This window comes from Eubalaena glacialis, chromosome 7, assembly GCF_028564815.1.
Source record: "Eubalaena glacialis isolate mEubGla1 chromosome 7, mEubGla1.1.hap2.+ XY, whole genome shotgun sequence".
In the NCBI taxonomy this organism is placed as follows: Eukaryota; Metazoa; Chordata; class Mammalia; order Artiodactyla; family Balaenidae; genus Eubalaena; species Eubalaena glacialis.
In genome coordinates, this window is record NC_083722.1 from 74,729,289 (window position 1) to 75,227,786 (window position 498,498).

A 498,498-nucleotide genomic window follows, 5' to 3' on the forward strand; every position below is an offset into this window, starting at 1 on the left:
CAGGGAAGGGGTGAGGCCTGTCCTCTGAGGGCATTCTCCCCAGTACCAGGGAGGGGGGCAGACATGACACAGAGACATCCAGCTTGACTAGGAACAGCAGAGGCCATGGATTAATCGGATCAGAGCCAGTGGCTGAGAAGCAAGGGACACAGCTGTTCTGCAAACACCCTCCCCCAGCTCACCCCCAAGGTAAAGGCCTCCCCCAGCTCCCTGCTGGTTGCTCCTGGGCTGGTGGGCCTTAACACCCACCACCCACCACTGAGCACTAAGGCCTTGGGTGGGAAGCAGGCAGGGGTAGGATAGGAGCCCTCAGCCAGGAATGGGGTCACCCTAAAACCCCTTCCCCTGAGGCACCAAGTCCCAGGCCCTACTTCCCATGGGCAGACACAGCTGTCTCCTACTCTTTAGAAATAAGGAAATGGGGGCATGGCCAGGGAGATCCAGACAAGGCTCGGCGTGAGCCAAGGCTTGCTCCCCGCACCCCTGCCCGCCCCCGCCCCATCCTCACTGCCCCTACCCTTGTCTACCCTCAATCTCTTCTGAATATCTGGGGTGAAAACAGAATTGATGCAGGGAGCCCCTGTCCTCACCCTATCCCACCTCTGCTTGGGAAGGGTGAGGCAGGCAGAAAAGACATCTTGTGCCTAAGTGATGTGAAAGTCCCCCATTCAAGGCATCCTTCGCTGAGGTTAAGCATGGCCCTGTTCCCATTCCTCTTAGCTGAAGAGCCCCTTCTGGCTTGAGGGAAGTGAGGGCAGAGAATTTCAGGGGTTAGGGGGCGCTCAGAGACCTCAGAGAGAATCTGCTTTGGACTAAAGCATTCCCCCAACAAGATTCAACTGAGCCCCTCCCGGAGCCGCTGCTCTCCTACCTAAGCCTCCTTAGCGCTCTAGCTGCCCCTTTGCTCCCAGCCAGTGGAGGGCCCCCGCCTCTCCGCAGACCTGCCCCTCCTCCTGCGGGCCGCGGGGGATTGGCGGGCCGGGGGCGGGCCGGGGGCGGGGCCGAGCGCCCTTCATACCCTGCCGCTGCGCTCAGCCGGGAGCAGAGCGGACAGCACCGGCCCGAGCGGAGCACCGCGCGTCCTCACTCGCGAGGCCAGGTACTGCTGGGGCGCCGACCCCCCGCTCAGGGGCACCGAGCGGGCGGAGCCCTACTGTCCACTTTCGCGTCCGGAGCTGGGCTCTGGGCAGGTCCCCTCGCCCGCCCTGGCTCCGGGCAGGCGCCCCAGCCTCCGGGGAGCCAAAGCCCCAAGCGCTCCAGGCGCAGGTCTGGGGACCCGCCAGCTCCCAGCTTGAGCTAGTGTCCTGGGAGGATCACCTCGTGGTCTCGGGGCCTCTCGCAGGGCCGGGCGGGATAGCAGGAGGTCGGCGGCACCGGGTGCTGGGGTCACAGGACGCCTTGTTGGGGGCTAGGGTGGCACGCGATGGGCTTCCCGAGGCACGGTCCATGGGGGCGAGCTCGAGAGGGCCCGGAGGGGGGCCTAAGAGGGCCGGGGAGCAGGCCCTGGAGCGCTGCCCCGACGGGCGCCTGACAAGCAAATCGGCCCGCTGGCACGCCGGGCGTCAGGGTATATTTATCCCGCTGCGTTAGGCAGGGGCTTGAGGGCAGATCGGGCCAGGCTGCCTGAGGGGCCGCGTGGCACATGTTGGTCCCAGAGTCCGTGCCATTTGCAGCCAGGCCAGCGGGCACGGCGGGCACAGGGCGAGCGTGGCTCCCTGGATTGAGGGCGGGGCTCGGTCTGAGCTTCTAGAGCTGACAGTGCGCGCAGGGGCGGAGGGAAAGGACCAGGACTAGGTTTGCAGGAACCCGCCCCGACCCGATTGGCCCCTTCGATTGGCCACAGCGAGTGCGTGCGTTTGTTTACACCCGGGGAGGGGGAGGCCAGGGGCGGGGCCTGTGGGAATTCACCCTCTCCCCCACAGTGACCTGAGCCCTGAGCCCAGGTGTAGGCTCTGGGACAGGTCTGAGGGGGACTAAGTTAAAGGTCCTTGCACCGTGGGGGCCACCTCGACCCAGGCCCATCCTTCTTTCAGCCTGCCAGTCCTGTCCTTCCTTCCATGACTGCCTTCAGCCACTGTGCTGGCCCTGAAAGGGGCCGTTCCTCTTTAGTACACAGTCTGGCATGGGGGCTCACTTCCTTCTGGAAAGTAAGCAAATGCCTCAGAGGTTCTCAGTCTGGAGCATAGCAAGCTGGAGAGATCCAAGGACAGGTCCATTTTGAGAGGGGGAGATTCTGCACAAACATGGAAAGCTTCCTGCAGGAAGCACCAAAGGTGGGAGAAATCAGGGGTGGATGAGGCCAGGCCTGGCACATCCCTAAGAGGGCTGGAATGCTGGGATCAGGAATGAGAATCTCGGACTCCTTGAGGTTGAGGGCTGGGGGCTGTGTCTCGGGGGAGGGTGGGGGTGTACATCTCAAAACTTTGTTCTGCCTGGGCCCATAGAGCCACCGTCCTCACTGGCTTCCCAAGCCACCCTTTGTTCTGTACTGGTTCTTTGGGCCCATGTCACAAACACCCCCCGCATCCAGGCTCCAGGTGGCAAGACCATGAGAGCTGGTTGCTCCTGTCCTAGTGCCTGCTGCCCTAGCAAGTAGCCTTGGAGCCCTGGACGAATGGAGAAACACGTGCAACAGGACAAGCTGGGTGGTTCATGGTCTCTGGGTGGGGGCAGGGAAGGTTTTTGAGCCGAACTGAGTGCACCCTGAAAGTCTGGGCTGGGCAGGGTGCAGGCACTCAGTCTGAGGGGGAAAATGTTTTGGGGGAGTGGTTGGCTACAAGAGAGGTACAGTTTTGGCATCTGTGTGCACAGAAAGCTGGGGCGGGATGTGCAGTCTATACCATAATAGGATAGGGGCACTGCAGGAGGATGTTCTAGTGCAGACATGGCCGGGGAGCCAGGCGCCACTTGGAGCAGGTGAAATGAGGTGGAGGCTTGCCAAAGACCTTGAACCCATTCTATTCATTTAATATTTACTGAGTACCTACTGTGTGCCCTGTGCACACTCAGTCTGCTGGATGGAGGGCTGGACTTTGGATAAGACAGATGCATGGTGGGGGCGCTCTAGAGGACCAGGCAGGGCTTCTGGGGGCCAAAGGGAAGGACCAGCTGCTGGGCAGGAGGGGCTTTCCGGCCAGCGGCCTGGGGTGGCTTGGATTTGAATTTCCGCTCTGCGGGCCACGTCCTGTACACAGCCTCTCAGCCAGCACGTCTGCACACGTGCATGGCTGCTGAGGATGGGGGTCACTTCAACTGACTATCCTCTCCGTATACCTTTCCTATTGTGTGGGTAGACAAGCCATGGGTGCTGGACTAGGGGGCTGTGAGCTTTCCAGCTGGGCCTGGCCTGTGGCCCCAGTGGGTTCAGTCCCACCCTCTGGATGTCTGCACCTGACTAATGGGAGCATAACCTGCCCTTGTAGGAACCTGGAAATGCTGTGGCATCCCTGCAGTGCCCACTGGGCCTGCTGCCCCCTCACCTGGGCCTCTGGCTCCCTCTACTTCTTGCGCCTTCTGGGATGCTCTGTCTTGTCTTGCTGTCTCTCTGTCTCTTTCTCCATCTGGCTATCTCTAAATGGTTGGCCATCTCTGTCGATCTGTCTCTCACTTATCTGGTTGTCTGTCTCCCTGTCTGAATGTCTATCCACCCATCTCTCTGTGTATTCTTCTCTATTTGTGTCCCTCTAGATCCATCTGCATTTCTTTATCTCCCTGTGCCTGTCTCTTGGTCTGGATCAGTATGCATGGACACAGATATCATGTGTGTGTGTTTTCTCTCCCTGTCTCTCTCTTCCCTCCCTCTGACTCTCTCTGCTTCTTCCTGACATTGGATGGCGCCTCTCCTCTGGGCTGACCTTGCCTTCTGCCTCCCCATTGGGGTCTCCAGTGAGTCCTGAGCTGCCCCAGGCCCCTGCTCCAGCTTTCTTTGGGGCCAGAAGTCCGGCTGTCCAAATATTTGGCCGCCTCCAGGGGATTCCGAGTCAGCAGGGAGGAGGATGGGCTGGCTGGCTCGGGGTCTCCCCTGCCCCTGGGGGGGCCACAGGCACGTGATGTCCTGTCCTTTGCCTCAGCTGAGCCTCGGGCTGCACGTCCTTCTCAGCAGGCTGGCAGTGGGGGGGAGGGGGCTGCTGCTGGCTCTGGCCCAGTCTTGAGGCAAGAGGTTCCGACTGCAGCTTTCACTGGGGGCAATCTGAGCAAGGAGGGTCCAGGGGTGGGCAGAAGGGGAGGCCTAGGTGTCTGGGGATAGACCCAATGCTAAGCGTCTGTTAGGTTTAGAAAATGTACCCTGTCACAGGAAAGTCCATCTTCCGGCCCCAGCTGGGGCCCTCAGATCCTCCTAGACACTTCCGGATACCCGGAACACAGAAGCACCGGGCCAGAGAGCTAGGGGATGAGGGGTTGGTGTGGCCAACACATCAGTGCTCTGCACCATTTGCCTTCCCCTCCTGCATGCTACCCCCTCAGTACCAGCCGGATGTTGGCCACACACTAGCCACTTACTCAGTGTTGTTGGCAATGGGGGAGTAGCGGATGGAAGACTGGATCTGCTGAGGTCAAAATCTGGAGTTGTGGGTCTGGGGGAGGGGCAAGGGGTTTGTTTTAGTATCCTCCCGCGTCCCGAACACCCGCCCACACACCCTGTCCCTAGACCCCTGACCTCAGCAATCAGCTCCACACCAATCCCTGTTGCTGTGCCTTGAGAACATACAATCCAGATGTGTCTGTTGAATCCAGTTTCCCTGTTAACTGATAGCTTGTCCGAGGAGGGTGTTTTCCTTCTGAAGCCTGGAGAAGCAGGTGGGCAAAGGGGCTCTAGGGAGGGACACCTTCTCTCAGCTAATGAGGGGAGTGGTAAGGACCGGTGAACTAGAACTGGGGGCAGCCCTCATCCATGGGCCCCCAGGGATGACCACAGTGGACCCTTAAGCCAGGCCAGCCGCCTCTCACCTGAGATCTGAGCTGAGGTGAGGGCTTCCCAGGCACAAGGAGCCTGGGGGCCATGGCAGCAAGCTCTGTGGGGTCTGTGCCTCCACCAGCACATGTGGCCACAGGACCGAGGGAAGAAGGACAGTGTGGCTGTCTCCCTGTAGTTAGCCTGCTACTGCAGACCCACTCACGTCCCTGAACACTGGGGAGGAAAGCCGGGCTCAGAGCCCTGGTGGCTCCAAGGACCTGGATGTGGGGACAGAGAGGTGTGCTTCCCATAGCAGCTGACACAAGCAGTGGCCCCACGGTGGCCTGGATTCCTGGATATCGAAATCTTTAATTAGCCAAACTCAACGCCTGTCAAGGAAGTGTGCCTGACGAATTCTCACCCTGTGAGGTCTGCGTGGGCGGACATTACCTGCTATGCTATCCCCATGGCTTCTGCACCACCCCCCCTTATCTCTCCACAGAGCAAACAGGCCCCAGGGCAGTGGCCTGGACCATCGATTTACTGCCTGAACCGATGCTACACCCATGACAGATGCCATTCTGATGATCTGCCCAAGGTCGCAGTGATCTCCCCACCCAAGATCCTGACCCCTCTCTGGGAGCCTGTGGTCTGCTCTGGGGGCGAAGTGCTCAGGGAGGCTCCTCACTCTGTCCCCACCTTTGGTCAAAACTTACGGAACCCCCGGAGGACAGGAGGGCACTGAGGTCCTGAGTGGGGAATACTTTGTCCATGGTCACATGGTGAGGCAGGGCCAGGTCAGGCCTCAGACCCAGAGTGTCCACTCTGGACTTTCCCCACAGTGGGTCAGAATCTGCTGGCAGCTTTCCTCAGGCAGGGGCTATCCCCTGAGTCTACTCCAATACCTGATGCAAAGGAGCCTGGCAGGCGGCAGTCCTGAGAGACAGGAACTGTCAAAAATGGGCTGCCAGCCTCAGGAAATGCCTGGAGGTCCACATGTCAGGCCAGTACTAATCTCTACCCTGGCCCCCCAGCCCTTAGCCTTGCCCTAACTGAAGTACAGATTCCTTGACCTCGACTTCAAGGCCCTGTCAGGCTTGTCTATGGCCACGGAACCTTCATTCTATCCTCAGAGCCTGCCTTATACCATGCCTCAGGGCCTTTGCCTATGCTGTGCACTCTGCTTGAGGTACTCTTTCTTGTTTCCACATCCTGGGGGCTTCTGCTGGAATTTCAGAACTGGCTCCCTCACTTCCTCCTCCAGGAAGACTTCCTTGATGCCCCTCTCTCTCCTTTTTTGAGTCCCAGCACTATGTGGCTTGGTTAAAAGCCACACTATGTGCTGGGGTTCCCCTGCAGGAGCCATAGGGTGGGGGATGTCTGTGTGGGTTTTGTCCCTTCCAGACTGGAAGCCACTTGAGGAGGGGTATTCCATGTCCTCTCTGGAATCTCGGGCCAGCCTGAGACCCAGCAGTGACTGGTCATGAGTAATAGGCAGGACCGGAAGGTCTAGGCCCAGGTCCTGCTTGAGGGGATGGGGAACCTGGAGCCAGGGCCTCAGGCACTTTGGCCATGACCATGCCATGGGCTGTGGTCTCCCTGGAGGCAGTGCCTGGCTGCTAGGGAAGAATATTAAGGCAGAGAAGAGTGCTTTGTCCAGGCTGCTGACTCAGCACACTCTGAGGGCCTGTCCAAGCCTGCCCCGGGCGGAAGGCCAGGCAAGGGCAACCCCAGCTGAGAGCCAGGGGGCACTCTGGAGTGACTCTGGAGACCAGGTGCTGGTATCCTTGGAGGGGTGCTGTTGGTGAGGCTCAGGGCAGGGGCATGAAGAAGACAGGCTTACCTTAGGGACTCTGGTCCAGGGGAAGAGGGTGTTAGAAGAGATGCTCAAATTGTCATGGTCCTATGTGGACAGGCTGGAGGAGAGAAGGGTTCAGATGCCAGCATCAGAGGAAGGAGAGGTAGGTTGAGGGGTCCAAGGGTGCCAGGTATGGGGTACTCAGGACTGAGGTACCTAGGATCTGAACTCTGGCTTGGGGCTGCCTGGGGCCATTGCAGGGAGGTCCTCTGGTCAGTTCTGTGTGGCTGCTGCCTCCAGAACACCAGGGCCTGTGGCCTGAGGCCCAAGTCCTGAGCCTAGCCTTCCCTACCCACCCTAGCCCTGAATGCTGAGTTTGAGACCCCTGGTGCTCCAGCTTCAGGAGCAGACCTGAGACCATCAGGATCTGGAGTGGGGATGGGGGATTTGGGGCAGGATTCAGGGTTCCCAAGTGGAGGGGGTGCCATGACATCAAAACTAGGCTCTGGCTGACCTGCCTGGCAGTGCTGCCCCCTCCCTGGTCTCCACTCTGGCTTCAGATCTCCTGCTGGCCTGTCTGGCCTTCAGGATGTCCTTATAGATCCTGGGGACACTATGCCCAGGTACCTTCTGGGCATGGGGTAGGTGGCTCCCAGCGCCAGTGATGGGAGAGGGGCTAGCAAGTTGTCTGGGCAGTGGGCAGAGTTGGGCATGGGGAGGAGGGGAGCTGATCCCTTTGGGGTCCAGCTGAGCTATGCCTTGAGCGCAGGGAAGGGAAGACTGATCCAGTGGTCCAGGCCCATCTACAGCTGGCCAAGGTTCTGAGTTCCTGACCTGGGGCTCCAGGAAGTGGGGAGTCTCCTCAAAGGGTGGGCACCTAAGGGTGGGGGGGTTCCCCAGCAGGGGAGGAGAGGCTTGAAAGAGAACATGGCCCTGAGGCCAGAGCTGTGTGGAGGGTGAGGCCTGTGTGGCCCAAAGAACTGGGCCCCAGGGCACCCATTTCCTGGAAGGCCCCTGAGGGCCCTTTGCAGCCAAGCGGGCAGGGTCCAGGTGTCCAGCCACCCAGCACCGCCTTAGGCCTCCTGGCTCCGGCGGGGGGTAGCCTCTGCGCCTGCCGTTCCCAGCGCCAGCTCTCAGCCCACAGAGGGACCTTTGTTCTGGCTGCCAGCAAAGCCCGCCGGGTGGCTGGGAACAGGGCCCACAGCCCTCGCCCTCTCCCGAGGCCTCCAGCCATCGGGCAGTGCCATTCTAGGTTGGCTAGGAGGCCCCTGGCACACAGGGCACAGGAAACTGTCTCCCAGTATTAATATCAGGGAGGGGCAATCAGTCCAGGGCCCATCCCCAGAGAGGGGTCTGGTGGCCTGGGACTCAGCCTCCTGGGGTCCTGGCACCACTGGGCTCTGAACTCAGGTCATCCAACTGAGCTTTACTTCACAGATGGTGAAACTGAGGCCCCAAGGGCTTGCCTGGGTCGTTATGTATATGTGGCAGGGGAGTGCTAGGTACTAGCTGAGGTGTCGCCTCAGAATGTCCTGGAGAACTCAGGTATCCGAGCTCTGCCCCTCAATGGCAGGTTCCAGGGTGGCAGCAGGCAGAGCTGCATGAACATGTATGTCCTCAGTGAAATTCTGGGAGGTGTGCTACAGCTGCAGACTTCCTGTGGGAGTCTGGGCCATGAGCCCAAGGAGTGGGGATAACCAGAGGGACTGTCTGCTCTGTAGACTTCTGACTGCGTCAGTGTGAGAGCCATTGTTCCTGGTGGTGGTCCCTGAGCCATGGAGGCACCTCTGCAGACGGAGATGGTGGAGTTGGTACCCAACGGCAAACACTTGGAGGGGCTACTCCCAGTCACCACCCCCACGGGTGGCAACCAGAGGTGAGCGAGGGACTCAGTCATGGCTTAGGGCAGGGCAGGGTGCAGGGCAAGGGGCTGGAGCTGAGCTGCCTGGCTGGTCTGTGCCTGCAGGGTCGAGGGCCCCGGACGGAGCTGTGTTGAGGGCGAAGGCTTCCTACCAAAAAGTCCCAGCAAGGAGCCACACTTCACCGATGTGAGCAAGGGTGGCCGTCAGGGGCTCGGGGGCACCCCTGGGAGCTTGAGGGCAGTAATGAGGTGCTATGGGGCAGCGATGGGAGGCCAAGGGACAGTGCGAGGGAATGCTGATTTACCCTCCACAACTTGCTAACTCACCCCACCCCTCCCGTCTTCCTCTGGTGCCTGCAGTTCGAGGGGAAAACATCGTTCGGGATGTCAGTGTTCAACCTCAGTAACGCCATCATGGGCAGTGGCATCCTGGGGCTCGCCTACGCCATGGCCAATACGGGCATCATCCTTTTCCTGTGAGTGCCCTTAGCAAACCTTCTAAAGATAGGAGCCCTAAACAGGCCACCAATCCTGACCTCCCAGGACATGCCAGTTTCCTGTCGCAAGACCCAGGCTGCAGTGGGTGGGCACTTACACTCAACCCAAACCACAGCTGAAAAAAACAGCCGTGGCCAGACAAATATACCTCATTTCCCAGTAAACCCGCTGAGATGACAACACGGGGCCAGCCTAACAGGACTGAGTCTGTCCTACCACATTTACACGTGATGGATAAACCCCATGGCCAGGCCTTATGTGGGTACATGTGTCCTTACCTCAGAGCTCTGCCCTGCAGCCTAAATGGAAAACATGTTTCTTCCAAGATCTCAAGGGGAGGTGGTGCTCAGAGGGTCCCTTCTGGGTCATGGCCACCCTGGGTCAACCCAGGTGATGTTCACCACCCCTGGGGCCTGCCGAGTTTGCATCCACACATGTTGGGGGTCCAGACACCTGGGTCACAGACCCCGCACACCCAGGCCTCCCGGAGCTCATTGCCCCCTGCCTGCCAGGGGAGCCCCAGCGACCTCTTTTCGTCCACCTTCCCCAGGTTCCTGTTGACGGCCGTCGCCTTGCTCTCCAGCTACTCCATCCACCTGCTACTCAAGTCCTCAGGGATCGTGGGTGAGCCCCAAACCTGGCCTGTAGCAGGGAGGGGTGGGCTGGGGAGAGCACTCCTGACTGTCCTGATTCCCTGTCCCCACAGGCATCCGTGCCTATGAGCAGCTGGGCTACCGTGCCTTTGGGACCCCAGGAAAGCTGGCGGCAGCCCTGGCCATTGTGCTGCAGAACATCGGAGGTGAGGCTGATGGGCAGGTGATGGACGGTGGACAGGCTGAAGGCTGGCTGGTTTGGCTGACCTGCCTCTCTCCCCCCAGCCATGTCCAGCTACCTGTACATCATCAAGTCCGAGCTGCCCCTTGTCATACAGACCTTCCTGAACCTGGAGGAGCGGACCTCGTGAGCCCCAGGGTGGGGCGGGGCTGGGTGAGGGTGGGAGGCCCTAGTCTAACGCTCTATGTCCACCACTAGCAGAGCCCAGGCTGGGCTAGTGGGAGAGACAAGACAGGGTGGAGGTGGGGGGCAGAGAGCTGCCGGCAGAGCTACCATTCAGTGCACAGTTGTTTATGCAGCACCTTGGGCAAGACTCCCAGGAGGGCCATGTGGGGCAGGGGGTAGTCTGAGGCTGAGGAAGCCGGCCCCGCCTAGCCGTGGACCCAGCCTGTGAGCACAGAGGACCTGAGAACCTCAGGCTTAGCTCTAAGCTCCTGCTATTCCTGACCGTGGCTTGGGTGTAAGCCTCCCCACCACCTCGCCCCAACCAAGAAATTAAGCCCACAGCGTCCCAGTTGCCTATTGTCAGTTTAGCCAGTTCTCGTGGCATGAGCATGTTTTGTGGGTAGGAGCAGAGAAGATAGCCAGGCCCTGCCCTTGGCAATACAGCCCCGGCAAGCAGAAAGGCTGCATGGCTGAAAACAGCTCTGGAAGGAAGGAAACAGCCAGGATTCTGCCCCCAGGCCCTGGGGGTCTTTCCCAAGGAGTTGGCCTTTGGGCTTGCCCTTGAAGGAGGGTCTCATTCCTCATCCCTTTAGCTCCCTGTGTCCACTGTCCATTGAGGGCGTGGGGCAGGATGATGCAGGATGCAGATGCTGGGGGGACCACAAGGAGCTCAGGTGGTTGGCAAATCCCTGAGACCCCCATGGAAAATGCCTCACCCCCGAGACCCAGGTTCTTTCATCCCACCCACCCCCCAGGCCCCTTGGGGCCACTCCATGGGGAGGATGGACCCAGACCTATGTATCCTAGGAAAAACAACCACAGTGACTGTAATTGTAATGGTTACCAAGCAGGAGCTGAGTGTATTAGTCCTCACCTTGTCCAGGAGAGTGCTGGGAGTGGGCCCATTTTGCAGATGGGTAAAGGGAGGCTCAGAGCTGTGGACAAGTATTCTTCAGAGATCACTCAGTGGCACCACGGGTGACCCCGGCTGGGGGTCAGGCGGCCCCATCACTCGAGGCTGAGTGGACTCTAATATCAGCTCCCCACTCCCGTCCCTGCAGGGACTGGTACATGAATGGAAACTACCTGGTGATCCTGGTCTCTGTCATTGTCATTCTGCCTCTGGCACTGATGCGGCAGCTTGGTGAGTGTGGCGGGGCCAGGGCCTTGGAGGGATGCATGGGAGGGGACCTTCGGTCTCACATCCCCCCTCCCCAACTTTGCAGGCTACCTAGGCTACTCCAGTGGCTTCTCTCTCAGCTGCATGGTGTTCTTCCTAATTGCAGTGAGTTACCCTCCACGCTGGTCGAGGGAGGGGGGCAGGTCCTTCTGGGAAGCCTGGGTCAGAAGGCAGCTCCTCCAGTCCTGATCTAGATGTGGCTTCACAGTGACTTCCCAGGCAGCCTGGCCTGGCCCTGATACCCTCATCCTTCCCTGCCCCCACCTAGGTCATCTACAAAAAGTTCCACGTGCCCTGCCCGCTGTCCCCCAGTTTAGCCAACATGACAGGCAACTTCAGCCTCGTGGAGGTCATCAAGGAAGAGGCAGGGCTGCAGGTCGAGACGGAAGCCGCAGCCTTCTGTACCCCGAGCTACTTCACCCTCAACACACAGGTTGCAACAGACCAGGGAGGGGGCAGTGGGCCTGGTGAGAGTGTCAGGGGCTGTTCTGACACAGAATCCCTGTTTTGCCAGACGGCATACACAATCCCCATCATGGCTTTCGCCTTTGTCTGCCACCCTGAGGTGCTGCCCATCTATACAGAGCTCAAGGAGTAGGTATCCGTGGCTGGGAGAGGGGGAGGGGGCTGCCTGGTGTTGGTTTGGGGAGAACGGATGTGGTCCTAAAGGGGGGAAAGAGTGACAGGAGCCAAGTCATTTTATCCAAGGTCTCCATGGCTGCCACAAGGGGTGACCGGGGGCAAGAAGGAGGCTCCCTCAGCTACCAGATGGTGAGGGTGTGGTGCCAGAGAGAGACCCCAGGACACATGGGGGTTTCCCAGTGTGGCCCAGCTTGGCACCAATCCCCTCCCCTGCTGCCCCATAGCCCCTCCAAGAGGAAGATGCAGCACATCTCCAACCTGTCCATCGCCGTCATGTATGTCATGTACTTCCTGGCCGCCCTCTTCGGCTACCTCACCTTCTACGGTATGGCTGGACCGTGGGGGCAGAGGCAGAGGCCAGGCTGGGGGGCAAGGGGCTGGCCAGTGGCCATGGCACCCTGCATACTATAGGCGTTCATTAGGTCTGTGATGCCTAACTGTGCCCTGCAGCTGTGGAGGTGTGTTGCCACTCCTCAGTGTCAGGGTCAACCCAGGCTCAGAGCCCAACCCCCTCCCTGGACCTCCTGCTGACCACCCTCCCTGCCTGCCACAGACAGGGTGGAGTCGGAGCTGCTGCACACCTACAACAAGGTGGACCCGTTTGATGTGCTGATCCTGTGTGTGCGCGTGGCCGTGCTGACGGCAGTCACACTCACAGTGCCAATTGTTCTGTTTCCGGTGAGCCAATGTGCAGGTGGCCAGGCCACTGGCGGGGTGGGACTGATGGGGCTGACAGATTGATGACTCTCCCCACCCTGCTTCCCAGGTGCGCCGCGCCCTCCAGCAGATGCTGTTTCAGGACCGCGAGTTCAGCTGGTTGCGGCATGTGCTCATTGCTGTTGGCCTGCTCACTTGTATCAACCTGCTGGTCATCTTTGCCCCCAACATCCTGGGCATATTTGGGGTCATCGGTAAGGGTCTGGCCCTGCTGTGAATGGAGGCAGGGTACTGTCCCAGAGAACTTCCCTTCTGCAAACCCTGGCAGATTCCTAAGCTCATAACCTACGTTTACGTGATGGCTGCTGGCCATGTGCACAGCTTGGCCTCCCATCTGAGATTTGTTCTTAAGGCTCTCCTAATCCATTTTGAGGGCTCAGAGCCACCGAGTCAGTTACCCTTGCTGGGGGTGCTGGAGGATGGAGTGGAGCCCAAGGGTCAAGGGGCCTTCACAAAGGATCTCATTGGCTCTTGTCCCCACCTAACATATGAGGAAGTTTAGAGTGGTTAAGGGAGAGCCATATAGCTGTTAAGTGGAGAGCCTTGATTGGGCCCCAGGATCATGGGACTGTAGGTTTAGGGTTCTGTCCAACTGTCCCAGTTGGGGCTCTGAGTGGGAAGATCAAACAATTCTGAGACATCTTTGGGGTGACCCAACTCAGGAGACTGACTCCCCAACCCAGCTCTGCAAGGACCAACACACAGACCTGGGGGCTGAGTATCATTGATATCACTGACAGGACTCTTGGTTCTGTATGTCTGAAAGCTGACTCAAAATGAATTATTCAGAAAGTAATGTATTGGCTCAATTAATGGAAAAGCCTTCAGGAATAGCTATATCCAGGAGCCCAATATCCTCAAACTTCATCTCTGTCTCTTGGCCTGCCTTTTCTCTTTGCCAGCTTCATTCACTGACAGAGTTTTCTGACACCAAAGGCACTAGCCGTCTATCCTGGTAGACAAAGAACAAAGGGAGGGGCTGATGGGCTCTCCAGAATCAGACAGAGCTCTCGAGTGGAGTCTCAAGATGAGACTCCCTCATCAAGGAATGTTTGATCTCATTAAAGGGTCCACCCTGAACCTTAGCCAATAGGTGGATGTGAGCCAGTGGTGGCCATGCCTTATTCTTTGCAGGTGCCACATCTGCCCCATGCCTCATCTTCATCTTCCCTGCCATCTTCTACTTTCGCATCATGCCCACAGAGAAGGAACCTACAAGATCTACCCCCAAAATCCTGGTGCGAAGGGCCTGGGGGTTGGTGTGCTGGTGTGGGGATGAGGGGGCTGCCCTGACCTCAGACCTGACCCTGACTTCTGACCCCACAGGCCCTTTGTTTTGCTGCACTTGGCCTCTTGCTGATGACCATGAGCTTGAGCTTCATCATTATTGACTGGAGCTCGGGGACCAGTCGGCATGGAGGAAGCCACTAGGATGACCCCCATCCTGTTCTGTCTACTCGTCCTCCTACCCCTTCCCAGACTCTTCAGCCCCTGCTCCCATCCCGTGGCCAGTTGGAGGGGGAAGAGAAAGACGTGGTGAACACTATGGCATTTGGCCCTGCCCCATGTCCTCTCTGTCGAAGTTTTTGTTAGAGCCACAGGACCAAGGCCCTTGGGCCACTACCCTGCTGAGCTCCTGGCCTACAGGGGCTTCCTGAGCTGGGAGCAGGGTGAGGCTGTACCCCTGCTCCCTTCCTGCTGCCTCAGGTCCCACCCAAGCCCCTTATTCTCTTTGCACAAGTTCATAGACTGAGGCCCAGCAGCTGCCCCCTAAGGTCACATAGCCTGTAGGGGCACAAAGAGCTGAATTAGGCCTGCAGTCATCCCCCCACCTTGCTCCTGGGCCATGGTCTGCTCCCTGGGGCTTCATCTCCCTCAGCCCGCTTGCCTTTCCTCCTTCTGTCACCTAGGCCCCTTTCGTGGGCTCAGGCCCTTGGATAATCTGGTCCTCTTTCCCATCCCCTCCAGCAGGAGCAGAACCCCCTCACCCTATACTTGAGGGTGAGACTGGTGTGGACACCCCAAGGGACCCCTTCCCTGGTCTTTCACCAGTCCTGGGGAGGCTGGGACTCCCCCGACCCCAAGCCCAGGCCATAGCTCACATTCCACTGCTGGGAGAAGAAAGAAGCTGGGGCCCAGAACGTGTCTGCCCCTGGGAGCCAGAGACCCCAGGGGCCAGTCTGGGGCAGGGGTGGAGAGGCTGGCTGCCCCCTTTTATAAATATTATACATAAGACCAGCTGTGCTTTATATTCTTGATCTCCATGGTCCCTGGGTTCCTGGAAAGTGGGGTTGGAGCCGGGACATGGTTGGTGATGGAAGCCTGCCCTGCCTTTTTCCCTGGGATAAGGGTGGGGACAGGGTGAGTCCCCTACTCCACCCCGCCCCCTGCCTCCCAAACCAACCAACCAGTGGTGTGCTGAGACCCAGCTCTGGGCCTGGGCCAGGCTCAGCACAGACCTGCTTTCTTACGGGGTGAGGTGGGGAGGAATTAATGAGGCCCCAGGAAATGGGACAGAGAGAGGCCTCCGGAAGGAGGCAACGTGAGGTGCATCCCCAGCAGCTTCCAGGGAGGGTCTGAGCTGGGGGCGGCTGAGCCCTGCAGAAGCCCTGCAGAAGGGCCCCCTGCCCTCCCTAGCTGCCATGTCAACCCTCTGTCAATGCCTTAAGTCTGGGGACAAAAGTCCAGGGGTCCTGTGCCCTGTCAGGCTAATCTTTTATTAATAGTAAAACCTGCTACGAATAAAGGTGGGTTAGTGAGTGCCTGTATGTGGGACCTGAGTTTTGAGTTGGGGAGCCCAAGGCAGGGCAAGAGCTGCAAGGATGCAGGGCAGCCCCAGGTGGCCTGGCCTGGGTGGGACTGGGAAGCTGCCCGTGGCCTGAGGCAGGCCTGAATCAGCTGGGACCCAGCAGGACGGAGCTGCCCAGGCCTTGGCATCAAACCCTCATTAGGAGAGACCCCGCACCCGGCTAGGCGGCCAGGGAAAGGGCAGCAGGAAAAATCCAGTTTGAACTGGCAAGGCAGCTGCCGGCTTGAGAAAACCCTGAAGAAAGAACTTCCTCAAGCTGGTGGCTGCTAGGCCCATGGCAGTGCCAGCTGATCAGAGGGGGGCTTCCTGAGTCTGGTTCTCAACAGCCCCAGGCGCCTGACTCCAGCCTGGGGACTCACCCAGGAGCCCCGTGGCCCCAGAAAAGAGCTGGACACTGGCCTAGAGGTGGCCGCAGCCCAGAGTGCCCCTGGCATGCAGGGCTGCCCTCTGGGGGTCTCTGGTGTCTTCCTCGTCAGGTGAGGCCATGGCCCTGCCTGAGACCCTTGGCTCCTGTGGAGTAGGAGGCAATAAAGGGCAGGGTCCATCCTGCTGACAGACCCCGGGTATCTTTTCTCAACCTCCCTCCATCCAAAGAAGGCTGCAGGTCAGAGCAGCAGCAGGACTGCCTGGAATCTCTTAAGACCCCAAGCCTGGCTTCAGGCCTCTCAGACCAGGGGGATGAGCTGACAGTCGCTCCACCCACCCCTCCCCGCTGCCACACACTTACACACTCACCCACATATACACAGCTGGGGTGGAGGAAGGACCCTGGCCCCTGGAGGCCATCTCTGCCTGCCAAGCAAGTTCTCCTCCAGACTGATTGCTGGTCAGCAGGCTCCAGGGGGAAGGGGGCAGGCAGTGTGGCCACTACACTATATCAAAAAGTCAAGTGCCCACAAGACTGTTTGAAAATGAGTATCTCTGGCTGTCAAGTTCCAGCCATTCGGCCTCCGCGAGGATGGGTCTGCAGGCCCTTGGTCATCACTAAGCATTTTTGTATGTTTTGAAGAATTTCCCAGGTCTTTTTTCTTCTGGTTTGCTTTTTTTAATTTGCTCTGAAGAAAATTTTTTAAATCTGAAATGTTAACAAATTAGAGCAGGAATTCCCTGGCGGTCCAGTGGTTAGGACTCTGTGCTCTCACTGCTGGCGGCCCGGGTTCAATTACTGGTCAGGGAACTAAGATCCCACAAGCCGTGTGGTGCACCCAAAAAAAAAAACCCCAAAATTAGAGCAGCACAGAGGTCGTCAATATTTCTTTTCACCGCTTTTCTTATGACTGCTTGTAACAGAAAAATAAGATAATACAGACCAGGAAAAAGGGCCAAAGCATAGGCCTTGGTCTCCCTGACCAGCAGTTGCCCCTGCCTGCACCCTTCTCACCTGTGTGCACATGCACACATTCGCCTATCAACTGAAAAGGAATTCATTGTTCATTCATTTGACAAGTATTTATTAAGACTTCCTATGTGCCAGGCGCTCTTCTAGCACCTGTATGTACAGCAATGAACAAAGTGAAGAGCCCTGCCTTCCTTGGACTTATAGGTGGGGGATTGGATTCAGACCAGAAACATGAAACATAATCAGTAAGTTATATCATTTGTTGGCAGATGATCAGTAGTATAGGGAGTAAAAATGGCATGGTAAGAGCAATGAAGAATAAGGGTTAGAGGACTTCCCTGGCGGTCCAGTGGTTAAGACTCTGTGCTCCCGATGCAGGGGACACGGGTTTGATCCCTGGTCGGGGAACTAAGATCCCACATGCCACGTGGTGCAGCCAAATAAAATTAAAAAAGAACAAGGGTTGGGAGGTGGGTCAGGGTGGGCCTCACTGAGGAAGGGATGTTTGATGAGAACTTGGAGAGGGAGGAAGCCATGTAGATGTCTGCAGGGAACATCCAGCCAGAGGGATCAGCCAGTGCAAAGCCCCGAGGCAGAACGTGCCGGGCTTGGGAGAGGAGCAGCCAGGAAGCCATGGAGGCTGATGCTGAGAGAAGTGGGAGAGGGTAGAAGGGGCAATTGGGGGCTAATGAGGGGATGTTGTGGGACCATGCCAGCCACCATAGGACTTTGGATTTTTCTGTGGAAAAGGCAAGAGCCAATGCCAGGTCCTGAACAGAGGAGGGGGCAGGATCTGACTCAGTAGCAACTCTAGGTTTTAAATGGATTATTCTGGCTGCTGCATTGAGACTAGACTCTGGGGTGGGAGACGGGGAGCCAAGGGTGACACTGACACAAGGGCTACTACAGTTGTTCCAGACAGACATATCAGGTGTCTCAGCCCAGGTAGTGGCAGAGTTGGGGTGAGACGCTGGGCATATCCTGAAGGGTTCCCTGATGGCTTGGGTACGTATGAGGGGAAGGGCAGAGACAAGTCCAGAGTGACTCCAACTTGCCACTGTATCTGCTGAGGGAGGCGGGGGGAGGCGTAGGCTTGGGAGGGAGATCAGTTTTTCCCATGAAAAGTTTAAAACACTGACTGGACATCAAAGTGGAAATGCCATGTTTGCTGCTAGGTGTGTGACTCAAGTTCAGTAGCGTGACCAGTGCTGGAGCTTTGGATCTGGGAGGTAAAGAGTGTGGGTTGGTACTTAAAGCCAGGCTCCTGGATGTGATGGGGGCAGATGGGTTTGGAAGAAGGAGGGCAGCAGTAGGGACTGAGCCCTGGAACATTCCTCTGTTAGGAGGTAGAGATGAGGTGGAACCAGCAAAAAAGCTGGAGGGAGCAGCCAGGAGGTGGGAGGAAACCCAGGAGAATGCGGGCTCCTGGGAACCAGACAGAGCATCAGCTGCTCAAGGAGGAGAGGGTGGAGCACAGACCACTGGGTCCAGCAAGGTGTAGGTCACTAAGGACCGTGACCAGGGCTTTTTTGTGGAGGGAGGGGCAAGCCTGCCTGGAGAGGGTAGAGGAAAGAGAGGTAGAAAAGAAAAGAAAAAGTGTAGACAATTTGTGTGAAGTGAGAGGAGCAGGGCCAACAGAGGCGTTTAAGGAACACTGGGAAGAAGCAGCTATTGAGGGTAAGAGATTGGAAGAAGCTGGCAGGGTGGTGGGTTGGAGGCAGGTGAAGGACTTCTGGGCCAGAGCCCTGGAAGTACTGAGCTGGAAGACAGTACGCGGAGGTTGGGCAGTCGTATCAGGGAGCATGCAGGGTGGCCACAGCCTGGCCTGGCCAAGCCAATTGCTGGTAGCTAGGAACATCATGGGTCCACGATGAAGCCAGGGACATAAAGGAGCATATGCAGGGACCCAGAAGACTCTTTCAGATCTCTGCCTTGACCTCAGTTTAAAGTCATCCAGCAACTAACTTTCAAACAACGTGGAACAGTAATAATAGACTGCAAGCTACTTAGGAAGAAAAAGTAGCCCTGGGAAAAATCGGAAAGAACAAAACTGCTTTCAAAACCATACAAGGCTGCAAACCTGCCCTGCCACGCACAGCGGGACCTGGACAGGATTAGACTTAACCCGCACACCCCACCCCCCGCCCCCGCCCCCGCCCCACCCCCACCCCCGCCCCACCCCACCCCCACCCCCGCCCCAGAAGATCCATAGAAGGCGGCCTCTGCTGCCCCCTGGCGGTCAATGGCCAGAGTCTGGGCGGCGCAGTGACCCACCCTACACGTTACAGGACCTGGTGGTGGGGATGGTCAGCTATGGCTGTGAAGCGGGGCCCTGAGGCTCCAAGGCTGTCCAGGAAGGCGTCCTGGCTGGCGCATGGGAAGAGGGCAGGCAGGAAGGCTCCGGGCGGGGCGGGGCGGGAGGGTGAGGTCGCCAAGGGAAGGGCCGGGGCTTCAACACTGGGCATCCTGGGCAGGTGAGGAACTGCCAGTTCCACACTTGGCCGGGTCCTCAGGGAGCCAGGCCTGGGCCCCCCATGAGCTGCCTGACCTTGGAGGGGTTCCTGGTGCGGAGGAAGGGGCCGAGTCCCAGCCCCACCCTTGACCAAGCGTTCTGGGAGCCCCACCAAGCATCGCCCAGCTCCTCTCCTTATGCTGCCCACATCTATTCTGGGGTCAAGCTCAGCAAGGCACCCGGAGCCCCCAAATCGCACCGGCACGCGGCCCCAGGCTCAGCGCAGGCTATGGGCACTGAGCCACCCCAGCTTCAGGAAGCAGGGGAAGTGCCCACCGGGATAGTCAACCAAATCAGCGTCTAATCTCCGCTGTGAATTTGGGGGGTGGAGGCTAGAGAACATCCTGGAACGGAGGCGGTGAAGATGCCAGGACCAGAAGAAGCAGGAAGACATGTGTCGTGGCACGTTCTGAGGATGGGCCGGGAGGGCGGCTAAGGCTGGAGGAAGGCCAGGAGGGATGGGGTCAGAGCAGGGCAAGGGCCATGGGGCGCCACGGACGGCTCTGAGCCAGAGGACACCGAACGGCTATTGCCCTATGGAGGGAGGGCCTCGCTGGCCACCGAGTGGGCAGATCGGCGGAGGCGGGGGCCAGGGCTGGAGGCAGAACGAAACGGGAAGGCAGGCCTGGTGGGGGTAATGGCGAGCGCCAGTCGGGAGGAGAGGAGAGGACTGCGGGGAGGTGCGGGCGCTGGGCCCGCCTTGGCTCCGGCGTTGCGCCAAAGACCCGCTAGGAGGCGCCGCTGCCCCGCGAAGCCGTGCCCTGCCTCTAGCGCCACCCAAACCCCGCACTCCCGCCTAGAGAAGCCCCGGAAGAGGCGGGGCGGCGCGCTCAGAGGCCGCTTCCGGTTTCAGCTTGGCCCCGAGGCGGGGGTGGTAAACTTGGGGAGGAAAGTCACGAATAGGGAGCGGGGAGGGTGCGAGGGGCCTGCGGTGGGCCGAGGGCAGGCAGTGTTAAGGGGTACTAGGGCAGGGGTGGGAACAGGGTGGCAGGAGGCCGAAAGGTGAGGGACAGGCTCTGGTCTTTGAGGCTCACCCCACATCTGAGCCTCCGGCATTTTCCCTTGTGAAATACAGTCCTGGAGCTCCTGGGAAGCTTGGCGCTGCCCGAGACCTGGGTGCAGGGCAAGGAAGGCTTCCCAGCGATGGAGAAATGGGAAGGGAACTCCAGCAGCGGAGTAGAGAGGTGCACAGAGCTGGGGAAACAGCTATAGGGGCCTGGGGAACCCTTTAAAGAGATTTTCTTTAAATGTTTGAGCCATGTCTATTTGGAGAAGAGGCCAAGCCTGTGGAGAAGGCTGAAAGGGGGCTAGTCAGCCCAAACCTGCTGGAAGGAAACTAGCTCAGTCCAGTTATATATGCCCTGCCTCCCACATGTCCCCACCTAGCCTCTCCTAGAGGATGTGGGACAGCCCTGTCCCCATAGGCGTCACTCCATCACCCTCATCTCCTGCACCACATGGTGGTCACCCTGTGCCTCCTTCCCTGCCTTTCCTCTTGTCCACAGGGGCCACACTCTCCATAACAGTCAGATGGAACTTTAAAAAAGTAGATCATGTCACCTGCCCTTAAAAACCCTCCAATTTTTTTTTTTTTTTTTTTTTTTTTAGGCTGCACAGCTTGTGGAATCTTAGTTCCCTGACCAGGGATTGAACCTGAGCCCCAGCAGTGAAAGTTCCAAGTCCTAACCACTGGACTGCCAGGGAATTCCCCAAAACCCTCCAATTGTTTCCATCACATTTGGAATAAAATTTAAACTCTTCCCTGCCCTTGGCCCTGATGATCTGGCCCCTCCTGACTACCCACTGGCGCTGGCCCACAGCTGGGCCTGTGCTGTGACAGATGGTGCTGGCCCAGGGCATCTCAAAAGCTTTTCTCCAGCAGCCTGAAGCCATCCCCAACCAGGCTTATTCCTCTAACTCTGTCTAGTTGGCTTCAGTGGCAGCATTTGCTCCCTGCAGTACTGCAGAGCAATGTCCCATGCTTCCAGGGTTCAGTGACCGGCATCTCTCCCAGAACAGGTCCCCTTTCTCTTCCCCCTCTACTCCTGGTCACCATCTACAGGAAGCTCCTGAGCCCTGGTGGCTGGGCCTTGGAGGCATCTCATGGGCTGCTTGCTGTTGCATTACCTTCATTAGGGCTGTTTTTGCTCCTTCATTAAATTAAATTCCAGGAAGCAGTGCTAATGAAGGCCCTAACGAGTTGCAGGAGAAGCTACCAGCCCTAGCCTTTGGACAGCATGGCAGGGAAGTCTAGGCAACAAGGTGAGCAGAGGAGTGGCTCCCAGGGATAGGGCTGATTATCATTTCCCAGGCCCTCTAAGGACCCTGGGTTACCCAGGGGAGGTGGCCTTCAGAGGTTGCGTAGGTAACAAACACAGTGGCAAGTTGGACAAGAGCTTTTCAAGGACATGGAGGGGGGCTCAGCTCAGTCTTGGACCCAAAGCCTTGAAAGCTCCCTGGGTCTCCTGCTAAGTCACTGGGCAGTTCTCCCCCAGTCACATCAGCAGCACCCTGAGTGCCAGGATCAGTTGGATTTTCAGGGCCAGACATGGGTCACTGGCTTGGAGATGCTGGTGTCCGCTGCAGGCTCATATGAACTCCTACCTCAGCATCTCTTGGGCACTTGGGAGCCCCCTGCCTGCCCTATGCCTCACTGATGCCTCATGGCTGTCCTCCCTCACCTCACAGTCCCTCTTGCTCTGGCTGTTCTCGCCAGGCTGGCCTTTCTGTTCCAGGAACACTCAGGCCCTTCCCGCCCCAAGGTCTTTGCACTTGCTGTTGCCTCTGCCTATCGCTCTCCTCTCTTCTCTTGGATTGTCACATGGTTGGTCCCTTCTCATCATTCAGAGTTCCCCTCCTTGGACTGTTCCTCCTTTTTTTAAAAAAATTTATTTATTTAATTTATTTATTTTTGGCTGCGTTGGGTCCTCTTTGCTGCGCGCGGGCTTTCTCTAGTTGCGGTGAGCAGGGGCTCCTCTTCGTTGCGGTGCGTGGGCTTCCCATTGCAGTGGCTTCTCTTGTTGCAGAGCACGGGCTCTAGGCGCGTGGGCTCAGTAGTTGTGGCTCGCGGGCTCTAGAACACAGGCTCAGTAGTTGTGATGCACGGGCTTAGTTGCTCCATGGCATGTGGGATCTTCCCGGACCAGGGCTCGAACCCGTGTCCCCTGCATTGGCAGGCAGATTCTTAACCACTGCGCCACCAGGGAAGCCCCTGGACTGTTCCTCCTGCATACACCTCCCAGTGGCTCTCATGTCACCCTGTTGAGTTACTCCAAAACAGTGGAGTTAATTTCCCTGTTTACGTGTTTGGTGTGCTCCTGAAGGGCAGTGCACAATGGCACACAGTAGTTTCACAGCAAACAGTAGTTGAACAGAGGACTCCTCCTCTCAGAGCCTCCTGCCCATGTCAGGTGGAATCCCCTGGCCCCCAGAAACTTGAGCATGGAGTGCTGGGCCCTGAGTTCTCCAGGCCAAAGCCAATTGAAGGAGGTGGATGACTGTGAAAGGGGACCGTGGACCCCAAGGCCTGTCAGGCTTGGGACTGTTTCCCTGGGGGTAAGAGAAGCCTGGGAATAGCGGTTTGGAAGGAAGGGGCAGAGAGGGCAAGGTGGCTGACTCCAATCTCAGAAGTGCTGCTGGGCTCAGAAGCAGGAAAGGGGAAGTGCAGGGGATGTACTAGGAGGTGGAGCCTGGCTCCGGGTTGCAGGGAGGGAGCCAGCTCTGACCACTGAGATCGACAAACAAGTTGCTGCGGCCCTATCTGCAAAGCTGTGATTTGGTGGTACAGGGTCTAGCTGGGGACTCCCTGCCATCTGAGAGCCATGGAGGTGGAGTGGCCAGGATCCTGGACTTGGCATCCCTGTGGGGTCCTGCCTGTTCCTGGACTCTGGTGGGGGCAGACACACCCACCCGGAAACTGCCTTTGGGGAAGTTCTGGCAGCTTCCCCTTCCTGGAGTCTGTGGGCCGGGGTGTCGCGGCCCACTGAGGGGGTCGCCGTTCCTCACCCTGTTCAGCCTGGTGCACGACAGGAGCTCAGGACAAGCTGGACCTGCTCTGTGACCTGTGGTGAGCCTCGAAGTTATCCTAGCTGTCCAAGTGAGCCAGTAGCTGCCACTTCTCCATTCCAGCTGGGATGCCATCCTCAGTTCTGCTGAATGTCATTTTACTGTCCTTTATGGTCTAGTTCAGGTGCTGCTGGACCAGCATGCACAGACACAAGTCATGCCTCCTTTGGTGCCCATGAAGCCCTGACTGGGCAACCATCCTCTGCCCCCAGAACAATGTCTCTTGAAAGGATGAAAGGACTCCTGGGTTCCCAAGTGTAAAGGAAGCAGCATGCCTGTGATGTCCCTCACTGGATGACAGTGGTTGCGTCCTGACCCCTCTGGGTCTCAGTGGCCTCAGCTGCAAAGCCAGGTGTTTCTCTAGCTCTGACCGTTGAGCTGTAAGGGGTCTGGAATCAGAGATCTGGGTGGGTGGGAGAGACTCACCACTGGGATAGTGGGATCTGGCTGGGGAGGGGAAGCCCCAGGACAATGGGAGTCAGAGATGCCCAGCTCACAGCCAGGGAATGAAAGATTGGGAGGAGGGAAGTGGGGGAAGGGAATGGGGGACGTGCAAGAGAATGGGGAGAGCAAGGCAAATCAGATGGCTGGAGTGCTGGTGTGTTGCAAATGGAGGGAGATGAGGTGGGCCTTGGTCGGGGACAGCCCCTACGGGGCCTGGCAGCAATAACTGTTATAACAACTCACCCCTACTGAGGGCGTTTTGTGTACCATGCACATTCTGAACATTTACCTACATTTCCTCCCTTAGCCGTGACCTCAGCCAGTGTAGTGGATAGCTATTACTGTTAGGTCCATTTTACTGATAAAAAAAACTGAGACACGGGAATTCCCTGGTGGTCCAGTGGTTAAGACTCCGAGCTCCTGGGCTTCCCTGGTGGCTCAGTGGTTAAGAATCCGCCTGCCAATGCAGGGGACACAGGTTCGATCCCTGGTCTGGGAAGATCCCACATGCCTCGGAGCAACTAAGCCCGTGCGCCACAACTACTGAAGCCCATGCGCCTAGAGCCCATGCTCTGCAACGAGAGAAGCCATGACAATGAGAAGCCTGCGCACCGCAACGAAGAGTAGCCCCAGCTGGCTGCAACTAGAGAAAGCCCCACGCGCAGCAACAAAGACCCAACACAGCCAACAATAAAACAAACAAATAAATAATAAATTTATAAAAAAAAGACTCCGAGCTCCCAATGCAGGGGGCCCGGGTTCGATCCCTGGTCAGGGAACTGGATCCTGCGTGCTGCAACTAAGACCCGGTGCAGCCAAATAAAAAAAAAAAATTAAAAAAAAACAAAACAACAAAAAACTGAGACACAAGGCGTTTCTGGTACTTGTCCAAAGTAATACGCAGCCGGCAAGTTTGTGGAGTGCTCCTCAGAGTCCTTGCTGTCAACCACCACTGTACCACCTCTGCCCCTGCACAGTCCAAAGCAGTGTGTGTGGGCTTTATCCTCAGGGTATTGGGGAGCCACAGAAGGTTTGTGTGCAAGAGAGTGATATGGTTTCTTTCAGCAGGATCCCCTTGACTGCCATGTAGAGGATGGATTGTAGAAAAACAGGAGAGCCAGGGAGGAGGCTGGAGGCCTAGAATAAGGGACAGTGGGGATAGAGAATGGGGACGTATTTGAGGGGGAGTTAAGGAGGGGAAGAAACTGACAGGATGTAGGGGTGGGGAGCAAGGGTCATGGCTCTGGCTGGTGGGAGGTCACAAAGTGGAAAGCCCAGGAACACGGGTTATTGGGGGTACCCGAAGTGTCTGGGCTTCAGAGCAGCAGTGGACATGGGGCTGGTGATCGGGGGAGAAGTTGGGCCTGTGGGGCTCTGAGCCCCTGGAGTGGGAGGTGTGTGACTGGAGGAGCAAACAGAGACTTCGCAGTAGCCCTGGGGACCCCCATGAAAATGGTGAGGGAGCAGCCAGGAGCACTGGATGCAGGGGTTGCTGGACTCTGTAGGAAGAGCACTTAACTGGAAGCGGGTGGCTGACTAGTGGGAAGGGTGCAAATACCACAGGAACTGGCTTGGGGCTGGGGGAAGCCATGCCTCCCAGTGGCCCTGTCCTGCCTCGCCTCCATTGACTGGGGTCTGTGTCTACCTACCTCTGGTGAGCCTGGCCTCCAAGGGGCGGACAGGTTCTCCCTGTTGCCTGGCAACTGCTAGAGCTGTTGCCTGTTGCTAGGAGCAGGCTGGGGAGGCCCAAGGAGGGAGGATCAGCTCTCAAGCGAGGGGCAGGGCTGACAGGGGAAGAGGCCCGCCTTGGAGCTGGGTTTGTAGTCTGTGTGGACAGGCTGTGTTCTTGGCTGTGTGCACCCATTTTTACAGTGTGTTCTGTGGATTTGAAGCATTTTGGAAGCTGAGCCTATGTATGGATGTATAGAGCATATCTCTGAATGTCTGTGTCCCTGGGTGGGCATTGTGTGTTTTCAACAGTTGCGCTGAGTGCTCATGGCAGGGCCTGCCTGAGCTTTGGCTCCAGGCAGGAGGGAGCCCTGCGGGAACCATTTGAGGACTTACAGGCCAATGCCCCCTCAACAAGGGAGCCATTCAGAGAGGGACACATGGACATTCCAGGGAGAGCAGACTGAGGATTGGGAGTGGAAACAAGATGTGTATCAAGGTGGTAAGGAGGGAGTCTGTGCTGAACAGGGGACTGTGGGTGGCTAAGCATTGATGACCAAGCATTGGTGGCTAGCTCCCTTCCCGGCTTTGTGGACCTTCCTTGTCTTTGGACTGGGGCCTCCCCAACTCATGGCACTAGGGCCACACAGGACACCTTCCTGGGTAACCCTTGGCAGACTTTTTAAATGTCCATCGGAGGTCAGGGCTGTGGCCTCCTCCTGGAGAACAGGATCAGAAAGACTGAAATGTCCCCCTAGAAATGCTGCTGCCTCCACCCCACCTTTGTCCAGCCATGGGGTTGCAGCCACTGTTCAGGGGTGACAGGCCATAAGATCATGGCCACTTAGGTTCCCAGAAGTCAGGGGGCACCTCTCTCTCTCTCTCTCTCTATCTCTCTCTTTCTCTCCATTGGGTCATGGTTGCTGGGTCCCATGATGGAGTCCAGGATGACTACCTGCAGGAGGATACCTCCTAGAAGATCAGAGAAGGATGGATAAGGCTTGGATGATTAGAGAAGGTACCCCAGCTGAGGGAGACAGCCTGGGCAAAGGTGTTGAGGTGGCAATAAACCTTTTTTTTAACTGCAACCTAGAGATAGAAGGGGCCAACCCTGCTTTAAGACTAAGAAAGCCGCAGTCCAGAGAGTCTCCGGGGCTCTGTGGATCCTGAAACAAATTTATTGGGTTCATTAACTTTAACAAGTGACGAAGACACGCCTCCTCTGCTCTGCTCGCCCAACTCAGAGGACTGGTTCCTGCTCGGCCCCTGAGGTGCACTGGATCCCCATCCTCAGGCTACGAGATCCGCCCGCCCCCGCCGTCGGGCAGCGGAGCTCCAGACGCCCTGCACCCAATCGGAGCCCGGCCCCGCCTACAGCCCGTCCTGCGCTCAATCCTTCTGGGCTAGGCTCTACCCCTACCGCTATCCCTTGGCGTGGCTCCGCCTCCAGCCCGAGGCGAGCTTGGGCCGCACCTAACTTCGCCTTCGCTCCGCCCTAACTTCGCCTTCGCCAATCACCGGCCCCGAGTCTCCTATGGCCCCACCTCCGGCCCCGCCCCGGCCCAGTCCCGGGCCTGACTCGCTCCGGCCCCACCCCCTGCCCGCCCTGCGGTCGGTGCGCGGCGGCCTGGAAGGCACCGCCCGCAGACGCTCGGAACTGCCGACCTGGGAGCTACCCGTAGAGGGCCGGCGGCGGGAGCGGAGTGGGTCGGGCGGGGCCGAGCCGGGCCGGGGCCGTGTGGGGGCCGGGCAGCGGCCGGGCCGGCGGACGGCGGGATGGGCTGCACCGTGAGCGCCGAGGACAAGGCGGCGGCCGAGCGCTCCAAGATGATCGACAAGAACCTGCGGGAAGACGGCGAGAAGGCGGCGCGGGAGGTGAAGTTGCTGCTGTTGGGTGAGGCCGCACCCTGCGCTGGGACCCCCGATTCCCCGACTTTGACCTGAGTACTAGGGCTTCGAACTCTCAGACTCGGCCTGGACCCCCACACCCGGACGTGAACCCCCCCCAAACCCGCCTGGCAAGGACATACAAATAATGGATCAAAACTCTGGGTTGGCCTAGACCTGTGAGCCATAGCCCAGACTCTTAGATCACATCCTCAACTCATCCCAGACCCCAAACCCCCAAATACAGCCACCAGTGTCCCAACACCCGCTGCCCAGAACTCTGCTTCACCATCCACCCTTGCTGACCAACCTCACTGATCCTCAGAGCCCCTGCCTGTCCTTCCATACTTCCCTAGACTTTACCCAACCCCCCAGAATCCCACTCGGCCCCCACCTTCAGGCACCACCTGTTCCCTCACCTGCTACCCCTATTCCTATTGGGCATGAGTATCTCCAGGGCCCCTCCCAAGCCCCCACTCACTCCCTCCTTCCCCCTCTGTGCCCCATCCCTACTCTGGACCTTATATCCTCCATCTGTGCACCTTGACCCCAAGGGACCTCTCAAGTGGGATGACTGCTTATAAGCTCTCTCTCCAGCCAGAACCCCCAAACCTTTAGAGACCCCTGCTCCCTGCATCTGGCCCACTAGCTCCCTCTCTGCACACATCTCTCCTCAAACCCTCTGCTCCCCTGCTCTTAAGTCCTCTCCCACACTCTGGCCTTCTCCAGGTTCCCCCACCCCTCCTACACCAGGTGGGCCGGGCTGAGAGGACTGGCCCCAGACCTCTAAGGGGCTGGACTGAGGCTCCACTGGTCATGTTGGGGGAGGGGACCTGGCCTCAAGTTTCCCAGGGAGTTCTGCTGGCTATCTGTTTCCCAGTTTCTAAACCCTGTCTGGGCCAGTGAGGGGGGCGTCTGGGAGTAGGAGGGAGTGTGGAGGAGTTTGGGTTGCGTCGCCTCTGAGGCCAGGGAAGATGGTGGCTGCTTGAGGGGTGGGGGGAAGTGGAAGTGGTGAGACAGCCGACATATTGCTGCCCCCGGCGGGCGGGCCAAGGAGATCTGCTGATGGGTGCTAGTCTTCCCGCACCCTTTCTGGGCCCAAAGGCCTGGGACGTGGCCTCCGGGGATGGGTGGGCCTGTCGGATCTTGAGGCCCTGTGAGGGGGGAGTGGTGGACCTGCTGGTTGAGTAGTTGGGGGCCTGCTGGGGGTGGGCTTCTGAAGTGGATTTGTGCAAAGGCTGCAGGCCTGGTAGTTGTCCCAGTCCAGCCTCCCCCTGGGAGCAGGTGTGGTGCCCAGTGGCAGCCTGATTTGGGGGGGTTTCAGGCATGGGGGTGAGGGAGGCCCTCGCGGCAGCGTTGGAGGCTGGACCTGTATGTGGGGGGGGTGTGGCCCCTCAGCCCCAGAGCCGCGTGGGGTCCCCAGGCTGTGAAAAGCGGGTCTTTTCAAGCTGAGCGTTTGGCCGAGGGACAGCGTGTCTTCCATCCCGGGCCCATCTGTTGACTGTCCCTGGGGGCCTGGCCTCAGGGGCACAGCCCCGGAGGTTTCAAAATGGCATCCGCTCCTCTGCCACTGCGGGGAGGAAGAGAAGGGGCGGGAAGGGGCGGCGGCCCAGCCTCCTGGGCTGTTTTGCGTTGGGCGCTTGCCTCTTCCTGTCTCTGCTGCGAGTGCGGCAGCGGCAGCGAGTGGGTGTCGACGCGGCGGAATGCCCATCGCTGTTGCCCGCTGGGCCTGGGGAGGGTGCTTCCGGTACTGCTGCCTCCCAGTGCCCGGCCAGGGGGTCTCTAGCCAGCCCCTTCCCAGGCCGATTGCAGTTATGGCAGTGCCCGAGAAGATGTGGGACTGGGCCATGGGGCTCCTGGCCTGTTCTGTGTCCTGACCCCATCCCACCAGTCTTGCTCCCTGGAGCCCGGCTCAGGTTTTAGGCCTGGCCACCCCTCCCATGCTGGGCCGGCAGCAACCAGGGGTGCAGGGTCCCCTAGAAATGCTCAGCATTTTCTAGACTGGGGAGTCCATCTCAGCATTCTGCCCTTCTGGCCTTTGCTTCCTCTGTGAAATGGGCTTCCTGGGTTTGGGCCAGAGGAGTGCTGTGCCCAGGATGGGGGGAACAGGGACCTTGTGGAGGTTCCTGTTGGGAGTGGGAAGTGGGGGCTAAGACCCTGCAGAGGATGCACTGTAAGGGGCTGGGAGACCAAACTTTGCCTGAAATTGAGGACTCAATCTGCCAGGACTGCCTGGAGGAGGATCCTGGCTGGCCATCCCTTTCCTATCCAGGTACAAGGAGGTGATGGAAGCCTAGCTGAGGCAGCTTCAGAGAGCTGAGTGCCTGTCCCACGTAGCGGAAAGACTCTGTCCAGGCAACGGAACTCAGGCTGGGCAATTGCCAGTCTTGCCTCCCAGCCAGAACCACGCCTGCTGCCCCACCCGCATACTGGCTCCTTCCCGTTGCCCCGCCAGCAAGCGGGCATAGTCACTGTCACCGTCACCGGGGCAAAGGCAGATGTGGTACACACTAACTGGTGAGAGGGTTTTTTCTGGCAGCTTGGTAGGGGGAGCAGAGTTGCTGATACCAGCCCTACTTCAGCGATACCCCCGCCTCCACCCAGTTCAACTTGACTGACCAGCTATCCCCAGGTAGAATTTGGGGACTCAGGCTAGGCACTTAGGGGAAAGTAAACCAGAGTGTGTGAGTTTAGGGAGTGACTCTGATTTGTTTGGGCTCGTGTGGGCAGTCTACAGAGAAAGGAGAGACAGTGCCCATCGCTGGCCCCAGGAAGGCTTCAGGGTATAAATACAGCAGTTCTCTCTTGCCCCTGGGACTTTGTATCTGTTCCCTTCACTTGATGTACTTTTCCACCGTTTCACACCTACTTGATTGTTCTTCAAGACTCTGCTCAGGGATCGCCTCCCAGGATCCTTCTTTGACAGACCCCCTTCTCCAAGTTTCCTCTGCCCCCCGCCCCCACCCCCCCCCAGCGCTACCCCCATCAGAGCGTGGTATTTGTCCATGTCACAGCAGCCCTCCCTTGCGACAGGGGCAGGGCTGCGTCCTGTTCATTTCTGAGCCTTCTGTGCCAGCATGGAGCCTGGTACCTATTGGGTGCTTCTTGTCTGTTTGTTGAATGAAAGAAGTGCTACTGGTGTGAACTTGGTCTTGGGGATGGGTAGATGGAGGAGCAAGATGGCGGTCACTGAGCCATCGCCTGCCATATCATGGGCAGGTGGCAAGGGCTCAGTGTAGGGCCAATGACCAGGACTGGGTGGGGGGGAGACTAAGGGAAAAGTTCTTCAGGCTGTTTCCTCCTGGTCTCATCAGGCTATGCTGGCACCTCAGAGACAGCCCTTATCCCACTCCATGCAGATCTCTTGCTGACGAGTGTGCAGCCTGTCACAGGGCACAGCACACAGTGGGGACTTCAACTGTTCATATGGGAGACTGGCTTTACATTCTTCCTTTCAGCTCAGGCTGTTTGGGGACTGTTGGAGGCCCGCTATCTCTGCCACTCCAATAGAGCCTGTCTAGCTCTTAGGGCTGGAGCTGCCCCATAGTCATGTGGCTCAGACCAGAGTAATGCTGCAGGAGTTCTTGGCCTGGCCAGTGCGGAGACTGCACATACAGGGGCTCAATTAGGTTTATCAAATGAAAAGGAGGGGAGTTTTGTGACCTGTGTCCTGTCTGTGTCTCTCACAAGGGGCCTGGCACACTGTAGGTGCCTATTCAGTGTGTACGAAAAGAGTGAAACTATTGCGAACATCCGTGAACAGGGATAAATAATTCTGGGGCTGCTGCTTGGGGCTTGGTGTAGCTGGAGTTAGTGGGAAGGGCTAGCCCAGGATCCTGGCTGGCTGGGTAATGGGTAGAGGCTAGTGATGCCTATGAATGCAGGGGGGTTGCTTCCTGGAGAAGGGGTCCTCTGGGTGGCCTTGAAAAATTAGCAACATTTGCCAGGCTCAGGCATTGGGGGCAGAGGGACCAACTCGGTTCCCAAGCCTTTGGGTGGGTGTTTCCTGGCCTGTGGGGAGGAGGGCTCACCCTCCTTAGACTGGCTCTTGGGGTCACACAGACCTAGGTTCAAATCCCAGCTCCACCTAGTGTACTGGCTGAGAAACCCAGTGACAGGTGAAATCCTAGTAGGTGACCTGCTCTCCATCCATAACCTGGGACGCGGTGCCTGCCTATAGCCACAGGTGTTGTGGGGACAGTACACCAAAATCTGGGGGTGTGAAAACAGGTGGGGGACCCTCTGCTGACTCACGCAGAGCTGAGAGTTTGGTGGGGAGGGATCTCCCCAGCCTGGAGGCTGCCTGGCCACAATATGGAGCCCCTGGGAACCCCCTCCCTTTCCCTTAGGCAGCTGCTCACAGCAAGTGGGAGACTGAGGCTTGCAGACATTGGGTGCCATCTGGAGTGACACACTGTCCTGGGGACCTTAGGCCCAACCTCTGGGGACTGAGCCACCTTCCTGGGGGTCTAGGGTTGGGGGTGTGGCAGGACCCTGGGTACCACGTGGGCTGGTACCCAGGCCAGCCTCCAGCCTCCCTATTCTCCCCATAGCCTTCACCATCCCACCATCCCGCTGTCCCGCTATCCCGCTGTCGTCGGGCTGGAGCTCATTAGCACTTGAATGGGGGGGCGGGGCAGCTTGGGCCTCTGAGTCTCTTCTTCCCACCCCTCCCCCAGGCTAAGCCAGGCTTTGTCTTCCTGAATTGGTAGTGCAGTGCTGGGGCTCCCAAGTTAGGGAGTGAGTAGGGGTCTAAGCCATTTCTGACCCCCTCTGCCTGGGTCCTGCTCAGGCCTCCTGGGCTCAGCCCCTGCCCATGACTCCAGTGTTGGTGTAGCCAACATGAAAAGTTGTACCTCTAGGATAGGAGTGAAACTGGATCCTTCAAGTGATACCCCTGAGCTGGGAGACTGGGTGAATAAGGGCGGTTTTGCAAAGGAAGTGACACTGGAGCTCAGCTGAGGGTATCCCAGGAGGGTTGGGGGTTGGAGAACCCCAGACAGAGGTCAGAGCAGGTGGTAAGGACAGAGGGAATGCCTGCCACTGTGGCCGGAGGTGGAAGTCAAGCCAGTTGGGGAGCTCAGGCTTCCATGCCAGGCCCTGAGGCAGCGTTAAGCCACCCACTGTGCTTGAGTTGGAGCCTAGGCTGCCAGGTGGGGACTGGCATGGTCAAGGACCTCTTTGGGTTGGCCCAGGGTTGGCCCTGGGCTGGCCTGAGCTGCAGGGTCCCTGGGTAGCATCATCGATACCCTGGGTAGCATCATCGATACCCAGGCCTGCAAACATTGCCCAGTTGCCCAGCAAGTGACAGCAGGTAGCACTGGGGGTGGGGCCTAATGGGATCCCAGTGAGGTCCCCAGGCTCCAGCAGAGCAGGGGCTGGCACTTGGGACAGCTTGGGCCAGAGGCAGGCACACTGGTCCTGTACACCCTGCCTTCAATCTAAGTCCCTAGATGTGTCTCTCTCGGTCTCTATCACTAGAAGCCACCCATTCTTTTGGCAGGAACAGGATGGAGGAAGCTTTGTCCACATAAGCCCTTAGCCTCTGAGGGACCAGGGCCTTGCCTCACCACATCCCCAGCAGAGGACGAGACAGTACGACCCAGAGCCTAAGTGCTGTCTCCCCAGTAGGATGGGGGCAGGGTGCAGGCCAGCTTCTGTCTCACCTTCCCAGTATCTCAGGGCAGGAGTCCTAACCTAAAAGTTCAGTGGGGGAAAGGAGTTAACAGGTTCTGGCCAGGCCACAGCTGATGGGCCTGCCTAAGAATGCCCTGGGGAGGGCAAGGACTAGGCCCTTTGATGGTGGCCCTACTACCTGCTGCTCTCAGGCAGCCCCTCCCTCAGCCACAGGTGCAGGGTGGGGCCCCCTCTGCCCAGCCCCACCCAGCCTCTCTAGCCTGTAGCTCTTGTTCTTACTAAACCCCAAACACTCCACCCTCACCCCGATGCTGCTTTTGGGGCTATGATCGTCTTGGTGGTTGGAGGAATAATCTCCCTGGAATAACCACACATTCCCTAAACTGGGCTGGACCTTCAGTGTTGGCCTTCTGGGTACACTTCCAAGGCTTGGCAGTAAATGCCAGGCCAGTTTGAGCCAAAGCCTAGAGGTGGGATCATATAAGGCTTGTTGAGAAGGTGTCCTTATGGCTCGGAGGATTCCGGGGTGCCAAGGCTGCTACAGCCTCAGAATATCCAGAGGGGGTGTTGATGGCAGCACCTACTGTGCCCCGGGCTGGAGGAGGGGCAGTGAAGTCTGCATGGTAGGGCTGGGCCTTTCAGGGAAGTGGTGTCCACACCAGAGGAAAAGGAGGAAGCAGCTGGAGGAGGAGGAGCCCAAAAGGGGAAGAGGCTAGAGAGCCGCTCACACTCTGCACTGGGGTGCGGAGCGTGAGCCAGGTCAACTGGGGGATTTAGAAGGTGAGCCCCACCTGTGCAGGCTCATCTGCACATCCCTATGGGCGACCCTACTAGTAGTCACTGGGTTGGAGTCAATCTAGACAGCTCTGTCCCTTGTCCTGTCCCAGCAACCACTGGGCCCAAGATCTCAGAGAAGGTGGCGCCTCTGAGAAGGATTCCAGGCCCCTCCTTTGACCACAGGAAGTGGTGGCTGGGAGAGGGACGCTGGCAGGGGGGCTAGCAGGAAAGCAGAGGGCTGCTCCTATGTTCCCGAGCAGCCATTGCCCTCCAAAGCCGGAAGGCCGGCTGCAGGCCCAGATGAATACCCGGAAATGGAGCAGCAGCCCGGGGATTAGCTCACTCTGGGTTTCCCCTGCCTGGGAGTAGACAGAGGGGCCCTTGATCCAGCCTAAGGATTCCCCCCACCCCACTACTCACTGGGCCTGGGGGTGCCTTCACTGGGCCTCAGTTTCCCCTCTGGTGATAACAGCAGCTGCCTCTGATTGATGACTGTCGTGTAGGGCTGGTCTCATCGTATTTAACCCTGCGAGGCTGGGACTGACATTACATCCATTTCACTGATGCAGAAACGGAGGGTCCGGAACATCATGTGACTTACCCAATAAGTGGAGACACCAAAATGCGACCCAGGTAGTGACCCTGAGCACCTGCCCCCAACTATTGTCACCCCTTAGGAGCCTGTGCCCAGTTGGCAAGAACTGCTCAGTCAGGATGACAGGCAGATGCTCTGGGTGCTCATGTGTTCTGCATATGCCTGGGGGGGGGCCTCAATTCTTCTTTTAGGAGATTGAAAGGGGACCGTCTGCCCAGGAGGATGGGACCCAAGACTCTGTGCGTGAATCTTTTTCCGGCTTAAAGCCAGAAATCTGCTGTGTGGCCATGGGGTGACCTCGTCCTAATATATCTGGCCTGTGTCCCCTCACAGGAATACTTAGGTCACGGTCAGGCAGCTTAGCGCTTCGCTCTTCCCCTAACATTACGCTTGTGCTTCCCACAGCCCCCAGGCTTGGACTGAGACCAGGCCTGAGGAAAGCTCAGAGGCTGTCAGAGTCCAGCATGGGGGCCCCTGAGCCTGGTCTGAAGACTGGGAGTTGTCCAGATGAGGAACAGGGAAGAGTGTTTCAGCAGAGGGTCCCCACTAAGAGCAAAGCCCGTGTACGGTACTGTGTGGCGACTGATATGTCTGTGGTGTGGGCTGGCTACAGCATGAGACGTGGTGAGGCCGGTCCTCATGCTACTTGGCCTCCAAAATCCAAGTTTTCTTGCCTTGCCTTCCCCCACGGAGGTTCCCAGGGTTTTGCTCTGGGTTGTCAGGCCAGGCCCTAGGGAACTGAGGAGCCTAAAAGACTTAGGAGAGCTAGAGCAGAAGCAGCAGAAGCATCAGGGCGTCGGTGGGCCGTGAGGCCACACACAAAGCTGAGAACATGCATCCTCACGGCCAGTTAAGACTTCGGGGCCCAGAGCGCCCACTCCCCCGTCTTCCTCACTGTGTGACCTCAGGCTGTCCTCTCCTCTCTCTGTGCCCAGTGCTGGGACCTGTGATGTCTCGATTCTCAGCACGGTCCATGGCTTGTGAGTGCATAGGCAAACTGCCCGCTTGGGCTGGACAGTTTGGGGTGGGTGTGAGGACCCAAGGGAGGCTGCTCAGGGCAGGCGTTGGGCTTGGCACACTCCCCTGAGGGGTACATTTCATAGATGGGGACACTGAGGCCCAGGCATGGGCATCTCACCCAGGGTCTACCACAGTGAATCAGGAAGAAAGGTAGGGGTTATTCAGATTCTTTGAAAACAGCAAAGCGATTCCTTAAATGAGGAAGCCTCAAGAAGAGGGGTGTGCCAGTGGCCTGGCTCGTTGTATGACCTGGGCCCTGTCCAGCACCGCCTGGCTCCTGTGGAGGGTGAGACCTGTAGCCTGAGTGGCCAACAGTGCACAGGTCTCAGGGCCTCCTCTCCTCCAGCGTGGCCTTCCTTACACGGTGCCTCAGTTTCCCTCTGTACAGTGGGCAGGGCCCCACTGAGGGAGACACAGCCCTGCCCTGGAAAGCCCTCTCCATGTCTGGCAGAACCCGAGGCCTGTTTCCCTTGCACAGAGAGCTCTGACTTGGCAGTAGCAGGCCAGGCCCTGGTTGTTGGTGCTTCCCTGATGGGCATGATGAAGCCGTGGAAGCCGTTGGAGGCTTCCCAAGTGGCAGAGACTGGAGGGAGGGAGGTTCCGGGTTTGTTGGGGCACCTGGAGGAAGCCAAGGCCACGCACGTGGGTGGGGGTGTCACAGGGTCCATCCAAGACCCACTGCCCAGCCCCTCAGTGCCAGACCCCAGCTGAGCCTCCTTGGCGGGAGTGCGGGGGGCCAAAGAGCAGCACCTGGAGGAAGGAAGAGACGCCAGGGGCGGGGCTTGGAGGGCCTTTGTCTGGCGGGGCCCTCTCCCCCTCCCTGCCGTCTCCATTGTTCCCTGGCGTGCCGCGTCTCTGCGGGCCGAGGGCTTCCCAGGCTCGGGAGGGGGCAGTGGCTGCGGCACCTCCCCCAGCTGCCCCTAGAAACCAACGCGGCTGCTTTCCAGAAACCAACGCTCCTCTGCGCCGCCCAGCCCCCACCTCCTCCACCGGGCCTCTGGCTGACGGGCTCCCCCTGGTGGTGGCGGGGCGGGACCCTAAGGCTGCAGGGGAGGGGCGGGAGCTATGGGGCCCCAGAACCGCAGGCTGCGCTGGAGACGTGGCACCTTCCTGGGATGACTGTGGGAGGTGGTGCCAGGGCTGCCTTCGGGGTGGGCTTCCCAGGGCTCACCCCTACCTTCCCCCAGTGCCCCCCCAGGGTAGACCAGTGGAGGGGGTTGGGAGGGGGGCGGTGGGGGCGAGGGGGCGGGCCCGTGCTGTGGGTTTGAGCTGGGCTGCTGCCCAGGTCTACCCTGTGGTCCCAGCCACTGCCGCTTCTGAGAATCTCTGCCCTCAGGCCTGCCACGTCAGTTGGCTGCTCTCCCAAGCCCCACATGTTCCAGGGGAGCCCACCAGCACAAAAGCCTCTGCAGGGAGGCCTGTTACCCAGCCTGCCCAGCCTTCTGGGTGAGGAGAGTCAGTGAGCAGTGTCTGCCGTGAGGCTGCTGGGCGGGAAGGAGTACCCCGCTGTGGAGAAGTGCTAGGTTGTGAAGGGAAGTGACAACTAAGAGCAAAAAGCCAGCAAAGGAGTGAATGGCTCTGACTCTGGTCCCAGGTTACACAAGTCCCGCCAGGGAACCACCGCTGCTGAGTCAGCCTCTTAGCCACTGGTCATTGCCCTGTGCTGTGCTTTGTCTGAAAGCCTCAGAATCTCGCCTTCAAAATGAGATGGTCACAGCAGGCCCCTCTGCAGGCTGCGGTTGCAGTGACCTATGCAGCGTGGTCACTGTGGGTTGCAGGAAATGAGAGGTTTGGGGAAATCTGTCATCTTCCAAAGGGTAAAAGAAATAGGGATAATAACTTTGATCTGAACGCTCACCGTGTGCCGGGCACTCACCCGTCTCCTTGGACGAGATAATGGTGGTATCCTGTTTCACAGATGAGGTGCCAGAGGAAGGGCAGGATAGGGCTGCAGCTCTTGGAGATCTCAGGGAGAATCGGGGTGGACACCAGGGCTCTGGCAGGTCTGGACCTCCCTCTGGGAGAGGATCTGAAAGTGAGAGATGGGCCTGCTGACCACTCGAGGCTTCACAGCTTCTGCAGAAGGGAAAGTGGGGCCAGAGAGGAAAGTGGCATGTCAGGGCCTCCCTGCAGGACAAAGGCTTGTCTGGGAGGTAGAGGGTTCAAGATAGACCACAGGAGAGACCTGATGTTGGGGCTTGGGATCAGCATCAAGCCATTGGACCAGTGGCCCTGTCTCTGCTGCAGAGGCCCTGCTGACCTTGTTCAGGCAGGTGGAGCCGTTCTTTCTCCCTTCCCCCATCTGTTCCCTCCTCCGTTGGGGCCCAGCGCTCCCAGAGTGGAAGCAGATGTTCTAATGCAGAGCAGCCGCTGTCGCCCAGCACATCTCGGCAATTACTGCCTGCCCGCTGGGGGCCCAGCAGCTGCGCCCCGGGGCAAGGGCTGCAGAGGCTTCTTCCTTGGTGGGAAGAGGTATGGCCCAGTGGGAACACTGAGGGCACCCCAGGGATCCTCTGTGGGTCCCTCTGGTCTCAGCTGGAGAAGGAACGCCTGGTGGGCCCACTGTGGGTAGGAGACTCCTGGCACCTTCTACTGGCTGAGTTCCCCCCACCCAGCACCTTTGCAGCAATCCGGATCCAGCTAGTGAAGCCCCCTTCTCTGAAGGGAAGGTGCAGGGCTGGGTGGGGAGAACTGGGTGCCTAGGATTAGCAAGGTACAAGCAAACTCCACTCCAGGTACCAGCCTATCTAACAGGGGAACATCATCAGGCCCCGATGGAAAAGGAGTTCCTGGGGCATCTAGCTTGTGGGCTGCCCGAGAACCAGGGTGTCCACCTGGATATCATGCTGTGGCCCCACCCACCTCTGTCCCCTGATCTGCTTGCTGTAGCTGCTCCTGGGCCATGCCTCTGATTCTGTCCTGGTGTTCTCCCCTGCTTTCTGCTTGGCTGCCAGCACCACACCCTTGTCCTGCCACTTAACTCCTTCCCTCTTGAGTCACAGCTGCTGGAAGGACAATGGGACTGCTTTGAGTCCAGGGATGGGGGCTCCATGACCTTGGTTTGTCCACCTGTCAAATGGGAGTTGTTCTGCAATGACCCCTGCTGGGGGCAGAGAATGTCCTCCTAACTCTTTAAAGGGAGAGGAAGGGAGACTGAGGCTCGAAGGGGACAGGGAAGGGAACCTCGGTGTCTGCCAGGTCTGCCGCGGCCAGGAAAATCAGATGCAAAGCAAGTTTGTGCTGTCATCCCCATCTCTGGGCAGGGTCATGGAGTGGCCCACACCCTTCACCAAGAGAGTAATCAAAGGGCCAGACAAGGAGACTGGTGCCTCAGGTGGACGGTGGTCCCAAAGTCACCCTCACCTGTGGTCCCCTACGCCCTGGAGATCTACCCGCTCTGAATCTCAGTTCGCCTGGCTGGGGACGGCATGATCGATCTGACCCATCACTTTGTATCCTTGGCCTCCACTCTTGCACTGGGCCCCCAGTCCTGGCTGAGATTTGTGGCTCCTGGGTCTTCCTTTGCTCCAGGATGTGTTCCCTCCCCCCTGCTCTGTGGGAGCAAGTGACTAGGTGGGAAGGACAGCCAGGCGGTCACCTGGCCCTCGTGGTTAACCAGTCCAGTGCTGTCCTCCCTGTCCCATGGATATTCTGGGCCCTGGGGAAAGGGCCTCAGTGATTAGGCATCACCATCAGGCCTTCCCAGGCCCTCTCCCCATGTCCCCACTCTGCAGGTGGGAAGTGTTAGTGTGAGCTGTTCCCCTGCCATGCACAGCCCAAGGGAAAGGGAGGGATGCTGCCATTGACCAGAGCCCACACCCAGGGGAATGCACTGGGACTGGGGCCACTAGTGCCCAGGGGCCGGACCGATAGAGGGGCTCGTGCCCCAGCCTGCCCAGAGCCTGCCCATTTGTGCCACCCCCAGTGCTCCCCTATCCTGGGAAGCAGGCCTGGGACAGTCAAGCCCAGTGATTCCAGGCAGCTGGTGGTGTTTGTGAGGCCTCCTCAGGGAGGCCCCTGGGTTGTGGACATGCCCAGGCTCACAGCTGTGAGGGCCGCAGCTGCACCTCAGTTTCCTCCTGGTCAATGTGGATCTGGGGTGGGAGGTAAGGGGGATGCAGGCAGGGCCTCAGCAGGGTCTGCTGCTTCTCGGAGGGCACTGCAGAGACTCGGACCTGTGTCTGCCTGGGAAGTAAACCCAGTGGCAAGGACTGTGTGGCCCAGCCACAGTACCAGGCATGCAACACTGCAGGATGGGCCACCTGCAGAGGGGCTATAACCGTGTGACAGCAGCCTCTCTCAGTTTCCTTTTTTTTTTTTTTTTTAATTTTTTAATTTTACTTTTTGGCCACGCCCTGCAGCTTGCGGGATCTTAGTTCTCCGACCAGGGATTGAACCTGTGCCCCTGCATTGGAAACGCGGGTCTTAACCACTGGCCTGCCAGGGAAGTCCCTCAGTTTCCTCATTTTCGAGGTGGGGGTGAGAGTAGAGCTACCCCTGGGGCTTGTTGTGAGGTTACTTAGTGGGCGTGATAGGCGTAGAATAGCATCTGACACGTAGGGGGCACTATTCACAGCTCGGCCGTGATCATCATTGCTGATGTTATTGCTTGCTGCTCATGGTAGTTTGTGCGTTAGCCCCTTCATCCTCTGAGGTTGTCTTAACCAACCCTGAGGGATATGGGGGCCAGAGTCCTCAAGTGTGATTTCCCCACAGACCCCACCACACACCCTGCTGAGCTGCTCAGAGGGACAGACCCGCCACAGTGATCAGGAGGGTTGGGACACACGTAGGTGGAGCATGGGGCAGGTGTGCCCAGCAAAGAGAACTGCATGGGCAAAGGCCTGGAGTTGGCAAGAGGAGATGCCTGGCGGTGACGGGGCAGAGCAAACAGCCTGGGCAAAGGCTGGGAGGGAAAGCCAGGCCCAGCTGAGGTGCGCTCTACTTGGAGCTCAGGACAGGGAGCGAGCCACAAAGGGAAGAGGTGAGACCCTGCCTCCACCCCCTCCATCCCCCAGCCAGGAGTTGAGTGGCCTTTCTGGTCTCACACTTCCCTGCAGACTCCCTGGGGAATGCAGATTTCTGGGCTGCACCCCTCGAGATCTGGCTGTGTGTCTGGGATGGGGCCTGGGAATCTGCTTTTAAAAAGACAAAAACAAAAAAAAAACACCCTCCCGAGGCATCGTCCTGCAGCATTTGAGCCACATTTTGAGAAGGGCTGGGCAGGCCAGGCATCATCGTTGTACATGTCTCCCTGCCTTTCTGAATCCTGGCTACATGATCTTGGGCCAAGACTTTAATTTTCTGAGCCTCAGTGTCCTTGTCTGTAAAATGGGAGAAACAGTACCTATCTCTGGGGCTGCTATGACAGTCACAAGAGAGAGTGCCAGCAAATCCCTCAGCAATGGCCAAAGAGAAATACAGGATGGGGCTCTGCCAGGGAAGCATCTTGAGTCAGTACAGGTAGGGGTGTGTGTGTGGGTGTGTGTGTGTGTGTGAGCGACACTGCATGTTTCCCAAGTCCTGGTCTCTATCTGCTCAGAGCAGACCTGGGCCCAGTGAGCAGGACGCTGGGCCTTGGGCCATGTCTGGGAGGCAGGGGTATGACGCCATGCCCGGATCCAGGCCCCTTGGCAGCTGCGGCTCAGAGTGGAGGGAGAGAGGGCTGCTGCCCCGCTGGAGTGAGCAGGGCTCCTCTGCTAGCTGTGTCTAGGCGCCATGTTGGGGAGCACTAGCCACAGAGTGGCAAGCCTGCATGTGTGAGGATGACAGGGTGACTCCTGAGCCTCAAGTCTCCAGCCGAAGCCCCTGAACTCAACCAGGGCAGTGGGGAGCCATGGTGGGCAATGGACCTTGTGGGAAGCGAAGACCTGGAGTGAGTCCACCATGGGGTCCTGGTGGCCGAGGTTGCCTTCACCCCTGTGGCCCTGCCAGCTGCACCCCTGGTAGCTCTGCTGCCCACCAGGCCCGACTGCCTCCATCTCACTGTGCAATTGATGGGGAGGGTGAGTTCTGCCTCCAGGCCACGTGGCTGGCTTACCTCTGTAACCCCACTGGGCCTGCCCCCTGACCAACTGTGCCCTTTGTTCCAGGTGCTGGGGAGTCAGGGAAGAGCACCATTGTCAAGCAGATGAAGTAAGTGCTGTGTGCGGGAGGCAGCCTCCAAACCTTGATTTCCCCTCTTCTTCCTCTGGGCCTGTACTGGGTCCAGTATACCCAGCCCAAGTATAGGCCCAGCCGTGTCAGCCAGGTCCAGGACCTTACCAGAGGCAGCATCCATCCTCAGGTCCCAGTGGTTTAGAGGCAGTTTCCTCCTTTCTTTTTTTTTTTTAATTTATTATATTATATTTATTATATATATAAAATATTATATTTTATTTTTGGCTGCATTGGGTCTCCGTTGCTGCACACGGGCTTTCTCTAGTTGCAGCGAGTGGGGGCCACTCTTCATTGCAGTGCGCGGGCTACTCATTGCGGTGGCTTCTCTTGTTGCGGAGCACAGGCTCTAGGCGACGCGGGCTTCAGTAGTTGCGGCACGCGGGCTCAGTAGTTGTGGCGCACGGGCTTAGTTGCTCCGCGGCATGTGGGATCTTCCCGGACCAGGGCTTGAACTTGTGTCCCCTGCATTGGCAGGCGGATTCTTAACCACTACGCCACCAGGGAAGTCCAGTTTCCTCCTTTCTGAAGTAGGTCTCTCCAGGCCCCAGCAGCCCCAGGCATGTGAGGTCCCTGTGCCCTGTACACCCTAACCCCTGACTCCTGGCTGCCAGGATCATCCATGAGGATGGCTACTCAGAGGAGGAATGCCGGCAGTACCGGGCAGTCGTCTACAGCAACACCATCCAGTCCATCATGGCCATTGTTAAAGCCATGGGCAATCTGCAGATTGACTTTGCCGACCCCTCCCGCGCGGTACGTGGACTCCCCAACCCTGCCTCCCTCCCATAAGGCTTCAGGGCAAGTCTTGTCCTGGGGAAGCTGAGAACACCCCAATATGGGCCTCATTCCGGAGGCCTCCCTGCCTCTGACAGGTGGGGTGGGGGTGTGCTCCTGCGACTAGCTGACCACTCACTGCTGTGCCCAGGACGACGCCAGGCAGCTGTTTGCACTGTCGTGCACGGCTGAGGAGCAGGGCGTGCTCCCTGAGGATCTGTCTGGTGTCATCCGGAGGCTCTGGGCTGACCATGGTGTGCAGGCCTGCTTTGGCCGCTCGCGGGAGTACCAGCTCAACGACTCTGCCGCCTAGTGAGTACTCCAAGGGGCTGGGCTGGGGGTGCAGTGTGGGGAAACCTGGACTATAGCCTGAACCAGAGGGCCTGAGCACCCTGAAAAAGATACTGCCAGCCTCTGTTCGTGAAGCTGCTGACTGTCAGCCAAGGTCTTGGTGATCTTGGGTTTGGCCTGGTGCAGGGCTGTGGAGGGACATCCAAACAGATGGTGCCACCCAGATAGGCTGCTGGCCCTGTACTCTCATCTCTCCTCTCCTACCTCTGCTTAAGCCAGTCCCTCTGTCTGAACAGCTTTCCCAGTCCCACTGCCCATCCCATCCTGAGCCCACCCAGAGAGGGGCTGGACCTCTGTGAAAGTGGGTGGGAGGCCGGTCTTGCCTGGCCATGGCGCCTGAGCCCTGCCCGTCACATGGACAGCCGCCCCACTCTCCCTGCAGGGGCCTGAATGCACTTGTGAGTGCACGCCCCCCGCAGGAGCTGCAGAGTCACAGCCAAACACTGTGGGGGAACTCCCCAGAGGTCGCAGGCTCAGTGCCAGCAGAGCTTTTGGGTCCTGGAGGCAAGGAGGGGTGGGTCCTATCAACCACTGCCATCTCAGTGCCCAGGATACTCAAGGAGGGCAGGGTTAGGGCCACCTTCCGGCTGCTTCCCACTCCTCCATCATCCTCATCCCTATTCTTCATTCACCAGACATTAAGTACCCACCTTGTGCCCAGCACCGTTCTGGGTGTGGGGATTCAGCCGTGAATGTGGGCCCTGCCCTCCCAGGCAGGTTTATGCCATGACAAGATCACCCAGAGGTGGGGAGCAGATTGGAACACTCCAGGGACCAGGCATACTCCAGCCCCTCCTCACAGCAATCCTCCAAGGCTGCTGTGGGGCAGTGGGTCCCTGGGGTGAGCCCACCTGTTGGGGACAAGGGAAAAACTAGTGTGGAACCTACCATGAGGCCTCTGGGCTGGAGGCTCTCAGTAGGGGGCAGGGTACAGTTTGCAGGTCACAGCACATGCGTCATGGTCCCCCATAGCCCTTCCTGTTTTTCTGTTCTGTCTCTGCGTCTCTGAGGTCATTTCCCTCTGGCCTAGCTGCTGGTGGGAGCCAAGGGCTGGCCCCAGCAGCCCTGCCCCAAGAGCAAGACACTGGTACTGGGCAGTGGCTGGGAGGCCCGGACCCATCCCCCAGGACGCAGCAAGGATATTGAGGCAGGCAGCAGAGCTGGTCTCAGGGCTTGGCCGGGGCGGCTTGGATTCTAATTAAGAGAGCTGGAAATGAGGAGCCCCTGGGACCCCCGCCAAGCGAGTGTTGATGCCTTCCCCCTGAGGAGCCCAAATTTTACTGGGCACAGAGCCCACTGGGCCTGGCAGGCCCCAACCTGTCCAGCCCTGCATCGAAGGACATGCCAGGCTGCTCTGTGGCGGGTGCCGTAATTACGCCGATTAGCATCCTGAATCTCTCACTGAAGGACTAATTTGCCCCCTCCCACTGCCCTCGCCTGTAGTTCCACCACCCTGGATCTTGTCTGACGCAGGCTTGCCTCAGACCTGGGTGCTGGGGCTTGGTTGGCTAGCCACAGAGCTGCCCCTCCTCCCAGGCCCATTCCACAGGCAGGAGGCAGGGGTTCTAGTGCAGGTTTCCTCATCTGAGCAGTGAATGCAGTGCAGGCAAGTGTTAAAGAGGCAAGGGCTATGCCTGGGAAATGAGGGGATGGGAGGGAAAGGGGCCCGGTGGCCCCCACTGATCCCCCACCCCCGATCCCAGCTACCTGAATGACCTGGAGCGCATCGCACAGAGTGACTACATCCCCACGCAGCAGGATGTGCTGCGGACTCGCGTGAAGACCACGGGCATCGTGGAGACGCACTTCACCTTCAAAGACCTACACTTCAAGTGAGCGAGCATGTGGGCAGGGTAATGGGGCAGGAGCTGCCAGCCTTGCGGGTGACAGGGTAGAGATCCTCACTCCAGGGCCTGCTGATGGCTGTTGGGAAAGAGGGCTGGTCCAGGATCCGCAGCCCCACTCTGAAGTTTCTCAAGGCTTTGTGGTTGCCAGCAGCTCACAGCCTCTGCTGACCCTGCCCCATGTGGAGGCAGCCTACCCTGCTGACCAGCCTGACCCTGCTGGGCCAGACATACCCTGGCCTAGAACCCCAGGGGTAAGGTGGGCCAGCATGGATGATGCCATGGAGGCAGCTGCCATACTCTGAGCAGGCCTCTGTCCTCAGTCGGTCAACCTGTGAAATGGGGCAGGGACCTTCTCCCAGAACTCCCTTCTCTGGAGCTAAGGTGCTGTGTCTGCAGGATGTTTGATGTGGGCGGTCAGCGGTCTGAGCGGAAGAAGTGGATCCACTGCTTTGAGGGCGTCACAGCCATCATCTTCTGTGTAGCTTTAAGCGCCTATGACCTGGTGCTAGCCGAGGACGAGGAGATGGTGAGAGGCCCAGAGGCCACTGGGGGAGGGTGGGGGCCGGGGTTGGGGCAGGGGCTGGTGCTGAAGGCGCTGTCCTGCCCCCAGAACCGCATGCACGAGAGCATGAAGCTGTTTGACAGTATCTGCAACAATAAGTGGTTCACGGACACGTCCATCATCCTCTTCCTCAACAAGAAGGACCTGTTCGAGGAGAAGATCACACACAGCCCCCTGACCATCTGCTTCCCTGAGTATACAGGTGTGGGGTCTGGGCCTCTGGGGAGGAGCTGGTGGTGACCAGGTGGCCCACGGGCGCCCCCTGCTGGACAGAAGGGTAACTGTGGGACACACGCAAGGGCTGGTGCCTCACAGGCTTATATATCGATACTTGTGTCTGTACACCCCAGGGCCCTTCTTAACACACTCAGGCATGTACTCTGTACGTCACTGAGCATCCTCCTTCACACAATCAGGTGCCCCTCTTTGCACACTCAGACGTGCCTGTGCCCTCTCACGATTGTCACACGTTATATGCTTGTCAGTTCACACGCATAGTACCTCGCTGTACCTGTGGGACAGGCCTGCCTGCCGCACATGCAGCACGAGTCCTCACCATTTTGTCTCCCACAGGGGCCAACAAGTACGATGAGGCAGCCAGCTACATCCAGAGCAAGTTCGAGGACCTGAACAAGCGCAAGGACACCAAGGAGATCTACACGCACTTCACGTGCGCCACCGACACCAAGAACGTGCAGTTCGTGTTCGATGCTGTCACTGATGTCATCATCAAGAACAACCTGAAGGACTGCGGCCTCTTCTGAGGGGCAGCGGGGCCTGGCAGGATGGTGAGCCAGAGGGGGCCGGGCAGGGAGGAACAAAGTGGGGCCACTGAGCCCAGAGAAGGGACACAGTTGGGGCTGGGGAAGGTCCAGGTGGGGGTGGTGAACTTGGACACCCGCTAGGAGACCAGAGGGCAAGGGGAGGGAGGCACAGGGTGCTGAATCAGGAGGGTGATGGAGTGCAGGGCACTGAGGAGGTGGCACAGGTAAGCCTGGGCTCCGTTCTGCCCATTGGTCCAGACAGCAGAAATGCCTGGTTGTGTCCTAGGACAGAACTAGAGGGCTGTCCCGATTTTCCTTGGAGAAAACTCACTTCTCACCCACCAGGCCACTGGCCTAGCCTGAAGGATCTAGATGACAGAGGGGGCCCAGCTGCCCCAGCTGCCCGCCACTCAGTATGACCAGCTCTGCACTCATCCCTGCTGTATTCCCCTCGGACCTATCTGAGGGCCCTGGTCTGAGGCTGGCCCCACCAGCCCTGGGAGAGGTGGGGAGGATTCTGCCAGTGCTACAGACTCCCTGCCCCCATGTAACCCAGCAACACATACTGGCTTCTGGGCGGCCACTGTGTCCCTGGTAACGAGTGGGTGGGGAAAAAGGAGAAGGGTCATTGTCTAGGGAGGCGGGAGGAGAGACACACACTGGCTACCTCCCTCCCTCCCGACCCATGCCCTGACTGTCCCCCACCTCCAGGGCCACCGCCGACTCTGCTCCCCCCAGCCCCTGAGGAAGATGGGGGCAAGAGGACCACGCTCCCCGCCTGTCCCCCTGGCCGCTTTTCCCCTTCTCTCCTCTCTCTGTTCTTGGCTCCCCCTCTCCCCTCCCTCAGCTCCAGAGACTTGGGGGAAGGGTTGCCACAGGCCTCCCTGTTTGAAGCCTGCCCTTATCCCAGGTGCAGGGAATGGCCGCCGTACCCCCTCCTGGCATCTGTTCTGGTTTTAACTGTTGTCTTGTTCTGTGATGGGGGAGGGGAGCACATGCTGAGTCTCCCAAGGCCTGTGTTTGGAGGGGCACCCACTTCTCCAGCCTGGGACCCCTGGCTTCGCCTAGCACCAGCCCCTGACCCAACCCAAGTCCAAATGTTTACAGGGAGCCTCCTGCCCCTACCAACCCCACCCCCGCCTCCCCGCCCCCAAGACACTCGGAGGCCCCAAAGGAAAAAGCACAAGAAGCGTGAGACGCCACCATTCCTGGAGACCACAGTCCACCGGCTCATTCTCGTAGCTTTTTTTAAAAAAAAAAGAAAGGCAAAGGGAAAAAAAAAAGAGAGAGAAAACTGCAAACCTAGAACACTTTTTAGAAAAAAAACTATTTAAAACTGTCAGGTTCTGACCAGCACCCACCCAACACCCTTCCCGTGATTCCGTGCCTTGAGTGTGTCTGCGTGTTTACACCCATCCCTCTGCTGGTTGCCCCCTGTGCGGGCGGCGCCCCTGCCCTGCCCTCTACAGAATTGGGTTTCAAGGGCTGTTCCAGACAACTGCCAACATCACTGAGGGCCCCGCCCCAGCGGCCCTGGGCCCTGGCTCCATTAACCTAAATGTAGCTCCTTAGCGCTAACCTAGGAACCGCCGCTGCCTGCTGAGGGGCCATGCCCCTCATGCCCTCACCCCAGGCCCGGGTCCTTCAGCGTTGAACACTTCCTTGCTTTTTTCACATGTTTTATGGAATTGTTCACCTGGTTTGAAATAATAAAATGTAGAAAGAAAAAATACCAAGAACTGCTCGGCATTCTTCTCTCCAGGGGGCAGAGACCCAGGCTAAGATGTGCCAAGGTGATGGTAGTCTGGACCTGGATCCTCACTTGTGGCAGGGCCCTGGGCACTCAGCTTGCAAGTCATACTCAGGCCCAGTACTCATCACTTTAGTTTTCCCCCTTGGACTAGTCATCTTACATGTTGGGGCCTCTATGTCTCCCCCTCTTCCCTCAGCACCTCTGCAGTCTTGGGTCTGGGGCAGCCTTCTGGAACAGTGGGGCAGATTTCTTAAGGAGCTCTTCTCCTAAGGGATTCTTCCACATTGGGAGCAGGAGGAGTGTCCAACGAGTCTAGTGCAGAAGGAAATGTGACTTCTGACCTCCCAGGCCCAGGGCCCAGGGACAGTGTGCGTTGCTGAGGCCACACAGCCAGGTGGCCTGCAGCCCCCTGCACACCCTCCCTTCTTCCTGTCTGAGACATTGCCCAGAGCCCTGCCCAGAACTGAGGCCCCTTGGGCTTGACTAAACAGAAAGTTGAGGACGGCAGGGGCCTTGAGACATGTTCAGAAAGGTCTCTGACCCAGAGGTCCCCCTCCAAACCTGAGGAGGGAAGGGACAGGCAGGTGGCTACACTTCAGTGTGACTGTAGCCACCAGCAGGGCAGCTGGATAGCTGCAGGGCTATGGCTACGTTGGGACCAGGGCTCTCAGAGTGCAGAGCCTTCCATGAGGCTATGGGAAGTGCTCGTGCATTGCTGGAGGAGGGAGCAGCAGATGACAGGGCCGGGGTGCCTGTGGGGTGAGCCCCTAGCTCCAGGCAAGGCACCTGGACCTAGGGGTCTGCAGCCCTCTGAGCCTGTGGGAAGGGCTCGGTAAAAGGCCCTCCTCTGCTGGGCGGGGCTCCCAGGTGAGCTCTTCCGCCTTCGGCCGCCAGAGGGCGCAGCAGCCCGTGCTGGGCCACGCCGGGCCGGTCGCGGAGGCTGACGTCATCGAGTCCTGCGGAGGCCGCCGGGCACAAAGGCAGCTTTGTAGGGCGGCGGCGGCTCCGCGCCCTCGGCGGGACAAAGCGGCCTGGGCCGGGGTCGGCGCCGCGGAGGCGGAGAGGGCGGGGCGGGTGGGAGGGTAGGGCCGGGGACCTGGGACCCCTCCTCCGCACACCTGCCAGTCCCTCTTCGGCCTCGGGGCCCCGAGTCCTGGCGAGAGATGAGAGGCTGTGGCCGCCCCCTCGGAAGGAGTTCAACGGTCCCCACCCCCCGTCCCCGCCCCAGTCCCTCGGGCCTTTCCTGCTACCCCTGCCACTGAGGGCTGAGGATCGCCGACTGACAAGGAGAACAGAATCCCACGCCCAAGCCAGGATCCCTTCCTGCCCTCAGCGGTCAGCCCTGGATCCCGCTGAACCCCAGATATGCGGGCGGGGTGGGAGCTCCGGTGCCCTGATATCCGCCCAGCAGGAAGCGGGAGACAGAGATGGTTCCTTCCTTCCGTCCTGAGGGAGAACCCCGCCGCACAGAGGGACCATTGAGGAGCTGGCATTGTCTGCCTGATGAACCCAGTGTCTCCCTCCCTGAGTGGGCCACACAGGATTCTGGCCAGGATCCCCTTGTACCCGGCTTGGCAGTGGGTCTGGGTGGGGTCCTGGCAAGCAGTACTTCCCTGGGGGCAGACAGCTAGGCCCCCACCTGCCCTTGGCCTTCCTACCCCTGCTCTGATTTTGACAGCAAAAAGCTTCATTGTCCCAGCACTGGCGGGGGCGGCCTCTCAATTCATCCTTGTCTTTCTTGGTTGGGAAATTCCCAGCCATGGGGGGCGGTAGGCAGGGGGGTGCATCCCAGGTGTCCTGCACCCCAACAGGAGGGACTCCATGAAAGTGACTCCTGGGGATCCCCCCATTGCCTAGAACTGTTCAGGGCTGTACCTCAGCCATCCCGCATCCCTGGGTGAGGAGAGCCAGAGATTCAGTGCTCCTTGGCTGTGTGTCCCCCAGCGTTCTCCCAGCCTAAGAAGGCCCATCTTCCTGGCCCCACCCATGGGTAGCTGCATCTATGAGGCTCAGGACCCTTAGACAGGCAGAGCCAGGCAAAGGACCCAGGCTCCTGCTTCCAGACCAAGCCGTGGATCCCAGTTTGAGGTAGGCTGTCTCCAGCCAGTGGGGACCACCACAAGGCTGATCCATCTCCCAGAGGGCCCGCTCCACTCCAAATAGTTGCTCAGGCTACTGATGTGGTAGCAGCCTCGCTATTTTTAACCCATTTGGGAGGGTGGGGTGGGTGGGGAAATGGCTGGGAAGAGAGAAAGAGACAAGCTCTGAGAGAGAGGTCTGAAGAGGGAAGGATGTAGGGAGACCCTGTGGGGAGAAGCCAGTCCTGGCCTGCAGCCACTTTCCAGCTCCCCTGGGCCAGACCTCCCACCCCCAGCAGGTGCGTGGAGGCCCAGATGCCAAGTGCAGAAAGGGGAGGGGGCCCCATTAGGACTGGAGCCTCTGAGGCTGCGGGAGATTCCAAGACCTAGAATAACCCCTTACCATGTTTCAGGGCAGCCCCATAGCTCCTCCTGAGGTCAGGAAATCCTCCCACTCCCCTCAGAGCCCCTCAGAATCATCCCCCCCTACCCCAGAGTGCCAAGCCAGCCATGAAGGCTGGAGAATACAAGTCCTGACTCCAGCCACCTGGCCTGTGGCATGGCCAGCCAGGTCCTACTTGCCCTGGGAGTCAGGGACGGGACTGCAGCTTCTCTTGGCTGAGTTCTGGGTCCAGGCCCACTCCCAAACCACTGACCCCAATCCTTGGGTCTGTTTCCCTAAAAGAGATCCTAGGGGACCTCATCCCTGCCGTGAGGCTGTGCATTCCCCCAAGTCCGTCCCCCCCCCCGCCCCCGGCCTTTTTAAAAAATTAATTTTATTTATTTATTTTTGGCTGCGTTGGGTCTTAGTTGCTGTGCGCGGGCTTCTCATTGCGGTGGCTTCTCTTGTTGCGGAGCATGGGCTCTAGGCATGCGGGCTTCCGTAGTTGTGGTTCGCGGGCTCTAGAGCGCAGGCTCAGTAGCTGTGGCACACGGGCTTAGTTGTTCTACGGCATGTGGGATCTTCCCGGACCAGGGCTCGAACCTGTGTCCCCTGCATTTGCAGGCGGATTCTTAACCACTGCACCACCAGGGAAGCCCCCCAAGTCCCCCTTGAACCCCCAAAGTGGAAGCCAGCTCCCAGCACACCCCCAAGGAGAGCCTCAAGCCAGCTGAGGTCTGCGTGCAGCTGTGTGACCCCAAGTATGTCCATGCCTGCCAGCCAATCAGCTCCTCAGTTAACCACACAGCGACGAGGGGCACTGGTATCCAAGGGGGCAGGGGTCAAGGCCATGGATCTCTTTCTTTTCCCTGCTTTGGTTTCCCCCCTTACAGGAGACTTGATCTCACAGGTGATCTTATTTAGGAGAAAAATCGGTTTGACATTCTTTGGCATTTACTCTGTTTTCTGACCTCATTGTGGGTGGAGGGAGTCAAGGCCTGAGTGACCGAAGCCTGAAGGGGCCTGAAGTCTCTCTTCTCCATCAACCCACCCATCCTCACCCAGGTTCAGCAGGCCCAGGAAGGTGGCAGGGCTTCCTGCGGGCACTCTATCTCTCGCTTCCCTGTGCCTGGGGCCCCCAAGGGATGGTGGCTGCTGGGGAACCCAGAGCCCTGCAGAGAGGCTTGGACCTGGTATTATAAGCACCTGGGGCTTCACAGAGAAAAGTGGGTAGTGGGTGATGAGGAAAAGTCCAGCAGGTGGCAAAAGGGCAGAGGGCACAGCCCAAGCTAAGTCCTAGCAAAGGAACAGCTGCTACCTCCCAGAGATGGGGTAGCTGGAGCGCTGGCAGGGTTAGCCAGGGCCGAGCCAGAGAGGGGTGTGTGAATGCCTGGCTAAGAGCCTGGGATGTCCCCGGGCTTCAGCAAGTTCTCTGAGTGAGGAGCTGGGGAGGCAGGGTACTGCAGAGGGGAGGCACTGGGAGGAGAACTGGCAGAAGGACCACGGGGACCCCCAGGCTGGGTACCTGGGGAAGGGGTCAGGCTTCAAGCTGCAGGGAAAGGAGCTGGGGACTTGTTCTATCTTAAAGGAGACAGAAGTCCTCCCTGAGTTGGGGGCTCTCTGGAGGGAGGAGGGTGTGGGCTTGGGCACTCCTGGGGGTGGGTTGGAGATCTGTGGAGTAAGAAGACTGAGGAATCCCCAGCGGCTGGGGAGAGAAGGAGGTTCAGGTGGAGGGTCAGGGTGTTGTGCTGGGGGCTGGACTTGTGGCCGGGGGGGGGGGGCGGGGGGGGCGGGGGGGGAGGGAAGGGGGCAGGAGGGGAGTCAAGCCTGAGAAAGGGCCCCATGAAGCTGGGCTGGAAGAGGCAGCAGTGACTCCCTCAAGGCCTCCAGGCCTGCATGCCACAGGATGCCCAGCGCTGACATGGCAACTGGAGTGCACACCTGTGTACCCAACAGTGTGCCAGACCTGCCTGGCCCACCATTTACAACAGCCGGGCAAGTGAGGAGAGTGATCTGAGAGGTTCAGTCTCCCCCTAGGGACACACAGCTGGTGAGCAGCAGTCAGGATTCAACCCCACCCCTCTCTGGCTACTCAGGAGAGGATTCTTGGGGCGGGCTCTGGTCTGCCCTCCCTGAGCATCCCGAGCCCCCAGCCAGTACTCCTGGGAGTCTCTCCCCCTGACTAGTAAGGGATTGTAGCATTTATGTTAATGTATGTTAATGAGTACAGGGTGCCTCCGGAGTCTACTTTGCCGCATTCCTGGCACCTCCTCCCCCCCTCCCCCAGGCAATGGAGAAGGAGGGGAGAGGGAGGCCCCACCCCCAGGCCCCTCTTCCCCTCCCCCGCCCCGCTGGGCAACGAAGAAAACAGAAGTGAGTGAAGAGCTGTGATGTGGCTGGTGGGGGGGGGGGCTCCCCCATCCCGGAGGGGCTGACCTCAGCCAGGGAGGAATGTGCAGGAGGCGGAGGGCAGGGGCGGAGCGGGTGGGGGTAGGGCCCCAGCTAGAGGCCCAGGGTTCCGGGTGGCCCCTCCCTCAGCCCCTCCACCTCAGCTCTGACTTGGCCCTCAGAAGGGAACAGGCAAGGAAGGAGGGGAGGAGCTCATCTTTCCGAAAAGGTGGGCTGGGGGTCCTCGGGGAGCCTGGAAACCAGGTGGGGGGTGGATGGGGGAAATGCCAGAAAGACCCTTCCCGGGAGATCCCCTGGAGTGGGTAGCAGATTGTCAGGGAAGTTAGGCCTCAGCTGGGCTTTCCAGGGCCCACTTTCCACCGCTTCCCTCCCCCCATGCCTAAGTCCTCAGGGTAGCACGTCCTAGTACCCATGTGACCGGAAGAGGGAAAGGTCGAGACTTTGGAGCCACCAGCCCTGATGGCTAAAGCAGGTGTGAGTGGGGAGCCAAGGCCCAACCCAGCCCAGGCTGGGCACTGGGAGTGTTGGCTGTAGCCTTCCTCAAATGGATGTCTCACCCCAGCCCAGTTGCACCACCCAGAGTCCAGGCAGGGTGCAAGGGGCAGGCCCAGCTGGCGATGAGGGCTGGGGAGGCAGGTGCTGGGACTTGGCACAATCCACTTATTTCCAGAAGGAAAAACCAAGGCCTTGGCAGGCTGTGCCACTGATAGGCAGCACCAGAGACCCAAGCTGCCTCCCCTGGTTTGTTCCGTTCTGTCGAGACCCAGGCCCAGGCTGCATGATTCCAGAATCCTTGGGGACTTCCAGAGCCCAGTGTGACCCACAGCCAGTGACCCTGCCCCTAGAGGGCTGCCTCCATAAGTTTCCTACCCAGGGTCTGCATACGCTGGGACCTGGGGCTGAGGAGCAGAAAGGAGACCTTGTGGGGATGGGGATAACTTGAGCTCCCACTCCTGGGGATCTCCCTTCCTGCTCCAGGGAGGGGGACACATCTGGAAGTGGGAAGGCAATGCCAAGGGCTCAGGTGGGCCAGAAACAGCCCAGTCCCTTCGGCTGGGGGTTGAGTCCCAGGGTGTTGGACAGATGGGGGGGCGTCCTGGTCCCATTTTCCAGTATGGACACTGGGTTGGGGGTGGGGATGAAACAGGCTGGGACCCTGGGCCTGAAGAACTAAAAGCAGTGGGGGCAAGTAGGGGGTACCGTGCAGTTGGGTAGGGACCTCAAAGGCACTTGCTGATCTTGGCTGCTTGGGTGGAAAATTGTAAACAGCCAAAGAATTTTGTTTGCTTGCATGAGGCCAGGGGACGCTGCCCAGGTCCAAGGCAAAAGAGCCTGGGAGGAGGGAGAGGCCACATCCTGGAAGCCCAGGAGCTCAGGCAGGGGTATGTCACCCCCACTCCCCCTCCTGAAGGCCCCTGGTCCTCCCACTAACCCCCACCCTTCACCTGCCCACCAGCCAGCCAGGCAGGGCCAGAAACACCAGGCCTGAAGTTCAGGAAAGAGGGGCATGGCCCCACCCTGGATGGGCACAGACACTTCTACTCCAGGGACTTGGCAGGAGATGGGCAGCAGACCCATGCACACTTGAAGTGCCCACGTGGCCTCCCTCACAGACCCCTGAGGAGCTGCTGACAGCCTTGGGGAGGATGGAGGAGGATGCATTTTGGGGGGATTGAGGGGTGGAAGCCCACCCTCAAGCCCTGGTATGTTCACCCAGGTGGACCTGAGGGCCCCCCTTGACCATTGTCAACATTCAACCCCTCCAAGGAAGTAGCCCTGGCAGTACAAACAGGGTGTGTCCACCAGACTCACCTTTAGGCCAAGACCCCAGACCCTTCCCAGCTGAGGCGCTGAGGTGTAGGAGCCCCATCCTATCCTTGAAGCCCCCTTGGGTACCTCACTCTGTATTTGGTGGGGCAGTTCCTCCCACCTTCAACCTTGGAAGAACGACTGGAGTTCATGGAGATGGCATAGAATGCCCCTCACCTCCCAGCAGAGACATGGGACCACGGGTCAGCACGGGTCTCTGGATGGTCCCACACCCTGCAGTGCAGAAGTGAGACTTGCCGCCTGCCTCCCTGCCCTGCCTGCCCCTCTGGCCCTCTTCTCCCGCCCCAGACTGGCTGTCATCAAAGCCACTGCCAGCCAGGTGGCAGAAGTACTAAGTGGCCTAAGCCCTAAGGAAGGACTGGGGCAGGGTCTTGGGGGCCCATCAAACCTCCACTTGAGAACCCCCTCTCCGACCTCTGACCGGCCCTTCCCAGCTGGCTCCTGGGGACTGAGGTGGCAGCTGAGCCCCTCATTACCCACCTCCAGCTCCCCAGCTATGGAGGGACAAGTGAAGAAACCAGTCCCTGGGGGTGCCCCGTCTGACCAATCCCTCTGCCGGAGCTGCCTGGGGCTAGGGGGTCTCTATTGCTTCTTCCTTATTTGCCTTGACTGCCGGCCCCACTTCCAGGACCGCTGCGTGGGGCATCCTGCTCTGAAGCCCTACGGGGGAGGGGTCGGCCCTACCCGCCCCTCCCTTGTGCCCGCTCCGCTCTGGCCACCAACTCCAGCCGGTCCGGCTGCCTGCCCAGTCACCCGATCCGCCCCGTAAACTTGACGGCGGGGCGCGGCTGGCTTGGTGGGGGCGGGGGCTGCTCCTTAAAGGAGCCGTCAGAGGGTGCCCTGGGGCCCCTCGGCTTCTCCCCTTCTGCAGGGTGAGAAGGGGCCAGGGTGAGGAGCCGCTGCTGCCGGAGCTCTCGGTGGAGTGTGGGAAGGCAATCTGGTGTTTTGTGACGTCGCAGACCTCACGGGCCTAGAAGAGGCAGCGGCAAGTGTCAGTGGAAGGAAGGAGGGAGGTGGGAGTCCTAGGGTGGGAGGGGTCTGGAAACAGCGGAGCTAGGAGGGGGTTTGGGGAGAGCAGTCTGGAACGTGCCCCGGCAGCTGTGCCCCTTGCTTGAATGCACCCCAGGACCTAGCCCCACGCCAGGGCTACTGTGCCCGGCACCTGCCCAGCTAACTTCTGGGAAGGAGGGTGGGCATTGCAGCCAGAGCCTGGTCCCATCTGAGAGGTCCAGGGAAGGGCTCTGGCTCAGAGAAGTGGAGGGTCTCAAAGATGGGGAAACCCTGAGGGTGAAGACGGGATGGAGAGGCTCAGGGAGACTCTGGAGGCTGGAGAGGGAAGGGCAGCTCACCTGAGCTGGGGGTGAGAATCTGCTTCAGGACCTTGGCTCTCCCCACTTGATTCCTCTTGGGTCTGAAGTCTGAGCTCACAGAATTTCTGTGTGTGACCAGCCCCTCCCACCCTCTGGGGTGGGGAGAGAGAGGTCAAGCACAAATCTGGGGCTGCTGGATCCAAGTGGGAGCAGCTCCCAAATCAGAAACTGAGGCGTCTGCCCAGCCCTGGGTCTCCCGGCTGCACTTCTCCCTCTGAGAAGCAGGTTTCTGGCGTGTCTCAGAGTTGAAGGCAGTGATTGACGCTGCAGTTATAATTTGCTCACCTGCATGTCCAGAGAGACTTGTACACTTGTGCACATACACACATGTGCAACACAAACACGTATATTCTTACAAAGTGTACACACCCCCAGACATGTACACACTGTGTAGACATGCATACAATGCCGTGTGTGCACACATGCATGCCACACCTACGTGTGTAATACAACGCACATGCCACATGGTTTCACATAGATATGTACACATATGCCTGCATACACACTACACACACACATACATACACACTGCGGAATACAGATACACAAAGGGATCCTTAGAAGCACATTCACACTCAAAGACGCCCACACCATTGGCTCCAGCTCCAAATGTGCTTCTGTTCCTCTGTGGGCCCGTGGGTGCACAGCTACCTCCAGAGGCCTGACCCCCCTCCTGTTACCCTCACGCCCATGACTGTCTTGTTTTGCTCATTGCACTTGGCACCACTGCAATGACTGCACCAATCTGAGTCCTTGTTGGTACTCTGCCCCCTCCTGCAGGAGGACCTTGTCTGTGTGCCCCACTGCCCCCAGCCCCAGTCCCAGGCTGGCATGACGTAGGCACGCAGAGTTTGTGAATTAATGTCTGTGAGTGTGTGTACAGGAGGGCGGGTTACTGGGGAGGGTGACGTGGTGGGGCAGGCGTCTGCCAGTGTGGGGTTGACCCCGAGGGTGTGCCCAGCGTGGGTGTGTCTGTGATTGTGGCCAGGCAGGGCACCCTCCAAGGGAGAGGAGGGCTTGCAAGTGGAATGCGACCCCCCAGCCTCTTTCCCCTAGGGGCTGTAATCTGATCCCTGGGGACTCCCCCCAGCCTCCCTCCCTCGCCCTCGCTGCAGCTCCTTCTCTTCCAGATCCCGGGGCAGAGTCCAGGGTGGCTCAAGGCTCCTCCACACACGCCTGCTGAACCCTGAGCTCCCTGAGCTGCAGGGATGGGGCGGGCTGAGGCCGCCGCCATGATCCCAGGCCTGGCCCTGCTCTGGGTGGCAGTGCTGGGGGGTGCTGCCCCCAGCACGCCACGCCTTCGCCTCTCCTTCCAAGGTAGGTGCACCTGGCAGGCGGGAGGGCCCACCTCAGGGTGAGCAGGAAAGGGGCCCAGTGTGGGTAGGGGGCATTGTGTTTGCTGTTGCACTGTGTGTGTGCCACCGGCTGGGTTGGATTGGGGGCACGCTCAGGCCATCTCCAATTAACCCTTTCCTGGCCTCAGTCCCCAAGCTCTCTGCCCACATTCTCCTCATGCTTTCCCAGGAAGCATGGCAACAGATCCTGCCTCTGTTCCATCCCCTGCTCCCAGGGAAGTTGAGGTGTGGGGACCATTAGAGCCCCCTTCCCACACCCCCTACACAGGCTGGTTACTAGGCAGTGGCATCATACTGAACCTAGGCTGGTGGCAGAGAACACTCAGCGTGACTTTGGGGTTGGGGTTCTGGCTGTCCCAACATGCAGGCCTACCCCAGAACCCTTGCCTCCCCGTGTTCTCGCCTGGAGACACTACTTGTCTGAGGTTGCCCTAGAAGCTCCACCTGCTTCCCCCATGGGGGCAGGGGTGGGCTGCACTGCCCACCCTGGAAGCTCTGCCCCTGGGTGGGCCTGTCCCCCTGAGTGTAAACTCACACGCGTGTAAATTCACATGTGTGTGGGCCAGGTCACATGTACAACCTTGGCCTGTGAGAGAGACAACAGGCAGGGCCTGGGAGAAGCTTCTAGCATGACTGGCGAATCCTCAGTGGTGTCCCCACCCCACAGAGCTCCAGGCCCAGCACGGTCTCCGGACCTTCAGGCTGGAGAGGACGTGCTGCTACAAAGCTTTGCTGCTGGATGAGGAGCGTGGGCGCCTGTTTGTGGGCGCCGAGAACCATGTGGCCTCCCTCAGCCTGGACAACATTAGCAAGCGGGCCAAGAAGGTGCCAGGGACCCCCAGCCTCAGCACTGCCCCGGGACCCCACTCCAGGCTTCCTGGAGGAAGGGCCCCCTGAGTGGACACCCTCAGCATAGAGAACATCCCGAGTCCCTGACCTGTGTTCTCCCTCCCCCACCCTCCCCATAGCTGGCCTGGCCGGCCCCTGTGGAATGGCGAGAGGAGTGCAACTGGGCAGGGAAGGACATTGGCGTGAGTGTTGGCTGCCTGGGTGGGAGTGGGGAGGGTCAGCCCCTCACTCTAGAGATGGGCAGTGCTAAAACAGAGGCCTGCCTGTTCTGGCTATGATGGGGGCAGGAGGGTTGAGGTGGCTGAGGTCCAGAGGTAGTGAGTCAGGGTGGGGGCTATGTGATTCTTCTTGGAGGCCTCTGCGTCATGGGGGGCAATGCAGGCATGCTTCCCAATGAACCCATTCTGGTGAGAGGTGAGCCGGGCTGGTCACCAAGGGCACCTGAGTCCCTAGAGCCCATGTTACTACTTGCCTGGGCTAATGCAGAAAAGAAGAAGGGGTGGGAGTGCCACTGGTGAGCTGGGAGCCCTTAAGGCCACCTCCCTGGGGGAGGCCTCATTGTTCCTGCCCCTGCCCGCGTGCACGCTAGACTGAGTGCATGAACTTCGTGAAGTTGCTGCACGCCTACAACCGCACCCACTTGCTGGCCTGTGGCACAGGGGCCTTCCACCCAACCTGTGCATTTGTGGAGGTGGGCCAGCGGCTGGAGGTAAGGCCAGGTCTGGTCAGGGAGGGAGGTTGGGAGGGTAAGGAAGGGCCTGCAGTAACAACTCCCCCGTGCCTCCCAGGAGCCCATGCTCCGGCTGGACCTTCGAAGGCTAGAGGATGGCAAGGGCAAGAGTCCTTATGACCCCAGGCATCGGGCTGCCTCCGTGCTGGTGGGTGAGTCCAAAGGCTGGGGCCCCAAGAGAGCTCCTGGAACCCCTCAGAGACTCTAGCATCTCACAAAGTCCCAAGACCCTCCCTAGAGCCCCAGGGATCCCCCATAGCCTCACTGGCTCCCCAAGAGCCCCCAGAGCTCCATAGTGCCCCCAACCCACCACAAGAGCCTTTGGTTTCACTAAGCAGCCTTGCCATGTCTACAGGGGAAGAGTTGTACTCGGGAGTAGCCGCAGACCTCATGGGACGGGACTTTACCATCTTCCGCAGCTTGGGTCAGCGTCCAAGTCTCCGAACAGAACCACACGATTCCCGCTGGCTCAACGGTGAAAGGCTGGTGGGACTGTTGGGAGGGGGCCCTCATCTCCAACAGAGCAGGTGCTGAGTAAGGCCCATAAAGGGAGTGAGCAATGAGTGCTCACCAGGTAGCTACCCTGGGTCAAGCCCTGCACTAGGCACTGGGTCGCAGGGCGGACAAGATAGGTATGGCCCGTGCCCTCTTTGAGTTCACAGACCTCAGAATGAATACACAATAAGATCAGTTCCAATGGCCAGGAGATATAATGACAGAATGGAGAGGAAGGGAAAAGGAGACTAGGTAGCTGTGGTGGTGGTGGGAGGGTTGGGGAAAGGAAGCCACCCTGCTGAGAAAAGGTATGCGCTAATGCCCAAAACACAGCAGGATTGCAGGAAGAGCATAAGAGCATTCCAAGCAGAGGGAATAATTAGTGCAAAGACCCTGGGGGCAGGAACAAGCCAAGGAACAGACTCATGAAGGGAGCAATGATAAGGGGTCCGGACTGTCAGCACAGGGTAGGGCCAGGGTAGATTATTCTAAGAGTGATGAGACCCAGCAGAGTATTTGAAGCAGGAGTGGGGGCATCTACTTCCTGCAGAGAGGAAGATTCATGAGTGAAGGTAAAACCAGATACCCCATATCCCTCCTTTCTTGGCCCACTGGCACAGAGAACTGCCAGGGGAGAGGCGGGAGGCCCACCACTGGCCAGGGTCTGCCTGCCTGTGGGCCCAGGTAGCCATGGTCTCTGCTGCTCTCTCGTGGCTGCTTCTTGACTCGCAGGCCCTCTTCCTTTCGATTGTGTCCTCCGGGAGCACCATCTGAACTTGGTCCTAGAGGCTGGGTGGTCAGCTGCTGCCCTGAGGGCTTCTGCCGGCACGAAAGGAAGGGGAGGCAGTGCCTGGGCCTCCTAGCAGGGGGCAGGGCCAGGACCTTGCTGACCCCACGCCTCCTGCTGTGGCCAGAGCCCAAGTTCGTCAAGGTCTTTTGGATCCCGGAGAGTGAGAACCCAGACGACGACAAGATCTACTTCTTCTTCCGTGAGTCGGCAGTGGAGGCCACGCCGGCCCTGGGACGCCTGTCTGTGTCCCGCGTTGGCCAGATCTGCAGGGTGAGGAGTCCCTGGGCCACATTTGGTGATCCTGCCACCGCCCCTTTGCCTGTCTGTCGGGGCCTCGCCCTCATCCCCTCCTACTGACCCCGCAGAACGACGTGGGTGGCCAGCGCAGCCTGGTCAACAAGTGGACTACGTTCCTGAAGGCGCGGCTGGTGTGCTCAGTGCCCGGTGCCGAGGGCGATACGAACTTTGACCAGCTCCGTAAGTGCCAGGAGTGGAGGATGGGGGTGTGGGGAGGGGATGCAGGGGCGCAGACCCTGAGCCTGGCTGTGCACCCTCCCCCAACTCGGTCCCTTCCCTGCAGAGGACGTGTTCCTGCTGTCCTCGCGGGATCGCTGGACCCCGCTGCTCTATGCTGTCTTCTCCACGACCAGGTGAGGTGTGGGAGGTAGTGGGGCAAGGCTGGCTAGGCCCCACTTGAGCCCCTTACTCCACTTACATCTTCACCTGCAGCAGCATCTTCCAGGGCTCCGCAGTGTGCGTGTACAGCATGAATGATGTGCGCCGGGCCTTCCTGGGACCCTTTGCACACAAGGAGGGGCCCATGCACCAGTGGGTGTCCTACCAGGGCCGTGTCCCCTACCCCCGACCTGGCATGGTGCGTAGCCCAGGGACTCCCACCACAACCCACTTAAAGCTTCAGGGGTGGAGAACTTGGTCTGGGGTTTCCTTGGTGAATGTTGTGTCTTCTTTTTTTTAATGGGTGGGAAAACATCATCTTCATTAGACAGGGCTCCTCAGGGGAAGGCCATGTTTTCCCCTCAGACCCCCAAAGGCAAGGCTGGAGTTCCTCTTCAGATTCCCAGGGCAGGGTTCTGTCCAACACCCGCCCCCTGTGTGCGCGTGCGCACACACACACACATGCTCCAGGTTCCGGGAGGTGTCCTGTGGACGGCTGCCCACCAGGCCTTCATATCCACATCCTTGTCATGCCTCCTTCCCACCCCCCAGTGCCCCAGCAAGACCTTTGGCACCTTCAGTTCCACCAAGGACTTTCCTGATGATGTCATCCAGTTTGCCCGGAACCACCCCCTCATGTACAATTCGGTCCTGCCCATGGGGGGGCGCCCCCTCTTCCAACAAGTGGGTGCTGGGTACACCTTCACCCAGATCACCGCGGACCGTGTAGCAGCTGTTGACGGATACTACGACGTCCTCTTCATTGGCACAGGTCAGGGTCCTGCCATGACCACCCACAAGACCCAGCCCAGGCTCTTTGGCCTGTTAGTGGAAGCTCCCCCTGTTCAGTCCCATCTCCATATTTTTCCGGGGGCTATGCCCCCATCTCCTTCTGGATGCTGCTCTGATTGCTCCAACCCACATTCTTCACCATCCCAACCATGCAGAGGGTGGAGGCCTCAGAGGTGAGGAGACCCCTGGCCCTGGCTGTCAGGGAACACAAGAAGTCACTCACCCTTCTCATCCTTGCAGATGCTGGCACCGTGCTGAAGGTGATCTCCGTCCCCAAGGGTGGCCGGCCTAATGCTGAGGGGCTGCTCCTGGAGGAGCTGCACATGTTTGAGGTGAGGCCTAGCCCCCGTTGCCTGATCCCAGCACCCACGGAGCCCTGATCCCAGCACCCCTCCTCCCTCTCAGGACTCAGCTGCTGTCACCAGCATGCAAATCTCCTCCAAGAGGGTAAGTGACCAGAAGGCTTGGGGGTGGAATGGACCCAGCCTGTTCCCAGGTGCCCCCACCCCCATTCTTCTCTTGGTAATTACAAGCCCCGGTTTCGAGTACAGGCTCTGCCCTCACTAGACTGTGGGACCTGAGACCTCAGTGTTCCCTTTTGTCAAATGGGGGAAGGGATCCCTGACCTATGGGAGGCGGGCACGGGGCCACCCTCGGTCAGCCTGGAGCCCCTTGTACCCCTAGCACCAACTGTACGTAGCCTCTCGGAGCGGGGTGGCCCAGATCCCGTTGCACCGCTGCGCTGCCCACGGCCGCGCCTGTGCCGAATGCTGTCTGGCACGTGACCCTTACTGCGCCTGGGATGGGGCCGCGTGCACGCGCTTCCAGGCCAGTGCCAAGAGGTGGGTAGGATCAGGGGCGGGCTGCCTGGAGGGAGTCTTTATCCGCCCCTGGCTAAAAGAAGGGCTCACGGAGGCTCTAATGTCCCCCCTCCCCAGGAGGTTCCGACGGCAGGATGTAAGGAACGGCGACCCCAGCACACTGTGCACCGGGGGTGAGTGTCCCGGCTGCTCCCACCCCCCAACCCTTAAAGACTGCCCCACCCTGCCCTGCCTTGTCTGAATCTGACATTCCCTTTGACCCCAGACTCATCCCATCCTGCGCTGCTGGAGCGGAAGGTGTTCGGTGTGGAGGGAGGTAGCGCCTTCCTGGAGTGTGAGCCCCGCTCGCTGCAGGCGCGCGTGGAGTGGACCTTCCAGCGCGCGGGGGAGGCGGCCTACACTCAGGTGAGCCTCCCGTCACTCCCCTCCCAACCAGGCCCTTGTTCCGACTCCTACGTCCAGGAAGTGCCCGCCCTGATTAATGAGGCCCTTGGCCTGCTCCGCACATCTAGATGCGATCCAGCTCCGCCCAGTGAGTCTCCGCCCAACCAGACCCCTAACGCCTAGTTTGGCCCCCTGCCTGCACTCCGCATCCTGGTGAGGCCCCATTCCTCTAACTAGGCTCCTGACGCCCGCGCCCCAGCCCAGTCCGAAGGAAGCCCCGCCCTTGCCCCGCCCACTGGGGGTCTCTGACGCGCCCCCACGATCAGGCGAGCCCCGCCCCATTTCCTAATGCCCCGCCTCACGCTGATCCGGCCCGCAGGTACCCGCAGAGGAGCGAGCCGAACGCACGACGCGGGGTCTGCTGCTTCGCTGGTTGCGGCGTGGGGACTCAGGCGTGTACCTGTGCGCAGCCGTGGAGCAGGGCTTTTCGCAGCCAATGCGTCGCCTGGCGCTGCACGTGCTGAGTGCTGCTCAGGCTGAAAGGCTGGCCCGGACCGAGGAGGCTGCGCCCGTCGCGCCGCCGGGCCCCAAGCTCTGGTACCGGGACTTCCTGCAGCTGGTGGAGCCGGGCGGCGGTGGTACGAACTCCCTGCGAATGTGTCGTCCGCAGCCCGCGCTGCGCCCACCGCCTCCCGAGTCGCGGAGGAAGGGCCGCAACCGGAGGACACACGCCCCAGAACCGCGTGCTGAGCGGGGGCCGCGCAGCGCAGCGCACTGGTGACTCGGCCGTCCCCACGCTGGGGACTGGGGAGGTGGCAGCAGCAGGGAGAGGGGGCGGTCAGACCCTGGGAAGCAGCTAGGGGCCCGGCACACAGCGGTTCCTGGTGGAGGGAAGACACCGACCCGACAGGCCCTGGCCAAGAGGCAGCCATGCCGGCTTATTTATTAACAGAGAATAATCCTTGAATGTAACCCCGATAGGGGCGGCCCAGGCTGCGCACAGGGTCCAGCTGGTCAGGAGGAGGCAGAGAATCAGGGTCCCCGAGCAACGACCTGGGTGGGGGAGGTGCCCAGAATGCCCACCCTGGGGTAAGGGCCACCTCTTTGGGCAGTGAGCAGAAAGCTGTGAACAGGCTGGGGGGGTGGGGGTGGGGCAGGCCGACTGTACTAATGCAATAAACATGTTATCAGCTGAAGCTGGAACGGCCCCATCAGACAGCCGCTGGTCTTAGTGTTACTGACCCAGGTTCTTGGACTCTTTAATCAATAGAAGTTGGTAAGAGGTCAGATGAGAAATTCGGGCAAGGCTTTATTGGGGCTCATGCTGCAGCACAAGGGAGTGAAAATAAGAAACAGGTGCCCAGCAAGCAACAGGTGCCCTTACTTGCTTGCTGGGGAAACAAGGGTTTGGGGGAGGGTGGCTCCGAGCTTGTTCCTTGAGTGAGAGTAGGGGCACATCCATGGCTCAGGCCAGAGGGGTGGCTTAGGTTGTCTACCCACCGCCTTGGTGGTATCGTGTGCAGGAATCATGAATAGTCCCCTGCTTTTCTCCCAACACCTCAGAAGTGGCAGTTGGGTTTTTGGTTTTTTTGCGTCTTGCTCATAATTTGCCCTAGTTGCAGGTGTGTGTGGTTATTTTTAGTCCCTTATAGTTTCTTGTATTCTGTTGCTCCAGGAGATGTTTGTCCAGGTGTAAGCACTGCAGCAAAGGGACCCAGGTCCCAGCCTGTCTCATTCCCCCCTGAGGGATTCTACACCCTTTATTTATTTATTTATTTTTAAAATTTTATTTATTTATTTATTTACTTACTTTTGGCTGTGTTGGGTCTTCGTTTCTGTGCGAGGGCTCCCTCCAGTTGCGACAAGCGGGGGCCACTCCTCATCGCGGTGCGCGGACCCCTCACTATCGCGGCCTCTCCCGCTGCGGAGCACAGGCTCCAGACGTGCAGGCTCAGCAGTTGTGGCTCACGGGCCTAGTTGCTCCGCGGCACGTGGGATCTTCCCAGACCAGGGCTCGAACCCGTGTCCCCTGCATTAGCAGGCAGACTCTCAACCACTGCGCCACCAGGGAAGCCCTACACCCTTTATTTTTAAGGATTAAGGGACTGAAGTTCTCTTCTTCTGAAATGTCTTCCTGCTGGACGGGCTGCAGATCCTACGTACCCTAGAGGTATAGAAGTCCCTTGCTGACTGTTTTAGGGACCTGGGTCACCCTTGTCTGGAATGGGTTGAAATCCTTGAGCCATTATGAGCCTTCTTTGAAACTGTTGGAGCCTAGAAAACACAAACAACCAAAAGCTTAAACAGACAAGGGCCAAAAAGGAGAAGAACAATAATAGCCACAAGAGAGCCTAGAAAGGGAAGGAATCAGGTTAACTTTGGGAGGGCTTCCCTAACTGCTGACCAGACAACGGAGGCGATATCACCCCTGCCAAAATTGTGAAGCCATTCTGCTTGGGTGTATATTTCTTTAATATTAACTTCCGTCTGTCCTGTGACACTGATTTAGGTGCAGCAGGAAGTAATAGTTATCCCACAGATTGTGCCTTGTTCTGTCAGAAGGTAATCAAGAGCTAGATGATTATCAAGAGCTACATTAACCAAAGTAACGGGAGGTCTTAAGTCCTGTTAAGGCTTGCCCTGTCTGTGTTATCACATAACTAGGCTGTCTGGTGAGATTTCTCAGTGTTGCTTCATGATAAGGGAAGCCTCCCCATGGAGCTGCCAGTCCTGTGGGCAGCGCTGCCCCTGCTAAGATCATTCCTAGTGCTCTCCGGGTTTGGTGGTGAGCTAGAGTGGTCCTGTTATAGATCACAATCCCTCTTAGCCCTGTAGTCCCTAGAGGGCACTCTCCTATGAAGTGGACATTATCAGTGCACTTATAGGCCAGAGCTTGGTTGGAAAAGGACAGGGTCTGGCCATAATTTTCTAACATATGATGGTTTGGATGTCCACAGAGGAAAACAAACCCTTCAGGGGTGCAGACCTGAATGTCTGTCTCACAGGGGTTAAGATTTGATAGTCCTTGAAGGACATAGCTGTTGCTACTACCTGTTCAACTAAGGGGGGACAGCAAACCGTTGTTGGTAATTTGGATCATATGATGTTATAAGAATCTCTCTCTCTCTTTTATTTTTATTTTTATTTTTATTTTTGGCTGTGTGGGATCTCAGTTCCCCGACCAGATATTGAACCCGGGCCACAGCAGTGAAAGCCTGGAATCCTAACCACTAGGCCACCAGAGAACTCCTGCAAAGCTCTTGTTAATGCAGTTAGCTCAGCATTCTGGGCCGATGTCTGTGGTGGCAGGGCCTTGGTTTCTCTGACTTCATCTAGACCAACTATGGCATACCCTGCCTTCCGAGTTCCCACCTCTATAACACTGCTCCCGTCAGTAAACCATTTGACCTCAGGGCTGTCAAGAGATTCATCTAGAAGATCAGACCAGCTGGAGTAAGTTTGTTCTATGATCTCTATACAGTGATGCAGTAAGTCTCTACTCTCGACAACTGGAAGGAGAGTTGCCAGGTTCAGGGTTTGGCACACCTTTATGTCAAGGGTGTCCATGAGGAGAGCCTGATATCTTGTCAGTCTTCCTCCAGTCAACCAATGATGTCCTTTGACGTCCAGTACAGATTGTACTTGATGAGGGGTTAATACATCTAAGTGTTGTCCCAGGTTGAGCTTGGAAGCCTCATTAACTAAGAGGCCTGTGGCTGGTATTGCCCGTGAAAATAAGAAACAGGTGCCCAACAAGCCAACAGGTGCCCTTGCTTGCTTGCTGGGGAAACAAGGGTTTGGGGGAGGGTGGCTCCGAGCTGGTCCCTTAAATGGAGTGAGAGTAGAGGCACATCCAGGTAGCTGGGCCATCCCAGGGTTATTGAGTCCAGTTGTTTTGAAAAGTAAGCCACTGGTCTCTGGTCTGGTCCCACATCTGATCCCAGCTTTTGGGTCAGGACTCCTAGCGCTATCCCTGACTTCTCATGAGCATATTGGGTAAAGGGCTTGTCCAAATTTGGAAGTCCCAGTGCTAGTGTTCTGTTTAACTCAGCCTTTAGAGTCTCAAAGTCCCATTGGTGGTCCCTATTCTGGTGAAGGAGTTCCCTTTCTTTTCCCTTTAGAGCCTTATAAGGACTTCCCTGGTGGTCCAGTGGTTAAGACTCTGTGCTTCCACTGCAGGGGGTACGGGTTCTATCCCTGGTTAGGGAACTAAGATCCCACATGCCCTGCGGTGAGGCCAACACACACACACACACACACACACACACACACACACACACACAGAACACAAAAACAATTATCTAGAGCCTTATATAGGGGTTTGGCTATAACGCCATAATTTGGAATTCAGATATGACAGAACCCAGCCATCCTGAGAAAGCCTTGGAGTTGCCTCTATGTGGTTGGAGATGGTAATGCACTAATTACTATTTTTTAATTAATTAATTAATTTATTTATTTTTATTTATTTATGGCTGTGTTGGGTCTTCGTTTCTGTGCGAGGGCTTTCTCTAGTTGTGGCGAGCGGGGACCACTCTTCATCGCGGTGCACAGGCCTCTCACTATCGCGGCCTCTCTTGTTGTGGAGCACAGGCTCCAGACGCGCAGGCTCAGTAATTGTGGCTCACGGGCCCAGTTGCTCCACGACATGTGGAATCTTCCCAGACCAGGGCTTGAACCCGTGTCCCCTGCATTGGCAGGCAGATTCTCAACCACTGCGCCACCAGGGAAGCCCCACTAATTGCTATTCTTCAATCTATGCCCAGGGCTCGTGCCTCTGGGGTTAAAACAAATCCTAAACACTGAACCTGTTTCTGTGAGATGTGAGCCTAGGTTGGGAGACTTTATATCCCCTTTTTACCAGAAGATTTGGGACCTTAACAGTATTTTGATCTGAATCTTGTTTTGTCTCACTACTTATTAATAAATCATCAATATATTGTGGCAGAGTTCCCTTTTCAAGGCTTAGTTCTCAGTTCCCATGCCAACCCATTTCCAAAAAGAGAGGTGCTATCCCCAAAACCCTGTGGAAGCACTGTCCAAGTATATTGGGTAGCCTCCAGGGTGTCAGGGTCCCTCCATTTAAAGGCAAAAATGGTATTGAGAGTCTGGATGTAGGCGAATGTAGAAAAATGCATCTTTGAGGTCCAAAACAGAAATATCGAGTGCTCCCTGGCACTTGAGTGAGGAGGGTGAATGGGTTTGGCACCACTGGGTGAATAGGGATGATTGCCTCGTTTACTGCTCGTAAGTCTTATATAAACCAATATTCCCCATTAGGCTTCTGAACAGGGAGAACTGGGGTGTTGCAAGGGGATTGGTAGGGCCTAATGAGTCCATGTTTTAGGAATTTGGTGAGCAGTGGTTGGATCCCCCTCAGGGCTTTAGACTTTAAAGAATATTGTCTCTTCCAGGGGTATTTTTCCCCAGGCCTTAATCTTATTTTTATCAGGGGAACATGTTTTGTCTTTCCTAACACCGAGGCATCCCACACTACAGGATTTACCTGTTGTCTTAATTTTGGGGGGAATGTTTTGAGGAATATTTTGATGAGTAGCAGATGGGTCATCTGGAGCTACTAATAGATGCATTTTCTGTTTGAATTCTTTACCTTCTTTGACTTCACCCTGTTCTAAGAATATACTAGCTCCTCCTCTTCTGAGGAGGAGGACAGGGCATTCTGGCATATACAAAAAGGATTGAGTAATAATAATGGACCTGATTCCGTAGGCAAAGGGAGATGTAAATCGCCTTACCTTTGGCTGTCCATCAACTCCCATTGCATTACAGTCAGGGTTGGAGAGGGGACCAGCCAGCCAAGTCAGAACAGAGTAGGTGGCTCCAGTGTCTACAGGAAATTCAGTTTTTCCTACTGGCCACGTCGGGGGTGACCCAAGGCTCCGCTGGAGTAATGAGAATGGATCTAATGAGATCTGGAGCCAGGCAGGCACTTGGGTCAGTGGGTATGTGGGAATCTCTTATGCGAGAGATTTGCAAGGAACTGGGGTGGGTCGGGGGTGTTTTTTTGGTGTCCCACAGGAGGGCGCTAGGACATCCCCCCTTCCAGCGCTCCTCCTTCAGACAGAAGGCACACTGGTTTTAGTCCAGGTGGCTTCTCGGCTGTTTGTCTGGTCTTCTCAGCCGTCTAGGGTCCCCTCAAGGTGGCAGGTAAATCAGAGTAGCCAAAAGCTGCGTTTTCTTGATTAGCTTCCCATCCTGATTGGCCTCCTCTATTAAGTCTTGGTTATTATAGACCTTGAAGGCCTCCTCTACCAAGGCTGACAACGGGGTTTGGGACCCAGCCTCAAGCTTTTGGAATTTTCTCTTGCCATCAGGAGCGGACTGGGTGATCAAATGCATGGCCAGTAGTGATGTCCCTTCTACAGACTCAGGGTCTGTATTGATGTACTTCCTGAATGCCTCTGAAACCCAGCTCACGGAGACTGCTTTTATCTTTTTTCTGTGTAACTTTTTTTTTTTTTTTTTAATCACAATGTTGTGTTAGTTTCAGGTGTACAGAGAAGTGATTCGGTAATACATAAACATATATTCATTCTATTTCAGATTCTTTTGTCATATAGGTTATTATCGAATATTGAGTAGAGTTCCCTGTGCTATACAGTAGTAGGTCCTTGTTGATAACTATTTTATATATAGTAGAATGTTCATGGTTTTTCTGGTTTTTTTTTTTTCACACCGTGGGTATCTTAGTTCCCCAGCCAGGGATGGAACCCGTGCCCCCTGCAATGGGAGCGTGGAGTCTTGACCACTGGGCTGCCAGGGAAGTCCCAGTAGTATGTGTATGTTAATCCCAACTCCTAATTTATCCCTCCCCTCCACGTTTACCCCCCACCGCAGGGAATCACAAGTCTGCATTCAGACTGTGAGTCTGTTTCTGTTTTGCAAATAAGTTTCTTTGTATCATTTTTAAAAATTAGATTCCACATATGAGTGATGTCATATGATGTTTGTCTTTCTCTGTCTGACTTATTTCACTTAGAATGATAATCTCTAGGTCATCCATGTTGGTGCAAATGGCATTATTTCATTCTTTTTTATGCCTGAATAATATTCCATTGTATATATGCACCAATCTTTTTTTTTTTTTTTTTGCCCACTAGGCTTGTGAGATCTTAGTTCCTGACCAGGGATTGAACCTGTGCCCTTGGTAGTGAGAGCGTGGAGTCCTAACCGCTGGACAGCCAGGAAATTCCCATGTACCACACCTTCTTTATGCATTCCTCTGTCGATGGATCTCTGTAGCTTCTTGGACTTTATAATTTACAGGTTTCACTATATACCTTTTCATTCCTTCTGATAAACAAGTAATATAATGTTTCATCATAGCCGGGCCTACATGATCCTCATAGTCCCAGTGTGGGTATGATCTGGGATTGTGTTACCACTCACTTGATAACTTTGGTGGTGTAGATTGGTGGCCAGTAGGCCATCTGTGTGTTTTTTGGCCTTTTTCAGTATATGCTCCTTTTCATCCGGGGGCAACAGTGGGCCAGAATAACTATGATGTCCTGCCAGGTCAGGGAGAATGTTAATCCCAGCCTGATAAATTTGTCCCTAAGCTTTTTTTTTTTTTTAATTAATTAATTAATTAATTAATTTTTGACTGTGTTGGGTCTTCGTTTCTGTGCGAGGGCTTTCTCTAGTTGTGGCAAGTGGGGGCCACTCTTCATTGCGGTGCGCGGGCCTTTCACTATCGTGGCCTCTCTTGTTGCGGAGCACAGGCTTCAGACGCGCAGGCTCAGTAGTTGTGGCTCACGGGCCTAGTTGCTCCACGGCATTGTGGGATCTTCCCAGACCAGGGCTCAAACCCGTGTCCCCTGCATTGGCAGGCAGATTCTCAACCACTGCGCCACCAGGGAAGCCCCAGTCCCTAGGCTTTTCAGGGTTCTCTGAGAACCTGCCAAATCGCTCCTTACAGACTTCTAGGTCCCCCAGTGAGAAGGGATCACGCACTCTAGTAATTCCTGTGTTTTCCTGGAGCAGGTAAAAGCCTGGTGGGGCAAAAGAGCGGGCAACTTTGAATCTGATCAGAGCCCCGTTGGGGAAAGCACTGGGGGTACTGATTTTGAGGGTTCTGATTTGACAGCGTAAGGTGTGGGGCTGGGGGCTGAAGGACATGGTGAAGGGGAAGAAATGGGGACCTGACAATGAGGCTCGGTGTGCTGACGGCCACTTGGCGGTTGAAAGAGGGGATCTGTGAGAAGGTCTGGCTTCACACCTTTTGGGGGAAACCTGGAAATAGAGACTAAACACACATGACAAGAATCCCTCAGACCTTAATCTTGATAAAGTTTTATAAAGGCCTGTACATATGGGACTTCTCCCCGTTTAGGGGACCGTTTACAAAACAAGTCCAGTAGTAAAATGGTGTTAAAGATAAGGGATTCATTCTCTGACCACTTCTGATGGTCATCCAAAGCATTTTGGGGCCAGGCTGTGTTGCAAGAAAAAAATCAGCTTATTCCTTTTTTTTTCCTTAATTTAAAAAAATTTTGTACTGGAGTATAGTTGATTTATAATGTTGTGTTAGTTTCAGTTGTACAGCTAAGTGATTCAGTTATATATATATATAAGTATCCATTCTTTTTCAGATTCTTTTGCCATATAAGTGACTAATTACAGAATATTGAGTAGAGTTCCTTGTGCTATATATTAGTAGGTCTCTGTAGATTATGTTTTTTTAACACTGGAAGGCACTTTATTATTTTTTTAAAATCATCTCTCAACATTTCAACTCTGGGTAGAAATCAAACGCATAGATCATCTTTTTGATAAAAAGTAGTGTGTATACTTAAATCCCAAACTCCTAATTTATCCCTCACCAGCATGTTTCTTCCTGACCCATCCCCAGCAAGCATAAGTCGGCTTTCTTTTCTTTTTTTTTAATTAAATAATTATTTATTTTATGGCTGCGTTGGGTCTTAGTTGCGGCTCGGGGGCTTAGTGGCCCCTCGGATGTGGGATCTTAGATCCCCGTCCAGGGATGAAAACAACGTCCCCTGCATTGGAAGGCGGATTCTTAACTACTGGATCACCAGGGAAATCCCACAAGTTGGCTTTCACGTCTGTGCTTCTGTTTGTGTTCTCCAAATAAGTTCATTTGTATCGTGCTTTTTTTCTTAATCCACACCTAAGTGATATCCTATGATATTTGTTGATCTCTGCGAGTCTGTCACTGTTTTGTGAATCAGTTCATTTGTATCAATTTTGAGATTCTACATATAAGTCATATCCCATGATATTTGTCAACCTCCTTCCGACTTTACTTCACTTAGTTAGATCGTCTCGAGGTCCTTCCATGTTGCTGCAAATGGCAGTATTTCCTTCTTTTGTATGGCTGAGTAGTATTCCATCGTAGATATGTACCACATCTTCTGTATCCAGTCATCTGTCGGTGGACATTTTGCTTGCTTTGGTGTCTCAGTTGTCGTATATAGTGCTGTCATGCACGTAGGGGTGTGTGTAGGTTTTTGAACTATGGTTTTCTCTGGGTGTTTGCCCAGAAGTGTGATTGGGGATCAGATGGTAGTTCTGTTTCGTTTTTGAAGGAACCTCCCAAGTGTACTCCCCAGTGGCTGTACCAGTTACATTCCCCCCAGCAGTGGAGGAGGGTTTGATTTCTCCATGCCCTCTCTGGAATTTATTGTTTGGAGACATTCTCATGATGGCCATTCTGACTGGTGTCAGATGATACCTCGTGGCTCTTTTGATTTGCAGTTCTCAAGTAATTGGTGATCTTCAGCATCTTTTCATGGTTTTTTTTTTCTTCTTCTTTTCCCACAGTGTGAGTGGAATGTACCTCTTGAAATTGTCTTCTGACAAATCCGGCCTGTTTTGATTTCTTGTCAATTACGTATCCTAGGACATTTCTTGAGCGCAGGTGTTATTTTTTTAAAGCCCTGCAGGCCTTGTGAATCGTAGTGCCCAGAAGCACCGGTTTCCAAGTTGTTGTTCCGGGAATCGTCCACAAGGCGGCAGGCTTCTTCGTGCCCATCTCTGGTCCCTCTGGCAACCAGAGCCTTAGCGAAAGAAAGTGGTGTTCCCGGGTTGTAACTTGGAGGGGCACGTGCCAGAACCAACACCCAAGGGCTTGTGTCTCCTTCCTTTCTGCCTGTTACCCTTCACCCGCACACAAGTCGCAACCCTTGCCAAAGTGCTACACTGAGGGAGGGTGCCGAGGGTACTGTAGTTGGTACGACACGAAGGCAGGAGGCTGGAGGTGGGAACCCCAGCACCAGGAGATGTGGAGATCAGGTGACGTTTCAAAGCTCTTGCAGCCCAGAGGATCCACCCTCCTTTGGGTGCACTAGGCTTGGTTGAGCTATAGGAGGGCCTGCCTGGATCTGGAGATTGTGGTCCCATTTCGAGTGGACCAGACACTGCAGGTCCCAGGGGGACTCATTTGCTGGCACATCCTCCCCAGTCCCCTCAGCCCCACGACAACCAGCCTTGAGACACAGCCTGCTGAGGCTCCAGGGATGTGACACCAGCCTAGGTCCCCGAGGCTGCAAAAAATCGAGTACACGTCTTTTATTTTCTTTCTTTCTTTTTCTTTAACTGCATTTTTCTTTCATTTTCAAGCAACTTGATGGACCATGTTGTGTCTCTTGCAGGTGTAAAGCGTTGTGATTTAGTCGTACATATGCATATGTCTATTTTTTTAGGATCCTTTTCTTATGTAGGTTGTGACAAAGTGTTGAACAGAGTCCCCTGTGTTGTAGAGTAGGTCCTTGTGGAGTATGTATTGTATATATGTTCATGTATACATGTTAATGCCAACCTCCTAATGTATCCCTCTCCCCCATCTTTCCCCTTTGGTAAGCATAAGTTTGTTTTCTAAGTCTCTGAGTCTGTCGCTGTTTTGTGAATCAGTTGATTTGTATCAGTTTTTAGATTCCACATGTAAGTCATATCCCATGATATTTATCGACCTCCATCTGATTTACTTCCCTTAGTTAGATCATCTCGAGGTCCTTCCGTGTTGCTGCAAATGGCAGTATTTCCGTCTTTTGTATGGCTGAGTAGTATTCCATCGTAGATATGTACCACATCTTCTGTATCCAGTCATCTGTCGGGGGACATTTTGCTTGCTTCGGTGTCTCGGTTGTTGTATATAGTGCTGTCATGCATGTTGGGGTGCGTGTAGGTTTTCGAGCTATGGTTTTCTCTGGGTGTTTGCCCAGAAGTGGGATTGGGGGATCAGATAGTAGCTGTCTTTTTCCTTCTTGCAGGAACCTCCGCACTGTTCTCCCCGCTTGTTGTACCAATTTATATTCCCTCCAGCAGTGCAGGAGGGTTGCGTTTTCTCCACGCCCTGTCCAGCATTTAGTGTTTTGAGACTTCTTGCTGATGGCTGTTCTTTCTGGTTGAGTTCTTACCTCGTTGTAATTTTGATTTGTATTTCTCTAATAATTGGTGATGTTGAGCATATCTTCATGTGTTTTTTTGCCATCTGTATATTTTCTTTGGAGAATTGTCTAGTTACTTCTTCAGCTTATTTTTTGTTTTGTTGTTGTTTTTATATAGAGCTTCCTGAGCTGTTTCTGTATTTTGGAGGTGAATCCCTTGTGGGTTGCTTCATTTGGACATGTTGATACTTTCCAGCATTTTGACGGTTTTCTTTTTTTGTTTATGGTGTCTTCTGTGCTGAACCATTGAAGTTTAATTATGTCCCATTTTTGTGTGTGTTTACTTTCATTTTTTAAGACATGGATCCAAAAAATATTTTTGCTATTTATGTCAAACAGTGTTGTGTTTATGTTTTCCTCTGAGTGTTTTAGAGTATTTGACCTTACACTTAGGTCTTTAATTCATTTTGATTTTATTTTTATGTATGGTGTTAGAGAATGTTGTAATTTCATTCTTTTACATGTAGCTTTCTACCACCAGGCATTGAAGAGACTGTCTTTTTCCATTTTATATGCTTGCCTCCTTGTCGTAGTTTAAGTAACCGTTTTAGGGTGGGTTTATTTCTGGGATTTCTATACTGTTCCATTGATCTATATTTTTGTTTTTGTGCCGTACCATCCTGTTTTGATTACTGTAGCTTTGTAGCATAATCTGAAGTTAGGGAGTCTGATTCCTACAGCTCCCGTTTTTCTTTCTCAGGATTGCTTTGGCTATTTTTTGTCTTTTGTTTGGGACCCAGCCTCAAGCTTTTGCAGTTTTCTCCTGCTATCAGGAGCAGAGTGGGTGATAAAATGCATGGTAAATAGTGATTTCCCTTCTGCAAACTCAGGGTCTGCATTGGTTTACTTCCTGAATGACTCTGCCTTGCAGCTCAGGAAGAGTGCTGGGTTTTTATCTTGTTTTTGTGTAACTTCTTGGACTTCATGATTTACAGGTTTCACCGTATACCTTTTCATTCCTTCTGATACACAAGTAACATGTTTCATCTTAGCCGGGCCTACATGATCCTCATAGTCCCAGTGTGGCTCATGATCTTGGATTGTGTTACCACTCACTTGATAAATTTGGTGGTGTAGATTGGTGGCCAGTAGGCCATCTGTGTGTTTTTTGTCCTTTTTCAGTATACGCTCCATGTCATTCAGGGTACAGCAGTGGGCCAGAATAACTATGATATCCTACCAGGTCAGGAAGAATGTTAATCCCAGCCTGATAAATTTGTCCCTGAGCTTTTCAGGGTTCTCTGAGAACCTGCCAAATCCCTCCTTACAGATTTCTAGGTCCGGCAGTGAGAAGGGGACATGCTGCACTCTAGCAATTCTCCATTCTCATCAGTTACTTCCCAGATGTTGTAAAAGCCTGGTGGGGCAAAAGTGGGGGCTACCTTTGAGCCTGATTGGAGCCCCACTGGGGAAAGTACCTGGGTTCTGATTTTGGGGTTTCTGATTTGACGGGGTAAGGTGGGGGTCCAGGCCTGAAGACAGGGAAGGGGAAGAAATGGGAGACCGAAAAGTTGGCTCGGTGTGCTGACGGCTAGTGGTGGTTGAAAGAGGGGTCTGGCTCCAAGCCTTCTGGGAGAGACACAGAAATAGAGGCTAAACACATACGACAGGAATCCCTCAGAGCAGAGTTCTGACAGAGTTTTATAATGGCCTGTGCTTATGGGACTTCTCCCATTTTGGGGACTGTTTACAAAACAGGTCCAGTTGTAAAATGGTGTTAAAGTTAAGGGATTCATTCTGTGGCCACTTCGCCTGGTCGCCCAAGGCATATTGGGGCCAGGCTGTGTTGAAAGAGAAAAGCAGCTTATTCCTTTTTAAACCGCCTAATTTAAATTGTCCCCAGTTTTTAAGAATGCAACCCCGAGGATAGTCTTTGAGGATTCCCTGGGTGTTTTTCATGTTTACATATAAATTTGGGGCTAACAACTGGAGATCCCGGGGGCCAGACGGAGCTGAGGCCTAGCGTAACAACCAAGGGGGTCACAGAATTTCCCCCCCAGAGTTCGTGACACAAGGAGTCCCCAGGATGAAAGGAACACGAGTGTAGGTGTAAGAATCAAGGGAGAGGTAAAGGGAGGAGGGATAGAAAAGACAGAAAGAGAGAGATTGCCGTTTCAACCTGCCCCCAGCAGGTGTCTATGTAGGCACCAGTCTGCGCACTTTCAGAAAGGGCCAGTGAAGGAGGCAGCACCCTGTCCACTGCCCACTGGGGTGATTAATCCTGGGAAACAACCATTTGTACGTCTCTGTGGGATTCTGATCCACAGGTGGGACTTCTATGCATGCGTACACTTTGTACATCATACGTAGGACTCTAACCCACAGGTAGGATTTGCACCCACAGGTTTTTATAGAAATCTGCCTTGGCCCGTTCCTGATGGGACTTCTCTTGGTGGCAGGAAAATAAAGGTGAGGATATTGTGATGATTGGACTTGCAAAAACTACAGGATATGAGGGTTGAACCTCTATCACTCTCAGAAATCTCCTGTCCAGGAGAGCCTGCTGGACCAAGATCTGCACTGCTTGAGGCGAGCCTCTCCCACCTCTGTTTGTCATCCATCAAGGTGAGTCATTGTTGGCCAGAGGAAGCATGGTCTCACAAGCTGAGAGGAGTGATGCTGTAGCTGCCCGATGTCCACTCTCTTGGAACAAGAGGACAGAGAAAGGGGAAGTAGAGAGCTATCAGGAGAGGGAAAGGGAAAACCATGAGGGAAAAAGGACAAAGGGGAGGGGGAAAGCGTTGCCTGAATGATGGTACTGAGACTCTCAGGGGCCAGGAAGGCAGACTTACCAAACGTGGTTATGCTGAAACGAGGTTCAGGCGGCAGCTTGTCACCTACGGGGAAACTGCGTTTGTTGGTTCCAGAGGTGCCTGGATTCTTTCCCAGGGAGGGGGTTAGAAGGCCCCATAGGTGTCCGGTGGAGTTGCCACCAAGTACGTTACCGACCCAGATTCTTGGACTCTTCAGTGAACAGAAATTGATAAGAGGGCAGACGAGAAATTCAGGCAAGGCTTTATTGGGACTCATGCTGCAGCACAAGGGAGCAAAAACAAACAACAGGTTGCCTTGCTTGCTCCCTGAAGCGGGGGTGGGGGGTGAGTTGATCCTTTAAATGGGGTGAGGGTAGGGTCAGATCCATGGTTCAGGCGGTAGGGGTGGCTTAGGTGGTCTGCCCACTCTCTTGGTGGTGTCGTGGGCAGGAATCGTGAGTAGTGCACTCCTTTTGCTCCCAACACTTCAGAAGTGGCAGTTGGGTTTTTGGTCTTTTTGTATCTTGTTCCTAATTTGCCCCAGTTGCAGGTGCATAGTTATTTTTAGTCCCTTATAGTTTCTTGTATTCTGTTGCTCCAGGAGATGTTTGTCCAGGTGTAAGCACTGCAGCAAAAGGTGCCAGGTCCCACCCTGTCTCACTAGTTCTTGCTGTGTGGCCTTGGACACCTTCCTGGAAGTCTCAAAACCTATATTATTTTAAGGATGCTGTGGTGAGGATTAAAGGTGGTTTCCATGTGACTGAGTGGATTCTGTAGGGCCTTTGGGGTTACTGACATGCATAGTACAGTTAACCCTTGAATAACACCAGCTTGAGCTGTATAGGATCCACTTACATGTGATTTTTTTCAATAAATAGTACTACAGTACTACAGGATCCCTGGTTTGTTGAATCTGCAGATGCGTAACCATGGTTACAGAGGGTGGGTGAACTGTAAAGTTATATGTGGATTTTCCATTGCACAGAGGGTTGGGATCCCTAACCCCTAGTTATTCAAGGGTAAACTGTATATTCTGGATGATATAATTTCTGGGCTAAATGCTATGAAAAAAATAAAATTGGGTGATGTAGAAAAGAACGTGAGCAGAAGGCCTCACTGAGGGGATGACATTTGAGCTAAATGACAGGGAGCCAGCCATGGGAACATCTAGGGAAGAACATTCCAGGTGGGAACAGCCAGTGCAAAGGCCCTGAGGTGGGAACAAGCTTGAGTTTGAGGAATATCAAGAAGGATACAGCAGAGTGATGGATTTCAGATGTTTAAGAAGTAGCTCCTACTGTCTTGCTTTGTCCCATTTGGGAAGGAGGGGCACAGGGGTCCAACAGCAGAGGGTGGGTCCTAAGCTGGACCACTCCCTCTCTTTAAGGGCAGGTGGTGCCATGCATCCTCACATGAACTTGTGTGACCTCTATTCCCTTATGGAGAGAGGAAGGAGGATCAAAACTTTGCATTGGGCTAAGTGCTTCAGACATGTGCTTCTATTTCCATTCTCATGTGCACTGTGCCAGGTAGGAACCATTGTTATTCCTGCTTTACAGATGAGAAAACTGAGGTCTGAAAGGGAGCATTCCTTTACCCAAAGTTGTAAACATAGTAATAGAAGTATCAACCTTCAACCTATGTTCCTCCACTGACCAGCATGGGTACCTGCAGGTATTGGGGGTGTCTCTGTCCCCTTTGGGGGCTCTCAGAGCCCTCAGGGCACTGGGCTCCAGTTGTTCATCACTCCTGATTCGTGATGCCAGCAGATCAGTGGTGGGTGCTTGTCCCACATTTGCTAGATGAACCCGCTGTGGGTAGGGGTCTTCAGGGGGTGGAGGGGTGGAGATGCACAGGGCTCCCTTGCATGGGCTTGCCATGTGGGACATCACTGGAGGTGAGCCTGAGGAGGCTTGTCTGGATGAAGACACCAAGGCCCTGCAGGCATGAGTAGCAGGGTTCCCAGGGTACATGCACTACTGGAGGTGTGCTCTTGCCTGGGCTCCATCACCAGGTAGCTCGTCTAGGCTGGTCCATGTGGGTCACTCTGCTCCTTCCCATGGCTGGGAGGTGCCCCCTCTAAATATAGCCCAGTGTGCTGAGCTCACGCCTATTTTCAGCCCAGGTTGGGAGGCGGCCAGGCCTTCCCCAGGATCTCAGCGGAGCCACTGCTGCCTCTATCTAGTCCTGGTACTAGGCACTCCCATCGACCCCCTGCCTGCCCAACACCCACCATGCCAGAAGAGGCCCAAGAAGGTAGGAAATGACTGTGAGGGAGGGTAAGGCCCCAATGCTGTGACCCTGTGGACCATGGAGAAACCTGGCCCCTTTCCTACTGACCTCACTTCCTTGACTAGTCATCAGTTACCGTGTCCTAGCTCGAGTAAAGGGACTGGCCCCCTATGCGTGAAGGAAGGGCCTACCATGCCCCGAATGCCTCCTCACCTCATACCTGTAGCCCCTGCTGAGGACAGCAGGGAGGGGTTGGGGGCAGGGGAGGGTCAACTACAGGTTGTGCCCAAGTGGGTGTGGGCTGGGCAGGCTGGCCAGTTAAGCTCTTCCTTAAGGGAGGGCACTGGGATTGGGGGCAGGCAGTGGTTTTGCAAAGCATTTGGGCACATGACCCAGGGACTGGGAGTGGAAAGGCTTCTGGCCTCCAGTGTGGGCCTGTGTGGCTCCAACTGGCTAAAGGTTGGGGTCCCTTGGCCTGGCCAGACTGACTTCTAGTTAAAGACTTTGGTGGCCACTTTCCTAATTGACGCACTGCATGCAAGAAGTATGGAAGCTCAGAGGGGCCAGAGCAGGGACCTGGGAAGCTTCAGGTACAGTGCTGGCCAGGATGCAGGACCAGCTGCACCAAGGCTCCAGCTTGGCCCAACTGGTCAACTCCCCCCATCACATTTTCGACATTTTATACTGAATGGGAGGGGCCTGGCCCTGGATGTGGGAGTGTTTGCTTCCTTTTGAGGTCTTTTTTTTTTTTTTTTTTTAATATTTATTTTTGGCTGAGTTGGGTCTTCGTTGCGGAGCGCGGGCTTCTCATTGCGGTGGCTTCTCTTGTTGCGGAGCATGGGCTCTAAGTGCCCGGGCTTCAGTAGTTGTGGCTCACAGGCTCTAGAGCGCAGGCTCAGTAGTTGTGGCGCACGGGCTTAGCTGCTCCGCGGCATGTGGGATCTTCCCGGACTAGGGCTCGAACCCGTGTCCCCTGCATTGGCAAGCGGATTCTTAACCACTGAGCCACCAGGGAAGTCCCCTTTTGAGGTCTTAAGGATGACATTTACTATGTGTTCTTCCTGGTAACAGAAAGAACCCAAGATCAATTTAAAAGTGTGGGAAAAACACAGCCAAGTGCACAGAATTTAATACGAACCCCAATCCACCACCACCCAGACCTAACAACAGACAGCACTGGTTTTTGTTTTACACATTTTTGAGCATGTCAAAGGTCAGTTTCAAGCAAATCATGAAGGTTACGGTACTATTCTGAAAGTGTTAGACCCAGAGAGTCCAATCACCCTTGCTTCTATCAGGAGGTATCCTGCCAATGCCCCTGAATTTGTTATCTAGCTTCCAGCTAGGCATCTGGAGATCTTAAGGGGCCAAGAATTTTTTTTTTTAATTTGGCTGCATCGGGTCTTAGTTGCAGCATGTGGGATATAGTTCCCTGACCAGGGATCGAACCCAGGCCCCCTGCATTGGAAGCGCAGAGTCTTAGCCACTGCCACCAGGGAAGTCCCAAAGGGGCCAAGACTTTAAGGGGGGGGGGGAAGCACCACCAGAAGAAAATATAATTTTTAGAAATCACAAAATAAATACTTCACTGGGTCCAAAAATAAGTAATTAAAATCACAAGAACGGTACACAGCCCCAGTGACTAAATGGGCAGAGGCTGTGAACTAGGAAGCCACACAGATATTGGTCAGGCTCCCCAAGCAAAGACCCCCAACAAAATTGGTCAAGAAAGGCCTTTTCTCATCTCCCAACTTAGCAAATATATATGTGCACACTTATGTACATAAAATTTTTTTCTATGGAGATGCCTATTGGTGGCGACATTTTACTCTTTTGGAGGCTGTGGACAACTATTCCAGAGGACAATGTGATGACAGCTTAAAAGAAAAAGTCCCTGCTGTTTGACCTAGTAATTCTGCTTCTGGGAATCCATCCTTGATAACTATTGGGAAACGGGGGGAAAGCCTTTATACTCAATGATGCATGTCCTTTTCCAGGGGTTTTTAATTTAGGAAGGGGATTGGAAACAACCTAAATGCCCAGGCAGCCTCGAAGAGATGCCTGAGGGGAGACCTCAAAGGCAAGTGGAACAGTTTGCTAACAAAGGTGGGTCTCCTCTCATGATGAGTGAGAACAGCAGGGTTCACAGCAGAATCACACTTAGTATGTGAAAGGAGGCAGAGCTGAGGCCAGGAGCAAAAGGCAAAAAGCTGGCTAGAATAGGGCTGCTTCTGCTGGGTACCGGGAGAAGGCCCCAGGCACAGGGTCTGCAGGGAAAACTGATAGCAGAAGCAGGAATGAACTTCATGGGCTGTGGGTTGAGTTCTCCAAGGCTGATAAATTCTCTAGAAACGAGCAAGCAGAGGGCAATGCCTGAAAGTCCCTGAGGTGCTTGGAAGGAAACAAATATAAGTCAAGCAGCACCTCCTGCTACTGTGGGTGAAACAGGCGTACGCAGTTTTCACGTTGTCTTGGTTCCAAATCACGGGTCACTCCTGAGTTGGTTTTAGGGGATCAGGAGCCAAATGCCCCTTCTACCTCTTCTGAGCCCCTGCTGCTGCTGGACGCCATCTAGGAGGGAGGGCATGACCCGCTGGCTGAATCAGCCCCACGCTGCCCCTGCAGACACCGTGGCACCGACAAGGAGCAGGGCACCACTGGCTCCTAATCATGTGCAGGAGGTTCGCCTACACCGGGTGGAGTCCATCAGCGATCTGCACAGTGGAGGTGAGAGGGTGCAGGGGAGTGGGACCCATGGACTGGGAGAAGGGAGGAAAGCAGGCGCACCTGCCGCCCTCCTGATCCCCCGTTTGCCCTGCAGGTTCACTGTGGCCCTACCTGGCCGAGGAGGCGCAGCCATGGGATGAGCTGCTGGGCATCCTGCCTCCATCGATGTGCGCCCAGACCGGCTGCAGCCCCGCGCACAGCCGCGGCAGCTTCCTGCTGCTGCTGGCACTGCTGGTGCTCACCTGCCTGGTGCTGGCTGTCCTGGCTGTCTACCTGAGTGGTAAGGAGGGCGCAGGAAGCCAGTGGAATGGAGAGACCGAGGCAGTGAAGGGCTGGGAGGGTTGGGTGTTGTGGGGTGGCATGTGGTCTGATAATCCCCCTTTACCGCCCACCTGTCTTAGTGCTGCAGAGCGAATCCCTACGCGTGCTGGCGCACACACTGCGAACGCAGGAGGAAATGCTGCTCAAACTCCGGCTCGCCAGCCTCAGCCAGCTGCGGAGGCTCAACTCAAGTGAGGCCCGAGCACCCAGTTGAGATGCCACTTGGACCTGGGGCCTGGGGGTATGTGTAGGGGGGAATAAAGTGGCCGTTGGTAGCTTTCCCCTCTCCCACTACTGCTGCACATTACTTCCTTGGTGAGGTTTTCGTATAAGAGCCTGATCTGACCCCGCAGCTGCCTGCCTTTCTTGCCTTCTCCAGATAGCAGGTTCAGAAGTCTAAAAATAGCTGCCCACCCAAACTCTGCCAGGCCTCCCAGTTGGGGGGGTCCAGCCTCAGCTCTCAAAACACAGGCTGGGCTCTGAGTAGGGGGAGGAGGGCCCCTGGGGAGAGATTATTTTGGAGGGCAAAGGTGAGATGGAGATAGGGAGGCCCAGCTGGGCCCAAGCCTGGGTTGGTGGATAGGGAGGGCAGGCAGAAACACCCAGAAGCCAGGGCCACAGAAGGCTGCACATTGTTTAATTATCTCTAAAATCTTTAAAACTCAGCATATAAACCCACTCCAGGTAGCCTCACCTCCCCACATGTTGTAGTGGCAGTTGTCCAGATACTATCACCACCCCCGCCCCGAAAGTGGGTCATCCCAGGGGAGCAAGGCCTGAGAAAGGGCAGGAAGTGGCCACAGGGCTGGTGCAGGGGCAAAGCACGAAGGTCCCAAGTGGCCTGGCCTCCAGCCACCCACCCCCATGTCTGTTTTTGGTTTTGTCATTAAAAAAATAAAGCGACAATGCCTGGCAGGGACCAGGTGTTGCACTGTCTTCTGTTAAAAATACGGGCAAGGATGTGGACAGTCTCCTCTTCGGCTGGTCCTGCCTCACAGGATGTCTGCCCGCTTGTCCCGCACACGGCTGCGCGCCTTGGTCCTGGCTTTGAAGGCAGCAGCGTTGTACAGGTGCTGGGGTGGGACAAAGAGTGAGGGTCTAGTGAGCTGGGAGGAGGCAGCCCAGGGCTTCTCCTCCAGCCCCTGCAGAGCTCCAGGCCACAGGAATGGAGGGAAGACAAAGGTGCAAACCTTCTCAAAACGTGAGATCTTGCAGGCCTTCAGGGCAGTGGCATCCAGCACCAGCACAGGGCCCAGACCAAAGATGTCACGGAGTAGCTCGTTGTTCTGGGGGCAAAGAAGGCAGTGAGCTCAGGCCAGTCTGAAACATCCAAGCGGGGTACCCCTTCCCCGTCTGCCTCCCCACCTGGAGGTGGTGGTGCATGCCGGAACCCAGCGCGTCCTTGAAGGCAGCGTAGACCCGGCGCCGAGCCCAGCTGTCCACATAGAGTACCTCGAGCCCGAAGCGGACTGTCTCCTCCTCACACTCGCCGCCCTGCAGGGTAGAGGGGCTGTGACTGGGCTTGGCGGCTATGCCTGGGGGTGCACCCTCGCTAGGACGCATCCCTTCTCACACGTACCTCGACAAAGTGCAGCACGGACCGGAAGGTAGAGCGTTGGCGCCGGCGGTCAGCCTTGGCCCGATACTTGTTGCTGTCAGTGGCCAGAGTGCGCAGCGCGCTGCAGAGGGCCTCCATGTCCTCGTAAACAAAGTCCTCCTGCAGTGGGAGCGATGGAGGACGTGGGAGCAGAAGCCTGAGCTCTGTTGGCTTTTAACACAGTGGGGTTGCCCAAATCCTTCCTTTCACCAAGAAAGTCATTTTCTTCTCTGCCTGACCCTCCTCTGCATCCCTTCTTGGCCCCTGCCTGCACCAGACACCTCCGCTAAGGGGCCCCATCAGAGCACTTGGCCTCTGAGTCTGTGTTGGGGCTACTTCCCCTCCATAATGACCTAAGGCTACCTTGTTTTCTGTGGCATCCCTGCACCCAGCCTGAGACGGGCAGGTGGTGTCAGCAGGCACCCTCCCCTGCGCCCCCCGCCCCCGCCATCTCTCACACCTCAAGGTCCCGGGTGAGCTCAAAAAGCAATGCGATGGTCTCGCCGGCAGCCATCCGCAGGTTCACACTTTCACTGGACAAGAGCTGGGGCAGCTGGGGCAGCTGCCTGGGGAAGTGGCAGGCTGAGCCATGTGTGTGGGCTGGCGGCCTCTTCACCCTTCCCCTCCCACTCCCAGTGGGCAGTCACCCCTACCTGTCCAGGATGCGGCTGATATGGGCGCTGGGGCAGATGGTGAGTAGCAAGGCCCAGGCCTGCAGGGCAGCACAGAGCAAGCCCTGCAGGCTGACAGGGACCACAGGGGCTGTGGAGCCACCCACACCACAGGACCGGCTGAAAACGCCTTCCAAGCAGGTGAGGCAGGAGACCAGGTCCTAGAGGCATAAGGAGGCAGGGGAGTGGCTCAGGGGCAGAGCTAGGGCCTACGTGCTCTACTGCCTGTGCCTGAAGGCCACTTACCTGGACATCGGTGGCAGCCACGTAGCAGCCCAGGCCAAGAGCAGAAGCGCACTGCTGGGAGGAGGGCAAAGCCAGGCCGTGGTCAGAGGGTGAGCCTGGGTTCCCAGCCATGGGGCTCACCCTCGGAGCAGGGGAGCCTGGAGGCAGGTGGAACCCATGTCTCTGCTTAGGGATTAGGTGAAGGAAGGGTGTCACAGGGCAAGGAACACTCACGTGGAGCCGGGCAGCAGGGCTAGCTGTGCTGTCACTAAGCACAGAGACCAGCAGGGGCTGCAGGCTGTGGAATAACTCCTCACCCTTGGGTCCAGGGCCCAGCTGAACGCACAGCAGGCCTAGCACAGCAGCGGCAAGGGCCTGTTCCTCGCCCTTCCCTGCAGGGATGCCTTCCAGTCAGTCAATGCAGCAAGGGCCAGTACCCAGCCAGTTCAGGCCCCCCGTGCGCCCCCAGGCCCAACCTTTCTTGAGGCACTTTTCCAAGGCATCAGCCAGTGTGAGGCGGCGCTCCAGCAAGAAGTCGGGGAGTAGGTGCGCTGCTAGGGCCAGACGCAGGCTCTCAAGAGCACCCTGCCGGGTCTTGGTACTGGGGGAGGAAGAAAGTGGTTTGGTGGGCCAATCCTACCTGGGTCACATTTGGCATGGGCTAAGCAGGGACACAGGGGAAGGGATTGGTTGGAAGTCAGGGGTACCTCTTGTCTGTGAGGCAGTCCACATATTCCTTCAACTTCTCCTCAAGGTCTTCCTGCTGGCCCTGCTCATCCACGGCATCCCCCCCTGCAAGGCCAGCTCGTCATCCCCGCTTCTTGCCCTAGCCCACGGAGCCCCACTGAGTCCCTGCCATATTCCCACCCACTCTCACCAAAGCTTTCCTCTGCTGCGGTGCTAAGAAGGCTGGGACATTCACTGGTGGTGCTGCGGGCCTCGCTGGCTGCCTCATCCTCACTGGAACCTGAGTCAGCTTGGGTACTGCTCCGGGCACCTGGGGAGGGTGGAATGGGGCACATGGTCTGCCTTCATTGATGAGTGATGGCTGGGGTTACCTCACCCGGCCTCATGACCCCACAAGACAGAATGCTGCCCTTCTCAAGGCTGAAGTGGGAGGCACAGAGGCTGATGCCGGGGACTCTGAGCCAGGAAGCAAGAGAAAGGGAAAGAAGTCTATCTGCCGGGGAGAGTCACACGCCAGGCCCAACCTAGGATATCCTGGCAGGCTTGGTGAGCAGATCCTCCGTGAGACTAGAGCTTGCTTTAAGAAGGAGACTTAGAGGTGAGCAGAGGCGGAAGGGACTGCACAGGCCCTACCTAGGCCTGTGGCTCAGCCTGGAGTGGGGCATATCCAGGCGCATCCTGGGGGAGCTCAACCACCAGCCCAGATTACTCCCCAAAAGGGCCAGGGCAAGGGTCAGGGAAGTCTGACAGAACCGGGGTTCAAATCCCAGCTCTACATCTTAACAGGGGTGTAACCAGGTCAGGTGCCTAGTCTTCAAAGGCTCAGTTTCTCCGTTGCAAAAGAGATGAGAAGCACCTATTCTGGGCAAGGTAAGTGAAGACAATGACTAGACAAGTGACTAGTTACGGCTCTTCGGTGGGCCAACAAGCTCATCAGGTCACCCATCAGCACTGGGGACAGAGGCCCAGCTCCTAGTGGATGTAGGTGAGTGCCCCAGGCCTCAAGCATACTGTCTCCTGAGCCCCCCTTGGTCCACTCCAGGCCTTCAGTCCTGGGTGGATGGACACACAGGCTCCTCCTGACCCTGGGAAGTGCAGAAAGCTGAGTGGCCCCTGACTTCCTGAGCCCTTGAAAACAGGTGAACACAGGGGACTGTGAGGGTCAGCAGGGCTGGAAGACTTATGTGTAAGGGCAGCTGCTGCAGCAGGAGCCCCAGACAGGTTCTGATCACCAGGCTGGCCCTGCTTCCAGGAACTACGTACATACTCCCTTGTGCCTGCCGGACAAAGTCCATCACACGCTGCTCACTCCTCTCTCACTACCCTGGCTGACCAAAGCAGCCCAGCCTTCCCTCATTTGTTTCACAATGCCACGGTCCCTCCAGATATCAGGCCCTCGCCCAGCGTATTGCCTCTAAATGGTGCTCTCCTCTTTACCTGCTCAAGACTCACCCAGAAGCCCCTCCCTTGAGGCTTCCTTGGTTCCTGTCTGGGACTGACACCACTCCGTGAACACGTCCCCCAGCACTAGGCCTTCTGGATTATTGCTACTTTCTTCAACATCCCCTTGTAACCAAGCAGGACCCTATGGGGTCTTCCTGGGATAGACCCCTCCACCATATCATCTGTTGTAGCTCATCTCTGAAGTTCCTAGATAACAGTATCAGATGCACATTTCCTGAGTTGTTTTACAGGTGCTAAAACCACCACCAAATGGAAGAAGTTAACTTTGTGATGACCATGAGCACGTAGCCCCTAGACCTACTGGCGCCTAAGGATTGATAATGTTAACACCATGACACTGCCCTGTTACCTCACCATCAACCAATCAGAGAATTGTGCACGAGCTGATCACATTCGCTGGGACCCCTCTCCCTCACCTCGGCTTTAAAAATGCTTTACAGGAACTTCCCTGGTGGCGCAGTGGTTAAGAATCCACCTGCCAATGCAGGGGACACAGGTTCGAGCCCTGGTCAGGGAAGATCTCACATGCCGCGGAGCACCTAATCCCGTGCGCCACAACTGCTGAAGGCCACGCGCCCTACAGCCCGTGCTCTGCAACAAGAGAAGCCACCACAATGAGAAGCCCCCACTCGCCGCAACTAGAGAAAGCCAGCGCGCGGTAACGAAGGCCCAATGCTGCCAAAAAAAAAAAAAAAAAAAAAAAAAAGTGCTTTACAGAAACCCTTCGGGGAGTTCGGGGTTTTTGAGCACCAGCCACGGCTTCTCCTTTTATTGGCGCCTTACAATAAACATTGCACTTTCCTTCACCATAACCCAGTGTCAATGATAGGGACAGAGTAAAAGGACAAAGCAAGTAATTAAATAGTTAATCCCAGTAAGGGATTATAAGTAAAGAAAAAAGTATGGGAGACCCCTGTAAGTTAATGATCACTCAAGAAAGCAGGTTTGCTTAACCACAAACCCATGCAACAGAAGCATGAGACATGCTCCAAAACAACACAACAATCGTGGAATGTGACCCACATCCTGCCCAGTGAGCTCCATAAATTAATGATTCCCAGGACACGCTCCTCTGCATGCTCTAAAAACAAAAATATAAGGAAAGGTTGACGTTATACTAAAACTTGAAATGAATTCATATTTTATTATACATTATTGCCTTTTTGCTCATTTCCATTGCACCATGACAGTCCTGCTTTGACCATGTAATGACAAGAAAATTCCCCACGTGGAGAAGGAGCTGATGATGAAAGACTGATGTCTACTCAAGAATGAGGAAGCAGGTGGTCTTCTCCCCCTCCCCACTCTCCCTTTGATTATAAAACTGTAGCCCACTAACTTGTACCCAATTAATTTGGCTATATTTGGTAAATATGAGGGTTATTTTAAAGAAAAAAATTTTTTTTCACACCTACGAAAAATAGTTTTAATAAATATTAAATTTTAGTTTTGCTAATTGAGGTCAGTACTGTCTAAAACTCACTTTTCAAGACATGATTAAGATGGCAGAGGAGTAGGACAGGGAGCTCACCCTCTCCTATAAAGACATTAAAAATACACCTACAAGTGGAATGATTCACACACACCTACTGAATGCCGGAGGAACACCTCAGACTTCCGAAAAGGCAAGAAAACCTCCATGTAACCGGGAAGGACAAACGGAAAAAAAAAAGGGAATTTCCTGGCAGTCCAGTGGTTAGGACTCCACGTTTCCACTGCGGGGGGGTGGAGGGGGGTGGGGTGGGGGGGGTCATGGGTTCCATCCCTCTTCAAAGAACTAAGATTCCGAAGCAGTGAGACTCGGCTTAAAAAAGAAAAAAAAAGGCGGGGCGGGGTGGGGAAGGAATCTAGACACTAGGAATCTAGTGCCCCAGGGAAGGAGCAGTGAAGGTAAAATATTCCAGCACCCTGGGAAGCCTGATCACTGACAGGGACATTAGCCTAGACAAAGGGGAAGGTCCAGACCCTAAGAGGACAGTGCAGCAACCTGTTTGCAATGGCAAAAAGGAGAGTAATCTGCACATAAGGTAGGCACCTCCACCCTGTGCACCACCTGTGCACCAGAGCCTGAGACGCTCCTCTGCTGGTGGGGGCGGGGTGCTGAATATCAGGCTTCAGAGGTCAGACCAGGGTTGGCTGTGTGGAGACAGCTTGAAGAGGCTGGACTGTGGCAAATGAGGGTGTACTCCTAAGAAGCCTAGGTCCGGACTTCCCTGGTGGCGCAGTGGTTAAGAATCCTCCTGCCAATGCAGGGGACACGGGTTTGAGCCCTGGTCCAGGAAGATCCCACATGCTGCGGAGCAACTAAACCCACGCGCCACTGAAGCCCACGCACTTAGAGCCTGTGCTCCGCAACAAGAGAAGCCACCGCAATGAAAAGCCTGCACACCTCAACGAAGAGTAGCTCCCTCTCTCTGCAACTAGAGAAAGCCCGAGCATAGCAACGAAGACCCAACGTAGCCAAAAAAACAAAAACAAAAAAAAGCAGCAGCAGCCTAGGTCTGCCAGAGAGGGAAGGCACAATTACTGGGCGGGGGGGGTGGGTATGGGAAGAGGGGTGGGAAAAATTAGGGGGCTGGGATTAACATTCACACATTAATATATAGAAAATGGATAATCAACAAGGACCTACTGTAGAGCACAGGGAACTCTACTCAGACCCTATATCTGAAAAGAATCTGAAAAAAGGAATTTTCCTGGTGGTCCAGAAGTTAAGACTCCATGCTCCGAACACAGGAGGGCCGGGGTTCGATCCCTGGTCAGGGAACTAGATACTGCATGCCACAACTAAGACCCGGCGCAGCCAAATAAATAAATATTAAAAAAAAAAAAAATCTAAAAAAGAGCAGATATATGTAAATGTGTAACAGAATGACATTGCTGTACACCTAAGACAAACACAATATGGTAAATCAACTATATGCCAAAATAAAAGAAAAATTCAATTAAAGAAAGAAAGAAAGAAAAGGAAAGGAAAGGAAAGGAAAGGAAAGAAAAGGAAGGAAGGAAGAAAGAAAGAAATCCCTACTCTATTCCCCTCAGGCCTCAGGGACCTAGGCTGGAGTCACATCCATGGAGCTTAAGCAGGTTGGGTCCAAAGGCAGGACCGTTGTGGGCCTGAGCGAGCTGGGGAGGATGTGCCAGCAGATGAGCCCTCTTGGACCTGGAGTGCCTGATCCCTTCTGGATGAGACAAAATCTCCAGATTGAGGCGGGCCCTCCTACAGCTAAACCAAACATAGTGCACCCAAAGGATGGTGGACCCTCTGGGCTAGCTTTGAAAAGTCACCTGGGGGCTTCCCTGGTGGCGCAGTGGTTGAGAATCCGCCTGCCAGTGCAGGGGACACGGGTTCGATCCCTGGTCTGGGAAGATCCCACATGCCGTGGAGCAACTAAGCCCGTGCGCCACAACTACTGAGCCCGCGTGCCGCAACTACTGAAGCCCGTGCGCCTAGAACCTGTGCTCCACCACGAGGGAAGCCACCGCAATGGGAAGCCCATGCTCTGCAACGAAGAACAGCCCCCGCTCGCCGCAACTAGAGGAAGCCTGCACGCAGCAACGAAGACCCAACACGGCCAAAAACAAATAAATAAAATTTAAAAATAAAAAAAAAAAAAAGAAAAGAAAAGTCACCTGGGCTGCACGTCTCCTGGTGGTGGAGCTCCCACCTCCATCCTCCTTCCATAGAGTCCCCCACCAAAGTACGCTCAATACCCTCAGCATCGTGGTTTTACAGGGGTTGCGATTTGTCTGGAGGGTGAAGGGTAAGAAGGAAGAAGTAAGGAAACACAAGCCCTCGGGTGTTTCTTCTGGCACATTCTACTCTCAGTTACAACCCAGGAACAGGACTTCCTTTAATTAAGGCTCTGGTTGCCCTAAGACCCAAAGTTGGGCATGCATAACCCTGCCACCATGTGGCAGTTAAGAGTAACAACAACTCTAAAACCAGTGCTTCTGGATACTTAATATTCACAAGGCCTGCAGGGCTGTAAATAAATGATACCTGCCCTGGAGAAATGCCTGGGAGTAAGTAATCAAAACAGAATTCAAAACAGGGCTGACTTTCAAGCCCCAATTTTAAGAGGTACATTTTACTCTCACTGTTTCAAAAAAAAAAAAAAGCACACAAAAACATTCTCAGCATTGCTAATTATTAGAGAAATGCAAATCAAAACTACAAGGAGGTATCACCTCACACCAGTCAGAATGGCCATCCTCAAAAAGTCTACAAACAGTAAATGCTGGACAGGGCGTGAAGAAAAGGGAACCCTCCTACACTGTTGGGGGGAATGTAAAAGGGCACAGCCAGTATGGAGAGCAGCAGCGAAGTTCCTCAAAAAACGAAAAATGAGCAATCATATGATCCGGCAATCCCACTTCTGGGCAAATACCCAGAGAAAACCATAGTTCCAAATGGCTCATGCACCCCTACGTGCACTGCAACAGTATATACAATAACCAAGACAAGGAAGCAACCAAAATGCCCATCGAAAAATGAATGGATAAAGAAGATGTGGTACATATATACAATGTAATATTAGCCACAGAAAAGGACAAAATAATGCTATTTGCAGCAACAAGAAGGACCTAGAGATGATCACAGTAAGTCAGACAAAGAATCAAAAACATCTTATGATATCACTTATATGTGGAATCTAAAAATTGATACAAATGAACTAATTTACAAAACAGAAACAGACTCATAGATTTAGAAAAGAAACTTATGGGTAATTCCCCATGGGTCCAGTGGTTAGGGCTCTGAGCTTTCACTGCCAAGGTCCGAGTTCTATCCGTGGTCACGGAACTAAGATCCCAGAAGCCGTGCAGCATGGCCAAAAAAAACAAGAAACTCATGGTTACCAAAGGGGATAGAGGGCAAGGAGGGATAAATTTGTAGGTTGGGATTAACATATACACACGAATGTATATAAAACAGACAATCGACAAGGACCTACTGTAGAGCACAGGGAACTCTACTCAACACTCTCTCATAAACTATATGGGAAAAAAATTCGAAAAAGAATATATATATATAACATTCTCTTTTTTGTACATGTGAAACTAACAAACACTGTAAATCAACTATACGTCAATAAAAATTTAAAGAAAAAAATCAATAACAGGAAAAAAAAACTGTAAAAAACACAAACATGTGGAGGTTAAACAATATTTTACTAAACAACCAGTGGATCACTGAAGAAATCAAAGAGGAATTCAAAAAATACCTAGAGATTTCTGACGACAATGCTATGAGATTGGAAATCAATTAAAAGAAAAAAACTGTAAAAAACACAAATACATGGAGGCTGAACAGTGCGCTACTAAATAACCAAGAGATCACTGAAGAAATCAAAGAAGAATAAAAAAAATACATAGAAACAAATGACAATGAAAACAGGATGACCCAAAACCTATGGGACACAGCAAAAGCAGTTCTAAGAGGGAAGTTTACAGCAATTCAATCTCACCTCAAGAAATAAGAAAAATCTCAAATAAACAATCTAACCCTACACTTAAAACAGCTAGAGAAAGAAGAACAGAGAAAACCCAAAGTGAGTAGAAGGAAAGAAATCATAAAGATCAGGGCAGAAATAAATGAAATAGAAATGAATAAAACAATAGCAAATATCAATAAAACTAAAAGCTGGTTCTTTGAGAAGATAAACAAAATTGATAAACCCTTAGCCAGACTCACCAAGAAAAAAAGGGAGAGGATGCAAATCAATAAAATTAGAAATGAAAAGGGAGAAATCACAACTGACACCGAAAAAATACAAAGAATTATAAGAGACTACTACAAACAACTATATGCCAATAAAATGGACAACCATGAAGAAAAGGACAAATTCTTGTAAAGGTTCAATATTCCAAGACTGAACCAGGAAGAGTTAGAAATATAAACAGACTTATCACAAGTAATGTAATTGAAACCGTAATTAAAAATCTTCCAACAAACAAAAGTCCAGGACCAGATGGCTTCACAGGTGAATTCTATCAAACATTTAGAGAAGAGCTAACACCCATCCTTCTCAAACTCTTCCAAAAAATTGCAGAGGAAGGAACACTCCCAAACTCATTCTATTAGGCCACCGTCACCCTGATACCAAAACCAGACAAAGATACTATCAAAAAAGAAAATTACAGACCAATATCACTGATGAATATAGATGCAAAAATCCTCAACAAAATACTAGCAAACAGAATCCAACAACACATTAAAAGGATCATACACCACGATCAAGTGGGATTTACCCCAGGGATGCAAGGATTCTTCAATATACACAAATCAATCAATGTGATACACCATATTAACAAATTGAAGAATAAAAACCATATGATCATCTCAATAGATGCAGAAAAAGCTTTTGACAAAATTCAACACCAGTTTATGATAAAAACTCTCCAGAAAGTGGGCACAGAGGGAACCTACCTCAACATAATAAAGGCCATATACGACAAACCCACAGCAAACATCATTCTCAATGGTGAAAAACTGAAAGCATTTCCTCTAAGATCAGGAACAAGACAAGGATGTCCACTCACCACTATTATTCAACATAGTTTTGGAAGTCCTAGCCACGGCAATCAGAGAAGAAAAAGAAATAAGGAATACAAATTGGAAAAGAAGAAGTAAAACTGTCACTGATTGCAGGTGACATGATACTGTAGAGAATCCTAAAGATATCACCAAAAAACTACTAGAGCTAATCAATGAATTTGGTGAAGTTGCAGGATACAAAATTAATGCACAGAAATCTCTTGCATTCCTATACACTAACAACGAAAGATAAGAATGGGAAATAAAGGAAACAATCCCATTTACCATTGCAACAAAAAGAATAAAATACCTAGGAATAAACCTGCCTAAGGAGACAAAAGACCTGTACTCAGAAAACTATAAAACACTGATGAAAGAAATCAAAGATGACATAAACAGATGAAGAAATATACCATGTTCTTGGACTGGAAGAATCAATACTGTGAAAATGACTATACTACCCAAAGCAATTTACAGATTCAATGCGATCCCTATCAAACTACCAATGGCATTCTTCACAGAATTAGAACAAAAAATTTTACAATTCGTATGGAAACACAAAAGACCCCGAACAGCCAAAGCAATCTTGATAAAGAAAAACGGAATTGGAGGAATCAGGCTCCCCAACTTCAAACTATACCACAAAGCTACAGTAATCAAGACAGCATGGTACTGGCACAAAAGCAGAAATATAGATCAATGGTACAGTATAGAATGCCCAGAGATAAACCCATACACATATGGTCACTTAATTTATGACAAAGGAGGCAAGGATATAAAATGGAGAAAAGACAGTCTCTTCAATAAGTGGTACTGGGAAAACCGGACAGCTACATGTAAAAGAATGAAATTAGAACACTCCTTAACACCATACACAAAAATAAACTCTAAATGGATTAAAGACCTAAATGTAAGACCAGAAACTATAAAACTCTTAGTGGAAAACATAGGAAAAACACTCTTTAACATAAACCACAGCAAGATCTTTTTTGACCCACCTCCTAGAGTAATGGAAATAAAAACAAAAATAAACAAATGGGACTTAATTAAACTTAAGCTTTTGCACAGCAAAGGAACCATAAACAAGACAAAAAGACAACCCTCAGAATGGAGAAAATATTTGCAAATGAAACAAAAGACAAAGGATTAATCTTCAAAATATACAAACAGCTCATGCAGCTCAACATCTAAAAAACAAACAATCTAATTAAAAAATGGGCGGAGGACCTAAAGAGACATTTCACCAAGGAAGACATACAGATGGCCAAGAGGCACATGAAAAGAGGCTCAACATCACTAATTATTAGAGAAATGAAAATCAAAACTACAATGAGGTATCACCTCACACCGGTCAGAATGGCCATTATCAAAAAATCTAGAAACAATAAATGCTGGAGAGGGTGTGGTGAAAAGGGAACCCTCTTGCACTGTTGGTGGGAATGTAAATTGATACAGCCACTATGGAGAACAGTATGGAGGTTCCTTAAAAAACTAAAAATAGAACTACCATATGACCCAGGAATCCCACTACTGGGCATATACCCTGAGAAAATCATACGTCAAAAAGATACATGTACCACAATGTTCATTGCAGCACTATTTACAATAGGCAGGACATGGAACCAACCTAAATGTCCATCAACAGATGAATGGATAAAGAAAATGCGCCACATATATACAATGGAACATTACTCAGCCATAAAAAGAAACGAAATTGAGTTATTTGTAGTGAGGTGGATGGACCTAGAATCTGTCATACAGAGTGAAGTAAGTCAGAAAGAGAAAAACAAATACAATGTGCTAGCGCATATATGGAATCTGAAAAAAAAAAAGAAAAAAAATGGTACTGATGAACCTATTTGCAGGGCAGGAATAAAGATGTAGACATAGAGAATGGACTTGAGGACACAGGGTGGGAGGGGGAAGCTGGCACAAAGTGAGAGTAGGATCGACATATATACATTACCGAATGTAAAATAGTTAGCTAGTGGGAAGCACAGGGAGATCACCTCCATGTTTTGTGATGACCTAGAGGGGTGGGATAGGGAGGGTGGGAGGGAGGCTCAAGAGGGAGGAGATATGGGGATACATGTATGCATATGGCTGATTCACTTTGGTGTGCAACAGAAACTAACACAGTATTGGGAAACAATATACTCCAATAAATATCTATTTAAAAAAATATATATCTAAAGAGAAATGACAACGAAAACACCACATCCAAAACCTATGGGATGCCACAAAAGCAGTTCTAAGAGGGAAGTTTACAGTGATAAATTTGCTACCTCTGGAAACAAGTAAAATCTCAAATAAAGCAACATAACCTACACCTAAAGCAACTAGACAAAAAAGACAAACAAAACCCAAAATTAGTAGAAGGAAAGAAACCATAAAGATCAGAACAGAAATAAATGAAATAGAGACAAAGAAAACAATAGGAAAGATCAAGGAAACTAAAAGCTGGCTCTTTGAGAAGATAAACATAATTGATAAACCTTTAGCCAGACTCATCAAGAAAAAAAAGGGAGTGGGCTCAAATCAATAAAATTAGAAATGAAAAATGAGAAGTTACAATGGACACCATAGAAATAAAAGGGTCATAAGTGACTACTACAAACAACTATATGCCAATAAAATGGACAACCTAGAAGGAATGGACAAATTCTGGGGAATTCCCTGGCAGTCCAGTGGTTAGGACTCTGCACTTCTACTTCCAGGGGCCCAGGTTCAATCCCTGATGGGGGAACTAAGATTCCACAACATGTAGGGTGTGGTTATAAATATACACTTTAAAAAATTTGTTTTAATTAAAATAAAAAAGAAATGAACAAATTCGTAGAAATATACAACCTTACAAGTCTGAACCAGGAAGAAACAGAAAATATAAACAGACCAATCACAAGTAATGAAATTGAAACTGTGATTAAAATACTTCCAACAAACAGGAATTCCCTGGTGGCGTGGTGGTTAAGAATCCGCCTGCCAATGCAGGGGACACAGGTTCGAGCCCTAGTCCGGGAAGATCCCATATATCGCGGAATACCCCACATCCAAAGACAAAGGAGAAGCCACAGTGAGACGGTAGGAGGGGCGCAACCACAGTAAAATCAAATCCCATAACTGGTGGGTGGGTGACTCACAGACTGGAGAACACTTATACCACAGAAGTCCACCCACTGGACTGAAGGTTCTGAGCCCCAACCTGGGGGTTCAGGCTTCCCAACCTGGGGGTCCGGCAATGGGAGGAGGAATTCCTAGAGAATCAGACTTTGAAGGCTAGTGGGATTTGATTGCAGGACTTCGACAGGACTGGGGGAAACAGAGACTCCACTCTTCGAGGGCACACACAAAGTAGTGTTCGCATCAGGACCCAGGGGAATGAGCAGTGACTCCAGGGGAGACTGAACCAGACCTACCTGCTAGTGTTGGAGGCTCTCCTGCAGAGGCGGGGGTGGCTGTGGCTCACCGTGGGGACAGGACACTGGCAGCAGAAGTCCTGGGAAGTACTCCTTGGCGTGAGCCCTCCCAGAGTCTGCCATTAGCCCCACCAAAGAGCCCAGGTAGGCTCCAGTGTTGGGTTGCCTCAGGCCAAACAACCAACAGGGAGGGAACCCAGCCCCACCCATCAGCAGTCAAACAGATTAAAGTTTTACTGAGCTCTGCCCACCAGAGCAACAGTCAGCTCTACCCACCACCAGTCCCTCCCATCAGGAAACTTGAACAACCCCTTAGATAGCCTCATCCACCAGAGGGCAGACAGCAGAAGCAAGAAGAACTACAATCCTGCAGCCTGTGGAATGAAAACCACATTCACAGAAAGATAGACAAGATGAAAAGGCAGAGGGCTATGTATTAGATGAAGGAACAAAATAAAACCCCAGAAAAACAACTAAATGAAGTGGAGATAGGCAACCTTCCAGAAAAAGAATTCAGAATAATAATAGTGAAGATGATCCAGGACCTCGGAAAAAGAATGGAGGAAAAGGTCGAGAAGATGCAAGAAATGTTTAACAAAGACTTAGAAGAATTAAAGAACAAATAAACAGAGATGAACAATACAATAACTGAAATGAAAACTACACTAGAAAAAATCAATAGCAGAATAACTGAGGCAGAAGAACAGATAAGTGACCTGGAAGACAGAATGGTGGAATTCACTGCTGTGGAACAGAATAAAGAAAAAAGAATGAAAAGAAAGGAAGACAGCCTAAGAGACCTCTGGGACAACATTAAACGCAACAACATTCGCATCATAGGGGTCCCAGAAGGAGAAGAGAGAAAGGACCAGAGAAAATATTTGACGAAATTATAATCAAAAACTTCCCTAACATGGGAAAGGAAATAGCCACCCAAGTCCAGGAAGCGCAGAGAGTCCCATACAGGATAAACCCAAGGAGAAACATGCCGAGACACACGGTAATCAAACTAGCAAAAATTAAAGACAAAGAAAAATTATTGAAAGCAGCAAGGGAAAAACAACAAACAACATACAAGGGAACTCCCATAAGGTTAACAGCTGATTTCTCAGCAGAAACTCTACAAGCCAGAAGGGAGTGGTATGATATACTTCAAGTGATGAAAGGGAAGAACCTACAACCAAGATTACTCTACCCGGAAAGGATCTCATTCAGATTCGATGGAGAAATCAAAAGCTTTACAGACAAGCAAAAGCTAAGAGAATTCAGCACCACCAAACCAGCTCTACAACAAACGCTAAAGGAACTTCTCTAAGTGGGAAACACAAGAGAAGGAAAGGACCTACAAAAACAAACCCAAAAGAATTAAGAAAATGGTCATAGGAACATACATATCGATAATTACCTTAAACGTGACTGGATTAAATGCTCCAACCAAAAGACACAGGCTTGCTGAATGGATACAAAAACAAGACCCATATATATGCTGTCTACAAGAGACCCACTTCAGACCTAGGGACACATACAGACGGAAAGTGAAGGGATGAAAAAAGATATTCCATGCAAATGGAAATCAAAAGAAATGGAAATCAAAAGAAAGCTAGAGTAGCAATACTCATATCAGATAAAATAGACTTTAAAATAAAGAAGGAGGGCTTCCCTGGTGGCGCAGTGGTTAAGAATCTGCCTGCCAATGCAGGGGACACAGGTTCGAGCCCTGGCCTGGGAAGATCCCACATGCTGCAGAGCAACTAAGCCCGTGCGCCACAACTACTGAGCCTGAGCTCTAGAGCCCACGAGCCACAACTACTGAGCCCACGTGCCACAACTACTGAAGCCTGCATGCCTAGAGCCCGTGCTCCGCAACAAGAGAAGCCACAACAATGAGAAGCCCACGCACCACAACGAAGAGTAGCCCCCACTCACCGCAACTAGAGAAAGCCCGTGCGCAGCAACGAAGACCCAACGCAGCCATAAATAAATAAATAAATAAATAAATTTACTAAAAAAAAAAATAAAAAAATAAAAAAAATAAAAATAAAATAAAGAAGGAAACAGAAGCTTTAAATGACACAATAGACCAGATAGATTTAATTGATATTTATAGGACATTCCATCCAAAAACAGCAGATCACACTTTCTTCTCAAGTGCACATGGAACATTCTCCAGGATAGATCACATCTTGGGTCACAAATCAAGCCTCAGTAAATTTAAGAAAATTGAAATCATATCAAGCATCTTTTCTGACCACAACGCTATGAGATTAGAAATGAATTACAGGGAGAAAAACGTAAAAAACACAAACACGTGGAGGCTAAACAATATGTTACTACATAACCAAGAGATCACTGAAGAAATCAAAGAGGAAATCAAAAAATACCTAGTGACAAATGACGATGAAAACACGATGATCCAAAACCTATGGGATGCAGCAAAAGCAGTTCTAAGAGGGAAGCTTATAACTATACAAGCCTACCTCAAGAAACAAGAAAAATCTCAAATAAACAATCTAACCTTACACCTAAAGGAACTAGAGAAAGAAGAAGAAACAAAATCCAAAGTCAGCAGAAGGAAAGAAATCATAAAGATCAGAGCAGAAGTACATGAAATTGAAACAAAGAAAACAATAGCAAAGATCAATAAAACTAAAAGCTGGTTCTTTGAGAAGATAAACAAAATTGATAAACCATTAGCCAGACTCATCAAGAATAAGAGGGAGAGGACTCAAATCAATAAAATTAGAAATGAAAAAGGAGAAGTTACGACACCACAGAAATACAAAGCATCCTAAGAGACTACTACAAGCAACTCTATGCCAATAAAATGAACAACCTGGAAGAAACGGACAAATTCTTAGAAAGGTATAACCTTCCAAGACTGAACCAGAAGAAATAGAAAATATGAACAGACCAATCACAAGTAATGAAATTGAAACTGTGATTAAAAATCTTCCAACAAACAAAAGTCCAGGACCAGATGGCTTCACAGGTGAATTCTATCAAACATTTAGAGAAGAGCTAACACCCATCCTTCTCAAACTCTTCCAAAAAATTGCAGAGGAAGGAACACTCCCAAACTCATTCTATTAGGCCACCGTCACCCTGATACCAAAACCAGACAAAGATACTATCAAAAAAGAAAATTACAGACCAATATCACTGATGAATATAGATGCAAAAATCCTCAACAAAATACTAGCAAACAGAATCCAACAACACATTAAAAGGATCATACACCACGATCAAGTGGGATTTACCCCAGGGATGCAAGGATTCTTCAATATATGCAAATCAATCAATGTGATACACCATATTAACAAATTGAAGAAGAAAAACCATATGATCATCTCAATAGATGCAGTAAAAGGTTTTGACAAAATTCAACACCGGTTTATGATAAAAACTCACCAGAAAGTGGGCATAGAAGGAACTTACCTCAACATAATAAAGGCCATATACAACAAACCCACAGCAAACGTCATTCTTAATGGTGAAAAACTGAAAGCATTTCCTCTAAGATCAGGAACAAGACAAGGATGTCCACTCTCACCACTATTATTCAACATAGTTCTGGAAGTCCTAGTCACGGCAATCAGAGAAGAAAAACAAATAAAAGGAATACAAATTGGAAAAGAAGAAGTAAAACTGTCAGCATTTGCAGATGACATGATACTATACATAGAGAATACTAAAGATGCCACCAGGAAACTACTAGAGCTAATCAGTGAATTTGGCAAAGTTGCAGGATACACAATTAATGCACAGAAATCTCCTGCATTCCTATACACTAATAATGAAAACTCTGAAAGAGAAATTAAGGAAACACTCCCATTTACCACTGCAACAAAAAGAATAAAATACCTAGGAATAAACCTACCTAGGGAGACAAAAGACCTGTTTGCAGAAAACTATAAGACACTGATGAAAGAAATTAAAGATGATACCAACAGATGGAGAGATATACCATGTTCTTGGATTGGAAGAATCAATATTGTGAAAATGACTATACTACCCAAAGCAATCTACAGATTCAATGCAATCCCTATCAAACTACCAATGGCATTTTTTACAGAACTAGGAAAAAAAAATCTTAAAATTTGTATGGAGACACAGAAGACCCCCAATAGCCAAAGCAGTCTTGAGGGAAAAAAACGGAACTGGAGGAATCAGACTCCCTGACTTCAGACTATAGTACAAAGCTACAGTAATCAAGACAATATGGTACTGGCACAAAAACAGAAACATAGATCAGTGGAACAAGATAGAAAGCCCAGAGATAAACCCATGCACCTATGGTCAACTAATGTATGACAAAGGAGGCAAGGATATAAAATGGAGAAAAGACAGTCTCTTCAATAAGTGGTACTGGGAAAACCGGACAGCTACATGTAAAAGAATGAAATTAGAACACTCCCTAACACCATACACAAAAATAAACTCAAAATGGATTAGAGACCTAAATGTAAGACTGGACACTATAAAACTCTTAGAGGAAAACATAGGAAGAACACTCTTTGACATAAATCACAGCAAGATCTTTTTTGATCCACCTCCTAGAGTAATGGAAATAAAAACAAAAATAAACAAATGGGACCTAATGAAACTTCAAAGCTTTGGCACCACAAAGGAAACCATAAACAAGACGAAAAGACAACCCTCAGAATGAGGGAAAATATTTGCAAACGAATCAACAGACAAAGGATTAATCTCCAAAATATATAAACAGCTCATGCAGCTCAATATTAAAAAAACAAACCACCTAATCAAAAAATGGGCAGAAGACCTAGACATTTCTCCAAAGAAGACATACAGATGGCCAAGAAGCACATGAAAAGCTGCTCAACGTCACTAACTATTAGAGAAATGCAAATCAAAACTATAATGCGGTATCACCTCACACCAGTCAGAATGGGCATCATCCGAAAATCTACAAACAGCAAACGCTGGAGAGGGTGTGGAGAAAAGGGAACCCTCTTGCACTGTTGGTGGGAATGTAAATTGATACAGCCACTATGGAGAACAGTATGGAGGTTCCTTAAAAAACTAAAAACAGAATTACCATATGATCCAGCAATCCCACTACTGGGCATATACCCAGAGAAAACCGTAATTCAAAAAGACACATGCACCCCAATGTTCACTGCAGCACTGTTTACAATAGCCAGGTCATGAAAGCAACCTAAATGACCACTGACAGACGAATGGATAAAGAAGATGTGGTACATATATACCATGCAATATTGCTCAGTCATAAAAAGGAACAACATTGGGTCATTTGTTGAGACGTGGATGGATCTAGAGACTGTCATACAGAGTGAAATAAGTCAGAAAGAGAAAAACAAATATCGTATATTAACGCATATATGTGGAACCTAGAAAAATGGCACAGATGAACCGGTTTGCAGGGCAGAAATTGAGACACAGAAGTAGAGAAAAACGTAGGGACACCAAGGGGGGAAAGCGGCAGGGGGCTGGGGGTGGTGGTGTGATGAATTGGGTGATTGGGATTGACATGTATACACTGATGTGTATAAAATTGATGACTAATAAGAATCTGCTGTATAAAAAAATAAATAAAATTCAAAAATTCAAAAAAAAAATTACAGTAAAAAAAAAAAGAATCAAATAATGGCCTTTGCAGCAACATGGATGGATCTAGAGATTATCATACTAAGTGAAGGAAGTCAGACAGAGAAAGACAATTTATCATATGACCTCCCTTATATGTGGATCTAATTTTAAAAATGATACCAAATGAACTAATTTACAAAACAGAAACAGACTCACAGATCTCAAAATTAAACTTATGGTTACCAAAGGGGAAATGTAAGGGAGAAGGATAAATCAGGAACTTGGAATTAACACATACACATCACTATATATAAGGTAGATAATCAGCAAGGTCCTACTGTATAATACAGAGAACTCTACTCAATATTCTGTGATAACCTATCTGAGAAAAGAATCTGAAAAAGAATGAATATATGTATATGTATAACTAAATCACTTTGGTTTACACCTGAAACACAACATTGTAAATCAACTATACTCCAGTATAAAATTTTGTAACGTAAAAAAAACTCCCAAAAAACTCTCACTTTTCAAATAGCTCTTTGTTGCTATGTTATATTATTGTAAAGGTTAATTAAGTTATTAAAAAGATATTCTAAGCTTGTTTCTAAAGCTGATCACTGTAATCTATCCTTGGATGAAAATTAGATGCCCATAATCTATAACCAGGGGATTATACATACTAGGGAAAAAAAATCATTTAGGGCTTCCCTGGTGGCGCAGTGGTTAAGAATCCGCCTGCCAATGCAGGGGACACAGGTTCGAGCCCTGGTCTGGGAAGATCCCACATGCCGCAGAGCAACTAAGCCCGTGCGCCACAACTACTGAGCCTGCGCTCTAGAGCCTGCGAGCCACAACTACTGAAGCCCGTGCGCCTAGAGCCTGTGCTCCACAACAAGAGAAGCTACCGCAATGAGAAGCCCATGCACCAAAGTGAAGAGTAGCCCCCACTTGCTGCAACCAGAGAAAAGCCTGCACGCAGCAACGAAGACCCAACGCTGGCAAAAATAAAATAAATAAAATAAATAGATTTGTTAAAAAAAATCATTTAAAAGAATGTGTCCAACCTAGATAAAAGGCCTCTTATCAGGTGTTCTTAAGTACATCACGCACAAAGAAACTGAAGGGAATCAACTTCCAAGAATTAAGGTACTTTTACCCTAATTACTAGAAGTGCCCAACGGAGGACTTCCTGAGCCCTGATGTCTGTCTTCCCCTCCTCCGACCCTTACAAGTGCTGACCCTTTATTTCCAGTTTGCAGCAAGACGGTTCGCTCATTGTCAACACCACTGGGGACACCTTCTGTACTACTCCTTTATGGCAATTTCTCTGGCATTAACACCTCGTTGGGGGACTACTTTAGAAGAGATAACATCTAGGGACTTCCCTGGTGGTCCAGTGGTTGGGACTCCATGCTCCCAATGCAGGGCGCCCAGGTTCGATCTTTGGTCGGGGAACTAGATCCCACATGCTGCAACTAAAGATCCCGAATGCAGCAATGAAGATCCCACGTGCAGCAACGAAGACCTGGTGCAGCCAAATAAGTAAATAAATATTAAAAAAAAAAAAAAAAAGAAGAAGAGATAACATCTAAAGTTGTAAGTACAAATCTTGATTAAATTGCACGGTGGATTTTGACAGGGAAACGAAACTTTTAGATAGCTAACCATTGCTCCAGTGGAAGCTGCTGTGTCCCTGGAAATGGCTGCTCGAACAAGGGCTATCTTACAGGCGGGAGCCATTCCTCCAGCGGAGGCTATTATCCCAGGGAAAAATGCACCCAAGGGTAAGGAGAGACCTCCGATACATTCAGGAGCTCCTCTGTACTCCGAGTTACCCAAGGGGCCCATTTTCAGCCCAGCTAGCACCCGCAGAGGTGTAAGTTACCGACCAACTGCCTCTAGGGTTCTGCCTCTAAGAGACATTTATGATAAAAATCAAGAAACAATAAGAGGGCTTCCCTGGTGGCGCAGTGGTTGAGAATCCGCCTGCCAATGCAGCGGACACGTGTTCAAGCCCTGGTCCGGGAAGATCCCACATGCCACGGAGTGACCAAGCCTGTGCGCCACAGCTACTGAGCCTGCGTTCTAGAGCCCGCGAGCCACAACTACTGAGACTGCGTGCCACAACTACTGAAGCCTGTGAGCCTAGAGTCCGTGCTCCGCAACAAGAGAAGCCACCGCAATGAGAAGCCTGCACACTGCAATGAAAGGGTAGCCCCCGCTCGCTGCAACTAGAGAAAGCCCACATGCAGCAACGAAAATCCAATGCAGCCAAAAATAAATAAATAAAAATAAATAAATTTTTAAAAAAAAGAAACAATAAGAGTTCATGTGTTTTTTTCAATGTCCGATTTAAGTCTGGCAGAAGTTGGAAAGTTTTTCTGAGGATTCTAAGCTTTCCACAAAGAAGTTTACTTGGTTAATGATCTCACCAGGGGGGATTTACAAATCTTATTCAACTGCTGCACCCCAGAGAAAGAACAGCATATAATACTGGCAGCCTGAGACCAACAGGGCCACACAGTACACCGCTTGGGGAACAAAGCTGTCCCCGAGGCAGACCCATAGTGGAATTACTAACTAACTAAGGCCCCTGCGCCACGACTACTGAGCCTGCGCTCTAAAGCCCGCAAGCTACAACTACTGAAGCCCGCACACCACAACTACTGCAGCCCGCGCACCTAGAGCCCATGCTCCGCAACAAGAGAAGCCACTGAAATGAGAAGCGTGTGCACCACAATGAAGAGTAGCCCCCGCTCTCTGCAACTAGAGAAAGCCCGCGTGCAGCAACGAAGACCCAACGCAGCCAAATAAATAAATAAATACATTTTAAAAATAAATAAATAAATAAATAAATAAATAAATACGTGGTGTAAGTGACTTGCTCCAATTGGCTTATTCAGTTTTCAATAATAGGAATATAACCTAAAAGACTAAATGCACCCAAAGAAATATACAAAAGGCCCAAATGATGGCAGTAACTTGGTCCTCTGAAAAACCACTAAAGGGGAGGCTGGGCTTTCTGAACCAATCTGGCCATGGTAAACCACAGGGCCCATGGGTACCGAGACAAAACCAGTGTACCCTACATGGACAAGGGGGCACTGAAGGAAAGATTGTGATCGATGTGCCCTTTGCAAATAGCCAGGGCACTGGCAGAGGGAATGCCCCAGATGCCAGAAAGCGACAGGGATCCCTCGGCCTTTGATGGTTTTACAATCGAAAGACTGAGGGGGGCCCAAGGCCAAAAGGGGATCTGCCTAGAGATACCATCTACATAACTAGTGTCGAGCCTCAAACTTCGGGTGGTAATTGACATGGCGAGCCACTTGATAAAATTTCTCATAAACACCAGTGCAACCCTTTCAGTCTTAACCCAAGACTGAAAGCCTTAACAACCATAGGAAATATGTAATGGGAGTGTCAAGAAAGAGACAGGGGCACACTTTCCTGGAACCCCTTTTGTGCAACATCAATGGCCGGTCGTTTTTACATTCCTTTTTGTTTGTGCCTGATTGTCCTCTTTCTTTAATGGAAGGGACTTATTAACTAGATTAGGGGCCACTCTGTTTCTCGAGGCACAAGGAAGCCACCCTTATCACTAAATGATATTAACAAAAAATAAAGAAAAATAGAGTAAATCTATAACTAAAATAAAAGTCTCAATAAACCCCAAAGTATAAAACATTAAGGTTCCGGGCCTAGCCAAAAGCAAACAGATTGAGGCCTCAAGTATCTGCCTTCCAGATTTGTAAAATGTTTTGAAAAAATGGTTTGGGTCTCCAAGATCGTGGCTACAATCTCTTTTAATAACTCTTCTAATGCTTATTGCTGTATTTCTTTCTTTTTTAAAAAAATAAACTTATTTATTTATTTATGTATTTATTTTTTTGGCTGCGCTGGGTCTTCATTGCTGCACGTGGGCTTTCTCTAGTTGCAGAGAGCGGGGGCTGCTCTTCATTGTGGTGCGCAGGCTTCTCATTGTGGTGGCTTCTCTTGTTGCGGAGCACGGGCTCTAGGCGTGAGGGCTTCAGTAGTTGTGGCTCATGGGCTCTAGAGCACAGGCTCAGTAGTTGTGGTGCACGGGCTTAGTTGCTCCTCGGCATGTGGGATCTTCCCAGACCAGGGACTGAACCCGTGATCCCTGCCTTGGCAGGCGGATTCTTAACCACTGCACCACCAAGGAAGTCCCTGCTGTATTTCTTTCAATTTGTATCTTTTATAAACTCATCTTCCGATGCTTAACGTCCACAAGGGCTAAAGAATAATGCTAACCAGAGGGGCATTGGCTTCTGGTTCTCCTAACAGAGACGGGACAGTCAGCCAGGTGTTTTACTTCTTCCCCAGGCAGGCCTACATCCCATCTCAGCAGAAAGTAGTTAATGATAGGTTGTCGTCCCTTACCCCACTTTAAGCATAAAGGGTAAACACCTGGAGGGGAGAATGATACGGACAGAGTAAAAGGACAAAGTAGGTGATTAAATAGTTAATCCCAGTAAGTGATTATAAGTAAAGAAAAAAGTATGGGAGACCCCTGAAAGTTAATGATCACTCAAGAAAGCAGGTTTGCTTAACCACAAAACCATGCAACAGAAGCATGAGACATGCCACAAAACAACAAAACAATGGTGGAATGAGACCCACATCCTGCCCAGTGAGCTCAGGTTAATGATTCCTAGGACATACGTGCACTAAAAACAAACATATAAGGAAAGGATGACATTATACTAAAACTTGAAATGATTTATCATATGTTAGTGTATGTTACCGCCTTTTTGCTCATTTCCATTGCGCCATGACAGTCCTGGTTTGACCATGTAGGGACAAGAAAACTCCCCACCCGACTTGGAAAAGGAATTGATGATGGAAGCTTGACGTCTCCTCAATAATGAGGAAGAAGGTGGTCTTCTCACCCTCCCGATTCTTCCTTTGATTATAAAACTATAGCTCACCATGTTCTCCAGATGGCACCCTCTCACCCACCTCCTTGTAAGCCTCTCAAGTGTCCTACTCTAATAAGTCACTTCTTATCTAACACTTTGCCTCTCACTGAATTCTTTCTGCTCTAACGAACGGGAGCTACTCGGACCACGCACCCCCCCACCCCGATGCATTTCTGCGGTTTCATCAGTAGATTGGCTTTACTCCTCCGGGGCAAGCAGACCCACGTTTGGTTCAGTAACACTCTCACCCAAGCCCCACTGAAGTGGCGGCCAGGTCTGAGCTGTGCCTAAAAGTCACCCCACCCCTACACAGTAAACATATGTGTTTACTGCACCAGGACATGCTCCTCTGGTCGACCTGATAAGCGACTCTCTGGACTGCCTCCGGCTCCAGGGCGCTCATCAACCTTCGGCGCTCATCAACCTTCTAGGTCCAGGCAGTCAAGGCCCAAATTTTGCAGCTTCCCCATCACCCCCTCTCTCAGTTCTCCGGGATAGCCCAGTTCTCCGGGATAGCCCAGGCCTCCGGCCAACTTCCTAGTCCAGTCCAGGCAAGGATCAGGGCTTGGGGAGGGGGCTGGCTTCCTGCTCCGTCTGGCCTGTTTGTCCATCACAACAGACAACTTGGGTAGAGAGGCAATGAGGAAACCAACCAAGGCCGGGAGGTGCGGACCCGGTGCGGGCGGGGAGCGAGGGCAAGTGGGCAGCGCACTAAAGTTAGGCGCACACGTGGCCGCTGACTCCTTGGGCATGTGCCGGTCACGGGGAGAGTTGCGGGTGGCAGCACCAGACTGGTCGAGGCAGGAGTCTCTACCCCAGGACTCTTAGGGACACCGACGGGAACCCACACAGGGCCCCAGCTCAACGTTCCTCAGTTGCCCAGAGCCCCCCACTTACCTCCGCTGCGCTGGCCGCCTCTGCGGGGCGCGCTGCCTTTTCGGGCGCGGGGCATGCCGGGAATCGGGCGCGGCGGGGCGCGGGGTCAGGGACCCGGCGGGCGGGGGCTCCAGACCAGCGAGTCGCCGGCCAATGCGCTGAGTTGAGACTTGGGCAGACGACGGGAGCCACACGCCGCGCGCGCCACCATCTTCGCGAGGCGCCCCGCCCTGCCAAACGTGTCGAAGCGCCCCGCCCTGCTAAATGGGTGGCCGGGAAGGCGAGTTCCTGGTCTCTCGGTTCATGGAACCTCTCCATGCGGCCGAAACTACTATTCCCAGGGTGCTGAGCGCGGATTACCGCCCCTCCCCGGCTGGGCGCAGAGCACCTTGGGAATTGTAGTCAGCTCCAGGGACCCACAAGCCCACGACGCTCTAGCTGAACTATGCACCCACAATGCCTTGCGGCGTTCCCCCCCACAACCCCTCCTCGCCCAACACGTGTAGTCGTTAACTCTGTAGCTGCCCACGACGCAGGACCGGCATCTCTGGGCACTTGCAGCGGGACGCTCGCGACAGGAAGAGAGTGGGTTTGGTAGAATTGGGGAACAGCCAAACCTCAGGCAGTGAAAGAAAAAGTAACTTTATGATGAAAGCAGATTGCAGACAGCTTAGCCCTTACAGATCTTAGCCAAGATCTCCTTGGGGGGCCCACCTGCCCCTGGACGGGTCTCCTGTGACCTCTCCATGGACGCAGTGAGGTGTAGAACAGAGCCCTGGGCTGGCAACCTTAACCTTCTGGAACACCGACTCTTCCTGGGGCTGCTTTCTTGTCAGGAGGGATCAGGTGATGTCAGAGGGCCTCTAGTTTTAAAACAGTATGTTTTTTTCTGGCCTCTTCCACTTCCCAGGGATCCCATGGGAAGTGGGGTGTGTGCATGGGAGAAGTGACGGTAAGCTAAATAGAACAAGAGTGGGACAAAGTCCTCCCTCCAGGACTGGAAAGATGGCAGCAGGAACATGAAGGTCAGAGGCAGGTGACTCCTGGCTTTATGTTGCTTCTTCAGGCCCAAGCTCAGGCCTGGGCTCCTGGCAGGTAGGGCCAGCCCAGCCCCAGTAACAACGGCAGCTGAAGGACTCCCACTCTCCAGGGCTGCCATCTGGCTCCAGGTGCAGAAAGACTTCCAGTTGTCCTGGGTCTTGCCAAGCACATCGGCCATGGCCATGGCACCGCTGGTGACTGCAGGCCATGGCTGCCCTGGTCACGTTGATCACATAAGGGCCCAGGGTGCTCACTAGGTAGTCATGGAGATGCCAGCACTCCTCCTGAGGAGAGGGAAGGGATGTATCAATGCTTCTGCTCCATGGCCCTGACATGGTCTTTCCCCATCTCTGGGACCCCAGCATGGGCTGTGTGGCAGGCTGGAGGGGGCAATGATCACCTCAGAACTGGAGAAGCTCAGGTCCCCCCAGAGCACCACGCCGGCTGCCCCCAGTGCGGCGCTCACACCAATGGTCTGCACAAGTTCATCCTGGAGGCAGAGAGCTGCTAAGCCAGGGCTAGGCTGGCCAGCTCCATCTGGCCCTACCTCCACCTTCAAGAACTTTCATGGCTCACTGCCATGATCCGATTCCACCCCTAGAGGAGGGCCCCTTGGCCCTGAGCCTCTGAGTGGCTTCTCAGGCCCTCAGAGAATGTCATGCCTCCCCAGTCAGACCCCTAGACTTCAGTTTTCACTCACCTGGGACAGGAACCTCCCAGAGCTCCGGTGTGTGAGGCGGGCATAGGCCAGGACAGGCAGGGGATGCGGGTGCCCAGCGAGGGCCACACGGAAGGCCTCCTCCAGGCGGTATCGGACAAATGCCTGGTGGTGAGCAGGTGGTAACCTGGGTGGGAGGTATATGCTGGGGAAGAGGGCGCTGGAGGCGGCCCAGAGCCAATACAGTTGGGTGTTGCGGGCAAGGGTGGCTGCATGGCAGTGGCCTGTGTAATTGGAAGCTGTACCATGCCAGCCATTGCCACAGGCGGGGAAGCGGTAGAAGCCCCAGAGCCCATGGGGCTGCAGTGCCCGGCCTAGCCACAGTGTGTCCTCCATCAGTGCACGGGCTGCCTGTTCAAAGCCAATACGGGCCTTGTAGAGCTGCTCCTGGGGGTCCAGGTTGGGGAATAACCGCTGTGCCCAAGCCCAGGAGGCTGTCTGATAGACCTGGCGGCGGCCCCAGTTCCCAGTCCAGAGTGGACACCATTCCTCCCAGTCCAGTACTGCCAGGCCAGCGAAGCCAGGTTGCAGGCTGCGGCGGATCTGATAGGCAGCCCATGCCAGGTGGCGGTCAAGGGGCACAGCCTGGGGGATGCCCCCGTTGTGAGCTGTGCCCCTCGGCCCAAGGTAGGGATAGAAGCCGAGCTGGTTCTTGTAGAAGATGGTGACATTCTGGCCATGGAAACGCTGGCCACGGTTGGCTGCAATGCCCAGGGCCTCTAGTGGCAGGTGCACGCCAAAGCGGGCCTTACAGTGTGCTGAGGGCACGTTCCACAGCACCAAGAAGGGGTGTTCAGGGGCTTGCAGCAGGGGCTGGCCACACCCCAAGCACAGGGCCACCCCTAGCACCAGGGCCAGGCCTAGCTGCATGGTCATGCCCCAGGGATGGAAACCTGCAGGAGAGAGGGGGTGTGAGCTTAGACTCCATGGCCATGGCCACACCTTCCACACAGCAGAGAAAGCTGGGAAAACTCCTCCAGCTCCTCCTCACAAGAAAGGGAGGTGCGTAAAGCCTGGTTCCCAAGGGGTCTCATAGGCCTCTCAGAGCAGCCACAACCCAAGCTGGCTTGGGCAGCTCCCCTTCTGTATTGTCCATCTCTGCCATGGCACCACCGTGCCCTCTGACACCTCCCCCACCTACAGCTTTCACAAGTCCCCTTCTTTCCTCTGCCCATTTTGTTTCCTGCCCCAAGAACACTCAGCCCCCACCTTGCCTGGCTTAATTTCTACTCAGCACTCAGGTCTCTGCTATGACATCACCTGCCCTGGGAGGTCTCCCAGATCTCCAAGTGGAGTGAGGGCACTTTAGCTCCCACTGTCCCAGCATGGATCCTGCCACAGTATGCCCTGCCCTGTCCCTTGGGTTGAGACCCTATCTGTCTAGTTCCCCACTGCCTGTGCCCAATCCAGGGCCTGTAACACAGCAGGTGCTCAGTGAATGGTGATGAGTGAATGTCTCCTTGTCCCCTGGGCCTGGCAGAGTGAGAGAGGTAAAAGGCAGGTGTCCCTCCACCCATGGCCCTAAGGCCGAGGTGGATCTGAGGGCCCCTGCAGGGACAGAGGACCTAAGACAAGGCTGGGAGATGAGGGTGGGGGTCAACAAATACACTGTCACAACCACACCCAACAGAAGCCTTTATTCAGCCACACTGAGAGCTCTGAGCCACAGCCATGGCGCCATCTCCACTGGCACTCAGGAAACATGCCTAGGCTGAAGCTGCCCTCAGGGGCTAGAAGCTGAGGGATGGCCAGTGGGCTGAGGCTGGTACTGTCCTGGGCAGTCAACTGACCCAGAAAGACAGCATCTTGCCCTGGGTAGCCCTCAGATGTCTTTCTCCATCCAGAATATGGGGCGTCTTCTCAGGTCTTGGTATTGAGTCTCCAGCAGGCTTTGTGGAGGGGGCCCTCCTGGAGGTGGGGGTAGGGTGGTCAAGGGCTCAGGCAGGGGTGGGGGTGGCGGCAATGATGACCCCTTGGGGGCTCTTGGGGCAGCTTGGGCAGTCAGGCTAGGGGCCTTGCAGGGTGGCCGGGGAAAGGGGGCCCTGGGGAAGGCATTGAGCAGGGTGGCAGGCAGCCGCCGACTGGTGAAGACCAGGCCCTGCACAGGCTCACCCAGCTGGTAGCCCAGGTGGGCGTAAAAGTGCAGCTGGTCATGGGTGGTGAGGTGTAGCCGGCGGAAGCCCCGGGCCTGAGCAAAGGCTTCGAGGCCCTCCATGAGGTGGCGGCCAAAGCCACGGCCCCTCAAGGCTCGGGCCACCACCACCGTCTCCACTAGGAGGCTCTGGGGCCGGTCCAGCACCCGTGACAGGCGGGCATGGCCCACCACAATGGGGGCTGCCTCTGGCGTGGGACGGGGGCTCAGCAGCATCAAGCAGAGGGGGAAGGCATCTGAGGACTGGCCCAAGGAGTGCAGGCGGGAGGTGCGGCTGCGGGGCCACTGCTCATTGATGAGGTCGGCACAGGCATCCAGGAGCTCAGGTCGGCAGTGCACAGGCTCCAGGGTCAGCTCAGCCAGGTTGGGGGCTGGGGTCTCCTCTGGCTGGCGTGCGGGATCCAGGGTCAGCTCAGTTGAGCCAGGACTGAGGGTCATCTCTGGATGGCATGCAGAACCCAGGGTCAACTCAGCTAGCCTGGGGCTCAGGGTCAGATCTGGCTGGTGTGTAGGATCCAGGATCAGCTTGGCCAGGTTGGATCTCAGGGTCACCTCTGGCTGGCATGCAGGATCCAGAGTCAGTTGGGCTGGGGTGGTACTCAGGATCAGAGCCACCTGGTGTATAGGGTCTAGGGTAGGGGTCAGCTTGGCTGGGCCAGGGCTCAGAGTCAGCTCTCGCCTACATGTGGGATCCAGGCTCAGCTGCCAGGCTGGGAGCCAAGGTCATCTCCTGCTGGGTTACAGGTGGCTCAGTGCCAGGCTGGGGGTTAAGGCCACAGTCTCCAGGCAGTGGTATCTCCTGAGACCAGAAGGGTGCTCCTTCTGTGGACAACAGCCATGCTGGGCTGTGCCAGAAGGGAGGATGGGGCTGGGGCAGGGAGTGGCTGACAGAGTGCTAAGGAGGGCCACACATCCTGGAACTGGTGGGCTGCACCTTGTCCCCATACTCACCTGATGGCACAGGTGACCTGGAGGATCCCATCCCCTATACCTGGGGGACCTGACTCAGGTGGAGAGCAGAGGGGATGGGTCCTGGGTGCTCTACCTTACACTGGATGGAGGCTGAGGGCTAAAGGCTAGGGCAGAACTCAAGAGTCCAGGCCCCAGCCTGCTCTGGCTACCGCTTTGTCCTCCCCAGGAGAGTAGATCCAGCCCTACACCATTGCAGCTGGCTGGCCATCAGACAGAGCATACAAACTAGACACCACGACCCCCTGCTTAAACGCTGTATTCCCTTCGGGGAACACAGCTTCCCTAGGAACTCCCCTGTCCCACCCTTCTCCCTACTCCAGGTCCCAGCCTTTTTGACCACCTGGGCCATGCCTGCCACCTAACCGATATTGGGGTGCCATTCACCCACCCATCAGGCTCAAATTTCCCCTCCCTGGACTGCCTTCCCTACCAGGGGCACAGAGTCCATGGCTCCCTCCCCAACACTGCCCAGCTCAGGACACTCTGACTGGGCATGGACCCAACTGCCCCTCAGAAAGGGCCCGGCTCACACAGCAGTGTGGCTCCTGCAGGCCTGGTTCCCCACTGGCCTGTTTCGTAGCCACCCTAGCTAGATAAGAACCACAGCTTCCTTCCTACATCCACAGGGGTGTCCAACGGCTACCAGGTTGGGGGCTCAGACCTCCTGACCCCGAACTCCATTGTGTGCCCATCCTACCCCAGGCTCTGCTGGCAGGAGGGTCAATGCTGGGGGATTTCTAGCGATAGGTGGCCGCTGGGCCCCACCCTTCTACTCACCTGTTCCAGAGAGGATGCCTTGGCTCCCCTTCCCCCGCTCCCCAGGAAGGGCCCGTGAGCTTGAGGCCAATTCCACATTGATCAGTAACAGGTAGCCCCCTCCCCTCATACCACATCCCACTCACAGGGCTATAAGCCCCTCACCTGCATGAGCCACCTCCGCAGCAACTGCACCTCTGGACCAGGAGAGAGGAAACCCCAGGATCCGCCCCTGAGCCTGGAGCCCCAGACTTCCCCCTCAGGCTTAACCCCTTCTGTGCCGACCCCACCCACTGTGGGTGGGGCTCCCGGGTCCACAGAGAGAGGCGACAGTCTCTCCTGCCTCAGTTTCCCCCTTCCTCCCACTGGGTGACAAACCGTGGAGTTTGGGGGTGGGGGCTTCGGGAGCTTGACTCTGGGCGGCTGTGGCTCGGCATGCTCTGGGAGGGAACGACAGACGCAAGGAGGGCGTGCGGGGCGGCTTAGTCACTTGAGAACTGTACGCGCGGAGCGGACGGGGAGAGCGGGGGACAATGAGGACGAATACGCCGCGCATGGGGAGGGGGCAGTACTGACATGCTGACGCCTGGCTCCGGGACGCTCCGTGTCCTCGCTCCGCACGGATCTGTATCTCGCTGTCTCTAGCTCGGACCCCTCCGGCCCCCGGCGCTCGCCCCCTAGCGGTGCGGCGGACGCACTGCAGCCGTCACGGCCCGCGGCACACTACCAGGTCCCGGGTCTTCGGGGCGGCCAGCCCCCGGCCCCGGCCCCTCGCGTCATAACACGGACCCGACGCAGACTGGATCTCTGCCCTGGCTCTACCTCTGCCCCTCCCGCCCTTGCTTATCCAGGCCCAGCTCCCAGAGAGCGCGAACCGAGCGCCGGCTCCCTTACGGGTGGGCTGGGCTTCCATCTCGCCCCGCCTCGCCCCGCCCCAGACTCAGATAGGTCTCCCCCCAATTCAGCTTTGTCTCGGCTCACGTCAGCCTCCTGCCCAGTGTGGAAACGGTCAGGTGGAGCTTCCTCCTGAAATGTGGGCCCTACCCTGAGAAGCAGCCGCCCTCGGACAGACATCAAATCTGAGCGAGAGAAAAGAATTTTCCTGTGCCCTCTGGATCCCAGCGCCTGCACGTTTTAAGCGCTCAATAAACAGCTCTTGAAGTTAGAATCATGTCTGCTTTATTTGTGAGGCTGTTACCTCTGAACGGATTCAGGTTGCAGTGCAGGGCTGATTACCGTCGACATATAGTAGGAGCCAAAGGGCTCCATCGCTATAGAGGTAGAGATAGAGGGTAGAGATTCAAACCCAGATTCACCTGGGTTTGAATCTCAGCTGCTCTATTTTCTGGCTGCAACCTTGGGTAAAGTGCTTACCCTCCCTGTGTGTGCCTCAGTTTCCTCATAGCGTCGTGTTAGGATTGCACAATTAAGTTAGACTACTTAAAATGCCTAGCACATGACTTGGAAAGAGTAGGCACCCAGTGAATGTCAGCTTTCTTTCTTTCTTCCTTCCTTCCTCCCTCCCTCTCTTTCTTTCTTTCAGCATGCGGGATCTTAGTTCCCTGACCAGGGATCGAACCCCCACCCCCTGCAGCAGAAGCACGGAGTCTTAACCACTGGACCGCCAGGGAAGTCCAGAACGTCAGTTCTTGTGATTGCTGCAGTTTAAAGACTGGCTCAATGTCTCTGGAGGAAATATTTTTAACTCCGCTGGGTGGGTGCCCAAGGCTCGAACTCCTTATGCAACTATCTTGGTCTGTAAGCAAGTGTGAATGTGCTGGCATATGCTCATGACAGTGCCTGAGTGTACTTCTGACTGTGACCATGGCTCATGTGACTGTGCCTGTACTTGAGAAAGCTGTAGCCAGGTCCAGATTGCATTAGGTACTCAATGTGTGCATGTGCCAATCACCACATGCCCCACTGCTCACACCATGTTCCCGTCCACCCACGGTAGCAGCGACATTTGAACTCCACAGCCATCCGCAACTGATCCTTGAGTGAGAGGGCACCTCGGAGGGTCAGGGGCCCACCACCAGGCGTGGACTCGATGGAGAAACTGGTGGGGCTGAGGATGAGGCGGGCCTCGGGGTGACTGGGGCGCCGGGCACAACGGCCATGGCCAGAGCACAGGACTTGACTGCACAGAAGAGCCCCGCTGGTCACATTCAGGATGAAGGGCCCCAGTGTCGTGTCAACATACTCCTTGATGGCCTGGCAGGATTCCTAGGTGGGAGGGGGAGCGTCAGGACACCACGGCCATGCACGGGTCCACCTAGGGCATTGAGGCACTCACCTGCTGGTCAGCCAGGACTGCAGGGGTAAAGGGTGGGCCAGGGTCTCCCCAGTCAGCCTGGCAGCCCCACTCCTGCCCCCACCCTCACCCGCATCCTGGGCTTGAGCTCACCTTGGTTCTTGTGTTCTCCCAGCTCACCCAGAGCACCACTCCTGCTGCCCCCTGGGCTGCACTCTCCCCCAGGCTGTGCTCCAGCTCCTCCTGGGGAAAGGACAGCATAGCTCTGTGGGGCCTCCCTCTGTCCCCACAGCAGACTGCTGTAACACTATTGCATGGGACAAATAATTCATAGCCTGCTCTAGCTCTGGCGGCCAGAGGCAAGCCTGCCCTCACTCTAGCCTGTGAGTGCCATGCAGGCAGGGATGATTTCTTTCTGAAGAATGCTGAATTGTCTGTGCCTAGCACAGAACTTGGCACACAGTAGGTGCTCAAAGAATGTGGGAGGGAATGGATGAAAGTGCCCCAAGGCGAAAGTGCCCCAGGGCTGTGTGGCCTCACTTACTGGACTAATGCCTGACAAGGTAGGTTACAAGGTGGCGGGGTCACAGGAGACTCACCAGGGGCAGAAAGCGGTTAGTCATGTCGTAGAAGATCTGGACGTAGGGCAGCACTGGCAGATCAGGGTACCCTGCACCCACGGCCAAACGGAATGCCTCACCCACACGGTGCTGCACAAACATCTGTGCCTTCTTCGTGCCCTCCAGTGCTGCGGGCAGGTAGATGCTGGGATAGAGGGCATGGCTCTGGCCCCACAGCCACCCCAGCTGGTCATTCTGGGCACGGATGCCTGGTGGGCACTGGCCGGTGTAGTTGGGATTTTTAAAGTCATAGTTATAGCAGTCAGGGAAGCCATAGAAGCCCCAGAGGCCACGAGGCCGCAGTGCTTGTCCCAGCCTGAGGGTGCCTGCCATCCAGGCCCGGGCAGCCCCCTCGAACTGGTCCTGAGCTGCTGCCTCCACCCAAGAAGCTGGCCAGTCAGGGTGCTGCCCCTGTACCAGTGCCCGTGAACGCTGCCGGTAAATGTCCTTGGTGTCCCAGTTGAAGGCCCAGCGTGGGCGCCATGCCTCCCAGTCAATAACTGCCAGCCCTGAGAAGTTGGATGCAGGCATGGCAGCCAGGATGTCCTGGAATGTGCAGACCAGGTGGACAGCCAGGCTGGCATTCTGGGGCAGGCCACCGAATACGGGCTCCCCAGCAGATGTGTAGTAAGGGTAGGTACCCAGCTGGGAGCTGTAGAAAATGGTCATGTCAGGGCCACGGAAGGTCTGCCCTGGGTTGGCCGCCACATCAAAGACACTGACGTCCACGTCCACGCCATGCCTCTCTAGACACCACTGGGTGTTTGCATTCCAGATGGTGGCGAAGGGCCGGTTGGGTACCACGGGGTCCCTCAAGCCTTTGGCCATGCCGAGCAAGTTCAGGAAGAGGGTGCAGATGGGAAGCAGGTGGGCTGCCATGGCACAGGGCAGGTCTAGGGAAACCTGGCCAGGGGAGGCAGAGCTGAAAGCAGTCCTTGAACTCTCTGACCCCTACTGAGGGCAGGCAGGCCAAGTCCCTTATTAATCCACCTCTGTTCTGGCTTCAGGTAAATATTGACCTGCAGGGCTCAGGGAAGTCAGAGGGCAAAGGAGAGGCATTGAGGGGAACATGGCCACTAGAGGGCACACCCGAGTTGCCTCTTGGGCCGACCTCTGCCCTCTGTCTCCCACAGGTCTTGTCCTGGCCTGCCCACCCCCCTTCCCCAAGGGCCACAGAAGCCATGACATCTGTCTTGAGAAGAGTGGCTGACAGCCAGGTCCTCAGCCCCCAGGCTGGCCGACTGATGGAGGCGGGGGCTTCCCTGTCTCTTCCCCCAGGAATCCTGGCCACCCACGCAGGAGGGGATGCTCAGTGACGCAGGAAAGGTCAGTCCAGCCCTCCTGTACACCCGCCAATCTGCCCACTTGTCCCTGCTGACCTCAGGGCTGAAAGGCCTCATTCTCCAAACTTCCTGACCTCAGGGTGAGGGCCTATGCAGGGATCAGCAAGATTCTGTTCCTTAACTCTGGCCTCAGCTGCACCGAGACTCTTGGAGGAAGAAGCCGCTGCTGGAAACCCTGAGCTTTTGTAGGGGTCACCCCACCCAGTCTGGGGGCGGGCTGAGGGGCGGGCCCTGGGTTAGAGGGCTGGGCCAGACAGCAGAGCCACCTCTGCACTCCTGGCAAAGTGCCCTTGGTAGGAGGTGGGGCTAGGCCGGAAGTGGCCCCTCCCACTCTGTCAGCACTGGGGCTGGACTTTGTGGCTTTACTTGGGATGATGTGGGGATGGAGGCAGTGAATGGGGGCTGTCTGGGTGGCAGATCCGACTGGGCAGCCCTGTCTGTGATACTGGAGTCTGGGTGCCTTCCCCACATGGCTGCACTATGACACCTATGGGCCCTAGGCACTTTCACCTTTGTGGACCCATTCCTCAAAAAAACATTTTAAGGGAATGGTTAGGACTCTGTGCTTCCACTGCAGGGGCCACGGGTTCGATCCATGGTTGGGGAACTAAGATCCCGCATGCTGCGCGGCCAAAAAAATACATATTTTTAAAAAAATATATTTTACGACTATATTGGCATAAGGACAGATATAATCCAGACTGAATTCATTATTTTATATTCATTATTCCTATATTTTTTATTCTGATTAAAAAAGATTAAAATTAAAACATTTTTGTGGGCCCGTGTAAGTATTGTGGCCCTGTGCCTACCGGTGTGCCTAGTGGATAAGTCATCCCTCCTTTAGGGACCTGTGTCTGAAAGGCACTGTGTTCCTGAAGTCAGGGCTGCGTTGTCACCCTGTGTATATGTGCTGGATCAGTGACTGTGTCTGTATAAAGCTCCAGTCAGTGGACATTTGGGACTCTCCACAAACTCCAGTAGTGTGTATGTGCAAGTGTGGGACCCAGTGCCTGAGACTTGGTGTGTGTGAGACCCTGTTGTCTTATGACCATGAGACCCCATGTTTGTGTGACCACGGGTATGAGCATGAGTGTATCAGTGATGACGCGCTTGTTCATTCCTTTGTGATTTTGCTTGTTTGCTGATTCAGACGCTAGCAACTGAGACCTGCTAGGTGCTCAGGCCCAGGCTTGCCTGCCAGAGTGGGATGAAGGAAACATCATATTCCTGGCCCAGGTGAAAGCACTGCCTGGGCCTACAGCCCAGTCTGAACCTGAGGCTCATGGCCAGGTCACAGCTGCGTGGGTCAGGTCACAGGTATGTTTGGATAACCTGTGTGTTGGCAGGTTACAGATGTGGGCGGGGTAGCTAACAGGTGTGCATGGGTCACATCTGTGTAGGGGAGGTCACAGCTGTGTGTGGGGTCACAGTTGGGTAGGGGAAGTCACAGGTGTTGGGGAGATAGGTCACAGCTCCTCCTTCCTTGCCCTCCCTCTGCTGGCTCCATCATCTTATGGTCTTATTGATCGACACCTGAATCTTCTCTCCAGCCGGCCTCTCCCCACCTTGGTCACGAGCAGCCAGGACCCCTCCCCTACCCCCACCATGTGATTTGACATCTCCCTCCCAGTGCTACCACCCCACCTCCTCTCTATTCTCTGCCATCAGCAGCCAGAGGGATGAAGGATCACTTTACAACCTGAATCAGTATCGATTTGGTGAGGATTGCTTCTCCAGGCTCTAACCACACCATCCCCTTGCCTGCATGCCTCTCTGGGGAGCACTCTCCACTGTCCAACATCTGACTTGGTCTTGGCATCCAAAGTGCATCTCCCTTTATGCCCTCATACCCCTGAGGATGGCAGTCTTTGCTGGTGTGGTTCATGGGTGCATCCCCAGCACCCAGCCCAGCCCTGGCACATGTGTGTGCTCAGTGTGTTCACTGAACAGGTAAGATAGTCACCATCATCAGACAAAATCAGGCCTGGTGCCACTCTAGGGCCACCTGCAGCATACCCCCCTGTCACACCCTAGCCTCAAACTCTGTGTCTCCATTTGTGTTCTGTCTTCCTCCAGCCTTTGCCCATGCTTTGTTCCCAGCATCAAGTTTCCCCCTCACCTTTCAAAACTCAGTGTAGGGACTCTCAATGTAGGGACTTCCCTGGCGGTCCAGGAGTTAGGAAACCATGCTTCCACTGCAGGGGGCAGTGGTTCGATCCCTGGTCGCGGAACTAAGATCCCATGTGTCGTGCGTGGTGCGCCCCCCCCCAAAAAAAAACCCAACCCAACCTCAATGTAGAAAGAACTTCCTTGAGGCTACTTCCCGAGTCCTTGTGGCTGGGGTGCCCTCCTCACTGCTCGACAGTTTCTTGAGTCTATCTCCCCAGAGCCGGTATTATCTGAGGGCAGGGGTTCAGTCATCACTGATAGGGACAGGAGGAATCCAGGTGTGGGTCCAATGGCTGAGGGGAGGGGCAGGGCCCCACCCAGAATGACTCACTTCAGAAGCAGAGGAAGTGAAGCAGGTCAGAGCTGGTATGACTGCTCTGGCTGCTACTTCTCTCCCCTGGGACAGCTGGGGACAAGCTATGCTCTCCCATGGCCATTACAGGGCTGACTGTTGAGGATGCCTCCCCCTCACCCCATCATGCATCTCTGCAGTGCGACAGGGACTGGACCTCATGATTCAGATCCCAATGCCCTGCTTGCCTCCCTCTGACCATACCCAGTGGAGGACTCTGAGCCAGATGGGGAGAAGTGCGTGTGGCTGAAGTCCACTGTCCTTGGGACTGGGGAGTGGAGGAGACGCCCTTGCCTGTGAGAACAGCAGGGAGGAGTGATTTGGCTATCTGCCCAGCCAGGGAAGATCAAACATCTGCTTTCCCCTTTCTCCTTGGGTGGGCAAGGCGAGGCGACTGGCACCAGCCCAGGTGGGGATACAGTACCAAGTAGGAGAAGCACAATGAGCCCCATCCCTCACAGAAGATTGTACCCAACTGCTTTCCAATCAATATGGATAAAGCAAGGTCCTTGGTGTTGGGGTAGACTGTGAGTCCCTCCACTCCCAGTGGCCCCTGCCCTAGCAGGACAGCTAGAGTGGGAAGCTCTGGCCTGCAGATCCCAGTGAATGCATTTTACAGATGAGAAGTCCCCAGCAGAGAGTCTCACAGAGACAGAACTGAGCTCAAACCTTATATGGAAGACCCTGAAATCTCTCTCACATGCCCTGGCCCAGGCACAGACAGTCCAAGCAAAGAAGCAGTTGTTTCATATTTAATTTACAAAAGAGACCCCAAAATAATAATAATAAACTATTCAGGGGCAGGGGAGTAGGGTCAGGTCCTCCCCTGCCCAGCTGTGCCCCTCTTCCTCTCTGGCAGGGAGAGAAGGGGCCTCCCACGGGACTGTCCCTCCCCCTTAGAACAGGGGGTGGGAGCTGGTACGGACACCCTACTGGGCATCCCATGGGGCTCTGCCCCTTCAGACTCTGGTTTGTCCACCTCTTGTGGGCTCCTACATGCCTGGCAGAGCCCTTGTGGCAGAGGCCAGCTTGCCTGGCAGCTGCGTGAGAGACCCTTACAAAGTCCAGGTGAGGGCCAGGGCGGCCACAGCCAGCAGGCTGGTGAGGTGGGACCCAGACCAGGCCCCACTGGCACCCCCAGCTGCCCGCCTGCGGTCCCACTGGCATTGCTCGCCGCCCCAGCCTAAGTAGCACTGGCAGCGAAAGTGCATCTGCAGGTGGTTGCGGTCGGCCCAACTGAGTTCCCCCTCTGGTCGCAGCTGCGGCTCACCAGGTGCGTGGCTAGGCACTAGGCGGAAGCTGCTGGCACTGAGGTGCAGGAAGGTATTAGCACCGGGGTCACGGCGCACACAGCGCCCGTGGCCATGGCACTGGGCCCAGCTGCAATACTGGGCAGCCCAGGACACATTGACGATGTAGGGTACCAGCAACCGAGTCAGGTAATCCTTGAGGTACTGGCAGGTCTCCTGGGGGCAGAGGTCAGGGATCAGGGTCAGCTGTCTTAGCCCACAGGCCCAGATGGAAACTCTGTCTACACTGTGGTGACTGTATCTTCTTTTAACAATGTACACACACACACACACACACATGCATGCCTGAGCCCTCACTGTTCCTATTCCTTCAAAGAAGGGGGTGGGGGCAGGGACTGGAACCCAGCAGGGCAGATGGGGCAGGGTGGAACTCAACAGCTGGTCAGGACAGCAAATCCCCCTTCCTGGGAGAAGGGGAGGGACTCTGTCTTCTCTGTTGGGACTGGGGCTCCTTGGGTGGGAGACAGATGAGGGGACCACTTTGAGGTTTGCAGCCAAAAGCACAGACGCTCTGCCTGTCCCTGCAGATTCAGCTCCAGTAGGCTGGGTGGGTCTTACTTACCATGCTGGTGGTGTACCCCGCATCACCCCAGAGGATGACACCAGCTGCACCCAGGGCTGCACTCTCGCCAATGGTGGAGATGAGATCCATCTGCGTGGGAAGGAGATGGTCACTGGGGAAGACTGAGACCACAGGGTGAGAAGGACAGACAGGGTGGGCAGGCCCTAGCCTGTTCAGACCTGCTAACCTCCCCCAGCCCAGTCCTCTCCTTCTCACCCCCTAGGCAGCAGCTGTTTCACTTTCTCCTTAAATGTTTAAGCCGTTTCCACCCCCACTTCCGGCCTCCCATTCCCGAGCCAAGGGCCCACTTGAGCCTAGTATGTATCTATCAGGATGGACCGCAAAGTCAGAATACTAGGCCCAAGTCCCTGCTCTGCCTGGATTTGCTGAGAAGTTCTGGGTAAATTTCTCAGCATCTCTGGCCCTCAATTTTCATATCCACAAAATGGAGATAACAATGCCACCCTTTCATAGGGTTACAGAGAGAATGAGGTGAGGAGATGTAGAGTAGCCAGTAAACTTGGGGGCAGGAGGCCTGCAGTGGTTTCCCAAGGACGAAGGCAGGGCCCTGGGAGGCACATACCTCGCTAAGCCCTGTGAGTCCGCGGCTATAGGTGGGTCTCGTGAAGACGTAGACCGGGAGTGCGTGGTTGGCATGGTGGGTGTGAGCCACGCGAAGGGCCTCCTGAACACGGAAGCTGACAAAGTTGCGGCCATGAGTGGAGGAAGCGAGTGTCTCTTCCAGGTAGACAGAGGGGAAGAGGGCCGTGCTCTCGGCCCACAGCCAGGCCAGCTGGTCATTTCGGGAGACCTCAACATCAGGGCAGCGGCCTGTATAGGTCTCCCAGTTCTGCACATAATCATGGTTGTAACAGTCGGGGAAGAGGTAGAAGCCCCACAGATGCCGAGGCCGAAATGCCTTGACAAATCGCAGTGTCTCCAGCATGAACTGGCGTGCAGCGAACTCAAACTCATACTGCGCCTGCTTCACTATGCGGTCTGGTGGCCAGTCAGGGTGGCGACTGGCCACCAACTGGCGTGATAATCGGCGGTACACGTCCTTGTCCTGCCAGTTGCGTACCCACACTGGCCGCCAGTCCTCCCAGTCGATGACTGCCAGCCCTGCAGGCTCCTGTGTACGAATGTAGCGTTCCACATGTCCCTTTAGCATCTCCAGGTGTACCCAGAGGCTGCCATTCTGTGGCACGCCACCATGCACAGACCTTGTCACTGAATCGAAGTGTGGATACATGCCCAGCCGGTCACGGTAGAAGATGGTGATGTTCTGGTTCACAAAACCCTCGTTAGGTGAGGCCTGCACATCAAAGGCCTTCATGTCCTTTGGGTCCAGTGGCACCTTGTGGCGTGGGCCACAGTCTTGTGTGGGCACGTCCCATGCTACCACAAAGGGCCGGCCCGTGAAGATGGGTGGTGCTGTGGGCTTCAGCTCCGTGGCCCATGCCACCGCCAACACCAGGGCCAGTGTGACGGCAGGGCCCAGGCCTGCCCACATGCTGGGGGCTGCAGGAAGACAGTGTCACCTGCCTGGCACTAGCTCAGGAACTGGGGGAAAGGTTGGAGACAGCAAATCAGTCTATAGAATCCTGGAGGTGTCCACCCCAAACCCATCCATACTCCCAAAGCCCATGCTGTGTAGGGCACCGTGCCCAGGGTTGTTCAGACCCTGTTATTGGCTATAACAGGTCTGAGAGACCACAGACCACTGAGAGGCAGGCAAGACACCCCCCGAACTCACTGCCAGGAGCACAGGGCTCCTTCCTGGAGCAGGTAGCCTACGGCTGGGCAGGAACTTGTTAGGTCTGTGACCCCTCTGAGAACTGGACGAATTGAGCTATAGACTCACTGCCCAGGGACTCACACATGGCTGAATACCACCCAGGACAAAGTTTCTGAGAGCCCCAAACCGAGGCCCACTTTACCCTGTGAAGTACTCTTGGTCCTGAGAAACCATAGCATTTGGGTAAGGCAAGGCACAGCTGATGAAGCAGCTAGGAAGCTGTAACACAGCCCCAGAGGTGGTATCTTTTTTAGCACCCGCCCAGCAGCAGAGTGAGGCTAACAGACTTTGTCTCAGCGCAGACACTCTCCCAAGCTTGGTGGAGGCCCCGCGGGGACAAAGGGGTGGTGGATCTCCCACGGTGGCGCTGGCAGACCGGCATTTCCTCTACAGCTACCAGGAATGATCGCACCCGCGGGCCAAGCGGTCCGGGATAAAGCCCACTCCACCTGGCCTTTGTCCGGGACCCCGCCCCCGCCCCGCACGTGGGGGCTGAACCCGGCCCAGAGTTGGGGGGGGTCCTGGGCCGCCTCCCTGGGGGTTCAGAACAGAGCCCGCGGAGAGAGCCGCCAGGCTCGCACTGCCCTCCCTCACCTCGCGCAGGGAGCCGCCGGGACCTGCGCCATGGCCATCGCCATCCCCGCCCCAGCCCGGCCCGCTCCGGCAGCTCTACCAGGCACTGCCCCGGTTCGGCGCCTCTATTGGCTCCGCCCCCCCAGCCCGCGGGCCCTTTAAGAATTCAGCGCGGAGGCGGGCCCTGCGCAGGATTTGCGGCGGGGGCGGAAAGGTGTGCCTGACTTTCGGGAAGCCAGTGCTGCGTTTTGGGCTCCAAGGTCCCCAGATCCTCTGCCGAGGAATGTGGCCATCAATCTGGGACCGTGAGACCCCTCCAAATGGGGCTTTCTTGTGGAGTCTCAGCCGTGAGGGCCAGTCAGCCCCAAATTCCCCCCCGCAGCCTGCGACCGGTGGTACAGTCCTCCCTGCTCTGCGACGCGGCCAGCCGCTTAAAGGGACAGCTTAAAGGGACAGCATAAAGGACCGGGGTCGGGGAGGGAATAAAGGAGGTGGCGTTCCGTCACCCAGCCAGAAGGAGGTGCTGTGGGACCCAGAGGCCTTGGCCGGGGGTAGTAGTGAATCTGGCTCAGCATCCCTGAGCGTAGTCTCCAGTCCTGGGGCCCCTTTGTATGGAAAGGGGGACGGTGACCAGAGCCGATCTCCGGTCTCGCAGGACAGTAATGTGCCGCCCCCTACGGATCAGGGCTCCCTTCCCCCGACCCTGGTCTGAAGGGAATCCCCGCCCCCTGCCAGACTTGGGGAGGGGGCCTAGCACCCGCGTCTTAGCTCTTCCAGGACTGGGTGGAGGCAGTGGTTGTCCTGGCAACACGAGCTGTGGGTGGCAGCTAGGCCCGCCCGGCTGGGGCCAGTAAGCCCCGCGGGCCCTGGGGATAGGGCGTCCCCCTGCCCCCGACCTGCATCAGGCACAGGCCAATCCCTGGGCTCCCATCGCCTCCTGTCCAGTCTCTGGGGGGCCTGTGGGAGCCCCCAAGGCTTCCTTTCAACTCTGAGGAAGCTGCCACCCTTGCAGAAGTTCCTGGCCAGACGGCAGAGAAAGCCGGCCCGGCCAGAGGGTTTCCCCTGGGCCTCTGCCCAGTATCCTAAGTCCTTTCGTCCTGCAAGCCCCTCCCTCTGGGGAGCAGGCTTGGAGCTGGAATGGGGGGAGTATTCCTTGCCTCTTCCTAGATACGCTCCCCCGGGATCCTCAGCTCCCCAAAGGGCCCGGGTCTGTATGGCCAGCCCATTCCCCGCCCGCGCGCCTGGGAGGAGAGTCAGGGAGCGCTGCTGTGAGCGCATGTACCAGGGTGCAGACCAGTCGTCTGCCCTGGGCTCACCTGTGTGGGAGTCCGTCGGCCCAGTAGGTCGGCGGCCTCCCTCCTTCCCGGGGTAAGTCTCCAGACAAGCTACTCGCACCAGCTGCTGCCCTCCGGGCAGCCCGCCGGCAACTTGATAAACCCCATCCCTCCCACCCGCTCCCGCCTCCCGCCCCGGCCCTTTCTCCTCACTTCCTGCTGCCCCTCAGAAAGGAAAGGGCCAGGAACATGCGCGGGGGAGGGGACCGCCTTGACCGTTTCCCTCCGGCATGCCCTGCTGGCTGGCTGCCCGCCCCACCCTTCCCCTGAGTAGGCCCTGGCCCAGCAAACTGCACCAGGTGACAGGAAGGCTGGGGGACCTGGTTCAGGTGCCAGCCTCCCCCGTGCTGGCAGCTTCCTTAACACTGAAAGCTTTTCTCCCCAACCTGCCCTTAAGGTTGAGGCCCATCCTCAAATCCAGCAGCTTGTGAGTGGAGAGGCCCTGGTGGTGGTGCTTCGGGGAGTCAAACTACTTGGGGGATGTTTGGCAGATGATCCCCCAAAGCAGGTGGTGAAGAAGAGAACCAGCCCTGGGGTGGGGGTGTTGGGGGAACTTACAGGAGCTGAGTCAATTTTTTTCCACTGAGAGCGGAAGCATCCCAAGTGTGACAGAGTGGACAATGTGTTGATGTGGGTGACTGTTGGGGGAGGGGCAGGGCCTGGGAGGGTTCTGCAGGGTGCTCTCCTGCCAGAGGATGTTCCTGGGTGGATTTCACTAAGATGCTGCAGAGTAAGGGGCTCCTTACCACATGGGTGAGGAAAGGGGTGTATTCCTGTGGGAAGGGGGTGCCCATAAGGTGGCTGGCTCCCAGGAGGGCTGCAGCAGGGTCCCAGCAGACCCCTCCAGAGGTACAAATATGCACACCCTCAAATCACCCTGAGCCTACCCGCCCCCCGACCCTACCAGCCCACCTCCTTCATGCCCAGGCCCTCTCTCCTAACAGAAGGCTGTGTAAGACTGGGGGACTGGGGGAGATGGGCACATATCCTAGAATCTACCCTGATGACCAAGGAGTCCAGGACATGGCATGGGAGGGTGGTGTCCCTGGACCACTGTGCTGGCTCCACAAGGGACACAGGCCTTAAAAGCTCCAAGGCTCGGGGCCCCTGGGGAAACAAAGGCCAGACCAGACTGTCCCAGGGCAGGGACACTTCCTCAGGAAGGAAGGAAGTGAGCACAGCCCAGTAGGAGGGAGTGGGGAAGCACAGCCATGACCCCCATTGTTTCCAGCTTTGGGGTCAGCTAGGGCAGGCCCAGCACAGGGAGTTCCCCCACACTGGGACAGTGGTGATGGGATGCCACCCGGCATGGCAGAACCGTGGCCCTGGGGCAGTCAGTGGGAGGGACAGTGGAGGACGATAGGGCCTTATGCCTGGCATCTTATTGGGAAAACGGGAAGGTGCCCAAAGAAGAACTGCAAGTCCAGGCTGCAGAGGGTGATCCTGCTCCACACTTGACAAGTTTAAACCTCCAAAAGACAGGTAGGCCAGCTTCCCAGACCCAGCAGCCTGTGTCCCTGAACTCCCTCCTCCCTTACTGGGAGATGGGCTAATGGCCAAGGGCTAGGCCTAGTAGAGAACCAGCCTCATAGCAGGACCTGAGAAGTGTAGGCCAAATGTCCACAGGGAGCAGGCTGCAGGTGAGAAGACAGGGCAGAAAGGAAGTATTGGGTAGCTGAGCTTTACCTGCTGGAACAGAAGCCCCAAGCCTACTCTCCTGGTAGTGCAAGTAGGTTTGGGCTGCAGAGCCTCACAGTAGGTCAAGGGCAGTGGTACCCACTTGGCTGCTCTCCACCTAAGGCTGGGCCTTGGAGGTCCATGGGGCTCAGGCTGTGACCTCATGTGGGGTCAGCTGGCACAGCTGGGGGCAGGACAACTGTTCCAGACCTATGTGAGGTCACACTCTCACCTCAGGTCAGGCAGGTGGGGCCAATCCCTAGTGAGGTACCCCAGGGCCTTCCAATTCCAGGGGTCCCCGCTTATTGAACACAATACACAAGTACAAATGGCTCTCCATCCTGAGGGGGTCTGCAATGAGGTCTGTGTGAATACACTGCCACCTGCTGGTTGTGGCTGGAATGGCCACAGGCTAGGCTCAGGCTCACTCTGGGCCTCGCTGGAGATGTGGGCAACAAGAGTCCCCCACCCAGGCCCACCTACTATGCCCAGGTGGTGGTCTAGATACTGGGTATCAAGCCTCAGAGATGTCATTCTTATATGCAGGGTCTACAAATAATTTTATTGAACAAATAACACAACAGCCTTCCTAGATTGAGGGCTACCCTCCCCAAGCCATTTCTCACACGCTTAAAGCACAGAGTTTGCACAGTAAGGAATTTAAAAAAAAAAAAAGTCATTTTTATGTAGAAATCAGACTCTGCCCCAACAACATCATGGACTAGACTATTTACAAGTTTTCACATTTTAAGTATTCCTTTATGATTGTTCTCTCCTTTCTGTCCCTACCCAGGGCTCCAGTACTTTTCTCTTACTGATCCTGAAGGGATGGGTATACTGTAGGGGAAGGGGTGGTAGGCTCCTCAGAGCTACTGGCACCAGCCCTAGGGTGCTGTCCCTTATCACACGGTGGTGGATGTGTAAGGGCAAGGGGGATTAGACACGGTAGGTGGGATGTGGCAACACCCCATAGGCACAGGCATCCAGAGCCCTTCCTGATCCCCATCCTATGCCCTCTCAATTGGGGTGGGGGTCAACAACTAGTTGCAGTGGGGAGGGATCAGCCCAGCCCGGGGTAGAGGGAGAAACCTCCCACACCTATTAACAGCCAGCAAACTGTCCATCCATCTGGGGGTGGGAACAGATGGGCAGGTAGGCAGGAAGAATCAGGCTTGTTCTGCCCCTAGCTTCTGTCCAACACAGGAGGAATCGAGGTAGCAAACGGCTGAAATGCTCCAACGAGAGGGTAAAGGAAGTGAGGGAAAGGAAGTTCCCACTTGTGTACAGCTCCCACAGCCCTGGGGCTGGAAAAAGGCAGATCTTACTTGTAAAGTGCTGTAGCCTCCAGCAGGGCTGGGACCTAGGCAAGCTTGGAAGAATGCAGGCCAGGCAAGGGCACAGGAACCAGGCATTCCTGACCAGCATATGCCCTGCCATGCTCCTTGTAGGGATTGCTGGGAAAGGTGGACTGGTAACTCTGCCATCAGCCCTTGCCAGCCACCAGCCACCTCTTGTCCACATACAAACCAACACCCAACCAGCACTGTAGGACTGCCCTGCTCACAGTTGAAGGTTCCGGGCCAGTGGAGTTTATTCACGGTTGTGGCCCCAGCCTAGGTTCCTCAATGGAAGCCACACCTTGAGCCTGGGGGTTTCTTGCTGGGGCAGGGGGTGTTTATGCCTGCCACCCCCCAGGCTCACACCTCATAGAGGATCACAGGGAAATCCACGTGGATGCGGGGGGGATCCAGCTTCACGATGCCCTGCCGTGGAAACAGAGGCTAGTGAGGGCCAGCTCAGGGCCCCTACTCCAGGAAGCCTTCCTGTTCCTCCCAGCTCCTCCCCCAAGAGCCCCCACCATAAGAGCAGACCCCATCTGGGTCTACCTCCACACAATCAACATAGGCTCTATGACCACTGCCCAGCCCCTCACCTGAGGAATCAGGTTCTTATGTACCCGCCTCAGCTTGGCCCGCTTCTGCCCGTTCTTGGTGACGATTGTCTCCTCATAGAACTCGTGAGCCAGATCCCCATCCTCGTCATAGAACATGGAGCTGTGCAGAGGAAGAGGGGAACAGGCTGGGCTGGAGCCCCAACCTAGTCATGGCAAATGCCATAGACCACAGGGAAGTATGCCCTCCCCCAAATGGGGAGGAACAACCTTGGTGGGAGGAAGGGAGGTTAGTATGCCTGGAGAATCCCTTGCTTAGGATCTGGGGTCTACTAGAAGGAAGTGGGGAGTGGGGTGGTGGCCAGTGCTACTCTGTCAGACTATGAGAAGAGAGGCCACACCAAAAAATCACTGGTTTGTTCAGCAAGAGTAGCCGTTCCATCAGGCCCTTGCCTTCACCCAGGGCTTCTAGAGTGGGCAGGATGGTGGCCTGGGCATGTTGGTCTCACTCCAGAAGACACTGCTGGCCCAGGGCCAAAGCCTGAGAGCAGATGCCTGAGCTAGGAAGGAGCCTAAAGGGAAAAAGCCTGCATCCTCCCCCATCCAGGTGGCTGATGCAGCCAAACTGCCACTGTTGGGGTCTCCCTAGTATCTACAGCCAAATCTCCAGCATCACCTGAGTGTCACTCCCCAGGGCCCATCACAGCCAGGCCAATCTAGTGCTCCTGTCTGGGCCACTTGGGGGAGGGGGGAGGTCAGTGCTCCAGATCTGGGAAATATACCTGGGTGAGGGTCTTTTTCCCCAGGCCCCATCCCCAACGCTGGGGACCAGTCCTGCTTTCCCGGCCACTACCCAGAGACGTCCAACCCCACCAGTGTGGGGAACAGAAACAGACAAAACAGAGGGTCATCCTCCTCGAGGGAGAACTGGGGGTGAGGGAGGATAGGAGCCTTCAGCTTGTAGGCTGGGATGGATGGGATGAAAGGAACAGGTTCTGAAGTCTCAAGGAGGCCCTATCTTAGCTTCACCGTGAGGGGGGCCTGCCCAGGGACAAGCCTCAGGTCCACCCTTCTCCTCGGGAGACCTCCAGAGCAGCCAGGCCGCCAGGAACCGACTGCTCGGCTTTCCCCACCCCTTGTTCCTCTGGGAGCCTGAAATATGGGAGTCGTCCTGACTCGGGTGTAGGGGATACAGCGGGGGTAGCGCCCCATGACGCGGGGCACCCAGCCGCCCGTCTTTCCTCCCGGGGGCGGAACCCCACGCCCTTACCCGCGGCGCGTGAATACGAAGGGGGGCACGACTCGGCCTCGCGGTCGCACCAAAGCTTGCTCAGCGACAGCCGCCTCCGGGCCGCCGCCCCCCGCCGCCGAGGCGAAGGGCCACAGGCCCCGAGCTTTGGAGCCGCTGGCGCCCATGTCAGGGCCGCCGGCGCATGGCGGGCCCCTCGACAGCTTTGCTCTCACAGGGCCGTCGGCGCCGCCATGCCCCGCCTAGGCCTCCCCTCGCAGGTGCCGCCGGCGCCGCCTTCCGCAGGCTCCGCTGTCTCCACGGAAACATCACTTCCGCTTCCGAACACTGCGTATGCTGCTGCCTCTGATTGGCTGCTTCTCTCGTCGGTCCGCGGGGCTGGACTAATAGCTGCCCTCAGATCCTAGGTATCCCAGCATGCACTGCGAGACGTCAGGTCCCAGCAGGCCACGCTCTCTCCAGCTGGGGCAGCTCACAGCCTGGAAAGCGGTGGCTGCGTCGCCCACCTGGTTTCTTCAGCTTGTACTGCGGCTCCGAAGTCCCCGACCCCCAGAGGTCAGGCTCAGCGGGTCTGCCCAACCAAAGCAGCAGTTTAGGGCCTGACCCTAGGCCAGTTTGGGCAGTGCCCGTCTGCCCTCATTCTATCCCCACACCATTTTTACGATCCCCACTGTGGCACGTGGCAAAGAAACCGAACCTAAGGAAAATTAAGGAATTGGCTTAATGTAGTTGTATATCTACATTCAGGGCTGAAGAACTTCAAATTCAGAATTTTTTCCAGATCCACCAGAAGCCATGCTTCATGAAGGCAAGAGTTAACATATCTGTACCTTCGGTGCCATGAGCAGTGTCTGATCCACAGTAGTTATCTCAATATTTGGTGAAGCGCCTTCCACAGCTTGGAGTGTGTGGTTTCCCTAAGCTCTGGCTGCAGCCAATGTTCTTTCCCCCACCACGACCTGAGCCCCGGGGTTTGAGTGATGACTCAGTACATATCCATACACCACATCCTTCACAAATTTGTCCCATGGTCCCACTTGAAAAGGTGCTCTGTGAGCCCGTCCATCAACCTTGGCAGCCACTGGCACAAGGGGCAACTGCAGATGAGGGCCCATAATAAAGAATCCAAAAGCAGGAGGATTCTTAAATCTTTATTTAGCCAATTCTCTCAGACCCCAGGCCCTGATGACTGTCACCCCCACCCCTTCCCCCACAGGAGGCATTCAACTGAGGCCACAAAATATTACATACATTCGCACACATCATCAAAAATACCCAAGGGAAAGACCCTGGCTTTGACTGGCAAACAAGGCACAGACCTGGGCCAGTGCCCACACTCACACAGACCCTGGCACAGGGACATCCTCCTTGGAGGAGGCAGAGGCACTGTTGTTGCACCATGAGCCAGCACTCCCTGACCCCAGGGTGTGTGAGGAGTCAGAGGGTGCTGTAGAGGGAACCCTAGACCCTTTCTTGATGCCTGTCTTATCTTGAACACCCACCCTTGGTTCTGATAGGGCTGTCCTGAGACCCCATCCAAGACCCGAAACACACAACCTTTCACCGTAGGTGAGGGCCCTCATCCCTGCAAACATGACCCTATTCTGTTTGTAGGGTCTCCAAGATTCTCATATCTGAGACACAAATTAAGGAGACTTCTGTCTCCTCTACCCCTGCTGCAAGCCTGGAGCAGCTTCCCAGGGCAACCCTGGCCCACCATGACCCAGTACACAAAGGGCAGAAGGATGCAGAGCCATGCTGTGCTACACCCACTGGTGGACACAGGGAGCCAGCTCCTTCGCTGTTCTCTGGGCTCATTCCCCCAGCAAGAGAGGGCCTCCATGCACACTCATTCCTCGGGCCACGTGGCCCTTTGCACACTCACACGGCACGCCCTTGGCGCTGCCTACTCTCCTCCTTCCACCCAGGGGTACGAGAGGTCACCCCAGGGGGCAGGCATGCAGGGCTTCCTGGATCTTCTGGCGGCAATACGAGTACTTCTGCAGGATCTGGCGGAGGTGTTCCTCTTCCTCCCGCTGCAGGATGCGTAGGAAGTTGTGTAGCTCAGGCATGCTGAAAGCATCCCACTGTAGGGGGAGAAGGGAGACACAGGCTACAGCAGGCCACTGCCAAACCAGCAGGCTCTCCCCAAAGAAGACCAGTGCATCACGATCACACAACTAGGATGGGGCTTTCTAATGTCAGGTTCTTGCCTGAATGGTCTGTGTTAGGATTCCCAACAACAATCCATATAGAAGATGGGCCCCACAAAGTAGGGCAGTCACCTCGTGGACAGGCAACCAAACCAAACATTCCCTAGTTACTTGTGAACAGGTCACGCCCACTCTCTCTGAGTTTGATCTCACTCTACAGATGCACTACCTTGGAGCTGTAAAGCTTCCAGGTAAAAGGTTCTAATGCCTGAAGGGGGTGCCTGCATGTTGTCCTGTGCCCATCTGTGTGGCTTTGACCTGGCCTGAGATCAGAATGCCATCAGATGGACTCCTGCATCTCCTGAGGACTTTCCACAATAGGAAAGAGCAGTGCACCAAGACAATTCTTCCTGGCTTCTTGGGACAAGCCCTAGACCTTGGCATGAGTTTCCTGGAAGCCTTCACTTCAGCTACAAGGCTCATGTACTCCTGGAGAGGCTTTGCAGGGCTTGTCTGCAGCCCTATTCCTCCTTCAAGCCTGCAACCCACCAGTCCTGCCCAGTCACAGCCAAGAAACTAAGGAGGGCTGTTACTCACGTTCACCTCCCCAGAGTCATTCTCCTTCAGGACAAAGCTTAGGGCCTTCTCACTGGGCCCTGCAAGGAGCCGTAGCCGTAGGGGCTGCTCATCATCTGACAGCTTCCGGAGGTACACTGAGGGCCAGGCAGGGGGAAGGGAGTGTTTGATTAGAGCCAGGCCCAGCCCCCTCAGCTCCTGCATGCACAGGCACATGCATATACACCCTCACACGTGGTGGGGTGGGGTGGGAAGCCCACCTTGGCCATGGCGCTCAGCCCGCTCAAAAAGTGCAAACTTGCGGGGGTCATCCACCACCAAGAACTTGCGCAGCAGGGCCTCGATGACCTCGCGTGCCCGTGTGCGTGACAACACATGCAAGTGCTTGACAGCATCCTTGGGCAGGTAGAAGGAGGTGCGGCGTTTCACAGCTGTACCCCGCCCTGGGCCCCGCCGGGCATCCTGCAAGGAGGGTGGCTTCTTGCTGGCGGGAACTGAGACAGGGCGCACCAGCTTCAGTTGAACCTTGATGAAGCCTGTGTAGGAGCCATCCTTGTTCTAAAGAGGAGAAACCAAACCATGACTAGATGCCAGATGAGATGGAACAGATTTGGGCACTACCAGTCCACTTAGGGCTAGGCTGGATGTGAATAAATCACTGCTTGGGTCTACCCAAGAATACCTCAGCTGTGACCCTTTGGGCATCAGGCACACAGTTGGGTTCCTGTCTCTCTCCAAAACAGGCTGTCAACTCACCAGGCTCATGAACAAGTTGCTGTTGATCTGGCCATTGTACTCCTTGATCTTCTGCTCAGTCTCAGCCTGAGAAAGGTCAGGTGTCTCCCACTCCACGGGCTCATCCTGAAAGATGGGCAAGCATGGACATAGGATCCTTATGAAACCCATTCCTCTGCAATGCATGTCACGGGCAAGGAGGTAAGCCCTGGGTGGACCACTCTGAAAAATGGCCTGTGGGCAGCCTTTGGAAACTGACAACAAAGTTTGAGGCCTGATGAGAAGAACCCATCACTGCCCCTGGTTCTGCATGCTATGGGTGGAGACAGCCAAGGCAGAATCATTTGGCTTCTCTCTGCCACCTGCCTGGAGCCTCCTCAGCACTGGGTGAGGCCCTAAGAATACCTTAAAACCAAAGCAACTGAAAGCACGAGGCTAGGAGCCAGGAAAAGATCAGGGACTCTGAAAAGGAACAGCTTGATCCCAGCACCCTAGTTGGATGGGGTCAGGGTGTACCCTGGAGAAGGCAGTCCACTTTGCCACTCTGCCCTGGCCGTGGCCCACTGCAGGGTGAGAGGTATGGGGAATGGTACACACCAGGAGCCCAGCCACCAGTGGGCAGGAGGAGAAGGGCAACGTCTACAACCTTAACACTCCTTGGTGGGGAACTTGGGCCAGCCCTGCATGTCTCAGACATAGTGAGGAAACCACTATGACATGCCATTTGATCTTGACCCAATCTGCACAAAAGGCAGCTTCAGGCCAGGCTCCAATCTGCCAGAAGTTGGCATGGGCAGCCTCCTGGTAAAGCCTGTCCCACAACTGCCAAACAGGGAGGCTTATGTACCTCCTCTCTGCTGTCTAGAGGTTTAGCCCAAAGATGTTAGCTCTACCACTCAGCCCTTCCCCTGTTCCTCCAGGGACTGGATTCTTGTCTGAAGGGTGGAGTATGGGCCAGGGCTTCTGCCAAACTCCCTTGGTCCCATTGCATCAGCCTTACCTCCTGTTGACGTCAGATAGGCCCTAGTAGGAATGAGAGTGTCACAGACACAGCTGAGATCATCACTGACCAATGCCTTGTCCCAGGGGAGTTCCCATCAGAAGGTCTCCTGCAGAATAAGCTTAACCTTGTGCTCAGCTCTGAGCCCAGGACAGCCAGGCTTCTTCCTGACTACTGCCTTGGAGCCCCCTAAGCTTAAACCATCTCATGGGGACAATAGGAAGGACAGATGAGGGGGTAGGGTAGGGTAGAGTCCACAGCCTTTTAGCAGTATGCTCTTTACCTAGAACCTGCTGCTGTTCAGTGGCCAGCAAGTACATGGCACTGAGGACTGAGGCTGGGGGAGGGGTGGGAACTGAAGCCTATTTGCTTCCCCAAGTTTCCAAAAGTCTCCTAGATGGAAAAGAGCATTGAGAAGTGAAAACTCTAGGGACTTCCCTGGTGGTCCAGTGGTTAAGACCTCACGCTCCCAATGCAGGGGGCCCGAGTTCCATCCCTGGTCAGGGAACTAGATCCTGCATGCCGCAACTAAAAGATCCCGCATGCTGCAACGAAGATCCTGCGTGCCACAACTAAGACCCGGAGCAACCAAATAAATAAACAAATAAATATTGAAAACAAAACAAAACAAAAAAACTCTAGCAGAAACCTTGTTGGAGACAGTGGGAAACCCTGTAGGACTAGTAAGAACAAATGGTCTGGACCCTGGAAAACGAGGGATCTGGGAGGTAAAATGAGGGCTGGAGGTTGGGAATAAAGGGTGGATGTGTTTGTTCAGGCCCAAGGAGAGGGCTTGAGACAGGAAGAAGTGCCCCAGTGGGAAGGAGTGTCAGGATGGAAGGGGTGCTAGGGGCAGGAGGAAAGCTGAACAGACTAGTGCCAGGGCAAAAAGGAAGAGAATTCTACTTGCAGAACAGGGTGATCAAAGAGATGGCACTAACTCATTCCCCTTCCTTGTGATGGCTCTGAGCTCTAGCCTGGGTCCTTCCTCTTCCCTTCCTGGGTTATCTAGGAGCCCTGAGCTGGGATGCAGTGACCTCAGTTCCAGCCCCTTCCCTTCTCCAGGTGAACCTCCCTCAGTATCTTTATTCATAAAACAAGGGACTTGGACTGGAGGTACTGCACTGTCCTCCCAGGATTCTAGAGGAGGAAGAGCATCTTTTTCCATTTTCCGAAGCTGACTGCTGGAGGAGGATTCCAACAGCTGTCCCAGAGGGATACCATGAATTTCCCTTCTGCGACACTATAGCCACCCACCCTCTACTCTGCCACTGTCCATAGTGACTGATGGTTTTATTTTACCTACAACTTGGGACTCCCCAGCCTCCTTTTCAATTGGTTAGTGTCTTGTGGTTTTCTCACCTTTCCACAATGGAAGATGGCTCAGGCCTGAGTGACACACGGACAGTCCCAGGGATCCACACTCAAACCTTGCACCCAAACTCTGGGCTCAGCTTTCCAGGTATAGAATTTTCCCCTAAAGAGTTATCCACAACTCCCTTTTCTTGGCTCATGTAAGGAATTCTGCCCCACTGCTGCCAGGTATACTGAACTTTACTTCATGGTCCCCATCTCTCTTTCCTGATGCCCTGGCCAGGGTGCTCTTCTGAGGTGTACCATCTCCAGAACAGTTATCTGAGCCTGGTGGTCACACTCATGGCACACATCACAGAGGTCTCTGATAATGGGTACACCTGGGAGACTCCGAGAGGCACAGCTGCTCCAGCACTGCAACTTATAGTCCTGGATTAGTAACCCCTATCTCTCTTGACCCCTCTCAGGGCATTTTACAATCTAGCCTTCCCCACCTCTTGTGGATAAAGTGCTCTTGGATGCTTACAGTCCAGAACAAGGCTTCCTTCCCATCCATTCCCAGATCCCCTTTCTCCAGGTCCGCTCTAACTTTACTATATATGCTGCCCAAGCGAGCACTCCTGGTCCACTGCAGAGGAGGGGAGGCTCAGAATCTTCCACAGTCCAGTAGCTGGTGACAGGCCAGGACCGGCAAGAGATGGGGACCAAGCTGGCTCCATCCAGGAGTGCAAATGGAGGGGCCTGGACCTTCCCTTGCCTCTCTCCTAAACACACTTCTCAATTCCCGGCGAGGACTCCTCCCCCTCCACTTCCTCCTGGTCCCCCAGAGAGGGGGTGGGAGCGCCCGCACGCGGAAATAGAGGTGTTAGTCTAGACTGCGCAGTCAGCCTTAGTAATCGGTGGATAATACCTGTCCCTGGTCTACCCCATGCCACTTAGCTGCTTCCTCTGGTTCAACCGGTCTGTGACAGAAACAGCAAGGCCTCAGCACTCAGTACCGACGCGCTGAAAGCCCAACACACGGTTCCGAGGGCTGGCCCACGCTCACAGCAGGGCGGGGCTGCCCACAAACTCTCGACCAGGCAACTTACCGGGGAGGAGCGGGGTCCCAGCGACCGCCCCCAGCCCGCTTCCCGCAACCCCCGGCCCCCACCTGATCCCGGCGCGGCCTGCGCGCCAGCGAGGTACGCGCTGTGAAGTACTGCTCGAGCTCTGAGTCCGAGTCCTCCTGGCTGCAGTAGCCACTGCTTGTCGTGCTACTCCAGGTCATCTCGAAAGAGGGAGTCCCCGCGTCCGCCTCACCCATCGCCGCGCCCGCCCGTTCCCGTGCGCCCGTAGCCTCCCACCACCGCCCCAGGAGCGTGTGCGCGTGCGCCGGAACCAGTGTCCGCGCCGCAACCGTTAACGCTGAAACGTAGACAGCGGGGATCTAGCGCTCATCTCGTTGGAGAACGAATGTCGAAGGGCGGGGCCACACGCGCCTCGCCTCCAGGAATGATCTCATCGCTCGGGCAGCTCAGCTCAGCTCCACCTCGCAGGCCCCACCTCCCACAGGGAACTAGTCGGAACGTGTGCGCATGTGCACCAGCGTGGCCTCAAGACCGGATGCGGCTGTGGGAAGGTGCGGAAATTGTGCTTGCTCGGAGCCTCGGGGGCTCCGGGCGGTAAGGGCCGAGTCAGCACCACCGGCACCCCTTCGAGCCCGCGCGCAGAATTAGCTACTCTCTGCCACCGGGAAGTCGGCTATCAGAACGTTCATTGCGCGTAGCGCCAGGCGGCCCTAGGGAACGCCTGCAATGTGGCCCCCTCGTCTGCGCATACCTGCCTTGCCTGTAAGCTCCCCGGTCCCGCGCTCACCACATTCGTGTCCCGCTCCAGCGCCGGTTCCCAGCCCAGGTCCCGGGGTCCGCAGCAGTCTAGGCAGACGAGCGCGCGGCAACGGTAGTGGCAGGTGAACTTGCAATCTGCAGAGAGGGCTGGCTGTGAGGCGGAGGAACCCCAGCACCAGCTCGGAGAAGCGTCCCGAGGGCAGAAGCGAAGCCCCGGGGTGAAGGCCGTTGCTCGCGGTGTTCTGCATAACCGGCCTTTTCTCAGGTCCCGTTACCGCCCACTGCTACGCAGATCTTAGTGTTGGTCCCCCGGCGTCTGGAAACTGGCGGGAAGGCCTCAGGCGGTTAGGGGTCCAGGCCTGCTCAACAGTTGCATTTCTAGCGCCTAGGGCAGAACTTCCCCCTTCCTCATTATCAGCGTCCCTCCCTCCGCCCATTTACTTGAAGGGAAAAAATTAAAAACTTTTAACCCAGTGCCCCTCTCTAGTTGTCATTTGTTTCTACTCCCCTCACACCAAAAACTTACCAACACTGGCCGACAAACACTCTTAATTCCTCGCCTTCACCCTCTACCCATTCCGGTCAGGCTTGCCCCTCCCTCCAGGAAACTCCTGCGCACCGCCGAATCCGGCTGTCCCGTCTCCGTCTTCACCTCATCAGCATCGTCTGATGCTTACTCCCGGGGGCCCCCACTACCCCGGTTTTCCTCCCACCTCCCTGCAGCTCCTGCTCAGCTCCTTTAGTTCTGTTTCAACTTCTAGATCTAATGGTGGAGTGTCCGAGGCTCAGTTGTGATCGCTTCCCTCCTCTGTGTACGCTGACCTACCTCAGATCCAAGGCTTCCATCACTGACCTCCCCACTGAGATCAAATCCTATGTGTCACTATCTTCACTTGGATGTCTAATAAACATTTCAACCCAACATGCCCAAAATTTAACTCACTTTCCTACCCCTTTTAATTCTTCACTTTTCCTCACCCTTACCCTTGCCAGTGTTCCTCAGCTCAGCAAAAGTCGCTACCATTCTCCCAGTTGAGGCAAAACAAAACAAAACCACCCCAACTCATCCTTGATTCTGCCCTTGTTTCTGCCTCTGACACACACCCAAATTGTCCTGTTTTTCATTTCCATGGCCACTTTAGTTCTCCTTGGGAACAATGCTGTATCCGAGCCCTTGTTCATGCTTTGTATTCTGTCACAACTCCCGTGCTCCTCCCAACTGAATAAAGGACAAACTCCTGTACTAGATGAGAGGGTCTCCAGGCACACACAGGCTTGGGACACCTTCCCTAAGTTCCTAAATGGGCCAGAGCAGTGATTCTCAACCCAGGCTGCACATTAGAAGGATCTGTTTTTAAAAATTGCTGGTACACTCCCAGTGATTGAGTCAGCAGGTCTGTGGTAGGGTCCAAGCATAGGGGTGTGGAGGGCTGTAAAAGCATTCCAAGTGATTCTAGCTGGTATATAGCCAGTGGGAGAGCAACCTCTGCTTGCTGGTGATTCCTGGGAGGGCAGAAGCACCAGCTAGTGTGTGGCTGTGTTTCATGTTTTAGCACCTGGTTGACTGAACTTGCAATAGGTATTTGCTAAATACTCAAAACTCCTGCTTGCAGGGGGCCCACCCAAGGTTCTGACTTTTTCCAGGCCTTCTCCCATAGGTGAGTAAATTCCCTTCACGGCAAGGATTCTGCAGCAGGACTTGGCGAGTGAATCTTTGGGAAGGGGCGGGTGTGGGAATATGAACTCAGAGACTGGTAGGCACAATGCCTTTCTCAAGAAGGGCCAAGGCACCCTTTAAACTTGAAAGCAGCACCTTGTTATTCACAGGCAACAGCCTCTGCCTATGTCCCAGACACAGGTGGAGGTTGGCAAGGTTATAAACCATCGGCCCGCACTCTCTTATGCTATGGGGTAAAGGTAACGGACCTGGTCCGTGGGAACCGAACCCGCCGACCCCCTCCGTCCCAACTTGGCCCTCAGCGACGGTGCTGCCCCTTGGCCACCCGCTTGTCTCCCGCCAGCGCACAGGGCCGCTACTCACGTGCGCACTGCAGGCCCTTGCGCACGACGCCCCAGATGAAGTCGCCACAGAGGTCGCACCATGTGTGTGTAGTGGGCCCCGCGGGCTGGAAGCGGTGGCCGCGGCCTGGGACCAGCTGCCTTGCGGCGTTGCGCGCTGTGCCCGGCGCGATGCGCAGCGCGTTGGCACGCTCGAGCCGGGTGCGGCCCGGGGCGGCGCACCGCGCGGGTGCCAGGTCCCGCAGCTCAATGAGCTCAGGCTCAGCGGACATGGCCCTGTCGGGCCGGGAGTCCCACCGGCTCTGGGCTCAAGCGAGCGCGGGGCGGGCGGGGCCGCGGGGCGGGCCCCGATGCGGTGCCGCCCCTGGGATTCAGGCAGAGCGGCGGGAGAGAGGAGGAGAGCGGCGCAATGGAAACCTGGGCGCCCGGGCTGTGTCGGCCCGCAGGCGGAGTGGGGCGGCGGGCGCGGCGAGGGGCTGCTCTCGCGGAGTCCCCGCCCTCCGTTTCCTATCCTCCCTTCATCTAGCGAGCAACTCCCCTCCCCCTAACAACCACGACGACCTCAAAGGGCCACGCGGAAACAGGCGTGTTTCTGGAAGCTAGCTTTACTGTACTAGAGAAAGAGGGTCCCCACATCCGGCCCTTGCCCCCGGCCCAGGCCTCCTGCCCCAGCTTGCTGAGGCTGCACCCTAAGCCTACCCGCCGGATGGAGCAGGAAGTGGCGAGCGCTTTGCTGGGGGAGATGGGTCAGCAGCTCTTCCCGCCTGCTATCTTCACCACCTGGGAGGCTGGGGCGCTTGCAGAGGCCGGACTGAGATCCAGAGGTTCAGGGGCACGGGGTTGTATGGCATGGCTGGTCGGCCCTCAGCAGCTGCAGCCTTCACTTGGCTCTGTCATCCTGGGCTGCCGGGACACAAGCCTTTCCATGCTTCTCCCAGTGCTTGACTTGGCACTCCCTGCAGGCAAATGGGCCCGTGAGGATGCCGTGCTATGAGAGGTATGGAAGTGGGACTCAGGGGTCCAAGGTCCTAGGATACTCTCACCTGCAGCAATACCACTCATTCTGGCATCGTGAGCAGCGCTTGGAGGCCTCTGCATTGCAGTAGGCACAGCGGGGCTGCTCTGGAGCCACTGCCTCTAGCACGTCCAGTCTGTAGGTCTCAGCCCACCTGGGAAAAGGGTCAGGCGGACTTGGCTGGACCTGGTGGATGGGTGGATGGGAGCAGCCCTGCCCACATCCATGTCTTCTGCCTCCCTTCTACCCTTTCTGCCAGTTCAGCAGGCCTCACCTTCGTGCCTGCAGCCTCAGTTCCTGCTCTGAGGGGCTGAATACATGCCGCAGCTGATGCTTGGCAATAGCCTGCCACTTGCCTCTGTTCTCTCGCTCTAGCCGCTTCCAGATTTCTGGGATCTGGGGAAGAGAAGTGGAGAGTGGCAGGGAGGAGCTGGTAAAGTGGGCAGTGGTCCTGAACAACTAACTTCCTAGTGCCTACCTGTTCCAACACCAGGTCCTTCTTAGGGGGCTGGGCTTCGGTCAGGGCCAGGTGGGCCAGGAAACCCTGCAGGTCTGCCAGGTTGGGCAGCTGGTCGAGCAGTGTGTCTGTGAGGAAGGCCCGAAGCTGCAAGGGTGTCCAGAGGAGGCCAGTGTGAAGTGGTGCCGGTCAGAGGGTCGAGGAACAAAGAGGGCCTGAGCTGGGCTGAGCTGAGGGTGCCAGTGGGACCCATGTCCTACTAGCTGCTGTGTCATCTGAGGCCCAAGGTGTGGAGAGAGGGCTGGGGCTGAGGTGAGTGGGCAAAAATAAACATAAAGGGAGGCATGGGGCAGTGCTGGGGCGGTGGTGACTGGTGTGGGAGGAGTTCCCTACCTTGAGTAGCTGTCCTTTGGCAAAGCTTGTGAGGCAGTAGCGGGCCCGGGCCTCAGGGCTTAGCAGCAGATTGTACAGGGCGATCCACACCTGCCCATCCAACTTGCTCAGCTTTTGCTGCTCTGAGGGGGACACTGTCTGCCAACGGCCGCTCTCAAATTGCTGCAGCTTGCCTGGGGAGAGGAACCAGCATACTGTGTGCAGGCGTTGCATGCTCTGTGAGTGAGCCAGCTGTGTGGGCTAGGGGACTGACCACTGTCTGGGCACAGGACGTGCCCATGCTGGGGCACTGCTCACTTCAGAGCAGGGTGAGTCCTCAGTGGTGGACACACAGGCCCTGCCTGCTGCAGAGTCCAGGTCTAGGCCCACTTTGGGTGAGGCATCCTGGTATTCTCTGTGGGCAAGGGGGCAAAGTTTTCTGCCTGTGTGCAAGCTGCCCACCCCATTAATCCTGGAGGATGTCCTGGAAGCAGTGAACTGGGGCTTAGGCAGGTGGAGGAGGACCTTACCGCCTTCCTGCCGGCTCCAGGGACTGTGCTCCAGCAGTTCCACCAAGAGACAGGGCAGATTGTGGGTGCTGAGCATGCGGCTCAAGGTGCTCAGGGAAAGGCTAGGGACAGGGATGGAGAGGTGAGCTGAGGCTACAGGCCCAGGCTCCCAGCCCTCCACTGCAGGCCCCAGGCTTAGCAGGACAGCCCACCTGTCCACGCAGTCTGTGATGTAGCGCAGCACTGAGAGGGCCTTCAGTGCGATCTCAAATTCCATCAGCTCTGCCTGCTTCTGCAGCTCCTGGGGTGGGGCACATGGTGTTCAAGCTAGGGGAGCCTGGGTCTAGCCCTTGCCAACCCCCGGGAACCTCAGCCCACCTGCATGGGGGTGCCGTACTGGGACTCCTCCTCCTCAGGGGGGCCACCATGGCCACTCTGGGCGACCAACAGAGTCAGTTTGCGGTGGCAGTAGTCCACCAGGTCCAAGACGGTGTCCTCTGCTGACTCACACACCTCCTGAGGGGCAGATGGAGGGGAAACATTCTGCCTCTGATGCCCTTCCCAAACAGACACAACCCCTCTTGCTGCCAGACCCTGGCCTAGGCTAGCCAGTGGGCAGGGCTGGTGCCTCACCTTGTGGAAGAATACTGTCTCCAGGAGGTTGATGATGGAGGCCTCATGGTGTAACTGTCAGATAAAGAGGAGGACAGGGCCCTGGGCTGCTGAGAGAGGGGTAGGGGCTACCAGCTACTCTCTCTAGTCCAGGGCCCTCTGAAGGGGTGGGAGGGGTTATGAACCAATGGCCCAGCTCACCACCATGTAAATGGGAAAAGTGTTCTGGGGCTTGAAGTCTTCCAGCCTGCACAGCACAGGGAACACCTTCTGCTTCCACATCTCCACTGCAATCAGCTCCTCCACCAGCGTCGGGATCTTTGAAGGAGAGGGGAAAGGACAGGGATGAGGTGGGCCTACCTTAGCCTGGCAACCCTCCCATCTCTGGCTCAGCCCAGCCCAGCCCTCCTCAAACTCCCCTGGGCCCCAGACTCTCCTATGCCCCATGAATTCCTTCCCGATCTCTCTCCTGCACCTTAGACCTTCATTTCCAGCTGCCCCCGACATCTCTGTGGGGGCATTCCCCAGGCTTCCTATTACTGGCCCTTGCCTTGTCCCCAGGCTGCCATGCTCCCCCTGCACCTGAGCCCTTGTCAATCCTCCCCCATTCAAGTGTACCTCTTAGGCCAGCCCTCCTGCTCATGCCCTCTCTCGTCCCTGTTCCTGTTCTCTGGCCTTCCAAGGCTTTTGTGTGCCTTGGCCTCACTCTTATTCAGGGTCCTTCACAGTGCCCTATTCCTACCTCACACCCCAGTAGGGGGCTCCACCTTTTCCTTGCAGAGGAATCTTTCTGTCAAGTGATATTTCAGGTCATCTACTGGTGCCACCTCCTGGCTCACATTCCAGTTAAGCCAATCCCTGGTTTCTAACTCCCTCTCTCTCATGTTGGGAAGGTTGCCTCCTTCTATGCCAAAGTCCCACCTCACTTCAGTGGTTGCCCCCCTCTAGCCCGACAGTCTATTCAGGAATGCCTTTAGAACTTGGGCCCTCCCCCTACAGCCTAGGCTGTTCTAGGATCCAGGACTATCTCCCTAATCAACTCACATCCTGCACCCCACCTGGCATGCCAGGGTCCTGTCCCATAGGGCTGCAAAATCAAATGTGTAACACACTTTTCCTTTTCCTTTGGGGAGGACAGGGGTGCCAGCCAGAGGGAAGTGCAGGCACCCAGGGTGCTCCTGAGGGGTAGAGTGGTGGGATGAGGGGTGGTGAGAAGACAGGAACCCTGCCTGTGACTCCAACGTACCTTCCCATGGGTGACCAGCAGCTCCTGGATGGGCTCGCCCTGGCTGGCCGTGGCATCAAGGATAGCCTGCATGTTCAGCTTCTCGAGGTTCTCATGCTGCTGGTTCCACCTGCCCAGGCAGGGTGTGTGTGCACATGTGTGCAGTAGGAGTGGGTGTGGGGGCTGGGTCCTACTGAAGCCTAACCGGGGTCCAAGGTGGCTTAGGACCATATAACCCTGTCTCGGAGAGCTTTACCTCCCCACCGAGGGGCCCCTCCACGCCGGGCAACCCTTCCCCCCAATGTCAGGCCCACACTCCCCCACTCAAGGACTCTGACCCCATGACTCCACCTGACCCCGGATCCAGCTGCCTCACCCTCCGGAGCCCATCTCGCGCAGCTGGAAGCTGCGCAGTCCCCGCACTAGTACGTCAGCCTCCCCGGGCAGCAGCAACTCCAGGTCGCCCATGTCGGCGCAAGGGACAGGAAGCGGGAAGGTGGGGTTCGGCTGACCGCGAGCAGCGGCCTGCGCTGAGATGGGGATGCTGACACGCTTGGGGACTTCGGTCTCCCGCGGGGCCGAAGTCTGGGACCCTACAGTTGTAGAGCGGTTGCGGCGCGTGAGTCCTCGCCGCCATGGAAACGGTTAGCTCAACGCCTGCGCACTGCGGCCTGGGTCCCGCCCCTACTGGCGGCCCGCGCTGGGTCCTGTCACGCCAGCGTCTGCCTGCTTGCCAGGCTGTAGGTAGCAACCCTCCTTAGACTCCTGGAGTTTTCTCCCTCACAACCGGCTGCGGCTCACGGGTCTCCCTGAGTTACAGACTTTTGCGGCCTAGCTTCCTCCTCGGATGGACGTCAAATCAGCCCGCCCCCCACCAGCTCTCCCTGTAGCTGCTCCCTCTCCGCCCACACGGATGCTCCTCTCCGTGGCCTCCTCGCTCCAGTATTCCTCGCGCGCAGCTCCACCTTGTTGGCTCTACACCCGAAATACCGCGCAGGGCTCACAACTTCTCTCCATCCTAGGCCAGGCTGCCGTCACCTCTCATGAGGTAACTACTGTGGTCTTTTTACTGGACCCATTTCCACCCTTGACCTTCCTGAGTAGCCAGGAGTCTTTTTTTTTTTTTTTTTTTTTTTTGGCCGCGCCGCGTGGCATGTAGGATATTAGTTCCCCGACCAGGGATTGAACCCCGGCCCTCGGCAGTGAGAGCCCTGAGTCCTAACCATTGGACCGCCAGGGAATTCCCACCAGGAGTCTTTTAAAGGTGTACATGAGACATTACTTCCTCACATGAGTGTGAATCTGGCTGCCTCTGGCCCTCAAAATACTATGTCCAAAGCAGCTTACCAGCAACTCTGCACAATCAGGCTCTTGCCCCCTCTCCTACCTCAGGACTTCATTTCTTCCCCCTCTCCCCCTTGTCTTCTACAATATGTTCCAGCCCCATGGGCTTCCCTTGGCTTTCTCATACATCCTAAAGTGGCTTTTGCTTCAGGGCTTTTGCACCTGTTACCTCTGCCTGGAATACTCTTCCTCCTTCAGAGTTCAATTTAAGTCAGTTCAGCTAGGCCTTCCTTGAGAATCTGATGCAGAGCAGCCTCAGCTCCCATCCCAACTCACTTTTCATCTCAGCTTCCCCATTGATTCTTTCTGGCTATTTATTTCAGTTTATAATTAGCGGGCACTTTTACATGCCCATTGTTGGTTCTGTCCACCAGATGGTGCTCCAGGGCGTCGGACCATGGCTATTTCTTTCACTGCGAGTTCTCTCTGGTGGCTGACTCAGATGCAGTATTCAATAAAGGTAAGTTGAAATGGATGACTTTATTTGTAGAAATGAGGGTTAACCTTGAGACAGTATGGACTAGTTTGTAGGTCTAGTCCTCATGCACCAGGCAGGGCTTAGGAGGAGAGAACAGCCATAGCTATGTGCCTGATCCAGCCCCCACCAGCCTCACTTCCAGCAGATGATGATGTTGGGGTCGTTTTCCAGTCGTTCATCCAGCTCTTGGTAGCTCATGCCTGGGTGGTGTGGTGGAGGTGAGGTCAGAAGCCTTGGCTTGGCCACCCTGCCCTGACCCCACCTCAGTGGTCCTGCCTGCCTCTACCTGTCTTGCAGCAGATCTCGTCGTAACTGTGGCAGCCTGTGTAAAGCCTGGCAGGGTGGCTCTGCTCCTCCCGAGACACCCGCACGGGATACTTCTGTAGTCGCCGGATGAGGTTCTTCATAAGCCCGAACTGGATCAGCTTCCTGGGGTGAGGGTCGAGGAAGAAAGGGGTGATGCTCTGGCCAGGCCTCCTTCTAGCCAGGCCAGTCTCCCCTCCAGTTTTGTTTCAGTGACCAGACTGGCCTTCAAACCCATCACCTCCAGGAAGCCTTCCTGGAGTAGCAGTGCCACATGATTCTGCTCACTAGCAATCTCCTGCTTTCTCTCTGACCCAGGGCTCGGGAGAGACACAGAGAGTGTACCTGCTCTCAGGCAAACCTTCCATGCCCCAGAGGATCCCCCTCTGACCGTTCATCAACGTGCTGCAGCTGTTGGGGGTGGCGGCCAATGAGATCTCTCACAGTAGTGCCAGGGCTCAGGCTGCAGTACAGCTGGAACACATCCCGGAGACTGGCCCTCTTGTGCCCTGTAGGCATCAGGGGTCAGCTCTCCAGGTGGCCCTTCCCTCCCTGAGATGGCCTCCCCCAGAGCCTGCCAATACCTTGCTTGGTCACGTAGGATAGACACGCCTCCTGCAGGGACTTGTCATCTACCAGGTCCTGGACCTTGGGCGTCGGGCAGTACACATTGGAGTACTGGAGGGTAGCAGGAGGCACAGGGGCCTGAGTGAGGGGCTTGGAAGTCTGACACAGCCCCAGTTGGGCTCAGCCACATGATCCATTCTCCATTTAATCAGACCCCAGACACACCTACCTGGAGGATGGACACCAGTGTCACAACGCCGTAGTACCTGGGGGAGATAGCTGTGCTCAGCTTCTGAGGGCCATGCCTTCCCAGCTCCCACACTCAGGGCCCCTGGGCTCTTCCTGACTGGCGACCCTGTCCTGAGTGTCACTGTTCCCCACTCACAGCAGGTTCTGGATGGCGATGCGCACCAGGTTGAGCTCCACGTCTGCCTCGGCTGAGATCTTCTGGACGTGGCGGAAACCATCAATGTAGGGCAGGATCTGGGCAGGGAAGAGCAGGGTCAGTAGGGGTGGGATGAGGCCAGGGCTATGGCCAGCCGCAGGTCATGATAGCCAGGGAGGGCTAGCATACCTGTTGTGTGGTGAGGTCCCACTGTGAGTTGAAGAAATCCTCCTTGTCTTTGGTAAAGACAGGCACATCATACTCCTGGGCCACAGGAGGGTCAGGCCGCTGCTCAATCACCTTCAAGTGGATGGTGTTAGACTCATCTGCAGGGGACCCCACCCATATCCTCAGTGCCATCTCTTCCAAGAGGCCATCAATTACCATCCAGTCCTCCCAGCCACCCTTGAGGCAGGCAGGTGACTCTGGGTAGGGCCATCTTCCCCTTTTATGGAGCAACAGACTGAGGTCCATACAGGGGAAGGAACACGCCCAAGGAGCAGAGCTAGAGAGCTCTACTGGCCTCCCCCTCTCCAGCCCCATCACGCACTGGACCCTGGACATCATCAGCCCAGCTCATGGCTATTTACTGGCCACCAGTTTGTTCACGAGTCTTGTCCTTGACTGGGCTCACCTTCCCCTGCCACCTTCCCATCCCTCCTCGACCCCTCTGCTGTCCTTGCAGAGGCTGGGCCATACCGATGGGCAGAGTGCACCGGCCTGAGGCATTTAGCTCCTCCAGCAAGATGGTCATGATGGGCACCAACTTCTGTTTGCTCTCCTCCGTGGACACGAAGCTGCTCTCTAGCTGGATGGAGCATGGACAGCATGGTGGGCACACCCCAGGACCCTTGGCTGGCATCCTACCCTGGCAGGTTCCCGGGTCTGGAGGGCTTTGGAGACATGCGAACACCTTCCTTAACTCTGCCTGCCCATCCACCCAAGCCCATCGTGTTGCAGACCTCCAGTGTGGTCAGGTAGCCAGCCAGCTTTTTGACGATGGGCTCAAGGGCACAAGTCTTGGCCTGGGCATCACACACGAAGCCTAGGTTGAAGAGCAGGGCATTGCGGCTGTACTTCTTGTGCTCGATGCACACGGGGCAGCCGATCAGTTTCTTCTCCATGGCTGTGCTGGACGAGGGGAACAGATGGGAACAGAGTCAGGCTCCTCTCACCCCCAAGTCTGTCCACTCCTCCTGGGAACCCTCCCAACCCCCCAGCTAGGGCCTCACACAGTGATGAGCTTATTCTGCAGCTCTGGCTTGGTGATGATGTACACCTGGACAGTGTCAAACAGCTCCCGGGAGATGAAGTCCTCGGGGACCTGTGGAAGGGAGTGACAAGAATCCCCTTAGTGGACCTTATAACTAGGTGGAATACACAGGGTGACCCCCAAGACCTAATCCCTCTTCTCCAGGGTTTCTCCTCTCTTCCATCCACCCAGGCCTACTCTTTTGTGTGTTTCCAAACACACATTATGTTCTCACCTACCTCCTGGCTTTTGCATACGCTGTACCCTCCACCTGGCACACTCCTGCCTCACCTAAATTCCTATGCATCCAGGGATACTAGTGGATCACCACTCACACCTCTCGTAGAACCTGGCACCTCCCTTGGGCCCCCACAGCCCGATTTCCCACAGTCACTGCCTATGTGAATGTTTGTTTGCCTTGCCACACCGGGAGCCTGGGACTGGGTCTGAATATACTCTTGGTTCACGATTTTCCGCGAATGAAGGGGTGGCGTGCCTGCGTGCAGCACGGGGCACGGGGTTCCACCGCTTCCAGGCAGCTGGCTGAACTCCCCCGAGCGTCCCTCTACCTTGCCTCCCATGCCCCGCGAGCCCGGATGGCACCTGATAGGTGATCTTGGGTCCCAGCGTGGGGTGGAACTCGCTGAAGAATATGCATTCGATGCGGCAGCTACTGCCCATGGCGCTAGTGGGGCCGGGGTCCGTAGCTGGCGCCACTGTCCCTGGGAGCACCTGTCAGAAACAGCCCGGAGGTTTGGGCTGCCTGGTCAAGCACGCCTGCGCACTGAACACCCGTGAGGCCATCTGCTCAACAGCGCCTGTGCAGCGCGACTCAGCCGTGTGGCTGCGGGGGACTGTCCCAGGAAGTCCCGGATGGGTAGGCGTCGCACCCGGAAGTTAGGAGGCTCCGCGACGGAGCGGCAGGGCGCGCGGCAGAGCCCCGAGTAACCCACTTTCTCGGGAGGGACCCACCTCGTCAGGTCGGCGCTGCGGGTGAGGCAGGCGAATTCCTAGCGTGTAGGGGAAGCATGCCAGCGGCAAGTGGGGAGGCTGTGCGCAAAGGGACCCAGGCCGTAATTTCGACGCAACTGGGAACTACAATTCCCGTAGTGCTTCACGCCCTTCCAGCAGGCGCTCCCGCCCGGCGACGGCGTGGTGCACGCTGGGATTTGTAGTCTATTACACGGCCTTGCCCATCTTACCTGGAAGGTGGGCCAGTGATCAGTGCCAATTCAGATGCGGGTACACGCTGACAGGCCACCAGTCCTCGACTATTCCTGGTGCCTGCCTTAGTACTGTCCCTTCCTACCTTAACTTTTTGGAAGAGAGTGGCATTCCTGCCCCGCAACCGTTGCTCCAGTGAAAGGAGTGGACAGCGGGCACCAGAGACCCTTGCTTACTCTGCTACGCTTTCAGGCTACAGCCGGCCTGGTTGACCATGGCCCTTTCTGTGGAGACCGAGTCGCACATATACCGAGCTCTGCGCACTGCATCTGGGGCTGCTGCCCACATTGTGGCCCTGGGCTTCACCATCTTTGTGGCTGTACTTGCCAGGCCTGGCTCCAGTAAGTAGAATTCATAGTTGACTTTTGGGAAGGAAAGTGTCACTTTTCCTGGGGAGCAGGGGCAATAGTAAGCCTTGGGTCTGACTCCTGGGAAAGGCCTCGTTGGCTGAGGGACATGCTATGCTGGAGGAATAAGTGGGGTGGAATAGATGAGAGTTGGGGCTCTGCCAGCTTGGCCAGGTCCCATAGAGTACCTGGCTTCTCTTGTCTTGGTGCTCCACTTAGCTGCCTCTTGCAAAGTGCAGGGGGAAGGAGGGAGGACTGCCAGAGGAGTGGCAAAGCATGGCTTCTGATCCAGGGAGGGTCCAGGAAGAGATGATAGGTATGGGGTCAGTTTGTTGCAGCAAGAGGGGGCTTGCATTTTGGCAGCACCTCCTTGGGCAATGAGCTACTCATACTCCTCAGCCTGTGGGGATTGGCGTGGCTGGGTTCTTCTTGCTTCAGCTTCACGAGGCTTCCTCTTCTCATTCCAGGTCTCTTCTCCTGGCACCCCGTGCTTATGTCTCTGGCTGTAAGTAGTGGGCCTGGCCAGCTCTTAGGGATGGGAGGGAGCATAGCTATGGGTGGTGGTCTTAGCGCCCTCTAAATGTTAATGAACACTTAATATCTGTTTGGAGTAATGGGATGTGGGGTTGTATGAACTGTATGCTCCAACTCCTGCCTATAGTTTATATCCCACGCTTGAACTAGAGTATTCGAGATGCAGGGCAAATGGGTTTGTCTAAGCACAAAATGAGGCTTCGTCCACCTCCAGGCAGGAGGCTTAGAATATGCATTTGGGTGTACCTGTGTCCCTTTTCACCTTAATTTATAGTGATGCACCTAATTTTCCTGAAACAGTGCACCCATGTGGCCAACTCTTGCCAAGAAATTGTATCCAGTCCTGTGTCAGAAAAACAAAGCTTGTGAATCATTTATAACTGCCACATCTCAAACCTTGTGTTTGCTGGGTAGCACAGCAGAGATGACATTTCAGAATAGCACCTAGAAGAAGTGTGGAGAGATACCTCCTGCTGGTACTCAGAGCAGATGTTCTGTCCCAGATGGAGTTCTCCACTCTTTTGCCACCAAATAGATACTCGTTAGTGGGGAGAGAATGAAGCGGAATCTGCCCATACTAGCTGGCAGCTTAGGTTATATCTAAAGCTTCCTTCCCTTCTGCTGGGCAGCACTCTCATTTAGTGTCCCATCCCTGTCTCCCCAGTTCTCTTTCCTGATGACCGAGGCACTGCTGGTGTTCTCTCCTGAGAGTTCGCTGCTGCACTCCCTCTCACGGAAGGGCCGAGCATGCTGCCACTGGGTTCTGCAGCTGCTGGCCCTGCTGTGTGCACTGCTGGGCCTGGGCCTTGTCATCCTTCACAAGGAACAGCTTGGCAAAGCCCACCTGGCCACGTGGCATGGGCGGACAGGGCTGCTAGCTGTGCTGTGGGCAGGGCTCCAGTGCTCAGGTGGGGTGGGGCTGCTGTACCCCAAATTGCTGCCTCGATGGCCGTTGGCCAAGCTCAAGCTGTACCATGCCACTTCTGGGTTGGTGGGCTACCTTCTGGGTAGTGCCAGCCTCTTGTTGGGCATGTGCTCACTCTGGTTCACTGCCACAGTCACCGGTGGGGTCTGGTACCTGGCTGTGCTATGCCCTGTCGTTACCAGCTTGGTCATTATGAACCAGGTGAGCAACGCCTACCTGTACCGCAAGAGGAGCCAGCCGTGAGCTCTTCCCAGAACTAGGGGAAGCCTGGATTTGCCCCTCAGTATGGTAGCTGGGGCTGAGACCTCCTGGACTCTCTCAGCTGACTCAGTCACGGGACACCTCAGGCAATGGTGCGGTGAGGGGTAGCCGGAGTCCTTTGTGTGACATTATTACTTGCTCCTCATGCTGGAGTACCTCCCCTTTCCTTCTTTCTCTGCCATCTCAGAGGAGTTTATGGATCATGTGTCTGGATGAAGTTGGGTTGCAAGACTGCCCCCTGCCCACAGTAACTCAACTTGTGCTGCTATGTCCAGAAATGAGATAAGAGAAAAAAGTAAAATAAAATTTTAAAAAAGACTGAAGGGACTTTCCTGGTGGTCTGGTGGTTAAGACTCTGCACTTCCAATGCAGGGGGTGTGGGTTTGATCCCATGTGCCGTGAGGCGCGGCCAAAAAGAAAAAAAAGAATAAATAAAGACTGAAAAGACTGGATGGGAGGAATAGCCCAAAGCTGGGGATAGTTCTTGCTAATGCCATCAGCGTGAAAAAATGGGCAGCTGGGCAAGATGGGGACCCGTCCCTGGCTGCTCACTGAGGGGCTAAAGCTCTCTTGGCAGACTAGCCCCCTGGATCTGGCTGCTAAGCACCCCATGCCACCCAGGGCCCTAGCAGGCCTGAGGGCTGTAGCTGTGAATGGTGCGGCTGTGTGTATTTCAGTCTCCCAGCTGCTCACCATGTTGGAGTTTCTAGACTGTGGTGGTCAAATCTGGGCAATGACAGGATGGGAGCTGGGGATGGGCTGCCTCACTAGGTGTCAAGCCCTGAGCACTCTGTCTTGGAGGTGAGACATGGATAAGAACAACTCCTTATGATAGAGAGGCGCTTAATTGTCAGGTCCTCCAGGCAGGGCCTCCTTCACCAGGTAGTGCAGGGAGGCAGAAAGTAAGAGCCTGAGGTGACAGCTCTGGGAAGGCTGCTTGACGGTGGGCATGTGGTGGTGAGGCAAGGGGGAGTCTGATGGGGGGAAGGGGATGAGGGCAATGGGCTTTTTATCCAGCTGGAGTAGCCTTGGTGACCGAGCCCTTGAACCTAGAGTTAAGTCCCTGTCTTAACTCAGTTGAGCATGATGAGGGGGCTGCACAAGGTGGTCTAACAGAGCCCAGGAGCCATACCTCAAAGAACTGCTTTATTGATACTGCGAGGCTGGGCTTGGCTGCCCACTCAAGTGGTCCTGTAGAAAATATCTGGAAGCTGTGACTGTTCTGGCCCAGAAGCAGCTATGGCCACAGCAGAGGGAATCAGAAATCTTGACATGAATGTAGTCTCTTTGGGGGCGAGCAGGGATGTACAGCCCTGCACTGGCTCCTGCACTGGCTGGACCCCCAGAATGTTTTTGGCAAATCCTTGCCTTGGCTCAGGGCTCTCGGCAACCAGTATCAGGTGTGAGGGTTGGCCTAGGAGCCATGGCACCAGTGCCCCTGCAGCCACTTGCTTGAGGCTGCCTGCTCAGGTACAGTCTTACCTCAGATGGCCTGGGCTGGCTGTGCTTCAGAGGCCCCATGCGTGGCATAGTGGTTGTCTGGAGTTGGAACCAGGTAGCAAGAATCCTGGGTAGTGTTGGCGAGAAATAGCAGAAGGCTGTGGCAACCCCCAGCAGGCCTTCTTCCCTCTCCTCAGAGCAGTCAGTGCCCTGGAGTAGCTGAGAGTGTGTCAAGGGGGGCTTGGGAGAAGAGGTGTTACACTCAAGGTGGTCTAGAGTTACAGCTTTGGGGGAGCTGCCTCAAAGGTGATCAGGCTGGATCCTGGGACAGGCCCCTTCCCTGGGAGCGTGGGGGCCTTGTCTGACGGCAGGGGGCTATCCACCTTGGCCCCAGCCTCCTCTTCATCGTCTTCCATGCTGGGCCAGACGGACTGGTCCTCCACTCGCTTCAACCGCTCGTTGAGGGCCTTCAGAGCCAGTTGCCTGGGGCCAGGGGAAAGATGACAGGTCACTCGGGATCTGAACTTGGCTCATGCCCTGCACTCTTTCCCCCAGGAAACTGACATGCCTTACTGCTCACACTCCTCTCTCAGAACCCTATGGGTTCTCCTTCCCCATACAGGGCCCAGGGCTCCACAGGGACTGGATTAGGGCACACTCTGCCATCAGAATGAGGACCCAAAGGCTGTAGGACCTTCCTTCCATAGCTGGGGCACCTCCAGGCTGAGAAGGCCAGCTGGGTGGCCTGCCAGCCTGCCCCCAGGCCAGCCCCAGGAATGGTTCTGAGGATGGTGCCTAAGGTTGGGCAAAGCTGGTGTCCCTGGGCAGAGAGGTGGAAGGGCAAGTCCCTGGACATGTGAGTTTCTGCTGGGCACTGGCATCACATTCAAGGCATTACTTCTCCCCCTCTCCTTGTTAGGAGTATTTTGAGCCTCCTGGCAAGGGTCTATGGGGAAGTTTGGAACTCAAGCACCTGCCTTGGCTCTCAGCCTGGGAAGCAGGGCCAACCTGGGTCAGCTCACCCCTCCTAACTGACTCTAATATTCTCCTTCCGAGAAGAATCTCCAAACCCACCAGGACCTGTGTTAGAGCAGGAACACACAGCGTCCTAGCAGGAGGAGAGGAAGGAGAAACAATCCACGTGGGTAGGGCAAAGGCCAGAGCCTACTGGTTCCACTGGGCAGACCCCTGGAGACCCCGCTCTGAGGGGAGGTGGGAAAGTTCGCTAGAAGAAAGTATATACGTGCACTTGGGACCCTGCCCACCAGGAGGTGGGATGCCCATGCTGCCAGGTAACACTTCTACTAGTGGTCACTGTGGACCCCTGATGCCTCCAACTCTGTGCCACCAGCATGGGGGACCTGTATAGCCTTCCATGTTCCAGCAGAAAACCAAAATCTCCACCATGCCAGGGAACATGACAAGAGGGACAACGAGAACTCAGGCACAGAAAGCCCTAGCACACTTCCACCCTGTCCTCCAGCCTGGCACCATGGCAAGTTGGCACAGACAGGAGAGTCCTTCCCTGCTGCTACCCAGGCTCCCATTCTGGAGACTGCCTTGTCAATTCTGTTTAAAGCCTGCCAAGGTAGAGAGATGGTGGCATGCTAATCACTCCCTCACAAGGGTCAAAGATAGGAACCCCTGCTTCCCACTATCACTAGCTCTTTGGGTCAGGGAATGGCATGCAGCAAGATGTCAAACTGGTTGGTGGAGTAACCCCCATCCCCAAGCAAGGTAACAACCACAAGACTATGCCAAGAACCCACTTCCTGACACCACCCCCACCCCAATCTGCCTCCACCTGTCCATTTTCTTGGGGCTGCGCAGAGGTTTTTCAAATGTTCAGCCAACCCTAACAATCCAAGATCTCTCACTGGGGGAGGGGCCACCACTGTGGCCTGGGATCACCTGAACAGCTCTGAGGACAACTCAGTTTCTACCAGGCCTAGCCTTCCTGACCGCATCTCCTCCACTGGATAAGGTTAATAGAGACCTCGGTCTTTAGGATTCATCAGCCACAGAGACACAAATTGTAGAGCCCACAATTAAGCTCTGCAGCATGCCGTGCTTACTTTTCAACACCTGCCACCTTGGACCATAGTAATCTGTGGCCTTTCCCAGCTGGAAACTCCTTCAAGAAAGGGGGTGTGGCCCACACTCCACAGCCCCAGTGGAGAGTAAGTACAGGGACAACTCCAGCTGAATTCATAAAGCTGCCTGCTAAGAACTCATTTCACAGGTGAGCAAAAGCAGAAGGCTTTGACAAATGCAGAAAGTATGAACAGAGCCTGCTCTAAATTTCACTACTCAAGTAACTGCATCAAAAAAAAACACTCAAGGGCTTCCCTGATGGCGCAGTGGTTAAGAATCTGCCTGCCAATGCAGGGGACATGGGTTCGAGCCCAGGTCCGGGAAGATCCCACATGCCGCGGAGCAACTAAGTCCGTGAGCCACAACTACTGAACCTACGCTCTAGAGCCCGCGAGCCACAACTATTGAAGCCCGCGTGCCTAGAGCCCATGCCTACCACAAGAGAAGCCACAGCAATGAGAAGCCCGCGCACCGCAACAAAGAGTACCCCCGCTCTCTGCAACTAGAAAAAGCCCACGAGCAGCAATGAAGACCCAACCCAGCAAAAAATAAATAAATAAAATTAAAAAAAAAAACAACACTCAAGAATAATGTTGAGGGGGCTTCTGGTGGTGCAGTGGTTACGAATCCGCCTGCCAATGCAGGGGACACGGGTTCGAGCCCTGGCCAGGGAGGATCCCACATGCAGCGGAGCAACTAAGCCCGTGTGCTACAACTACTGAGCCTGCGCTCTAGAGCCCACGAGCCACAACTACTGAAGCCCGTGCGCCTAGAGCCCGTGCTCCGCAACAAGAGAAGCCACCGCAATGAGAAGCCCGCGCACTGCAATGAAGAGTAGCCCCCGCTCACCGCAGCTAGAGAAAGCCCGCGCGAAGCAATGAAGACCCAACGCAGCCAAAAATAATAAATAAAATTAAAAAAAAAAAAAAAAAATAATGTTGGAAACAGAGCTGTGACCACTCTGGTAAGTCCACAGACCTGGGAGAGAGAGAAAGAGATGGATTAAAAAAAATCTGTCCTGCCCTGGCCAAGGTACATTCAGTGAATAATTCAGTTCGGATTCCTGATGGTGCAGATGGCTTGGTTTACAGATAATGAAAAGGTTGTCTCTACTTCCTGGTGTGGTCAGCAGGCTCCCTCGGTGGGTCATGTGGCTGTCCCCTGGGTTTGGTGACACATGCCTGCCAGAGTAGGCGGGGGGTGGGGGTGAGGGGATGTGTCTAAGTCTAGTTATACCCCAGGCTTCCCTCAATAAATAAGCGGCAGAGAAGCACAACATCTGAATTAAGGCTCAGGAACAGGGTGTAGTCCAGCGTTTGGAAACTAGGGTGGCCCAGACCATCTCTTAAGGATCCCATGTCTCCTTCTCTGTCCCTCTCTCACAGGGGAAGAAGGACCAGCAGGTTGTTTCTGGCTCCCACAGGACCAGTGTCTAGGATTTGGACATTCTGAGACAAGGCCAGGGTTACGTGTACCTGGCTCTCCATCTGCCCCTCACACAGCTCAAAAGGAAGCAGGGCATTTCTTGAAACTTAAGCGGCCTGAGTGCTGAGAAAGGCCACTTTTACTCCCTAATTTTGGAAAGCACCTCCTGCAGCCCAGACACTTAAATGCTGAGCTCCAGGCCACAAGCTGGCTTTTCTCTCGTTCTGAATCCGCCCCAACATCTGACTGTAGGCTGCCAGCCTACATACAGCAAGCACCTCAACAGATGGAATGTGACTTGATTAATAATACTCTCCTAGCTCGACAAGGTTTTGGAAGATTCCACAGTACCTTCTCCGCTCTGCGTCTTGAGGGTCTGTGCCTGGGAGGCTGATGGTGATGGAGGATGGGGCACCCACATCATAGCGCTTCACTGTCTTCTGGCATATCTTTACCTTCACCAGGAGGCCATGCACCAAGTTCGCCAACAGCCCCACCACAGGCTGCAGGATCTCAGGGAAGAAGGTGGCAAAGGCAAAGTGGTCGGCCATGTCGCCTCGGCCTCGGCTATGGCGCTGGTAGAAGCGAAGATACACCCAACTGGAGATCAGCCCAAAGCCATAGGAGGCCAGCGCTGGACTCTGGAGCAGTGTGGCCAGCCGCAGCAGCAGCAGCAGCCCCAAGAGCAGCATGGGCACCACACTGACACGCACCTGGGGCACTCGCAGGACCACACAGTCCCCCATGGTTTGCTTGAGTGCCACCAGGACACCACCTAGGAAGCCCAGGGCGCCGTGGATGCGGACAGTGAAAAGGTACACCAAGTTGAAGGAAGCCATGTAAGTGAGGAGGTAGGCGAAGGCCCCCAGTAGCCCCACAGACACGTTCACCACTGAGAAGAAGATGAGCAGCTCCAAGGCCCCCCAGAGGGGCTCCAGCAAACGTCCGGCCACCACCACTGTGGCCAGGCTGATGGCCACATCCCACACATGCTGTTCCATCAGCCCATGGGTGGCCAGGGTCCAGATCCAGAAGTTGGGTGGAAAGAGGTAGCCTGGGGTGACCGCCAGGCAGCCCGTGTCCACGGCGAAGGACAGCAGGTAGAGGAATAGTACCGCAGCGCACAGAGCCTTTACCACCACGCTGGCGCTGGACAGGATGGCCCCCAAGCGTTGGCGGGCGCCCGGTAGGGCGCGCTGCATCTTCCTGGCGGGCGTCGGCCTTAGGAAAGGGTTTAGTGGGCTAGGGGCCTCCCCGGGGCCTCGTCCCAGTCCAGCCCCGACGGGAGGCCCGGGTCCGACCTAGTCACTGGCCTATGGCCCCGGTGAAAGCTCCACTTCCGGTCGGGTCGACTCCGGTCCCAAAGGGCAGAGCCGGGCCTGGTCGCGGGGCCGGGGCCTAGGCCCCTCGCCGGGGATCTGAGGGAAGGCCCTGGGCAGCTTGGGCACGCCTGACTGCCCGCTCTGTGTGGCCACCGCGCCGACCGGACTGGCGGTGATCTCAGGGCTCGATCTTCTCCATCCACTCTGGGGCCCTACGGTCGACGCGGGACTGGAGGCTGGTTCTGGGCCAGAGTCAAGTCTGGTCAGCTCCGCCTCGGCCTCGGCTTCGACCGTACCTCCTCCCTTCTCAGGCGCCGACAAACAGCGGCGCTGCGCCTGCGCGCCCGGGGAGGCGGCAGGATGCCCTCTGAGCGTCGGCCTTGCGGTTCCGCGGCATGCTGGGACATGGAGTCCTCGGTCGGAGCCGGGACCGGCGGAAATCAGGGTTCTGGGTAGAACAACAAGTCCCAGGAGGCTGTGCGCCGGAAGAGGGGGGGGTGTGCTTGGGAGTTGTAGTTCTCAGGACCGTTTCCGTCGGTTCTACAGAGGTAGGGGAGGGTGAACGGGCATCGCTAACCTCAGGAGAGCGGCGGGTACCAGCGGCAGCACAGCTGCAGGCCACGCGCGTGCTGAATTTCCCGGAAGGATTGGCTCAGTGTGTGCCTGTTTTTCTGAGTGGGTGTGTCCTAGTGGGCAGGTGTGCAGGTAAGAATGTTGGATGGTCCAGGGGGCGCGAACTCCTGGAACTTCCGCGGTCTGGTGTGTGCCTGACCCAGGTTGGAATTCTTGCTCTGCCTTTTGGCGGCTGTGTGACAATGGCCAAATTCCCGAACTTTGCTGAAACTCAATTTCATGGACAGTAAAATGGAGATGATGACTGGACCTACCGTGAGGATCCAAGGGGACTGGCGTGTACAATGCCAGTCCACCCTGGGTGCTCAGTGAGTGTGTTGCCCAGGCTGCCCTTGTTACAAGGGAGGTGGAGCCCATACTCGAACTCGGATCTCCAGCCCCCAAAGGGGTGAGACTGGGCTTCTCTTAGTGACTCTCTTCCTCACCACAGTCAATCGCTGATCCTGATGAAGAGAGGTCTCTCCACAAACTTGGGTCAGGCTGGCCTTGGGCCTCCACCTCACTGCAACGGTGGCTTCAGGTAGGTTGTGTCCTGTGCAAAACTGATTTTTGTTTTTTTGTATATTGAGTTACTTTTTAAAAATGTGCATATAATTAAAATAAATGTATGACAAAGTACATTTATAAAGTGCAGAATCCCTTCCTTTCCGCCACTGATCTCAATACAACTGCCGACGTGTGCACAGCCTTCCAGATCACAAAAGGTGTTGCTTTCCTTTATCTTTGGGCTCTGGGTTCCTGCTGGATGCCACCCCAGGGTAGGGTTGCCAGACATAACAAATCAAAATACAGGGCACTCAATTAGAATTTCAGTTAAACAATAATTTTTTCAGTATAAGCATGTCTTCAATTTTTAGCATAGTTACGTCCCATGCAATGTTGGGAACATACTAAAGAATATTCATTGATTATCTGAAATTCCAAATTTGATTGGATGTTCTGTATTTTACATGGCAGGTCTAGCCCAGGACCTCTGGGACTGTTGCGGAGCATGGGAGCTGCCTCAGGGGTTGCTAGTTAGGCTTTGCTCTGTGGCCAACCCTTGCAGAGGGTGAGGAAAGGTGTCTTCACTAGGGCCTGGAATGCCCTCTTTTATTTATTTAGCATCCAAGGTCCCCTAGCCACAGGCCACCTCATTTCCAAAACCTTTGCTGATTTCTTCCATCTGGGAGAAAGGATTTCTCCTAAGTCTCAATTTGCTCATCTGCGGTATGGAGATAAACTAATATCCAACTCTAATGTTGTGGTGAGGACTCAGCACAGGGTGAGTGCATAGTGTGGAGTGTGTACTCTAAGAGGGCAAATGTCAGTAGTACTGGGAAATCTCTGCACTGGTGGTTATAAGTCTTTCCCGTTGAAAAGAAACTCGGAGGTCACACAGAATAGGATTGACTATTAAGAGAGTTGGGATTAAAATGAACAAGGGTGTAGGGCTTGCCAGAGGGAGGCCTGAGAAGATTTGCTGAAATGGACTCAGAGCTGTGTCCCAGTGTGAGCAGCAGTGGCCACTGAGAGCACCAGGCCTCCCCTGGGCTGGGAAGGAGCAGCCATCATGCTTGTGGGTGGGCCAGACCTTGGCCTCCTCCGGACAGCAGCACTGGCCCTCAAGCACGAAGTCATGGACTTGGGCCAGGTATTCACTCTTCGCTCCACCTGGAGGACCTGCGTAGGCCCAGGTGGTCTGATCCTATTGGCTAGAAGCCTGCATCTCATCTCCATCTTCTTTCCTCCACAGTCTTGGCCTTGAGCCTCTGGGAGACTTTTTTTTTTTAGAGACAGCTTTTCCTGGAGGCTTTTGAGAAGATGATATGAGACAAAGGATGTCAAGGATCTAGCACTTAGGAGGCCTGGGAAGCGTCATGCCCTCCACCCACCCGAGACCTGGATTGCTATGGCCTTCACTCCCAATTAAGTGGTAAGTGGGGCTCTGAGGTCATGGCCATCTGTCTTCAAGCCACCCAGTCCTCACTCCAGGGCAGAGACAGTGTATGGGAACCATTTGAAGTGAAAATATGAACATTATTTAATAACTGATCTTCTGTAATAAACCATTTGAAAATATTTTACAAGGAATCACACACACAATATTTTACAAAGTTTCTTGACTTTTTTGTCGCTGTTGTTTTTCCGACTTGTCTGTACAAAATAGAACAACCAAAAAAAAAGGGCAGATAAAAGGAAATGGCCCCCCAGTCCCCCACAGATCCCCCGAGCCCGAGGTGAGGGGACAGCCAGGTCGGGTGGGTGATGAGAAGGATCAGACCCAGCTGGGGGTTTGACAACTACCTGATGAGGATTGCTTTGTCTGCTTTTCTGTTTTTTAAACTTAAAATATATATTAATTTATCTGTATATGTTTCTTTTTTTATTTTTATATTCTCCATTGAGCACCTGACTACACTACAGTTACACACACGCCCCCGCAAGACATGGCTGGCATCTAGGCTGGGTGTACAGCATGGGTGCCCACCCTGGCACCAGCAGTGGGCATGGACCATACACACACACTGAGAAAGCGACAAGCAACGTGACATTAATTAACGGAGCCATTAATTAATGCATCACCCTCCCCCACCCCCCGTCCTCCCAGTCCATCTGAGCCCTACGACCATATCCCCCTGCCCTCAGTCTCCCAGTGGCCCCCAGGCTGGGATGCCTTTGCGAGAAATGACCAGAATGAATGGTGTGAAGAGGTGTTCCCAGGCCCAGCCTGTATGTGTGCACAGAGTGTGTATATGTGTGTACGTATGTGCAAGTGTGTGTTCAGCAGGGAGGAGCAGTTTGGCCAGGGAGTGTGTGTGTGAGTGGGAAAGAGACAGGCCTGAGTGTATAAGGGGCAGATTGGGGGTGGGATGACCCAGCTAGGAGTAATCAAGTCACCCCCGCTAAGGCAAAGGGTGATGCCTGGTGAGAGTTCCTCTGTTGAGGGGTGCAGGCAGTGGCATGTGGTCCCACTGGGGGCCTGACACTAGTGAGAAATGGTTACAATGAGCACCTGGCAGGGTCAGGGGCATTAAGGGGACACTGGCGGCTAGGTCAGGACAGAGGGGTCTTCACCCTTTGCCCCAGCATTTGGCACTGTTTGACATTCAGCTTTAGAGATGGGGGACCAGCTAGGTTACAGGTCAGATAAGAGGCTGACGGTGAGCAGGAGATGGAGTGTGCACATGCCAACCTCCCACCAACCCCTCACCCCGTATAAGGCTTTGTGAGTCCCCACCCTCACCCCACCCCAGGGTGTGTGTGTCTGTGCACGTCTGTGTTTGTGTGTGTGCCCTCCTGGGTATGTCCGAGTCCAGTTTCTGCCCTCAGGGCTCCAGGTGTGTATGGGGTTGAGTCTTAGCCGGTGTCACTGTCACTGTCCTGCCACCTGCCGGGCTTGGGGAGGGAGAGGAGGCTGTAGGCCTGAGAGAGGCAGGAGCTCATTGGGGGCTGCCCCAGGACCTCTCTCCTGCCAGGACTTAAGCTGGGATGCACAGGCCTCGAACTGCCCATCTCAATTTCCTCCATTATTCCCAAATTTAGTCCTGGGTGGGGCAGAAGGGCCAGGTTAGAGGAGTCCAGCTGGGGCAAGGCCTAGGTCTCCCACACAAAGGGAGCCTCGGGGCAGGGCGGGCAGTGGAGGCCTGGTTTGGCACCAGTACTGTGGCCTCCCTGGCCCAGCCCTCCGGGGTGGGTGAGTCCAGTGGGAATGAGGGGTCTGGGGACACTCTGACGGTTCAGCAGCCAGACGTGGCTTGGGGGCCAAAGACCCGCGGCGCCCTCCTTCGGGACCCCCCCCCCCCCACTCCAAGGCGCAGATTCTCGGGGCGAGGCGCACTCAGGTCCTTCAGTGGGAGGGGGGCGAGGCTCTAAGGCGGGAAGTGTGGGGCGAGGGAGCAGGGGAGCGGCGGGGAGGCCTGGTGGGGGGAGGGGGCACTCAGAGGCGGCGAGAAGGGTGGGCGTGGACTTGAGGCTGCGGCCGGGGAGGCAGGCTCAGGAGGAGCAGCAGCTGCAGGGACACCAGGACGCCCAACGACGGTGGGAAAGAGGCTCCGCGGCCGCAGTCTGAGGTATCTTCCTGCGCAAAGAGACAAGGAGCAGCCGGTCTGCCGGGGCTGGGCGGGCAGGGGATGCGCAGGGCCGCACTAGCCCTGGGGCAGGGGAGCTGCAGGTCAAGGCCGCCGCCCCCCTCCTCACCGTGGCGTTGTAGTCGAAGCAGATGTGTGGGCCTCTCCGGTATCGCGGTCTCTGCACCAGTTCACACTGCTCCGGGCCGTCCGCTGGGCATGGGTGGGGAGTCAAGGGGGCGGCGGCACGGAGGGAACGCCCTGGGCGGGAGGGGCCGGGGAGCAGCGCGGGAAGGATACAGTGTGTCTCCTTCTGCAGCAGCCGGCCAGCCTCACACTGGCTGCACAGCGGCTTCTCGGCCACCACGAAGAGAAGATTGGTGCTGGTGAGTCTCTGCGCGTGGAAGAGCCTGGAGGCAGCACAGAAAGGCGGGGCGCTGAGGTTCGCCCCGCCCCGCCCCGCCCCGCCCCGCCCCGCTGCAGCCTCGGCCCGGCCCGGCCCCGCCCCGCCCCTCTGGCCAGCTCCAGGCGCGCACCTGGAGCAGTTTCCGCAGTCGATGATGGCGTTGTAGGAGGCGTTCACCGAACCGAAGTAGTACTGGGTCTGTTTCATGACGCAGCTGCTCTCGCGCACCTCGGGGTTCCCCTCGGCCTCTGCGGGGTCTGCGAGGGTCCAGAGCCCCTCAGCTGCACCCCTACACCCTGAGCCTCGCTCAGCCGTAAGACCCGCCCTCCCTTTGGAGTAGGTCTCAGATTGGGGAGGGGCTTTGAGGAGGGACCTCCAAAGCCCTACCTACCTGCCTGGAACCAGCTGTGGTAGATGAGACCATAGAGAAGTTGCTGGAACAAAGACCTGCAGGGCATGGGTCACCGAGTGGGAGTGGTCAGCAGAGGCCAGTACCATGCCCCATTTCTTTCCAGCCCTCCTGCCCAGGGAGCAGCCTCCCTCTCCCATTTCCCCTGGGGACTCACCAAGCCGCAGCAGAGGTCCACCAGGCTAGGTTAAGGAAGTCTGCAATGGTGGGCTGCAGTGGAGAGAGTGGCATGGGCTCCCACTGCTGTCCCTGGACCTGGTTCACCCCCAGCTTTCTCGTTAGAGGTGGGGGATCATCTGTGGGCAGGTCTCCCAGTCCCCCCATCTGCAGGCCAGGCATTGCTGGGGCTCACCACAAAGACGCCCCGGGGTGCGGCACCCAGGTTGCCCGGGGGCAGGGGGGCACAGGCCGCCTGATAGTCGTAGGACTCCTTGCGGGTGTAGAAGGAGTTATTGTAGAGTGCCAGCATCAGGTTGGCATCCACCTCACTGAAGAATCTGCCCACCTGGGGATGCCAGGAGGCAGTGGTAGTCACAGGGCTGGCAGTGCCATATCCCCAGAAGGCTCAAACCCGGACCCTCTCCTTCCACCCTCTTCCTGACCCTCACCTGGTCCCACTGATGGTTCTGGTTTGACAGCACCAGGAACCCCCCATCATCAATGAGGACACAGAGCAGGTCCTGAGAGGTGGGAAAGGGGGAGGAAGATGGGGAGGGGCTCCAGCCCAGCCTTTCCTCCCCAGACCCTGGCAGTCCAGTAGCTGAGTGGAGGGGGCACCATTCCCCCAGTTCTGGTAAAGCTGTGAAGTCAGGGTGGGATGTTGACACCCACTGGCTAAGGGATGGGATGGGCTAGGAGCTGCAGTTGGGACTCAGGTGTCCGGGAGTGGGGTAAGCTAGGGTTCAGGGCACACGCACCTCGTTGTTAACCTCGCAGTCCATCTCACAGTGGCTGTTGGGGCCGCACTGCTGGGCAGAGAGCAAGGACCGTAAGTGCCCACCAGTTTTTCCCCTCCCATCACCCTTTATACATCGGGGACCCTGCCTCCCCATAGGCACCAGAGCCACTCTGAGTGGGAGGACTGGTAGGGGTTCCTGGGGACTCCAGAATGGGTGCTTCTGGGCTTACTGCCCTCATCCCTGACCAGATACCTTCTGAGGCTGGTCCTGGTGGGTACGGTTGCTGGCTAGCACCTTGAACTTCTCAGCCCAGGCCTCTAGGTCCAGCTTAACGCCTACCACTGTGGGGGAGAGCAAGGGGCCATCAATGCCCACCTACCTGGGCAGCACACTGCCCATTTTCTCTTTCCCTACCTCTGCCCTGGGTATTCACCTGCTGGCCTCAGTGTGCGTCCACCTAGGCTGAGCTCCACAGCCGTGCTGACGAGGATGCCCACCGTGTCATTCTCCAGCTCCAGCGGCCTTAACCGGGCTGTGGGTGGGTGAGGTGGGGTGGTCAGGAGTAGGGGCTGGCAGCCACATGACCACTCTGTGCTGGGCCCTGTGAGCCCAGGAATCCAAGGCAAGGCTGACCTCAGCCTAAGCACCAGGCACCCAGCATAGCGTCTGGCACAGCCTAGCCCTCTCTTTATCTGCCCCGTCTGTCTCAGCCAGCCAGTCTCGTATTTGAGAGAGACCTCAAAGAGCAGAGCCTCGCCCTGGCCGAGCAGACAGAGAAGCCTCAGCTTCCCACCTGCTGCTGTGCACCTGGGAGGACACTCACCATCCTGTTGTGGGGGCTTGAAGACATAGCCATGGTTATCCAGGCTGCGGCGGTAGAAGCTGGCACTGAAGGGCTCAGGGGTCTCTGTCCAGTCCTCAGCTGCCCTGGTCACACAAGAGGTTGGTGGAGGGGTGGCTTGTGGGGGCAGTGGTCTCAGCAAATGCAAGAAGGCCTCTAGGCAGCGGGACAGGCGGGGTCCCAGCAGGGGCAGGGTGTCAGATAGTGGGTCAGGTCACTTACTTGTTGGGGAATATGCGAGTGATGCCGCCATCGGTGGCGGCGAACACGGCCAGAAGGCTGTACCTGGGGGCAGCAGGGAGGTGAGGTCACAGACCTACTTTCTGCAGGGCAGGGCCAGCGCCTCTGGGCCCATCCCAGCCTCCTGCCCCCACAGGCTGGGTGGTGCCTACGTGTTGAGATCCTGGTCCCGCCACACGCGCTCCACCAGCTGCTGTGTGATGCCCGTGTCCAAGATCAGGTTGTGCAGAAGGAAGTTGTTGCCTGGAACAGGAGGGTTGGGGTGGAGGGAGGATCTTCTTTGGATCCCTGCCCACTCTCCCCGCTACCCCCAAGGCTCCGAACCTTCCCCGTGACCTGGCCCAGGACCTGCCCTTGGTTTGGGCCTGCATGTTTCCACACCTGCCCAGTCTCTGGGTTCCTCTGGGCTGCCCCCTTGCTGTCTGGCACTGCCCAGACCCCGCTGCCCCACCAGTCACTCACACTGCTTGGAGTCTGGAGTCACTTTCTCCATGAGCTCAATGAAGTTCTTCAGGAACTCGGTGTTGTTGTCTGAGGCATTCAGTTCCTTGCAATACTCTCTGGGGATGGGGAGGGGCAAGAAGAGTGGGCTTGGGGGGATGCACAGGGCAATAGGGTTGAGGCTTCCCAACAGGCCTGCCTGGCCATTCGCTGAGAAGCCCAGGCCTCAGGGAGGGGCATGTGTATTCTTACAGGCTGCAGTGACTATATGCCCGGCAGGTAGCCAGGTCTGGACAGGGACAGAACTGACCTGCTTAGGTGCAGGAAGCAGAGAATGAGGGTCTGCTTCCTCCACCCAAGCAGGTTCTCCCTTCTGGGCATGGCCCTGCAGAGCCTCCCACCTCTCCTGTGTAGCTGGAGCTAGACGGTGCACCTGGGAGGCCCCAGGAAATGCCTCATGGCTGGCTCATCCAACTGTGTGCCGTAGCGTTCCGTGGGCACAGTGGGTGGAGTCCTGGCACTGGCTTAGTCGGTCTGAGACCTCATCCTGCTGCTTCCTGGCTGTGTACCTTTGGGCAACTCACTCAAGCTCCCTGAACCTTAGTGTTTTTCATCATACCACAGAGGGTGTCACGAAGTCGGTGGGAACACGTGGGTCCTTGGATTGGCTGTTCCCTCTGCCCAGAGTGCTCTTCCCCCAGAGATGGACAGGCCAAACCCCTCACCTCCTCAAGGCCCTCTCTGGGCTCAGACTGTGGGTCCAGAGAACGTAGGGGCTGAAGGGAGCGGGGAGATCTGCTTGGAGTTCTGCTCCCCAGGAAGTCTTGGCAAGCAGTCCTTCTACCCTGGTACGTGGAGCTATCTTTCCTGCCTAATCCCTCATCCATACCCCTGCCACCAGAGACCTCCTCACTGGCCTGCATGGCAGCAACTTTGTGGGAAATTTTTAAATGCTCTTCTTCCCGAGGCTGTGCTAGGGCCCAAAGCTTGGTGAGGGCACCTGGGACTGAATCTCAGTCCCCACTTGCTCCCAGGGCCTTTGTGTAGTACACAGCCTGCACTTCTATATGGGGGAGAACACACCTGATACACTCAGAGTGACACCCATACAGCTGAACTTGGGATACAAGTCACCTGCAATCCCTCCCCCCTCACGTAGTATGTACATTTACACTCACCCAACACATATTTATTGAGCTCTCCTGTGCCAAAGATAACAGAGGTGACAAAAACAAACATGGTCCCTGCCCTCAGAGCTCCCTCAGGGTCCTGTGGGTCACACAGGCCTTTCCATACATTCCCACAGTCACCAATGCACACGGCCACCCCACATTTACACTTGGACTCTTACAAATGTACATGATGACTCACAAATACAAACACACATCTACAGAGAGTCACAGCAAACTTTGTGGGTGCATGCACGCACGTGCACACACATGGAGGTTAGGAGTGTCCAGAGCCCCCGAGTGGTACCTGAGAGTGCCTATGGATCTCTGTCAGTTGCACCCACCTGCCCTCATGCAAAGCCCAGGCCACAGGGGAGGGCTGCACCACCCGGGGGCCTGCTGGCCTCCTCAGATGTGGGCCAACAGACAGAGGGTGTGCACACAAGGGTGCACGCCAGGGATGGTCCAGGCCCAGGCCTGTGCTGGGCCCTGATCCCTTTCCAGAGAGCTCTTCATAGCCGCCATCCCCTCATCCCTGTACCTCCCCCCAGTCCTCAGTGAGCCACCACACCTAGATGGGGCACTGCCGACAGGGGCTCTGGCTGGCTCGGTCCCCACACCCACACAAACACTGACTGACACAGGACAAGGACGGTTGCGGGGTGGGGGTGGGGTGGGGAGGGCGCCACAAACCAGAGCAGCAGCTGCCCAGTGAGTGAGGGGCGTGCTGCGGACAGCCGGCGCAGGGCAGAAAGGGCTCCTTCCTGGTGGCCAGGGAGGGCAGGGAAGGTCAGCAGAGAGTCCAGAGCTCTCCCGCCTGAGGCCTGGTGGGAGCTGAAGCTATAGGCACTGGTGCCTGGTGCGGCTACATGGCCCAGGTATGCACACGGCCACACATACAGGGCTGTGCATGGCAGGGTGACACTGCACAGGACACAGACACACACAGCTCCCGGCAGCAGTGCAGGAGGTGGGCCCAGGGAGGTCGGGTTGGGGGAGGACACCTCGGCAAGGCCACACGCAAGCTACCTGGGAGCAATGAAAACATGTCCTTCAGACTCAAAGCTGCTGGGGAGCAGGAACTCAAAATCTGCAACAGAAACGGGGGGTTATCCGGCGGGGGCTGGGGAGGCGGGAGGCCAGGGGTTCAGAGCTGACGGGGCTGGAGGGACAGGGAAGAGGGTGGCTTGAGGGAGGGAGACACCAGCAAAGAGGAAACCCGCCACTTCCACGTTCAAGTTCGAGCCAGAGAGAAGGGGCGGGCGGGGAGGGCCTGTGGAGACTACAGCATCGCAGGAGGAGGGCAGTTATAGCCAATATGTTGCCCAGGCCTGGTCCTCTGTCGGCAGTGAGTCCCTTGGCGTGGCTGTATATGCTTCCATACGGCTGTATAGCACATATACACGGACATACACACACACATATATATATACACACACTGCTATATATATGCATGGTCTGGGGGAGGCACCAGTCTCGCTCTTATCACATCCATAATGGAAAAAACCGCATGCTGAGCTTCCTTCCTCCAAAGAGACTCTGAGGAATGGAATTGGCTTTTGGCTGCGGATTTTTATCTCTCTTTGCTGTAGCTGTTTGCATTTTGGTAGGTCTTGCTTTTATTCTGTGTCAGGCATCAACATGGCCAAACCGAGGGGGTTCCTCACGGGCACAGACAGTCCAACCAGAGACAGTGTGGGCAGCTGGGGGTGGGCTGCAGTGCATTGTGGGGGTCCAGTGGTCTTCCCTGGGGTAGGAGGCTGGGTGAGGGGAGATCCTTGAATGTTCCCACACTGTGGGAGGAGAGTCTGGGAGCTGGGAGGGCACAGAAGCGCTGCTCAAACATGAACACCCTCTTGGGCCGGGGGCATGAGGGCAGGTTCTGGTCTATCCAGAAGGCCTGGGTCTGGTCTATCCTTCCAAGGACCTGTCTGGGCTCAGAGCAGCAAGGGAGAAGCTGGGGGCTCCAGAGAAGGCATGGGGTGCTGCTGAGGGATCCACCGACTGGGCCTGTACGTGTGTGAGAGTGAGCACATATGTATGAGCGTGTATGTACATGTGAGAGCATGTGTGTGTGAGTATGTGTGTTTGCATGAATGTGTAAGCATGTGTGCAAAGGTCCCTGTGTGGGTCTGTCAGTGAATCTGGGGATGTGGCTACTAGGGCTCCTCTGGGGCCTCTCCCTGCCCAGCTGGGCTGGCCACCTTGCTGGTCTGAGTCTGGGAGGTGTCCCTCTGTTCTCGCACTCTGAGCAATGCACCTCCCTATCCTTTCACCCAGATTCCAACCCCTCTTTTTTTTTTTTTTTGCCGTGCGGCATGTGGGATCTTAGTTCCCCGACCAGGGTTGGAACCCACGCCCCCCTTCATTGGAAGCCCGGCATCTTAACCACTGGACCGCCAGGGAAGTCCCAGTGCTTTCTTTTTGCAGAAGAGGGGTCTTCCCTGTTCCAAAATACTCCCACAGTGCACTGCAAGATTCTGGGGAGGGGGACTTTGGGTGCCTGGAGGGGCTGGGCAGTCACTGGTTGGACTGTTGCTTTCTGATAGGACTGTGAGGCGGGGTTTGGACACAAGCCGACAGGGAAGGGTTGGGGGGGGGAGAGGAGGAGGAGGAGAAAGAAAAAGGGGTGGGGGGAGCAGGAAGGGAGACTATGCTATGGTTATCATTGTTATCAGGGCCCTGCATTTCTGGGGTCACTGGAAGGGAGGGATGTGGGAGGGGGAGACAAGACAACTCAAGCGAGTGGGAGTAGGGCACGTCCTCCACCTCCACCCAGGCCAGTGGGGGCAGCTGGATCCCCTTTGCTGGACTAGGCTGGACAGGGCCACTAGGGCTTCTTTGGGAGGCCCTACTTCCCCATGTGGACTGGGGACAGGACATCTCCCCATGGCTCTCCATGGCCCACCTGCCTCGGTGTTCTGTGGGGGGGCCTCTCTGTGTACCAGCGGCAGAGACCCTTGTGTGCTGTCCTCTCTCACTCCTCTTGTTCTTTGCCAGGGCCTGTGAGTTCACTGCCTACCTTTTCCCGAAGTCTCTGGCTTAAGTACCTCTGAGTGCCAGAATCTTTTTCTTCACCCCCAGCCTGATTCCCTCTAAGCTCCTTTGCTGGCCCTTGGGGTCCAGACAGATCCCCTTCTGTTCCCAGCCAGGCCTAGGGGCCCTGAGTCTGCCTCTGTTTCCCCGGGGAACACCTTCCCCATACCTGACCACTCTTCCCAGGAGCAGCCAGCACCCCAGGGCAGGGCTGGGCCAGTGGGCCTTAACAAAGTCACCAGGAGTAGCAGGGGTGGCAGGGGACAGGGGTTTCAGCACCTAGGCCAGCGCTGGGTCTGCCTTGCTCTCCTGGTGGCCTGGCTACTGCCCTATCCTGCCCCTGGGCCCCAGAGTCAGGGTGTGGGGCTTCCAAAGCCTTCTGTCTCCCCTTGGGAGGGCTGCCAGCTTCTGGAGAGAAACTGGAGAGATCTGAGGAGGGAGAATATCCCCGAGGAAGCCTCACATAAGCCCCTCTGAGGACTGATCTACCCCCTACATCTCAGGCCTCTTGCCCTGGTGGGTGGGAGTTGGTAGAGAGGCATCTAGCCCTGTCCCCACTGTTGAGTTGTCTTGGAGGGACAGAGAAGGTGGGGTGGGGGGCAGAGGCCTGCCCAGAGGGAGCGAGGAGGATGAGGAGAGGGCCTGAGCTCTTAGAACACGCCGGAGACCACCCTGCAGGCAGGGCCAGGGGAAAGGGCTGCTGGCTCTAATAGAGGTTTAGGGATCAGAGGAAAGGCAAGAACTAGAGGAGCCCAGGGGATGCTGGGGGGGAGCCCTGGAGAGCAGGGCTTTGGCTGGTCCTGGGCAGGGAGGGGGGCAAGCAGGGGCGTGAGGGCAGGGGGTGGGGTGGGGAGAGCAGGGTGCACTGGTTCTGAATATACTTGCCCTTCAGTTTGCTGATTGGCACTGGGACAGTCCACCAAGAGAGAAAGCGAGGAAAACAAAAACAACACAAACACAAAAACAAACGAAAAGGGGGAGGGGAAGGGGAGGGGCACAAACAATATTTTATTCAATGGCTGTTTGAATGAAAATATTGTGTCTCATCATCATACCGAAAGGAAACTTCTTGCAAAAAACGACATGAGAGAGAAAGAGAGAGCGAGAAAACTCAAAGGAGATGAGCCCCAGTCAGCCAGGCAGGTGGGGGGCGCCCGGTGGGGCCGGAGCCCCAGCCTCCCTCCCAGTGACCTCGGGCGGTGGGCAGGCGGGGCCACGGGCTCCGGAGGCCTCTGGGGGAGGCCCAGGGTGAGCAGGACATGCAGGGATGAGCCACAGGCAGAGGAGCGGGAGAGGGAGGGAAGGAAGGAGGAAGGGCAAGAGACAGGGAGGGTGGGGGAGGCAGGGATGAAGGAGGGAGGAAGGGAGCAAAGGAGGGGAAGGGGTAGGAGAGAAGATGGAGAGAGGAGAGTGTGACAGGAGAAGAGAGGGAGAGAGACTGAATGGGGAGTGGGAGGGAGGGGATGTGGGAGAGAGAAATGGAAGGAGTGAGCAGAAGGAAGAGGGAGGGAGATAGAGAAGGTGCGGGTGCAGGGAGGGGAAAGGAGGAGGGAGGAGGGGGAGGAGGGGGAGAGGGAGCGGGAGGGAAGGAGGAAGGGCAAAGGGAGAGAGTAAGGGGGCAGGAAGGCGATGGAGGCAAAGCTGAGAGAGGAGGTGAGGAGGAAAATAAGGGAGGATGAGCAAGGGGGGACAGAAGAGGGGGCAGAGTGGGGAGAGACCCGGGGGTGGTGCCGCAGGGGGAGAGCACTGCGCAGGGAGCAGGGGGCAGGAGACATGAGAGGAGGGGGTGTCTTCCAAGACCTCAGCCCCCAGGCGTGTGTGGGGGAGGCAGGCTAAGGAGGGAAGACACGGAGGAGGAGAAACCAAAAACAAAACCTCAATGGAAACCATGAGAGAATGGTCTGGAACCAAATCTGAGAAAAGGCAAGCATGCAGAGTTCCACAGACTTTCCGATGGCTGGTGTCCCAGCCTGCGGGCGCCTGGGGGGTGGGCAGATTGGGCAGGAGGGGCCGCCTGGCCACAAGCGGCTGGCTATGCTGCCTGGGGCCAGCCAGGGTGCGGGGCAGAGGCGGGGGTGCAGGGCGCAGGCAGGGGCCGGGCCACTTACACTTGACCTGCAGGATCTGGTCACTGAGGTTGGCTTGGAGGTAGAAGGTGCTGTAGGGCGGTAGCACTAGCCCTAGGCTGGGGAGGAGGGGAGGGGAGGAGCACAGGTCACTGCTGGAGAGAGGTGGGCCCCATTGGCACCCTCCTCCCCACGGCTTTGGAGCTGGGTAGAGAGGCCCAGGCTGTGGCATCCCCTCCCCCGACCACCAGGGACACCTCTCCCTGGTTAGCTGTGAGAGATTCAGGGCCTAGGGGCCTGGGCCCTTCATTTCCCGAACTCTCCTGGAGGCCTCAGAACTCCCAGCCCCGGAGCAAATCCCCATCCCACCCCTCGCCCCAGCAGCCTCCCCCAGCACACCACCTGCCCAGCCAGTCTCCTCCAGCTGGCCAGCAGCAGACTCACAGGGGCAGAATACTGCCAGTGAGCTAGGCTGTGGGGATGGGGGTGGGGGTGTTGCCATGAGAGCGGGGTCCATAGTCCCCAGAGACTCAGGCCATGTGAGAGCCAGCTAAAAGCAGGGCTGGCACTAACACAGTGAGGGGCAGTCATGGGCTGGTACTGGAGTGTGAAGGAGACCAGCTCTTGGGGCACGCAGAAGACAGTCAATACACTCTCTGAGGCTGTGACAACTGCCGAGAGCAGGCTGGTGAACGTGCTGAGGATGACATCCTGCATGCACACATCCAGGGATACAATCCACGGTGGGAGGGATGTAGAGAGGGTGGTGGGGAATGGGGAGGCATCAGATGCACTGTCATGTCTCCACTGTGCGCTCCCAAGAGATGCTGCTTGTTCATGAAGGGCCAGCGAGGGACCCTTGGGACTGAGCACCCAGGAGTGAGAAGTAAGCAGCCCTGGCTGCTGGGGCCCCACTGGGATCCTGGTCACAGCCGCTGAGAACTGGCACACGGGGGTGGGGGAGGGAGGGGCAGCTGGGCTCTGGGGCTGCCCTGCCCCTCCCTGCCTGCCCAGCCTGGCCCCACTCACCTGTAGTTGGTGCTCCTTATAGGCACCCAGGTGTAGTTCCGCATCACCTCGTCTATGTACCTCTGGGAGAAGAGGCTGGGTCAGGTGCTTGGGGTAGCAGGCAGGGGTGAAGTGGGGGGTAGGAGGGTGTCCACCCTGACCTTCTGTCCCCCTTCTGCCACCTTCTCACCTCATCCAAGGACTTGACCAGTGTTCTGATCTGTTTGTGGCCCTTGTTGCCATCGATCATGCTCCGACGGATCTGGAAGGGTCAGAGACGTGAAGGGTGGGGCCCCTACCCTTCTCTGCTCTGGGTGCCCCCCCATCCCTCCTCCTCTTCTTCTCCTTACCTCCTCCTTGTTCTCATCCTCCAGCTCTGCATCCAGGAAGTCCAGGGTCACAGGCTCCCGGAAGTTGGTGGTCTAGGGGAGGCAGGGCAGGAAGTCAGGAGTCCTTCTCTCACAGGGTTTACCCCCCATCTGCAGGCCACCCACCTGGCTCACCTGGGGCTTGAGGTTGGGGTGCAGCAACACGTAGCCATTCAGGTCAATGGCAAACACGTAGCCGTTGGCTCCAAGCTGGGGATATAGATAGGGGGGCTTAGGGCCTGGAGGGTTGGGCAGGGATTTCCTGGGCTCCAGAGCTCTTCCTCATCCTGCCTTCCACGCTGCTGGGGGGTGTCATCTGCCTTCCTGGGTCAGGGACCCCCACATGCCGCTCGGCCCCAAGCCTACCTCTCAAGCCAAGCCCAGCAGGCTGGTGCCCCGCATGCACTAGCCCTGGCCCAGGCTGGCCAGCTCTGTGGGACCTTAATGTGATTTGGCCTTCTCAGCCCCTCCCCCGGGTTCTCATGGCGCTATCAGTCAGCGGAACCTCTCCACCTCCACTGGCCCCACAAGGCTGCTGTTGCCCTCCCCTCCCCTCCCCACTACGGCCTCTTCCTGGTCCCCATCTTGGTAGAGCGCAGGGGGACGAGTGTACCCTTGGACTACCTGGGGTGTCCCTTCCAAGTGTAAGGGAAAGAAAAGCAGGACTCTGGACTCACCCCTTACCTCTCTGAGGCAGTTTTCTCACTGCACATGGAGGCCAAAGACACGGGGCCTTCATGTGGCTCAGGTTTAAGCATGCTGACACACATCTCCCAGCCTTTTCACAACCAAGTCCCAAACTCCCTTTGCCATAGGCCCTGGGCCAGCCACACTGATCTGGCCCCTTCCCTGGCTTATGATTCTGTTTTTCACCTTCAGGCCTTTGCCCAGAGAGTTCCCTTTGCCTCCAAGGTACGCCTTCACCTCCTTTCTACCCAGGACACTCCTGCCTATGTGACAGACCAGGGGTCGACAAACTAGGGCCCATGGACCACATCTGGCCCGCTGCCGGTTACTGTACTGCTGTGAGCTAAGAATGGTTTTTACATTTTTAAATGATTGAAAAAGAGGGATTTCTATTTCATGACTTGTGAAAATTATCTGAAATCCAAATTTTAGTATCTACAAACAAAATTGTATTGGAACATAGCCATGCCCATTTATTTATGTTCTGTCTCTGGCTGTTTTCTCAATGCAGCAGAATTGAGTATGAGTATGAGTATTTAGGCTGGCAGAGACTAAAATATTTGTAATCTGGCCCTTTACAGAAGTTTGCTGATCCCAGTTCTAGGCCCAAGATCACCTCCTCTGGAAGCCTTCCCTGACTGCCTGAACTCAGAGAACTCCACAGAGGTGTGGGAATCCCCATCAGCCTCTGCCGAGCCTGGCTTGTGTCCACAGGAGAGGCAGAACAGGGAGATGGGCAGGTGGACACTCACCGTGTAGTTGGGAGTCAGCCTCTTGATGTCATTCAGAGCCACGTCGATGCCCATCACTCCCAGGATCAGCTGGTTCTGGGAGCAGAGGCAGGGGGTCTGCAACAGGCTCAATTCCATGGGGGAGCCACCGTGCCCAACTGCCCATGCCCATGGCCTCAAGCTGCTCTCTCAAGCCGCTGCCCCTGTCCAGTTTAGAGGCCTGCCTATCCCCGCTCCATCCCAGACCTGTTTTGGGCATGCCCAGCTCTCCCCAGGCATGACTAGCCCTTCCCCAGTGGGGAACCTCACCTTCTTTTCACCAGGGCCATCCTGCGTCAGGTTGAAAACAGGGAGGGTCCCTGTCACCACCAACCCCAGCCCCTGAAGGGAGAGGAGGAGGATGGGTCAGACTCCTGTGGCCAGCCATGCCCCGACCCTGAGTGTTCAGAGCAAGGGTGCGGGGACAGGCCACCTCTCTTTCTCCTCTGTTTGGTTTACCACCATAAGGGGGCCCTCATGGGACCTGACCCTGTGGGCACATCCTGGGGGAAGGTGACCGGCCCCACCCCTTCCTTGCCCCGAGGCCTTACCAGTGCGTCCTCGTATACGTTGGTCCATTGAACCTGCTTGGCCTCCTTGCCCGCCAGCACCATGGGCCTGCCCAATACATCTAGATATTCCTGGGGAGGTGGTGGGGGCAGGGGTGGGGGGTCATGAGTCTGCCCCTCCCACTGTATCTTCCCTGTCCTGCCTCCCCATGTGTCAATTAGCCACCAGGGGGCGCTCTCATCACACAGCAGCCCATGGTTCCCACGACCCCGCGAAGCAAAGACAAGGGGCTGGGAGGAGGGGCGCCCCCACAGTCTCACCTGCGTGTTGATGCGAATGGCACCGATGGAAGGGATCTCAAAATAGTAACCTGTGAGGGAAGGGGAGGCAGAGGTGGGCCTGGGTGTTGCTTGGGATCCATGGCACAGGAGGCCCTGTACCCTGGGGTGTGTCTGCAGCCCTGACTGGTCTCTCAGGTTCCCTCTCTTTTTGGTGTCATTTCCTCTGAACTCATGTCCCTTTAGTGCTCCCTGCCATTACCCTGTGAATGGGACCAATGACATGGAAGGGGCTGTGAGTGTAGGGGTGTAAGGAAGCAGAACTGGGATGAAAGGAGGAGCCTGAGGCCTGAAGTCCCTCATTCTAGGATGGCAGTGACATCCAGAGTCCACCTGGAAGCCAGGCCCAATTGCATGGAGAGTCGGATTGACCAGAAAACAGATGCAGGAGCAGACAAGCTAGGGACAGATGACCAATGGACAGTCAGATTGGCAGAAAGATGCTGAGTCAGATGGACAAGTTAGCCACATAGAGAGATGACCAGTCACACATACAGAAAGACAGACACTGCATGAACAAGCAGCTGGAAAGCTGGACATATGAAGGACACGTGGACAACCAACCCAATGGATTGGCAGGACACGGCAGGCAGGGCCTGTGGCAGTGACACCCGGACAAGGTACCTTTGTTGGTGCAGGCCATCCACTGCAGGGGCGTGACGTCGTAGTTGTGCTGCCCCACGGAGAAAGTGAACACGCGCACCTGTTTGGGGCTTGAGGTTACTGCCGTGGCTGCCAGAGGACAGCCCTCCCCTGTACTGGGCCAGGTCAGGGCAGCCCCCACCTGGGCTGAGCCTCACCGTCCGGTTGGGCCAATTGTACTTCTCAAAGACGTCCTGTACGCGGTCCTCACCGCCGTCCGTGAACATCATGATCATCTTATTGCAGTTGGCACGAGTGATGTTGGACTGGGCAGGAGTAGGTGTGGGGTCAGGCAGCTTTCAGCCCCTCCCCGGTCCACGGGTGGGTCTCCTTCCCCGGAATGGGCCTGGCCCTCTGGCTCCCCTACCCCACAGTAGACGGTGCTATCTGCCCAACCTGCCTGTTGGGTGCTAACAAGGCCATCTATCTTGATTTCCCTGGTGTCACCAAGCCTGGGCCCTTGCCTGTCCCTGGCCACCCGCTCGCCCACCCAGGGGGCTCACATTCTGCAGCTGATCGAAGGCATACTCAAAGCCGGCCTTGTAGCCTGTGGTGCCCTTGGCCACCATGCCCTGCACAGCTTCCTTGAACACCTTCTTGTTACGCACGTTGGCCTGAACCAGGTGTGTGAAGCATGACACAGGCTGTGCCTTTTCGTTGAACTGCAGGGACAGTGAGGGTGGTGAGTGGCCTCAGGCTGGCCCGGGCAGGCAGGGGTTGCATGGGGCAGGAGGGAGTGCCCGCCTACCGCCCTTGGCACTCACCGAGGCCACGTTCACATAGTCATCATCGGAGAGCGTGTCCAGCATCTCACAGACAGATGTCTTCATCAGCTTCAGGGTCAACCCGCTCACGCTGCCACTCCTGGGGGGTGGATCACGGAGGCGCCTGGTCGGCCTCAGGCGTTCTCCTGCTGCTCCCCCATGATGTTCCCCAGCAGCAGATTCTAGCCCCTAGCCCCGCCCCCACCCCACCCGCCAGCACCGCTCACTCACACATCCACGATGATGACCATGTCCTTGGGCGATGAGGCCCCCTGGATATACCTGCCCAGGAGAAGCCTCAGTTAGGGCCAGCCTCACTGAGACCTTGTGGGTTCTTCCTTCCTTCACCCACATACTGATTCAACATGTTTCTATTGAGCATCCATGGCATGGGTCAAACAGGGTTCTAGGCACTGAGGATACCACATTTAATAAAGCAGACAGTCCTTGCCCATGGCATGAGTGACCTGGTCCCCCAACACGTGAACAACCCCAAGGAGGGGTGAGCAGGTGATCCAGAGAGAGGCTAGGAGGCCTGTTCCATGGCCTCAGTGGCTTGTCATTTCCCCTGGCCTGGGCTGAGGAGCCAAGGGCAGGGTCATAGCTGCGTATGGGATTGAACAGGTGGCAGAGGAGGAGGCCAGGGAGTACTGCAGGAGAGGCAGAGCAGAGGGTAGGGGTGTCTAGGGCTCAGATGGGTACAGCAGGGGCTGGCCAAACCCACAGAGGATACATCTACCCTGGGGAACCCCCACTAGCCCAATCCCTCAGTCCCGAGGGGGTGGAGTGCCGGGCCGTGGACGGGGGGCAGAGGCAGCTGGGAGGCCTGCCTGGGTGATGGGATCCATTTTCCAGTGGCAACGATGTGTGAAATGAATATTGGATAGAGCTGGCTGCGCCCTGCTTGGAGGCCTGGTTATCGGGAGGGAGGGGAGCAGGCGGGAGAGCTGAGGGGGTGTCCCTGCCCAGCCCCTCCTTGCTTGCTCACCAGGGTCTCCTTCGGACATCGTACAGGTCGATTTTCTTGGGGGCTCGCCATGGGGTGGCTGTGGGAGGAGAGGAGGTGACTGGGGACAGGCAGGGAAGGGCCTGGGGCTGGTAGCAGGCCTTGCAGCAGTGGCCAGGCCACCCCGCAACCAGCAAGGTGACCATCCCGCCCATGCACCCCAGGATGAGGGGGCCGGGAGATGGAGGAGGGTGGGGTGCTGAGTGGACTGGGGAGATGGGCTAGCGCTCACCTGGATAGTAGCGAGTGACTCCCGTGGCACTGCCGAAGACCTGCCACAGGAGCGTGGGGTCCTGCCTGCGGTTCTCGATGAACACGTTCTCCAGGGCCTCCGTCCAGTTGAGCTCATTGAGGATGACGGTGGCTAGGGGGGAAGCAGGGGGCTGGGGTGGGAAGCGCTTCGGCTGTTCCCCCGCTGAGGCTCATCACAGCGACACCCATGCACGTGCCTCTCACTTAGAAAGCCTCACCTGCTCTCTGCCTACCCAGGTCTCCCTCACTTCCCAGGGCTCAGCTGGGGCTGCACCAGCTCCTCCAGGAAGGCATCCTCGTCCTCATCCCAAGAAACAGCTCAGCCTACCCTTTGGCCAGGCTCCACATGATCAGGCAGGGCAGCTGTGGCCTGTGGCCCCTGCAGAGGGGCCACCCAGGTCGCAGGGAGCTATGAGCCGGGATGCCCATCCAGCCTGCTGCCTGGAGCTTGCGGCTGGTCCCCTGGGAGCTCACCCACTCAGCATGCACTCCGGGCTGCAGCCACAAGAAAGCAATTAAGGGCTCGATGATGGTGCTGGAATTATTCAGCTATTAAGGTACCTGATAAGCTGGAAGCCACTCAGCTCCATGATTAATCAACTGGGGCCAGGAGAAGGCAGGGGTGGGGGCGGGGGCTCTTGGAGGGGCACGGGCTGTGCCACGATCCTGCTGCAACACTGGCACGTGCACTTCCACACACACACACAGCCTGCACTTGTATACTGCATGCAGGTATACAACAGGTGTACCTATGTCTAACCTCTGTGTTTCCAGCCGGATGTGTCATCCCCTCACCCCCAAACCTACCTGCCCAGCAGCCTCACTGCTGCCATGGGCACAGGGGCACACATGCTCATACCTACACAACACTCTGCCGTTACAGGAGGACACCAATGGGTCCTGCTTTCACAACCCCCCACCACAAGTTACCCCCCCTCCCCCTCCCTCAACCTCTGTGGCTGCACAGGTGTGACGCCCTGGCCAGACCCATCCCCCCACACACAGAGCAAGGCTTCTCTCAGATGGATGGACTCCATCCATCTGGCAACCCGGGCAGAGACTTGGGATGGCTTAAGCAGTATGCAGCCCCCCAACTCAGGACAGCCCTAAATCTGCCCAATGTGTGTGTGTGGCACATGTTCTCACATGCGCAGTGTACCTGTCTCTGCGTGTGGGACACTCAGAAAAAACAGCAGGAGTTGGATACCTGCTACTGCCAGGCCTCTGTATTGCACCCCCTCCCCTAGGGGCTATTTCTTCCTCCAACTTCTCCCACCTCCTTTCTTTCCGGGTGGAGCCCTGACACCATCACCTCTCCCCGAAGATCCACTCCCCAAACGGGAACCAGAGCATTTCTTCCAAAGGCTCTGCTCTTCTTTTCAGAGAAGAAACCCTTAGAGCAGATCAAGAGCTGTGATTTATTTTTTATTTTATTTTATTTTTTGGCTGCACCGCCTGGCATGCAGGAGCTTAATTCCCCAACCAGGGATCGAACCCGTGCCCCCTGCGGTGGAAGCGCGGAGCCCTAACCACTGGACTGCCAGGGAATTCCCAGAGCTGTGATTTAAAGATACAAATGCTCCAGGCTCGGCCCACAGCCTAGGGGGCGACAATATATTCTGGGGCATTCTTCCCTCTGCTCTCTCTCTCCAGACTGGGGGGCCTCTGCTGTCTTGTCTGCTGTCTAGTCCTCCCCCTCTGCTCTCACTCCCTTCTCTCTGGCCCTGCAGCTTCCCTTAACTGACCATAATGTGAAAACAAAACACATTTCTAGCATTGGCTGTGCCTATTGAACAGTACGTTATGGTCCTGTTCCTAATTTAGAAACTTAGTGAGTTGTACAATTTCTATTTTTCTCTTTAAGGAAAAAATAAAGTCAGGCTCTCAAACGTTTCACACAGTACTGTCTGCCCTGGGAGAGTCTGCCTGGCAGGTCCCACCCCTCACTGGACCTCGGTTTCCCCATCTGCACATGAGAGGCTTAGAGCAGACAGACCATTCTGGGAGCCCCTCTAGCTGCTGCTGGCAGAGGGGTGTCCCTGACTCAGGTCAAGGGCCGAGAGGAGACCTGGCTGGGCTGTCCCTGCAGGTAGCCATGACCACATGCATGCTCACACATACACTGTGAGACACACTTGTGCACACACTACAGCCCCCCACCTGGAAAGGGCGTGCTGCTCAGCCCTGTGACCACACACACACACTCACGTGCCCACACCCTCAGATCACACTGAGCTTGGAAATGGGGACCATGCCCCCTCAGGCAGGCGATTACAGATTTAATTAAAAGTGACACAGTAAATAAAAAACATATAAAATGTAATTTGTGTGGGTAGCGAGGGGTGACTGGGGAGGGCGGTGTGGCTCCTGTTTTAATTAGCGTGCCTGCCTGTGATAGTGCCCCTCGACTGGCTCGGGCAGGTGGCCTGTGGGCGGCCCTTGGAGGGTGTGGGGGGCATCCGCCCTCACTCCTGCCTGAGGCTGCCCAGAAGGCCTGGCTGACCCTAAAGGTGGAGGGGCATCCCTGAGAACCCTGGAGGATTCCCTGCTTTCTGAAGACCATGCAGAAGTTCTGGGACCTTTGCTTCAAGAACCTCCACCCAGTGGGCCCCTTGGATTCTGAGGCTACCCTGTAGGTGCCCACAGAATTGTGTCAGAAGCAAGAGACTCTGGGGCCTTAAATCCTGCAGCTAGAGTTCACCATTCAGTGTTTGACTCTTGGCCTCTTCTCCCTACACCTCCCAAGTTCTTCAGGAAGTTCATCCTCATGTCTGACTCAAATCCTTCTAGCTGTAGTGACCTGGTTTCCCCATTGTGCAAAGCTATACTGTCCCTGGAGCTTGGAATCTCAACCACCCTCTACTCAATCCCCCTGACCTCCATCTCCACCTCCCCCTGCTCACCAAGGAGAAGGAGGGAGGTGTTACAGGGTTGGTGTCTGTGAATGAGAAGCTGCTCTCTGTCCTGTGCCCATCTGATGTGGTAGCCCCTCAACCCTTCCTGCATGGGGCCAGGGAATGGGAGAGGGTAGGGAGGAGCTGCTCTGGGGACAGGTGGGGACTTGGCCCAGCACGTGGGGGAAGAGTTGTGTGCGTGCATTTGTGTGAGCACGTGTATACACATGGGCAGGAGACCGTGCATGCACAGGGGTGAGAGGCTCGGTGTTTTGTGTCTTGCTGAGAGTTAGCGTGAGGCTGTGCCTGAGAGCGGCTTGATGCCTGCGTGTGGGCGGGTCTGAGAGGTGAGCATGTGTGACCTTGGGTGTAGGGGGCTGAAGGTGGATGGGCACCTGCGACCTGGCGGTGCCCAGGCAGCGGGCCTTGCCCCCATGGTGGGTGGGGAGGGCTGCTCCCGATCACTCTGCACACTCACAGCCTTTGTAGATGTCCGTGGGGATCTGCACAGCCGTGTATGAATAGTTGACCTTGTTCTTGAAGTTTGAGTCCTCAACGAAGTCCAGCCGTAGGGTGCTGGCCTTGGACCCCCTTTCCACATCCTCACTCTCAGGGTCGTCCTGTGGAAAGGGACCCCCCCAACCATGGCAGTGTCAGGGCTGGGAAATGGTGGAGTGGGGTTGGATAGAACTGCAGGCAGGGGGGCCAGAATCTAGGAGATAGGGGCATCTCAGAATCAGAGACTACTGCAGAGACAGAGAGATGGAGAGACACAGGGACAGAGAGACATGGGGTATGGACCCCTTGCCTGGGAGGCCCGTGACACCCACCTGCCCCACCCACCATCCCCACATTTGCTAAACCCAAATTCCAGAGCCAAGACCAAACCAAGCCCTTCCTCACATCCTTGAAAACCAATTATCAGCAAAGGAGGCAAATCTTGGAGCTAGAGAGGAGTGGGCTGCAGACCCCCTGCTCATATGGACTTGCCTTGTGTAATCACAGGGCGGCCTCAGCACCCCATCCCAGGAGCTTTGCAACGTACACACCTCAACTTGGCCCCACCTATCCCCTGCATGGAGTTCCTTTGGCACCAGGGAGAGGGCCCTAGCCTCATCTGGGGGAGGGGCACCACCCCCTGCAGCAGGGTGGCTCTAGGGGCTGAGTTGGAGAGCGGGGAGTCCTGGGGAGAGCTGGGCTAGGGTAGGGGCTAGCACTGATACCTGGTAACCTCCAGAAGGAGGGTCTGTGGTGCCTGCTAGCAGCAGGACTATAAAGGCCCCCGTTGACTTTCTAAAATGAGTCGCAGCCGTCTGACAGGTGCCAATTACAGCATCTCTCGGCCAGGCAGGCTGGGCATGCGCCGTGCGCCCCCGCCCACCACCACAGGCGGGCAGGAGTGGGTCTTCGACTATAGTGTTGATGCCGCAGCCGAGGTGGGGGGAGGGCAGGCACGGGTGCAGGTGTGCAAGGGGGAAGGGAAGATGGAGGTAGAGAGTGAAGGGGAAGACAGAGAGAAAAGCCAGATGGGGAGGCAAGGAGAGATGGAGAGCCAGGCGAGGTAGGCGCAGAGCTGGGGGTCTTTGTGCCCTGGGAGGAGGGAGTGTAAGCAGCTGAACCAGCCACATGTTCCCTCACTGCCCCTCAACGCCCCTGTGACCACCTTCAGCACTAGGCTCAGCTCATTTCCTCTCCCCAGTGGATCTCACGTGACGGCCGACCCCACTGCTCACTGGGTCCTGGGCACACCCTTCGTGTTCCTGCCGCCAGGCTGTCTGTCTGTCTGGGGAAAGGGTGATCGTGCCTCCCCACCCAGCCAGCTGTGCTCTCCCCACCCAGGGAGTGCTCTGGGTGCACCCTCAGGCCTGGGGAATGAATTACTGCCTGGATGGTGGGTGCAGCTGGCTGGAGGGCCTGCAGCAAACACCCTTTTCATCTCTTCAAGATTGGATTTTGTAACAGCAAAATCCAAGCCATCTACTGCCCTGCCATTGCCCCTCACCCAGTGTGCCACCCCTCTGCCCACCTCGGCACACCCTAAGAGGACCCTCAGAAGCTCCTGGATGCTGGATAAAGCTGGGGCAGGCAGCTGCTGAGCATGGAGGCCAGAGCAGGGAGCCGGCCGCCTCTGAGGTATGAACCACTCACGTTCTGCTGGGAGGAGGGGGAAGTGCGGGAGAAGAAAGCCCCCGAAATGTCAGCGGCATATGAAGGGCGCTGGAAAATTTAATCTCCCAACTTTCCCAACTAATGTGACATTTGGATTCTGTTCTGATAAGCTATCAGCTGGCGAACTTTTTCCTTCCTTCTTTCCCCCCTACCCCCACCTTCTGGCTGGTAATTTAAAAGTAAATGGTCTAGAAAGATCTCTAACTGTACCTCTGGCAAAGATTAAAAAAACAAAACAACATAACAGGCAGGAGAGTTGGGGAATGTGTGCGTGCTGATATTTATACCGGGGCTGGGAGGGCTGGGATTTTGGCCTAACTGACCCTGGCTCAGCCCCACCCGGGGTGAATCTCCCTCCCTGTGCTGTCCCTAGCCCCCCAGCAGATGTCCAAGGGGCTGGGGGCAGGGAGTCAGTGATTTAGAGCCAGGGGTTGGGGGCTGGGAGCAGGGAGTCCAGGGAGGGGGCTGGGCACCAGACTGGCCAAGGAGACCCCTCAGTGTCACCCCGACGCCCAGGGGCTTTGTACAGTGGGCAACTGCAGTCTCCTGGTTTATATTTAATGCACTGATTGCTAAAATTACAGCCCGCTGCTGAGGGGGGTAAGGAATTAGATTCAGGGTCTAATTAAAGGTTTGTTCTTCATTTGAATTTCAGATTCCAGCTTTAATTTTAGCAACTTCTCTGGGAGCCACGGAGGCTCAGCCAAGGGGGAAGCACACCTGCTTTAGCCCACCCACCCCTCCTTCTCTGCGGCCCTGCCTGCCTGCCCTCCTGAAGGCTCACCAAGGCCAGCCTGGCACCACAGACCCTCTGCAGGAATCCCTTCCTGCCTGCCCACCTCTTGGTGCCATTGGATACCTCCTGCTCGCCCCAGGCAACCCCCCAGGCCAAAAGGCCCAGGAGTGGGAGTCTAGCTGTTGGGTCTTCTGCACCAGCCAGCACAGGTGGGGCCCCAGAGACTGAGTTGCGACACCTCTGTTTACAGAGGAAATAACCGGGTTCAACTACTTTTGCCTCAAAAGCAGGCAGATGAATTTGGGCCTTGACAGGTTCACCAAAACAGTCTGTTCCATGTGCCCTGCACCCTCAGACACTCTTGTCTCCTCTGTAGACCCCCTCACACCCCAAATGGTCACACTTTCATGGGAGTCCTCTGGTGACGGGGACCTCTCTCTGTCACAGGGCCGCCCAAGCAGACATGAACCAGTCAGTGAGGCAGAAGAGCAGTGTAGCTCTGGGTTCTCCGGTCAGTCCCAGCACCACCACTTCTGGGGTGGTGACCCCTGATGAGTCAGAGCCCTCTCCTTCATCTGAAGAACAGGCACAGGGACTGGGCTGCCTCTACAGCTGGGGCGAGACTGACTTAGCCCAGGGCCAACACTGATCGTGGGGCCAGGCTGTGGGGTGGTCAGCACACGGAAGCCACTTTCCCCTCACCACAGGGAAGGGTACCTGCACTCACCTGAAACACACCTGCATCCCGGTCCCGCCTGCCTACCTCCAGAAAGCCCTCCCCACCTGCTCCCTCTCCCCCCTACTCTCGCAGCACTCAGCAGCCCTCTGTCCTCCCGATGCTGGCACCTGAACTGACCTAGGGGAGGAGGTCAAAGAGCCTCACCACCCTGCCCAGGGATGGGGCTGGGCCCGCCCCACACTGTACAGTGAAGCTGTGCCCCTTGGTGCCACAGAGACACAGCCCTGGAGGGGTCAGGGCCTCTAGGGAATTGTGGGAGGTGTAGGGCGGGGACCTGTGCAGCCACAACTCTGCAAGGCCAAGCTCAGAATGCTGAAGAGTGCTGAGTCCTAACACTCATTTTACAGCCAAGGCCATGAGGTCCCAGAGAGGGGGGTGTGGCTCTGGCAGCTCCCCATCCCTGCCAGCATGGGTGGGGGCACTTACCAGCTCAGCGTCGGCCTTGGCGTCATAGTACACGATGTCTTCCTCCTGGTGGGGAAGAGACGCCTCAACACTCATGGTCTCCTGAGGTGCGGCCAGGACCCCCAGCTCTAAGGCCTGGATTCCTCAGATTCCTCTGGGGCAGAGACTGCTCCCTTACCCATCCAGAGCTGCCATCCAGGGAGGGCTGGATGAGTCAGGCTGGATGCCCCACCCACACCCCAGCCAGACCGTCCTCAGGAGCTCTCACAGGCACCAGGAGGATGTGGTACCCCGGGTCGGTACCCCCGGGGCTCCCTGACTCTAGGATCAGGGTCTCTGCACTGCATCCCTGCTGGGAGGTAGGGTTAGAGCCAGCCTATCTGCAGAGACTCTGGCTGAGGCAGTACCAAGGGGGAATTGAGGAAGATGGAAAAATAGAGCCGAGTCTGGGAAAGAGTGAAATAATGACTCGACACCGCATCTTCCAATTTCTTCTATTAAAAAGCCTGCTCATTACGAGCATGTACTTATTAATTATCTGTGATTTGTTGTGAAATGCAAGGGGGTTTACACAACAGGAGCAGGAGAAAACAAAGCCCGGCCCCCGTGCCTGCCTCCCAGCCCTTCACTGCCTTTGCTAGCACCGCGCGTCCTGGCCTCGCCCGCCTGCCCGCCGCCTGGGTTCTCAGCCATCTGCACATCATAATCACCGGCCACCCCAGGGACCCGTAACACAAACGGGCTAATTTCATGTTTAATGATCTTTAATCAGAACTGAGCATGGCTGACAGCGGCTGCCAGAAGGTAAATCTGGTGCCATCAGGTGCCACCCACTCAGGAGGGGTCACCCCACCCCTGCCTTGATAGGCCCTAAGGCCAGGACACAAGATAGGGCCACTGTCCGAGTCACCCTCCCCTGGTGCTCCTCAGCCCTGTTTTGTACAGCAAAAACCTGCAGCATGGCCCTGGCAGTCCCTTGTTCACTGGGAGCCTGTTTCTTTGTGGTCTGTAAATGGGGGTGATGACCAAGTGTGCTCCCAAGGGTCTGGCTGTAAAACAGCAAGCACAGAGCCAGCACTTACTCCATGGTGGGTCACCCCTCGCCTGGGCCTGGCTGGGCCCCATGTGCTGTGTGACCACAGGGCTGCACTGTTCCCTCTCTGAGCTCAGGCTCCTCATGGAGGGAGGGACTTAGCCTTGGTGACTGTCCAGGTGCTGGGTCTGAGGCCATGGTTTGAGGTGGTTGGTATCGGGGCTAGTTGTGGGGAACAGTCATGGGTTCTCTCCCACCAGAGGTCTGGGGGGTGCAGGCCACTGGCTGGACCTATAGGTATATACAGTCCAAGCATTCTGGAGCATTGACTATAGGCCTGGCGCCATGCCTGGGCAAGACCACACCTCCTGATGACTGAAAGACCGAAGTTTCAGTCCTGTGAAGTATCTGCTGTGTCTAGCTAGGCCTCACACACACTGCAGTACAGGGTTCTCTCAACAGCCCTATGACCCCATTATACAGATGAGGAAGCTAAGGCAGGGATAAAAAAGGTGTTGCACCCTGGCTCCATTCTGCCTTCTTGACTCATCTCCATCCCCTCCCACACCTGCCCAACCACCAGTCCAGAGAGACTGGAGCTCAGGTGGGCCCGGGGTGGGGATGAGGGCCGGGGCCCAGGCTCCAGGGTGCTCAGCCTTTCCCTGGGCCCAGCTCTGACCCAAGCGCGTAATGAAAGCTGACATTACATCAAACACAATAAGGAGTTTCAGTTGATGAAGATCATTCCTGAACACACAAACCTATTAAACCGAGGGGAAAAAATATCAATTCAACACAGTCGCTGGCGAAAAGAAAATGTGATTTGTTATCTAAAAGGGGGTTATAAACATGGCTCTGATGCTCTTTCCCTCTGTAATGAAAATAGGCAGGCACAGTGGGAGGACTGCAGATTAGAACATGGGGCTTCACTCACCAACTTTTTAGGCAAACCTTCTGCAAGGGCGGGAAAGGGCATGGGTGATGGGTGGGGGTCGGTGGCTCTAGGCCTCCAGAGTGACCTTCACGGTGACCCTCCTCTGGGCTCCCCTCACAGACCATGCCTGGGTCCTGCCTGACCTGGGCTGTCCCTGGGGCACCTGGCATTCACTTGGGCCACCCCTCCAGCTACTCCAATGGCTCCCTTTGTCTCTTTGTCCTGCTGTTTCATGGACTCAGTGGAGGATGAGATGTTGGTGGCATCAGTGACACAGGGGGAATGTATCACACAGAAGGATTCTAGCCCCCCCTTCAGACTGCAGGTGAGGCTCAGGAAGCTGTATGCAGTCTTAGTGCCCCAGGGGCTCAGATACACGTGGGCAGGACTCCTCTCTACCTCTCCCATCTTGAGAGGGCCCATGTCCCTTCCTTGGTAGAGAGTGGCATTAGCTATGGATGGTGGTGGGCAAGGTCACATGTGTGAAAGTACAGTGTAAACCCAGCTGTGGTCGCTATGTTTGATATGATGTGGAGCTGGGGACGGGGCAGGATGGGACCATTAGGGTCTGGTAGGAGGGTCCCTGGAAAGGCCTCTGTGTCTGCTTTGGGCTGCAGGTGCCCAGTGTCCACCACTAGTGCCCTGTCTCTGGGACACAACAAGGAGGCGGTACCACCTAGCGATTATGTGCAGGGGACTTGGCAAAGGGTCCTGGCCTCAAATCCTGACCTGAACATGTGAGCTCTGGGATCCTGAGCAGTGAGTGAAGACTGAGGCTGAAGCCTCACAAGTCCCTGTGGCCCCATGAGGACTCCTGGAGGTCACCTCCATCTCACCAATGAGGCAAGGGTGCCTGTTAAACCCTTCAGCCTCTGTAAGGCTTTACCTCAGCGTTTTGATTTTCCACTTGTAAAATCAGAATGATGATGCTAGGAGGACAGGGAGTGAGGCCTCTCCAGGGGTTCGGGCCAACCCAACCCATGAGTGGCCCCCTTAAGCTTGTAACTTCACAGGCCCGGGAGGGGTCTGAATGTGGAAGAAACCCTCTGGTTGGGGTGAAACGTGTGTCCTTAATGTCCAGGGTACACACCTCTGACACCCCCTCCATTACGTCGTATTTTAGGGGCCATTTTGCACAAACTGGGCAGGGAGTGGGGGGAATCACCCCCTCTGAACTCACACACATGCCTCCCCCCAAAGTGGATTTCTGTGCATACACGACACATGAGGAGTGGGGCTAGGGGGCCCACACGGCCCTCGTATAGATGACACACACTCTCCTTAGCTGGAGCTGGGCCCAAGAGAGAGCATGAGGGACGCTGGCAGGTGGGCAGCAGGGTGAGGAAGTGAGAGTGGGGTGAGCATGGGGAATAGCAGTTGGCATCTACGTTTGGTGCCATGGAAGGCGGCTGCTGTGGCTTGGTCAGACCTGACTGCTTGCTGCTTGCTCACCAGGCCCCTGTGCAGGACCTAGGCAGCTACCCGGCTGCACCAGTGAGGACGCTTGGCCTTCCTGCCCTGGCTCACTGCCAGCTCAGCTCAGCCAAGAGGACTGTTTTCTGAGAGAGCCGTCTGTCACCGGCTTGGCAGAGAGGCAGGCAGCAGGCCCTGTGGCTGGGGCAGACCTCAGGCCGGGGAGCCACCTGTCCTGTCCAGCCGGCTCCTTGGCCTGGCCCAGCCTTCGCAGCCTTCTCTTTAGGTTCCCAGGCAGAGCTACGTCTCCCGTTAGACTCCCAGGGCAGCGCTTTGTCTCCTGCAGGCTCTGGGGCTGGCACTGAGGCCCTGGAACCAATGGTCTCTCCTGCCTCCCCGACCCATGCCCTGGCCCAGTTCCTCCTTGGTGGCCGTCTAGATAGCAGATAATACTGGCACAGTGAGGTGCTGGCACCAGGCACAGTGTCCGGCAGGCGGGCCATCTTCATCCACCCTAAGTGTTATGGGCACCAAAGCACCTGTTGCCTGTCTACAGCGGCCATGGGAGGTGCTGCCTGCTAACAAGGGCCGTGGTGTCCAAGGGCTGCAGCCAGGGCTGTGGCTACAGGTTCCCTACCCTTGCCATGGCAAGGAGTGTGAGGTCATGACCTGGGACTAGGGAGAGGAGCATGGCTTCACATCCAGATATTTTCCCCTCACTCTCTTGTCTCTCTTGACCTTGCAGACTCCAGGATCCCCCAAGTCCCTGGGCTGGTGTCAATGGTGTGATTGTGTGTGTGTGTGTGTGTGTGTGTACACCATTGCCCGTTTCTCAGAGGTCTGCATGCAAACCTACTGTGTGCTATTGACACAGGCAGGGCCACACCCTACTGATCATGCAGTGGATTCCAGTCTGGCCCCATGGGTCAAGGGTTTCCTCTGTGCCCAGAACTGCTGACTGCCATCCTCCCCACCTCAGAGGTAAGAAGACTGAGGCCCTGGTCACTCTGTCCACAGGGCACCTGGCTGGGCACATGGACAGGTGATGGGCAGCACTGAGTCAGGCTCAACTGCTTCTGGCCAAGAGGAGCCAGATGGGGCAGACAGATGAGCCCACTGGGCCACTGGCCTGGGGGAGCCTGCACTGGGAACCATCTGTGATGGGGGCACCAAAGGTGGGTGCTGTGGGCAGTGCGGGCTAATCCTAGAGTTGTGGCCAGAAAGAGGAGCTCTAGGGAGTTAACTGGAGTGGGAGGTGTTGCCCTTCTGAAGGAGGTAAGGGCATTCCTAAGAAGGTCTGGCTTGTGTAAAGGGCCTGAGTTTGCCACTGGGTGTGCTCCTGAATGCTGGGAAGGAACATGACTCCTTATTGGTCACCTCCTGAACGTTGCTGGGAAGGACATAGTTTCAAGGGTGGGTGGTATGCCTTCAAGGGACAAAACACCATCCTTTCTGCAGCCTGAAGTCCCCATATCCCCTCTGGCATGGACAGTCTGCACCCTGGCAGCTCTCCCTGGCAGCCGAGGCAGGGCTGGCTGGCAAGTCAGCTAATGGGCCCATCATTAGCACTGATGCCTTTTAGCCCGGCAGCTGGGCAGCTCAGCGCTCCTGGGGAAGAGAAGGGCCCTGACCTTGCAGCTGGAAAGGAGGGGGCGCCTACAGCTCCACCCTGCCCAAGATACCTGTGGGACAGACAAACAGGTAGACTAATGGACTGGTGGGGGTGGGCAACGAGCATCAGGCAAACAAGGCTGGGTCCAGCTGGTCCTGTGGTCACACCCATAGCTGGGGGCATCTCAGGTCAAGCCAGGGGGATGGGGCCAGCAGAGCCCTCTCCTGCCTTAGGACAGAAGCACCCAGAGCCTATGGGCTGGTGTGGCCAGAGATGCACCCATACCATCACCAACTTGCACCTACATGGCCTGATGTGTGGACCGACCCTTTCACACATCACACCTGAGCTGACAGATAGCCCCCAACACCACCTGGTCATTTGCCAAATGGGGAAACTGAAGCCCAGAGAGGGGTGAGCCCTTGCTGGGTCCCGCAGGGACTGTGACCCAGTGTGCAGGGAGTGGGTCCTCAAGTAGCACCGTCTCAGCATCCCCTGGACACCCTGAGACCTGGGCCTTCCTTCCCGCTAGGCCCCCATGGTGCCCACTCTGGCCTGCAATAAGCCGTTTCTGTCTTGGAGTAGGTGAAAATCAGGGGTCAGGGGTCCAATAGGATGATCCTTGGAAATCCTGGGCTTTCTGCAGAGTCAGGAAGAAAAAACAGGTTTGGGGCCGAGGCAGCCTCTTCGTCTTCCTGTTTGGGGCCTACACTGGGAGGGAGAGAAAGCCAGGCCGAGGGCTTTCGTTCCCTTATTTCCTGATTCCTTCATTCCCTCTCCTGTGCCTGCTCTGCGCGTCTGTCCTGGGTGGGGAGGGGAGGAAGCAGGTATGTCAGAAACAAAAGAAGGGACAGAGCAGGAGCCAAGGGTTCTGGATGCCCAGAAGGTGGAGGGGCTGATGGGCTGGGGAGCAGAAGCAGCCTCACTGGGAAGAGGCAAGACAAGCTGGGCTTTCAAAAGGAGGAACGGAGGGCATTCTGGGTGGAGAGATCAAGAATGGGCCTGGAGTGAGGTGTTCGGTGTGGCTGGAGCACAGGGGGAGGGGAGGGAGGAGGCAGGTTGACGAGAGAGGCAGGGACAGCCAGATCCTGGGGCCTTGAGCGCAGGCTCAGGCTGGGCATTGCAGGGAGTCGCCAGGGTGAGGTTATCTGCAGGTGGGGGCACATCCAAGTGGCCAGGGAGTGCAAATGGAGGCTGCTGTGTGTATTTCTGATCAAGAGGCTCAGGAGGCACAGTGGGCCAGGGATGGGTTTGTAGTGCTGGAATGGGGAGCGAGAAAAAGCCCAGCCCCCAGCTCCCAGGGAGGGAGGATCGGTCCAGGGAGTCATTAGTTCATTAATGTGTTCACTGTAAACAAACATCTGTTACTCACAACCCCATGTGAGCTCCCTGAGGGCAGCACCCAGCACCCACCAGGCAGCAAAGGAAGAGTGCTATGGTGTGCGCTCAGGGTGGCCTGGGGGGATGGGGACTGGGGAGAAGGAACAGGTTTAGGGGGCATGCACCCCCTGGCACCTGACGGCCCAGCTGTGAGACTCTGCCCCCAACAGGTGACCTCAGGTAGGTCTAACCACTCTGTGCCTCAGGGTTCTCATCAGTTAAGTAGGGATAATAATCCCTCCCGCCTCCTAGAGGTGCCAGGCTCAGAGCTGGAGTGAGTCAAGGCCTCCCCCCTCCCCCTTATTGGCCCCTGGGTCCTAGGGGCAGCTCTTGGTGCCTCTCCCTGCATTTAGCACAGAGACCACTGGGAGGCGTGGCCCACATGCCTGAGCGGCTGTGGAGGACACAGCGAGCCCTGCCAACTGGTCTGGTCCCCGAGGGTTCCGTCATCCTTGGCATCGGGGGTTTCCTGAGTCTGGGAGGAACGCTGCCTCAGTCTCTCTTCTGGTTTACTGTTATCCTCTGACAGGAAAGGTGCAGGTGTGTCCAGTCTTGTCCAAATCAAACACAAGCTGCCTGAATATGTGAGCCACCTGGGTGTGAGGCTGGGGGTCAATGAGGCTTTCCTTCCCTCCTCCACATTCTGGGCCCTTCTGTCCTCAAAAAGAGTCCTGCTCCCAGCTTCTCACGCCTCCACTTGCTCCGCACCTGAGCCCCTTCTGAGCTTTGCTGGCGGAAGGAGAGGATTTAGTAGCTGTGACAGCCTGGTCCCCGATCCCAGCCTGGCAGCCTTCTGGAAGACAGGCTGCTGCTCGGGGAAGTCTGGGAAGGGGATAGGGTCCCTTTCCCCCAACACCTCTTCCAGGTCAGTGTATTAAAGCCTGGGAAGTCCTGGAGTCAAGAGGCCTCTCTGCCCCAGGGGCTGTCCAGGGAGTCTGTGCACCTCCTTAACCACCAAGGGGATGCCAACTTTGGGGAGCATCACTTCAGAGCAGCCTATCTGCTCATGGGGGACTCCATAGCTCCTCTGGGAGCTGGGAGTGGAATGAGAGGTTCATATCTGCACCCTGTGTCCCAGCACCAAGGGGAGCCTCAGGGCTTCCCTGGTGGCGCAGTGGTTGAGAATCTGCTTGCCAATGCAGGGGACACGGGTTCGAGCCCTGGTCTGGGAAGATCCCACATGCCGCGGAGCAACTGGGCCCGTGAGCCACAACTACTGAGCCTGCGCGTCTGGAGCCTGTGCTCCGCAACAAGAGAGGCCGCGACAGTGAGAGGCCCGCGCACCGCGATGAAGAGTGGCCCCCGCCTGCCGCAACTAGAGAAAGCCCTCGCACAGAAACGGAGACCCAACACAGCCAAAAATAAATAAATTAATTAATTAATTTAAAAAAAAAAAGGGGGAGCCTCAAATGTTTGCTGAACATTGGGCAAAGGTTCCCGGCTCCACCCCACAGAGCCCTTGGTGCCCTTCCAGTGGGTCTGGGCAGCCTCCCTCTCCCTCCTCCCCTGCATGCACATCCACCCTTGCTGCAGGTGGGCAGGTCCTAGGGACTGGGAAGGGCACTGCAGTTCTTACCTTGATGTTGTCCTGCCAGCGGTGGGCTTTCTGGAAGTTCTCTGCAGCATCAGCCAATCTCTGAGGGACAGAGCACAGGGAGGTCAGAGACTGAGGAAGGTCTGTGCCCAGCCCAAAGCCTTTTCCATCCCCAGCAGTCCCTGGGGCCAGGCTGGCTCAGGGACTCCCTGGATATCGTGCCAGACTCCCAGAGATTCCTTGGCCCCAGACATTCTCCAGCTTGCTGTGTGGGCCCTTCCCCCATCCACATCGGGCTCCCACAGGAAAGGTGAAGCCTGCACAGACCTGAGTGGCATCTCCACGGGACTCCCTGGACTTCAGCTCAGCCACATTTCCTGCCCACAGGAAGGCAGGGGGACCCCTGAGGCATATTAAGACCCAGGCCCTGGAGCCAAGCCCACTGACACTCTCTACTAGCTACAAACCAGTGTCACCCCAGCGTCAAGAGGAAGGCCTTCCCCAGCCAAAGATGAAATGCCACAAGTGACAGAGTGCCTCACTGATGCACCTTTGCCCCCAGCTTGCTCAGGGCCCAGAAGGAGGTGCCCACAGCCCACCTCTGCCCACCCAGGCCTGTCCCCACTGTCCCTGTCCTGGCTTCCTGAGCCCCCTCCCAGCAGGGCTCTTTAAGCCTTTTGTCCGCACAAGCCTGGTCCATCCTTTGGTGCTGGTTCCTGTGGTCTTCTCCACTGAGGCCCCTGTGCCTGTGAGCACAGCTGCGTCTGTCCATCCCACACCTTGTTACCCAATACACCTAGTGCCAGACTGTGCTGATGTGTGGAGATATGGCAGAGCCAGCCCTGCCCTCCCACAGTTCAGAGGAGAAAACAGACACATAACCAGGCAGAACAACTAGGGCAGGAGTAGCTGAGGTGCTTCTGGGAAGCTCAGCATTGTGGGAACTTGGGAGGTCAGGGAAGGCTTCCTGGAGGAGGTGCTGGAAACTCGCTACCCTTTGGGCTGGAATCCTGACCCAGAGAGTCTTACTTTGTGCCTCCGTGGATCCTGTCCCTTTAGGAAGTCTTTTTTTAAAAATTAATTAATTAATTAATATTTATTTTTGGCTGCGTTGGGTCTTCGTTGCTGCGTGCGGGCTTTCTCTAGTTGCGGCGAGCGGGGGCTACTCTGTTGCAGTGCGCGGGCTTCTCATCGCGGTGGCTTCTCTTGTTGCGGAGCACAGGCTCTAGATGCGAGGGCTTCAGTAGTTGTGACACGCAGGCTCAGTAGTTGTGGCTTGAGGGCTCTAGAGCACAGGCTCAGTAGTTGCGGTGCACGGGCTTAGCTGCTCCGCAGAATGTGGGATCTTCCCGGACCAGGGCTCAAACCCTTGTCCCCTGCATTGGCAGGCGGATTCTTAACCACTGCTCCACCAGGGAAGTCCCCCTTTAGGAAGTCTTGAGGCTCCTGAGGACAGGACTGAGCCTGGCCCTCTAGGGCCTCCTGCAGAGCTGAGTGCAGTGATGTCCTGTTCATCATAATGATGACTGTCACCCTGAACTGATCATCTACTGCATCCAAGCCCTCCCCCAGGCCAGCGACACATCATGTGTACCTGTCACCATTCACAACGTGCTTGACGTGTCCTCCTCAGATGAGGGTACCCGGCACAGAGATGGTGAGCAGCCTGCCTAAGGTCACAGAGGGGCTCTGGGTTGGGCTGGGGCCCTCACCACTGAATTTGCCTTGCCCAGCCCATGACCAAGGTCCGAAGGTATGCTCCACAGGGCCCACCATGCCCGGGGAGGAATAGAGTAGCTCTTGGTGTGGAAGGGGCTCTGGTCCCCAACTCCCCGCCCTATTTGACCCCATGAGTGGAGCAGTAGGGTCCTGCCTTCTGGCCTCCAGCCCCTACTCAGAGGGCCCTGCCCCCTTGGTATTCAAGACAAACACTCCCATCCATCAGTCCAGGCCTGATGGCTTGTGGGCCCAAGAGGGGAGATTCTAAAATAAAGCCTGGCAGCTGCCCATCGGGGGAAATGGGAGACCAGCTTTTCCTCCCTTCTAGCATGGAACAGTGTGGTGGGGGCCTGGTGGGACTCCCTGTAGAGCCGCAGCCTCCACTCGCTGGGCAGGATGCCACCTCTGGCTGTTAGAAGGGCTGTCCAGAGCTATCCCTACTCCCGCTGGGCCTGGCTCCCCCTCCTCCTCAAGGCAAAAGCACTGAATGCTTCCCAGCACTGAATGCTGGGAAGGCTATGAGGCTGGGGGACCTGGGGGCAGGGTGGGAAAGTCAAACCCCTCACTTCACATTGCTGAGACCCTCCTGCCACCCCCACCTGTCTTTTTTGCAGGTTTTGTCCTCTGCCCACCTGTTACTGCAGTGACTGCTTGAGTGGGCCCCACCCCCATAATCCAGCTTCAGGAACCATAGGCCTCTCTTCTCCCAGATGGCTCCCAGGTCTTGCCTCCAATCCTGGCCCCTCCTGAGCTCCTGGATACCTTTCTGGGGTAACCCTTAGGCCCACCGGAGTTTACAACACCCCCTCTTAGAATGAGCCCCTCCACCCTGTGACCACCGCCCCTACATCCCACCCTTAATGCTATTCACACCACCTTACTGATCATCCCCAGGCCAGGCTCCTGCGTCCTCTCTTGCTCTTCATCATCCTTCTCCACACAGCAGCTGGAGCCTTCAGAATGTGGATCTGAGCACATGGCCATCCCCCTCCTCCCCAAAGCCCTAAACCTTTGGCAGCTCCCTATGGCTCTGCATAGAAAAGGCAAAGCTTTCTTAAGGCCCCAGGAGCCCCCCTGTGCCCAACTCCTGCCCCTCCCTTTCCATCCTGGGTCCTCCTCTCAGCCTAAAGCACAAACACCCCCGCCCGAGCCCGACCCCCTGATGGATCCTGATTCACAAGCTGGCAGTGCCCTTCCACAGAGGACGTTACTGTGTGACACACATGGTTAACAACACTTGTCACTCCTGTTAACAGAGCACTGACCATGCGAGCTCGGCACCAGGCCTGGAATGGAGTGTGGGAGCCCAGGGAACATCCCCTGGGGCTGCATCTTGAGGGGTGAGCCTCAGGCAGTCTCTGCATACCCCTTTTCCTTGCCCAGTGGGCCAGCACCTTCCCAGGGACCCCAGACCCTTCTCAGAGTGGGCCTGGAGACATTGCCACTTCATGGACGATGAGGCTGGGACACATGTGGGAACAACTGGATCAGGTCCCTTGCCACAGAAAAGCCACACGGTTGATAGGGTTGCAAACACCAAACTGACACTAGCTGAAGTCTCCAAACTGGGCCATGGCCTTGAGGAGCTGTCCTCTCCAGCCCCTACCTCCCCCGCTGGCCAGCGGATGCCGGCTCCTTCACCTTTCAGGACTTAGGTCTGACCCTGGGATTCACAGGCCTCAGGAACACGGGGGCTGATGGCCCCTCAGGCTCGCTAGCCTAGTGGCCAAGGTGAGGGAGACCAGGGAGGGAGGGCCCCAGCCCCCAGCCTCCTTGAACTCATGGAGTCCCACGGGCTCAAAGGCCCGGGTCAGCCTGCTGACTCGTGAATAACGGAGTTGCAATAGCCACAGCGAAAGGATTACTTTTAATCCTCAGTAATGATCAAGCCATTATTATTTTTTCAGTGTTACAGATCAATCAGTCCGTCCCCGGGCACCGGACGTGTGGAAACTGCTAAATCCACAGGCCTGGTGGTGCAGGAGGAAGGGCTGAGGCAGCTGAACGGGGGATGGATGGGGCAGGCTGTGGCTGCACGCGGTCCCTCAGGCCTGAGGGTGAGAGGGCAGAGGACGGGAATACACATGGCACGCACGAGGGGCCCCAGGTGGGGATCAGAGCTTGGACCCTGGAGCCTTGGGTTCAGACCCCAGCTTCCCCCTCCAGCTCTCAATTTCCTGCCTATAAATTAGAAGTAGTAACCTTACCCACGCAGAGGGTAGTTAGGTTCTTGGCAGCCCCCTTGCTCCAACTGCCAGTAGCTGCCCATAAAGCCCAGTCCCCTGGCGTTTCACTTGCTGGCTCTAAGCACACAAGCCTCTTGCCCACCTCTGGGCCTTCCTGTCATCCACTCTTTCTGCTTGGGATGTGCTCCCCATCATCTCAGTCAGTCCTATCAGACTGTCACCTCTTCTGGAAGCCTCCTTTTGCCCTTGTCCTGTCCATGGGCTCCCCTCCCCTCTGCCAGGCACTCAGACTTGTGCTCCTGTCTTCGCAGAGCCCACAACAGTCAGGCCTGCTCGGGGCTGGCTGGGAGACTGCTCACAGCCCTGCCTCTGCCTCTGCCCTGCCCCGAGGTTCACCCTCCTTGCGCTTCCCTCCCACCTTCCCCCAAGTCCTCCTGATGGCCTGGGGGAGACAGGATGGGGAAGGACACTAAGATCCAGAAGTAAAGGGAGAACCTACAAAGACTCCCAGCAGGGCAGAGGCAGCGGTGGGAACATGGCTCGCTTCATCTCAGGGCTCCTGCCTGTCTGGGGGAGATGTGCTCTGTTCCCATCCCTGACCCTGAATACCTGTTCCCTGGGACCAGCTCCCTGCTCGGGCTCTGGGCTCTGCTCTCAGAGCCACCTGCAGTCTCTGGCTCTCCTGCTACCAGGCCCCTGCACATTCCGCTCCCTCCTTGTGCACTCCTGCCCAGACTCCTCCAGCCTGTTTCACTCCCTCACCCTTGAGGCGTTAGCTTAGACCCCATTCTCCTCCTAACCACTCCCTGACCCATGCCAGGCTCCCATCTCTCCCCATCATGGAACTTAGAGAACCCTCTGCTTTTCCCCTTGAGCTGAGCTTGGTGGGCACTGTATCCGGCAGCTGTCAAGTTTATAGTAACCTGGTCCCTGGCACGTAGTAGGTACACAATGAACATCTGATAAATCAAAGTCAGAATATCTCTGAACCTGGGTAAAGGCTTGAGTCTGGACCTGCCTGGTCAGCTGTGTGACCCTGGGTGTGTGGTTTAACCTCTCTGAGACTCTTTTTCTTCATCACATCCTGGAGGATGAGGGCTGCCTATGAAGGTGATGCTACTACGAAGTTGCTGATGGTGGCTTGCCTGGCCTGCGATGTCTCCATCATGGCCAAGGCGTTGGAGGGAACTGTGGTGGGACTGCTGAGCAGGGCTGCTCACGGCTAAGTCAATTACGATAATAGCGGGTATTTCAGAGGCAATTATCAGAGAGTTTCACTTAACAATCAATTTCCCTCAGCTCCGGAAACTGTTCTTACGGGAAAGGGCAAGAAAGAGGAGGACTGGGCTGTGGACAAAGCTCCCCTGGGGGAGCAGGCCCCTCTACAGACACCTTTGAATTTCACTAAGTTCAAAGTCTCTCAATTGCTCTGGAGCTGAGATAGACCATGACCTAAGATAAGGGACCTGAGGCCATGGTGGCTGCCCCTCAGAGGCCAACACCTGGAGGATAAGGCACCCCCCTGGAGGAGTGGGGCTTGGGCCTGGTGGGTTGGAGCCCTCAGGCTTCTCTACTCAATCATCTTTGAGGTCCCACTCCTCCCCCCAGGTTGGTGACCCCACTTCTCCTTGGCCTCCTCCCCTCATCCCCCTCACCTGGAGCCCCTCCCCCCCCACCCAGTGCTGGCCTAGCCTGAAAGGGTCTGGGGAGTAACTGCCCATCAAACAGGATTTGTTTTGTGCAGCCCAGAGGGAAAGATTGAATGAGTTTTTTGGTCTTAATTGGTTATAGCTACTTTCTCTTCCAAGAGGTTAGGAGAGGCTTAGGATAAAAGGCCCTGAACCCATGGGGCACAGGATATTGAGATATGTGCCAATGGGGGCTGAGCCTGGCAGAAGCTGTGATGGGGGCTCTGAGGTAGAGGTTGGGGGCAGCAAGCCCAGAGTAAAGTCCCAGCACCAAGTAGGTGCACCAAGAACACTGCCAGAGGGTTGCAAAGAAGGCAGCGATGACAGGATGATACCAGACACTGCCCCTGTAATTACCCTGAGCTGACTGGTGCAGTTAATCCAACGGCAGGTGGAAGACTGTACCTCTTCCTCACCCTCCCCACCCCACCCCTAGCAAGACACCTGAGAGGTGGATTCTTTTTTTCCCCGTTCTGTAAGGGGACTGAGCATTAGTGCCACTGCCCCAGGCCCCTGGTGAGGAAGTGGTGGAGGGGGCATCAGTAGGTCTACCAGCAGTGTTGGATGCCAAATGTCCCAGGGAAGGATCAGGTCTGGCCAGGTGGGGCGTGGCTGGTTGGGCTCAGGTGTTCCTTACCTACTTCCCAGAGTGGTTCCTTTGCCTTTTCCCCAGGAGAGGGGATCAGTAACTGGACTCTCAGATGCTGCTCTGAGCCCATCCCCCCCATCCTTGGTGTCACTGGACCCAGACCCTGGGAAGGGGTAAGCACCAGGGTGCCCAGAAGCCCCTGCCCAGCACAGCACTGCCGCCACTGCCACCCTGCTTCCCTCCCCACCTGTGGGCCCTGTATTAACTCTGTATTGTGTACTGATAGATACTAAATGCAGATTTCCAATTTTCAGAGCTGTTATGGTCTAATGAGTAAATAATATACATATTTAAAACTGTCTAAAAAACATATCTGCATAATCAAAATATCTGCATAATAATGAAGCAAGATGCAGTTCAGCAAGGAGGGCACTGGAGCCCCAGGGCTGACAATAGGGCAAGATGCACAGGCAAGTGAGGAGTCCTGGCCCTGTGGGTCCATTCTTCCTGCCACCTCAGCCTGAATGGGTGTTTGTCTGTCTGTCTACTGCCTTCTTCAAGCAGGTACACCCATAGTCAGGGACCAGGAGAATCCTAACTTGGCCCTGTTCTTGCACAACTTGTGCCTGGGGAAGGCGCATGTGTGGGCAGACAGTGCCTGCTATGTGAGCGATGGGTATCCTGATGACTCTGACTGCTCAGAGCTTTATGGGCACAACCTCACTCACCACAACCTTCTGAAGGCGGTCCTGTCCTGATCCCCATTTTGCTGGGTTCTGAGGGGTGAAGAGAAGTGCACCAGTGTGGGCAGAGCAGGCTGACAGGACCCATAACTTAACGCATGGCAGGTGATGAAGAGGTTGGTGGCTTTGCCTTCCTGTCAAATGTGCTGCCGACACTGGCACCTCCTGGGCAGCACCAGCACTCAGCCTTCTGGTGAGCCCTCCCGCCTTCTCTACCCCTTCTCTCCAAGGTCCCTTCTTTCACCCCCTTCCTGCATCCATCCACACCAGACACACCTGGTTCCTGTCCCACAACACATCTGACCCACGCTTTCTGTATTAACCGTGCTTCCAGCTTAAAAATGAAACAACCACCGGAACAGATGAAAAACAAACAAACAAACACCCAAAACCCAGACCAAAATTCTAGCAACCGAAACTGCAGGGAAAACAACAAACACTCCTAGCTGCAAAGGGCGCCTGGTGGAGGGGGGAGCCATCACGTGAGCCCACGCTGTTGTTGGCAGCGACAGGCTCCCTGACCTTTTCCCTCACCAGCCACACGTGTTCTCCACGAGTTGATAAAAAAATTAGTAAAATGGAATTTTTTCTTAAAAAAAAAAGGTCAGAATACATGTAACAGGGAAAAACTCATTCGAGTTGTTCCCCTCTGGAAGAGGCACCCATCTCTCCAGCCCCGGGCCTGGGCTTGCTCAGTCCCTGTGGGCACCTTGGCCTTGGTTATCGATTCCTGTGCCCCCTCGGTCCCCGCCTGCAAGGGGCAGCCTGTGTTTTAATTTCCCAGGAAAAATATGAAGAAGTGAGGGGTGGCTTGTGATGAAGATGGAGATGCAGCTGGGGAACCTGGTGTCCAGAGGCTTGAATTTCAGACCAGACAGGATCATTCTGCTCACCCAAGGACACTTGCTAGCTTATATTTTGCCATGGGAGGACATTTAAAAAACCACTCTGTCCTATTACTGGTATGTAACCCCAAACTGGACATTTTCACATCAGGAAAAGGAAAGCCATGTGCTCCGAGATGCTCCTTCCCAGGAAGGAAAGGAGGTGAAGCCACACTCAGATGATGACAGAAATTCCACTGGCTTCAATGGACACTTTAGCTTTCAATGGGAACCATGGTCAATACAAAAACGTGTGAACAGGGCAAGGGGTGAGGGAAGGGGCTCTGGAGGCTGGGCAGAAGATTCGCAGGGGCCAGCCTGAATTTACAGAGCAGTTGTCAGGAACCACAGATGAAGTCCACTCTCAGGAGATTTCAACTCTGGCATCAGGCTGCTTCAGGAGGGGATGCATGTGGCCATGCACGGCCTCATGCTGAGGGCAGCAGGACAGGCCCGGCTCTTGGGGCCCTGCCCTGCCGGGTCACTGCTGCTGTTCCTAGGTCCCTCACTGGGCACCTTTGAGAGGTTCCTTGATGAGAGATAAGCCAGTAAGTCCACGTACCGCATCAGGTCCGTGTTTGGGCTGTGGCCCCGGAGCCCTGCCATATGGAGGCACCTTGGCCTTGAGGAGCCCAAGCCAAGGGCTGGGCCATGTGGACTCCAAGGCTGCTGGGACTCCTTCCAAGGCACTGCCCTGCTCAGCACAGTCCCTCAGGGTCAGAAGCCGCCAATTCAGCGGGCACCTCCTCAGTTCCCAGCATGAAACCTGCACATCTCCACAGTGAACCAGTCCCTGGTGAACCAGGTGAAATTTCTCATAAATTTGCCAGTTTTGTTAGTCTTCCTCCCTCTTTGGTGTAATTCACCAAAGTTTCTTTCACCCTTTTAAAAAACACACAGAGAGCATCACGTGAAGGTATCAGGCCCAGGGCTGTTGGCCACTCTCGAGATAGAGGAGCAGGGCAACACGTCATTTGCCTAAGTGTACCACGGAATACGTCCTTTCCCCTCGTCAGGCCATGTTCTAGAGACACACATGTGTGGGCATGGGTGTGTGTGTGCCTGAGTGTGACAATGCCCCTGCCACTTGGGAGGCCCGAGCTCCTAAGGCTTGGTGATTGGCCCGGCATGTACTTTGGAAGCACTGACCTCTTCTCTCTGGACCTCAGCTTCTCAAGTCCATAATAGGGACCAGAAGTCCACCCGGCCCTCCCAGGGCTGTGGAGATGTGAATAAGGTATGGACAGAAGACAGGATGTAGACTCACCCGGGAAATTGGAGATACAGTCCCAGGGAGTGGGTTGCCCCTTCCCTCCCCTCAGCTTCACCCCAGGGACCTACTGACTGCTCCCCTTAACCTTAGCTTCTCTCTTGGGCCTTCTGACCTTGGTTTGACCTCTTCCCCTCTGAAGCTCATGCCAATTGACTGTCCCTCTCCTCAGCACCACCTTTGTCCACTAACCCCCAGCACCCTGGCCTGGCCTTCAGCCCAGCCCTGCCCTGCCCCAGGAAGGGACCAAGGGCCCATTTCAGTGTCCTACTCAACCAACCCCACCCAAGCTGGGCTGTCACTTCCCTAAGGTCACCCCTTAGAAGCTGCTCCCCTCCAAAGCCCCCTATTCCTGTGCCCCCTTTCTCCTTTCCAGACCAGACCTCTCCAGAACACCCGCCTCCCCTGCTCCAACCCAACTTCAGACTCCTACCCAAGCTGCTTGGCATGAGCTCATCTGCCCCAGGCCCTCACACCTTCAGGCCTCCCACACAGACCCCTGTGTCCCCAGCCAGTGCTTCCTAGATGCCCTGACCACTCTTCCCTTTCCTGTTGCCATCCTTTACAGGGCCCTGTGTGGCCTGGTCCCACCAAACTCGTCACCCCCACCACGCTGACCTTGAACTCTGCCCACCTGCCATGCTGAGGTTCCCTACACTTATTTGTGCTGTGCCCTGAACCTGGACTGCCCTTCCTGCCCCCTCCCCTGGCAGCTCCACCTCATCCGTTAGGAGTCAGTGCCCATCTACCTCTTCCAGGAAGCCTGGTGCCCTTGCCAGGCTGGGTTTCCAGAATCCCCTGTGGTGTCTCCATCACTGTTGTGTCTGACTCCCTCCCAGATGTGGTCTCTTGAGGGCAGGGACTTGATTCTTGGATTGGTGTGGCCCCAGAGCTGGGCACAGGCTTCTACCATGGCCAGTGGGGTGGGTGGGTGGATCAGGAGGTGCCCTTAGGGACCTGCCGTCTTGGACGCCCTGGATTTCCCTGGGATGGAGACTCATAGACCAGGCCAGAATCAGCACTGACAGAGCACAGGGATCCAAGGTGGTGCAGAGATAAAAGTGAGGGCAGGGTGAGGCTGAGTCTAAGTGTGGGTCACACTGGGCACGCCATGTAGAGGGGCCAAGGGGTTGCCTCAGGGGTCTGAAATGCTGACGTCTGCTCTCTGGGACCCCAACCCAACTCTGGACCTCATGAAAATGTTATCTACCAGTCCCACCCAGCTGCTGCCAAGTCAGTGATGAGGTGGTATTGAAGCAGAAGCCATAGGGGCCCTGCTGGAGTAAGAGGCTAGCGGGTGATGGACATGGGCCCCTCATCTGGCCAGGTCAGCCAGGAGTTGGGTCCCTGGGGAGTTCAGCACCCCCTGCCCGGGCCCCAGACAAGTACGTTCTCCTCATGTGCTCCAACATCATCCTCCAGGAAGCCTTCTCAGATGCCTCTACACCCCACCATGGGAGGGTGGTAGTTCCAGTGAGAAGGCTTTGATGTGACCTTCCCTCTTTCCTGTCAGCAAATGTTTATTAAGCACCTACTGTGTGCCTGGCCTGTGTTAGGCATGAGTAGGTCCGTGAGCAGTACAGACACGGCCCTGCTCTCATGTGGTATACCATCAGTAGGGTCTTCCCTATCTTCCCACTACAATTCAGTCTCACTGTCCTGAGCACAGAACTTGATAGAGGCTTCTGCAGGAAGAGCTGCCTGGGGTGGCAACTTCACTGGCAGAATTTAAGGGTGCTAGGAGGCCTTCCTGCTATGAAATGTATTTCCACCTGAGAGCCTGAGCGCCCCCCCCACCAACTAGAACAGCAGAGCCTGAGCCCCTGCCTGTGAGGACAGCAGAGCCCAAGCCCTTGCCCAGCTGCCATGCTCCCTTCCCTTGATGTTATTTTTATACTTTTCCCTAAAACACAGCCTGAGCGGGCCCTTCTCGACTCTATTAACATTAGGAATCTAATCAGTAATCAGGCAGCTCATAATTTTCTGATTAGCTCTGATTAGGCCCAACCTCGGGGGGAGAGGCAGTGGGACAGTGAGGAGGGAGGCGGGCCCAGAGGGGCACGGGGACGTGCCTGAGGGGGCACTGGCAGGGCTGGAGGTGGAGGGCAGAGGGAAAGAGCCCCTGGTCCCACTGTCATTTGTCCTGGGGGAGGGTATGGGGTGAAGTCTTGGGTTGCACTGGGTCAGAGAGGTTGCAGGGGCCAGAGAGCAAGGGCAACAGGGAAGGGGCCCCTGGCTCACCTTGCAGCAGGGACCCCAGGGCAGTTGGGCCGGGGTTTTCAGCACCTTGGACAGAGTGGGAGGGATGGGCAGGCAGCCTGCAGGACTGGGTTTGGGCAACCACTTGGGTCCCACCCTGCCTAGGCCTCCATGGGTCCCACTCTAGGAATGATCCCAGGCATTGCCCTTAAGTGATGGTGACAGTGACAGGATGGGTCTTCTCAGCGGGCTGCAACATGTGACCTTGACATGGAGAACTGTGGCTGAGCACACCATAGGCAGGGCCTGGCTTGATGATCATCACCTTCAATGTGGAGACAATGAGGCTGGGGCCCCTACTGCACAGTGGGGGAGCCAATGCCCGGAGGGACTGCCCAGGTGATGGTGCCAGTTAGGGGCAGAGCCTGGACCTGTACTGAGGCATCCCAAGCCAGGGCCAGGCCTCCCTTTTGCCTGAGGCCTGTTTGTCACCTTTGCAGTACACACCCAGATGGAACCATGGTGCTGGCCAAACCAGACCCATGGTCATCCCTTGCTGACCATGAAGTCCCTCATCCACTGGACTTTCCCACAGGCCCAGGTTTCTTGGTGCCGCACCCTGGAGCTCTGTCAGGTCAGGGTCAGAGTGGCCTTGCCCCTGGCCCTGGTCTGGATCACAGGTCACCACCCCTTGTTGAATGCAACAATCCAGGTGACCTCTGATGAAATGCACGAGCCCATTGGAGGAGGCGTGTACAGCTAATGCCATGCAAATTGGCACGGAGGCAATAAGCCTGACTCTAAAAGCTGCCCTACGGGCCGCAGGCTGGCTCATTGTCTTTTCTGTCAATTTACATCTCATTACCCAGAAGGCTGTGCTCACTGGAGGTTAAAAGAAAAGGAGAATCAAGCAAGCCCCACTGCGTCCTGCCTCCAGCTAGGGCACAGCCCACATGTGGGACAGGGCTGCCTGGTGGACTCTCCCACGAGAGACACTCCACAGGAAGCCTTGACAGCCCTATCAACCCCATCACCACCACCACCATTACCTCTGCCCCCACCAGAGTGTTTCTCTCAGCACTACCATCACCATTACCTCCATCATCACCAATGATCCCCACTTAACCACCATCAACATTCCCATGACTACCGCCAACACTCCTCATCACCACTGCCAACATTATTCCATCATCACCACCGCTGCGACCCCTATCACTATTGCCAACATTATTCTTATCACCCTGGCACCACTCCCATCATCACTGCCAAAGTTATTCCCATCACCATTACCATTGTCATCCCCAGTGGTACTCCCATCACCAATCAGCAGTGTTACTCCCATCACCGTCACCACCATCACCAGTAGCTCCACCATCGCTACCTTCATCCCCATCATCACAGTCACCAACACCATTACTGTCACTTCTACTACCATCACCACCTACCATTGACTCCACTATCAACATCACCTCCACCACCACCACAACCGTCACTAGTATGACCATCACTCCACTGTGGTACCTCCGCTAGCATCTGACGTCTCCTTGTGATCACCACCACCACCACTTGCCCCATCACCCCTGCATCCCTGAGGAAAGTCTGATGAATGGGCAGAGACTACTCACTCTTTACCTTTCTCTGCCCATCACTCTCCAGCATCACTGGAAGGCTAGGGAACCTGTAAACAAATGATTCAGTGATCAGAGACCTCATATATCAACCAACCAAATCTGGCCTGGACACTGGTGCTTATAACTGGGTGTCTCAGGAAGGAAGCCCTCACGGCCAGGGGGTGGGACGTGGGTGCACGCCCTCTCTGGCAGAGCCCCTGGGAGGTGGGGCTTACTTTACTCCCCTGATCAGCGGCCACAGTGCCCCATGGGGCGGAGCCAGGAGCTTTGTGTGTGACATGGGAGACTGACGCTAGTCCCCCTCTGAACCTTGACTACTTTGTCTCTAAAATGAGGCTTCTAATAGTCCTGACCTCACAAGGCTGTGCGAGGAGGAAGGCAAACAATAAGAGAACGTTGAGTATCTAGGACCCACTCAAAATGTCACATAAAACCTGTGGGAGAGGAGTGTGGTTAGATCAAACTGGGAGGGCTTCCTGGAAGAGGGAACAGCAGGCCAAATTTGAAGGACAAGGCCAGACAGAGAAGAGGAGGAAGGGGATTCCAAATGGGAGCCTCAGCAGCACAAAGCTGTGTGGAGAGGAGGGCGGTCTCGGCCAGGGCAGCTGATGCAGGCCTTTGCTCCTCCTGAGCCTCCTTCCGTCCAAGGGTGTTGTGGTCTCAGTGTGGCTGAGCCTCTTCCACAGGACATGGTGATACACACCTTGCTTCACACATATGTTCCATTTAAGCCCTATGAAGCCCAGTCATCATTCCCATTACACCAACAAGGACACCAAGGCTGAGAGATGAAGCCAAACCAAGAAGAAGTAGGGGCTCCCCCACAGAGGTCACCCGGAAGAGTGGGAATTAGAGCCAGATCTTTCCACTCGGGCTGCCATTCTGCTGGGTGTGGACGCCTGAGACTCCAGCCCATCGCTGCCCACCACCTTTGGTGGCAGCAGCATGGGCACCGCCTGGGACACAAAGCTGAGCACTGGTTGGCCCAGGGGCGATGCTGGGGGCCTGGGCAGAGGCGACAGGCAGACAAAGGCCTGGAGGCGGAGGGTGGGGTGGGCACAGCCTGGCTGGCAGGTGGAAACGTCCAGGGTAAAAGCTGCTCTGAATAGTGGCTGCATCCCGCTGCTCCAATCAGCCTCGACACTTGGTTATTACGAGGAGTAAAGGCAGCCGGAGGGACAGCTGGAGCCTTGGCGACAACATTTAAGGCGTTTGTCAGAGCCGTGGGACACGGGCTGCCAGGCGCTAATGGCTTCTGCTCGCTGCTGCCAAGTGAGAGGAGGGCGGGCAGGTGGAGGCGGCCTTGCTCCTGCCCAGGCCCCGTGCCCACCCCACACTGCACGGCTGCTCCACAACAGGTAGGGCCCACCTGGGCCTTACAGATGCCTAGCAATGGCCACACAGCCACGGCGCCAGCTGGGGAGCGTGGGGCAGCAGCCACGTAGCACGTGCCTGCCTATTTGGGGCATCTCTGCCTCCACACCTGTATTCAGGCTGCAGCCCCTCTCCCCTGGGACAAGGGTCTGGGAGTCTGTTCTCTACCATGCCACCTCCCAGGAAGGAAGCCCTGAATCCCAGCTGGCTAAGGCCACCTCAGCCCCTGATCTTTTCAGCGCTTTGGGTTGGACTTTGTGTGGGAGAGATCCTTTTAGTGATGGACCCACAGTGGACTCAGATCTATCCTGATTGGGTGATTTCAGCTCTCCAGGCCTCAGTTTTCCTCCTTGTGAAATGGGAAAATGGCACCATCCACCATCACTGCATCAGTGAGAAAACAGGAGAATGCTGAGTGCTGGCCACATGGAGCCCGGTGGCACTTGGGCGTATTAGGAAGGGCCAGTAAGAGAGTCAGATGTCACCAGGAAAGGGGGGGGGTGGACCTGGGGCTGCCTGAAGAAGGGAGTAGCTCCTGGAGGCGGGGCAGAGCAAACTGCAGGGAAGGGCCAGGAGTTTTCCAGGGACGAGAAACCCATGGCCAGGTGATCAGGTGGGGCTTTGAGTGTTTCTAAAATATATACGGTTGGCAGGGAATTCCTGCACCTGGAAATGCACTTGTAGGACCTGTGCTTCACATGGACCTGTTGTCATGGCCACACCACTGAGCACTCATCGTGCCCCAGCACTGTTCATGAACCCCTACAAAGCAGGTCCATTCCAAACCCATTTTGCAGATGAGGAAACTGAGGCTCAGAGGGGGTTACTCAGTTTGTCTGTAGTCATGGCTCTTTGAGGGCAGGGTGGGGGCTTGTCGCTGGGACTGTGTAACTAAACCTCCCTCCCCCACTCATCGATTCACCCACGAGACATCCTCAGCCCCCTCTGAGACCCTGAACCCCCTCTGAGGAGGAAATGAGCCTTTGGCTGGCTGTGGATCACAGAGCATGGGATGGGGGAACACTGTGGGGCTGGGTGAGAGATCCAGGGGGCAGGAGGACACCTGGGTGGGCCTGAGCTCATCCTCAGCTTCACGGCATGACCTTGCACTTGTCATACTGGGTGGCCTTGGAGTTCTTGCCCCTTTCCCAGGGCACAGGCTGAGGCCGGAGAAGATAGGAGGGGTACCTGAAGAAGGTGGGGAGTTGTGTGTCCTTGAGGTCACTCAGTGAGCTCTGGCCCCCAGCAGCCCTCTTCCACCTGTGCTCAGCCTCTGGCATGACTGCCGAGCACAGCCTGTGACCCTCATGGCATCAGGGCAGGAGTGCTGCTATGGGTTTATGTTCATCATTGTTGAGCTTAGTGATCCTCTGGGGGCAGCTGTGCTTGGCTCTGCCTAGATCTGAGGCTGTTGCCTGAGCTAAGGGCCTGGAGAGGGAGAAGGCCAGGGCCAGTCCATCCCCCAGAGGAGCAGACTCTGAGTCCTGGGCTGGCTGGATTGGCCCCAGGGCCATCCTTTCATGCCCATCAGGGCAGAACCTCCACGAGCCATCCTCATCCCACTTCACAGGTGGGATCAAAGCTCAGCAAGAGGTAGGACTCCCCTAGGGTGGGGGTGAGCAGTAAGGCTAAGTGTAGAACTTGCTCACCACCCTCGGGTCTGTTTCCCTTCCCTGAACGCAGAGCCAGGCACTCTCTGGGGCTGTGGGTCTTTGTGTCCTAGTGCCAGCCCAGCCTCACCAAGGTATTCAAGACCTCCAGGCCACCTGATTCCCAGTCTCCTGCTGGCCCACTCTCGGGTCCTGGCCATGGGGGCTTTCCCTCCCCAGCATTTTGGAGCCTGATGTCATTCCCCTGCCCTGCCCCCACCCCAGAGCCTCCTAGTACTCTTCTACAGGAAAGGGGGGGCAAGTGGGACTCCTGTGACTGAGGGCTCTTGGGCCTCCGCTGAGGGAGGTCTGCCAAGCAGGAGGCCTGTAGGGGAGAAGAGGCTTCAGTAGCTGGTGGGAGAAGAGGCCTCTTCCATTCGACTTTGTGGTCAACAGCTTTGCAGTCCTGGGGGTGGAGGGCTTGGAATTAGAGAAGGAGGACTGTGTGCATTTGCACTTGAATGTACACACACGAGTACCTGCATGAGAGCATGTGAACACAAGTGCAGACATAAAAAATAAAAAAATCCCATGTATGTGAATACATGTGCACATGAGCATGGGAACACGTATGTGTATGCATGCATGCATGCAAACGTGTTCAGGCCCATTTGCACATGGTAGGTGGGTCCTCACCTTCATGTCCTGAGCTCACCTCCTAAGGCACAGGTGGGGCAGGGCTGCTTCCTGCTGTGGCTGGGTGTGAGGTAGCTCACTGGGCCCGTGGCTCCTGGACCCACAGGCCCTACTGCCTGCCATGCACGCCTGGCCAAACAGGCCCTCTGGCTCATTTTGCCACCTGCCTCATTCACACCTAGTGATCTGCTCCTCAAATGTGCCCTCAATTTGTCCATTAGTTTACCTTACTCCCATCCCTCACCTCACCTGTGATCACTTTGTTTTGTGTTATCTTACCCCAACTAACGCCACAGTATGCAATAAACAAAAAGGAGATGCCCAGGGCCCCTCCTCTTTCTTCTTTCAGCAACCATGTTCATGGCCTGTGCCTGCACCAGAGACACAGGCTGAATGAGACTCAGCCTCATTCTCACAGAGTTCACAGTGGAGGGAGGGGCTTCCACTTGTCTCCATGCTCACCCTGCCCCCACCCCGCACTCAAGGTACAGCCAATACTAGGCTAGACACATACTTGGAGCAAGGAAATCCTGTGCACCAGTCCCACACCAACTGCCCACCAGGTGCTCTTGTGACCACAGTTATCACTTATGGGGGCCTATAGTCCACTTGTGACCAACACAACCATGGAGGGTGAGGCTGGTGCTACTGGTCGATTTTCCAGAAGAAGGAGGCTCAGAACAATGTGGTCGAGTACTCCATGGCCACAGAACTGGCACGAGGTGGGACCAGGACACACACCTAGGTCTATTCAGATGCTGAGCCCAGGCCTAAAGCAATGTAGCCTGTGTGGGCCACACCTGTGCGACCAGTGATCCCAGCTCTGTCAGCAGCTCCTGCCTGTAATCCCTGGCAAGGAACAGATGGGGATCTGAGGCCTGGGGAGGAGGGACATGCTCAGGACTGGAGCCCAGGTGCCAGCTCCCAGACCCTGCTCCTAGTAAAGGTGGGAGGAGCTGAGGGGCACATCGTGGAAGTCTCCCCCAAACACCAATCCACGGGCAGCAAGACTTGGCTTCTGTGGGGAGTTGATCTAAATGTCTCATCTCTTGTGGTTAGAACACAAAGCACTGGGTCTCCCTTTTTCCTTTGGCTATCAGGAGGCTCAACTAGACCAAGCACCTGGTCCTGAGGTTGTTTATCTTGGCTCTTTTGTCTCATCCTTATTATTCATATTCTATGTTTTAAAAACCCTGTGCTTTGGTGAAGAGCTGCTCAATACTTTGCCGAATGAAGTGGGAAATAAACTAAATTAAACTGTGCTCCTCACCCCACCCATTCTCTACTCTTCCAGGAAGCAGCTAGACCCATGGGAAGGAAAACTGTCCAGGGGTCAGGAGGCCTCAGGGCTCTGTGGGGTGTCACACTCTCCCAGTTTGTTTCCCCCTTCCTGGACCCCTGTCTTCACCTCCCCCACCCCACAAGCCAAGGAGAGTGAGTGGCTCTGTGAGGCTAGACCGCCTGAGGCGGGGTGGCAGGGCCCTGCTCTGAGCCACTGCCTTGCCAACGGGCAGGCCGGCATCTGGCTGGCAGGCACAGCCGTCTCCCTGGCAAACGAGATGCTTCTTACTGAGATAACGAATTGCTCCATTTAGATCCAAATTAACCTCCCCCAATTACCCCTTTTCTATCACATTTCACCAGATAGAAATCCCCTTCTGCCCGCAGACTGGGCCCTGCCCCTCCTCTCTCCCAAAGCCACAGCCAGGCCACATTCAACAGCTCCAGAAGGGCTGGCAGTTGCATGGTCCTTCCATGGCCACATTTTTCTTTTCTTCCTTTCTTTTTTTGGGGGGTGGGGCGAGGTGGGAGGAATGGGAAGTTTCATGCAGCTGCCGCTCTGAGGAGTGGGAATTTTTATTTTATTTTTTTAGCTCATTCTTTGAAATAAGGATGCAGTATGGGATCAATTTTTGATGACAGTGAAGTAAAAGGGGAAAATAGTAGCAATTTTCTCTTCTGAACATGCCCTATTTAATGGAAGGATGTCACAGTGGAGTTTTATCCAGAGGAGAGAGAGGGCCTGGCTCCCAGGGACACATGGTCAATCAGAGATGCATGGCAGGATCTCAGCCTGGGGGTGGCTGGGCATCTTCTCCCCACCCCCCCATGAGGGTGGCTGCCAGGGTCCAGGACTTAAGGTGGGGAGAGACTGAGGCCACAGGCCTTCCTGTTATCTTCTGGGGCCCAGCTGCAGTGGCCATCTCCCCTGACCCAGCACCAGGGTGGACCCTCCCTGCCTTCTGCTCTGCTGGCCTTGGCCTGCATCACAATTCTAGAGCTGGGATCCCAGGGAATCCAGTGTTAATCAGGGTTATAAAATCCTGCCCAGCTGCTGCTGCTGCCTTCATGTTAACCTAGGGAGCTGAGCTTCAGTTAGCCTGGAACTGGGGGTGGGTGGAGAATAGGGGTGGAGGCAGAGAGGGGGAGGGTGTCGGACATGCAAGGATGGGGAGAATAAAGTGCTGGATCCTGAGCTGGCTAGGACTGGGGGCAGTCAGGGCACCCAGACTCTTGTCTTGGGCTCAGGAAGGGGTAAGGAAGGGGGCAGAGGTGGGGGCTTTCTCACTGGGCGTGCTTCTCAGGGGATACTGCAGGAGGAATTGTCCCCTCCCAGTGTCAGAGGTGAACTGGAGGCAGACACGGGCTGTGTGGAGTCAGGAGGCCTTCAGACCCAGTCCAGCAGGAATCTTGGGTCCCCTGCTGGGTGTCAGGGGACCTGGCCCTGCTCCCCTGCTCTAAGTTGGCCCAGGTGTGAGGTTAATACCCCTGGGCTGGATGGACTGGGAGGCCAGGGGCCTGGTTGCCAGGGCCACATCTCCAGAGACCAGGAAACCCACCCCCAGAGTCCATTCACCATGGACCCTGTGAAACCCGGGGCACCCCGACAGTGGCTGAGCAGCACCCTGGCCAGCCTTAGCCCACCCCTCCCGAGGTCCAGTCCCCTTGGCCACCTGTCTTCCAAGGCCTCCCTCGCCTTGCAATGCAGGGACCAGGGACAGAATGAATTTGAGCTGTACCTCGAAGGCCTGAGCAGCTCAGCCACAGACGTCTCATTCATAGATACATGCAGTCACGGCAGGCGGCTCGTGACCCGCAAGCACAGCACACGGTCATGCCAAACCCCTACGTGACCACACAGAGCCCACGGTTCTGAACATAGCCAGCCACACGCCTGCGCAATCAGGGCCCCTGCCCAGGTGCGGTCCTTACAATCAGCAACTTCGGCTTCACGCAGTGAGAAGAGCACCGGCCTCTCCGGAGCCTTTTCCCGCTCACCACCCATGACCCACAAGCAATCCAGGGCCCCCAAAGTGACCTTACAAAGTCCTTACTGTGAGGCCAAAGCAGTGCTGGCAAGAACAGACCCTGCTGCCTCCTCCAGGTACTCCACAAAGCAGAAACCAAGGGGCAGGGCAGCCCCTGCCCACAAATGTCTGCAGGTCCCGGGAGGGGAGTGGGGAGATGGCGGGCTGGGCCTAGCATCCCAGTGCCCGTCTGTTGACAGATGCCACCCAAAGCCGCACCTGCCAACTCCCTCCCCTCCTCGGCTGTGGCCAGGCCTCTGAAATAATTAGCAATTCTGCTCGACAAAACGCTGGCCCGATGGGATAATAAACTCCAACATCTGTCAGAAGAGCGAGCTCCTATGGAATTGCCAAGAGAAACATTTTTCTCCTCATTCAATTCACATTTAAATCGAAAACAACCCCTCCAACTTTGCGCCAGGCTGGCGGCATGGGGCTCCAGGAGCCCACAAGCTGTTCCGAGCCTGCAAAAAGGCTCGGACGAGTGGCGATCACTCACTCAAATTAACAAATCATTTTATTTAGAAATGAAGAGAATTTATAAGTGACGGATGGCTTGGGAGCCCTGAGGAGGAAGGGAAGCCAGCCATCAGCCCTGCTGCTGTGCCGGGGGGCAGCCCTATGTCACCCCCCCTACTGCTCCCCCCCTGCCCCCGCCCAGGCAGAAAGTCCCCCGGAGAGATTCGGTCATGGGAGCCAGCACTCCCCATCTTCACAACCACCCAGTGTGGTAGGCAAGCCAGGAGCTACGCTGACATTCTGTGGTGGGAACTGAGGCTCAATGAAATGCCCAAGGTCCCCAGTTGCCCCTGCCAGCTGGAGAAGGACACAGACCCCACTCTGAGGGCACTTAGCCCAAAGCAGCCTCCTGGGCCTGCAATTCTACCTCTGGGCTGCAGGAGCTGTTGCACAGGGAGCACTGAGTCCTGTGTGAGTCCAGGGTTGGTTCTGGCTATGGACAATCCTTGCTTTATCCAATACAACTACGCTCTTGAAAAGGAGCCATGGAGACTTGAGTTCCGGGCCTAGGGCCTCCGATTCACTGTTTATACCATGAAGCATATAGACTTGGACTGCCAAGGGCCTTTCCAGCTATGAGGGCCTCTGAGGACCTGGTACCAAGTACTGATAAATGAAGAAAAAAAAAAAAAGGCTGACAAATAAGCCCCAGTTCTGGCCAGACCCCTCCTTGGGGGTCCCACAATGCCCATATGTCTTCCATCATACTCCTCCGATGCCTTTGTATCCCCATCAGTGCCTGCGTGCCCTCATCAAGGACTTCACTGCTCTGTCCTATAATTTCCCAGCAGACTGTTCTTTCTCTGAGGCAGGGACAATGCTGTTTTCTTCCATCCCAGTGGCCCTAGTACCCAGCTCTTGGTAATTATTTGGTGAATAAACAAACGAATGAATGAATGTCTAGCTGCACAGTCACTCAAAGGCATGAGACAGGGGCTCGATAATGCCTGGTTATCATGACACTCTCTCACCTCCATGCTTTTTGCACCTGATGCTCCCTCTGCCTGGAATGCCGTTCTCCTCCTCCTCTGCCTGGACAATTGTTTCCTGCCTCTTAATGCCCAGCTCAGTTGCACTCTGTGCTGGGCCTCTTCCTGCTTAGCCTCTCACAGCCATGGTTACCGTAGGGCAGGCGCCAGTCTGGTTTACAAGGCTGGCCATCCTGGGCCAGGTTCTCCTGAGGTCATAGTGGGGTCTGATTCCTCCTGTGTCCCCCCTGGGGCCAGAGCTGGGTCTGTGGGGGCTGAGGGCACGGCCTACCTCTGAGAGCTTCTCAGGTTGAGCAGCTTGACAGGAGCTGCTGAAACAAACCCAGAAATACCCCTGGAGGGTAGAGGGGAGTGGGGAGGGGTAAGAAGACAGGTGGCAGTGCCAGAGGGACAGATAGGAGAGGAGAGAGTCCCGGGAAGGCGGCGGGGGACAACGTGTTGCGGCTGGTGATAGAGGCCTGGCTGAGACCTTTATTTCTCCTGTAGGCCAGCCACCTCTGTGCGTGAGGCCCAGAGGGAAAAAGTTTCTCCTCCCCAAGATGTTACGACCGTGAGCTCAGAGGCTCCATTGTGGGGAGACCCTGGATACACCTGCTGATTTGGCATTCCTCACCGTGGGCCTCAGGGAGCCCCTTTCGAGGGGAGAGCAGACAAGAATGGGGGTGCACTGCAAACCCCAACCCTCTGTCCTGGACCCCATGGGTGCTGCAGGGGAGTATGGGGGAGACACTGCACAAGCAGTGGGACCGTGTCAGACTTAGACGGGATCTTGGGAGACCTGGGTCCAAGGTGTAGCTGGTGAGTCTAGGGCAAGTCCCTCTTCCCTTCCGTGCCTCAATTTCCCCATCTGTAAAATAAGATATTCATCCTGGGCCTGCCTGCCTGTTGGTGCAGTGGTGCGGGGACTGGAGAGAGAAATGAGATGGCTGTGACGGGGCTGCGTACCAGGAGTGACAAGGCCTTTCTAGGCAGGAATGTGTATGTGCGTGTGTGTCTACCTGGTACACACAGATATCACATGTGGGCAAGCGTGGGCCAAGACACACACTTGTACATGTATTACCTGCACGAGTGTGTGCAGGTCCAACTGTAGGCACTCACGTGAGGGCCTGGGCCTTGAGTGAGTTCCTGTGGTTGTAGATGGGGAGATGGGACACGGGCACATGGTTTTATACACACACACACGTTTGTGGGTGCCTGAAGCACACCCACACAAGGGCCTACAAGTGAGATGGGCCATGTTGGTGCAGTAGAAACCTCGAGGTGGTAGAGCTCTCCACTCCCTTCCTACCCCAGCTCTTCCGACTCTTCCAGCACACATCACACACGTATCTTACACCCCCATGCACACAGGCTCTGCCCCAGAGAGCCCCGGCATCACCCCACCAGCCATACACATGGGCGTGCATATCCATCCAGTACCATCCCTGATGTGCACACAGGGCATGTTCCAGCCAGACACAACCCTCCATGAGCAGACACATATTCCACTTGCCATTTGGCCTTGGGTGGGTCCCCCCATCATTGCTGTGAACTCCAAAGGGCACTTGGAGTTCTCTTTTGCTGACACCAGCAGTTTCTCAGGGTGGCCTGGGGCTGGGCAACCCAGGAAGATGCAGCACTGCCTGCTGTGCCCACCCTGCTCGTTTTACCATCTGCACAGAGGCCCTGCTGGGCACATGCTGGTGTCTGCAGAGCTTGGGGGATGCTCCTGCCCACTCAGGCTCCCAGCAGGGGCACGGGAGACCCCATTGATGCTCAGGAAGCTGTGTCCCTGGTGGGGAGATGGGGCTCCACCCTGAGCCAGGAGGAAGGGCTGTCTCCTCCTTCTCACTGCCTTCACTCCTGCTCATGCTCCAGGTTTGCATTTGTGGAGGGGGGCGGGGGTGCTGACACATGCCCCTGGCCTCCCTGCTGTGATTGTCCTCTGACACCCCTCTGCCACCCCATTACACATCCTCACATTACTTGTCTATCCTCTGCCTTCCATCTGGACCACAAGGTCCCAGAAGGCAGGACCAGGTTTGCCTCTGTCACTGTGAAGTTCCCAGCAGCCAGCACAGGGCCTGGCATACAGTAGACACAGGTGTGCACTTGGGGAATGAATGCATGAGTGGAGCCTGGCATGACAGGTTCAGGGAGCACTGAGATGTGCTGCGATGGGAGGAAAAGCCCTCCATCCCTATCTGTATCAGCTTTGGAATTGAATGGGTCCTGTGGAGAAGCGAGGCAGGAGGAGACGGCAGTGAGAGGCAGGACCATACTTTTGCTCCTATTAGCCGGAAAAGGCTATACCGCCCCTCTCCTCCCCCGCCCGTGGGGGATGCACAGGCTCCTCCCCTAAGGTCACCCCTACTCTGCCATCCCAGAGCCACAGAGCATCTGTAGGGGAAGTGGGCACTGCCTGGGGGCTGGGTCAGGCCACAACACAGGCACTGGCACACAGCAGGTGCTCAACATATGCTGTAAAATGAGTAATACCCCTGTCTTACTCAAGAGGCTGCCAGGGCTTCCAGTGCCTGGGGTCTAAATCCCTGTACCTGGGGTTCGAGGCCTCCCACTGCCATTTCTACTTTCCTGGCCCTGTACTGCCCCCACCTCCAACCAGTCCCTGCCCAGAGCCCCCTCCTGCCTTTGCTTGTGTTGTATCCCCATCTGGCCTGACCACCCCTCCTCCCAGCCAATTCCCCCAATCCTGCCGTGGCCCCACCCACCTCTGTGGGGATGTCTCCCTGAGTGTTCCCAGGGTCGGCTGGCGTGGCCTCCAGGTCTGTGAAGCAGGACACATGCAGGGAGTGTCAGGAGGGTGCTGAGGGCAGCCCAGGAGGCGAGTGTCCGAGCCCCTCAATGCCCTCATTGCAGCCCCTTCTCTGGGGCATCCTGATGACCCCATGAAGGCCAGTGGTGTCCCCTGCCACTGATGCAGGCTGGAGTGGGAGAACGAGGTGAGGGGGTGTGGGGTGGGCCCCATGGAGGCGCAGGCCCTGCTAGCGATGTCCCTGCTCCTCCCCTGGGCTTGGGCCTGGCTGGAGTCCCTTGGCCTTTGGGGGCTAGGTGGGAGCCTGGCCTCTGGAGGTGGGAGAGGTACAACCTGCTGTGGCAGCATCTCAGGATGGGACGTGGGGGTGTGCCTGGATGAGGCAGTGAGTTTATGGGAGGCTTTCTGGGCTGGGCCTGGAAGCCCTAAGATGGAGGCCCTCACCTGCAGACAAGTTGGGAGGTGACAGGAACATGGGGAGTTGGGGATTCAGTGTCTTCTGGGCAAGGGAGGACTTACAGACAAGGAGGTCTAAAAGTTCTCTAGAGGCGGAGCCAAGGAAAGGGTTCAGCAAGAGGGATAATGATCTGACACAAGGAAGAACTTCCAGACATTTAGAGGGCTCCACCTCTGAAATGGGAACCTGAGGACATGGTGGCCTCTCCCTCCAGAATCAGGGCTAGGCTAATGGGCTGATGCCTGGGGCACGGGGGACAGGCCAGCCCGTCTCCAGCCCCATAATTAGAGAAGCTATTCTGGTTCCCTGACATCAGGGATCTGTGTCCTCAGCATCCCTCGGGCCCTGATCTTGTGAATCAGGACCTAAACTTGTACCCCTGAACTGAACTGGGAATTTGACATATGAAGCATCTGTGACCCAGTTGGTGACCCTGAGGCCCATGACACAACCCAGGGCTGCACCTCACCTGATGAGTAACCCTGTGGGACACTTCCCCGACCTGCGACCAACGGAGCTCACAGCACTCTCACAGGAAAACAGGGGTGCCTTCTACTTACTGCAATTGGGCATGTGCTGTCGTAGTCTTGAGTGATTCTGTGGGATATGGTAGGAGTGCACAAAGGGCCCTTGGGAGCTGGTGCCATTCCTCAAATCTGGCTGTGGCACCCAGGGTTGGAGCCCTCAGAAATGCCTCCCTTGGCAGAGCTGGGAAGCCAGGGAGGGTGACACAGGGCAGGGGGCAGCCAGTAGCCTCCTCTGCGCCAGGCCTTGGTTCTCCTGGGTCCCCCATGGAGACCCAGGAAGGCCTGACCTCCACTGCTTGCCCTCTGCCCCCTTCCCCCATCTCTCCTTCTAAGAGGAAAATCACAGGGAAGCAAACCTTGGGGGGAGAAAGGAGAATGTTTTTAATTAAAAGTTTAAGAGAATTCACAACCCGAGGGAGTCAAAGCAAGAGAAGGCAGGGAGACAGTGGGGGTCGGGCACAAGGGAAAGTAGGCCACACCAACTGAGGGCTCTGAGCCCAATCCTTCCAGCTGCCCAGAGTCCACCACTGCAGCGGGTTCTGAGCCACTGAGAGCTCTCAGTGCAGATGAGGCCTCGGAAACCTCTGGTTTTCCATCTGGGAATGGGTGGGGGAGGTGGGGGCAGCGGGCTCAGCAGAGATGGCTCCCTCTGTGCTGCTCCCTCTGCTCAGCCCCGCCTCTGGGGCCAGGGAGGGAGGATGTTCTGCTCCCAGGGATGAGGCTGAGGCCTGGTACCCCGCCCCCCGGTACCTCCCTGGCTGGAGCTGTCATGCTGGGTCAGGGACAAGGCCTGGGCCGCATGTGACCCACTGGGGGGGCTCCACATGTGCCCTGTCCACAGTCCACTGTTCCAACAGCCCCCATCTCACAGCTGGACCAGATCCTGGCTGGGGTGGGTGAGTGGGAGTGTGTGGGGGCTTGGGGTAACCCACCCTCTGTGTGACCTTGTCTAACAGGGGACAGTGGGCAGACAGGTAATAATGAAAGATCACTGGGGTTCGTATTAACCAAGTGTTTGCTGCACACCTGGGGCTCAGTCCGTCCACGTATGGCCACATGTGCCGTGCAGAGGCCATGTGGCATCCTGCCTCGTCCCTGCCTACTCACCTCCAGCCTGCCTGCCATATACATGTCCACCATGGGCAAAGCCACTTAGAGCTCATTAGTCTGAGCCCAGCTTGGGCCTCAGCAGTCCCTGGGTGTGAGCAGGAGTGCACAGGTGCCCTCAGGGCAGGGCTTGGTCAGGCCTGCATCATCCTTTCCTCCTGACACTGGAAGGGCTCTGACACTCCCGGGCTCTGCCCACTGACCTCCATCTGCTCACCAGGCTCTGGGTCTGGGATGTGTGTTGAGGGGGCCTTGTGCATGTATCGGTGCACGTGGGGGGGCTCTGTGTGCAGGGAGGGGGCAGGGCCAGAGTTGACCCATGAGGTGGCCCCATGCCTAGACATCTTCCCCGTCCCTGTCCACTCCTACCATTTACTGGGAGAAGGAAAAAGCAAGGGGAAAATATGACAGATGCAATATTTTGCAAAATGAGCTAATTACACAGCAGTCACCCAGGGAGATGAGATTAGCAGAAGAATATTTGATAAAAGGAGGCCTAGGTATGCTCATGGGTGGTGGGGAAAGGCCTGTGTCATCATTGGGAGATTGTGGAGCTCTCTCTATCTCACACACACACACACGCCCACACTCATGTGCTCCTCCACTACTACCCTCTCCCCAACAAGCTTGTATCTTTGGGTTGGGGCTTGCACTTGTGGTGGGGGTCCTGCAGGTGAACATTGGAGACTCAGAGGGTCTCAGCCCTGCTCCCCTACCCCAAGCTAATCCAGCAGCCATAATGGACTCTGCGTGTTCTTCCATCCCCACCCCCAGGGCCCCTTCACACTGTTCCCTTTCTCAGAATGCTCTTCCCCGCCCTCTGAGAGGCAAATTTCTCCATCCCCCCAGCCTCAGCCTCAGTGCCACTTCTCTGTGCTTCCAGGTAACTGGGATGTTTTTCCATGAAATCCCAAAGTGAGGTCAAGGGACGGGGATCTTCCCTGTGGCCCAAGCCCCGTCCCTGTAACAGCGATAACCCCATGGCACGCCCATGTTTATGAGCTGGCCAAGTCTCACCTCAGACGATCCTCTCGGCAATCCCGCCGGGTGGACTCTTATCACCCCGTTTTATAGATAAGGAAATTGAGACTCAGAGAAGGGAAATCACCAGCAAAGGCCGTGCAGCTGATGCATCAGTGCTGCAGCTGAGACCTCACTCAGCTCTTCTGCCTCTTGATCCAGCTGCATGGTTCATGCCTCAGAGACCTCTGTCTCCTGGGTGAGTCACCCTCAAAGGCTCATTTCTGGAAAACCTACTGATGAAGTGGGTGGGGGTCTCATTCAGAAGTAAGGTTTAAAGGTTCAGCTCTGCCATGTGGCCAACTGACCAGGCCCCCAGGTGGTGGGACAGCCTTGGTTGAAGGGTGGGAACCCGAGTTCTCCCCAGGCTCAGGGCAAGTCGCTCCCCCTCTCTGACCTCTGTTTCCCTGTCTGTCTCTGACAGGCACCCCTCAGTACCAGCCACCAGCCAAAGGCTGCTCATCTCTGCCCTCCCCAGAACTGTGGCTCCCCCACCTTCCCACGCCTGCACAGTTCACACATGGATGTCAGCTTGCCTGGCTCAGGCCCCCTGAGGCCTCTCCTGGAGTTCTGATCCCCTGCCTGGACCCTGTCTCACTGCCTGTCCATCCATCTGTCCGTCTGCCAGACTGTTCAGGCCTCCTCTCCTCTGACACTTCTGGATCTGATGACTGGGAACCCAGGGAGGAGAGGGCTGGCGCTGGGACTGGGGAGGTCAAAGGGATTCTCCATAGGGGGTGGAGAAGCCCCAAACAGCCTTCAATGGCTTGAAGGCTGACTCTGCCAGAAAGTCCTCCTGAGCTGTGCCAAGGGGAGACTGTGCTGGCCCGTCCTAAGTACCGTTCCCTGCCTGGGGCTGCCTTTGCTGCTTCCAAACACCTGCCCAGCCCAGGCCTGGCAGTCCTGGGGGTGAATGGGTAGGGCATGGGAGCTGCCCACTCACCTACCCACCCCAACCGGCCAGGAAGGGGCTGGAGCCTAGGCACCCGGGCAGCTGGTGGATGGGGCCTCGTAACCTCGGCTATCTTGATAACTAGGCTCCAGCTGGTGTTGACACAGCAAACATGCTGCAACTCCCATTCGCCGAGGCACAGAGTGGGCAAACACAGGACGGCTGGAACAAAGGGCCTGGCAACCGTGACCAGCCTCTCAAACAAGGGCCCCAAGGCCTGTGCCAGGAGGCAGGAAGCATCGAGCAGCCTGGACAGTGTGGCCCACAGAGGTAGGAGCTGGGGACGGGCCCTTGATGAGGCGTTCAGAGAGGGGAGGACTGGTACAAGGGCCTACAGCCGAGGCTTGGCCCACACACGGGGTGGAGCTGAAGGAGCACAGGTCAGCCTTGTCCGTTGGGGCCTATCCCACATCACACCCCCATGAGCGTCCCTTGCTCAGTTGGTGTCACCAAGGCCTGGGCATAAACTCTGATGACAGATCTGTGAGGCTATGTTTGTTGTTCTACTGTACAGGCAGGAAAACCGAGGCTCAGAGAATGTGAGTTGCCAAGGGCTCGGTGCCACTCAAGTGTAGCGTGGGGGCCACAGCACCGCAGAGGGTGAGGCCCCTAATTCTTGGCCACCTCTTGGTCACATGTATTATGTGCCATGTTGCACCTTTCTGAGGGGGACTCTTGGCCAGAGGTCCTTTTGGGGGTAGTATAAGGTCAGGACTGTGCAGGTTGTGGTCACTAGGTGAGGTCTCAGCTAGACTCCAAAGAACGACACCTGCACTGGGCACAGCCCAGTCCTACCTCTGCCTCAAGGCCCACCTCACGGTGCATCTGTGCACATGCTCTGCAGAGCCGGGCCAGCAGCGAGGCCCTCTGCCAGCACACGCGTGCAGACGCCCGAACATGCCAACACGCACACACTCTCTCTACCTCTGGCCTTTGTACTTTGCTGTGCTTTCTGCCTTGGACCCTCTTCCTTACTCTCCTCTGCCTGGCTGCGTCTCCAGTAACCCTCCCCTCCTCCCAAAGTCCCCTAGGCCTGGTCAATATCCACGGGCTCACCACCCTGGCTCCACACATTGTGGCATGGGTCACATCACTGTCACCTTGAGCAAACTGTATTCCTCAAGGGAGGTGCCCTGCAGGTACACTGTCCTTGTACCTAGTAACCTAGAATGGCACTTGTACACAGCAGGTGCTCGGCACTCAGTAAACAGAGGCTGAAGGAAGCAAAGGACACCTGAGGCACTGGTATTCCATGACGTGATGAGCCAAGGTCGACCTCGGGGGTCCCTGCCCAGGGTCACCATGGTGCTGGGGGCTGGTCCAGCCTTCAGGTGTGGGCTTAGAGAAGACAGCTGAGGGATCCATGAGGGGCCTGAGGGCCTTCTCAGCACCCCAGAGCCCCCCACCCTGGGGCTGGGTCCAAGGCACTGTGCTCTCCCCACCAGCACCCCCATGACTCACTTCTTCTGCCACAGCAGAGGCACTGCTCGCTGTGTATTTTAAGCCACAGAAAATGGGCTGAGAGAGGTGACTAGCTGCTCCCAGGACTGCCTGTATAGCGAAGGGGCCATGCTTGCAGATATACAGCGACCACCTCAGAACTCAGGCGATGAGCCCTGGCCCGTGCCTTTGTCACCTCCCCATCCTCTCTCCCCGCCAGTGGAAACAGTTACGCAAGGCTGCACCTTCCTGGCTCCCTTCCCAGCCCACAACCCTTATCTCAGCAGATTCAGCCTGAGTCACTTCTGCTCCCTCTCACTGTTAGGACAGGGCTTAGTGCCTTCCTTCTTCCCTTTCTCCAGCTTTGGAAATCCTGGGCATCCCCCACCCCAACCTTCCAAGGCTCAGCTCAAATGCCACCTCCTCCAGGCTGTCTTCTTAGACTTGCCCCTCCCATGTCAGCTGTTCTGCACACTGACCCCATAGCTTGTTGTCTGTCTCCTCGAAGTCTAAGGTCCTGGAGGGCCACTAGCTCACTCTGCCTTAGATGCACACTACCTCCCCCAGTCCTTGTACACAAGGATTTCAGAACAAAGGGCCAGACACTGTTAAAACTCAATTAAATTTCTCACTTCTCTGATCCTGAATTAGACTGGCTTGTCCCTGTGGCACCTGCAGGCCCTTTACTCTGCTTCCTAGCATCTGCCCCCCATTGCCAGCTAGGACTCCCAGGGAGGTGGGCAGAAGCAGGAGAGGATCCTCCCTCAGTGCAGGCCTCTGGGGAGTGGAGTCCAGTGAATCACCCTTGGTCCCAGGGCTCATTTTCTCAATTTGGCCAAACCCACCCCCCACGCCCTAGATTCCCCCTCTTGTGGTGGGCAGGGTGTAGGGGTATTAAAAAGGGAACTCACGGCAGTGATTCCCAGCCTGCATCTGTAGCCCTCTCCATCCCAGCCACCCTCACCAGCTGTTCCCCAGGGTCCTCCAGTCGAGGTCCTGCCCTTAGGCCCTTGCTTATGCTCTGCCCTCTGCCTGGAAGACCCTCACCTTTTCCCTTCCCAACCCTGGGCTTCTTCCTCTTTGCCCCAGCCAGCATGGTTCTGCTTTCTCTCAATCCCTGGGAGCTCTGGGAGGGGTAGGCACACAGGCTCAGGAGCCAGGGGAGCAGGGGGAATCGCGACCTTGTCTCGGCCAGGCAGTGGCTGGGCTGCCATTGTCTCTGAGCCTCTGTTTCCTCATCTGTAAAATAGGAATTCTGCCCCACAGTGAGTGGAGAAAGGCACCACGCCTAGGGTCAGGCTGAGAGCAGAGGAGAAGGTTTGCTTAATGACTGAGTGAGCAAGTGAATGACAGGGAGACTAACTGTTGCTCCCAGGGGATGCACCTGGCATCATGAGCAGGGCCATCGGGCAGGAGAGGCTCAGACACCCCCCCCTTGGGGTGAGACTTGGGCCTGGGGTGTCTCAGCCACGCATCCCACAGGTGGTGGGCGCTGTCGGTCAGGGTAAGCAAGATGCCTGATGTGGCTGCAGTCAGCCATTGCCCCTGACCTTCAGCCATGGGGGAGAACTGAGCAGCAGGGTGGGTGGGTGTAAGGCTGATCCACCAGGCTCTGTGGGCCTCAGGGACATCGCACCCCAGGCCCCTAGACCCTTCGTTTGGCTAGTGGATGTGAGGAACGACCACAGCTCTTCTGACCCCTCCTGAGGCCCCTGCACCTTGGAGGAGGAGCCAGGAGAGGGGCCTGCTCCACAGGGGCAATCCCGGGACCAGGGAAGTCCAGCCCCAAACCCACAGCTCAGCCCTTCCTGACCCCCACTAGCTCGGGCAGGTGGGCAAAGAGGAGGGAATGACTTATCTTCCCTGAGGATCCTCGGCCACTCCCTAGCCATGCCCCTCCTGCATTGTCTTCCTCTTTGTTCCAGGGAGGCCAGCTCCCTGTCCTGCCAGCTCAGCCTGGGGGACTTCGAGGGGTCACTGGGTTCTCAGCCACCTGGCAGGGATGCAGGAAGGGGAGGCCGTCCCACATGCACGTCCACCAGTTGCTGGGAGTAGCATCTTTACTCAAAGCTCATGATGAGCCCCAGGACCCTGGGGTGTATGGCGAGTGGACCCAGGCAGGCCAGCTCCTCCAAGGGGCTCCCTCTGACCCCGATTCCTGAGTGGTCGCTCTCAGGTAGGGGTGCCCAAGGGCTCCCACACAATCAGCACTCACTGGATGCCCATTCACTAATTCAACGCTCCCCCATCCCTGGGGGCCCCAGCTGGCTCCTCTGGGTGGCAGTGGCACCTTGCCAGGATGCGGAGACGCTGTTTGGGTGAGGGGAGAATAATCAGCCGTAAACGCTGCAATCAGGAAGAAAAGGCTGCTCAGGCCCTCAGCGCCCACGCGTGCGCCTAATTGGCTCCACGTGTCTGCAGGAAGAGACAGGAAAGTGGAAGGGTCAAGATCTCTTAATGTTCGTAATGGAGAGGGGGCAGAAGCCACCGCCAACCCCACATAAACACCTTTCAATTGCCCAGAGAAGGGTGGGTGGAGGCAGCCAATGCTACAGAATTCCCTGCCTGTCTGTCCACCATTAGTGTGCCGTTTAGAGCTTCCCTGGTCTGGAGTCAGACCCCAGAGGCTGACCTCCAGCCAGAGCCTGGAGCCACAGCCCTGGCATCTGTTCTACAAATGTTCATGAGGCTCCTACTCTGGGCCAGGCCTTGGCAGCAGGTGATACCTCTGGCCATGTCTTCCCAGGGCCGATCTACTTGTCCAACCCCCATCAACGAATGCATCTGTGGACTCAGCTTTGAACTTGCCTCCAGCTGCCCCAAATGCCGAACTTTCCCCCCAAATCCTGAACTTTCCCCCCAAATCCTTGATGCCTCCTCCAGGCAGCCCCAAGCTTGCTATTACCCCCTTGAACTGAAGGGATCTTCCTCCTGCTGGGCCTGCTCTATTCTGTCTGTACCTCTCTGTGGTCCCCAATGTCCCCCTGCTTATGGGGCTTCTATTTAATATGGCTGCATCTCTCTGTCCCATTAGACCTGTGGTTCTCAACCAAAGGGCACTGTGCCCCCAGGGGACATCTGGCAACATTTGGAGACACTTTTGGTTCTTATAACTGGGGGAGTGGTGTACTACTGGCATCTAGCAGGTAGAGGGCAAGGATGCTGCTTAACATCCTACGATGCATGGGGCAGCCCCCCACAACAAAGAATTATCCTGCTTAAAATGTCAATAGTTCCAACACTGAGAAATCCTGCATTAGGCAAAGCCTGAGAAAGGAAGCAGCGAGTAAGTGGGAGCTAGGCAGAACGTTCTCCCTCCTGACTGGGGTGGGGTGGGGGGCTCTGTCCCACAGCCCTGGCCCCTTGGCTCTCCCCGTCGCTCATTCCTCCTGCTCCTCTGAACACCCAGCCCAGAGCCCAGTTCCTGAACGGACCCAGCCACTGCCAACAATGCATCAGTTTAATTGGGTTAAGTGGCCATTAGCGGCAAAAGCAGGGTGGCTGTGTGCAGAAGCGTTTTTAATTTTACTCTTTAAATGATGCTTGCTCCCCAGAGAGGCCACTGATGGTGGGAACGCTGCCCACTGGAGCCCCCAGAACCAGAGCCACAGACGTACCTCCCCCTGTCCTATCCATCTGGGCAACATGGGGGTGGGCTGAGAGGGCTGCTCAGTGTCTTGTCTCCACTGCCCAAGGAAGATGCTGCAGGGGCAAAAGGACTTGCCCAAGGTCACTAGGTCATCCCAGAGCAACCCCCTGCCAGAGGGGACCCATCTTCTCTTCCTTTGGCCCTGTCCCCCTGTGGATAGCAAGTGCCATGTGGCCACTAGCGGTAGCACAGAGGAGGGCAGTGTCGAGGGACAGTTTCTGGGGTTTGGAGCCCAAATGCCTGGATCTATAGTCTGGTTTTGCTGTGAGACCTGGGGCCAGTGGTGTAACCTCGCTGGGGCTGTTTCCTCAAATGTAAAATGGGGATGAGAGTTGTGTTGTAGGGAGGATTTGCAGAGTTCTGAAGTGTTCTGGCTCATCTTAGGCTGCACGCTTGGTAGGCACTCAGAAAGAGGCCAGTAGTCGTGGGAAGGAATTATTTCTGCCATTTTAGGGGAAACGTCCTGAGCTCTGAATCTACACTTAATCATCTGCGAAGCACTGAAAAATACTGAAGCCCAGCCCCACCCCTACAGAATCTGCTATACTTGGTCTGGGGTGGGGCCTGGGCATCACGATTTAAAAGCCCTCCAGGTGACTCCAATGTGCCAACAGGGTTAAAAACACTGCATGGACGTAGAGAACGGACTTGAGGACACAGTGGGGGGAAGGGGAAGCTGGGACGAAGTGAAAGAGTGGCATTGACATATATACACTACCAAATGTAAAATGGACGGCTAGTGGGAAGCTGCTGCATAGCACAGGGAGATGAGCTCGATGCTTTGTGACGACCTAGAGGGGTGAGGCTCAAGAGGGAGGGGATATGGGGATATATGTATACATATAGCTGATTCACAACATTGTAAAGCAATTATACTCCAATAAAGGTATATAAAAAACAAAACAAAACAAAAACACTGCATGAAGGCAAAGGTGCAAAGGCATGGCATCTGGAAGGGTCTTGGCCCCCGGGACAGTGAGAAGTAGCTGAGGTGGAGCATGAGGAACATGGGCATGGTGGGGAGGGCAGAGCTCAGGGGCCAAGGTCTCTAGGTCCTGGACCTCAGCCAGGACTCTTCACTGCCTCTGGCTTATTTGAGGTTGGAGGTGAAAGGGTGCCCCTGAGTTCAGGCTTCTAGCTGCCACACTGATGTCCCTTAAGAACCTGCTCTGGCCTGGCTGCCCTGGCCCTGGGCTTCCCATTCTCCAGGAGCCAAGCCCACTGAGCCACACTGCTCTTGGCCTTGTCCCTGACAGCAGGCTGGAATGCCCCACACTGGGGTCACTCCTCACCTCCTCCTCCTATGGCCTCTCCCCTGAGCCACACAGCAGGGGTGCCAGGAATGGTGCTGAAGGTGGCACAACCTTCAGAGACACTGTTTTCACTGTGGCCTTTATAAATGATGACACCTGGAGCTATGAAACCAGAAGTACTGGGCAGGGACAGTCTCCTGTCCCCATTTTACAGAGGGAGAAACTAAGGCCTGGGACGGGATGCGACTGAGAGCTCCATGAAGATAGGAACAGGGCCTATCCTTTCCCACTGCATCCCCAGCACCAGCCTGGCACACAGTAGGCCTTTAGTGAATGTTGAAGAATGGATGGAGGAAGGAATACAACCAAGAGATGACTTTTCAGAGAAAGGGGCTCTGAGAGAGGCCCCAGCTAGGAGGACAGGAGAGTCCTGATTTGGGTCCAGCTCTGCCTCCAATGTGCTATAAGAACTTAGGAACCTCCTGGGACTTCCCTGGTGGCGCAGTGGTTAAGAATCCGCCTGCCGGGCTTCCCTGGTGGTGCAGTGGTTGAGAATCTGCCTGCCAATGCAGGGGACACGGGTTCGAGCCCTGGTCTGGGAAGATCCCACATGCCGCGGAGCGACTAGGCCCGTGAGCCACAATTGCTGAGCCTGCGCGTCTGGAGCTTGTGCTCCGCAACAAGAGAGGCCACGACAGTGAGAGGCCCGCGCACCGCGATGAAGAGTGGCCCCCACTTGCCACAACTAGAGAAAGCCCTCGCACAGAAACGAAGACCCAACACAGTCATAAAATAAATAAATAAATAAATAAATAAAATTTAAAAAAAAAAAAAAGAATCCTCCTGCCTATGCAGGGGACATGGGTTCGAGCCCTGGTCCGGGAAGATCCAACATGCCGCAGAGCAACTAAGCCCGTGAGCCACAACTACTGAACCCGCATGCCACAACTACTGAAGCCCATGTGCCTAGAGCCCGTGCTCCGCAACAAGAGAAGCCACACAATGAGAAGCCCGCGCACCACAAACAAGAGTAGCCCCCGCTCGCCGCAACTAGAGAAAGCCCGCACGCAGCAACGAAGACCCCACGCAGCCAAAAATAAATAAATAAATAATCAAAAAAAATAAAAAAGAAAAAAGAACTTAGGCACCTCCCTACCCCTCCTGGGACTCAAGACCCTAACAGAGCAGGCCTGGCTCAGAGGACCCATCTGCCTGGATAGCAGAAGTTCCTAGAAGTTTCCCTCCATGTCTCCTAAGCTGAGACCCCAGCAGGTTTCCTGGACTTGGAGATGATGGTTGCCTGTGTTGCAAAGTCCCTGACCTGGCCTGCTCTGCCTGATTCTTGGCCTGGAAAAACACTCTGTGTAGCTTGGAGAAACTTGTTACAAACATCTGATTGTCCCTGATAAGATGAGACAATGAACTTCCGGCCGGGGCTGCTCAGTTCCCTCCTTGCAAGCCCCACATTAAAATTCCAGACCAGAGCAAGGGGATTTAAGTTGGATTACTGGATGGGGTCCAGGGAGAGAGGGACACTGGAGTGTGGAGGGGTCCAGATCCCCAACATCCCTCCCTCCATATGTACTCAGGCTGCAAACAAATGTGGGAAAGGAGAAAAGAGCCAGAACTTGATTAAAAGCAAATTTAAAATGTAATTAAGACCAAAGCTCATCTTGAACAATTAGGACCAAGGCAGGAAAAGGACAGTCCTCTCCTTCGCCTGGGGATATGGACAGGAGCATCTTTTGGGCCTGGAGCTGGGGGCGCTGCAGTAGGGAAAGTTCACTGGCCAGGAGACTGCTGGGCTCCATGCACACCTCCGGACTAATGTGGGCAGTCAAGGGCCTGGCTTAGGGTCAGAGTGACATGGGTTAAAATCCTGGCTCTGCCATATCCTGGCCTAATGCATGGCATGTCTGAGTCTCAGTGTCTCTCTCGGGGGGCTGCTGTAAGAATGACGTGTGACGGACTCAGCACACGCTGAGTACCTAATCAGTGAGTGCCTTTTCCTATCATTCCTCCCTTGAGAACCAACTGTGTACCAGGCCACGGGTGCCTGGGTTGCAGACTCAGTGGGAAGGAGGCAGACATCTGCACTGCCTCACCGGGCAGAATCTGCCACGTGGGGTATAGGGAGAGAGTTCGGGTCGGAACCCCGGGCTTTGGGTTCCCCCACCCCCAAGCTGTTCATCGAGGAGTGGGGAAAGGAGCTTGGGGAACGACTCCAGCCCTGTGATGCTCAGAGGCGATGGGCAGGGGCTGGGCCCTGGGCTCCACATGGAGAGGGCAGGTCGGGCATCTGTCATTGCCACCACTCAGCACCCCCTGGCAAGGCAACTCGTCCTGAAGCTGGGGTGGGAGGCAGGCCTAAAGGTATGAAGGGTGCCCCTTCCCAAATCTATCAGATGGTTTCGACACAAGTTCAGGGCTGGTGGCCTGGGCTGGGGGGCGCAGCAAAGCAAGGAAGTAGTGGGCAAACAGGGGGTCTGGAATGAAGCAGGGAGAGGGAGACTAAGAGACAGAGAAAGAGACAGACAGAGAAAGGAGGGGAGAGTGTCCAGGTGGTGCCCAGTTCTAGGAAAGGCAAGGAGGTGGGACATGGCGTGCTGGCTGCGTGAGGCAAGCAGATGGTTCCTACAACCAGGGGGACACTTTTGGACCCCCACAGGGACGGCCGGCCCAGCTGAAGGCTTGGCTTTGCCTCCTCCCCATGACAGTTCACTCCTCCAACTGTCCCCACCTGTGACTAGGAGATCCCCAAGGTCAGGCTGGGCCCAGCTCTGGGTGCTCCGGCTCCACACTGGGTGGGAGGCCCTCAGGGCCCACCTCCTCTGGTCCCAGGAGGCCAGCCTTTCCCTAGTCCATGATCCCAGGTCACACAGGGGCAGGCAGGGGATCTCAGGGGGACAGTAGGGCCCAGTTCCTGGAGAAGGGGGTCACAGTTCCCTCCCTGGGCCTGGATGTGGTGGGGGTTTGGCTGCTCTGACTTGACCCTGCCAGGCCTCTGGCCCGAGCCTGGGCATGACATGTGAGGCCCTGCTCATTAAAAAAAAAAAATAGCTTTACTGAGATACCATAATATTCACCCACATAAAGTATACAATTCAGTGTTTTTTTTAGTGTATTCAGAGTTGTGCAACCATCACCACAATCTAATTTTAGAATATTTTCTTCACCCCCAAAAGAAATCCTGTACCCGTTAGCAGACACTCCCTATCCCCTCCCTTCCAGCCCTAGGCAACTACTAATGTACTTTCCATTTCCATGGATTTGCCTATTGTGGACATTTCACAGAAATGGGATCACACAGTAGGTGGTCTTTTGTGACGACCTTCTTTCCCTTAGTGTAATGTTTTCACGTTCATCCATGTTGTCGTGTGTATCAGTACTTCATTCGTTTTAATTGGACTCATCTCTTTGACAAAGGTTTGGGCAACAGCAGTTATGCCTCTGATCTGGGGGAAGCTTGAACCCCCCTCCCTTCTTTACTGCACAACCTGCCCAGGGCACCTTGCATCTCGAGAAGCCCCTTCCCACCTGCTCTCCCTGGGGTGGGTTGAGTACCGGGGTTTGTGGGCTTCATAGACCTGGTCAGCGTGGACCAGCAGGTCCTGTAATCTCACAGGACCCTGGTGCCTTGGAGCTCACAGGCACACTCAGTATAGATGGGCAGACTAAGGCCCAGAGGGAGGCGGAGAAATCGTGGGCAGAATTGGAGCTCCAGCTCCCAGCATCACGTGGCCTTAGCCTTCTCTGCAAGGCATTCAGGGCCCTCCACACTCCCTCCGCCTCAGCCTGCAGCCCACCTTCCCAACAGAAGGGAGAGGTGGGGCCTGCCATCATACCCACACAGGGCCCCCGAGGCCCCAGGTCACCACTCACGCAGCCTACTCCAGATGAAACTATTCCGCTCCTACCACAGCTGCCCACGGTCCCCGCGGCACATTCCGCCAGTGATGGCCCAGCCTGAATTCAGAGGGCCAGGAGGGCTGTGTGCTCATGGTGGGTGGGGACGTTGCCCTCACAGTGCAGGCCACTCTGCCTGGTCTTCTCTCAACCTAAACAACCGCACCTACCTTCAGGGCCTGCACCTTCCTGTCCAGCAGGCTCTCGATGTCCCCCGCCACCTTCTCCACCAACTTCTGAGGCTCATTCTCCTGCACCTCAAACAGATTCCTGTTGTCTTTGTAGATCTGGAAAGAAGCAGAAGCCTGGGGTGAGGCCAGGGTGGTCCCACATCCCCATGTCATGGTGCCCGTATACCCTCTCTGCATAGCTCACCACAGAACAGTCCTCACCCCCACCTCAACCCTGGCTTTGGCCACTGAGAGAGAACAGGGAGGTCTGGGGTTAGGCCCAGTGCTCTGATAGACTTGGAAGAAGTGCAAGGCCATGAGCTCCACAACTTGCATTGGTTGTGTGTGTTTGGTGGGACAAGGTTGTCGCCACCTTCTCTGGGACTCAGGTTTCCTCCTCCAGGGGCCGTAAGCAGCACCTCCCTGACCAGCTCAGGGTGGCTAAGAGCAGCACAGTGGGGAGGGTGGGCTGGATGGGAGGCAGGGTGTGGGGGGGAGATGGAGCCAATAGACACACATTGTATACCACATACCAACAAGAAGATGCTCTCACACCCACGTGTGTACATAAACCCACACACTCACACATGCATCACACACACAGCCACCTCTCCACACAGGCTCAGGAATCCGTACCCCCTTTCGCTGGTGCTCCCTCAGGGCATTTGCAGAAACTACTGCGGGAGTTCTGGGTGCCCCTAGGGGTTCCTCTGTCATTCTGGGCACAGAATATGGGGGCAGGGACCAGGGAGGAAGAGGCATATGGGGGGAATGAATCTGCCCTCTCCCTCTTCCTTGGGGGGGTGGGGTCGGCCTGTGCGCACATGCACTTGGGGGTGTAAATCTGACAGTTTGCATCTGCATGTGTGAATGTGTATGTTATGGCTCGACGCACATCCATCTGTGTGCACGAGCCTGAGTGTTGGGGTGGGTGGGGTTAGGGCCACTAGATAAAGCCTGGGGGCTGTATGGGAATTGTAGAAGCAGGTTTCTGTGGGCGTCTTTGTTCATGGCTGGGGTCTTGGGTGTATGCACGTGCATGTGTGTGTGCATATGTGTGTGTTTGCATTGCACACCCCTGCATGTGCCTCTGAGCCTGAATGAGTCCATGTGTCCATCCAGGTTACCCCAGGAAGTCCGTGCTGCAAGCTGGCTCCTTCACCAGAGGTCACAGGCTGGTCGCCACAACTGAGCTGCTGCCACCAGACTTTGCCATCAGGCTGTGCAGAAGTGGAGGGATGTGGAGAGACACAAAGAGGAGGTGATGAGGAGGAGATAAGGAGGTGGGAGAGGCCGCTGATGAGAGACAGACAGGCAGGGGAGATAAGGTCAGTAGAGTGACAGCCAGATGAGGGGAGATAAAGGCCTCTGGCATCTGACAGGGGGAGGAGGTGGGGGACCGGGTGCTTCCAGAGCCCTTGCTCTGCTGCCCACCCAGCGCCTGGCAGTCCAAGGGTTAAAGCACCACTCAAAGCTGGCTCAGGCAATCTCCTCCTCCCACCGCCCCCCATCCCTCCCGGCTTCTCTTTTCTTTTTGTCCTTCTCTTGGAACAAAATAATTTGTGGTGAAGTCGCTCCTTCCCACAGAGAAGCAGCGATTACAGGGCGAGTCGCAGGCCTGGCTACACGGCCAGGGAGGATGGAGGCCCCAAGTGGGCACCAGGCCAGGCTGTTCCCTGGGCCCCCCAGGGCCTGCCTCAGGACAGAGGCCCCCGGATGGAAGACAGCGATGGAGGCTGAGGCCAAGGAGGGGTCAGACCCTGGGGATCACTGAGAAATGCAGGGAGCCTGGTGCCTGGTGCCCACTGTTGGGGAAACCGAGGCTCAGAAATAGGAAAGGATAGGTCAAGGCCACACGACTGTGAGTGGAAAAACCAGTCACCCATCCTCCCTGACACCTTCTTCGCAGGTTTCAACACATTAAAAATACACCCTTTCCCAATCTTGGACCATTGCCCCTGGGTGTGTTGAGGCCTCGTCTCAACCACACTGGCTGAAACCTCAGCTGAGCACACCGCGGCCCACTGGCGTCAGCAGGGGGCGCAGCCACCTGGCTTCTCAGGGCAGGGGATAAAGTTCCCATAACTGACTCCCCTGTCAAGGTCATTCCCAGGTGCCCCAATCAGGGCTGTCCATAGTGGCGGCAGCCCTAGTATTGGAGGCTGGACCATGCAGCCTCCTGACAACTCTCCTTAGGGAACCTGGGGGCCCTCCCCTCTGCGTCCAGGATGCCCGTTGCAACCTGGCATGGTGACTGAACCAGGGCTCAGGGGCCGCAGAGGGAGTGGGTTTCCAGGTGGCAGGGTCACACCCGAGGACCCTGACAGTTGATTCAAGGGCTTGGAAGCAGGGACCCTGCTAAGAAATACCCCATCTCTGAACCTCAGTGTCCGATCTATTAAATGAGAGAATGGCAGTCCTCCCCTCACAGGCGGACCAAGGACCAAAAGATTCATGCCATGAGGAGCCTATACTATTGTCACTACTGCTATTGTTTAGGATCACCAGAATTCTGCAGAAGGAATCACAGTCTCCTCCCTGCCTCCACTCTCTCCTGGCTAGATCTGCACACTTAGGATCCAAAGTCATCGGCTCCCATTCCTGGGCAGGCAGCCTTGGTCTCCCTGGGTCTGGCCCCCTCCAGCCCCACCCAGGGCCTCCTTGGACAGCACCCCCTCCATCAGCTATCCTGTCTTTGTCCCCAGCACCTTGGCCTTGGCCCTGGTGGTGATAACAGGGGAGCCTAGACACAGGGACACCATGGATAGTGTACAGCCATGGCCAGCTCCCTTCCATCTCTCCCCAGGCACCAGGCCTGTGTGCAGTGGACACTCAGCCAATGCATATGCCCAATTCCATGTTCAGGAGCAGAGCTCTGGAGCCAGCGTGACCTAGGTCTGACTCTACCACTTCTGCCTGCAGGTGTGCTGTCCCTTGGAGCCTGGGGCTGCATCTGCCATGCTTTCTTCCTGGGTCTACCCAAAGACCCACCATGACATCCTTCTGCTGGGCCCTGGTGCCAGCATTCGAGGCCTCTCCAGCTCACTGACCTGGCACTTGCATGCAGGCCTCTGGGTCCCTAGCCCATGCTGATTCCCACTGCTGCACTTTTGCTTACGCTGTGCCTACTTCCCCTCTGCCTTTCCCCACTTATCTAAATCCTCCCTAGAGTGAGGGTAGGGAAATGGGCTAGAAGGAGTTTCTGGTGAGATGAGGGCAGAATTCCAGAACTGCAGAGGCTGGTGGAGCTACTAGCCAAGCCTGTCCCCCAATCCCAAATGAGCCCTTGAGATGCAACAGCCCTCGATCCTTCCATGCCAGGTACCTCACCCCTCTCAACATTCCCCCGGACCTGCTCCAGTTGTCCCTGTCCCCTGGGGTGGGGCCCTGAGCTGAACCCCGTGTCCCAGAGATCCAAATGACACAGCCCAGCAGATGGTCCCACCCTGGGGGATAGGTCATCTCTCCACTGATGTGGTCCGGGGAGGTGCTTTCCACCTGCAGGTCCAGGAGGAAGCCCAGGAGAGCCCAGGGCAGCTCCAGGGCATAGCCAGGGCTGGCTCCCCTCAACCCCAGCCTCTAGCCTTGGTCCCTGGGGTCAGCTCGGAAGCAACAGGAAGACCAGGGTGCACCGGGGGCAGGGCCTCAACAACCACAGCAGGACTGCATGCCCACTGGTGTCCTCGGCCCAGAGAGGCAATTGGAAAAACCCAACGGCCCCCCACAGCAGCGCAGCCTGCGTGGCCCCTGGCTCTGCACAGGCAGCTGGACCAAAGAGAGAGATGGGGGCCAGCAGGTCTACAGGTTGTGACAGCTCCATGCCAGCCATGAGAGAGGAGATGGGGAATGGTAGTGGCACAGGGCAGCAGACTAGGGGACAGGCTGGCTGGAGCCAGGTGGACACGTCGGGGAGGGCAGGAGACACAGCGACAGAGGGGCTGAGGAACAGGGAGAGTGGCGGCAGCTGAGGCCCTGAGGGATAATTCAGGAGGCTGTTTGCAGCTCCTCTTCCCAGGAGTTCCTGGCTCCCCCATCCTGTACCGTATACCTATGGCCAGTGCTCGCCCAGGCATCCTCCTCCCCTTGAAGGCACCCCCTACCAGTTATCAAGACCTGTCCTTCCATGTCTCTCATCTCCCACCCACCCACTTCCTGCAACGCCCCCCTCCCCCAACCCCCCGCATTGTTGGCCCCGACCCCAACCCTCTCTCAGCTCTAGTAATTCTTTTGTTAGGCAGCATGTCTGGCCAACCTGCCTTTTGGCCTCGGAATTTCCAGGGCCTGTGGGGGTCAAGGCCTCGTCAGGGGCCCCAGGCCCTCTGCCTAGCCTCCTGCTTCCATAGATGTCCCTACATAAGGGGGAGGTGAGCATGGAGGACACTTGGAGGAACAGTTACCTTGGACAGGAAGCTTGGATGCTTGCAGGGGCAGATGGAGCCAGCCTCATCCTCACCAGCTCCAAACAGTCCTGACTGGGAGGGGAATAAGGTCTGAGGCACCTGAACATAGAGACAGCCACCACAGGAGACAAAAGGCCCCAGAACCAGTGACCTGGACAGGCCCCCATCAGACTGTTGAGGCATTTTGCTAAGTCCCAGAAGGTCAGCAGCAGTGGGGCCTGGACCTAAGCCAGCACCTAACCTGCCCAGGGAGAGGAGGAAGGTGGGAGAAATGGATACGAAAAGGAGGGCAAGGACGGCAAGGGAGAGGAGGGGAAAGGAGGGAAGAGGGACTGTGTAGGCTGCAGATACAGCCCTGTTTGCCAAGTGATGGCTCTAGCCACCCAAGGGCAGGTGCTTCACAAACTTGACCTCGCTGATGTACAACCCCTGAGGAAGGACCATTCTGATCACACCCGTTTAGCAGATGGGACACTGAAGGCCAGAGAGGATATGTTACACGGCAGAGCTCAGATAAGAACAGTCTGTCTTATCCAAAGTGTTTGCTTTAGGTCACACTCTGTGCAGTTCTGTTCCCTGCATTTATCCCCAAACTTGAAGGTGAGGCACAGGGTATCAGCTGGGAATTTGGGGGCCCTGAAAGGGGCCTGGGGGACCCAGAGTGATGCTGAAAGCCTGAGGCCCGTGGAAGGCAGGAGGGCCATTCTGGAGGGGAAGAGGGGGAGGACCAGCAGAACCAGCCTGATCAACTAACCAACCACCCAACCCTGGGAGTAAAAACAGGCATGCGTGCGAGGCTCCTCTCTGCAGCGAAGGTGAACGGGCCCTAATCTCTGGAAAATTAAATCAGAAAGAAAATGGAACGAGAAAGATTTGATGCAGGCTGGGCCCTGCTGCTGCCTGTCTCCTCAAAGGCCCAAACTCAGCTGGGGGTTCATCTGGGTGCTTCAGCATCCTGCCCCCTTCCCCTGCCCAGGGTGCTGAGCAGGGCACAGGAAGGGTGGGGGGAGCCGAACCCCATGATATGACCTTCCTGGGGGATTTTCTCTTCTCCAGCCCCCTTTAGCCATGTCTCAGTGTCTGGTCCCTGGTATTGAAAGGAGCAGCTGGTAGGAGTTTTAACTGCCCAGCCCTCATGTCAACAGGTCCCTAGAGATGGTGGGCTGGCCTCCCTAGGCCGGCATGCATGGGCAAGCACTGGAGTGGGCACAGGCTCTGGGGTTGGAGACAAGGGCCAGCTGCTATAAGGGGTACACTTGTGCCAGGGATCAGGGGAGCCTTAGGTTGGAGGATAGGGGGCTCATGGTGGCCCAGAGATCCTGAGCTGGGCCAAAAGGGTGGTGGAGGGATGGAGGGACTGGTAGTGAAAAGCTCAGGAACCCCAGTCAGTCAGGGCAATGCTGGCCCCTGCCCTCCCGCCAGGCTGCTGCCCCTGTCTCCTGCCTTCGTGGGGAAAATCAAGGGTATTGACATAGCTGCTAATAATCACCCTTGAAGACCATAGGGTGGATGGAGTAGCCAGGTACCTGCAGACCCTCCCACTGAGAGCACTCAGGTCAGATCCAGGACAGGCTGCACATCCTGGACGCTCCCCACACCCAACCAACCTGAGCCCCACAGCCCAGTTCCTTTGGGCCGCTCACAGCAGGTACACGAAAACCCTGACCCAGCTGCTCTAGGGACACACCAGGCCCTGGACTGTGTGTGTGGCAGAAAGTTCCCTGGGGCAGGGGTTGTGGCCCTTCTCTGGCCCACCTGGTGTGAGGCTTACAGTAGGACAAGGGCAAGGGGCCCCCAGAGCCCTCAGAGCACACAGTCGGCGCACAGGCAGTGGGTTATGGGCCACCCGGCTGCATGCTTCATCAGCTGCTGACAATCACCAGCTGCCACGTTAGGGTCCCACATGGCCATGCCACCCTGCCAGCATCCTGTGGTGGGTTGGCTCCACAGTTAGTTAGCTGTATGTGGTGTCACGTCACAAGCAAGGTTTGTATATTGTGATGCTGGTTGTCACATTATTAATAACTAACCTTCATATTGAATAGGGATTTCCTAGAATGAACACTCTGTTTAGAGAGGGTCACAGATGCCTACCCAGGCCATTACAATGTGGCCCATGATGGGCTATGATGGAGGACACAAAGGCAGTGTTGACCTGGCTTTCAGGAGCAGATGAGGATGTGGCCCTCCTTGGTTGGTGGCCCATAAATGGCCCCATCTCCTCCCCACCCCACTGGGGCACTCATGTTCATGCCACAGGATCTTGTTGGGGTCTCTTGAGGCTGGGGCAGCAGAGATGGACCAGACCTTGTCCCTGCCCTCCTGGGACTCACCACCAGAGGGGACAGATGTCCATTCGGACTGCTAACGGCAGAGGGGTGGCAGAGGGGTGGCAGTGGGGAGGGGTGTTCAGGAGACATGTGGGAGTGAGACTGGCCTTCTTGGGGAGGGCGGGGGCTGGGGGTGTGAAGGAAAAGACTGAGATGGCTTTTCAGGGCAGAGGCCATCTAAGCAGAGTTTGAAAGGCTAGGCAGGAGTCTGTCAGACATGGGGGTGACTGGGGGATAAGGGACTCTAGGCAGGAGTAATGGCAGGTGCCCTTGGGCTGGGAGGAGGGAATGGACTGCTCAGTGGCAGGAGCACAGGGGCTTGTGGGAGGCAGAAGGGAAGCTGTGGGGACAGGTTCTGACAGGAAGGGAGGTAGATACCCAGGTGGCGGGGGGTGGAGTGGGGGGGGTCCTCAGGGACGGAGGGGGTGTAGCCTAGATCACAAGGTGAGAAGGCCGTGGTGGCTCCATGGCCACTTGGCCCCTAAGAGGAAGCTGCTAGGAGTTTTCACCAGCAGATTCCCTTTGAAAAACTCACAGGGGCACAAAGCCCCCACCGCCACCCCCAGCAACGCCTCCCTGTTTTTAAAGTTAAAGTTTAGTTGACTGTCATCCATTACCGCAATTAGTACATTATGTCTAATTATGCAATTAGTGTAAAAAGTGCACTTGCTGCTGAGAATGGGAAATTACGCTGCCTCGTTACACTGTAAAATCCATGTCATAAAAAGGCTCAATCTCTTGTTTTTCAAAAGACACACAACTCAGTACAAAACAATAAACCAAATCCTCCCAGTTGAGCTAGGGCCAGTCTGTGCCAACCTCTCTGCACTTGCCCCCATGCAGACCCCCCACCTCTGCAAGGCCCTGTCCCACGCTGGCCCTGGGGCAAGGCAATGACCCACCACAAGGGAGCGCTGATGCGTGGCCCACTCCTAGGCGTGGTCAGTGTTTGCTCCTCTGAACCAGATTTCTAAACTGAATTTCTAAACTGACTTTAAAACCGTGGCAATTCTGATTATCCACCTGTTATTCCAGACCTGATTGGAACGTGGCCTCTAGTATTAAGGCTTGTATATATTAGGTGAGAGTGTCCTGGCCTCTACCCAGCTCCGAGAGTGAGAGGCAAGGTTCCTGAGGGCAGTACTCTGAGGTTCCTGATGGTGCCTGTGGGGAGAGAGGCATATTCCAGCTCAGAGGAAACTGGAGGAACTTTCTCACACTCGAGGCTCTCAAACTCTAAGAGCATAGTTTGGATAGATAGTGAGCTCCCCATCACAGGAAATATGCAAGCCCACCTGTCAGAGATGCTGAGAAGGGATTCACCCACTGTCACCCTGCACAGTAGCTGGACTCTAGGCTGCCATCATTAAATAACAGCATTCCCATGGCTGTGTGCCTACATGAAGCTTGCAGTCTGTGACTCTATCTTCCCCAGGTTCTGGCTCCCTTGGTGCTCAAGGGGCTATCTGGGGACAGGTGGGAGGGGAGAAAGGAATCTGACAGGGGTGTCTCCCTCCCACAGGGGTGACAATGCCAGATGGCCAAGTCCATGGGAGCTGGGGACGGGGCACACTCCTGTGACTTCAAAAGCAAATGCTTCACGGTCAGGTCTCCATCACCCACCACCCAGCTCCAAGGTCAGAAGTTAAAGCTCGAGCATGGGCTGCTCAGTGCCTACCTAAGAAGCCCCCTCTCTGAGCCCCTTCCTTCAAGTTCCCAACACTCCTTGAATCCAAGGTGCTTGACCCAGGCCTGGTGGTGGGGTGGTGCAGTGTCACGAAGACTCCTTCCCAGCCAAAAGTCTGCGCTGACCTCATGGGGGAAGGTGCATGCAGCTCCTGCAGCTGCCACTGCCAAGCTCAGGCAAGGCGTTCCCAGAGCAGAGAAACTGAGATGTGGAGCCCCCAGCATCCCGGGGCCCATGGGGCACGAGGAGCCCTGCAACAGCTCCCACCTACAATGTGCGCACCATCAGTTCTGGGTGTACTGAGGTGTCGGTGCTGTGTACACCCCAGTGGGAAGCACTTTCTGAGAAAGCAGCCAGATTTTGGGGAGGGCCAAGGGCCTGGACCCCACTACAGGGATACCAGTTGCCTACACTCAAGGTGTGGGTCCCTGGACAGTCCCGGCCTTCACGCCTTTGTCTACTCAGGTAATCCTGGAGAGCGGGGGAACTGTGTCATGGCCCAGCCAGGTGGACCTGCCATGGAGACTCTCAGGGCCCCCTGTCCTCTTGATTTGGTCCAGGATAGCATCAGGATTGGGGAGGGGGTGAGCCCAAAGTGAATCAAACTACAGGCGAGATCTGGGGGCCCCTGCTTGCTCCCCCTCCCTGATCTGGGAGCCGCCGGCTGTTGAGGCAGCTGGGAGGGAAGCTGTGCCCAGCATGCCAGCTGGCACGGGGGAGTGTGAGTAAACATACCCGCACTTTCCCAACTCGCAGAAGTCGCCGGGTGTCGCCGGCTGGTGTGGGCGCCCATGTTTACGCGAAACAGATTGTTTGTGCCTGCGTCTGGACCCCCTCACCGCCCACCCTGGCTCGGCTCCCTCCTGCTGCCTCCCCACCCAGTGGCCCTGCCTTCCTTCCCCCAGGACTCCTCAGCCTCTCAACGGCAGAAGGACGAGGATGGTGATGACAGGCACCCCCAGGCCCATGTGGTCAGACAGGGCTCAGCGCATAACCCACTGAGTCATCCTCATAACGATCCTAAAAGGCAGGTACAATTACTGCCCTCACTTTACAGCTGAAGAAAGCAAGGCTCTGGCAGGTGGAGAAAATGGCTGGAGACTGTAGGCAGTGAGTGGAGGAGCCCGTGATACTGGGCTCCTCAGACCCCTGTCATCAGTTCCAGGCTCCAGGGTCCCTCAGTCCCACCACCCCGCAGACAAGCCCAGTCTGCCCTTTACCTGGGTCACTACCTTGAGCAGCTCTGGCCCAGCGTGGTCTCAGACACAGACCCTGCCCTCTCCCTGACATGACAGCCCCAGGAGAGAGTCCAGGGCCTGGGCACTGGCCTGCCATCTGGCCTCTTCAACCCCTTCACCTCTGAGTCTCTGTCTTCGGCTCTGTAAGGCCCGGTCTCTCCACTCTCAGGAGCAAGAGTACTGGCAGGGTGGGGTGAGGGCTCTGGGAGCCAGGGTGGACAGAGGTTCCAGCAGACCCCTGGTGGGCCAAGGAGGGCGCCTACTCATTTCACAGAGCCGGTTGTTATCAAGATCTCATCTAAGATGACTGTCCTTCAGCCCAGAGCTGGCAGAAATTTACCCCCATAAACACCCTCATGATATGGATTTGAGGCTGGGCCTGAGGCACAGTTCCGAAGGCCAGGGAGCAAAGGACAAAGTCGGCTTCTCTGCCCGCATCACCTCCATTCCACCCCTCCTAGCACTGATAGCCCAGGGTGGGCAACCCTCTTCAGGGGCTGGGGCAGGGCTCTCAGGGACTCCACAGTGGCCAGAAACCAACCTTTCCTCAAGAGTCCCTAGGGAGGTTTCCTGGGTGGGGGGGGCCTCATCAGATTTTTCTTCATCCCTCTCCCTCCCTTAGCTGTGACAAGGGCACCAGGAGGGCACCCTTCTTATCTCACAGATGAGGAAACTGAAATACCAGGAAGGTAAAAATCTGTCCAAAGGGGAGACCTTCCCACACCCGAGTCCCCTGCACTCACAGCTGAGAACTGGCTAAAAAGCCGTGGGTCTGAATCCCTGCCCTGCTCTTTACCAGCCATGTGGCATGGCCCGAGCTTTCACCCTCAGCGCCCACACAGCCCTGAGCTGCCTCAGCCAGGCTTTGTGGGGTGCTCCTCAAAGATGAAAGGTCAAATGCAAGGTGCTGCTGGCTTCTCATGGGGCCTCCTTCCAGGGCTGCTCCCGAGGCCTTGAGAGCTTGCCCTGCCCCACACTGTCCTGCAGGGCCTGACTTTCCAGGCCTCGTAGGCTGGAAGTCTGCCCTTTGCTGCTGAGATTTGCTGCTGAAGATGTTGCCAAATAATGACAGCGCCAATCACAACGAGAGGCCCTCGGGTTGGCTGCTCTTGTGAAAACACCGGATCTTGGCATGTCAGGTACGCAGGATAAAGGCAGAGATGGAGGTAAGCTTGGGAGTGGCTGCAGCCTCCCATGGTATCAAGGGCCCCTTTTGGGGCAGGGTCATCCCAGGGCCCTACCCCCTACCCCCTACCCATGTGCTCACTATAGTTCCAGGTACATGTGCCTGACCTCACACAGCAGCTCACGCATCAACCTCACCACATTCATACCCAGTGCCCAGGAAGTCGCCTGCAGATCCTGTCCATGCTTCACACTTAGGGTCCCAGAAAAATCACCACAGCCCAGACATACCTATCCACTGTCCCTGGATGCCCAGCAGCCCCAGGCCTGGGTGAGTCTCTGTGGGTTTCCATCTGCACCTCAGAAGGTGGTCTGCAGCCATCTGAAATGTTTTACGCAGTGAGATTTTTCTGGCCCCAGACGGTTGGGGCTACTTGAAGGTCGTGGCCCTAAATCTTCCTGTTGGACGTTGCACTGGAGAAGCTCCTAACAGCATGGAGGGCTCAGGGGCTTGCTGGGGGGAAGGGTATGGCCTGACTGACAGTGGCCTCTGGATCAGCATCCCCAGGAGGGCTGGGCTCCCTCCTCTGGTCACAGTGCCCGAGTGTCAGGTGCTGACAGGCAGTGGGGACCAGAACCTTGCTGGTGGTGAGTGTCCAAGCGAGTGTACGAGGGAGCACACCCGCGCCAGGGCTATCTTGCTCACGTCCTCTGTCGGCATCTCCCAGGTCCATCTTAGTCCTTCTGCTAGTTTTTCTTTTATATTTCTCCTACTTCCCATTTATAGGCTTTTCTTGAATTTTGTGTATCCTTGTAAGTGCCCTTAAATCTTCTGCAGAATAAGTTGGAGGCATAAATAAACAAACAAACAGGATGAAGACACTGAGGCCCTGCACATGCTGAAGATACACTGGGGACACATTAGGGACATGCATGCACTGAGGACACACACATGCTGGGGACACACACCCAGAGGGAACCCACTCTCTCCCGTCATTTACAGGCTCTCCTGAGCCCTCATAGGAGAGTTGGAAAACTCCAGGGCGGTGACCACACAGGGTTTCCTAGAGCTGGGAGGCTAGTGATCCCCACACCCACTCCCAGCTGGGCTCCTGGGCAGCCCTGGTCCCTCTCTGCACCTCAGTGTCCCCTCACCTCACTGTGGGGAGAGAGGGACAATCCTTGGCATCCCCAGCTCCAGGTTCGCTCTCCATGAATGCAAGAAGCTCAGCAGCCAACATTTATCTTCACCGTGACAGTGCTCAATGTTTGCCATGCAAATGAACTGTGCAAACAGGACCCAGTGCTTGGCCACGCCAGTGAACACTGCGAGGGCCCTTGGTCTGAACAGCCATGAACTTCAAAGTCAGTGTGTTGTGCTCAGGGGAGGCAGAAACACTGTGCCTGGGCTCACACTCCAGGTGGGCCACCTCCTCACTGCCCAGCTTTGGGGGTTGGTTGATGGGGTGATGACTGCCACAGGAATAGCTGTCAACACCAATGGGGCCCAAGTGAGCTTCCATGCTAGGCGTACACAGTATCAAACCCTTATAGGCCCTAGTCATCGTCCCCATTTCACAGATGAGGCAACTGAGGCAGACAGTAATTGGTGGAGCTGGGATTCGGTGACACAGACTAACCACATACTTGAACACAGACCTTGTTCCAGACCTCTGTGCCCACCTCTCAGAAGCTTGTCTCCATTCCATGGGATCCTGTGACCTTCCTCAGCCCCAATGCTGCCCCAGGCCCCCTCCTCTGGGAAGCGACTCTGGCTGCCCCCTTAGTAATGTCTGTGGGGCCGCATGCCCCCAGGGCTATGAAAGTCAGTGGGGGTCAGCTGAGTCTGGTGTTTGCAAACCTCATCCTGCCTTGAATGTCCCTGAAGAGCTCATCTCTCAAAGACATCGGCCCAGGCCGATGGGTATCCTGTACCCATCAGGATACAGATGGGTAAACTGAGGCCCAAGAGGGAGGGGTAAGCAGCAGGGCAGGGCCAGGCAGTCCCAGGCTCCAGCCACTGGCACCTCCTCTGTGCTCGGGAGGTCAGGGAAGACTTTCCAGAAGGGCGCTGTGAATGGATGGGCCAAGAGAGTGTCCACCTGGCAGGGGAACAACAGCAAAGGTGATCGTCCAGGCACAAGGGCCTGTGAAGAAAGCTGCCGAGGGTGGGGAGGTCCAGTGGCAGGGCAGAGGCAGCTCCGACCCCGACCCGTCACCAGGGTCTTGGGGGACGGTCTGCTGGCGTGAACTCTCTGAGAACCCGTGGAGTCATCTGGTGGGCTGGGGGCAGAAAGCCTGGGTCCCTGCACATGGAATGATCTTGTCCCCTCTGCCCCCCACTTTCCCCAGGCCTAGGCACCTCAGGTCTTAGCCTCAAAGATGCTCTGGGCTCCCGCGTCTTCTGCTCAGCAACCTCCAGCAGGAGGGAGTGGTGCATGAGCTTCCAGCTCTGTCGAGGGCTCCCTGAGCAAGAAGGCAGTGAGGGCAACAATGCCAGGAGGACAAGAGCAGAACAAATTGCCCCAATTATGTAGGGTGGCCCTACTTCCTCCTTAGCAGGGAGAGAACTGGAAAACTATGTTCCTCCTACCCCACTCCTACCTATGCCACTGCACCTGCTGGGAGATCCCTCACAGGGGGCCTACTGAGAGGTCCCCCCAAGTAGGATCTCTGAGCCCAGGTCATCTGAGGTACTGGGGAAGGATCTTGGGGATGGACTCCAGTTGGCCCTCTTCCTGTGGCCTGCAGGGTAGGATCAGGGTAAGAGGCCTGGGTCGGCCCTGTTCAATCATTGTTCCTTGAAGGTGTTTGAGCATACCCTAGCCCCTCTGGTTTTCTTGCCTGTACACTAGGGTAGGCAGCCTCCCCGCCTGCTTGCCCAGAACTCCACGCCCCAGGCCTCTCCCCTGCCCCAGACACCATGGAGCCCTGGGGAACTCTGAGCCTCTCTAGAATGCAGCTATGGTCCCTGCCCTACCACACTCCCACTGGAACATGGCTCAGCTCTGCTCTTTCCGGTGCCTCGTAGGGGTCCAAGCAGGAAGGCCCCTCCTTCAGACCCAGAACCAGGCTAAGATGCCAGACCAGCCAGTTCCTCATGGCTACAGGACTGCCCCTGCCATATACACAATCTAGCCTCCAACCTGACCCCAGGGCCTGGACCCCTCTGAGTCGCTGTCTCTTCCCCGCATCCTAGGGCCTCTGGGGAGCACTGGAGATGCCTCAGGCCAAGGCCCCAAGGTGGTGTCCTGCCTCTCGGCCCCTGCCTGGCACAGGCATTCCCAGCATAGGCCCCTTTGCCAGCTGGGCCTGGGTATACTCTGCCCTGGAGGGCTGGCCTGCAAAACTGGCTGGGAACCCCCTCCTATATGGTCCCATGCTTTGCTGGGCTGCCAACACGCTGTGAAGACTTGGCTACCAGGCTCTTTGAGTTTACAGAGCTAGCAGGTTAGGGCTGCTAAAGTGCAAATTTATCTCCTGCCATAAATCCAGGTGATGCCAGTGTATGTGCCTGAGTGTGTGTCCATATGTGTATGTTGGGAGGCATCACGTGTCGTTTACGGCGGGGTGTGTGTACACAAGTGTTCACCAGCCTGCACATGGGAAGGATGATAGTGTTGCTGTGTGTGTGCAATGCATGCGCAAACATGTGTCCTGGTGTGTGTCCAGGCACACGTGCGTGTGGGAGGAAAGCTCTCTATGAATGAGGTGGGATGCATCCTTCCCTGAGTGCAGCCCCGAGTCCCCTGTATCCCTCTGCTCAAGTGCAGCACACAGTAGGCCTCAGGAACATCTATGTGCATGTGACAGGCCCGGGATGTCCTTGAGCAGACCCAGTCCCCTGCCCATCTTACCATCGTCTCAGAGGGACTGGAGCCCGGCACTGGTCACACATTCAGACTCAGGCCGGCCATACTGGGCTGGTGCCTCCTGCCAGCCACTGACCCCACAGACACAGAGACCCCTCTTGACGACGATGCCAGGCTGCATTAGAGAGAGCTCCAGGGCACACATTCCCTCCTGTGTGCGTGGGGAGTGACGACGGAACCACGGAACCAGCAGGCAAGGTGGTCCTTCCTGCCCACCCCCACCCACAGACAAGAGGATGCAGAAACACCACGAAAACAGTTGATCTCCTTACTGATAGTGGGTGAGAAAAAATTATCTTTCTCTGAACACTAAAAATAAAGCCCAGTTTTCCTGAAAGCAGGGCCCTTCTCAGCTCATGGCTTAGAGAGGCTTTGTCACTAACTCCAAACGTAGATTTGTTGGAGAAGCCAAGAGCCACTAAACCCTCGGCTGCCTCACCCAGGGGCTCAGCCTTGGGGCAAAATGGTGCCCCCAAACCCGTGCCACAATACAAACGGGAACTGGGCTGTGCAGTGAGTCCAGATGATGCTGTCTGAGGCAGGCAGAAGGAGGGCAACAGGAACCGGGTCCATATGCTACTTGTGCCCAGCTAATGGGCTGACAAATTAGCACGTCTCCCCTCTAAAAGGTGATGAATGAGCAGCTGCCCAGGAGAGCTGGGGCACGGGCCACCTCCCCACAGTACTCCTCAGGCTCAGCTCTGACTTGGCATCTATGGGGTGCCCAGCCCAGTGCCGAGACTCCCCAGGGGCGGGGGCAGGTGGGGGCTGGGGGTGACTGTGGGTATGGGTAGGGGGAGGGCAGAAAGGGCATAAAAGGGCAGCCCCAGCCTTGGAAGACATCCCCAAACAAACCCAGACAGGGAGCCTGAATTCCCTAATCACCCGGGCTGCTGTCACGCTGTCCGAAGGGTGCCACTGAGGAGGGAGGTCGAAGCATCGCCCTCCTGACTCCTCCTTAAGACCATCACCACCACACACACAATGGCCTGAACACCTTAAAGAAAGAAGTGGCCGGGCTCAGGGGAGGCCTGCGGCGTGGGAGCCTGTGCCCTAAGGACTGACCAGGACGGGGAGGGACCTAACGCTGGGTCCCGGGGGCCACCCACGGAGGGGGCTGTTTCTCCCACACAGCTACAGGACTGTAGCCACCTAAGCTCGCAAGGGCCATGGAGGAGACCCGTAGGCAGAAGTGAGGAGCCAAGTCGAGGAGAGGTCCAGGGGCCTGACTCAAAGCAAAGGGCGGCCTCCAGTTAGTGAGTGAGCCCCCCTCACAGAGGGGGTCAGCAGAAGTTGGCCCCCAGGTCTCAGGAAGTCCTGTTTGGTGAGGGGTTGGACCAAATGGTCTTAAGTGTCCTTTCTGACCTGAAAGCCCGATATCCTCAATTTGCCCCCAAATCATTATATAGTCCCCGTCCTCCATGTACTCAGGACATTTCAAATGGGGCAGGATTTCTGCATACTGACAGAGGATCGGCCTGGCTCCCGTGGAGAGCTGTCTGGCCAGGCGAGGCAGGCCCTGACCCAGGTCCTCTGGGGACTCCCTGTTCAAATAGCCCCAAGCCCCCTGCTTGCACTGCCACCCCTATATCCCCCCAGCCTGCCCCCACCCCGTGTAAATAGGACCTGCCCGCTTTCTCCCAGGGGCTGCTAATTCCTTGCCAGAACTGCTCGGACGTGAAATTGGAGTGAGACAATGTGTGTTTAAGGAAATGAATCTCGCATCTTAAGAGGCTCGGGGAGCCCGCCCTGCACCCCCATCACCCCGCCCACCCACCCAGAGCCAGGGAAGGAGCACTTGGCATGAGGGAAGAGAAAAGCGGAGGTGACATTCAGTGCCAAATTAGCAGCCGCCACAGCCAAATATTGTACTTGCCTCCAATCTTCTTTTATTTTTCAAAAGAAAAGGCTTTTACAAAGTGAAAGAGGCTGTTGGAACACTAAGGCTGATGATCGTTTTAAAAGGCATGCCCGACACGCGCATGCCCATCCCAGACATTCCCTTCCTCTCTGCTTGCCATCTCCTCCCTGCCCTCAGCCGCAACTCCGAGGCGCCTGCCCCCACAGTCAGGCCCCAACACACCAGCCACACAGCTGACATCATGGGTGTTCTTGGCTAACGTGACCCAGGGTCTCTGACCCTGGGCTAGCCCTGGACATGGGAACGGCCTCTGAGCCATCTCCCAACCTGCATGGCGCCCCTGCAAGTGACGAGTCATTTGTGGTGGGTCCAGAGCCACCTGGCCTACAGAGGCCTCAATAGAAGTGACCAGCTCATGGCCTCTGCAAGGTCTTCTCGTCCATCGCCTGATGGCCCTTAGTACCCCCGCCAGCCATGAACAGCCACGCTGCCTGTGCTAGTCCCCATCATCGCTTTTATCCCCCTCTACTAGATGCCTAATGGCACCTACTCTCTGGTCACTTTGTTGAACAAATAATACCCGTCATCCTGGAGTCCAGCCCCAGAACCCAGGCTGCCTCCACGTGCCACTAATTTATTGACTCACTGAATAGGCTGAGCAGACAGCCTCTGCTTGTCCCTTCAAAGGAAACACTATTTTCACCCCTGAGCCCCTGACCAAGTGCCGGGTTGATCTCACTCATTGCCAGAAGCCAGTCAAACTTAATGAGGTTTTATCAACAGTGAAGACTTAGCCCACATTTCCCATTTCTCCAAACCTGGGCAGCCCCAGGCCTTGGTTTCCTTGTCAAGGGAGAAGGTGGGGAGCCTGGTGGCTCCAGGGGTTGGAGGTCCCTGAGCCCTGAGCCCCCACTTGGATGGTGACTGGCCCTGGCCCTGCCACACGTGTGCAGTCTTGGTGCTCTCACCGATCTGAGCCACCCTCAGATCCCATCCCTGAAGTCCCAGGAGGTGGGGGCCTGGCAACGCCCCGTTTACAGGAGGGGCACTGGGCTCAGAGAGCTCTTGGGACTTGCCCAAGGTCTCAGCTGGTAAGAGGCACAACCAGAACCAGGATCCGAGGTGTGAGGCACCACAACGTGGATGCTGTGGTGTGCCGCCCAGACTCTCCCATCGGGACGAGGCCCTCACTCCCCCAGCAGCCAAGATGCTGTCTGCTGACGGCTCTCAGCTGAGTCCCTGCCCAGGCTATGGCCTGAGCAGAAGGGAGTTGCCTCAACCACGCTCTGCTTGACACACAGGTCAAGTGGAGGAGTACAAAGGTCCGCCTCAATCAGGGACGACTCTGAGGGGTGAGGCCACTCCAGTGCTCAATGTGGAATTGGCTGAGGCCTCTGTTATGGCTTCTGTTACATCACAGCCAAACTTCTCCTGCTGCCCAATCCTGCTTCCTTTGTCCCTCACAGGTGTGGTCCCTGAGAGTACTCCACCAACCAACACCTGCACACAAACCTCCATCTCAGAATCTGATTCCAGGGACCCGACCTTGCTACAGCTGGTGCTGGGAGTGGTCCCAGGAAGCCGATTCTTAAGTGGGAGCTGTCCTAATGGCACTGAGGGCCTCACCACAGTGGTCGGTGGAGCGCTGACAATCCTGGCTTGTGATAAAGGTACAACTGATCAAACGTTCACACATCGTGAACTGAAATGGGATACCTGTGGATGGGTGCAATATTTCAGGTTTTGAGAATTTCAGGGAAGTGTAATTATAAGGACTATGGAATAGGATGGCTGTTGCTGAGGGCTATCAGTGCTTTGGAAAGAGACAATGAAAGGCTGAGTGTGATTAATCACGAATTTAAGGTGAAGTGTGAAAGTTAGAAGCCCCCTTGGCAGGACATAAAAAGAGTCTCATCTCTTGCAGCCAGAGGCAGCAAAAGCTGACGGTCAGGCACAGGACTTAATTAGAAGAGTGACAAAGATCCAGAGGGAGTTACAGTCTCAATCTCAGCAGGTTGGCTACCCAAGGTCAGGACCCTGATTGGGAAGGAATGGGTCCCTGAGTTGTGAGGTGGGGGCATCTGGGTCACTGCACTCGAGAACCTTGAAACCTGCCCTAAACTCTCTGAGCCTACAGAAGTGGCTGCTCCTCCTTGTTAACGGCTAGGACCCCCCTTGCTTAAAGATGATGAAGAGGCCTCCATGTTACAAAACAACACACCCCCCTCCTTCCCACCCACCAGACCAAAAACTAGGATCAAGTCACAACATAACCAATCCACCAACCCCAGGAAGCGCTGGGCCTGCTAAGGAAGAAAAAAGGACTATGTCCTGAAGGTACTGTAGTATCTAGCCAACAGCAGGACTGGATCCTGAGGTTGCTGGATCAAGGACAGTAGAAGATAAGGTCGGATATGGGAGAGGTAATTGACATGAGAGCACTTTCTCATGATACAGGATCTAACACCCCAGAAAGGACCCGAAGAGATGTTGGAAACCTGAAAAAAGCAATGGCCCACACTAAGAGAAGTTGAAATGCCAGAACTCCCATAGCAAAGTTGAGAAAGGGATCAAAGGTTTAGACAAGTGGACATACCAGAGTAGTTCTACCACAAAAAGCCAGAAAACCTCTCATGACCATGTTCCGTGGAAGGGCCCAGAGGACACTGTTTACCAAAGTGAGAAGCATTGTGTTGGTGAGAAGGGCACAAGCATCAGAGAGAAAAATATGCTACTGGCCTGTCACTTTAGGTTCCTCAGGCCAAGAGAGCAGCAGTCATGGAACAATAATTGATTCTCATTATCAAGAGATGCTGGGACAGGGAAAAATATGTTGGACACCCAGGTGACTCACTGGGGCATTTCTTGGTACTCCCCTGTCTAGTTTTAATGAAGGATGAACAAGGGCATAAGCCATGGCCCGAGAAGGGCAAGATGGGCAGGGGCTCAGACCCACCAGGGATGAGGGCCTGGGTCAGGGTGAAGGGAATCTAGGATGAGTGGTAAAGGAAGGAGAGGATGCATACCAATTGTGGCCTCTGTGTTGGAGATCATAGCTCATCCTACTATTCTTCCTCTTGCAAGTTTCCCAGGAAAAGGGAACAACCGGAATTCTAGAGCAAGTGAGCTCCCACATGGACAAAATTTACTATATGAAGCTCGGGGTCCAGGTGACTCAAGAGGTAGGCTGTTGTGGGTACTGCTGAAGGTCCCCCTTCAGGATCAGCGCTTATTCTCCAATTGCCAGATGCTGATGGCCCACAGCTGAGCCTATCTGGGACTCTCCCCCGACTAAAGGGAGACACCCCATGCATGGTTATGCCCCCTCCCCGGGAGCAGCCTGCTCCAGTGACCAGGTAGTGCAGGGTACAAAAGCCAGGACCCCTGGCCTCAATCTAGGACAGCTCTAAGGAGCCATCCCAGCCCCAGAGCTCTCCACAGGGCTCGCTGAGACCTCCATTCAGCTGCATTGTGGTCAGCTTCTTTCCCTGCCCAGGCCTGCTCCACACATCCCCTTAAAGTGTTTCTCAGAGCAGCTCCTCTCCCCAAAATAAACCTTCTGTGTGCAGACCCTAGCGTCTCAGAGCCTGTTTCCCACGAACATGACCTAAGACATGCTGTCTGCCTCCACCATTGCCAAACCCTGGGCCAGGCTACAGAGGCTCAAGAAAGCCCTGCCATGGTGGCTACTGGACCTCTAGTCCCCCACCCCGGCCTGCCTTCACATCCCCCAACCTCTGCATTCAGGCCCCACCCCCTTCAGGAAGGTACAATTATTAGGCCCTTTTAAAGGTGAAGAAACCAAAGCTTTAGAGGGGAACTAGCTCGTCCAAGGACCTAGAGGTGGGAAGGGGCTGATCAGAGTTTGAACCCCAATCTATCCCAATCTCCTTGACCACCATCCTGGTGACTTCTGTATTTTCTGGCAGAGTGAGAGGGGCAGCAAACAGGCTCTGGGAGCTTGGAGGATACAGCTCACCTTGGCCTGGAGAGATGGAAACAGACTTCACGGAGGAGGTCTTGAGGGGTTCGGGCAGGCAGATGTGCAAGGAAAGGCTTTGCAGGAAGAGGGAACAGTGAGGGCAAAGGCTGGGAGGCAGGCCTAATGGCAGGTAAGGAGCCCTGGTTTGGGAGGATAGGTCAGGGAAGGGAGGTGTGATCTGTGTGAAGGTCGTGGTGGACACGGACCAGGCTCCGGTCCCGCATCTGTTTCGCCCTGCCCCCGCCTCGCTGTGTCCCATCTCCCCCCACCCAGGTTCTGGTGCCTGCTCTGAATGGCCAATGAGGCCATCTGATTGGCTCATCAAGGGCAAATAATAGCTTTTGCTGAATTCAGCTGCAGCCAATCAGAGGCAATCAAGCACACAAGAGGCCTGATGGGCCACACGGGCGGGCGCCCCAACAGGCACCAGAGCTGGCCCCTCAGTCAGGTTCCGGAAGCTCCCCTCCTTGTGTGGGAGCACTCGAGTGGGGATCAGGGAACCAGGAGGCCTCAGTAAGAGAAGGGGAAGGGACCCAGCTGGGCTCCATGGCATTTACTTGGCACCTGCTGTGTACCCAGAGCTCTGGAGAAGCTGTGCACTGATGGGGGAGACCCAGGCAGAAACTACATTCACACCAGCACACGCTCTGCAGAGCATCCAGCTCACGGGCCCCAGGAGAGGGCCTCCTAGGAGAAGCTTTTCTGAACCCCAAAACAGCCTCCCAGCATTTGTCCCTCAGCTGCCCCCACTCCCAGCCCCCGCCCTCCCAGGTGTCTCTGTGCCGAGTTCTTGCCTCTTCCCTGAGGAGAGCCGAACCGCCAGTCAGACCCTGGGAAAGCAATTTTTCAATCTCCAACTGCAAACACTAATACTGCCGAAGCTAATTTTACAGATTTCCACTCCGAGGCCTCGCCTTTGTCCCAGAATCCCTTAGCCCAGGAGATTAGTAGTTTAGAGACTGGAAAAAATAAGGTATTTTAAAATTCAGCATAAAACTCTCTCTTAGACTCAGTGAGCTAAAAAAGAAAAAATTTTTTTTGATTGGAAAAGAGCCTATTAGTGAGGGAGGAGCCAGGTCCAGTCCCTGCCCTCCCGGGTGGCTGAAGGAGGGGTGCTATTCCAGCCCCCAGATGCCTACAGCTGCTGCAACAGGCTCAAACCTGCAGCCTAGGGAGGGGCAGAGAAGGGGGAAGAGTCAGGTGCCCGTCCTCCGTGCTGGGAAGCCATGGGCCCTCTTCTCAAGCCTCTGGGATGTGTGTACCCCTTGAAGCCACCCAGGATTTCTCTGATCCCAATCTCAAAGCCTGCTGAGCTGTAGTGAAAAGCGTCGGCCCCTCGGATAGAACAGGCCACAGGTGCACTGTCTACTTTGCCAGTGAGGTTGATTCCATTCCAAAGCAGACTCCCTCTGGGCCCGGTTTTCCCATGGAAGCAAATGACCAAAGTCTCTGACCATGTGGCCCACCTAGCTCCATGAATGCCAGCACTGCACCCTCTCTGCACATGCACACCCCAGGCCACACTCGCTTGGACACTCGCCCTGGTACAGGTAGGTGTGGGACGCGTTTGGTGGACCTCATTCCACAAGCACCTCTCTATGGCATCTCTCACAGATGGACAGCGTAATCACTCCGGCTCTCCGGGGGCCACAAGCTCAGAAACATCCTAATGAAAAATAAATGTATTTACAGGGAGACATCAAAACTGCCAGGACGAGTCAAAGTAATATGCCTGCGACCAGCACGCGGACTTTTATTTCTTCCCCCTCCACGCTTCAGAGCTGCTCCTGCAGCGTAGAGAGATAAATATTTTAAATAGCGACACTTTGGCAATGCACGGTTATGCAAGACAAGGAATAATTAGAAAATAAATTACTTTTTTTAAACACAGCGTTACAAACATCGGGCGCATCAGATTACTGGTCTCCACAGTCTGGGGCCGTGCAGCTCTGGAGGCCAGCATAGCAAGGATCTTGGGGAGCAACAGTGCACCAACCTGTCCCCACAACCCCCAGACAGTGATGTCCCCTCCCGCCTGCTTGGGGAGGCTCCCAGAATGGAGTTGAAGACCACACTTGGCAGCTTCCAGAAAATCTCGGCGATGGAAAGTCTTCCTCCGGCGTCTCACCAGCAGTGGCGCAGACTAAAAATAGTTTAATCTCCTTGAAAGCAAAAGGAGCAATCAGCAAAACAGACACTCGGTCCCACATGTTCCCCCCCACCAATCCTCACCACACTCTGCCCCCATCTGTCCATGCCTGTCACCAGTGCCAAGCATCCTCAGCTTCTGACTGACCCCTGGACAGTATCCTACGACCCTGTCCAGGAAGGCGGGTCTCACCCATCATCCGGGTGGCCTTATGTCTGTAGCCCTGACCGAATTACACACATGGTATGTGTCCTTTAAACCTCACGATGCCACAGGAGGGAGGCAGGACAAGAAATGTTATCCCTGCTTTACAGATGAGGAAACTGAGGCACAGTGATGTGGAATCATTTGCCAAAGGCTAGAAATGATGAAGAAGGACTAGCCTGGGCTGTGTGCTGATGGAGGGGGCTCAGCTTCTGCAGAAAGGAGGCTGGTGGCTTTTAATTAGCACTTAACCTGAATCTCCGTGGTTGGCTCCCAAGAAACAAAAGCCGCCCAGGGCAAGAAGGGGCAAAGGTGGTAGGGTGGGGAATCAGAGAGGCTCACACATTCAGGGGATGGGACCAGCTCCTGGAAAGGCTGAGTGAGTCTGTTAAACAGATGTGTCTTGCCCGCTGCAGCCAGGGTGACATTGTTATTTCACCATTTTCACCCATTGGCCTGGGATGGGGTGAATACCTGTGTTCTGGCCTCAGCTCTGCCACCACCCTGCTGTGTGTTTGAGGGCCTGTCCCTGCCCTCTCTGGGCCTCTATTTCCCCCAGCGATTGGCTAAGATGATCTGAGGGACTGAGGACCTGCCAGGAACCCTGATGCGCTCCTAGGCCTGCCCCCTGTACTCTGCCCCTCCTCACTCAGTCCTTTGTCCACCTGCTGTGCCTACCTGCCCCAAACCAGAAACATGGACAGTGTCCTGTCCCCCTACCTGGTTTTACATGAGAAAACTAAAAAACAGGCAGGGGAAGTCACGTGCCCAAGGCCACCCTACAGAGGTCAGAGGAGGCACAACCAAGACCAGGACTTGGTCTCTGATCCAGTCCCATGCCCTTCACAACATTCTTTGTAGCCTCCCCAAGAATGCTGCAGTCTCAGAGTTCTGAAGGCCTTCTGTGCCCTTCTCCCATCCTTCACAGAAAGAAGCCAGGACATAAAATGATAAATTGGGCTCTGGCAGGTGGTCCAGCTCACCCAATCTCCCAAAATGCCAGCAGGGAAGTTGGGACTGAGGCCTCCTTTCCTGCTAAATATCCTTCCTGGTAACCAGCGGCTGCCTGCAAAAAATTACTCTATACCCTTCCTTGGAGCTTTTCAAAAATAGCCTGTGGGCCCACTTCTAGAAGGCACTGCACTGCCCAGCCTTTCCTGGCCCCCCAGTCCCTCCCTTGACCCCTGGTACTCTGGTCCAGTCCTTGCCTCCTGCTCCAACCTTTGGCCCCCAGTCTAGTCCCTGGCCTCCAGCCCCAGTGCAGCCTCTCGCTCCTGCAGCTCCATGTCCCTGTGTTGCTGCCTCAACATACAAGGGGCTTGGTTTTGTTACCTGCAGCTACTTCACATCCTTTTTTATCTCAACGTGACCCTGAAGGCAGAGACAACTCTCCCTCTTTCACAGATGAGGAAACTGAGGCCCAGGTTACCTGATTTGTGAGGGGGTTCTTTTGGTCTGATTGCTCCCAAACCCTGCCAGAGGCCCATTCCTCCAGCCTTGGGAGAAGGAGCTCAATTTCAGTGGGTTGAAGTAAGGACTGAGGAAGGCGCCCCAGGCAGATGTAACAATTAGGGCAAGAGCATGGCCCTGGGGAGGCTCAGAGACCTGGGACTGAGCTGAAGAGAGGACCCTGACTCACTCAGAACAGGCTGGGCTGTGTCTTTGGGAGCCACCCCAAAGGGATGTGCCCTCAGCCACCAGCCAGATTCAGGGTACTACTCTGCCCTGGTCATGGGTGGCCTAGGTAACCCCACTTGCTGGTACCTACCGCCTAGGTAACCCCATCTGAGTGCAAAGACGGTGCTGTTGGGGGGCCACCCAGGGAATGGCTGGCATGCTGTCAACCAAGTCAGAACTTTATCAGCCAAGCTCTTCCCCACTGCTGTGTCAGCCAGCCCAGCTGGGGCTTCCTACCACACAGATGGGGGAACTGAGGCTCAGGATGAGGGGCACCTGATTACAGGGAGAGAACCAGGCTACTCAAGTTCCTTGTGAGGCTGGTTGAGTCCCCTGCCCCTCTAATCCCCCTCCTCCCTAATCCCCCTCCTCTGTTCCCAGAGGCTCCCTGCTGCTAACCCCAAGCCAAGCCCTGGGCTTGACACACTCCCAGGCACAGGGCAGCAATTCTCAAACTGTGTTCTCTGGAGCCCTAGGCAGTAGGCAGGGGGCCCCGGGCTTGTGTGGAGGGTCACAGGTAGTGAGAGGGAGGTCAGGAGGCCAGCCCTGGCTTGCCACCTCCCTCAGCCAGAGAACCTCCTGTTCATCTATTCGCTGGCCGGGGCCCTACATGTATTTCGGCAAACAAATAGTAAGGGCTCAGTTGCTACACGGGAGTGAAAGCAGTGGTGCCAGGTGCATTAAACTTTCATTCTTTCTCAAAACTCCCTGAAACAACACTAAAGGGCTATTCAAAACGGTAAAAACCCATGGGTCAAAGAATATGTGGAGGAGGCACCAGGAACATTTTGGAAGCTAGAAGCAGATGGACCATGCGTGACTGACTCAGCAGGCTGTGGAAGGCTTACCTCTGCTGGCAGTAGGTTAATGTTGGGGAACTCCTTATTTGTATTAAGTTGGATGGACCTAGAGTCTGTCATACAGAGTGAAGTAAGTCAGAAAGAGACAAACAAATACCGTTATGCTAACGTACACGTATGGAATCTAAAAAAACGGTACTGATGAACCTAGTGGCAGGTCAGGAATAAGACACAGACGTAGACAAAGAAACTTCTCTGGGGAACCCTTTTGTGCTGGAGTAGAGTCCGAGGTTTCAGTATAGACTCATTGTTGTAAATGTATATACAGATAGACAGATAAAGATGTAATTATAGAGGACATGGCGGGGGGCGGTGGGGAAGGGGAAGCTGGGATGAAGTGAGAGAGTAGCATTGACATATATACACTACCAAACGTGAAATGGATGGCTAGTGGGAAGCTGCTGCATAGCACAGGGAGATCAGCTTGATGCTTTGTGACCATCTAGAGGGGTGGGATAGGGAAGGTGGGAGGGAGGCTCAAAAGGGAGAGGATATGGGGATATATGTATACATATAGCTGATTCACTTTGTTGTACAGCAGAAACTAACACAACATTGTAAAGCAATTATACTCCAATAAAGATATTAAAAAAATGTTGGGGAACTCCAAAGACTAAGCCCTGAAACCCCAAATAGGATACTGAGAGAAACTTCTCTGGGGAACCTGCAGCCGAGGAGGGCAATATGGCCAGAGTACCCACAATGAACCCCAAGGTTCCCCCCACCATGCCTAGAGTTCCACCTCCACCTCAGTGCTCTGCACTTTGGTGGCGTTTTGACTTGAGGTCCAGAGGGTTGTTAATCCCACTCCTCAGGTCCTATCACGTTATCTTCTCTGTCTGCTTAAATATGAGCAGACCATTTGGAAGCCCAGATACTGGGGGGAGACAGGCACAAAGAAGTCAGAGACCAAAAGAAACAAACAAAAACCTGAAGGAACCTGGGCTACATGGGGAGATGGAAGTGTAAAAAAAATGCTATAAATTGTGTATACAAGGGTTGAAGAAATAAATATACTGCAGATAATGAGAACTGGATTTCTCACTGTTGGAGAAAGCAGTCACCAGAAAGGAATGGAGGAAGACATCAATGAACCCTTTTGTGCTGGAGTAGAGTCCGAGGTTTCAGTATAGACTCATTGTTGTAAATGTAGATACAGATAGACAGATAAAGATGTAATTATAGATATGTGTGTATACATGGGCTATACATATACATATTTCCTAGTTCTTGTGAGAGAGTCTAGAAGCAGTGACATCCCACTAGCAATGAGCACACTCAGCACCCAGATCTTGATTTCTAAATGCCGTTCACCAATAAATGGAACCAGAACTCCTTGAGAAGTGGCTGATTCCAGGGAAAATACAAGATGAGCTGAAGATCTTGTGGTAACAAAAAGTAAGGAAGTGATCAAATAAGGACAGGGGCATGTCAAAAGGGCACAGGAGCCAACCTGGAAGAGCTCCCAATGCCAAAGCTAGAATAATTTGGGCAAGAAAATTATAATATTGAATTACCACCCACAGAATAAGTATTCATGAGTCCAAACTGACATAAATAAATAATCAAATAAATAAATAAATAGGCGAGAAGGGACAGTTCTTCCTTACAGAAGAATGCCAATTAATAAATGTAGAAGGAATGAGAGAAATAGAAAAGTACCATGAGAACACTGCAGTAATAATTGCTGTAGGCAAGATCTACCAGTGGATGCTAAAAAAGGTTTGAGAGAAATGGGATATTTGCATAGTCTCAAAGTTTCCCCCAAGAAATGTACTGATTACAAAGGGAACAGGAGAACCAAGCAGATACCAGCTTAACCAAATGATCAAAGTTAACATCACCAATAATAAGATATACTGACATTATGTTCTCCCTGATACGATGCACTGAGAAGGACACATTATTTTCTATGGTGTACTTCCTAAAAATGCATAACCTCAGTCAAATCATAGGAAAACATTAGACAAACACAAATTGAGGGACAGTAAACAAAATAACTGACCAGGACTTTTAAAAAGTATCAAGGTCATGAAAGACAAGGAAAGACATAGAAACTGCCAGAGATTGGAGGAGATTAAGGACACATGACAACTAAAAGCAATGTGGGATTCTGGATTGGATCATGGTATAGAAAAAGGAGGCTAGTGCAAAAACTGGTGAAATCCAAATCCAGTTTTCACTTTGGTTAGTATTAATGTACCAATGTTAATTTCTTCATTGATATTTGTACCATGGTTATGCAAGATGATAACTTTAAAGGAAACTGGGTGAAGGGTTAGGGAATTTCTGTACTATTTTGGCAACCTCTCTGTAAATCTAAAGTTATTTCAAGATAAAAAGTTTTTTTAAGCTATCATCCTCACAGAGCTGACAGAATCAATGGCATCAATGAAATATGAGCAAGATATTATTTTTTAAAAGGACTAAGAAGAGATCCTGAAAATTAAAACTATGGTAATAAAATGTAAAACATTACAGAGAGGTTGGAAGATAAAATTGAGAAATCTGATAAAAAGACACACAGATGGAAAATTGGAGAGAAAACAGAAAAAAAGAAAAGGATCTGAGTTAAAGGTTCTAGAAAGAGAACAGAGAAAAGGGAAGGGAGGAAATAGTCAAAGAAATCATTCAAGAAAACTTCCCAGAACTGAAGGACACAAGAATCTAGTTTGAAAATGTCCACTAAATGGTAAGGAATGATAATAAACCCCACTGAGGTATATCAGGGTAGAACTTCTGAACACTTGGCACAGGGAAAAAAATTGCAAGTTTCTAGAGATAAAAATCCGGTCACACAATGGATTGGGAATCTGAACCATACTGGACCTTTGCATAGCAACTCAGGAAGCTGGAAGGAATGGAGTGCTGCCTTAGAAATTCTGAGGCAAATGGTTTCCACCCTGGACTTCCACACCCACCTAAAATCTCTGCCAGGTGTGGGGGAGAGGGCGGGCTTTCTGAGACATGAAAGTCCCAGAAGTCTGGCTCCCATGTACCTTTGCTCAGGATGCTAATTGAAAATGTTCTCTATGCACCAAGGGAGAAAATCAGAAACCAAGGAAGAGGAGTCTACAGTATGCAGAAAGAGGGACTCCAACTCAGAAGAGAGGTGAAGGAAATCCCTGGCACGTGTCCGAGCCGCAGGCCCTGTTCACAGGCACAAGTCAGGAGGCTCCAGACAAGACTTCTCTGGGCAGTGACCCAGAACCCCAGATACACGTGCATGTATGAGAAGAGGTCAGATAGAAGGGCAGGGAGTTTGGGGCAGAATTAGTAAAGGTTCACAGAAAACTAAGCAAACAAACAAATACCAGACAGTTGTCACCTGCAGGAAAAAAATGTAAAAATTGTACCCCAAAGTGTACATTACGAGTCACACAGTTCTGAACAGCATTTGCCCCATCAGGACAATGTTAACACTGAGTCCTGACCTGCCATATCACAATATGACACTGGGGGGGTGGGTGGTGGTGGAGGAGAGCTATGTCCTCCACTCCGCAGTGGATGTCCATGGATAATGCCTAAAACTGAACAATCATGAAGTAGCGACATAAGTATGTCATTTAGAGGTATGGAGCTCTGAGATTAGAAAGTGACAGCCTCTGGGGAGTTGGAGGTGGAGAGGAGGGGGCTGCTGTGCTCCTAACACAACACGCCTGGTAAAACTATGACTTTTCACTATGTATGAGTGTGATGCTGATTTACAAACCCTGACTTTAAAAATCCATCTAGAAATGTAAGAAAAAGGAAAAAAAAAAATAAGAAAGGAAGAAAAGAATTGGTGATGGGGAGAAGGATGGGAGGGAGGGAGAGAGAGGGGAGAATAATGGAGACAGAGGAGTCAGGGACAGGAGACTGACTGCTTTGACTCCAGCCTCTGGCCTGCAGACAGGGACCCCCAAAGGGCAGCACCTGACATTATGCTCTGTTGACAGCACTGTCATCACCTCTGTTAACTCTTACCACCAATGAAGACAGTTCAGTGTTTCAATTCCCTCATCAGCGGAGTACACAAACCAGGGTCCTTAGACTAAAACACCAATTCGGCATTGATGACCCCTCGCACCCACTCCTCCATTTCCCCAAAGTTGGCGGCAATCAGAAAGCAAGTTGAGGACCAGCAAACCACAGGGGTCTGGGAGAGAATGCCAATCATCCTGGGGACAGTGGGGGACCATGCTGGGTAGGGAGGAAGAAGCTCCAAGTCTTCCACAACGTCTGTGAGGCCATGGAAGCACTCACTCCCTTTGCATCAACCTCTGATGAAGCCTGTGCCGGGGTCATGTGGTCCGTCTCATCCAGAGCCACAGACAGCCATGCCTGGGGAGGGGTGGAGAGAGAAAGTACTACCTGAGAAGTGGGCCGGGTGGGCTACCAATGTCTTTGCCAACCTCACACCCTCCCTGGAATCCCAAATTTTCATGGAAACACACAAATCTGTGATTCCTTCCAGTGGCCCCCTTGCACTGAACAAACATCCTGCCCCAGGGGCCCCCCAGTCCCAGGGAGGGGGATGACAAGTGTGAAGTCTGCACCCACCAGCCTCATGCAAAGTACAAGCTCAGATGAGAGTCCAGCTCAGTCAGGAAGAAGCCCAGAGTGTTTGGCTCTCTCGGTGGGCTGGGGCCCGCAACAGATCTTGTGTCTCAAAAGGGAAGGTGGAAAGCCAGGTGAGTACCCGGGAGAGCCCTGTCCATCACTGAGGCCTTGCCCAGGTCCAGGAACCTTCATGCCCCTACATTCCTCACTGAGATCTCAGACCCTTGGGGACCCAAGAACTTGCTGGCGCCCTAGCGTGTGGTGCTGCTCCAAAATTTACCCTTTTGTATCCCGAGTTCACTGGGCGCTCACTGCAGAAGGAGCCCCAGGGTCTCCAGGAGGCGAGGAGTGGGTCACCTAGTCCCACAGATCGACATAACATTTCCAGCTCTGCCAAGGGTTTCTGAGGAGGCTCTGTGGGCAAATATGCTGCTGCTGAAACTCGTGCAGGTGGGAGAAGCACGCCTCCCTGGGCAGCAGAGGGGCATGTGTCCTACCCCGGGAGCCCATCTGAGGAGGGAGGCAAAGGTCCAATCTGACGTCCCTGTCCAATGAGGGAGCCCACCCGGCCTCCAGTCTGCCGTGGGGTGCAGCCACCACCCTCACCAAGCTGTGCTCTGGGGCGGAGACAGTGCAAGCCCCAGGGGGCCTAGTCTAAGCTGGGAGGCTGCCAGACCCTCCCTGACACGGATCAGTGAGTTTTCAGGGCCAGTCTCCTGCCTTTCCCCAGAAGGCTCCAGACCTCCGTTCTCCCTGAGCAGCTCCTCCACCACTTAGCAACGGAGACAATTTACATAATGCATCGAGTGTGAGAGCAATAATGGCTGGGGAAGCAGGGTGCCCGTTAGTGGCTCCTTGGGAGGGAAAATACCTGCTCCCACACCACCACTTCCTCCCTCATGGAACAGGGCCCTGAGGCTGCCGGGAAGTAGGTGCCTTGAAGTGCTCGGCTGCTGCCAAGAGGGGCCTGGAAGGGCCATGCCAGCCCTGGAAACAGAGCAACCTCAGGACAGAGATGCAAGAGGGAGAAAATTTCGAAAGCACCTGAGTTCTGAACATAACTCCACCCAGCTGTGCTCCCGGAGCCCGCACCCCTGCCGGGCGGGACCTGCATCCGCAGCCTTCCGGGAGGAGGAGGCGCTCCAGCAGGCGGTAGGCTATAGCCAGGAGGCCGGGGAGCCAGGCTGCAGCTGCCCGGGAGGCGGTCACGTTCAAACACAAAGGCGGCGAGGGAAGGGGGAAGATACATAAAAATTACTGGCACGGTAATTGCTTTTTATATAAATGTTCTTATAAAAAGTTTTCCCCAGTGTGAAAGTCCCTTTAAGAATAAATTCACGGCACACCAATTTATTCCATGTCTGTAATGGAGCATAAGGAAGGCTCCTCTGTCAATACCTGATCAGGAGGCAACTGGCCGCTACTTGACCCGGCTTCCAGGTCTCCTGCACGACAAGGCAAACAGCAGTAGGCCCCTGGGGTCTGCGAGGGGCAGCAGGAGGGGGTGGCAGGCCTGCCTGCCAAGAGTCAGCATCAAGTGAGACTCTGGGCCTCAGGACCAAGCCCGACAGCTGAAGCCCGTGCGCCTAGAGCCCATGCTCCGCAACAAGAGAAGCCACTACAATGAGAAACCTGCTCACCGCAACGAAGAGTGTCCCCCACTTGCCGCAACTAGAGAAAGCCCGTGTGCAGCAACGAAGACCCAATGCAGCCAAAAATAAATAAATAAATTAATTAATTAATTAATTTTTTAAAAATTAAAAAAAAAAAAAAAAAGCCCGACAAACCCCATCGGTGCCCCAGGAGCTGCGCTCGAATGGAAGATTCAGAAAAGAGGCAGCTACAATCATGCTGATGGGGAGGCACACGGGGCTGTGGGAGCTGGGGAGCATAGGGCTCTCCCTTTCTAGGGACAGGAGAGAGAAGGCAGTCAGCAGGCTGTGGGGTGGGAGGGATGAGGCCCCTGTGCCTGCCTGCAGGGCATGTGGAGGAAGCTGGCTGGTGACAAGGCACCTGGGGGTTGCAGGTAGGAGTGGCCTGTCCTGAGCTGTAGGAAGCTCCCCGTGGACTCCAGTTCAGCTCTAAGCCTACAGGCACCCATACTCTTCCCCCTAACCCGATGAAGGTAGCACTTCAGTGGACCCCAGCCCAGGGCAGAAAGGGTTGCTCTCCCTTACCAGGAGGCCCAGAACCTGGAAATGAGGCTCCTGCCCAGTGCCCCTTACCAGCCACAGCTCTCTCATCTGTGAAATGGGGCAAAGTCTGGGCGGCCTCACCACTGACTGGGGGCACTGAGGACGGACAGCTTACACAAAGCTGTGCTCTCCATAGGGGTCGCTTGGTCCAGCAGCCCAGGGCACGGATGCACAGGGGTATGAGGACACAGATCCACAAGCGACTGGCACCTTGCCCTCCTGCAGGGCTGCTGAGCACAGTGTCAGGCAGAGCGACTTGGGGGAATGTGCACTGTGCATGGGGACATGGCGTGTGTGTGTGTGTGTGTTTGTGTGTGTGTGTGTGTGTGTGTGTGTGAGCTCCTCACCCACAACTGAGATTTCTCGGCTTCACTAATTAATCGGTTAAGTAGTTCTCGCCTGCTCGGGTGACAGAGCTTGCGGCACCTGCCTCCTCGCAGTTCCACCCTGGCCTGTAAGTGTGCCTGCTCACACCTGCACACAGAGCATGCAGAACTCTGCACTCACCACATACACACGCACGTACATGCTTGCCTGGTCACACATCCCACAAAGCACACACGCATGTGGGATCACACGTTCTCACACACACACATAAACATGCGTGCCTGGTCATGCCCCTACATGCAGCATTTCATGCAGGCACAGCCACTCCCTTCCACAGACACACAAACCTCACCTGCTCCTGCTCCCGCTGGCAGCACATGCACACACACAGGTTCACGTCTACATGTGCACATACATTCCCACACGCAGCATCACACTTCTCTCATCTCTCTTCCACATCTGACCAGCCACATCCCACCTCACAAAGCCTCTGCAGGTCAGAGACTGTGTCTCCCAGTGAGTCACGGGACCAATAATCACCAGGGGCTAGTTGCCTTCTAGGTCTGACTGCCTGTGTTCAGGTGGACTCCTGCGAGGCCCGGGCATGAGCCTGCCCTTCTGGTCATGGTCTCCCTACCCCGTATGATGGGAAGACTGAACTGAGCCCACCAGAGGTCCCTGGCATCTCCTGCCTCCTATGTGTACCCGAAGGATGCAAAAGCAGAAGGGAGAGGGGATCGTGGGACACCACTTGCCTCAGCACTGATCTGGAGGGCTTCCTTGGAGAGGGAGCTGTGGGCTGGGTTTAAAACTGGGGAGAGGCCTGGAGGGAAGGGGGATGAGTGAGGAGAGTGGCAAGTGGAGTAGGAGGAAGAAGCTGAGAAGGCTAGTGGGGGGGCGGGGAGGACACATGGATGGCTGGAGGCCTAAAGGCTCCTCCTGCCCAGGCCACACACCTTGGCCAGGCCTTTGAGTCACTCCGCGAATAGCCCAGCCTCCCTCACCCGAGCCTGACATCTGAGTGCCAGCACACTGTGCAGCCAGCTCTTCTCCTGGGCCCTCCCCCTCAGCCCCCGCACCCTCCATTCCCTCACAAAGAGCAGTCAGGGACCCTCTATGTGGGCCAAGCCTGACAGACCCTATGCAAGTTTACCTCTCTCAGGGCATCTGGCACCAAAGCTCTACCTTTTTGATGCACTGGGCCTCAGTTCCCCTAGGTGGTCTGGATGGTTCCCACTGTTCTGTGGGATGGTTTAGACCCTCAGTCCCTCCCTTCTCAGTCCTCAGATGCCTGCCCCTTTGCTAATCCATCCACTGAAGAGTTACTAGCTGAGCACCTACTCCATGCCAAACCTTGTGGTCCACATATATGTATGTTTGTACACTGCAGGCATGTATGTATATGTGCACCCTGTGTGTGTGCACAGCCCGTTCCTCCACCCAGACTGCACATCCTCTCAGGTGGGGGCCCAGCCCCTGACTCTGCATCCTGAGGCTAGGGCGAAAAAGTCCTAGGGTCAGTCACTTGGTTCCCTGATTCATGGGAACCCAAGGATGGATGGGGAGGGGGCCTGACGAGTCTGCCCAGGATCTACCCCCTGTCCTTGTCCCCCCTACCCCCCACCTCCAGCCAGCCAGCTCCCAGCACTGAGAGGTATAGGAAAGATTGGGAGTTTGGGGCTCTGTAACCTTCTCCAAACACCAGATCTCCACTCACAAGGAGAGGGGAGCCATGCTCAGAGAAGGTGGAGGGAGGCCAGGCTGAGCCTCCATCTCCTGCCTGGTCATGGTAAATGCTGCTCATGTTGCCCCTGGGGCCGGCTGTGGTTTGTCAGAACCAATTACTTCTCTGCCTCTGCCAAATGCTTGGGGCTCCACGGATCTCAGGCAAGTGTCCCCGTGGCTGCCACTGATCCAGCCATGGATGGGGGTGGAGGAGGGCGGAGGAATGCAGATGGGGTCAGCCATCCCCGGGGGCCCAGCATGGAAACCCATTCGGTCCTCTACTCCATCCCCCATCTCCCACCCTTGATTATCCAGTTGAGCCTCCGGCTCTGGACATGCAGCTCTATCACTCTCCAGAGGTGGATGCAGAGGCCAGGGGAGAAGGAAGCACACTCTGGCCTCTCCTCAACAATCTGCAAGCACTTGGTCCCCATCGGAGCTGACCCCCAGCTGTTCTGCTGCAAGGTCAGCCTCCCTGGGGACCCCAGAAGAGAGCCAAGGTGTTTATCAGAACTCTTGCCATGGGAGGTGGGCCTTGCCTTAGGAAAGTTGGACAAACAGCCCAGATTCCCAAGATGGAAGGATTGAGGGGCATCCACTTCATGGGAGGGGCCTGCAGCAAAGCCACTGGTTCTCAACCAAAACTTCCAGAAAGAGCGGCGCTGTCTGCTGGTATGGTTCTGATCATGCCTCTGAGATTGTCTCTTTCTTAAACTGAGGGACCTCAGTCTGAGAGCTGCCGCCCTCAAGAACGCAGAGCTTGGTGGCTTCCTACCACCCCTACTCCAAGGCCAGCCCAGTCCCGTGCCCTTCTCTGAGCCCACAGGGCCTGGGAGACAAGCTGCCGACTGGGTGACTGATTTGAGAAACAGACTCACAGGCCTCTTCTGGGCGCAGATGCCCTTCCCTTCACCTCCACCCGCTTCCTCCCCAGGGGATGCCTCTGCAGCTGGTTCCCTTCCGTGGCCCATAGGCCCTGTTTCTTCAAGCTCTGGTGGCCTTTGTGCCTCTCCCAGTAAGGTCCCCCAAAGATGTCATGGTCAGAAGGTACTACAGATTGAATGTTTGTGTCTCCCCCCCAAATTCATATGTTGAAACCCAATCCCCATTGTGATAGTATTTAGAGGTGGGCCCCTTGGGAGGTGATTAGGTCATAAGGGTAGAGCCCTTGTGAATGGGATTAGTGCCTTATGAAGGAGACCCCAGAGAGATCCTTCACCCCTTCCACCACGAGTGGTCACAGTGAGAAGACAGCTGCCAGGAAGTGGGCTTTCACCAAACACCAAATCTGTTGATGCCTGGATCTTGAACTTCCCAGCCTCTAGAAACATGAGAAGTTTCTGTTGTTTATAAGTCACCCAGTTTATGGTATTCTGTTATAGCAGCCTAAACAGGACTAAGAGGGCAGGGAAGAGGAAACCAATTTCCAAATTCCTGGGCTTCAACAAGCAAAGGTGACACTTTGGGCACCTGAACTGTCTAAAACTATAACTAACTCCTGGAAGGGCAGGCAACTGATAGTGGAGGGGGTCACAAAAGCACCCTTACATTTGCAGGGCTCTGTCTGCAGCCTTTCCTTGTCCCTGCTCCCTTGAGGACAGGGGCTCAGATCCCCATGTCACAGATGGGGGAACCAAGGCTCAGAGAGGCAGGACAGCATGTGCCAGGTCCCATGGTACGGGGAGGCCCAGCTCTGCCATTGCTCCCCACTTCAGTCTTTCCTCCACCACCCACCATTCAGTGTGGCCCACGGCACAGGCTCCAGGTTCAAATTCTAGTTCTGCCACCTACCAGCTGTAGCAGCTCAGAAGACACAGCTCTTCTCTCCTGCCCTGAGCCATTCTCTGGCCTCTGGGAGCTAACCTCATATGTGGCCCCACGGTGACCTCTTGGCACAAGACAGAAGCTGCTGGCCCTTCTCCCATGCCTGTATCACCAGGCGTGGGTCTGCTGATCCCACGCAGAGACGCCTCTCCCATAGACCTGTTCCCTCCACACCCACAACCTCCACAGGAACCTGGGCAACAGCTCTTTGCTGAGGCTGTCCCAGAACCCTGAAGCCTCCTAGCAGGGCTCCCTGCCCCTGTCTTCCCCTACAAGACTCCAGGAGCAAGGGGTTCTGAGTTAGCCAGAGATGCGACCACCCAGGCATGCCCCTCTGGGGACCTTCCTGTCACTGTATCCCCCACCTGCTGTGAGGCTCTTCTGACCTCACACCCTCACACTCTGGGGAGGAGGAGGAGAGGCCTTGGGAGGGGCAGGGGCTGAGAAGGGCACAACTACTGGCTCAGCTTAGCAGCCCCAGAGGAGCCATCAGCTTGGGGGTGGCTCCAGGCAGCTGGTGCCCATGGAAGGCATGGCCAACATGAGCCAGGGCCCCTGGGCCAGGTGTCTTGGGGCAGCCCTCCTCCCAACATTGACCTCCCCGTGCCCCCTCTCTGGTGGGGGACATGTAGAAGAGGTGCAGGAGACCAAAGCCAGTCAGCTGGCCGTCAGGCAGGAGCTCCTGCCACAGACGAATTGGCTTTTGAAAAGCTTCTCAAAAATGGAATTTTCTCCTTCAGGCAACAACGGAGTATGTGCTGGGAGGGGCAAGCAGGAGGGCAACAACCACCCTCCATCTCCCCGCACAGGGCTCGGGAGAGAGCATTCCCAGAACTCACAGTGGGGAGGTGGTGCCAGAAGAGGCCACCCCCAGGGCAGGACGTGGGAAGGAAAGAGGTGAGGAGCAGGCTGGGCTAGGGGGACAAAGAGGGGGTCCAGGAAGGGCTTCCGCCAGGCTCCAATGGCTCTGCCTCAGTATATCCAATTATGCTCACGTGGCAGCCTCACCACGTTTCAGACGCCCTCCCAGGAGCCCCCCCCTCAGTCCCATGCATCCCTGCTGGGTGCTGAGCAAGAGGACCATATGGAGGGAATAATAAGACAATTAACTTTCCATTAAAGAATAATATATGTGGGTTTTTAGAGAGGCGAGCGGCAGCAATCCTTACCCAGCGGCATACTTCACACCCGCGCCCCGCCCACCCCCCCCTTCACGCACCCCACACCCCAATCATCTACACTAGGACAGAGCAGGGTGTCGCTGGGCCTCAGCGGAAGGTGGCTGGAGGAGGGGGGTGCTGCACAAGGAGCAGAGCCCCTAGGATGATGGTTCGGAGGCTCCAGTAACCCTGGGGAGGGAGTGTGATGGGCCTGGGTGGGTCTCCCTCACCACCGCTCTCTGGACTGAGCACATTAGCTGGGACAACCGTGCATGTCCTGCGTGAGTGCAGGTCCACCTGGCCAAAGTGGACTGCCTCTTGGGGCACATGTGAACCACAGTGCTTTGATAGAAGGACCAACTGTAGGTCTGGGGGTCACAGCCACTTGAACTCCCCATTCTGGCCCTCTCAGGGCTGCTTCTGTCCCCTGGCACCTTCCCCCACCCCAGCTTCCTTCATCCTCTTCTGCCGCCCCTCTAGCGTTCTGAGCTTCCCTGGCACTCCTGGACATTGCTGATCCCACCTGAGATGCCCAGAGAGGACCCCTTACCCCAAAGGGGGGCCAAACACAGCCTCGGCCAGCACCCCCTGAGCCAGTGTGTGACGGCGCATGTGTTTCAGGAATTGGCGGTACCAGCGGGGGGTGGGAGTGGAGGAACAGGGAGAAGCCTGTATTTTTTTATTTATTTGGTTGCACCGGGTCTTAGTTACGGCAGGCAAGCTCCTTAGTTGTGGCATGCATGTGGGATCTAGTTCCCTCACCAGGGATCGAACCTGGGCCCCCTGCATGGGGAGTGTGGAGTCTCATCCACTGCATCACCAGGGAAGTCCTGGGAGAAGCCTGTTTCAAGGGCACCTGCAGAGGGCCCTGTTCCTGCCTCCCTGAGCCCTTCAGGAAAGGGGTCCTCAATGTGGCCAGACTTTGGTCATTGCCTGGAGCCAGCTCCAGATGTGGCACTCTGCAAATATTAATTACACATTCCCAGGGAGCACTGAGCAGACGCGGTGTGGGGATGGCCAGGGGCAGACAAGATGGGCTAGGACTATGGTGCCGTCACTGGTTCAAAAATCCCATTTCTGGCTACCCACAGAAGTGGGGACACATGAACAGCATTTGTCTGATTCACCATGACTGTCCAGAGAAGCACAGCCGTGGGGAGGGGAGCAGGAGACTTGGGGTCAGGGATCTCTGAGTCCTGGGGTCTCACTCTCTGTGGATGCAGCTCAGCAGTCCAGGGGAGGGGCCGCACCAGGCCTGCACCTCTGCCTTGATATTTCTCACCAACCCCACCACTACCCAGGGCTAGCAAGTCAGGGCTCCAGGATGGGACTGGTGGGTAAAGACAGTCAACCACACCTCGGTTTCCCCACAAGTGACTAGCAGCATACAGCTGGGCTAAGGCCGTCATGGGGGCGGAAGCAGCCAGGGACATAGGCAGGGCTCTGAGCCACTTCTGCCCTGAGACACGTGTGGGGGTTGATGTGGACTGAGAAATGCTCCCACAGGTCCAGACTTGGATTGAGCTTCCCCAGAGGATGGCCTGTAGTCCACAGACATGACTATCCCAGGTCTCTGCTCCCATACCAGCTCTAGCCAGACAGACTTTCCTCACCCCCGACCCCCACCCCAGACAGAGGATCTTCTCACTTCCTTCTGTAGAGACCCTCCATGGAAGGTGTCTCACCCAAATCAGGAATCCGTCCCAGGGCTGGTGCACCTGATGAGCCACTGGTTCTTCCTCCTGTCTGGCTATAATCTGTCTTGCTTTGCTTTCCCACAAGGTCCCCAGAGTTGTTCCCTTTCTACCCTGGACACCCAGTCAGAAGGGGACAGGTCCCTGGCTGTACCCATCAGAGTGACCTGGGCTTCAGAGTGGGGAGACAGGCCGTCTCCACATGGTCCCCCGTGTACCCGCAGGCACCTGATGAATTATTCATCCTGATCAGCCTCATTATGTGAATGAGCTCAGAGCCCAAGCATATGCTCTCTGCTATCCCCCCAAAGGATGACAATATGGTGCTGATGGGGGAGGGTAGGAAAGGGGCTCAGGAGACCTTGCTCAGCTTCTAGGAGCCCTGGAGGGGGCAGACTGCAGTAGGGCCCACACTTCTGTGGCCTGTTCACTGCAGGAGTAAGCCAGGGCTGGCGGGGAGGTGGGGCTGGGTTTACCCGGTGGGGCATGGCTCAGGAGCAGCAGGCCACAGTGGGCACTCCTACTCTGTGCTGGCCCTGGGGTTAGATGAGGAAATGTGACAGGGTCTTTGCAGACAGCCCCCACACTCCACCAAGGTGTGCCATGGTGCCCAGCCTGTAAATGGGCCACAGTCTGCACCCAACCACGCCCCCATGGGGTTGTGGTGAGGTCGGGAGGAGGGAAGTGCCAAGACAAGGAAAATGCTCCTAAATGCCACCGTTTGCAGTTTCTGAACTCTTGCAGCTCTATGGCACCCAGCTTCTGGGGGTCGGGCTGCCTCTAGGACTGGGGCCGGTGGAGAGGGCAACCATGTTGGGGAAGAAAGCCAAGGATCACCCCAGTGGCAAGGTGTTTGGGGGCACCTCGAGGAAGCATGGAGAGGGGCGGCCCCAATGGGGACTGAGGCCATAAGCTTGGCAGAGGTGGTACCAGGGTCCACGGAGCATCGCAGCTGGGTCAGGGCTTCGATGCAAGCATCCTCCTGACTCTCAGAGTCTGGCTCTCAGGGCATGGGCTGGCCACATGGGCCCTCTCATACGCACTTGAAGGAGAGCCCTGGTGGCTTAGTCAGGGGTGCCAGGGGTTTTGGGGAAGAGGGGCCGGTTGGCTCCCTCCTGCTCTCACAGGGTTGCCCTTTTCCTCTAGAACTCTTCACTTGCTCCCCGGCCGCCCACCTCACAGGGGTGTCCTGTGCCAAGAAGCAGCCCCAGAGCTGTCAGTGGGAAACAAGAGGCTAAGGAAGCAGGTGAGAAAAACTGGAGCAGGACAGAGAGCCACTGGAGAGCTGGCAGCTGTCGACGGGCAGAGGGATGCCAGAAGGAGCCCAGAACGCCAGGTCAGCACTTCTCTCCCTGGCTATAGCCACACCAAACCTGGCCCAGCTCCCCTCTTTCCCAGGCTCATCCTGCCCACCCCAAGAGGGAAGGCCTAGCTAGAGGAGAAGCAACGCCCTGGGACAGGAGTCAGGAGCCCTGTGTTCAAGCCCCCGTTCTGCCGTACCTGGCTGCGTGACTTTGGTAACCACTGGGAAGGTGGGGGCGGGGAAGGATGTGCTCATTGATGAAAGTGTCTGGAATCACTCAACTCCCATGAGAAAGGAAGGGAACAACATATCCTGGGAATCAAAATGATCAATGAGGGAAATTCAAATTTGATTTCTAGAAGTGTATCTGTGTCAGCCTGTCCCCTGCCATTCTCAGCACCTCATCCTCCAGGCAGACCTCCCGGCCAAGCCATGTACCAAGAATGAGGATCAGAGAGGGTCTAGGACTTGCCCAAGAGCACACAGTGGGTATGCTGAGCTGGATTCCATCTCTGGTCTGCACCACCCAGGAAGCTATGGTTCAGACAGACCTGAGTCTCAGGCATGAAATGTGTACGTTATTTTCCCACTGGCAAACTTTTAGGGTCTGAGTTGCCCACGACTATAAAATAAGCAGTATCCTTGAGCTGAGGATTGAAAGTACGGAAGATTCTTGACTGGAAGTGCATGGTTAACTCCTTATGTGGGGTACATCTTATGTCCCAATATGAAGCTTGGAGAGGCACATTACACACATTCCAGGGAACTCTCATTTCTTCATTAACCTGCACAGCTGCACTTGGCAGTGCCCACTTAGAACCTAGTAAGTGCTGGGTGCTATTCCTGAGCATAAATTGACTTCTGTTCCGCAACAGCTTTTCCTACAGTGCCTTCTCTGGAAAGCTCTGCTGGCCTCCGAGTGTGGCTGAGTCATTGAAAGTTCACAGGAAGAGGGTACGATGCGGGTTACTGCAATTCAAGCCCAGTAACCAGGGAAGGGAGATTCAGAGAGGCTGGGCCACTGGGGTTGGGCGGAAGGAACCCCGGCAAGTTGATGGTGCAGACCCCCACCTGGACTCCCCCTCCTAACTATGTTACCACCACGTTAGCCACCCCTGATCAGCCCCATCCTGTGCCAGAGGTCCTACATCCACAGCCAATGTCAACACATTCACTGCCACCCCCATTTCCTGGGTATCTGCTACAAGCTAAGCATGGGGAAAGGCCCGAGGACACCACCTCATAGCAGCTGCCCCACAGACGTACCTCTGCTGACCTGGCCCTGACCAAGAGGGACACAGGAACACAGTGGAGTATCTAATCGCCAAGCCGGGAGCCTGGACCCCCAATAATAACTCCACTTACTCTGCTGTTCCCAAGCCCACCAGCAGTACGAGATCCCCGTTAACCCCCTGTACAGTTCAGGTTGCACTTTCTGGCCCAAGCCGCCAGTAAGAGCTCCTTAAGGTCCAGCACGTACCTGGGAGCCCCACCCCAAGCACTCCAAGAGCTCAGCTCTCCAAGCCTCTGCGTTTCCACGTAAAGAGCGACAGCTCAGGAGCCTGTGGCCCAACAGCGACACATTTTGCAGCCTTCTGGGGGTGACGGATGGCCTGCTCTTCACATCACTATTTCAAATATTAACATAATCTCCCAGGATGAATGTGGTTGCTCGCGTCTAATCAATCACCCCTCCCACCCCCGATACCTCATCTCACCAAGCACTCGCTTGCCTCTTGTCTCGTGCTGCAGCTCCTTGAGCAGGCAGCACTGACTGCTCTCTGGGGCTGTTCGGCCTGGCCACCCCACTCATTGCGAGGACAGTCTCTCTGGCTTCCGTGCACAACTACACCCACGGGACCCTCCAGGACCTGGACTCCCACCCCGTATGCTGCCTCAAAAACAGATCTCACCCTCCTGAAAAGCCCGACACCTACCCATCAGAGCCGACTAAGTACCACTTCAACATTGTGACCTGGGGAAGAGCAGGCAAAGACCCGAAGGAGTCACTGTTTCTCTAGCTGTTTCCCCACCTGCCCCCATGAGTCCACAGTGTCCCATCACGCTGGGTCCTCAGCTGCACCAAGCCTTCCTCACTCCTTATTGCTGAAGCCCTTCCCCCACTTCCAGCTGGAAGAGGGTCCCTAAAGGGAAAGCCAGGGGCACCAGGCTTACCTCACGGAGCTGCTGCACACCCCCAAAGATCCGCATCACACCATCGATCTCCTGCTCCAGGCGCCGGGCCCAGTGCTGCATCCTGTGTGCAGAGAGGAGAGGAGTGTCAGGAGGACCCGCCTGGGGCTGGAACAGCCCCGCCCCGGCCACCTAGGGGTGACCCGCAGCAGCCGCCCCTTCAGAACCCAATTTTCACTAGAAGAGAAACAGAGGCTGGGAACCAGAGCGTGCCTCTGATTCCCTTTGAAGTCTGGACCTGGTGGCCCAGGCTCTCCTCACGTACTGTTGGACAGCCAGAGAGGGGAGCAGATTATAGTTTAAATGCACTGAGGGAGTCCAGCGGCTCCAAGAAGCCTGCAGGGAGACTATTTTTCACCGTGAAGAGCCAGCCCTTGATGCTGCTGCTCTGAACATGGGGACTCAGGATACCAGGGAGGAGGGGATGTGAGTGAGCCTGGTATCTGCTGGATCTCAGAGCCTTCTGCCCCAAGGCTGGGTGGCACCTGCGCAAGGGGAGGGAGCATGAGAGCTGCTGCCACCACCAAGTCGCTGTGTAACCTGGGGCAGGCCCCTGCCCCTCTGGGCCTCATTTAAACAGTGGACATGGAGAGCTTCCTGCTCAGACGGCCCCCGCCTTTCCAGTACCCTAGTAAACAGAGGCTCATCGCTAGATGCCCCGCATGAACTGTCTACCCACAGGTCCAGTTCAGACTATCCCGCACCTTTCTGGGGGCCTGGCAAGCCCCATGAGCCCTTCACCCGAGCCACCAGCCCGAGCAGGTCTCCCTTGCACTGGTGCCACGCTGAGCTCGTTTTAACCTATCTGGGTCTCACTATCCTCCTCCAGAAAGTGGGGATAATTTGGGGCCACCTTGTAGGGTCTGAGAAGAACACACGGGAACTGGAGGGTCAAGGGTGCTGCACAGGGATCTTTGTGAGGGGACAGGATGGACAGGTGGTCACAGGTCCTGTATTCTCAGCCCGCGCTCATGAACAGGGATGGTGTCTGGGGAGAGGGCTGGCCTGGGTTCTAACCTGTGATCCCACTTTAGGCAGTGCCAGATCAGGTGAGCAAAATCACACCAGCCCTTGCCAGGGCCTGCCGGCCAGAAAGACACTCTCCACAATGCCAAAAGCACTTTCTGCTGTGACCAAAGCCCCTGCCCTAATGCATCTGAAAGGTATCTCAACTTCCCCTTCCCACCAGACACAGAACAAAGCCTTCCCCGGGAGGGCTCATAGGAGAATTACCACACAGACTGAAATATGCTCACAGGTTAAGCACATCCCGTGAGGCCAGGTAAGGGTGGGGTGAAGCCAGCCCCCAACTTCTGGAGGGGTACCCCAGGAGCCATGGGATCCGGGAGATTGAGTCTGGCCCCAACTCCTGCCCTGGGCCTGTTACCTTCCCCACCTCCCCTATTGCCACTCGGGGCCAGGACTCTTATAGCTCCCTGGGTCAGAACAGCTTAAGTCTTTACCCCAGCCCCCTGCCCCATATCCCCGTGGCTGGGGGCTGGGCCCTTGCCATTGTGTGTGCCCGCATCAGTTGGCATGGGAACTCAGATCAGGAAGCGGGCGGATCACTAATTGCAATTTGCCAAGCTGAATGTCAGGACCGTGATGGAAAAAAAAAGTCAACATCAAAAGAAAGGGGTATTGGGCTTCCCTGGTGGTGCAGTGGTTAAGAATCCGCCTGCCAATGCAGGGGACATTGGTCCAAGCCCTGGTCCGGGAAGATCCCACATGTTCTGTAGCAACTAAGCCCATGAGCCATAACTACTGAGCCTGAGCTCTAGAGCTCGTGAGCCACAACTACTGAGCCTGCGAGCCACAACTACTGAAGCCCACGCGCCTAGCGCCAGTGCTCCGCAACAAGAGAAGCCACCGCAGTGAGAAGCCCGTGCACCACAACAAAGAGCAGCCCCCGCTCGCCGCAACTAGAGAAAGCCCGTGTGCAGCAACGAAGACCCAACACAGCCAAAAATAAATAAATAAATAAATAAAATCTATTTTTTAAAAAAAGAGAAAGAGGTATCAGCTTCAGCTTGTTGCTGGCTGAGACACAGCCTGATGCCCACCTCTGCTCCCCACTGCAGGGGAAAAGCTAACCCCAAGCCCAGGTGGAGGCCAGGCTGCAGGCCAGGCTATGAAGGGTGATCAGGCCTCAACCACCAGGGGAGGTTTTTTGCTGGGGGAGGGCAAAGCCCAGCAGAGAATGGAGAGCCTGCTTGTCCCCTGGCTCCAGTCCACCAGGCGCTGATGGCTTGGCCCTGGCTGAGCCATAAGCACCTGACAGTGTGTCAGGTGGCTGTTTTATGCTCCTGAGACAGAGCCTAGGATGTTGCTATGGGCCACAGGGACTGGCCTACCCATGACACATCAGAACAGGCACACCCTCCTGGGGTCTAGAGGTGGCTCTAGTCCTTGGTCTGGCACGGTGGGTCTGATGGGTAGACCCCAGGCCCCAGCTGCAATGCCCATCATCACGATGCCAGGGAAAACAAGTTATTCTGATTATTCACCTAAACCAAACCCAACTAGGAAGGCAACACGTGTCCAAGAGTTTAAAAGAACGGATAGATCATTCATTTCATCATCACAGAGACATGACTTTGTGGGTTCCAGAGTTTGGCTGGTGTCCCAGTGCTGGTTCCAAGGGGTGACACATGGGACCCAGGAGGCCAGGAGTCAACTATGCACCTGCAGTGTTCCTGCCCAGAGGCAGGAGAAACCACCCACCAAGCCCGTACTAACGCTGGCCAGGCAGTCATACTCACACCAACAGAAGGGCAAGGGGGCTTTGAAAGGATTGGGGATGCATCAGGATTCATGGCACCACTGGGTCAAAGGCAAACTGACCAAATCCTGCCTGGGATCCCATCAACCTGGACCCAGGTGCCTGGATCTCCCATTGCCTCCCTGGCCAGACAGTGTGGCCCATGGGTCACCCCCCCAACAGGGTAGATCCCCCTGCTGGCTCCCCACATCCCTGTGATTTTCCATGGGCTTCATTGAGATGACACTGCTTATCTCCAAGTGTCTCTAAGTGCCAAATTAGCAAGACAGTGAGGAGAGTGTCTGGGAGGAGGCACGTGCAGCCAGGGACTGCAGCCGGCATGATGTCTGGTGTGGGCATGACAGGCTGGGGACAGCCTCACACCATTATGTCCTCCAATGTGCCCAAACCTAGTGGGGTGCAGGCACTGAGCTCCCATTTCACAAACAAGAAAACTGAGGCCCCTGGCAAGGACAGGTGCGGAGCCATGTTCTACAGAGAGAAGCCAGACCTGTCTTCCTGGCTCCATCAGCTCCATGACCCCACCCTCCTAGGACAATGCAGCCTCTGGGAAGCCTAAGGGAGAGGCTACCTCTGTCAGCTGTGTGACCTTGGAGAGTTTTTGCCCCTTAGAACCTCAGCTTTCCTGTCTGTAAACAGGGAAGATAATGACTGGCTGAATACCTTTCAGGGCCAAATCCACATGGAACCTTGATGGGCAGTATTATTATTGGGCAGTCCCCTGAGGGCTAGAAGCTCATCAAATCCAGCCCTTCCTCGCCCCCCAGTGCTCAGAAAATCTTCCCTGAGTGCCTGCTGGGGGGAGAGAGCACAGAGGGAGGGAACTGTGGAAAGGGTTTCCCTAATGGCTCCCTGTAACCCCCTGCTCCCCAGGCTGAGAGAGGCCGGGAGCAGGCACAGGGCAAAGATGTGTGTGTCCCAGGGCTAGAGGGTTGAGGGCAGCCCAGCAGGAAGAAGATGATACCAGTTGCTGTGGGACTCCAGGTCTTTTAGTCTCCAGGGCATGTTTCAGAACCAAGAGGAGTACATGAGGGAAGAGGAGGTGTCATCATTAGGCAAGGGAGCAAAATCATCCATGTGTGGAGTGAGGAGCTGGAGCTGAGGACCCCCTTTAGCAGACAGAACTATCAAGACTCCCGCTAGAAGGCTGGGGAGGCCCCAGGTCAAGCTACAAGAGCAGTGAGGGCCTCCAGCTCCAAGGCCAGCTGCACAGGCTCCCCCAGACAGGGAGGAAGAGGTAGGGAAGACGGGAGAGGGGAGGAAGGGAGGGGAAGGGAGGGGAGGAGAGGGGAGGGGAGCGGAGGGGAGGGAAGAGAAGAGGGAAAGAGCCTGTATACAGATGCAACAGCATAGTTTAAACTGTTGCCAGTTGTTAATTTTATACGTGAAGTTGTTGATCAGAATGTGATTTAATTGTACAGTATAATCCAGGCTTTTGGAATAAATTATGCAGAAAACTCATCTATAATTAAACAAATCAGAAAACCAGAGACAGGTGACACTGCAGGTTCACCCTCAGAGGGCAAGGGTAGGTGTGGGCGGCTGGACCCTGCAGAGTGACGAGAGGGAAGGGGGAGGGCTTTGTTCAAGAGCAGACAGGGGAAGGCCCAGGAGAGGCTAAGGCCCAGTAGGGGCGAGGATCTCTGGACCCCCACCTACTTCTGCAGGCCTTCTCACCACTTCCAAGGAGGTGTTTTCTTTGCCATCAAAGCCTTGCTACAGACTGCCTCTGCCAGGCAGACTGTCTGGATAAACCCCATTCCACTGGGGGCCTAAGAGCAGTCTGCAGCCCTCCCCTCAGCTCAATCAAGGCAGTCATCGTGGAGGGGGAGATGCCGAGGGTAGAACAACAGGTGAGGTGGGAGGAGTGGAGGGCAGGGCAGGGCTAGGCTAGGGCAGGTGAAGGGTGCAGGGGAGCAGTCACAGGGGAGGCCACTTGCTGCCGAGGGTACTATGAGCCAAACTTGGCAATGGTGAGGGCCCACGGGTCTCCTGCTTCTCTTGTGACGGACTGGCCAATTATTCTTTCAGCTCTGGGGGAGGCAATGATTTAAAATAAAATGCTATTTAATTATTCTGATTCAGCTGGCCTGCCACCTCCGACCTTGGTGCCTTAGCAGTCTTCTGAAGGGGAAAGAAAGATAGGGCAGGAGGAGGGGTAAGAGAAAGAAGGAGAGACAGAGAGACCTAGACATGAAGAGAGACCAAGAGAGCTGGTCTAGAGGGCCTGGGTGTCAGGTTCACCCAGTCTCAGGGGAAAATTACCGGTGGATGGGCAAGAGGGCCACTCCCCATTCCAGCCTGGAGAGGCCATGCAAAGCTCAGAGAGCAGTCGTGGCCCCTGATGAAGCAGGGCTTGGGACATGGCCAACCCCTCCCCAGGCCACAGTCCTGCTGCAAATAGCAGGAAGCTCAAGGCTGCACCCCAGGATCGTGGTATCTCCAGAGCCACCTCCCCCGAGGAGTCCTCCCCAACCACTCAGTGGATATCCCTCTCTACCTAGACTGAGTGCCCAGATTCAGCCCTGGCTCTTCCGTGACCTTAGACCAGATGTGCCCTCTTAGGCCTCAGTTTTCCCATCTGGAAAATGGAGATAAAGCTCACCGCTTGTCTACCTCCCAGGACCCCAAACAGAAGCAGGTGGAAACCACTGCTTCATGGAAGGGATGACTGCCCCACACACTCATGCACACACAGACCCATCTGAGCAGCGGGGCCGCTCTCCCCTCAATCCTGTCCCCTTCCTCAGACCTGCAGCTCATTAAGCGTGGGATGGCTGTGCCTCCTCCTTGGACTGGGGCCTCTAGGTGGGCTGCAGCACTCCCTGCACTACCTAAGAGACCCCGACACAGGGGAGACTCCTTGGGAAAGGTAGGGCCTCCCATGACCAGAGCATCTTTCCTGCTTGTCCGCTCAGGAGAGAAGACTCTTGGCCTCAACATCTTTCAGGACTCAAAGCCCAGGGTAGGGCCCCCAACCTTGATTTGATCACAGCCTCCCAAGAAGAGAGGGCAAGTCTAGCCAAGGTCATTCACTCCGCAGAGGCCAAGTGGGCCAAGCCACTCCAGGCCATTGAGATCAGAGTGCCTAGAGGCGTGGAGACCAGTCAGCACTGGCCTGGCACTGCACAAACCACAGTGGGGTGGGGGATGCACAGAGGCCTGGGGAGAGGGGAGCATGTTGGCTCAGCCAATTCACGTGGAATAAGGCTCCCCAGTTAGCCACCCACCACTTTACAAGCAGGGAAACTGAGATGCAGGACTCAAAGGGACAGGCTCACCTTCAGTGGATTTGTGATTCTGCTTAAGGGGCTCCTAGTGTGAGTAACATGGGGACCCCAGGAGCACCATCCCCACCCCCACCCAACCCATGCACACAGGGACGAAGGTAGCCCACTTATCACAAGGGATCCTCAGAGATCCCCTGGTGCTAGGGAGGGGCTGGTGCTGCTGAAGCTCAAATTAGTCCAAATCCATCGGCCTCGACTATGTGTGTCTTGGGACCCTGCCCAAATACTGCTCGTTAATGAGGTTATTAATTATGGGGCTGTCCCTTCCCTTTCTTTGTCGGGGGCGGGGGGCGGGGGGAAGCCTTCCCTTCCAGTGGGCTCTTGGCTGGGAGGCAGCAAGCCTGTGCCTCCCCGCTTAGACTAACAGTGAACAGTCATCACTTTAATTAGGGCGCCAGGTCCAGCCCAGTATTTACTCCCAGTAGCCTGATGGGGGGAGGGGAGAAGGCCTGGAAAAAGGGAGCAGTTCAGGGCTAGGGAGCCGGGCAGTCCACTTGGCCCAGAGAGGGATGGAGAGTGTCCCAGGCTCACACAGCAAATAGCTACAGCACTCTGCCTCACTCCCCACCATCAGTGCAGGACTGAGGGCCCACAGGGGCACCAGCAGTCAGGGAAGCACACAAGGACTGGGGCAAGCCAGGGACATGCAGGCTGAGAAGGGGAAGGAGGTTTCCCAGGGGAGATGAGGAGGACAGCATGGAAGGGCCACCTGAGTCTGATTTCTGTTTCTGCCATGGTTAGCTGTGTGACCTTGGTAACATCCTTTCCTCTGTCTGGGCCTCAGGTAACTCATCTAGAAAGTGAACGGCAGCAACACAGTACTGTGTCAAGATTGTCACACCCAGAGCCACAAGGTTCCCGAGCAGTCCCTCAGCAGGCCCCTCCTCACCAGGCCTGGTCTGGGGTTTCCAGCAGCAGGAGAAGCCCATAGGGGCACTGCTCCAGCTTCCACGGGAATGAGTTCTGCCCAGCAGCCCCTGCAGAACCAGGAGAGGGGCTAGAGAAGGCACCAGGCAGCCGGGGAGACAAAGGAGGTGTGCAGCAGGAAGGAAAACACCGTTCTGCAGGAGAGCAGGGGACTGAGGCCCAGACCCAGGCTGGAGGGCTCGGCCAGGGTGGGGATGGGCCTTGGGGCCGAATCTCCTCCAGCCCCTGCTGTGTACCAGGTCCTGCTCTGTGGTCCATACCCAGCTCTGTGGTTTGGACTCTCCAGGTCTCAGTTTCCCTCTCTGCTCAAGGAGGGGTGGGCTGGGGCCTCCACAGGCCATGCGGGGATTTGTTTCCCAAGGGGTCTGACTGGGGCCTTCCTGCCTGCCTCACTGGGTCTGCACCAGTGAGGCCAGGGCTCTCAGTGCACTGCCTTAATTATCTTCACAGCAGTCAGATCATCCCCAGTCCTCAGAGGGAAAACTGAGGCACACAGCAATTGAGTGATGAGCCCAAGGTCACACAGCTAATGAACACCAGTCAGGATGATACACACCTCTCTTCAGACACCAGTCTTAAATGCCCGGCTGCGGCATGGCATGTCCACTTGGATGCCTAACAGGTCTCTCAAACTGAATGTGTCCAAAACCCAGACACTGACCTCCCTCTGGATCCCCTCCTCCCTTTTCTCTGCACCCCCTGCCTCCCCTGGCTCAGCTGATGCCAACTCCTTGGTTCAGGCCCGAAGCCTCAGGGTAACCTGCAACCTGCTTTCTCTCGCACCCACATCCAATCTCTCAGCAAGTCCTGTTGGCTCCACCTTCACAGTCTGCCCACTGCCCTCCACCTCCCTGGCCCCCAGCCTGGCCTGGGCCGCCATCATCTCTCTCCAGGACAAGTGCAGTCACCAGTTCACTGGTCTTCAGCTTCTGATCTTGCACCCCCTCCCCCGGGCCGTTCACCTCCACTCGCAGCCAGAGCACCCTGTTGGAACAGTGTCCCTCCTCTCTCCACACCAGGCCACGGCTCCATGGCGCTAGAAGAAAGACAAAGCCCATCCAGGGGCCATACTCTCAATGGCCCCCTTGACCTCGCTCCTCAGGCCACACTGGCCTCCTCGTTGTGGCTTGAATACACTCCTGCACTCCCTGCACAGCCTCTGTACATGCTGTTCCCTATGCCTGGATCACTCTCTCCTCAGAAGTCCTCAGGGCTCCCCTCTCACCTCCTTCAGTGAAGTCCACCTTGCCCCCCATTTTAAGTTGTACCCTCCCAGCAGCAACTGATCTCAGGTGCCCTCCTGGGGTTACTGCCCTCCTGGGCTGTGAGCCCTGAGGGCGGAGGCTCCTGCTCTCCAGTCTGGAGGAACAGGCACTTGGCTGAGCAAGCGCACCTCCCCGAGGGGCCTGACCTCCCCGCCGTCCTGCCCAGCCCGCATGCTGCCGGCCACAGGAGCAGGCGGGTGGGGTGTGCAGTGGCAGCCTGTGGAGGGGCTGGAAGTGCAGTGGCTGCCCCAGGGACAGCCACTTTTCCCGGCTCCTCTCCGTATGAATTATTTAAGCTCATTTATGATGGGCCTGCCCAGGCCTGTGGCTTCCGTGCATAATTCATGGCTCTCGCAGGAGGGCCGGGTGCTGGAGCAGCCACTTCTTCCAGGAAGCAAGGAAAGTGCAGGCACAGAATGGCCCAGACCCAGGCTGTCCTCCCCCCATCCCTTTCACCCTGTCCCCATCTCAGATAGCCCAGTACCTCTACCCACCCCGTCCCATCTGGGATTCTGGACACTGGGATTCTGGTTCAGTGCAGACTCACCCACTCCCCTCTCTGTGCCTCGGTTTCCCATCTGTGGACTGACGGAGTTGGTGGTTTTCAAACTGCAAGGACAGCAGAATCATCTACCTCCGCTCCCCAGGGGGCCGAGGACCATGGGTTCCCAAGGTACCAACACCCAGGTGTCATTGTTTGTGAATTTTCCAGCAATCTAGACCTGGGACTTAGCAATGAGCAAGAGGAGCGCATGAACTAGTTAAGGCCTCCCCAGAGAAAAGCAAAAAGTCCAGGCCAGGGACAGGGTATGGAACAGACAGTCACTCTGCCCAGGATCCACCATCTGCTCCCCAGGCCTGGAACCACCTGCCTCAGTCACTGACACAGATCATGGACATTTGGGGGTCTGCAGAGCCTCCTTCTCTCCCCAGCATGTTCCCCAGGTAGTCAGGTACAATGCAAAAGTAACCCCTGCCTAGGCCCACTTAACAAACTGGTAAACTGAGGTTCAATGAGGCTGGTTCTTGGAGGCAGGGGTAGATATGTTGACACAGCCCCTGTGCCCAGCCAGGTGCTGTGATGGGAGAGCCACACCCAAGCCTGTTCTCAGGAGGTGCACAGCAGGGTTGAGGCACCTGTGGAGGTCACCAGGAGAGTCAAGGAGGAACCCAGGGGTTCCAGCTGCCTGTTCTTGTCCCACGCCAGTAACTGAAGCCTGATTGGAGGTGGCAAGATAGGCCCTGTCCATGTGTCACCAACCACTCCAGCCAGATTCTATGATTCACACATCCCCACCTCCCCTCCTGTACATCCTCCCCACTCCCCAGCATGAGTCAAATCCTCTCTGAGCCACAAATAGCCGTCCTCCATGTGTGTCCTCGACATGGCCTCCTGCCGTGAGGAGGACAGAAACCTCTCTAGGGATCCTTTATTTCTCCTCAGGGCAGAGATCCCCCAGGGAAGCTGGCAGTGTCCCAGAGGACACCCTGGGTGCAGAGGAGAGGTGAAGCAAAGACCAGAAAAGAACTCAACCCATCAGGGCAAGCTTTGTTCTCTGGCCTTGTCCTCCCTTACCTGGCCAAGTCACCTCTGCCGGAAAGTCTTCCAGGATTTCTCTCCACCCCTCCCCCCAAACCCACAGTCCTTACTCCACTTTACCAACCCTTGCCTTAGGTTGGAGCTGCACTCTGGTCCCATCATCAAGCTTCCTGCAAAACTTAGTTTGCAGGACGGCAAAGAAGAGTCTTCTGGAAATGCTTGGGGATAGATTTCCCTGAACATCCTCCCATCACCAGACTGGTACCTGCCCTGTCCAACCCCCTCTGCAGTGGGAGGGAGGCTGGAGGGCAGGGCAGGGAAAGGGCTTCCAACTTCAGCAGGTAGCAGAGCACCAAGGAAAGGAACAGATGATTCAGAGTACCCGTTGTGTGCTGGGTGCTGTGTGTGTGAGCCCACTGAAGTCACACAGCACCCTTGGCTAGGTGCTAACTGATTCAGGCCCACTTCGTGGATGAAGACGGAGGCCTAGGCGGTGAAGCAATGTACTCAAGGCCACACAGCCAGTCTGTGCTCAACCAGAATTTGAACCCAGCAAAGGATGGCTCCAGAGCCCAGGCTCTGTTCCCTAGGCAATTAGGCCTCCTTAATCCCAAAGAGGACTTCAATGGCCAAGATTTAGGAAATAGGGTGCGGGTAAGGGCCACCCCTCATTTATGACCTTTTCCACCTTTGCGAAGGGATCTACTCCAAATCAGGGCCCTCACTGTCTCCCCAAGCAAGCCAAAGCTGGGCGCAGTCAGAGTCCTTCCTTTTACCCCACCAGAGCTACCCTGCTGTAGGAATGTCTCAGCAGTGCAGAGCCCAAGCTCCCTCAAATCCCTCCCATGACGTGGGGGAGATGCCCACTTCCTCTGGGATTTGCTCCTCACTAGTGAGCTCCGGGCTTCTCAGCGCAAGCCAAACTGCATGTAAATCAAATGTGAGTGCTCGGACCACCTTGACTCTTCATGCTCTATGGTGAATCCTTTAGCAATGCAAATCCCCTCTGTGAGCTGCAATAAGGAGGCACCTTCAGGTGCCATCCCAGCGGCCCCACCCCTTCTGAGAAGTCCCAGGTTGGTGGCCAGGACAAAAGGAGCCACTGCCTGGTGAGCCTGTGTTGTCCTAAGAGATGGCTTGAAGAGTAGCAGGTTGGCCAAACCCAGTAGGGCTTATCACAGACAAAATACTCTGCAGATGTTGCCAACCTTCTATAGATTCCCTACTAGCTCCCTCACTCCCCATTCATTCATTCATTCATTCATTCATATAGTTACTGAGCCAGGCTCCAAGCTAGGCACCATGTCTCCAAGGGACACAGTGGTGAGCAGGGCAGATGCAGGCCTGCCCTCGGAAGCTTGGAATTCAACCAGAGCAGACAGCTGATCTGATCCAGACTCAGTAAGTGGAGGGAGGAGGAGTCCGGCGAGCCTTGAGGGGGTGGGATGCACGGCAAGGGGCCTGACCCAGCCTAGGGGTCTGGCCAGGTAAAGGTGGCACTGCAGAGCAGCAGGGCAGTTCAGACAGAGGGTACAGCAGGTGCAAGGAAGGCTCAGCAGTGAGCTCTGCACACGGTGATGCCCTATGAACACCCTCAGACTGACTATGGGCATAAGCAGGCTGCTCCCACACTGAGGCCTGCAGCGCTCCATCCTCAAGGACATGGTGAGCGCCTCCATGTGATGGATGGTGAAGGACAGTGAGCTTCTGACATTGGGGAGATGAGGAGAGAGGGCACAGTCAGTGGCTGGTAAACTAAGGGTTCAAAGAGCAGGGCTCTCTGCTCAGTCCTCGGCACCCAGCCTGGGCAGGCACAGCTCCGCCTGGCCCTCTCCAGAGGCATACATCCAGCTCTGACACATCTCCACTTGGACGCCCTAGTCTGCATCTCAAATTCAATGTGTCCAATACCTGATGGTCCCCTGGACTGACTCTTCCCCAGCCTCCTCCAGCTTACCTGGTGAAAACTCTGTCCTTCCAGATGCTCAAGCCAAACCCCTGGGGTCTCCTGAGACCCCTTTCCCTTTCTCACACCCAGACCATCAGCAGGTCTCACCACCACCACGGCCACCACCCTGGTGCTCCTCTGTTCACACCTCTCTCTGGGGGCCCCCACTTCAAAGTCATGCTAATTTAATGGCCCAGGCTGTCCTGGTCCCTGCTGCCCTCTGACCTCCTCTCCTCCCACTCTTCCCTTTTCCTCCTGCTCTAACCACATCCCACCTCAGGGCCTTTGTGTTGGCCGTTCCTCTGCTTGGAACACTCTTCTCCCAGATACCCATGTGGCTCCCACCCTCCCCTCCTTCCAGGTTTTGCTCAAATGTTTTAGTGAGGCCCACTCTGACCTGCCTCCTCTAGTTAAACCCTCCCCCAAATTCATCCTGTCCCTTCTCCATGGCATTTGTCACCTTCCAACATAACATATCCTCTGTCTATATCACCTCCCCAGACTGTTGTCTGCCTGTCCCATCAGTGCCTGGCACATGGCAGATGCTCATGAGTGTGGAGAGAATGAATGAATGGCAGGCTGTGGTGAGTGTCTGTGGAGGGAACAAATGTGCCCACAGTGGGGGAGGCACTGACTGGAAGCCTCAGGTAGGACCAAATCCATGCGCTGTCCCATAGCCATGCGTCCCCCTCGCACTGACCTGCGGGCCACCCCTGCCCTGGCATTTGATTCGCTCTATGTTCACAATCATAAAATATAGGAAATATGATCCCGTTTTAGAGTCCTTTTTTTTTTTTTAACTTCTATTTAATTTTATTTATTTATTTTTGGCTGCGTTGGGTCTTTGTTGCTGTGTGCAGGGGCTACTCTTCATTGCAGTGCATGGGCTTCTCATTGAGGTGGCTTCTCTTGTTGCGGAGCAGGGGCTCTAGGAGTGCAGGCTTCAGTAGTTGTGGCACGCGGACTCAGGAGTTGTGGCTCACGGGCCCTAGAGCGCAGGCTCAGTAGTTGTGGCGCACGGGCTTAGCTGCTCCGCAGCATGTGGGATCTTCTCAGACCAGGGATCGAACCCGTGTCCCCTGCATTGGCAGGTGGATTCTTAACCACTGCGCCACCAGGGAAGCCCTATGATCCCATTTTAAAGGTTAGAAAACTGAGGGACAAAATGACTCATGGTCACATATGGGGCTCCAGCTCCTCCCCTCCTCAACCCCTGTACCCTGGACCATGCTTTCTAGCAAGCAGCACGCGGACGGCGCAGTGAGGCCACCAAAGCCCACGGCTCTGGGTCCCTCTAGACGGCCCCATGATGTCCCCATCCTTCTCCATTTTAGAGTCATGGCCTCCTCCATACGCCACCAGTCTGGAAACCACCTGTGAAATATATTTCCCCCAGCGCTGGCTCGGGAACCATGTAAATCACTCGGCTTAATGTCCTCTGGGATTGTTCCCCACCACCCCTCCCCAGCCACTCGGTGCCGGGAAATGTGGGGCTGCAGGGCACCAGGCAGGTGGGGCCCCAGTCATGGGCTGTGGGCAGCCCAAAGCACCTCAGGTGTTAGGAGGCACTGTGCAGGGGTGCAGCAGCCTCAGGGAGCACGTCAGCAGGAGAGGGATGGGGCCTGCCTGGAGCTTCGGGAACTGGGGCTGGATCCATGTAGGCAAGCCTCTCCCCCACCCCACACCTGCCCCTTATCCTTGTCCCCCTGTCAGCGGCTTACTCTCAGAGGAAGATGGGTCCTGATGCTCTCCCCGGGCCCCCACAGCCCTGACCAGGGGAGGCCCAAGGCCTTAGGAATGGCTGGGGACCCTGAGAGGGCCTGTCAGAATTCAGTCTGGAGTAGGGGCTGCGTCTCATCACCACTTGGATGCTGCCTAGAACACCAGTCATGTGTGGTTATTATTTATTTGGCCTCACTTCCATTTCTTCCTTGCTGACGATCTCTCCCATGGACTGTGAGCTCCCCGAGAGCAGCCCTGGCACACAGCTAAGGTTTGGAGAGGAGACTCAGGTGGGGCAGGGGCCGTCAGGAGGCAGGTCCTGAAACATGGGAGGGCCGTGGACCAATCAGCAGTGTAGATGAGGCATGAGCAAGTGTCAACACAGAGGGGCAGTTGGGAAGGAGTAGGGCAGCCAGCTGAGGAGGCCTGGCAATCTCCCTGGAACAGGCTGCAGACTCTGGCCACTGGCCACATGTACAGGCATCTATGAACAGCTGCCCCCCAACAGGTACAATGGCCAGAATACTCCCTAGAACCAGTACACTGGTCCCCACCCCCTTTCCCTGGAAGCCTCAGTTCTCCTTGCTGGCAGAGCAGGGCAGGGGGAGGGGTCCTATGTTTACCTTCCTATCCTCTATGGCCTTGGCTTTCCACCTTGGCTCACCTAAGTGGCTCTGGAAATATGCTGATGCCCAGGCCCTGCCCCACCAAATTAAATAACATAGCCCATGGGGCCCTGGACCCCACCTTCATCTCTCTCCCCCGAGCAGCCCTTGGAGGCAGCCTCTTGGCTGGGGCATCCCTTGTAAGAGAGCCGCAGGAAGGTATGTGGGGTGGCCTTTGTTCTGTCGCACCAGCAAAGCCAGGGCCATGTGGGACCCTGTCCCAGAACATGTAAAAGCTGTTCCAGCTTCCAGAGACGTAACCAGCTTGGCCTGTAGACACCTGTGCTGACTCTCTGTTCAGCAAACATTTTTTGAGCACTTGGTGTGCGCTAGCCTAGAGCTCAAGCCAAGGACAGGTGGTCGTGACCCCTGCCCACCCTCCAGGCACACAGTCTGGAAGGGGAGGCGGCAGGTCTACTGCAGGACAAGAATAGGAGTGACTTCAGGGGGCCTAGGAAGCCCCTGTCCCACATAGGGAAGTCAGGGGAGGCTTCAGGGAACAGTGACTCCCAGTCAAGCACTAAGGGACAGGCAGAGGTCAGCCAGACCATAGGCAGGGTCCTGCTTGGGACTGGCAGGGCCCTTTGCAGCCCACCCAACCTCTCCCCTGCTTACTCAACCCTCAGTTCATAATAGGTGCTTGTTAAGCCCCCATGGAAGGAGATGGCTGCTGCCCTGGTGCTGCCGGTCCTGAGGGCAGAGATCCCCTCCTGTGCCCACCACCATGCTGATCAGAAGCAGCCCCCTTGGCCATGGTCTCCTTAGCACCAGCTTACAGGGCAGGACAGAGATGGCAGCTATGCAGACGGGGTGGCAGGGGAGCATCGCCATCAGCTGCAGAAGAATCCATCACTCTAGAGGGTCCTGGGTATGATGAAGACACTGAGGATGGAGGAGGAGAGCAGGTGGCTTGCCCAGACTCCCACAGTAAGCTGGAGACGGGCCAGGGCTAGGGTGGAGTAGTAAGAAATTGAGACAAGAAGGGTAGAGGGACAGATGTGATGGAAGAATATAGGAGGGTGGGGTACCCTGAGGGTCCTGTGGTCAGGGGCCTCTCTGGAGGAGGTGAACTGCAGAAGGGCTATGTACAGCAGTGGCTGAATGCTCAGACCCAAGCGCTGGGTTGTGAATCCTGCCTTCACCACTCACCATCTGTGTGATTTCAGCATCACTTAGCCCTGCTGAACCTCAATTTTTCTTATCTGTGAAATGGGAATAAAAATGGACTGATCTCATTGGATAGCATATGTGAAATATAGCACCCGAGGCTCAGATCACAGTGATTGATGATGTAGTTAAAATTACTTCCTTTACAAATGTTTCCTTGAACATGGACACTCTCCCTTTCCTTCCCCTCCCACCTTCCTCCTCTTGTCAGGCCTCTTGTCTGACCCTGAAGCACATCCTGCCTCCCCATTCTCCATCACTCCCCCTCTTCTTGCTAACAAAACCCAAGTCTGCAAGAATCTCTCCCGCCTCCAGTCCCAAGGTGACCCCATCCTTAGCTCAAGGGTAAATCCTGATTAGCCTGAGCCAATCACAATGCATCCTCCTGATTGCCAGTGATTGGTTTAGAGTAGACATGTGACCCAGTGCTAGCCAATGAGGTGTGAGGGGAAATTGGCTAGGGGCTTCTGGGTGAGGTTTCCTAGCCTCCTTTTAAGAGGAACCCAGAGGAAACATCTCTTCTTTTACTCCTAACGTCTGGTACATGTGATGCCTGGAGCTGTGGCAGCCATCTTGTTGCCATGAAGGAAGTCAGTCAAGGATAGACAGCCACACCAAAAGTAAGGCCAGCCAGGCAGAGTGCAGGTGAAGGCTTGGTCCTCAATGACAGCCTATACATACCCACCTCTGAGCTCCCTGCCAGAGGGCCTAACCATGATGAAAAAAATTAATGTGCTGGGATTTCCAAGGGGTGCACAGAAGCAGCCTCTTTTTCTTGCAGCCATTCCTTGGACTCAGTTTTTGAAGGATTAGTAGTCAGCTCAATGCCTACTCCTGGAAAGGCCTCTACGAACTGGGCACAGAGCTGCGGGAGAGGCACAGGGTGATAGGAGAGGCCCACAAGGGGTAGGGAGCCAGAGGAGGGCAATGATCTAGAAGGCTTCTTGGCCCAGTACTCAGGCTGAGCAGGCCAGCCTGGTATAGGGACACAGCCAGAAGGTGGAGAGGCCAGAGCTCCTACCAGGACCTGCAAGTGGCTTGGCCTGGCTGGAGTCTAGTCACAGAGCTAGTGGCCAGAGACCAGAGCCAGCCCAGGAGGGCCCTCAAATGCTAGGTGAGAAGTGGGGCTCTGCCCATGGCAGGCTTCTGGGGTGCAAGGTCATAGCTTAACCTCAATGAGAGATACTGCAGCATGCCTGGCAGGTCCAGGAAAGGAAGGGAAGACTCCTAGGTTCTCACCATGTCCACCCTAGCCTCAGCTCACAGGGAGAAAGGAGAAACGTCCGTCTGTGAGAGCCCTCAGTGCAGAGGCCTGTTCTGCCAGCTCATTTCTCTTTTCTAATAAATGAAGTTGTGGGGGCAGGGCTGAGGTGGGTTGTTTTGTTGTTTGTTTGTTGGAACCGGTGGCAGCACCAGGCCTGACCTTTAAGGCTTCAAATGTAGCATTTCAGGCAGCGCCAGAGGGAGGAGAACATAGTCTGAGCAGAGAAGTTATCAAGGCTAAAATGCCACGTCAGCCATGTCAGGCTGGAAACTCGCAGCATAGCAGGGGCCTCTACCCATCTGAGGAACATTCCAACCCATTCGTGCCCACCCGGCGACAAAGCTGTCCTTTCCATGGGTACCCTGAAAGCCTCACTGACTCTAAAACGGCAAAGGGCACCAAGGTCTGCCCCAGAGAAACACCAGAAGCTGGGGGCCCACACCACAGGCACCTTGCTCTGCAGGGTTTGCCAAAGGAGGCCTCAAATCACTCCCGCATCTCATGGCAAGAATGTTTTTATTTAAGATAATCAGTTGTACATCATAGTGCAAGGATGGCTGAATGGGGAGCACCCTTTGAGCAGCCTGTACTGAGCCCTGGGTGGGGGACTGGGCCCTGCCCGCAGGATGTATGTAGCCAGCAGAAATGTGGGGCCTGAAGGCTCCTTCCCGCCACTCAGACATCAATTTCCCTGTCTGTACAACGGAGGTATCTAGGTCCCCAGGGGCTTCTGTGGCTGGGATATTCCTTCCCAAATCAGGGACCCAGGCAAGGCCCATTATTGCCCAAGGAGATGGTCGCACTCAGGCTCCCTGCCCCCATAGGGACCCTCACAAGCCCTGTAGGTGCCCAAGCCCTTTGCAGAAGTCCCCTCCCGAGATACCTAGGATGCTGGGCCATCCTAGCACTGACAACACACAGGCCCTGAGAATGCCGGGAAAGCAAAACTTGCAGTTCTCTCAGACATCAGAACCCATCATCTCAGGGCCCACAGAGCCAAGGGCCAGCACCCAGCACAGGGCACTCAGACAGCCTTGTTTATGAAGACCCAGTAGGCAAAAATTCATCCTTGAAAGGAAGAGCTTTGCTGGAGGCATCCCAAATAGAGGAACATGAGGGCATCATCAAGCTGAAGCTTTTATACCCAAATTATGCCTGCAGCTGACTGTACAAATGTCTTGCTAGGAGCAAGAACACCAAACCTACAGCAGATGCTTCAAGGGATGCCAGTCTCCCTCCCTTGAGTGTGCAAGTGAGAAGCACCCACTCCAAGAGAGAAAAACGCCAGGCCAAGGTCACACAGCAAGGGTTTCCACTGGGCCTAAGCCCAGAACTCCACGCCCACCCTCCAGATTCCACATGGGAAGGGCTGTTAGCAAAGATGCTTTGTTTCACAAAGGACTCACCAAGCTTCGCAGAGTCCCAAGTTCTCTGGCGTATCTAAATACCATTCGATTTGCAAAAATTTGAATTACAAGGATGCAGCCTCTGTGTGTTTCCTTTGCAAACAGTCATCGAGCCAGTTGGTAGATGATCAAACTTCCCAGCTCAGCCTTAACTCAGGCTGTTCTTGACATAAAAGTTTGTGAAACACTGGTCCTAACAAACAGGTGGCTTTATTTCCCACTGTCAGCATTTGCCCAGCTGAGCCCTGGCATTAACCTCAAAGGCGGGCTCAGAAGGTGGGCACTGGGAGCGCATTCTGGGTGCAGAGATAAACCGTACATATGCCCACACATACATATGCACACCCACACACAAGCACACACCCACATTCGCATTCATAGGCACACACATATGCATATACCAACACCTGTGTATACACATGCACATGCATGTACACACAACCTGCACATATACATGAAGCACACCCACACACACGGGCACATACATTCACATGCATTCACATAAGCACATCTTCATATACAAATGGACACTCTCACAAGTGTGCACACAACGTGAACATATCCAACACATGTGCACAAACACATATAAGAGCACAGACATATAGACACTTCCACACACAAGCTTACATGTGCACACAGGCCAAGGCAAGGACCAAGCACAGGAGGAAGGACCCAGAAACCACAATGGAGTCTCAGGTTCCTGTAGGGCCTGGCTGGGTGGTAGGCGCTATGGGCAATGGGACAGGTGCCTGGCACTCAGAGTACGGGCCCAGCTGGACTGAGAACCCTCATAGATCCAGTCAGAATCCACACGCCCTTGTCATGCATCCCTCATGACCTTTCACATCCCAACCCAATGAGGCAGTGTGATCAAGGGAACCCTGTTTTACAGATAAGGCCCCAAGACCCAGAGAGGCTGAGGAAGTTCCCAAGGTCACACAGCTGGTGAGAGGCGTGGCAGAGTCTCAGTGTGTGTCAACAGGGGACTCATTCAGAAAGATTTGTCCAGCAGGGAAGGAAGGCACCAAGGCGGGAACAAGGGGCCCAGGGTCTAAGGGGAGCGGGAAAGAGGGGCAGAGGGGGTGACTTCTCCCCCTTTTTACCCACTCCTTTCCCCTTTGTTTAATGAGTCATTTCCAAGGTAGGGAGAGATGGTTAATAATCAGCAGGAAAGACTTCCCGTGCCCCTCCCTCTCTGCTAAACAATTAGGCTGATCAGAGCTCAAAGTGGGTCACTCTGAGAAGCAGCTTTGAGACACCTAAGGTGTGGCCAGAGGCCAGTATGGGAGGTGCAGGCTCCTCACACTGGGGGAGATGGGGCTCAGCTGGGCTGGGGTCAGGTCTCACCCCACAGCTAGAGCAAAGCGTGGAGAGGAACAGGAAGACCTTGGACCTGTCTTCTTAGGGGACTGCAATGTCAGAGTCAGAAGGGCCTGGAAGAGAGGAAACTGAGGCCCAGAGAGTAGAGGAGACTGTCCAAGGTCACCACCATGCAAGCTACCAGCTGAAAGGATTGGGTTGGGAGTGCCTTTGACAGAGGTCCTCCAGGACCAGGCCAACCCAAGGTGGGGACCCTCAGGTCCCCCATGTGAAGATTTCCCACCATGTAATCCCAGCTAGACAGGGTTTCCTGCTCTGTAAGGCCAGATCCCTCACAGGCTCAGTCATCAGAACCAGCAGTGGTCAGGGGCCCAGCAGGCTGGACTAGCCCCAGAAGGAGGGGGCCCAGGTGAGGTGGGAGGGGAACTAGGTGGTCCGTGAGCAGGACCAGGGCCAGGGACACCAAACCAACGGCCTGAGTCCCACAGTGGCAGGGCAGGGCTTGGCTGAGTGCTGCCCCAGGTCCTGCCTACGTGGACCTAAGTGACAGCATCCCTGAGTCCCTTGCAAGCCCCCCATGGGCATATCAATCCGCATGGTCACCTGCACCGCCAACTCCCCCGCAACTCTTAGCCACAGGCAGCTCAGGAGGCTCTTCAGGTTATACAGGACAAGAGACTAAGTGAAAGGAAAAAAAGCAAAAACCACACATACACCTCCCTCTGGGAATACGAATATTGATTCTGTAGCTTCTTGTTTAGACAGTAGGCACCAGGAAAAAAAAAACAACCTGACACTAAGAGAAGCTCCCCAGTTGGCTGAAGGGATGCAGCCAGGGGTGGGAAAGCCCCCCACCCTCGCCTTTAGAGCACCCTAGGCCTTGGTCTCCCTCCCCAGGCCTGAGGCCCTGAGCCCTCACATAAGGACAGAGGTCACCTGTTCCCGAGGCAGATATTGAATCTGGAAGCCAGCGAGGTTGGAACTGGGTGGGGGGAGGAGAAAGAGACCACCCTCCACCCAGAGACAGCACCACCCTCCAAGGCAGGGCACACGCCACATGCCGGCCTGCTTTGACTCCCAAACCCCCAGCTGCCCCCGAATAGTTTCCTAGCAAATAGAACCCTGGTTCCCCAGCCTCCCAGACCCCTCTTGTCCACACAGCATGAAAACCCCAGCACCTATAAGGTCCAAGCCCTCTGAAATCCCCTCGGGCTTGAAAAACCTGCCACGGGACTAGAGGACCCGGCCTCAGGTTTCCATGAACAGCCTCCACCCCCACGCCCCTGGCCTCTCTCTCTGGAGTCCTACTGGAATCTGGAGGGGGAGATGGCATCTCAGAGTCTCAAGATGAAGTCCCTCTTGCCCACCCCTGCACGGCAGGCATGCCCGGCACATGACTCGAAGCCTCGGAAAGGGGGAAAACCTGGACTGGGGGGCTCCATGATCGCCTGTGTACACGTGGGAGGGGGTGGAGGTAGGCACAGGGCCTATGAGCACCGGGCTGGCAGGGTGGCCATGGGCCAAGAAAGGCCTCCTCAGGGTTGCCTGAGACCCAGAAGAAGACAGAGGGACAGAGCAGGAAAGGTTACAGTTGGGAGCCTAGGCGTCCCTCACATGTCTTAAGCCTCTTCATTTTCTTCCAAACACCCAGGCTTTGAGTCCCCACCCCAACTTCTTGGCCCCCTGCCCAGATGTGCCCAGCCCCCTGGCAGGACAGCTAAGTGTGTGACAGATTAGTCCTCTCCCTGCCCTGCCCCTGGTAGCTGTGGGGCTTTGGGCAGGTCCCTTCATCTTTCTGAGTCTCAGTCTCCCCATCTGTGGGATGGGCATGACCATGGGGTCTGAGGACGTAATGTGGATAAGGGGCCTGGCCTGAGCTCAGTGAGGGGAGGCCACCATTAGCCTGGTGACATCCCCCACCATAGTCAAGCTGGGCTTCAGGGAATGAGGGAGGGAGGTGGCCCAGTGTTCGTCCTCATGGAGCTGATATCCCTGCGGGTGGGTACAGCCTGAGCTAGTGGCACAACCCAGAGGCCTCTGGAAGGTGTGGGTATGAGACCCTGAAGGAAGGATCTAAACCCCTGAGAAAAGCACGCAGTGATGAGGGGACAGCATAAGCAAAGCAGAGGGATAGGAAGGCGCTCAGTCCATGGGAGGAATGTGAAAAGATTGGTGGGTGGGGGCCCATCAGGCTATAGCATCAGGGCTTGTTAATGTTATCAACAGCTGCCATGACTCCCACCCATGGAACCCTCCCTGCTCACCTGAGGTGACACCCTCTCCCACTAATTCTCACCACCAGCCTCTTAAGCAGATTCTATTATCTTATTTGGGGAAACAGAGGCAAGGTCATCCCAATGGGGAGGGTCAGCTCTGGAGACCAAAGCTTGAGCCTGCAGGGCCCACACCTGACACCCACCATGTCCCCAAACTGCCTCCTCCCAGGAGCTGGCAGGGACAACCTGCACACAGGCAGAGGGGAGAAGGAGGCACCGAGGGGAGAAGGAGGCACCGAGGGCAGAAGTGCTCACTCCACTTGTGAGTCAGTCTCTCCTTGGAGACACCAGTGTGACAAAGAATCTGGAGGGAGACTCACCCGCACACTATGAGGGGGCTCGTCTTAAAACAGGCTACTCCCTTCTCAGGGGCTAGCTTGACATAGTTGGCCCAGTAAAGGTGGGTCCTGCAGAGGGAAAGCAGCCAAGGGTCCCCCAGCCCCCATCCTCAACGCTAGGAGGGATGTGAGCCAGTGGTAGCAGCAGCAGGCCATAAAGCCTCAGCCCCCTCCTCCTTCCTGCAAAAGCTGTTGGCAGGTTGTTGGCGAAATGGGGGACCCAGATGCGTGATGTTGCCTCCCTCTAATAGGGAGAGCTACAGGGAGGTGAAGACGCGGGCTTGGAGGCCCAGACAGACACACGTCACCCACCATTAACCATAGCTATAGTGACGCATGCCCTGTCGTGGACACTCAGGAAAAGGCGCACGTACTCTGGCTGTCATTAATCTGCTGGGGGCCCAGACCCCTCGGGCTCCTTTCTGCTCCCCACCCACCCACCTACCCACTCCCAGAGGAAGGGAGGTACTGGCCAGCACCATCACTGGGGAAGAGTGGGGCTAAGAGGGTGCAGCCACCCAGGCAGCTCAGCAGGACCCCACAGAACAGGGGACAGAGAAACCCAGGAATGCTGGAGAACAGGGGACAGAGGTCCAATAGAGATGACAGAAGAGGTGGGCAGGGCCGGGTGGACACAGAGAGATGAGAGGGATGGGCAAGGAAGTGGGGGGAGGGGGATGGGAGAAGAGATGAGAGACCAAAGAAGGGGGCAGGGGAGGGGGAAGGCGACTGACAGAATTGGAAAAGGCGACTGACAGAAAAGAAAAAGGCACAAGGAGAGGCAAAGCAGTGAGGGCTGTCCCTCAGCCAGCAGCAAATAGGAAACAGGAGGAAGGAGGTAAAACGGAGAGTGTGTGCTCTGACTCCATCTCCCCCTACCTCACCCCAGACACATGAGTGCACATATGCACACACATGCGCCTGGGCACACGTCGCCTCCCCTTGTTTGAAAACCTGATCCAGGTCCAGGTGGGGTGAGAGGGCACCCCCCCCCAAACAAAAGGTCTGTCCTCCCTCCAGCAGTAACACCTCTGCCCTCCTCCATCCACCTGGAGGAGGTGGCAAAGGGTCTCCTTTGCCTGGTGGGCAGAGAGCCATGTTGCCAAAGCGATTACAGAAATAATGGCCACCGGACCCTAAACCCACACTTGCTTAAAACTCAGCAGCTTGCAAAGCTGGGCCCTGTCGCACTGCCAGACACTAACGAGGAAATGACTTTCCCGTCAAGGGCCCTCTCCACTGAGGGGTCGTCACCCTAGTGCCATGAAGCTGAGGGTCCCACTGCCCACCTCAGAAAGCCACCTGTACCTGTATCAAAGTCCCTTCCTAGCCTGGCCATGCTAACCCAGGAGAGTTCAGGGAGGCCACTGGCCCCGAGCAGCCCCAGGGCAGCAGCCTCAGCCTTTCATGTCAGCTCAAGAAAAGTCCCAACTCCAACTAAGCATGGTCATGCGGGGGAACGTGGGGTAGGGACCCCCACTCAATTCCTCCCCCTTCCTGCCTCCAAGGATCAATGGGCGTTTGCATCCGCGGGACCAGGGCAGCTGAAGGGCGCTGGCTGTCACCGCCAGCCCTGCGTGTCGTCGCACCATTAGTCACCTCCCCCTGGACCCTCGGAGCTGTACAGCCCCCACCCCACCCCCACTCTCATTCTCTAATTACGGTTTTCAAGACGTGTCCCAAACCCTGAAATTAGCTCCAACTATATCGACAAGAGAAGAGCGTCCAGCTGAAAATGTGCCACTGCCATCACACCCGCCTCACCATCTTCTGGCTGGGGACAGAGGGACAGGTGTCCTCTCTGGTCAGGGTATCACAAATGTAACATGCAGGCCCGGCAGCCATCTGACCCACTGCGCAGGTTGCAAGGAGAGGGAGCAAGGTGGGAAGAGGTGAAAAGAGACGTCTACTTAAATCTCACTCAAGGAGCTACGAAACGGCAAGGGAAAAAAATAACTGTGTCTTGACTTTGAGGAAAAAAGAACAACAAAAAAATAATGCTTTTGCTCTTTTTAAACATTGTGGCTTAAGTCCATTTTCATCACAGCAAATGAAAGACAATAATGCACCCACAAGCCTTGAACTTCCATAGGATTCTCTTCTCCCTGCACACACCCCACATACACACACGAAAAATCAAGACAGCTGACAGAGGACACATCCGTGTAGCACCTGTAATTTGCCTACTGATCACCCGCCTGAGCACAGCCAGGCTGTTTGAGGAGAGAGATGACAAGACGGAGAGAGACTCAGGCAGTGCCTTTCCTGAGTTTGTTTTTTCCTCATCTGGAAGAACCTCCAAGCTGGAGTAGGCAGAACCAGGGGCCCCTACCCTTGGGCAGAACTGGTCTAATGACGCAGAGCCAGCCTTTCCATTTCCCTGAGGACAGACCCTTCCTCTTGGCCACTAGCAGCCCGGCTACTCATTTCCCAAAACCCCTGTGTGGTCACTGGTGCAGGAGTCCAGGGAGAGGTGGCTCCTCAGACCGAGAGACAAATAACAGACAGCAAGGTGGTCACCGTGCCCCAAAGCCACAGGGGTGTCTGGGCACTGACATAAGGCTGGGTCATGGTGCCCATAGAAACAGCTGCTGTCCTAAAGGCCACATGCACTGAATACCCATTTGCAGCCCCAGACGCATCTGGCCAAGCTCACCCAGAGCAGGATGCCTGAGTTTCCAGGCTCCTGGGGAGGGAGAGAAGGCTCAGAAGGACCACGGAGAACCAGCAGAAGCTGGCAGGGCCAGGAGATGCTATTACCCTGTTGGCAGGGGCAGGCGGGGGTCCTCCCTGCCATTCACCTTCTGCCTCCACCTCGGCACCTTCACCTCCCAATTGGGCTCTCCAGGGGACCCTTCCCCCAGGTTTAGTGACGGGGGCAAGTACAGGGGACACTGACCCCTTCTGTGGCACTGGCCAAACAGTAAGGTGCTCGCATCCTCTGCATCCAGCCCTCCCCCTCAAAGGAAAAGGCCAATGAAAACAAGTGTGGAGGTGCCCCCCACCTCTGGATCTAAAGCGCCGGGTTCCTACCCGGGAGGAAACATGAGGCAGACGCTGGGCTCTGACTCCACCGGTTAGGGGTCGCTAGCCGCCCCCTCACCCAACCCCAGGTTTACCCTCTCAACCCGACAGCGGCAAGGAAATCAGCTGGCAAGCTCGGACCCCCCAAAGATCTCGCTCTGTGCGGTTTGGGGGATGGGAGGGAGAAGGGGCACCGCGGGGAAGTTTCGCGACGCAGCCAGAAGCGCCGGGACCCCGGCTGCCCGCCCTCTGGGCTTGGGGCCGCCGCCCCCGGGCGCAGCAGGCGGCGGGACCCAGCGCCCCCGCCCGGGCGCGGGCTGTGGGACGGAGGGGGGCTCCGGGCTCGGCCGGGGTCCCGCGGCCGGCCGAGGCCACTTACGTGTGCTGCTGAGGAAAGCTGTAGGCAGAGGCGCCGGGGGCAGCGAGCAGCGGGAGCAGCAGCAGCGGCGGCAGTAGCAGCGACAGCGGGCGCGGGGGCCGGGCCGCCGGCCGCCGGGCGCTGAGGCCGGGCCGCGAGCCGCGGTCGGGCCAGCGGAGCGCGGTCCGCGCCGGGCCGGGCCGAGAGGCGCCGCAGGTCCGAGCCGGCACCGCCATGTTTCCATTCAAGATGCGGCGCCGCGAGGAGAGGGGGCGCGGGCGGCAGGCGGCAATCGCCTCTCCTCCTCCTCCGCCTTCTTCGCGCGGGGCCTCCGGGGCTGACCGAGCCGCAGCACCTCTGCGGGCTGCGTGCTGCGACCTCTCCGCCGCGCTGGCTCGAAGCGCTCTGAGCGCCGGGTCCCGGACCAGCGCTCAAATAGCGGCCGCCGCCAACCTGCCGGCGCCGCCCTCCCCGCTCCCTCCCTCCCCCCTTCCCCGGCCGGTCCGCCCCCGCGCGCCCCCGCCGCGGCCACGCGCCCGCCGCGGCCTGCGCGCCCCTCGTCCCCGCGCCGCCCTGAGCCGGCCCTGCTGGCCCACGTGGCCGAACCGAGCCGGGGCACGCGCGTCTTGAGCCCCAGCCGCGGTCCGAATTTCCAATGTGCGCCCTGCCCCACGCCTCAGACTGCGAAGAGTCCCCGGCAGGCGCATATTGACTCTGCTGGGGGCTCGACCTTCAACAGGCTTAAGGCCTGGAGTCACGAGTTTAATGGTGGAATGGCAGGCTTCAGCAGAGACCACTGTAGAGGGCAACGGAGCTGAACTCATACCCCCAGGGGCTCCAGCTACCTTCAAGAGTCCTGTCTGGGGGAACTTGGGTCCCAAGGCTCTGACAGAAAGAAAAAGCCTGGGTGGGAACAGGTCCAGTTGCACAGTTGTGAGGGGCTGGGAATGGATGCAGCGCTCTGCAACCACTCATTTCACTTCCCTGGGCTAAGCTGGCACTGTGTGCAGACCAGTCCCAGCCCCCGAGGCTTGCACAGCCTCTATTTAAACTCCTCCAGTGCCGGTAAGCTCACCCTTGCACAATCCAATCCCTTCTGTCCTGGAGGCTCCTGGCTCTCCCTTGCTGCCGGGAGAAGGCTGGGCTGGTGTCAGTTCTGACTCTGCAGCTTGTGGGCCTCTCAGAGCCTCAATCTCCTCCCCTGTGAATGCTTGTGTGGGTGCCCACACCCATTTCCAGGATAAAGTGAGAATGGAAGTCAGTTGCTTGGTAAATTGAAACACTCATGGTTGGGGGAGAGTACCCCTGAGGTTCCCCTGAAGTTGCCCTGGGGCCCTGCTCTGCCCCTGGCACAGATAAGATGGGAGAATGCTTCCTACCAGCCTGGAACAGAGCAAGACCCCCTAAGCAGTAACTGCCCACAGATTCGGTGCCTAATATGAGTGAAGGCCAGTAACCACCTGAGCAAGAGCCCCCCACATTATGATATCTGGGTGAGTCTCCCATCACCTACTTACAAGTCAGCCTAAAGAGGATTTGCAGTGGAGCGGGAAGAGTGGTAACCCCTGGACTGAGGAGGGCAGAGCTACCCCTCTCACCCAGACAGCGGCAAGGGAATAGGGCTCAGGACAACCTTTACTTGCTCCTTATTCCTGCCTGGGCAGTCCTACCCCTGCCTACCCTCACAAGGCAGGGAGACAGCTTTGGAGTATCCTCCTTCACTGACCTGAGTGAGTCTTCAGAGGCCAGACTGAGGCTTGCCATAGGTCCCAAACATATTATCAAATGAAGGCAGTGCCCTGGGCCCCAAACCCCTGATAGGCCTTGGGGGCTGGTGAACAGGAGGGGCATAGTGGACTCTGGAAGGCCAAGCCAGGCCAGTTCTATGGAGGACAAGCCAGATCCCTGATTGTACAGATGTCCCCACCCCCACTTCTGGGCAGGGCAGTCCTTCCACCTGGACAGAATGATGGGGGCAGGGTGCTTCACAGAAGAGTCAACAAGCTTGAGCTAACCTAACCAGCCCCCTCCTAGCCCCTCCTACTGATAGCTGTCTCTAGCACCTCTATCTCCCCCATGCCTAGGGAAGGGCTGGCCCATGGTATCCTCACCCATCTGTTTGCTGGATAAATGCCTGTGCTTATGGCCCCAGGGAACCAGCACAAAGGGCATCACCCCTCCTGGGTGCCCACTGGGGTTAGGTGGGTACCTTCCCAAGGCCAGCTCTGCAGGGGCAGAGTGAGAAATGTCAGGGGCAGCCTCCCTGCCCTTTGACACCAGGATGGCAGCACTATCCCCAAAGAGTGCCCAGGTCATCAGGTACCTGTACCCAGGCTGGGTGCAGCCAGTGGGCATTGGTAGGTGGGCATTTCAGTTCCAGCTTCCACAGATGTGCACCTAATTGAGGCCGCTGGTGCCGAGGGAAAGGCAGGAGATTTTGGTTGACAGGCCGTTAAAGGAAGACAAATAAGGAGGGGAGGTAATTAAGAATAAACGGTAGTAAGAGTCTACACACTCCAACTTCAGAGGCTCTCAACATCCTCGGTCTCCTGGCTCCTGGCTCCAGCCACAGGTTAAGATCATGGGAAGAAAAATCAAGACTTCCTAGCGAATAGGGGGACTTCCTGGGCAGGAACATTGACAGGTTTGGCAGCAAAAGCCTGGGGCTACCCATCTGGCCAGATGTGCCTGTGCTAGAAGATGTAGGGCAGCAGAGGCAAGTAAAGGTGCAGCCAGCAGAGAGTGGCAGGGGGCCTGGCAGGTGCCAGTTCTGCATGTGGGCTGAGGGGAAGTCAGCTAAGCAAGCCAGAAGAGACTGAGAGGTCTTTATGGAAAACCTACTATATGCCAAGCAAGTCCTGAGGGACGAGGAAGCCTATCCGGAATGTCTGGGACACCTGGGGCAGCAAGATCCCCACTTCAACCTGCCCACCTTCAGCCTCCCTCCCATCACCCTTTTGCTGCTCTATAAGCCAGTGGGTTGGAGAACTCCTGGCTTTCTTAGAGTTCTACCCCTGCAGTTCCTTCTGCCTGGAACACACTCTCTCATCTCTACCACTTGAACCCAGAATGTTTATGAACCCATAAATACCACTTATGCCAGGAAGCCTTCCTGGACCTCCCCTCAACTAGATAGGCTTCCCCACTCCAGTCCCTACTCTCCTGCCCCCTCCCCCCTGCCACACACACATGCAGCAGCCTCTGCCTTGGGTTCAGAAAAACACCTGCACCCAAGCTGGGACCCCAAGTCTTCCTTGTCCCTGTCACCCCCTCAGGGCCCCACACAGAGCCTGGCCATTGGGAGGGCACAGGAAGTGTTGACATAAGGACTTTTGAGTGGCATCTCCAGGAGCCTGGGGCTATGCCCAGGAAGAGTGGTCTGGCCTGGGCGTAAGGAGTGATAGCTTTGGCATCAGATATCACAGGTTATATCAGCAAATCACTTTGCCTCTTTGAGCCTTTGTTTCTTTGTCCATATAATGGGAGATATGGTACCTGCAGGGATGGTCTGAAGACCCAAAGCATGTAACACCCTAAGGGCAGGACTTGGTACTTTGCAAGGCCTTAATGAAGGGAAACCACAGAGAGACTCAGGCATCCCGGGGAAGGGGTTATGGTGAGCAAAGAGACTCAGGCTCCAGACTGAGGTCGAGACTCTGTCCTCTGTGCCCCCTCCCAGGCACTGGGGCCCTCAGAGTCCTCAGAACCCCCCTTGGGAGGACTCTGACCTGAACATCTTCCCCAGCGGAGTGAGAGGCCCCTCAGTGCCACCCCTGTGTCCTATACACAGTGATGTGTGTGGCACAGAGGCCCAGATGCTGGGTTTGCCCCCTCCCCTGAGGCCTTCATCCCACCGTGGCAAGAGAAAATGAGGACAAATAAAAAAGAGAAATTCTCCCCTCAGAAGAGCATTAGGTGTCTGAACGGCTTCCAAATAAATAAAAGTCTCCTCAGAGGCCCCGGCCAGCACTGACAGCAGCTCTAACTCTCCACAAGACGTGTTTTTCTGCCTCCAGGTGGAAGTGAAGAGTGTCAGCGGTGGGCGAAGTCAGGCTCTGAGGAGGTGGCCTTCCATCACCTCCTAACACCCCATCAGCGCCTCGGCGGAATGGCCACGGCAAATTGCCTCCTCTGATGGCCGCCCCTCCAGGCCCTCAGAGAGCAGAGAGGAACAGGTGCTGGCCTCCCCCAACAAGGCCGGGAAAGAGCTTCCCGGTCAGCTCTTGTCCCTGCTCATTGCTGGGATCCAGTTGTCAATTCTGTGAACCACCCGTCCCTAACTTGCTCATTTTGCAAATGAGGAAACAGGGACAGAGGGCTCTGGCGACTTGGTGAATGAAACCAGCAAGCCAGGGATGTGTCCCTGAATGAGTTAGCTCTGCTCAATGTGAGGGCAGAGCGAGAGATGTTTCCTGAGAGGGGGCTCTCCGAGCGCAGGTCCACACCTCATGCTATCCACCTTCCCCTCTGCACCTGAAAAGGCAGGAGAGATCAAGGCTAGACCCCAGGAAGTACCTCCTCGAGCAATGGGCTAGGGAAACACCCTGAGGAAAGTCCTCAAATCTTCTGCTTTTCTGCTAAAAGCATCTCTTGGCTTTTGCCCACCAAGCTTTTAGAGGATTAGCCTCTGCTAGGTGGTTGAGGGGAGGACAGGACCTGGCTCCACCATCACTTAATTTAACTGATGGCTGCTGCTCCTGTGAGGGGCAGTTAGCACTTCATTTGTCAAGCCTGGAAGACGGATGAGGCTAGGTGTTCTTCAATTACTGAAAGAAGTTGACGCTGTGGGAAGTGGCAGCAGAGCCAGTAGGAGCAGTGCGTGGTGAGAGGCTAGGTGGCCCAGAGGCTGCCCTGCCCCCTTTCATGAGGCCCCTGCCTTCTCGGGGTGATGCCAGCACTCAGGACCCTCCCCCTGAGTTCCTTAGACACCAGACAGGGAGGAGAAGGGAGGCCTTCTGCCAAGAACCAGTCCAGCCTTTCCCATTAGCGCTGGATATGGGTCTTTCCGCTCCCTGAATCAGGGCGCCACTGCAGCCCTTGCCGTTCTCCCTGGGTCAGGGCCTTTGAGATCTCACCTCCGGGGCCTGAGGTGAGGTGGGGCAGGGAGCAGGGAGGAGGGAGGCATGGACTCCTCCCCCGCTGGTTGGAGTGGCCTGGAGTTGGAGATCCTGGAGGACCCCCTCTTGGCCTGGAAATGTTGTCCCCGAAGCCAGGCCATTAGCCTCAAATACAATCCAAGTGCACTTACGATTCAGCAACTACCCAGGCCCTGGGAGGAGAAGGGTATTTTCCAACCCAGTCCCCCGTGAAATCTTCCTTGGCACTGACCCAAGGGGGAATGTGTGAGCCACTAGGATCTGCTGAGGAAGGTCATGCCGGATTGGAGGCTACTTTACTGCCTGGGGGTATGGGGGAGGCTGGGGACACTCAAGACAGATGGGCCTAGACTAGGCAGGCAGCAGGGCCGGGAACTCCAGCTCCTTAGGCCACGTGAAGGGGCAAAGCAGACAGGGCTGGGTGGAAACACGCTCCTTCCTCTCCTCTGCCAGCATGAAGTAGTACCGGGTTAGGCAAATGAAGGGAGCATCTGGTCTTGATAGAAGGCACAACGTGTGAGGTATGGCAGGAAACAGGGGCAGGGATGGAAGTTAGGGGGACCAGCAGAGCAGAGGTTGTCCTGGGACCATTGTACCCCAGGTGGGCTAGCTAAGGGAGAGACATCACTGCCCAGAAGGTGTGGGGTGGGGAAAGGGAGGTTGTTTAGGGCACAAGTGCTGCAGGTGACCATGGCTTGCAAGGATTCTGGATCCCTCCCCAACTGGTCTAGGCAGTTGGCAAACAACCTGGATGTTCTGGAGACAACCAGGCCCCAGAATCTCTTTCAAAGGACAGCAGGACCTCTGTGGACCCCCTCACTCTACTCTATAAATTGGCAAATTGAGCTTCAGGGATGCTCTGGGCCGGGCCTAGTGAACAGTGGCACCTCTGAGACCAGAACCCAGACCCCTTGGGTCCTTGCTTGGGGCCATTCATGGCACTCTTTTATGGTCAGAGCTGGCCCATATCCCCATCTTGGGTGTCTATTTTCTACTTGCTGATTAAGGGCCAGTACTGTGGTCAGCAGAGCAAGGCAGGTACCAGGACAGATACAGATAGCAGAGGGCCCCTCAGTGGCCTAGAAAAAGACCCTGGAGGTCTGGGAATTCCCAATGCAGAGCCAAGCCCTCTTCCTGCAGAGTAAGCCTATCAGAGAGCTTCGCTGGGCTCCAGGCAGGCAGAAAGGGGTGCTTGGGAAGCTGCACCCAGGTGGGCCAGTGAGAGTCCGGCGGAGGATGGAGAGGCTTCTGCCTGCTTATGTTCCCACCAGCTGGAAGCCTCTCCCCGAAACCTACCGCCACGGCCTCCCTGAGCCCAGTCTGGCGGCTCCAGAGCACCATCTTGCTGAGGTCTTAATTTCTAAATGAGTGAGGAGGAGCTTTGGAGAGGCAGAGGCGGATGGAGAGACTCGCTGAGAGAGACAGAGAGAGACCTCGGGGAGGATCAGGATGTGGACTCAGCAGTTTGCAACAAGCCACTTAGGTCTTGCCTGCGAATCCAAGCCAGCTGCCATGGGTGGCTGGGAGCAGGCCATGGACAGGAAACACTGGTGATGAGTCAGGCGTGGGGCAGGGCGGGGGATGGTACTTAAACCGGGGGGGCAGTAGGTATGCCAGGCATGCTCAGGCCCCTCGGAAGATAGGGCATTATCAAGTGTTGATGAATGACTAAATGACTATGTAATAACATATCATCTCCATCATGCTGGGGTCTGGGATGGGAGCCATGTGACCCCTGCAAGTCCTGCAGATCAGATCCCTGGGAGTGAGATGGACCCTGCCCTCACAACTCCATGTAACCTCCTCCCAGTTTCCTGTACTATTCTCTGCCAGCCATAGATCTCTGATGGGACTGAGGATTCCCCACAAGCCCCAGCCACTCAGTGCCCCCAACCCCCATACACACACTGTAGCGATTCTGCTAGACACTCCAGGGCAACTGCTGCCCTTGCTGGCTGGCCTCAGAACCCTGGCCTAGCTGCTCTTATAGAAAGCTGGGCATGTCTGGTATCGCCTCATCCCAGGCTCTGCTGATCCCCTACCCCTCTAGATGTGCTTTGATCTCACTGAGAGTCTTGCTGCAGCTTCCTGGAAAATAGGCCCTGAGAGAGCTCAAACTACCCCCCCCACCCACGGGAGTGTCCCTACTCCCAACCTCCCCTGGAGACTAAGAACCTTATATTCACTGTACAGAGAAAAAGGACTTACCCTGGTCACTGTGGCTTTCCTGTGATTTCCAAAAGAGAATTCTTGATGTTTCCTCCCGAAAGTGAATGAGAATCATAAGCCCCATCATTATTCCTCCCTCTCCCCCAGCTTCTCCTTCCCCATTACACACCAGACATGGGGCCCGAAGGATGCCTAATTCTCACAGTAGCCTTTCAAGTAGATAGCATTATCCCCATTGAGTGGATGAGAAAACTGAGGCTCCAGTGGTTCCGAGTGAGTTGTTCCATCTGGCTGGGAAGCAATGGAGATGGGATCTGACTCCCAATCCAACTCCTCCTTGGCTGAGGCACGAGGAGCATATTGTAATCTTTAAAAAAATTTTTAATAAGTCCATCTTATCTCAATATGCAAAGTTATGCACAAGGCATGCAAATGAGCACTTCCTGCCCACTCCCAGGGTAGCAGTGCAGCCTTTGGGTTTGACCAGCATTTAAAAGGCCTCCTCTCTCTTGCTTGGATGGAAACTCTCTGCTCTGCCTGCCAAACCCAAGGTACCTCTGGGCAGAGCTTTGCAGAAAGCAGTTGGGGATCTGTCCCCACAAAGCCTGTGAGCAGGTCTCGGATCCCACGGGTAAGGCAAGGACCGCCTGCCTCATGCCTTCCCCTTTCCCTCCATGGAGCCCCAGGCCCAGCAGAGATGAACATCCGCACTTTGGGATGCTCAAGGACGGGAACTGCTTGCTGCTGCGGGAATATGGGAAGGCTCTCTAGAGGTAAAGGAGAGGACATTCCAGGTGAAGGGAATACTGGAGAATTAGTAAAAGGTGTGATGGTAGGATCCGCTCCGGGGAAAGCCAGTGAAGCATTTAAGGTCTGCTCTGTTTCCAGAAGTGAGGCTTCTCCATGATGAAAGAGCCCATTGCACTGGAGCAGGAAGGCCTGGAAGCCGGGAGGCGGGTGGCAGGGCTGGATACAGGCAGTGGCCACAAATCATGGGAGAAACGTCCCATGAGCACAGGGTGGAAAGGACAATCATCCAGCGCCTTGGCCTGATTCATGTCTGGGAGGCAGTGGACATCCACTGGGCCCAGGTAACCTTGAGTTCATTACCCAATGTCACTGCACCTCACTCTCCTTGAAGGTAAAATGGGTTTAATAAGCCCCCTCATCTTCCTCTCAGAGCTGCTGGGAAGCCACCGGGGGCTTGATGCTTTGATGCTGAGTCACAAGCATGCATAGCAGGGCTGCTCCCATGGTGCCCTCCAGGTCCATGGAAGGAGGAGGGGCAATAGTGCCACCCCTGCCCCTACATACTCCACCCAGTTGAGGCAATGAGCCAGGCCCAGCACACACCAAGCCGGGGGCAGGACTGGGACTGGAGCACATTACAGAGTGACGGGTCAGTGAGGTTGGGGCAATGGGCAGAGGCCTTCCTGCAGCTGCTGAGGTGCACAGGGAGAATGGGGTGGCCTGTGGAGGAATGTGACAGTTAGGGACAGGAGGTGGGTGGCCCAGGTCAGTTTAGAAGCTTATCTTCTCTTGGAGAGGTCCCAGGAAGGATCCCAGGGACAAAACTGATCTGCCCTTTAAACGGTTCGGGGGTGGTCCATTGAAGTTTTGGGGGCCTCTTCCAGGACACTGGATTTCCAACTATATTTTGAGGAACAGGAATTCATTTTGAACTAAATTTGATCAGATCCCCCATATATGACAGATTGAAGTGGGACTGCTCTGATGGAGGATGGCAGGGGTCGGGGGCTCCAGAGGCTCCCAGAACAGAGTTACGGTGCACACCCCATGCCAGAGGTCGGCATAAGGAGGGACAGGAGCTGGGCACAAGGCCTCAGCTCTAAACAGGGTCTGGACTCGTTTCAACCCTCCCTGGACGACCTTGGGAAGGCCTTTCACAGCCGTGGGCCTCAGGCTCCCATCGGCAGAATGGGTACCTCTTAGCACCCTTGCCCTCAGTTGTGCTCCTGGGCAGCCCTCCATCATGGAGAGGAGGCTATTTATTCATCCTCCTGAAGCGCTGAGGTTTTAGCGAACTCATCTGCCGCCTGGCTCAGCTAATTGGAATCGCTTTCCCCCTTCTCTGCCTCTCAGTAAATTATGCGAATTGCCCCAGTCAGAGTCCTGGGTGATGGACAGCCCTGTCACAGCAGCCTAAGTGTTTAAAGGGCAATTGTTCTAGGGAAGGCTGCCATTCCTCAAGCCTGTGCTGAGCAAGGTGCCACGGGGAGAGCCAGCCTGGCCCTGCCTGGGTGGCAGCCCCTGCTCCACCCCGGGCCAGCCACCAGAGCCTGCTCTGCCTAGCCTGCCAGCTACCGGTTTCCAGGATGTTATCCTTGTCATAACAATCAGAGCAGCCGAGAGGTATTGCACGTAAACCCTCAACACACATTTTTATAACCTTTCTGTTTAATAAGAAAGAGACAGCTCCAATTAGCTGGGAATATTCTGCAGAAATGGGATTATTTTAAAAGCTCTGGCAATATTATAAAATAGCTTCAGTAAGTGAACAGCTGTTGCTGGGTCCCACCCGCCATGCGCACTGCGCCACCCGCACTCTCTCACCAGGCAGGGGGCCTCTCTCCCCTCCCCAGACGCCCCAGAGGCCCTGAGAACCCTGCTCTAGCTGGCAGTCACAGACCCCTCTTCTGGCAGCAGGATGTAAGCTGTGAGATGTAGAGCCTGGTGCCCTCTCTTCTGGGCTGGAGGAGAGGAGTAGCTTAGATCTACCTCTATGGTTGGACCATGGTCTTGCTGGAGTCCTGCCTTCCCTGGGAAAGCCTACGTGGAACATCATCTCTAAAGGACCTCCAGTCCCCCACAGTTGCCCCATGACCTGGACATGTCCCCTGCTATGACAGGACTCCCATCCACTCAGGCTGGGCTCAGGTCTTCCCAGTCTCTCCGTCTCCCCAGTCAAGGGGGCAGGGCAGGGTTATCTGGCAACCCCGGTTCCATTTACTGTGCATTTTCTGAGTCCACTCTGCCCAAGCCCGCACCAGGGCCAGGTAAGCATTTTACCTAAGGGTTCCCTGCTCCTCCTTCTTGGGGCCAATTGCCATCCCCTCTTTGGAGCTTCCTCCACTCTCACCGACAGCCTGCCGTTTTCCTTCTCTTCAGGAGTCTTCTCTCTGTTTCTTTGCCCACCCCAGCTGGCAGGCTTATCAGTAACAGAGTCTAAGCCCCCATAGCTGTGGGCAGGGTCATGGGGGTCCTGTCCTTTCTCGCTCTTCCCATGTCTGTCGGCAGAACTCTGTAGAAAGGGCTTCTCAGCTCCCCCCTCCCAAAGCTCTGGGGTTATATTGTACCACCAGCCTCCACATCGGCAGTCAGCCCCACCTGGGCAGGAGCTTGACACCACCTCTTTCCTGGAGCCAGCCCAGCCTCTGCGAGGAGGGTCTGGGGGTAGGGACTTCGGGGAGGCCCTTGGTCCTCTTTGGCCTGCTGGGCAGAGGGCTCTGTGTTCCTGCCCCCTCTGTCTGCTTGCCCCTCAGCGCACAGCAGTGATCCCCATAGTACTAGGTCCCCCTCAAGATTCAGGCTGAACAGCAGATCATGTTTGAACACCCTCCAGGGAAGGTTAAACTTGGAAAGGACCTCAGAGTTTGGCCCACGGAGCCTGTCACTGCATGGTTGGGGAAACTGAGTCCAAATGAGAGGAAGATCCAATGCTATATTCTAAAACAGGATGGGAGGCGGGACCCAGGCTGTCTGCCTCAGCCCTCGAATTTGACCTCTGTGGGCCCTGGCACAGCAGGTAGTGAGATTTGAACCCTCGGCCCTGGTATGGTGGGATGGAATGGGCCCTGCCTCAATTGCTCAGGTGACCATAAGCAACTCCCTCCCCTCTCTGAGAGTCAGCAGCTCAGTGAGGCCCTGCCTCTGAAGGCAGGACTCCTGGGGCTGAGGGGGGTGAATGGGACACCAGGGCAAGCTGCTGGGCAGAGCTGGGGTAAGAACTGGGTCAATGGGGCTCCTTGGGGTCCCCAGGTGCCCCACTCATCCATCCCTGCCAAGTCCCCTCCAGGCCTGAAGAGAGTGTGGGGCCTCAAGGTCTCTCAAGGCTCCTGGGAGGAGCAGCCTCATGGCCAAGGGAACACCCACATGATGGGCCTCTCCTAGCACCGTGGCCCCAGCCTCGGTGACGCCCAGGTCTTGGGGTCACTGCCTGGGGAATAGGAACAATTTGGGGGCATCCTTGGGAGGAGACTACAACCCACAAACTGCAGCACGATGCAAATGCACCATGTGCTAAATGGGGAAAAAATGAATTTTACACCCAGACAAAGTGACTTTTATCATGTTAACGACCATGGTTTGCTCATCATGTCTGCTGCAGTGAAATGGGGCCTGTGGATGTTTTTCTTTTAGTTCTGCTTTTAAATGGAGGCATTTTCCCCCCTTGTAGCAGACAAGCCAAGCCCCTCAGATTGGGATGACAGAAATGCCGATTCAGCAAAAACAAAACGGAGGAATTAAAAAAAAAATCTTCATCTGTGCCTTCCAGCAAAAATAGAGCTCAGAATGAGGAGCTGGGGTGTGGCGTGAGGAGCCCTGGCCTGGAGGTGGGAAAGTGATTCTAGCCCAGCTCACCTCCAAGTCCCTGTGTGACCTGGGACGTACCTCACCCATTCCTGACCTCAGTTTGCCCAGTGGTACCAGGAGAGCTGCTCTGCCCCGGCCCTTGAGCAGATATCCATGTCAAACTCGTCATGCTCAGTCTGGGTCCAGAACTGCCTCTTCCATTAGACTGGGACTTGCAGAGGGCAAGACAGGGCAGAGTCATCACTGAGTCCGTGGTGTCCCCAGCGATCAGTATAAGGCACTGCACGGAAGGGGCACAGGTGTTTGCGGATGGAGCCAGGGCTAGTTCCCTGACACCCGCAAGGAGTGTCCAAGTAGACTCCATGAGCCAAGACCCTAAGAGTTCCCCCCACCAGCCCTGCACCCTGAGCATGTCAATGACACATGGCAGCTCCATATTGTGCTCATCAAGAGTCAGGAAAACACCATCTGATGCTTTGTACAGCTGCCCAGCCCGGCACCCAGCTCCCGTGGAGGAGCCTGTGCTGCGCCCAGTGGGGGAGTGCTCAGCTAAGGCAAATGAAGAGGGCTTCGTGGCTGGCATATCTGAGAAAACTCTGCTCTGACACCATGCAGTACTGCTCTGGAAGGCAAGCCCGGGTCAGGCAGGCAGGGCATTTGATGAGCAGAGATCGGTGGACAATTAGCCAGCCCCAGTGGAGGTAATTAATCAATGTCTGAGACCTTCCATCTGGGTCTGCTGTGATCACTGCCGTGCCTATGCCCTGGTGGAAGTCAGGGCCTGGGCCAGGCTGACAGGAGTGGTCTCGATTGCTGTCAACATCGCCTTTGCCAGCACAAACACCACCATCACCACTGCCTCCAGCAGCTCCGTGTGGCCGTCACCATCACAGTTAACCATCACTCTCAGCCCCCCACAGTAGCATCATCACCCAACCAGGGACGCGCTGTCACCAACTCCATCCACACTCACCTGTGCTTACTCTTCCCGACTCAAGATGCTTTCCCACTGTCTCCTCATTCCATTCCTCCCAGTCCCAAAAGATACACTGGTGGCTCGCTGGTAGGGAGACTGAGGCGTAGAGAGGGGAAGGGCCAGGGTGGTTAATCTGGCCTCCTGGCATACAGCCTACCATCACTGCCACCCCCCTCCTCCGTTCTCCCAGTACCACCTACTCGCGCAGCATATACTTTCTCCCCACATCAGTCAGAATGGATTAAATCCGGCTTCAGTAACAACGACCCTAAAATCTTAGTGGCTTAAAATAATGAAGATTTATTTCTTTTTATTGCTACATGTTCTTCATAGGTCAGCCAAGGCTCTGCTCCATGTCATCCTCGCACTGCGACCAGGCTGACTACAGAGCCAAAGTCTAGAAAACAGTCATGGCAGAGGGAGAGAGGGCCTTGAAAGGTCTCACACCAGCAATGAACTGCTCTGTCATGGAAATGTTGCTTCTGCTTGCCACTCATTGGTCAGAACCAGACCGCAGCCTCACTTGACCACCAGGGGGCAGGAAGGGGCAATTCTACCTTTAGCCTGGAAACAGGGAGAACAGGGGCATTTGGCAATTGCCCACAGTGGCTATCAGATTTCCCCTTCCTTCTCTCCCTGCCTTCACCTCCCAGCCCCACACGCCAATGTTCTCCAGCCTCCTGGCCCAGCAGGAGTTCAAGGGTTGAGACGAAACTTCCTCGGTCTGCCTGGTATCCTGCTGAGATTCCTGCTGCAGGGAAGGATGACTGTGGGGATGAAGCTGACTGAGCCAGGAGGACCTGGGAGCCTGTCCTGTCCCAATGGAGCCTTGTGGAAAGGAAGAGAGGGTCTGAGCTGAGCTTTAGGCGGTGACTCTGGCCACAGGTGTGGCGATGGTTGGAATGGGAGAGGCTGAGTCAGAGACCAGCTAGTAGAGTCTTGTGAGGATTCAGAAAGAGAGAGAATGGACCAGCTGAGGGTGAGAGCCTTAGTGGAGAGGCCAAGACAGAGGAGAATGATGAATGAGGTGGCTCTGGGTGATCAGAGCCCAGACTGGTTCTGGCTGACTGGTTCTGGGGCTGTGAGACTCCTGGGCTGTGTAGGCATTTATAAGGCACCATTTGGGGTACCCTAGTCACACACTGGTCCTCCAAACATCTACCTTTGCAGCCTGGCCTCCCAGGGGTTGGGCTGTAGGAGCAGAGATTGGGAGAGTGGGCTAGTTAGGGGCTCTGGAGATCAGGTCTGGAATTCTGGGATTCAGCCTTAGGGCTCCAGATTCCCAGTTTAGTGTTCATTTTGCTCCATTCCCATGGGCCAGGGCTAGAGGGGGACGGTGAGGTAATGGGATAAGGAGAGTCTGCATCTAGGCAAGGCCATATCCGGTTCTCCTGGTGCTGGGGTGCTGGTGCCAGTGCAAATATGGCTCTTCCCACATCATCCATCACTGGGCTATAGAAGGCTGGTCATGATCAATAAAACAAACAATTATCCCGTCATTACTGATTGTGAGCCTGGGGCAGGAGCAGCGGAGCGGGGAGCACTTGGGGTCTGGGGGAGCTTCTGATGAGGACAGTCCACGTCTAGCGTGTTGGCCCAGGTTGCAGGGTGCAGGGGATGAGGATTGTGGAGGCTGCCAGGCAGGGCTGCCCAGCAGTTGGGGCAGGGCCCAGAACCTGCAAAGCAGGGGGACTGAGCTCCTTCTGAAGGAGGTGGGAGGCGGGCCAGTCCCCACCAGACTGGGCGAGGAGGCGGCTCTAAGTGGGCTGACTGGCCCCTCTTACCCACTCCCCTCCTTCTGGTGTCTCTCTCTGTGAACAGCCCAAGCTTGGGGAAGGGGACACATCAGGGAAGGTAGTAACTGTGAGCAATCCCAGCCACAAATTAAGAGCTCTCCTCTGCCTGCCTATCCTACCTCCTGCATCTTCAGATCTTCAGCACTCAGCCATTGTCTTGGCTACCCAGGCAGGGCAGTGTCCAAGGCAGTGGGGATGGGCCTGGCTGTGAGGGTGGGAGGAGGGGGAGCAACCACCACTCTGGAACCTGGGTCCCAGCTCCTGAGAGATGCTGGGCTTCTGGCCGTGGAATGGAGAACCTGAGCTCCAAGCCCCTCGGAAGGTGGAGCAGGCCCATGGCCCGCTGACTCAGTGGAGAGGAACTAGGGCTGCACAGCCATGGCCACCTCAGTCCCCCCAGTTCTGTTCCCTGTCCTATTCCCAGCATCACGGAGGGGAAATCTCTCTCCATCAGAGGGAAGGGATGAAAGGAGAAGTGATTTATTATTCTATTCCATTATGCCTGTTTCCAGAGAAACTAATTATGGTGCATTGTTGTATTAGATACTTTCAGAAAGATTACATTTTCTTACTTTGGCCGATAAAAAAATTAAATCCATCAGTTTTCCTAAACACATTACAGTAAAGACAGACTTGCTCCTTGTAATAATTAATCAGTCGGATTTGGGGATGCAAAGCATTTGACTTAAGCTCAATACAGTCATGAACAGCGTCCCAGGATCACATTTGGTATTGAAACAATTTTTCAATTTATTAAAAAGTCATTAAGGTGGTTGGGGTGGGGGGTGCAGGGAGCTGGGTTAAGCCGCTGAGTCAGGGCTGTGGATCTGGGGAGAGGTTTTGCAAAGGGGGCCCTGCAAGCAGGAAGAGACCCCAGGACTGTCTTCATTGCTAAGCCCAGCTCTATGCAAGGGGTCCGTTCGGGGTGAAACAGAATCCTGAGAAGTCAGCCCCTGCCCACACCCCAGCAACCCCATCCTATGCCTGTCCGGCCGTCCAGAGTCTGCCTTTCCAGACCGTGAGCTCCATCGGGCAGAGCAGTCGCTGTAAAGGGTCCCTCTGGGAACAGTTTGGCTACTGAGCCTTGAGCCCACTTTCCGGTGGTCCCGCGCCGAGAGCTGAAAGTCCGCCTGCCTCCCATGAGGCAGGGAGACAGGCCCCTCCTACCAGCTCAGGCCCTTGGAGCCCCCAACCGGGAACATGTGGCTATTTGGAAGGACACCTGGTGTGGCTGAGTGCCTTGTTCCAGTCACTGACCCTGGTCACTCAATCATTTAATTACTCCTCTGACACTTCCTACTCCCAGGAGGGATTTGCAGGGGTTTAGGAGGCTGGCGAGCTACAAGCTCAGCTTAGCCCGAGTCCTGGCCAGGGTGGGAGCTGAGGGGTGGCAACAGGATCCGGGCTCAAGTCACAGCTCAACCACAGGCAAACTCTTGACCCTGGACAAGTCAGTTAACCCTGCTACGGCTCAGTGTCCACTACCAGAGAGAGGGAGTGCTGCTGCCTGCGTCCTCACACGGGACAAGGGAGGTCACAAGATCTTGTCTGTCCTTCCTGAACTCTGTCATGCCACCCCTCTGCCCCTCCGCCCTCAAGGCCAGAGTCCTGGCTCCTCCCTCAGGGACTACTTCACACATGTTGTTCCCTCTGACTGTAACACCTACCCCCTTCCATGGACCTAACTTCTGGAGAATTCTACTCACCCTTCCTTCTGGCCCCTGCTTTAATGACCTTCCATAAATCTGAATAGGGCCTCTGGGTGATCCCATGCCTCCTGGGCTGCTCCCTCTCATCACGTAGATCCTGCCCAACCAGGATCTTATCTGCCCCCACTAGGCAGGGACCCCAGAAGGGCCAAGTCCTGTCCCTGACATCCATCGGCAGAGCCCAGACCTTGTGCCCTCCCTCCATGCGAGGCCCGCCCTGAGCCAGCCTTGGACCTTGCTGCACCGGGCTGGCCGTTCTTTCCCAGAGCCAGAGGACCAGACAATGCTGGACCCTCTTAGGCTCTCTTGACCCAGTGCTGAGAGACCCTATCCAGCAGCAAGACCTCTCAGCTCTGTGCCAACCTCACCCCAGTGCCCTGCTCTGGATTTGCTGCCAGGGAGGGAGCCAGGCAGGGAGGCCAGCCCCACTCTCGGGAAACTCAGGATGAGGCAGGGGTTGGAGCCAGGACTTGCACTGCTCCCAACTCCTGGGTGGCCTTGGCTAGCTCTGCCTCTGTGTGCCTCAGCTTTCCCCATATGTATAATGTCCCCCACCCCATTAGCTGAAGAGAGATGGAACTGGGGATCAAATATCCGAATGGAAGGGAAGACTCCAGGATAGGAAGAAAGACCTGGGAGCAGAGCTGGGGTCTGAGCATCAGCATAACTGTGGGTGACTGGTGAGGTCGGGGCTGGGTCTGCTGCACAGGGTTGGGTTCCAGGCCTGTCCTACTCCCTACTGTTATGGGCCACAGGCCACAGAGAAGGAACGTTGGGTGCTGGGCACCCTGCCCCCCTCCCTGCACCTCTCACCTGCAGGCAGGTGGAATTGAGCGTGTTCCAGACACTCCATTTCCCAGGAATTTATGGAGGGGTTTTATCTTCCCTCCTTGATCACTGGTGAGGGAAAGGAGAGGGCACACTGGGCTCCCTCCCCGCCAGAAGGGCAAAGAACAGCAGCCTGGCCACCCTGGAGCTTGGAAAATACTATCTAAATCCCACCTCAGCAAACCCCCCTCCCCCCTATGGGGCCTCGTCAGGGCCCGGCGGGTATGGGGAGGGGATGGCAGCCATTTAAGCTGTCACCAGCTCCATCAGAGGATTTAAATCACTGACACAGAGTAACAGCGCTGTAGATTACAGTGCGGGAGCCATGCGGACACAGCGCAGCAGAGGCGGAGGAGGGGTGGCAGGTGAGTAAGAAGGTAGGGGCTGAGAGAGGCACTGCCCTGGCACCTCAGCTGGGGGGCGCTCTACAGCTGAGGCGGGCTCAGCCCCAGGGAGCCCCTGAGCACCCTGCCTGCCCCTCCACTCAGACCAGACCCCCCCCACACAGAAGCCCCCACCCCCCTGGGCTACTCCAGGTCCCTCCTCAGCTGGGGACCCATCCTGTGTGCCCTCCAGATAATGGCTGGGATCGCGGCTCATGTCTCTCCCAGGTTCCCCGTGGATCTTGGACCCAGAGGCCTCACAGCCACGGGCACCCCTGTGAGTGGGTGGGGGCGGGGGGGCTGGGGGTACCTGGCAGGGAGCCTACATGCTCCCGCTCACAGGCGCCCAGCCATTGTCTTTGATTGCACGGTATTAGCCGTAAATTACAGCCTTTGGGAGGCCGCATGTAAAAATAAAATAAAATAAGTGTCAAAAGACAGAGAAAATATTGATTCTTCAGGGAGAAGAAAGGATGGCTTGGTGAAATTAAAACTTTGAGAGGAAGGAGAGTGTGGGAAGGTGGTCCCCAGGACTGGAGAGCAGCCCAGGGTGTGGTGGAGGTTGCCCGGGAGACCACGATTCAGTTGGTCAACAAACTCGCCGGTCCTGAGATCCTGGCCTGTCCAGGCCAACGTGGAGGAGACACAGGCAACATGTGACAGCACTCACTGGGGAGAAAATAGACCCCTGAGACTCACCAGGAGGGACCCCAGGCACTGATTCATAGGCAGAGTGGCATCTGGGCTCCGGCAGGGGCCTGGTCAGTGTGTAGGAATCCTCCATGGTGCTGAGGCTCATCTACTAAGTGATCCTTCCCTCCCAGCACAGGGAGAATCCCAGGCCCGCCCCCCACACACCCTCTGCCTGGGTCTGAAGACTGTAGGGAGGCCCACATCAGAGCCCAACTTGCCCCACCCATCCAGTTCTCCCTCCACAAACACTCCTCTTCTGGTCTCCCATCACCCTCTCCCACTGAAAAAGATGGGGAGATTTCCCAAGGCTGCCTCAGTAAGGGCAGAAACAATAGAAAAATAGACTGAAGGAGAGACAGAGACCCTGACTGTCTGGCTGATTGACCATGTCCACAATGACATTTCTGCAGCAGGCAGTACTTCCTACTGGGGTCTGATACAGATCCCAGACCTATAGCACCTTAAAGCCAAGGCTGGGGGGACACAAGAGCATGTGGGGTGTCAGGCCCAAGGGGACAGACAGGAGCCCCTGGAAGCAGGCTGATAAGGGCAGGAGCAGCAGAAAGTGTCCCCCGTCCCTCATCACAGATTCCCTAGACCTCCAGGGCCCCCCCCGTCGAAGAAACCAGAACAAATCTGAGGCCGCAGCTATTTTTCTAGAGGCTCCTGGACCTCAGGTTGGGGGACTCATTTGTTTCTTCAATGAGCAAAATTCACTAAAAGGACAACCCACTCCCAGCAACAGGCTTTGGGTCCTTCACTCACCCACAACAGCCTTGGGAGGAGGGAGACTCCAAGCTAGCCCTGCCAAGCTCACTTTCCTGTTCTGAAGGGGGTCACAGCAGGGGAATCTGTAGGGTGCTTGCCGTAAGGAACAGAAGAACTGGGAACAACGAGGGCTGGGCATCTGGACAAGGCCTGACCTGGCTCCTGCCAGGGGTGGGGGAGAGGTTCTTGGGGGTGAGACACCTCATCACCAGGGACACCTGCCTGAACCTTTCCCCCTTCCCTCACCTGCAGCCCCTGGCCCCACCCATCTAGCTGCTCCCACTTCCCTAGTCCACTGCCCAGTCCTTCTTGACCTCAGAGTATGGCAGGATGGGGCACTGAAGCAAGTTGGCTGAACAGGTCCTGGCATGGCCTGCATCTGACACCTGCTCCCTGTCACCTGCTCCCTGCCTGGGAATACCTCCTCTGGAGAAGGTGCCCACCTGACACCAGGCATCTGGGGTGAAAGATGCCTGCCTTCCTGAAGTGGGGAGGGGTGCAGCCTCTGGTGCCAGAAACCCCCTACCCATCTTCCTGCTCAGCAGTCCTGAGGCTGGCCATGTTTTGTCCTCCATTGGCACTCAAGGCCAAAGCCTAGCCCGGGCCTCCTCTTGCCACTTGGGCTCCCCAGTCCTGTAGCCCATGTCCTGCCGCCCTGGACGCTCACACTGGATGACAACTCCACGACTCAGGAGGTGCTGGGGAGGTGAATCCTTGAGGGTCCCACCGGGACTGGGCCTAAAAGTCCCCTCCTCAGTGCTTACATCCTCCTCAGCAAGTCTCTCCACCTCTGGTGTCCTTGAACTCGTCCTCCCCTCTCTGCAGCTTGGCCCCCAGGGTGGCCTTTCTCCTCATCCCTTCTTCCTCAGGCTCTGTCACCCCAGAGCCTCTTTGAGTCCCCTCCTTCTAACCTCCTCCCCGCACCCCTGCTAAACCCCTCCCCTGACCAGCCAGGGCTATGCTGGTTGATTTCACCTTGAAGCTCCCTTATCACAGTCTCCATCTCCTGCTGGCCTTAACTGGAGCAAAATTGTTTTCTTTGTGCCTGCCCTGAACAGTGGGGCCAGAGTGGGTGCAGGGATGGGAATGGGCTATGGTGGGTGGAAATTCAAGTCCTGAGATCCAACGGTCTCCTCTGCTTCCTCTCCCTGCACCCAGACCCTATCCCTGCCCCACCCCCACCCCTAGACCCAGGTACAGGCCTGGCCTACCTTGATTTGTTGCTCATGCCCACACTCACTTACCCTTCTCACCCTGGGCTGAGCTGACCTAGCAGACCCTTGGGACGCTCCCTCCCCGGTGTGAGCACGCTCCTCCAACCCCATGGGCTGGGACCCACACAAGCACATGCCCACATTCCTTTGGACCCCCATTTTGTACTTGTGCTCCCCTTTGGGCATGCACACACTCCGCCACAAAAACATGTGCTCACTTACTTGTGCATATGCTTAACACAGAGCTCCAGAAGGTCAGAGCCCAGAGAAGCCCAGCAGTCTTCCACTTCCCTAACCCAGTCCAGACACCTTGTTGTACGGATGGGAAAGCAGAGGCCCAGAGGGGTGGAATGGAAGCAGACATCCTGGGTTGGAGGTGGGGTTGCAAAGTCTCAGGGAGGGGTTAGGGGTCCAGTTGGTTTCCCCTAAGCTTTGAAGAAAGGCCTCTCTGTTGGGCCATTCACCTGGGGACATTCTTTCTCCAGGCTTTTTTCCTGGCCAGAGCAATCAAGATCTCAGTGCTCTGCCCTGAGGTACTCCAGCCCCCCATGTCTCTCAACTCCTGCCCTCCACTCTCTCCTCTCTCTCTCAGCTTTCTCTCAGAGCCACCTCCCCATGAGGAAAATTGTCTCAGGCCCCAGCCATGCTCTGGAGTCCCAGCTCCAGGATCCTGCTGTGTGACCTCAGGCAGGTCACCTCACCTCTCTGAACCTCCATTTCCTCAGCAAATAGGGATGATAACAGAGCTGACCTCACAACCTCACGTGATCTTATGAAGCTGAAAGACTCACCTGGAATGGACTTAGTGCAGGCAACAGGGTCCTGTACCAATACAGTAACAGCAATGATAAAAACAAAGCTGCTGCCCTTCCCCGCTCACCCTCCCTGGCCTCACCCTCGAGGATTTTTTTCTTCTTTATCAAACTCCTTGCAAGAGTTGCCTGCACCCCAGCCACCACTTCCTCTCCATGCACATATACTCCTAAACATGCATGCCCACCCATGGGAGTGTGCCCCTCAAATCCACACCCCCATCTAGTACTCGCACATGCTCACACACACGCACACACAAATGGTAAGCAGAATATAATTCATTTGTAAAGGAGACTCCAGTCGTGCCATCCATCTTAGGCTAAAATTCAATACTTCCCGGCGCGGCCCACCAGGACTTGATGAATGGAGAGGACAAAAGGCTCCATCCCACGCACCCCATTCTCTGGAACAGACGCCAGCCACGAGGGGCTGGTGGGATGGAGAGGCAGGGCAGCATCCCAGCCATCCAGAGAGGTGGTTCTAACAGTCTAGCAGCCCAGCTGGGGCCAGAGCAGGAACTACTCCGACTTCAGCCTCCCATCTGTGGCCTCCCAGGGGTTCTCTGATTCTGCATTTTTTTTCTGTACCCTTTGGAGCCAGTGCAGCCTGACCAGAGGGTCGGCTGAGGCCCTCCCAACTACCTGGATGCCAGCTCCCACCTCCATCCCCAGCACCTCTTCCTCCCTCAGCCACCCTCTCTGAAACAAAAGTTCCCCTTCCTTGCTTGCATCCACCCCCTTAGGGCCTGTGGCTACTTCCCAAGTACTCCTGACCTTTGCATATACTGTTCACCCACCCCAAATTACCATTCCTTTTCTTCTTAACCTGGAGAAGTTCTCCACATGATTCAAAGCCTGGTTCAAACGCCCTTCCAGGAAGCCAGCCCTGACCCTCCTGGGAACAGCTAACTCCCAGGCAGCCAGGGTGTCTAGAGCCATGAGGCAGGACAGGGTGAGGGAGGGCCCGCCATGCAAGCCCCTGCAGGCCAAGGAGGGGGCTCAGATGCAACCCAGGCAATGGGGGGCCATGGAAGGGATTAAGGGGCAGCAGCATGGCCAATGTGAGGTGCCTGGGTGTGGCTTTAAAAGGACGATGCCTCGACCTTTCCCCACCCTAAGCCTGGGTGAGGAGCCCGGCCTTGGCCTCTGCAGTCAGGGTCCCCCTAGCTATGCGACCATTCCTCCTCCGCTGGGGGAGTTTTATGGCCTGCGGGGCTTCCTCCGCAATGGCCTGTGCTGTTTACGAACCCCTCTCCGGCTTGGAAATAGACTGTCTTTTCTGAACAATTTTCTCTTTTCACATTTACTAAACATTGATTTCCCCCCTCCTGCGCCTCTAATAGAGCAGAAACCAATACGTCTTTGTTTGCTTTTCTCGTGCGTTTGGGGCACGGGGGTCGGCGGCAGGGCCAGGCGGCTGCCCCGCGCATGTGCATCCGTCCAGGTGGCACTGCCCACTGCTGGCGGCCCCGGCTGCCCCCGCACTGTTGTGCCCCGCCCGCAGGGAGGGTACCAAGTCTGGGACACTGGGTCGGGGCGCACCGCAGGCCAACAGAGCCGACCAGGAGCCTGAGTCTCTGAGGCTGCTGTGAGGACTGGTAGCGGGGGTACCAGGAAGGCAACCGGTTCCGGTCGCCTCCCAACTCTGATGCAGTTCCATCAGCAGTGCCTCACCTCCTCCAGATCCTCTTGTGAAGTCCAGGTGCTTCTGGTTGAAGGGCCAATTAGTGCCTGGGGCTGCACTCAGTAGTGGCCAAGTGGGGATGGGATATTCATTCCTTCTTCCCTTCATGCATTCAGTCACCAAAGGTGTCTGAGCCAGGCCCTGTGCTGGGGGCTTGGCAGGCGGGACAGTGAGCAAGACAGGTGTGGTTCCTTTCCATCCTGGTGCTGCACTCCCCCTCACACCACTGAAGAAGCAAACAGACCAAGGCAGGGAGGAAGGATAACTGGGTGTGAAAAGACCTCAGTCACCTGTGACCACAGCCCGATTCACACATTCCCCAGGGCAGCTGGCGGTGCAAGCCCTCCCCCCGTAGTATGGGGGCCCATCTTCCTGCCAGACAGAGCCCCTGATAGACCAGGATTCACATGTGACCTTGGCAATTTCTTCCTTTTCCGGGCCTCATTGTCTCAATCTGAAACATGGGTCCAGCACCCAGGTGAGCTAAAACTGCTGCTCAAGGCCCGTGCTGCCCATCTCAACCTTCAGGAGCACCCAGGCTCACCAGCACCCAGTGACCCACTCCGAGACAAGCTGCAAAGCCCTAGGTTCAAATTATACTCTGTCCCTTATTAGCTGTGAGATCTTGGGTACATCTCTTCCCTCTCTGGGGCTGCTGATGGTCCCTACGTCACAGGGTTGTGCTGAGGATCAAACGGCTTGAGGAAGCTCAGCTGCTGAAACCCAGCAATGACTCCACTGAGGGAGAGGGTAGAGCGGCTCAGAGAGGGGAAAGTGGGCCTGGGGGAGAGGTCCCAAAGGATGGGGAAAAACGGCCCCTGGCCTCCCTGTCCACTCGTTATGTGGTTACATGTCCACCCAGAACTCCTATGAGCTTCACAGCAGCCCTGTGAGGGGCCATTTATAGATGATAAAAGTGGGAGCTCAGAGAAGGGAAGGATCTTGCCAAGTCACACAGCAAGAGAGTGGCAGCCCTAGTACAGGGCCCAGTCCTACTAACTGGGTTGGGGTGTGTGTGTCTGTAGTCATTGGATGTGTCAAGGGAAAGAGAGGGCACATCCGGCAGGCATACCTGCTGGGAGCAAAGGCCTGGAGGCAGGAACATGTGTAACACAAGCTGGGGGAAATGGAGATCAGGCTCAATTTTGAGACTTCCCAGGAACTTGGCTCTGACTTGTTTGTGACCAAGTAAAATGTAGGAGAAGCCTCCACGGAGTTGTGGCTTATGGAGAAGGGAAAACCAGAGGCCTTATGGGCAGACACCAGGGGAAGGAACCAGGCTAGGGCAGATGCAAAGAGAGACTTGGGCAGACTGAGGGGCAAAAAATCAGACTAGGAGGCCCACTGACAGGCTGGCAAGTAGGCAGAGAGATGGGTAGATAGAGGGGATGCACAGATAGACAGGTAGACGATGGGCAGATGGATAAACAAATGGACAGACCAATGAACAGTCAGAGAGCACTGAGCAGGATTCAGCAGAGCCAAGAGGAGGAAGGGCATCCCAGGCAGGAGTACCTGTGTGAACAGTGGATCAGAGGTGAGGCTGAGAGTGACCTCTGGGCTTTGGGCAGTGGGGGAGGAGGCTGGGGTCCTACTGCAGTACATCTCAGAGGCCCAGGGCCATGAGGAAAGCAGGGTGGGGTGGTGAGTTGTTGGGAGTTGGGAGAGGAGGTGGTTGCATCCCTGCCAACCGCAGGCAGCCCTCCCACGACAGGACAAAGGCAAGTTCTCAGGTGGGTCCGGTCATTTACATCCCCCTAGGATCACTGCACTCACAGCCCTGTACAGTTGGTGCCCAGTGTATGTCTGGACGATGGACCCAGATCAAAATGCCTTCTCTGCACCAGGCGTCAGGTGTTGGGTCGGCCTCTGGAGCAAGGCTGTGACCACCCGGGGCCGACTGGGGCAGGTGGTGGGCAAGCTTTGGCCACTCTGAGGAAGCCAGCTGCAGCCACAGCACAAGGATAGGGGCCTGGACCAATTAGGAAAGAAGGGGAGGCAGCAATAATTAAAAATTAAAATCCAACAAGACAGCAGTTTAAAAATGGAAGGGGTGAGTAAAAACAATTAGCAGAGATGAGGCAATAGGGCGGGCACGATACAAATGGAGCTGATCACAGAGCACTAATGACATCGGAAACCTAATTTTTACAGTGTCAGGACTTTGTGATGAAGCACTGGGTCTGCTCCCCTAAACCAGGCCTCCAGCTGTCTGAGGGCCAAGGGACTCCATCTCCCTCCACACAGGTCCCTTTCAGAGAGGCCTGAATGGAGGGGTCAGGAGGCAGAGGGCATGGGCTGGTGGGGAGGCTTGGTGGCAGGGAGGCCAAAGGGACAATGCTGGGAGGCAGAGCTGGGAGGCTGGGAAACCAAGGCATGAGTTCGTGGTGGGGGGCAGCTATTGCCCCCTCAGTTTCCCCACCAACCAGGCAGCAGTGGTGAAGTCACAGTCCTCCGCAGCATCCCGTTGCCACAGAGACCAGGCGACCCTCCTGGCAGAGGGAGGCTGAGTCAGTTTGAGTAATGGTGGAGAATGCTGCCACTGATGGGGAAAAATACATCTTCATAACAGGGTGAACCTTTTGGAAAATGGAATAAGTAAAATAATTGAGAGAAAGAAAATTGAGTTTTTATTGCTTTTTAAGTGTTTAAGCGGAAGTTTCATTTAGGGAAATTATCGTTGCTTTTATTTTTAGCCACCCGGTGGGGTGGGGTGGGACCTGGGGGAGTGTGATTCAGGGTGGGGCTTGGGTCTCCCCCCCGACAGGAGCCCCAGGGGCAGCCGCATCTCACAAAAGAGAGAGGAGGCTGAGGCTGAGGTCTCAGTGGAGGGCCGCCTTGCCTCCTGTGTCTCTTGGGTCCTGCCATCAGGCTGACCACTCGCCTCCTCTTTTGTTGGTCCCCTGACTGTGTTGGAACGCCCCCCTTCACCTCGACAGCTCTTGCCACACACTCTCAAGTGGGCCTTGTGCCTCCCCCTGAGCTCCCTTGCTCCCCTGACCCTCCGGATGCTCCCCTTTTCATTTCTGGCCCCTCCTGAGTGGTCCTGTGTCTCCTGCCCCCAGTCCTGTATGGCACCACAGTGGAGGAGGAGAAGGGCGCTCAGTGAACCCTTACTGACTCATCTGCTCCATGGGAGGCGGGGGTTGGGGAGGGACTCAGACAGTCTGTGGACCTGATGCCCAGAAGGTGCTGGTTGAGCCTCTCCAACACCCCCTGCCAAGCCTGGGTGTCTACAATCTCATCCACGCTTCCCATCCCCATTCTCTCCCCTGTCCCAACTCTGCTGGAACCCTTCTATACCCTGAAATGGCTCAGGTGAAGGCCACCAAAGACCCCACTGAGCAGATCACACAGTGGTTGGGGTGGCCTGCCTCTCCAGACCCCACTGCCCCCTACCCTCTGCCCCATGACTGGCCTGGCTGCTACTTGGGGTTCCACCCTGGGTCTAGTCCTGCACTCCCTTTTCCATCTCTGCGATTGGCCTCTCCAAGGCTCCAGTCTTCCGAGGATCTCCCAGATGCCCTCCTGAGCCCCAGATGGAAGCCCCTGCTGGCTGGTCTTCACCCTTCACTGGCTCCACCATCCTCCTTTGCTCAGTTCAATCCCTGATCCATTCTTTCCACAAACCCTCTCATTTCTCGCCAGAACAGCAGCTTCAGCGTTCCCTGGTCTCCTGCCTCCATGCTTGTGCTCTCTGTCCCAACAGCTTCTTTCAATTTCTCAACAGTGTCAAGCTTTTCTCGACCCCATGGCCTTTGCTCATGCTATTCTCTCTGCTGAGAAAGTATTTCCCCCTCACCTGACCTGACCAAGTACAGGGGGCACTCTCACCCTTAAGGTCATGAATTAGGAAGCACAAACCATGATTCATGTTACCTCAGTCACAAAACAGAATTTATTGGCACAAGTAACTGAAAAGTCCAGGTCTGTGAGCTTCAGTCATGGCTGGATACAGGTGCTCAAACATTATTACCAGAACACAACCTCTCTATCTTGTACTTTCTTGAGTGTAAACTTCATGCCCAGTCAGGCCCTCTCATGTCCTGCCGCCTCAGTATACCTCATGCCCTGCCCCTAGCCCTAGCATCAAATTCACATGCCCATCTCAGAAAATCACTATGGTCCTGGAGATGAAGGAAGCCAATTGGCCAGGCCTGTGCCAAGACAGAGAGATGGGGGAGGGCACTTGCTTATTCCCAATCCGTGGAGAGAGAATGAGGGTGTCAGGGGTTCCCAGGGACAACTGGGAGTGAGCACGTGAGCAGGCCCAGCCTCTGGTGAACTTACACAGTGCCTTAACTCCCCTTTCCTTGATTAATTCCTCGAGGGGTGATCCTCTGCTTGTCTGGCCCCCTCTAGGCTGTGAACCCAGAGGCAGGAACCAGGCTGTCTTGCTCACTACGGGATCCTCAGTGCCCATGAGTGAGGGGGAGCCCCTCATATTACAGATGGGGAAACTGAGGCAGGGACTTGGCCAAGATCACACGTCTACGTTCATGCTAAGGTGCCCTATGCTCTGCTTCTCGTCTCCATCACTCCCTCCACCAACCCCTCCTCCCACTGTTCCCACATCTGTCTCCCCCACTTACACCATCCCCATTCCTGCCTGTGGCCTCCAGCTCTTCTTATCTGTCTACTCATCTCTCCAAAACTCCTTCCCTGGTGTCCACACTCTGTTCTTCACCTCCTGCCCAGCCTGACTCCCTCCAAGGCCCTTGTGGCCCCACTGACTCTGACATGCACACAGCAGCCCCTCGTCAGCGTGCGGCTTGTCAGCGACGGCTCTCTATGTCACACACCTGCCTCCCCTCCTGCCTCCTGGCCACACTGTCTCAGGCCCTTTAGACATGTCTTCTTCTAGCTGCCCCTGGACCATGGCTGTCCCCACGGCTTTGTCCCTTGCTGCTGGTCTCACACCTCCTCTCCCAGGCCATCCTTGCCTGTGGCCTTATTCCCATCCTGGGACCTGGTGCACACATTGTACTCCTTGGTCTTGACCTCTGCCTCCAGTCACCCCATGGGACAGCTCCATGGGCATCCCTTGAATGCCTGGAGCTCAGGGTCTATCCCCAGACGTGCTGCCCCCACCCACATCCAATTCATCCCTCTTCCTGGCCCTGAAGCCCCTGCAGAGACCAGGTTACAACACGCTGTCCTGGACAATCCAGCCTCCAGATGGACCTTGGCTCCCTATTGTCCTTAGGACCAGCCCAAGCTCCTCAGTGGGCCCCCAGGCCCTCCCACTCCCACCACGCTGACTTCTCCAACACCACTGACATATCCTTACTCTGGCCCCTCGTCCTCACGGATAGACAAGGTGCCATCTCTGGAGGGTGTTCTTATCGGCCCTGTGCCCGTGCCCCTGCCATCTCCCATGCCCAAGTGTCTTCCCTCCCTGGCCTCCTCCTATGCCCACTCCTGTCCCTGGTTAATCACTCTTATTCTCCAGCCTTAGTTCAGGGGTCACCAACTGTAGGAAGCCTTCTAGGCCCTTCCCCCCGAGCCAGACTCCTGAGTCTCCTCCACAGCTGTAGGATGCTGATCCGTGTACGCATTGTCTCCTGCAGTACTCTGCCCCCTCAAGGGTAGACAGTGGATGACTCCTCTTGGTATCTGTTTTGCCAAACCCCGAGCCCGGTGTGCTTAGCACACATCACTGAATGAATGAATGAATGGATGGATGGATGAATGACTTTCCAGTGATAGGGGCGTTCACGCACGGGGCCAGTTCTCCTGTGTGCAAGATGTGGCATGTCAAAAAGACCCCCTGGGCACCCTTGGCAGAGCCCGGGACCAGCATTGCCACTGGAGTAGGACATGAGGCGTCCTGGAAGCTGGATGCTATGTCTACATCTCGATGGCTGGCCCTGCTCCCCAGGAGAGCACCCCTGGGAAGCTGAGAGGACACAAGTGCGTCCTCCTGTCCACCCTGGCTCTCCTTTCCATCCTTTCCATTCTCTCTGCCACCACCCAGCCCTGGTCTGGCCCCTTTGGTCAGTGACCCCGGTTGTAGTTCCTTTCCCCTCCCCTTGGCTTCTGCTCTCCTCCCCAGGGTGCATTCCACAGCTGGCTCTGGCAGCCACCCCTCCCTCCCTGCCCTGCCAGCTCCCATCCCCTCCCTGCAGCCACCACAGCCCCCATCTCCCGCGGCACTGCCATCTCTCAGCTGGTACGGCTGCTTTCCTCCAAGAAGTTAAGTTGAACTGAGCTGCTGTTTAATGACCTGATGTGTTCATTGCCCACGTGGCCCGTTGGCAGAGGTGGCTGAGGTGGTGGGCAGGCGGACACCTGCCTGCCCACCTGGGAGCACAGCCGTGCAGGTGTGCTTCCCAGAGAGGCCAGGGCAGCGGGAAAGGAGTGCACACACACACCCACCAGCGTACACACACACACACACACACACCCCTTGCTGAGTCTCCACATGCATAAACACATGCATGCAGTCATGTCCCCTCACCCACACCAGCTTACAGTGCTTCCAGCTGCAGCCAACAGCTGTTATTACCACCACTCCTGGGCCTGGCATTCAAGGCCACCATGATCAAGCCTCAGCAGACCACTCCAGCCACACCTCCTCAAGGTGTCTCTGGACCAAGGGACAGAGGAGGGGAGGCTCTCCATCTCTGTCCATTAGTCTCTCTGTGTCTGTAGAGGTGTCTGTCACTCTGAGGGAGCCCCCAGGGCAGACGCTGTACAAGCACGTTCTCTCTGAGCCTGAGAGGGGGTGCACTGTCCCCACCCCAACCATGTCCTGGGCAGCACCGGGACTTGGGCTTGCCCGGAGCTCATCCTCAGCACTGGAGGAGGCAGAACTCAGAGGAACGAGCCCTCACTGAGCACCTACTCTGTGCGGCGCTTTCACACCGATGTTGCATCTGGTCCTCGTCACGGTCCTACTCCCTGCCCGCACACCTTCCATTCCTCCTCCTCTCACTGACAAGGAATGAGGTCCTCAGGCAGTGCCCTTCCCAAGTCACACCCAGCCTGCCTAATTCTCTCCAGGGTTTCTTGACTGTTTTGCAGGGTCGAGGATAAATCCCAGTTGTACCTCATCTCTGGGCCAGGCAGGAGCTGGGGGTAGGTGGGAGCATGGGTATCATTGTCCTTTTTGCCCACTGCTGGCCTGGGTTCATCTTGCCACATTCAGCTGTGATACTCTGGTCCTGCCTCCTATGGTCAAAGTCCGTGTGCCAGGCAACTCCTCAGGTCCTCACATGCCCTGCAGCAGAGGTGTGACTCATGACCCCATTTTACAGATGGGGAAAGTGAGACTTTGAGAGTTTAAGTGACTTGCTTGCGAGGGAGCTCACAGGTAAGAAGGGGCTGAGGCCTGAACTGACCCTGGGTCAGGTCATCAACTGGGCTGGCTGACACCCCACACCTTCGATACAGATGGGAAGACTGCAGCCCTGAGGCCAAGAAAGAAAGATGCATGGTGGCCCTGAGCACTGCAGCTGCGGTACTCAGTGCATGGTGTTCTTTCCGGAACTAGAGGACAAAGCCGAGGATTTCCTGAGGATCGGACTCCAGATTGCAGGGAGCATGTGTCTGCTGCTGGGGTTGGAGTACAAACGCTTCCAGGCCGCAGCTCAGATTTGCATCCCGTTATGTGCTCTTCACTAGGCCCTCCTATCTCCACTGTAAAGCAGCCCCCAGGGGCCTCTCTTTGTAGGGTGTCGTTAGCTGTTCCTCCCCTTTGGAGGGAAGTGGCCAAAGGGTTCTTTGTCAAGTGGCCCTTGAAGGCTGACCTTGGATGAGTGAGTACAGTGGCCACTGTCCACAGCCCCCCAACTCCTTTGTTTCCCTAAGAGAGGGCATGGCAGGGGAGAGGAAGAAGGAGGGAGAGGAAGTGAAGGGGGGCGATTGGGAGGAGGATAAGGAGGCTGAGGGGGAGGGAGGGGAGGAGAGAGGGAAGGAGGAGGAAGGTGAAGTGAGGAGAGGAAGAGGGAGGGGAGGGGAGGGGAGGAGGACACGCCAAGCTGACCCGAAGAGAGGCTAGAGGGAGGGGGAGGCAGGCCGCAGGGGAGTCAGCGATGGCTGCAGGAGACAGATAAGGCTGGGGAGGAAGACACGCTCCACTGAGGGGAGCGCAGGGATTAGGGGCTCCAAGGGCCTGTCCTGGGCCTGTGAGTGGAAACTCAGGAAGAAGGGAAGCTGCCCTAATGAGAAGGGAGGAGAGAGAAGAGCGATCCCACTTCAGGGGACCCATGTGTCCTTTGGGAACAATGAAAAAGGTCCCACCCCCACTCCACGCTGGCTGGCCGTGCAGTGAACTGTCTAAGGGGGGCCCAGGTCTCTGGCTTAGGCAGGGCAGCATGGAAGATCCCCTGAGCTCAGTGCTCTCCCCGAATCAAAGAAGACAAGTCATGGCTATGGCCCATCCTCCTCATGCCAACCTGACATGCCCGCACCCTGGCAGGCGAGAGTGCCAGCCCATGGCCGCAACAAGGACTGTCCCTTTCCTGGTGGAGTTTGGCTGCGCTTCACGTGTGTGTCCTCTACAGCTGTGTCCTCACACACTCATGGCCATGCAGATCTCTGAGGGTTCCTATACTCTGCTTGGTGCCTGTGGCCTCTCACCTGGGGTAGGTGAAGGCATGCCTGTACCAGCCGGGCTGGGCCCAGTGCCAAGTGAGGGAAGAGCCCTGCATGGCATGCCGTCATTCTCAGGGCTAGATTCTGAGGACACCCCTGTCCTCAGCCCCTGAGGCAGGCCCCTTGTGGAGGCCCCTGGGCCCCCAGACCCCAAGCCGGAGGAGCCCAGGCCTGAGGCTCCCTGAGCTCGCACTCGTCGTGGGGCTGGGCCTGTGAACCAAGTCCCTCCTGGCCAGCGGAACACAGCTCTGTATGGGTGGGGGTGGGCCTCTGGCCTTGCTTGCTGTGCTGTGCCCAATTCCCAACCCATGTGGGCATGCATTGGACACTCACAGATGTCTGGGGTGCATGCATTCTGAGCTGTTAGAAGCTCAATCTCCCAGGGGCTTGGTGGGAAGGGGTCCCTCTTCTAGGCCCTTCTATTTTTTATTTATTTATTTTTTAACATCTTTATTGGAGTATAATTGCTTAACAATGGTGTGTTAGTTTCTGCTTTATAACAAAGTGAATCAGCTAACATATACATATATCCTCATATCTCCTCCCTCTTGCGTCTCCCTCCCACCCTCCCTAACCCACCCCTCTAGGTGGTCACAAAGCACCAAGCTGATCTCCCTGTGCGATGCAGCTGCTTCCCACTAGCTATCTATTTTACATTTAGTAGTGTATATATTGTCAGTGCTACTCTCCCACTTCGTCCCAGCTTACCCTTCCCCGTCCCTGTGTCCTTAAGTCCATTCCCTATGTCTGCGTCTTTATTCCTGTCCTGCCCCTAGGTTCTTAAGAACCTTTTTTTTTTTTTTAGATTCCATATATATGTGTTAGCATACGGTATTTGTATTTCCCTTTCTGACTTACTTCAATCTGTATGACAGACTCTAGGTCCATCCACCTCACTACAAGTAACTCAATTTCGTTTCCTTTTATGGCTGAGTAATATTCCATTGTATATATGTGCCACATCTTCTTTATCCATTCATCTGTCGATGGACACTTAGGTTGCTTCCATGTCTTGGCTATTGTAAATAGAGCTGCAATGAATATTGTGGTACATGACTCTTTTTGAATTATGGTTTCTCAGGGTATATGCCCAGTAGTGGGATTGCTGGGTCGTATGGTAGTTCTATTTTTAGTTTTTTAAGGAACCTCCATACTGTTCTCCATACTGGCTGTATCAATTTACATTCTCACCAACAGTGCAAGAGGGTTCCCTTTTCTCCACACCCTCTCCAGCATTTACTGTTTATAGATTTTTTGATGATGACCATTCTGACCGGTGTGAGATGACATATCATTGTAGTTTTGATTTGCATTTCTCTAATGATTAATGATGTTGAGCATCCTTTCATGTGTTTGTTGGCAATCTGTATATCTTCTTTGGAGAAATGTCTATTTAGGTCTTCTGCCCATTTTTGGATTGGGTTGTTTGTTTCTTTAATATTGAGCTGAATGAGCTGTTTATATATTTTGGAGATTAATCCTTTGTCCGTTGATTCATTTGCAAATATTTTCTCCCATTCTGAGGGTTGTCTTTTCGTCTTGTTTATGGTTTCCTTTGCTGTGCAAAAGCTTTTAAGTTTCATTAGGTCCCATTTGTTTATTTTTGTTTTTATTTCCATTTCTCTAGGAGGTGGATCAAAAAGGATCTTGCTGTGATGTATGTCATAGAGTGTTCTGCCTATGTTTTCCTCTAAGAGTTTTATAGTGTCTGGCCTTACATTTAGGTCTTTAATCCATTTTGAGTTTATTTTTATGTATGGTTTTAGGGAGTGCTCTAATTTCATTCTTTTACATGTAGCTCTCCAGTTTTCCCAACACCACTTATTGAAGAGGCTGTCTTTTCTGCATTGTATATTCTTGCCTCCTTTATCAAAAATAAGGTGACCATATGTACGTGGGTTTATCTCTGGGCTTTCTATCCTGTTCCATTGATCTATATTTCTGTTTTTATGCCAGTACCATACTGTCTTGATTACTGTAGCTTTGTAGTATAGTCTGAAGTCCAGGAACCTGATTCCTCCAGCTCCGTTTTTCTTTCTCAAGATTGCTTTGGCTATTCAGGGTCTTTTGTGTTTCCATACAAATTGTGAAATTTTTGTTCTACTTCTGTGAAAAATGCCATTGGTATTTTGATAGGGATTGCATTTAATCTGTAGATTGCTTTGGGTAGTATAGTCATTTTCACAATGTTGATTCTTCCAAACCAAGAACATGGTATATCTCTCCATCTGTTGGTATCATCTTTAATTTCTTTCATCAGTGTCTTATAGTTCTCTGCATACAGGTCTTTGGTCTCCTTAGGTAGGTTTATTCCTAGGTATTTTATTCTTTTTGTGGCAATGGTAAATGGGAGTGTTTCCTTAATTTCTCTTTCAGATTTTTCGTCATTAGTGCATAGGAATGGAAGAGATTTCTGTGCATTAATTTTGTATCCTGCTACTTAACCAAATTCATTGATTAGCTCTAGTAGTTTTCTCATAGCATCTTTAGGATTCTCTATGTATAGTATCATGTCATCTGCAAACAGTGACAGCTTACTTCTTCTTTTCTGATTTGGATTCCTTTTATTTCTTTTTCTTCTCTGACTGCTGTGGCTAAAACTTCCAAAACTATGTTGAATAATAGTGGTGAGAGTGGACAACCTTGTCTTTCCTGATCTTAGAGGAAATGGTTTCAGTTTTTCACCATTGAGAATGATGTTGGCTGTGGGTTTGTCATATATGGCCTTTATTATGTTGAGGTAAGTTCCCTCTATGCCTACTTTCTGGAGGGTTTTTATCATAAATGGGTGTTGAATTTTGTCGAAAGCTTTTTCTGCATCTAGTGAGATGATCATATGGTTTTCCTCCTTCAGTTTGTTAATATGGTTTATCACATTGATTGATTTGCATATATTGAAGAACCCTTGCATTCCTGGGATAAAACCCACTTGATCATGGTGTATGATCCTTTTAATGTGCTGTTGGATTCTGTTTGCTAGTATTTTGTTGAGGATTTTTGCATCTATGTTCATCAGTGATATTGGTCTAGGCCCTTTTAGAACCGTGAGGGACCTGCCTAAGGTGGTCTTGTCCCTGGGGGAGCCCATCTGCTGAGACCGAGAGTCAGGGAAGGGCTGCTTAGTGTCAATCCCATGGGATGGAGATAGGACCTGCTGGTGGAGAGCCTGGCTGCTGGGAGCAGCTGATGGAGATAAATGGTCCTGTCCTGGGTGGGGTCAGGGCTGGGTAAGGTGGCCTTGGGTCTGATGGAAGACTCAGGGCTGTCCAGGAAGTCGAGGAGGCCTCCTGCAGTGGATCTGTCTGGGCAGCAGGAACCCAGTTGTCCACAGCCTTCCAAGGTCACCTTCACCGGGGCTGAGAGTTTGGGGGAGGGGAGGGGCTGGCCCCACCCTGTTGCATGTGTGGAAGCTGAGGCTCTGCTGAGCCCTCAACTGCCTAGTGGGCCAAGCCCCATCCTGGGCAGGAAGTGGGTTTTCCTTGGTGTATTTGTCAAGTAGACCAAGACCCTCCTCACAAAGACCTCAGGGTGAGAGGGCTGGCCTGCTAGAGGCTGGCCCCAGGCCTCATTTTTTTCTTCGTTCATTCATTCATTCATTCATTCCCATGCCTGCCCCTGGTGTCCTTTCCAGACTGCTATAAACTCCTCTCCACCCAGGGAGGCCAGGCCCTCCCCTCTGCCCTGGCATCTCTTTGCCCATGTCACTCTCCTTCTGCTACATTGGCCTATTGGCTGTTTCTTCAGGAAGACTCTGGACCTTCACTTTTGCTGGTGTTTATTTATTTATTTATTTATTCATTTATTTACTTATTTTTCCAATCTGGAACCCTCCTGCCCCAGGTGTCTGCATGGCCAGCAGCTCTTGACATACAGATGCCAGTGCTTCAGGTGCCCTCTCCTCCTTGATTGCCCCTCTGAAGCTGTCCCCTGCCATTGTCTATTTCCATACAATCCTGGTTTGTTTCCTTCAGAGCCTAAACATACTTTGTTTGCTGGTTCATCTGTTTATCATCTGTCTCCCACAGGCATTGGGAGCCCAAAGGAGAAGGCACCTCACCAAGCCCTCCCCAGGAGCCAGATGCCAGCTGCTTTCCTTAGTGCTTTCCATGATTGCTCAAGTCCCCGGGGCTACTCAGGTCAGTGTAAGGCAGGACCTCTTCACGGGCCAGTAACAAGACTGTTGCTAGAGCAATGGGCTGCCCATTTCTGAGGGTCCCATATAAAGGTTTAAAGCTCTGGATCCAGGTTGTTAGAGGGAGAGCAGGTGGCCAGGACCTCAAGGACCCTACACACCCAGAAAGCAGGTTCCCCAAGCCCTGCCTGGGCTAGGCCCTTTGGCTGAAGCCTGGAGAGGATGCACATGAAGATTGGCACCAAATCTGGGTACCTCCGCCCCCAACATGATGGAGGTAAATGAGAGATGTCTGGAGCTGTAGTGGATGACAAGGAGGCTGGTGTAGCCTGAGTGATGCAGAGTTTGGGGAGGGGGACAAGGCAGTGGGAGACGAGATGCTGGGAGAATCTATAATCCCTCTAGGACACCCACTGCCCTCTGTGGAGAAGAGGGGAGATGTGCTCCACAGGTTGCGGCGGGGTGGGGTGAGGGGGGGATGACTTCAGGGCCCAGTTCAGCCTCAGCCCACAGAGGGGCAATGCCAGAGCCTTTAATGCCACCCTGGTGCTGAATCCTGGGTGGGGAACCAGCATGGGGCCATGGAACCCCACCCAACAGTCGTGGCTCCTCTCCCCACCTACTCCACCGTCTTCTCTCTCCCTCTACATTCCCAGAGTCCTCAGGCTCCAGGAAGGGTCTTCCTGGTTACTGTCTAGGGATCAGTGGGCCTGGTGGGAGTGTGGCTGTGGGTGTCTCCAGTAGCCAAGTTCCTGAGTACCACCCTAGTCTCTGTTCTACTCAGCTACTACTCCAACAGCCCCCAGGGGAGGTGCTGGGAAAGGAGTCAGGGCCACAAGCCTCTCATTTTTTTGAGATGGAAGGGGGTCCTGTGGCTTGGAGAGAATGTGGCCCCATTTTTCCTTAGCTCCTTGGAGGTCCTGGGCCGCTGGATAACCTCAGGGTCTCTTGGAAGGTTAAGTCCATAGATCCAAAGAGAAAGGATGGAGCGGGGCTGAATATGGCTTCCACTGCTTCCACCTGGTGGCTGAAAGAGGCAAAGCATCTGCTATTCCAATTCCCAGAAGGAGGTGGAGGGAAGGACACTCGTCAGGGTTGGGGGCAGAGGAACAGGCAAGACATGCACCCCCCACCCCCGCCCCGTCTCCCACTAGCATCACGGCCAGGAACCTGGGCCTTCACTTGCTTTGGATCAGAGCCTCCCCAGGTGCTATCTGACATGTGCCCACCAGAATATTCCAGAATGTCTTCAAAGCAGATCTAGCGTCAGAGGTGGCCTGTTTGGCCTCCACTGTATTAAGGGAGGACCCAGGGCCTGAATGACATCCAGGGCCATGCCTGATGGGTCTTAGCGGCAGAGAAGAGGGGGAGGAGTGGGAGCTGGGAAGGAAGCAGGGAGCAGGGGGAGCAGGGAGATGGGTGCAGCCCAGCCGAGCCCTGCCTGTCCTGTCCTTGCTTTACTCACAAATGCAGCTGGTTCTCTGTTTGCAGGACCTGAAGTGAGTCCCATGAGGTTCTCCAGCACCCTGAAGTGCCCTACTTGTGTTGTAATAAACCCCCTCCCTGCTCCAGAATGGGGGGTGGGGTGGCTTGCTCAGGATCCACAGGCCTCGGCCAGCTGGTCTCAGCAGAGGGTCCTCGGGAAGGAACAGATTTCCCTTCCTGCTACTCCTCAATTCCCCACCACTCTGACTGCATCAAGGTGATGTCAAGGTCACCAAATCTGTTGAAGGAATTATGGTGTGGCAGGCAAAGTTAAAACTGGATACCAAAAAAGACCTTCTTAGAGTCCAAGGGAAAAAAAATCAAGTGCATCCCCTCAAGTGGACTTTCTTCTCCCTTTTTTCAACCTCCAGGAGGCACGTCCCACCCTGCCATCCTGCCCTCCTGGTCTCTCTCTCTCTACCTGCCACAGAACATGCTATTTCCCCAGTGGTACATTTCCTAAAATCTCAATGATTCAGTCGAGAATAACCTCCAAGAAAAGATGATGTTGAAATCACTGGATGATAACCTGGGGGGAAAAAATTAACTTGGCTCCCTACTTTACACCTTAAAACAAATACCAGGCACTTCCCTGGTGGTGCAGTGGATAAGAATCCACCTGCCAACGCAGGGGACACAGGTTTGATCCCTGGTTCGGGAGGATCCCACGTGCTGAGGAAGAACTAAGCCCGTGCACCACAACTACTGAGCGTGTGCTCTAGAGCCCGCACGCCACAACTACTGAGCTCGTGTGCTGCAACTACTGAAGCCCGCGCCTGACAACTACTGAAGCCCATGCACCTAGAGCCCGTGCTCCGCAACTAGAGAAGCCACTGCAATGAGAAGCCCGCGCACCGCAACGAAGAGTAGCCCCCACTCACCACAAATAGAGAAAGCCCGCGCACAACAACAAAGACCCAAAGCAGCCAAAAAAATAAAATTAAAATTAAAAAAACCAAAAAAACAAATACCAATTCCAGTTGGATCAAAGCTAGAGGGACTAAAGAATGAAGAACAAATTCCTAGAAGAAAACAAGGGGATTTTTGTACAGCTTTTATTTGATATGACCTTTTCTAAGTATAACAAAAAAGCAGAAAACCACAAGAGAAAAAGTTGGATACGTCTGACTACATAAAAATCAAACATTTCCATGTGGGGGAACAAAAATCAAAGTTTAAAGACAACAAGCTGACGGAAAAAATTATAGATCATATATATATACAAATATATATATATATGGGCCCCTATAAATCTAGAAGGAAAAGACCAACAATCCTAGTGAAAACTGCATGGACAGAAGAGAGGAACGTATAGTCACACAAAAGGAAATCCAAAAGACTCACCCACTGAAACCATGCTCAACTTCCTTCCTCTGAGAGAAATGCAAATTAAATAGGCACAGCTGTGAAAGGTTGATGCACATTTCTGGTAAGCACAGGGGAAAGCAGAAACTTGTAGTCTGTTGCTTTTTAGAGTATAAATTTTGTAACCTCCGTGAAAGCAATTTGGCAATATCTATCAAAATTAAAAATGCACAGATCCTTTGGCCTAGCACTGACCACTTCTAGGAATTTATTCTACAGATAAACTCACACACATGTGAAATTACACCCCAGGGTGTCCACTGTGTGATGTTTCTAAGAGTAATTGATTGGAAACAGCCTACCCTGAGGAGCCTGGCTGAGTAAATACGGAGCATCCTCACCATATATTCTATGCAGCTATTAAAACGATGAGGGCGAGGCAGTGCCACATGCAGTGATGTATGAACAAGGTATAGTATATGTATAGGATGTTAAACCCATGTTTTTTGTTTTTTGGGTTTTTTTTTAAGGCTTGGGATTCTTTTTTTTTTTATTGAAGTATAGTTGATTTACAATATTGTGTTAGTTTCAGGTGTACAGCAAAATGATTCAGATATATATATATGTATTTCAGATTATTTTCCATTATAGGGTATTACAAGATATTGAATATTGTTCCCTGTGTTATACAGTAAATCCTTGTTGCTTATCTATTTTATGGATGTAACATAATGTTTTTTTAAAAGGAGAAGAGTAAGTGTTCTGGAACCCTGCTAGTACCCTCCAGACCTCTCAGCCCCCATTCCCCACCCCCCCGCCCTGTCCCACGAAGTTGAGCTGCGTGGGTGGCATTCACTTGCCTCTGCCCTCTTGGTGTTAGGTCTGGACAATGGGAGCCCAGCAGGAACTTAGCAGGCAGGAGGAGGGGGTCATGTTTATTCCCCTCTCGTGTTTATTCCCCTCCCAGTCAATCCTCCTCTTGATTTTTCTGAACAGAGATCTGGTCACATCCCTCCCTGTTCAAAACATTCTGTGGCTCACCACTGCCCTCTGGATAGAAGCCAGATTCCCACCACAGACCATGGACCATGAGGCCCCACCATGGCTTTTGAGGGTCTGCTCCTGCCAGCTGTCCATTCTCTATACTTCCAAACCTCTCCCAGGCCCTGGTCTCAGCATAGTTCCCTCTGCCTTCAACGCTCCTCCCTGCCCCAGGGGACAGCCTCAAAGGACCTCCTTGTATTCCCCTGGCTGCTGTGCTCCTGCCCTGAAAGCAGGGATCACTCTTCCCTGCATCCTACCTGTGCTCCTGGAATGCAGTTTGGCTAAATGGACAGAGGTTCCCCAAGGTTCTTGGCCTCTGAAACTCTTCGGAGTCTGTTCTGCTGCAGGGCCCAGCTCTGGTCCTTCCAGATTTGGGGAAGAAGGTGGCCTGCTTGACTCACCTCTGGGAGGTTGGACCAAAAGAGGCCAGGAAGGACCCAGGGGACTGGAGACCAAGGCTCAAGGGAGAGGCCTGGTAGGACAGGCTATTGGTTGGGGCAGGGTAGGAATAGGACTGTGTACAATCAGTAAGAAGCCATGTTTTAAAAAATAATTCTGCTGTCAGCAGTGGTGATACAATATAATAAATATGAGAAATAAATCTCGTTACCATGTAATGAGCTGCCTTATTAATGTGTTAAACTTGTAAGAAATGCTTAAGTGTATAATTGGCACCTAATGAGGGTGCCAATTAGGAATCGTTATACATTTCTTTAAAAAAAATCCTAATTGGCCGGGGGGCATTTCAATCAATGCCACAGAATTAGCTCCGCAGGGACCCCGTCCTGGAGGTGCATCTGGAAGCTGTACCTGCAGGGCCACACATTGGTGGCTAGCCCCACTGGAGCCCACAGCAAGGTCAGGGCCACCTGGGTTCGATGTGCCCCAAACCCACCAGGGTCCAGGACTCAGTTTCTCCTGGGCCACCAAATCCTGCTACTGATTAAAGCCCATCTGAAATGGTGTCTCGTCAGGAGGTTTCCCTGTTGCTCCAGCCAGATGGGGGGACTTGGCCTGTCTAGAGGCTTCCAGAGGCCAAGGGCTCACTGAGCACCGTGACCATGGCTCTCCTCCAGTGCCCGGCACACAGAACCTCAGCATCCCTCACTCAGCTAAATCTCATCCTGGCCACCTTTACAAGCAGCCCCCATGTGCCTGGCAGGGCCAGGGGGAGGCAGGCAGGCAATGGAACTCAGAGTGGATTCCATCCCTCTTGCCTCCAGGATTCAGCCTCCCTTCCCAGGAAAAGTAAAGCCAAGCAGATCTACATTCCAGGCCAGGCCAGCAGAAGAGAAGCGTCCTGAGCAGCCGGAGCATGATTAATTACCACATTAGTCACTTGGGTAATTGCCAGAGGGCTGGGAGGAGGGCAGGGAAGGAGGTCCTCGAGGGGCAAGGCCCAGTCCGGGGCAGGGTGGTGGGTAACCCTGGCCCAGGCAGTGGGCAAGAGGGCAGAGACAGGACACTGGCTGCAGTCTGAGCAGATGGCTTGGGCAGAATGGGAAGCAGTAGGCTGAGAGTCTTGGAAGCCAAACTTGGGGGTTCCAGAGTTCAGGGAAGACTTGCAGGCCTGTGAGTGGAGGATAGAGGGGCCATGGAGGCAGTGACAGGTGGGGATGGCTGGGAGCTTGGCTGGGGTGGCTGGGAGGTCCAGGAAAAGGTGGCCAGGTGGACTGTGTGTAAACCTGGAGGGAGGGAGTTAATTGGCCTTGGGGGCTGCAGGTTGGGGGAGAGTGCCAGTTTCTTGCCTGGAAACTAGGAAGGAAGTTGGCATCTCTGAACCCGACAGAGAATGAGATGGGGCAAGGGGCCAGCCCCTCCCCTGCGGCCTGTGGACCCCCAGGCCTCCGGGGCCCTGACCCTGTCTGTGACTCTTGTATTAGGAGTGAGTGGGGAAGGGGCCAAGTAGCTTCTGCCACCTGCTGATTTTCAGGAACTATCAGGAAACTGAGGGATCCCATCCTTCCCAATGGAAAAAAATACAAGGCCACTGAGTGGAGCCAGGTTAGAGGGCTCTCTGGCCCCAGAGCTCAGGCCCTGCCCTATTTTTCTCTCCTGGCCCAGCTGCTTCCACTTACCCCTCCCAGGCCAGATCCCAGAGGCTGGGCTGTGTTTCCAGGAGGCCCCCAGGTCAGGCCAGGTATGGAGCAGGAGACTGCCCCTTGACCCTGCACCCACCTGGCAGTGGGGGACTTGGTGGGGCCACAAGTGTCTCTGGGGAACTGCCTTCTTCAGAGAGAAGGAGATGGGGGAACATGAATTGGTGGTTAGTTTCTGAGTTTTACCAAATAAAGTAGAATCTAAGAGGAAAAAGCAGTTGCTGGGTAGAGGCAACTTTAGATCTTGGGCTCCTTGGGAGAGTTTAGAGGGCAAGACCGGAGTTTGAGCCAGGAGGTACAATCCGAACCAGGTGGACCTGCAGCCCCAGGGCGCTGGAAGGCTGAGTCTATATGTGATTCAGAAGTTCCCACTCCTGTGAAGGCCTGTACCCCTTGGACTACCGTTTGGATCTTTAGTGTGTTATTTATTTAACAAATAATTTACCTAGTGTTTCCTATGTGTCAGGCACTGTTCCAGGCCCTCTACAAACATGAACTCTTCTTTTTGTTCAGTTATAATGTGCTTTATTACTTAACATAGATCACGAATTCCTTTGTTAATCATCAAATATGCATTCATGGCATCATTTTCTTTTTTTTAAAATAAATTTATTCATTTATTTATTTATTTTTGGCTGCATTGGGTCTTCGTTGCTGCACGTGGGCTTTTCTCTAGTTGCAGTGAGTGGGGGCTACTCTTCATTGTGGTGCGTGGGCTTCTCTTTGCAGTGGCTTCTCTTGTTGCGGAGCACGGGCTCTAGGCACACGGGCTTCAGTAGTTGTGGCTCACAGGCTCAGTAGTTGTGGCCCGTGGGCTCTAGAGCACAGGCTCAGTAGTTGTGGCGCACGGGCTTAGCTGTTCTGCAGCACGTGGGATCTTCCCGGACCAGGGCTCGAACTCATGTCCCCTGCATTGGCAGATGGATTCTCAAGCACTGTGCCACCAGGGAAGCCCCATGGCATCATTTTCAAAGGCTTCTGTCCATTCCCAGCACAAAATATTAATCCACCCTCCATTGCTGCCTTTGGTTTATTTTCAAACAGATCTGTGATGTAAACAACTTCATGCTCTGGATTTTTCGGGGTATGGAGTCTCAGCTCACCTGAGGACAAGTGGTCATGCCCTGCTCCCAGGTAGTCCTGTGGGTGAAGTGGGCCCTGAGAGGAGAGGGGGCTAAAGGACCTGAGGACTAAGGGTACCTTTGGGTAGATTTCTAAGGGCGACCCCTAACACAACCCTAAACCCACCATGTGGGGACTTCCCTGGTGGTCCAGTGGGTAAGACTCTGCACTCCCAATGCAGGGGGCCTGGGTTCGATCCTTGGTAGGGGAACTAGATCCCACATGCATGCTGCAACTAAGACCCAGCACAGCCAAAATAAATAAATAAATAAATAAATAAGTATTAAAAAATAAACAAATAAACCCACCATGTGATTTCCACCAACCCAGCAGCATCTCCCGTAGGCAACAGCAAGGTCACACCTATTCCAGGAGGAGCTCAGCACCTAGGAATCAGGCCCGGGGAACCTGCACTTCTGGAAGTTCTTAACCCAAACCTTCACGGTACTCAGTGGTCTCAGGTGTGCTCTGACTGATAACTCTAGCTCAGTGCTACTGGATACGGGTCTGGGAGAGTAACATCTGCACCAACAAAAAACTTATTAAAGATGCCATTTCGTGAGCCCCACAGGAGAATCATAACTTAGAGTGGGGTCCTGATTCCCCCCAAATTTGTATGCACTTTAAAGCTTTGGAAGAAATGTTTGCTGCGTGGTTCCCATGCAGTTTCCCATTAGTATTACATGACGAGTATTTAGCAATAACATCACCTGTGCCCTCCCCACAGAGCCTGTCTATTGAACTGGGTGGGAGTATCCACGTTGTTTTAACTCCAGGTGATTCTAAGTTTAGGCCCGGTTTAAGCACGAGGACTGCTGGGTACACTGGTGAGAGTTGCTGCCTGTCTTTGGTCCTTTTGCCTTTGGGGAGGCAACAGTGTCTGCTCTACATGGGATTGGAAGGGGCAGGGCAGTGTGGCCCAATTACTCTATGCTGTAGCAGAGTTTTTGGACATCTGTGTGAGGGGAGAGCATGTGTAGGCAGGAAAGAAAAAGCTCATAGTTTGTTCTCCATGCAGGAGCTCATTGTTCCTGAATCTCTTTTTCATACAAACATGAACTCTTAATCCTATCAAGTAGGACCTGTTTTACACTTTACAGATGAGGAAACTGAGGCAAGAGGTTCAGGGATTTTCCAGGGGTCACATGGTGGCTGAGCTGGGATTCAGACCAGCTGGTTCCTGTAGCAATGGGCATTCAGGTAAGTCCAGTTGTCCCGTGGGGGTGGGGGGTCTCTGGGACACCTGGCACCAGCACCCACAGTGGAAGGCAGAGCTGATTTGCCATTAGTTATACCCCTCTTGATAGCTGAAGGAGGGCCTGGGGCCAGGTACACCACCTCTTCTTCAGAGTCAGGCTGCCTGTGGCACTTTATCATCAGTAATCACTTTGCGGGAGCTGCTTGTTTCCTGCTATCTGCCTTGTTGGAGATGATGTATGGGGACGAGATGGTGCAGCTCCTGCCCTCCCCAGCCATACAGCTTAGCTGCTGCAGGCAGCAAATGCCCCATCTCGTGTTCACTCATGGGGATGTAGGAGCTAAAAGGAGAGGAACTCTCGGTGACGTACACAGGAACCCACCTAAAGTCCAGCCCAGAGCGGGACCTGCCATGGGGGAGGCAGGGATGAACCAGACCCATTCAGAGTGTGGCCTAGGATTCCCACAGAGCTAGGTTCAAATCCTTTGTGACCGAAGACAAGTCACTTAGTCTTGAAACTCAGCTACAGGTGGGATAGCTAATTGATCTCGTAAGAAATCAGTGGCAAGAAGCCTCCATAATGGGGGGAGGGGAGAGACGGTTTTCGTCTTTCTGTGTGATACCCTGGTGGGCACTGAAAGGAGCTAGGATTTGAGATAAAGATGGGATAGGAATTTACAGTAGAGATCCCAGGGCAGGCACAGGTGGCAGTGAGAAAGTTCCAGGAGGGAGTTAACCTGCAGATACCGTGAGCTTGGCCGTGACCACGAAAGGGCATGGCCCCCAGCCTCACCCCTGCCCAACCTCCAGCAGCTGAACCTGTCAGCAGGCTAGCCCGGTCAGGGACAGGAGAAGGTTGGCTTTCTCCTCTGCCTATGGAAGATGCCTGGTGAAGTAGAGGGGGCCCCAGTCCCTGTGCCACCCTCAGGGCTTGGCACAGACCTTTCCTGTCTCCAAATGCCCACAAGGGCTGCTCTGCTGAATGGTGAGGCTTTGGGGTTCAGTCTTTATCCCCTGCTGGGAGAAGCTGTCTAGATACCAGGACGGGGCCCACAGCTTAGACTTTCCAAAATGGGTGGGGACCATCCATAATAAAAGTTCAAAGACGTGCACACACTTATTGAAGTCTTTCCACGTGCTTTTTATATATTAACTCATTTAATTCTCATGAGGCAAGAACCACTTACCAATCCTCCGTTCAATGAATAGCCCTGAGCACCTACTGGGTACCAGGCTCCATTCTGGAGGCTCAGGACACAGCCATGAGTAGACAGTCTCCATGACCCAGCCCCAGTCCAGACCTGCTCCTGGCAGGGAGGAAGCAAACAGCTTCAGTGCACCAGCCACTTAGACTCCCAGTCTCCTGAAAAAGGGCTCAAGGCCAAGTTTCATCCAGAGCACTCCTCAAACTGGCCCCACAAGCCAGGCCTATAATCTGGGAGTGCACCGCCATCTGCTGGTCACATTGGGAAAGGCCCCAAACAGAGTACTCTTGCCTTCCTCCACCAAAGGAAACTGGTCCACTTACCCACTGAGGCTTGGGCAGGGGACAACTTGGGTGTGGGAACAGGCCTCCTGGGTCCCTCTGGCGGAGTGGAGGTGAGTGTGGTCTCTCTGGGGGAGTCATCCAGCAGCACCCTTGGCCTGGTGATCCTCACAGAGCAGTCTGACAGATCCACTCCCCTAACAGCACCGGTGTGAAGAAAGGGGGTACTCAGTAGAGAGGCAGAGAGGGTGTGGCACATAGGGCTGGCCCAGCACAAGGTAGGCGCCCCATGTTTGTGGGGGTCATCTCCATTGCTAGTGTCGTGGCTGTGAGGAAGCCCATCGTCCCTTACACTGTGCCCCTGCCCAGCCCGAAACATCCATTGTGACCTTGTGTCCAAACAAACCCAGCACAAGGCCCGGCACAATGAAAGCCTTGCCTTGCCCCTAGTCAGAAGTGATGTTGTGTCTCTTGTCATTTCCTAGAGAGGGGTGAGTTGTTAGTTGTTGCTGTCATCGTCGCTGTTCTGGCTCACACGCTGCGTAGGACTCTTCTAAGGCCAGCCCCTTCTGGGTGCACCTCGGCCCCAGGGTCCAGCAGAGGGCCTGGTGTGGAGGAGTTGGGAATGGTTGAAGAGAATGAACAAGTGGTGAGAGGAGGGGGCAGCTCTTTCTTCAGAGAACATTCTTACCTTCTTTGGGAGTCTTGGGTGTGAGCTCTGGGGTTAACCCACCTGAGGTAAAATCCAGGCCCTGCCGCATGCCATTACCCTACTGCTCTGTGCCTCAGTTTCCCCATGTATAATATGAGGGCACAACTGGTGCCCATACTCTGGGGTTGCTGGGGGATTAAATGGGGTCTGATTTTGTCTGCAAGTGCTGCGGGAGGTTCACACACACACTTCAGGTCTGAGCTGCCCACAGGGATTTACGGCAGGAATCTTGTCCTCCTCCTTCACCTGGGGCTTCAGAGCGTCACCTTATTGACTAGTTATCGAGCCACTGCTAAGTCCCTTAAGTCTCTCATAATCTGGTGTTCTCAGCCTCCTCTGGGTAAAGAGCATCTGTGCGAGCTCTGCCAGAGAGAGGCCCACACTCCCCTTGCTTGGCCTTCTGGGGCCTCCAGCCTGCTGGCATGGGAGTGAGTGGTGGTGGGACGGAGGTTCAGTGTCTGCCTCCTGGGTCCTGACCAAGAGGGGCCTGAATAGCAGGGCCGGGACTAGGATGAGGCGAATGAGGCACCCAGGGCACAGATTTGAGGAGACATTCACGTTCAGGTTGGTGCAAGTGTAGTATCAGCGCCTGAGTGGCTCCTGACATTCTGAACCCTATGCTCCCTTTCACCTCACTCTAGTCCCTGCCCTGCCAGATGAGCCCCCATGTCAGGACCTGCAGTGTGAGGGCTGCTCTCCACGCCACATGGGGGAGAGGCAGGGGAAGAAACCGAGGATGGGGCCAGAGGTGCACTCGGGGCCACCAAACGGGTGACTGGGCTGACGGTGGGGGACAGGAAGGCCACCTGCAGTGCCTATAAATGCCAGCAGGTGGCAGCACAGGAGCACATTGGAGGCTGGAAGGCAGATTGGGGAGCCAAGTGGGCCGTGCCTCCTGGGTGCCCCATCAGGCCCCAGCACCCTCCTGTTTCTAGGCCTTGTCTGACACTCCTTTCTCAAATGGCATAGAGGAAGAGCCAATCCCCTGGCTCTGAGCCTGAGCCTGATGACCCTAGTCTCTGGGTGCTAGATCTCTTCCTCTGTAAGATGGGTGACAGTATACCCCACAGAAGGACACTGGGAATAAAGTGAGATTGTGCCGGGATCAGGCCAATCAAAGGTAGCAGTTACTGGGACCAGATTCTGGCCCTTGAGGTGGCCCAAGTCCCTTTCTGGCCATTGTCCAGCTGTGAACACCTGTGAATGGCAGTGGGGAACACTGACCTGGCCCTCCCTCAGTGAGCCGGTCCACTGTACCTGGCACGTGGCAGGAGCTCAATAAACCACACATCATTATTATTACTGTTATTATTATTGACACTGTTATTACTGCAGCCCCTTTATCTCTAGCTGCACTCCCAGGAAGTAGACCTGCCTACCCCTCCTAACGCAGGCCTCCAGGCCTCCAACAGAAGTACAGTAAGGGCTGGGTGGGTGGGAATGGCCAGGGTGAATGTCCCTCCTCTCCTGTTTGACCAGTGGCCAGGGGACAGGAGGCCCATCAACCCCAAGGGCTGGGACATCTACTGTTGTCCCCTCTCTACATTCTCACAGGTCAGATCCCAGAGGTGGCTGGGTAGGAGAAGCTGAGGAGACTGACTGGGCCTCAGCCTGGATGACACTGAGAGCACTGGGGAAGCTCAAGCAGGTGGGCACATCCATCCATGTTGCCATTCAGGAAGGTAGGAGCTGGATTAGTGGTGTGAGAGACTGGGAGACTGGGTGCTCCTTGACAGTGATCTGTGGGGCTTTGGCAGCCCCGGGGGGGAGGTGCTGGTACGCAGCGACCATGTATTAGGAGAACAGAGGGGTGCAGACAAGGACATGGCCTCCCATTCCGCACCACATATGTACACCTGGAGGAAATGGGGCTGGGATCCAGGCTGTCACGGATCCTCAAAGGGGACCTAGTCCTAGCCCTGGCCTTGGAAAGCTGGACTGAATCTATGGCCCTTTCCCCTGAAATACCTAGGCATAGGTCGCAGGACATGCCCAGCCTCCTGTCCGGTTAAAGGGAGGTAGGAGGTTGGAGCACTTTGGGCCACGCTGGTAGGTGCAGGCTGTGTTGCTGTCCTCCATATCAAGGCCTGCCTGGGCCACATGAGCTGTGGGCTGTGGGCCCAGGATGTACCAGGTTCAAACCCCGGCCCCAGCGTGCCCTGCACCAGCTGTACACAGAGCCCTGGGCTACTCTCCCCTGGCTCCTCACTGATGAAACAGGAGTGAGACAGCCCACCTCCCCCAGCCATTGTGGGTATCAGCATCTCTGGCCTTTCAAGAGTGTCCTCTGTATGACCACAGATGCCCCTGGCTGCACTTGCCCCCTGTCCTGAGCCCTCGGAGGCCAGGAGGGAGGGGGATGCTCCTGGGGTTCCCTCAGATATTCTCAGCCAAGGCCCCTCACACTGAGGCCTGCTGCAGGGTGCAGCTGGATAGGATAGGGTGGCAGTGTCTGCTCTCAGCCTCTGAACACCCCCAGGCACACTGGACCCTCTTCCTGCCTTCTTTTTCATATAGTTGTAGACTTAGAGTGTGTTTGTGGATACGCTTGAAACACACACACACACATACACACACACACACACTCTCTCTCATCCTTTCTTCCTATTTGACATCTGTTTCCTCCCATCTCAAATGGCGATGCAGAGACTGGTTTGGTGCTGGGCCCCCTGTGGGGCTCAGTGATGTTTCTGGAAGGAACCCATTGCAAGGTCAGACTGCTCTACAGGAGTTTCTGTGCTCATCCCCACAGGAACTTTCCTTTACATTCTGAAGGCGTCTCTGGCATCTGCCTGCAGCCAGGCAATGGGATTATTGTATTCACTTTGGCTCGAAGGTGACACTTCACTTGATTAAACAAGATGGCTTCCTGTGAAGGCGCCGCTCCACATCCACCCTCATACCACCCACTGTAACCGCCGCAGCTTCTGCCCAAAACTCCGGTTGCTACCCGTGAGGAGGGGTTTCATGTATTGATGTGCGTACAGGGCTGGGGGCCAGGGGAGCAGGTTCCAAGGGCCCCCTTGTAACAGTCACCACCAGGAGTAGTAATGGCAGGCAGGCAGCGCCGTCTCACCCCGTCTGCCGGGCTGAGGGCAGTGAGGAGCTTTCTGGTCAGTCCACCAGGCCCGTGGTCACATGGAGGACACGTCACCTGGAACATTTTATCCCATTGTTTATTGATCCCACACTCTGTGGAAGACCTGGGAACTTTGGGGGGCATTTGGTTTTCCTCCAGGAGTGAGAGCTAGAAAACAGAAGGTGGGTGGAAGGGAAAAGGGGGTGACGTGAGGGGACAAAGGAGAGGGAAGCGGCCCCCACCACCCAGAGAAAGCTGCCCTGTGTCCATCACCTAGCCAAACCCACCCAACCAGGACAGGGGTCTGGGGAAGGCAGTGGGAGAGAATGGGGACAGGGGTCCTCCCGGAGCCCCCATCCCAGGCTCTGGTCCCTGGGTGCCAGCCTTACTCTCCAGACTCCATTTTTAGGGTCCCCCAGACATTGGGTCCTCTGCAGCTCCCACATTCTTGGGTTGAGGGGCTATCCAACAGGATGGGGGGGCACAGCCCACACATCACGTCTCCCCTCACCCTCAGAAATCCTCTGTCAGTCTGCTGAGGAAAGGAGACCCCTCCCCAAGACCAGGCTTGTCACTGACAGGCCCGGCTGTCTGACCCCAGTGTGGGAGGCCCATGGGATGCTTAGGGCCCTCACTCTTACCCAAGGCCCTGTCCTGCAACCCCCAGGTCCAGCCCAGCCCTCCACCATGGGACTGGCGCTCACCCCCTCCTCGTTTCCACTTATGCTAGCCTGAAGGCTCAGTTCTTTAGCAGAGGGTCAGGATGTCACTTAAAGTCCTGGTTTGTGAGATTTTCAATGCTAAAATTGTGCAGTCCTGGGAAAACTAGGGCATTAGGTCACACTAGTGACCAACCCCTCCAAACCCTTCTGAACACTGCAGGTGGGTTCCCCACACATAACCCTTGTGGCTTCCCAACACCACCCATCCCCTGCACCCCTATGCTCTGGGAAAGACCACATTATTTTGTTCTCTTTTGTGTTTCACACCCAGCTCCTATGGGTCCTGAGGCACCGCACCTCCCCCTGGCCCTTGGGGCTCAAGCCTCCTCCCTCCTCTGGTCCCATAGGTCCTGTCTACTTGGCCTCTCCAACTAAGGGGATGGCAGGCATTGTGACCCCATTCCACAGCTGAGGCACGAGGCCCCAGAGCAGCCTTGAACTCAGGACCAGAGGCAACTCATTGGATAGATCAAGGAAAGCCAGCTGGGCTTCCGCCTCATAGCTGGGATCCAAGCGACCATCCCCCCCCGCAGCCCCTCACCCATCCCACCCCTCCTGGGGTTTCACATCCCCAGTGTCACAGGCTCACACTCTCTTTGTGTAAACGTCTTAATTACATCTTTAATGCTCTCACATGGAGATGCTATGAGTTAAATTACAGCTTCTGTGCATCCTAAATTACCCACAGCCCTCCAGTTGGCTCAAATGCTAACGTATTTATAGCATCTAGAGGAGGAAATAAATCCAGAACCTTCCCCATGAAGTCCTCCTAGGCCCTCATAGCCTGACACCTCGCATTTGCCACCCTCACGTCCCCACCAACCAGCGGAGGACAGTGACGGCGGCGAGGCTGGGCACAGGGGCGTGCGTCTGTGCCTGCTCAGGTGCACATGTGTGCCCAGCGGAGAAGTGCCCAGCTCTTGGGGTCTGGCTTGACCCAGTGTCTTGCCCAGATGCCCCAGCCTGGCAGAATTCCTGCGGGGCATGGGGTGGGTGGACAATGGGTAGGTGGGTTGTGTGATCAAAACCCAGACTAGGTCTCTTAGGTCTGTTTTCCAAGGGGCTATCCCCACCCTGTTTCAGGCACTGAGGACTTCCCCTGCTAGCCTGCAGCTGGCGACCACCGCCCTCCGACCAATAGTCTCTCCCCCAACCCCAGGTCCCCGATAAACACCAAGACAGGGAACTGTTCCAGAAGCAGGTTACCTGGCTTTTAGAGCCCAGTGAAGGGATGTGGTGGGCAGTGGACCCTTGCCTTTGCTTCCCTCTCCCTTCAGTCCCTGTAACACTGAAGGTGGAGAAGGTGGCCTACTTAATGTTCCTCTACACACCATGGGGTGGGGGTTGGCTTGGAGGGTGGAGCCAGTGCAGGGGTCTCCATCCTGCCCCCTGTGCTGGGACAGGCACATGTCTGCAGGTGGGCACCTTCAGGCGCATGCAGGACGCCTTCCAGCAGGTCTGGGCACTGCATCCCTCCACACCTGCTCCCCCACCTCCCTTCCCCCTCAGCTCTCATCCTAGCTTGGGCCCAGCCAATAGCCGACCACCACGGAGGGATGGCTGGAAGACCTCATGGATCCCTGTAATATGGACTGACCTTGGGTATGAGTAGCCCTCCTCCTGGCATCCTTGTCCACTGGGCAGTTTCAGCTCTGTCCCTGAGCCTCTCCCAGGGTACCACCATACCATGTGCCTGAGACCTGGGTGGCTGCCTCTCCCCACCCCAGAGGAGACTCCAGATTCCAAAGATATGTCTCTCCCTGATGGACGGGAACCCCCCTACTCTCCTTCCCTTCCCCCTCCCATCCCACATCTCCCCCCATTTCCTCCACATTAGAGGAGCAGACCCTGATGTGAGGGGTCTGGGAAGGGCACAAGGAAGCCAGCCAGCATAAGGAAGCCTTACGAGGGATGCTCTGCATGCCAGGGCCCTCAGGTCAGGGGACATCAGTGGCCATATGCCCAACCTGGCCAGGGGCCTCTTTTAGAGCCTGGAGAGTCAGCAGCTGGGTCCTCAAAATAGCTGAGGCCTTGGCAGGGCAGGTCCTGAGAGTAGGTCCTAATGATCTCGGAGTGGGCAGCTGAGGGCACTGTGTCAGGTGTCTTCATCAGAGGTCCAGGCCTGTCCCTGGGCTCCTCACGCGTGGATGGCATTGGCTACATCGGTGAACACCAGCCGGCTGGGCCTCTGCATTGGGCCCTGAGAGGGGAGAGTGGTCTGCAGAGAGACAGTCAGGGGCATCAGGGACCTTGACCAAGGCCACGCACTCTCTGGCCCAGTCCCCTCCACCCTCTGGTGCCCACGTGCGCTTGGCACCAGCTATGTCTTCTGCCTGGAATGCCCTCCCACAAGCTCAGCCAAGAAATACGACCTGGCTCAGATGACTCCTCCCCCCAGCCATCCCCAGCTTGCCCTGCCACCTCAGCCAGTTGCAGCACTTAACCCAGGTCCCAGGGCCTGGATTAATTATGCATGTACCGACCTCTCCCAGCAGACAGTGTTCACCTCTGTACCCCCAAGCCCCAAAGCCGCGGCACAGGGGCTGGCACAACGGAGATGCACAGGAAACAACCGTCAAATAGTCAGTAGTCCCAAGAGCTGGGTGGACCAAGGTTCTCAGCCCAATTTCCTGAATATCCCAAGGGGGAATGAGTCCTGATCCAGGTGACAAAGAACTGGTAGCAAAACCAGGGGACTCCCAGCCTGGACTCTTCCTGAGCCCAGTCTCTTAATTCTGCCGCTGTGGAGCCAGGTTCCTTAGCAACCTGTATAGTCAAGGCAAGGAGGGATGCAAAGGGGTATCATGGGTCAGGGGGAGACCAGGCCTCCTCATGGTGCTCTGGCCCCTGGGGATTTCAGGGACTGGTGGCAAGTGGCCAGGCAGCCCAGTGACTCTGGCAGGATAACCACACAGGTACCCAACACTTTGGACATGGGAGGTGAGTCTGGCTAGGGTCTGCACCTGCCTGGGGTCTGCCAGCTACTAGGAACCCACCAATCTACTCAGAGGTGCCACTGCCCCAGAATCTGACGCCAGTCACAACCCACTCAGGACTGGGATCTCAGGAAGCAGCAGAACCCAGGGTCTCAGCCCCCCAACAATCCCTCCCATGAGTCTTCTCCTGCTTTCCCTCTAGTTTGAGGGGGCATACCTGAGGCAAGAATCAGGATTTTCACTTGCAGATGAGAAAACTGAGGCTCAGAGAGGCCAGTGGAGCTTCCAAGGTGACCAGGCTATCGGGACAGAGCCAGGCTGGATCCCAGGGCTGCCCTGGCCTGGCCTTGTGCAGTGAGTCTGTGGGTGGCCGAGGAGCAATTCTACTAGTTTCTAAACAAACCTGACAAAATCCATATACCCGATAGCTGCCACTGACCACATGGCAGGTGCTAGAAAGCTACACGGGAAAGGAGGGAGGGTGGGGGTGGAAGAGCCACAGACAGGCTGCAGGCTGGGTGGAGGAGCCTGGTCAGTGCCCACCTTGGCCTGCGTGGCCTGCACAGCGGCGGTGGCCTGCACGGAGGCAGTGTCCCGCCCATGCTCCAGCAGCTCCTGCTCCAGTTCATCTTGCTCCTCCGTGGGGTCGAAGTTGTACATAGGCATGAGCTGGTGGCGCAGCTTCTCCAGCCTGGGGTGTGGGGGCAGAGACTGCTGCAGGCAGGGCAGGCAGGGCAGGCCCTTCCGCTCCCACCAGCCCTCCAGGTGCTGCCTGCTGACCAGCTGATGCCACCATGTTTAGGGTACTAAAATTTCCCCTGGGATTCAATGAAAGACATTTTTGCACATACAGTACTAGCTCTACCCCTTGGATGGGTGGCCTGGGATAGTTACCCACTCCTGGGACCAGATGGGGCCATGGGCCACAGAGCTATCATCCATGAGAGCCATGGGGACTGCCTAAGCCAGGGCCTTGTGCGATCCCCAGCCTCTGAGGGGCCGGGGTGGGGAAAGGGGAGTCAGTGGCCATGAGCTCAGGGCAGCAGGGCGAGGGTGGCTCAGCCCTCCCCAGCGGAAAATGGTTACCCCCAACCCCGAGTGGGCAGAAGAGGCCTTGACTCCCTCACTAGGGAGAGAGACCCTCATGGTGGAGGGACTCTCCTTTCCCACCCACGTCCCCTGGAGTCCAGCCCAGCATTGCCCACGGGCTGGAGTCTTGGGTGGCAGATGGGGAGTTACCTCTTCTTCTTCCTGATGTACAAAACCTGCAAGAGAAGGAGCAGCATCAAATGGCCAGGAAAGGAGGCCCTAATGAATCCAGCAGTCCCTCAGGACAGGGGACATGCTGAGGCTGATGAACGGGAGAACTCTAGGTCCCCATGTCCTCAGCGACCCCATCCCAGGGACACATACATCCTAAATTTGTGCTTCCATTTGATGTTTATTAGATGCTGACAGTGCCCGAACTCAGAGGTGGGGAGAAGGCCAGCCTGGGAAGACCACACAGGTAAGCCTGGCCTAGGGACTCGTGGGCCCACCCCTGCCAAAACTGACTGTGGCTCCAGCCACTCAGTGCCTGCCTCGGACTCCTCAGGGCTGAAGTGGTGGTGGTGGTGGGAGACTTCAGCATACCCCCTCTTCTCAGCTGTCCCCAGGACCAAATTTTCTCCCCATGTATGGGCAAAAAGAACAGAGGATAGGCAGTGGCCAGACTCTGCAGGGCAGTGGCTCTAGGCAAGGCGCTGGGCTGGCTTCCTGGGGTTTCCATGGGAGGCTGATGGCCCTCAGGGGCTGAGGAGGGTCTGAGCCCCTGGACATCAGCCTAGACCAAACTCCTGAACCCTGATGCTGGAGGAACCTAGGAAGACCCCTGGGTCCTAACCCCCATCGTAATGACTTGAAGATAAAGGCCTAGGCAGCCTGAGAAAACATCTGAGACCCAAGAGCTCCTGGCTAGAGCAGGAAATCCTGGTACAAAGCACTAAGCGGAGGGAGGAAGGGGGTGAGACTTGGAGACCTCTGCAGGACCTGGAGCAGGAACTCCAGGGACTTCTGCCACCATCTCGCTCATCCCTAAACTGGTGTTTTTTGACTACCAGGAGCATGACTGCTTCTGCCTGGGGGAAAGCCATGTCCCTAGAGTCTGTCCCAAACCCCCTGTGGCTCCTACACTCTTTGTGGCCCATTCATAGCTTGAATCTGGTTTGTTTCCAGCCTGGCCCAGAGCTCCTCCTGCTGCTCATTCCCAGGGGACCCCAAAGGTGGAAAGCAACTGCAGTGCCCCTTGCTCCCCCATCCCCTCCAGGAGGTCACGTGTTGGCATGGCCCTTGCTCTCTTGTGGGTGGGATGCAACAGGAGCTCCAGGTCTCTGGCATAGCCCCTGCCTGCCCTGAAGCAGCAGCTCCAGCCCCAGTACCCTGTACTCCCGCGCCTCTCAGCCCTCCTGCCTGCCCTGTGATACAGAAGGATCTTTAAGAGAGGCTAGAACCAATCTCCACCCCTCGCCCTTGCTGAGGCAAGAATCAGGATTTTCTGGGGCTCCCTCTGCCCCAACTACTAACACCCTCCCCCAAAATACCTTCCTTTCCAAATCTTCCTTACCCTTCACTGTCCAGCTGCAGCCCCACCTCTTCCAGGAAGTCCTCCCCCACTGTTCCTCCTACGTGAGGCACACGGCCTGGCACTGATTTGTTCCTCCTTGCACCCAGCATGGCCTGGCTCAGGGTTGGCATGAGGGGAGAGGAAGTAGTACTTAAGGAACATCTCTGGACCTGTCCCCTGCCCAGGAGCTGTTTCCTGCCCTCCACTGCCTTTGCCCCATAACTTCCCTACCTCTCCGTTTTTGGTGATAAGGTCATCCACCCCGGCCCTCCGAATATTCCGCCAGGATGAAGAGTAAGGAAGTCTTCCCAAGTTCCCAGGACAAAATCTTTGGCCAAGAGTGACAAAGGCAGATTCTAGGCCCTGCTTTGCCCCTGAGGTTAGGGTGTCTCAGCCTGCTTAACCACCACATGGGTGCCAAACACTGGTATTCTGCCTCACCCCTGCCCCAGGAGACTGCTCAGGCCCCGGCCTCACTCTGTGTGTTGCATCCTGGCTCTGCCCACTGGCCAGCAGTTGGTCCCTGGCAGCAATCCGGAGCCTGTGGGGCCCATATGGTGACCCTGTTTTACCAGCAGCTCCAGCCATGAATGGATCATCCAGCCCTATTTGTCACAGCAACATGCTCCTGAGTCTAAGGCCAGCCATCAGAGCCTGTGAGGGGCAGCAGGCAGAATGCCACCATTGCCAGGCCTGCTGGGGGACCTCAGGTGCACCTCCCACCTTCCAGGTCTCAGTCCTCGCAATCTCCAATGGGCCCTCGGTGACATTCTGAGTGTCCATGTATCATCTTAAGAGGAGAGTCCATATCTTTTTTTTTTTTTGTCCACGCTGCACAACTTGTGAGATCTTAGTTCCCTGACCAGGGATTGAACCTGGGGCCACGGCAGTTAAAGCACTGAGTCCTAACCATTGGACCTCCAGGGAATTCCCAGGGGAGAGTCCATATCTTCAGAGGCAGATACCAGATCTGGAAGCATCATATCCACTCTCAGGGGACACCTGCAGCCCTCACCCCAGCTCACCTCTGCCCTGATGTCTGCCCAACTCTGCCCTTCCCATGACACTGGGGCCAGGCCTCCACTGTGAGGTCTTAGCTCTAATGTTGCCTCCTCAGTTGTCCCTGACCACCCAGCCTAGGAAGTCCCCCCAACCCCCACCCAATTCCCTAATCCAGTCCCTACAGGCTTCCCTTGGCACCCTTGGTTTTATCTATCTCTCACTCCCTGTAAGAACTGCAGGACAGGACTTTTTCTCCCTAGTCCCTGGGGTCACAAAGGCTTGGTCCAGGGCAGGTGCCCAGTAAATAATTGCCAAGTGAATGAATGAATGAATGAATGAACACTGCCAGCAGCCTGCCATGCCTAGATCATCCCACTCGGACTCTACAGTCCACGATCTATCCCGATTGCCTTCTGGCCCCTACTCCTATTGCATCCCCACACTCACTTGCCTCACTGTCCTGCTTGCTGCTCACAGAACTTCCTGTCTGCCTCCAAACTTTTGCCCATCAGGACCCTCCACCTGCAACACCCTCCTCCCCAACTCCTACGTGGCCTTCACGGCCCAGCTCAAAATGCCATGTATTCCTCAGAACCTTTTCTGGTTCTTCCAATTGGAGGCAGCCTCTCTGGTCTCTGGACCCCAATAAACAAATCTCTGGGGAAGGAAGGGATTGTACTATCACTAACAGACAATTGTGTTCTGATTAGATCCTCTAAAATCTAAACAATGATCGCCCTCTGCCAAGTGAGGGCCATCTGGGCCAGCCCCAGCCTGCCCCAGCTCTCACCATGGCCACAGCCAGGCCAATCACTGTGATGATCCCAAAGGACAGAAGCATTGTGCCCACGCCGGCTGTGCCACCAGCCACGTCAGGGATTCTGGTGTTATTAAAGCTGGTGGCTTCTGGGCTGAGTGTGGTGGTCTCGGAAGCTGGCCCATCTGTGGCAGGCTCCAGGTCAGGTTCAGAGATGGGTGGGTGGCTGCTGACCCAGCTCCTAGCAGATGGGATCCTGGAGTCCATGCTGATGCTGAGGGACTGCTTGCGGTCAGTCAACCTGCCCACTCACTTCTGACATCAGGGGTGTCCCAGCCTGTGGCCCCCACTACCCATACAGGGGGCCACGTCCTTGGATAAAGAGAGCTCCCTGCCTCCCTGGGTGCTGGAAAGGAAAAAATAAAAAACGTGAGGCTGAGGATGGGACTCTGTGAGGAGATGAAGTCCCCCTAAGTTCTGAAGGCACAGGGGAAATAAAAGTTTGAGGGCAAGGGCAAGTTCAGGGAACATCAGGACATGTGCTTTATATATCTATGGATCCCACGTGGATTTACGAACATGAAAATGAAGCCCTGCCCCCTCTTTGTGGGTAAGATGATCATAGTGATCATACTTGGAAGATGTGAAAAGTAGTGGGGAGGTTTGAAAGAAAAAGTTCATTCCCCGCCCCCAGCCCCTACTCCCCACGCTGCTCACCTTCTTACTTCCTGCCCCCCACATCCCTCACCTCCTGCTTGGAGAAAAAAATACTGCAGCTTTTTCCTTTCCTGGAGGAAAACACTTGCATGAAAGTCAGACAGGCTTGTCTTTGAATTCCGGTTCAGCCACTTAACTGGATGACCCTAGGCAAGTCACTCCACCTCTCCACGTCTCAGTTTTCCTGAGTCTAAGGTAGGGGTATTAAGAACACCTCCCTCACGGAAAGGGTCATAGGGTCACTGAAATATCAGAATGAACAAGTCCCTAGAAATGACTTAGCTCAGTACAACCCTCATCCACAGCAAGCACCCAATAAATGTTAGATCTTCTCCCTCTGGCCACTCCAGTTGGGAAAGGGGAGCCCCAGAAGCCCCTGGACCCAGCCTGCTGTGTGGTCCAGCTTGTGCTTGGAGTAAGGGCAGGGACATGTGTGGCAAGACCAGAAGACAGGAAGGAGAGAGAGGCTAAAGTCAGGTCCTCTGGTGGGCTTTCTCTGTAGGCTCTTGGGTCATTGGACTCCCTATAGGGGCTGCCAGGGACTAGGAGAAAATCAAGGGGAGCGTATCTTCAGAGGCAGGGATGGAGCTCCCACTCTGAGATGCCTTCTCTTCCCCTTCCCTCCTCCCTTGGGAGCAGAGGGTGGGCGATGTGCCCAGTCTAGGCTGTAACTTTGGCCTTCCCAGGCCAAAAGGCCCTGGGTAAGGCAGGGTGGGAAGAGGTCCCAGCCAAACTGCAGAAGGGAAGGCCGAGGGATAGGAGGGATGCACAGCTCATGGCTGCATACACACCTCTGCGCTAGCTCACGGGTGTATGTGGGATGCCTCCCTGTGCAGGTGTATGGGTGTGTGTGAGATGTGCACACACCAGTGATGGCCTCTTAGGAAGGAGCAAGGCTGGCACAGAAACATGGGGTGGGAGAAGCTCATCGTCCCTCTCCGTCCTCCTCCTCTAGCTAGGCTGGGCACGTCAGGAGTCCCAGGTTCTTTCTTGGCTCTGCTGCTGACCCCAGATGTGACCTTGGGCCAGACCCTTAACACTTGCTCTGGGGCTCTGTCTATTCTTCCCTCCAAAGGAGAGAAAGGGCCCTGCTCATCACTGTTCAGGAATGCCTCATGGTCCAAAGGGCAAGAGAAGGAAGCCAGAGAGAAAGGGGTGGGCACCACCACCTCCAAGAACCCGCATACCATTCTCCACCAGGTTCATCAGTCCTCCCTGCCCCAATCCCCAACCCCACCTTCGCGACTCTGTGATTCCTCCATTCTTGCACAGAAGCGGCGACCTCAGCACTTACTTAATCCTCTCTGGGGCGCCGAACTCAGCGGGAGAGGCTAGGGGTGGTGGCGACTGGCAGGAGGCCGGGGCAAGGTGAAGGGGACCCCCAGGCCCCGGGGTTGGGGGCGGCGGGTCCGACCCAAGGTCCGCCCTCCCTGGGCGCCCTGGGAGGACCTCCCTGGGCTGGGCCCGCGACGTCACAGCGCCCACAGCCGAGAGCGCCCGCTCTGCCAGCCTGGACAGGGACTGGCCGGCTGGGACCCACCTCGGGGGTGGGGCTGAGGCGAGCAGCCTCGCGGCTCCGCGACGCTCCAGCTCCTCTCCTCCCTGCCAGCTCCGTGCCCCCGGCCCCGGATTGGCTGTCAGGCCCAGAGCCTGCCCTGCATTGGCCCGCTGGCCTGCCGCTCGGATCTGGCTCTGCCCCCAGCAAGAGGGGGAGCCGGGTCGCAGTTCTTGGAGACCACTCGTCACTGCCCGTGGGCTGTGCCAGAGTCGGGAGGGGGACGGTGGGTGGCCAGGCCTTCCTAAGGGCTACAACTCTGGTCTCCGGCTAGCCTGGGCTCCATCTCCGCCAGGACAGAGTCGCGCTCCGCAAACGCAGGTGGACACAAATTTGGGGAGATCACTAGACCAGGAGTCCTTGAGTCTGCATTGAACTCCGGCTCGACCCTCCACTAGCTTAGTGACCTGGAGCAAGATGCTTCTCTTCCCTGGGTCTCAGCTTCCTGCTCAGATGGGGTCTGGTGTGAGGGCTCTTGTTAAACGATACCCATCCCAGGCTAGAAATGAGACATCTTCAGAGAAGTTGGGGGGCGGGATGGTATTTTTATTACAGGAGTGGTATTATTGGACACCTGGACCCAAGCAAGCCTACATACACCCCTCCAATCCGGAGCTCGATCATCTCTGGAGAGGAGCCTTCTAATCCTCTGGTTTTCAAAGGCGCTTATGGGGATCACCGGAGTAGCTTGTTACAAATACAGATCCCCGGGTCTGGGATGGAGCCCGGGAAACTGCATGCTTCATAGTAGTTTAGTCAACAGTGATCTAGTTAACAATAGATGAGGGGGCGAGGGGGTGGCATTGGCAGGCCATACTTTGCGAAACACTGCCATGAATTTTATTGGAGCGACTGAGGCCCACAGAGGGGCACATGGACAAAGCCACGATGAGTCAGGATTCAAACCCTGGTCTACTACTTCCAGTTTCGAGCTCCCTGCTCGAAAATGGGAGCTAAAGGGTCAAGAGCGGCCCTGGGGTCCAGTTGCCACCTGAACCCCAGGTCCTGGACACTGGGTCCCACCCCTCAAATTAGTGCCCGCCCCCAACACTGGGACCCGCCCATGTGCCGCTCTACCAGCACACAGCCTGCGTTAGACCAGGTCCCTGGGCATCGCGCCCTATCTCTCGAACTCAGAGCCGACTGGTGACATGTCTCCGTTCGGGCTGGCTACACACCGGCCGGCCGGGTACCCAAACGCCATCTCGGAGCAGTCACCGCAGGCTGGCGCCTTATCCCTGCCTCGACCTTCAGGAAGACCGTCCGGTCCAGGCCCCCGGGGAGCAACCCTACTCCCAACCACGCACTTTCCCGCCAGTGGGCCTGCGGGCGTAGTGGGCGTGGCGTTCATATCCCCCACTAGCCGCTGGAGCTTCCGAGGTGGAACACACCTGCTCTAGGAACTCTGGAGCTGGGCGACGGGGTCCGCCCGAGCCCTTCCTCAGTTGCGCCAACCCCGGAAGCAGAGCGTCGGAGGGAGCTTGCCGCGGGTCACGCATGTCCGGGAGCTGAGCCCGCGGCAGTTTCTTCAGGCTGGCGGGCGAGTGGGGAAGCTTTTCAGGCAGGTATGCGTAACACCCTCGACACCTCGAGTTCGTCAGAGCTCTGGCAGCCTTCCTTAAAAAGTCTGTAGCCCCGTTGTACAGATGGAGAAACAGGCTTGGGGAGAGGCGACCTCGCGGTGCGAAACTGAGAGGGAAGCTGCGCCCCTGACTTCAGGCCTCGGCTCCTCCCTGGGCGGCGCTCTGGTAGAGCTGCTTCTGGAGTCTGAAGGACTTGTGTCTTGACTGGGACAGTTCCTAGCTGGGTGACTTTGGGCAAGTTGCTTCCCGTCTCGGAGTGTCATTTTCCTCTCTGTCTCTGAAGAGTGGCACCTAGCAGGTGTTCAGTAAAGGCTAGTTTGAACCCTGGTCTCTGTAAGAGGAAAGGAGACCACTGGTTTTAAACCTTCAGTTAAATTTGTTTGTGATAACTTACACATAAAATTAACAAAAATTGTCAATGTTTTACCTGGCAGTTTATGCTGGTGTTTAGGACTATGGGTTAAATTGGGTGGAGGGGTGATTTTCAGCATACAAATCAATGATAGTGCATGCAAAATGTCAAAAGCACAGCTCCCAAGCAAGGGCAGTCTCCTCCTCCTAGTAATATTAGTCAAGAGCATATAAAATTGAGCTCCTCTATGTGTTGAGCTGGCTCCCAGGCCTTTGATATTCATTGACCGATGCACTGCTCACCGTGGAGTTTGTTATTTTCCCCGTTTTATGGATGAGGAAACTGAAACACAGAAATAATGACTTTCCCAAGGTCACACCCTCTGGGTCAGATAGATCTGTCCAACCCCCAAGCCTGGGCCCTGATCCACATCAGCCCATTTATTAGCAGGGACTGAGCTATGGGTTCAGATCACTTGAGCCAAAAACATGAAGAAAATGTCACTGACCAAGACAAGAAAACTCAGATAGGTGGGTGAGGGTCTAAAATGGAGTCAAAGAGGTGACCGAGCAAGAGCATGCCCTCTCTCAGGCAACAGGTCAGAGAGGAGTGGGTCCCACAAGTCTCAGCTGCTCTCCTGGTTCTCCTTCCTTATTCTAGGGCAGCCACATCTGAGGACCAGAGCCATGCTGAGGAGCCAGAGCCTGTGACCTCCATCTCCATCCAGCTGAAGCCAGCCACCATCCTCAGCAGCTGACATCACGAGAAAGATTTGGGGACCTTGGGGAAGTACTCAAGGGATCCTTTCCCTGAGATATGGAATGTCGGGGCAGAATGCTGAGGGCCCTCCTATCTGGCCTGGGGTGGAGGGGAGGCATTTGGGGCTGCACCTTCAGCTCACAGCAACCCCATCTGCCTCCGGCTCGGTTGTTGAATGCCACAGAACTAGTCAGCCACTGGACAGTGGTCTTTGAGAAAAGGGGCATCCCTGAGGCCCGGGAATCCAGTGAGTACATCGTGGCTCATGTCCTTGGAGCCAAAACAGTTAAGTGCAGTGTTGTCAAGAGGGCAGGAAGTGGGGGGAGGGAGGACTCTGGGGAAGAGACATCCAGGCTTTTCCATTCCACTGAGAGTGCTGAGCTGAGAATGATGAGATTTTTCTGGAGGAATGTGTTAGGCAGATACTTATTCATTCATCCAGCAAACTATTACAGTGTGTGCCAGGCACTAGGGGTTCAGGGATCACCAAGGTGGCCAGTGTTGGACCCACTGGCATTGTCTACAAAAGAAACCTGGGTCAGGGGAGCCCGCCACTCACATTCTCTCTGGGGCAGTTTCAGAGCCTGAGGCCAGGACTTTGGACCCAGCCCCTGACCCCTTGGCAGTTACAGTATGTCCAGGAGCTGAGTAGCTACCGATTGCAAAGGTGAGCACCATGGGCCAAACCAGAGGGCTCTGTGTGGGGAGCAGGGTCCAGCTTCCTTCAGCTCCACCAAGTTCATGGTCAGGGAGGAAGAAAGTGTCCAAGGACTAGGGAGGTGTTGGGATGAGAGAGTGATGAGAGAGGGGTCATGGTAGTAAATAGGAAGAAGGGAGGGAAGGAAGGTCTTGGCTAGGAGTTCTGGGGCATAGGAGACATGACCCTACCCGACACCTTTGGCCACAAGTGGTATCCCAACCCAGACATAGTCGTGTTGGTCCAGGTGCTGGCACTGATGATCACCCTGCTGCCCCCTCTGCAGGATGCCTGTGCAGTACATCCTTGGTGAGTGGGACTTTCAGGGCCTCAGTCTGAAGATGGCGCCCCCAGTGTTCATCCCTCGGCCAGAAACGGAGGTAGGTGTGCCATCAGGACTGGGCAGGATGGGAATGAAGGGGGTTCAGGGCACCTGTCTTGTCCCAGACTTCCACCAGGGGGCGCTGGAGCCCCATGACTGCTGTCCTTTAGAGGCAGCGCCCTTCCTGGCTGGCTGAGTAGGTGGGGCCAAGAGGAAAGAGGTCTCCTGCTCGCCTCCTTGACTGTCCTCACTTCCCAAGCCACTGCCCCAGCCCTTAGGCTGGCAGTGGCTCAAGATGCCCCAACTAGTGCTGCCCACCAAGTACTCAACCGGTTCCTGTCATTTCGCTAGGAGCTGTCCCATGGGCCCATAGCCTACCCAACCCATGGGAAACAAGTGCCCTCCTCTTCCTCAGGAGGCATGGGCGAAGTGGAGAGGGCTCCAGCTGGACATCTGGAAGCCTGGTACAGCTTTGTGACCTTGGGTAGGTCACTGCCCCCCCCTGGGCCCAGATGATGAGAGGGTTGGGCCTCCAGACTAGGGAACTGGTTGGGACCTTTTACCTTTTACGTTCACTATCTAGTCAGGTAATCGCCTGTGTTTCTCAAATTACTAGGACTGGGAAGTGTGTGGTCCCAGCGTGCTGTCTGTAGGTGAGACACCCTAGTCTTGGGAGAAATGCGTCTATGGCTCTTCTTGGGCTTCCCCATGACCTTGTAGGTGGCAGGGCTGGGAGCCAGAGAGAGCAGAGCAGGTGGAGGGGTGTGTGGGTGGGGGCTGGTGGGCAAGCCAGACGGCACCAGGTTCTGAGAAGGGGTGTTTCCAGAAAGGCACACACATTCTTGGGAAGGATCAGGCCTCATCCACCTGCCCCAGCCAGGGACCCAGAGCCCCTTCTCACTTTCCCAGCCTCTTTCCCTCAGCCAAGAAACCCTCTGACCCCACTTGCTCCCTGCATCATGTGGTTGGGAGGCCAGGTCCTTGCCTTAATGCCCAGTGTCAGGGCAGGAACAGTAGGGAGTCTGAGACCTTGCTGAAGTCACAGGGCTGCCAAGGCAGGGAGCATGGGGGCAGCACTCAGACATCCTGTCTCCTGGGTCAGGGCCGCATACCTTACAAGGAGCTGAACCATCTGGGATTGGATGAGCTGGGATAGGTGCAGAGACCCAGAGCAGGATGTAGCCTGCTACCTGCAGACTTTTGGGAGGCCAACCTGTGGCCCCTCCAAGCATGCGACCTCTGGCCAGGAGGTCACTCACCATCCCCTGAGGCTGCCAAGGGTCAGGGCATGGGAGGGAAGCTACCACGATGACCTTTGAGTCCCCTCAGAGCTGACCTGGCACCAACCATGTGTTCCAGGGTTCTGAGTGTTGGGTGTGGACTTCCGGCTCCCATGTGGGGGCCCCCCCTTTCCTGGGTGGGTCTGGGCCAGGAGAGCAACTCTGCTATAAGGGGTGGGGGAGAGGAGGGAGGCTGCGGTTGGGAGGCCAGGTCCTCGCCTCACTGTACAGACATTTCTCAGAATTTGCCAGGTTGCCCCAATGTGAAGCCGCATTGGGGGGTGCCTTACCAAGAACTTGAGAGGACGTGGCCTGTGGTGGGGAGTGGGGAGAATTAGTGCAGGGGAGGGACCATGGTGCTTGCGTTCTCTCCATCCATTGAAGGGTGGTTTCTGATGATGGGTACAGAATTCTGAAATGCAAAGTTGTAGGTGGTGTGTGGCCTGACCAGTTGGGTTTTCTCTGGGGATGGGGAGGTGGCTCAGTCCCCGGCCTGGCAGTGTGTACAGTGGGAAAACTAAGGCTGGAAGTGTGAGCCATTCTTGCCCACCTTGGCGAGGTGAGGCTCTGTGAGGTGTGGGAGGCTCAGTGCCCTGTCTGTGATTAGCTTGAGGGAGGCAATGCTGCCTTCTTGGGGCTGCCTCATCAAGAATGTAATCCTAATGAGGGTCCTTATGGCACTCAGGTCCTGCTGAGGCCTTGCGCCAGCCTCTTGAGGGGTGTGGAGTCCTGTTGAGGCAGTGGCTCCAGGCAGAGCCGACAGCTGCCTGCTCTTTGCCTCCTTCCCACATTCCCCTCTGCTCCGACCTTGCAGTGTTCTTGGATTCTCCCCTTGTTCACCTGGGAAAAGTGCCCTGGGCCTGTGACCAGCTCGATTTTCAGCCTCCCCCAAGAAGCCACCAACTCTAGGCTGAGGAAGCTCTTTACTAGGTGAGGAAGAGAGTTTCTGGACTTGCTGGGAGTGGTCTCCATCCCTACCCACCCCCCCCAAAACCCGAAGTGGTCCTACAGCCAAGATGATCTTTCCCGTGATCTGGAGGGTAAGGGAGAGGCCAAGGGGCACTGGTGGCAGTGGGGGCCCAGTCTCTCATCTTCATGCCCTGCCCAGGGTAGCCATTCACACATGTGTTGTGTGTCTCTGAGGTCAGGATGTCTCTCTGAGGTGGCTGGCCAGTGTGGTTGACTAAGGGATCATTCTCCAGCCAGGGTAGATCTGTCTGTGGTCAGGAAACCAAGAGAAGTTCATGCCCCTGACAAGTTTCAGCTGGCCAGCTGGCCACTTAGTATGTGGCCTCGCCACTGTGACCGCAGGCTCCCAGCCACAGCCCTAGACTGCTGGCTCTGTGCTGGTCCCAATGCTGTGGGCGCAGCTTGCTGCCAGCACTCCAGTTCTCCAGTAGTGCCTGGTACAGGGCTGGTGGGAACGAGTGAGGGGAAGCCCTCTCTGGCTGGAGACGGGCTGTCTCACTCATAGGCAGTAGCTTGTTTGGTGCAGAAGGGGCTTGGAACAGAAAAGGTTGGACCCACTGGCCAAGTTCCACCTGCCTTGGACTTGCTACCCTGGGGACAGGTGAACTTTGCTCCCGGGTTGGGATGAAGGATGAAATACTTTTGGGGACTCAGCACTGAGCAGCTTATGTGGAAAATGAGTCTGAGTGATCTGGAGCCCTCTGCTCTATCGGGGCCTAACTGTTGACATTGGGGCTTGGGGGAAGCTGGGGGGTCTGAGGCTCAGGGTAGCTTCTTGTGGCCACTGAGGGCTTGCCCAGCACTTGGGAAGTAGCCAAGAGGCCGCTCTGTGGGCCAAGCCCTGCCCTTGTGGGACACGCCATGACGGGTTAGATTCCTGGTCTTCACGTCATGGAGCATTCAGTTTGGTGGGAGAAGCACACCCCATCCTAGACCTTAGGCCCATAGTGAGGAAGGTCATGGTAGAGAGAGCCTGGAGGAAGTAGATCTCTTTCAGATGAGGGAAACACCCACTTCCTGACTCCTCCCCTCGTTCCCTGAGCCAGCCCCGCCTGGAACCCCAGGAATCCTCAGCCTTTAGGGGGGCCTTTCCTGCCCTCATCCAAAGGGCAGGTCCCTTTGAGAAGGGACACACTGCCCTTTCCCTGCTCCATGCCTGGCTACTTGGGCCCCCACTCTACTGCTGTTTAGAAAGATTTTGGCCAAGGTGCAGCAGCGGCCCTCCACCCTCACCCTATATTGGTTTCCATGCACAGTCTTCAGGTGACAGATGGGTGGGTGAGACTTGAAACTCTGTTGTTTCTAAAGTGACAGTGTCTGAAAGTGTCCCCCTGCCACCAAAGCAGGTACGGTGCAGTTAGGCACCTCTTCCCATGCCATGCCCACTTACCCCATGCCCTGTGTGTGCCACAGTCCCCTTCAGATATGGGGCTCAGGTAGGGCTGTCATCCCCCTGCCCCTCCATGGAGGGAATTCCCTGTCCCTTTGACCTGGGAGCCTCTCTGGGGAGGCTGTGAGGAAGCTGGGGACACATTGGCCCCTGATTCTTGGCCACCATGAGCTGCAGGCCAGGTTCCCAGCGGGGTCTTGACCCCTGGGCCTCACTTTCTTCATGAGGGTCTAACAGATTAATACAGGGAAACCTCCAGAAGCAGGGCCAGGCACAAAGGGGATGGCCAGGGACCATTAAGTATGATTCTTAACATTGCTGTGAGCACAAAACAAGAGGATATCTGTAAAAGGATTAGCTGGGGCTTACTGAACACTTACCATGTACCAGGCATGAGATCAGTGCTTCATGAATGTGCTTCTGTTTAATCTCCACCTGCCCCCAATGAGGTGGGTTATTCTCAACTGTGCTCAAGTTTACAGATGGGGAAGCGGGGGCATGGAGAGGCAGTGTGACCTGCCCATGGCCCCAGCTGACAACGAAGTTCAGTCTGGCTTTAACCATCCCCCTTCTACATTCACACAGGGGCTAACTATGCTTGGGCCTCTGTGCCAGGACCCACAGGGGTCAGGTCAGCACCAACTCTGATCAAGATCTATCTACCTTGTAGGAGCTGGTTGAATGGGTGCTGGAGGAGGTGACCCAAGGGCCCCATGTGGTGGGAGCTCAAGGTGGCCCCCTCATCCTGGAGGTGGGCTGTGGATCAGGAGCCATTTCCCTCAGCCTGCTGAGCAAGCTCCCACAGGTGAGCCCCCTATGCATCCCTCCACCCCACCCTGGGTAGACTGTGACTGGCACTTACTGTCCTTCCTGCTGATCCCTCCCCAACCCACTCTGCTAGAATTACTTGAGAGGAAATGACCGAAAATAGGAGGAAGACAGAACTGCCCCAGCCCACCATGGTCACAGTCTTTAAGTCCTATCCCCTTCCATCTGGCCAGACCCTGGCCACAGAGGAAGAAAAGCTACTGAGTATTTCCCTCCTCTTCTAGCAGAGGGTTGGAAGAGGGCTCTGGTCCCCAGGCCTGGCCTTTCCGAACACCTTGTCTCCCATGTACCTTTTGTTTGTTCTTGCGGCAGAGCCGAGTCATTGCTGTGGACAAGGGAGAAGCCGCCATCTGCCTGGCCCATGAGAATGCTCAGAGGTAGGGGGGCTTGGGGGCAGAGGGTCAGGGTAGGGGGAGTCAGACTTTGGGGCCTGATCTCAACCTCTATCCAGGTATCAAACCCGCCGATGTCCACCCCCAAGAAGGAGGAGGCAGTGGGGGAGGCCTGGCGTAGGTCCCACAGGGTTACAAATGGACAGTGGACACCAGGTATCTTGCTGGTCCAAGAAGGGTTTATTCTCCCATTCTTTGTAGCCAAGGGTAGGAGTCTGTCCCCACCCCCGCCCCCACCCCCTCTCCCCCTCCCCATGCTCACCTTTACCTTCCTATCTCTCCAGGCTTCAGTTGCAGGACAGGATTCGGATCATCCCCTTCGATGTGACCTTAGGTACTTTCCCCACCCATCTTCCCTAGGTGGGGATCCTGGGTCCAGATGCTGATGGGTGGATGAAGCACTCTGCAGAGATGGAGGGAGGGCTTACACACACACACACACACACACATACACACACCCCACACACACCCCCCCCCCACACACACACCACACACACACACACACACACACACACACCCCTTCCCCACCCCCAATCCTTGCTGAGGACAGGCAAGTCCCTGTTGCCTCCTGGGCTGACCTGACCCATGAAGGGACCAGCCACAGGATCTTTCTTACCTTTCGTATCCCCCATAATTAATTAATTTAACTAGGGCTTGTTTGTTGTCAAGAAGTAAGCAGAAGCTCAAGAGAAAGCGTTTGGGACCAAAATACTTGAGTGTCTGCCCGCCCCCACCTGGCCCAGGCACAGCATGACTTGGCTGCATCCTTTACAGAGTGCCTTTGGAGTTCTGGCTCCAGCTCTGGCTCTATCACATGCCCACAGCATCCTTGAGCTTCATGTGCCCTCTCCATGGAGTGTGATACCTGGCACAGGGTGGGGCCAGTAAACAGAGCCACTAGGAATCAACTGAGGCCAGGCTTGCCCTCCATACACTCAGTCCATGTTGGCTATGAGGCAGTGTGGCAAGGCCAGCGGGGCGGCAGAGGACAGAGGCGCTTGCTTTGTCAGGCAGTCAGAGACGGCTGCCTGAAAGTGGCACTTGATCTGAGTCTTGCTTATTGAGGAGGTTTTTGATAGGAAGAAGAGAAGGCAAGGACACTCCAGGGGGAGAACTGCCGTGTCAGAGCGTACACACTCCCAGCCAGGCTGCTGGCTGGGGACACTGGACACTACTCTACAAGTTTAGTTTATTGGGTCCAGAGATAGGCCTAAGTTGTGGCTTGGGGAGAGGGATTACCCAAGGGACATAACAGTGCGTGGAGCTTCCACCCTTTACCTCCCATTCTCTGCTTTGTGTTCCCTTTGACCACAGAGGGGAGCTGGGCACATCTTCTACCCTGGGGCCCTGTGGACCTGGTCGTCAGCAACCCTCCCTACGTCTTCCACCGGGACATGGAGAAGCTGGCCCCTGAGATCCTCAGGTGTGGGGTAGACCAGGGAGGCCAGGCCTGAGAAGGCCTAGTGGGATGGGTCTGCCCTGGAGGACCATACTATCAGGAGGGATGGGGAGGCTGGGGGGCTGAACGGGGCAGTGGTGTTGAAAGAGAGGCTCACTCTGGAACCCACAGACCTACTTTGGTTCAGCATCTGCCTTCCCACTTAAGACCACTGAACCTCTCTGAGCCTCAGTTTCCTGCCTCTGAAAGGGGAGTGGTAGAGCTTTGCTGGGCCATGGGGAGGACTCACTAATGACTAAAATATCAGACTACAGTGTACAACACATAGAAGGTGCTCAGATGGGTGCATCATTTTCCAGAAGACTGAGGCCCAGAGAGGGAAGGGACCTTGTCCAAGGTTGTGTGGGGTCTTAGCAGGAAAGCTGGGACTAAGACTCAACTCCAGGCTTTGCACTGAGCCATCCTGTTCTCAAACGGCCTGAGAACCAGGGGTAGCCCAGCAGCCTCTGGATGAGGCAGTGGTAGTGAGTGTCAGGGTGCTGGCTTCCAAATTCCTGGCTCTCAGAAGTGGTCAGGGCCAGCTCTAGGCCTCCCCAAGCCAAGAATAGGAACATCCTTGTTGTGGGGAGACCCTCATGCCCTGGGGGTAGTCAGTCAATGGGATTCGCTGAGCATGCCCAGCACTGCCCGGTAGGGGGCTGCCTGTAGGAGGTAGGGGAATCGGAGCTGCCATCATTCGGGGTCCTCAGACTTTCTTCTCAGCCCAGAGTGTAAGTTCCACAGAGCCCTCTTTATGGAAGTCCTGGTCAGCTTCTCCATACTTTTCAGATACCCCATCCCAGGCCCTTAGCTCTCACTGTTTTCCCCTTCAGCTATGAAGATCCACTAGCCCTGGACGGTGGGGAGGAGGGCATGGACATCATTACCCACATCCTGGCCCTGGCACCTCGGCTCCTGAAAGACTCTGGGTATGGATGGGGTGTCTCCTGAGTCTGACCTCAACAGCCTCCTCCCCTCCCAGTATGTACTGGGCCTGCCCTGGGCGTCATTCTGCCTCCACCCTTCCCAGCTGGGACAACCCAGAAATGCAGGTCCAGCCCTGCCCAGCTGAGCTGACCCATTTCTCCCCCACCTAGAAGCATCTTCTTGGAAGTGGACTCAAGACACCCAGAGATCGTTGGCAGCTGGCTTCAGAGCCAGCCTGACCTGTCCCTCAATCTTGTGGCTGTGCGCAGGGACTTCTGTGGGAGGTGAGACTCTCCCCTCCCCCCAGTCCCCACAGCCATGCTGGTCCTTCCACTCATACTATCACAGCTCTGGCTGTGGGGCAAGCGTGCGGTTCCCACCCCCTGCTCATTCCCCAGGGCCCAGGCAGTAACTGGCCCCTTGTCCCTGTCTCCTTAGGCCCCGGTTCCTACATATCAGGAGGTGTGGGCCACAGCATGGTTGCCCTGTGGATGCCTGGCCAGGGCCCCAACTTGCCAGAGTGCCTGGCTGACATTTCTACCTGGAATGCTACTTGGAGGGAGGTGGATGGTGCCTTCCAGACCCCAGATGTTTGTGGCATTTCCCATGGCTCTGTGATTCTCCATGCTCTACGTTTCTAGGAGACTTGGGAGTAGGCACAACGGCGGGGGTGTCCTTCCTGGGCCAGCAAAGAGCAAGAGCACCCACAATCCAGCTTAGGAGCTCAGCAGACTGGATTCCCAGTCTGGCCCCATCATGTCAGTGTGGCCAAGGCAGGTTGCTGTGTCTCTGTGGGTGGAATTGCTCTAGGGGTGTTGGGAGATACGGCCAATAAAGTGGCGAGAGACCAGCAAGTGGTGATCTAATGTTTTGTTATTGTGATTTGTGGGTCCCCTGACCCCTTGCCCCTAGGCAGTGCTGGGGGTAAGAGCTTCCTTCTGCCTTAGCAGGGCTGGCTGGCAGGCCCCAGCTGGTGGTGTGGGGAGCAGTGTGGAGAAAGGCACATGGTTGCTTCTTCTGGCCTTGGAAGCCAAGGTACTTGGCACTGATCAGCTCCCTCCCAAGGGCTGGCGTAGCCCTTCAGTGGCCCAGGTGCACTCAACACACACTCCCCTAACTGGGCCTAAGCTCTGAGTACAGGAACCTCGTCTGAGCTTGAGCTTGGGGATGGCAGCCTACTTCCTGGTGGGGATGGGGCTGAGGGGCCTTGCACAGTTCTGGGGTCACATGTCCACATTCATTTAACTGAAAGCTTGAGCCAGTGAGGGGTGAACAGGGCTTGTGTTTACTTTTTATTCCTATAGTTTTGAGCTAAAACATTCCTTCCAAGCCTTGGGATTTCTGAAAACCCATCTGTCCCTGGTTGGAGCTGGGGAGAGTGAGAAGCTGAGACAGAGTGGGCACCAGGTTTTGACCTCCACCCTAGCTCTGGTCTGCAGGCTTGTGGCTGCCAGGAGGCCTAAAGGCCCTTCTGTCCATAGCGACAGGAAACCTCCAGGTTGGCAGATGCTGGTGTTAGCCTGCATCAGGGTGGGTCTCAAGGAACATGGCAGACTAGGCTGGCTCATTCTGTTGGTCTCCCCTCCCATTCCCCCAACCCAGCACTTTCAAGGGCCTGACCTGGTGATGCGGTGGCCAGAGGCAGTGTGTCTGGTGGACAGCATCCTCTGATGGAGCCAGGATGCTGGGTTCTAGAGCTCTGTCTTGCAGTGGGACCTTGGGCAGCTCCCTTCCCTGTGAGAAGCTGGCTCTTCTGGCTCCAAGGCCAGTGCAAGATGGCAGCCTCATTTTACTCTCAGTCAGTCAGGTAAAGTATGTAGCTGGTATTCAAGGGCCCACTCCCCAGGCAGGGACTCCACAAGAGAAGACATGGCCTGCCTGAGGTCCCATGATGGGAGGAGGACAAATGGAGATAGGAAGTTAGGTCCCTGCCTTGGGGGAGTCTGTATTGCTGGAGTCATACCTGGCCTGAGCTACTCCCTCGCTGTGGTTGGGGGTTGTATTTGTCTTAGCAGAGGCCACATTGCAGTTCCCAGGGCTACCGTATCCTGCTCCTTGCCCAGACCCAGCTGCATGGACCTCAGGCCGCCCATGGCTTCCTTTGAGGAGGAGCCAGGGACTCCCAGCCATGGCTGTTCCAAAAGGAACCTGGAAAGGTGGGGTGGGCTTTCAGAGCCCCCGTGTGCTCTCAGATCTCGGCCCGCCTCACCAGTATTGCCCTTCCTCTCCTCCTACCTGTGTCCTTGGGCTCTTGCTCTCTTCGTAGCATCTCAGGGTAGCTGCCCTGACCTAGCAGTCTGTTGCCTCCTTGTCTCACACCTCAACCACTGATGGCTTCCCTGATGGTCTCACCCTCCTGGCTTCAGGCCCATTACTGAGGAAGGGCCTTGGCAAGCATGTGGATATGGTTCCCCAATAGTACATAATAATGGGGAGTGACAGTGTAGGCGTAGTTGGGGTCACTGAAGCAGGAGGCACCCTTGGGGTCAACTTCCTCCCATGAGGCCTGACTCCCCTGAGAAAGAGGTGCAGGCCAAGTGGACTGGCAGGGCCAGGCTTCAAGCCTGCAGCCACTGGCTTGACTGGGACTTGGACGTTGAGCTCCAATGTTGGAGCCACACCAGCCTGGGTGCAGATCCTGGCATCTGCCCCTCACTAGGGTATGTCCTTGGGTAGATGACTTCAACTCTGTCAGCCTTGGCTTCTAAGTCTGAGAAATGGGACCAAGTGCTTTCTTTATCTTAATATGATGATTTTGAAGAGACCATGGGTTGCACCTTTCATGGGGCACTGTGACCGTTTTCACTGCTTGCCTTGGAGGGCAGACATAAGGAGGACCCTGTACCCTCATGTGTGTGTCTTGTGGTTGGCACCAACACGAGTCAGGCAGAGACATGGCAGTCTGGAAAGAAGGGAAGGCAGGGATTTCAGTCTCGGGCTCTTGACTTCTCTCTGCCCTCTGGTGATGGAGCCACCAAGAGGCTGGTAGCCTGGCAACCAGATCTCCCCTCAGTCCCTCCTTTCCCTCTTCACCAGGGCCTGAGTGCCCCAAGGTCCAGGCCAGAGCAGCCTGTGGCTCCAGCCCAGGGAAAGCCAGTCTCACCTGCCCTGTCTCCTCTTTCCTTACTGGGGCCAGAGCAGAGATGAGCTGCCTCCTTCAGCATGTGTCATGGAGCCCAGGAGACAGAACAGCAGGAGGATGTGGGACTGATGGTGGAGTCCAGGCTCTACAGGCCCCTGAGGTCTTGAGGGATGTGCCTACTGTCCACCCAGCCTCTGTCAGCTGGAGCCCCAAGCGTGGGCAGAGGGTGTAGGAGTCCCTGATGGATGTACTCTGGAAGAGCAATTACATCTCCTCTCCTGACAGTTGAGGAAACTGACACTTTGCCTCAAGTTGTATGCTTTTCCCAGCTGCCCATGGCTCTTTCCTTTGGGCCCATCTAGCTGCTTTATTGACATGTACACTTTCTGCTCTCCCCTAACCCCACCTGGACCCTGGGCCATTAACTTCTCCCAATCCCTCCTCTAAATCCTTGGCTGGCTCCCCATGACCTGAATGTGGTCTCCGTGTCCTGCAGAGTCCAGATCTGAAGAGGTAGGGGAGGATGACTATGGGAAGGGTCTTGGGGAGCCCTCCTAAAGCCTCATCAGTGCTCTGAGTAAGCTTCCATCAGAACAAAGTATTCCGCTGCTGACTGGCTTTGAGAACTGCTTTAACCTCTGCAGGCCAGCATGTCCCTTCCCATCCATCTTTGGATTCTTTCTTCCTCTGCCCTAGACTCCAACTTCCCTGCAGAACTCTCCATTCCTCAAACACCCCTCCTTCCCTTTGCCCAGGCTGTGCATTCATCAGAAATGCTCTTGCCCACCACTTGTAGTCCAGATAATCCTCTCCTTCAGGCTCCAACACAAATGCTCTCTCCTCTGGAACACCCATCTGACCTCTGGGTTCTCCCCACGAGACCCTAGCCCACTTCTTCCAGTAGCAATGACATTCTATCTCATGCATTTGGAAGCCTTCCTGTCTCTGTCTTCTCTCTGGGGTCCCATGTGGGTCTAGCATACCCTAAGCTCAGTAAATGTCCACCAGTAAGCCAACAGTATGCGTTTTCTAGAATGGAGCTGGAATTTCCCATGTGGCTCACATCGTACCTGACAGCAGCTCTCGCATATTCTGGTCAGCACGGAGAAGAAGCTACGAGGGCTTAGCCTCCCACCCGAGCCAGGCAGCTGTTCAAGTTGAGCCATAGCCACTTATTGGGCTACAGTGCACCTGATCTCTGCACAGTGGCCACGCCGAGTACAGGCTGTCCTGTCTGCAGCAGGGGCAGGCGCCAGGTTTCCTGGAGCTCTGGGCCCCGGCCAGCCCCCAGCCAGCCCCCAGCCAGCACTGGCCAGAACAGCAGCCTGATCCCCCCTCATGACACCCCAGTCCTAGGACAGGCCATCTGGGGGGGGATTGGGACTGGTAAAGCAATCTTCTCCCTCCTGTAGTAGGTAGAATAATGGCCCCAAAGATGCCCACGTCCTAATCCCATAAACCTGTGAATTTGTTACCTTACATGGCAAAAGGAACTTTGCAGATTTAAGGATTTTGAGATGGAAAGATTATCCTGGGTTATTCAGGTGGGCTCAATATAATCACAAGGGTCCTTATGAGAGGGAGGCAGGAGTGTCAGAGAAGGGGATGTGACGGTGGAAGCAGAGGTCAAAGTGATGCCATTGCTGGAGGAAGGACCATGAGCCACGGAATACAGACGGCCTCTAGAAGCTGGAAGAGGCAAGGGAATGGATTCTCCCCTAGAGCCTTAAGAAAGAATGCCAGCTTGCCAATATCTTAATTTTAGCCTCTTAAAACTGATTTTGGATTTCTGACTTCCAGAACTGTAAGATGATACATTTGTGTTGTTTAAAAACACTAAATTTGTGGTCATTTTGTTGTAGCAGCAATAGGACACTATTACGGATTTTGGTACCCGAAGTGAAGTGCTGCTCTAACAAATACCTAAAAATGGAAGTGGCTTTGGAATTGGAATTTGGAAATGGGCAGAGATTGAAAGATTTTGAGGTGCATGATAGATTGCCTTGAACACTTTTCCTCTGAGCAGTGAGGTGGGTGGGGATGGGAGTGGGAAACCCTTCACAACCTGGAGACCTGAGCTGCCCAGGCTCCCTAGAGCTGGCCCTTTCTTGGAGTGAGAGACTAGAAGACTGCCCAGGGTGGGACCCAGAGAAGCTGGCCCAGGCACTGGGAGCTGTGGGGAATGGAACTGGGATCAGGGGGAGAGAGCAAAGCTGGCCTCCATGGTCCATCTCCAGTGGTATGGGGGCCACCCAGGCCCTCAGAGGGGACCTCAGAGACTGGATCCGAGCCTGGTCCTGACTCCCATGGAGTCACGTGGCTGACCCAGCACCCCTGGAGTGTGTGATAATGAACAGGGTGTGAGGGTGAGCAGGTACTGTGCCTGAAATGAGCGCAGCAGACCCTGACTCCAAGATGAGCCCTCCATGTAAGCCATGGAGGTTTGGCTCCTTCCAGCCCCCAGGCAGTGCCCAGCTCGTGCTACAAGCCTGTGCTGGGCTGTGTGGCTGGGCTAGAAGTGGGTCATTCCTAGGATTCTCAGCTTCATGATCCCCAGAGCTGAAGTGGCTACCTGGAACCTTCAACCCTATCCCTGATGTCAGCCACGTTAGCCCAACTACAGCCTTGGGTGTGCGGGCAGATCTGGGTCTCATTTGAAGCCCTGATGGTAGTTGTGAGGAGAGCAGGGGTTCCTCTTTGCATCCCTCCCTGAGAGAACTGGTTATGCAGCCTGCCAAGGAACCTTTAGCATCTTTGGCCTCATAACCAGGAATCCGATGTGTAAGAGCTTCAAATTCTGGGACCACTCCCCTTCCAAGACACTCCTCTCAATCATCCTATAGGGAAACGGTGGGGAAAGGCCAGTTTTACAGTTCACGGAGTAGGAGAGGCAAGGGAAGCTTACCTCAGCCTCACTGGGAGCCCTGGACTGAGCTGGTTTCCACCTGGCCCTGGCCATGACTGAGCAGAGAGGTTGAGGTGGCTCAGAGCAGCTCTGCCCAGCAGAAGGCAGGCCTTGTCTGGTTGCTCCTTCTCAGAGGCTGGGGTCTCTCTCAGAGACTTTGCCTTTCAGAGCAAGGGATGCCACTGTATTGCCCCCTGCTGTGCTGCGTCTATAGCCCTCTCCTGGGGCATGCATCTAGGGGAATGGAGGGGTCAGGTCTCCCAGCCTACTGAGCCCCAGGAGCAGGTTATTGGGACTTCAAGCACCCACAAAGATCCTTGTGTGCAAATGAGAACATTAAGGCTCAGCAGACCAGGGCTGGGGCTCAAACCCAGGTCTCTTCTCTGCCTCCCAGCCTCCAGCCCTTTATCAGCTGCAGACCCCCAACCTGCCTTGCTTTCCAGGAATAGTCCTGTCTGCCATTCCTGGGAGTCAGTGTGAGGCCAAGCTACGTGGGCGAGTAGAGTGAACCCCGAGCTAGAGCTGCTTGGGCCTTGTTTGCCCTCAGACCTTGGAGCTGAGTGAAGTATCTGGGCAGCCCCCTGGGCCTTCCTCCTCCTCCTCCATCTCCTTGCCATCATTTCTTGAGCTCCTGCTGGGCACTGGGCCCCAGGCAGCTGCTTTACATTTATTGGTGTTAATCCTCACACAACCCCACAGACTGGGTTTTTAATCATCTCCGTGATGAGGAAACCAAGGCTCAGCAGGGTGCAGTCACGGATCAGGTCTCACCGCTGGATTGGAAGGGAGGGTGAGGCCACCATTGGTGCCCATTTGACTGGTCAGAGACTGAGGTCAGCATAGCTAGGTCCTGGGCTGCCCCCTGCAGAGCTTAGTGCAGAGGTCCACCTGGGCCTATGGATCCTCAGAGCAGGAGCAGGGGTTGCCGGGGTTGTTCCCAGAGGGCTTTCCAGAAGCCCAGTGCCTACCCTGGTGGGCCTTTCTCCTGGGGTGTGTGCAGCATAGGCTCAGGCCTCTGTCTCCCAAGCCCTACTATGTGCCAGGCCCTGGGTAGATGACACCAGTCAGAAGAGCTTGTAAAATATGGAGATTGAATGGTGCACCCTGAACCAAGTGCTTCTGGGATTATCTTATTCACTCTCAAGACATCCCATAAGGCAAAGTCAGTGAACCCTCCCATTTTACAGATGAGGAAACTAAAACTGGGAAAGGCTAAGGAACCTGCTTATATGCTGGCTGAACTGGGCTTCCAGTGCAAGCCGAATGACCCAGGGCCTGAGGCCTTGGTCATCACACCTGGCTTGAAGAGGGTAGGGTGCAGGACAGGGATAGAGCAGGCCCAGAGTGAGGACAGTCTGGGCAAAAGCCTGGATGCCTGAAGGCACTTGGAGAGGACTGTGTTGTGGCGAGGTGGTGGTCGTGGTGGGTGCCTTTGGATGAGCTCTGAATGCATTTCTGGGTACCAGAGCCTAATTTAAGGGTCTCAGGGTGAGTTACAGGGTCAGGTAGGCATTGAGGATATTCTCTAGCTGCCAGGAAGAGGGGACTGGGGTAGGAAGCTGCAACTGGGCCAGGATCTAGAAGCTGCTAGGGGCTATAGCAGTGGTATATAGCAATAGGCCTTCTGGAACAGAACCAACTCACAACCATTGCTGAGGGATTGGATGTAGGGTGAGGGGTGGCCAGGACCACGATAGGGCCCAGGGCTCTGACTGGAACCTGGGGGCCCTGGAGCCACCCTGAACTGGGCACTGGGGTACTAGGGACAGACAGCTTGAGAGAGTGGGGTGCCCGCAGGCCATCCCATAGGCAGTGTCAGGGGCAGTGGGCAGGGGTGTCTGGAGATCCAAATGTGACCATGTGGGGACATAACCTAGAGGCAGCCCTTTAGATGGAGTTGTGAAGACCACCCTCCCAGGCCTGAGCTCTGTCAACAACAGTAACTGGGCATCTCCATGTGTAATGGTGCCCCGTGCTACACACACTTCGTCATAAATCCTTGGTCTGCACGTGAGGGGAGCCTTCCTTGGCCCACTAGACAGATGAAGCAACTGAGACTTAACCAGTGCAACATCACACAAGCAGGAAGTAGCCATGCTGGGCTTTGAACCCAGTCCTCTGACATCCCAGCTGGAAGGGGAGTGAGCAGGCCACAGAGGCCAGCTGCAGCCCGGGCCCCCGATACCCAGCTGGGGTGCCCCCAGGGCTGACATGGGCTTCCAGGGCAAAGAGGAAAGTGGTGAGTCAAACAGAAAGCACCAGATGTGGAGTGAGCTTCCTCCCCTCCCAGCTGCCCGTGGCGCCTAACTTTCACACCCCACAGCAGAGGAGCCCATAGGGGAGGGGAGGGCAGTGAAAGTGGCTGCTGCTGAAAGGAGGCTCTGATGTACTCCGGATGTGGGGTGGGACTGACAGACACCCAGACTCTGGTTCCCTGCTGACAGGTGGGTGAGGAAAGTGAGTCCCCTCTCAGCATAAGGAGGTGTAAAGCCTGCCATATCAGGCGGAACATTTCAGGTCCCCAGGCCTGGGAGGTTCTGGGAGAGGGTGCAGGTGGATGTGCCTAAAACCCTTCTTGAAGGCATTCCACAGCTCAAGAACTGACCAGGGCTCCCCACTCTCTCTGCTTGCACAGAAATCCTCTGTCTCTTGTCATTCTGCCCAGCCCTCCTGCCCAGAGCCCTAGAGCTGTAGAGTTTGTTCTTTCAAACCAAGTTTCACGTGGAACTCAACTATGTAGTTTTTAAAAGATAAAAGCATCATTTTAAACATAAATGTATTTTATAAGTTCAAATTCTCAACACTTTCTTAGCATTAAGTCCATCAAGGTGAACAGCGATGAGCACTGACGTTTGAACTGGGGGCTAGGATGGGAGTTGCAGTCTTATGTCAGCCTCAGCGTTCAGTGTCTTTCAGTGTTTGGTTTTGGTGGCACAGGACCAAATGACCCCACCAAGTGATTCTCACAGATAAGTGGTTACAAATGGTAGCATGTTTCTGAAGGGCCCCTTGCAGTCTCTTTCATTTGCAGGGACAGCAGGAGAAGGCTTATGTCCAGCTCAGCACAAACCTGGTTCTCTGGACACATGGGTAGGATTCTAACGTATCATAGTTTGGTGTTGTGCCCATTTGAGTGTGTGTGTGCTTTTTTAAACTGGGCTTTTTCCAATAGTTAAAAATATGAATGAAAGAAAGAGGGAAAGAGAGAGGGGGAAAAAAGGAAAGGAGGACAGGAAGGGAGGGGAAGGAGAAAGAAGGAACTCACATGGGGTATCTGAGGATGCCCTCACTCAGGTTCTTGGTGAGGGCAGCCTCTGTCTCTCCTGGGAAGCCCACCCTGACTGCTCCACCCCTACCTGTCCAGGAGGTTCCAGTGCCTCCTCTCACTCAGCATCTGTCTCAGCAAGTGAATCTGGGCCACATACTTCTGAAAAGTCTGAGGAGTCCACGACTCCCTCCTGGCTCTGGTGTGGACCTTCCAGGTACTCAGTCCCTGGTTCTGGGGCAGGGAAGAAGGTCCCAAGGAGGGGACAGGGACTAGGGGCTTCCCCAGGCCCTATGTGGGATCTCCAGGGGTGGGAGAACTGGGGAACCCAGTGCCCCTGAGAGCCTGGGGTTTCTGTACCTTCATTTCTGGGAACTTGCTATGCTTTAGGAAGAGAGAAATGAGAAGCAAAACCCTAGGGCCCCAGCACCACCAACCCCCCTTCCTGTCTTCCTTCCGCTGAGTCATAGCCAAGAGCCCAGCACCTCTGCCTCCTTTGGGGCCATCTGGGTGGGGTGGAATTCAGAGTCATGTGAGGACACAGCATCTGGACAAGTCCTCTTTTCCTGCCAATATCTGTGAGGGACCCTGACTTGCTGAGGCCTGAAGCTACCTCCCAAGCTTGGAGAATGGGTGACTGAGGTCCTTAGTGTCCTGTCTCTCCCCCATCCCCAGCCCCACTGTTAACCTACAAGCATTGAGCACCAACTGTAAGCCAGGTGGGGTGGTTCAGATGGGGCCCTGTCCTTGAGGAACTCATGGATTTGGACATGGACTCCTCCTGACAGGCCCCTCATGACTGGCTGGGTCCTTAGGCTTGTTCTGGTCAGCAGTGGGGAGCCAGGCCACATCACACATGCCCATCATAGAGACCTGCACACCCCTACACAGGTACCCATAGATATGTGCACGTGCACAGGTGTGGGACTTGAGCATGTGGGTCCATGTCCATGATCACAGGTGTGTCCACACAGGGCTTCCATTGGATGGGGGAGCTCCAGGCTCTGGGAACCAGGTCAGGACCTTGTGTGTGTGGCCTCTGTGAGGGGCCCCAGGTTGCTGAGGGCCGAGGCTGTCTTCCATACTTGGAGAAGGGGTGACTGAGGTTCTTATGAGGTATCACCCTGTCTTGGAGGCCCAACTACTGTCTCTGAGTTATGGGAGCCCATGGGAGCTTGAGTACTGTGCCCCCATTTCATGGAAAAGAAAGCTGAAGCCCAGAGAGGGCCCATGACTTGCCCAGGGTCACACAGCAAGTTAGGGGAGATCTGGGAGGGGAATGGGCCAGACCTAGGCACCTGTCCACATCCCTGACCTTTCTGGTCTGGCATTTGGGGCTTGGCAATCCCTGATGACCACACTGCATCAAACTCTGGGTTGATTCTCCCAGAAAACCCACCTAGGGACCAACCACAGGGTCCTCCCAAGCCTTGCCATTCCTAGGAATTTCCCCCACACTACACCTTTGCTTGGGCTGTCCTAGCTGCCTGGAATGCCCTCTCCCTCTCAATCTCTGTCTATCTCTCTCTGATTCCGCAAATAAAATCCAAACTTCCAAATTCTTTTTAAATGGTTTCTATACCTTCTTTGACGCCCTGGAACTTTCCCCTGCCTCTAGCCTCCCTCAGCCTCTGTCCCCCTCACTCCCACCCATTTTGCACCCATCTACTAAACATAAAATTGACCCCTAGAGCCCTAGGCTGGGTGTGAAGGGTCCTTAGAGGCTGAGACAGTGGAAGCCACACCCAGGCCAGCCCAGCCCTCCAGACTTTGCCAGGCACTGGGGTGGGCCCTGGAGCTAGGAGAGGAAACCGAACCTCTGCTAGGCCTCACCATCTGCCCCCAACTCTTCTCCTTCCCTGAAGGCCCAGAAGCCTGGAGCACTGTACTCTAGGCAAGATTGATCCCTCGGAGTTTACCATTCCAGCTTTTGTTTATTCCCCCACACCCTGAGTACCCCCTCAACTGGGGGCTAGGCCTGTGTTTGGTGGGGTGGAGGGTGGGGGTTGAACAAAGAGTAGAGAAACCTCAGATTTGTTGGGTGCCGCCCTTTCATTGAATGGCCCTGGACAAAGCTGTCTGCTCCTTTCCAGAGCTCTTCCCTTCCACTTGGTCTCAGGAGGCAGGCAGGGAGTCTGCCTTTGCCCCATGAGGCACTGAGCCCCATCACTGCCTGGCTATCCCCTCACTCCCCTACACCCCTAACTGGGAGCCTAAGGTTAATTGTCAGGCCTACCCTTGGTGCTAGAGTATGAAGGAAAAATTGACAGAGACACTGCCCATAAGGAGTTCATGGCCTAGTGGAGAACAGAGGCAAGTAAACAGGTCCTTATCCTTGGCCCATGTGGCATGCATTTGATCACTGTCTGCTCGGCACTGTGCCAGGGACTGGGCATGGGCAGTATTCAGATAAGGCCCTGCTCACATGGAGCATATCCCTTCCCACTCAGGTTCCCACACAGCAGTTGCAGTGCTCAGCTTGAGGCTTTCTCTATGGCAAAGGCCAGCTTGGTAGGTGAAATGGGCAGGGAGTTCACCCCCTGGAGCAGCGCTAAGCCAGTGAAGAGTGGGAGTTGGTGGATACACATCCCAGCTTCCTTACCTCTCGGGTAGGACAACCCTGATGTGTGTTCTACACTATCTCTCAACCGAGGACTGACCTCAGTTGCCCACAGAGAGAGCACACTCATTAACACACCTGTTTTGGCTTCCTTTCCTTTCCTGTCTCACTTCCCCTGTCCTCTATATCAGGAACTGGGAAGGCTCTGAGATTTCACCCAACTCAAAAGCTAACAAGTTGCCATATTCCCGAGGATGTTGGCTGAAGACACAGATTCCTGCTTGAGAAACAAAGGTCAGTTTACTTTCCACAGTAACAGTAGACAGAGTATCAGCATTTTCTTGTACCACTTCCCTGAACCCCAATTCCTGCAGAGTGACCCAATAAGGGCCAGATGATGCCTGCGCATGCAGTGGGTTGACAGGAGAGGAACCCTGAGATCAGGGAACCCAAATCTTTTATAATAGACTATAAACAAACCTGCCCACCCTTCACTCCAGAGGCAGATATTATCTTTATTATACTGGACAGTAAACAAATCTGCCTTTTTCCCTGGAGGGAGACGCTATCTCTATCTTCTAAGGCTGTTCACTGGAATAATCACCCTTTTTGAAAGTATTGTTCGGAACAAGGGCAGTCAGTGCCTCTACCAGCAAGTGTACAGAAATGGGAGATAACCAGGAAAAATTGCCTCCCTATCCTCTACTGGTGCTTCTTGACATCACCTCTGAAATAAGCTGTTTGTGTTTGGATCCTTGTCCCTGAGCCTGCCTCTGGGGGAAACCCTCCAAGACTTGGAAGATGACACTAAATGGGCAGTAATGGATTTCTGGCTTGGCTCTCATTTCTCCAGACCTGTCCTGCAAGTAATGCAGGGGAGCCACATGAAGGAAGAAGTTTCCTTACCCAGAATCGATACTGTTGTGACTCTTAGGGAGGTGCTCTAAAAGACTCTTAGGGTGTGATTTTTTCATGTTTAAATATTTAGTCCATCTAGAATTATTGAGATTTCCCTGTGTGAGGTAGACATTGGACTTCATTTTTTTCCCAAATCAATATCAATTATTGGATTGATATTGGATCAATATCATTTATTGGACATTGTGCCTGGTCTGTCACCACTCTCTTCTAAGCTGCTTGGAGGCTGTTATTTAGAATGTATCACAAGCACACAAATGATCAATTCACAATAAATGGACTAAAGAACGCATGGGCATCACCATCACTGGGGATTTGACACTCAGCGCTGGCACAATGTGAGACAAACCCAACACCCACTCGTGATGATACCATTGAGACCCCAGGGAAATGCAGGGAGGCTGTGAACCAGCCTTAGAGTTCGCAGGGGATTTGAACACGAATTGGGAAGGTTTCTTTCTATAAAAATATTTAACAGTTAATAAAAATTTCAAAAAGTTGAATAAAATTTTAGTTTAAATCTTTTTGACTTAAATTTTTATATTAGTTCATTATAACTTATAGTTTGTATTTTGCCTTTTAATTTTACTAATTTTGATTATTTAAAAAATAACTTTTTGGAATGTATTTTAAATACTTTCAATTTCTAATATTTTAAATTTAACTCATATTTTTGTGCTCTTTGAATATAATATTTTATTTTAGTCTTTTAAATCATTATTGCCAATAGGATAGTAATTATGTGAAAATCTTGACTATAACAACATAATCAATAGTTTTACTGGAATCAAAGCAAGAACAGTGAATGTTACAGAATAAGTATATAATACCTTATGAATTAGGCATGTCTGTATCTTCTTACTCACTATCAGTGAACACCTGAACATGAGCAATAATCATTAAATTCAATCATCTTTGATATCTGACTTTCTGATATTTTTATGACTTTCAGACATACAAAAACCACAGGTTTACAGATTTTTTATTGTTATGAAAGTTTACTTGTTGAGTAGGAGGATAGAACGTGTTTTATTAGCAGTTTGTAGCTTGATTTATGATTTTAGATATTTAGATTCTGTAGTGTGGGCCTCCATTTGTCCTTTTGCCCGGAGCACTGCAAATGTCAGGGCCTGTGCTCCAGTGGGAAGAGCAGATGTGTCCATAGTTCTTCCTGTTGCAATAAGGGCCAAAGATAGAGTGCTTCTGGGGCTCTTGTCTACTTGGGCCTATGGTCAAGGGGGAGCCGGAGGGGTGGATTGGGACCAGGGAGGAGACCCGAAGGAGAAAAATCACCAAACATATTTACTCCTCACCATGATTCTGTAAGGTAAGAAGTCATGACTGGCTCAAGTCATGCAGAGTGCCTGGCTCTGGAGCCACCTATATAGAGCAGGGCACCAGTGTCCTCTGCAAACCCAGTACGTGCCACCCAGCAGCTCTTCCCACTCAGGTTGGGTGGTTCCAGGTCCAGTCCTCCCATGGTATCTTCCCAGTCAAGGCCAGCCTGACCTGGGTGCAGGCACCAGGGCCGCTAAGTGGTGGAGAATGCAGCACTACACTGCCAGCTGCCTCAGGTAGCCCCAGAGAACCAGCACTCCAAAGCGCAAGCATAATGGTGAACTGTGTCCCTAGGGTGCCCCACCATCCTCCTGCAGGGGTCAAAGGGCCTCTCTGTCACAACCCTGCCTCACAGCCCCTGCCTGGGCACTGAGTCTCAGCCCTTCTCAACCCCAGGACTGGCCTCTGGAGGATGGGCTGGGGGCCCCATCTCTGTGACATGTCGGGGGTGGGTGGGTAGCAGGCTTGGAGCTGTGCTCAGTGAGAGCCAAGGAGTGACCTGAGGGCATGAGGGGAGAGGCAAATCCCTGCCCACACCTCTGTCCAGCCTTACCCAGGGAGGGTTCTCCATTCTTCTGAGGGCAAACTGGTCCTGAGTGGTTAAAAGACTGCCCCAAGGTCACCCAGCTAGAGAGGGAGGCCCTTATTTCCCCTCTCTGCCTGTCTAGACATGCCCCCCAGCACCCCTTCAAGACCCCTGCTGTCCCCAGGACCCTTTGATGGGAACACTCATGGCTACTCCCTCGAAGTGTGACTAGGTCCCAACCCAGTCCCAGAACCAGGTCACAACCTGCACAGCTGTCCTGGGGGCCCTGCAGCTTCTCCTCTTCATTCTCTAAGTAGGGAAACTGAGTCTCCAACAGGCCAGATGTATGCTCAAGACTGCACAGCTGGGCACTGGTGCTAGGACCATACCAGGTGGCCTGATGCTGAGGCTGGGACCTGTACCCCAGCTGTGGGACAGGGATCTGAGGGGAAAGACCCTGTAGGAAAAGCCTGGCCTGAAGGAGAGACAGAAGTCCTGGCCAGAGGTTTCCCATTCATCAGCAAGGGACTCAGTGAGCAGGGCCTGGCACTGCTGATCCCACCTTGCTCGCCCTCCTCCTCCCCCTTAGCCTTCGTAGCCCTGACCGCTCACCAGCCTGGGCAGTACATTTGCACCTAACATCCCACTTTCACCTGTGCCCCCTCACCTGCCTATTGCCCCTCCTCCCAGGCACGCACGCCCCCCCTTTTCCCTATTGTTTCTGGTTTTCCACTCTGTGCCTATCCCTGGGCTGGATGTTGGGTACCACAGAGGTTGTGCCAGACCTGGGCCTGTCCTGGCAGAGCCCTTAGAGGGACCCTGCAGACTCAGTGCTGAGACAGGGGAGTCTAAGGAGGCACCCGCAGTCAGGGAGGGCTTCCTGGAGGCAAGGACCCCAGCTGTGGCCTCAGCTCCCCCTCCCCCTCACCTAGGTCACTGCCCCTCCTCTGAGCCTCTCTCCCTGGAGTGGCCAGCGGGTTCCAGGAAGCGTCCCCTCGCTCTGCAGTGCCGATTCCAAGAACTGCGGCTCCTGGCAGCGCTTGCTCAGGATCCTTTCCTAGAACATAGGCCTCGCCCCACCCAGGCTGCTGGGGTCTCATTGGGCAGCTGGCAAAGGGAATGAAGGAGGGGGTGCCCTGGGCGGGGGCCTCTGTAGAGTCCAGACGCTGGGAGGTGGGCCTAGGCTGTCAGCCCAGAGAGGGTGGCCACACTAGGGTCGGGGGGCAGGAGGTCAATGTGTGTGAAGGCACTTTGACTCCCAGTCAGCTAGGGGGCGGGGTAGGCCCAGTGAGTTCAGGTCACAGCCTCCCTGAACACACAGGAGGCTCACCCCTTGGACCCAGAACTTGGGCTCAGCTTGCTACACTCCATCCTCGATCCCCCGACCCCCATCCCAGGGTCCCATCTCATAGGCAAATGACACAAGCCTTACTCTGGCCTCAGAGCAGGCCTTCATCAGATAACCTCCAGAGGTATAGACCAGGGGACGGGAGTGGCAGGTTCTGAGCAGTGAAGGGGGGATGGGACAGTCGGTCCTTGGAAGGACATGACACCTGTATTATTAATCTTCTTATAATTTCACCTTGCCTGATTATGACAGAGGAAGTCACCCCATCCGACACCCTCAGCAAGGTGGGTGGGGGTTGGGGGTGACAGGCCCTGATTCATGGGCAAGGACAGGGCCCAACTTCCTTCAAGGTCACTGGGCCTCCCACTCTGGGGCGTGTCCTCCACCCCTGCCACCTCTGAGCTGGCACCAGGCCTGCCCACCCGTCTGGGACCTGCCAGATCATGTTGAGCAACCAGTTCCTGAGAAGCGTTGAAGGCTGTTTGGTTTAAAATTAACTCCCCCACTACCCCTCCCCTGCCTGCAGGCCTCCTCCGAGTTCTTGGAAGAGGCGCTCTGCTCTTTCTTCCTGGGAAGAGGCCTCTAGCCACAGCTGCTGCGATTCCAGCAAAAACACCTCACCCAGTGTGGGGGTGGGGGGTACCCATTCCACGCCTTCTCTGCCCTCTAGTTCTCTGCCCTCCGTGAGGCCCAGGGATACTCCTGGAGCCTAGCATGCCCCAGTTCACCCACTGAGACCCAGAGGAGAAAGGGGGTGACTGTCAAGGTGCTAAGAGCAGGTGCTACTGCCCCAAAGCCCACAGCCCCCCAGTCAGGCACCTGCTGGCTCTGAAGAGAAAAAGGGCTATAGAGACCCAGTCTGAGCACCTCTGGGGTAGAGAGAGTGTGAGCTGATCGCACTGACAGCAAACCCAGGACTTTGGTCTACTTTAAGACATGTATGGCTCAGAGAGATAAAGCAATCTGCCCAGGATCACCCAGCTTTGCCTGCCTAAGCTCAGCCTGCCCACTAGATGCCAGGCTGACAACACTGACCTCGCAAGGATGCCCAGAGGCCAGACCCCGCAGGCACTCACACTGGCATTAGAGCTCTCTTTTTCTCTTACCCACACTCCTCTAACTGCTCCGGAAACCCATCTCCTTCTGGATAAGCCTTCATTTTCTAGTGTTTCCTTGGGCTCCATGTTTCTATGGCTTTGGAGAAAAGGTTTCCTGAGAACCTGCTCTCCTAACAACTCCTCCTCCCATGGCCATCTACCCAAAGGAGCTGAGAAATACAAAGGAATGTTGGCCAAGTGGAAAGGTCAACACACACACACACACACACATTGATGTTGCTCAGAAGTAGGGCTGGTGGGGGTGGGGAGGGGAGAAGTGCTTCTTAGGAGAAGGCTGAGAGGCGAGAAGCACTTTTAAAAACAAAGCTTTGGCCCAACCCAAACTATGAGTGAAATCCTCACCCCTGATGGAGGAGGAGCCCGGCTCTGGTGACAGGAAGGGCCCAGTCTGGCTCATCGGTGCTGGGTGTGGGGAGTCCCTGGAACAGGGCTGTCCCTAGTGGGGACTGTGCAGTGAAACAGTCCTAGAGGACTGCCTGGAGGAGTTGTGGCCATCCCAATTTCCCTCAGCCCTCAGAGGCCACTTCTTGCACTCTGGGCCCTGCCTGCTTCAACCAGGCCTGAGTCATGGAAGCAACTGTCTTTCCATTGAGCATAAAGCTTTGGCCACACAAAAAGGCTCCTCCTGCTTTGGGCCTGCCACATCTCCTGCTCAGAGATGAGCATCAGCTTCTACTCACCCCATATTCCCCCAAAACCAGGCACAGCCACTCTCCAACCCCCCTGTGGCAGGGCACTTCCACTATCTCTGTTAGACAGATGGGGAAACTGGGACTTCCCTGACAGTCCAGTGGTTAAGACTCCATGCTTCCAATGCAGGGGACGTGGGTTCGATCCCTGGTCGGGGAACTAAGATACCACATGCCATGTGGAGTGGACAGAAGAAGAAAGAAAAAAAAAAGAGCTCTTGGCTGTTTGCGCTCCAAGGAGGAGCTGTGGAGGAGGCAGCTGCTTGGCCGGGGAAAGAGGGAGCCAGAGCCCACCTCACCTGCGACGCAGCAAAAAAAAGACATGGGGAAACTGAGGCTCCAAGAGGTTAAACCATTCGCTTAAGATCCTACAGTGGTTTTGGAGGGGCTGAAATTTGAACTCTGCCTGAGTTCTTTCCACTTGGCTAATTTGCCTCTTCAAAGACATCCCCGGGAGACTTTCATGGGAAGCATGGTGGTATGTGTGAGAGAGAGAGAAATTTAGTCAAAGAATGGCTGTTTTGAATTTATTATGGAAAGTATGTTTTCTCCTCCCCAGGCTGGAGAGACCTGGGAAAAGTCAGTCTCCAGGGAGATTCCCTAGGATGCATTGGGTGCCCAACACAGCCATGAATAAATGCAGGAGAAGTTAAGGAAGACTTCTCAGAAAAGGAGCATTTGAGTTGGACTTTGAAGGGTGAGTAAGAGTTTGCCCTGGCAGAACTGAGGAAGAGGACATTCCAGGATGAATGATATCCTGGTATGTGGAGGGCTGTTTGGAGGGAAGCAGAATGAAATGGCTTGTTGGCAGTTTGGGAATCCATGTCTTGGAGCCTGGGGTAAGGCACAGGCAAGATATGAGGGGAGCCTGTGAATATCACTAAATGAGGAAGGCAGGACAAGTTTGGGTTTGCAAGCCCCTCACTCTGGAGATGGTGGTAGGGCTGAGGGGGCCAGTGAGGAGGCCATCAGGATGGTCCAGTCAGGTTAGTGAGTAAGGCTAGATCTGGGCAAGGCAGCCATGGGGAGCAGCAGGAGAGCAGCTTGAGAAGGACCAGGGGCAAGGTAGACGGACGTGGAGATCAACAGGTGGGGGGTGCATGTGGGGGTTGTGGAGGCATGTCTAGGGGACAGCGAAGAGTCCAGGTCTGGACAGGGGGAGTCTGGAGGGCCTTGAACCAGGCTGTCCATGCTCCTAGTCAGAAGGCAGCAGACTCAAGTTCAAGAGTTCTAGGGTGAGGGGGACAGGCCCTGGCCTGGGATTCAAAGCCCTGGGCTCCAGCCCCGTATGGCCACTTCCTCTCTGGGTGACTGTGGACAAGTTACCCTGACTCTCTGGGTCTCAGGCTTGCAGCTTTGAAATGGGACAGACCCAGAGGTGCTACCCAGCTCACCTCCCTCACCTGTGACTCACCTCTGAGGGCATAGACCACTGAGGGCGTGGAGAGTAACAGGCCTGAGGGAGACCCATCCCCCAAGGGTAGCAGATGGCCTAGTCTCTACTGGAGCTGCAAGGGAAGTTGCTAGAAGGTTAGGCTGGTCTAGCCTCCACCCCAGCCCATGCAGAGACCAGACAAAGGGTCTATTTACCACGACTGGAACCCAAGGCCTTGGTTGGCAAATGACGCCTGAAGGTGGAGGGCTGGGCTGGCAGGGCAGCATCAAAGCTGGTGGGGTGAGGGGCTGCTTATAGCTCCAGAGAGTTCCAGCCAGCTCCCCTGCAGCTCCCATGGGGACCTCAGGGGACATCAACACTTGTCCGGGGACTTCCCTGGTGGTCCAGTGGTAGAGAATTCGCCTTCCAATGCAGGGGACGCAGGTTTTATCCCTGGTGGGGGAACTAAGATCCCATGTGCCATGGGGCAACTAAGCCCACATGCCACAACTACTGAGCCTGTGCGCCTCAACTAGAGAGCCCACGTGCCGCAACTATAGAGCCCACGCACTCTGGAGCCTGCGCGCCACAACTACAGAGCCCACGTGCCCTGGAGCCTGCGCGCCACAACTAGAGAGAAGCCCGTGAGCTGCAACGAAGAGCCTGCATGCTGCAATGGAGAGCCTGCGTGCCGCAATGATGATCCCACATGCTGCAATTAAGACCCAACGCAGCCAAAAAAAAAAAAACCCTGCCCTGCTCACCTCTCAAATGGGATTAAAACAAGGGACAAGGAATAGTTACAGTGACAGCTGCAGCAGCTGCCAGGTTGAACCCTCTCAGGCTCTCCTCAGTATCAACTTATAAATCCTCCTGGGCCCCCCATGTCCCCTCTGAGAGACGTGCTGTCACTCTCCCCATTTCACAGCTAAGGAATCTTCTGAGGTTCAGTGAGGCTGAGGGAAACAGCCCCCCCCCAAACCAAGTGTACAGCACATAATCCAGACTGGAGGGGAGGTGGGAGTAAAACCAGGGTTGGAGGGACATGCTAGCCAGGAGTAAACCTCCAGGGACCTCCTGTCTTAAGTATCAGATGTGGGAGCCCCAGCCTGCTGCCCCAGAGTGACCATTGGAATGGCCCCTTGGGTGGCTGGCTGTGCAGCCTGCCTAAGCTGGGGAGGGGGCCCCATACCCTGCAGTTGGGGTGGGGAGGACACGTTCACCAGGAGAGGCTGTTGGATTTCTGGCAAAGCTCCAACCTGCTTTATATTAAAACTGGTCTAACAGGTTGGTATGAAAGGGCTGCCCAGGCCTGCGCAGGCTCCACTTCTCCTGAAGAAAGAGGGCCTTTGTGAGGTCCCAGAATCCTCCTGCCTTCTTGATTAGGACTTATTTCAGGCTCTTGGCTCCTCTATTTCACTGTGGAGCTGTGCTGGGTGGGAGGGTTCCCATCTGAGAGTGGAGCCAGCCTGGCCATGTCCCCAGACCTATTCAGACCCATGTTCGGCCTTGATCCAGCAAGATTTGCTTAGTTGGCAGATTAGAAGCTGGGCCCAGGTGCAGAGACCCCGATGGTTCAGGGCGTGTTAGGACACTCGGTGATCACGGGTGAAGCCTCCCAGCAAGACCTCTCATTGATTGACAAGAGAAACCTGAATGGCCTAGTGGCATCTCTGTCCCAGAATTTTTCCAGAGGGGCGTTGTGAGTCCGAGGATGGACACCACGTAGGATCAATCTGCAAACCCACTTCCCCGTGGCATGACAGAATCCTCTAGGGCAGTCCTCAGCCCCCCTCCTCCAAAAAGCCTTCCTGAATTGCCTGGCCTTCTACATGTCCCCAGTGCCTTGTGAGGGCCAAGGCCTTAGCATGCCAGCCCCTGGGAGGCAGAGCAGAGCAGCAGTTTATACAAATGAGGTCTTGAGTCAGGGTTTGAACCCCGGCTCTGCCCCTCACAAGTTGTGTGACCCTGAAAAAGCCACCACCTTTCTCGAGTCTTACCTCTTCTGCTGTAAATGGGGACAACCTCTGCTGGTGTGCAAGGCTGCAGTGAGAACTTAATGGGGCACGAACCCCACCCAGGATCACCTCGCCTCCTCTGCTCTCCACCACACCCTACTCCTCCATATCCCATACCTCTCAACCTCCTTTCTGGCCTCTGGCCCCCAGGCCCTTGTGGGGCCATCCCCCCCACAGCTGACAGGTTCACTCCTTAGAACTGAGCATTGGATCATAGCTTGTCCCTGCTAAACACTGAAGGGGCGCTCCATCGCACCAGAGCACAATCCATGTGCACCCTCTGCCCTCTCCACCTGCCCTCTGTCTCCTCAGCCCTCCTGGGCAGCCAGCCATCTTCTGGTCACACCAGGTTTGTTCCTGCCTCAGGGCCATTGCACTGGAGCTCTTTCCACCTGGGATGTCCTTTCTCTAAGTTGTCTGCATAGCCAGTTCCTGCTGTTTGCTCGGGTGTCCAGGCTCAGTGCCACTCTGCTCCAGAGCTTTCCCTGACCCTCTCATCTGCAGCAGTGTCCCCACACCCAAAGCACTTTCTTCCCCGCCTCCTGCTTTGCTTTCATTTCACTCTCAAAACTCATCCTGAGTGCCCATTTGTTTACTTGTTTATTATCTCTCGCCCACCAGCCCATGAGTCCCACAAGGATGGGGAGTGTGTCCATCTTATTCCCTGCTGTGTCCCCAGGGCCCAGATGGAGTCTGGCCCAGTTTGTGCCCAAAGAGCATGTGTGCTGGTAAAGGACTTAATCGGTAAAGGGTTACCATCAGTTATTGTTTGTATGTTGTGCAGGGTCCTGTGCGCCCTCCAGTCAGCTCCTCTCTTCCTCCTTGGTCAGTGCCGGTAGGTGTGCTCCTTTCACCAGCCCAGAACCACCCAGGGGTGATTGCAGTGACCAGAGGATTTTCAGCATCTGTTAGGCTGGGTCTCTGACTTGGGTCTGGGGCCCGATGACATGCTCTCCACTGATCCTGTTCTAAGTAGGCGTCACTCCCTCCCTTGGTAGGGAAACATGAAAATAAGATTGAAGCAGATTGGGACTTCCCTGGCGGTCCAGTGGTTAAGACCCTGTGCTTCCAAGGCAGGGGCTGTGGGTTCGATCCCTAGTTGGGGAACTAAGATCCCACATGCCGCGCGGTGCAGCCAAAAAAAAAAAAGATTGAAGCAGAAAAGTATCAGGGGTCAGAAGTAGCTGGTAACCCCTCCTCAGGCAAGAGCTGGACCCTGGCTTGGGCTGAGGCGACAGGGAACGGGATAGGACCCTTTTGGTCAGGCCAGTGGCTCCAGAGACCTTAGCAGGCAGGAACGCAAGGGGATAAATCCAGCATCCAAGAACAACTCACCTGAAAGCCGCCCCCCCACCCCAGCTGCCCGTCCTCGCCACCTCATGTAGCAGTGCAGGGGCAGGTGGGCAGTCAGGACCCCTCAGGCTTAGCTCTGCTCTGTGCCTCACCTCCTCAGCCAGTCTCTTGCCCCCTCTGGGCCTCAGTTTCCTCTTCTGTGAAATATGGGTAATATTTAGACCTACTCCCAGGGTTATGGTGAGCATTACATGAGGTGCAAAGCCCTTGTCTGTTGCCAGCACCCGGTGGGCACCCTGAGACTTGTCCCCTCTGTGGACGACGAAGGGCTTCCTCCTGCTCCAGCACTTTCTGTCTGGGTCATGGCACCAGGTGGGGAAGAGCCTGCCTTTGGCCCCTCTGTGTCTGCTACCCACCCACTGGGTGACTCAGATCTGGGGGTGGAGCAGACAGAGGGGTCACTTCAGGCATTTTGGGAGTCATCAAGGGGCTGGGATCCAGGCTGAAGCAATAAGGAACTGCAGACATCCCTGGCAGGGCCATGGTGACCTGGAGGGGGTGTTTTTTGGGCCCTGCAGCCAGCAACGGAGAAGGCACCGGGCGGGACACGTGGGCCTGGGCACCGCTCCAATAAAGACAGCCCTCACCCACTTCTTGCTCACTCTCACCCAACATCAGCTCCATTTTTTCCCACAACTATCTCCATGCCCGCCAAGGTTCTGTGCTGCCATAGTTCTTGATTTTTATCCTTTCCTGCCTGCTCCTTGTCATCAACACGTCACTCCTCACACCTTCCTGCCTTCAATCTGCCGACATTTGCCTCTTCTAATCTTCAGCTTTTAATTGTCTAAGGGCTAAGAAGATAGAAAGTTTAGAACTGTTTCTAAAATAAGGGTTAAAGGCTATGAATGAGGTTCACAGGAGCCTTCCTGTGAGGTACTCAAGTAAAGGTGCAGAAAATTTCAGGACATAGTGGGATTCCAGGTGCTGAAGTGCTCCAAAGGCAGACCATCAGATAATGGAGAGCGTTTTCATTTTAATTGCTTTTTCACCTACTTCTGATATGCAGGGCCCTGAGTGAGAGAGTCCCCAAACCCCAATCAGCCTAGACCAGAGCCCCATTAGCCCCATCCCAGGCCAGACCCTGCCAGCTTACTGGCCACTATCCACAACTCAACTGTTCCACCCCACTGCACAGAATGACCCTTCCCCAGGCCTCCTTGTGGTCAGGAATATAAGCTTCCCAGTCACGCCCTGGTGCCTTTGCATGCCCTGTACCTTCTCCTTGGAATGACTGGTCCTGACTTCTCTGACTGTTGGTCTCCTCATCTCAAAAGACGCTGCCCCCAGGAGTAGTCCACAGTCCCCATCCCCCTAGTATTCTCCACTTTCAATCTTTAATTGACATCTCCTGTTTACACATCTCTCAGATCTGGTGCTCCTCTGCCACCACCCGCCACCTGACACTGGGCAGTGACCCTGCAGGCAATCCAACTGGCCTTCATCTCCTCCAGGGGGAAAAGAGGGAATGAGTGGAGAAAGGCTTCTCGCTACCCCCTCCACTCTTTACTGGGTGCCCTAGCAGGGCCTGCTCTGCCACATAGGTCTCTGGGCCTCTGCTGACCCAGATGTAAAGTGGGGGATAATGATAGTAAGATCAAAGGGGACAAACTGTGTACAACTCAAAAGAGGCCCCCTGAGGGCTCCATAAATGAAAGGTACAATTTTATTGTCATTACAGAAAAATCAGTGAAAAAAACAAAAAGACTACCAAACTGTGGGGTTTTTTTTTTTTTTTTTTTTAGAAATAATTATTTTATAAAGTCTTATCAGTTATGTATTTTCTTTCCCTCTTCCATGTGCAGGCACCTTCCTGGGCAGGAAGCAGACCCAGCAGAGGTGGAGTGGCAGCCCTCAAACTACCATGCCCCTCCCTGACACGGCACCCACACTCATGCAGGGCCTGTGCCCCAGCGAGACCAGCTCTGTGCAGACAGGGCTCTGCCCTGCAACGGGGTGAGTGGCAGGCTCTGCAAGGCGCTAACACTTTGGCTCCCTTTTCTTGTTTATTCACCCATCCTCCCAAAACAGGGCTGGAGGCAGAAGAGGGTGGACACCTTCACAGGTGGGTGGGTCAGTGCCAGGACATCCAGGACTGCCTTGGGTCCAGCAACACATCTCAGGATGAGGCTCTCTGCCGGGAGGAACCAGAGAAGCTGAGGCAGGGCTGGGGTCTCTGGAGCACTCAGGGCTCAGGCAGAGAGGTGGGGTTGGCTCTCCAACCCAAGGAGAATAAATAAATAAATACTATATAACTGTGCCGTCCCCCAGCCTGGCCTGCTCCCGCACCAGGGGACTGTCACTGTCAACCTCAGTTCCTCTGGCTGCCATCCCCCCTGAGACAGAGGCTGGCTGAAAGGAGGGGGCCTGCCCCACCCTGTGGACTGAGAAACCAGGGCTGGCCAAGTCTACGCAGTACAGGAGGCCACAGCAGGTGAGTGGGGGCCTGGGCCCAGCCCACAGGGTGAGACGAGGTGCTGCCAGTCCCCTCTTCTGTCACATGGCCCGCCACAGTGGAGCCACATGGGAGCTGGGAGCGCTGACCTCCAAGTCGCGTGACACTTCTCCCTACCCCTCACCCCCAGCCTTGTTCCTGCAGACCCTTCCTGGTCCAGCTGCCAGATGCATGTGGCACCAGGATGACTGGAGGAGGGATAGTGGGAGCCCAAGTCCAGCTGGAGCCGGTGTCCCCTCCAGCGTCTGGCTGGGTGAGGCTAGGCGGTTGCTCGGCTGGGTCAGAGCTGGAAGGGGTACTGTCGGAGGTAGTCAGCCATGCGCCGGGGTAGTGGCAGGCAGTCCACGTCGGCCACCAGACGGTTGATGACGAGGCGGCACAGGTGCTGCAGGCTTCGGGTGCTGCTTTTGCGCACAAAGGGCTGCACCAGTTTTAGGTGTACAGCAGTAGCAGGCAGTGCTGGGTCACCAGGTGCATCTTCCTTAGGGGTAGGCAGGGCTGGGGTGGTTGCAAGGTCAGGACTGTCACTTCGGGTATCTGCAGCACAGGAGGCCACATAGTGCTGCACAAGGCTGACCACATCTGGGAAGGCCAGGATGCGCGGCCTGGACAGGCAGTTGGAGTCCAGGCGGAAGCTGGAGTCGGCGTACTCAATGCGCACGTTGGTGGGGCCACGGGTGGTTTTGACCGACAATGTGAACAGGTAGCTGGGGTGGGTGCTGTCACGTACTAGGAATGTGCCCTCTGGCATCTTCTGCAGGTGTTGCCGGGCCTCACTGGCCGTAATGGAACCCCAATACCAGCCTAGGCAAATGGAGAGGGGGCTAAGAGACTGATCACAGTGGAAATTAGTTGGGTGCACCAACCCAGGGCAAGGCAGGGCTCAGCCTCTCTCTTCACACCTCCCTGGGGAGTGCTGTACCCCTTTTCTCCCATCAGACTCTTCTGGCCAGAGCCATGCCTCTCAAATTAGACACAACAGGCAGAGCTAAACTCTCCCCATCAGACTTTCCAGGACAAGTCCTGCCTCCCTCCTCAGACTCACCAGATTCCCGAAGGTACGAGAAGGTCTTGGCTATGCACAGCAGATCTTCTTCGGGGTCCAGCACCTTGGGCTCACCCTCTGGCTGGGCTGGGGACTCCTCTGCTGCTTCCTCCAGGAAGGCGCCAGCAGGTAAAGTCTGCATAGCTGGTTCGGGCAGCTCCAGGGACTGGGCCCACAGGGGCCGCTGCCCGATCTGCTCCACAGCCAGCAAAGGACAAGGTCTAGAAAGAGGTGGATGGGCAGTGAGTGGAGGCCCTGTGCTCTCCCCATTTCCAGAGATCCCCTCTGCCCCAGACTGGCTATGTGACCTCTGGCCAGTCTATCTCACTATGAGCCCCAGTTTCCCCTCTGCCCACCCATGGGCTCAATGAGACCAGTACCCCACCTCCCACTTGTCATCACAAAAGGCCCCTTGATTACTTTCCCCACATATGAACCCTCTTCTGAAAGAGACTTCTCCACCCTCCTGCATTTATTAAACAGTAATTACAATCATCTCTCAGTATCCGCAGGGGATTGGTTCCGGGAGCCCCCGTGGATACGAAAATCTGTGGATGCTCAAGTCCCTTATATGAATGGCATAGTACAGTGAATACTTTGGGCCCTCCATATCCATGGGTTTCGCATCTGCAGATACGAAGGGCCAACTGTAATCTCTTTCTATTTTGCACCAACCAAATACACTTCATTCTCTATAGGCATCTCTAGCTCACAGTTGCCAGTTGGTGTTCTCACCACACTGATAGGATCCAGCACAAAGAGGCTTCACAGTGGTGCCCTCCTGGCAGTGGTGGGCCAATTAAATGGCACTGGTCCTGGTTGAGCCGAGGGATTGGTCACATGCTACCTCCCCATAGATAGGAGTATCTGTCAGAGGGACCTAGGTCCACACTGGCCAGGGCTTAGAGGCTGGACTAATCTCCCCAAACAGGTCAGACACCCATCCTGTTCTCTCCTCCTCCCCGCTGAGGGTATAGGGTAGACAGTGGCCTCTAAAGGCACTGACAAGTCCCACCTCCCATAAATATGAGCTCCCACCAAAGGGCAGGGTACTCATCCCACATTCCAGATCCTACCCTGACGAGCCTGCCCTACGAGGCACTATGATCTTATGCAAACACTGTTCTTCACTAGACGTCAGTTTCCCCTCCTCCTCAATGAGGGGTCCTACCAGCCCAGACACTGAGGGGTTCGGCCACACCATATTTTCAGATGGCTAGAGTTGGGTTGCTGAACTGGCCCCAATCTGAGCAGTAGCTTCCCTTTAGGGGAAGCCCACCCAGCATGGTGATCCTGGGGCTTCCTGGGAGTGAGGGGCATGGCCTGGTTCCCAAGGAAGAGACTGCTGGTCCTCTCCCACTCATCACAAAATAAATCCTCGGGTCTTGGGTCTGGTTCTCTGCTGGGCCTCAAGATACCAAATAATGAAACCCTGGGCCTTACCCTAAAGGAGAACTCATAACCCAAAGTCATAAAAGCAAAGAATGTTAGGGGGAAGTCAGGGTCTGCCTGTTCCTGAGCTGAGTCTGCCAGGCTAAAGGAAGGAGTAGCGGGGAAGGCACCACAGGCAGAGATGATGGCATGGGTAAACACTGACAGGTACTGCTTACGAGGCAGGAAGAGGTGGGCAGGAACCGGCGGCAGGAGTCAGGCAGAGGAACCAGATCTGACAGTGTAAGTTATACAGTGTAGGTTATAGGTGACTCTTAGAAGATTTTAACAAATCAGGGGCCCATGACCACTCAAGAGAAGAAGGGGCCATAAGACCCTAGCATACCACAGCCTGCTAATACTTTTCCACCCCTACCCTGGCTGTACTACGGGAGCTCTGGAATCCCTGTTGGGGAGCTAGAGGCTGAGTTTCAAGGAACTGGCTGATGGCCTGCCTGCTGGGACCCAGAGCTCAGCTCAGGCCCAGGAGCCTTCTAGGAGTATGGGAGGTGTCATTGTCTTGGCCGTGGCTGTTATGTTCCAGGTGTGGGTGGCCAGTATGTGTGTGTGCCTGCTGTGGAGCCCAGCCTGTGAGTTCTGCCTGGGCACATAAGCCAATGAGGCAAACTCAGCCCTGAGGGGGGATCCCTCAGCAAAGCTGACAACCCATACCTACAATTGGGAATCCCTGCGCCCTACCTCAGGAGGGCACCAGCTGGTCTGTGGCTGTGTGTGTGTGTAGGTCTTAAAAATCTTGCTTTCCCTGCTATGGAGCACCCATTCACATCTTCTTTCACTCTCCCTGGAACTTTCTGAGCTCCTGTCAGATCAGTTTGGAGAGCATCAGACCCTTGGTTGAAGGGGATCCTGAGGCTCTGGCCAGAAGGAATGTACCAAGAATGCTCAGCTGAGGCCAAGACTCTGTCTTATCAGTCCCCACCCCACCCCCACATTTTGGGAAACTTGGAGAAGGGAGGCAGGAGCCAAGGTCTTTCTCACATTGGGATCCCATTTTGGGCTGAGAGGAGGGTTGAGGACATTGTGGGGGTGCCTCAGGCAGGACTGGGCCAAACCTAGGCTCTCCCAACAGCTGCTTGTTCAGCAGGTGCCAACCAGGGGAGAGGCAAGGATCTCAGGTTGGCTTCCCAAGAACAGCCTAATTGCTAGACGAGGCAGGAGAGTGGATGACAAGACAGAGAAGGGCAGGGGCTGGCCCAAGGTCACAGTAGGCTGTTGGGCCGGCAGGCTAGGATAGAGCGCTCCGGGCCCAGAACGGCTGGGCAGGTGAGCCACGCCTTGGAGAACGCGCTGCTTGAGGCGTCTACCTTCTCCAGCCAGAACCCACGCTTAGCCCACCCTGTTTCTCCTGTCGCCAGCCGACCCCCAGTTTCCCTACCCACAGTGCCAGTAGAGGTGGTGACGATGTTGTCACCCTTCCCTGTTGTGTCTCTCGAGGTCTTTCCGCGCTCGATCATTTCCGACCGGTCAAGCCCTCTTAATGCTCGGCAGCTAGCACGAGGCCAGTAACTCTGCCGCGTGCCGGCGCAGAGGTGGGTGGGGGCGGAGAGCCGCGCTTACCCCTGAACGCAGAGGACCATGTCCCGGCAGCGGCAGCGGCTGCTCCGGAGCTGGGGCTCGGCCTGACGGCGGCTGCTGGAGGGAGCCAGTGGGCGCGGGTCGCGCTCTCAAGGCAGGCTCCCGGGGCGCACGGGCGGCGGGCCGGGACTGAGAGGTGGCGGCGCGGGCGGGCCGGGAGGGCGCGTGGGGCGGGCCGGGAGGGCGGGGCGAGCAGCCTAATCTTTTGTCCTTTGTGTCCCAGCCCTTCCCGGAAGCGACGTCTTCCTAGAACCGCCGGCTGTGCGGCCGGGAGGGGAGGGGTGCAGGCGAGGGAGTCGGTTCCCTGGTCTGCGGCCGAGGGCCGCTAAAGGAAACACCTTTGACAGATTTCCAAGAACTTTCCAGGAAAATGGGGCGGGGCCGCGCGCGCCGACCAATCGCAGCGCAGGAGGTGGAGCCGAGTGGTCAGGCAGGGCCAATTACAGCGCTTGGACCCAAGGCTGACGTGACCAAGCCGGGTTGAGAGTGACCTAGAGAACATTAGGGAAAGTCCAGGTTGAAGAGGGCTAGGCAGGGGCAGGTGCTCTACCTACCGGAGCCCAGATTTCTTTCGGGCACTCCGCTTCGTTGGGGACAGGCCCCCTTATCTCTCTGTAGAACCGGTGGCAGCACGAGGGCGCGGTCACCGGCCTGTCTGCCCAGCTAGCGGCTCCTCCAGGGCGGTCTGTCTGGTGTGCAGGGGCCCCCTGTGGGCTGCACTTGGACCCCTGGACTCTGTGTCTGGGGAGGTGGGTGGCAAGGGGTGTGGTTTGGAGAGGGACATTAGGGGAGGGAAGGGGTACAGAGGGAGTACTCAGATACGAGCAGCTTCACGGGGGTCAAGCCTGCGGCCACCACAGCCAAGAGGATCCAGGCGAGAACGTTTTCACTGAGAGTTGGGGGAGAAGGCACCATCCCAACCTTTGCACCAGGCAGGGCCATCCAGTCTCGGCCCCAGCCTGGCCTCTGGCCGGCCCTCCAATCAGGGAAGAAATGACTACCGATTGAGGGGCAGGCAGGCCCCCAGCTCACCCCACAGGACAGTTCACATGTGTCTCTGGGTTGGTGGGTCCCCTAAAAATGTGGGAGAGAGACCTGGAGCTCCAAACACCCAGAGATAAACTGAAGGTGGGGGGTAAAGGTAGAGAGAAGGAGCAGTGACACCCCCTCCCATCTGCATGGAGCACTTGATACATTTGATCCTCAACAGCTGGTATTACCCCCATTATGCTGAGCTCCAGGGAACAAAAGTCAGAAGCCCATGCTCTTACCCTTGATCCTCTCCACCTTTTCCCAGTTCACTGGACTCACCAGGAAACATCTTGAAAGACCATAGGGGCTACGCACACCTCCTCTAAGCCCTTGGACCAGAAGGAGAGGGAGAGAATTGGAGAAGTGGCAGGGTCCACTCCCCCCTTCCCACTTCCTGGTGTGTACCCCCAGGTTCCCCAGAAAGAAGGTAAGCTTCAGGTACCCTAGCAGGGATGACAGACTCCTGGCAGGGTCCAGAAGCCTAAATGGCAGTATCCAGGTTTTCCCCAGGGCAGACAGGGCTGAGTTTGCCCTTCCTGGGAGGGGATGGAAGACAGAGGGGGTCCAAAAGCAAAACCCCGTGAAACAGGACAAAATGACAAAATAATTGGTTAAGATGAGAAATGACTTCAGGAAACCCACTTCTCTGTAAATTTCCTGAAGGGAAGTTGAGCTTCAGTGTCGCCCCACCAGTCCTGAGTAGGCCAGAAGCTGCTTGCATGGGGTGGAGATGGGTGTGGAGACCTCATTACCACTTTGATGGCTGGGGCACCTGGAGAGCCCAGCATGGAGCCCCTGTATAAGGTGCTGTTTCTCCAGTAGGAACTGTCTACTGCCCCACATTACTATGAAGACAAAGGGGTTTCACAGCTGCCAAGCAACAGAGCTAGGATTTGAACCTTGGTCCCCCTGGCGACAAATCCCAAGCTCTCTACCCCGAGATTGCCCTTTCCCTTTAACTGTGATTACTTTACTGAATGCTTACTATGTGCCAGATGCTCTCAGCAATTTCCAGCCCCATTTCATTGCCTAACTACTATATATTGTCCCCTCTTTACAGGTGATAAAAATGAAGCATAGAGAGGTTAAAATATACCCTAGATCTCACAGGCCCAACCCCTCCCCCACTTCCCCTCTAGGCTCCTATGATAAGCCAACTCCTAGACATCCTTCAGGATCCAACTTTCAGGTCCTCAGTGAAGCTTCCCTGCCTCCAGGACAGTCAACATCAGGGCACCACAGGTGTCCCCTTGAAAGCGCCCCCTACAGAAGTCAGTGATTGTGCAGTTCTGTGTGTAAACTAAAGGACCCAAGGGTTTTGCCCTCCAGCTGCCCTTTGTAAATTTGACAGCACTATGCACCTCCCCTGAATGCTGGGAAGAGTGGTGTGCCTTTGTTTTACCCGAGGTGCCTGCCTGCCCCAGGTGTTGTGGGTCCCTCTGGCCATCTAATTGTCACCTCTCCTGCCCTGACTGCTGGGCCCACACTGCCACCCAGTGGCAATTCCTCTCATAGTTTCATGTGCCACATCTCCATGGATTCTTCCTTCCAGAAAAACCCCTCCCGTGCACCCGAGATTCTTGCTGCAGGATCTCTCTGCCCTTCCCCACTCAGAACAGACACAAAATGGGTCACAAGAATATACAGCAGTGCCTTCCTCAGGGTCTGGCTCATTTGGTCTGTAAACTTTCACATGTGCAGCCTCTCCTCTCCCCAAAGAATAGTCCACACGTCCACACGTGTGTGTGTGTGTGTGTGTGTGTGTGTGTGTGTGTGTGTTGAGAGAGGGGTTTCAGCTGCCCCACCACCCCACCCAGGCACTCACTGGATTCCTTGGTCACTGTAAGCTATTCCAAAGTTCTCAGCCCTCATCCCCTTGGACATACAGCTCTCATGGAGAGCTGTGTGGCAGAGTTTGCCACCATGTACCCACCTGCCCTGGCCCAGCCATCCCCAATACTGAATCCTCCCATCAATTTGCAGGTGGCAGATGCTTGCTGGAATGTGAGCAGTGAGGAGAAACCATGCATTCTGACTCCCCTGGATCAGCTGCAAAACACGTGTCTATGATGAACCCATGTGGGGAACGTGTGTGTTTGTGTAAGCATTGGCCTTGGTATGGACACTGCAAGAGGAGAGACATTGTCATTCCTTACTTTTTACATTTCTATATGGTTCGAATTTATTATAACAAGCAAGTTTTGCTTATGCAATTAAAATTTTTAATAAAAAGAGACCAGTTTAAAAAATACGGATACAGAGTGCACAGGCCACGTTGGAGCTGAGCCCAGCTGATCAGCCACGATCATGGATGTGCAGCTCGCCATCTTCGCCAACCTGCTTGTCGTTCTCTATCACTACATGGCCATCAACAGTCCCAAGAAGCAGGAATGAAAGTGGTGCTTTCTCCACCTCAGTTTTCCAGGACATAGTCTGAGGCAATATGGAGCGTGTGAGTGTCCTTCACCCTTCACTTCATCCCTTCTACCCATCACAATATACAAAGCAACTACACCTGGATTTTTCCAAACAACTTTTATTTCCTCAAAGTCTTCCTTAACCCTATGGAACAAAAAGCTGCCACTGAATAGGGCTCAGTATAGGGGCTACTTTCTTTTCTACTCCCTCCCCCCAATATAAAAATATAGATTTTTTTGTGGTCAAAAAAATACAAATACAAAACTCCATTTTTAGAAAATAAGATAGCTCAGAGACCACAGTACGCAGAGATGACCTTGGCTACGACAAGTGGCCAGCCTCCACCCACAGCTCTCTAGACCTCTGCTTATGGGTGGGGCCTTGCTTGTCCCGAATGAGATCTTGCTCAGCTTTGGGTTCATCTGGCTCAAACCAGTCATCTCCATAGGAGAAGGAGAATCCTTCTCTAGTCTCCAAGCCTTCAAGCAGTGGTAGCTTCTGGATCACAGGGCTTCCTGCAAGGCTCTGAGATCTTGGATCAGATTCTCAGGTGGGGCTCAAGGACAGAGGTCCTGGCTCCAGCTAGGCATAAATGTGTGTGTGTTGTGTGCATGTGTATGCCTGTGTATCTCTGTGTGCGTATGTGCACACGTGTAAAGGTGTGATTGCATGTGTGTGCACATGTGAACACGTGTGAGAATGTGTACATGTGGATGTGGGAGCGGGGTAGGGAGGCACAGGAGAGGAAGGCATAGTTTGAGGGTGAGAGTTGGGCCCTGGAGTTGTTCTTTGGGGGTTGGGATAGGGGCTGTGCCATGGTAGCTACTGACCTCAGGCAGGTCGCTTGACCTCTCAGGGCTTGTCACTCGTGTGTCTGGTGTAGGCTGCATGGGATTGGTACTGCCTTCCCTCCTCCAGTCCCAGTGTGATCATGGGGTGCCCAGATAGAGCATCTACCCAGTGTCTGGTCCAAAAGAAGAGCTCAGTACGCTTAGTTGAGGCTGTCATCTGGGCTTCTGCTTTACTGAACCTTCCTAGCTTGAAGGTCGCCTCAAGGAGAGAGGGAAGAGCCCCTCACACCCTCATCCAGCTCAATGCCTGCACACAGAGGGTGCCTGTTCTCCTGGAGCTGCTGTCCAGTCATCCACGTGCGTCCACATGCATGTGTGTGTTGGGGCTTAGGGGCAGGGAGCTCGCTGGGCCCCAATTCCGAAGCCAGAAGATACCTTTGGATACTTAGGTATACAGAGGAGTTACCTACGGGTGGGACAGAGGCCGCGGTTCCTGCAGTCCTGCTAGTGGCCTGTAGATGGCAGCAGAGGCCCACACAGGGATCCTGCCCCAAATCGCATCTTCCCTGTCCAAAGTGAGCCACCTCTTTCGGGGCTGTGGGGCGAGAGGGAAGTGCAGGAGTAGTGCAGATTTGTCCAAGGAGACACACGCTGCAGCTCTAGACAAGTTGTTTCCTCTAGGGGGTTCTCAGCTTCCTCATCTGTGAAATGAGTTAACAGTCTGTGATGGGAAGACCCGTTCGAAATACGTAAGGTAATCTAAGGTGGGCTCAGAGTAGAGACCTAAATGTGGAAGGGAAAACCACTTAGCTAATAAAGAATATCTGTCACTGTGGTGGGAGGAGGAGACTTTTTAAACATGACACCAAAAGCTCAAACCATAAGGTGAAAAGTTGATGGATCTGACCAAACGGGAATTCAGGATTTCTGGTCTTAGGACGCTGTATTCCAAGGGATATGAGCAGGAGATGCACAGAAGGGTAGAGATGCCAGTGCTAGAGAGACGCGCAGAGCCACCAGGAGCTAGAGACACGAATCACAACAAAATTCTATTTCACTCTTGCCCTGTTGGCAAAAATTAAGACTTTAGATACGCTGGCGGTGGGCCACCACTAAGGCAGTTGCAAGCCTTAAGATTATACTGGAGGGCCTCCTGGCAGCGTGCAGAGAAAACACCCGACTCAAGGGGCTACCTGAGACTCCAAGGAAAACACGACTTCCTGTGCTGCCACTTCCTTGGTGGCTGGTAAAATTCGCGGCTCGCACAGCCCACGCGGAACCCGGCTGCGCTAGCGCTGGAGTCTCCCCGGAGGCTGGCGGAGCCTAGGAGGTTTCTGCACCCTTGAGAAGCCACGCCCCCTATTTCTGCCTCAGCTCTAGGCGGGCCCCGCCCCGCCCCGCCCCGTCCCGTCCTGCCAGGGCCCGCCTGGCCCTTTAAGGCTGACCAAGCCCGGCCTCAAGCCGGGGACGCGCGGGGGAGGGGAGCAGTCACGTGAGCAGGCGGCGGGGTGACGCTCAGCTCTGGGCGCTCGCGGCCGCGGGCTTCGGCGACTGCCGCCCCTGCTCCTTACCGGCGCCGCAGCCAGGTGCGCTGCCGTCAGGTACGCCCTCGCCAGGTACGCCCTGCCTGGGCGCCCTCCACTTCCCACTTCCGGGACCTCGCGGCCCTTTGCCCTCTTGACAGGTGGCCGGGCAGGACTCGCCTGTGCCCGGCTGCGTGACCACCTCCCCTTGCCGCGGGTCCGTACACTCCGACAGTTCGTTCCTCATTCCCAGCCCTGTCCCCGACCCGAAGCCCACTCTGGCTCAGGGCTTCCAAGGCTGGGGTGTATTGAAGAAGTCTGAGCGGAAGTCACTCTTCCTCTCTTTACCAGGTGGCCCTGGACGCGCCAGGCTGGGGCCGCCTCTGAGCACCCCGCGGGGGCCATGGATGTCGAGACAGCAGAGGAGCAGGGGGGCCCTGCGCCCCCACCAGGTGCACCCTGCGGACCCTGCGCAGCCGGCGCTCCCGCCTTCGGGGGGCGGCGGGAGCCCAAGAAGTACGCAGTGACCGATGACTACCAGTTGTCCAAGCAGGTGCTGGGCTTGGGTGTGAACGGCAAGGTGCTGGAGTGCTTCCACCGGCGCACCGGGCAGAAGTGTGCCCTGAAGGTCAGTGACCCCTCACTGCCGTGTGGGTGACCCGGAGGGCCCAACAGCAAAGACCTGTGGGTACAGGATATGACCAGGGCCCCTGTTAAGGTTCTTATGCTCAGCATTTCATCTTCTTACTCCTCTGTAAGGTTGGATTCCTGGTTCTCTCTGCTTTACAGATGGGGAAACAGGCTTAGCCTTGCTAAGCTCAGAGTGTCCCAGGGAGCAAGGGGTCAAGGGGTGGAGTCAGTGTGGGTAGAGCCTGCTGTACCCGGAAGCAGGGAAGGAGGGGCTCCTGACTCCGGGTTTCTGGCTGGGCCTATGAGTTTGGGCCCAAGGGGGACCCTCACTCAGCTTGGCTCCTCCTTCCATGAGAAATTCTTCTGACTGGAATGGGTCTGAGTTTCTTTCTGCCTGAGGCTGTGTCCTCACGAAAGCTTGGGGTGGGGCTACATTCTCCTGAGGCCCCTGCCTGCCTAGGCTGGAGTGGTGGGAGCCTCCCGGGGCTTGCTGGTGGGCAAGGCTGACACCCACTGCACCTGTGGACAGGAAGCTGCTGATGGGCTCCAGATTAGTCACTAGACCCATGTTGAGAGGGGGCGGCCCTGCTCCAGCTCTGACCCACCCTGTTTCCTGGGCAGAGGGCAGCCAGCCATCTAGCCACGTCACACCATAGGCTCCCTGTAGGCCTGGTTAAGACCTCACTGATACATGTGGAGCCCAGGGAGTCCTGGAGGTGGCTGATCTAGCCATGTAGTTCTGGCTTAGGTCATATAGTTCTGGACCCAGGACCCTGCCCCGTAGCCAGAATCCCTTGAATCTGTCATCACTGGGAACTTTACTTAATTGCAGCCTGTACCAGTGGCCACCTGGATAGGTAGAGTATGGCAAGGAGAGTGGCTCCTGGAGGTTAGAATACAGCTAAGGATCGTCTCATTTTACAGACATTGCAATTATGAGGCCAAGCACGGAGTCCTGCAGATGTAGCTCTAATCTTTGGCCTGCATTTGCCAGCTCCATAACCTTGGACTAGGTCTTGGACTCTTGAAATCAGGTTTCTCTGCTCAAGGGTTGATAAGATAAGAGTTGATGTGAGCTTGGAATGACATGATGCATGTAGAGTAATTGGTACAGGGCCTGGTGCAGGCCTGGAGAGGCTACAGGAGTTATTTAGGGCACAGAGTCTGCAAGTATCTGAGCAGGGGACCTGGGCCCAGCTCCCTGTGTCTTTCCCAGTGGCCCTAGGACTGAGAGAGGGGGTCATCTCCCCAGGGTGGTCTTGGAGGGGATCATGAGGATGGGTCTGGAAGATGCTTAGGGCAGGGCAGGTGAGGCTGGGTCTCAGGCACAGCTTCTTTGCTTATGAACCCAGCAGTGGAGTGGGGTTGGGAGGCCCTTTTAGAGCCCCGGGCAGGGGATTCTCTGAGTCCTTCAAGGAAAAGGAGGCTCTTCTGAGGGGAGATGGGGCTAAGGAAGTGAGAAGTGAGAGTCTTCATTCTCTCCCTCAGCACCATCTTAGCCCTTTCACTCCTGCTAGGGTCATGGTGCAGTCTGGGTGGGCAAGGGGACGACAGAGGTCTCTTCTTAATACCAAGGTTTTGGCCTTGTGAGCCAGGGCTGAGCTCTGACCACCCCCTGTGGTACTCTAGATGCTGTGAGTGAGGCAGGGGTGGAGTGAGAGGCTGGAGTTCATGGTTCCAGGCAGCACTGGCTTTAAGCAGGCCTGGGCCTAGGCCCTTCCCTGTAGGTGCTGTGTGTCTGACAAGTGACTTGGGGGGAACTTCTGTCTGCAACAACTTCCAAAGCACCTCCTCTTGAACCTAGGGCCTCAGTGCTCTCTGTTCTGGACTAAGAATGGGGCAGGCCTAGAACAGATTCCCCTACTGTACCACTTTAGGCTTCATGGGTGAGCGTGGCTAGGGCTATTGGCTTGGGACCTTCAGGACCTGGTGCTAGGTTGGCCCTTAAGGGGGGACATGGATTAGATGTGCCCCCCCAAGCACTTTCCTGTTCTTGCCAACCCCCACTCCCCTCCAGTGACCAAGTCCCCACCCAGCTAGGTAGGGCCTCACCATCTTCCAAGATGGGATGAGCACAGCCTCTAGCACATCGTACCTATACTGTGAGTGATGGTTCTAGCCTTGACAAGGTAGGTGGCACCTTTATGCTTATAGCCTCTGCCCCCTGCCCAGGAGGGCCAGGACCAGGAGACCTCAGCACGTTGCCTGGCTTGGGCCCCAGGAGCTCAGCCAGTCGATGAATGGGTCTCAGCCCTCTCTCTGCCTCTGCCTAGCCCTCTCCCCAATTGCCGCAGGTCAGCCTAAGTAGAGGCCCTGGGCTCTGTGCCTTTCTGCTTCCCTGGACCTACGTCCTAGGTTACCAGGCTGGCCCGTCTTTGTCTTGTGGTCTGGATTTGTCCAGGCCATCTCTGCCATTCTTGGTTTAGGCCTCGTGTCGTGACCTCTCCCATATCTGTCCTCTTGGCCCTGTTGCTTAGGGTGGTAGATAGTGCTTAGCATAAAGCCTGGAACACAGCAGGCACTCATAAAACAGGAAGAGCTGTGGTCGATGGCCCGATAGCTGTTGCTGTTCTTTGGGGGCCCTAGAGAAGCAGGCTTCTCCTTCCTGGGGAGCTGGGCCTCTTCCCCTTTCCCTCAGCCCCTGACCGCTGGCTTGGTCCATCTTGGCCTCACTCATACTCAGGAACTCTCTCCCAAGGCCAGCTTCTGCCACCAGTGCCGTCATTCCACTCTCCATTCGACCCTTAGCACTTCTGCTGTCCCTTTGGCAGGAACTAGAGGTCTGCCTGCCAAGTATCTGGGGCAGGGGACTGCCTCCGACTGACCTCTTGCTTGTGACCCCTTCCAGGCCTAACTGGTTAATTGACACCCCTTATCTTCACTCCTAACTGGACACAGCCACCCCATCACATTAGATACCCAGCCTCTCAAACCTTATCCCATATATGAAAGTCAGGACCTGGAGTTAGTGGTCAGAAGTCACGTGGCTTGATTGGGATGGGGGATTATAGCAGAGGCCTGAATTCCCTCCCCTCCTGACTTCCTGCCAAGCCGCCTTGTGGTCCTTGGCCTCCTGGCAGGCAGAAGTGACAGTGGTACTTAGATAAATAAAAACAAAGCCTTGAGGAGACTGAGGGGGTCTGCAGTGGGAGTCTTTCCTAGCCCTGCTCTCTGGGTTCTGGGTCCATTGAAAAATGTTGGAGGCCCCTGGGGCTTCCAGTGCCCTCATCTTCCCATCATTGTCAAAGAGTAGAGTGGTGGGGTGCTGGATCCACACGCCCAGGAGATCCCTGCATTGCTCCATGGGTGGGGCTGGCCTGTTGGAGCTGGTGCTGTGGAGCTGGATTTGAGGCTGGGTGGGGCTGCCAGGCAGGCCAGGTACTTTCTCATTTGGAGCTGCCACCTACCGTCTCCAGACCGGTCAGATCAGCCTCGGCAGGACCTTTTGTTTACTGAGTCAACAAATCAGGAAGCATGTGGAGGGCTGGTGGCCTTGTACAACGGAGTACAGAGTCCCCAGTAGCGGTTTTACTGTACCCAAGCATCTCTTCAGGCTGCCCCTCTCCTGAAAGGAAAGAATCTGAGGAATTCAAGCACTACCACACTCAAGTGGAGTCTTCTGAATTGCCAGGAGTGGGCAACTTGCTTTTTAAATGAGGATCCTAAGGAGAGCATCAAACTCTACAAAATGCAAATAGTGAGACTTTGGGGCAGAGGGGGATTGTTTGGAGGTTCTTCACATCCTGCCCAGCTGGCCTCGCTCACAGCTTTAGAAGCTGTGCTCTTAGCCTACTGTCAGGATCCCCTTTGTTGGGACTTCCAGAATCTTCTTCCCACCCCCACCCCCCAGGAACTGATGCCATCTCTCCAGCTTCAGGCCTTGGTGGTATGGAGTCTAATATTCTCGTGAATGGCTAACAGTTTTCCAGAGCGTTCTGTCTGGCAGGCCCTGTCCCCAGTGCGCAATACATGTTATCTTCCCTAACTCTTTTCATTCCCATTTTATGGATGAAGACACTGATATTCAGAGAGGTAAACGACTTGCCCAAGGTGTATAGCTGGTGAGTGGCAGGGCTGGGACGTGAATCCAGGCAGTTTGATGCCAGAGTCTTAGCACCTAAGTCACCTCATGCCTCATGCAAGTCTACGGGGACATGGGAGGGTCTCTGAGGCTTGGCTCCTGGGAAGATAGTAGAAACATCCTCCATGACTCCACTGGGCCCCAAGTGATACTGCTGGTGTTTGTCTGTATCTGCCCAGCTCTCCTCACTATTCAGGACTCTATGCCTGTAAGTGGACAGGTGGTGGTCCCGCAAGGCCAGTGCACAGGGACCATGATGGCTGTGGGACTGCCTCAGAAAGGGTATATGGTTCATCTCAAGCCTTGTGAGTCTCAGACAAGCCCAGCCCAGCGAAGTCCAGGGTGCCCCAGGCAGGAAGTCAGGTTGGTGAGTGGGCGAGAGGAAACTGTCAGGACTGGGCCAGCCAGGGGAGGTTTCCTGGAAGAGATTGCCAGCTTTAATGCAGGCCTCTGGTCTGAGAAGGATGTGGATGACAGAGGAGGGCACTGGGTGTATGCGACAGCATGCCTGGTTTGCACAGTTCAGCACTTGTTGTGGAGTACCACTTCCCCACTCCCAGTCTTGTGTCCTGGTAGGATGTGGCTAATCTCAGCAGGGCTGGTGTCCAGGCCCTGGCAAACTCTGGGGAGCCGTGGAGAGACCAAAGGGCCCTGTGGAAAAAGAGGCATTTACGTAGGGTTTAAAGGATGGGGGGAAGTGGTCAGCGGTGACTCTCCCTCTCCATTTGCCCACAACTGAGATTCATACCTCATCCCACCAGAGGCCTCTGTCTGTCTTTGTTGCCCTCCATCACTAGGTGGGCAAAAATCCTCCCTCCTTCTCCCAGAGCTTTCTTTCACAGCATCACTGGGACCCTTGTGGAGTATTATTGCCAGGGGTGCTGTAGGGGCTTCTGGGTCACCTGGGCTGTTGTTCAGCTCAGGGCCTGGTCTCCACGACAATAGAGGTCTATTCTGTCTCTGCCTGTTCCCCAGGTTTGCAGTTGGGGAAGCTGGTTTCCTACTTGGATCCCTCGTCTTCCTCTCCCAGGGCCTCCTTGGGACACCATCATAGGAGGTCCCTGAGAGGGTGCAGCAGGTGGAGCATCTGGCTCTGCAGCCCCCCAGCCTCCTTTGGTCCCAGCCTGGCTGCCACGTGTCCATAGGTGAAGGCCACCAGGCAAGAGCTGGGGACGGTGGTCATACTTAGGCGAGGGCGCCTTCCCCACACATCTGTGCTGTAAAAGTGCGCACCAGGCCCTACCTGGATAGGTGGGTCTACTGCTCTCAGAGCAAGGAGACCACAGCTCCAGGGGGCTCCCACAGGCTCCCATGTTTTCCCAGGAGAACTTTGGTTCTGCTGCCCTCCCTCCCACCTGTTCGAGGTCTTGTGTGGCTCCACATGAGAGGCTGCCTGGGGTTGAGAGGAGCAGGGCTCTGGGCTTGAAGTCCTTCCTGCTACTTTCTCCCCAAGTAACCTTGGAAAAAGGCAGTTTTGGAATTTTTTGCAAAACCATTGTCTTTGTGGTGCCGTTGAACGCAGGGTTTGAATATGTGGTGGGAAGCAGGATTCAGTCTTGGTAGCTAACTATCCCCAGGTTCCTGCTGTGAGACAGCTGGGGCCTGCAGGCACTGTGAGAGGGCAGAGCTCTCCTTTGGGGCGGCCTGGGTGCATTTTCTGGTGGCACATTATTGGCCTTCATGAGGACTCACTTGGACTCACCCTGCACCTGGGGAAGCCAGCTCCTTGCAGGGTTGGAAAGAATGGTGTGAAAGAAACCCCCACCCCCACCCCACCGCCCCCCAGCCCTTTTGGAACTAAGTAGATTAGGGCCAGTGTAATTGTGATTAAAATTCTGCTCTGTGGGAACCGTGGGGGTGTGTTTAGGGCTGGAGTACCAGGCGGCGGCTGGCTGTTTGTGGGAACTGGGAGCCTCAGGAGGCCTTTTCAGCGCTGGACAGACCAGAGACACTGAGAAAATTGATTTTGGGTTTATTTGCGGGTTTGGGATTAGGGTTGCCCTTTTCTTTAGACTAGGGCTTTGTCCTTGCTACTTTCTCTTTGTGCTGCTCTCCCTTTTCGGTCTTCTTTGCCTCCTTGTCCCTCTCCTTCTTTCCCATCTCTGTTTTTCCTGCTGTCACTCAGTCCCTCCCCCTCTCGGGCCCTGCCACTCTGTCTTGTGGGTTTTGGGCTTGGTTTGCCTCTTCCCCTGCAGCCCACAGGCTGAGGGCAGGCAGAGGACAGATGGGGGCTGGTCAGGTGCTCGGGACTCATCCTAGTCACCCTGAAAGTCTGCCCCACCTCCTAGGGACAGGGTCAGGGTAGGACAAGAAGGAGGAGCACCGGCCGTACCCATGCCGCTCACAGTGTTTCCTCCTGCTCCTGGCCTTGACCAGCTGCTGGCTGCCTTTGCAGCCAGAGCAGTGGAGTCAGGAGCATCTGGGCCAAGTCTGTAACCTGAGGCATCCCCCTGTGGAGTGTGGGAGGTCAGCCTTGGCTGTGGCCTCTGCCTTTGGGTCTCCTTTTATGGCTCAATGGTCTGAGCCTTTTGCTTGGGACAGTGGTGCAGGACCAGGAGCACTGTGACTCCTAAGGATTCCTGGGCTGAGGTTGGGGAGAGAAGGGGCTGGAGCCAGCCGAAGGAGCCTGCAGAGGGGCTAGGAGGGCTTGAGATGCGAGGTGCAGCCTGTGCAACTGTGCGCTGCCCTGCACTAGCTGGGAGAAGCACCCCAGAGCAGCTGGCTCTTTAGCCTGCACCCTGCACCTGCCCTCACCCCCACCTCAGCAAAGCTCACAGTCTGTTTTCAGGAGCGTGAAGGATCAGAGCCTTGACCTGCCACATTCATCGCCCCATTCCTAAGGGTTCAGCCTCTAAGGACTCATAGCTTGTTCCCTAGCTGTTTCCCCAAATCAACAAGCCCCCTTCTCAGGATGTGTCAGAGGGACTGGCCGGTGCTCTCCATGCCCTCTGGCAGGCAGCAGCATAGGGGGTGGGGGTGGGGATGGGGATAAGAGCACCCACTTATCCCTTGAATGCTTCCAACATGCTAAACACAAACACAGCAGACTCTAAGAATGGGTTGTTATCACCCCCATGTCATGGATGCAGAGACTGAGATTCAGAAAGACGAAGTAACCCTGGAACCCTGGCCTGTCTGGCAGCCAGACGGTGGCTCTCAGCCATCCTTCCCTGTGTGCCAGGCTCAGTGGGTATCAGGAGCTGGGCCCCTCTCCCAGGCCAGTCTGCCCATCTGTAAGATGAGGGGCTGGGCACTCTGTTTGATAAGGGCACCCCCTTCTGGCTGTGAGGACCCTTTGGGTGGGCAGCGACTGTGGGCAGTGCCAGGCAAGCAGGCAGGTGGTGGGGCCCCCCTTGCCTGCTGCCGGGGCCGCTCTCGCAAGAGGACAGGCAGCGCGGAGGCTGACTAGAGGGTGCCCCGAGATGCCTCTCCTGAGCCAGCTAGCAATGGTATTGCCAGGGGAACCTGGTCATCTGTGGTGACACCACCAGCAGGGTATCTGTTCTGCTAGGGACAGGAGCTCAGGGGGTTATGACTCAGGTTTGAAGACCCCTCTGCACTGTGCTCTATGGCTGGTTCAATCCTTGAGTCAGCCGAGCCTGTACCAGGGTGTGTCCTTACCCTAGAAAGGCCTGAGAGAGTGTGGGTGAGTCACTGTAGTCCATTCCCATGGCCGGAGTGTCCCTCAGTGCTGCCTGGCTGCCACCCTGGTTTCCCAGAGGGCGGGGCCTTCCTCCCTCTTCCACTTCCCCTTCCTCACAGCTACGGCTCCAGAGACAGGAGACTTTCCCAGGAGCCAGCTGGGCGTCAGAGGCCTGGGAGCCTTCTAGCTGAACAGGAGCAGGAGAGAGAAAGGGATCAGGGGCCAAGGCCTGCCAGAAGCTTGGGCAGCCAGTTTCCCTGCCTCCCCTGGGAGGAGACTGAGTAGGGCGATGGCTGCCGGTGCTCACCCAGGCCTGTGTGGGGAGCTGCAGGGACGTGGATGAAGCCAAGGGAAGCGGGAGAGATGCAGAGCAGATATGAAATTGGCTTTGGGAAGAGCAGGTCTGGGGGGTGGAGTCAGAAGGTTCCCAAGGGTCTCTGCACCACGTCTCTGGGGGTGGTGTGGTCCATCCTCCCACCCCCCCCTTCTTATTCCTTTGTCATCTTTGTAACGTCTCCTCCAGGGGAAAGAGACCAGCTGTCATTCTTCTGAGAGCTAGAGTGTGTTGGGTCCCCTCTCCAGAGTTGACCACAGGCATGGCAAGCTGGGTGCCTCAGCAGGGGTCGCCTGGGCATGGCCTCACTCGCCCTGGTCGCTGCCTATCCTCTGTCGCCCTGCACGGGCTATGCGGGCGTCACTGCAGCACAGCTGGCCAGTTGGGGGCACAGACTCTGTGGCCAAGGTGGGGTCTCCTCATGAGGAGGGACCATTGAAGAGACATTTTTGAGATTAGAATAAAACACTTACGTTTGCTAAAAATTGTCCAGTCTTATGATGAAGACGTCTTCTTTTTACACTGTCACAGAAGAAATAGAACCAGGGTAACATTTCACCAATTATGTAGCTGACAGAAAAATCCTTTTTTCCTCTAAGAAGTTAGATGATAATAGAAGCTGGACCTTCTGAGTATGCACTCAGGGGGCTCGCAAAGCACCTGTGTGGCCTCTCCTCAGCCCCCTGTGGGAAAGCTCTGGGTAGGATGCTGGGATCTGGCACCTGCCTGGGGCAGAGGGAGTTCTGATCCTGCCACTTACACACTGTGTAACCTCCGGGAGGGGGAGGAGGTTGTAGCTCTTTCTGGGCCTCTTTCCCTGCCTGTAAAGCAGGTGCCGAGAGTCTCAGACCTGCCTGCCCGCCTCCCTTCGTTGCCATGGGTGAGGAGAGTGCATATCCATTTCACAGATGAGGAACTGGGGCTCAGGGAGATATTAGGGGACAGGCCCAAGGTCACCACACACTTTGCAGAAGGGGACATTGCCCAAAAGGATGCATGGAGGAGTTGAGGATGTAAAGGTGTTTGCCACCTGGGAGAGTGGGGATGTGCCCTCTCCTCCAGTCTGCCAAAGCTGAGGGCTGGGTTAGTTCCCTGGCTTAGGTCCCTAGCTCTCAGCATTGCTTCCCATGCCCCAGGGTCCCTCCCCTGAGATTAGCCGTGATCTTCCCACCCTGGAGGGTCTGCCCCTCCTCATTGAGCCTTTCATAGCAGCAGTATCCATAGACTTTTGATTCTTGGTCTACCTCTCAGGATCTGAGACCATTTCTGTGACCTGCTGGATTGGAGGGGGTCTGCCTCCCTGGGTCCCAGAGGCTGCACCTGAATTTCCTCAAATTCTGGAGAATAGGGAGGTGAAGAGTGTGAGACCACCTCAGGGCAAGACCCAGGGGAATCCTGAAGCCAAGCAAACCTCAAAGCCCATTTCCACTCAGTCTGTACTTGGCACTGTGCTAATCTGAGCTCTCTGTGTGTTCTCATTCTGTCCTCATGGCCACCTGGGAACATGAGCATTGTCACTGTCCCCATTTTCCAGATTGGGCCAGTGAGGCTCAGAGAGGTTGAATGGCCTGCCCAAAGCCACAGGTGAGTGGAGGATGGAACTGGCCTCTGCATCTGGCATGCAGGTCTGTCTGACCCAGAGCCCTGTGGCCACAACTGGTCTTGCATAGTGCATGGACCCTGGCCTGGGGCACTGGGACCTGGGCCTGCTCCAGCTAGCACTCATGTTCCCACTGGTCCTCTCCCTCCCTGCCTGGGAGCCTAGCTTAGCTCCCTCTTTCTGGAAGCATTCTTCCCCTCCCCCACCCCTCCTTATTCCTCCCCAGACTTGGCATTTCTGCCTTTGTTTCCAGGTTTTCTGGGGCTGGGAGGAAGCAGACAAACTGAGGCCACCAAAATTTAGCAAATTGAAGGAGTTCTTGTGTTCCTGAGATTTGACAATTTCAAAACGCGTGTTGGCTCTCCTACTGGCAGAGCTTCCTGGAAAGACGTTGGGCCTAGAGCCCCAGCCACTTCCTCCCCTCCCAGGACTCTGGTGGGAGGTGATTAGGGAGGCTCCCAGCCAGTCAGCCACTTCCTCCCGGTCCCCCCCCCCGCCCACCGCCCCGGCTATCAGGTACCCCACCCTTGGCTTGGAATGGGAGCAGCTGTTTGGGGGCCCTCCTTCTTCCCGGGGCTGGCCTTCCCCATCTTGCCTGCTCTGCCAGGTTCTGGATCTGGAAAGAAATGAGAAGGGAAGAGAAGGAGCCAGGCACAGTTCCCTAGGGCCTACATCCTCATCAAGCATCCTAATTGGCAGTAACTCATCCATAGACCCCCAAATCCTTGAGTATGGAGTGCCTGTGGCAGCATTCCTAGCCGCAGCTCCAGGCCTGGCCCCCAGGCAGGGCCAGTAAATGTTTGTAGGGGTCAGGAAGACATCTGTAAAATGTGCAGTCCTCCCTGGGCATGAGGGTTGAATCCTGGTGTCCAAAGGACTCCTGGGCTCGGAGGTGGCCATGTGTAAACCATGTGACCCAGAGTCGCTATAAAACATCCTTGAGTCTCAGTCTCCTAAGCTGAAAGTGATGGTCAGTAATGCCATTTTTGAAGGGCAAGAGCTAACAGGTGTGTAACATGCCTGGCAGATGGCAGGGGCTCTGTGAACATCCACCACCGTTGCAATGACCGCCAAGGGGCAGAGCCTGGTCTAGCCCCAGGGCTGTGGGGCCAAGCTCCACACATGAAAGGAACAAAGCAGCCGCCTGCATCGCCCTCACTGCCTAGAAGCCAACAGGTCTGGATCCAAGTTTTGACTCTCACTACCCAGCTATGTGACTTTGAGCAAGTCACTTAACCTCTCAGAGTCACAGGCTCCCCACAGGAAAAGGATGATGCTGGTTCTTCTCAGGATGTGATGAGTACTGAATGAGGCGGTATCTGTGACCAAGCACTGTGGCCAGCACAGCACTGGCCAAGCACCAGGGAGGGACGGTTGTTATGAAGGGTGTGCTAACCCTGACCTGACTCCGTCAGTCCTTAGGCGTTCAGCTGGGGCCTGGGCATTTGGGGTCAGTAGATCATGTGAGCCGACCTCCCTGGAACTTAAGCTGCTGAGGAGGAGAAGTGAACAGACAGGGTGAGACGGAGGACAGGATATGGCCAGAACTTAATGAAGCGAGGTCTGATCTGGCATGGGGCCAACTAATCCATAGTTGCGAAATCGGTTCTGTTAGCTCCCTTAATGAGCTACGAAAGCTGGGGAAATTAGTGCATGAGAGAATAATGGCACATGTCTGAGGCTCTAATTTGAAACCAGGGCTAAAAAGTTAGATTTGACATGACCAGCAACTCTCCAAATAGCACTGGTGCCCTTGCGGGGAGGGAGAGGGTGAAGTCAGTGACAGGGGGATGAGTCTGGGTTTATGAGGAAGATACTGAGGCCTTAAAAAGGAAACTCCTGCTTCAAACCCTGAACTTGAGGTCAGTCTGTACCACCCCATCCCGAGGCTATGGCCTCTGCTCTATGTAGGCAAAGCAGCCAGCAAGGGTCCCACTAGCTGGCCAGGGGCAAGGGTGCAGAGTATTAATAACCACCCGTGCTGCTAACAGCACGAGGCAGGGTGGTCTCAACAGCTGGCTGTAAAATGAATCCTGCTCTTCCAGTGGTGTCTCTCATAAAATTAGAGATATGTTCCCATGGGAAAATAATCCCAAATAATTACAGAACTGGGAGCCAGAAGGGACCTCAGATATGGCTGAATTGAAAAACTCCTAATAAGGAGGGAGTTTAGTAAATTCAAAGTGCTTTTTCTCATCTATAACCTCCCTCTGTAGAGAATTGGGGTTCTCCGCAGTGAAAAAAATGAGTCGCAAACCTAGATTTTCCCATAATATTCTGTTCAGTTCCACTGCCTGAGTGTTTGGCGCTGAGCGTGTGCAACTGTGGTGTAATCGACAGCCCGGAGATGCAGCTCCTGAGTGTTCCAGCCTGCCCTTGCCTGAGGCTGGGGTGAGACCCGCAGGGTGGGAGAGAAGGTGTTGCGGGACACAGCAGTCCTTCCTGCCTCTCTCCTCTCTATCCTCTGGCATCAAACCAAGCTGGAATCCCAAGAAAGTGGAAATAATGGGACTTTAGTGGCCCATAGAGCAGTGAGAGGAAGTGGATCCCTGGCCTCCATGAGGTTCCCTTTGCTGTAGGGTTAATGTCTTTTGGGCTGTGGGCTGTCATGAAATCCAGAGTTCATATTTTTTAATTTGCTGCTGCCTCACTGATGGGAGAGATTATAAACCAGCTCTCTTCCCCTGGAAGGAGTGGGTGTTCCGGCACAGGCCACAGCAGTTTGGCCTGGGCTGCAGGTTCATTGGCTGGGAGTGTGGAGGTTGGGATGGGGTGGGAGAGGCTGCTTGTCCAGCCCGGGGCCTTGGGGCCTTGTGTGTGTGTGTGTGTGTGTGTGTGTGTGTGTGTGTGTGACAGATACTGTGAACACTTTTACTTGAAAAGAGCCCATCCTGGGGTGAGCTGGATGTGGACGCTGGCTGTGTGGGTGGGCATGTGGGCCTGGGAAGAAGGGTGAAGAAGGGTGTTGGGGGCTGGTCCCAAGGCTGTGTCTTACAGAGTCACTGCAGACATCCCAGCTCTGTTTGATGCTCTAGGAAGGCAGACAGAGTACTTTTACAGCTCTGGGCAATGTGAGGTGATGGCTCCTGCAGTGGAAATGGGGCCTCAGTGGGAGAGGAGGTCTGAGCAGAGGGTCTAGGCTTGGTCACCTGCCCAGACAAGGCTGTCACAGGTTGAGTTGTAGCAGCAAGACCCCCAGTCTTTCTTGGGCGCCTCTCTGTGCCCAGTTCTCTGCTAGGCACTTCAGAGAAATAGAAAATATTGGATAAATAAATGGACAGATGGATGGGCCTTATTCTCTGAGGGGATCAAAATCAACATCACAGAGTCTAGAGACACAAACATACCATGGCCCACACACTGACACACATTCCCCAGCCCCATACCACATACACCCGTACACACCCATGCACACACCCCTTATGTGCATGTACTCTTGTGTACATTTACCCATGTTTCCATGCACACACGCACATACCTACTCACATCCCTGCTCGTGCACACACCCATGCACCTATGCACACATTTATTTCAGAACGAGTTTCCCAAGTCTTGCAAGTAGTAGTTTTGGCCAGTGCCTCTCTGACTCGGGGCCACCCCCTCCTCTCATTTCCCCTCAGGGAGGGGTTGTCTGGATGCTCTCTCAGGAGTCCTGTTCTCCTCCCTGTCCAGCCTTACCTTACTCCAGCCTGGTGGCCCCAGGGCAATGACTTCATCCTCCAGAGCCTCTTTTTCCTCACTCTATAAATTGGGGCTGACGGTCCCCGCCCTGCTTGCCTCACAGGGTGGCACCGAGCATTCCCATGAGATAAGGGAAAAGAGTGTTTTGTAAACTGTAAATTGTTTTCCAAACAGTCAAAAGCTGCTGTTGTTTTCCCAGCTCCCGAACTCAAGAATTCCTCCGCCTGCATGTAAACCCTGTGCTTGGGTAGAAAGGGACACAGCGTGGAGGTAGGGAGGAGGCCTGGCCAGTTCTGAGGCTCCCATTCCACCTGGAGAGCTGGAGGGGCATGGGTCCCTCTGCCCTCAACCTTTGCTGGGGTCCACTGTCTGGTGGGGTTGGCAGGGGTCTCAGCTGTCTGGCTACGGGCTCTAGGGGTAGGTGAGAGAATTTGGCAAAGGTGAGGGGAGAAGGGAGAGGTGGAAACCACATAATCAAAGACTGAGGCTAGAGCATTGTCATTTGATCAAAGAAATATGGTCTCAAATTCGATGCTTGTGTAACTTCAGTGGGGGCCCACAACTCAAGCAGAGGTGGGAGCCCTCCCTTAGGAGGAAGCCAGGGTTCCGTCTCACAGGCGTATAAGGGAGCCTGTTGGGCACTAGCTGGAGCTGTGGAGCTGTCCAGGAGCCATCACAGACCCTCCAGCTTTCGTGGACCCCTGGGGGGCTCAGGGGATGTAGGATGGGAGTGAGGACAGGGTACCGGTCTGTTGGGTTGTCAGAAGGCCACCCCATCTTCTTTTCTTCCCAGCTGTGGCTGGGGACCAAGACACCGGGTGGCCCCCAGCAGCTTCAGGCATTTGAATATGGGGTCAGTGGAGACCAGAGGCTGCTCCATGGGGACAATGCTGTGGGAGTGGGGCTACTGACCCCACTTTGCAAGGAGCCTCTGACCAGAGGTCCTCCCTGTGGTTCCCATCCCCCCCACCCCCAGTCTAGCCCAAGCCCTGCATCTTAACACAAGGGAAACAGAGACACAGAGAGGCAAAGGACCAGCCCCAGGTCACAGTGAGAATAAGAGTAGAACCTGGGGCTCCTGTCTCTTAGCCCTGTGCTCATTCCCATGCCTGGGAAGATGGGCTTTTGCCTGGGGACACCTTTCATGAAGGATAGTGAAGCCTCATATACTTGCATGAATGAAGCCAACTTGTAGCAATGGCCTTGTGGGCTGGAGGAGTCAGGATGGGCTCCTTGGAAGAGGAGGTGAAGTTCACCAGAGAGGGTAGGTGAGGTACAGTGGGGAGGAAGTCTGTCCAGGTTGTCATGTCTTTCATTTGTTGAGCCTTCCTGGGTCCTCAATTTAATCTTGTTCTCTCCTCATGATGGGTTGTGAGGGTTTCTTCCCTTTATCCCCACTTTATAGATTTGTTCATGAAATCTACAGATATTATCTGAGCCAGTGCTCTGTGCCAGTACTGGGACCCAGAGGTGACCAGGCAGACTGGCCCTGCCCTTGGGGGCCCACAGTCTGAGGCCGGAGGCAGCACAATGCCAGCCTGACTGGGGAAACGGCTGCATGATCTGGGGCCGGTTATTTCACCTCGCTGTGCCTCAGTTCCTCAGCTAAAGAATGGTGGTAATAAAGTCCCTTCCTCCTAATGTTTATCAAGTGCTCAGAACAGAGCCAGGCATATTGAAAGTGTAACATCTATATGTGTGTGTTTGTTTAAAGAGTTATCAAAGGAACAAGTTAATTGTAGGTCATGAGCAAGTGATGCACAGGAGGGAGGAAAAAAGGGTGATGATGCGGGAGCTTTCTGGGGAGCTGGCAACATTTTCTGTCTTGATGGGGGTGTGGGTCACAGGGTGTATGCAACTGTCAAAATTCATTGAACTGGACTCTTGAGATCTGTGTATGTAAAGTATACCTCAATAAACAAGCATATATAGAAAGAAAGAAAAATAAAGGATGAAGGGAGAATAAGGGACCCTCGAGGTCCTGTTTAGACAGGGTTGTCAGGGAGGGCTTCTGAGAGGAGGTGTATCTGGCGGTACTCCTAGGAGAGGAGAAGACTTTGGCAAGGGGGAAGAAAGATGAGAACACTGAGGCTCTAAGAGGTCTGGGGCTGCACTCAAGGTCACCCTGAGACATCAAGAGAGACAGCCCTGGAGATTTCTTGGCAGCTGGCCCTGGGTGGGCCCAGGTGCAGGGCTCTGTAACCTCCCCTTTAGAGAGACCTGGAGGCATTTATTGTGTTTTCTAGGGGCAGTTTTCTCCCCACCCCTGTGCCTGTTCTCAGGGCCTTGGCACTCAGAGAAGGACTATTTTAATCCATGTGGTAAATGGGATCCTAAATATGGACTGAGTAGGGTGGGAGGCATTGAGAGGCTCCAGCTCAGGACAGCTCCACCTGTTCCTCCTCCTCAGCCAAGCACAGGGTGCAGGCTCAGGCCATCCATCTTCCTCCTCCTTTCCCTCTCACACCCCCATCTCCTTCCAGCCCCATGCCCATCATCCCATCCTTTGTTTGATCAGGAGCCCAGTGTTTTCTGCCAGACCCTAGCTGGGGACTCCCAGGTAATCCCGACCTGTCTCTCCCTTCAAGCTGCTTCCAGCCTGGTGGAGGTACAGAGGCAAAAACCACTGGGGGAGGTGCTGGGAGCACTTTCCAGAGGAGGAGACATCTGAACTGAGCCCAGGTTCTGAGAACCTTCCTCAGAAAAAGGGAGTTGGCCCAGTGGAGGAGATGGAGCAAGAGTGCACCTGGCGTAGGCAGAGAGTGAGGCCTGTTTGGGATCAGAACATACATCATTCTGACCGGAACCAAGTGCTCTGGGGCCAGGGTAGCAGGAAATGAGCTGGGAGAGGAAGACGAGCTCTGGATGCCAGGCGAGGAGATGGCCTTTATTTGGAGCACTAGGGCTGGCGATTTAGAGTGGGGGTGGGGATAGGTAGTGAAGGACCAGAGAGAAAGAGGTAGGGCTGAGGACCCCACCGAAAGCATTTCAGCTGTGGGCTTGGGATTTTAGGAGAGAAGAGAGAGGACCCTGGTACCGGGGTCGGGTACCAGAAGCAGGGCAGAGTGAGACGAGGGTCCAGGAGCCTGCCTGGGGGCCCTGGCAGGACATGGTCAGGTGGGCTAGGGAAGAGGTGGCAGGGGGCAGGGAGAAGTGTTAGGAGGCCAAGGAGAGAAGGGGTGCAGAGAGGACAGAGCAGGGAGGGAGGATGGTGCATCTTTGGTCCTGTGGCTAAAGCCTGAGGTGCCCCTGGCTTGAGCCACCTCAGGACACAGTGTGGTGGGGGGAGCTGATGTGGTGAGTGGGGGTGACCAAGCCTCTACCCCCAGTGCTGTTAAGTAAGAAGCCGATACATGGGAGCTGTGTGGGCAGAACAGAGGAGGCAAAGGCAGCACGAGCAAGGGATCCATGGTTTCCAGGCTGGGAGTGTCTGCCTACAGCCGTCTCCATGCACACCCCCATTCTGGACTGGTTAGTGGAGAAGGAACCCCAGAGCTGGTGGAGGGGCTTGCCCAGCTCCTTGCACCCCACACTAGGGTCAAGCTCCAGAGACCAAGGGGCAAGCAGATGCAGGGACCCACTGCCTTCGTTTCCGCCCCAGTTGATCTTTGCCTAGAGAGCTTGGTCTCAGAGCCTGCCCACACATGCCCTGGCAGAGGGGAAACCATCCTGCAGAAGAAGAAAGCAAGGCCCAGGGTGGCCCAGGGTCCGGTGGGTACTGAGCAAGATGGAGCTGGTCTGAGCCTATCTTGGGTTCCAACCCTGGTCTTCAGCCCTGTTCAGCCAGGAAGCAAATGTGAGCAGCCTTACCCGGAGGATGGCTTGTCCCTGCTCTCCCCATTCTGGGCCACCTCACGCTGCAGGCTGACTTCTCCACCCCCTACACCTCCTCTGAGCATGACCACTTCAGGGTCTTGCTCATTTCCGGTGATTGGCCTTAAGGTTGACAGCCACAGCCCAGGGCTGAGTTAACCTGAGCAAGGATCCTGACGCCCACCCACGTGCTGCCTGCCTTGATGTGATGCATCCTGTGGGGATGACTATTATTATTCCATTTTACAGAGTTGTGGGCTGTGGCTTGGAGCTGTGAATGTTTGCTTGAGGTCACAATGAGTCATTGGAGGAATTTAGCTCCAAGCCCAGACCTCACCCCGCCAGGCAGTCACTTCCCTCGAGCAGGGTCCTCCTTGCCGCCAACCTCTGCCTCTGGTCCACAACCCTCATGCCATCTCACTGTAAAAATGAGGCTCTGGGGATGTGTGGCTCCTGGCCTGGGGCCTCACAGGTGATGTGTGATTTGACTACAAAGTCCACTCAATTTCCACTTCAGTTGCTGTCCCCAAGAAGGGAGGCAGGGACTTCTCTGGCCTCTGAGCCCTTCCAAGCTTTCAGCTACTTTCCAGGGCTGCCTGAGCTACCAGCTAAGCTGCTTGAAGCTGACCCTCAATCAAGTCCAGAGGCTTATTGGACCACAGATCAGGGAAACCTGGATTTGAATCCTCATTTTGCCCTTCATAAGCTGGGTGACCTTAGGCAGGTCACAGGCCTCTCTGAGGTTACGTGTCCTTGTCTGTAAAGTGAGGGCAGTGGCACTACTGGGTGGCTCCTGGGGAAGTGGATTTTGGGCCTGACACTCTCTGTGCCTACCTGCCTGCAGCTCCTATATGACAGCCCCAAGGCCCGGCAGGAGGTGGACCACCACTGGCAAGCCTCGGGCGGCCCCCACATTGTGCGCATCCTGGATGTGTATGAGAACATGCATCAGAGCAAACGCTGTCTCCTCATCGTCATGGAATGGTATGCTGGCCCACCCTGCCTCAGCGCCTCATTAGTACCCTTGTGGCCTCCAGGCTCCCGCCATTCTTTAGGGGCTGTCTCTGTTCTTCAGATAGCATCTCCGGGAGGCCCCCCCAGCCTCTGAAGGGTCGCGGACCTGCGCAGCTGGCCACAAGGGCCTTCCTGCAAGGGTGGGAAGGAATCCACAGGGGCTCTAATGTGACCTCCCTGGGTATGATTTCCACTCTGTGAGGAGGGGCTGGAAGAGCTTAATGTAGGGGGTGGGGGAGAGATGTGGGGAAGAGTGGGATGTACACTGTCCCCTCAGCTTTCTCCTTCCCACCTGGATTTGTGCTCCCACGGCCCCACCAGGTGCTGGGTGATCAGGGCCTAGATCCAGGAGCTAGCGGCTTCCTCCACCCTGGGCTTCTCCCACGAGCACTGTGGCTCAACCCTAACCTTCCTCAGACCCTGGGCCCTGTGTCTTGGCCTCCAGCTCCTCCCTGTCTGCCTTTAAAGTTCCCCCTCACCTCACAGTGTAGCAGCTCTTGAGTCAGATTTGGGGTTCAGATCCTGGCTCTGCCACCCACTAGCTGTGTGACCTCAGGCAACTGCTAACCTCTGAATCGCTGTAACGCCCATGTAAAATGTGGAGGGAGATCTTAATGTAGCATTCACCCTGTTCATTCTAAGTGCTCTATGTGTATTGCTGAATCAATCTTCACAACTCTGTGAGGTTGGTGCTATAATCCCTGTTTTACAGAAGAGGAAGGTGAGGCACTAAGAGATGAAAGGACCAGCCCAGGATTACACAGCAGTACACACAAAGGGTTTGCCTAGGGCACAGCACACAGTAGGTGCTCAGAAAACAGTGGCCATGACGATGATAACTGACATCTCCTTCCTCACTTGGGGAAACCTGGATGAGGGTGGGGCTGCCAGGTAGGGGCAGTGCCCCTGGGAACACAGGTGCTCCCTGGTTAAGATCCTCCCCTAGTTCTAAGAGTTGAGTTCAACCCACCCAAGCCAACAGCCCACCATGCACCAGGCTCTGCAAGGCACAGGGAGGCTGAAGGTGACCATTCCCCAGGAGAAGAGCAGCAGGGCTGGAGGCCTGGGCCCATGACTCGGGGCAGGGGCAGGTTGATGCCTGATTCTCCTCCTCCCTGCCCACTTTCTCTAATAGCATGGAAGGCGGTGAGTTGTTCAGCAGGATTCAGGAGCGTGGCCACCAAGCTTTCACTGAGAGAGGTGTGTACATGCAGCTGCACTAGGGATTTGGGCTGAGATGGCTCACACAGAGTTTCTGTGTGATGCTGGGCAAAGCCCTGCTCCTCTCTGTACCTCAGTTTCCCCAGCTGAATAAGAGAGGATGCGACAGAGTGTTTATCTCCCAAGGGGTTCTGTGAGTCTGTGACACCTTGTCAGAGATGGGCTCTCCATGACCTTGGGATGGAGGACTCCATGCCTCTTGGTGCCAACCAACAGTTGAGCTGGGGAGAGGTAGCCCAGGCCCGCTGAAAGAGCCCCAGATGAGCTGGGGGCATCCCCAGAGGAAACTAGGGTGACCAGGGTGTGGGTATGGGATGGGGGCCCTGGGTGGGAGGAGTGCACCATCTTGTGCTTTCCCAGGAGGGATGATGGGGTGGGGCCCCCTAGGCTGCCTGACCCTTGACTGACATCAGTGACCCCCTCCTCTGTGTCTGCAGAAGCTGCAGAGATCATGCGGGATATTGGCGCCGCTATCCAGTTTCTGCACAGCTGGAACATTGCCCACCGAGATGTCAAGGTGAGGCTCCAGGATCCAGGTTCGGAGACCAGGGGAAAGAGTACCATCCACAACCCTCAATGGTCCCAGCATCCACTAGATGGAGGCCACGTTCCTTGGTTGGCATTCAAGGCCTCTTCCCCCTGGCCAAGACTGCTCTTCTCAGCCTTTTCTCCCATGGTTCCAGCATATTCATTCTGCTCTAGCCAGATGGGTCTCCTTGTTTCCTTTAAACACTGTATAATCCCAATAGCCATAAGAATAATTGAATGCCTACTTCAAGCCAGTAGTCCTGATAAGCATCTCGTTTAATCCTCACCCAGCCCTGTGAGATGGGTGCCATTACCCATGTGACAGATGAGGAAACCGAGGCTCAGAGAGAGATTGTCTTGCTCAAGGCTGTGCAGTTGCTGCACTGGGATTCATGCATTCATTTGTTCATTCAGCAAAGATTTTGTGGAGACAATGTGCCAGGCCTCAGGAAGGGGCTGCCTTACAATGTTGGGGCTTCTGTGAAGTAACAGCCATAGTTTCCATAGGTGGAGCCCTCTAATGTCAACATTTTAGGGGAAAGAAGCCATTTGCTGGGCACTGGATGAAGGAGCAGAGGTAATCCCAGTTGCTGGACCTGCTTGCCCTTCCAGTGGATGGACTTGAGAGATGTTCTCTCCAAACTTCCTATCTAGGGAGGACTGACTCTTACAGGTGATCAAGATCAGATGGATGAAATGCAAACCGAGGCAGCCTTACATACACACATGCACACACATGCATGTGCCAGCCACCATCAGAGTAGAATCTGCAACTCCTGGGCCCTCAGCCCCACACTTAGAGCATGACACCCCCAGGCTTATTTCCTCCTAAGACTGGGCAGAGGAGACCTGAGGGCCCAGCTGCTGCATCAGGTTCTTCCTCTGGCTGACTACTGCCAACCCATACAGTTATTCTTTGATTTTGGATACACGGGGAGCCGTAACAGTCTCACCTTTGCTTTATTTTGCAAAATAAACCATTGCTTTATTTTGGCCCTGGCTTCCTTTTTTTTCTCCCAAGGGGAGAAAAGCCTTCTGCCGAGAAGATTCCTTTGTACAGACCAAAACTGATTCCCTGTTTTTAATCCCAGTCCAAGGTTGGATCGTCTTAAACAGGACCTGAGAAATAGCTTTCACTGGCTCCAAACTGGAACTCCATCTAACACCCATCCTTCTACCCCAGCTCTGCCGCTCCTCTCCATGGGCCTAGGTCCTACCCATTCATTAAAAACCAGCTTCAGGGCTGCCTCCTCCATGCAGATTCCCCACTGCCTTCATCCCTCAGACTCTCTGTGCTCTGCAACCAGGAAGGATGGCCTCTGTGCAGCTCCTGGGGTCTTAGCTCCCGGAGCAACCTCAGGGGGGCTGTCCTGCAGGCTCATTCTGGGCTGGGTACAGGCTGTGTGCTTGGCAGCACTGGCTCGCTTGCAGCCCACCTTCCCCCAGAACCCTCATTTTGGCATCTCAAGGCATCATCACCAACTCAAGCTCAGAATTTCCTGCCCCTGGGCTCTCCTTGGCACTCGGTTATCTGCAGCCTTGGTTGAACAACTGCCTCAGTTTCCCCTCTGTGAGATGAGGTGTCACCTCTCAGCCACATTAGTGTCCTCCATATTTGACCCGTGTTGTTGGTTGCCAAGACCCAGGTCTTTTTAGTGAGATGGACCTGGCTCCTCCTGCATCAATCTGGATGAGGGAAGATTCTGCCTCCACCTGGTGCCTAACTCCAGACTAATGTTTTCTCTTCCTGGCCCAGCCTGAAAACCTGCTCTACACGTCCAAGGAGAAAGATGGGGTACTCAAGCTCACGGACTTTGGCTTTGCCAAGGAGACCACCCAAAATGCCCTGAAGACTCCCTGCTACACTCCCTATTATGTGGGTGAGTCCTTGGGATATGGTTTGTACCTCTTTACCACACCCGCCTCACCCTGCTGTGGTATGGGGCAGCCAGTGGGGTGCAGAAGCCAAAGGGTTAAAGCCCCGTGAGGAGGGAGGGGAGGATTCTGTCTGCGAGGAGGCGGTGACTGGGGGGCCGGAGGTTGCAAAAATATTCTCCCAAACTTCAGCTTCTGCTTTTGAAAATAGATCCAGGAAAATTCTGGCTGTGGCCTGTGAGCTGAATGACATCACAGCGGCTCTAAATATATACGTGATAAAAGGCTGCCATCAGCTTGGGATGGAGCCCAACTGCGGTTGTTTTTCTCTGGTTTTTATCTTCCTGGGAGTCATATTCAGAAAGTGGGCAGGCATTTCCTCCTACATTAGAGGGATGCAGAGTACCAGCCACCTGCCTTGTGGGAGAGGGTCCCTTAGGTGAGGGCATGGATGGGACCCGGGGTTGTGCACATACCCATGCTTCCTGGAAAAGCTCCCTGCTCCTCTGTGAGCGGGCAGCCCCCAGATCTGGAGAAGCCCCCGCTGAAAGTGCCCCTTCCCGGAGAGTGGGGTGATGACTCGTTTTACAGAGAGCTCTTCTCCCTCAGGATAAGCCTTCCAAGAGCTGTTTAAGGGGTGGGAAGCCCCCTGAGAAAGCTGGAATGGCACTCTGTTTACCAGAACGTGTTTTGCAGTATTTTGACTTAGAAATCTTCCGGCCTACCCATCTCATTGAACAGATGGGAAGACCAAGGCCCCATGGGCTGGTAGCCAGGCTGACAGTGGAACCCAGAGCCCTGGCCGTGGCCCCTCCTTACCCATGACCTAGGCTGTACATTCAGGAGGCAAGGGACACAGGGCAGCTGGCGGGCTGAGGCCCTCTCACCTACGGCAGGACCCCATCAAACCCCAGACTGCCCTCCTATCCCTCTCCTCCCACACCAAGACTGAGATGGCCCAAAGTAGCTAGGAGGCTATAATTTCTTACAGCCCAGTCTAAAAGTGGGATTATTTTATCTGGGAGCTGCTTTTCCTCCCGCAACTTCACACACATGCTGCCTTCCCAGAAGGTGCCAGACACCAGTCTGCTCTGCCCCATCCCCCAGCTTGGGCACCTGCTCTCCACCTTGTCCAGGATTTAGGCTCCTGCCTGGGCTCGAGGACCCTTGGGACTGAGGCCCCTCCTGTGCCCTCTGCCCTGGTAGCTCCTGAGGTCCTGGGTCCAGAGAAGTATGACAAGTCATGTGATATGTGGTCCCTGGGCGTCATCATGTACATCCTGTGAGTACCATCCATCTCCTGCAACCCCATGTACCCTCAGAACCACTTCTGCCCCCGCCATCCTTGGTGAGGGGCTTGAGTGGGTCACTCTTCAAGGAGGCTGCCCTTCCCTTCTGGTCATGGGACACCTCCTCTTCAGGCTCCCTGAAGGCCTCCCCATGCCAAGGGCAGATGGTGGTCCTGGGATGAACACCAGAGTTCCGAGGGCTGGTATTATTGCCTTGGTGTCTGGCTGCCTGTCTCCCCAGTCAGGGTCTTGGGGGAGGAGAATGGGTCCACCCTGGCGCTTCCCCCACACCTGTGCCGAATGACCTCTGCCCTCCCCCAGCCTATGCGGCTTCCCGCCCTTCTACTCCAACACGGGCCAGGCCATCTCCCCGGGGATGAAGAGGAGGATCCGCCTGGGCCAGTATGGCTTCCCCAATCCTGAGTGGTCGGAGGTCTCTGAGGATGGTGAGTGAATCTCTGCCCCAGCTTGCTCCGCTGGACCCCATAAGCCTTCCTTCTGGAAGAGAACACTTTGGTGTCAAACTGACCTGTATTCAGATCCTAGCTTCCCCCACATCCCAGCTTTGTGGTCCTAGGCAAGTCACCTAACCTTTTTGAACCTCAGTTTCTATATCTGCCAAATGGGCTCAAAACCTGCCTCCTCAAAACTTCCTCTAACTCCTGTTCATATTTTCCCTTTGGAAACCACAAACAAGTCTGCCTCATATCAATTATCTATTGCTGCCTAACAAATTACCCCAAACACTTAATGCCTTAAAACAAGGAACAGTTATTAGCACACTGTTTCTGTGGGTTAGGAATTTGGGAGCGTGTGCAGAGCTGGTGGTCTCTGGGAGCGGGGGACCGGCTCTGAGGAACTTCGCAGCCTCACCACTCCCCTCTCTTCACTAGCCAAGCAGCTGATCCGCCTCCTGCTGAAGACAGACCCCACAGAGAGGCTGACCATCACACAATTCATGAACCATCCCTGGATCAACGTGAGTGCCACCTCGTCCTATGGTGGGCAGGGTGATGAGCTTGAGCAGGGCTGCCAGAAGAGTGATGGCTCTGGAGTCCCTGCCGTGGGCCACAGATGTGCGGTAGTGCCCCACCTGTAACCTGCCTTTGCCACTGCTCATGTCAGGCTCCTTCACCTCCCTGAGTCTCCGTTTCCCCATCTGAGACTGGAAGAAAGGGGTGGGGTGGGGCAGCCAGTGTTGTCCCGGGTGCCCGCAGGGTCTGATCCACGGGCCTGGGGCTCCTTCCAGCAATTGATGGTGGTGCCACAGACTCCACTCCACACAGCTCGAGTGCTGCAGGAGGACAAAGACCACTGGGATGAAGTCAAGGTGGGTGGACTCTCCCTCAGCCTCCCTGCAAGTAGCAGGGTTTTGGAAGAAGGGACTCCACGGTGGTGACCACCCAGAACCTGGGTCTTCGGCCCCCTCTACCTTATGTCAGTGACGGCAGCCGTTGTCTGACCGTGGCACTTGGAGCACTGGGCTGCACTACCCCGTTCAGGGTGGTGCTCCTGGCTCACGCCCTCAGTGAAGAGGGTCTTTGGGGTCAAACCGACCAAGCTTTGGCCATAATCCCTCCTATGATTTGCAACATTTGGGAGGGTGGTCAGCCTGCTTTTAGACTTAGGGGAGGCCAGATTTGAGCCTATGGGGCAGCAGCTCAGAGCCTGGGGCAACCAGGGCACAATCTTCAGGCGCTGGTGCCCTGGGTGCACAGCAAGATGGCGTCCCCTGCAGGCCTTGTGGTTCTGAGCAGGTGACATTGGTCCAAGTCCCTGTCCTACTTACCCTTGGTGTGGTCCCAGGGAGTCACTATACTTTCTGTGCCTTTTTGGATAAGCTCAGTGTCTACCACAGTGGACTAGAGTGAGGATCATATGAGGCAAAGGGATGGGCCCAGTGCTGGGTACACAGGGGGCACTCGGGCAGCATCGATGGTCACTGCCATCACTGATATTATTAAGGGGCTACTCAGGCAGCAGGTGATGTCTCTTGAGGTCAGTGTACCTGCCCTCCACCCACATCTGTCCCCAGGAGGAAATGACCAGTGCCCTGGCAACCATGCGGGTGGACTATGACCAGGTGAAGATCAAGGACCTGCAGACCTCTAACAACCGGCTCCTCAACAAGCGGAGGAAGAAGCAGGCAGGCAGCTCCTCGGCCTCTCAGGGCTGCAACAATCAGTAGCTCATGCGGCTGTTGGGGAGCTGGGCCTCCGCCTGGAGGACACACTGGAGGGGCCTGAGGCCCTGACCCAGAGGGCCCAGGCTCATGGTTTTTAACAAAAGGATTAGTTTTGTTATGTTTTAATTTGTCACTTGGAACTTCAGGATGGGGGGACGTGACCCTGATCCTTCAGAATTCCAGCCCAGGTTCAGGCCCTAGACAAGGGCCAAAACCTGGGGGCTAGGGAGCCACCTGCTGCAGCTGCAGTGCCTTTGACCAGAGTGGCCTGAATGAACTGTGACTTTGTCCTGCCCTGGGCATGGCCTTAGACTTCTAGGCCACTGGGAGTTGTGGCTGGGCTTCCCTCCTTCTGTGGAAACAGCTCCCTGGAGGGTGGGCAGATGGGCCTGGCCTTGGGAAAGGCATCCGGCCACTGGTTGTCATGGTGACCAGGGACAGAGTTGCTGTCTCTGAATGCTGAGTGAGTGAGCAAGGGAGGGAGAGGGGCAATTGAGGGTCTGCCTGCCTTCTTGGGGAGGCTGCTCTCCCTCACGCTGCATGCCTCTCTCAGGCTCACCCCTCTTTGGTCTCCCTGAGGCTGCAGGGTCAGTCTGCCTGGCTCTCTGGGTGGTCCAGCCCTGTCTTGCTGCAACCCCATCCCACGGGGCCCTTGGAGTTCTCCTTGCACAGAGTCCCTGGGCCCAGCATCCTGTTACTACCCCCCACCCAAAGAGTAGCCTCTCGTCTCACTGAGAGTGGGAGGTATTTTTAACCCCTTTTTTTTACTTCGGAAATGTCACTGTGACAAAAGCTAAAACAGTTACCCTGCCCCCACCTGCTCACAAGATCCCAGGCAGGAAAGCCTTTCCTTAACTGTTCATCCTCTACTCTGTCTTGATTGAAGGCAGGGGTTGTCTCTTGGTGCACTTTTGCGAGAGTGGATAGCTCGGGGCAGGGCCAAGGGCTCCCCGTTAATCAGGGGTCTCTTTCTATACTCCGGGTCAGACCCGAGGCAGTGGAGGGCTGCTGTGTGACGCTTAGAGGGTCTGGTCCTGGCTTTGGCAGAGTCGGAGCAGAGAGTGCCCCTTCCTTGCTGGTCCAGGCTCACCCAGCCCCACACTGCCCAGGCAGCCTCAGGGTGCTGAACGCCTGATATGGGCCTGGCAAGTGCCTGACCCCCGGCCTGTTTGCTGGTTCCTTACGCTTCTCTCACGGGCAGGGAAATCCTAGATCACGTCAAATAGGGTGGTTACACTATTTGTAAAACACTGCTGGGTTTTACATCCAGATATTAGTAAACAACATTTTGACATTTTCCCCTTGTTCCTGAGTTTCTCTTTGTCTATATGAGTGGACAAAAGTGGCCTAAGGGCATGTCCTCACACCTACTAATGATTTCACTGCTGCTGGACAGGGTGCCTCAGGCCTGGTAAACATGCCAGGCTGCCTCCGGTCCACCCTGGCCTCACCAGGCATGGGAAGGTCATGGGAGCTAAGGGATGGCAGCTGCCCCGTGCCCCCAGCTCTGTGCCGCCCGGTGCGCTACGTGTGTGACACCCACCCCCGGCTTGGTGTGTGCCAGCGTCTGCCCACAGTGGCCACCCCCAGCTGTGTGCCAGCCTGCTGAAGGGCGGGCAGAGCGCCTGCTGCAGCGCTGAGCTATTTTCAGAAGCTGCCAGATTTCATTTGGCAGCGAGGATGTCGGGGAGGGGAGGGGGCGGGACGCTGGAGACTCTTTTGACTACTCCAGCGACGGAGCACCCTCAGCCCTCGGGAGCCCTTGCGGGCAGCCTCGAGGGGGGGCCCTGACTGTGACATATTCCCCCAGCTCCTGTCCTCTCCATTTCCCAAGAGCTCATCTGACACCTGCAGCACTCCTTCCCCCACCTCCCTTCCCCTCAGGGTGTGGGGGAGGGCGGGAGATGTTAGAAGACAGGGACAGGCAAGCCACCTGAGATGAGTGCTGCTTCCTAGCCTGGTGACCTTGGACAAGCCTCCCCGCTTTCCCACCTTGATTTCCTCAGCTGTGTATTGGGGTTGATGATGTCCACTCTGGGGAGACATCTGGGGCATCGGGCAGATGATGTGTAAAGTACTTAGTGGGGTGCCTGGTGCATGGCTCATGCCCAGCACCCATTTGCCACCCCAGCATCCTTAGCTGTCAGGAAGGAGAGAAGTACCTGAAATTGCTCAAGGAAAAAGCAGCCCAGCCCCAAATCTACCTCTGGGACTTTCCACCCAGAAAATCAGGCTTTCTCCACCCATGGGGTCTCACTCCCAAGGACCTGCTCTCCAGAACAGCATCATATGGGCTTCCTGGACCTTGGTTCCAGCCCTGGGCTTCATCCTTGAAGGGGTGGCCCACCCTTCTGAAGGGCCCCTGAGGTCCCCAAATGAATTCTGGGGGCCTCACAGAGCCTGTGGTTCAGACCAACCCTTGTCATGTACTCCGCCCAGTGAAACGCTAGCCAGCTGCAGAGGCAGGTAAAGTCTGTCTAGTCACAAAGCTGCAGAGGTGCAGACGGACTCCTTCACTTGGCTACTTAGTGCCCACTCCCGGAGACCCTGTGCTGGGTGCAAGGAAGGCAGCAGTGGAAGCTGAGGATAGAGTCTCACCTCGGGGAGTTTACACACATGAGGGAGAAGGACAAAATATCACACAAATACATGTTGAATCATGGACTTGATATTTTCTATGAAAGAAAGACGTGGCTTCCTTGCAGAAGGAGGTGTCATCGTGCAGTTTAAGCCAAAGAGGTAATTTATGCCCCAGTGGCTGGGGAGGGTGCCTGGTAGGTTGCAAGGCTGAAGGCAGAATCGCAGGACCAGGGCCTTAGGGACAGAGGGACTCTGTGCGCCCCTCAACTTTGCCTGTTTGTGCTTCTCTCGGGGGCTGGCCTTGATCTTCCTCCTGTACTGCCTTCTCCACATGCAAGACCAGAGCTTCAGTAGTCCTAGCAGGGAGGCATCTGCTCAGCTGTCTGCATGCCGTTCCCAGGTTTCTTATTGGCCATACTTGGCCCATTGCTGTTGGTGGGGGCATGCCCCCTCCTATGACTAGGTGGGGAGGGGTGCAGCAGAGGTAATTAGCAGAGGAGAGGATGGAAGGATTGCCCGCGGATCTCCCATATCTGTGTGGCCACTTCCAAGAGCCCCTGAGGAGCCTGGCCCAGCGACACACCTAGCCCAGGGCTTGGCCCCCTGATCTCTGGCATGAGGTACAACTCTCACAAGCCAGGGCTGGGAGGCTGGATGCCTGGCCAGATCACACTCTTTGGGGCCTCAATGTGGCTGTCTGTGAAATGGGAGCAAATGCTGACAATTAGCTGGTATCAGGTGAGCTCAGAAGCCAAGGGGCCTATTCAGACACATGCATTCACCCGGGCTTCATGTGGTTTCCCCAGGAGCTTTCAATAAAGAATCCATAAGAAGTGTATTCACATGTGTGTGCGTGTGAGTGCACGTGTGTGTGTGTGAGAGACGTTTCTTCCCAGTGATGCTCCCCCTGACCCAGCCGACAGCAGCGTTCTCTGTCTTACAAACCTGGTGCTGGCTGCCTTCCAGCGGCCTGGCTCATTGCTATTCCACACCAGCCCCTCTCCGCCCTCGATTCAGCCCCTCCACTGCAGCGTCGGAATTGAGCCTCAAAATGCAGCTTGCCGCAACCTCTGCAGGGGTCTCGATGCTTCCAGGGCTGCTTGAAACTCTCTCTCTCTCTGGCAGGCGTGGGGAGGGGGCACAGGTCCCGGGTAGCTGTCTCCGAACCTGGCTGTCTTGGGCTGAGCCTTTGAATCCCTAGTGGGTTCTTACAGCTGCTCCCAAACCCAGCAGGATAAAATTCTCCCCTTTGTCCCTCTGGACAGCCAGCATGTTCACCCCTTGGAATTGAGGCCAGCAGGCAAGGAAGGATCTGGGAAGCCCACCTCCCACCCTGTGTGTGGAGTGGGGTGGGGTTATTTAGTTTGGAGCCAGGAGATCTCAGCTCGGGTTTACATGAAGCCTTGGGCAAAGCTATTTCACCTTTTGAGGTTCCCTATCAGTAAAATGAGACATTGATTAATCAGGGCCAGATCCTCCCTGCACCCTTGGTAGACATGCTGCCACTAGTTGGTGGATTATGAGAATGCTCTATGGTTTCAGGCAGGTAATGCACTTTGCTGGGCCTCAGTTTTCTTACCTCTTAAATGGGAGTAATCCTCACAAGGGTGGGGGAGGACTGCAGTGGAAGAGGGGAGGGGTGGCCAAGCCCCAAAACCTTGGTCACCAATGCAACTTACGTGTCTGCTAGGTGACACACCCAGCTACCAGGACTTTGCCAGTTCTGCCCTCTCTCTGTTTCCCCTGACCAGGAGAAGGCAACCAGTGACTCAAGGGAACCAGTTTCCTGGGATTCATAGGAGCTGGTCAGGACAGGTTAGTTGGGGTGTGGGGCAAACTGCTGGTCACCTGGTGAGTATTCAGTAGATGCCTACTGTGTGCCAGACCCTGAGGCAGCTGTGGTCCTGCCTAGGTGGAGGGGGAGACCACAACATCATAATGAACAGCTGCCATTTACTGAGTGCCTATTGTATGCCAGGACTATGTGGGGGCTTTACCTGGATCATCTCACTTAGTCCTCACATTCCCATTTCACAGATGGAGAAACTGAGCCCTCAGACTCTTAGCCGGAGGAGGTCAGAGGAAGGGATGCTACTTTTGGCTGGGGACAATCATAGAGGGCTTCTAAGAGGTGGTGACATGTGAATTTGAAGGGCAAATTTGGATAGACAAAGATTTGGGAAAAGTGCATTCCAGCTGACAGGTATGGGGGAGGCAAGGTGAGGAGGCAGGAATGGGATGTGAAGAACGGAGAACAAGTCTGTTTAACCAGTGAGAGGCAGGAGGTCGCTCATTTCCTCACCCCATCTCCTGTAGGTAGTCAGGGTGGGGACTTTAGGGGTGAGACAGTGGGTACCTGGTGGCAGCTTCTCTCTCTTAGTGCTCCCTGGCCAATCTCATGTGTGGAGGATGCATTCTCTCCTCCCCATATCCACATCTGCCTCCCCTAGAGATACACCCGGCTCTTGATGCTAGTTTGTCAAACTATCTATCCACCTCCTCTTGCTGGTATGGCCTTTTCAGGTGGCTCCAGAGTTGGATCTTTTCACACTGGATTCCCTGGACCCTCAGGATGTGGCCTCTGCTTCCAACAGAGCTATTTTGTGTACTGGATTTTCTCCTGAGATTTAATTTGAACAAGAGTTTATGTGCTTTAAAAAAGTTTATGGACCATTGAACTAGACACTTAACATCTCAAATCGTGCAGTATGATCCCATTTTACAGATGGGAAACCGAGACTCAGCATGACTAAGTACTTGCTGGGGTCCATGGCTGGGCTCTGATATGGAAAAATGGCTTCAAGATTGTCCTTTCTCCCACTGTCCTCAAAGGGTCCAGACTTCATGCGGACAGGCAGAGAACAGCCACCTGCACAGTCTGATGGGCTGCAACAAGTGCTAATAAGGAAAGCAGAGATGATGGGGTGATCGTGGCTCTCTTAGGCAGGGTTGTTTTCCTCTTTCTGGTGGGGAGTTCAGAGAAAGTTGGGACAAAGAGGAGGTGATGGGGATGAGGAGGTATTGGGGAGGCACTGGGGAGCCTGCCTCATCCCCAAATACCTGCCCCTGATGCAGCAGCTGTGTGGATAAAGTAGATTATGCCCCCAGCCTTCAGCTGTGTTCACATCAAGCCAGAGAGACCAGCAAGCCAATCCACCATCAGACCTGGAAGAGATCCTCTGTGCAGAGCAAGGTAGGCCCTTCAGCTGCCCTCTGGAGTAGCCCCCCAGTGTGGTGAACCTCCCTAGTGCAGCCTCACTTCCAGTTTATGGGACCTCGACTCATGGGCCATGTCTCCCCACCAAAGAAAGGCCCAGTGAGTGAGGGGCTGGGCTACCCAGCTCTGGGCTTGGCCTGTTCCAGTTACACATTGGAGCCCATGTTTTGAGCATCTAGAGTGTGCCAGGATGTCTCATATGTGACCTCCTTTACTTTTCTGTCCTTCCAATAGCTTTCTAAGCAGGGATTATGCCCATCTCGCAGATGAAGTCACTGAGGCTTGAGTAGCATGGGGATAAAGTGCCCAGGTTCCTCCATGTGGTGAGTGGCAGGGCGGGGGGTCTGAATCCAGGAGCATGGGGCTCTAAGATCCCCTCCCTAACAGAAATGCTCTCCCTGCCCAAAGAATCCCAACTCTGCCTGACCCTTCCCTGATCTTCTCTGTCCCTAGCTGCTAGAGGAAGGGCCCTTGGTGGGGGGCTCCCATGCTCTCTGGCCCCCAAACCTGAGCAGGGAGTGCCAGGCACCTCTCAGCATGGTTTAAGGTAAAGGCATTTCCCTGTGGATGAGATGGAAGTTGAGCTGGGTCACACAGCCTGGGGCCCCTTCCAGCTCTGCTCTGTGACCATGGACAACTCCCTTAACTCCTCTGAGCCCATCTCCTCATTAGAACATGTGGACAGTAACACCTGGCCCCTGGACCATGAGACTGTGAAAGGTAAGGCACGATGCCCTGAAGAGCTCTCAGCATATCATAGGTCCTAGAAAATGTCGCTTCACACAAAAGACTGTAGGGTTTGATGGTGTATGGGGAAGTATTGAGTCGAGGCTGAAAGCCTTCAGAAAGGAGGCTGTCTTCCTGGGAAAGGCTGCAGTCAGGGCCCCTGTCTGAGTGAGCTGCCCACCTGCTCTGGGGACCTCTCTTTCTGAAGGTCCCTTTCAGGCCAGGGTCTAGTGGGCTGTGCAGCAGGGCTGGCCAGGGCTGCTGGGGAGACAGTGAGGCAGAGGAGACAGCCAAGGCAGGTCCGAAGAACTACTCCTCACAGGGTCATAAAGGTATCCAGGGAATGTGGGGCACAGGGCTGGTCACCACACCAGCCAGATGAGGGGATGGGCTGACCTAGAGTGTCTACTATGGGCAAGCCTCCCTGGACCATTGGCTGGGGCAACCTAAGCAGACAGAACTCTTTCTTTAATGACAGAGTCCATAGCCAAAGTGGGGTGACAGACACGGACAGGAAGGTCAGGGAAGGTTTCCAAGAAGGGGAATTCAGCTGAGGAAGAACGACCAGAAGAAGTTGCTGTAAGAAGAACAAGAGGAAGGGTATCCCAGATGGAGGGAATAGCAAGTGCAAAGGCCCTGGGGCTGAAAAGACCTTCAAGTATCTGAGGAACAAAAATGAGTGCAATATGCCTGGAGAGTGCTGCTCCAGCCTCTCTCGGACAGAAGTGAGTATGTGGACTGCCTTATGGGGCCCCAGGAAATTGGGCTTTTTGGAGCGCCTTTCTATAGGCTCTGCCACTGACCACCCAGAACAGGGTCTGACCTAGGGCTCAGGACAGCTTGAGTCAACCCTTACGTGGCCCTTGACTCCCCTGATATGGCTTTAATATCTAATTGTTGACAATAAATTGAACTCACTAAACTGTGGATGCAAAGCTTGCTGGAGCTGTTAACATCAACAAAGCCAGTAGCTGTGTCTATTTCCACACAGAGAAGACGCAATAAAATATAACTCACCTCTGGAGATAGATTCTATAGAGCTAGGGCTCTGCCCTCTGGGCCCAGGAGAGAGGGGATCAACTCCTCTTGGTGAGCTCCTATAAATGGGGTTCAAGCTTATTGGAATTAGGTGAGTGCTCGGGTGGGAGATCCTAGGGTGTGGGGTGTGCAGAGATTCTCGGCAGTGACTATGTATTATAATATAATCTCAGTCAGCAGGAGACAAGGCCCTCCTCTCTCCAGCACATGAGTCATACAGGCCAGGGGCCTGGGTTGGGAGCACTGCCAAGGGATGAGTGGTCCATGCCTGCCCTTCAGGGCCTGACCCGGAAGGTTTTCTTCCTTCTGTTACTCTGATGGTCAGGTGGGTTTTCTCAGAGAGCTATTCTGCGGAATAAATCCTGCCCACCTGAAGCTGGGACGGGTGCCTGGAGTAGGCCAAGATGCAGTAGATGGGAAGAGGTTTGGGAGAAAGACAGGTACCCAGGTTCTGCCCTCTGGAAGGAAGGTGGTCAGAGGTCAGCTGATTCGTCCAAGGTCATACAAGGTTAGTACAGTAATGGAGCTGTGAACAAAAGAAGGCTCCCTGGAGATGGCCCTAAATTTGGGGGTAGAGGAGGAGGGCATCAGGACTGGAGGGGCCTAGAAGAGCTTGTGGGTTCCAGCTTCAGGGCTTCTGATGTCTCCTCTTCAGAGTACAATTACCTCGAGGGAAAAGTGGTAACTCTTGGGCCTCTGCACTTTCTCCCCTCTGTGTGTGACTTCCTGGACCGGCCAAACCTAGCCCTCCAAGGATGGGAGTGGATCCTGAAGCAGTGAAAATCAACACAGGTGTGGTTCTGACATGGCTTTGAGAGCTGGAATGGATGAATAGATAGAACCTGGGAAGGTCAGAGCTGGAAAGTGCCTTACTGCACTTAACTCCCGTTTTATAAATGAGTAAATAGAGGCTCACAAGCCAGCCTCTCAGCCTAACTGTCTGCCCCCCACATGAAGCCTCCCTGTCTGCTAGCTTCCCTGGCCTCAGAGTTCCCTCTCGGGTCTTCGTGGCTCTCACGTGCTGCAGAGCTGTTTTCCATTTTTGCTTGTTCCTAAATAGGTCTTTATCAGTGACTGTGCCTGGGGCCTCCATGGCTCTCAATTAGGCTTCCTTGAGCTTCCTTTGCAGAGGCCTTTGGGTGAGGGGAGTGTTAGTGCTTGGCACCGGGAGTGGTGTACAGGGCGCTGCCTGTAGTCTGGAGAGAAGGGCGAGTGTGCAGGGAGGCTGGTGCTGAGGGCGCTGGGCTGCCAGTGCATAGAGAGCCTGGAGGCGTGAAGGGTGGGGCTTTCAGGCCCCATCTGTGCCCTGTGCAGGTCTGCTGGAGCCCAGGGGGCTTCGAGTCTGAGACCTCAAGCTCCTGGCTGGCTGCTGATGTTCCCCCTTCTGCCGCTCCGAGGACTGGGGCTGCCTGAAGGCTGGACACACACAAGGGATTTCCCGGCTGTGCCCTGAGGATGGGGAGGGGCTGCAGCTGTGGAAATGTTGGGAGCCATGGCCCATTTGATCTGGAATCCCCACTCTCTGGCTGGAGACATGACTTCTCCCTCAGGCTCCTTCTCTTCTTCTGGGTGAAGACCCGGATGTCGTCACAGAATCAGGGCTGTGGAGGCATGAGAGGAGAGTGGGGGCTTTGCTTGGTCTTGGGACTCGATGGGACTTCTGGAAGGTCAGAGCCAAGAGGGCACGGCATGGTCCTGGGAGTGGTCTTTCGGCCTCTGTGGGCTGGGGATGCAGGGTGCGGCTGGGGATGGACAGAGAGGCAGGGGGCAGCCTAAAGCGCCCTGCCTAGGGTGGGATAATAAATGCCAGGCTGAGTGTGGACACTGCTCTAGAGGCATCAGGGAGCCATTGGAGACCCTTGGGCTGAAGGGAGGTGACAAGCCGGGAGGTTTGGAGCAGCTTCACCTGGGGGTTGGGAATGATGAAGCAGGAGTGGAGGAACTCATCGGACCCTCTCTCCCGGGCTCAAGTGGCATGGCCTCCGGGCAGGCACCCCTCTGCAAGGGTGACTGGGACTGTGGCTGGATGCTCAGGGACAGCTCAGGGTGACTCCCATGTAAGTCACCATCAGTTCCTGGATCACACCCACCCTTGTTTAGAGTCTTCTCCTCAACAAGCTCTCCTTGGGACATTCTTAAACGAGTCCCAGGTCAGTTGTCCAGAAAAGCGGAACAGTTCTCATGCTGCCAGCCCTGTGGGTTGCCCCTGCCCTGGGATTTCCTGTCCTGTGGAAGGAGGAAGAAAAACTCACATTATTGCCACATGGATGCCAGAAACCACAGTTCATGTAACCCTGGCAGCACTCCTGAGAGGCAGGTGCTCTTCTACCCATTTTCCAGCTGAGACCTCCCTGATGACCCAGGTCTGCTCAGGATCCACAGCCCATGCTAGTCCCATGACCCCAGAGTTCCTCTGCCCCCAGCCCTGTCAGAACTTCCCTGGGGCTTCTACCTTGAGAACCTACCTCAGCGTGAATGGCACCTACTTTACTACTGGCTCCTTGAGTGATGCTGCTACACAACTTTGGGGACCTTGGCCCCAGCTGGCTACCCCTAGTGGTCTCTCACTGGCAGTGGATGCCAGCCCTACAGGGCTACCATGGCTCCCCCACTGCTCAGGAAGCCCTCAGGAGTCTCTCTGTGTCTAGAAAAGAGCTCAAAAAAGTAGGCCATATCCTTGGGGTAGAGGGAGAGGAAAGCCTCCCCTACTGCCCTCTCCCCCAAAGTATCTTCCATAGCTTCCAGACTTATCCCCATGGATGTCACGGTCCTAGATCTGGCACTGCCTATTCCAGGTTCTGCAGAAAGTAGAAGGTCAGCCCCTCTTTCCTGGTATAGAGAAGGGCTTTTGGTGTCAGGAAACACCTGGAGCTGGAGCTGGGGTCTGGCTGCTGTGCATGATCTTGGACAAGTTTCTTCCTCTCTTTGGAATCTCAATTTCCTTGCTGTAAAACGGCCACAGTGATGCTCACAGGGTTCTCAGGAGGACTCAGAGCCTGCTGCTTCAAGAGTTGAGGTACGCCAACTGAGCTGGAGGGAGTGGTGGGCCCTGGACCATTTATAGTGTGAAGAGGGGAGTAGGAGGTTGAGGGGAGGAGGCATTTGATCTGACAGAGAGGGTCAGGGCAGCCAGGAAGCCAGAGGCTCCTATGCCCTGCCACGACTTTTGCAGTACAGACATTGAAGGTTGTCTGCTGCTTATCCAGAAGAGTTTCTAAGAATCAAAAGTTTAGGGTCCAGGGAGCCAGAAGAAAACAGTGTTGGGAGGCCAGCAGCCAGCCTGGAGGAAGGAGAGTACAGGTGGAGGAGGAAGGAGATGGATTCCTTTTCTCCAAAGGCCACACATGCACTCCTGAACATGTCATCCCTCAGACTTTGGGTATTGGGAAGTCAGTCTCCCACCGGCTGCCTCCAGGACCAGTTGACAGGGATGAGAAAGCTTCAGATTTGGTGAGGGCCAAGGGCCACCTCCCAAGCACAAAACAAACCCTCAGGGTACCACCTGGTCCTAGGCCCAAGGATGGAAAGCCTTCAGCCCCCTGTTCCAGCCTCATCCCCTGGCAGTCTTGGTTCATCTGCCCAAACACAGATCTATACCTACTCCTGCTTTCCAGGGCTGAGACTCTGAGTCCAGTAGTCAAGGCCTGGCTTGGACCTGATGAATGAATCAGATCAAATACATGCAGTTTTCTCCCAGGCCTGATTTATCCAACCCCTCCAGACCACATCCACGTTGCATCTGAGTCCACACCTTGATTTCCATAAGGAACAGCATTGGGTCTATGATGGGCTTTAAGAACAGACCATAGGTTTGTCAATTGGCCACCGTTAGAGTCAAACAAGTAGCTCCCAAAGTTTGATTCTTTGGTATAATTTATATAAAGTAAAATCTTAAATGTAACATTAGATAATTTTAAACTAATGTATATACCCATGTAACCAGGATCCCAGTCAGGATATAGAACATTTCCATCACCTCAGAAAGTCCCCAGTAACCCCCCATCACAGAATGCTGATCTGATTTCTATCATCATAGATAAGCTTTGCCTATTCTAGAAGTTCATATAAATGAAATTATACAGTATGGAAGTAGATAGCTTTCTTTTTTAAAAATTATTTATTTATTTATTTATGGCTGTGTTGGGTCTTCGTTTCTGTGTGAGGGCTTTTTCTAGTTGTGGCAAGCGGGGGCCACTCTTCATCGTGGCGCGCGGGCCTCTCACTATCGCGGCCTCTCTTGTTGCGGAGCACAGGCTCCAGACGCGCAGGCTCAGTAATTGTGGCTCACGGGCCCAGTTGCTCCACGGCATGTGGGATCTTCCCAGACCAGGGCTCGAACCCACGTCCCCTGCATTGGCAGGCAGATTCTCAACCACTGCGCCACCAGGGAAGCCCTTAGATAGCTTTTTTGTGTCTGGCTTCTTTTGTTTCATTTGCGATTCATCCATGTTTTTGCAGTAACAGCTCTTTCCTTTTTATTGTTCCTTTTTATTGCTGTAGAATATTCCATTTTATGACTATATCACAGTTTGGTGGTTATTTGATTCCAGTTTTTGGCTATTATGAGTAAAGCTGCTATGAACATTCATGTATAAGTTTTTGTGTGGACACTATGCTTTCATTTCTTTTGGGTAAATACTTAAGACAAATGGCTAGTAAATACCTAGTGAAATTTCTGGACATACATTAAGTGTATGTTTAACTTTTTGAGAAACTGCCAGATTTCAAAAGTGGTTGTATCATTTTACATTCCCACCAGCAATTTATGAGACTTCCAGTTACTCCATGTCCTCATCAACATTTGGTATTATCAGTCCTTTTTAGCTTAGCTATTCTGATGTATATGTAGTGTTATTTCATTGTAGTTTTAGTTTGCATTTTCCTGATGACTAATGATGTTGGGGACTTTTTCATGTGATAATTGGCCATTGACATATCTGTTCAAGTCTGTACCTTATTTTCAAACATTGGGTTGTTTATCTTTTTTATTATTGACTTGTGGAAATTCTTTATATATTCTGGATATATATCCATTGACAAAGGATATGAGTTGGGAATGTTTTCTCCTACACTATGGCTGACCTACTCATTTTCTTATGACTTTTGATGAGTAGTTTTAAATTTTTTTGAAATTCAATTTATCATTGTTTGCTTTTATGATTAGTGTTTTCTATGTCTTCTTTAAGAAATTTTTACTTATCCCAAAGTTGCAAAGATATTCTTCAATTTTTTTTCCTCTCCTAGAATCTGTATAATTTTATCTTTTACATTTGGGCCCATGAGCCATCTGTAATTGATTTCTGAATATGGTGAGAGCTCAGGATTGAGATTTATATTTTTCCATATGGATATCTAGACAGCAGCATTCTTGAAGAAAAATAAATATTTCTTGCTATGGCACTCTTAGAAAAAAACACTTGCTTGTGTATAGTTCTGGACTCTATTCTCTTTCATTGATTGTCTATATATTTGCCAATACCATACTGTCCTGATTACGTTCAATCCATCAACATGGCATATCTTCCTATTTATTTAGGTCTTCTTTAATTTTTCTTAGCAATATTTTATAGTCTTGCACATCTAACTTTACATTAATTTCTACCTAGTATTTTTAGTTTTTGGATTCTGTTGTAAGTAGAATTAAAAAATATTTAATTTCCCAATAGTTTATTACTATTTTATGAATAGTTTACAAAAATACAATTGATTTTTATATATTAATCTGTATTCTATGACAATGCTAAATTTTCTCATTAGCTCTAGTAGTTTTCTACATTCACAATAATGTTACCTGTGAATAACGAGAGCTTTACTTTTTTCTTTCCAATCTTTATGCCTTTATTTTTCTTGCCTGTGCACTGGCTGGGACTTCTAATACAATGTAGAATAGCAGTGGTGAGAGCAGAGAAAGACAGAGTAAGTAGCTGAGGCTTTGTTTCTTGGAAGGCCATTCTATTGACTGCAGGGATGCCATGCTGTGATTTACACTTAAAAAAAAATTCCTCTGGCTGCCTGGGAAGAATTGTAAGAGCAAAAGGGGAAGCAGGGAGACCGACAAGGAGGCTGCAGAATTCCACGTGAGAGAGAGGGGTGGTTTAACCTGCAATGATGGGAGATCTGGGATGTATTTGGAGTTAGAGCTACAGAATTCACTGTGGAATGGATGTGGGGGAAGGACAGGAGAACCAAAGATGATGCTAGAGTGTTGCCTTGAGCTGCTGCAGGGATGGAGATGCTGTCTTTTTTTTTTTTTTTTGGTTGTACCGGGTCTTAGTTGCGGCAGGCGGGCTCCTTAGTTGCAGCTCGCCAGCTCCTTAGTTGCGGCACGTGGGTTCCTTAGTTGTGGCAGGCATACTCCTTTAGTTGCAGCTCGAGGGCTTCTTAGTTGTGGCTCGCTGTCTCCTTAGTTGCAGCACGGGGGCTCCTTAGTTGTGGCATGTGAACTCTTAGTTGCAGCATGCATGTAGGATCTAGTTCCCTGACCAGGGATTGAACCCGGGCCCCCTGCATTGAAAGTGTGGAGTCTTAACCACTGTGCCACCAGGGCAGTCCTGGAGATACTGTCTTTTGAGATGAGGAAATTGAGGGTGAGGGTGCAGCTTTGGCCACTTTCATTTCAGGATACTATTAGACATTCAAGGTCTCAGGAGGGCAGCTGGAATGATGGAACTTGAGGTACAGCTTTTGGATAACATCATGATTTAGATGGAATCTAAAGCCACAAGACCAGATAAGAGAGGAGAGAATGTGGAGAAGGATGAAAAGGAGACTTAATTCTGGAGTAGAGATTGGGGAGACATGAAGGAGCCAGGAAAGTAGACTGAGAAGGAACAGTGAGGTAGGAGGAAAACCAAAAGAGTATAGTTTTTTGGAAGTTTCTTGAAGCAAGTGTTCCAAGAAAGGGGTAGTCACTGTATTGGATACTGCTAAGCAGGAAAAATAGGACAAAGACAGAGAAACAACCATGAGACATTCTGTCGCAAACATCCTTGGTGGAACCTCCCTTCACTTCCTGCCCTGAGGTTTGTGAGAGGAGCATGTTTCTTTCCGATAAATACATCATTTCAAAAAAAAAAAAAAAAATCTTTGGTGACCTCAACATAGGCATTGCTGCGGAGCAATAGAGCTGAAAGCCCAACAGGAGAGGTGGGAGATGTAGATATGGAAGTAGAGGCAGTGAGCATAGAGAAGGGGAGTGGCAGCCTTTCTCCACACACCCAGTGAGGAGCCTTGAGGACTCTAGGCATCTGCTGAGGGACCAAAGCCCTCACTGGCCACGCGGAAAGAGAAAAGTGGGCCACGTGCTCTGGAAGTTTTGGCCTGGCCCAGCCAGGGTGGATGAGTAGATGAGACAGGCTGGGGAGAGTGGAGAGGATGAAGCAGGCACAGGAATCCATGCCCAGTGCTGTCACTGGCTCTCTATCACGAGTCCAGCTTCGAGAAATCCTCCATGTTCATCACCAGAAGGGATGAGCTCCAAGGAGGGTGGGAGGGTAGACTCGAGAGTGCTGCCCGGCTCCATGTCCTGCCCATGTGTATTATTTTCCTGAGAAAGCTGCACTCTTTATACAGGTCAGTTTGTCATAAAAGCAACTCATATGCACTGGGAAATTGCAGAAAAGAGGGAAAGGTTAACTTCTTGATATATTTTACTCTGGTTTGTTTCTATATGCAATTGTTCTTACATAATTATAACCATGCTGTGAACAGAGTTTTGGGCCTGATTATTTTTCACTGAATGTTACATAATAGACATTTTCCACGTTGATATATAGCTTTCGTTGTTGTTATTGGTTGCATAAAATTATATGCGCTAATGCCATGTTCAATTAATTCATCCCCTACTGGTGGTCATTTGGGTTACTTCCAATATTTAGAGACAGTATTGCATTGTATATCTATGTGTGTGGAGCTTTCCCTGGATCCATTTTTCACAGAACTAACATTATTGGAGTTTGTGATACCCACTTGCCATATTGCTGGTGGGGGGTCAGCTAGACCCACCCTGCTGAAAAACACTACATGAGGCAGGCTACTCTCATATTCCTAACTGCCTACACACCGTCATTTAAAATTTTTCTTTTTATTTGTTGGGCCAAAGAAGGGGTCTCATTGTAGCTTCAAGCTGTCTTTCTTGATGGTTAGAGAAGATGCTCATTTTCCTATACGTTCCCTTACTGGATCTATTTCCCCTCACAGGAGGGAGCAGATCCTATCAATGGATCCACGCTTGTACTTTTCCAGGTGGGCTCTCTGAATGGCTCTCCAGGCCCTGCCAGAGCCATCCCTACCCACTGCAGCAATCCTTAGTGTCTTCCTGGACTGTCCCTCTTCCCCCCACCCCACGCCCCCTCCCCCCACCACCCCAACCAGTTTTCACAGTCACATTCTTCCTCCTGAGGGTCTCACATAGTTCCTGCTGCCCAGTTTTCACTGCCACTCCCCAGGCCAGACCCACATCCCCACATCAGGGAACCATGGAATAATCACAGCAGCTTCTCAGCTTGCTGCACAAATTCTCCTCTAAGCCATCATCAACTTTGCGCCGGCCACTTGCCCTGGACCTGGCAGAGCCTTTGGGAAACATATCTTGACCAACTGACCAATCTTGTCTCTACTGACTGCTAGGAGTTCTGTCATCTGCTTCCACCCACCTGCCGCCTCCCCCAAGGAAATCTCAGGCTCTAGTCACACTGGCCTTGTTACTGCTTTCTACATGTCTTTGCCTCTCCTTTGCTCTGTGCCTTGGTAGGTGAAACCTCCATCAAGAGTACCCCTCTTGGGGCTTCCCTTGTGGTGCAGTGGTTGAGAATCTGCCTGCCAATGCAGGGACACGGGTTCAATCCCTGGTCCGGGAAGATCCCACATGCCGCGGAGCAACTAAGCCCGTGCGCCACAATTATGGAGCCTGCACTCTAGAGCCCATGAGCCACAACTACTGAGCCTGTGTGCTGCAACTACTGAAGGCCGCGTGCCTAGAGCCCGTGCTCCGCAACAAGAGAAGCCACCGCAATGAGAAGCCCAGGCACCGCAACGAAGAGTAGCCCGCGCTCACTGCAACCAGAGAAAGCCTGCGCGCAGCAACGAAGACCCAACTCAGCCAAAAATAGATAAATAAAATAAATAAATTTATTTAAAAAAAAAAAAGAGTGCCCCCTTTACTCCTGAGCCGTGTTCAGTCAGACTCATCCTCTGTGATCTTGCCTCCTTAGCTGAGCCTTCCTGGATTTTTCTGACCTACTTGGCCCCCCTGCCTCTGAATGTCTGTAGCATTTATAGTCTACAGGGGCTCTTTCAGAGGGTCCTCAATAAGTAGTCCCTTGTCCCCCACCCAGCTTCTGAAGAACTCGAGAAATTAAAACCCAGATGGAGGCCAAAGTATCACCTTCTTCACTGATGAAAGCTGGGGGGAGGAAGCAGCTTAGTGTGAGGACAAATGGGCCTGTGAACTGAGCCCAGAACTAGGCTGACCTCTTCCCTGTTCCCTAGTCTCACTTGCCCTGGGTGAGTGAGGACTGGGGTATCACAGCCAGTGGGGACCCGCACATGGAAGGAAGTGAGAAATCCACCCCTCCCCCACAGTCCATTCCCAGGGAGAAGTGCTAAATCTTGTCTTGAATTATTTTCTAGACACTTTCAGTGGATTTTGTTGCTTCAACTGCATAAGCTCCTCAAGGCTAAGGTATGCATAACTTCTTATCCTCGCGGCGCCTTCGAGTGGGTGAAAAGGACTTGCTTTTAGGAAGCCCCTCCTCCTCCCTCTACACACACCCCAGCAAAGTTTGAAATTCTATTCTGAGGGCCTCATTTCTCTATCAAAGCTGGCCTGAGTCGATGGAGACCCTATGGGAGTGGGCAGGGATGTAACCACTGTCATTCACTCAGGCCTCGGTCAAGAGGGTAACAGGCCCTTTCCTGAGGGCAGGCTTCCATGGAGGTGCAGGGCATGGAAGTGCAATTACTCTTGGTGTCCTTGTAGTAGGAATGAGTAGAGAGCCAAACAAGTAGTTGGGATGGCACAGACATGCTTTGCTTAACTCACAATTGTGCTAAGAGTCTCCTTTGGACGTTTACTGGACTGATTGATGAATGATTGGATTGTCCAAGGTCTGGGGGTTTAATTATTTTCAGCTGGGCAGGGGATTCCATGGACAGAGCCAGGTTACAAACCACTGCTCCATTGGCTACTGCTTTCTAGAAGAATTTGAGCCCTCACACAATTTGGAGCCCACCTGGTGATGCTTGGATTCCAGAACTGTGGGTGCACACACATCACTGCACCATGTAGAGTTAGAAAAAGACTTCTCTAAAAATAACCACCGAGGAATATTTAATTTGATAGCAAAACTGTGACTAATGCATGAAACAGAGAGAGTCTGTGTGACAAGACACAGTACAATAATGGGGAGAGATTCATGTTTGACCTTTAAACCAGTGCAAAATCAAACATACCTTAGCCTTGGCAGCTGAGGCTCTAGGGAAACTGGCTATGAGCAGGGGGTATGATGGTCATGGAGGAGAACTGATAGGATATGCGGTTCTCAAGTGTGTTGCATTATGGAAATAGCTCAGGGAAATCAATACCTTTTGGTGTTAAATAGAGAGAAGGGTCTGGGTCTGAGCCAAGTGCTGGCTGGTGAGAGGTGGATGCAGGAGGCCAGCCCAGCTGGATGGGGTGATGGAATCAGCTCTTGCAGGCTGGCTTGGAGAAGAAGTAGGTTCCCCAAATGCAAGGAGACCCAGTGTTTCTGGGATGCAATCTGAGCTGATGGGGTAGGAGCAAGGTTCCAGTGTTGAGTGAACAATTACCCTCTGGTAGGCTCTGTGTTGAAAGCTTCCCACGCATTATCCTCATAAGCGTCCCTGATATAGAAGCCATTATTATTCCCACTTGACAGAGGAGGAAACTGGGGTCATCCAGCTGGGAAGTGTCTGGAGCCGGATGTGAACCCAGAGCCTTTAAACTCTATTTGCTGTTGCTTGGTCACTTACAACTTGAAAAAGCTCAAGGGCTGGCAGCAGCCTCGAGTGACGGGTTAGGACTGGGGTTGGGGCAGGCTTAGTGTGGGTTGTGGATTTGTCAGGGGCCACCTAGTGACAGGTTCTCAAGAAAAATTGCCATGGCTCTTGGCATGGCAGGTTTCCAGGTCCGAGTCAATTCCATGAGCGTTCCATAATTCATGACTGCATATGATAAATCCTGATCCATCACCTTCAGTGCTAATTGGAGAACAAAATAGTCTCCATCTCTTAGAGTTGTTCATCTTCAGTGGCAACATGGTGAGTACTGGTGCTGCTGCTTCCTGGCTCAGGATCTTGCACGTTCTGAGTACTCATTCAAGGTGTGCTCTCAGGAGAGAGTTCTTTAGAGGGTTTTTGTTTTTGTTTTTGCGTCCTCTTCTAAATGTTCCTCAAGAAAGAGATCAGAAGTGGTCCCTGATCAGATTCAGGGCCAGTTGCTTCTCGGAATGTTTGGTGATATTCTTTTTTTTTTTTTTTTTAAAGTTTAATTTTTATTTATTTATTTATTTATGGCTGTGTTGGGTCTTCGTTTCTGTGCGAGGGCTTTCTCTAGTTGTGGCAAGTGGGGGCCACTCTTCATCGCGGTGCGCAGGCCTCTCACTATCGCGGCCTCTCTTGTTGCGGAGCACAGGCTCCAGACGCGCAGGCTCAGTAATTGTGGCTCACGGGCCTAGTTGCTCCGCGGCATATGGGATCTTCCCAGACCAGGGCTCGAACCCGTGTCTCCTGCATTGGCAGGCAGATTCTCAACCACTGCGCCACCAGGGAAGCCCCCTGTTTGGTGATATTCTTTCCCTAGACCCTCAGCATGGGCAGGGCTGTGGGGGACAAGCAAACTGTTGAGGTTGCAGTTGAAGCTGTGGGGCCCCTCCTAGACTCTGGGGGGTGGCTCTGTAGGAGGTAAGTTACTCTTCCCCTTTGAGCCTGGGAGATGAGAGCTGAGCCTCCGCTCAGGTGTGCCACCTTGAGAATTAAGGAAGGATTGGCTCAAAGAGGAGAGGGAAGCCTGGAGTGGTTCTGGGTGGGGAGTGGTTCTGCACATCCTCTGTCGGGTACTCAGAGGATTGGGAATACACAGTGGTGCCTCTGAGCCCAGCGCTCAAGGGGGTGGGCCTTTGCCTAGGTTTTTCCCCCGAAAAGCCCAGGATCTACTTGAGGGATCTTACATCTTTCATCTCTGCTTCTGACCCAAGGCCTGGCAATGGTTGGTGCCCCAATGTCATGGGACCCAGCAAGGTCCCAAGGCCTGGCCCTGCCTCTCACTCTAGCCACATCTCTCCCCACTCTCCACTTATTTGCTTGCTCACTCATCACATCCTGGTCACACTGGCCTTTCCATTCTTCAGAGACATCGAACTCCTTCCTCACCTGACCTATCTCCCCAAATGCTGCTCCCTCTGCCTAGAGCACATTCTCTCCTACTTTACTTGGCTGATTCGTCTGTATTGTCAAGTTCCAGTTTAAACATCATTTCCTCCAGGAAGTCTTCCCTGACTTATCAAACCAGGTCAGTTCCCTTGGTGGATGCTCCCTTTGTAAGTGTACTCTTCTGTCCTAGTACTTATGTCTCTAATTAGAGATTCACTTGTGCGATAATTGGTTCAGTGTTTCTTCCCCCCAACTAGACGGTTAAACTCTGTGATGGGAAAGACTGAACATCTTCTGCTCTGGACCTGTTCCATAATAGGTGCTCAATAAATATTTGGTGGATGAATGATTAAAATTTCCCATACTTCGAGGTGAAACGTATGAGGAGCTGTTGGGAACAAAGTCTGAGTTCCCTTTCTAGCCCCAGCCCCACAGCAGTTCAGAGATGGGGTAGGTGGTGCTACACCAAACAGGCTTTGTTTTGCGCTTAACTCGAGCGAAATGGTAAAGGCATTGCAATTGGTTGCTTTTTAAATGTAGAGAAATTACCTCTGTCCTGATTTGCAATATCTGTGCGATTGTGGGCTGTTTTTCTCTTTTGGGCCTATTTGTATTGGAGCAATAATTTCACCCTTTGGCTACACAGAAGTCCAATTAATATTACAAATACGGTCCCATAAAATTCACTTCTTGACATTAGAACGTTTTGTTGCTAATTACTCTCCAAGGTTTTTAATTTCAAGTCCTCCTTGGTGACTTAGTGCAGAAATTCAAGAGCACAGTTATTTCCCCCCAAAGGGAAAGGTGAACTAAGTGATGCCAAGCTTCTATCAACTTGCTCCTCCTCCCGGGGGTATCTTGTTTTTGATTCTATCTCCTTTTACTTTCCTCTCCAGAAAAAAACAACAAACAAACAAAAACCATATTGGAACAAAGATTTATATTTCTGGAAAAAACACTTATTCACTAATGCATTCATTCAAGCAATATTTACCTACTGTGTGTCAGATCCTGTGTGTAAGGCACTGAGGACGCCAAAAAAAAAAAAAAAAGACTGTTTTCAGGTAGCTCACAGTCTTGAGTGGGCAGGAAGAAGGTGCTGAGGAACCTGTGACATATCCGGAGGTGCTTCCTATGGTGGGGCTCTATAGCTACAGCCCATCCGGAAGTGCCATGTCAGTCTCCAGAGGTTGAAATCAGGGAAGCTTTGGTCACTTCTCATTTGAAAGACCCTGGCTAACTGCAAGGAATCTGCATTTTAATAATATTTTGAATGGGTTGGTAAAATAGGAACAGATGGTTAAAGTTTGTCTTTTAGGGAAAATAATGAAACATTGCATTGCTTAATCTGTCTCTTTTTCACACTCTTCCCTATCCCCTCCCCACTGCAAAGATATTCAGATGTAACAAAATTTAAAGGAAAATACTAATAATATCTTAGTCACTTAGGTCTCTTCACCTGAAAGGACCCTAACTTTGTCAGCCAGCTCTGTGTTAACCTATTCTGTTAGCCCTTTATTCCAGTGTTACCTCCTGAGAGAAGGTTTCCTAAAAAGTGTTGGTTTGGGGGAACATAAGAGGTGGCGGTGAAGTGAGACTAGCTTGGGTGTCTTTCTGCCATGAAGGAAACCAGCTCTGTAGATGCTTTATTAACCAAAGCAGACCCATTCCTAGATGAACCCAGCAGGGCAGAGCTGGATAACATGTATTCTGAGCATCCTATCCACCTGTCCCTGGGCTACAGATGGGCATAAGCTCTAGATGCAGCACCTCTTGATGAAGAGAAAGCAGAATGTCACTACTATCACCTGCATGTCACTTGGACTTGCCTCAATACCCACTGCATTTCTCTGAAGTTTTTCCATCATTCTGCTTGGACAGAGCACCAGATGAGATCAACTGAGGGGAGAGGGAAGTGAGTGCTGCTCTGGCACCATGGCCAAAAGCTCTTGGGAGAATGAGCAGCAGGTACCACTTACCTACTGCTTGCTGACTTCAGTCATGAGAGCCTCCATCCTGGATAAACATCATCTTTGTGGCCACATATTGTTTTATGAGCTGAGTCATCAGACCGGCTGACTCCTTAAATGCTGCTGTCTGATTCTCCAGGCAGCAGAAAATGAGGAGAGAAGATATGAAGTGTAGCTCATTGAGCTTTGTAGAGGGCCAGTCTCAATTGCCAAAGGTGATGGGGGAGTCATCATTATGGAGTTTGCTTATGTTAAAAAATGGTTGATTAACTTAAGTTCCATTTAGGAGAAAAAGATGATGCTGTCCACATTTCTTGTATGTTACTACAAAATCTGTTTGGTTATGGGCTAATTTTGATAGCCACCAGTCTTAAACAATATCCTGCTGAAAACTTGATTCCTTCTTCACTCGTTTATTACGATGCAATTTATTATCTGAGGTAATAAGTTCAACCTAAAAGCAATAGTGACATGTTAAGTCCAACTGTTTGCAGACTTCTCTATTTCTTAGATAAATTGCTCCACCATGTTTATCTTTTATATAGCTACTCAGCAACATATCTCAATGAATTTTTTTTTTTTAAAGGGAATTTCTTTGTGTCATATTATTTAACTTATTTATTTATTTTTTAATTTTTGGCTGTGTTGGGTCTTCGCCTCCGTGCGAGGGCTTTCTCTAGCTGTGGCAAGCGGGGGCCACTCTTCATCGTGGTGCGCAGGCCTCTCACTATCTTGGCCTCTCTTGTTGTGGAGCACAAGCTCCAGACGCGCAGGCTCAGCAGTTGTGGCTCACGGGCCTAATTGCTCCACGGCATGTGGGATCTTCCCAGACCAGGGCTCGAACCCGTGTCCCCTGCATTAGCAGGCAGACTCTCAACCACTGCGCCACCAGGGAAGCCCTCAATGAATTTTTAATTAAAGCCAATGTGCCTATATCAGAGAAATTTACCCTGATTAACTCAAGTTTCTGAATTTGGAGATTTGTGACTTCCTGAAGTAAATTTCGCAGTTCTCTTTTCCATCCTATTTCATTATGGTCTCAGAAAGCATACGGGCAGATCATTCACCCAAGAGTATATGCTGAATTCCTGTTAGGTGGCAGGCACTATGTTTGTCTCCGTGTGGGGTAAAAATAAGTGAAGAGCAATCTTTACCACTGAAGAAGGAAACAAATGTTTGTCAATGTGCAAGGTGGACATATTTGATCTCTTGGAGGAGGATGGGATGAGTAAGTGCTATAGGAAAATCCCTCATGGGAGAGCAAAATCCCCTTCAGCCAGAGGCAGTTGGGGAAGCTTTCCTGGGGAAAGCAGCCCTTGGATGGTGAGGAGGATCCATGAGTTTCAAGAGAGGAGAGTACAAGGGCTGAGGGATCCTGTATGCAAAGGCCTAGCAAGAGTCAGGGAATAGCATACGCTTGTGTTTGGAGCTGGGATGGCCCTGGGGGCTCTGGGAGAGCAGTTTCCAGGAAGTGACAGGGTCAGAAACCAGACCTTAGGGGACTGAGAGCCAAATAAATTGTGTTGAAATAAAGGGGTCTGGGGACTTCCCTGGTGGTCCAGTGGTTAAGAATTCACCTTCCAATGCAGGGGATGTGGGTTCGATCCCTGGTCAGGGAACTAAGATCCCACATGCCTGGGGCAACAAAGCCCGTGTGCCACAACTACTGAACCTGCGTGCTCTAGAGCCCGCACGCCACACCTAGAGAGAAGCCAGTGCACCGCAACTAGAGAAGCCCGCGTGCCACAACGAAAGATCCCACATGCCTCAACAAAGATCCCGTGTGCTGCAACTGAGACCCGACGCAGCCCAAAAAAAAGAAAAAAAAAAAAGAAAGAAAAAAGAAATAAAGGGGTCTGGAGTGGATAATTCTCCTTTGGAGTCAGATAGAGAAAGGAGGGAGAAAGAGGGAATGGGGGATGAGAGTACCAACAGGACAGGTGTACCTGGGACCACAGAAAGATCCTGTGGAGCAGAACAGGGTAAAAATGGGGGACAGGGAGCAACAACGGTGCAGGGGGTTCCTGGGGATCCTGAGTGCCACAGGGGTGGTGGTGAGAACATATGGAAGAGTGGGTGGAAAGGAAGGGAGGGCAGGGCACTGAGGGTCCTGATTTTCAGAGGCAAGCTGGAAGTCACTTCACATGCTGGGAGGGGTGTGTTTGTGTGGGGTGAGGGTAGATTGAGAGCCTTCTTAGTCGAGTGGACTGAGAGCCTGAGGAAGAGCTCAGAGCAGATGCTGTGGGTATAGGAGAGCAGGTGCATAGTACTGCTGAAGGCCAGTTTTCCACAACGTGTGCTTTGCCCTTTTGCTTCAACTCAAGACAACTTTCTAAATTTAGTGCAAACAGCAAGACTGTAGGAGTCTGGGACTTATCATATGCTCTCCTTCTCACCTTGGCACCCTTTCTTCTCCCTTTGCCAGTTGGGATTAAAGCCCTCCCACCCCTAAGCTGAAGTGTGCAGTCATGAATTGGGATTGTCTTTGTATGGGGAAGCCATCATCTAAGATGGATTCAGACAAGGAATAAGAGAGTAAACTTTGGGAAAACTAGTTCTTAGGCTCTGAGATTGTCATCACGTATATCAGTCAATGGAGTGGAGCTAGAAGACAAAATAAGAGCTTTTAAAAGGTTGTTCACAGAAGAACGGATAAGTGACCTGGAAGATAAAATAGTGGAAATAACTACTGCAGAGCAGAATAAAGAAAAAAGAATGAAAAGAATTGAGGACAGCCTCAGAGACCTCTGGGACAACATTAAACACACCAACATTCGAATTATAGGGGTCCCAGAAGAAGAAGAGAAAAAGAAAGGGACTGAGAAAATATTTGAAGAGATTATAGTTGAAAACTTCCCTAATATGGGAAAGGAAATAGTTAATCAAGTCCAGGAAGCACAGAGAGTCCCATACAGGATAAATCCAAGGAGAAACACACCAAGACACATATTAATCAAACTATCAAAAATTAAATACAAAGAAAAAATATTAAAAGCAGCAAGGGAAAAACAACAGGTAACACACAAGGGAATCCCCATAAGGTTAACAGCTGATCTTTCAGCAGAAACTCTGCAAGCCAGAAGGGAGTGGCAGGACATATTTAAAGTGATGAAGTAGAAAAACCTACAACCAAGATTACTCTACCCAGTAAGGATCTCATTCAGATTTGATGGAGAAATTAAAACCTTTACAGACAAGCAAAAGCTAAGAGAATTCAGCACCACCAAACCAGCTTTACAACAAATGCTAAAGGAACTTCTCTAGACAGGAAACACAAGAGAAGGAAAAGACCTACAATAACAAACCCAAAACAATTAAGAAAATGGTAATAGGAACATACATATCAATAATTACCTTAAATGTAAATGGATTAAATGCTCCCACCAAAAGACATAGACTGGCTGAATGGATACAAAAACAAGACCCATATATATGCTGTCTACAGGAGACCCACTTCAGACTAAGGGACACATACAGACTGAAAGTGAGGGGGTGGAAAAAGATATTCCATGCAAATGGAAATCAAAAGAAAGCTGGAGTAGCAATTCTCATATCAGACAAAATAGACTTTAAAATAAAGACTATTACAAGAGACAAAGAAGGACACTACATAATGATCAAGGGATCGATCCAAGAAGAAGATACAACAATTGTAAATATTTATGCACCCAACATAGGAGCACCTCAATACATAAGGCAAATACTAACAGCCATAAAAGGGGAAATCAACAGTAAAACAATCATAGTAGGGGACTTTAACACCCCACTTTCACCAATGGACAGATCACACAAAATGAAAATAAATAAGGAAACACAAGCTTTAAATGACACATTAAACAAGATGGACTTAATTGATATTTATAGGACATTCCATCCAAAAACAACAGAATACACATTCTTCTCAAGTGCTCATGGAACATTCTCTAGGATAGATCATATCTTGGGTCACAAATCAAGCCTTGGTAAATTTAAGAAAATTGAAATCGTATCAATTATCTTTTCCGACCACAGTGCTATGAGACTAGATATCAATTACAGGAAAAGATCTGTAAAAAATACAAACACATGGAGGCTAAACAATACACTACTGAATAACCAAGAGATCACTGAAGAAATCAAAGAGGAAATCAAAAAATACCTAGAAACAAATGACAATGAAAACACGATGACCCAAAACCTATGGGATGCAGCAAAAGCAGTTCTAAGAGAGAAGTTTATAGCAATACAATCCTACCTCAAGAAACAAGAAAAATCTCAAATAAACAACCTAAGCTTACACCTAAAGCAATTAGAGAAAGAAGAACAAAAAAACCCCAAAGTTAGCAGAAGGAAAGAAATCATAAAGATCAGATCATAAATAAATGAAAAAGAAATGAAGGAAATGATAGCAAAGATCAATAAAACTAAAAGCTGGTTCTTTGAGAAGATAAACAAAATTGATAAACCATTAGCCAGACTCATCAAGAAAAAAAGGGAGAAGACTCAAATCAGTAGAATTAGAAATGAAAAAGGAGAAGTAACAACTGACACTGCAGAAATACAAAGGATCATGAGAGATTACTACAAGCAACTCTATGCCAATAAAATGGACAACCTGGAAGAAATGGACAAATTCTTAGAAATGCACAACCTTCCGAGACTGAACCAGGAAGAAATAGAAAATATGAACAGACCAATCACAAGCACTGAAATTGAAACTGTGATTAAAAATCTTCCAACAAACAAAAGCCCAGGACCAGATGGCTTCACAGGCGAATTCTATCAAACATTTAGAGAAAAGCTAACACCTATCCTTCTCAAAATCTTCCAAAATATAGCAGAGGGAGGATCACTCCCAAACTCATTCTACGAGGCCACCATCACCCTGATATCAAAACCAGACAAAGGTGTCACAAAGAAAGAAAACTACAGGCAAATATCACTGATGAACATAGATGCGAAAATCTAGCAAAATACTAGCAAACAGAATCCAACAGCACATTAAAAGGATCATACACCATGATCAAGTGGGGTTTATCCCAGGAATGCAAGGATTCTTCAATATACGCAAATCAATCAACGTGATACACCATATTAACAAATTGAAGGAGAAAAACTGTATGATCATCTCAATAGATGCAGAGAAAGCTTTCAACAAAATTCAACACCCATTTATGATAAAAACCCTCCAGAAAGTAGGCATAGAGGGAACTTTCCTCAACATAATAAAGGCCATATATGACAAACCCACAGCCAACATCGTCCTCAATGGTGAAAAACTGAAACCATTTCCACTAAGATCAGGAACAAGACAAGGTTGCCCACTCTCACCACTATTATTCAACATAGTTTTGGAAGTTTTAGCCACAGCAATCAGAGAAGAAAAAGAAATAAAAGGAATCCAAATTGGAAAAGAAGAAGTAAAACTGTCACTGTTTGCAGATGACATGATACTATACATAGAGAATCCTAAAGATGCTACCAGAAAACTACTAGAGCTAATCAATGAATTTGGTAAAGTAGCAGGATACAAAATTAATGCACAGAAATCTCTAGCATTCTTATACACTAATGATGAAAAATCTGAAAGTGAAATTAAGAAAACACTCCCATTTACCATTGCAACAAAAAGAATAAAATACCTAGGAATAAACCTACCTAGTGAGACAAAAGACCTGTATGCAGAAAACTATAAGACACTGATGAAAGAAATTAAAGATGATACAAACAGATGGAGAGATAGACCATGTTCTTGGATTGGGAGAATCAACATTGTGAAAATGACTCTACTACCCAAAGCAATCTACAGATTCAATGCAATCCCTATCAAAATACCACTGGCATTTTTCACAGAACTTGAACAAAAAATTTCACAATTTGTATGTAAACACAAAAGACCCCGAATAGCCAAAGCAATCTTGAGAAAGAAAAACGAAGCTGGAGGAATCAGACTCCCTGACTTCAGACTATACTACAAAGCTACAGTAATCAAGACAGTATGGTACTGGCACAAAAACAGAAATATAGATCAATGGAACAGGATAGAAAGCTGAGAGATAAACCCACGCACATATGGTCACCTTATCTTTGATAAAGGAGGCAAGAATATACAATGGAGAAAAGACAGCCTCTTCAATAAGTGGTGCTGGGAAAACTGGACAGGTACATGTAAAAGAATGAAATTAGAACACTCCCTAACACCATACACAAAAATAAACTCAAAATGCATTACAGACCTAAATGTAAGGCCAGACACTATCAAACTCTTAGAGGAAAACATAGGCAGAACACTCTATGACATACATCACAGCAAGATCCTTTTTGACCCACCTCCTAGAGAAATGGAAATAAAAACAAAAATAAACAAATGGGACCTAATGAAACTTAAAAGCTTCTGCACAGCAAAGGAAACCATAAACAAGACGAAAAGACAACCCTCAGAATGGGAGAAAATATTTGCAAATGAAGCAACTGACAAAGGATTAATCTCCAAAATTTACAAGCAGCTCATGCAGCTCAATTTCAAAAAAACAAACAACCCAATCCAAAAATGGGCAGAAGACCTAAATAGACATTTCTCCAAAGAAGATCTACAGATTGCCAACAAACACATGAAAGTATGCTCAACATCATTAATCATTAGAGAAATGCAGATCAAAACTACAATGAGATATCATCTCACACTGGTCAGAATGGCCATCATCCAAAAATATACAAACAATAAATGCTGGAGAGGGTGTGGAGAAAAGGGAACCCTCTTGCACTGTTGGTGGAAATGTAAATTGATACAGCCACTACGGAGAACAGTATGGAGGTTCCTTAAAAAACTAAAAATAGAACTACCATACGACCCAGCAATCCCACTACTGGGCATATACCCTGAGAAAACCATAATTCAAAAAGAGTCATGTACCAAAATGTTCATTGCAGCTCTATTTACAATAGCCAGGACATGGAAGCAACCTAAGTGTCCATCGACAGATGAATGGATAAAGAAGATGTGGCACATATATACAATGGAATATTACTCAGCCATAAAAAGAAATGAAATGGAGGTATTTGTAATGAGGTGGATGGAGTTAGAGTCTGTCATACAGAGTGAAGTAAGTCAGAAAGAGAAAAAGAAATACAGTATGCTAACACATATATATGGAATCTAAGAAAAAAAAAATGGTCATGAAGAACCTAGGGGCAAGATGGGAATAAAGATACAGACCTACTAGAGAATGGACTTGAGGATATGGGGAGGGGGAAGGGTAAGCTGTGACAAAGTGAGAGAGTGGCATGGACATATATACACTACCAAATGTAAAATAGATAGGTAGTGGGAAGCAGCCACATAGCACAGGGAGATCAGCTCGGTGCTTTGTGACCACCTAGAGGGGTGGGATAGGGAGGGTGGGAGGGAGGGAGACGCAAGAGGGAAGAGATATGGCAACATATGTATATGTATAACTGATTCACTTTGTTATAAAGCAGAAACTAACACACCATTGTAAAGCAGTTATACTCCAATAAAGATGTTTAAAAAAAAAATCAATTTCCTTTTTAAAAAAAAGGTTGTTCAGAAGGTCTGTATAACTTGGCATCTCTTGCTGGATAGCTCCCTGGAGAAAACTTTGTGGGAATGTGGCTTCATTCCGTGGTAAACATTCCATGGTGGCCATTGGGCAGGGGTCTATCTTCCTGGAATAGTCAGCTACATAAATAAGGATATGTCTTTTATTATGTTCTTGGATCAAAAAATATATATATCTAGCCATTGAGAAACTCAGTCATTTACGGAACATTTTCCAGGGGCAGGAGTGGGCAGCCTTCACTGGTGGGAGGAGGAGTCTATATGTCAGGAGTCTGTGGCAATAATCCAGGTGAACACAATCAGGCCTGGGAGGAGTTACCAGTCATAAAGAATATTGTGAATGAAGAATCAACAAGATCTGTTGATTACCAAGATATTCTTGTATTAGTCTTGCTTCCTATTCAACAAGTGTGTGTCAGGTGCTGGGCTGCATCATGATGGACCAGAAAGGTGACTTTAGCCTGGAGCTTGCCTTTTGGAGCTGACAGTCTTGTAGGAAAAGTAAGGCACAAAGGCACACAGCTTGAATCCCAGGCAAAAGAAGGATCCAGTGTGCTAGCTGCAGGATCAGGGAAGGTTTTCTGGAGGTGAGGCCTTGAGCTGGGCTTTGTAGAGTGGGGGTGTCCAAGACTGATAGTGAGGGATGACACCAGGATTTTGACTTGGTAGTGCTGGTGACAGAATTGTACAGATCTGCTGGGATTAGGGCTAGGAACACCATGCAATCCAGATGTAGGTGGAAAGGAGAAGTCCTGCAGTTGCCAGGACTTTCCCGGTCTTTGAGCGGTTGACCTAGGGTCACAAGGTGATACTTGCAGGCCTAAGAGTGAATGGATTCTTAAGGAGGAGAGGAAGGAGAAAAGTTTCGGGACCGAACCGGAAACTCAGGATGGCCTGTAAGGCAGAGACCTAGGAGCAGCAGAGGCGATGCCCAGGGCAGGAACAGCACCTCCCTCCCGCCCCCTACTCCCCCTTCCCCCAACCCAATGAGCAACTGCTTCCTTACTAGGAAGCCTGCAGTGATTGTTCTGGCCCCAAACATTTACTACGCAGGCCAACTCATCGAAACAAGAACCAAGGAGGCGCTAGCGGCTTCGGCCTAGGAGGAGTCCCAGAGACCTAAGAGCGAGGGGCACGAGTATGCCCCACTTGGTTCTCCCGCGGCGACCCCACCCTGCGGGCCCGGGCGCTGCGCAGGGTAGCTCCTGGGACCTTTCCAGGGATGGGGTCGTGACAGCGCCGTGGATGACACCTGGATGGGTCTTAAAACTGTATCCTTCCCTCCTTTCCTTGCTCTCCCGTCTCCGACCGGCGGATCTCGCAGGGATCTCGGCGTGCCTGGCAGGAGGCACTGGACGCCGAAGCCCAGGGGGTCCGAGGGCCTCCCACCTGCCCAGCCCCGCCTCCTCCAGCGCTTGCTGCCGCCCGGGGCCTTGGGCCTAAGAGCCAGTCCTGACCCCGGCGGGGCCATTCAATCGCCTCTCGTGGATTTCCCTCCGCTGCCGCGCGGCGGTGGCGACACGTGGGTTCGCGCGCGGGCTCGGGCGGCGCGAGCCCGGGCAGCGCGAGCCCCCGCGCGCCTGGAAGCGGCGCATGCGCGGGCGTCCTGCGAGCCCGCTGAGGCGAGCCGAATCGCGGCGGCGCCGGGAGCCGAGCAGCGGAGCTGTGAGGAACGAGCGGTGGCGTGAGAACGGCAGGGACTGACAGGTGGCAAACCCTCGCCCGCGCTGATCGGGTTTGCTGGGGCGCCCGCGGAACCTGGCGGTCCGGGCGTGGCAGCGGTGGCATCCCGGACGGCCTGTGAGGGATGCGCCGCCCACTGCCCTGCGCCGCCTGACCGCCCCCGCCTCGCCTCGCGGTGCGCCACAGCCGGGCCCGCGGCCGTCCCCGCCGCGCTGTCGCCGGGCCGCCGCCGCGCCCGCGGGGTCGCGCCCGGCCCGGCCATGTGGACCCCCACGGAGGAGGAGAAATACGGCGTAGGTAGGTGAGGCTCCGGCCTGGCCGCGGCGGGCGTTCGGGGTACGCGCCCTTGCTCTCGGCCTCGCGCCGGCCCCGCCTCGATTCGCGCCCGCGCGCCTCCCGCCGCTGCCCGCAGGCTGCGCGGCCTCGGCGCGGGGTGTGCGCGGGGTGTGTGCGGGGTGGGGGCGGCGCGGGCTCGAGGCGCGGGGGTGGGAGCGGGTCCCTGGGCGCGGGGAGGGCGGCAGGGGGCGCTGGCAGCGCGGCCTCGGCAGATGCGGCCGGAGGGAGGGGTGGGCAGGGCCCCAGCGGCTCCCCGAGGTTTTTGGTGTGGGGCACAGGGCAGTTTCACCCAAGAAGCCAAATTCTGGGAACCTGTTTTCTCCTTTCTCAAACCTCAATTTTAGTGAGTTTCTGCACCTGAGTTGATAAGCCCGATGACTCTTTATTTTTGGAGTGGAGCCTTAGAAAAAAAAAAGGGATAAAATACGTTAACATCATTTTCCCAGTTCAGAATTTTGCAGACATTTGATTGGAAATGTTTGATCCGTTTTAGTTTGTTTTGCCTTCAATATTATAAATAATTATTACTTAAAATAGGAAGTGTTTTTGCACATGTCCCAATGTTTAGTGTATATTACAGTCACGGTTTTGTTAAGAAACAAACGAACCCGTTTTTAGATGAGACCATTATTCCTCTTAGAATCCTCTTTTTATCTGTTACAAGTGTTAAACTCCAGAAGCTAAATAATTCTTATAGTACTCAACTTCTTTAAAAAGCACATTCAATAATTTAAGGGATTGAATATTAGTTTTACTTTTATGGTGTTAGTGTTTTGTGGTGATTACATGAGAGAGGAGTTCAGCCACACTGCATTATTGTAAGTCACCTGTCATTCAGTTAGAAACAGATAGAAAAATGAGTGTACAGGTTTTTTTTCCGCCTAAGTTTTAATGGAAAATTTTAGATGGGGAAATCTGTCTAAACATAGGCTTTTGTTTCCCATGTTTACTGCAGCTCAATCAAGGTTTAGTTCACAGTTCACTATAAAATAACTTTTAAACTGTCAGTGGTAACAAACGTTTAGGAATACCATCAGGCAAATTATGTGGAAACTGAATGTATTTAAATTTAAGGACCTGCAGAGAGATCTGTGCTGGTAGAAAATCTTGTTTTGAAAGGTAACTTTCAGAAGTTTTTAATTAGCTATGCTCTAAGGGCATAATGATATAGGCTAGGATGGAAGTGATAAAAGGAGCCCTAGTGCTAGAGTCTCTGTTGAAATGGGATTGGGAAATGATGTGAAGAGCCAAGATTCACCTCTGGGAACATTTTATCCTTTCTCTTAGAGCATTCCCTAAATACTAAATACATTTTGTGATGTGAAGAGTTGATGGTTTATCTTTTCCGTAACTTGCTCTCAGACCTGCTTAACTCGAATAACAAATAATTGATGTGAAAGTGGTCAACTGTCCAGTGGCAGTTTAATTGTGATAATTTCTTTCCTGCCGGGTTGGAACCTATGAGTAGTGGAATTGGCAGATTTCTGAGTCCTGGCTTCTCCTTACTGGTGTTGTGGGCAAGTTATTTAACATCATTTTCTTAATGTGTAAATTGGGGATAATATTTACCTACAGGGTTGTGAAAATCAAATGAGAGCATACCAAATGCTTAATAAATGTTAATTTCTCCTTTTCCCCTTAGTACAGTACTTAGAGTAATAACAACACTAGGCATTTCCTCAGGTGTGTTGGTTCTGACATGGAGGCAATGCAGGGTAATCAAGATAGGCATATGTGAATCTCAAAGCACTAGGATTTGGTGTGTGATTTACTCGGAAAGATGGAAGGAAATTTTTGCATTCCTTGGACTGTGGGTTTAGCTTTAGAAAAATTTTTTCCTGTGGAGGGGTACAGCATTGGGCACAGGGTAGGACTTAAATGCTTGTTAAATGAGAGAGACAGTTATTCTGAAAACATTAGCAGCTGTGATTTAGTGTAATTTATTTGCCCTTTCTGCCAAACAAAGAAAGTCTCTATCATCTTCTCTCACAGCTTTCTTCTACTATCCCTTCCTCAGCTATGGTCTAAAAGTTCTTGTGTAGATTGTTCACACTCAGAATATGTTTTTTCCATAAGTATTTCAGGGTTACACTCCTAGGCCTTTCCATAAAAGCCAGTTCAGTCTATAAAGAGCCTAAATATTGTACTTACAAAGGGAAAAATAGTCAATTAAAAATGGTATGTTAGCTGCATTGTTTAATTGTTAGCTTGAAAATCTAAACATCGGACTTCTCTGGTGGTGCAGTGGTTAAGAATCCGCCTGCCAATGCAGGGGACACGGGTTCGAGCCCTGGTCTGGGAAGATCCCACATGCCACAGAGCAACTAAGCCCATGCGCCACAACTACTGAGCCTGCGCTCTAGAGCCCGTGAGCCACAACTGCTGAGCCCGCATGCCACAACTGCTGAGCCCACGTGCCACAACTACTGAAGCCTGCACGCCTAGAGCCTGTGTTCCACAACAAGAGAAGCCACTGCAATGAGAAACCTGTGCACTGCAACGAAGAATAGCTCCCACTCGCTGCAACTAGAGAAAAGCCCACACGCAGCAATGAAGACACAACATGGCCAAAGATAAAATAAATAAATAAATAAATAAAAATAAATAAAAAAAGAAAATCTAAACATTATCATTATTCCTATGAGAAAATATTTCAGATTTCAACTTTGATTTTTATGAGCAGCATGGAGCACAGATTTCTGTCTCTGCTTGCTAACCCATAATCCTTACAGCGAGGAGGGAAAACGTATCTTTTTCCCACCAATTTGTGTAAATTGCTTGGATGTTGGTGAGGGAAGGAGTCCCCTGTTGCAGCAGTGCAAAGGAGTTTTTCCCAGTGCAGCTGTTCATCTGTATTTGACATTGGTAAGGTTTTTGAGATCATGTAGTAATATCTTAATGCCTTTAAAATTTTTTATGATATAAAAATTCTGTACAAGTTATAACACTTTCAAATTATTTGATTTATTTGCTTAGGACTAGGCAATATCTGAGCTTCCCTTTCCATTGTAATATTCTGTGATTGAGTTTAGAGGGAGGGGAGGAAACTACCCTTTTTTGAAGATCAATGATGGACCAGTCAGTGTGCTGGGGATTCTCACTTATGTTATACCATGTAGATCCCCAGAGCAGTCTTAATGTTATCTTCATTACACAGATGATGAAATTGGATCTCAGAGGTTGTTAATCCTTTTTTGTCCTTTAACAATTAAATATTCCCCTTAATTTTCTTCTTGGCAATGGGCAATATTTTGCCATATACTTGACTCTCTTACTGTACTTCTCTAGTATCACAAGAAGCTGTTCTTTACTGAACCCTTTTAGCCTGTGTTCTGACTCCTTATGTCTCTTCCTCTTAGAGATTCTTAGCTTTTCTTTCTGTTGCCATAAATGCTTGGAAAGTCCTGCATCTTACCATTCTTTATTTTACCTTTTCAAGAAGCTTCCTGTTCTAGAGTGAATTAGGTGAGAAAAATCCAACCATTTTTGTGAAACACCTGTCTTTTCCCATATTGACTGCACCCAAACTACCAAATATAGAAACTGAAGACCAAGGAAATACTTCTCCCATCCTCTAACAGCAGCAGCAGTAAACACCACCAACAAATGAAACAAGAGTTTGTAATTAAATTCCTAGAATAGAATAGCAGCAGAGATTTGAGTACATGTGTATTAGTTTGGCATCTTAGCAGTGAAAGCTGCTTCATAATGTCATCTTGTTTATTCTGCTCTACTGAGGTAAATTTTGTAATAATTCAGAGCATTTATTGCTTATTTTTTTCTAATCCCCACTTAGCAGACCATGAAAAAATTTCCTCATTACCAACCAGATTACCTTCTATTTTAGTTTTGTAATGTCATATTTATTTTTTTTCTAATTTAAAAACAATGCATATTTTCTGCCTTACTTTTACCTGATTTCCTTCTGCTTGATTTTCCCCAGATAGGAAAAAAAAAAAACAAACAACACTTAAAAAAAGCCCTGAATCCTTAAAAGAAATTTAACTTCTAATGATCCTGTGGTGCAGAGGCATATGAAGGTGGGAAGGGAATAGGTCCATGAAACCACATCTGAAAGAACCCGTGTTCACAAAATTTCACTAAATCTGTTGGTAAATGGGCTACACCTCAGTGAAATAGTGCGAGGGCAGTGGGCTCTTTAGTTACTTGCTCTGTAAGGAAATCCCAGCCTTTGAAGCCTTGGAAAAGGCCCTATATCTTTATCTCTCAGAGGTAAAGGCATCCACTAGGGGTAGAGAAGACGTCATAAACCCAGGACTTTAGTTTGCCCTGAAAAGTGAGGATGTGCTTGATGTTTTATGATCAGGGGTTTAGTGTTTACAGGGAACTTCCACATCATGATTCTGCTTGAGCTTTACACCATAAAGCTCCTTTTTTTTTTTTTTTTAAAACAGATGACAAAGAAACTTTAACTGAAAGAAATTAAGTGACTGATCTAAGATACTTAAGCCAACTAAGTGCCGATTTGAGATTTCAACCTAGGACTTTGGGATTCTAATCCACAGCTGCTTTCATTACACCATGTTGCCTCTGAAAAGAATTTGTCGGCAGTGTATGTCTCTGGCTCAAAAAATAAGGCCTTTTTAACAGACTTCAAATTTAAATTGGATGGTTATATTTAAGGAATTTTATTTCTATATTAAACATTTTTATAAGACTACATAGTATTTATCGTTCTGCTTCTGAATATATGATTTGCATTGCTGATGAGTACAGATTCAAGGCATGACAATTCATAAGGCAGGTTTTTAACAGCCTTGAGGAGTATGTTGGGTACTTTTGCCCTCTTTTAAAGACGTTGTTAGTAGGGAAGAAAGAAGTTGATTTCAGCAAACATTTATTGAGTGCCTTCTTAAACCGAGATGGCTTTGTTTTGATCTGCCATTCTGTAAAGCAAGCAGGAAATAATCAGCAGGAAATGATCAATATTTTAACAGGAAAGTCAATATGCAGCAATATTCTATAGACTATTCAAATGTTATGGTTAATTTTATCATGCAGTGTTATGAGAGAATATGCTTTAGAAACATAAAGCTTAATTGTAAACATGACACCCTTTTCTATCATTTTTAGACACATTCTGAAGCATGATGTCTCAAAAGAATGGTCATTGAGGTTGAAAGTGCTTTATATTCATACCATACTTTTACTTGGTGCTGAATTTCAATTTTTAATAGTTTGTATTATGATTTTTTTTTTGAATTCTTGTGTCTTTATTCTTGAAGATAAGAATGATCTGAATTTATTTCCAATGTGTAAGCATTATTGGATATGCTATATTAGGGCTTTATTCCAATGTTGTACTTTTACCATAATGAACACATCTGTTTATTATGATTTATGCTCTAAAGACTCTTGTATACCCCCTCTTGATAGATTTTGTATAGAAAAGCAAGATTTTTTTTCCACATAAAGGTTCTGGGAACTTTAAAATTTTTTTCATAAGTACGTTGCCAAATTATTTTAACTGTGGCCCAAGTAACTACAGTTGACTTGCTATATCACACATTAGGATACTCTAGTAAGGATAATTACTATGTTGGGAAATGTCATTCAGAAACTTCCTGTTTTTCTACTTATCTACAATGGAATAAAATCTCAACCTCCTGCTTCCATCTGTTTCTCCCTCTCTCTTTAGAACTCATTCATGAGCTCTTGTTGATTGATGAATGAGAACAAAAATTGATGGAAGAATTAATGTATGATAAACGCAGAACTTTATATTACAGACTTAGTATCATACTTTGACCTTTCTTCAAATACATCTAGTGACAGTGCCCTCACCACTTTTTGAGACAGCCCATTTTATTGTTAGACAGCTGTGATGAGAACATTCTTCCTTGTTGAATAGACTCCTTGTAATTTCTTATAAGTTTGTGTTCTGTGTTTACATATAAATAACTTCCATCATAGCCCTTCAGTAATTCATAAAATTTTAGTATTGTAAGGGATCTTAGAGATAATATGGTTTAAGGCTCCAGAGCTAAGTAAGACCAGTGGAATAGCTAACATTCATTAAGTGTTTACTGTGTGCCCAGCACTTGCATGTTATGGCTCAAATTTGCATTTTCAGCCTCATCTGCTGACTTGCTTGTATTTTACACTTTAGCCAAACTGAACTTTCCCCAAGTCCTTCTGTCTGGACTTAATTATACCAGTGCTGCCGTGTACCAGGACTGTTTGCCATCTATTAAACACTTCTTGTTATTTGCTGCATCATGTCTCTGTTCATATTCTTTCTATGTGGGGTGCCTCCCCCCACCCCATCTTCATCTCTCAGATTCTTTCCTATCTGTTAAGGCTTCTATCATGTATTACTGTCTTTGTAAATCTTTTTCTAGACCCTTGACCATACCCCTTTCTTTCTCCAACCAGATAGATTTTATTCTATGATACTTTATATCTTACAGTGGTATATTTATTCTATCCTCTTCCATTAGATTAATGTCCTTCCAACTTTTGACTACGATCTACAATAAGAAATACAATTAAAATTATTACCTCTTATGTGTGTATGTTTATACTATACACACACATGAAAAAGTTAAACAAAAGTTTCATGGTATAGTATTTTGTAGAGTGTACTCTGATGTTTCTATTCATTTCTATTTCATTAAAAAATATTGGTGGCAGCTCAATTGATTTTTTGACCCATGGTTAACTCTGATTTAGGCTATAAACTCTTAAAAAGTAGGGATTGTGCCATATTTACAGTTGACCCTTGAACAATGCAGGGGTTGGAGCGCCAGCCCCTCACACAGTCAAAAATCTGTGTTCCGCTATTTCTGCCTCAAAAACAAAGGAGATGATAAAATGACTCACCCAAGGGCAGGAAGCTGAAACAGTTTGGATGGAATCAGAACTCAAACCCTAGTTCTTTTGATTCCACATATTGTGATCTCTAATTAAATGCAAACTTTTCCCCACGCTTAGTTAATTTAAAGATCTGTAACATGAAAATACAGGTACTATATTTATTGAAAAAAATTGTGTGTAAATGGACCTGCACAGTTCAAACCTGTGTTGTTCAAGGGTCAACTGTAACTTTGTGTTCTTGACAGACATAACTCAGTACCAGGCATGTAGAAGGTTTTATACATGTATTTTAGCATTGAATTGGATATTTTTTGTTAATGTGGTATAAAGCCTGATATTCGGAGACTTTTGAGCTGCCATTTCACACAAATTACTCATACTGGTTTTGTAACAGCTAAACTCTAGATTTTATTTCATATTAACTGAAGTAAAGCTAGATCTCCATCCTGAATGTGTGCTATTGATGATAAACATAAATGTAAAATTTTAGTTTCATTTAAAAAAGATTTTACATTTATTTTCATTACATTTCATTGAGGGGGAACATATTTGGCTTGCCACTGTTGGTCCTAAATGGGGGGTGGGCTCTCTGTATTTGGCTCATTAATACAACTTGTCAAGTCTTTTTTGTAGCTTGAGTTTGTCATCCCACATATTATTATCTTTTCCTTGAAGTTTCACCTACACAGTTGATAAACCTGTCTTCTGTCCTTTTCCAAGTGGCTGATAAAAATGTTGAACAGAATAGGAAAAAAATTTCATTACCTAGAGGGAAGTGTCCAGTTTATAAAGGAGTAGATTTTGTTATGTTGTGTTTTGAATGCAAATTATCAGGATGACTTACTGAATGCTTCATGACAGTGCCAGCTGTGCCACCTTTGTGAACCTGATAGTGTTTGGGGTTAGGATGTGTTCCTGGCCAGACTGGGGTCTATGGCCAAGGAGGAAGGATGCTGCTAAAGTCTGTGTGGCCTTACTTTTAAGTGTGGGGAGTGATAACGATATATTAGCATTAAAAAGATCTGAAGTCCATTTTCATCTTCATGTATAGGAGGAAGGGTGGCACGAAACTTTTCTTGAGTTTTGTTTCTGATGTTCTTTCCACATTCCCTACACTTTAGATATGCTGGACAACTCACCCTTTTCCAGACAAGCCTAAAACTCTCCTACCTTTGTCGCTTTGCTTGGTTGTTATAATATGACAGGAATGCAATGACTACCTTTCTCTGCCTGGGAAATGCCACCTTAAAAAGCTGAAATGTCGGGGGCTTCCCTGGTGGTGCAGTGGTTGAGAATCTGCCTGCCAATGCAGGGGACACGGGTTCGAGCCCTCGTCTGGGACGATCCCACATGCCGCGGAGCAACTGGGCCCGTGAGCCACAATTACTGAGCCTGCGCGTCTGGAGCCTGTGCTCTGCAACAAGAGAGGCCGCGATAGTGAGAGGCCCGCGCACCGCGATGAAGAGTGGCCCCCGCTTGCCACAACTGGAGAAAGCCCTCGCACAGAAACGAAGACCCAACACAGCCATAAATAAATAAAAATTAAAAAAAAAAAAAAAAAAAGCTGAAATGTCATCTTCTCTTTGATGCCTTCCCCAGCTCTGCCCAATAAGAAGCATTGCTTCTTGCTCCTACAGCAGTTGGTACCAACCTCTAGTATGGCACTTATCCCTTTAGATCATGCTTAATTGCATGTCTTTGCCTCAGGGGATTGAGCTTCTCGAGGACAAGGAATTTTGTCTTCGTGTTTGTAACCCCAGGACCTAGCACATAGTGAGGGATCAATAAATGCTTAATTAGGAGTCCAACCTAGTGAAAAGTTTTATTTTGCTTTGTTAATCCTGATAGTATTTTATTTTTTTAAATTTATTTATTTATTTATTTAGGCTGCATTGGGCATTTGTTGCAGCGCATGGGCTTCTCTAGTTGCAGCGTGCGGGTTTAGTTGCAGCATGTGGGATCTTACTTCCCCGACCAGGGATTGAACCTGGGCCCCCTGCGTTGGGATCGCGGAGTCTTAACCACTGGACCACCAGGGAAGTCCCCCTGATAGTATTTTAAAAGGCAGGCTGTAAGTCTAATAATATTTAGTTGTTAGAAATCTGTGACATCATGAATACACTTTTTTTTCCTCAGCCTTTCTCTTTCTTGAGTCTGTTAGGAAGGTTTACTGCCTGTGGCTGAGTTGAGATGACTGATTTTGGGTGGGAGCCTTAGGATTCCAGTATGAATCCATCTCACCTAGAGTTTCACAGTTATCACAACAGTGATTCAGGAAATTTGTAGCAGGTAATTGGGATGCCGCTTGAATTTACCCCAACAGTACCTCTTTCGTTTGACACCTTTGGGGAAGCCGTGTTTTGGATGAGTGACTTTTCCATAGAACTCAAGGTTAAACCTTTAAAAGCACCAAGAAAATCTTTTTTTGTTGGATTTTTTTATAGTAAAAGATAATATGTTCCATTCTTCCCTGTACTGAATTCAATATTGAATACATTTGAGCTTTTTCTGTGTAACATTTTCCCTCTGATTACATAAGATATATATTCATTATAGACATGTCAGTAACTATAGAAAAATACACAAAAAAGAAAATAAGGGTGATATCTTATTTTTGTTACCCAGACATAACCCCTCTCAACACACTGGCATATCTTTCCAGTCTTTTTTTCTGATGCAGGCAGTTAAAATAAATTTAGGACTATACTGTTTATATTGTCATTCAGTATTTTATTTTATTTTACTTTTAAAACCCAAGTAATTTATTTATTGGCCATGCAGCATGTGGGATCTTAGTTCCCTGACCAGGGATCAAAATCACGCCCCTTGCAGTGGAAGCATGGAGTCTTAACCACTGGACCACCAGGGAAGTCCCAACAGTCTTTTATTTTAAATCTGTTATACTATGAACATTTTCTTATGTCTGGAATGTCATTGTTTTAATGACTGCTGTTCCATTAGGTACTATATTAGGTACTATAATTTACCTGATCTCCTACTTCTGAGCAGTTGGTCGTTAGAAATTAACTATTGCCAGGACAGTGAGGGTACTTGTTTCTCTGCACCCTTGTCAGTATAGGGCATTATTTTCTCCACAAATTTGCATCTTCAAAAATTTCAAAATTGATACATGCTTAAGAGGAATAAATTCTCAGGCATTACAAAAATAAAGTATCCTGTACTACCATTTCAACTTCTTGGGCATCATTTGTTTAATTGAACTTTCTGACTATTTGATATTGTTAATACAAATAAGTGATTATGACTTTAATACAGTGCTACTTGTTTGCTTCCTCACTGAAATCCCTGGGAAGATCACTAATTCCAGATAGTGGTTCTCTTGTTTGTTTGTTCCTTTTCTCATCTGGCTGTGATGCTCTCTGGGAATTTGGTGGTGGTGGTGGTGGTCGGGGAGGGGGGATATGTGAGACTCTTCGACTCACTATCAGTGACTTGAAATGGTATTTTTGTTTTGTTTTGGTATTCTTTCTATCTCTGTACATTTCTGTTCTCTGTAGCTACTTCCAGTATCATTCGTTTCCTTTTCCTATTTGCCAGCCACTCTTTGCTGTTTGCTTCTTTCCCCAGCCATACCTTTTCAAGCTAGACCCGAATTGAACTTGTTCAAGGGAAACTGGGTAATCAACTCTATGAAAAACTAAAGTGGCTCCTTTCCTTTCTATTGGAGTGAAATTCAGTGCCTTTATGAAAAACTTAGACCTATTAAAAGAACTTTCTGACTCATGGCCAGGGCTGGGCTCTGTAGGAATGCCTGGCTTTGGAACAGAGGCAGTGCTCTGGGAGTGATAGAGCCTGATGCAGATTTGCTCCATGCAGAGCAGTTTCCCCTCTGGGTGGCTGCATGTAGGTATGACGTCTGGTACTGCTGCAGCCATCTTCTTATCATGAAGAAAGCCAGGAAGGGGGAGGGGGATTTGTTTTGCTTTTTGGTATGGGAAAGGGAAGAAGCACTTAGGGGTGCTTGGACCATTATGGATGGAGGGAAGGAACTGTTTGAAAAGAAAAACTTTTGATACATTTAAACATACTGAAATATTTAAGCTCTGATAAGACAATGGTGTATGATTGTAGATAATGAGACTGTGGTTGTCCCACAAAGCACTCATTGTTTTTATTGATTTGCTTTCTCAGAAACCATAGCAGGTTTCTGTGTTAGTTAGACCATGTAGAGTAATGAACTGTTTTAATTGGTTAATTCTTCACCCTGATATTTACAATTTACCCAGATTAAGTGTACAATTTAGTGGCATTAAAACATTCAAATTGTTGTATAACTATCACTACTATTTATTTCCAGAGCTCTTTTTATCATCCCAAACAAAAACTCTGTACCTCTCCCTCCAGCTCCAGGTAACCTCTATTCTACTTTCTGTCTCTATGAATTTGATTATTCTAGATATCTCATATAAATGGAATCATACAATATTTGTCTTTTTGTATTCGGCTTATTTTACTTAGCATAACATTTTCAGGGTTCGTCCATGTTGTAGCAGGCATCAAAATTTAATTCCTTTTTATGTCTGAATAATATCCCATTGTGTGAGTATATATCACATTTATTTATCCATTCATCTGTTGTTGTACACTCAGGTAGTTTCCACCTTTTGGCTCTTATGAATTAAGCTGCTATGTATATTAGTGTGCAAGTATCTGTTAGAGTCCCTGTTTTCGGATCTCTTGGGTATATACCTAGCATTGGAATTGCTGGATCAAATGGTAATTCATGTTTAACTTTTTGAGAAATCACCTTTTTCCACACCAGTTGTACAATTTTACATTACCACCACCAACTTGTGAGAGTCCCACATCCTCGCCAACACTTCTTATTTTTTGATAATAGCCATCCTAATGGGTGTGAAGTGGTGTCTCGCTGTGGTTTTGATTTGCATTTCCCTAGTGATTAGTGATGTTGAGCATCTTTTCACGTGCTTATTGGCTATCTGTATATTTTTGTTGGAGAAATATTCCATTGTATGTATGTACCACATTTTGTTTACCCATTCCTTGTTGATGGACACTTGGGTTGTTTCTGCCTTTTGGTAGAAATTGTGAATAGGGCTTCCCTGGTGGCGCAGTGGTTAAGAATCTGCCTGCCAATGCAGGGGACACGGGTTCGAACCCTGGTCTGGGAAGATCCCACATGCCGCGGAGCAACTAAGCCCGTGAGCCACAACTACTGAGCCTGCGCGTCTGGAGCCTGTGCTCCGCAATGGGAGAGGCCGTGACAGTGAGAGGCCCGCGCACCACGATGAAGAGTGGCCCCCGCTCGCCGCAACTGGAGAAAGCCCTCGCACAGAAACGAAGACCCAACACAGCCAAAAATAAATAAATAAGTAAATAAATTAAAAAAAAAAGAAATTGTGAATAATGCTATAATGAACATTTGGCATCCAAGTTTCTGTTTGACTCCCTGTTTTAAATCGTTTGGGTATATACCTAGGAGTGGAATTGCTTACCATTTGGTAATTCTATGTTTAGTTTTTTGGGGAACCACCACGCTGTTTTCTGTAGTGCCTGCACCATTTTACTTTGCCATCAGCAATGCACGAGGGTTCCAGTCTCTTTACATCCTTGATAATACTAGTTATTTTCTGTCTTTTAAAAAAATGTTTCTATAAATGGCCATCCAAATGGGTGTGAAGTGGTATTTCTTTGCGGTTTTTAAAATTTATTTATTTATTTATTTATTTATATTTGGCTGCATTGGGTCTTCGTTGCTGAACGCGGACTTTCTCTAGTTGCGGTGAGCGGGGGCTACTCTTACTTTTGGTATGCGGACTTCTTATTGCGGTGGCTTCTCTTGTTGCGGAGCACGGGCTCTAGGCGCATGGGCTTCAGTAGCTGTGGCATGTGGGCTCAGTAGTTGTGGCTCGCGGGCTTTAGAGCACAGGCTCAGTAGTTGTGGCGCATGGGCCTAGTTCCTCTGTGACATGTGGGATCTTCCCGGACCAGGGCTTGAACCTGTGTCCCCTGCACCGTCAGGTGGATTCCTAACCACTGCGCCACCAGGGAAGTCCCTCATTGTGCTTTTGATTTGCATTTTTCCTAATAATTAGTGATGTTGAGCGTCTTTTCATGTGCTTATTGGCCATTTGTGTGTTGTTTTTGGAGAAACTTCTATTCAAGTACTTTGCCCATTTTAAATAGATTTTTGTTGCTGTTGTTAGTTTGTAGCTCTTTATATATTCTGGATATTAATTCCTTATCAGATACATGGTTTACAAATGTTTTCTCCCATTTCATGGTTTGCCTTCTCACTCTGTTATAGTGTCCTTTGCTATACAGAAGTTTTAAATTTTGACACAGTCTAATTTATGTTTTCTTTTGTCATTTGTGCTTTTGGTGTCATAGTCAAGAAATCATGGTCAAATCCATCATGAGGCTTTCCCTCATGTTTCCTTCTAAGAGTTTTATAGTTTTAGCTTTTACATTTAGGCCTTTGATCCATTTTGAGTTAATTTTTGCATATGGCATAAGGTAAGGGTCCAGCTTCATTCTTTTGTATATGGATCTCCAGTTTTCTCAGCATTGTTTGTTGAGAAGTCTGTCTTTCCCATTGAATGGTCTTAGCACCTTTGTTTGAAAATCATTTGGCCATATATTTGACGGTTTATTTTTGGGCTCTATCTTTATGCTGATATGTCTGTCTTTATGCCAGTACCACACTGTTTTCTGTGCCTTTGTAGCAGGTTTTGAAATCAGGAAGTGTGAGTACTCCCACTTTGTTCTTCTTTTTCAAGTTTGTTTTGCCTCTTTGGGGTCCCTTGAGATTCCATATGAATTTTAGGAAGAATTTTTCTATTTCTGCAAAAAGTGCCATTGGGATTTTGACAGGAATTGCAATGAATTTGTAGATTGCTTTAAGTAGTATTGTCATATTAACAATATTAATTCTTCCAGTCAGTGATCATGGATGCTTTACATTTACTTAGGTTGTCTTTATTTATTTTATTTTATTTTATTTATTATTATTATTTTTATTTTTATTTTTGGCTGCGTTGGGTCTTTGCTGCTGCACATGGGCTTTCTCTAGTTGCGGCGAGTGGGGGCTACTCTTCGTTGCGGTGTGTGGGCTTCTCGTTGTGGTGGCTTCTCTTGTTGGGGAGCACGGCTCTAGGTGTGTGGGCTTCAGTAGTTGCAGCATGCAGGCTCAGTAGTTGCAGCATGTGGGCCCTAGAGTGAGCGGGCTTCAGTAGTTGTGGCGCAAGAGCTCAGTAGTTGTGGCTCGTGGGCTCTAGAGCACAGGCTCAGTAGTTCTGGCACACGGGCTTAGTTGCTCCACAGCATGCGGGATCTTCCCAGATTAAGGATCACCCGTGTCCCCGGCATTGGCAAGCGGATTCTTAACCAGTGCACCACCAGGGAAGTCCTTGGAATTGTTTTCTTAATTTTGTAATTTTGTTTTTGTATTGTTCATTGTTAATGTATTTTTGCGTGTTAATTTTATATCGTGCAACTGGTGAGTTCATCTGTTAGCCCTAGCATTTTGGGTTTTTTTTGACTGCATTCTTTAAGGTTTTCTACATATAAGATCATGTCATCTGCAAAGAGAGATCATTTTATTTCTTCCTTTCATATTTGGATGCCTTTTGTTTCTTTTTCTTGCCTAATTACTACTCTGGCTAGAACTTCTAGCACTATGTTGAAAAGGTGAAAGCAGTCATTCTCGTCTTGTTCCTGATCTTAGAGGAAAAGCTTTCAGCCTCTCACACTGAGTATGATGCTTGCTGTAGATTTTTCATATTTTTTTCTTTTTTTCTTAACAAGGTTAGTTTTCATTTCACTTAACCCAAGCTACTACTTGTTCATGCCCAGACTGTGTGTGTTGTTTGTATCTGTAAAAGTATGTATCTGGGCATTTTATCTCTTCTTCTTCTCAGTATTTTTTTTTTTTTAACTTTATTTATTTATTTTTTATACAGCAGCTTTTTATTAGTTGTCTATTTTATACATATTAGTGTATATATGTCAATTGCAATCTCCCATTTCATCCCACCACCACCCCCCGCCCCCCGCTTTCCTCCCTTGGTGTCCATACGTTTGTTCTCTACATCTGTGTCTCTATTTCTCCCTTGCAAACTGGTTCATCTGTACCATGTTTCTACATTCCACGTATATGCGTTAATATATGATATTTGTTTTTCTCTTTCTGACTTACTTCAATCTGTATGACAGTCTGTAGGTCCATCCACGTCTTTGCAAATGACCCGATTTCATTCCTTTTTATGGCTGAGTACTATTCCATTGTGTATATGTACCACATCTTCTTTATCCGTTAGTCTGTCAGTGGGCATTTAGGTTGCTTCCATGACATGGTTATTGTAAATAGTGCTGCAATGAACATTGGGGTGCATGTGTCTTTTTGAATTATGGTTTTCTCAAGGTATGTGCCCAGTAGTGGGATTGCTGGGTCATATGGTAGTTCTATTTTTAGTTTTTTAAGGAAGCTCCATACTGTTCTCCCTAGTGGCTGTATCAATTTACATTCCCACCAACAGTGCAAGAGGATTCCCTTTTCTCCACACCCTCTCCAGCATTTGTTGTTTGTAGATTTTCTGATGATGCCCAATCTAACTGGTGTGAGGTGATAACTCATTGTAGTTTTGATTTGCATTTCTCTGATAATCAGTGATGTTGAGCAGCTTTTCACGTGCCTCTTGGCCATCTGCATGTCTTCTTTGGAGAAATGTCTACTTAGGTCTTCTGCCCATTTTTTAATTGTGTTGTTTGTTTTTTTAATATTGAGCTAATGAGCTATTTATATATTTTGGAGATTAATCCTTTGTTGATTCATTTGAAAATATTTTCTCCCATTCTGAGGGTTGTCTTTTCATCTTGTTTATAGTTTCCTTTGCTGTGCAAAAGCTTTGAAGTTTCATTAGGTCCCATTTGTTTATTTTTGTTTTTATTTCCATTACTCTAGGAGGTGGATCAAAAAAGATCTTGCTGTGATTTATTTCAGAGTGTTCTTCCTATGTTTTCCTCTAAGAGTTTTATAGTGTCCGGCCTTACATTTAGGTCTTTAATCCATTTTGAGTTTATTTTTGTGGATGGTGTTAGGGAGTGTTCTAATTTCATTCTTTTACATGTGGCTGTCCAGTTTTCCCAGCACCACTTATTGAAGAGACTGTCTTTTCTCCATTGTATATCATTGCTTCCTTTGTCATAGATTAGTTGACCATAGGTGCATGGGTTTATCTCTGGGCTTTCTATCCTGTTCCATTGATCTGTATTTCTGTTTTTGTGCCAGTACCATATTGTCTTGATTACTGTAGCTTTGTAGTGTAGTCTGAAGTCAGGGAGTCTGATTCCTCCAGCTCCATTTTTTCCCTTCAAGATTGCTTTGGCTGTTCGGGGTCTTTTGTGTCTCCATACAAATTTTAACATTTTTTGTTCTAGTTCTGTAAAAAATGCCATTGGTAATTTGATAGGGATTGCATTGAATCTGTAGATGGCTTTGGGTAGTATAGTCATTTTCACAATATTGATTCTTCCAATCCAAGAACATGGTATATCTCTCCATCTGTTTTTGTCATCTTTGATTTCTTTCATCAGTGTCTTATAGTTTCTTGAGTACAGGTCTTTTACCTCCTTAGGTAGGTTTAGTCCAAGGTGTTTTATTCTTTTTGTTGCAGTGATGAATGGGATTGTTTCCTTAATTTCTCTTTCTGATCTTTCGTTGTTAGTGTATAGGCATGCAAGAGATTTCTGTGTGTTAATTTTGTGTCCTGCAACTTTACCAAATTCATTGATTAGCTCTAGTAGTTTTCTGATGGCATCTTTAGGAATATCTATGTGTAGTATAATGTCATCTGTAAACAGTGACAGTTTTATTTCTCCTTTTCCAATTTGTATTTCTTTTATTTCTTTTTCTTCTCTGATTGCTGTGGCCAGGACTTCCAAAACTATATTGAATAGTAGTGGTGAGAGTGGACATCCTTGTCTTGTTCCTGCTCTTAGAGGAAATGCTTTCAGTTTTTCACCATTGAGAATGATGTTTGCTGTAGGTTTGTTGTATATCGCCTTTATTATGTTGAGGTAGTTTCCCTCTATGCCCACTTTCTGGAGAGTTTTTATCATAAATTGGTGTTGAATTTTGTCAAAAGCTTTTTCTGCATCTATTGAGATGATCATATGGTTCTTATTCTTCAGTTTCTTTTTTTTTTTTAAAGTATTTGTTTATTTATTTATGGCTGTGTTGGGTCTTCGTTTCTGTGCGAGGGCTTTCTCTAGTTGCGGCAAGTGGGGGCCACTCTTCATCGCGGTGCGCGGGCCTCTCACTATCGTGGCCTCTCTTGTTGCGGAGCACAGGCTCCAGACGCGCAGGCTCAGTAATTGTGGCTCACGGGCCTAGTTGCTCCGTGGCATGTGGGATCTTCCCAGACCAGGGCTCGAACCGTGTCCCCTGCATTGGCAGGCAGACTCTCAACCACTGCGCCACCAGGGAAGCCCTATTCTTCAGTTTCTTAATATGGTGTATCACATTTGCATATATCGAAGAATCCTTGCATCCCTGGGATAAATCCCACTTGATCATGGTGTATGATCCTTTTAATGTGTTGTTGGATTCCGTTTGCTAGTATTTTGTTGAGGACTTTTGCATCTATATTCATCAGTGATATTGGTCTGTAACTTTCTTTTTTTGTAGTATCTTTGTGTGGTTTCAGTATCGGGGTGATGGTGGCCTTGTAGAATGAGTTTGGGAGTGTTCCTCCCTCTGCAATTTTTTGGAAGAGTTTCAGAAGGATGGGTGTTAGCTCTTCTCTAAATGTTTGATAGAATTCGCCTGTGAAGCCATCTGGTCCTGGACTTTTGTTTGTTGGAAGATTTTTAATCACAGTTTCAATTTCATTATTTGTGATTGATCTGTTCATATTTTTTAATTTCTTCCTGGTTCAGTCTTGGAAGGTTGTACCTTTCTAAGAATTTGTCCATTTCTTGCAGGTTGTCCATTTTATTGGCATAGAGTTGCTTGTAGTAGTCTCTTATGATGCTTTGTATTTCTGCGGTGTCCATCGTTAACGTCTCCTCTTTCATTTCTGATTTTATTGATTTGAGTCCTCTCCCTCTTTTTCTTGATGAGTCTGGCTAAAGGTTTATCAGTTTTGTTAACAAATTGAAACAAATTGTTTCTTTGTTTTATTTCATTTATTTCTGCTTTGATCTTTATGATTTCTTTCCTTCTACTATGTTTGGGTTTTGTTTGTTCTTCTTTCTCTAGTTCCTTTAGGTGTAAGGTTAGATTGTTTATTTGAGATTTTTCTTGTTTCTTGAGGTTGGATTGTATTGCTATAAACTTCTCTCTGAGAACTGCTTTTGCTGCATCCCATTGGTTTTGGATCGTCGTGTTTTCATTGTCATTTGTCTCTAGGTATTTTTTGATTTCCTCAGTGATCTCTTGGTTATTTAGTAACGTATTGTTTAGCCTCCATGTGTTTGTGTTTTTTATGTTTTTTCCACTGTAATTGATTTCTCATCTCATAGTGTTGTGGTCGGAAAAGATGCTTGATATGATTTCAGTTTTCTTAAATTTACTGAGGCTTGATTTGTGACCCAAGATGTGATCTGTCCCGGAGAATGTTCTGTGTGCACTTGAGAAGAAAGTGTAATCTGCTGTTTTCGGATGGAATGTCCTATAAATACCAATTAAATCTATCTGGTATATTGTATGATTTAAAGCTTGTGTTTCCTTATGAATTTTCTGTCTGGATGATTTGTCCATTGGTGTAAGTGAGGTGTTAAAGTCCCCCACTATTATTGTGTTACTGTCGATTTCCTCTTTTATAGCTGTTAGCATTTGCCTTATGTATTGAGGTGCTTCTATGTTGGGTGCATGTATATTTATAATTGTTATATCTTCTTGGATTGATCCCTTGATCATTATGTAGTGTCCTTCCTTGTCTCTTGTAACATTCTTTATTCTAAAGTCTGTTTTCTCTGATATTAGAACTGCTACTCCAGCTTCCTTTTTCGTTCTTTTTTTTTTTTTTTGCAACATTAAATATATACTTATATTCATGATAAGTAAGTACAAACTAACATTTCCAGTTAAAACTTTTTTCTCTTTGTTTCTGATACTATTATAGTACACAGATAAACCTTTCCTTCTTATTTCCCGATTTCTGTAAACTTTTCCCCAGAACGTTTCTCCACACTGCAGTACTTGCCTTTAGTGCAGGAATGCAACATGAGTGGTATTCCTCCTGAGGGTCCCAGTAGTAAATGTAGCTTAACCAACAGTGAAATCAGTTCTTACAAACCACCTATGAAAACCATGCATTTGATCTCCATAAAATGTAGGATTGCCAACACCCCATAACAGGAATTCCATGGCTACTTATAAATATAGTTCTTGAAGAAGTATTTGGGCAATGCCTGTAATACCATAGGCTGGCAAACCAAATATTTAATCCAATGGTTTTATTACCCTCAATTTAACTTCACTCTGTTGAACACCTGATTGGTTACGACCATAAGTCAAGAAATAAACAATGATGTGGAGTAACCCCAAAGCAATAAAAATGAACACCCTTTGATAAACTAAGCAGAAATAACATTAGTGATGTCATGCAGTTTCTGAGATATCATAGAAAAATTGTTTCTTAATATTGATAAGAAAATTATTTGTCAGTGAAAATGCAGGCTTAGAAATATAGTACTGAGAGTTTCAATTTGTGATGTCTTCACTGCTGAGGGAAAATGGAATTCTTATTACTAAAGAGAGCTGATCTCTTGGGTGTTGCTGATGGCTCCGTAACTGAGCTTAGTGTTTAATCATGCTGTACAAATAAAATGCAGTGGGGGAAATATGAAATTCCAGCTTTCTTTTGATTTCCATTTGCATGCAATATCTTTTTCCATCCCCTCAGTTTCAGTCTGTATGTGTCCCTAGGTCTGAAGTGGGTCTCTTGTAGACAGCATATACATGGATCTTGTTTTTGTATCCATTCAGCAAGCCTGTGTCTTTTGATTGGAGCATTTAATCCATTCACATTTAAGGTAATTATTGATATGTATGTTCCTATTACCATTTTCTAAATCGTTTTGGGTTTGTTTTTGTAGGTCCTTTTCTTCTCTTGTGTTTCCCACTTAGAGAAGTTCCTTTAGCATTTGTTGTAGAGCCGGTTTGGCGGTGCTGAATTCTCTTAGCTTTTGCTCTTCTGTAAAGCTTTCGATTTCTCCGTCGAATCTGAGTGAGAGCCTTGCCCGGTAGAGTAATCTTGCTTGTAGGTTCTTCCCTTTCATCATTTTAAATATATTGTGCCACTCCCTTCTGGCTTGTAGAGTTTCTGCTGAGAAATCAGCTGTTAACCTTATGGGAGTTCCCTTGTATGTTATTTGTCATTTTTCCCTTATTGATTTTAATAATTTTCTTAGCCTTTAATTTTTGTCAGTTTGATTACTGTGAGTCTCGGCATGTTTCTCCTTGGGTTTATCCTGCCTGGGACTCTGTGCTTCCTGGACTTGGGTGGCTATTTCCTTTCCCATGTTAGGGACGTTTTCGACTATAATCTCTTCAAATATTTTCTCAGGTCCTTTCTCTCTCTCTTCTCCGTCTGAGACCCCTATAATGTGAATGTTGGTGCATTTAATGTTGTTCCAGAGGTCTCTTAGGCTGTCTTCATTTCTTTTCATTGTTTTTTCTTTATTCTGTTCCGTGGCAGTGAATTCCACCATTCTTTCTTCCAGGTCACTTACCCGTTCTTCTGCCTCAGTTATTCTGCTATTGATTTCTTCTAGTGTATTTTTCATTTCAGTTATTGTATTGTTCATCTCTGTCTTTTCTTTAATTCTTCTAGGTCTTTGTTAAACATTTCTTGCATCTTCTCGATCTTTGCCTCCATTGTTTTTCCGAGGTCCTGGATCATCTTCACTATCATTATTCTGAATTCTTTTTCTGGAAGGTTGCCTATCTCCACTTCATTTAGTTGTTTTCTGGGGTTTTATCTTGTTCCTTCGTCTGGTACATAGCCCTCTGCCTTTTCATCTTGTCTATGTTTCTGTGAATGTGGTTTTTGTTCCACGGGCTGCCGGATTGTAATTCTTCTTGCTTCTGCTGTTTGCCCTCTGGTGGATGAGGCTATCTAAGAGGCTTGTGCAGGTTTCCTGATGGGAGGGACTGGTGGTGGGTAGAGCTGACTGTTGCTCTGGTGGGCAGAGCTCAGTAAAACTTTAATCTGCTTGACTGCTGATGGGTGGGGCTGGGTTCCCTCCCTGTTGGTTGTTTGGCCTGAGGCAACCCAACACTGGAGCCTACCTGGGCTCTTTAGTGGGGCTAATGGCAGACTCTGGGAGGGCTCACACCAAGGAGTACTTCCCAGAACTTCTGCTGCCAGTTATCTTGTTCCCACGGTGAGCCACAGCCATCCCCCGCCTCTGCAGGAGACCCTCCAACACTAGCAGGTAGGTGTTCAGTCTCCTGTGGGGTCACTGCTCCTTCCTGCTGGGTCCTGATGCACACACTACTTTGTGTGTGTCCTCTAAGAGTGGAGTTTCTGTTTCCCCCAGTCCTGTGGAAGTCCTGCAATCAAATCCTGTTAGCCTTCAAAGTCTGATTCTCTGGGAATTCCTCCTCCTGTTGCCGGACCCCCAGGTTGGGAAGCCTGACGTGGGGCCCAGAACCTTCATTCCAGTGGGTGGATTTCTGTGTTATAATTGTTCTCCAGTTTGTGAGTCACTTACCCAGTGGTTGTGGGATTTGATTTTATTGTGATTGCGTCCCTCCTACCATCTCGTTGTGGCTTCTTCTTTGTCTTTGGATGTGGGGTATCCTTTTTGGTGAGTTCCAGTGTTTTCTTGTCGATGATTGTTCAGTAGTTAGCTGTGATTCTGGTGCTCTCGCAAGAAGGAGTGAGCGCACGTCCTTCTACTCCACCATCTTGACCTCCTCTCAGTATTCGTGCCCCATTTTGCTGGTAGTTCTGTATCTTTTCCAATCTCGATTCATTTTTTTTTAAAGATTTATTTATTATTTATTTATTTATTTTATTTATCCTTGGCAGTGTCAGGTCTTAGTTGCAGCACTCTGGGTCTTTGTTGTGGCATGCGGGCTTCTCTTCAGTTGTGGCATGTGGGTTTTCTCTTCTTTAGTTGTGGTGTGCAGGCTCCAGGGTGAGTGAGCTCTGTAGTTGTGGCACGCGGGTTCCAGAGCGCATGGGCTCTGTAGTTAGTGGCACACAGGCTCTCTAGTTGAGGTGCACGAGCTCAGCAGTTGTGGCTCCTGGGCTTAGTTGCCCTGCGGCACGTGGGATCTTACTTCCCTGACCAGGGATTGAAGCCGTGTCCCCTTCATTGTAAGGCGGATTCTTTTCCACTGGACCACCAGGGAAGTCCCTCGAGTCATTCTTTTTTTACCATATTTGTTAATACCCAAGATCAAGGTATATGTAAAAACTTGTTTATATGATTTAAGAGTAATTTAAAATTACACAAGTTAACATGTGGTTATTGTTGGAAAAAATAGGTAGAAATGAATAAAAAGAAAAAAATTTACTTAGCCCAAATCTCACCACCCAGAAATATTTATTTCATGGTTCCCCGCAGACTCCTGTAGTGAAATGAAAATGATTTGAAAGTTGAACTTCAAGATGTTTTTTAAAATTTTATTGAAGTATAGTTTATTTACAATGTTGTGTTAATTTCTGCTGTACAGCAAAGTGATTCAGTTATACATATATATATATTCTTTTTCACATTCATTTCCATTATGGTTTATTACAGGATATTGAATATAGTTCCCTATGCTATACAGTAGGACCTTGTTGTTTACCCATCCTATATATAATAGTTTGCATCTGCTAACCCCAAACTCCCAATCCTTTCCTCCCCCACCCCCCTCCCCATTGGCAACCACAAGTATGTTCTCTATATTTGTGAGTCTGTTTTTTGTTTCGTAGATAGGTTCATTTGTGTTGTATTTTAGATTCCACATATAAGTGATATCATATGGTATTTATCTTTCTCTTTCTGACTTATTTGGCTTGGTATAATAATCTCCAGGTCCATTCATGTTGCTGCATATGGCATTGTTTCATTTTTTTTATGGCTGAGTAATATTCCATTTATATATATAGACAAATTTATGTATATATATATACATTACACACACACGCACACACACCCCACACAGGGTAAGTTTTTAAAAGTCAGTCTAATCTCCTTGAGTCAGCACATTAGAGTGGTTCTTAAATATACTTTCACTTAGGGTTGTTCTAGCTGGATATTCCCTAATTGTTCACTTCATAGAGAGCATGTAGGTTAAAATAAATTCCAACGTTGGGATAAAGAAACTCATGCAATTGTAGTGGTTGGAGATTGGTGAAAGCATTTCAAACATATTTAAATGAAGATATAAATTGATAGAAGTTGTTAAACAATTCAGCCCTGAAAATACAGAATTTGAAATTGTTTTCAGTTGTAATTAGGAGAGGGAAGATAATGATGGTACTGAGATTACATGTTACAAAGATTGGCAAGACGGTATCAACTATAGTTTGTTGCAGGGACCACAAGATGGAAAAGAAAGTTAAATTTTGTTTCTTGGCAAGATTGGAGGAGGAAGTTTTTTTGAGGTAATGAAAAACGGTAGTAACATGAAGTTAAAATAGAAGTCTAACTGGAAGGTTAAGGTGCTTCATTGGATTCTTTTATTGATTCAGTAGACATTTATGGAAGATCTGGTATGTGTACTAGGCTCTGGGGAACAATGATGGAAGAAGATACAGGTCTATGTACTTTCAAGACCTTTCATCTAGATGATTGTGAAAATTAGATTTGGGAAGTTGTATTTTATGAATATAGTAGTTGAAACAATGCAAGTAGACAAGAATTTTTAGCTAAGAGTTATATATTTATGAAACTTTTTTTTTCTTTATTTTTTAACATCTTTATTGGAGTATAATTGCTTTACAATGGTGTGTTAGTTTCTGCTGTATAACAGAGTGAATCAGCTATAAGTATACATATATCCCCATATCCCCTGCCTCTTGCGTCTCCCTCCCACCCTCCCTATCCCGCCCCTCTAGGTGGATACAGAGCACTGAGCTGATCTCCCTGTGCTATGCGGCTCCTTCCCACTAGCTATCTGTTTTACATTTGGTAGTGTATATATGTCAGTGCTACTCTCTCACTTCGTCCCAGCTTCCCCTTCCCCTTCCCTGTGTCCTCAAGTCCATTCTCTACGTCTGCGTTATTTATGGAACTTTAGATCTAGAAGGGACCATAATGTAACACGATGTTCTTGTTTTTCAGATGGGATCACCAAGGTCAGAGACATATGGTAACTTGCTCAGAGTCACACAGTTTGGCTATATGGGTCTTGAATTCAGATCCTGATTCCCTAAAAAGGCTTTTTTTCTACTATATGATTGAATCTTGGATAAAACCACCAGAAGATAGGAATCAGTCTAGAAATATTTATTGGATGCCTACTATGTGGAAGATTAAATGGAGAAAACTGGCCTACTCCTGTTCTTGAGTATTCTTTCTTTTTTTAAATACTGAATTATAGTTGATTTGCAATGTTGTGTTAATTACTGCTGTACAACAAAGTGATTCATTTATACATATATATACATTCTTTTTTAATATCTTTTCCATTATGGTTTATCATAGGATATTGAATATAGTTCTCTGTGGTATACAGTAGGACTTTGTTGTTTATCCATTCTATATATAAAAGCTTACATCTGCTAGCCCCAGCCTCCCACTCTATCCCTCCCCTAATCTCCTCTCCCTTGGCAGCCACCAGTCTGTTCTCTGTGTCTGTGATTCTGTTTCTGTTTCATAGATAGGTTCATTTGTGTCATATTTTAGATTCCACCTTTAAGTGATATCATATGGTATTTGTCTTTCTCTTTCTGACTTACTTTGCTTAGTGTGATAATCTTTAGGTCCATCCATGTAGCTGCAAATGGCATTATTTCATTCTTTTTTATGGCTGGGTAATATTCCATTGTATATATACACCATACCTTTTTTATCCATTCATCTGTCGATGGACATTTAGGTTGTTTCCATATCTTGGCTATTGTACGAGTGCTGCTGTGAACCTAGGAGGTGCTTGTATCTTTTTGAATTCTAGTTTTGTCTGGATATATGCCCAGGAGTGGGATTGCTGGATCATATAGTAATTCTATTTTTAGTTTTCTGAGGAACCTCGATACTGTTCTCCACAAGGATTCTTGCAATTATAATTAATAGAAATCCATCTCAAACTGAAGCAGAAAGGAGAATTTATTGGTTCATATAACCAAAAAAGGCATGAATGCATCTGGCCTCAGGAGACTGGGATCAGGGCCTTAAGACATCAGAACATCTGTGTTTCCATTTTACATTTTGGCATATGCCTATGTGTTGGACTCATTTTTGCAGTCATTAACTTTAAAAAATTTACTGTTTTCATTATTGGGGAACATAGCTCCTGGTCGCTCTAGGGTTACATCTTTACAGTTCATGATGGAATAGGAAAGAGCTAGTTCCTATTGGGAAGACTTCAGGGAGTGAATGATTTGGCCCAGTCTGCTTTACATGCTCACTTGTGGTTGAGGGGGTCTGACTGATAGCCCCACTGAAATCACATAGAGTGGGAAAATTTCTGTAAAAAGTGAGCATTAGGAATGCTGGGCACACAGAACAGTAAGGAGATAAGACTGCCTGATGCACATACACTACATGCACACAAAGCAACAGTTAATGTCAAATGTGTGATAGCAGTAGAATGTGCCAGGGACTTCCCTGGTGGCGCAGTGTTTAAGAATCTGCCTGCCAATGCAGGGGACACGGGTTCGAGCCCTGGTCCAGGAAGATCCCACATGTCTCAGAGCAACTAAGCGCGTGTGCCACAACTACTGAAGCCCGTGTACCTAGAGCCCGTGCTCCGCAGCAAGAGAAGCCACCGCAATGAGAAGCCCGTGCACTGCAACAAAGAGTAGCCCCCGCTCTCTGCAACTAGAGAAAGCCTGCGTGCAGCAACGAAGACCCAACACAGCCAAAAATAAATTAAAAAAAAAAAAAGGCTTCCCTTAATCTACATGGTTAATTTCCAATTTAAAAATTAAAAAAAAAAAAAAAAAGTAGAATGTGCCAGATGACTTCAGAGCCTGGGGGAAATAATTTCCAAGAGTGAAAAAACTGAGTCTTGATGCGTGGATTGGATTTTTGTCAGTGAAGAGGAAGCATGAGAGGAGATCCAGGCGGTAGGAAACAGTGAGGTATGAACTGGAGACTTGTGCAAGGTATGTACTGGAGACTTGTTTTGGAGAACTGTGAATAGAACAAGTCTCGTGTCATTGGGAGAAGATTGGGAGGATAGGTTTGGCTGAGAGTGTTAAGGGCCTTGAATGTAAGAAGAAGGAATTTGCCTTTTATTCTTTGTGCCGTGCGGGGGGCCAATGAAACATTTTGATGAAGGGAAAAAGCAATTTCAGGAATGGAAGTGGAGGAGCATAAGAGTGATTTTAGATTCAGAAAAACTAGATAAACGAATAATAGAATTTATTTTCAGAGGAACTAGGCACTACTGTTCCTAACATGGAAAACCTACAAGGACTGTGAACAAATCGCTTAACTGCCTTCTGTTTGCCTCTTCAGTAAAATAAAATAAATATATTGTACTAATCTTTCCTTACATCAGATTAGAGTTAATATATAAAATTGTTTCAATAAGAAAATATTGTGTTGTAATAGGCATTATTGCTTTATAAATGACTTATTAACTTTGATACATATGAGAGAGTATTTTTCTCTGTGGTATTTGGAGATTATAAGTTGGAAATAGATTGTTCATTGAGGAGATGACCTTTACATTTTATTAGCTCATAAAGTAAATGGAACTAATACCTTGGGTTGCATTTTCTTTTAAATTCTTTATTTTAATTAGGTAGATGACAGAAACAAGTTCTGAAACTAAACTTTAGTGCTACGTGTTAATTTTTTTCCTTCTAGTCATGTATATTTTTTTAATTACTAAGAATTCTCAAAACTGCCTTTGTAACTGTGATTTTTGACACCTATACCCTAAATCAGTGCTATAACTGCTGTGTGCACTGCTTGCGCTCCTGGGTCTCAAATTCTTGGAGAGAAAGCTTCAACTCCTCTGTCTGTACCTCGCCCTAATAATTCACTGTCTCTTTGGCCAGGATGGGAGACAGACCCCTTGCTGTCCTCTTCCATCTATCCTTCATGCCTCTACTCTTAGCTCCCCCATTTGCCATTCTGCAAACCACCTCTTTGAAATCTTTATTCTTCTCCTGACTCACCAGACATTACATGCTGTCCTCCCCACCTCATGACTGAAACTCGTTTGGGACTCAGTTGGGGTACCTAGTTTATCTCTTACATTAAAGCATATTCACCCCCTTAAAAATTTCTCTTTGCCTGGAGTGTGTTTGAAACATGTTTTTAAAAGATAATCTCTAACTTGAAGTGCTCTTTTCTTGAAGTGCAAAAAGATAACCCAATAGTTCTTAACTTACAAGCAGCTGGTTTTCATCTAAAAGTGGAAACTCTGAATTCTGTTCTGATGGCTAGTGTTTGTATTAAAAGATTTAGCAATGGTGGTTTCTTTTATTTCACATATAGGAAAGTAAACTTTAGTGTTGATTCTATGATATTTTTGTATTACTAGAGTTACACTGAAAAGAGTACAACTTTAGAGACATGGTGGAATGCTTATATAGATGCAGTGTGCTTATACATGGTATAGGCAAATACAGTGGACTTAATTTTTAAAAATCCTTACAGCTTTTAAAAACTGTGGAAGTAATACTCAAAGCCTCTTAACTCATTTCCCCAAGTGTATCCCCACTTCTTCCCTCACCCAACTCAGGTAACTGCTATAGATGATTTGATATTTCTTTCTACGTATATATAAATAAGTTATGTACATACTTTTTAGAAGTAAATTGTGGAATAATAATTTCAAACACTTACATAGTACTTTGTACCAGGTACTATTCTAAGCACTTAACGTATATTAACTGTAATCTTCACCATAATCCTATGAAGTATATGCTATTATCATCCCCATTTTTAAAGATGAGGAAACTGAGACACAGGAAGGCTGAGTGCCTGCCTTGTCCATTGTCACACAACCAGTAAGTTGTAGGGCCAAGATTCAAACTCAGGCATTCTGGTTTTGGAGTCTGTATCTTCAGCCATTATCTCTACTGGGAAGATGCATAACCTTTCTGTGGCCAGTAAGTCAGAACAAACCTACCTTTGTCCCAGAGCATGGACTTGAGAAACCAAATCTTGGTTTTGCTTTTTAAACCTTTTAAGTAAAAATTTTATTGTGTATCAATTGTCCTTTATAGCTGTCATCTTTAATCTAGTGGTACTTTTTTTGGGGGTGAGGGGGGCAAGCGTCAAATTCCGTTTTGAGAATATAATGAATGTTACAGATCATGTCTGCAGGAAAATTCACGTATGCCAAAATAAAAATTTACCAGGCATATCAGAATATTTATGGACTTCTGGAAGCCCATCTTTGGATTCATTTAAGAACCACTACTTAAAACATTTCAGCTTGTCTTTTTTCTCTACATTGTGTATACATTTTTTTTTTTTTAGCCTGCCCTTAATGTTACTGACTTACTTTCTTTTACAGGATTGTTTCTACTTCTTGTTTTGCCATTTTTCTTTTTTTTTCTTCTTTTTTCAGTATGATCACAGACTCATGGATTTTTATTTATTTCATATGATATAAACAGTCATTCTGATTGTAATTCTCAAATTGTCCTAATGCTTTTAAAGTTCTCCTGTGAGGATTTCCTCTGTAGAGACATCTGCTTTCATCTGCTTTGTTCTGATAATTGACAATATTTGGTCTTAGGTCTTAAAGTGTGTGCTATTTTTACTTTTTTGAGGTAAAAGTCAGTTATATAAAATTTCCTTGTTTCCTGCAATTTGTTTTCTTTTATGATGTTGATTTATCATTGTTTGTGTACTATTTTTTTTTCTTTTTTTGTGTTTAAAAAAATATATCCTTATTTGAGAGATAATTCACATACCATATAGCTCACCCTTTAAAGTGTACAATTCACTTATTTTTAGTATATTTATAGAGTTGTGCATTCATCACCACTACCTTAATTCCAGAACACTTTCATCACTCCAAAAAGAAACCCTATACCCATCAGCAGTCACTCCCCATTCCCTCTCTGTCACCCCAGCAACCTCTAGTCAACTTTTTGTCTAATGATTTGTCTGTTCTGGGCATTTCAAGTAAATGGAATCATACAATATGTGGCCTTCTGTGTCTGGCTTCTTTCACAGGGCATAATGTTTTCAAGATTCATCCATGTTGTAGCATGTATCTGTACTTCATTCCTTTTTATGGCTGGTAATATCCCATTGTATGGGTATACTACCTTTTGTTTATCTCTTTACCAATTGATGGATATTTGAATTCTTTCCACTTTTTGGCTGTTATGAATAATTGTGCCATGAATATTCATGTACAAGTTTTTGTTTCCAATTCTTTTGGAAATATGCACAGAGTGAAATTGCTGGATCATATGGTAATTTTTAATTTTTTGAGGAATTGCCATGTTGTTTTCCATAGCACCTGCATCATTTTACATGTCCTCCAGCAGTGCACTAGGGTTCCACTTTCTCCACATCTTTGCCAAAACTTGTTATTTTCTGCCTTTTAAAAGAAAATTTATTTATTTTATTTATTTTTGGCTGCATTGGGTCTTCGTTGCTGCGCATGGGCCTTCTAGTTGCGGCGAGTGGGGGCTGCTCTTCATTGTGGTGCACAGGCTTCTCCTTGCGGTGGCTTCCCTTGTTCTGAAGCTTGGGCTGTAGGCGCGTGGGCTTCAGTAGTTGTGGCTCACGGGCTCTAGAGTGTAGGCTCAGTAGCTGTGGTGCACAGTCTTAGTGGGATCTTCCCGGACTAGGGCTCGAACCTGTGTCCCCTGCATTGGCAGGCGGATTCTTAACCACTGTGCCACCAGGGAAGCCCTTTTCTGCCTTTTTGATGATAGCAATTCTGGTGGGTGTGAGGTGGTATCTCATTGTGGTTTTGATTTGCATTTCCCTAATGACTAACGATGTTGAGCCTCTTTTCATGTGCTGTTGTTCATTTGTATATATTTTTTGGTGAAATGTCTATTAAAATCCTTTGCCTATTTTTGAATTGGGTTTTTTATTTTTATTTTTGTTGTTTATTACTTTCTTTATAGATTTTTTTAATATTTAAAGCCTTTTAAGAGTTGATTTGTAAATATTTTCTGCTGGTCTACAGACTATCTTTTCACTCTCTTAATAGTGTCCCTTGCTGCACAAAAGCTTTTAATTTTGTTGAAATTCAATTAATCTATTTTCTTTTGTTGTTCTTATCCAAGAAACTGTTGCCAAATCAGATGTCATGAGTATTTACCCTATTTTTTTTCTGATAGTCTTATAATTTTAGCTCTTATATTTAGGTCTTTGATCCATTTTGAATTAATTTTGTATATAGTGTAAGGTAAGGATTCAACTTCATTATTTTGTATGTGGATATTCAGTTTTCCTAGCAGTACTTGCTGAACAGTCTTTTCTTTCCCCATTTAATGGCCTTCAAACCTTGTTAAAATCTGTTGGCTACATGTGGCAGGATTCATTTCTGGCTTTTAATTATATTCCATTGATCTATATATCCTTATGCCAGTACCACACTATTTTGATAATTGTAGTTTTGTAGTAAGTTTTGAAACTTGAAAGTGTGAGTCATCCAACTTTGTTCTTTTTTAAGATTGCTTTGTGTATTTGGGGCCTCTGGAAATTCCATATGAATTTTAGGATGTGTTTTTCTATTTCTTGGGGATTGTGATAGGGATTCCATTGAATCTGTAGATTACCTTGGGTAGAATTGTCATTTTAACAGTATCAATTCTACCAATCCATGAACATGGGATGTCTTTCTACTTACTTAGATCTTTAATTTCTCTCAGCAGTGTTTTGTAGTTTTCAGTCTTGTACCTCTTTGGTTAAATTTATTCCTAAGTATCTTATTATTTTTGGTGCTATTGTATATGGAATTGATATAGCTGAAGGCTGTTTTATTAAGTTCTCCATCTCTTTTTTTCCCTTGCAGTGTTTTGTTAAAGAAACTGAATCTTTTGTCTCATAGTGTGAATCTTGCTAATCATGTTTCTGTGAATTCATTTAATATGCTCCTTTTTCCTGGTATTTCCTTTAAGTTGGCAGTTAGTTCTATAGGCATCCCCATATTAAGGTTTGAGTTTTTTTTTTTTAATAAATGATTACTTTATAGATGGCATTATGTATTTTGTTTAGTAGTTACATAGTTTCTTGTTTCCTCTTTTTGTGATGTTAGAGCTATCGATGATCATTTCCTATACCCATACATTTATTGGGGGTTGCAAAATGGTGATATACTACCTTTGCCATCTCTTCTTTGTTTATTGTCTAGGATATTTTTTATAAAGAGAAACTTTTCCTTAACTACTTGGGTATTCAGAGGTATATAGTTTGTATAGGAAAAGCATGATATATGTTCTGTTTTTTTTTTTCCTGTTTTGCTAATTTTCACAGTAGTGAGTTGATTCCCTTAGCAATCTCTGAAAAGTGACCATAAGCTTTTTTTTGAACCATTGTTATTATTAACTCAGAGATTTAAATATACTGGTATACTATTCTTTTAGTGAGTAGTGGGATTCTCCTGGTGTTGAAAGTCCTTTTGACCTGACCATAGTAGTTTTTGATAGCTTCTTTGGTTTTTAGTATGACAAGATATTCTATGCTTATCTTAAGCATTTCCTGTCCTAAACTTGGCATTCTCCCAAGGAGCTCTGGTTCCTTTTAGTGGGAAAGAGTATATTTAGAAATCACAATTTCAGTGCTAGAGATTTGTCATTGTTTCTAGGCCTTGTCAGGAACTGTGCATGGCTACATTGTCTTTACTTAACTTCATAAATCTTACATCTGCATTTTCCCTCCCTTAAAAACAAATTCCTAAGTAATTACTTACTTGCCTTATTCCCCATTACTCGCACAACAGTCTTAGAATAGCATTACTATCACTATATCAACAGTATGATTAGTGAAAGCAGATTAAGATTTTTTTGAAGTTCTTTTTATCCTTAGAATATATTCCATTAGGGATATTTGGTCAAATTACTTTCTTTTGACATTACTTGGAATAGTTCCTCTCTTTTTGGTTATGCTACTAACTTGGCTGTACATCTAGGTTTATTTAATTCATTTTACTTTCCATTTTTAGGGCTTTTTTTTTGTTAATTTATAGCTCAGTTTTGGTATTATAGAAAACAGTATGCTGCAGATCTTGCTGCATATATATTTATTTACTTGATGGTTATCGAGTATTGATTTCTAGAAGTGGAATTGTGTCAAAGCATGTGAAATCTTAAAATGGACCCATTTCTACCACCTTTTTAAGAAAAAAATCTTACACTTTGTATTCTGGTCATGTATGTGCACATCTTTATCAGCACTGTTTGGGTATTAATCTTTGACAATCTGATAAAAAAATAAAAATGACACTTTTTAGCAATCTTTGTTACAGTGGTTAATATTTTTTCATGTGTTTTTTGGCCTATTTGTATCTTTTGCCCAGTTTTCTTATGGGCAAAAAAAGTCTGTATTTTTCTTTTTGATTGTAAAATCTATGTCCATACTGAATGTAGAACATTTTGATTCTTGCTGGCATTTTTCCATTTTTCTTTCAGAAGTTTTAGATATTATATATGGACATCTAAAAAGTTTTACATGTAGTAAAATCCATTACTTGTTCAAAACAAACCAGTTTATAGGTTTGATGCGATCCAATCAAAATGCCACCAGTACCTTTCACTGAATTTTATAATCATTTTCTCCAGTTTGTCTGTAAGAAGAAACATAGGAGGGCTTCCGTGGTGGCGCAGTGGTTGGGAGTCCACCTGCCAATGCAGGGGACATGGGTTCGAGCCCTGGCCCGGGAGGATCCCACATGCCGTGGAGCAACTAAGCCCGTGCGCCACAACTACTGAGCCTGCGCTCTAGAGCTTGCGTGCCACAACTACTGAAACCTGCACGCCTAAGAGCCCGTGCTCCACAACAAGAGAAGCCACTGCAATGAGAAGCCCATGCACCACAACTAACAGTAGTCCCCACTCGCCGCAACCAGAGAAAGCCCGCACACAGCAGTGAAGACCCAATGCAGCCAAAAAAAAAAAAAGAAAAAAACAAACATAGGAGCTTAGTCTTAAAAGAGTAATGGGGGGAGGTACTTAACTTTACCATGTTAGGTAATAGCAATTAAAAGTGGGATGTTGGAACAAGAATGATTTATACTTGAAACAGAATAATGTTCCAGAAATACATTCTTTATATTTATGAAACTAGTATATGATAAATGAAATATCTATGTAAACAATTAGAAAGAAGAAAACTAATGTAATAGTAAAGGAGGCAGAATAATATGGGTCAATCCTGCAGTACAGTTCTTGTAGTATCTTTTGTTTGAGTTGGTGGGGGAAATAATTGAGTGGAAAGAGGTAGATAGTTTTCTCTGAGCCACACTGATACAAAGTCAGTTTGGACTATGAGTCTATTACCATGACAACTCATTTTTGAAATCAGAAGAGATTTGATTTTGTAGTATTATATGGGTGGGCTGGTACAACAATCCAAGATTGTATAGTGGATTTGCTTCAGAATGCATCTTTTGACCCTTCTTTCATGATCTAGCAAAGATTAAGCTTTCCCTCATGAGTGTGTGCGTGTGTGTGTGTGTGTGTGTATAGGTATGTATATAAAGGTAGAAATATTAGAGAAGTATGTATACACTGTAGACAAAATAGGTAAGCAGAACAAGAGGCAAATAAAAATATTCTTATAACCTAGTTGCAACCACTTTTATTTGTATATTCCACAAAAAATAGAATCATGGTATAAATATTGTTTATAATCTTTTTCTACTTAACACAGTATGAAAAATTTCAAGCTAAATATCTGTAAAATTTTTTAAATTAGTATTTCTGTCTCTGTTAACATGTTTTTCAAACGTCTTCAATCTTATTTTGCCACTGATGAATTCTTAATTACTTGGGGATTAAGATGGCACAAAACTGAAAGAATAATGGTAAAGGGCATAGTTGTTGTTATTTTGTTTTGTTTTTGTTTTTTGTTTTTTTTGGAGAATGGGCTGAGAAGGGGCACCGGTGGGTGTGAGCAATGGCTTAGGAGGCCATTGCAGGAGTCCAGGTGAACTTGGATTCAAAAGGTAAAAAAGGTTACGAAGCTGCAAAGAGCTGCTGTTATCATTATGTTTGTATTTATCCGTCGGGGTCTGGGCAGGAAAGAGATTGCACAGTCAAATGGGGTAATCTGAACAGGGTTTAATAAAGGGACTACTTCTGAAGGTGAGGCAGGAGCTAGGGAAACGAATAGGGTGCAGTACCCCGGTGGTTGGTTCCACCACTAGGACTGAAGGGGCAAGTGAGGGAACAGTTACAGAAACTCACAGGAGCTGTGGCCTTCAGCAGAGGGATGCAGCCAACTCCCAGGGCCCAGCAGGAATAAACATCCCAACCTTATTGTCCGCCTGTTCTCCAGCATCTGGCAGTGTTCTCCACCTGATTTACCCAACCAGCCACGGGGCAGGGAGGAGGCTGTTGATGCTGCCCGAGAGGGCAGGCTCTCCGGGGTATAGAGCGAGGTGGAGGAGGGTAGAAAGTGGATCTCAGGGGCAAACAAATCTTGCAACATCATACGGATCATGCATTTTTTCCCTCTCATCTCACACTCCTTCCCCTGCCACCACCAATGAAATGATAAATTCTTTGTAGGTGGAGATTATTTTCTTTCTTTTTAAAAAATGTTTATTTTATATTGGAGTATAGTTGATTAACAATGTTGTGTTAGTTTCAGGTGTACAGCAAAGTGATTCAATTATACATATATATGTATCTATTCTTTTTCAAATTCTTGAAGCTCGCAGTGACCAGTAACTTCTAATGTACCTGACAGACACAGAGGAGAATAGAGTGAAACAATCTATAACTAATAGGTTTATTCTTTGTGATATTCCAGCAAACAGAGTATAGGCCTGAAAGTAGATCCATGATTATAGGGAGAAAGATCTGCTTTCTTTTGAGCTTCTTGCTTTTCTAGCAAATATAATTTTTTTCTTTTCTACTTATACATTAATTTAAAAAATCACTTGAAAGCCAGTGTTGAATGAAGGTAGTTATTAAAGTGGAAAGTTTACATAGGTTCTCTGAATAGGCATGAAACACCCAATTTCAAACAAGGAAAGCCGTTGGTAATTTTAATGTTCTTGTCAATTAGTGACAGAGGTTAGGAAGACAGGAGTGATGAATGCTTTGGAGATTGAAATAATAGCAAGGCCTTCGATAAAGAATTTGTTAGGGAGTACATAGAAGATCTGGTGAAGTTAAATTCCTAAATGCTCATGCAATTCATTGTAGTTTTACTATAAGCCATGGCTCAGAGATTGCATACTTTTGACCTTAGGACACCTGTCTCATTGTTTTTTTTTTTTTTTTTTTTTTTTTTTAAAACATCTTTATTGAAGTATAATTGCTTTACAATGGTGTGCTAGCTTCTGCTTTACAACAAAGTGAATCAGTTACACATATACATATGTTGCCATATCTCTTCCCTCTTGCATCTCCCTCCCTCCCACCCTCCCTATCCCACCCCTCTAGGTGGTCACAATGTCTCATTGTTAATATGTGGGTGCCTGCAAGGATTTGAGAGACGCTGGAACATGATCTTTTCTCCACTGTGATGAAGGGTTCAACCCAGTAAATCCTAGGGAAGACTATTTTTCCCCACTTGGTACTTAAAGGAGGATGCTGTTGAGTATTTGCTGTTTCTTAACATTTTCCAAATCTGTATGGTGTTAAATGGTAGAAGTTGGTCTAACTGCTTTGTTATTTGTGTTTGTTCAGAATTTTGTTTTCCATGGGGAATTTACAACATTTGCAGAAGATTGAATAATGCTACTACTATTTAGAAATATAGCCAAATTCTTTAATAAGAGCATACTAATTACCAGTCTTAGTCCAGTTCAGACTGCTATAACAGAAATATTATAGACTGGGTAGCTTAAATAACAGACATTTATTTCTTGTAGTTCTAGAGGCTGAAAAGTCTGAGGTCAGGGTGCTAGGATGGTCAGGTTTGGATAAAGGCCCTTGTCAGGGTTGCAGACTGCCG

At 53.8% G+C, this 498,498-nt stretch overlaps 19 protein-coding genes across 61 annotated transcripts; 7 read left to right on the forward strand and 12 right to left on the reverse strand.

Moving 5' to 3' along the window:
• The first annotated feature begins 1,045 nt into the window (after nucleotides 1-1,045).
• Nucleotides 1,046-14,827, forward strand: SLC38A3 (solute carrier family 38 member 3). Its single transcript, XM_061196853.1, has 16 exons — nucleotides 1,046-1,099; nucleotides 8,414-8,568; nucleotides 8,659-8,740; nucleotides 8,914-9,029; nucleotides 9,602-9,675; nucleotides 9,758-9,850; nucleotides 9,930-10,011; nucleotides 11,112-11,194; nucleotides 11,277-11,335; nucleotides 11,499-11,663; nucleotides 11,745-11,824; nucleotides 12,097-12,197; nucleotides 12,426-12,550; nucleotides 12,639-12,783; nucleotides 13,724-13,827; nucleotides 13,916-14,827. The coding sequence occupies exons 2-16, from the start codon at nucleotides 8,468-8,470 to the stop codon at nucleotides 14,018-14,020; spliced, it is 1,515 nt and encodes a 504-aa protein (XP_061052836.1). The 5' UTR covers nucleotides 1,046-1,099; nucleotides 8,414-8,467; the 3' UTR covers nucleotides 14,021-14,827.
• A 12,288-nt stretch (nucleotides 14,828-27,115) lies between these two features.
• Nucleotides 27,116-47,529, forward strand: GNAI2 (G protein subunit alpha i2). Its single transcript, XM_061196854.1, has 9 exons — nucleotides 27,116-27,320; nucleotides 41,435-41,477; nucleotides 42,113-42,254; nucleotides 42,427-42,587; nucleotides 44,330-44,458; nucleotides 44,870-44,999; nucleotides 45,084-45,237; nucleotides 45,609-45,823; nucleotides 46,511-47,529. Exons 1-8 carry the CDS (start codon nucleotides 27,203-27,205, stop codon nucleotides 45,797-45,799), a joined length of 1,068 nt encoding a protein of 355 aa, XP_061052837.1. The 5' UTR covers nucleotides 27,116-27,202; the 3' UTR covers nucleotides 45,800-45,823; nucleotides 46,511-47,529.
• A 5,043-nt stretch (nucleotides 47,530-52,572) lies between these two features.
• Nucleotides 52,573-63,829, forward strand: SEMA3B (semaphorin 3B). Of its 10 annotated transcripts, none has more exons than XM_061196856.1 (19): nucleotides 53,731-53,803; nucleotides 55,084-55,242; nucleotides 56,752-56,938; nucleotides 57,644-57,801; nucleotides 57,945-58,007; nucleotides 58,415-58,534; nucleotides 58,614-58,707; nucleotides 58,911-59,030; nucleotides 59,965-60,110; nucleotides 60,206-60,317; nucleotides 60,421-60,490; nucleotides 60,570-60,714; nucleotides 61,068-61,287; nucleotides 61,548-61,639; nucleotides 61,713-61,754; nucleotides 61,992-62,149; nucleotides 62,246-62,301; nucleotides 62,394-62,533; nucleotides 62,892-63,829. In XM_061196856.1, the coding sequence occupies exons 3-19, from the start codon at nucleotides 56,830-56,832 to the stop codon at nucleotides 63,291-63,293; spliced, it is 2,247 nt and encodes a 748-aa protein (XP_061052839.1). In that variant the 5' UTR covers nucleotides 53,731-53,803; nucleotides 55,084-55,242; nucleotides 56,752-56,829; the 3' UTR covers nucleotides 63,294-63,829. The 10 variants fall into 10 exon arrangements, 9 of the variants coding, with proteins under 9 accessions (XP_061052845.1, XP_061052843.1, XP_061052839.1 ...); XM_061196859.1 differs by having other exon boundaries at nucleotides 53,740-53,803; nucleotides 55,123-55,242; XR_009701606.1 differs by lacking the exon at nucleotides 53,731-53,803 and adding an exon at nucleotides 62,641-62,725 and having other exon boundaries at nucleotides 54,227-55,242; nucleotides 62,892-62,979.
• A 12,515-nt stretch (nucleotides 63,830-76,344) lies between these two features.
• LSMEM2 (leucine rich single-pass membrane protein 2) lies at nucleotides 76,345-82,830 on the forward strand. Of its 2 annotated transcripts, none has more exons than XM_061196870.1 (5): nucleotides 76,345-76,506; nucleotides 78,815-78,950; nucleotides 81,552-81,653; nucleotides 81,748-81,933; nucleotides 82,055-82,830. In XM_061196870.1, the coding sequence occupies exons 1-5, from the start codon at nucleotides 76,393-76,395 to the stop codon at nucleotides 82,186-82,188; spliced, it is 672 nt and encodes a 223-aa protein (XP_061052853.1). In that variant the 5' UTR covers nucleotides 76,345-76,392; the 3' UTR covers nucleotides 82,189-82,830. The 2 variants fall into 2 exon arrangements, with proteins under 2 accessions (XP_061052853.1, XP_061052854.1); XM_061196871.1 differs by lacking the exon at nucleotides 76,345-76,506 and adding an exon at nucleotides 80,924-81,032 and having other exon boundaries at nucleotides 78,889-78,950.
• Nucleotides 82,591-108,155, reverse strand: IFRD2 (interferon related developmental regulator 2). Of its 5 annotated transcripts, none has more exons than XM_061196868.1 (12): nucleotides 107,987-108,155; nucleotides 85,345-85,464; nucleotides 85,175-85,259; nucleotides 84,944-85,068; nucleotides 84,702-84,859; nucleotides 84,489-84,539; nucleotides 84,225-84,403; nucleotides 84,032-84,137; nucleotides 83,554-83,691; nucleotides 83,340-83,468; nucleotides 83,165-83,260; nucleotides 82,591-83,047 (listed from the first exon to the last, which is right to left on the reverse strand). In XM_061196868.1, exons 1-12 carry the CDS (start codon nucleotides 108,039-108,041, stop codon nucleotides 82,967-82,969), a joined length of 1,323 nt encoding a protein of 440 aa, XP_061052851.1. In that variant the 5' UTR covers nucleotides 108,042-108,155; the 3' UTR covers nucleotides 82,591-82,966. The 5 variants fall into 5 exon arrangements, with proteins under 5 accessions (XP_061052851.1, XP_061052850.1, XP_061052849.1 ...); XM_061196867.1 differs by having other exon boundaries at nucleotides 83,554-83,742; XM_061196866.1 differs by having other exon boundaries at nucleotides 83,554-83,742; nucleotides 84,489-84,542.
• A 463-nt stretch (nucleotides 108,156-108,618) lies between these two features.
• On the reverse strand, nucleotides 108,619-114,234 carry HYAL3 (hyaluronidase 3). 3 transcript variants are annotated; one of them, XM_061195378.1, is made up of 4 exons: nucleotides 114,181-114,234; nucleotides 109,707-110,617; nucleotides 109,407-109,496; nucleotides 108,619-109,290 (listed from the first exon to the last, which is right to left on the reverse strand). In XM_061195378.1, the coding sequence occupies exons 2-4, from the start codon at nucleotides 110,598-110,600 to the stop codon at nucleotides 109,015-109,017; spliced, it is 1,260 nt and encodes a 419-aa protein (XP_061051361.1). In that variant the 5' UTR covers nucleotides 110,601-110,617; nucleotides 114,181-114,234; the 3' UTR covers nucleotides 108,619-109,014. The 3 variants fall into 3 exon arrangements, with proteins under 3 accessions (XP_061051361.1, XP_061051363.1, XP_061051362.1); XM_061195380.1 differs by having other exon boundaries at nucleotides 109,707-109,851; nucleotides 114,181-114,231; XM_061195379.1 differs by lacking the exon at nucleotides 109,407-109,496.
• Nucleotides 111,309-114,213, reverse strand: NAA80 (N-alpha-acetyltransferase 80, NatH catalytic subunit). Its single transcript, XM_061195381.1, is given in 3 exon segments — nucleotides 111,309-112,410; nucleotides 112,412-112,491; nucleotides 114,181-114,213. Coding segments are annotated over 2 exon segments (894 nt in total). The 5' UTR covers nucleotides 112,442-112,491; nucleotides 114,181-114,213; the 3' UTR covers nucleotides 111,309-111,546.
• A 532-nt stretch (nucleotides 114,235-114,766) lies between the features above and the next one.
• On the reverse strand, nucleotides 114,767-126,020 carry LOC133095453 (hyaluronidase-2). Of its 5 annotated transcripts, none has more exons than XM_061196872.1 (6): nucleotides 125,905-126,020; nucleotides 122,801-123,780; nucleotides 122,218-122,307; nucleotides 116,458-117,381; nucleotides 116,012-116,101; nucleotides 114,767-115,830 (listed from the first exon to the last, which is right to left on the reverse strand). In XM_061196872.1, exons 2-6 carry the CDS (start codon nucleotides 123,728-123,730, stop codon nucleotides 115,513-115,515), a joined length of 2,352 nt encoding a protein of 783 aa, XP_061052855.1. In that variant the 5' UTR covers nucleotides 123,731-123,780; nucleotides 125,905-126,020; the 3' UTR covers nucleotides 114,767-115,512. The 5 variants fall into 5 exon arrangements, with proteins under 5 accessions (XP_061052855.1, XP_061052856.1, XP_061052859.1 ...); XM_061196873.1 differs by lacking the exon at nucleotides 125,905-126,020 and adding an exon at nucleotides 124,610-124,708; XM_061196876.1 differs by lacking the exons at nucleotides 122,218-122,307; nucleotides 122,801-123,780; nucleotides 125,905-126,020 and adding an exon at nucleotides 117,896-117,966 and having other exon boundaries at nucleotides 116,458-116,606.
• A 2,112-nt stretch (nucleotides 126,021-128,132) lies between these two features.
• Nucleotides 128,133-131,028, reverse strand: TUSC2 (tumor suppressor 2, mitochondrial calcium regulator). The gene is made up of 3 exons (XM_061195384.1): nucleotides 130,761-131,028; nucleotides 129,533-129,653; nucleotides 128,133-129,362 (listed from the first exon to the last, which is right to left on the reverse strand). Exons 1-3 carry the CDS (start codon nucleotides 130,904-130,906, stop codon nucleotides 129,297-129,299), a joined length of 333 nt encoding a protein of 110 aa, XP_061051367.1. The 5' UTR covers nucleotides 130,907-131,028; the 3' UTR covers nucleotides 128,133-129,296.
• Nucleotides 131,029-131,902: 874 nt separating this feature from the next.
• Nucleotides 131,903-140,652, reverse strand: RASSF1 (Ras association domain family member 1). Of its 2 annotated transcripts, XM_061196878.1 has the most exons (6): nucleotides 140,388-140,652; nucleotides 138,375-138,481; nucleotides 134,225-134,329; nucleotides 133,729-134,026; nucleotides 133,490-133,605; nucleotides 131,903-132,826 (listed from the first exon to the last, which is right to left on the reverse strand). In XM_061196878.1, exons 1-6 carry the CDS (start codon nucleotides 140,635-140,637, stop codon nucleotides 132,680-132,682), a joined length of 1,023 nt encoding a protein of 340 aa, XP_061052861.1. In that variant the 5' UTR covers nucleotides 140,638-140,652; the 3' UTR covers nucleotides 131,903-132,679. The 2 variants fall into 2 exon arrangements, with proteins under 2 accessions (XP_061052861.1, XP_061052860.1); XM_061196877.1 differs by lacking the exons at nucleotides 138,375-138,481; nucleotides 140,388-140,652 and adding an exon at nucleotides 137,671-138,115.
• Nucleotides 140,653-140,969: 317 nt separating this feature from the next.
• On the reverse strand, nucleotides 140,970-145,057 carry ZMYND10 (zinc finger MYND-type containing 10). Of its 2 annotated transcripts, XM_061195385.1 has the most exons (12): nucleotides 144,932-145,057; nucleotides 144,577-144,685; nucleotides 143,532-143,648; nucleotides 143,352-143,405; nucleotides 143,097-143,234; nucleotides 142,931-143,019; nucleotides 142,740-142,840; nucleotides 142,231-142,403; nucleotides 141,859-141,984; nucleotides 141,655-141,776; nucleotides 141,409-141,534; nucleotides 140,970-141,321 (listed from the first exon to the last, which is right to left on the reverse strand). In XM_061195385.1, the coding sequence occupies exons 1-12, from the start codon at nucleotides 145,021-145,023 to the stop codon at nucleotides 141,246-141,248; spliced, it is 1,323 nt and encodes a 440-aa protein (XP_061051368.1). In that variant the 5' UTR covers nucleotides 145,024-145,057; the 3' UTR covers nucleotides 140,970-141,245. The 2 variants fall into 2 exon arrangements, with proteins under 2 accessions (XP_061051368.1, XP_061051369.1); XM_061195386.1 differs by lacking the exon at nucleotides 141,409-141,534.
• Nucleotides 145,058-146,360: 1,303 nt separating this feature from the next.
• On the reverse strand, nucleotides 146,361-149,933 carry NPRL2 (NPR2 like, GATOR1 complex subunit). 2 transcript variants are annotated; one of them, XM_061195387.1, is made up of 12 exons: nucleotides 149,857-149,933; nucleotides 149,488-149,616; nucleotides 148,865-148,956; nucleotides 148,595-148,763; nucleotides 148,332-148,440; nucleotides 147,822-147,958; nucleotides 147,633-147,730; nucleotides 147,477-147,513; nucleotides 147,265-147,358; nucleotides 147,042-147,189; nucleotides 146,664-146,806; nucleotides 146,361-146,577 (listed from the first exon to the last, which is right to left on the reverse strand). In XM_061195387.1, exons 2-12 carry the CDS (start codon nucleotides 149,563-149,565, stop codon nucleotides 146,510-146,512), a joined length of 1,173 nt encoding a protein of 390 aa, XP_061051370.1. In that variant the 5' UTR covers nucleotides 149,566-149,616; nucleotides 149,857-149,933; the 3' UTR covers nucleotides 146,361-146,509. The 2 variants fall into 2 exon arrangements, with proteins under 2 accessions (XP_061051370.1, XP_061051371.1); XM_061195388.1 differs by lacking the exon at nucleotides 149,857-149,933 and having other exon boundaries at nucleotides 147,072-147,189; nucleotides 149,488-149,694.
• On the forward strand, nucleotides 149,767-152,491 carry LOC133094722 (transmembrane reductase CYB561D2). Of its 2 annotated transcripts, none has more exons than XM_061195389.1 (4): nucleotides 149,767-149,877; nucleotides 150,301-150,449; nucleotides 150,923-150,960; nucleotides 151,654-152,491. In XM_061195389.1, exons 2-4 carry the CDS (start codon nucleotides 150,323-150,325, stop codon nucleotides 152,155-152,157), a joined length of 669 nt encoding a protein of 222 aa, XP_061051372.1. In that variant the 5' UTR covers nucleotides 149,767-149,877; nucleotides 150,301-150,322; the 3' UTR covers nucleotides 152,158-152,491. The 2 variants fall into 2 exon arrangements, with proteins under 2 accessions (XP_061051372.1, XP_061051373.1); XM_061195390.1 differs by having other exon boundaries at nucleotides 149,767-149,864.
• An 813-nt stretch (nucleotides 152,492-153,304) lies between these two features.
• On the reverse strand, nucleotides 153,305-158,798 carry TMEM115 (transmembrane protein 115). The gene is made up of 2 exons (XM_061195391.1): nucleotides 157,486-158,798; nucleotides 153,305-154,098 (listed from the first exon to the last, which is right to left on the reverse strand). The coding sequence occupies exons 1-2, from the start codon at nucleotides 158,334-158,336 to the stop codon at nucleotides 153,894-153,896; spliced, it is 1,056 nt and encodes a 351-aa protein (XP_061051374.1). The 5' UTR covers nucleotides 158,337-158,798; the 3' UTR covers nucleotides 153,305-153,893.
• A 3,532-nt stretch (nucleotides 158,799-162,330) lies between these two features.
• Nucleotides 162,331-300,533, reverse strand: CACNA2D2 (calcium voltage-gated channel auxiliary subunit alpha2delta 2). Of its 5 annotated transcripts, none has more exons than XM_061195396.1 (38): nucleotides 300,124-300,533; nucleotides 274,793-274,874; nucleotides 232,463-232,579; nucleotides 193,882-193,941; nucleotides 185,955-185,999; nucleotides 182,363-182,504; nucleotides 178,971-179,102; nucleotides 178,721-178,778; nucleotides 177,964-178,014; nucleotides 177,733-177,832; nucleotides 177,472-177,630; nucleotides 177,127-177,234; nucleotides 176,951-177,029; nucleotides 176,309-176,358; nucleotides 176,030-176,119; nucleotides 175,749-175,820; nucleotides 175,461-175,535; nucleotides 174,157-174,231; nucleotides 174,004-174,075; nucleotides 173,844-173,915; nucleotides 173,675-173,736; nucleotides 172,688-172,764; nucleotides 168,573-168,633; nucleotides 166,396-166,493; nucleotides 166,086-166,176; nucleotides 165,916-165,978; nucleotides 165,676-165,779; nucleotides 165,286-165,384; nucleotides 165,105-165,193; nucleotides 164,871-164,918; nucleotides 164,562-164,633; nucleotides 164,306-164,458; nucleotides 164,111-164,163; nucleotides 163,936-163,991; nucleotides 163,675-163,801; nucleotides 163,439-163,548; nucleotides 163,269-163,351; nucleotides 162,331-163,149 (listed from the first exon to the last, which is right to left on the reverse strand). In XM_061195396.1, the coding sequence occupies exons 1-38, from the start codon at nucleotides 300,336-300,338 to the stop codon at nucleotides 163,009-163,011; spliced, it is 3,441 nt and encodes a 1,146-aa protein (XP_061051379.1). In that variant the 5' UTR covers nucleotides 300,339-300,533; the 3' UTR covers nucleotides 162,331-163,008. The 5 variants fall into 5 exon arrangements, with proteins under 5 accessions (XP_061051379.1, XP_061051377.1, XP_061051378.1 ...); XM_061195394.1 differs by having other exon boundaries at nucleotides 164,111-164,208; XM_061195395.1 differs by having other exon boundaries at nucleotides 164,871-164,921.
• A 51,069-nt stretch (nucleotides 300,534-351,602) lies between these two features.
• Nucleotides 351,603-359,307, reverse strand: C7H3orf18 (chromosome 7 C3orf18 homolog). 3 transcript variants are annotated; one of them, XM_061195398.1, is made up of 6 exons: nucleotides 359,075-359,307; nucleotides 357,097-357,469; nucleotides 353,942-353,967; nucleotides 353,246-353,393; nucleotides 352,920-353,062; nucleotides 351,941-351,984 (listed from the first exon to the last, which is right to left on the reverse strand). In XM_061195398.1, exons 2-5 carry the CDS (start codon nucleotides 357,328-357,330, stop codon nucleotides 352,967-352,969), a joined length of 504 nt encoding a protein of 167 aa, XP_061051381.1. In that variant the 5' UTR covers nucleotides 357,331-357,469; nucleotides 359,075-359,307; the 3' UTR covers nucleotides 351,941-351,984; nucleotides 352,920-352,966. The 3 variants fall into 3 exon arrangements, with proteins under 3 accessions (XP_061051383.1, XP_061051381.1, XP_061051382.1); XM_061195399.1 differs by lacking the exon at nucleotides 351,941-351,984 and adding an exon at nucleotides 352,189-352,532; XM_061195400.1 differs by lacking the exon at nucleotides 352,920-353,062 and having other exon boundaries at nucleotides 351,603-351,984.
• A 1,044-nt stretch (nucleotides 359,308-360,351) lies between these two features.
• Nucleotides 360,352-394,655, forward strand: HEMK1 (HemK methyltransferase family member 1). 8 transcript variants are annotated; one of them, XR_009701608.1, is made up of 13 exons: nucleotides 360,357-360,900; nucleotides 361,931-362,314; nucleotides 362,605-362,696; nucleotides 363,013-363,106; nucleotides 367,358-367,492; nucleotides 367,828-367,892; nucleotides 368,192-368,241; nucleotides 369,222-369,330; nucleotides 370,179-370,274; nucleotides 370,443-370,556; nucleotides 382,276-382,378; nucleotides 388,581-388,718; nucleotides 394,573-394,655. XR_009701608.1 is itself a non-coding variant. In XM_061196889.1 (12 exons), the coding sequence occupies exons 2-11, from the start codon at nucleotides 362,087-362,089 to the stop codon at nucleotides 382,367-382,369; spliced, it is 1,077 nt and encodes a 358-aa protein (XP_061052872.1). In that variant the 5' UTR covers nucleotides 360,357-360,900; nucleotides 361,931-362,086; the 3' UTR covers nucleotides 382,370-382,378; nucleotides 382,938-383,071. The 8 variants fall into 8 exon arrangements, 6 of the variants coding, with proteins under 6 accessions (XP_061052872.1, XP_061052871.1, XP_061052873.1 ...); XM_061196889.1 differs by lacking the exons at nucleotides 388,581-388,718; nucleotides 394,573-394,655 and adding an exon at nucleotides 382,938-383,071; XR_009701609.1 differs by lacking the exons at nucleotides 382,276-382,378; nucleotides 388,581-388,718; nucleotides 394,573-394,655 and adding an exon at nucleotides 367,967-368,063 and having other exon boundaries at nucleotides 360,352-360,900; nucleotides 368,192-368,240; nucleotides 369,214-369,330; nucleotides 370,443-370,531.
• Nucleotides 394,416-399,597, reverse strand: CISH (cytokine inducible SH2 containing protein). Its single transcript, XM_061196894.1, has 3 exons — nucleotides 399,277-399,597; nucleotides 396,268-396,488; nucleotides 394,416-396,026 (listed from the first exon to the last, which is right to left on the reverse strand). Exons 1-3 carry the CDS (start codon nucleotides 399,294-399,296, stop codon nucleotides 395,503-395,505), a joined length of 765 nt encoding a protein of 254 aa, XP_061052877.1. The 5' UTR covers nucleotides 399,297-399,597; the 3' UTR covers nucleotides 394,416-395,502.
• Nucleotides 394,543-436,090, forward strand: MAPKAPK3 (MAPK activated protein kinase 3). 6 transcript variants are annotated; one of them, XM_061196885.1, is made up of 12 exons: nucleotides 394,543-394,723; nucleotides 395,039-395,201; nucleotides 405,410-405,686; nucleotides 423,685-423,824; nucleotides 424,990-425,054; nucleotides 425,513-425,592; nucleotides 427,360-427,483; nucleotides 428,685-428,760; nucleotides 429,089-429,213; nucleotides 429,661-429,746; nucleotides 430,017-430,097; nucleotides 430,803-432,249. In XM_061196885.1, the coding sequence occupies exons 1-12, from the start codon at nucleotides 394,543-394,545 to the stop codon at nucleotides 430,953-430,955; spliced, it is 1,551 nt and encodes a 516-aa protein (XP_061052868.1). In that variant the 3' UTR covers nucleotides 430,956-432,249. The 6 variants fall into 6 exon arrangements, with proteins under 6 accessions (XP_061052868.1, XP_061052867.1, XP_061052863.1 ...); XM_061196884.1 differs by lacking the exons at nucleotides 394,543-394,723; nucleotides 395,039-395,201; nucleotides 430,803-432,249 and adding exons at nucleotides 405,033-405,136; nucleotides 435,284-435,347; nucleotides 436,056-436,090; XM_061196880.1 differs by lacking the exons at nucleotides 394,543-394,723; nucleotides 395,039-395,201 and adding an exon at nucleotides 405,033-405,151.
• The last annotated feature ends 62,408 nt before the right edge of the window (nucleotides 436,091-498,498 follow it).

Coding starts and splice junctions, on each gene's coding strand:
- SLC38A3 (XM_061196853.1), top strand. CDS start 8,468: ATGGAGGCACCTCTGCAGACGGAGATGGTGGAGTTGGTACCCAACGGC. Junction 9,030..9,601: donor ACGGGCATCATCCTTTTCCT/GTGAGTGCCCTT, acceptor CACCTTCCCCAG/GTTCCTGTTGACGGCCGTCG. Junction 12,198..12,425: donor CGGCTACCTCACCTTCTACG/GTATGGCTGGAC, acceptor TGCCTGCCACAG/ACAGGGTGGAGTCGGAGCTG.
- GNAI2 (XM_061196854.1), top strand. CDS start 27,203: ATGGGCTGCACCGTGAGCGCCGAGGACAAGGCGGCGGCCGAGCGCTCC. Junction 41,478..42,112: donor ACCATTGTCAAGCAGATGAA/GTAAGTGCTGTG, acceptor CCTGGCTGCCAG/GATCATCCATGAGGATGGCT. Junction 44,459..44,869: donor TTCAAAGACCTACACTTCAA/GTGAGCGAGCAT, acceptor CTGTGTCTGCAG/GATGTTTGATGTGGGCGGTC.
- SEMA3B (XM_061196862.1), top strand. CDS start 56,830: ATGGGGCGGGCTGAGGCCGCCGCCATGATCCCAGGCCTGGCCCTGCTC. Junction 60,491..60,569: donor GCTGTCTTCTCCACGACCAG/GTGAGGTGTGGG, acceptor CTTCACCTGCAG/CAGCATCTTCCAGGGCTCCG. Junction 62,150..62,245: donor TTCCAGGCCAGTGCCAAGAG/GTGGGTAGGATC, acceptor CCCCCTCCCCAG/GAGGTTCCGACGGCAGGATG.
- LSMEM2 (XM_061196870.1), top strand. CDS start 76,393: ATGAGGGTTGAACCTCTATCACTCTCAGAAATCTCCTGTCCAGGAGAG. Junction 81,654..81,747: donor CAGCGATCTGCACAGTGGAG/GTGAGAGGGTGC, acceptor TTTGCCCTGCAG/GTTCACTGTGGCCCTACCTG. Junction 81,934..82,054: donor CCTGGCTGTCTACCTGAGTG/GTAAGGAGGGCG, acceptor CACCTGTCTTAG/TGCTGCAGAGCGAATCCCTA.
- IFRD2 (XM_061196865.1), bottom strand. CDS start 108,041: ATGCCCCGCGCCCGAAAAGGCAGCGCGCCCCGCAGAGGCGGCCAGCGC. Junction 85,465..107,986: donor AGGCGGCCAGCGCAGCGGAG/GTAAGTGGGGGG, acceptor CACCCTCCCCAG/GTGCCCGGAGCAGTACCCAA. Junction 84,860..84,943: donor GGAAAAGTGCCTCAAGAAAG/GTTGGGCCTGGG, acceptor GCATCCCTGCAG/GGAAGGGCGAGGAACAGGCC.
- HYAL3 (XM_061195378.1), bottom strand. CDS start 110,600: ATGACCATGCAGCTAGGCCTGGCCCTGGTGCTAGGGGTGGCCCTGTGC. Junction 109,497..109,706: donor CTGGGAGGTTCCTGTCCCAG/GTGAGTGAAAAC, acceptor CTCTGCCTCCAG/GATGAACTTGTGCAGACCAT. Junction 109,291..109,406: donor TGAGCTTCTCCAGTTCTGAG/GTGATCATTGCC, acceptor CCCTCTCCTCAG/GAGGAGTGCTGGCATCTCCA.
- LOC133095453 (XM_061196872.1), bottom strand. CDS start 123,730: ATGTGGGCAGGCCTGGGCCCTGCCGTCACACTGGCCCTGGTGTTGGCG. Junction 117,382..122,217: donor CGGGGTACACCACCAGCATG/GTAAGTAAGACC, acceptor TCCCCTGGCCAG/GTTTCCCTAGACCTGCCCTG. Junction 115,831..116,011: donor GGGAGAACACAAGAACCAAG/GTGAGCTCAAGC, acceptor CCTCCCACCTAG/GAATCCTGCCAGGCCATCAA.
- TUSC2 (XM_061195384.1), bottom strand. CDS start 130,906: ATGGGCGCCAGCGGCTCCAAAGCTCGGGGCCTGTGGCCCTTCGCCTCG. Junction 129,654..130,760: donor TTCGTATTCACGCGCCGCGG/GTAAGGGCGTGG, acceptor TCCTCTGCACAG/CTCCATGTTCTATGACGAGG. Junction 129,363..129,532: donor ATAAGAACCTGATTCCTCAG/GTGAGGGGCTGG, acceptor TTTCCACGGCAG/GGCATCGTGAAGCTGGATCC.
- RASSF1 (XM_061196878.1), bottom strand. CDS start 140,637: ATGTCCGCTGAGCCTGAGCTCATTGAGCTGCGGGACCTGGCACCCGCG. Junction 138,482..140,387: donor CAAGGGCCTGCAGTGCGCAC/GTGAGTAGCGGC, acceptor CCCTCTCTGCAG/ATTGCAAGTTCACCTGCCAC. Junction 134,027..134,224: donor GCAACTTGTTCATGAGCCTG/GTGAGTTGACAG, acceptor TCTCCTCTTTAG/AACAAGGATGGCTCCTACAC.
- ZMYND10 (XM_061195385.1), bottom strand. CDS start 145,023: ATGGGCGACCTGGAGTTGCTGCTGCCCGGGGAGGCTGACGTACTAGTG. Junction 143,649..144,576: donor TGCTGGTCACCCATGGGAAG/GTACGTTGGAGT, acceptor TCTCCTTCAAAG/ATCCCGACGCTGGTGGAGGA. Junction 142,404..142,739: donor CTGGAGCCGGCAGGAAGGCG/GTAAGGTCCTCC, acceptor TCCTCTCCCCAG/GCAAGCTGCAGCAATTTGAG.
- NPRL2 (XM_061195387.1), bottom strand. CDS start 149,565: ATGGGCAGTAGCTGCCGCATCGAATGCATATTCTTCAGCGAGTTCCAC. Junction 148,441..148,594: donor GCTACCTGACCACACTGGAG/GTCTGCAACACG, acceptor TGCTCCATCCAG/CTAGAGAGCAGCTTCGTGTC. Junction 147,359..147,476: donor CACTGGTGTCCATCCTCCAG/GTAGGTGTGTCT, acceptor GCTACCCTCCAG/TACTCCAATGTGTACTGCCC.
- LOC133094722 (XM_061195389.1), top strand. CDS start 150,323: ATGGCCCTTTCTGTGGAGACCGAGTCGCACATATACCGAGCTCTGCGC. Junction 150,450..150,922: donor ACTTGCCAGGCCTGGCTCCA/GTAAGTAGAATT, acceptor TTCTCATTCCAG/GTCTCTTCTCCTGGCACCCC. Junction 150,961..151,653: donor CCGTGCTTATGTCTCTGGCT/GTAAGTAGTGGG, acceptor CTGTCTCCCCAG/TTCTCTTTCCTGATGACCGA.
- TMEM115 (XM_061195391.1), bottom strand. CDS start 158,336: ATGCAGCGCGCCCTACCGGGCGCCCGCCAACGCTTGGGGGCCATCCTG. Junction 154,099..157,485: donor CAAGACGCAGAGCGGAGAAG/GTACTGTGGAAT, acceptor CCCTGGCCCCAG/GCAACTGGCTCTGAAGGCCC.
- CACNA2D2 (XM_061195393.1), bottom strand. CDS start 300,338: ATGGCGGTGCCGGCTCGGACCTGCGGCGCCTCTCGGCCCGGCCCGGCG. Junction 175,821..176,029: donor ACGTATACGAGGACGCACTG/GTAAGGCCTCGG, acceptor CTCTCCCTTCAG/GGGCTGGGGTTGGTGGTGAC. Junction 165,780..165,915: donor ACTCGCATATTCCCCAACAA/GTAAGTGACCTG, acceptor TTGTGTGACCAG/GGCAGCTGAGGACTGGACAG.
- C7H3orf18 (XM_061195398.1), bottom strand. CDS start 357,330: ATGGACTCCAGGATCCCATCTGCTAGGAGCTGGGTCAGCAGCCACCCA. Junction 353,968..357,096: donor TTGGCCTGGCTGTGGCCATG/GTGAGAGCTGGG, acceptor CTTCTCTTGCAG/GTTTTGTACATCAGGAAGAA. Junction 353,063..353,245: donor TGCAGGCCACGCAGGCCAAG/GTGGGCACTGAC, acceptor GGCCACCCACAG/ACTCACTGCACAAGGCCAGG.
- HEMK1 (XM_061196888.1), top strand. CDS start 362,087: ATGGAATGTCGGGGCAGAATGCTGAGGGCCCTCCTATCTGGCCTGGGG. Junction 369,331..370,178: donor CTGGCCCCTGAGATCCTCAG/GTGTGGGGTAGA, acceptor TTTCCCCTTCAG/CTATGAAGATCCACTAGCCC. Junction 370,557..382,275: donor CGCAGGGACTTCTGTGGGAG/GTGAGACTCTCC, acceptor CCTCTATATCAG/GAACTGGGAAGGCTCTGAGA.
- MAPKAPK3 (XM_061196885.1), top strand. CDS start 394,543: ATGTATTTTCTTTCCCTCTTCCATGTGCAGGCACCTTCCTGGGCAGGA. Junction 405,687..423,684: donor GGCAGAAGTGTGCCCTGAAG/GTCAGTGACCCC, acceptor ACCTGCCTGCAG/CTCCTATATGACAGCCCCAA. Junction 423,825..424,989: donor CTCCTCATCGTCATGGAATG/GTATGCTGGCCC, acceptor TTTCTCTAATAG/CATGGAAGGCGGTGAGTTGT.
- CISH (XM_061196894.1), bottom strand. CDS start 399,296: ATGGTCCTCTGCGTTCAGGG. Junction 396,489..399,276: donor ATGGTCCTCTGCGTTCAGGG/GTAAGCGCGGCT, acceptor ACCTCTTTCTAG/ACCTTGTCCTTTGCTGGCTG. Junction 396,027..396,267: donor CTCGTACCTTCGGGAATCTG/GTGAGTCTGAGG, acceptor CCATTTGCCTAG/GCTGGTATTGGGGTTCCATT.